Raw genomic sequence first — 569,115 nt, 5'->3', positions numbered from 1 at the left:
TGAATTTGAAGACTCCATATCAGTTTCATCCAAATGAAACTATAAATCCATGGCAGTCCCAATCAAAGTTCTAAGAGAGGTTTTCAGCAATCTTGGAAAAGCTGATTCTAAGATTCACAGAGAAAGACAAAGTATCCATCATAACATATCTTTTTTTGAGGGAGAATTAGGAAGACTATTTATTTTACCAGTCATCAAGATTCAATTTTTATTATGAAGCCATAGTAATTAAGATGATGTAGGAGGGTTATAGTGATAGATATTCAGACTAATAGAAGACAAGAGAGTCCAGGAAAAGAAACAAACACACATGGAAAAAATGTCATGTGAAAGTGAAAACAATGAAGACCATTAGAGCAAATTATGGAGAAGTAATTTTCCATATAAAAATTAGATCCTTAGGACACCTGGGTGGCTCAGTGGTTGAGCGTCTGCATTTGGCTCAGGTCATGATCCTGTGGTCCCGGGATCGAGTCCCATTGGGCTCCCGCAGGGAGACTGCTTCTCCCTCTGCCTATGCCTTTCTATGTCTCGAATGAATGAATGAATGAATGAATGAATAAATAAATAAAATCTTAAAAAATAAATAAAATCTTAAAAAAATTAGATCCTTACCTTAGAACACATCCAAAAATGAAGACTAGGTAGATTAGTATTCTAAGTGCAAAAAACAGAACTTTAAATCTTTTAGAAGAAAACTAACGGGTATATCTTGGAGTAGGGATGGATATATATATATATATGATTTAATTATATATGATTTAATTTATATATATATGATTTATATATATGAATCATATATATATATATGATTTAATTTTTATTTTATTTCATTTTTTAGGGAGAGAGAGGGGAAGGGGGCAGAGGGAGAAGGAGAATCCCACTCAGGCTCCATGCCCAGCACAGAGCCCAACATAGGTTCAATCTCATGAACCTGAACTGAAAACAAGAGTTGGACACTTACCTGACTGAGCCACTCAGGTGCCCCAGGATGGATTTCTTAAATAAGAGTTTTAAGATCACAACTATGGATGAATTTAAAGTACACACTTAAATGCTGCCCCAAAAAGATGCTGTAAGTAAGCAAATTTAAAGGACAAACCACAGCCAGAGACATCAGGGGATCCCTTTGTAAATCTCTAGAAATCTCTCTGTGCAGCCTTCCTTTCTGGTGTTCTTATCCTGGCCCCCCAGGTGCCTGAATCTTTCTCCTCAACCTGGACTGTGGGACTCTTTTTGGGTCTCATGTCCCTGTACTTGGAGTTGGGAACCCACCCCAGGCAGTAAGCTGGGCAGTCGCAGAACGCCCCTTGTTTCATTCTCGCCTTTCGGGAATCCTCGTCTTGCATGACCTTTCTCCATTATTTTACCTATTTTTGTCTGGTTTTCTAGTTATTTAAGGTGGGAGAGTAAATCTGTTCTCCCATTATTCTGTCTTGGCCAGTAGTGGAAATAATCCTACCTTCATTTTCATGAAGTTTGGAAACAAGCAAGACAATTATATAAACACACGTAACAGGAAAAAAATGAGATAGTATAAAGAAACCTGCCTAAGGAAGCTAAACATCAACTTTGAGAGAACAGTTACTTGGAGAGGTAGGAGAAGGCTACACTGAAGTTAACGAGCAGTAATGGTGGAATTTTTGAATTCTTTGAAGCTTAGTGGTAGGCACATGGATGTTTATCATGTTATTCTGTGTACTTTCTGTGTGCATAAAATATTTTATAAGGAAAATGGAATGGTATGCAAAAGGAAGAATAAGTAAAGAATATTAGTTAAAGATGGGGCACTGGGTGGCTCAGTCAGTTGAGTGGTTGAGCATCAACTCTTGGTTTTGGCTCAGGTTGTGATCTTGGGGTCATGGGATTGAGCCCTGTGTTGGGCTCCATGCTCAGTGTTGAGTCTGCTTGAGATTCTCTCCCTCTCCCTCTGCTACTTCCCCTGCTCTCTCCCTCTCAAATAAATAAAATCTTGGGGCACCTGGGTGGCTGAGGCGGTCAAGCATCTGCTTTCAGCTACAGTCATCATCTTTGGGTCCTGGATTGAGCCCCCCGTCAGGCTCCCTGCTCAGAGGAGAGTCTGCTTCTTCCTCTCCCTCTCCCTCTCCCTCTCCCCCCTTCCTCTCCCTCTGCTCCTACACGCTCTTCTTTCTCAAGTGAATAAATAAAATCTTTAAAAAAGTAAATAAAATCTTTAAAAAAAAGAATATTAAAGTGTCCTATGAAGATAAAGAGGTGAAATAGAGTAATTCATGTGTCTGGGAGCTGTCTCAGCCAGAAGGCACCATCAGGGGCGGGGACAAAATGGTAGCCAATGGAGCCTGTGCATCTCCTTCCCTCACCAGCTGGGTCTCCGGAAGGCGTGTGATGTCCCTGCTGGTGCTTTCCTTGTGGTTCTTTTCTTTGATGAAACCCTTTAAGACCTCAGCTTCCACAAACACTCCTACCATGCCTTGCTGAGTCATCCACCACTCCTGGGACCCTCCCCCTTGTTTGTGAAGGCTCAAGCTCTTGGGTTCTTGTCACACGCTCTGTGGCCCACACAGATGGTCTCCTGGACTTTGGCCTCTCAGTTGCTTGCACTGCTCTCCACAGTGACCATCTCTTGCTTGGAGCTTCACCATAGCCTTCTGACTGGCTGCCCTTCATCATCATCACCCCCCCGCCACGTCTCTTCTTAACACGGTAGCCAGTGGGGTGCCCTTTTAATACAAGGCATCACATCACTTCTCTGCTCAAAATCCTCTTGTGACTCCCCACCTTGCTCACAGGAAAACCCAAACTCCCCTTATTGCCTCTGAGACACTATAGTGTCCGGCTCCTGTTACCCACCTCCTGCTGCTCATCCCCTGCCCAACACTCGGGGCTCCTCCTTGACACTCCTGGAACCTGCCCCACACGCTCCTGCCTCCGTTGGACCCGCTGCCCCCTCTGCCCCGCACGTTTTTGCTGGAGCTGCCTGCGTGGCGTGTTCTTTCCTTCAGCTCCTGCAGGGCTTTCTCCTCAACTGTCACCTTCTTCATGAGCCCATTCCCGACTCCTTTATTTAAAACTGTACCCTCATCCCCACAGAGCTTTCCATCTCTTCCTCTGCTTTCTTTCTTTCCCCTCACCATGCATCACCTTCCAGGATACTGTATAATTTCTTTCTTTACTTTATTGTCTGTCTCCCTCCACTGGAATATAATTTCCATGAGAACAGGACATGTAGGTTTTATTTATTGCTGGGATACAAGTGTCTAGAACAAGTGCCTGGCCCAGAGAAGATGCCATTAGTGGCTCTGGGTAATTAGTGGATTACCCCCATTTCTTGGGGATGTAAGGAGCGGGGGAAGGCATAGTCCCCCGATGCCATGTGCTCACATGGGCACCCATGGCAGTGGCTGTCACGTGGACTGGACTCTGAAGCATGAGCTTGCAGGGGGCTGCAGAGGTGTCCCTGAGATCCCAGCTGCATGGCACCTTCTGGTCTAGAAGTTTTCTCGGTGACTTCCCTGCTTCTCCCGGGGACATGGAAATCATTTGGCTGCTCCCGTGTCGTGAGAGGGCACAGCAACTCTCCCAGGCTGTCCAAGGGTCCATCTGCCAGGGTGGCTCTTGTCTTCCTGGGGCTCATCCTCGGATCCCACAACTCTACCTTCAGGTTCTGTTGTCTCCCCAGGGCTCAATTTTGGATCATGGAACAAGGACTTTCTCTCTGGGAACCACTGATATCTTTTCAGTGTTTTCCAGTGCTTTCCACCACCACCCTCCCCGACTTGTTTTAATTTCGCCTTTTCCCTTCCCGTCCCCAAGGCTGGAGGTTTCTCCTCTAGCACAATGAGGAGGGCAATCTTGCTTTGGCTCATCTCTTTGTCTAAGTTGTGAATCCTTTCAATTTTTCTGATGGCCTGGGTTTTTGAGGTCTAAGATAAAGCCTTCCCCTTTTCTTTGCTGGGAGGCTTCCATGGGAAGAAAGGCCAAGGGGCATGGGGGAAGGAAAGGCTTGGGCAGGGGAGATTGTGAAATATTTTTAAAATGCAGCCAGGCCATGTGATGATAAAAATGACAACAACAATGTTGTAATTAATGTTCGTGAACTTAGTGTATGCCCGGTCTGCTGGGTTCTGTCTATGCCGCACCTCCATCAGTCATCCCGGCAACTCTAAGTGTATTTTATTATCATGCTCATTTTCCATAAAAGCAAACTGAAGTCCAGCAAGGGGAAGGGATTTGCTCAGGTCCCACATTTTGCAAATGATGGGCCTGGGCTTTGGAAGCAAGCCTGCTGTGCCAAAGGCTGTGCTTAACCACTGTGCCTCCTGGCCCCCTGAGACAGCCCCGGAGCTTCAGGACCCCAGGCCACCAAGACCAGGATCAGGTGATTCTTTCACACTCCTGGTGCTCATTCAGCAGGAGCCGGGCTGGTCCTCCTCTTCCTTCCCTGGCCTGCCAGGTGGGTCTCTCCACGCTGCTCCCATTGGTAGCCTCGTTCTGCAAAGCTGGCTTCCCTCTCTGCTTCTGCTTGAGGCCCATCTCATCTCCTTGGAGGAGTCCAATCTCCAACCCCTCCTCTCCCTCCTTCCCTCCCCCATCTCTCCTACCTCCTTTCCCCCTCCCCTCTCCCCTCTCTCCCACTTCCCTCCTTTCCTTCCTATCTCTGGCCCACCCCGTCCCTCCTTCTTCCCTTTCTCCCTCAGTTTGGCTTTACAAATAAAATATAAATTTAGCTAAGAGCTCATACCACAAAAAAGGAAGAAGCGATAAGTATAAGCAACAAACGGAGTTTAAAAGTAAACACCCTGCCGTGCCATCCACGGGCTTTGTGGGGAGGGTACTGAGGATCTTCTGGTCTCCGCTCTGGGAGCCACAGGTGAGGCTGAGGACAGACCTTCTGGGCTCCCTCCCAAAAACAGCAGTGCCTTTTCCAATAAGCAGAAGGCCTGTAGCAATTGCACTACTGGAGATTTACCCCAAAGATACAGATGCAATGAAACGGCAGGACACCTGCACCCCAGTGTTATAGCAGCAAAGTCCACAATAGCCAAACTGGAAGGAGCCTCGATGTCCATCGACAGATGACTGGATAAAGAAGCTGTGGTCTGTGTATACAATGGAATATTACTCAGCCATTAGAAACGACAAATACCCACCATTTGCTTTGACGTGCCTGGAACTGGAGGGTATTATGCTGAGTGAAGCAAGTCAGTCGGAGAAGGACAAACATAGTCTCATTCATTTGGGGAATATAAAAAATAGTGAAAGGGAATAAAGTGGAAAGGAGAGAAAATGAGTGGGAAATATCAGTGAGGGAGACAGAACATGAGAGACTCTTAACTCTGGGAAACGAACAAGGGGTGGTAGAAAGGGAGGTGGGCTGGGGGTGGGGGTGACTGGGTGACAGGCACTGAGGGGGGCACGTGACAGGATGAGCACTGGGTGTTATGCTATATGTTGACAAATTGAACTCCAATTAAAAAAATGAGGAAAGTAAAAAAAAACAAAAAACCAAAACTGTTACTTTGGAGAAACAAGCTGACTTTAAAAATGCAGGGTTTTGCTATCCTAGTGTGACTTAGCTCAAGCAGCTACTCAGATGGCGATTCCTAGGGGAGCCATCATTCTGATGGCAGTGGATGGGGGGAGACTCGGAACCAGGGGGAGGACCATGGGTGACCGACCCACTGAGGGGGCCGTGTGTCTCTGCAGGTGAGGACTCCATCAGCACCCTGGGCCTGATCCTCAGCGTGGGGCTGTCGCTGCTGCTCGTGTCCGTCCTGGGCTACAGCCTGGCCAAGTGGTACCAACGCGGGTACTGCTGGGAGGGTGAGTGTGCACCTGCCCCCTCCTGTAGCAGTTGGCAAGGCCGGGTGGGGCTGCAAACTCTGCAGCATGGCATCATGTAAAAATATTTCCTGTGGCGGCTGACATTGTTGAAGACTTGAGTGAGGGTGACGGAGCACTTGAGTGGGTGGGGCTGGGGTACTGGGCCTTCACCAAGGGAGTGGGGGCTCCTCCTCCTGGCCTGAAGCTTCTTTTTCTTCCCTCAGAGCCCACAGGAGTCCATCCCCAAGGTGTGTGTGGGCCTCGAAGCCAGGGGTGGCGGGCTAGGCAGGTGTCCCCCACTCTGGCTCCTTGGGCATCTCTTCCCCTGACTGTGATCTTGGGGTCCTCTCTCAAGCTAGCTTCAGCTTCCCTGGGAATCTTCCAGAATTTGCTGGGGTGCTCCCAGCTCTGAGCCATATCTGCGCTTCCCGTAGGCCCTCGGAGAGATGACGGCACATGCTGGGGTCCCCGGAGGTAGAGAGCATTTCTCAGACCTGCAGTTAACCTCCTCCACAGCTTCCATGAATGTTTGTTGAGCACCTACTGTGTGCCAATGTACTTCAGCCTAATACTATTTTCTTTAAAATTCCACTTAAGGTTGGAATTCTTAGTCTCTGTTTTTTATGGATGAAGCTGGAAGGCTGAAGTTGCAGGGTTAGAGAGTGGCACAATCTGGGTTCAAGCCCAGGTCTGCTTCTTTTGGGCTCTAAGCTAGGACTGCCCCTTTCCCAGGGTAATCGGTACCCTTAATGGGAGGATGCCTAGGCATAGGATCTGCCTCCCGAAAGTGGTGGTTCTGTCTGGGAAGATGGGGTACACCCGGGTACCAGCAGGTGGCAGACAGTGAAGGGACATGGGACCCTCCCACAGCATCCTGAGGTCCAGCCCAGCCACCCAACTCCTCCCAGATGGGGTAAGAGAGCACCAGATGTTCCCAGAAGGGTGAGGGGCAGGTCTCCCTGGAGGTACTAACCCTCTCTTTTCTGATTGTCTTTCTAGGGCCTAATTTTGTCTTCAACTTGTACCAGATCCGGTGAGTGGATTCAGGACAGATCTGAGTGGGGTTAGGTTTGGAACCAAGACACACTCTTTCTCTTCCTTGGCTCTGGTTCCTCCCCATCCCCTTGAGCAAACAAGAGAAAAGGAAGGAGCCAGGGTCTATGTAGAAAGAACCATGAATAAAAACTTGAATATGGACAGGATTATGTAAGACCCTACTGATGGTGAACCTCCTAACACTTACCCCCAGGTAGGGGGGTAAATCCATTCATTCATCCACTCATTCATTCCTTCATCATCTACCCATTATGTATTCAGGAAGGATCCATTGTTGCAGATGTAGTGATATTAGTTTCTAGGGGGTACAATGAACATAGTCTCTATCTTTAGACATTTCACTGCCTGTGGTGGACACAGGCCTGACTACAAATAATATAGTCTCAGACACAATGTGGTGTCAAAAGAGAGCAGCAAATGGAGACCACCAGGGATTTAGGGAGTAGGGGGGTCAAAAAGTCCCCCTGCGGTAAGCCATCTTGTCAAATCTCTGCCACAGGGCAGGCCTGCTCTTGGTCTGGCCCTGAGACATGGGCCAGTTCCTGTTCTTGGAAGATGAGTCAGTCAAGGAGTCACAGCCAGGAAGTTCTTCCCATGCTCTGGTCTAGGGAGTTGGGCTCCTAAGGAGAGGTCAGGTTCTCAGCCCCCAAAACCTGATTGGATCATCTTTTTCAGGAATCTGAAGGAGCTGGAGGTGGGACCACCCTTCACCATCAGTGGCCACATCGGCAGTTCAGATGGTGGCTACATGAAGTTCTCTGACAGGCTAGTCTGATAGGGGAGTGTCAGCGTCTGGAGCCCCAGAGAGGTGAGTGGAAGGTTGGTGAGCTCCTGAGTAAATCTAATGTTCTAATAAGGTCCTCAGATAGTGCAGACACCCAAGTCTAGCATTGAGGACTGTTTGGAACCCAAGAGATCATTCAGTTCATCCTCCACCACTTCTGGGGGGTGGATCTGTGGGAGGTGATCTCAGGTATCAAGGCTCAGGGTCATGCTGTCCCCACCACCTGCTGGTAGCAGACTGTTCCTTTTCGCCTGTGTACCCAATCCACATCCTGCCTTTCTTTCCTGGGGATGTTCTATTTCTAATCAGATGGCAGCTTCTAGAGTTGAGCTTTCTGTCTCAACCTTTGCTCTGAGTTTAAGGTTCTAGATGGCTACTCTGCCCAAGAAGGATCACTCCAGGGTGTCACTTCTGAACTGAAAGCCCAGGAGTGATCCCTGCTTCATGGCCACCTGACCCTTGGCTCACACCTTCCCTCCACTTGCCTTCAAGCTCATCTCCCCTCCATCCATTTTCTCCCTCCAGCCATCCCTCATGTACCCCCAGTTTCTCTTTGAGCTGATCCTCTGGCTTGGAAGAAGCCTCACCAGAGGCAGTGGTTTAGAGGAATCCTTTCCAGGCCTCATCTCTTTGTTGCCCTCCCTTTGCTTTTTCTGCAGGAGGTAGCTCCTGGTACAGGCACCTGCCCCTCCCAGGCTCCCGGGCTGCCTTCATCCCCCAGGGCCTTCAAGGCCTGGCCTGGTCCCTTGTTGTGGACAGTGAGGAGTCACTCTGGGTGCACTGCAGGCCTGCAGCAGGAGGACCCCCAGGAAGGGTCTGGACTCTGGACAGAGTCCGGTAGAGAGGCAATGGCTTTCTCCTCCAAACAAAGAAAGTAGCCATTGCTCAGGAGTAGAGACTGGTTCCCAGGGGGCCCCTGAGTCTGGGGGTGGTGGTGGTTCCAGGTGTCCTGGAGAGCCAAGCCATCCTGGCTCAGCCCGGTGTGGGCAAGGCCTGCAGACCCAGAGGGGAGCTCTCCACGAGGCGTCCCCTAGACACTTCCCCTCAAAGGACGGACTCCAGAGGCTGGAAAACCAGTCATATCTTCAATAGCAAAGTCATGTGGGAGTGGGGGTGATTCCAGATGCTGTTTTTAACCTTCCTACTTTCCCCAAGAGCTGAAGGCTGCTCTTAGGGTTTGCTCTGCCCTGCTGCACTCCGTGCTTCATTCTGGTACTTTCAACCTTCCCACACTCCTGTCTACCACCTGGCTCTGCTGCTGAGGCTCAGGGCTGCCCAAACCATTTGGAGAGCAGTTCTTAAAACAGTCTAGAAGCATGATCTTATTTTCTAGGCTCCCGCAATGGGTGGGCATGGGTTGGGGGCGGAGATCTCGGTCTCCCTGTGTCGTGTATTTCCTGTGCCAGGCTTACCCTGTGACGGGAAGGGTGGACCAGAAACAGTGGGAGTCGGGGAGGAACCCAGGCCAGGCTAAAAACAACAACAAAAAACCCCAACCAAGGGCAGCCCTGGTGGCTCAGCGGTTGAGCGTCTGCCTTCAGCCCAGGGTGTGATCCTGGAGACCCTGGATCCAGTCCCATGTCGGGCTCCCTGCATGGAGCCTGCTTCTCCCTCTACCTGTGTCTCTGCCTCTCTCTCTCTCTCTCTCTCTCTCTGTGTGTATTTCTCATGAATGAATAAATAAAATCTTAAAAAACAAAAATAACAACAAAAAAAACAACCACCACCAACCCAGCTAATGCACAAGGGAAATCACAAACCAAGTGTAGATTGGTGGACAGCAACACTGTTTGCCTTGTGAATCACCACTTTTTCCTCTGGTCTGCCCTACTGGACTCGAGGTGGCGTCCACACCTGGATGTTGTCTCAGGAGGCCCTTAATGCAGAGTCCTTCTATCCAGAGAGGCTGTGCTCCCGGGGGCAGCTGTGGACGGAGCAAGGCCAGACAGGAGCCCAGCCGCTGCTGAAACTGCAGGCAGAACTACACCCAGGCCAACAAGACATGTCCTGGGGAGCCCAGGACAGTGAGAAACAAGGAGGAGAGAAGTCACATTATTTGTCTTTCTATCCTCACTTCCTGGGGGCCTGGTTTCTTTCTTGCTTTGGATTCTATTTTTTTTAAAGATTTTATTTATTTATTCATGAGACACACACACACACAGAGAGAGAGAGAGAGAGAGAGAGAGGCAGAGACACAGGCAGAGGGAGAAGCAGGCTCCATGCAGGGAGCCCGATGTGGGACTTGATCCCGGGACTCCAGGATCACTCCCTGAGCCAAAGGCAGGTGCTCAACTGCTGAGCCACCTAGGTGTCCCTAGCCAATTGTGGAGGAGGGAGGAGGGGAGGAGAGAGGAGGGGAGAGAAGGGGGGGGAGGAGAGGAGGGGAGGGGAGGGGGGAGGAGGGGAAAGAGGAGAGGGAAGGGGGGGGGGAGAGGAGAAGGGAGGGGAGGGTAAGGGAGGGGAGGGGAGAGGAGCCTTACCAGTCCCTACCCCTCACTTCCTACCAGGACTGGGGGGGCCACTCTCCTAGCCTAGCCCAGCAATGACTTAATAAACCGGATTTCTGAATTTGGAGGTCTTCATCTGGGCTCCAGAATTTCTATCCATGAGTTGATGGCGGTGGGGCTGAGCCCCTCCTGGCTTCTGGTCCCTCCTTTTCCTGAAGTCTTTATTGGGAGAGCAGGGAGGAGGGGGATTGACATCCTTCCTCAGATTTCGGATTTCGCTGGGCCCCATTCCTTAACCCACAGGCGTCATGATGCCCCATCGGGGGCTGCCCCAGGTCCCTGAATACACTCAGGACTCAGTGACTTTGGGGAACCGTGGAAGGACGAGGCCCAGGGCCCATGTGGTCCTGCCCCAGGTTTGGTGGCTTCAGGTAAGGGCATGGGGACAGCTGCCGAGGGCTGGGAGAACGGAGGGTATTTCCCATCCTCGGGAGCGGAACCGAGACTGGGCTACTTCCTCTTTTGGGGTCCTCTGACGTGTTCCCGGTCCCCTCTGCCTCCTTCTTGTTTTCCTGACTTCCGCAGTCCCGCTGGCTAACGTAACGCAGCACTGCCCTTCACCCCAGGCCTCACCCGAGGATGCAACATGTTTTGGTTGAGAGCCCTAAAATGGCAGCTTCCAGCTTGTTCAGAAATGATTAGGGAACCAGTACCTAGAAGTCTGGATCCAGGTCCAGTGGGTCTGGGGGGCGCCTCCCCTAGAACCTTCCTCTCCTCCTAACTGTTCTTTCCACTGGCCCCAAGAGCCAGGAGGCAGGCAGGAGAGCCAGCACTTCTATGCTGCCACCCCCCAGTCCCTCTGCCACCCTGTTCCTCTTTGGTGTCTTTGCCAGGAAGCCTTCTGGGGATGCCTTCGCCCTCCCTGCCAACCCCTCCTCGGCACAACTAGTCTCCATGGTTGACTCAAGTGTCATCTTCCCTGTGGCTTCCCTCAGGACTGCAGACTGGCTGCCACCCACTTGATCCTGGTGGCAAATGGCCACGTTTCCTCCATTTGTCCTGTTCCCTCACCATGGTGAGCCCTTGGCTGTCAGGGTTACGTCCCAGAGATCTTCAGTAGCCACTAAAAGTGGAGCATGTAGGAGGTACCCAATAAATGCCTGCTGAGTGGAGAAGAAACACCCAATGTGGTTACAGAAAGCTGCCTTGTCCTAGAGAAAGAAACCCTGGTGACCCGAGAAGGAGCAGGAACTGCTTGCACAACACACAGTCTCCAGAGAACAAATTATTTTTGTGCATGTTACTGTGGCTTTAGCCTTGTGGCAACCGTGTGACGTGGGGCATCATTCCTGGTTGCGTATTGCATATGGCAAGACTGACGCTCAGGCAGGTAGCATGCTTTGCCTAAGGCTGCACAGCCACGAGCTGCACCAGAGTCTGCGTAGAGGTGGAGGCCTCGCAGATGCAGCCTGACCCCAGGCTTAGCGGGATGAGGATTGAACACTGGAGAAGGTGGTCTGGTCTTGACCCACCCTGCCATGCTGTGTGGCCACGGGCCAGTCACTCACCACCATGGACATGTATTTTAGCATCTGGACATTAAGGGATCAGACCACTTCTCCAAGGCTCCTCTCTTTTACCTGAAGGAGAAAGGGATTTTATCTGTTCATGTGGGTTTTTTTTTTTTAAGGGTCTTATTTCTTTACCTGGGAGAGAGAGAGAGAGTGCATGCGCACATGTGCACAATTGAAGGGGAGGGGCAGAGGGAGAGCAAGAAGCAGACACCCCACTGAGCAGGGAGCCCAATGCAGGGCTCCATCCCAGGACCCTGGGATCATGACCTGAGCCAAAGACAGATGCTTAACCGCCTGAACCATCCAGGCTCCTCTTTTTAAAAATCTCTCTTTTCTTGGTGTCTAGCATAGGGCCCAGCACATAGTAGGTGTTCACTAAACAAAAGATACAAGTACAAAGTATAGTGCTTTCTGACCTAGGAGGTGACAGGTGACCGCTGCGGTTCCTTTAGGTCCTAATAGTTTAGGATCCGAAATACTCCTCAGCCTTTCTTTGACTTTGGATAAATCTGAGCAGCACCTAAGACTGGGTCATTCCCAACCAAATCCTTCTTTACCAGTGAACTGACGTTTGCTAAGCACGTATTTGAGCTCAGGGCAGGGGCTCCGTATGCAGTCTCCCTTCATCCTCAAGGGTGAGGGAACAGGGGGATCAGGGCCCGGAGAAATGATTTGCTGAAGGTCAGGCCAGAATGTGTTTTTTTTAATAATGGTTGGTCAGCCGCTTAAAGGCTCTGCCCAAGCTCCTAGCTTGCCTGGGCTCCGTGGGCCCCAAGGCACAGGCCCCTCCCGCTGGCCTCTGATCTCTCTTCTGGTTCCCCTGGGGCGGTGAGAGTAGCCCCTGTCCTCAGCCCTGAGCTTCTACTGACCCATTTCTCAGTCTTCCCTTAATTTTTTTTTTTACACCCCTTCACTTCCGGATCATCAAATTTTGCCCCTTATTTACGCCAATTCAATTTTCACTTCCCCAAGGAGACTTCCTTAAGATTGGTAGATCTTGTTGTCTTCTCACTTTTTTTTTAAAGATTTTATTTATTTATTTGAGAGAGAGAGAGAGAGAGAGAGAGAGAACGTACAAGCAGGGGGAGCAGCAGAGGGAGAGGGAGAAGCAGACTCCCCACTGAGCAGGGAGCCAGGTGTGGGGCTCGATCCTAGGATCCTGGGATCATGACCTGAACCAGAGGCAGAGGCTTAACTGACTGAGCCACCCAGGTGTCCCATCTTCTCACTTTTAATTACAAATACTCTCTGGCTCCCATAACTGAATTCCTGACTTTCCCCTTGTATTCATTCATTCATTCATTCAAGCAGCTTCTAGAATATGCCTGGAACTGCTAGACCCTGTGGGGGTATCCAGTCTCTCTTGAGATCGACTGTGCTCCCTCTCCGGATGGGTGCTTTCTGCAGGCAAAATTCAGCTTCTACCCTCCCTGAATTCTCTCCAGTAGCTTCTATGGCTCTGGCCGTAGCCAGGAATGTCTCAGGCATGTATGTTGACAGTTCCTCAGTCTTGTCAGGGAACCTTGGGCTTTGCTTTATTGTTGGTCCAATCTTGAGTGCTCTGAAAACCAAGGTTTTTGATTTTCTCTGCTCATGCTCAGTCATGTGCGACCCTGTGGTCATCACCAGATACAGATCTAGACACAGCAGACCCAGACAGTGACGTTTTCTGTGTAAGGGCTACCTTAAGGAATGATCAAACCCGGGAAGAGACTGGGCAGGCGAGGAGGGGGCTGTGCTCCCTTGGGGTGGCCATGCAGGGGCCAGCGTCTCCTGTGCCCTCTCTGTGCCCCAGGGCTCTGAGAACCTCCGAGTGGGAGCACATAGGTGTATCATCACAAAATTTAAAAAACTGCTTAGTGATCAAAAACTGTCTAGAAGCAGTGAGATTCAAGCAGATCTGGTACAAAACAGGAAGCCAGTGGCCTGGTGAATTCTCACATTTGGGGACCAGAAGTGAAAATGTTCTGTGTGCCCAGAGTAGCAACAGGCCAACAAAACAACAGGTGGGGCGGCGCTGGAGGCCAAGGCTTTGCTGGGGTCCCTGTCTCCTGGATTTTTACCTGTAGGGGTGTGGGGGTTGTCTTGCCCTCCCCAAAGCCTTAAGTTAAGGTTTTTCATATATAAAAGCAGGGAGCCATTGGGAAGGAGATGGGTGGAAAATGGAAGAAGCCTCATGTTTCCGGTGTCGCCCCAGTGCCTTGTTTGTGTAAGGCTGCCATCTGACTCGAGGACACTGAGGTCCCTTCCAGCTGTGAGGCTGTTGCAGAACGTGGGTGACTTCAGTTCCACAGGGCTGGGGGAGGGGGCAGGGGAGGAGGTAGCAGAGACACCTGTGTGCATGTGTGTGCGTGTGCATGTGTGTGGACGTGCTGCAGAGCTAACCCAAGGAGGAGAAGGATCTGTATTCCCAGAGGGCCTGCCTAGGCCGATGCTCAATGAATGTTTGCTAAAGGAGTGAATGACTGCGTGCTGAATATTTTCACGGTCCTTTGCCTGGCCTCCTGACCACATCCCCTTGCTCTAGGCTTCCTGTTTGGTCTGTAGCCCCGAGTCCCTACAATACCTAAGAGCTGTAGGGCAAAAATTGCAGGGAAAGGAATAATTATGGTATAATATGACTAAGCTGAGACGACAACAGGCCTGAAAATAAAATTCAAGTCAATTTATGTACAGCCTGCTTTCTTTTGGGCTCAGTCTAATGTCTCCCAAGGACCCAGCCAGCCTCAAGCTACCATTGCCTGCATTGCCATGTCATGTTTGGCTATCCTACTTCTTCCACTCCTTCCATATGCTTTTCCTTGTGAGAGAATCCATTTGCTGTGCCTGCGTTATTCATCAAGCTCACTGAGCACCTCTAGGTTAGGCAGCGGTTGGGCGTGAAGGATACAGAAATGGGTCAGGGAAGTTTCTGTTCTCTAGAGCTCACAGTGGAATAAGTGTACGTTCCATGGTATTTTCAGTGGCAGCGGGATGGCCTGGGCAGTGCAGAGAGAAGTCGGATTGAAGAGCACTCTGCATTTGGCCGGGAAGACTGAGGCCCAGAGCTGACATGACATGATTGAGAGCTGGATGAGCCTAGAACCCACTTCTCTTGAGTTCCAGGCCAGCCCAGCCCTCTTTCCACTCCGTGGGGCTGCGTCTTTGCCCATGGGGCGTCTCCGGACAAGCAGCCTGGCCGTGGAAGCCTGTCTATGGACTTGCCCATTAGCCTGAGTGACTCCTGGACACTCCTGTCACATGAGGGTCCTATTTCCTTCCAAAATACATTGTGCCACGCAGTGCCTGCTGGACTACATGTGTCATCTCTTTGCCCTGAGTTTGAATTGTGGGCTCAGATTTTATAATCTCTCAAGTTTTGGGAGAGTCTCCCAATCTTAGCATAATTTAATAAGTGTCACTTCACTCTTGTGAGTTCAGTCCAAAATATGTGCACTGAACACCCTAGGTGGGTCACACACTCCACGACCCCTGTGGACATCTCCCTCACAGCACGAATAGCAGGTGCTTCAATGTTCCGCCTTACATCCTCGGCTCCACCCCTCATTCCAGACATTTCTGAAGGGGCTCCAGCTTTGTGCTCACAAATCTGGACTCCAGTGCCCACTGTACATCACTTGCTGTCTGCCCTGGCTCCTCCTCTTCCGGGGGAGCCCATGCAGCCGCGTGCACCAGCAGTTTGAGAGAGTAACACATCTGGGGGAAGCCTCAGCCAGTCCAGAAGCGGATGGATCAGGGCCTCTCCTGTCAATGTTCAGGGGACAATTGGAAGAGATCTCTACATGTTCCAGGGAACATTCCAGTGGGATCAAGACCCAGTTGCTCCCAGCATTACCGGCTTGATAATGCATCCTTATTTGGGCTTTTTCTTCTCCTGGTATCTCACCCTTGCTCCCAGTGATCATCTTCCAAATAAACCACCTACCCACAACTCCTTGAATCAGGTTCTTCTTGGCAGGGAAGATCTAGGCTACGCCTTGCATTATAAGTTTATCTTTATTTATTTACTTTCTCATTCATTCAGCACATACAAACCTATGTGCTCTTGGCTGTGGGCCTGCAGGAGTGAGCAAAAGAGAGTAAGTCTCTGCCTTCATAGATCTACTTTACTGGGAAAGAGAGACTATAAGCTAATAAACAAATAGGTCATATCACTTAAAAAATAAGTGTGCTGAAGGAAAAAAGCTGGGGCTAGGGAGGGATGTCATGGAGACAGGGAGGATATTTGGATAGGGTGGTCAGCAAAGACCTCCCCAAGGAGGCTGCATTTAAGAAGATACTGGAACAAATGATCTGAGGTGGAAATGAGCTTGAAGTGGGGTGGGCAAGGGCGAGAGTGCAGGAGGTGTTGTGGGGGGAATCGGCAGATACTCACTCATTGGAGTTTAGTCTCTCATTTGGACCAGAAGCAAAGGAGAGGGCTTTCAGCCAGGGATTCACATGACCTGAATTATATTTTATAAAGATCACGTTGGCTGCTGTACTAGACTAAGCAATGCTGTATGATTCACACTTTAGTAGACTAAGGCAGCAGGCGTGGAGGCAGAGGGACAATAAGGGGTTGAATAGTGGTCCAGGTGAGACCTAGTAATGGATTTGACCTGGATGATAGTATGGGAGTGGGGACCAGTGATTGCATTCACCACATATTTGGAAGGTAGAATTGATTGGACCTTCCTGATGGATTAGATGTGGAATGTGAAGGGATGACTCCTGGTTTTGTCCTGTACAACTAGGTGAATGATGGCATCATTAGAAGGGGAAGACAGGGAAGATTGTGTGTGTGTGTGTGTGTGTGTGTGAAATCAAGCACAGAGGTGGTAGCCTGCTTATCCTTGAGGCAGGAGGTCAACAGGTGAGTATTCTTCCTGCAGGTGGGTTGTGGGGGATGTGGCCTTCTCTAGATCAGTGTCCTCATCTCCATGCCCAGGTGTGTGCCCCCATCTGGTGGGTCAGCATGAGCACATCTGAACCCCCAGCTCTGAGCCCTCCCCTCTTGCCAGGCCTGTGTCACCAATTGCCAGAGGGTTTTTTCCTGGGGTGACTTATCACAGGGAGCCAGGACTCGCCACCTCCCCTCTCCCTGGTGCCATGTCTCCCTTCCTTGTACATATTTCACTTTCCTCATCACTCAGCCTGCTATTGAGTCTTGCCAGCGCTCTCTGCAGAATGCCTTTTGAATGTCACCTGCTCTCCATTCCCGCTGTCCTGCTCAGTATTGTCATTGGATCGGATTTCCATTTAAGCCTGTTGTGGACTGAATGTTTGTGTCCCTTCCAAATTCATATGTCGAAGCCCAAACTCCTAATGTGATCATTTATCATGGGGTAGGGCCTTTGGGAGGCTATTATGCATTAGATGAGGTCATGAGGGTGGGGTCCCTATAGGAAGAGGAAGACAGGGGTGCCTGAGTGGCTCAGTTGGTTGGGCGGCCAGCTCTTGGTTTCAGCTCAGGTCATGATCTTGGGGTCCTGGAATTGAGCCTTGCATTGCAGCTCCTTGCTTGGTGAGGAGTCTGCTTGGGATTCTCTCTCCCTCTCCATCTGCCCCTTCCCCCTGCTCAAGGATGTGTGATGCTTGCTTGCTCACTCTCTCAAATAAATAAAATAAAAAGATTTTATTTATTCATGAGAGAGAGAGAGAGACAGACAGACAGACACAGGCAGAGGAAGAAGCAGGCTCCCCTTAGGGAGCCCGATGTGGGACTCAATCCCTGAACTCCAGGATCACGCCCTGAGCCGAAAGCAGAGTTTAACTGCTGAGCCATCCAGGCGTCCCTCAAATAAAAAAAAAATCTTAAAAAACAAACAAACAAAAAAAAAGGCAAAGAGACCAGGGTACCAGCCTAGCCAGAGCTTGCTCTCTATTCTTTCTCCTCTTTTCTCCCTCTCCGCTCCCTCCCCTTTTCCTCCCATGAGGACAAAGGAGAAGGGGACCTTCTCCAAGCCAGGAAGAGAGCCCTCACCAAGAACCAAACTGGCCAGCACCTTGATATTGGACTTCCAGTCTCCAGAACTGTGAGGGATGTTTCTTGTCTATGGTAGTATGTTTGCAGCCCGAGCAAACTAAGCCTCCGCTTCAGCTCTGCCTCTCGTCTCCGTGCCTTGCTTTCCCGTCTTAGTTCCTTTCACGGCACGTATCACTGATTGTAGAGATAGATCTGCTAGTCTGTTAGCTTGATGCTTATCTTCATAGCCAGATGGCTCCCTCCAGGAAGCGGCACCTCTTTTATTTGCTCTGGACCCCGGGCTGAGCACTGCGTCCGGCACACAGCAGGCGCTTAAAAATGTCTCTTGAAGAAATGAAATGGGTCTCCCTATATCCTGCCCTGTCCCTTCTGACTCATGCCTTACGCTTGGTCAGGGTTATCTTTTTAACACTAATTTCACCCCACCCAAGCCTTCCTTTTCGGAGTGTTTATTGGGCCCACCCCTGCCCCCCAGCCCCGCCTCTCGAATGTTTACGGGAGGTAGGTGAACTGAAGATCCAGCTGATAGGAAAGGTGCTGTGAATCATTAATAAAAATGCATTTAATTTCAAATTGTGGATGTGCTTCAAAAGTAACCTTGAAACCCACGAGCACTACAGGAAATGGATGAGTCACGCCTCCCACTACCTGGTGTCCTCTAAGCTGGGCTCCAGAAAGTCAAGCCCTCGCTTCTGAACCTGCCTCTCATGGTCACCAGTGCGCTGTCCTGTGGGAGTGTGGCCTGGAGGCCCCCCCCACCGCCGTCCCCACGCAGGGCCCGGAGAGCTTCCCCCCAGCAGGGCACTGTGCGCTCTGGGGCCGTGACCGCCCTCTGCCACCGTGTGTCCTCTGGGATTGCGTGTGCCTCGCAGGTGGGAGGGCGGAGGCGGGTCGAGATCTTTCTCAGGGATGACAAGGAAGACTTTGATACAGCTATTCAGAAAGCTGGGAAAACACAGTTCAACAGAAATTTCCTCTTGGGTCAATGTTGGTCCACTTCCCCTCTCCTTAACCAAGAGGAAGTTCCATTAGCTCATAGAAACCCAGAATCACACATTCCTCAGCCTGGAAAAGCCCTCGAGGGAGATTACTCCTTTTAAGAACCAATGGGGCCTTCAGTGGGGTACCTGAATCCAATTTCCGAGAAGCCCGGGAGTGTCTGAGCAGCAGGTGTATGAAGGACTCAGTTTCCCCCACAAGCCCTGCTGTGCTCAGAAATGAAGAGACCAGTGCAAACGCCCGTTGGTGCTTCCCAAGGGACGCCAGCCAGGCCTGCAGCGGGGCCCACGCCCTCGGACCGCCTTCTTCCAGCTGCTCTGCTTTTGTCTCTTCCAGCCCAACTGGCGGGTTGTGGATGCCTCCTCTTACCTTTCTCCCCCTCAAGGGCCTCTTCCTGGGGGCAGAGGCCATCTCCAACACCCACTTCCTGGAGAAAGTGACCGACCCCACATCTCATGCCACCAGGGCGGGGACGCCTCCAGGGCAAAAGTCTAAGCAGTTCCAAATGGTGGGGTATTAGTCAAGTTCTCTGAAGATGATAGGATCAGCGGTTCCCTAGAACTGGTTATTTCTTCAGAGTGAAATGGGGAAAGCATCGTTGGAGATGACAGAGAGGAAAGGGGATCAGGTGTCCCCACTCACCTCCTCGAGGATCCAGTATGGGACAAAGGGCCAAGCGCTGGAGACTCTGGCCCCAGGGGCCCTGAGTCTCCATCTGCAGGGCTGAGCTTCGGGGAGAGACTCAAACCCACAGTGTGGCTTTTCGTGGAAAGAGCAGGCTGCTCTCAGAATCGCATGCAGATGGCTTCCGCACTTATGAGAAGCGCCCCTGGGACGCAGCTCCACGTCAAGGGGAGCAGGTGGCGGGGCTCAGGGAGGTCTGGTTTCTTTTCCAGCTGGTCAGACTCTGCACTCAAAACCCTGTGTCACACCTCTCCTTCCCAGCCTCCGGAGAGCGCCTCTCGCTGCAGTCCAGCCCCAACACATACTCCACGTTAGCGCGAGCACCCGTTCGCGAGCCTGTCGGCGATGCCAGCCCCGGCCTTCGTTACTGCTAAAGTGACATCACACAGCTCATTATCAACCTCAACGATCAACAACTTGAGTCCTCCACGAGCCACCGCATTGTCAGAAATCTGGTTTCACATGACTCCTGAAGTCCTGACAATTTATTGAAGATAAAAAGACATACGTCACTGACTTACAAAGAGCTTTGTGTTCAAGGCACACGGGGATCCACTGCCTCGGCAGGGCCTCCCATCCCTGGGAACTGCACGTCAGGTATGCTTTTCTACAGATCAAGAAGCCGAGCCGCTTCAGTTTACAGATGAGGAAACGCCAGAAACAGAGGGGTCAGAACTAGAACCTCCAGGTTCTTGAAATACCCATAATTCTTGCACTGTACCACGCTGCTGCTTCAATAAATAAGTGAACAAAATAAATAAATAAACCTTCCTGGGGAACCTTGAGAAATCTTCCCATGAGCCTAAGTTTCCAGAGGGAGTTCAATTATCAGACTAGCACGTAGGAGCCTCTTGGGAAAGTGTGGTGGGAGAGTAGGGGGTGGTTTCCCTGAGCTAGAGTGTCTCTTCTCAGAATGCCCAGAAAAATGCAGGGCCGAGAGGTGACCCTCAGGTGTGTGGGGGGGCAGACCCCAGGCCTGTCATTCCCAGCTTCCTTGCCATGGACTGTAAACTGGCTTTGAAGATAGAATCCAAACTGAGTGGGGAGGCAGGACCCACACCTGTCCCCTTTCTGGGCCCAGGGTCTGGGAGTTGTCTTAGCTTGACACCATGGAGTTCTGTTAAATCTGCTCATCCTCAGCATGAGAACGAAGCTGGCTTTGTGCAGATAGGAGCTCCGCAGTCCACTCCCCGCCCCAGCCAGGGTCAAACCGGGCTGCAGACGTCACCCCTGATGCCAGCTGGGTTAACATCCGGCATGGAGGCCACTGGAGATTAAGTCATTATTCCACCTGTGTTATCAGAGGATAACAAGCCCCCTGAAAAGTGGCTGGCCCATGCTCACATAGCTGACTCCTAGATAGCAGGGATCTGAGCCCAGTGCCATGTCCTGGTGGTCTTCAGCGGGATTTTTAGCAGTAAACACAAGTATAGGTCCCAAAACCTACACTGGGGCGGGTGAGCTGGTGCTCAAGCTCAGAGACCACCTGAAGGGTAGACTTTTGACCAATACAGAGAACCATGGTTTCTCTGGTGCTGTCAGCAAGATGGTGGGGGCAACAGGGTGGAGGTAGTGAGTGGCTCAGCCACAGGGGCTACATCCCCCTCTGGCTCTGTAACAGTGGTTGGCAGACTGGCCGACCAGGGGAGATGCATCTTAAGATCTTCCATGACAAGCTCCCTGCCTGGGAGGACTGCCAGCTGGGAAGCTTCTCCAGGTGACCATCCCAGGCTGACCAGTTCGCACCATCCCAGAGATCAAATGTGGTCTCTGTTTTCTCCTTTGTCCTCCTAGGAGTGACCCCTGCAGGGAAACCCTCAAGCCCCAACCCTCCCAGCCCTCTATCCTGCTGGAGGCCCTGGCACTTGCCTGGTCGAAGGGGGAGGCCTGGGTCTGAACTGACTTCAGCTGGGGACTCAGCACAATTCCAGAAAACCTTGTGATTCCCCTGAGCAGACAATCCATCAGAGTACAGGAAGAGCCCCACCCTGCCCTTCCTGGCTCTGCCAGAGACCTTGGAGCTCTCTTGGCACAACCAGCCAATGCCACTCATACACCCTGTGACAGTTTAGAAAGATTGTCTCTTTCTGCCCTGGGTACCTTGGCTGGCCCTGCTGGGCCTGGCGTGGGCTGGCTCCACTGGGCTTGCAGAAGAGTGCCCACACTGGCCTCATGCATCACTTCTGACCCCTGGGGCCCCTCGTGGCTGAAATCAAATCAGCCCCTCAGCTTGAGTCACTCGCTTGAGTGGAGGCTGGAGATCAGTGGCAGGGTGGCCAGGTTTGAGTCAAATTTGCCCAGGAGACCCATGGGGCCTGCCACCCAGTCCAGAGGGGCAAGATCATGTGCCAAGCTCCAGTCAGATGCTCTGAGGTCACCACAGCTGGTCAAGCCCAGGAGTGACCATTCCTTCGTTGGCTGGTTCCACTGTCCAGTTGAGGTCCCTGAGGGAGTGACAGTCATTCCTGGGTCCTGTTTCAAATAGCCCTTGGCCAGGGCTGGTGGAGGCCAGCCTGCCTCCAGGCAGGTCCTGAACTTGGGGCTAAGGCTATCTGGAGAGAAGGACTCTTCCTCCAGGCAGTCTGCCTTGGCTGCTTTCTCCTCTGTGCATCTGGTCTGCTTCAGGTAGCCCCGGAAGGTGAGGTCTTCTTCCCCAGGTGCCTCAGGCCCGGGGGGATCAATGTGGTCCAAGGCAGAGCCACTCCGCTCATGCCCAGGCTGCCCCTCGGAGTTTGGGACTAGGCCAATACCACTGTCATCTTGGTCCCCTGGCTGTTCCCCACCCTGCTCCCAGCTTGGTCCAGTGCTGGGACTCAGGCTGGGGTCCTGCAAGCAGATCCCGCTGTCCGTGCTGTTGCTGCTGCCACCACTGCAGCTGCTCCCTGGTTCCAGGGATGGCCCCTTTCCCATGGTCCCCTCAGCCTGGGGGTGGGAGGCAGGGAGGAGGAACTGGGGCTCTTCATTCTGCAGTGATGGCTTGGCACTGCCGAAGCCACTGTCCGTGCTGCCATGCAGCTCCAAGTTCTTCAGCTCTGAGGACACTTTGGGGAAGGCCTCTTCGTCCAGGGGGTGGATAGTGTCCTGGGGCTCAGGGTAGGGAAGCTGGCTGATGAAGCTGAAGGGCTGGGGCTTCTTGAAGATCTGGAGAGGAGAGGGCAGAGTGAGGGATACATGCAGGAACCCCCTCTGATGGTAGAGGTGAGGCCCTGGGGGGGCAGGAGGCGAGCTCAAGGAAGCTCTGCTCTAACTGAGGGGCTTTTTGTTTCATTTCAGAATCAACCTTTCCTCTTAAAGCAATTCTCAGTTTGGCTCAGGCCTGCATGCTCACAGCCAGATGGAATGGCAGACAGAACGGGAGCCTGCGGGGAATGGAGAATGTTCTCAGCTCCATCAGCAGGGCTTTCCACACCTGAGAGTCAGCCAGACTTACCTAGATAGAGCTACAAGTGTGTTTCAAACTTTTTTGGACTGTGATCCAGAATAAGAACTGTGTTACATGGCAATCTATATAAATAGCCAGTAAACCGAAGGCAGTTTTACAAAATACTAATCATTACTACTCGTGTACCGTGATCTATACCACGACTCTATTCTGTTCTACTCCTGTTCTAGTCTATTCCACCCTGTCCTATCCCAGCCCAGCCATTATCCTGGCTTGTCCATTTCATTTTTTGAAAATGCTGCATGGGAGACACCAAATTAAGTTCTCTACTCCCTGAGCAGCTGCCATGTGGGGCAGGGGTACAAGCACAGACCTAGCAGGGGTCTGCTCCCCTAGCAGGGAGGACCTGCTCCCCATGAACTGCCGGGAGTCCCAGGGACGGTCACCTAATCCCTCTCCTCCTTGCTGTTCTGTCTCAGCCACCCTGGGGTTCTTTGTGCTCTGGAATGCATCAGCTCAGTGCTCTCAGGGCCTTTGCACATGCTATGCCCTGTGGTGGAAACACTCTTGGCTCAGTGCTTTATATGGCTGTGTCGTCCTTATCATTCAGGCCTCAGCTCAGATGTTACTCCCCAGAGAGGACTTCCCGATCATCCTGGTTAAAGCACTGCTCTGACACTCACTGCATTACCCTGTTTACTTCCTCCTAGCACTTGGTTCCTGAAATTCTCTTTAAATTTATTTTCTGCCTCCCACCACGACCTGCTATATAGCCCCACACCCAGCAGAATATAAGCTCCTTGAGGACAGGAGCTGTCTAGTTTTGTTTGCCACTCAGTTCCTGGAGCTTAAACTGAGCTGGCACAAGTGAGACACTCATAAGGTTTGTTGACTGACTTACTGACTCACTGTTGCACTTCTGCCTTCATTTCCTTTGTAAGTTTTGACTCTAATGCAATTCTTATGGGTTGAGTTCCTACTAACATCACACAGGTTGGTGATTAAGGATATCTGCTTCTAAGAACCAGACTCCAATGGTTCAAATCCCACCTCTGCCTTTTATCAGCTATGTTCCCTTAGCTGACCCCTTAGCTGAATTATTTGCCCTCTCGGTGCTTTAGTTCCTCACCGATAAAATAGAAATAATGACAGTATCTGCTTCTCATGTTATAGTTAACGCACGGCAAGTGCTTAGAACAGTGCCTGGTACACAGAAAGCACTTGGTAAATATTTGGCGCATTGAATTTTACTTTCCAATCTCTAAGGAGAAAACTGAACCTCGGAGAAGTAAAATGGCTTGCACCAAGTCACAGCAGCAAAGAACAAACCTGGGATTTGTACTCCACTGTCCTGACTTGATATCCCCATTTGTCCGAAGATCAGATCAAAACAACTCATGAGAGGGAGTAGGCAAATGAATGTGAAAGTGCTCCGTGTGCTCTAAGTTACTCGTAAACTTAGTAACGGGCACCGCCATTAGAGGAAGGTGACTGGGCTGCATTTGTCTTGAGGAAAACGTTCTCAAGGACAGCTCTCTTTGGGGATCCAAAAGGCACAAAGGAACAAAACCCCAGAGGCTGCTCCTCTCCTTTGGCATTTTGTACCTGGGCCCATTTCCCTGGTTTGCATTAGAATGAACAGATTCTACACGCTGGCCACCCCACCAGGCTGTATCAAGCCCCTCCCTACTAGGGGTCACAAGGATCCGCTTCTTCCCAGAAGACATTTGGCATATGCTTAATAACTGTAGCCTGACTGCCACTTCATTGATCTCTTCCTAGATGCTCTTCCTGATGCCCAACTAGGAATCCCTGCTCCGGTTACCAGGTCCACCCCTCCCCGACCTCTCTGCTCTCTAATTATCCATACCTGAGGGCAGCGCCCATGCGCACTCATCTCTCAGCCACCCCATCCCGGCTCCAGGCCCTGCATGTAGAATCGGCTCAAAGCACTTGTTAAACGGGCTGACACATACGTGTTTGTGGAACTGACTCTCCCCAGAGTGCAGAGAAGGGATGAGGAGTTACGTACTTCAGTTAGACATAAGGAAGAACTTTTTAATCCCATAAGGCTGTAGGGGCTGGCAGTCCCCAGTCTCCTCGTCATACCGCTCTACCCAGGGCCCTGGAGCTAGGAACACAGTCCTTTGGTGCCTGGACCAAGACCCTAATTAGGCCAGGCAGTCCCTTCTCTCCCCACCTCCCCTCTTCCTAGAGTGCTAACTCAAAATACATCCAGGAGGTCTTTGTCTCCTTATTTTTCCTAGAAATCCTGGGGCCTTTCCTGGGGCCCCTGCCTCCCTGATGGAGCCGGTGCTTCCCATCGCAGTGATGGCAGCTGTGAGGATGTGGCTGCAGCCTGTGGAGTGGCCTGAAGCCCTGGCGGGACAGGCGGAAGTTTGGGAATGCTGGGGGCTGGCTTAGCACAAGGCTCCCTGCAGCAAGAGGAAATACTCTGGGAGGGGGGCGGAGACCCTGGCCACCTCCACCACCTGTCCTCCCTCCTCCCCGCAGTAATGCCAGCTTGGCAGCAGCCCTAGGCTGGGGCTTCCAGCTTTCTATTCTTCCTCTTCCGGAGCACGGAGCACTGGTCATCACCAGCTGGTAGGGGTGGGAAGGGCTGGGCTTGTCCTGACTTCCTGGCTCTCGGGCTGGTGCATGTAACAATCGCCCCATGCCTCATGGAGGATAATAAGCACCTTGTAAACTGAGGATAATAAGCAGCCCCCCACCCAGAGGTACTAATGCAGAGGTGCTGACCCAGGGTCTTTTATTAGTAAATAGGGACAAAATGACATATGGAGGGGTTAAGACTATTCATTATGTGTCTTATCAGGGCCCCAGGAAGGGAATGTTCTCAGCACTTGGCTTTGCATCTAAGCTCCCCCTCTGTCCTCATGGTCCTTGGTGAAAGTGCCTCATAATGTCAGGGCTGAGGGAAGGGACTGCCTGGGAGGGAGCCCCCTGTGTCCTGGCATCCTGGTACGGCTGGGAAGGGTGGGGCGGTGGCCTCCCCATGAGACTTACCAGGACAGGGGGCAGCTTCCTCCGGTGCCACACGTACAGATGGAGGGCCAGGCAGTAGGCCAGGGCTCCGCACAGCAGCAGGACGAAGGTGAAGAAGATGCTGAGGTTGGTCACGGTGAAATCTGTAGGCCAAGAGAGATGTGTTTGTGGCCTGGCACCTGGGGGACGTGGAGGGGCGGCTCCTGGCAGCCCAGAGTCAGTGGCCCATGTGACCCGCCAGGCTTCCTTTGGGCCATAAGGCCCAGTGGTCCTTAGAAATCCCGGCCTGACCTTCCAACCCCTGTCCTGCAGGGATCCCCTCACTAGACGCAGGGACTCTGCTTCCAGCTCTGCACACAATTCGCACCACAGCCTGAGGAACAGCAGGGCAGGATGATACAGCAGGTAAGAGTGGAGGCTGTGGGGGCAGCCAGACCTGGGCTTAAATCCCAGCTCCACCGAGTACTAGCTGTGAGGGTATGGATGAATTACTCAGCCTCTCTGAGCCTCAGTTTCCCCAGCTATAAAATGGGAAAAATAATAGTGCCTCCCAAGTGATTGCAAAGTACACAGCACTGATCATGTAGCAGGTCCTTATGTTATCTGCTCCTTATAACCTCAGGAGGTGGATGCTATTATCATCCTTCTACGGATTAGGATCCTGGGGCCCAGAGAGTTTAAGTAACTCAGCCAAGGTCACATACCTTGTAAGTGGCAAAGCTGAGATCTGATGCCAGACCTGCACACAAAACTATTTCTTCTACCAGTAAGTGAATGCTGAAAAAGCTCTTAAGGCCGCCTGACACGGGGGTGGGGGTGGGGGGGTGGGGGGCTTTACCTGTGCTTAAATGAGAGTGAGGCTAAATGACCATGAGCTTCAGAGTGCCCTTCATGAACTGAGACGGACCGTAGAAATGTAGGGAGTTACTGTGGTCTTTGCTGGACCTTGCCCACACTGGACTGGCATGACCAGTTGGGCGCTGGACAAGTCATGCCTGGAACTGCTGTTTACAGCTTCCTCTGAGCACCCCCTATCTCCCCAGCCAGACTGGGAGATCCTCGTGGACAGGACCACAGCCTTCACATCCCAGGTCCTCTCTCTTCCCTCCTCTCCCTGGCACCTGCGGAGAGCCTGGCCTTAGCAGCTGTGACAGGGTCAGCTGGATTCTGATGGGGAGGCAGGATAAGGAGAAGACCCTCCGTGTCCAGCTTTAAGAAAGGACAAGGAGGAATGTAACAAACAGGAACTACCACAGCTGACAGCATGGGGCTGGGGTGGGGGGTGGGTTCTTGTTCTCACAGCTGTGTTCAAGTGGAACACCGGTAGGATCAAGAGACCTGGCTCTGCCACCATGCCCTAGAAAGCTGTTTACACCCACAGAGCCTCAGTTCCCGCATCTCTAAAATGGAGACAATGGGAGCTTTCTCATATGGCTGTGCAGGGGAGTGCCCAGGGCATTGGCAGCCCTCAACCAATGCTTTGCAGATTGTGTGAGACCCCCGCCCCCCAGGCAGCAGCCCTGACCGTAGACTCACACTGATAGGTGAGCACGACGCACTCCTCCTTCGACCATATCCCATTGTTCATTCGAGAGCTCACAGATGGCTTCACCTTGACACAGAAATTTCCCAGTTTTCCAGGGGGTGAGAGGCTAAAGTTTTCATGTTTTACTGTTTTTGTAAACTGAAACAACAAAAACAACAGAGCAATAAACAAAATGCCCTTGATTCACGGACCATGGAAGCTGAGAACAGGGGAGCCATCGGAGATGTTTCTCTAACATAACAAACCCGGTATTATCAATACAGACCAAGATCTCTCTGTGATTAACATTACTTATTTCATACTAAAAGAAGAAAGGAACATTTCTATAGATGCTGAGGACCTTTCTAGAAGGGGCTGGAATCAAATGGTGGGAAGAGGATGGGTCTGGCAGATTCTAGATCTCCCACTTATGGGGATGTCCGTGGGCAACAACGCGGCCTCTTGGAGCCTCATTTCCCCATTGATAAAATGGAATAAAATATCTACCTGCAAGGGGATCCAGAATAATAGCTATCAAATATCTTGTATGGTGCCTGACACTAGTAGGCAGTGTCTTCCTGTCACCTGGCAGGAGCATCGCTTTGAAGGTGGAGGTCATCTCAATTCCCTCCCCTGCCCCATGCCTTGCCCCCCATTCAGCCAGCCAAATTCCCCAGGGGATGCACAAAAGGTGCCCAAGCGACAGGGAGGCCCACGGAGCCCGCTGCATTCCTTACTAATACACTTGTCCTGTGGCCCTGGGGAAGCACATACCGTGTAGTTCCCTGGCACCTTGCGAATCTCAATCTTATACTCGCGGAAGTGCTGGAAGATGCTTTCATAAGTGTCTCCTGTAGGGGCTATCCTGGGCCTGGGGGGCTGGATCTTCCCGAGGATGATGCCGTTCTCCACCTCCAGCTTCACGCTGCCAACCGTCAGATTCACTGAGTAGGGAGGCAAAATTATGAGGCCTGCAGGCTGGGGAGATCCTGGGTGCCCCACCCATGTCCAGCCTCTGTAGAGTCAAGCTTACCCACCCTAAAACCTGGGCCACCTGTTTCCAACCTAGCCACACATAAGGACTTCCTGGGGAGTACCTGACAAATACACATACCCCAGGTCCACTCAAGACGCAGTGAATCTGAATTTTTAAAGCTGGTGCCTGGATACATTTATTTTAAACCCAGTCCCCAGGTAATGTATCTGTAACAGCTGAGCCCTGGCCGGTGGACAGGCATTTGGGAGCCAATGACTTCAAAGACCATTGGTTCTGACTCTGAACTTTGCAGAGCAGGCTCATCACACGTCAAGCATGGTCAGTTCCAATTTGTGGAATAGAAAAATCCCATCAGGTTTGGAGTTTACCCCTTTCTCTTCCCTCTGCCGAGACAGACCCCCAAACTTTCTTCGCAGCATTGCCTCACTTCAAAGCCTCACACCCTCATCACTGGGAGTTTAGCCCTCGGGGGCCAAGGACTGGATCCAGTTCTGCCTACTGTTTGCAGCCCTATGCTGAGTGCTTATGGATTCACTTCCTCTTCTAGAAGCCTACAAGTACACAGGTCTGGCCCTTCTCATCCAGCTGCTCTGACTCACCCCAAGACTCCTCTTCTATAGGATAAACAACTCCAGTTCCCTTTTAAATCTTGAATAACTTGGCTATTTTCATCTAAGTCTTCTCAAAAGTCCTCACTAGTTGTTTGGACAACTAGCTCCTCGGCCAGGAAGCCCGGCTGGATGGTGAGCTACGGGAACAGAGCACATTCTAGACTAGAGTTCCTGGCAGGAAGGGACCCCCAAAACCATCTTGTAGGCCCAGGGCAAGAAAGCACCTTCATCCATGGAGAAGCGGGTGTTGGTTAATGTCCAGTTGGAGGACTGGTTTCCATCTACTGCGCGGACTTTGGCTCGGTAGCCATTATTGTGGTACAGGTCCAGGGTCACCATAGTGAGATCACAGAACAGCACCTGAGTCTGGTTACAGCTGGGGATGCGCTTCCAGGGTTCTAACCCATACCTGGGGAGATATCAGGATAGGCATCGGTAGAGGAACTTGTGTTCAAACTTACCTCCATTAAGAGGAAAGCAAGGGGCTGATGAAGAGGGCTCCCATGACACCACAGCCTGTAGGTATCTTCTCTGGTCCTGGGCATCTAACTGCAAGAGGATCTCTTTTGGTTCTGGGACCATGTACCAATTTCTCTTAAATTGCAATATCTAACAGATCTCCAACTCCTCCAGGAAGACTTGCTACCTACTGCAATACAGCCTGACTTTTTTTCTCCAATCACATTTGCACTCCGTTAGGGCTTCCTTGTTTTCCGATTATATTATGGACACATTTCCTGTTTTTCCAGTAAGATGGAAAAACCTTGAGGGTAAAGGCAATACCTTGGCTTTCTCATCACAGAACTCCCTGCACACTGCTCAACACATAAGGGACTCAGTCTGTACTTGTCAACTGATGGATATATGCCACAGTCTTCCCGGGGTACTCCAATAATGACAGATATGTCCTCCTGTGCCAAGGAAGGGGATGGGTCTGCCCCTCCCACACCTACCATCCCCCTTTCTCCATCCTCCCTTTTCCATACCTCAGAAGCTCTACTTCATAGTAGGTGCTGTTGGATGGTTTCGGGATGGGAGTCCAGTGGAGGATGTGGGAGAAAAATTCTGCTTCGAACCACACAGATGAAGGGCTGGGCAGTTCTGTCCCTGGGGAGAAGAGTGTCAATATCAGAGCTCGCAGAGCCCATCCCCAGGGATGACAATGACCATGGCAAGGGTGGCAATCATCCTAGCAGCTTCCATTTATTAAGAATTTTACTCTGGGCCCTCTGCCAAGTACTTTACATATGTTGTTTCACTTAATTCTCTCAACCAGCTTTACAGGGTAGGCATTTACCACCCCAATTTTACTAGAGAAGAAACGGAGGCTCCAAAAGGTTGAGTGACTTGCCCAAGGCCAATGGAGCTAGGAAGGGGCAGGTGACACATGTCTGATTCCAGAACTAGTGTTGTACCCTTAGTGCTATCCTGTGCTGTCTGTGATCAGAAGCAGAAGTGGTGCCGAGAAGAGCCAAGCTGAGTCTGATGTATCTCCAGAGAGAAGGCACAGGCTGAGGGCTAAGGTATATCTGTCTGCAATGAGCTCTCATCTCAGGTGATCGAGTCCCTGGCTCTCCCCAATTCCTGTCCCTGTTCCAGCCTCAGCCCAAGGCCTGCCCCCAGCCCCAGCCCTAGTTCCAGTCCAAGGCCTGGAATTCTTGGCGGGTATAAAGGGAGCCTGCTTGCTGGCAGCTGCCTGTTTCTCTTCACAGGTCTCCTGGGCAACCCCAAGCCCAGTGCTTGTCCATATCCCCCAAGTCTAGAATGACTTTAGGCTGGGTGAGGACAGACAGAATGAAGCAGGTCTGGTTCTAGACTGTACTGACAACATCTCCACACAGAGCCAGCCCACTTAGCTCCACGGTGAGATATTAAATACCACTGCCTAACTCCATCTCCGGCCCCCCCACGCCATTCACCATGGGACACTCCAACTTCTAGAGCCTCAAACTAACACTTGCCAGTGTGATGGGCAAACAACTGAACCTCACTGAACCTCTCATTCGTTAGAATGTAATAAATATGCCCACTCTAAGAGTCTTGCCAATCAAGTGCAATGAGGTAGGTCAAGGTCAATAGCCAGTTGGTTCCTCTTTTCTCCTCCTCCATCCCTTAATGTCTCTCCATCTGCCAGCCACTCGCAGGGGCTTCCTTTGTTCTGTGACTTCTCACCATCTCTCTAGTAATGCTCCCTCTAGAATTGCCGTTTGCGCTTAGAAAGTATATCTCCGCTGTCCCTTGCTTTCTTTCTTACGATATCTTTGATCCCCAAGGCTGTGTTTCGATTTCAAAATGTTAGATGGAAAGTGAGAAATGCAGCGGGTCTTTGTGGTATTGGGGCTGCATGTCCCCGACTTGGCTCTCGATCATGTGAATGGCAGACTTTGTATTTTGGCGGAGACTGCCGTTTCAGTCCGTGCTCTCCCTGGCTCCACACTCCGGCTTCCACCTCCCTGCCCTTTCATTCTCTCTCCAGGCTTTACTCCTCTACCTTGCAGCAGCTTCCCAGGGTGGCTGGCTGGGTTAGAAGGCTGAGCTGTGGGATAGGAGGGGGAGCGAGACAGGTGGCAGTGGGAGTACATTAGGAGCTAAAGAAGGAGCAGGGATGATCAGATGGAGCGACAGGTGATAGTAGGGGGCAAGACCTGGGATGCGGGGTAGGGGGGGAGTGGGAAGGGGAGGACGGCAGGGGGAAGCATTAAGTGGAAGGCTAAGGGAAGGTGGAGCCAGGTGAGGGATCAAGCAAGGTCTTATTCCCCGGAGGGGAAAGCATTTGTACCAGTTGAACTAGAACAACAGCAAAAAAGGCCAGGACTACTAGTTTCTAATCGCCCGAAAGTGTACGGAAGACAGACTGGGGAGTGGGTGTCCTTTAACTTCTCCGTCCACCACCACCCCGGCCCCGTCACCTTCGTGCTCTCCCACATCCAAGTGGGGAGCCTGAGAGCCGGGCTGGCCGGAACCTCGGAGCTCCCGAGAGAGCGTAGACGACAACCCCCCCGCCCCGCCCCGCCCCGCCGCGGGGACAGCCGGACTGGCCTCCAGGAACGCAGAACTTGAACGGAGGGGCGCTGGGGGGTGGCAGGCGGGTGCGGACGCAGCCCCGCCGGGAGGCCGCGGGGGCCGCGGGGGGCCGGGGGCGCGGGGGCCGCGGGGGAGCGGGGGCCGCGGGGGAGCGGGGACCACGGGGGGCGCGAGGGCCGCGAGGGGGCCGCGGGGGCCGCGGGGGGCCGGGGGCGCGGGGGCCGCGGGGGAGCGGGGGCCGCGGGGGAGCGGGGGCCACGGGGGGCGCGAGGGCCGCGAGGGGGCCCGGGGAAGCGGGGGGAGCGGGGGCGCGGGGGGCGCGGGGGCCGCGGGGGCCGCGGGGGGCGCGATCCTTACCGTGCGCACCCGGGCCCGGGCACAGGCAGAGGAGCGCCGCCAGCGACACGAGCAGGCGCGGCAGCATCCTGGGCGCGCCGCATCCTTCGGGGGCCGGAGCCGGAGCCGGAGCGAGAGCCGGTCCGCGCGCCTCCAGCCGCCGCCCCGCGGCTCTGCCTCTGCGAGCCGGGACCCGCCGGCGGTGCCGCCCGCGCCCCGAGGGCTGACGTCAGAGGGAAGGGGCGGGGCCCCGGGAAGCCCCGCCCCCGAGGCCGCGCGTCCGGATGCGGGTGTGGGGTCCGCTGCCCGCAGCGCCGCCGGGTCCGCCCCCGCGGGAGGGGAGGAGGCTGCGGGGGTTGCGCGGGCGCCGGGCTGTCCCGGGGCGGGGGCGGGGCTCGGCCAACTTCCCCTCCAGGCCTCCAAGGGCCCCCCCCGCGATCGCGCAGCCTGGATGGGGCGGGTGGGGGCGGGTGGGGGCGGTGGTGCGGAAGGGGGGGTGAGGGCGTCGGAGCTGATCGCGCCGGCCGAATAGGGTCGGGCTGGGAGCGGTGGCCGAGGCCCGCCTCTTGCCCCGGGGATGGGGAAGGCGATGGTCCCAGGCGCTCAGGGAGCGTGGCGGGGGCACCTGCCTGCCTGACTGGTGGTGCCTTGATGCGGAGCTCTGAGCCAAACCAGCGGTAAAACAGGCAGTCCCCTGCCCGACTTCATAGTTTTGGAGGGGTGCCCAGAACCTCCCTTAGCTCCTTTTGCTTTCCCCTCGCCTGCCTGAACTCTCACGTTTCGAGCTTTCTCCCCCCTCCCCTGCGGGGCACTAGCATTCTTAGAGAACTGGGTAGCACACCGTGGGTTACTCATGCTTCGCTATTACTTGACTCATCTGAGATTTCACTCCAGGTGCGCGGAAGGTGTGAGAGCGCGGGAGACAAACTTTGTCCGCTTCACTTTCGTTGCGTCGTGACACCTGCTTCAAAATATGTGCAAGTATTGAGGAGGGGGCCCTATCGGGGTCCGAGGGTCTACTTAAGAACTAGGAAGACCTCACTTCTTGAAGATGATTAGTGAAGGTCAGGGATGCTCCAACTCTGTGGGTAGTGGAGAGTGGTATATGCAGGCCAACGAGACACAGGACCCAGTCTCTGGAGCCACCCTAAGGAGACAGCTCTTGTTGCCACACCCTCAGATTGGCTAGGGGAAAGAGTTCCAGGGTTTTTAGTGTTTGAATGTTTCCTGCACTCTCTGTTGCTCAAGTGAAAGATGAAGAGTGTGGCCAGTTGCTCAGAAGTATCCAGGCATGACCCCAGGGGTGTGGCTGCCTTTTGAAATGACTTTTCAGTTCCCACTGACCTTTCAAAGGAGGAGGACATGTGTGCAGTTTCTTGTTGAACTTGCCTTTACTCTTTACTTTCTTTTTGTTGTTGTTGAGTTAATAAGAGTCTAAAAGTCTTACCCCATTGCCATTTTGACGGAGGATCAGACTTCTTAATTCACTCCTATGACAAACATTTTCTGTATACTCAGTTTGGGCCACATACGGTATTAAAGCTGGTGACCAGAACAAGGTCCCTTCTCCCAAGACATTTACAATTTATCTAGAGACAGAAGGTAGAAACTTTATTTTTTTTTAAGATTTTATTTATTTATTCATGAGAGAGAGAGAGAGAGAGAGAGAGAGAGAGGGAGAGACACAGGCAGAGGGAGAAGCAGGCTCCATGCAGGGAGCCCGATGTGGGACTCGATCCCCGGACTCCAGGATCGCACCCTGGGCCAAAGGCAGGCGCTAAACCGCTGAGCCACCCAGGGATCCCTGAGACTTTACTTTTTTTTTAAAGATTTATTTATTTAATCATAAGAGACACACACACACACAGAGACAGAGACACAGCAGAGGAAGAAACAGGCTCCTCACAGGGAGCCCAATGTGGGACTTGATCCCAGATCCTAGGATCAGGCTCTGAGCAAAAGGCAGATGCTCAACTGCTGAGCCACTCAAGCATCCCTAAACAGAGACTTTAATATGCTGTGAGAAATGTGCTGGGAAGGGAGGTACAAGCTAATGGAGGGACAGGAAACAGGCACTCAACCCCAATGGGGTAGAGGATAGAGAAGGCTTCCTGGAGGAGGTAACATCTAAGCTGATTCATGAGGGATGAGTAGGCGGTAGCTGGGTGAAGAGCAGATAGGGAGAGTGTTCCAGACAGAAGTATAAACTTAGAGATGGGGGAACATGGCGCTTTTTTTTTTTTTTTTAATGAGCTGTTTGCATTTTATTTTATTTTATTTTTATTTTTTTAATAAAATAATTTTTATTGGTGTTCAATTTACCAACATACAGAATAACACCCAGTGCTCATCCCGTCAAGTGCCCCCCTCAGTGCCCGTCACCCACTCACCCCCACCCCCCGCCCTCCTCCCCTTCCACCACCCCTAGTTCGTTTCCCAGAGTCAGGAGTCTTTATGGAACATGGCGCTTTTGAAGAACCTTATAAATTGTACAAATTAGCTTTCCTGTTTTAAGATGAGAAAATCACGATGGCTGACATAGGTTAATGTCTTTTTCAGACAGAGCCCAGATTTGATTGTAGGCTGTCCTAATGTATCCTGCTGCTTCATAGAAAGCACTCAAAACAGGAGTTATGTCCAGCATATGATTACCATACCTTTTGTAAAAAAGAAAATGATATGTTTGCATTCAGTTATGTATTCTAGGTGTTCTAAAAAGTCCACTCTAAGCGTCTGTAATTTCCGGTATTCACAACAACTGTGTATCCTGCTTCCCTTGCAGGTAGGTGGAATATGTGACTGGGTTTAACCAATGTAAAGTTGAGTTGGTGGGTGCTACTTCCTGGCCTGGCCCGGAAATGTGTCCTTGTTATTTTGTGAGCTAGGTGGAGGGGGTCCAGTGGAGGACTGCAAGGGGATAGAAGGAGCCTGGGTCCCGGAGTCACCCCTTAGAGGGGAGCTATTCAGGAAAGACACCCAATCCGTGACTTGAGTAAGGAGTGAATTCTTGTTGTATCTAGTTACTGAGATTTGGGAAGTTTTGTTATACCAGCTTAGTGTTAGTATCCTGACTGAGGTGCATTGTCTCATTTAATCCTTATGAGCACCCCATGAGATTGGCTTCGTTACCAGTGTCTTACAGATGGAGTAGTGAGGTCAGAGCTAAGTCACTTGTCTGCAGCACTCAGCCAGTGAGTGGCAGAGCTAAGGTTACAACCTGGGTCTCTGACTTCAGAGAAACTCGTGCTTTCACTACTGTATAAATAATGCCTTTTCTCATCTTAGAAGATCTCTTGGAAAAGACAAAGTATAGTGAATTCAGGGGGGGGGGGACAGCAGCAGCTCAGGGCTGAGTGTTGTGGGTGGGGGGAATGTTGTGAACCCCAGGGAAACTGTGGGTGGCTCTGGGCAGACATGTTTGTCCACATGGCTACACTGGGAAATTTTTAGGGCAAATTTTGAGCTCTGGATGGTTCCATGGTCTCATTTTCACTTTACTTCATCATGGTCTTCCGGATGATGTTTCTAAATAGGCATTGCTGGGGGGTACAGTGGACATCTGGGAGTGTAGGAAGTCCATGCTCAGTTGTGGTAACAGGCATACTCGCAGTTTCTGTGCCTGAACTGGTGATTGGGGAAGTTCCAGGCCTTGTGATCACTGTGTCAGAGCTATACATAACAGGGAGAGAGCCCTAGATGGAACCGACCCGAGGGGGGGGTGGGGGGGTAGGAAACCGCCTGGGGACACTTTGTAGTCAAGTCAATGGGCCAAGGAGAACTGTAGATGTAAGCTGAGGGAGCCACCAAAGGGCAGCCCTGGCTCCAGAAGGAGCTTCTGGCTGTTGTCTATGGAACAGAACTAATGTCCACCTCCCTTCATTGTCTGCCTGATTCCTTCATGGCTGAACATAGAAGAGCTCAGAAGGGACAGAAGCCTCTTCTCTGAATGCCCCTCTCTCATAGGATTAGATAGTGACTCAGATTGGAATAGGGAGTTTGAATTTTAGTTGGATGGGTGATAGGCATCCCTGGAGGTTTTGGGACAAGAGAGGGACATGGCAGGTTTGCATTTCAAATAGAAGGGGAAACTCTGGGGCATGGAGGTGACTAGCCGAGGAGGGATTTGCTAGTTAATTGCAGAATCCAAACCCCAGTCTCTAGGTTGAAGTTCAACTCTCTTTGACTGACATTTCACAGCAGCTAAGCTTATAGAACCATGAAGATGATGGGAGGGTGTCTTGCCCATCAGCCTAGAGGAAAGAGGAAGAAATATTAAGCTCCCAGGTGAGGAACTTCCCTGCTAATTCCCTTGAATCGGCCGAGTTGGAGCAAAGAGCTTTCTCACACCCATCATCTGCCTGGGTGAGTGTTCTGGGTTCAGCACCCGAGGTTCGCAAGGCTACTGGGAGAAGCCTGTGGACCTCAGAGGTGGGAGACCTAGTTCTAGCCCCAGGATGGCCACTGCCAGCTGTGTGCCCTTGAACCGGTGCTTTTATCTCTATTAGCCACTGACAGGATTGGATTCCTTGGAACTTTCCTGGGCTATTGTAAGGCCAGATACAAAGTGCTCTGACAACTGTCAAAGGCTTGCCAGATGACAGGAGGTATGTGGTTAATAGAAAAAGTCAGCAGAAAGGCCTCATGCTGGTCAGAGGGAGCCAGCCCTTTTCCTGTGTCTGTGTGCACTTGTCTCTCCACCCTCCAGCTGGTGGGAAGCTCCACTCCACCCCGGCGACTGGGACCTCTCCCAGGAAAGTGATTTTTAAGGAGATCCCCTGGTCAGGAATGGTGAAGACCTAATCCATTGTCATTGCTCTGTCAACTTGGGGTACAGCAGGTTGAGAACAGAACATTGCTGAAAATATCCCATGTCATTTCGGGAGGCACCTGCGTGGTCCGCATTTATAGGGATGTCATTTCCACTTAGTTCTAAAATTAATAGCAGTCTGAGCCCCCATCCCACGATTGCAGGAAGTCTGTCTGCTCTTGGGTTCTCATTCCCAGAGAACTCATGGAGTTCTCCAGGGAAGCCTCCTGTGCCCAGAGCCATCCAGTGGCCTCCCAGCTCAGCTGTCACCGTCTCATGGTGGTGGCCTTCAGGTGTGGACACGGTGACCATAGCATTTTTAAATTTAAATTTAAATGCAATTTGAGTGCTTACAAATAACAAAAATACCAGAGAACTAGTTGGCAGTTACTTTGAGCAGTAGCCACTTAGAGCCCCCACAGGTTCAGCCCCTACTGGAAACTTCCTTGAGCTTCTAGCATTATTGCAGTAGGGAGAGACCAACTAACTGCCACCTTTGGAAGTCTCCAGGCCTCTCTGAACACCTTGGTTGCCCCAAGAGAGGAGGGCGCCTTCCTTCCCCTGCTCAGGATCCACTTTTTTAGTTTAGTTTTGTTTTGCTGTAAGGGGAGTCACAGCAGGAGCATCAAACATCAGTATATTCAGGGGAAATTCCTAGCCCCCCCCCCCCAAATATATAGTCAGAGCTCCCATGACCCACAGAGGGCTGGTTGCTGGCATGTTCTCTCACATTTGCGTTGGTCTTAAATAACAGTACAGCTGGGACAGCAGCTGTCTGGCCCAGGGGGTGGCATGTCAGGCCCAATCCAGAGCCTTGCCATGGTCATTCCTCCATGGCAGGGGTTGGGGGGGGTGTCGTGGGGGGGTGCAAGACCAGGTCTCTCTGCTCCTCCAGCCCATGTCTGGGCTCCTGGTCTTCTGTGAGCAACCCCAGGACAAAGGAGGATGGTTTTCCAGGTATTGGATGGCACAGCCTAAAGTCAGACTTGGAGAGAACCATTTACCTACCTTCTTGGGTCTATGGTTCCATTCAGTGGACGTTGCCGAACAAAACCTCAAATGCTTCATGTAAGACACCCGCTTTGGACCTAGCATGGACATCCAGAGCTTTGCCCAAGTTGAGGGACATGAACTTGACGTGACTAACGAGGTTCACCCAGGAAGAGGGAGGCTCCCATCTAATGACAAATCTTAATTACTACTTTGTGTCAAAGAAACTGCTTGTCAAAAAAGAAAAAAAAAGAAAGAAACTGCTTGTCATCCCTTGCATTACAGGTAGTTTTAGGTATTTATTTTACTTTTCTTTGCCAAATTTTTATTTAAGTCCCAGTTGGTTACCATATGGTGTATGTAGTATTGGTTTCAGGGATGGAATTTAGGGATTCATCATTTCCTTACACCCCTGTGCTCCTCACAACAAATGTCCTCCGTAACCCAGCCCCCTGCCAGCCACCCAGCAAACCTCAGTTTGTAGTTTCAAGTATTTAAAGGTTTATGTTCCACTGTAGCTCTACTGGCAGCAAGTGCTGGCTAGGAAGACCTGCGGTAGGGGTTCAAAGTACCAGCTGTCAGTTGTCACCTGTGACTGGGTCTCAGGGCTCAGATTGCCTACCTGTGAAATGAGGACAATGCTTTTTCATCGAGTTGCCGACAGGAATGCTGTAGGCAGTCGTTTTTTTAGGTACTCTTAACTAGGCACTGTGGGGTACAAAAATTAGTCACTATCCTTATTGGGCACATGGACTTTCAGGGAATTTAAACCTGTAATAAATAACTCTGATATACTATCAGAAGGATCAGCTCGGATAGAAAGTGGTTTGTCAACTTCAAGGTGTGAAACACATGCAGGGTATTGGTACCCTTGTTTATTTTTTGGATGGGGTCTTCTTTTTGTTCACTGCCAAGCCAAGCATACCTTGACCAGCTCCCAACCCCAAACCTGTTGCCATCTGTCCCCCACAGCTCGAGATTCTGACGCCCCCATGGAATCCTGGACTTCTTGTGTGGAGGTCAGTTCATCTGTCCTCCTGCTTCTGTCCCAGGTCATGTTGGACATAAGGCCTCTCCTCTTTCACAGAATTAACAGCAAGTACAAGAAACAGTAACTGGAGGTCAGCTGGGGATGTTAAGTGCTGAGTGTGCATGTATGCCCCGCGGAGTATGTGGGAAGGGGTCACAGAAGAGGGAAGCTACATTCCTAGGCTGGAGCTGACGTTCTTATAATTTATAAGAAAATGAAAGTCAGAGAAGAAGAGCTCATTTTGAGAATGGCAGATTCACACCTCACCCTCAGATTCATTCTGTGGCCATCTGACCTTTGAGGACATAAGAACAAATGAGCTCATGCTCTTTACACCTTCTTCTATACTATTTTTCATTAGCCGACAGTGGGGGACTGATGCAAGGAGATCCTGCTGGTTTCTCTGGTGGCCAGCAGCCAATGTCCTCCCTGCCTTCACTAGCAGACTGTTTCCTCTCCGACCCCCTCTCAGGATGCCAAAGGAACCTACCTGGATAATTCTCAGGACCCAGGAGGGGCAAAATTGGCATTTCTTCTGCAGTTTTTTTTTTTAAGAGGTCTTGCGTATGGTGCCATTATTTTTTTATACTTCGTATAACTTTGGTTTGGTAAACCCATTCTTTTTTATCTTTAAAGATTTTATTTATCCATTTTTTGTGAGAGAGAGAGAAAGAGAGAAAAAGGAATGAACAAGAGTGGGGTGGGGGAGGGCCAGAGGGAGAAGTAGACCCCCCAGCTGAACAGGGAGCCCGATGCCATGTGGAGCTCCATCCCAGGACCTCAGGATCATGACCTGAGCCGAAGACAGACGCTTCACCAACTGAGCTACCAGGTGTCCGGTAAATCAATTTTTAACACATAAAAATATTTTGATTAAATAACAGATGTTCAGGAATACATACCATTTTAATAGACACTTTGATACACAGTATGAAGTTCCAAATAGGTGAGTCATGTTTAACACTGCAAATTTGTAGAAATTTTAAGCCTAATTTTAGAAAACTGGAACAAACAAATGCTCTGAGGTTCATGAAGGTCTTATCAGTGGTCACTACTTGTGTCTACATTTATAAATGAACAGAAGGGTTTCCATATGAGTACTGGACGCTTGCCTACCCACTAGTCCTGGGAGATGCTCCCTGTCTAACCACATAATGAGATACTTCTTCTGGGGACACCTGGGTGGCTCAGCGGTTGAGCGTCTGCCTTTGGCTGAGGGCGTGATCCCGTGGTCCATCCCATGTTGGGCTCCCTGCATGGATCCTGCTTCTCCCTCTGCCTGTGTCTCTGCCTCTCTCTGTGTCTCTCATGAATAAATAAACAAAATCTTAAAAAAAAAAAAAAGAGATACTTCTGGCTCTCAATCCAATAGCCTCTTTCTATTACACCATGTCCTTGAGCTTAGGACTTCATTCTTTCCCCTTCTCCTTCCCGTGCCAACTCTGGTCACTGCCTAAGTCAGTAACTCAGCTCTGTTGACGTCCCACTTGAATAAAACAGAGTCCATAATTGCCACATCTTCCTCATAGCCCTTCTCTCCCTTGGGTCAGTAGCTCAAATCTGCTAACATTCATCGAGTACTTGCCATGTGTCAGCCACTGTGCTATGCACTAGAGTACAAAGATGGGAAAAGACACCGTGTTTGGCTTGAAAGATGTTTAGCTGGAGAGGGGGAAGGAAAGGAAATCTGGCATTCATTATTGTGTTGGGTAATACGCTGCTATTACTTCATCTGATCCTAGATGGGGTGGTCTTTCCCATTTGATGGAGTAGGAAACCGAGTCTCAGAGAGGTTATATGATTTTCCCAAGGTTATCAGCAAACGATGTGGCCTGGGTCTGTCCTCTACTACACCATGTTTCTCCTCCCCTCCCCACCTCCCCCTGCCAGCCACAGACAAAAAAGAAGCAGGGTGACAATTCCAACTACATAAACTGGTTGGAGGGCTGCCAAGCAAAGAGTTAGGGTAGGGCCTGCTGGCTGGAGTCCAGGTGCTGCTGTGGCCCCTGTGGGAGACTCAGAACCAGAAGCAGCCAGGGCAGGATCCGTGGTGATTCTGTGGTGCCTCTTGGTCCCCTGGGTATGAAAATGAGTAGGAATAGTAAGAAAGTCCTCGATGGGGTTTGTGTTTGGCCCTGAGACCTATGGAGGAGGGGGCTGGGCTGAAGGCTTCCAAAGCAAAGGCTTTCTCATCTGGCTCCCAGCTGTTCCTACCTGACGCCTCTCCATTTCATGCAGAGGAAAGCCCTCTGAGAATGTTTCTTCATTCAGCAAATAGTTATTGACTGCCTACCATGTACCAGGCTTCATTTTAGGCAAGGTAGCCCAAACTCCTGCCACATAGAGTGTCCATGCTGCTGGGAGGAGACATGTGAATAATTGATAAGTTAGATACATATGTAGTCTGTCAGATGGTGGTAAGTGCTACAGGAAACAAGTAAGGGAGGGGTAGAGGGAATGGGGTGATGTGTTTCACTTTAAGTAGGGTGGTCAAGGAAGGCCTCACCCAGTAGGTGACATTTGAACAAAGACCCGAAGGAGGTGGGAGATGAGTCATATGGATGTGCGGATAAAGAGCACTGTGGGCAGAGGGACAGCAAGTGCAAAGGTCCTGGGGTCAGAGTGTACCTGGCACATTTGGGATTGGTAAGACCAGTGTGTGTGGGGGGGTTGGAGGCCGATGAGTAAGGCTCACCTGGCTCTTCTTTGGGGATCATGGCCAGTGGCCAATAGGCAGAGAAAGGACTTGAGAAATTTCAATCTCTCCCACTTCCTCTCAAGAATAGTTATTGGGGTGGGGGAGGGGAAGCATGAACATGGGGCTCCTCTTTCTGCAGCTGTGGCCCTGACTCTGGCATCTAAGTAAAATACACTCCCCCTGCCAGCTCACACTCCAGCCTTTTGTCCTGCCCTCTCCTCTCCATCTTCTTGATTCCCCTCTTTCCTATTACTTCTCCCTCTCCCAAACCTCAAGGGGCTGGCCATGGAGAAAACTGGTGAAGGAGGAGGGTGGGGGTCAGAATGAGGAGGCAGGTAGAGCTTGGGGACATATACCACTTTCTGGGGGCTGCTGTATCAAATTTGGTGGCTTATGACACCAGAAATTTATTCTCTCACAGTTCCGGAGGCCAGAAGTCAGTTTTCAGAGGTTGAAATCAAGATGCCAGCAGGGCTTTACTCCCTCTTGAGGCTCTAGAAGAGAATCCTTCCTTGTCTCTTCCAGCTCTTGGTGGCAGCTGGATTCCTTGGCTTGTGGCCACATCTCTCTCTGCCTATATTTTACAACAAAAATTTCCTATGAACCTGAATGTGGTGGCATTTAGGACTCTCCCTGGTAACCCAGGATACTCTCCTCGTCTCAAGATCCTTTATTCAATCACATCTGCAAAGACCCTGTTCCCACTGAAGGTAGCATTCACAGGTTCCAGGGGTTAGGAACTGGATATCTTCTGGGGAGCCATTGTTCGTCCTACCCCAGATTTGATCAGTTCCTATACTCATCCAGTCATTTCCTTACTCGACATAGGATTATTGAGTGTTTACTCAATACCACTGCAGGATACAGGGAATGTACTATGAGCTGAGCAGAGCCCTCCTAGAGTTTCTGGATTAGAAGGGGAGATAGATGTTAGTACAGTAACCACCCGAATAAGGTGCAAAATTGCCTCTGTGGTAAGTGCTAGGAGAGTCTGTAACTGGGACCTGACCTGGTAAGAAAGACCCAAGAAAACGTCCATGAAGATGTGCTGCTTGAGTTGGAATCTGAGCGACAAGTTGGGGGTAAAGAGAGGAGGGAAGAGTGTTCTGGGAGAGGGGACAGATGGCAGAACTGGGTGTGATCAGCCCTGGTGGGATGTGCCGGGCTTGGTGTGGATCCCAGAGGAGAGGGATCTGGATTTTGGGAGCTGCGTGGGGGCCAATATCATGTGTCATCTTTCCACCTTTGACCCCAATCCTAGCCTGTGGCCAATGCTCAGGATTCAGGGGCCCTTCGTCACTGCTCCCCTCTCAGGCCCCATCCTTCCATTTCCTGCCCAGTGTGGCATGTGGTTTAGCAAGGAACCCACCCCCCCAGCTCCGTATTGCGGCAGACCTCTAAGCTTTGGTCAAGCCCACTGTGTGGCAGACATTGTGCCAGAAGTTACGGATTACAGGATGAGAAAATGACACTATTCTGGTCCTGGAGGCAAGAGACTATAGGGTAGAGATGCAAGCATCGTAGGGCGTAAGTGCTGAATATTGTGTTGACCTGGGCTGAATCTCACTTCTCCCACTTATAGGCTGTGTGATCATGGGAGAATGACACCTCTCTGTGCCTCTGTCCCTTTCAGGAGCATCTCACTCAAGTCAAGAAATACTTAATGTGGTTCCACTTTGTGGTAGGCAGTAGGCCAAGTGCTGGCAACCCTCAAACACCTGTCTGCCTGGAAACAGAACACTGAAGTTTCTGGTTTCTTCTCCTGGGACTCCAGCTCCAGTTGTGCTGTCTGTAGTGCTTGATTCAGGTGGGTTCTCAAGGCACATGCCACCAAGGGCTTCTTACACGGGACCCCATACCAGGCACAGAGCTCCAGGCAATGGCAGTTAGAGGAGATGCGTGTCCTAGGAGTGTGGACCATTTGGCCTCCCATCTGCCTCCCCTTCCCTCCTGCAGAATAACTAACACTGTCGATGGAGAACCTTCCCTGATGAACACTAGGCATTCTAGTCTTCCTGAATGATCCCCAACTTTGCATACTATTTTTTTTAATAAATTTATTTTTTATTGGTGTTCAATTTACCAACATACAGAATAACACCCAGTGCTCATCCCGTCAAGTGCCCCCCTCAGTGCCCGTCACCCATTCACCCTCACCCTCTGCCCTCCTCCCCTTCCACCACCCCTAGTTCGTTTCCCAGAGTTAGGAGTCTTTATGTTCTGTCTCCCTTTCTGATATTTCCCACACATTTCTTCTCCCTTCCCTTATATTCCCTTTCACTATTATTTATATTCCCCAAATGAATGAGAACATACACTGTTTATCCTTCTCCGATTGACTTACTTCACTCAGCATAATACCCTCCAGTTCCATCCACGTTGAAGCAAATGGTGGGTATTTGTCGTTTCTAATGGCTGAGGAATATTCCATTGTATACATAGACCACATCTTCTTTATCCATTCATCTTTCGATGGACACTGAGGCTCCTTCCACAGTTTGGCTATTGTGGACATTGCCGCTATAAACATCGGGGTGCACAGCGGTGTCCCGGCGTTTCATTGCATCTGTATCTTTGGGGTAAATCCCCAACAGTGCAATTGCTGGGTCATAGTGCAGGTCTATTTTTAACTGCATACTGTTTTAACCAACAATTTTCACCCACATCTTTACCAGCTGCCTCTACTGGAGTTTTGGTAATGGCAGTGGGCCTGGTCTCTTCCATCAAACCAACTGTGGGAAGGGCCTGAGGCAGGGTCAACTTGCCAACTCACTGTACTGTGTTTGGCAAATCACTTTACATCCCTAAATCTCAATTCCTACGGTAAAGTGAGGCTATAAATGCCTGTCTTGCCATCCTTCTAGGGCTTCTGGAAAAATTGGATTAGATTCTGCCCCTGAGTCCCAGGGCACCTCAGTGGCTCAGTCAGTTAAGCATCTGCCTTTGGCTCAGATCATGATCCCAGGGTCCTGGGATTGAGCACCGTGTGAGGCTCCCTGCTCTGCGGGGAGTCTGCTTCTCCCTCTGCCCCCTTAGCGTGTTCTCTCTTTCTCAAATAAATAAAATCTTTTTTTTTTTTTTAAAGAGAGACATTCTGCCCCCAAGTCCTCTTTTGACTCTATCGTGGTGTCCAATTTGAGACCTAAGGGTGGAGGTAAGGAGAACACTGAGTGGTTGAACTCTCCCAAGCTGACGGAGCCTGCCATTGAGTGATACCTCCTCCAGGGGCTGTCATGGGGGCAGGTGGGTTAACCGCCTAGAAGTTATCTTTTGTTTGGTTTCTTTTCCAACCGTAGTGGCTTTTATATGTTCAACTCCCTCCGTGTTCTCTCGCCTTTTAGCATCTGGGTGGGGGATTTTGTTCAGAGTGTGAAACAGGCTTCTAGATCTGTCAGGTCTTCATGGGCGTGAGGTGTTGTTTTTGTCCTCCGGCAGGGAGAGAACTTTCCATGTGAGCAACAGTGTTGGATTGTGACCGCTCACGCTCTGGGGCTGAGCTATAATGGCCAAGGTCTTGCCAGCTGTGCTCCAGAGCTCAGGCAACCATGGGGAAACCATGGGACTGGATTCTGGGGTGGGCTGTGGGGCAAGCTGACATGAGCATCCAGTTACTACCAGCAGGGAAGAGAGGATAGGTAACCTCAGAGAGAGGCTAGGCAATTTGTGAAGTGGAGGATTCAGACCTATTCAGACCTAGGGCTCACCTAGCAGCCCAGAACCTGGGTAGGCAAAGAATGTATGGAAGTTCACTCCAATTTTTATGGTATGGTATGCAAAGCATACATAGGAATACAACAGGGTTCCCAAGTAGAGAAAGTCTCTGAGTCTCAGTTTATCTGTGAAGTGGGTCTAATAGTATTCATTGCATAAGGTTATGGCAGGGATTAAGTGACACAGGATACACAAAAGATGTCCAGCATAGTGCAGGGTACATAGTAAGTGTCCAACAAAGTTAGATGTGGGAAGATCCATTTCAGGTCATGGTGGGATAGCAGATGTCTAACAATGATTAGACACTGGATAAACTGTGAGAAATCCCAACCAGAAGAAGAAATGAGTTTCCCATGGAGAAGAACTCCAAATCACTTATGAAACACTTCACCCTCGGTGAAGGGCGAGCATCCCCTTTCCCCACTTAAGTGTGGGCCTCACATAATGACTTCCTTCCAGAAGAGACAGTATGGAAAAGGGGAGAGGGAGTACCTTTGCAGAGGAGAAACCTGATGAACACTATCTCAGCCAGGTGATCAAGGTTAATATCAACCGTGGTTAAGTCGTATTGGTAACACCTACACTTGACACAATGTGATGGGAATAGCACTTAACCTCTGTGGTCTTCCCCCCAAAACCCTATAATCCTAGCATAGCCATGAGGAAAACATCAAACAAATTCCAGTGGAGGGGGGTGTTCCTGGCTGAGAACAGATGAGTAGGGCTACTGCCCATGCAAGGCTATAGGATGGGTTCCATGGTTATGTGGGTCCTCTGGTCAGGCTTCCTAGCCAGGTGGTACTGGGCTCTCTCCTCAGCAGCAGGTGGGGTTGTGAATGAGCTGCTCTGTCCTGGCCTCACAGCAGAATGTATGGCTTGTTGCTTAAGAATCCAAGTCAGGACACCTGAGTGGCTCAGCGGTTGAGCATCTGCCTTTGACTCAGGTTGTGATCCCGGGGCCTTGGGACCGAGTCCTATATCAGGTTCCCCGCAGGGCACCTGCTTCTCTCTCTGCCTATGTCTCTGCCTCTCTCTGTGTGTCTCTAATACATAAATAAAATCTTAAAAAAAAAAAAAAAAAAGAATCCAAATCAGGAAGATCCGTGCACTGAGTTCCCTGGCCAGAGTTCCCTGGCCGCTGGTTTTGCTCTGCAGACGGAGAGGGCCACTGGCCAGCTCTCCGCTCCAGAGAGGCTGTCATGGGGGCTGCAGGGCAGACTACAGAGATTCCCAGGAGCTCTGGTTGGGCTTCCTGCCTCGCAGGATCGCAGGCTGTATTCAGCAGTGGGCAGAACCGTGAGGCGGCTCCCCTGCCCAGGTGTAGAGGCAGAGCAGCTTCCAGGGCCAACCAGGCTCTTCGAGGTTCCAAATCAGGCAGGCCTGTGCTCTGCCCAGTGTCCTGGTCAGACTGCACCCCTGTATCGGCTCTGCAGGTGAGGGAAGCTGCTGGTGGGGAGTACTCCTTGGGCCCTGCTGTAGGAGCTCCGTCTGCCCAAATCTGCGCCCTGGTTGCTGCAAGCCCCTCCCCATCTTCTGCATTACAATCCCATTCCCAGTGGTCCAGCTCCACCGATTCCTTTGTGATCTCCCTAAGGTAAGAGCAGAGTGGCACTCCCACCAAGGGACCCCCAATGCTGGGGGGAGCTGGGTGTCCACTCCAGGGTCTCTTATCCTTCTGGAGGAACTGTAGCCTCGGTGGGGTTGGGGGCTCTCACTGGCCTGCGGGAGGGGCGGTGAAGTCGGAGCATAGCAGCTTCTCTTACCCTTCCAATCCAGTCTGTCTTGTCTCTGCTGGGGGGTGCTTCAGCCTCAAGCCCCTGTTCTAGGATTCTCTAGACCATGGTGTCTAGTCTATAGATAGTTACCAGTTGTTCCACGTGTAAGGGGAAGCCAAGTCGAAACAACTTATATTGTCATCTTCGTGGGGTTATTCCATCCCTACCTCTTTTTTCTTTTTTTAAAGATTTTATTTATTTATTCATGAGAGAGGCAGAGGGAGAGGCAGGCTCCCTGCAGGGAGCCGTTGCAGTACTGGATCCCAGGACCCTGGGATCATGCCCTGAGCCGAAAGCAGATGCTCAACCACTGAGCCACCCAGGAGCCCCTACCCCTACCTCTTTTATGAATAGATTAAACATTTAAAAAATACATTAGATTTTAATTGTACCATAGATATAATTTGTATTTGGCTTTTATAGTTTATATTATATCCTAGGTGTGTATATATCTCTATATACACACACAAATGATACGTGTTTGTATATGATTATATGTATACATGATGCACATATGAGATGCATATAATACATTGTGCATGATTATACGCATGTATGATACATACGCATATCGTATGTGATATGATATAATATGTATTTTTCCATATTATCAAATGATAGCTAACATTAATAGCTAATACTGAATGTTGAGCATTGTGTAAGTGTTTTTCTCACTAATTATCCTGCTTAATTTCACAGCAATACTATCATGTGAAAACTATCATTATCCTCGCTTTACAGTCAGGAAGCGGAGGCTTAGAAAGGTTAAATAACTTATCTGGGAATCGGTGCTGCTGGCATTCCTAACCCAGATCCATTTGAGGTCGGAATGCAGGCTTTTAACCACGACCCCATACCGTGATAATTTAAAAAATTATGATAAAACCGCATATAGTAAAATCCACAGGTCTTCCGTGTATAATTGGGTGAGTGTCGACAAACATATATACATGTGTCATGATCACTCTTCATGACTGCATGTTTCTCCTCTGAGTCCTATGTGAATTTTGAGATCCGTAGATAAGCGAACTATCTGCTCAGTCTCTGCTCCTCTCCAGGCCACCCGGGACACCCCTCCCCAGCCTTTTCACAATCTGGCAACTGTAAGGTGAAGCCCCGGCACAGCACACCCTTCAGAGCCCTCATTTGCACTGGTTGTCCAGTGTTTGAATATTACTTCTGCAAATACCATAGTCTACCTTGCCAGTTCCTCTCTTATTTGACATTAGAGTAGAAACTCTTTCTTAAAACACTATAATGAGCGTTCTTATACACCACAGCCTTTGTGGGGCTCTCTGTTTTTTGAGGATAGATTTCCAGAAGTGCAATTCCTGGGTTAAGGGTCATGGAATTTTTTAAAAAATATCTTTTGATGTATCATTTTCATTTGTAAAGTTTTCCTCCTTTTAAGATCATTTCCTTTAAGGAAATTTCAAGAACTGGGATGATTAGCACATATAAATATTAAAGATCTTTGATGTACCTTAAGGCAAGAGTTTTGTGCCCTGGACAGCCTCTCTTCCCCTGGCTCACTCAGCAGATTTGAATTTTGCTGAAGACTAGCTTTAGTTGCCACAGGGGCTGAAGGTTATGACCATGTCTCTTCTGTGGCCAACCCCAGAGAGGGGGCATTTGGGTCTCAATGGGCCACTCCCCAACTTGTGGATGCATAGCAAATTACCTTTGGTTTTTCTTCTATCTCATAGTCCAGCCATGGCCTGCCTCCTCCAGCACTTGGAGGACACCTTGCAGAAAGGTGTCTCCTGTGGTCCATCTTTATACCCCCAGAGCTGGCACAGAGTCTGGTACATATTGATACCCAATAAGTACTTGTTGAACACACAAAAGGAGCATTGGCGATGTAGGAGGTGCTACTTTAAGTTTGCTCACATACATTATCAAATTTAATACCATAGCAATCCTGAGAGATAATGGCTTTGTTATCTCTACTTTATAGATGAGTAAATGGAGACTCAAGAGGGAAGACACTTGCCTGAAGTCACATGGCTAATAAGTTGCAAAGTCAAGATTTGACACCAGATATAATATTTTGTTTCCATTATCATTGGAATGTAATGTGCTAGTCATACCATTTTATTATTTTTTTTTTCATCTTATGTTTTGAGAGGGGGGAGAGAGAGAGAGGTGGGAAGAGCAGTGAGAAATGGAGAAAGAGAATCTTAAGCAGGCTCCATGCCTAGCACGGAGCTCAACGTGGGGCTCCATCTCGCAATCCTGAGATCATGACCTGAGCTGAAACCAAGAGTTGGTTTAACCGACTGAGCCACTCAGGCGCCCCCAAGTCACACCATTTTAAAAACAGTGAATGGTGCCATCTATGCTGGGCTTGAAGGCAGATATTGTGCCTCAAAGGAAGGGACTGTGGGTGACACACTCAAGAAGAAGGACAGGGCTGCCCCCCCCCCCCCCCCACTTCTCTTCCACTCTCTCACTGTAGCTGTCACTATCACTTGTCTAGCTCGGTCTTTGTGTCTGTAGATGCCAGTGAGCTGCAAAGAGAATTATCACCCTTACGCTACAGGATTTCTCAGAATGTGTTGCAGAACTAGTGGGGCCCCCTGTTTTATCAAGAAACCACTGAAGAAAAATGTTAACTGTGGTTTTTTGGATGGAAAAGGCTCTCGGGGGTTAACTGATTAATTTTTCCTCCAGCTTTTCTGTATCCTCAGATTTTCTTCCACAAATGTGTGGCATTTGCTGGCAGACAGGGTTCTAAGCTCTTCAGTGACCTCATCTCATCCCAGCAACTGCCCTGTGTTGAAAGTACTATTCTAACCCCCTTTACAGAGAAGTAAACTGAGGCACAGTCAAATTAAGTAATTTGCCCACAGCTACACAGCTAGTAAGTGGCCCAGGTAAGATCCAGCCCGGGCAGTTTGACCTGGTGTTAGCCTCTGTACTACACTGCATATTAGGCCCATAATGTCAAAAAAGGAAGATTAAGAAAATACTTAGACACAATTACTCGAACACCACCCATGTGCTGTCCATTTAAAGTAAAGTGCTAACACCAACATTTACCATTCACTTACTTGGAACTGACAAATTTATCTCCATTAACTCACTTAATTTTTACAACTACACGGTCCAGAGTGGCAGCTACTCCCCACACGTACCTACTGAGCACCTGAAATCTGGCTCGTCTGAATTGAGATGTGCTGTACATATAAAATCTGAGCGGGATTTCCAAGATTTAGTATTACAAGAAAAGAATATAAGATATCCCCTTAATTTTTTTGAATTGATTACCTATTACACTGATAAGCTTTGGGATAGCTTGGGTTAAATAAAAGATATTAGGATCACCTAATCACTTTTCTGTCTCACCTCCTCACTTTTCAGAGGAAGAATCTGAAAGGTGGGTGTTAGGTGGCCTGGCGGGGTCACACCTCTGGGAGGCGGCAGGGGCAGGATGGATGCCCAGGCCTCAGACTGTGCCTCACCACTTAGCTCTCTGCCCTCCTGTCTCGGGTCCACACTGGCCAGACAAGCACGCGTGCATGAAGCAAGTTTTGGACAAGGGGCTCCATGCTGATTCCCTGGGTGCTGGGCACATATGCTGTGGGAAGTGCCGTGTAGGTACCAACTACCCTTGCTAGGCCCGTTCGAGGTGACGGCAGTGGTGGAAGCTAACATGTACTGAGCACTCAACATTAGCCAGGTACTGTGCTAGGCACCCGATATGCATTAACTCATTTAATCCTCACACCCACAATAAGATGGTGGTGAGGAGCCCTGATTACTGGTGAGAGGACTGAGGCTGGGTGAGGTTAAATCAGCCCGGGGTCACACAGCCCGTGTGTGGTACAGTTGGGACATCACCTTGACTTTGCCCAAATTGAGAGTTTGTGCTGTGAGACGTGCCTTGGTGCCAACTCTAGACTTAGTGGTGGAGTGTGTATGGAGATACACACTCAGGGAACTGCTACAGTGTAGAAAGTGACAGGTGAACTGGCACAGGGCCAGAGCCCAGGAGGGAGGCGCCCCCATGAACTGGCACTGGTCAACACAGCAAACCAGAGGGTCTTCTGAGGCTAAGCCAGAAAATCAACACGTCTCAGGTCAAATCAAGAGACCTGTTGGCCTCAGGCTGCAGGAAGGTCAATGTGCCAGCAGGAGGAGGGAGGGTCAGCAGTGTGGAATCCAGGTCTCTGTGGGACTGCAAAGTGGAGCTTGAAGGTAGCATATATTCAGTACTAGAATCTTTCTGGAAGGACCTGGCTTGATCAGTCCTGGGACTGAGGGATATATACTTTTAAAGACTGAAGAACCTATTATGTGTCTATTCCTCTGTGGGGATCCCTCCAAATTGAATAAGCAGTTGGTTTTCCAAGGGTTTGCTTCTGGGGAGAGAATTCATTTCTATGCCGATGAGAAAATTCTAGACTATGACTCCTGGGTTTCCCTGTGGTAAATTAATGAGCACAGCTTTGGAGAATTCAGTGGTCTCAACTGATGGTATTTGGCCTCCTTCCTGGGCTTTTTCCCTTTGGCTTTGTCCATGTGGCTCTTGGACTATCTCCAGGTCTGGATCTTTCTAGAAGGACTGCTTCTGGTGTCTGTCCTGTCCCTGGGTGCCACCTCAGCAGCCCTGGGGAGGTGGTGCTGATGTGAATCATTTGTTCGGGATTTCATCATCTCAGAGAATTCACGACTCTTGTTTCTAGCTTCTACAACCTGAGAAACAGACTGAGGTTAAACCATCAAGATAATGTCACACTGGGGATGCCTGGGTGGCTCAGCGGTTGAGCGTTTGTCTTTGGCTCAGGTCGTGATCCTGGGGTCCTAGGATTGAGTCCCACATCAGGTTACCCACAGGGAGCCTGCTTCTTCCTCTGCCTGTGTCTCTGCCTCTCTCTCTGTGTCTCTCATGAATAAATAAAATCTTAAAAAAAAATAAAAGATGTATAACATCTGGCCAGAGAGCTCCTTTCCTTGATGACATGTTCTACATAGGGTTCTCAGTCTTGACAAAAGGGACATTTTAATCAGGATAATTCTTGTGGTGGGGCCTGTCTGATTCACTAGGTAGTCAGCAGCACCCTGGCATCTACCCCTTAGCTACCAGTGGCACCCACCCGCCACCACCAGTTGTGACAACCAAAAATGTCTCCGACATCGCCAAATGTGCCCTGGATGAGAACCACTGCTCTATGTAGTTGAGATTTATTTTAAATTTCACCAGACCAACTGCTTTGATGGATTCAAAAGAGGAATTTCTTGTGTCTCTGTGTGTCTGGATGTTGGGGCGAGCAAACAGGAGGAGCGTTCACATTTAGACTCATTCTCGTATGTCTTATAGAGAGCGTAGTTCAGAGCATGGGGTTAGAGTCAGACCCAAATTCAAATCCTACCCCTCCCACTTAGCAGCAAGTTGCTTCGCTTCTCTAGGCCTTGAGCTGCCTCATCTGTAACGTTGGAAATAACAATGTGCCTCGGTGCAAAGATAGAATGTGATATTGGGAGTAAAGTGCTTGTAAATACACATTAAAGGGTGGGAACTATAACCTAAATGTCAGCCATGCCAGCCTGCTCCCTGGGAGCGAGCTAAGATGAGCTTGCCCCCCCGCCCCAGGCCTGGTGTGGTCCAAGCCCTGCTCCAGAGGAACTGCCAGGGGCTCATGAGCTCACTCACGCCTGCCTTCAGCTCTGAGCTTCTCTTTTCAGATGTGTGTTTTCTCTTCTGCTCCGTGAGTGGCAGTTCTCAGTTCTTCCCTTGGTTTCTACCAAAACCAGAATGGAAACAAAAGCAAAAAGTAAAAACCCCCTTGCAAAAATCATTTGTGTGATCAATTTACTGAAAATGAGGGACCACACTGTATCCCTCATCGCACACCTAATGAACTGAACTGACGCACTGATATATATGCCCATCCTTTAGAGTCACCTTGGTTACCTTGCTTTTGGGGCCTCTTTTTGACACTTCACCTCAGGGGGGGGAGGGCCATTACTCTGAGTCCTTGCCCTGTTCTTCCTAACCGTTCACTCTTGTCCTCTCCGTCTCTCACTGTCTCCTTCTCAGTCTTTGGGTCTTGGCTCACGTGTCACCTTCTTGGAGAAGTCATCCCTGACGCCATTTTATAAAGGTGTGTCCCCTTGCCCACCAGCCACTCCCTATTACTTTATTTTCTTTATAACATATATCACCACGGAAGTAATTAATTATTTGCCAGCTAGTTGTTTATCTCCCATCTCCTTCTGCTAGAATATAAGAAGCATCATGGGGGCAGGGTGTCCTGTCCATACAGTGTTCTTCTCTGGAACTGACCTGTGCTGTCTTGAAGACTGTTTTCCCACAACAAGGTTAGGTCTGTATATGGTATCATGTTGACCTTAGCCCTCCTCTTCCCTTGCTCAGCATTGAGTTTTTTTGCCAATGTAACTTCCTTCTTGATTCCTCCTCTCTGACTCTAAACCTTGTAAAGTGTGCCACATGCACTGCCTTCAGTAGGTGGCACTTTGAGGAGTAAAGAGACTGGGGTTACATGGTACAGAAAAGGAGCAGCACGTAATACCCAGAGCAGTGAGCCAGCATTCCGATTGAGTGTAGATCTGTAGGTAATACTGGGAAGTGCAAGCCCTCCTCCAGAATCCTTCGAGGTGTGGCAAGTGATCCTGGATTCCCCCCCTCCCATACATGGCCTGGGAAGCATCAGGTAACCCCAGACAGCTGGATGCTTTAGGTACATTTAAGAAGCTGACATACAGGTGTCATTTTCCCTTGAGAAGATGCTCATGGCCAAGGCCACACAGCAGGAATGCATGGGGGGAGGTTGGAAGATGGTTGATTCTGCTATTTTGCAGAACTGAGACCTTGGGGTCCTGGTCTCTGGTGTTTCTCAGCCTGGAGGATTCTGAGGCTGGCCAGCCTGGAGTGAGCAGGAGAGCCGGAGAGCTTTACCTAGGGGTGTCACCAGGTGGCACCCTAAGCCAAGTGCTAGAAATCTGAGTGAACAACGTGGGAGGTTGCTTTCCAGGCTACATCCCAGGAAATGACTCACCAGGATGACTTCATCCACTAGGTGTTCCTCACTAGGTTCAGTGGGTTGAGACCCAGGGCGACTGTACCACCTCATTATATCTGAGGTGATGGGTGCAGTTGGGGTGGTCTTGACTCATTCACTCACTCTACATTCATTGGCATTAAATAAGTGCTCATAAAGGCACAAAGCATTGCATCTGGTCCCGAGGGACATTGCAAACGTTTCCTCAAAGACACCCCTATCCTGTTCCTTTTGAGTTGGGCAGTATAGTAGAGGATGGGAGTGAAGGCCAAGGGCTGGTGTCCGAGTGTGGAGAATGGGGGCTCCTGCTGACACAGTGGAGAATACCCCAGCCCCACCCAACCCGCAGTTCTACTCTCCTTTCTCTGAAACTGGAGGTACACTTATCAGCTATACCACATCTCTGGCATTTATTATAAACCACCCCACTGTCTGATAAGCTTTTTCTAAGTACATATCTTATCTCTCCAACCAGCAGAATGGTAAAACATGCTCGATCGGGAATTATGCTTTATTAGTCACTATTATCTTCACAGCTCCCACCCCAGCCCCTGCTTCTCCAACTTTCAGTATGGTGACTAGAACACAAGGATGTTCACGAAAGATCTGATGATGATGATGATAAATCCATGTGCCATCCGCAATGAGGTACTAGGAATGTGACAGGGGCCCAGCCTGGCAAGCCCTGAGTGTCACAGATATTAATAAAGATGTCAAAGGTCACTGAGTCAGAGAGGTGCATGGACTGAATATGGATTGAGCAGAAGCCGCCGTGTCTTAGGAAGCAGGTAACAAAGAGAGGCCTCTTTGCGAGGCCATCACCAACCTCGTTATCATTCCTGTACCTCTCTCTATATTTCAGATGAATGTGGATTACATTTATCATAACAGTATGTACCCCACAAAGCAAGGACTTAACACTTAACCCCTACTGGCTTGAAATCTCCTGGTAGTATAAAGATACACGTCAGTGTTGTTCCTTGGGCATAATAATAGGTAAGGATATTCATTATTCATTCATGTATGCATGTATGCATTCACCCATTTGTTGAACACCTACTATGTGCCAGATACTGTGCTAAGTAGTGAGATGTAGCAATGAGCTGAAAGAGGCATGGCTCTATCTTCAATAAGTTTAAAATCTTAACAAAAGACAAACATCAACAGGTTATCATACAAATATGAGTTTACTATTGTGTTAAGTGCTATGGAGGAGAGGTACATGGGGATGTGAAAGCTTGTCTTAGGAGAATTTAGCTGGAAGAGAAGCCCTCCGTCCGCCCACAGAGGCAGGAAACCAGCATAGGAACATGTCTGAGCAAAGCTAGTTGTGGCTACTACTAAGCACTTATTTCCACCCTGACTTCTGGCCCCTCAGAAGGCTAATTGATGACTGACTGCATGTATCTGAATCGGGGAGATGTCCTGAGGGGCAACTAGAAATGAAAGTTCTACTACATTATGGGTTTGATTAAATAGCAAGATACCCAGTTGGTTGTACGGGATTCACTGATCATTTTAAGTCTATCATTTTAAGTGGAAAGAGCTACTGGAAATAGGGAGATGAACATTTTAGGTAGAATGACCAACTCTTTCTGGTTTACTCAGGACTTTCCCAATTTTGGCACTGAAAGTCCCACGTGGTGGGACTCTCCTGGCTTTAGAACTGAACATCTTGCATCCTGGGAACTCCCTGAGTCCCAGGAATCTCTGTTCTAGCCTCTGCCCAACTCTGCTTCTCAACTTCCTCCTCTGTAAGATAAAGTTGAACTAGAACAGGGGATCTCAGTCCTGGATGCTAATTAAAACCAAGAAAGTACTTTGAAAATACCAATGTCCAGAATTTACTTCCGGAGATTTATCAAGATACCTACCTATCAGTGATGCTGTATGGGGCCAAGTTTGAGAACCATTGCTCTAGATACTCTAAAGCCTTTTCTGTGCTCTGATTCTGATCCATGGAGAATTATTTATACCTGGAAATCCATTAATTAATTATCCCCCAACTCCAAGAACTGACCTGTGTTGCTATCATTGTTTCTATCAATGACAGAAGGGTACCTTTCTCTTCTCTCTCCCTTTTTCTCTCCTTTGCTAGTCTCTTGGTCTTCTACCTCTGACTACCTGGGCTCCTAACTGATTCCATCTGGGCATACCCACTAGGCCTGGATTCAATCGATGATACCCCTTCCTCTTTCCCACCTCTGCCTTGGCCTTTCTTTTTCTCAGCCTCTCTCACTCCTCACCAGAGAAGCTGAAAGAGATCTCTAGGTCCAGATGATCAATTGAGTTTTTGACAAAAGTGCTAAGGTAATTCAATGGGTAAAAGATAATCTTTTCAACCAACAGTACTGGAACAACTGGATATTCACAAAAAAGAAAAAAAAAAAAGAAAAGGACTTTGACCCTTACCTCATACCACACACAAACATTAACTTGAAATGGATCATAGACCTAAATGTGAAAGCTAAAACTATAAAAGTTCTAGAGGAAAATAGGAGAAAAAATCTCTCAGGTTAGGCAAAGGTTTTTAGGTAAGTAATACAAAACACAAACTGCAAAGGAAAAAGTTGATAAATTGGATTTCATTAAAAAATGCTTTTTAAAAGACACTGTCAAGAAAATGACAAAATAGGCCACAGATTAAATACTTGAAAACGTATATTGAGAGTGTACACCCTGTTTTCAGACTATACAGAGAACTCTTACAACTCAATAATAAAGAAAGAAACAACTGGATAGAAACAGGAGAGTGGAACAAAAAGATTTGAACACACACTTCACCAAAGAAAACATGGAAATGCCAATCAGCACAGGAAGAGATGCTCGACATTCAGATGTTAGAGAAATGCAAATTGAATTACGTTTAAATACAAGTACACACCCACTGGCATAGCTGAATTAAACAAGGTGACAATACTAAGTGTTGGTAAGGATGCAAAACAACTTGAATTCTCATCTATTGTTGGTGGGGATGTGAAGTGGTAAAGTCACTTTAGAGACCAGTTCAGTATTTTTGTAAAATTTTATTTATTTATTTATTTATTTATTTATTTATTTATTTATTTATTTATTTATTTATTTATTTCTTGCACAAATAGGGGGAGGGGCAGAGAGAGAGAATTTCAAGCAGACTCTGCACCGAGCATGGGGCCCAACACAAGGCTCAATCCCACTACCCTGAGATTATGACCTGAGCCCAAATCAAGAGTCAAATGCTTTACCAACTGAGCCACGCAGAAGCCCCAGTTTTGTATTTTTTATAAATTTAAATATAAACTTACTGCATGACCTAGCAATTCTACTCTTAGATATTCACTTGAGAGAAAACATGTTCATACAAAGATGTTCATGAATATCCATAGAATCTTTGTTCATATTAGCCACTCAAAGTAACCCAAATGTCAATCAAAGAGTCAAGGGACAAATTGTGGCATAACCATATAATTGGAATACACCAGCAATAAAGAGGGAACAAACTTTTTCCATATTCCACCATGGCTTAATTTCAAGAACATCATGCCAAGTGAAAGAAGCCACACGCTAAGTAGTATATGACTAAATTTATATGACATTTGAGAAAGGCACACAGAAATGAATCTGTGGTCGGCAGGGGCTGGGTGTGGACAGAGGATTGATTGGAAAAAGCATTAGAAAAACCTGTGGGGAGATGGAAATACTGTATATTTTGATTGTGGTCATAGCTTTGCAATGGTGATATTTGTCAAAGCTCATCAAACTTCGTACTCTAGAAAGGTGAAGTTTATTGTACATAAATTCTAGTTCGTGTAATCTGTTTTTTTTTGTTGTTGTTGTTGTTGTTGTTAAAAAAAAAAAAAAAAAGCAGGGGCCTGGCTGGCTCCAGCAGTAAAGATGTGACTCTTGATCTCAGGGCTGTGAGTCTGAGCCCCATGTTGGGTGTTGAGTTTACTTTAAAAAAATAAATTTAAATAAATTTAAAAAGAATCAGCTCATGCTACTATCCCCTCCACTCCCCAACCACTTACTTAAGAGGACACAATGGCTTTTCATTGCACGCAGAATAAAATTCAGAACACTGCCTGTGATCTGTAGGGCCATAGGACTTCTATGGCCTTGTGGATTCCACTCCCACCACGATGCTCCTGTTTTGGTGTCTCGAACTCACTGAACTCTTCCTTCTACCTAGAACACTGCCTCTAATCTGCCTGACTGGCTCTTTCTCTGGGACCTTTCCTAACTGCTCCATCCAAAGCAACTCCTTCCATCTGCCCTGATTCATTGGTTTTCTTTTCATCACTGTGTGTAACGATTTTGCCTAGTTACTTTTACTTGCTTACTTCCTGTCTTCCTTATTAGAATTTGAGCTCCACAAGGACAGGGATCACATCTGCTTTGTTCACTAAAGTTTGATCAGACATTTTCATTAGGTTTGTTCAGAATACCTAGTACCCGGCCCGGGCCTGGCACATAGGAAGGCCTTCAAAATCTTTTGTGGAAAAGTCTCTCAAAAGGTTAAGTGTGGAATTATCATATGCCCCAGCAATTCCATTCCTGGGTATATGCTAAATGGAACTGAAAGCATATATCCACATAAACAGTTGCATGTAAATACGCATAGCAGCATTATTTGTAATAGCCAAAAAGTGCCCATCAACTGACAATAACCCAGTAACAATTACCCCGAATGTCCATCAACTGACAACTGGATCAACTAGGCATAGTATAATAATACAATGGATTATTATTCCATAATAAAAAGGGATGAAATGCTTTTTTAAAGGTCTTATTTTTAAGTAATCTGTACACCCCATACGGGGCTCAAACTCACAGCCCCGAGATCAAGAGTTACATGCTCTACTGACTGAGCCATCCAGGTGCCCCGGGGAATTAGGTTTTGATACAAGCTCCACTATGAGTGGATCTTGAAAATTATGATGAGTGAAAGAAGCCAGTTACAATACGCTACATAGTATATGTTTCCATTTATAGGAAATGCCCAGACTTGGTTACAGAATGTCAGAACTGGAAAGGACCTCAGGGGTGCTGTGGGACACCTCATGCAAATGATGTCCTAGAGGGCCAGTCAGGGTCCAGGCCCAGAAGGGGCTCCTGGTAATTTTCTTCCTAGCTCTCTGCAGCTAGAGCAAAGTATTCTCTTAGTCACCTGGGCTCTGTAACCCCACCCGGGTAATTACCACTCCTTAGCCCCTCTCTATGTGTCATCTGCACATGTGAATAATTAAACTGAACTTGGGGCTGATGACTGGGGCCATATTGCATCACATCGGCTTTGGCCCCAGTGCAGACTGGGAGAACTAGATCTTCCAGACACCTGGGACAAGTGGAAAGCCAGGACACTCAGCACTGGGAGGGGTAGTAGTGGCTGTGCAGGAGGGCTCTCTGGCCTTCTTCAATCCTCACTCCCGAACTGGAATCCAGAGCAGATGGGGCCATGGTTGTTCCAGCCAGGGCTGAGGCGAGCTGACTGGTTAACCTCGTGGTTTGCCTCAAAGCTTTAATCTTGGTATACCAGGCCCTGTGGTTTGGTATTGAACCAAAGCAGCCTTGGGCAATCTTCAGACTTCAAGGTGTGGGCTGAGGCTTGGCGGTGAAGGCCGGGTGCAGGAAGCAGGTCTTTTTTATCCTGGTTTCTCAAAGACTCTGCCACAAGGTGTCAGAGGATTACCCCCAGACTCAGAAATTTAAATGAATGATTCAGAAAAGAGGATTTCTGAGGTCCTTTCTAGTTCTGACGTTCTGTAACCAAGTCTGATTGTGAACATCTACTGAGCACTGAGACTGTGCAATGGCTCTAAGCACATCATCCTGGTTCGTACTGGCCATGTTTGTATCATGGCCCTGTGAGATGGATCCTCTTTGCAGTAGTATTTTGTGTGTGTGTGTGTGTGTGTGTGTGTGTGTCCATGTGTGTGATGGAGATAGCAGTGGAAGCAAGTTAGTTATTAAGTAAGCCTGATTGGCACATAGTAGAGATTCAATGAAGACTTGTTGACTGACAAACAGACTGTTTGGATTTGTGTTAGGCATTGTGAGGGGGATACAAATGAGTTTTATCAATCAATTAGTGAGTACTTAGTGCATGTTATGGACAAAGTATTGGCCCATCTTGGAAGGCAGCCCAGATTTCTTTGGATTTCTAGATTTTGGCAATTAGTTCAAATAAAAGTCATACTGTCTAAATTGAATGAGATACATTGGGAAATAATAAGAAATATATGTCTCTGTCTTAAGTTTGTGACATGGGGCTCCTAAAACCCTTGTAAATAGGGGTGCTAGGAGAATCTTTTATTCCAATATTTAGTCTTTGACCCTAGTTTCTGACTCAGGGCTCCTAAGACCCTTGGAATTTCCTGCCTGATAAGAGTATCTTTTGTTCTAATGAAGCAGCTCTGGATGCGCTCCTGGTTGGGGCCTGGTCTCCGGAAAGACCATGCCATGATTAGAAGCTTGGAACTTTCAACCCTGTTCCCTGTTTTCTAGGGAGGGGAGAGGAGCTGGGAATGGAGGTAATAACTGATTGTGCCTAGGTGAGGAAGCTTCCATAAATATCTCAATAGTATGGGACTCAGGGGCTTCCAGGTTGGTGGACAAATCCACACACTGGGAGAGTGTGGCACCCCAGCTCCACAGGGACAGATGCTCCTGCATTCAGAACCCTTATAGACCCTGCCCTATGTGTCTCTTCATCTGGCTGTTCACTCCTTTTTCATATCCTTTAGTAAACTCATAAACATAAGTAAGTGTTTCCCTGAGTTCTGTGAGCCATTCTAGCAAATGATTGAACTAAGGGGAAGGAGGTCATAGGAACCTCCAATATGTAGCCAAATTGGACAGAAGCTGTGAGTAACTTAGAGACCCACTACTTCTGATTGGTGGCTGAAGTTGGGGTTGGGGACAGTCTCATGGGATTGAGTCTACAACCTGTGGGATCTGATGCTATCTCCAGGTAGATGGTGTCAGCATTGAGTTAAATTGTAGGACACCCAGCTGGTGTCACAGAATTGCTTGGTTTATGCGCAAAACCCTGACACATCTGATGTCGGAAGTGTTATGACTGTGGTGGTGAGGGAGAAATACAGGAAGAACACAGTTTTCCCCCACAATTATCTTACTCCAGCTAGAGAGCAGTCAATTTGCAATGCTTGATGATTTAGACTTTGTAAACATATTGAAAAGTCCCAATATCCAAAATTATTGAAAAAAATTGGGATTAAGAGAAAAGTTGTGTGATAGCACATACTACCATTTTATTGTTATCTTCTTCAGTCCTTATAACTCCATGGGACAATAATGGGATATTATAACCCATGGGATGGGTATTGTTATTCCCACTCTTTAACAGACAACGAAACAGATTCAGATGATAAATTTGTAAGTAATATCATCAGAATTCCAAACTAGGCTGTTATTTTATTTTTCTTGACCATAGTCTACATTCTTCTTCTTCTTTTTTTAAAGGATTTACTTATCTACCCGAGAGAGAGAAAGTGAGAGTGGGGTAGGGGGCAGGTAGGGGGAGAGGGAGAGGGAGAGAGAGTCCCAAGCAGATTCCACATTGAGTGTTAAGCCTGACTCGAGGCTCAATCTCACGACCCTCAGATTACAACCTGTTCCTAAATCAAGAGTTGGAAGTTTAACCAACTGTGCCACCCAGGAACCCCATTCTACTCTGTGCTCTTAACATGTTATGTTGCCTTATAGATAAGGAGCTAACTTACAGCAGAAAACCAACTGCAGAGAAAACTGGAAACTTGTCTGGAACAAAAAATTGTCAAGTAACACTCAGAGTCTCTGAGAGAACAGACCTTATTTAAAGCTTCATGAATTAGGGCACCTGGGTGGCTCAGTGGTTGAGCATCTGCCTTCAGCTCAGGGCATGATCCCAGAGTCCTGGGATTGAGTCCTGCATTGGGCACCCCACAGGGAGCCTGTTTCTCCCTCTGCCTATATCTCTGCCTCTCCCTCTGTGCCTCTCATGAATAAATAAATAAAATCTTAAAAAAAAAAGTTTCATGATTTTCCTGGAAGACTGAATGACCACTAAGATTTCTACGAAGTTGGCATTGGATGGGGCGACTGTATAGAGGACCACAGAGTGGCATTAAAAGCAGTTTCAGAGAGTCAAACAGATTTGATTCCCCATTTCTAGCACTTACTAGCTATGTGGTCTTAGGCAAATTATCCTTTTTGAGACTTGATTGCTTCTTCATCTATAAAATGGAAATAAAAATACTTACTCAAAAGGTTGGTGTGGCCATTAACTAAAATGTTATACCAATATACATTAGCTTTTTTTCTGGTAGCAAAATCCTAAGGTGAGGAGAGTGAGGATGGAGGGAAAGGTCCATGAGGAGAGCACCATGTTGAGTTCTCTTGCTCTATTTTAGTGGCCTGAGTGGTACTTGGAACATGATAGGTACATAGTCAATAATTGCTTACAAATGTCTAAAAATTAAGCAAGATTTTAGGGGCTGAGTAAGTGGGCTTTGATTTGCTAAGTGGAAAGGAACAAATTGTTCCATGTGCTAACCTTGGGTGGTGGGCCTGAGTCTTCTGGTTTTACTCAAGAAAGGGATCTAGGAGTTATTCTAGTTTTGGATGGAGCAGCCATCTAGTGGGTGGTCCAAAGAGCAGTCACAGCCCAAAGGCTAGTGGAGATCTTTCAGAAACCTTGTCCTACCCTACCTCAGTGTTTCTATGATTAAGGGGGCCATTATCAGGAACTACCAGGAACACCAAGACCCCTCCATATGGGAAAACTAAGGTTGAGAAGAAAAACAATATAACATAGAAGGCTGACCGTGAATTCCAATGTGTTACAACAGGGCACCTAGTAGAGCTCCAGTGTGGAGTGAACCATAGGGAGACCTGTTCATATAGTTTTAAGCTTCTAGTAATAATGTCTGATGTTCTTAGAATACTTCAGTTTCCTAGGGGCCGTAGGCAGACAGAGCACTACTTATCTGTGCTGGATGGCAGTTGAACGAAGTGATTGGCCAAGGTTCCACTTCTGGGAAGTGGCCAAGCCAGGGTCGGACTTGGGTCAACAGGCATCATCCTTAAGAAGGGTGCTTTATGTTGGCAATAGGGGCAGGTTCAAGGATAGTATTCATATCTGCATGCATTGTATGTTGCACATAGTTATTAAGGGCTTCTCAGACTGTTTGGGATGGAGCGGTCTTGGAGGTCCTTCAGCTACAGCCAGGCTCAGCCAGGCCACCACTGGGACTTGGAGCCTCTCTGGGATTTCCCCAGATTGCTACTTTTTCCTCCTACCATGGATATCCTAAGGTCTAGATGACATAAACAAAGAGAAAGTGTTTTGCAAATGTGATTGTTATTCAAAGTCTTAACATCTCTGTGCATGGGAAAAAAACCCACATTCTTTTTTATATATATTTTATATTTTTTATTTAAATTCAATTTACCAACATATAACACCCAGTGCTCATCTCATCAAGTGCCCTCCTTAATGCCCATCACCCAATTACCCCATTCCCCCACTCACCTTCCCCCATATTCTTTTAGATTAATTTGTTCTAAACTGAGAAGTCTTTTGAGAGCCAAAAACAACAGAAAAGCTCATGCTTTATTTTCAAACTTTGAAATGCCAATAGGAGAAATGGAATAATGTAGCCACATGCTCAGATACCTGAAGTTTCTCATGTTAACTAGCTTTAAAGTCTGGATAGCTTTGTATCTTTTTTAATGATTCACATTTGAAAAGCAAAAAATTCAAAAGGTGTAACATTTCCCTTTCACCAAGCAGACAATATAAATGTCTGTTTCTTGGTGACAGTTGGCAAAACACAACGTGATTAATCTGGGGACCTGCAGTGGTTCACCTTCAGCGACTTCCCACTTTTCATCTGCTCTGATAAAAACACATCTGGAACAGCTGAAAAAAATTAAGCTAGGTAAAGAATTGCATCAAAATATTTTTAAAAAAATACTCCGGGTTGTGAAAAACATAAAGGTTCTAACAAGAATGAACAAACTCAACACGTTCAGCTTTCTTATTAAAACAGTGTATTGATATTCAAGAACATTTAAAAGTATAATGATCCATTATACCTTTCTGTTACTGATGACACTTCATGGTTGAGAGCAGAGAGAGGTGGTGGCTGAAAGCGTGGATTTGAGCATTAGTTCTGTCCCTTAGAAGCTGTTGACACTGGGGCGCTTATTTCTTTGAGTCTTTGCTTCTCAGTTGCAAAAAGGGAGAGTAATAATAACTGCATGCAATTGTGTTCTGAGGATGAAATAGAATAATACATGTCTGTGCAAGTGCTTTGCAAATTTATTTCCTGGTGCTTTTGTTATTTTTCACCATGAATATATGTCTATAGCTTCTACACAAAATTTTTGTTTATTGCTCATTGCAGCTGTTTTTTCTTTCTGCCTGGTTTCTGATGGTTCTTCTGTTCCTGTCTCTCTGGACAACATTTGGGGGTATTTTCTTCCTCCTCAAACCGTGACTCTGTTTCCTTTGGATCCTCTGTGTCTCCATTCTTTGGCAAGAAGCTCTAAACCACCTGATTACCTTTCTTGGCTCTCTTTTCTTGTGCCAGGTCTCTCTGCTGAAAGATTACTAGGCTCTGCAGACTTGAAAGGGACCTCACTTTTTAAAGATGAGAAAGCTGAGCTCTGGGGCCCCGGGGAAGAAGTTGCTTAGAAGTAACAGAAGCATGGCCCTGAGTCTTAGCCTGGGGCTTTCTCTGCCAGACACCAGCTAAGGACCTTTGTGTTCGGGCTTTGGATTCAAAGTACACATCTTAATACTCTCCACACCTGCACAGAGGACTGTTATTCCACCAAACTTAGAAATTATAATCATCATATCATAATGGCTACTATTTATTGGTGGGCACTACGTACCAGGTCCTGTGCCGAATGTTTTATACAAACGATCTCACTGAATGGACGTACATACTTTATTTGAAGGAACAATTATCCCCATTTTATGGATGAGGAAGCTGGGGTGCTAGGAGAGGAAGTAACTTGCCCAAAGACACAGAGGTAATACCTGGAAGAGCTGTGATCCCATGACTATCTGATCTCAAAGTCCATTCCACAGACCACTCAACACTCACTGCTCTGAATGGTCCTTCCCTTCCCTGCCTATCAAGCTCCCTGTGACAGCCCCAGAATGCCAGGCTGTCTTACTGCCCGTCTTTCTAGAACCTTCTGGAATCTCACTCCCTCCTCCAGAAAGCCTTCTCAGATGGATCAGAGGGGAGTAAAGGCACTCCTGTCTGAATGTGGGAGTCTCATGTTCAATGTAGTAGGCTTCTGGTTCATCCTCACTTGTTCTGTGAATGTTTGGCTCCAGCTGTGTGCAGGTGGGCTCATGTTTGCCTCTGGGGGGCTTAGGTCCCCCATGGCCATCAGCATGGCTGGCCTGTTGGTCTGTCTGCAACTGCTCCAGTTCTGTGGAAATAGGAGCAGCCCAATGGGTAGTTCCAGTGAATAACTGGTAGGTCTTACCAGAAGGGAGAGCCCATGTAAATATGGATGGGGAGCCCTGTCTCTGAGCCGACACTTCAGGAGGGCCACAGAGTCCGTGGGGCTTGTCTTGGAGAAATCCATGGAGGTGAGGGGACTTGAAATCACCTCACACCAGGAGCAAGTGAAGGAAGTAGGTGTGTTCAAGTGGAAGAGGGCAGGCTCCTGGGCTCACCAAACGGTTGCCCTCAAGTAAGAGAGGGCAGTCATGAGGAAGTGGGATTTGACGTTTGCAGTGTGTCCCCATGGAGGGGAACTGGAAACTACAGAGAAACGGGTGTGGGTGAATCATGAGGATGAACAGCTGTGTCAAATTTTTCTTTGGAAACAGGTAGCATCTGAATAGTCAGATGGTGGTATTTCCCACTCCTGGGAGCCATCTGGGGACAGCTGGGCAGCTACCAGGTAGGGGCGTCCCAGAGGCCCACCTGGGAGGACTCAGCTGTCCTGGCCTGGGAGACCCACGGGGCAAGGCCAGCCTCCCATCATCCAGTGTGCACTGCCCACTGTTCAACAGTGCGGGGCAGGTGGGGGTGGGGGGAGCACGTGTGCTGAGGGTGCTGGTTGTTCTACCAGAGGCTTCTAAAGATTTTTTTTTTAATTTTTATTTATTTATGATAGTCACACAGAGAGAGAGAGAGAGAGAGGCAGAGACACAGGCAGAGGGAGAAGCAGGCTCCATGCACCGGGAGCCCGACGTGGGATTCGATCCCGGGTCTCCAGGATCGTGCCCTGGGCCAAAGACAGGCGCCAAACCGCTGCGCCACCCAGGGATCCCCTACCAGAGGCTTCTAAACCAGTTTATCCCATCTAGTCATAGGGTTTTGATGATTCCACGAGCACAGGGACTATTACAGGGAGAAGCATAGGGCTTTGTTCCTCCCTGGCTCCTGCTGGTCCCCAACAAGACACAGGGGGCAGTAAAGCCCATGACTAAGAGAAACATGGGCTCCTGGGTTTATGGTTCTAGACTCTGCCATCAGACCCGCTGTGGGGCCATCAGGTGGTCTTTTGACCAACCTCAGCCCCCTGCTCATGTTTATTTTCTGGCATCTTCTCCTGGATGTGCCTGTCCTCCCTCCTTCTCCTGTCGCCATCACCGGATGAGAGGCCCAATATCTGCTGGAAATAGGGAGCCACAGAGTTGCCTCACCAGCAGAGGCCCTATAAGCCTTCCTTAGGGTGGGCTGAGAGGCCAGCTGGGGACCGGGGACTTGGTTTAGTCTTATGGGCTGTTTCTCTTGGCTTGAAAAAAAAAAAAAATAACCTCCACCCTACCTGGCCTCCCTTTGCAATATCCGGGAGCACAATGACAGGATGCCTGGTGTGCATCCAGGGCAGTGGCTGGGCTGCTCTGTGCTCAGATAGGCGCCCTGTGCCGAGGGGCAGGGGAGCGCAGGCTCTGGCTCAGGGGCTTGCTCCTGCCGACTCTTCCTCCAGGGTGGGCTCAGCGTCTCCTCTCTGCCTGCCTGGCCTCTGAGCGTGTGGTCTGGGTCTGGCCCCCTCGGGCCCCGACGGAAGCCCCTCTGTTGTGCTCTGAGTGATGGAGAAGTTAGGAAGTGGGGTGCAGAGGTGAGGGATGGGTCCTCGGGGGTTCCATGGAGGGAGCTCAGGGGGTGAGCTGGGAGTGAAGCTGATGGAGGACCCAGAAAAGAGAAACTTCCGAGAGCCCTACTTCCATCGGTGGCCCCAGGAAGGAGTTGGTGGTGGCAGCGGGAGCAGTCATGGAAGCAGAGAGCTGGGACTTTAGTCCCAAAATAGGAGTGAGGCGTCTGTTGCTCCTTCCAGTCTCCCTCTGGCCACCTTGAGGCCCGTGCTCATTTGCATGGCAGATGTATTCTCTTACATAAAACCCAGCCTCAGATGGAAATAACCATGAGGTGGGAAGTGACCGGGTATGAATGGGGCCTGGCTGCTGGCCCGAGGTCCCCACTGGGGATTGGGAAAGGTAGGGCAAATGGACACCTGGGTCTGGGGTGCCTCTGGGTAGCGGGTAGTCATGGGCCAGGGAGCTAGAGGGAGGGGGCAGGAAACGGGGCCGGAGGGAGGGAGGCAAACAAAAGTGGATTGTCAGAGGGAGGCAGGGATGGTGTGGACAGGTATCTCCTTCCTTCCGAGGAGGCAGGTGAGGGCAGAGCCTGGCCAAGTTCAGGTGCCAAAGTCGCGGGCAGGGGCAAGCCTCCAAGGCCAGCTCTGTTGGGGGGAGAGTCGGGGTCTTATGCCACCCTAGCCCCTTCCCTCTAGAAATAAGAAAACTGTGAGCAAAGAATTCTATTCCTCAGTGTTTCACCTCCGCCCCAGCCTGAACACCTACGCTGTGTGTTCTCCTCCGCGCAGGGTCCCCGCCTTTCTGGTCCTCGCTGCCCCTCGCCCAGCAGCTGCGGTGGGGCCTGGTGCTGAGCAGTCAGCGGTCACTGAGCTGAACCCGGGCTGGCGGGGCTCCTTATGGGTCGGTGGCTTGGCCAGCAAGGAGGCTGGGACAGGCCAACTAGTGTCTCTGACGAAACGGCAAGAAATAAACCTGACATTTCTTCAGGGCCCACCCGGTGCCGGACACGTTCTCTGGTCTGACCTGTCATCACCTCTTCCCAGATGTTCCATCTGAAGACCTCCGACTTCGTGTAGTCGGCTTTCACCTCCAAGTCGGGGTTTTCGCCTGCTCCCCTTGGCCCAGAACCCCTAGTCTGAGCTCTTCCCATTTCCCAGTGGGAGAAAATGCTGGAGGGTGATCCTGGGAGGCCAGGGGTCTGCTGGGGGATGGAGTGATGAACGCCAGGGCTTGGGGAAGCCTCCTAGCTCCCTGGTGGCCAGAGTGGGGGCCCGCTGGTCCCTCGGAGAGAGGGAAGAGGACGCATCTCCTCGGGACTGGGTCTCTGCCATGGCAGGCTGGTCAAGGCAGCAGGAAGGGGATGTGGCCTGCAGCTCAGTTCTGCTCTCTTGGGGAGCCAGGAATGTGACACCAAAAATAACACAAGATTGGATAACCTCGGGGTCCCTATCTGGGCCCTCCAAACATCCTCGCCTCCATCCTTCTGCCTTGGGATTAGATTAAGGGATTAGATTTCCCTTCCCAGCACCTGAAGCGGGAGCTGACAGCTTCCATTCTGAGCTAGAAGTTTCTGTTTTCTCACATGTAAATGGGAAGAAAAGTGGTCACTTCCTTTGAGTCTTTGCTCAAGTGTCACCTCAGTGAAGGGATCCCTGACCACCCTGTCTCAGACTGTCATTCTGCTCCCAGCCCTCTCGATCCCCCTCCCTGCTTTATTTTTCTTGATAGAACTTCTCAATTTCGGGGATCCCTGGGTGGCGCAGCGGTTTAGCGCCTGCCTTTGGCCCAGGGCGCGATCCTGGAGACCCGGGATCGAATCCCACGTCGGGCTCCCGGTGCATGGAGCCTGCTTCTCCCTCTGCCTCTCTCTCTCTCTCTCTCTCTCTCTCTGTGACTATCATAAATAAATTAAAAAAAAAAGAACTTCTCAATTTCTCATATGCTGCTTTGTCATCTATCTAGCCATCATCATCATCATCATCATCATCTATCTGCTTATTTTTGTTGGTCCTACCTCTCCCCCAATGCCAGTGCCATGGAGCAGGGTATTTGCCTGCTTTGTCCCTGTGTCCCCAGCACCCAGAGCAGTGCCAAGTGCATCAGAAGCACTCGGATATTTGCTGGGTGAATGAATGAGGGACAGATGAACAGCATTGTTGTGAAGATGACGCGCGTTACTGTATGTAGAGCATTCGGCAGGAGATCCAGCGCCTTGTCATTGTTGTCACTGCTGTTTGTTCCCTGTGATTTGTGCGGATTCCTCAGGCTCCCAGGCTGTTTCTCCATCTGTAAAAGGAGAGGACCGAATCACTGCATGGTCTCTGCGCTTCCTTCAACCTAAGAAGGAATCAGTCTTCTTTAATCTAAGAAGACTGCCATTCACGACCTCTGGGCCCCCAAATGCCCAGTCACGCAAATCCTTCCTAAAGCTCACCTGAGACCCTGCAGAAGCAACTCTGCTGGGGTTGGGGGTGCTAAGCACCCCCTTTGGAGGAGGCTCTTCCTTTGTTACTTCTGACTCTAGGCGCTGAATGGGCAGCAGCTAGGGGACCATGAGTCCGCCACTATTTCTTAGAACCGTTTCCATTCAGATACTTCCATGTTTTATTTCAATTGGCTTTTGATGTGTTGTTTCATGATGTTTTATTGTTTTCAGTTGAGGAAATTCACTATGTGCATAATTAGAGGTTGTTTGATTTTAATTTCTTTGGTAAGAGTTTTGGTAGAAATCGTTCAGAAAATGGAAATTTTGCCACGCCGTGTACCTTGATTGGGGATTTGGACACGTGGTCCTTGGCGATGAAGGATGACACCGTCCTGCCCTGGGTGGGGCCCCGGTCCCTGGCCTTGGACGTTCCCTGTGGAAACACAGACCCGCCTCAGAGGGCGCTGGAGCATCTGTTTGAGGCGCTCAGGTTGACAGGCCTACGATGGTCTTCACAGGGCCTGGATTTTTTCCTCTGAGAATGCTCCCTCTGAAAGAAGCATTCTGGAACCCCTCATTTCCTCATAGCTGACTCTGTGGGGGCAGTTTCAGGGGTAGAGGTAACTTCACACTCCCGGTATTTGGTATTTGGTATTCGCTGAGTAACTGGGATGGCCTCGGAGGAGAGGAGAGGGACAGGTCTGGCTAGTTCTGTGGTGTTGTTTATACTTGAGATTACCTCACACGTCCCAACCCGCTTCCCCGCCCCATCTGGTGGGGGCTGGCCCTCAGCCTTCCAGCCCCCTTTTTCTCCACATGCCGCGGAAGACAGGGGCCAACATGGATCTTCCCGTGGACATCAGCTGAGCCCAGAAGCCTCACCCCTCGGGAGACCATGGAAAGGGACAGCAGCCGGGTGAGTGGTTACAGGCCTTGGGCCAGAACTTCCCAGCGCCGGGGAAGCAGGGGCAGGGCTGCAAGATAGGTGGGGCCCAGCCACCTGTATGCCTCAGGTTTGGGGGGAAGTTGAATGTGCCTTCTCACTTGAAGCTACTTGGGATTGTGATTGCTCGGCCTCCTTCTATCCTGATTTCCAGGAGGGGCCCTGGGGAGGAGCCGATGGGATTTGGGATCTGGTCGGGAAGCACCACAGGGCTGTGCCTGAATGTTGGGCTCCTGCTCTGTGGCCCGTGAAACACCCTGGCCAGGGCATTAATGCTGTTAGATCATCACTTTTGCCGGCTTGAGAAATCACCAGAACTTAGCATTCTAGCTGGGCTTCAAGATTACCTTGGCTAACCCCTTCACTAGGCTCCTAAACCATCTTAAAAAAATGTGACTTCCTTTGTGTTTTTAAGATCTTCCAGGGGATTTTTTTCAATCTCCTTTGGTCACTTATTTTCAGGCTTCATGATATTCATGCTTGGAAAATGATTCTTATGTCTGAGCGTAATTCCTTGTGCCACAACTCAGGTTCCTTTCCTCTTCTGTTCTTGGCGGTGACAGAGAGCAGCTAGGAGGTCGTCCGTGGAAAAGACAGTTATAGACACGAAGGCTTCCAAAGATTTTGTTCAGCTGTGCCTCAGCTTTCTTTTCTTGAGGGACATTCTTCTTGTGCTCTAACTTCTCCTGAGGTCTTGCTTTCTACTTCTCTCCATCTTTTTATTCTTTACTGAAGTAGTAGAATCAGAGACTCTGGGAAGGATGGGGCAGCTCTGGGTTTGAGAAGGATCAGCTCAGCCTATGTGCTGGCTTATAGGTGGCTTGTGGTCCATTCTGAACCCCAGATAACTTTTCTGCAACCTTTACCACCATCTTTTCCACCATTGTTCCAGGCCCCTCTTGACTTTTCTTTCCGAGGCTTCCCTCCCAACCTCTGCACTGTTCTCCTGGGTTCCTGTCTCCACCTCACCAAAGTCATTTGGTCCTAGGCCTCTAGCTTCCTTGGAGCTGCTGGTGAGCAGTAAAGGCAGTGCACAGGGCAGAATAGAGTTTTGTCTGAGGTGTGGGGAAGGTGAACTCACAGTCACAGCCATTGGGCATGTTTGTTGGTGACTTTCTGGGAGCCTAAACTTGATGATCTCTAAATACAATGGGGAGAAGGGCTGATTTGTCCAAAGAATGTTAAGGCCGGTCCCCAGGCAGGGTGATGGAGGTGACATCTGCCTACGATGCTCATCTTTCCAGAATTAGGGACCAACATGGAAGGTCACCAGGTCACTTCCCTGACGGAAGAAGTGTTACGTGGTGTGGTGGGCACCATATTCGTTCTGGGAGGCCATCCTAACTTACTTTGGAGTGAAAGAACTAAACCACTACTTCCTAATTTAAGATTCTGAAATTCACCCCCTTGTTTAAGGCAGAACTTTCAAGATAGTGAGCCTCGGATCGGGGCAGGGAGAGCTGTCTGGGGTTCTTTGTAGAAGATTTCTTCAGGCCAGTTAAGGGGAGATTGGGAGAAACTGATGGTCTATGGCCATGCCTTCTCTCCGAGGGCTTCATGGCAGACAGATGTACATTGTGGTTTTGGTTCTTTGGCTCCATAAAGTATTGAGGAAGATGGTGGGCAAGGGACTTAAGCCTGATGAAGCTCCTGTGTGAGTTGGTTGGGTCTTCACGGGGAACCTTGGACAGGAGGTGAGAAAGCTTCTCTGTCTTCGAAGGAGAAGCTGCACGATGTGGGTAGAACACTGACCAAGTTCCAGGTCACCTGTGACTTTGGGCAAATCAACCTTTTTGTACCTCAGTTTCTTCATCTGTAAAATGAATAAAGATAGTGTCAACTTCAAGGTGCCTTAGCCTAGTGACTTTCAGTTATGAGGCCCTTTTCAAATAGCATCTGGCAGAGAGAGAGAGAGAGAGAGAGAGTCACAGAGTGTTCAGATTATCCTCCTCCTCCTCCTTCTCCTCCTTCTCCTCCTCCTCCTATCATCATCTAGGGTCTAGCCCTGACTCCTCTAACGATGTGGACAAATCTCTCCATGCCTCAGCTTTTCCACCTACCAAAAATGAGGATTGGACAAATTGCTTCCTGCTCCAACCCCAGGTCCCTTTCTGGTTCCATGACAGTCTTTGGAATTACATGGAATGGGATTGCAGGTGTGCCACCCTGGATAGGACATGTGCATTTGTTCTTGAATAGTAGTGTGTGTTTTGTGTTGTTTTCCATAGGCCTCACATTCTTAATGCTTACAGAAGTGCAATGCTTATTAAAGAAAGACTGATGGACCCACTGCTAAAGCAGCAATCCATTGTAGACCGAGTCTTCTTATAATAGAGCAGGTTCTCACTTAGTCAAAGACCTCAGAGGTCGTGGACCAAAGAGTGGTTGGCAGACGCAGGGCTGGTTCAGGATGAGGTACTCTCCCCTGCAGGGGCTGGGCAGGTTCCTAAGATAGCCAACCAATGGGGTCAGGTCATTGTGCCTTTGACCCCAGAGTGCAGGCTCCCTCAGGACCCTTGGCACCTGGCCTTTGGCCCTACAGGGATGCTGCCCTCACCTGAGACCTCTGTGTTTTATGTTGTCATTGGTGCTGGGCAACCTTCCACCTGGCCCATCCCTCCCTGCCTCCCCCTGCATTGTCCCTGTGACTTGGCAAATGTGAATGAGAATGTGTGGGAGTGTGTGTACGGGGCTCCAGGTTTGGGTGCTGGGTGGGAAGGCCGGCTGATGTAACAATAGCCACTTAGCTTAAGTGTCTTGTTTTGGCAAAACAACTTCCTCTTGGTACAGCAACAGCGGTGGTAGACCGTGCCCAGCCAGGTGGCCAGGGTGCTGGGGGGGAAGCACGAGGGAAGCCATCACGGGGAACCTGGCGGGGGCTTCGTCGGGACTCTGGCAGGACCTCATGGAGTGTGGCTCCTCTGATAGGACTGTCCAGGGAACCTCCATTATGTACCAGCCCTGAACTGTGTCACTTCTCCAGCGTTGGCGTTGGCACAGAAGGCACATGGGGGGTGGGGGCAGCAACTGAGGCAGCAAGACCCTGGGTGATCAAAGGTTATTTGCTTGGCAGCAGTAAGTCCTGGGTGTTCTTTAACCTCTTTGATGAATGGACAAATGAATGAATGAACACACGAATGAATGGACAAGGAGGTGTTTTGACACTGGTCTAAGAGGGATTCCCCGAGGCTTTTTCATGAGGCATCATCGTAAACTAGAAGGAACTTCAGTGCTCGCCCAGGCTGGTAATTTTCAAGTCCTTTGTAGCAGCCTCTTTTGTCAAATGAAACCGTATGTAGAGCCCATTGTACACAACTGTGAAGTGGATCTCCTCTGTCTGAAGTGGGGTGAAGGACTCCAAGCCCTTTCCCTGCTACAATAGTCGCAGAGGTATTTCCTTGGAACCTCTAATGCTCTGGGAACCCTGCTTGAAAACAGCCAATTTGTCTGCTCCCTTCCTTTTTTAGGTCAGGGAGCGGAGACCCGGAGAGGGATACAACTGTCCTTAAGGTCACGCACGGTTGGGAGCAGAAGCAAGACTCCCCTGGCCTCCCAAGCCTGCTGCAAGGGAGGCCTCTGCTTGGCTTCTTGTCTGGAGCCCAGTTTGATTCCAGGGGTTTCCCAGTTTGGAAGGGGGTGCTGGGGAATCTGGCTGTGCTCTGAGGGGAGACTGCATTTGTGGAATTTCTCTGGGTTCAGGGAGGGGGGAGTAGGAGGAAGCCGTGTGTACCTAGAGGTCCAAGGAAGCCTGGGCTGAGTAGGAAGGAAAAGAAGCATGATCCACTCCGTCCCAGTTCAGATCAGTTCCTTGGAGGCCAGTTTAAGCACAGTCCCGTCCACATGGGATGGGTTTAGGGCTCCCCTGCCATGGCCCATGGGCTCCCCAGCATCCTGACAGGCACAAGGCCCACTTAGGTCTTGCCCAAGGAAGCTCCTGATTTTTCCTGGTGCTTCTAGCAGGGACTGGGGCATCTCTTCCTGCCTAGCCTGGGATGCTGGGGTGCCAGGCTAGGGTCCTGCCTCTGCCCCCCATCCTGAACATCCTTGATACTCAGGATCACCGGGAGAAAGAAGCTGCCACAGGGGCCTAAGTCTGGTGGGGAGTCCTTCCCCACTGGAGCCTGGTAAAGGGTGCTGGGAGAGCACAGTGATGTGCAGCAGCCCGAGGTCAGGAGCCAGAAGGTTCTGTTTTGGGCCCTGCCCCCAACTGGCTGTGTGCCCTTAGACTAGTTGCATTGCGTTTCTGGGCCTTCATCACCTTATCAGTAGGCTAAAGGAACTACAACTAGAGGGTTTTCAAGATCCTTCTAGCCCTGGCAGCCAGTGATGTGCCCAGCCTGCCCTGGGGTGCAGGCCCTCTGAAGGGATGGCCCAGGGCAGAGGAGGGAGGCCCTGCCAGCTTTGACTGGACTTGAATGGGCCCTGGTGGACCTGCCCTTGGGTCCTGAAGTTGCGTTACGGCTGCTGCTGCCTGGGTGGACGTTCCCACAGGAGCCCTTTACTAGATTCTTCTCCCTGCCTGCTGTGGGCTCTGAGCAGCCCATGGTGCCTCTATTCCAGAGTTGAGGCCACCTCCTGTGGTTGGAGCACAGTCGCTAAGCAAAGCCCGGAGCTCAATCCTTGGCAGCAGCCACAAAACTGAGCCATCCTTGAGGTGGCTGCCGCAGGGCACAGCGCAACAGAGGACCCCCTCCTCCCCGGCATGGCTGGCTGGGCTGGCAGGATGTGGAGAGACGCCAAGGGCAGGGCCACGGGGGTCCTTGTCCTCTCACAGCCATCCCCCAGCAGGTGAGGGCCCACGGGACAGGCTCTGCCACGGGAAACCACAGATTACCCCAGGGGCTCACCCCAGGGACCACCCTGTAGGGCCTGGGGCGGGGAGGAGAGGCAGGGCCAGGAAAGAATGACTGGCAGTGCTTGGTCAGGGAAGTGGCCCAGAGTCACCCACCCTCTGGCTCGGCCCTGTCCATCTGCCCCCAGACAGGCTGAGGAGCCTCTCGCCTGCAGGCGGGTCGTGGGGAGCCTGGAGTGGGTCATCTGAGTTCCGTTGCTAGGTCTTCTGCTCACTGGCGAAGGCCAGGAGTTGGGCTGGTTCTGACCTGGGCTCAGCCCCTTGGATCCTGGCGCTCTGGGCACGAAGTGTCCTCCCACCCTCTTCCCCACCTACTGGAGGCATCTGCTCTGAGGGTGAGGCCAGGCCACCAGGAGGGTGGCTGGAATCTCAGTAGCTGCTGGCTAAGAATTGAGGAAAGGAAATGAGTTACTGCTATAATGGGTTAGACATGAGGAGGAACTTCCAGCAGGTGGGGTGGCAGGCCATGAAATGGGTAAAGAATGGCTGTGGAACCTCTTCTAGTGGTCCCGGAAAATGGGAGCTCTTCTCAGCGTCCTGCGATGCTTCAGGTTGAGGTTCAGAGTCAGGGGGATGGAGCAGACGGCCTCACCATGGAGGCTGCCTTCCTCTGGTCTTGGGGCTGCCCCAAGACGGCTGCCCGTCCATCCTGCTGGGATTCAGGGTTTCCCACATGGCAGCTTTTATGGGGAACTTGGGGTCAGGCCTCTTCTCTTGGCCTTGTCTTTGGGGCCCAAACCTCTGCATGTGCCTCCCACCGGCTCTGACACCAGAGTGCTTGCTCTACTGAGGCCTCCGGGGCCCTGTCTACCCCCAAGGCCCAGCCTCTCCTCCATGCCCCTGCCGCTGCCCCTGCCCCCCAGCCCTGGGAGGGCTTTCCACAGGCTGCTGAGGCTAAGGTGGCAGCTTTAGAGACTGGCTGAGGACGACTCACCCCCTCCCAGCCCCTTGGGTACTGAGCCCAAGATCGGTCCCATTTTACATGCCCTAGTTCTCTCCAGACTCCAGGTAGAGGGACCCATGGGAGTCTCCTGTCCAGACCCCAGCTCACCTCCCCAGGGACTCTTCTCCCTGCTTCCTTGGGGGCCGAGGCCATGGGTAGGCATGTTGAGACCTTCAAGCGGTGGGATAAGCGCTGGGGAAAGGCTTGGCCAAGGAAGGCTGGGAGACCCCTCTGCCTTTCTGGCTGCCCTGAGCTTTCCACCAAGCCCCCACCCTACATCTCTGGTCTAACTCCCTCCCACTGCTCAACCTCCCCCAGCCTTCCCACCTCCTCCTGCTGGGCCTCCACCAGCCCACCCAGGTCCCTTTTTCCTGCCCTGGTGAAGTGGCACCAGGACCAGAGCCCTGGGGTCCTACTCCAGTGGGGACAGCCTGAGCTCTTGAATGTGAAATCAGAAGGTTGTGGGAAGTCCCCACAAGCCCACCAACTTGTTTAGGGGCTCTGGGCATGCTGTCTGGTCCCCTACCCCAGTTTCTTCAAGAACCAGGGGCCATAGTTCCTGCCCAGTTTGCTAGCAAGACCCCATGAGGATCCCAGGAAATAATGGGTGTGGAAGCTCTTCACGCGCTGTCAGCCTCAAGGAAGCGAAGGAAGTTACTGGCGACACTCGTGATACTGTGGGTCCAGATCCTGCCTGGGCAGGATTCGAGCCCTGTCACTTACCTGAGAGGTGGGTTTGGGTATGTTCTTAACCTCCTGGGACCTCAGTTTCAAAATCCATAAAATGGGGTTAACAATACCTCCCATAGAGAGCTGTGATGAGGTCGAAATGGGGTCAAGCTAAGTCCCTAGCGGGCTTCGGCCCTTGATACGATGTGAAACACATTTGGGGACCAGGCTCTTCCATGTTTATCTTGCAGTTATCTGGGGGAGGGAGGCAAGGTCATCCCCATCTCACGCACATTGAGACAGGTGTGTTCCCTTTACTTGCCCAGGGCAGACCATTCAGGAATGTACGCAGTCATATTTGAACACAGATTTTTCTACTTCAAGTCCAGCATCTTTAACAGATGACCGGCCACTGTCACAGCTAATGGGCACCGAGTCCTTACTGTACATACAGCACCTATCGCTCCAGTGCTATGAAGCAGGTGACTGGCTCACCTTACAGATGAGGAAACTGGGAGTGTGAAGAGGTGGAGCCACAGGCCCAGAGTCACCCACTGGTGTAGACCGTGCTTGTTACCTGGCATGGGGCCTCTCCCATCCCCAGGATCCATCAAGTCTTGGCAGGCCATGGGACCCACCAGAAAGTTCCACAAGAGTGAGATCGCTGTAGAACCAGCAGCCTCACCGCTGGGCTCCCCATGGCACTCCCAGCCTGCAAGGCCCCAGACCCCAGTTCTCAGGTGATGTCACAAATGCAGAAGGAGCACCCCGTGTACGGGTGCCAGGAGAAGACTGTGTCGGGGGCTCTTGCTGCTGACTTGAGAAGGCAGGGGACCCCCCCCCCCCAGGCTTGGGGAAGAATCCTGACTGTGATTCTAAGCAATCTGAGCCTTGCACCTTGGTTTTGTCATCTGTAAAAGGGCTTCTAAAAATATTCAGGGTTGGAGTGAGGACCTTGTGAGACCACAGACATAGAAATTTATTGTCATTCTAAAGTACCATATATGGTGAGCTATTATCATTTTCTTGCATCGTGTAATGGGAATTTGCCCCCAAGGGTGGGAAAGGCCTGTAGTGTGAGCATAGCAGGGAGGGAAGGCTGGCAGGCCAGTTGACATGTCTGATGCCAGGGTCCCAGGCAGGTGCCAAGGCTCGGGCCACCATTGGTGGCCAGCACAGGCTCTACACAGCCTGGGTTTGTCTCTCTCATTGAAGGACTTTAGTCTGGCCTTTGTCTAGCACCTCTTTTTTCTCTAAGATGAGCTCCCACCTTTGGGCCCATCGGTAAGGCCCACGGCTGTTAAATCTCGGCAAGGTGGGTGTTGTGTGGGCCAGTGCAAAAGCGGAGGGAGATTCTCATTTCCCGCCTGGCTGCTGTGTGCCAGACCCAGGCGAGACATTTTCTGTGTTACCTCCTTGAATCCTCAAGATCATTAGTCCTATTCTACAAATTAAGAAAAAGAAAAAGGAGGGTTTAGTGTCCTGCCCGAGGTGACACACCTGGAGGTAGGATGGTGCCCTGGATCTGCCTGACTCCAAAGCCAGGGCTGTCAGCTGATGCATGCTATATTTCAGCATTTCCTCTCTGCCTCTCCTTGCCCCCAACCCCAGTCCTGCTCCCCTTGAAGCATCTGGGGGCTCATCTGTTTTCCCCTTCTGGAGATCTAGTCTCTAGATAGAGGGGGTGAGAGGGGAATCTGAGCTCTGGGCCAGCTGGGTCAGCTGCATGCCCTTCAGATCCCTAAACACACACAACTGTGTCCCTGCTTGGCTGGCCCAAGCACCTGGTCTCTTACCCATATCCATTAATTAACCCCAGTAACTCCCTGGAGTAATGGGTCCTGGTCCCTGCCCGTAGTAAGCTGAGTGTGGCCAGAGACTCTAGATTCCTCCTTGAATTCATTTTGTGACCTCCAGAACAATGAGGCAGTGACCAAATCAGTTCCTTCTGACTCTTAGAAAAGAGAGTTAAAAATAGGAAAACCAGGGGCACCTGGGTGGCTCAGCAGTTAAGCGTCTGCCTTTGGCTCAGTTCATGATCCCGGGGTCCTGGAATTGAGTCCCGCATCAGGACCCCCCACAGGGAGCCTGCTTCTCCCTCTGCCTATGTCTCTGCCTCTCTCTGTGTGTCTCTCATGAATATATAAATAAAATAAAAATAAAAAGTTAAATCCAAACCCTGCCTGATAGGGATGATGGTGTTGACCTGGGCTGATGTTCTAACGACGAGGGCTTTTCCTGAACTGGTTTGCTTCCTAATCGTGTCCAGTGTTAAGCACGGTGGCAGATGAGGGATGGAAACAGGTGCCAGGGGTCCAGAGCCTGCCCCCTCTGCACAGCCCTGCTGACTGTACCCCCAGCACAGGTGCGCTGCCCTCACCATCCCTGCCACTCCTGTTCGTTCCCTGGACTGCTCCCTCTTAGATTTAGAGCACCCCAAAGGCTCCACTTTCCAGGGAGAAGCAGGACCAGTGTTCCCTGATTGCCGACTAAGGCCAGCTGGCTGCTGGATTACATAAGGCGTCGCTCCTCAGAGAGGCAGTAATGCCTCAAGGTTGAGCTGGCCTCCGAGCCTGGCTTTCTGGACTCACACTCCGGCTCTCCAGCTCACAGAAGCACTCTCCGGCTATGACAGCTTGATCCCATCGCTTAGTCTCTCTGCAAAATGGGAGTGGTTCTGTTCTGAGGATTAAGTGAGTAAACACATACAAAGCCCTTGGAGCATGCAAAGTCTCCTATAACCAGCCATTAGAGTGTTAAATCTGAATGAACAAACCACTCCCCCTGGAGCTGAGTCGGGCTAAGGATCTTGTCGAAGAGTAGTGTGGACTGCTACCCCAGCCTATACCTTCTTCCGATTTTGCCTCTCCGCTCTCCCTGATGCATTGGTGAGTGAGCACATGTGTGTGTGAGTGTGTGTGGTGTGCATACAGGTGTCCGAGTGAGCAAGACAAGTCTGGAATTGCTGAGAATGGTGGGGTACAAGGCAGGCCAGGGCTTTTCTTAAGCAATGCTTTCACGCTTTTTGATGACAGCTCATAGTAAGAATGGGGTTTTATAAATCTGGCGCACACACGAGGAAAGGGCAGGGGTGTGGGGGGTGTGGAAGTGGAGAGGGCGGGAAGGGTGATGACTCTCCCCACCTCCTTGAGCAATTTTTTATTTTCCAAACAGATTCTAGAAAAAGAGTTCTTTGTCTGGGACCTGGAAGCCAAGTCCCAATGGCCCAATGGAGATCTAAGTTCCATGAGCTTTCTCACTAAAAATCCTTACACACCTGGGCAGTAGTGTTAAAGTGTTTTCTCTGAAATGACCTTTGTTCTTTATGTGGCTTCCTCAAAGTTGTATGTCTAGGGAGAGCTGGGACTGGGACTAGGACTGGTCCCTCCGGGTTTCCAAGGAGAGCCTGTTTTCACCTTCCTTCTTCTTGAGATGAGGAGGGGTCCAGTGGCTGATCAGAGGGAGACCTTGGTCCTGCCACACCGCCACACCAGCTTTTACATCTTGAGCAACCCTCAGAAGGAGGGTCCCTAGACACATGTAGCCAAAGCAAGGGTCCCCAAGCCCCAGGCAGATGGCCCACTGCTCTCTGCCCACCTCTGCAGGTCCCTGTGATGCAGGGAGACTGTAGAGAGCTGGCAAGTGCAGGCTCTTTGAACTTGCACTCCATCCCGGGACACTCTCTTCTCAACTGCTTCCCTGCCAGGGTGAGGAGGTGATGGCAGTGGTGATGGGGGAGGGGGTTTGCTCCCCACCTAGCTGCTTGCCCCAGAGCATGTATCTCCTGGCTCAGCTGGGCTGATAGCTGGGTGGGTCCTCAGGGGAGCAGCCTGAGAGATACACTTCACTCTGCTTTCAGAATGCTTCCCCGGCCAGGACATCTCCAGCAAGGACGTCTCCAGCCGGGGCGTCGCCAGCCCGGGCATCTCCAGCCCGGGCCTCCCCTTCTAGGTCATCGTCTGCCAGGTCAGCCTCCACGACATCCTCTCCAACGAGAGTGTACCTTGTTAGAGCAACACCAGTGGGGGCCGTGCCCATCCGGGCATCTCCTGCCAGGTCAGCGCCAGCCACCAGAGCCACCGAGGAGAGCACAGGTAAGGGGGGACACTGCAGGGGAGGCGGGAGGAATGGGGAAGCAGGTGACGGGTGGGGAGGAAATCTCAGAGTTGGCACTCCCTGCTCTTCCTCTACCCCTTGGCTAGTGATGTGTGGGAAGCAGGGGGAGTAGTCAGGGGTGGGCAGTGGGGGGCCTGGGGAGGTGGGGGGCAGAAAGGAGCCATTACATGAAGGCCCAACACAGTGGAAAATTGGGGCCAATGGGGTAGGGGAGAAGAAACCAGGACCAACAAAGCAGCTGTGACTTTGGAGGCTGCGCTGTGTGAGTCAGAGCGTGGATTTCAAGAGCAAGGACTCTGGCGGGAGACTGGAGTCCTTCCCTTAGGCTGCCCCGTGGATGTGCTGGGAGGCAGGGGTCTGCCCTGGAGCAGGGTCCTGATCCTGGGCCCATCTGTGGGGAGAGGAGGGAAGGAGGAAATTCTGACTAGGCAGGCACTCTCCACCTCCGTCTTTCCAACCTGGCCTACCTGGGTCAGCTGCTGGAAGCCAGAGCTGCCGGATGGGCCTTGGGGCTGGCTCTGCCCCTCACGAAACAGGGTTTCTGCCCATCTCAGCGCTGCCCTCTGCCTGTCATAGACTTCAGACTGTCCCCACCATCACCATACAAACTGGCCGGGCCGAGGATCCCGTATTTGGGGCCCCTCTCACTGTCCTGCCCTAGCAAGGGCTGGTGAGGCACTCTGGTGTGGTGGCCTCTGGCATGAGGCACACTTCATGGGACATCCTGCCCTGCCGTTCACTAGTCCAGCACCCTCGAGCAAGTTCTTTAACTTTCGTGAACCTCAGTCTCCCCACCTATAAAATGAGTGCGACAGCGCCCAGCTCGCATGGTTGCTGTGAGAATTCCACGGGAGGACACTCGCAAGTGCCCGGCTGGCCCGTTGGAGATGCTCAGCTAAGGGAGCTGTCGGGGGCGGGGTGGTGCCACATCCTGGAGTGGAGCGGTCCTAACGGGCCCTCCCGGGCCAGCCTGCCTCCCTCCCCCTCCTCCTCTGCGGCCGGACCCCTCTCCCACGGCCTTACCACCCCCTGCTGCGGCCCGCTCCTAGGTATCGGCTTGCCCAAGTTCACCTGGCAGGAGGGCCAGAAGCGGCTGCCGCTCATCGGATGTGTCCTCCTCCTCATCGCCCTCGTGGTGTCACTCATCATTCTCCGTGAGTTCAAGGGAGGGACCGGGGAAAGGTTCTGGTCATGGTGGGGTGGGTTGGGGTCCCCGGATGGGGGCATGCAGCAGGGAGCCAGGGGTGGGGAACACACACTCGCCTGGCTACTGTGCCCCACAGACACTCCTGCGAAAGGCCGTGGACCACAGTGTCTCCAGGCCCTTTGAGCAGCTAGGTTGGGGGAACCGGGCTCAGGTTGCACTGGTGCTACTTCCTGCCCATCTTGCTTGGGAGAGTTAGACACTCTGGGCTCAGTTTCTGCATCCTCAAGTGGGATTTCTTTCATTCAATGCATTCGACTTACTATGCACATGCCCAGTCAGCTCTCATAAAGACTTCACTGGGTTACGAGCCGTAAATGACATAATGGCACAGTGCCTGGCACAAAATCTATAAATGCTAATTATTAAAAAAAAAATATGAGCACTGATTATAGAAAGTCTCTGGGGTATTTCCAGACAATGGGATAAAGGGTTCCAGGGTTTAGGCTTCCTCACCCCCCTCCCCACCCTCCACCCAAACACACACACACTTTGGAAAAGATAGGACATGGCCCAGGGCTCTCTGCAGAGGGGAGGCCAAATGTGACTGTCGGGAAGAGGTGACAGCTATGTGGGCCGGAGTGGCAGAGACCAGCTCGTGAAGGGTCAGGTGATGGCCCGGAAGATGGGAGAGCATCTGAGTGGGATACGCAGCTGCGGGAAATGAAGGGGGCCATGGCAAGGTCAGCACGGGGAGGAGAAAGGGACCTGCTTAGCCATAGAGGAAAAGAGTATTTGGGGACCTGGGGTCTGTCTGCCTGGTTGGGTAAGGCTGAGCTGCAAGGTAGAGAGCTTCAAAGGCCAGGCTAGCGGGGAAGGCTTCTGTTCAAGAGGCAGCACAGTGTGGGGAGGAGCCAGGTGCGTGAGTGTACGGAAACCAGGACTGGCAAGGCTGCTCCAGGACGAGCATGACGCGGGAGGAGATAGCGAGCTGGTTAAGGGCACGGCACGGCTCCCCCATAGCATCCTGGCTCTGCCACTTGCCAGCTGTGTGACTGCAGCAAATTAATTAACTTTCCAAGCCTCAGGGTCCCACCACCTGCCTGACAAGGTGCTAGCATCATTGTCACAATGCACATAAAGGCCTCAGCACAGTGCCTGCCACATGGTGTCCATGTGAACCTCCAGCCAGGATGCGCTGCTCTTCTTTTCCTGCCCCTCCCACCCCTGGCAGTCCTCAGAGCAGTAGGAATGACCAACCCATGGAGGGATGAGATGGCATCCAAGGGTGGCCCCCCGGATATAGTTATAATCACAGTGTGGTTTCACAACGCATCCTGGCATCCACTGACTGTCAAGGTGACCCTTGCATGGTGGCTCTGCGGGTATTCCAGGAGGGACAAGTGCAAAACATTAGGTGGCATTGGTGTCCGGGTCTGCAAGGGGCAGACACACAGGGTGACCTTCACCATGGGTGCCCGAGCGCATGGTAGGGCCAGTGGGGATCAGGCTGAGGATGAGGGGCAGTGCAAGGAGTTAGAACTCAGGTTTCTTGGGCACCCAAGGCAAGGTGTCTCCAGGCAGGAGGGAAGGGATCCTAGCTTGAGAAGAGGTTACTGTTCCAGACAGAGGGGGTCACGAGGCTGACTTTCACGCATAGTTTGTAAAGCCTGGGGGCTTGGGAATCAGCCACCTCAATTTGCTCTTTGAAAGGACAGACATTTTAAGGCATAAAGACAAACAATGGGGCGAGAGCTGAGCAAAGAGGACATTGCTTGTTTAGGGGAGAGGGAGGATGAAGATCCAGGAGCTTCTGGGACCGAAAGACCAGCCTTTGAGAAGACAGCATGGGTAGTGCTTGTGTGTATGGACTGTGGAGACAGAATTTTCTCTGCTGTGACTCACAGAGCACAGGGATGACGGGATGCCAGGGGGGCTCTGAGAGGCCGGCTCTGGGATTCTGGAGGAGGGCTTTCTCTGGTTGCCACTCTGGCCAATGTAGGGCACTGGAGCTTCCAGTGCCCACCTCTGCACCTCCCTCCCTCTCTCCCCACCTCTCTCTCTCTGGGGGGCTGCTCGAGTCTGCCTGGTGCTGCCCTGCTTGCAGGAGCTTTCCAGAGCGTTCTGGAGCATTCCTGAGCAGCCTTTCTCTCCATACAGATGGGGGAAGAGAGCCCCAGAGTCCAAGAGGGATTGCAGGTCGGTGTCTCCGAACCCCCAGGGCCTCGGGCTGCTTAGTGTCTTGTCTCCCGGGGCTGGCAGTGACCCAGCTGTCTGCTTCACTGTTTTCCAGTCTACTTCTGGCGAGGCCACACGGGGATCAAGTACAAGGAGCCGGTGGAGAGCTGCCCCACCCATGCTGTGCGCTGTGATGGGGTCGTGGACTGTAAGCTGAGGAGTGATGAGCTGGGCTGTGGTAAGGACGCGGGGCATGGGTGCATGTGTGCTTGAGGGTGTGTGTCTGTGTGTGTGTGTGTACTCTGGTGACTGCAAAATGTGTATCAGCTCACATGGGAGCCAATGGACAGAGAGTCGGAGGACCCGGGTTCTAGTCATAGTAGACTTGGGTCTGAAACTGGCTTTGAGTGCTGTGTGACTCGGGAAAGTCACTTACCTTCTCTGGGCTTCATTTTCCAAATTTGTGAAACGAGTGAACTGAACAAGATTAGTGGGTTCTCAGAATCTGACCGCTCCTGAGTATCAGATAAAATACAGCTACTCTGGCTGGAGGCAGGCGTGGGGTCCAGGGCCCGGTCCACATGTCCCTCGTCTTTGCCCAGCAGGTGACCTCTGACCTGGCACCCCTATGGTTTCATAAAGGTCAGTTTGTCAAGGGCTGGCCTAGGTGAGCCCAAAGATCTCTTTGAGCTCTGATCTTCAGTGGTTTTTTGGTGCCTTGTCTGTGTCCAGCATCATGTCTGTGCCTTTGGGGGCCTTTCACCTGTGTGTCATTGCCCATGACCACATCTCTCTGTGACTGAACACGTGGTCCGATCATAGCCTGTATTCCCCTCCTCACTCTCTTGTTCGGGCATGTCACTACCCCCTTGGGGTGATGGCTCCTGGCAGTGCTCACCCCTTTTCCCAGCAACAGTCCCTTGGGGTCTGTTGCATAAAGAGCTCTCTGCCTGGCCCCCCGCCCGTGCCTTGGCTCTGCCTTTCCTTAGCATCCGGGGCTTCTGAGCCCTGGCTGGTGATCATTACCTCCTGGGTCTGGCTCCCTGACATTCCCCAGGGATGTCAGCGATTTTACTCCAAAGACCTGCATTGAGACTCAGGACAGGAGCATCTCAGAGCCTTACTCGGTACATTGCTCAAGAACCGGGTACTAAGCACCTGCTCTGCCCTTCTGTTGTCCGGCAGTGAGGTTTGACTGGGACAAGTCTCTGCTTCAAGTCTACTCTGGGTCCTCCCACCAGTGGCTTCCCATTTGCAGTGAGAGCTGGAATGATTCCTACTCGGAGAAGACCTGCCAGCAGCTGGGTTTCGTGAGGTAAACCTCCTCCCCTCCCCGCGCTGGGGGTCCCAGCTTCAGGGATGTCTTGTGCTCTTTGCAAGGGCGTCTCAGGCTCATCATGGGAAACTCCTGTTAAAAGGACTCTTGAGGACCAGGGTGGAGGGCCCTAGCTCAGGACACTCTTGAGTTATTCAAAGGGACAGTGGCCCTAGGAGCCAAAGTCTGGGAGCAAGTGTTCCTCATGAGGCCAAAGTCATGATTTGTAGACATGCAGTAGGAGCACAGTCCTGCATGATCTCTGTATCAAAGTGGCCTTGTGTCCGTGATCACATTTAATGATCATGGTGGCCCTGTTGGGGGGCAGGTAGGGCTTCGGGCAGGCCTTGTCTTGTCCTCACAGCTGGGAACTAGAGGCTCAGGCTCTGAGCTATAGCAGCTGTGGCTTGAGCTGGACCTCATCAAAGGGGGAAGGAGAAGGGCAGGTGAGGCCAGCTAAAGTCTTAAAATCTTTGGCTCTAAAGATTTTACACCAAAGCAGATGCTGGTGGGAGGAGCAGGGAGCAGGGTTATGACAGTCTTCCCCTTTGAAACAGTCCCCCATGCTCCCCTTGTTTCCAGGCCACATTGCCAAGTCCATCTTTCCTCTTGGTCTGAGTTTTGGGGTTCACCAATGTGTGTGAGGTTGTGGCGAGGAGGGTTTAGGCTGTCAGTGAGGACTCTTTGTGGAAGAAGCACCTGAAGACCAGGGTTCAGAGGCTAGGACTTAGACACTGCCCTCCGCTCTCACCTCTGCTGCAGAGTTCCGACCTGGGAGAGGGGAATCTGGGGGATTTGGCTGGAAGAAGTCAGAATATCTTTTATCACTGAGTCGTGCGACCTTATGCAAATCGGAGCCTCCCTTGGGCTTCAGTAGATAGTGTCATTTGTTCAAAGAACAAATTGAGATTTGATATGGGCCAGAGACCATGTGGCACCCTGACAAGATCCCTTCCCCTGGAGAACCTCCAACAAGGTGTTGCAGGGGAGAGGCTTAACCCGATAACCACAGCACGGTGCTATGTGTGAGGATAAGGATCTGCGAGAAGCGCTGTAGGCACGCAACGGAGAGGGCACCTGACTGCACCTGGCGGAGGGCAGGGAACGGAGGAGCCCCTAGGGAGAGGAACAGCCCACGCAAAAGGCACACTCTCATGCAAGGGCACACCGTGTTCTAGAAATGCACAGAAGTGCCACACTGATAGTGGTCCATGGATCACCCCCATCAGAATTGTTAAAATGCACCCCCAAAATCAGAATCTCTGGATTAGGATTTAAAACCTGCTTAACAAATGCCCCAAGGCGATTCTTATGTGCACTGTGGTCTGAGATCCAGGAGGCAAGTGCAAGGTGCTCAGACTTTAACGTGCAAAGCCATAACTTGGGGATCTTTAAAATGCAGGGTCTGGCTCAGCAGGTTTGGGGTCCTGCTGCTGCTGGCCCGTGGATCACAGTTTGGCTAGAAAAGGGCCAGGTTAGTGTTTCTCGAACTTGCATATGTATCAGAATTACCCTGAGGAGAACCAGCTAAAATATAGAACCAGAGTTTCTGATTCAGTGGGTCTAGGGTTACTAGGACCCAAGAATTTGCATTTCTAACAAGTTCCCAGGGGGTGCTAATTCCGCTATCAGGCGAGTGCACAGGGCTCGTGGGGATGTGGGTGGGGACCGAGTGTATTGGGCCTTAACCACCTCTGGTCGCTGCCAGCAGGACTATGATGCCTCTGGGGCACGGGGAAGGAGGGCAGTTTGTCTCAAGGGGGCTCATTCTTCTTTCGCTCCCCTCTCTTACAGTGCTTACCGGACAACCGAGGTGGCCCATAGGGATCTTGCCCACAGCTTCTCCATCTCCAAATACAACTCTACCCTCCAGGAAAGCCTCTACAGGTGTGGCGGTATGGGCCAGGCTGTGGGCCTGTGGGCCTGTGGGCAGGGAAATGGAGGAGGGCTTTGAGTCAGGGAGTCTTGCCCCTTTGTCTTTTTGGGGACCCAGCCTCCTGGAGTCCATTGTGCGTGTCCTGAGCATTCCAAAAACAGTCTTCATTTGCCATCTGTCTCCTGACTTGAAAGTTCTTACCGAAGCTTGGAGCAGAGACAGCCTCAAGGTCCAGGGTGGCCCAAGCATTTATCTGGATGCCAGAGAGAATGAATAAACCTTGGGGCTGCCAGCCCGCCAGGTGTTTAGATTGGAAGCTACTGTAGGGAGTGGGCTTGGAGCGAGGAGGGAAAACATCATTAGGGTTAGTGGGAGGGGGAGCAGCCACTGGAGGAGGGCCAGGTGCATGTGGTCAGGGACAGGGAGGCGTGGCTGAGAGGCACCGGCCCCCTCCTGGGCCTTGCCATCTGTCATCTGTGCACTATGGCCCTGCCCTTGTCCCCAGCCCACTGAGGGGAGGGTGGAGGGGGGGCTCCACCAGCTAGCAGTGTTTACCTTGGGGAGGGAAAGACCGAGCCAGGCTCCCAGAGAAAAAGGGATGGAGAGGGGAGGGAGGAGAAGGGAATTAGCTGCAGCCCAGCTGCTTGCTTCATGCTAGCTCTTTTGCATGCTGCATTGCCGGTGGAGCACTGAGGAACTGGCAGAGGAGGGTCAGGCTACCTGCTCAGCTGTGGAAAGGTGCTGGGACAATGAAGTCATGGGTATAGAGGACGTGGATCTATCTACCCAATGTGTGCAATCTACCATAAGAAAAGTGGGGGTGGAGGTGGGGACAAGAGTGGGGATGGTTTGCACTGAGCCATCCCCATTCCTGAAGAAAGCACCAGAAGGGTCTGTCTCTCTTGGAGGGAAATCAGAATCTTTAATCTCAAGTGAAGGAAATGGGATAGGAACTTAGAAGGAGTCAATCAGGGAAGGCTTCCTGGAGGAGATATCTAATGTGCCCTTTCCCCATCTTCCGTGTCCCTTCGTGCAGGTCTGAATGCCCTTCCCAGCGGTATGTCTCTCTCCAGTGTTCCCGTAAGAAGATGCTCTTCCTCCTGGACTGTGGCCTGTGTGGGGTGGGAGTCAGGGAGCAGAGGGGTGGGGCCTCTGTGGGGGAGATGGCCAGCCGTGGGCGTCCCAGCCAGGAAGATGGTCTTAACCAGCAGGCCTGCTTAGGGGCTGGGTTCCCTGTAAGGCACTAGGACAGTGTCAGGGTAGCACTTCCTCTTCTCCTGACTCTGCTCAGCCCAGCAACCTTGTTCATAGGGGGGCAGCCATTCAAATCTCTTGGATGCTGGGTGGTGGGGAGGACTGGGGGAGCTAGTCTGGATCAGTGGAAAGCTCTCAGATCAATAGATGTGGAACTGGATCTAGGGCCAACATTTACTGAGTATATTCTACTCTTACTGACTCTTGATAAACAATTGCTTCTGGTTCTCGTGAGGCAGGTGCCATCACTGCCCACTTACTGATAAGAGACCAAAATGTTTGTCTTGCCTACGGTCAGACTGCTGGTAGGTGAGGAGCTGGTATCTGACCTCGGGCCTGACCCCAGAGTCCAAGCTGTTAACCAGCCTACAAGTGCTGTGTTCTCAGTGATGAAGGGCGGGGGGTGCTCCCTGGAGCAGGTGTCCACACAGGGCTATGGACAGGGTTGCTGTGGACAGAGTGTCCACCCCTCAGACCATTCTCCCCCTTCGAAGAGAAAAGGGCACATGTCTGAACAAACTCCAAGGACTGCCTTGTCCACAATTTGGGGGGGATGACTCCAGAACATGCTTGGAAGTGTTTCCTTGGGGGTACGTGCAGGGTCCCCAGTAGCACTAAATGACCCTCTGGGGATCCATATAGGCATAGACCCACCTGTACATCATGGAAGTTCATTTCTCCTTTGTTCTGAAATGCTGCGACAGGGCTCATAAATTCAGGGTCACGTCAGACTTGGTCTGCTTCCCCAAGCTCCCGATGGCAACCCTGGGATTCACCATCATGACCTTGGTGCTTGGCACAGTGCCCCAAGCTTCAGGCACTGAGAGAGCGCTGGTCAAGTTAAGGAAAGAATGACTGAGTAGGGGGGTACGAGGAAGCTGCCTAGGATGCAACTTCCCAGCAGGCGATCCCAGAAATCTGACCCACCCGGTGGGAGCTCTGTTCTGGCAGGAAACAGCCAGGCCACATCAGATTCAGTGAGCAAAGCTGTGTCCTCAGCAAGGGGCTGCCTAAGCCTGGCCTGGGGCCCAGGGAGCACGGGGGGGGGGGGGGGCTCTGAGAGCAGCAGAGGTCACGGTTCATCTCTTCTGCTTCTCCCCCAGACTGTGGGCTGAGGGCCCTGACCGGGCGGATCGTGGGAGGGGCGCTGGCCCCAGAGAGCAAGTGGCCTTGGCAAGTCAGTCTGCACTATGGCACCACGCACATTTGCGGGGGCACGCTGATCGACGCCCAGTGGGTGCTCACCGCTGCCCACTGCTTCTTTGTGTAAGTGCCCGAGGGGTGGGTGCCTCTGTGCCCCCAGCATCTGGAGCACCGGGCAGGGCTCCTGGAAGACTGCGTTGTCTCTCTGCGGAGGAGGGCTTGGGTCGGGAGCCGGGGCCCCCAGGGCCAGGCAGTGCTCGTGTGGCCGGGCCATGATCTGCAGTTGCCATTTGGTCCTGGGACCATGCATTGGGGTTACTCGCTCTCAGTGAGGCCCAGAATGAGAAAATTAACCTTGATGGCCTGGAGGAGGGTGAGACAGGCTCACGAGCCTATCCCTGAAGAACGGGGTGAAATAAAGAGGCTTTGGGTTTGTTGCCACTTCCTCCAACCGGAGCTTCCAGGAGAGGAGCCCGAGGACTCAGGAATGCTGTCCCGGGAATGGAGGGATGGGGTTCGCAGGCAGCGTGGCGCAGCCAGCTTCTAACTGTCACCAGCCAGGCTTGTCCCTTTGGGCTGGTGGGCAGGAAAGGGCTCTAAGGACAAGGCCTCAGGGGCATTGGCTTCCCCAGCAGTGAGTGAGTCTTCGGCAGGTCCCTTTTGTTCTGTCTAAAGCTCCATTTCTACTGAGGATAATACTGCTGAGAAGTGTCCTGTCCACCTCACAGGAAGGTTGGTGGCGTGCAGAGGAGACAATGGGGTCGATGCTTAGAGATCGCGCCCATCCCTCCTCTTTATTTTTGTGAGCTGCTGGGTGGCCAATTCCAGACAGGATTTTGGAGACAGGGGATTGTTCTGGAGCCCTGGGCTAAGATGGAAGGCTCCCTTCAGAGGTCATTTCATCCATCCCCCTGCCTGTGAGCTGGTGTTGCAGCTGCAGCTTCTCTTACGTGGCAGATGCTGCCAGGGGGCCTCCAAGAAGCCAGACCATGCTCCCTTGTGGCTCTTGCAGGACCCGGGAGAAGATCCTGGAGGGCTGGAAGGTCTACGCGGGCACCAGCAACCTCCTCCAGCTGCCTGAGGCAGCCTCCATCTCCCAGATCATCATCAACGGGAACTACACGGATGAGGAGGACGACTATGACATCGCCCTCATGCGGCTCTCCAAGCCCCTGACCCTATCTGGTGAGTCACAGCCGCCCCAGCTCCTCCAGGCAGCCCCTGGGGCCCAGCCTTGCAGCATCCAGGGGTCCCAGAGCCTCAGCATGGTGGAAGTGAGAGGCTCTTGGGGATCATTTAATGGAACATCTCTACTTTACCATGGGAAACACTGGGGCCCAGAGGCTGGAAATAAGGTTGTCCCAAATGACACATCTTACATTGCAAGTTGGTGACAGAGATAAGTCTTGGATACCGGTCTTCACCAATATAAATACACTGAATTGTTTCACTCATTTATTGAGCACTTAACAGGGGCTGGGCACTGCGGTAGGCATTTTACATCTGCGGTATCACTTACTCTTCACAGGCAATCCTGTGGAGCAGGTACTATTATTAGCTTCGTTTTATTTTTGAGGAGATGGAGCTTTAGGGAGAGAAAATTTCCCAAGGCCATGAAGTAATAAGTGGCAGCTCCAGGACGGGATCCTGGTCTGTCTGCTTCCCGAGCAATGCTCTTCACACCGGGCTCTCTGCTGGCAAATTGCTATCACTGCAGTTGGGCACACAAAACGAGCACAGGTATAGACAGTGAATTGGCATGAGGTTGGCCACAGGATAGAGATGCTAGAGGAGTTGTCAGGAGGAGATTAAAGAAGGTTTCATCCATTAATTCACTCACTCCTGTGTGTCCTCATCAGATACTTACTGTGTGTCTGCTTCTATGCAGCGCACTGTGCACTTGCAATGGCAAAGAGAACAAAATGGGTAACACACACACACAGTAGAGACCAATGACACGATGGTGGGGACAGCTGAGGGAGCCCAGGAGGCATAAATGGGGTTTCTCTGAAAAATGATAGGTAAGGTGGACCAGGTTTCCTGGAAGCCTTGGAAGGATCTCTGGTTAGTCCAGCCTTTCTTGTGCTCTGAGCCTGTGAGCTGATCTTTCCTGGCACATTAATTACAGAGGCGGTGTCGGTTATGAGTCAGACACTAGGTCATCAGAGTGGGGTGACAAGGAGGGGGAAAGGGCACTAGAGCCCCGCCCACCTGCGGGCCAGCATCCCCCAAAACCACTCCTCTGCTGGGCCTCCCAGTCTGTTCCGTGGAGCCCCTGGGACTACAAGGTGAGGGGTGGTCCTCTGCTCACCTAAGAGGGGCCCGTCAGTCTGCAGGACCAGAACAGGCCTTTCCAACCTTGCCAAACCCAGACTCCATTTGACTAACCATCCAGATCTCCCATCACTTCCAACTCTCCTTAATGTAATTTGGAATTCCAGATCAAATTAAGTAATTTGTAAAGCTATTATAACGTTGCATATGCTTTTCAGACAATGGCAGTCCCTCTCCAGACTCTGATAGGCTCCTGCGTAGGAAGCACACCTCCAGTCTGAGAATCACAGCTTACATTTACGTAGTCTTCTGATCAGACCACGTGCCCTAAATTTTGGTTTAGAAATCAGAGCAGAGTTTCTTAAACTCCTCTGGCGGGCGGAGAGCCCTTCCAAGTCACAATACTATCTGAGAAGACTTGTGAAAACTCACCTATGAATTTAACTTCCCCATAAAAACGAATGGAGGATATAATTGTGTCACATGTTTTGAAGACCCTACATCTTAAAAATGAGCATATTTTAAGAAATTATGTTTTGCATTTTTTTGGCTAATAATTGATGCCATACCTTTATTTCTTTTTTGTTTGTTCATTCTCTAGCAGACAAATATGTTAGACCCCAATACTTGAGCCCAATTTGTAGGAGAAGAATCTAGAGTTCATTCCCTCTCCCACACTCCCTTCCACTATGTTGCTTCTTCCTTTCTTCCTTAGGTTTGTTGAGTAGTTTGTGTCAGGCACTATTCTAGGTGCAGGAAGCTGCGGTGAGCATAACAAACACTTGGGAACACTGCAAACATTCTATCAAGTGATATTTTTATCTTGCAAATTGGAGTTTGGTGGTCTGTGCCCTAGTTTGTCTAAAGATCCCAGTCCTAGAGGGGGCTGTGACAAGGTGTACAATAGTACCTTCTAAATGCAGCAAGTGAGCAGTGGTTCTGTGCCTCTAGGGATGTGCTCTTCCCACTTGGAGAGCTTGTCTGACCTGGAGGGAGTGTCTCAAGCCATTACCAGCCTGGAGGTGCTGTCCCCAAACCAGGCTGGACACATGACTGAGAGATGCCATAGTGATAATGCCTGGGACTTAGCCTGCTGCTGCTCCTTCCTCTGATGGATGGGCATGGAGGAAGCTCACTCTTTAGAAGGGAGACTCTTATGACCATCGGGATTGGCTTGACATAGGGGAGCTTCCAAGGCATATGCTTCTGCCCACATGGCCCCCACTGAGTTCAGAATGCTTGAGGGACTCCAGCAGCAACTTGAATGCTGAGGGTCAAGATAAAGTGACTGAGTTTCTTGCCTGGTCAGTTTGAGGCCCTGGAAGATTCAGAACCACACTGGGGGCAAGGAGGGAGGGTCCTCGGACATTGGTACCCCTGTCCTTCCACACTACCACCCCAGCTGAAACCTCCAGCCTTGTCCCTGCTCTGATGCCTTGAGGTCTTATTGCAGCTCACATCCACCCTGCCTGCCTCCCTATGCATGGACAGACCTTCAATCTCAATGAAACCTGCTGGATCACAGGTTTTGGCAAGACCAAGGAGACCGATGGTGAGAGGCGGAGATGCTAGGCTGTGTCTCTGTGTGTGTACACATGTGTCTGTATGGAGAGTGTGCGGGTGATGTGTCGGGGTATATAGAGGAGGGCCTATCTAGATGAGGTTTTGGGCAGAGAGCTCCATGGGCCTGGGTGTGGATGTGTGTGTTCGCTTCACCCCTACACACAGCAGACCAATTTATGTCACATCTCAGAGCACCTATTAGAAACTTTTGGTTTCCTGAATTCCACCCTTGACCCGTTCTTCCCATTTTACAAATGAGGAAACTGAAGACCTTTGGGGCTATGTCACTTGCCCAGGGTCACCCTGGTAGTTTCTGATAGACAGAACTAAGTCTAGAATAGTCTAGAATAATCTAGAACCTGTTGGCTGGTGCTATCTGCATCATATATACCACTTCCTCACAGAGCCTCAGTTGTTTCTTACGCTCTGGATTGACACTTCTGTTGAGAAAGACCCCCATTAAATTGAAATTACTCTGAATTTTTTTAAAAAGTGAAAAGAAAATGAAAAAAAGACTTTTTTGCTTTTGTTTTTTAGCATATGCAGCTTTAGTCAATCAAAAGAAAAAGCCCCAAATGTACAAGTGAAAAAAATACCAACTGTTGACACAGGCTTAATCAATCTTTTACATACAGCTATAGAAGTTCAAAAAAGCTCTCCTCTAAGTGTATACAAAATGTGTTTATATACAGATCTGTTCATAGGGACCTATACGTTTATTTCCCCAGAACCCTCAGGTGCCACCTCCCGGTGAAGATACCAACACTTCACTCACGTATCTTAACAAAAAGAGGAAGAGTATTTCCAGGATTGACAACACTGTGCATTCTGTATTCAGACCATGTAGGCACCACTTGGTTGGCTAAGATCCTTCCATCAACGCAGACCACATGAGGTGCCTATGGCCCCCTAAATTCAGATCACACCAGGTTCCTGTGGCCCCTAAATTCAGACCTCAGCACTAGGTTCCTGTGACCCTCTAAATGCAGACCACACCAAGTTTCTATATCCCCCTACATGCAGACCATACCAGGTACCTGTGTCCCCCTAAATGCAGACCACACCAGGTGTCTGTGCCCCCCTAAACAGCTTGGCACAGAGCGCTCCAAAGTAAGAGCCTATAAACTAACCCGAGAGAAATCTGTATATTTACGTGAGTCTATGTCAAAGCCGTTGGTATGACGATGCCCTCCAGCCAAGACTACCTGGAGACCCCCTGTAGTTGAACATGTTGGGTTCATTGCTCACTGCACTGAGGGGACCATATACCATGGAGAACCATGGAAATCTTAATAACAGAGTACTAGAAAGGACTTCTCATAGGACCTGGATGGTTTGGGGACGGGGGGTGGTTCAAAGAAGTGGAACATTTCTCTAGATTGGATGCTTTCAGGAAGCAGGGATAATTCAATGATTCGACATCCTAATCCCATCTAGGATTTAAGAATAGGAGTTAAGAATAAACCGAATCTGAAACTATAATCAGTGAAGAAGCAGTAGCCACTCGTATTGGCCGGGAGAAGGGACGGTTAGCTTTTTTGTGGTTTGTAGCCTACCCTGTTTTCATTTATGCTTAAACAAGATTACGAAGCGGTCTTCTTCTGCCTTCCTTCATCACTATTAGAGAGTGGTCTTTTCTGATGTTCGTTCTATAGGATTGTTTATGCTTGGCTCCAGAGTACCTGGCTGGCCTCATTGTCAGCCTTTGACCAATTGCGGGGGTCAGGGCCACCTTTCCCTTGCTCAACAAGATGGAGTGGTGACTGGCCTGGGAGCAGCCTTGTTCTGGTCTCAGCTCCATAACTGACTAGTTGTGCAACTGTGGGCAAGTCACTCCTTCGGCCATGAGTTTCTCCAACTGTAAATGGATTAATTATACCTCTTTAGGGCACATAGTTACTGGATATGAACGAAATGATGTATTTGATGATGCTTGGAATACAGGAAAGCACTGTGCAACATGAAGGCAGCGCGATAGGCTCATGAGCTTGTCTCTGCACGTGTATGTGTCTGTGTTACGTGTAGGGGCTTGTGTGTGATGCGAGGCTGTGAGTGCCCATATGTTCTGGGTGCCCAGCCACGGGACTGGTACCCTCCACTCCCAGGAAGGAGTGAGTCTGAGTCACTGGAGAGCAACTAAAAGGTTGAGAAGCTGTCCAGATCTGGTCTCACTCGTTTCCCATCATCTCTTTCCTCAACTCAACTTCACTGAAGAGAAGACCTCTCCCTTCCTCCGGGAGGTGCAGGTCAACCTCATCGACTTTAAGAAATGCAATGACTTCTTGGTCTATGACAGTTACCTTACCCCAAGGATGATGTGTGCTGGGGACCTGCGGGGAGGCAGAGACTCCTGCCAGGTGAGGCTGCATCTGGGTGGGGCTCAGGTCCTGGGGGCGGGGGGCCAGGGGCAGTGGGGGAAGGCTGGGGAGGTGGGTTCCGGGTGAGAATCCGGTGCCCACCACTTCCTGCTCAAGGACCACCTCTCCCACCCTGCTGAGATGTGTGCTCCCCTCACAGGGAGACAGCGGGGGACCCCTGGTCTGCGAGCAGAACAACCGCTGGTACCTGGCAGGAGTCACTAGCTGGGGCACGGGCTGTGGCCAGAGAAACAAGCCCGGTGTGTACACCAAAGTGACAGAAGTCCTCCCCTGGATTTACAGCAAGATGGAGGTGAGAGCCTGCATGGGGCACTGCACGGGGCAGACCAGGAACTCCCAAAGTGGGGTGCCTGGAAGAGGGCCCAGGCCTTCCCTTGTATTTGGGGATGTTCAGAAGGTGAGGAAGATTGGGACAGGACAGGAATCAAATGTGGGGCCAGCCCCAGCTGCCTGTGTTTCCCTCCGTTTCCTTCCTCTGAGGAGCTGGAAGGGGTGGGCCCAGGTTGGGTGCTGGCCCGGGAGCACCGTCCTCTCCGCAGGGCTGGCCAACGTGTGAGCTCACACAGCCCATCAGAGCCCGCACGTGTGTAGGAGGGCTCCCTCCTCGCAGGAAGTTAGTCTCACAGCAGATCATCCCCCCTGCTGCTGACCCAGGGCGGTCCTGCCTTCCCTGCACCTGCCACCTTAGCTGTAAAGCAGGAGCGTACACTCGCCTTCCCTCCTCTGCCCGAGCGAGGGGGGGCAGTGCAGAGAGCTCGGGTGGCTGCTCCAGAAATCCACCTAGTGGGTCTCTCTGCTTCCATGGCTCCTCCCTGGTGCCTCTCTCTGAGGAGCAGTGCCCATGACAGCTGGGCTGAATTTTAGGCCCTGAACCCCCACCTTCGACACCTGTATCCCTGAGCCAGCCTCACCCTGTTCTCTCCTCAGAGGGAGGTGCACTTCCGGAAATCCTAAGCAGCTATCCTGTCCCACCTCACAGCACTGGCTGCTGCAAAGACTCTGACCGGAGTGACTGGGCCACCTGCAGTGACATCTGGGCTAGAGGCCACCAGGCACCTTTGTTACTCCCACCTCCACCATCTGCTGCCTCTGTGAATGTGCACACGTGTGTGCGTGTGTGTGTTCGTGTGCATGCATGCACACATGTATGTGTTTGTTGCTTTCCCAAGGTCTTCAGAAACCAGGAGAGCCGTCAGTTCTTCCCAAATCCCAGGCTGGAAAGCACCTGGCGTTAACAGTTTGGGCACTGTGGAGGTTCCTGCAGGGGCATCCATAATAGAAGGAGGAGAAGCCCAAACAGGGCCCAGAGAAGGGCCTGGAAGTTCCCATCAAGAATTCTTGCTCTTCTGACCCTGACTCAGAGACTAGCCCAGATGGAGTAGCCACCAGCAGCCCAGGTGACAGCCAAGTGCTGGAGTACCTGGGCTGTCCCTAGCAGGAAGATGCTCCCGTTGGCATTACCAGTCTCCTGCCCTTTCTTAGACCTCCTGCTGGTGCACAGGTGGGCTGCACTGTGGCTGTCCAGGCTCACAACTGTTCTTGTCTGGTCACAGGCAGTTGGAGCAGATTTTTATTTTATTTTTATATTCAAGAAATGGAAGTAGATGCATTTTTAAAGATACTCCAGAAATTCCAGGAGCCTGATGAGCCAGCATCCATCACCCCCAAAACTCCAAGGGACTCATGGGAATTGTGACATTCCAGAGCTCTGCTAATATTCCTGACGTCCGAGGACCAGAGGAAGGAGCCCCTTTGGGGAACTCAGGGAAGGGAGTCCATATGTGGGCTGGCGAGCAGATCCATCACAGAGAACCACACTGTTGCTGCATCCAAAGGCCACAACCAGGACATGAAGAAATGGCTGCTGCTTCTCTGTGGGCCTCAGAGCCTGAGAGAGTCGAGGTGGACAGACCCCCACCTTGTACCCAGCGCTGTCCCAGGCCTTGCAGTTTCTTTCCAGCCTCTCCACCTTTCAATGTTTCAGTTGTTTCAGAAACCTGGAACTGCCATGAACACTGCCATGGAGAGAAAGCTGACACTGTCCCCAGGCCCTGGGAACAGCCATGATGAGGATCTGGGTTGCCCTGTTCCTATAAGCCATCAGCATGCCTGGCGTCCATGCAGCTAGAGGCCCGGGCCTTCCCCAGCCTTCCCTCTGGGGCACCTGTTCCTTGCTCCGTCCATTCTCTCTCTTTCCTTGGGCCTGCATCATGGTGCTATGATTCTCAGGGGCAAGGTCCAAGCAGGTCAGCCCAGCTCAGGCAGGCAGCTGCCCCGGGGGCTAGACCACCCTGGAAGAGCAGGCTGGAGTTAGTTAGCAAAGCTGGGTAGAGTCCGAGGGGGCTGGCTGCATGTTATCAGGGCTGGGGGGGCGGGGGTAGGGGTGGGGTTGGGCAACATTCATGTCTACGGCAGCCCCAGCGATGATCTTTGGCAATAAATGTTTGTGACCTGAAAAATTTGTGATTGGATGTCCTGATGCCTAGGTTGAAAATTGAGATTGCCCACCCAGGTGCCCAGACAGCCTCAGTTTGGATTCTTAGCTTTGATTCCTCAGCTGTGGGTTCTGCATATTTATTTAGCCAGCCAGCCACCTACCCACCATATCAGTGTCTACTCTGAACCAGGTACTCATGCCAAGCCCAGGGGTACAAAGATGAGGACAGTGTCATCAGGAACTCACGATTGTGGTCCAGTGTAGGAAGCTATGATGAGTATGGACACCGTGCTTAGCTACCAATTGCACTTGGAGAAGTCAGGGAGGGTTTCACAGAGGAGGTGAGGCTTGAAAGGAATCTTTAAAAAGTAAGTAAACCTTCACAAAAAACAGACAGAGGTGGGTGAAGGGCACTCCAGTGCTTGTCCTTTCTCCTTTTCCTTCTTCCTCTTTCTCTACCTCCGCCTTTGTCAAACTCGGCAAGAAGTATGATTATAAGAAAGCCCGAAAGCTTACTCAAGCATTTCCAAGAAACTTAGATAGGTGGTTCCATTGAATTCTGAAAGATCTATCCCTTCTTTTTTTTTTTTAAGATTTTTATTTATTTATTCATTAGAGACAGAGAGAGAGAGAGGCAGAGACACAGGCAGAGGGAGAAGCAGACTCTGGGCAGAAGCCCGATGTGGGACTCGATCCTGGGACTCCAGGATCATGCCCTGGGCCCAAGGCAGGCACTAAACCACTAAGCCACCCAGGGATTCCCAGGTCTATCCCTTCTTGCTCCACACTTACTTTTAGTGCATTTAATATATTAACTGCCATCATTATGATCCCACTGATGAATGGCCAGTGCTGCACTGTACACTCCCGCTCCTGACCATGAACACAGAATTTTCCGGGTCTGTGCCCATGAGCCTGGCCTTTGGACACCTCAGATTTGTTTTCGTTACTCTCTCATGTCAGTATGAGGGGAAGTCCCTCCTTCAATTCTCTTCTGGCTCCATCCCAACAAAAAGGTATGGGGGAGGGGCAGGTGCCAGGCTTAGTGTACTAGCAGGAGAGATAGCACAGCTACCCTAATAATATCCCACAGTTTTCCACAACCTCGGTGGCTTTCTCCTCCATCTAAACATCCAGTGAGGATGCTTCCTTCCACATTATTTTTTAGGGACTCAGATTCTTTCTACCATGTGATTTGGTCATCTTCTCGTCACAGGAAGGAGGGGAGAAAAAAACCCAAAGGACACACATCTACTTTTTATATGCTGTGACCCACAAGTGATACTTGTCGTTTCCACTCCCATGTGACAGGTGTCAACATCTAGGCACCACCTAGATGAAATGGGACAGGGAAATGGAGTCCTTGGTCAGCTCCCATGCAAGAGCAGGCGCTCACAACGGAGGACAGCCAGCTATCTGTGCCCACCAGAGGAAGTGGGTCATAGTTCAGAAGCTGGGCCTTGTGGCCGAGAGTTGGGGCCATTTCTGTTCCTTTCTCCCTAGAAACCAGACCCTTCTCTCTCTCTCTTTCCAGTTTCCTAGGGCAGAAGTGACTTGCAGGGATGCAGGGGTGTCCATGTTGTAGGAGAGAGAAGGTAGAGAAAAGGCAGTATCTCAGTAGAAAAAGGAAAACACATTCCCTTAAACCCAGGACATTTATAGAGGGCATAAGAATCATGGAAGGGGGTGATGGGACTTCCCAGATTGGTCCAGAATTTCCAGGAAGGTGTGTGTATGTGTTGGTTGGGACTTGTTGGGGGTGTTTGGGGGGGGGGTGAAGGGAGAGTTGCTGGTAACATCATCCTCTTGTCCCTGGATCCCAGGCATCTTCAGGTACCACTCAGACTCTCTGGCTTTGTCAACTCTATTGACTGCTGAATTTACCCTGGGGAAGGAGGGGAGGGCCACGTGAGTGTGTTGGGAGTCGGGCAGACGATAGTTTTCTGGAGACAGAGCCAGTTACAGCCTCGCTGCCCATCCAGCTGCCTCTGGAGTTTGGTTAGATTCCCAAGGGCTATTGTTTCCCATAATTGCTTAGCCAATGTCCTGATGCACTTGGGGGGACATTGGGAGCTGCACGTGGAGAGCTCCCTGTAATAATAATGATGAGGATAATGATGATAAGAGCTAGCTAGCATTTGCTGAATGCGTGCTATGTGCCAGATGATGTGCTAACCACCCGCTGTGTCTTATCTCCTGAAAGCACGGAGTAGGCACTATTATCCTTGTTTAATGGATGAGGATGCAAAGGCCAAGGGAAGCGAAACAAGCTTGCCGGAACTACACAGCAGCTAAGTGGGCGCGCTGGCCTTTGAATCCAGGCTGTCTGATTTTAAAAGCTGCTTTCCCAAGTCAGGTAGGTTGCTCCTAGCTGTGACCTCATGGGATCTGCCACTTGCCTCTCAGTATCTTTCCATTCTCCACCAGGCCTCTGCCGCAGGAGGGGCAGGGCGGGAGGGCTTCACGGAGAAGGCTGGGCACACCCCTCCGAGTGTCACATGACTGCAGGCTTAGCTCATGCAGTTTCCAGAACCTGAGACAAATGCATTATGAATGGGAGGAGGTCCCCTGACTCCTCTTGCACCCACATCCCATGTGGATGGTTTCTGGGAGGCTCTCCTCTGCCATAACAAGCTGTCACCCCGGGATACCTCCGTGTCTCCTCAGTGTGGGTGGGTGGCCCTGGGAGGCTCATGCCACTCGTTCTCTACCTCCTCCGCACTGACCCAGGCTTCCTGTTCCTTGGAATTCTGATGCCCAACCAGGGCAGCAAGCTCACGCTGGCCTAACAATGTGTCCACTCAGAACCTGGAGGACCGTGCTCTGGAGATAAGCAGCCTGGATCATCCAGGCAGAGATTTTCTCAGATGAGTCCTTGGCGATGAGGAGGGCACGGCCTGACTTTTGGTCCCGCATGGCTCATTTCCTGCCGGTGGGATGTAGGGTGTGGACATAACAGGATACTTCCTCTGCCCAAGGCCTGCATCCCATGATAAGATCTTCACTTTTCATACAAGGAGGGAGCTAGGAATCTACTTTGAATTCCTCCTAATTACACTATGTTTTAGTGGAGAGAGCAGCGAAGTTGGAATCGAGGTACCTGGAGGCACAAATTCCAGCTACACCACTTACTTCGTTATGTGATCTTGGGCAAGCCAATCTCTCTGTTTCCTCATGCAACGTGGGTGTATCTCTCCCACATGCTGTTGCAGGATTAAATGGGAGGATATCTGTAAACACGCAGGACAAAGTGAGTGGCCTATTGAGACCTCTAAACAAATGTTGAATTTGCAGCAAAAGGGCCAGATCCTTCACCTCTATCTCCACTGCTTCAGCAAACAAATGAGACAGGAGAGGGGAATTTCAATAAATCTTCAAAGGGTTCAGGTTTCTTAGGAAATTTGTGTTTCTCTGTATAAATCCTCTTAGTTGTGTGTGTGTGTGTGTGTGTTTTAAGAATTTATTTATTTATGGGCAGCCTCGGTGGCCCAATGGTTTAGCGCCACCTTCAGCCCTGGGTGTGATTCTGGAGACCCAGGATTGAGTCCCATGTCAGGCTCCCTGCATGAAGCCTACTTCTCCAGTGTCTCTGCCTCTCTCTGTGTGTGTCTGTCATGACAATAAATAAATAAAATCTTAAAAAAGAAAAGAATTTATTTATTTGCTTGAGAAAGAGAGAGAGCACAGGAACAGGACGGGGGGGGGGGTTGGGGGGGGGAGAAACAGACTCCCCACTGAGCAGGCACTCCAATGTGGGGCTCCATCCTGGAATACAAGGGATCACGAGCTCAGCTGAAGGCAAATGCCTAAGTGATTGAGTCACCCAGGAGCCCACCTTCCTCTTAGTTTTATAGCAGTGGGGTGATCTTCCATGAAAGTGACACTACCACCTGGGGCAGGTGGACATCTCCTACTCGTGGTTTCTCCAAGTCACGGAGCTCCACTGGGTTGAGCTTACTCTGCTCTCTCTTGCCACTGACAGGAGCAGGATGCGTACCTGGCCCTGGCCCTGCCCCGGTAGCACTTGGCTGCTCAGCCAATGGAGCTGATGGTTCAGGGCTGTGAGGGACTATGAGGGGACTCCTCAAGTCATAGCCGTCTGGACCCTGCCCCATCATGTCAGTGAGCCACCAAGTTGCCAAATCCAATGGCACTCATCCAACTGGAACTCCCTGCAGCACTTAACTGTTGAATACTCCCTACTTTGTGAAATTGCCATAACTTCTGTGGCATTAAGCTCTTCCTTCTGGCCCTTGGCTGCTCCTTCTTCTGTCTCCCACAAGCTCCATAAGCAGAGTTCCTCAGGACACCACCTTTAGCTCTTTGGGGTTCCAGCCAACACCCTATGGAGACAGTAGGAATTTGCTCCATGCCAGGAAGGTACAAGAGATATTACCTTGGGATGCCTGGGTGGCTCAGTAATTGAGCATCTGCCTTTGGCTCAGGTTGTGTTCCCGGAGTCCTGGGATCGAGTCCCACACTGGGCTCTCTGCAGGGAGCCTGCTTCTCCCTCTGCCTATGTCTCTACCTCTCTCTGTGTGTCTGAATTAAAAAAAAAAAAATGATGTCACCTTTGTTTTTAAAAGTAGATTAAAATCTGACTCTGAACTTACCAGCCAGGAAAGCATTCCTCATCCCATTCTTCCCCAGGATGCTATGCTTTGAAGGAGCTTGCACCCTGCTTTCTAGGTTGGGTGCTCAATCTGCAGCCCTCACAGGTGCCCCTTGGAGAATTTTAGAGGGATGGGCAATAGCTCTCGACTCTGCAGCTCTCTATACCCCTAGACTTGAGAATCTACCTCTCCCTGGGTCAGGCTCTAGCAGCTGTCCTCTCTTCAGCCCCCAAATCCCTTCTCCTTGGAGACAGTTCAGGGCAGTCTGTCATCAACATCACACAAAGGCCTATACATTCTCTTTTGAGTCAAAGCCATTCCTTTTTGATAAGATCATGGCAGAAATCCAGATGAGCATAGATTTCAATGCTAGTGTACAGATTTTCAGGTAACTGAAGTTTTCATTCCTCTCAGATAAATTCAATAGGTGGGATTGTTGGGCCATATGGTGATCATATGTTTAACTTTATGAGAAACTGCCAGGCTGTTTTCAGAGGATCTGTACCATTCTGCATTCCCACCTGCAGTATAGGAGTACCACTTGCTCCTCATCCTCCCAGTTGGTAATTGGTATTGTCTGTATTTTTTATGGTAGCCATTTTAATAGGTGTGTAGTGGTATCTCATTGTGGTTTTAATTTGCATTTCTCTAATGACTAATGATGTTGAGCATCTTTTTATATGTTATTGTGTCATCTGTAGATCCTCTTTGACTAAGTGACTGTGCAGATCTTGTTTCTTTGTTGGGTTGTTTGTTTATTATTATTGAATTCTGAGAGTCTTTATATATTCTAGATACTAGTCTTTGTTGACTATGTGATTTGTAAATATTTTCTCTCTTTGTGGCTTGTCTTTTCATCCTCTTAATTGTGCTCTTCTAGAGCAAAAGTGAGTTTGCTGAATTCCAATTGATCTTTTTTTTTTCTTTTGGATTGTGCTAAGAACACTTGGTCAAATCTGAGCTCATGAAGATTTTCTCTGATGTTTCCTCTTGAGAATGTTGTTGTTTATGTTTTTTATTTGGATTGGGATCCATTTAGTTAACTTTTGGATACCGTTGTGATCTAGACTGAGGTTCATTTGTTTGTTAATGGACATCCAGTTGTTCCAGCACTCCTTATTGAAGACTGCACTTTTCCCACTCAATTGCCTTTTCATTTTGTCAAAAGTCAATTGAGAATATTTGTGTGAGTATATTTCTAGCCTCTCTAATATTCCATTGATCTATGTGTCCATCCTTTCACAAATGCCACCCTGACTTAATTACCTCAGCTTTACCATATGGGTGAGTCCTCCAAATTTTTTTCAAAATAATTTTGGATATTCTGGTTCCTTGTATTTCCATACAAGTTTTAGAACTAGCTTGTCTCTATCTACAAAGAATCCTGTTGAAATTTTTATTGGGATTGTGGTAAATCTATAATCCATTTGGAGAGAATTAACATGTTAATTATTGAGTCTTCCAAACCATGAACATGGATGGTGTTTTATTTATTTACTTATTTATAAAGATTTTATTTATTTATTTGAGAGAAAGAGAGCAAGAGAGAAAGCATAAGTGAGGGGGAGAGACCGAGGGAGAGAGAGAAGCAGGTTCCCGGATGAGCAGAGAGTGTGGATGCCAGACTCATCCCAGGACCCTGGGATTATGACCTGAGCCAAAGGAATATGCATAACTGACTGAGCCACCCAGATGCTCTGTGTTATACACTTATTTAGATTTTCCTTGATTTCTTTCTTTTTTTTTTTCTCTTTATTTCTTTCATTTAAGTTTTATAGTTTTCAGCATACGGATCCTGTACCTATTTCATTACATTTATAGCTAAACATTTAATAACATGTTAATATAAATAATAATTTTATTAAAATAACTATATTTTTTCTAAACAAAAAATAAGAATAGCGGCATTGTTTTACATTTTTGCAAATCTCTTTAATATCTGGCTTTAATAAAAGATACCTGGATTCTCATACTTGCTTCAGTATTTGATGTGTTATGATATGTTGTTTGAGTTTTACCTATGCCTAATTTTGTAACATCATGCATCGATCAATTGGAAAATATTAGTTCTGAGTTCTGAATGTCTTCCAAATGTTGACACATTTCATTATACAATATAAAAAATAATATCTATTCAGAAAATTCTTTAAGGATTGGGAAGCTCATTGTGAAGGATCCAAATTTTCTAAAATTCTAATTTTCAATTGAAAGTTTATATCATTAGTAACAAACACTGTCAGATGTTTTCTTTGAGGTGACAATCTCATTTTGTTCATTTTTGAGAAAATGATTGCCAACTATCACGTCAGAGTAATCATAGTTTGTCAATCTTCTTTCAAGGAAAGATGGTGTTTCATGAAAAAAGTGGCTAGTTCAGCCTGCAGCTGAGACATACAAGTGCTTTTTCTTGAAACAACCTTAGAATTTTGGTATATATGGCAGAAGTGCTTTCATTTTTTTCATACTAAATATTGAAAAGACATATATTTGGGATTGCAATATCAATAAATTAGTAACTTCTTTTTTTTTTATTTATTTATGATAGGCACACAGTGAGAGAGAGAGAGAGGCAGAGACACAGGCAGAGGGAGAAGCAGGCTCCATGCACCGGGAGCCTGACGTGGGATTTGATCCTGGGTCTCCAGGATCGCGCCCTGGGCCAAAGGCAGGCTCTAAACCGCTGCGCCACCCAGGGATCCCTTAACTTCTAATAATTAATAATATCTACTGCTTCATCAAAGATGTTCCTTAGGGAAACTGGCCAGTGTGGGGTGGTAAAGTGACTAGAAGTACAGTTTGGTGCCATTGCTTTGACTCATGTGAAGGAGCCAACAGTTTGCCCACCATTGCTTTTGTGCCATTGGTACAAATGTCAACACAGTGAAAAAGGCAAATGACATCATAGTATTATTATGAAAATAGTTTTGACCTGCTGATTCCCTGAGAATGTCTCAGGCACCCCCACACTTGGAGGGCTGCTACATTAGACTGCACAACAAGACAAAACATGGAAATCTACAGGTGTTGACTTTGGATAGTCACTTCCTGGGACTATGGGAACCATGTCTATCTTACCTCCACTGCCAATTTTCAGGAAAAAGCGTACCATCTCTTACCTAAAGGAGCCCAAGGCTCCTCAGCTTTATGTGGTGATGGTTGGGTCTTGTTGAAGAAGAGAGAAGTTAATTTAACTGCAGTTTAATGAAGAGCTCAGTGGGTGGGAGAAAGAAGGGTGGGGATTTGCATTTCCTTAATTTCCTGGGCTTGATGCATCCCAGGCAAGGGCTCTAATTCTAGTTAGAGATACTCTAATTGGGTTAGCAGAGTGGCTCAGTTGGTTAAGAGTCTGCCATTGGCTCGCATCGTGATTCTGGCATCCAGTCCTACATGGGGCTCCCCACTCAGCAGGCAGTCTGCTTCTCCCTCTGCCCCTCACACCACTCCCTGCTTGTGCTTTCAATCTTTGCTCTCTCTCTTTCAAATAAATAGATAGAATCTTTAAAGAAGATAGAAAGAGAGAAACACTCCAATCCCTCTACCCCACTGGGGAAGCATGGCTAACGCCTTCAATATCAGCAATTAAGTCTTGGTGAGGTCTGCCTTGTGGTAGACTAGAGATCACTACTCTGTCAGGTTCTTCTCTGATAAACTTTCTCACTGGACTAATGGATGCTCCAGATCCAGTTAAATTCAACAAATTGTCACAAGTACCTTACTAGTACCAAGGACTGTGTTAAATGCTGCAAGTGGGATTTGAGGTAGGGGTAGAGGACACATATCTGTCATTTATCATGGTGTCTTCTCCTTGGCCCTTTCCAGCTGGATCTAATTTTTAAAGCTTCATTGTCTTTGTGATTTTGTAACTTATCTCTCATTACAAGAGAATTTTTAAAAATCCAAACAATCCTGGAAACTATGCAAATAATATAAGGAGAACTGTTTGTGCCAAGAGTTTATCATGCGATAAACTCTCCATATCATCACACACTTTATCTCATTTAATTTCTCAACAACAATATAACTAGGTGCTATTGCAAAGAAGAAAGTAAAAATCACTTTAAACCTCACCATCTGGGGCACCTGGGTGGCTCAGTCGGTTGAGTGCCTGCCTTTGGCTCAGGTCATGATCTTAGGGTGCTGGGATCCAGCCCCACATCAGACTCCTTACTCAGGGGGAAGTCTGCTTCTCCCTCTTCCTCTGCCCCTCCACCTCACACATGGTCTCTATCTCTCTCAAATAAATAAAGAAAATATTTTTTAAAATCCCACCTCCAAAGGTAAATGTTATTAGCATTTTGGCAATATCTTTCTACAACTCTATGCATCCATAGAGGGAGGGCTACAGTTTTATGTAAATAAGATCATATTTTACAGATTATTTTGTATCTTGACTTCATTTTCTCAACAACATGAAATAAGCATGTTCCCCAAAGGGATGGATATTATCATCTTTAACAGTTGTAGGATATTCCGTTGTATAGGATATTCCACTGTGGACATCTAAGTAGGGGTAGTTTCCAGAATTTGCTTTATAAACACTGTTGCCATGAATTTCTTTGCACACAGCTTCATTCTGAGGTGATTGTCTTCTAAGTAAATTTCAATAAGTAAGATTGCTTACATTTCTATTCTAAATGCTGAGCTGTTTTTCAGAAAAGTTGGGTTAACTCCTATGCTTCAAACGTGTCCAAGTTGGCTACCTTATTCTTCAAAGAATGCTGAGGGCAAACTTGAGGGAGTACATGTGAATGTGTTCTTGTGTGAATACCTGCTGTATGTGTGAGCTGCCCTCATGTATGAGAGTTCATTTATTCATTTAACAAATGTTTCTTTTATTTATTTATTTATTTATTTATTTATTTATTTATTTATTTATTTATGAATGATAGTCACAGAGAGAGAGAGAGAGAGGCAGAGACACAGGCAGAGGGAGAAGCAGGCTCCATGCACCGGGAGCCCGACGTGGGATTCGATCCCGGGTCTCCAGGATCGCGCCCTGGGCCGAAGGCAGGCGCCAAACCGCTGCACCACCCAGGGATCCCTTAACAAATGTTTCTGAGCATCTACCATGAGGTAGATGCCCAGGTAGGGATGCAACTGTGAGAAACTCAGTATGATCCCCTTTCTCATAGGGTCAAAGATAAAAAAAACAAACAAACAAACAAACAAACAAAAAAAAACCTTGCCAGGGCGCCTGGGTAGCTTAGTTGGTTGAGTGTCTTTTGGCTCAGGTCATGACCCCAGGATCCTGGGATTGACCTTGTGTCCAGCTCCCTGCTTAGCAAGGGAGTCTGCTTCTCCCTCTTCCTCTTTCCCTGCTCATTATCTCTCTCTCAATTCATTCTCTCTCTCAAATAAATCAACAAAATCTTTTAAAAAAATTAAAAGATTTACAAACCCTGCCATAATCACATGAATAAAAACTATATGAAGATATGTCCAAAAAAAAAAAAAGATATGTCCACTTATAACTAGGCTCTGCTGTGGTCTAGTGATGGTGGCCAGGGTAGTAGAGGAAATCAGGGAAGGTTTCCTTGAAAAAGGGCTATTAGAGTTAACATCCAAAGGTTAAGGAGGCACTAGCCAAACAAAGACAACTGTTCCAGGTGAAGAAAGAGCTTTACATCTCTTCTTCTACCCTCAGTGGGAGCTGCCTTGCCAGGAGAATCTCCTGCCATTCCCCACATTCCTGCCTTTCTTCCTCAGTTTGCTGTTTTCCCACCTATTTTCCCTCCTGAAGCAGGAGGAGGAGCACAGTTTGAGGAATGCAAAGGCTGGAAAGGTCGGAGCCCAGAGATCCAAGGGGGGAGTGGGGCCCATGGACGCTGAAGAGGCTGCAGGACCTTGTGTCTGGCGTGTATGTCCGAGGGTGTACATGCCTTTGAGCACATGTGTGATGATCTGAGAGCTGCCCTGTTAGGGGAGGGTGTAGGAGGGCGCTGGTCCTCAAAGTGGGGACCCCTGAACAGAAGCATCAACATCTCCTCGTGGTGGGGCCCAGGATTTGTGATTTAACCCCTGGTGGTTGCTATGTGCCCGTCAGTTTGAGAAGTGCTCCCGGAGGATGTGTTTGTCCAAACACACCTGTGTGAGAGAGGTGTTGGGATATTTGACTTGCAGGTGGAGGTTTGCATGTAGGCATCCTCATGGCAGGAAACTCACCCCATCTTCTTGACTTTGTCCTCTCAAAGCACTCCCAAGTCTAGGGCAGGCACTCTGGGGCACTCAGCAGATATTAAATGATGAGGATAATGATGATAGACAGGTATGTCTCCAGCTGAGCCCCTGTTTCTTACCAGTCCCTGGGCAGAGCAGCCACAAGGCGCCCTTCTTTTATCACAGACAGAGATCTAATCTCAATGGTGCAGAAAGCAGGAAATTCGCAATGGGAGAACAGGAGAAATGGCCTATTCAGAGTGGAAAACTACCTCCTTGCGTGGCCCCTGACCAGATTGCCAGGGCAGAAAGAACAATTTCCCGCCTATCCCTGGCTACTGGCTCTGGTGTGCAGAGAGAGACGGAGAGGGCCTCGGCCCCACACAGGGCAGGGGTTGCGGGTGGCTGGTGGCTGTGAGAGGGTGTCCTTGTATCACAGGATCGTGCACCATGGGAGCCCCAGGGAACGGGATCTCCTCGTGGGAAGAAGGGGCCAGAATGCCTGAAAGCTAAGCACTAAACATCTTCACCAAACAAAACCCCAAATAAGTTCCCAGTATGCACCCAGGTTCATGTCCTGAGACTGACACTTATCAACTCAGCAACTCTGGGGAAGTTGCTTCAGGTCTTTTGGGCTCAGTTTCCCCATCTTAGAAATGGGGATGTCATAGGCTCTGCATTGTGGGGCTGCTTCTTGGATGAAGTGAGGTGATGTATGTGAACTCATTAGCACTGTGCCAGGCATATTGGAGATGCTCACTGCAAGTTGGGGGAGGCCTTTGTGTTACTTCCTTGAAATGCAGTTCCCTGGCTCTCCTACCTGAGCCAGTTCAGTGAGTTCATTTGGGTTGGTCAAGGTCCCCCAGACATGGGGTGGGGCCAATGGTGCTTTCTCCTGGAGCACCCAGTGTCCTGGTGATCTGCAAAGGTGTAGAGGTCAGAAGCAGGCGGCATGTTACTCGGACCCCACGGTGGCCACTGCTTTATATCTCTGCATCCGCTCTGACCTGTCACGATGGTCTGCTGTAGGGTAGGATTGACCCCGAAGAGGGCCACAGGGAAATGAGGATAAGTAACACCCAGCGCTCGAGGTTGTCATGTGGTAAGGTTGTGACATGGCCTCGTTTCATGCCTGGCATGTGGTAGGTTCACAGTAGGTGTCTGTTCCATATGAAATTCTATCTTGGGGCTGGTCAAGGTGGGTTTAGTTAGGACACGGAAGTCAGGACGGGAATATTGATTGAGCAATTATCACTGCTAGGCAGCATGTATTTTGTGCGAGTTAGCTCCATCAGCCCCCGAAAGAACTCTACGGAATAGAGAATAGCATTATTGCCATCTTCCCAGAAGAGGAAACTGACACTCAGGGAAGTCAGATGACTTGTTCAAGACCAGCAGTCCTGGATTCTAATTCGGAACTACCCATGCTCATTCTATTGGCCTCTTACTACTTTTCCACAAGAACTCGTTCTTCAGAGAGAACAGGTGCCAAAAGAACCTGTTCTGTAGCATGGAAACTGCAGACAGTGTTATTGATTTGTCCGCTGAGCACAAATTATTTGCCAAAGAAATAAATTTACCAACTTCACTCATTTTGTCCACTCTGACTCCAAGGGAGTTTCTTCTGTTTGCTTGGCCTTGACCTCTCCTACTCCAAGTAAAAATCCCTTCTCTTTGGTTCAGTCCTCAGCACAGGGCAGCTGGGAATATTTAAGATGTGTGGTCTGTGCATGGCAGCTCTCAGGAAAGAATGGGAACTAAAAATAAACTCGCTTTGGGTGGTGTCTTTGGGGCCTCCTCTAATGGCAAAGGGTGGGGGCTGGACTCTGGAGGGAGAAAGGGGGAGAGAGCAGGATCCTGATACCAGGTTCAGAAGCCTCGGCCTCACAGTTGTAGTTTCGGGCACCAGTTCTCTCCCAGGCCCTGGTCAGCCTTCTTAGCCGGCAGCAGGATGGGGGTGGGGGATGGGGCTCAGGAAGTCCGCATCATAGGGCTTCCATTTAGGCAGCCCCCAGTCCTGTCCCGCCTCTGCTGGCGGAGGAACCAGATAAGAAAACAGATCCTAGATGGAAAACAGGTTCTCATAAATCCCTGCTTCTTCCCAGCAGGCCTCTCTGAACCTGCCAAGTAGCTCAGACTGCACCTCCCACATGTCTCATTCTAACTTCTGTGCCTGGGTTTGCTCTTTTACTGCCACAGACCCTCATCCTCCCCCTTCAAAGGTCAACTGTTTGAGGAAGGCAGCCCAGGTTAGTTTCACCTCTTATCCTGATCTTTTTCTTGCTGTGGATATACTCTTGGTATGTTCACATTAATTGGGACATCAATAATTGGTACTTAAAACCTGGGTTAGTTAATATTTTAAGATACTTACTGGGCAGCCCAGGTGGCTCAGCGGTTTAGCGCCGCCTTCAGTCCAGGGCGTGATCCCAGAGAGCGGGGATCGAGTCCCATGTTGGGATCCCTGCATGGAGCCTGCTTCTCCCTATGCCTGTGTCTCTGTCTCTCTCTCTGTTTGTGTCTCTATGAATAAATAAATAAAATCTTTTTTAAATAAAATCTTTAAAAAATATATTTTAAGATACTTACCATGCATTTAAGAAAGCATGTGTTTTTCTCACTCCTCAGGACACAGAAATCCTGAGAGATAGACAGGCAAGGGAAAGAGTGGACCAGTACTCAGGAGACATTGCTCTGGTCCCAAGTGGGCCACAAATAAGTTATGTGACTTTGAGTCACTCAGCTCCTCTCTCTGGGCCATGAGCTCCTCATTTGCAAAACATCTTCTAAGGCCTCATCCAGTTCAGATATCCCATGGCTCTGCATATAGAACTCCCTTGTGCTCTGTTTCTTCCAAGCTGTGGTGTTCTTGTGTATGTCTCTGGCCTGGGTTCCTATAGCTCAGACATATTGTGCACTCCAGGGCTTCAGACCCACCAAGTCTGCAAGCCACGGATAAAGCCGTCCACGGGAGAAGTCACTGCGAGGCTCAGCTATTTCCCTGTGCCAGGCAGGTTCTGCTAAAAAGCTGATGCCCAGGTTCTGTTCCTGGAGAATCAGATACATGGGTTTGAGGTGGGGCCCAATCACCTTGCTTGAGTCATCTATAGCTGCAAAATAAAATGCTCCCAAACCTAATGCTTTAAAAAACAACAAGCACTTTATTTACTCAAGATCTGAGGAGTAGGAGCTTGGCTTGGATGGGAATGTCCCAGGTGGCTTCAGGCCTTTCTCCACGTTCTCTCTCTCTCTCTCTCTTTTTCCTTCCAGCAGGATAATCTGACTTCTAAGGTGGCTGGCTTCCAAGAGGTGGTGTTCCAAACATTGAAGGCAGAAGCTGCAGCTCTTTTAAGGCCCCATCTAAAAAGTTATAGGGTGATAGTTCTGGCTCTTTCTGTTGCTCAAACTAAGTCCAGACTGTGGTGAGGAAGGATCAGTGCCACCTCCAAGTGGTAGGAGCAGCAAAGTTTCCCGGCAGAAGAGCCCATGGGATGGGAGACACTGCCGAGGCCATCTTTCAAAACACAACCTGCTATAATTCGAGAGCAGTCTCCGGATGAATCTGCCGTGGATCATGTCCCCGGAAGCCTTCTTTCCATCTCTCCCTTTCTCTCGCCTGTCAGACAAGGCACAGTCAGCGTCAGACAGCCTCACAGCGCTGATATGTGGGGAATTTTCTTGATGCTCGTTGGTTTTATCCATCAATATCATTCCAATCTTTTGCATTAGTAAATACTGATTACCCACCGATTATATTGGCAAGTGTTGGGGAACAGGTGTTAAAAGCATCAAATAAGAAAAAAAAAACCTTGGGATCCCTGGGTGGTGCAGCGGTTTGGCGCCTGCCTTTGGCCCAGGGCGCGATCCTGGAGACCTGGGATCGAATCCCACGTCGGGCTCTCGGTGCATGGAGCCTGCTTCTCCCTCTGCCTGTGTCTCTGCCTCTCTCTCTCTCCCTCTCTGTGTGTGTGTGACTATCATTAAAAAAAAAAAAAAAAAACCTTAAAAACACCCCCAAACAAAACAAACAAAAAGCATAAACTAGACATCCTTCCTGCCTTCATTTGATTCACCATCCAAGAGCAACCAACTTAGGCGATTCCCTGGGTCAAATCATTGCAACCCTCCTGTGAGTCAGAAGCTGAAGGTTCTGAGTTCAACTCAGGAAGATAATTGTGGACTCTCTTTTAAACAATGTCCTGAAAGGAGTTGTGCTCAAGTGCTAGATACATGTTTAATGTTAGAGTGAATGGCCAGAATGGTGAGTGTTTTATGCTCATCACCTCCCACCGGCCACATCTAAGGTTCCAGACAAGGCCTGAAAAACGAGAATCAATAGACATAATGCTTTAAATGGTGGACATCAAACATGCCTTTGATTTGAGAGGCAATTACACAAACAACATCATCAAAGAGAATGGAATGGTAGGAGGGTTGAGAGAAATGGAGATGTTAATGAACCCAAGAGCCCATTATAAGCAGACTAGAGAGGCAGTGTCCTCATGACCATAAGTGGTCTGCTGACCTGCCCACCATCCGTCTTGGAAGCCCATGGTCATCAGGAATGAGCTCCCTTCCCCAGACAGTCCAGGCACAGCCCCAGGATGCCAGGCCTCTGGCTGCTGCTGTCGGCTTCTTGGGAGAAACACAGCTTTATCTACAGGCACTGAGTTTGCACTGCAGGAAAGTTGCTTCCCCTCATGGCATTCAGTCCGGAGGCTTCCCCTAAGACTTCCCTATAAAGTTCAGCAACCAGCTAGCCCCAAATCATTTTTATTGCTTCCCTAAACTCCAGCTTGGACTTTGGGGGAAGGAGTGGGAGTGGGAGTGGGAGATGCAAAAGAGGAAAAGTGGGTTCAAGTCTTTCCTGCCTGGAAGCGTGGCTGGGCTAGCGGGTTATTGTCTGGTTGCAGCACGGGCCTAAAAGACCAAACAGAGGTGCCCGCTGGGTCCCCATGGTTCTTCCTGGCTCAAAAACTCAGCTACAGCCTCTGTTCTGAGCCTGGATCCATTAGGTTGGAAGAAAGTATATGATGATGAACAGGTGCCTCTCCCTGCAAACGTTGGCTCCAGGCACTAGGGGAGGGGTGGGGAGTTCAGATGCCTGCTTATGCTAACAGGCTGTCAGCTTCTCTGTGCATGGGGAAGGCAGAAACACAAAGCTATTCTGGTCTTGTCTAGGGAGCCATTATGTATTGAATTTCCAACGTCATTGTCTCCAAAGGGCAACGTTGCTCGTTTTCTCCCATTTGCATTCACTGGGAGGAGACCAATGGGTGCGTGTTTGCAGAGTGGAGAGGCTGGGGGGAGGAGTGGTCATGTGCTCGGTTTGGATAACCAGCAGCTCTGGAAGAGGCGTGCTCATAATTAGAGATTGGCGCCTTGAGGTGACACTTCACACTTACAAGACACGTTTAAGTCAATCGGGCAGGATTCGTTCTCCAGACTAATGGGACTGGGGTGGATTTTTCACTTAGAGACAAATCTCATGCATGCTTTGGCATGCCTCGTTTCCTGACATATGTTATAGTTTTCCTGTGGGAAGACAGGGTGAAATTTTATTTCAGACTTCCCCCACTCTGCCTGCCTTGGCTTTCTTCCCTTCTCCAAATCAAGATCGTGATCTAAAGGTAGCTAGGGAAAGGGACTCTGGGGGACCTGCTCCAGGAAGAGGGGCATTGGTGTTTCTGTTTCGACGTGCTGACATGCGTCAGGTGTGTGCTAGCGGCCCGTAAGCAGGCAGGCAGAGGTCTTCTCGGGGAGGCAGCTTCCTCGTGCTGAAATCCTGCTTTCTCGTCATGCAAGGCTGTCCCCCCTAGCTGTTCCAATCTATTTGTGCCATTTAGGACTGTGTTGGCTGCATGGAACGGAAAACCAGCTGAATTTTCTCAGGTAACAGGAAACTCTGGAATGCAAGATGGCTGCCTCGTCTCCAGGCATCGCATTCGTGTTCCTGACAAAAACAGGATGAGGAGGAAGGGGAGGAGAAGTAGGAAGGAGAAGCGGCGGGAAAGGAAGGGGAGGAAGGGGAGGAGGAAGAGGGAGAAGAGAAATACAAAAGGCAAGAGTCGCATGCCTTAGCATTCTTACTAAATAGAATTCTGTTGCCATCTTCTTGGCCAGAACTGGGTCACGTGGACCCCCCTTGGTAAGTCTGGGGAATGAGTGCTTTAAACTGAGCTCAGTCAGCAAAAAGTGGCAGAAAGGAAAAAAGAAAACCCACCTGACTAGGGAAGCAGCGGTGTCTGTCATCCCATCGAGTCCCCACAGCTCCCTACAGAGAAGTCCTCCTTTTCAGCGCCCCCCCCCCCCCCCCCCCGCCAGTGTCAGTTGTCAGGGTCTCCTCCTCTTCCTCACCACGCATCTCACCTCTGCCTGTGACCTCAACAGCACTGCGACTTCATCCGCTCACCTTGGGAAGAGAGAGCAAAGCAAAGGCATTGCACACCTGTGGTGGGGGGCCCCAGGGTACCGGGGGGTGGGGAGCTGGTTCTGAAGGCTTTGGCTAAGCTGAGAGATTGATGAGACAGGAGGAAGAAGGTGTTCACAACGAAGCTGGAAAGGCTGGCCGGGACACGATCATGCAGGGTCTTGTGAGCTACGATTCCCTTGAATTACAATTCCCATTTATAACCCAAGTTATAGATGGGTCACCAGGCAAGCCACTGGGGTCTGCATACGGAGTGAGAGGCCAGGCTGCCTCCAAGAACTTCCTATTCCATTAGGGCAGCCCACATGCAATTACACACAGTAAAATCCAGACTATGATATGCACCATTATAGATGGAGAGGCACAAGACCATTCGAGACAGCGTGGACAAGACAGCCTTAATTTCTATAAGGTGATATTTGAATTTAGCTCTGCAGAGTAGGTAAGATTCTCACAAGGGGAGAAGGGAAAGGGGATGTTTTATTTTTTCTAAGTCTTTTTTAAAAAAGATTTTATTTATTTGACAGAAGAGAGAGAGAGGAGAGAGCACACACAAGCAAGAGTAGTGGGGGAGGGAGAAGTAGGCTCCCCACTGAGCAGGGAGCCTGATGTGGGGCTCGATCCCAGGGCCCTGGGATCATGACCTGAGCCGAAGGCAGATAGATACTCGAATGACTGAGCCACCCAGGCGCCCCAAGAGGGGATGTTTTAAGCAGAGAAACTCTATGAGCAAAGATGGGCGGCATGCAAACCGGCAGCATATTTGGATGATTGTGAGTGACCCTCTTGGGCCGGGGGGCAGCATTTGCAAGGGTTGGAGTGACAGGCGTGGGGATGGAATGGGGAAGGCAGAGCAAAGTATGGGGTCAGGAGATGAAGCACAAAAGGTGGGTGGGTCTTGGGTTGTAAAAACTATTATATTAAGAAGTCAGACTATAGTGTGTAGAAAACATGGAGCCTGTGAAGGTTTGAGTCACATCTGAGTTGCAGAAAATACCAGAGTTGATAGCCTGGGGGTGGGGAGACTGAGGCCGAGTCTCCGGCAGGAGGCTGGCAGCAGAGAGACCTGATCTAGAACAGAAGTGGTCAGGGGAGAGGAGTGAGGATAGTACATGCTTTCCCAGGTGAGTGACTGGGTGGGGACAGTGCCATTTACGAATTAAAGAAAGACCCCGGAGGGGGAGCACCTTTGGGTGTGGGGGGAGTCAGATGATGGATTCAGCATGAGCCGTGCGGGGTGCCTGGGCATTACTCCTCTGGGTCTCTGGGGATGAGGACCAGGCTGGCGAGTGTGGGGCCATCGGCCCTACATGGATGGTGAAGCCATGGTTGCAGGTTGGATTGTCCAGGAGCTGTGTAAAGTGACAAAGGGCCTCACACAAGCTGCTTGAGGGAGAAGCTGGACAGGTTCGAGAAAGACAGGTCAGGGAGGGTGGAAGGACCCAGGTTCCAGGAGCAGTTTGCAGGTGCGCAATCTCTTTCAGCCAAGAAGTAGGAAACGGTTCTGTCCTAGGGTTTGGGGGCTCAGCATTTGGCTGGGGGGAGGAGGTACGTTCGAACCTGTACAAAGCACAGTGGCTGTGAATGGATTGAAAGTAGTAGTTGGTGGGCAGGAGTGCTCTGATTCTTCAGTCCGCACCCCAGGATGAAATGGTACCCCCAAAGCCACCTTGGAGGGTTACCTGCTAGGAGAGGCAGGGGTCTCTCCCCAAGACTCCTGGTCTTGCCCCTCTACTCTTTCCTGCTGGCCCTCCACTTCGGGTTGGTCTGCTGCTCTGGGACCCGGGCGCTGACAGGCTGAACGGCTATTTTTGTCACAGTCCCTGGGGACGAGGCAAGAGCAGTCCACACGGGGTTTTAGTATTTAGTAGCACAGTTGTGAGTTACTGAGCACAAGCTTTAAAGCATGGAGCCGTCCCTTGTGCTCCCAACAGTCAGGCTGTCCTTCTGAGCCCCGGGTCTTTTCGTGGCTCCAATTCTGGACGCATGGGGAGCGTTTTAGAAATGGTTTCTGTTCTTTCTTGTCCTACTTCCACCATGGCTGTGCACACCGGCCCCAGCTCTCTCTCTCTTTGCTCCCAGGGCCTTTAGAGAGGCAGGATTCTATTCACTTAGGGGCCAGGCCCACTTTTCAGCCTCACCTTAGCACCACCCTCCCCACAGCCCCTGACCCCACACTGTGGGGTCCCCCTACATCCTAGCCACCCACTCCCCAGTTCTTGCTTGCAACAGTTTTCCTAATGCCTTTCAGTGGCTTCCCATTATCCCGAGGATAAAAGAGGGATTTACCCAGGAACTACCAGGCCTGCCTGGTCTAGCATGTGTTTCCTACTCCAGCCTGTCTCCCCTGCTTGAGGGCCACAGTGGCTCCTTCCGTGCCACGCTCCTTCTGCCTCAGGGCCTTTGCACATGTCATTTCTGTTCCTATGTCAGAATCCTTTCCCAGTCCCAGTCTTGCCTGTCACTCCGATTCCTGGCTCCTTCACCACATCTCTTTAACACCTCCTGACCTTTTGGCTCGCTTTTCAAATGCTGCATCCTCAGGGCTCTGAACCAGGTTTTCGTGACACACTGATTTGCAGGACCAGTTGATAAGTACCCATCTTGTTCATTAGCCATAAGAGACTACAACTTTCCTTGCGCTGTTGTGGCCTGGAGCTTGGCTGAGGGCTCAGTGCAGAGTGGCTCCTGTCATCAGTAAATGTACTGAAAGAGTGGAGAAGCTGGGGACCCTTTCTTACCCACACTCACATTTCACAGAGGCTAGATGGGCTTCTTCTCCCCCTGGAAGGGAGATGCTACTCTTCCGGAACATGCTTGTGTGGACTACATAGCGTGCCACCCCAACCTTCATCAGTGGTCCTAGAGGAATGATGATGGAGCACAATTTGAGAGGCAAGCGTGACCCTTCCTCTCATGACTATAGATCCTGTCGCTGCAGCCCTTACGCTGGTCAGCAGAGCCAGCAGGTATCCCTAGGAAGTAATTCAGTCAAACACCTTGGAATTCTAAGAAAGGGCTGCTACTCCAGGTGACTTGGCTTTGGAATTCCTTTTTCCCCAAACAGGCTTTCCCAGCTTGGGTTTGGTGTGTCCCCAACAGGAGGAACTCCAAAAAGCAGCACAGAGAAATGTCTGGAAGGCAATATGCAAGGGCATCCGGGAGCGATTAAATCTGCTTGCCCAAGAACATGGGCCCACCAAGGCGTGTGGTTTCATCTCTCACCCCCTCGAGCAAATGAAGAGGGGGGACAACTGTCACCAAGTCTTCACTTGTGGAGAAAAAGACAGGAACAGAAAGTTTACTCGATCTGTGTCAAGTCACACAGACTGGCAAGATTGGAGCCAGGCTTAGAGCTTTAGCTTTCAGAGGCACCCATAGAACCCGGGGACTCTTGGAACCATGTCCATTTTGTCCAAGGTCCTGCACTCCACCGATCAGAACTGTCACCCCATTGGTCTCCCTTGTGTGTGTGCATGTGGGGGGAGGCTGCCCACTTGTTCTCAGTAGCCACGTACCGCTTCCAAATCTGCGCAAGGCCTTTTTGAATTCAAGAGTACTTCCTGCCTTGGGGTTTTGAGACTTGATCTTTCGCTAAAATAATTAAAATCATCCAGGGCTAGAGTGAGAAATGGCCTTAGAATTATCTGGTCTTCCTTCCGCAGCTGAAAATACTGAGGCTGAGGGTTGGGGGTGTTAGAGCTAGGGCTGGGTCTCTTCCTGGATGGCCATACCCCTGTCTGTAATGAAGTCCCCATGGCCCTGCCTAGGTGTGGACAATCACAGCGCCTCTCAGGAAACACCCCTCATCCTGTCTCCATCGTGGCTGGGGCTGGGCAGCCTGGTGGCCAGCAGTCCGCCTTCCTGGCTTTGCTGGGGTTCTGTGCCTGGGCCCCTTCCTATAAGCCCTGCCAGCTCCTGCCGGCTTGTTGATCACTTGCTCTGAGCTCCCGGGCTCAGCTTCCCAGGAGGGGAGCCTTCCCACCGCCACCATCACCTGCGAGCAAAGGGGCTCCAGAGCTTCCTTTAGCCCCTGGCTCACGGTTACGTCCCAGGGAGACGTGCGGGAGCCAGGATTTGCATCTTCAAAGTCAGCTGTCGCCTTAAATTTGGATCCTGAGGGGCGGGACGGTGACCGGGCAGGGCCAGGATGAGGGCCCCCCCGGAAGGGAGGGCGGTGGTCCCGGGCGGCACACCTGTCCCTCGGTGGCGCCCCGCCCGCGCCCCCCGCCCGGCTCGAGCTGGAAATGACAACTACAACCGGAGCGGCGCTCAGGCGCCCACGACAGAGCCATTCATGCTGCGGGTACACATTCCCCTTAATTGCCAAGGCTCCCAATTAACGTGGGTTGCCGTGTCTGGTGCTGGGCTGCCTCCCGGTCCCCCCCGGTCTACTATTTCCGAGAGAGACACCAGCTCTGTCGCTGTGTGCGTCGCGCTGCCTCCCCGCCCTCCGCCGAGGAAACCCCCGGGCGGGCGGCAGGTGCTGCCCCCCCCCCCCCCCCGGCCGCAGCCTCCTGTTGCGCGCGCGGCCCGCCCCCCCAGGCGCCCTCCGCCACCCGCACCCGCACCCGCACCCGCACCCGCCGCCGCAGCCGCAGCGGGGCCGCCGCGCGCCTCGATGCCCCCGCCCCCCGCCCGGCCGGGCCCCGCCCCCTCGCGCCCCAGCCCTGCGCAGGAGGGAGGCGGGAAGCCCGCGAGAGCCTCGCCCACCGCCCCGCCCCCGCCGCGCCGCGCCCGGCTGCTCGGACCGCGCGTCCTCCGGGATCGTCTCCGACGCCCCGCGCTGTGCAGGTGAGCGGCGGGCGGCGCGGGAGGCAAAGTTGGGCTCCTCGTCCTCGTCCTCTCCTCCTCGGAGGGCGGGAGGCCCCGGGCGGGGGCCGATCGCGGCCGGGAGTTGCGGGTCGGGGGTGTGAGCGGCCCTCGCGGGGCGCCGGGGATGCGCGGGGGCGGGGGCCGCGGCGGTGGGCGTCGGAAGCGGAGCGCGGCCTCTGCGGGGAGGCCCGGGGCGAGGCGGGGGGGGGCTACGGCGTCTTGGAGAAGGCGAAGGGGCAGCTCCCACCGGGGACCGGCGGGAGCTTCCCCTTTGTTACTGGGAGGCTGTGGACACTTGAGCGCAGCCCGGGCGTGTGAAGACGGGGAGGTGGCTGGACGCGAGCGAGTGTAGACGCACCAGCAATGCAAAATGGGACGGCTGGCTTGGTGCTGGGGGGCATGGGCGGGCCGTGGGCAAGGGGCGGGGGGGGGGGGCGGGCAGGTAAAGAAGGCCTGGGGTTCCAGAGTATGGCACTCCTGAGAACGTCTGCCTGGGTTTCCTCCCTCCTTCTTGTTTATCCAGTCCTGTTTTCTTCCAGGGGCCTCCCTAATCTCCCCCCACCCCCTTCCTCACGCCCAGCCCCCTTCCCCAGCAGGGCTGGCCCTGGCAGGGCCTCCCCCATTGTGTCTTGCTGGGCTTCCGTGGACAGTTGGAAGAGCAGCCCTGGCTCTGGCGCTCGCCTCTGGCTCTTACAAGTGGTGGCTGGTAGAGAAAGCACCCGAGAGTGGGAGCAGCTGCGCTGGAGAAATGGGCCCGGGCAGGCCCCTGCTGCCAACCCCCAGACATGGGGGCCTGGCTGCTGAGCCTTCTGCCCATGAACGCGGCCTCCGTCTCCACTTCCTTTGTTTCCTTGGTGTGGTCCCCTCTGGCTGGGCCCGGATTTCCAGGTTCGGAGATGGATCAGTGGGCAGCCCATGTCCGCTGTGAAGGGACCCCCACCCTGGGGGCCCAGTGCCCGCATCTTGTGGAGGTATGGATGTGTGTATCTGTTTCCGCAACTTAGCCTTTTGCACGTGACCTCCCTGGTAGTTGCCATGGAAACTCCTCTTCAATTCTCAGCCTCCCTTCCTTTTCCTGCCCATTCCTCACCTCCATATCTCTGCCCCTCCCCCCAACACGGTTGCCTGGATACTAGTGATCCCTGGCTTCTCTGGCTGGGCTACCCTGATAGCTGGCTCCTGGGACAGAGGTGGCTGCTCACCCACTCCAGTCTTCCCCACGACACATCACCCCAAACACATATACGTGCATACCACATTACACACACTCTCACACACACCACGCATTCTGTTGCTCCACACACTCCATAAAACACACCACACATACGTGTGTATCAGACCAGATACACTGCATGCATACCAAATTCACTGTACATAGACCGCAACGGAACATAGCACCCTCAATGCCACGTATACTGCCCCACTGTCCCTGTGCAGATGCTCTCACACGCATCAACACACACACACACGCACACACACACAGAACTTCTAGATAGGTCTCAGGCTGGAAGAGAGAGGGTAGTTCTTTGCCCCATCTAGCTCTGTGCCAGGGAGTGTGTGTAGGGCTGGCTCAGGAAGGCCAGAAGGAAAACATCTCCCCAGGAACCCTGTTGGAAGAAGGTAGAAAGAAATGCACTTTCAGATTCCCTCCAAGAGGAGCCCCTCTCCTGGGTATTAGACTCGAGAGGCTGAGCACCAACCAGAAATTCAGTCCCTCCACTGCTGCTTTCTCCCTGCCCTGCCCCTGAGAAAGCCTGAGGCTCCTGGTCCCCGGCTGGTGTCTCATCTCGGCCCCTAAGCTTTCCTGGCTAACAGGACCCAGTGGCTCCGGGACCAGCAGAAGGCTCAGAGCCTCCACAAAGAAGGGAGGACAGGTTGTGGCTGAGCAAGAGAACAAAGGGGCTGGGGGAGGGCAGGGAGAGCACGCAAAGTAGAGGCAAGGCCAGGAGGAGAAGCCGGAAAGAGCAGCAAGGAGAGGAGCTAGGCAGTAAGATGGCACAAGCCGTGCAATCTGTTCCTGTTGGGGGTCCAGACCACCCCTCTCTCCTTAGGCACGTTTTCCTGCTTCTTGTGGCTGCTCCAGCCATGTCTGTGCATCTAGGAGAGGAAGCTGGTTTGCAGAGGGGTCCTGCATTGTCAGGGCTTTTCCGAGCCTCATGGCTTTTATGGTGTTCAGGTGGCAGACAGCAGAGGGAAGAGTCGCCCTCCTGGCCTCCGTGTGCTCTTTGGACTGACTGAGGAGTCATTTCACTCAGTCATGCAGTGAGTTGTCTTAAGTACCCGCTATGTGTTCATCGCTGGGGATACTAGGGCGAGGGAGAAGAGAAATCTAGATTTCTCAGAGCCAGAGGGCCCTTGAGGGAACATCCAATCAGGACATCGTGTAGATGAGGCAACAGGCTCAGAAGTCACGCACCCAGCGTTGGCCCAGGCCTTCTGACTTCTCGGCTGAGATTTGTGACGCACACTCCCATCCCACATCTCTTGTCTTCTTTTCTCTTGCCAGCAACCCTCTGGGGACTGAGATGTCCCTTCCAAATGGGTGGGTGTCCACAGTGGGTACCCTAGTGAGCAAAGAGCCTGCGCCATTATATTTACTTGGAGGGTGTGGCAAGGAGAGGGGGGAGAAGGAGGAGTTGAGCCAGCCCACCTGATCCACCATAAATCAGAGCACACGCTCCCTTGCCCCTGAGCCCTGTTGGACTTAGCTGGCTGCCATCTGGAGGGCAGGCTGTGCCAGGCAGCCCCTAGGACTCACTGTCTAACAAATCACCCACCTGCCTCTGCCTGAGCGCCCTGGAGGAAGCAAAGCAGTCCTGACAGGCACAGTCCCTCGAGGCAGAGAGCCTGTAGCGGCAAGGCTATGAGCCCCGAGGCACAGACCCAGGTTCTGGTCCTGGCTCTTCCCCAAGGGCAAGTGCACTCATTCCACGGATATCCTTTTGGATGCAAACTGGGCTTTTCGAGGGAAGTCAGAAATGGTTTAGATTGATTTCAAGCAGGTGAGAGCCTCCACAATTTTAGACCTCTGTTTCCACATCTGTCAATAGGGGGTTTGGAGTCCATGATTTCTAAGGCATTTCTTCCTCTAATTTTTTGTAGATTATACAATCTTGAAAGAGCCCTTTTCTCTCCAGGTGCCAAATTGTACTCATTATTTCATAATACAGGGTTGCAGCTGAGCTGAGCAGGGAAGGCGCTGGTTTCTGGTTCCTTCGGAGAAAGCCTCTCCTTTTAGCCGGTTGCACAGGAAGGGCTCCAGAAGCTGAGCCCGGGTTTTCTCCTCTTGGGCTGAGGAGCCGGCCCCTCCTAGACCTTGGTCCACCTCTTCTGTTCGGTCAGGATGGAAACAGGCTGGGAAGAGTGTTGACAGAGGTGGCCCCTGGAGAGGATGAGATCCAGGGCCACCGGTTGTGGGTGTGTGAAGTTTCCAAGGGAGAGCCCTCGGCCAGCTGGTCACTGTGGCCTGAGGAGCCGAGCGGGGCCCTCTGTCCCTGATGAGAAGCAGAATATCTCTGGCCCGTACGAAAGCCTGGAACCAACTTGGCAGCCTCTTCTCCGCCCTGGAATAGGAGGGAGGAGGAAAGACCATGACTGGGGGAAGTATGAAGTCAGCCCGGACCCCACACAGGAGCACATTTGGGGCGGGTGGGGTGGGGTGATGGGAGCATGAAGTCCAGGAAGAGGGCCCAGGGCCCTGGGGACCAGGCTTGGCCATGGGAATGTGGCTGTTCCCATTCAGAATATCCGACTTGGGCCAGAGGGGTCAGGAATGAGGGAGTTGGAATGACAGTGACTCCCACACAGCTGGAGGGCAAAGCCAGGCCTCAGAAGAGACCAGAGGCCAAGGTCTTAAATCCAGCAGAGCTGTGAAATGGTGGTCCCGCATTCACTGAGCCCTCCTGCTCAGGTCCACCGGTTGCTTTGCCCTGGCCCTGCCTCCCACCAGGACGGCCCTGCAGCCTTCCTCAGCAGGAACTGCCTGGCACTCACACACACGTGGGCTCACACGTGCACGCACTTTCCCTTTCTGACACATACCTAACCTTCCAGCCCTCCCCCGTGGGCACCTGCTCGCAGGTCCCCACGCACCCTCTCACCTCGCCCAGCTGCAGTCTGGCACCCAGACCATTGTGACGGGCCTCTTCCCTTGCTCTGTCAGCCCCGATCCACTTTACTGGTGATCCCGAGGATGGGGTCCTGCTACATCACACCTCCGGTGACTCTCCCTTGTCCATTACTAAGGACAGGGGCCGGGCTCTGGTGCTCAGGCTCTCATAACCTGGCTGTGGCTACGCTCCCAGCACTGTCCCCACATGGCCAACCCTATCTGCCTATGCTCAGGCCCTGCCCGGAAAGAGCCCTCACCCCGGCCCAGCTGAGTGGAGACTCGTGGCCTTGGAGACACACAGGCTTGGGTTCTTATCTGGGTTCTGGAGCTTCCTAGTTTTCTTAACTTTCTAAGCCTTGGTTTCTTTATCTGTCAAATGAGCACAAGGACGCTGGGGATGAGCTCTGTAAGGTGCTGTGCTGGGTGCCTGGTGCAGGGCCAACAGTAGATACTGGCGGCTGTGATGATAACGATGGTAGTGATGGTATTATTATGAGAAGGGAGTAACTACTGTTCTATCAGCCTTTGAGGCTCCTCTCGAGTGCTCATTTTTTCAAGTAGTTTTCCCCAGTTCCCAGTACACAGAAATACTCTCCTCTTCCCTGGTCTGCTGAGTACATGGCCTACCGTGCATGCATTTTAGCTATGTCTGTACGTGCCTTCTCCCCTCCACCTTCCTGACCTCTTCAAACTTTATTTATTTTTTAAAAGATTTTGTTTATTTATTCATGAGAGACACACAGAGAGAGGCAGAAACATAGGCAGACACCCTGTGGGGAGCCTGATGCAGGATTCGATCCCAGGACCCCGGGATAATGACCGGAGCCAAAGGCAGACGCTCAACCACTGAGTCACTCAGGCGCCCTTTCCTGACCTCTGCAAAGGCAAGCCCTGTCCCCCACTCAGTGCCTGGCATGGCACTGGACACAGGGAGAAAGTCCAGTGAGCATGTGGGAACTGAACATATGGGAAAAAGTCCTCACCCACTAGGAGGTGTTGAAAACCCACTGGTCCCTCAGAGCTGTCTCCCTACCCATTGCCCATACCCAGGTACACACCACACAGTCCTAAGGTGAACCTTCCTTTATGCCCGTGCATCCTCTCAGTGTGCTCAGTTCCTTTGGTAGAGTCCAGAAAACAAGGATTTGACCCCCATCTGAGCTCTGGAGGCTTCTAAAGGTCTGGGTCTAAAGTCGGTGGAGGGAAGCTGTTTCCTCCTAGTGTTTTGGTGGGTGGGACTTGACAAAGCCCCAGAGAGCAGAAATGAGGCAGTGGAAGAGAGGGGCTCGAGAGAGGTTTTTAATTCCTTGCATTTAATAAAATGCATAAAATTCTACACAGATGCTCAGGTTGTTCTGAGCTGGATTGAATTATAACTACAAGGGATAATGATACCGACCATCCATTCACTGAGTCAGTGACCTTTATTGAGCAGCTACGGTGCTAAGTGCTAGAGCTTCAGAAATGCCTAGCATGTGCCTCTGCCCCCAAGGGGTTCATCGTCTGATGGGGGAGACACGCTAGTGATGGCAGTACAGAATGTGGGAAGAGGTGGGGGCCTTGGCTCAGTGGGAACAGGGGAAGGAGGGCATGTGGCAGGAGGGAAGGGACAGTGTGTTTCTTGAAATGGAGGCAAACAAGGTTGGGTAAAACCTCCAGCCTTGCGTATACGCCCACGTTCACCCTCTGGAGTTAGGACCAGTTTCCAGGTATGCAGGCCCACGGATTGGGGTCTGTCCCCATGCCACTGCTACTCTGAAGCCAGACAATGTGAATATATGCAGAGTACTCTGTAGGCTCAAACACTCAGGCCAGGGCTGTGCTCTCCAGGAGCTGGGCTGGGGGGGTAGAGAAGCACAAGGGGACTGGCCAAGCAGCCTGGTACTGTGGTCTGACTATGGGCAGGGTGACGTGGGCCTGGCCCCAGGCCTCTGGCCCTGGCAGCCGCTCTGAGTTTCTGTTTCAGCCTCTGCGACGGCTTGTCTGGCCTCTCTTGAATGGGCCTTTGTCGGGAGGCATGTGGAGGAGGTGATCCCACTGCTGGCCTGACTCACTCACGTCTGCGCAGCCTGCTGGGGCTCTGGCCCGGGGCTTCTGTGCAGTGCTGCCCACTCCAGATTCCCGGGAACTGGATGAAGTTCCCCTGAGGGAGGGGCCCAGGCCCCTGTGCTTGCACTCAGCAGGCTGGAGTCCTGCTGTCTGACTCACTCTGAGCAACCTCATTGGCCTGTGCTGGGCTGGCCACACAGTATCTGCTCTATGCACCTGCCTCTGAGGGCTGTCCGGAGCAGCCCATGGGGTAAGGGCTGGCATGGCACTCTGAAGACTCACGACTGGCAGTGACCGGGTGTGGGGAGGGGGCGCAGGGAACAGCAGGGCACTGTGCTCCCACTGGTGGATCTTTCCAGAGAAATTCTTAGAAACCAGGCCTGTGTTTGTGATTTGTGAACTCTTTGTATCCCTTTCTAAGGAATATTAGGCCTTATTTCCTCTTCTGGTTAGTTCTTTTCTTCCTTTGACCATGTTCTCTGCCCCAGAAGGAACTCCACGTTAGAGATAAGATGCCCCTGGGTTAAAATAATTTATCTCTACATAATAAAGGAGCTTTGTCCTGGATTGGGTCTGGGCTCTAGAGAAACAGCTTCAAGGCTTGGGGACCTGTGGGTGCACCGTCCTCCATGAGTGAAGGATGTCAGGGGCAGACCCAGAGATGGAGCCATGTGGGGAGGCCCACAGTGCGATGAGAGGGACCCAATAGGAACCACCCTGGGAGGGGTCAGTATAATGATGGTCTGGGCCCAGGGCCTTGCCATGCTGGTAGGCTATCCAGCTGCCTTGAGGCAGTACAGGGAATTCAGTAAAGTGTCACAGCCACTGTCAGCCCCTTGGGCCTCCTACAGCGTCACTGTCCTCTGCTCTCTCTTCCATCCCAGGCTTTGAATCCTCTCTGTTCATCAGCTGCTCTTTGGAACTTTGTAAGGGGGCCAAACATTTCAAGTTGGGTTATTAAACAGAATAATTGATATTTAATGTTAATTTGAGGGGCACTTAAAATGCAAATCAAGGGAACAGGTTGCATTTTCCTCTGGAGGCCACAGATCCATCAGTGACCTCTGGTTGGACCCAAAGCACTTGTTTTAAACGCAGCTGTAAAAGCCTTTGCTGGATTTTGGCTCTGTGATTCTGAACCATAAAAGCCTGACTGCTATTACAGGAGCATCAGACACCATGAACAGGGCACAGGGCTCCACACTGCTTTGCCAGGAAGGTGAACAGATGTGGGAGTGATGGGAGGGGGTTGGAGGCTGTTTTGTTTTTAACTGAACTTAAAATTCTGTATTATTATTTTTTAAATATTTTTTTTATTCATGAGAGACACACAGAGAGAGGCAGAGACACAGGCAGAGAGAGAAGCAGGTTCATGATGGAGACTCGATCCCAGGACCCTGGGGTCATGACCTGAGCCGAAAGCAGACACTCAACCACTGAGCCACCCAGGTGTCCCTTGCGTTATTTTTTTTTTTTTTTAACAGATTTTATTTTATTTTTTGAACAGGGTCCGGGTTAGGGTTACTGAACAATGACAGATTTACTGAAAAATCAAGCAGATAGTACAGAGAGATCCAATATAATCCCCCCTGCACACAGTTTCCCCAAGTTTTAACATCTTATGTTAGTGTGGTATATTTGTCACAATCGAGGAATCAACACTGATACGTTACTATTAACTACAGTCCATACTTCATTCAGATTTCTTCGGTTTTTACCTAATGTCCCTCTTCTGCTCCAGGAGCACCACGCCCCGCAGAGTTGTTCTGTCTCCTTAGGCTCCTCTTGGCTCTGACAGCTTCTCAGACCTGCCTGGTTTTTTATGACCTTGACAGTTTGGGGGAGGAGGCTCACGTCGATTGCAGGATACCCCTGTCTGATGTTTTTCTCGTGACTCGACTGAGCTTATCGATTTGGGGGAGGAAAATCACAGGGGTGAGATGCTACTTTGATCGCATCACGTCACCATCAAGGGCACGTACTATCAGCGTGAATCATCATTGTTGATGTTCCCCCACACGCACCCCCCAGCACAATTCCAGGGCCTGCTGATTAGAGCTGGGCTCTTTCAGACATCAGTCTGTCAGCTAGCCCTTGCTCGCTGTCCCACCTCAGCTCTTGCAAGTCATGGGGTAGCACAGAGGCTTTTCAGCCCTGAGAGCTTCATTAAGGAGAGCATAAAACAGCAAGTGCCATGTGCCAAAGCAGTGCTGATGACAGGCAATAGGTGCTCGCTGAGTCTGAGGAAAGATGAAGACAGCCAGTCCATAGGCCGGGGTGGTAGTTGGACCAGGACAACTTTCTCAACTTTGGCTGTGCATTGGTGGAGGCATTCTAAGTGGTGGGAACAGAATATACAGAGGCGTGGAGATCAATGCATGCTTGGCAGGAGACAGGAATCGACTATCTTAGCTGAAAGCATGGAAGAAAATACTGGAAGGGAAGAAAAGGCCTAGACCTAGAGATATTTATGTGCCACAATAAAAAGTTTCTATTTTTAAAAAAATGGATGGGATACTAGGGCACCGTGAATGCGTTTGAGTTTGAGAGGGAAGTAATCAGAATGCCAATTAGATAACTCAGGCAGTAGTCAGTCTGTCTGGGACAAACGGACAGGAGGGGGTTGAAGGTGAGGGCAGCTGTTGCAATGTGAGGCAAGCTGCTGCAGCCACCAGGGAAGTGGCAGTGAAGGTTCTGGAGTGGAGCGAGCCATTGGAAGAAAAGGCCAGATCAGAGAGATACTGCGGGAGTCAGCATGGCTGGGACTCTGCCGAAGATAGAGTGTGCAGGCTGGGAGGCAGGGAGGCTGGGAGGCTGGGAGGAAACCTGTGGACGGGGTTAGACGGTAAGCTCCTGGAGGGGGACTGTGTCATTCTAGTACCCTCAGTGATAGTTCTCGGCCGTCAATAAAGGTTCATTAACTTGACTCCTAGAAGGGTACTAGTGCCACTCCTTCCAAAGTTACACCTTGGAAGGTGCAACATTACCTTTCTGTGCTCCATCTACATGCAGGCAGATCTGAGCTGTCTGGAGAGCAGTCTGATTTCAAAGCTCCAGTGACAGTGTCAGTGACCATTGGGATGGGAAGTTATTTACCTCTGAAAAGAAGCATTTGGTGAAATTAAAACATCTTCCCTTGGGAGAATGTTGTGGGTGGGGGTCTGATTTGGAGTGGAACTGGTCTTCAGTTCTATACCCTGATCTGATTCTGAGCCACACCGGAAAAAAGCAGGGTTGGCAGCTGGGCAGCCCCCTCTGAAAGGCTGCCAGGGGCCGGGCTGGTAGTTCTGTGGGCTTCCCGAAGCTCCAATGAACAGGATCACCTACAACTGGCTGGGTACACTGTCCTGCTGTGGCATAAATGCTCTGGTGTTCTGCAGGGCAGAACAGGGTGCCCAGCAGCTGTCAAGAGGGGCGGAGGCTGAGGAGGGAGACCAGGGTGCCTCAGCTGGGATGGGGCAGAGGTGTGAGCCGCTGGGTTCCAGCGCTGGCTGACGGGCCAGGCCTCCCCTCTCCTCCCAAGGGGCTGCCCAGGCAGTATTGGGCAGAGTTGGGCAAACAAGAATGACATCGTGCATGCTGAAGTTAGACAGACCTAGCTAACTTTATTTGGGTTATTCTCATCCTGGTTTTTCCCTTGGGTCAAGGTCAGAACACTCCCATCAAAAGAGCCCACCTTGGACTTGGGTCAAGGTCAGCACTTTCATTTCCCTGAGTGCCCCTGCATTGCCACAGCGGCCAAGGGAGCATCCAGAAAGAGTGGAAGGGCATGGTTGGCATTTGGCCCCCACAGAGTTAGGAGCCGTTGCCTGCGATGCCACTGTTTGCTGTGGGTTGTGGGCAAGTCACTTGACTGTGGGCCTTGCCGCTTCGGATCTGTAAAATGGCAGGTACCCAACATCACATGTGGTGGTGATATTCCTGTGAGCTAGTGCTTGTGAAGATGTCTGGCAAGTAGGCTGTCTTACAAATGGTCAGCGTTATGGACACCACCATTTCCACCTCCTGCCCCTACAGCCCCCAGGGCAGGGATCAGGAGCGGGGAGGGGGGAACACACAAAATACAGTTGCTCCCCTTTCCTCTTACAGCAGCCACAGGTACACTCGGGGGTCCAGGGAGGAAGAGTCTCTGTCCTGGTATATCTTGTCCTGGTGTCCCCTAAACCCAAGAGGTGGGACGGTTAGGGCTGCCTTAGGCATGGTACCCCGGTTCTGCAGACATCTGCATGACCCTGCCTGTGAGTCTCAGGGCCCAGCCCTCCCTGGAGGACACACTGAAGGGGCTTCTCGTGGAGACAGTGGCTTCTCCCAGAAGGACTTTGGCTTCAAAAAAAGACTGGGCATCGGGGCGGGTTGCTGGGTATCTCCAGGGCTGGGCCTCAGGCTCCCGTACCCTGTCCAGCGGAGAGCACGTGCCTTCAGTTGGGCAGCAGCCCTGTAGCCGGGGGGCTCCAGATGCTTTCCCCTGGAGCAGCAGCTGTCTGTTGACCTTCCCCCTCCGCCCTGCCCCCCCCCAACCCTCCCCTCCACCATAGTGCATTTTCCTTTCTCTGCTCTTTGGAGCATCTGCAGGACTAGGGCCTGCAGGGGGAGGGTGGAGGCCCCCTAGGGCCTTACAGGGAGGACAGCAGCTCGGAGGCTTGTTCACGGTTTCTCCAGAGCAGACCCTCTGGTCTCTCAGTCGTCCCCACCTCTCTGCTTTGCCACCTGTGTTGCCTCTTCTCCTTCCCTCTCATTTCTATCTCTGCAGGGATTCTGGCCCCAGACAGACCTCGGATCATCATGTGGCCTCTTTGTCCACCCTGTGTCAGCCTCTCCTGTATACTTCCCTTTGGGCACATGCCCTTTTCACTTTCTCTTCCTCTAGGATTTCCTTCCTCTTCTGGTACCTCAGGCCTTCTGTGTATCTTGCTGCCGTGTCTCTGGATGTGGGCTGTCCCGTTGTGGACAGCATGTCACCAGCTCCGGCTGCCCTGGTGACACCTGCTCTCCCCATGCCACTTGGCTGTGACCCTGGGTGACAGTGGAGGTTTCTCTTGGGGCAGGACAAGGCAGTGGCTCGGGGGGGGGGGGGGGGGGACTTTTGAGCCCGTCCAGCCCTGCTCTGACTGTGTCTGCTGCAGGCCGAGGCCCCTCCCCACCAGTCAGGAGGACGCTAGAGCCTTCCGGAGCTTGGAGGAAGAAAGCAGGGGAGGGAGAAGAAGGGATCAGGGCTCTTCCCCCGGGTTCCAGCTCCTTCTCTTTTTCTCTTCTCCATTTTCCGTGAGAACGTAGAAGAGCATGGAGGGGGAGCTGAGGGAAGAGTCGGGGAGTGATCACAGTCATAATGCTGGTGCTTAAAGAATAGTCCTGTTTGCCCGGCACAGAGCTCAGCTCCAACATGACAGCTCTTTTTGTGGCAAAGAGCAGAAACCCAGCTCCATCCTGGTTGGACAAGGCAGGTATCATAGTCAGAGCTGGACTGCGGAATGGGCAGCGCTAGTGTGGGAGCTGTGGGCCAGAGCACACCCAGCCCCAGCCCGTTCCCTGTCCCTTCTCTGCACACCTCTCTCCCCACCAGCTCTTCCCCTGTGGGCTGCTGTCTGACACCCCCACAGCCTCCCTGACCCCCACACCTCACAGCTTGGCAGCCTTGACCCTTCCTCCCTTGGTTCTCATGATATGACAGCCCCTGGGGGAACAATGAGGTCTTGGACCCATTCCTTTTAGCCAGGAGATCTATAGGGTTGGAGTGGGGGAGGAGCCCTCCCCCCTCCAAAAGGAGATGCCCTTCTCAGAAGGGAAGGCTCTGGGCAGGCCAGCAATAATTGCCCATGCACAAAAGTGATTTCTTCTCATCCTCACAGCTCCTGAGATGCAAGGTGTTATTCTTATTCTACATTTCAGATGCAAAGGCTCCAAGAGGTAGAGTCACTTGCGCAAGGCCACAAAACCACTGAGTGGCAGGGTAGTAGAGTGGTTCAGAGCAAGGACTCTGGAGCCTGATTGTTCGGGTTTAAATCCAGGCTCTGCTACTTCCCAGCTCCAGGACTTTGGGCAAAGTACTTCACTTTCCTGGCCTCAGTTTCTCCATCTGTCTAATGGGGATGATTGTCATCATAGCCACTTTCTAGAACCGCTGTAAGGGTTAAATGAGTTAGTATATTTAAACCACCAAGAACAGTTCTTGGCATGACACAAATGCACCCTAATCAGCTGTGCAATTCTGTAATCTGTTAAAAAAAAATCACCCTCCTGAGTAAACAGCTCTCTATCCAACAAGGGACTATAAATTCTCTCTCAAGGGTGAGCTGGCAGGCACTGTATATTCACTGTATGAATATGTATGAAGCTAGAGATGCTGGGGAGCTTGGTTGGTGATGTTCACTCAGAGGCAGGAGCGCCCTCTCTTGTGGCCCTCTGTGCAGAGCTCGGCCCATTAGACTGGGGTAGGAGCGAGGAACAGGGTAGGAGCTGCCTGGGGAGCAGGCCCCCTGTCCTCGGGCAGCCCCAGTATGGGTGGCCCACCCAGAGGATGTGAGTCCTCCCCTGTGATGAGTCCCAGGCTCCCAGCGGGAAGCCTACCCATCCTCCACCAGCAGGGAGGCCCACAAAACTGGGTTAAAGTCTAGAATCCAGCTGTCACCTGCCAGGGGACTGCACTTTCTCCACCTTGATTTCTTTGCCTTTAAAATGGGTTCGATGGTGGTGCATCGAACCTACTTCATAGGCTATTTATTGTGATTATTACCAGCTCTTGTACCAGTTCAGGCGCCCAGACTGGGCTTCAGATATGGGCTTCCTGTCTCAGACTCTTTAGTTTTCATGTTTCCTTCCATGGAGTTTATAGGACTCCTTTGTTCCATGCAGACCTGTGTCCCCCGCCCCAAACCCCCAATTGCCAGCACCTTGCTCATTCCTACCACCAAGTTCACTGCTTCCCACCACCTAGGAGACTCCCCTGTCTTTCCTCCACCTTCCCCTTCGCACTCTCGTCAAGGCTGTGCTCCAGGAAGTGCACAGCGTTAGTGGGGACTGGGCTTTGTGGGAGCTGCAAGGAGCCCCAGCGCTGAACATCTCTCCTCAGGAGCTTCGTGGGTGCCCCTCAGCTCCGGGGCACCCAGCTCATGTGCATGGACCCGGGGCAGAGGCATACTGGCCTGGGGGTGGGAGGTGGGCAGCGCTGCCCAGAGGCGTTCAGTCAGCGAGGCTGCAGCTACATCTCAAAGCCCAGATGAGGAAGGGGAATTCTAGGCAGCTTCCCGGGGCCAAAGATGATCAGGAGTCTGGCCTGTATTTTACAGAAACAGATAACGAAGCTCGTGGCCTTGGGCCACTGTGGTTGGGGAGCTCCGGGGTCAGAGTTCAGGGCATCCATTTGGGGGTTTGAGACCACAGTGTGGTCCTGGCCTTCCAGGTCACTGGTCAAACACCACATCCTGAAAAGGGGCAAACACCACATCCTGGAAGCAGCCGAGGTGCAGAGGAGCCGGAGTGCTGGGCTCAGCAGGGAGTGTGGCAAAGTGCCTTCTGAGCTCTTCCAGACACAGCTGTCAAGTAGATGGTTCCCGTCCTTTTGTTCTCCGCTTTCTCTTTATTCTCGAACATAAAGCCGCAAGAGAGCATTAGGCTACAGCACCCAAGATGGGAAGCAGAAAGGTGATGAGCAGTTCAGACAGGAAAGGGCCTCTGGTGAGAGCGAATGCCGAGGATGTCTGGTTGCCCTGGCGTGGATGGGGAAGAGGGGGGCATTGGCTGTGGAAACGGGGTACCAGAGAAGATCAAGAATATTCTAACCTTTCCAGCTGAGGCATTATCACACCTAAATTGTCATAACGGTACAGCACATTCCAAAGCCAAACCCCGGGTTTGGACAATATCTACTGCCTTGTGCAGGCCACTCCCCCAGCATGTGTACCCGAGAAGTACTGGTCCCACCTGTGAGGTGCACGCATGGCCCTTTCACAGAGTCCCAGGCTAAGGAGGCCTGAGAAGCCTGCGGGGGCCAGTCCCCCATCTCCAAAAAGCTCTTGACACAAATAGATCAGATAGTCTCATCTGTTTTCCTGCCGGACAGTAAGACTTGCCAATCAACATCTTAGGCACATGAAGAACCCACCTCTGTGTCAGTAAATCAGACCAATTTGTTGGTGATGTTTCTTAGTCCTTAGCTGGCCTTGGACTATTCAGATCTAGGCCACCTGCACCAAGCTCAGGCACACGGCATGGCCAGGATCATTGGAAAGGACTTTCTGTTTTTTTCGTTGTTTTTTTTTCTTCTAATTTTTTTCCCCTCCTGTTTTTTTTCCCTCCTGTTGAGAGACTAAGGGTTGGGCTTCAAGCCTTCTGTAGGTCCTCTCTGGATCAATGCCATTGCTCACCGTCCAGAAGCCACCACTGTCCCCCTGAATGTCTCTGGTCAAATGTGGTCTTCCATTGGAGAGCTCAGGAGCCTGTCAGGGGCTTCCCTCCTACCCTCCTCTCTTGGCCCTGGTGGCCCCCATCCCTGCTGGTGCCCTCTCTTCTTCTCTGCCACCCTCATGGCCTCCTGTCCCTCAACCCTGGCCTGCCCAGGTCCCAGTCCCAGCACACCAGAGCCCGAGACTGGAGCCGCCAACAGCTGTGTGGCCTGCCTGGCTGCGTGAGTCGGCTGCATCACTGCTCTGTTGGGGCCTCAGTCTCCTCAAATAAAAACTAAGAGCTTTCATCTCCATCGTTCTAACCCTGGCGTGCTGCGATGCTGGCTCCATCTGGTAAACCTCACATCTTGGGTTTTATCCTATTTATACACAGTGCAGCCTTCTTTTACCAGGTTTCTTTGTTGCAAATTTGGATACATCACAGGCTAAATTATATGCAGTAACAGTCCAGGATAGCCAGTTAGCCTAAACAATGGGGCCCAGGCATTCTGTGACCCTGTGACCCCATCAGAGGGTCCCTTCCAGCATGTCCTGTCTGGGTGGGGGGAGGAGCTCATCTTTATTGGGGGGGATCCTGCCGGGATCCTGCCAGGACCCATGCCTTGGTGGTCCCTCTGGGCATGTTTTCATGGGCTGAGTCTGAAAGAAGGCAAACAGGTGAGATGCTCGGGATGGACGGGGTGCAAGGCTTTAGGGGTGGAGGGACGGAGGGATGAGCGTGAGCTAATCAAGTCTCACTGTAATTTGGAGCCTGTGCACTTTAGAGGGAGGTTGTTTTGGAGTTATTTTCACAATAGAACCGGGTATACTGCTCTACCTCACTGCTGCATGGAATCAAAACTAATAGAGCATGTTGCTATATCATCAACTAGTGGCTGCTTTTTCTGAGCAGCTTTTACCCAGCAATTATGTGAAATTATGTGACTCAGAATGGAAAGATAATCGCCAGAGAAACTCTTCTGATTGCTTTCTCCGGCACATGCAGAGAGCGACTGCAAAAGGCAGGAAGGCCAGGGAACAACACTGACATGGAAGGGCTGCTGCCACCTGAAATGCCAGCCGTTGACCAGTGTGGACAGAACAGAACAGGAGGGGGAAGGGAAACGAGTGAAAACCTGAATTCTTTTTCATGAGATGCTACAGAGGGAGCAGAATGTGGCTGGTCCCATTTTCCAGCTGGGAAGGGGAGTCTAAAGGGTCTAGAAATTCAGAGCTGGGGAGCGGCAGAAAGAGGAGGCATCGGAGTCTCCTGGTGATGATGTTTCCCAAACCCCAGGCCCTGAGAGCCACATTCGTAGGCACCGCCCCCCCCAAACACACACAGAGGCCCGGGGCCTCCCATGCATGTGGAGGCTAGTGTGGCCACCTGAGCCCCTTCTCCCAGAGATCCTCCCTCTTCTCTTCCATCTACTCCTTAGACTCTGTAGCCTGGAAGGGAGACTTGACACTTCTACGCTCAGCACCCACCCGTAGCCAGCCCCAGGCAGCTCTGCTTCCTTTCTGGGAGAGAGAAATGTGTGGTAACTGGGAGGACTGGGGAGGGCGTGGGCCATGAGGGGCGGTTGTGTGGGAGGGCAGGGAGGCCCAGACTGGGTTTCTTGGTCCAGCAGTGAGAGAAGGACATTGTGTGCCTTTTCAGAGGCTCCGTATGTGTGTTTGGCCACTTGACTCCGGGGCAATGCCAGTGGTACCAATGAGACTTTCAAAAATGGGTGTAGGGGCCAAGAGGCAGCCTGAGAAGGCCTGTGCTGAGGTGTGGCCGGTGTAGGCCAGGCTTGGGCAGCAGCTTGGAAGAGCAGGGAGTTGGTCACTTTCCAGATCTGTAACAGTATTTCTTTGAGCTCACTGTAACTTGATCAGAAATGCTTTCCTCAGAACACAAAGACAGGTCTTTACTCTTCAGCTTGGCATTCGAGATCCTCTACCATCTGACTTATCAGAATTCTCACCATCTACCGCCCATGCTCTACTCAACAGGGTTGTTCACTGTTTGGAAGGTTGCTTACTCTAGAAATGGCAAATACTTGGCAGGTTGCTGGCCCAGCCCTCTCCAGTGCCAGGCAGGCATGACTAAGGGATGAGGCCCTCTCTCTCGATGGACCTCATCCAGAGCCCTTCTGAGGTAGCTGCTTTGGGTAGCCACCATTGAAAGAAGTGCCTTGAGGATCAACTGGAACTGGACTTGAACTGAGTACTGTTTGTTATCCCTGCCTCCCATTTTCCCTTCTCAGTGCATCAGTTCATGCTATGTCCTCTGCCAGAATGCCCTTAGTTTCTCTCTTCCTGCCCCGTCCATCAAAATCCAATCCTCCTTTCACTGCTGAAATGTCAGCTCCTCCGTGAGAATGCCCCTGGTTCCCTTGTGAATTGCCTGTTGTCCCCTTCCCTGCCCCGATGGACTCTCCCTTGTAGTCTCTACCTCTGCCTCTCATAAAGCTCTCATCACTCTTGCTGAGGTGCCAGAGCATAGGCTGCCAAACCCTGCCAATCCTTGGAAGCTGAGGCTATGTCTTGTTTGTCTATTTATCTCTTGCAGAGCCCAGAACAGTATGGCCCTTTCTAGGATTCAGTGTGTGTTTGTAGGATGGACTTGAATCTGAGCAGCTGTGGAGGGGATTTGGGGAGTTGATGGAAAGGTATGGCAGGGACTAGTGTGCTGGAATCCTTGACGTGTCTTTCCTGCTCCCAGGAGGGGCCAAAAACCCTTCTCCTGGCTAGCAGCCAGTACCAGCTGCTGTCCCAACCAAGAGGGAGGGCATTACACTGAGGCTAGAATATGAGAAGGCAGGTCAGAATTATTGAGATCACCTTCCAATCTGTCCACAGAAAGGTGAAATGAAAACATTGCAGATAAACAAAATAACTGAATTTGTAACCAATAGAGCTTCATTAAAGAAAATTCTAAAAAGATGTTCTTGAGGATCAAAGAAAATGTCTGGATGGATGGCTAGGATTCAAAAAGAATCATGAAGACATCGGCTAGTAAATACATTGTATTAGTTATCTCCTGCGGCATAACAAACGAGCCCCAAACAATAGCATTAGTTATCTTGTAAGGTTTCCAAGGCTAGGAATGAGGCAGCAGCTTGGCTGTGTGGTTCTGCTCTGAGTCATTAACGAGGCTGCAGTCAGGCTGTCAGCCAGGGGGGCAATCATGTGGAAGCTTGGAGGATCTGCCTCCAAGCTCACTTACGTGGTTTGTGGCAGGTGTACTTCCCTGAACTGAGGCCCTCTGTTTTCTGCCACGTGGGCCTCTCCACAGGGATGCCTGAATATCCTTAAGACATGGCAGGTGATTTTTCCCTAAGAGCAAGCAATGAGAGAGAGAGAGAGAGAGAGAGAGAAAGAGAGAAAGAGAGAGAAAGCCATGGTGCCTTTTGTAATCTACTATTGGGAATGACACGTTAATTCCACTGTGTTTTATTGGCCACACAGTGCAGTGTAGAAGGGAACTCTACAAGGCTGTCAATTCCAGGGGGTACTGGAGACCAACACACACGTAAATCAAAACAAACGTGTTTCCATGAAACATAAATACTAATATCTATGTCCTAGAATTAAAAAAAGAACTGAAAGCTTTACAATAATAGCATATATGTTAGGGGGGAGGTGGTTTGTATTTTTGTATTTTTCAGGAACGGTATTATACCTAGTAAGTATGATACCTTTTAACGTTAGACTTTTACAGTCTTTGTTAACTCAAATACTGTCTTAGTCTCCTTGGGCAGCTATAATACAGGATCATAGACTAGGTGACTGACTCAATAATAGAGGTTTATTTCTCACAGTTCTAGAGGCTGTAAATTCAAGGTCAAGGTGTGCTGGCAAATTTAGTGTCTGATGAGAGCCTTCCTCCTGAGTCACAGATGGCCATCTTCTCACTGAGGCCTCACTTAGTGGGAGAGGCGAGAGAGTTCTCTTTTATAAGGGCACCCATACTGTTCGTGAGGGCTCTCCCTCAGGACCTAATCACCTCTCAAAGGCCCATCTCTAAATATGTCACATTGAGAATTAGGTTCCAGTACATGAATTTGGGGTACACAAACAGTCCAAAGCAAACACACGTGGTAAAGTTCCAAAGCTCACTATTAAGACTAGCAATAGCATGTATAATTGCTCAACCAGTAGAGGGAGACAGTGAATAAGAAGAAAAAAAATAGTCAAAAATAAGAAAAAAAAAAAGTCAAAAGAGAAACAAGTCAGACCAAATATATCAGTCAATAGTCATAATAAAGTTAAATGGGATAAAATTGGCAGTTAACAGAAATTATCAGGTGGATTTCTTTTTTGGAATTTTTTTTAAATGTAGGTTTTTGCCATTTATAAGTTGATAAAATGCACATATAATATATAAGGACACAGGAAGGTAGAAAGTGAAATAGAATTTAAGACAGAGAGAGGATCACTATATAATCCTAAAGGATCCAACTCACAGGCCAATATAAGAATTTTAAACTTTCTTTTAGAATATTGTAAGAAACACAGTGATAAATATGTAAATCCTTCCTCATAGAGGTAGCTTTTAAAGCACCTACCTTAATTTTTGATAGGCCCAACAGTCAAAAAAGAATAAGAAAATATATAGAAATATAAATAACACAGTTAATAATCTTAATTTGTTGGGCACACAGAACTTTCTTCCCAAGAATCAAGGAATTCACAGTCTTCTAATAATTGAAATATAATTTTTAAAATAACTAACCATAAATAGGTCAGTAAATTTTGAGGTATCTGTATCCTCAGACCATGTTTTCTGACCACAGTGCACATCAGTTAGAAGTCGATTACAAAGGTAAATTTTAAAAATCACTATACTTTTGGACATTTAACACACATGGCTTCATAATTCTTGGTAAGAAATCATGGTACAGGGGATCCTTGGGTGGCTCAGTGGTCAGGATCGAGTCCCGCATTCAGGCTCCCTGCATGGAGCCTACTTTTCCCTCTGCCCGTGTCTCTGCCTCTTTTTCTCTCTGTGTCTCTCATGAATAAATAAAATCTTAAAAAAAAAAAAAAAAAAGGAAGAAATCATGGTGCAAATTTAAAGTACTAAAAACTAAACAATAATCCAAAACCACATTTCAAAGCTCGTATGTTGGGGTGAAAGTGGCATTTAGAGGATTATAGTCTTTGATGCTGATATTAGAGAAGAAAGGCTAATTATTAATGAACCAAGTATCCATCATAAGAAGATAAATATAAAGAAAGAATAATAGGATAAAGTCAAAGAACACATAAGGGCAGAATGAAGGACAATTTAAAACACAGTAAAGGGGATCAGCAAAACCAAGAGCCGGTTCTTGAAAAGACATGAAATAGGTGAACATCTGGTAAAGGTGAAGAAAAAAGAGCGCCATCACAAATAAACAATGTTAGGAATGCAAAAATGAGAAATAACCACAGATCCAACAGAAATGAGTGGTTTCTTTCATTTCTTTTCTTTTTTTAAGATTTCATCTATTTATTCACGAGAGACACAGAGAGAGAGAGAGAGAGGCAGAGACACAGGCAGAGGGAGAAGCAGGCTCCATGCAGGGAGCCTGATGTGGGACTCGATCCCTGGTCTCCAGATCACACCCGGGGCTGAAGGTGGAGCTAAACCGCTGAGCCACCCGGCTGCCCAAATGAGTGGTTTCTAAAGATACATAGAAAATACTATAAACAACTTTATGGCAATAAATTTGAAAACAGAAAAGAGCACATTGCTATAAAAAATTATACTCATTAAATATGTACAAGAAGAAGAGAAATCTGAAGAATGTCATGGCCATTAATGAATTGGAAAAGCAATCGAAAATCCCCCCACAAAGAAAAGACTAAGATGATTTTATCATTTAGTTCTACCAGACAGTCAAAGAACAGATTATCTCAGTCTTCTGTAAACTCTTCCAGGGAATAACAAGAGAGGAAATACTTGCTCTGTGAGGCCAGGACTACCACGTTACCAGGCAAGGTCAACACAATAAAATAAAAATTGCAGCCCAATTTTACTCATGCACATAAGTGCAAAAATCCTAAACAAAATACCAGCAAACCAAATCCATCTATTTACTAAGAAGACAATGTATTGGTCTTATCCCACCAATGCAAGGATGATTTGACATTAGATGACCCATGCACATAATTTATTTCATTGATAAAGGTAAAAACTATAGATATAGAACACTCATTCATAATTAATGTAAAACAAAAACATCTTGGAGAACCAGGATTAGAGGGGGGATTTTTAAAACATTAGAAGAAATCTATTTAAAATCAGTAATTCCCTTCTTTTTATGGCTGAACAATATTTCATTGTATATATGCCACATTTTCTTTATCATTCCTCACCATGCACACAAAAGATAATTATGTGAGGTGATGGAGGTGTTAACTGATCTTATTGTGGCAATATTTTGCAGACTAAACGTGCATCAGATAAATCATCACACCTTAAACAATACAATGTTAGATGTCATATCACAGTAAAGCTGAAAAAAATTAAAAATAAACACACATAAAAATGAAATACAAGTAAAAAATAAAACCAGTAATAAGACTGCATGTATGTGAGTGTGTGTGTCCAGTATTACTGCTTCTATTCTACATTTTACTGCAAGGCCTAGCAGGACAGAAGAAATGAAAATCAACAGTGTAAGCATTGGCAAAGAAGAAACAGCACTGTGTCATTTGCAGATGATATGTCAGAGAAAACCCAAAGGAATCTATAGGTAAATTATTAGAAATAATAAGAGTTTAGTGAGATTATTGGATTTAAGATCAATATGCACAAATCAATTACCTTTCTCTACACCAGGAAAAATTAGAAAACACACACAAGAGATAGCATTTAAAATAACAATAAGAAGTAAAAGGCACCTAGGAATAAGTCTAGTAGAAGATGTGCAAGACCTATATGAAAGCATTTATAAAACTGTTATAGGACATTAAAAAGGACATAAACCAATGAAAAGACTCAAGATTACAGGAATACTGGTTCTCCCCAGGTGGTTCTACACATAGATCCATTGATGTTGCAATGAGAACTCCAACAGTTTTAGATAAATTTGACAGTCTGATTCTAAAATTTATATGTAAATTTTAGACCAAATATAGACCTGAGGGAAAAGGGGAAGAGGAAGAGAGGAAAGAGGAAAATGAAGAGGGGAATTTCTTTTACCACATGGGAAGATTGCTATCAGGTTGTAACAATTAGGCATGGATTCTGATGCAGGAACATATTGACCAATAGGTCAAAAGAGAAGTCGCAGAAATAGAAACACCTGAGTAGAAACCAGGTATATGACGAAAGTGGCATTACATCTCAGGAGGAAAGGTGGGGGACGGGTTGCCAACAAATAGTGCCAGGACGACTGCTTGTCAGTATGGGAAAAAAGTAAAAATTAGATCCCTATCTCAAGCTTTACATGAACACCAATTCTGGGTGGAATAAAGATTTAAATGTAAAAGACAAAGCTACAAAATGTCCAGAAGAAAATTCTTCCTGACTCAGGCTGACAGTATCTTCAACAAGACCCAAAAAATCATCACATTCAATTACATTAGAATTAAGACATTCTGTTCATTGAAAGCAACAAAAGATGAAAAGACAAGCCACTAATTGGGAAGAGACATTTGCAGTACTTAATGACAAAGATTTCGAATCCAGAATACTAAATGAATAATACTAATAATGGCAACCCACTTGAAAAATGAACCAAAGACATGAAAGACACATCACTGCTGAAGGAACAGGAATGGCAAAGAAACAGAAGCCCAAGTCCATTACTGAGTGATCAAATTAAGACCATACTTTGCACCTGTAGATTGGCGGAAAGTATGCAGTCTGGCAATATCGAGGCTTGATAGGGATGCAGAGTAACAGGGACAGTCATGCAACTGGTAGGATGTGGAAACGGGCATGTGGGAAAACAATTTGCAAGTATTCTGTAAGGTTGATGATTTGCATACCATACCACCCAATGACCTCACTCCTAGACCTGTCTCTAGAACATACATTTTCCTACTGCAGAGTGACCCACTCATGGGCCTAGCCTTTTTATTTTAAAAAGGGAAACTATAGAAAATATCAGAGGTTGTCATTCATTTTAAGTATTATTTTGCAATGTTGTCCCAGGTATATATGAATATATATTTGCACTGAGTTCCAGCGTAAAAAGTATTTCATATGACAATGATGGCAAAAAATGTGAAAAACAGTGTCTTGCGTGTGTGCCCTGGGCAGTGTGCAGAGAAATGTTCACAGCTGTGTTATTTACAACCACGCAAAATGGGAAAACCAAAAAAGATAATCAAGTGGCAGAGCATGGACAGGATAATTAACCCACATAGTGGGATACCACACAACCTCAGAAGTGAACGAGCTAGGGTCACGTGTCGTGATGGATGAATCTTAGGAACATAATGTTGAACAAAAAAAGCCAGTCCCGGAAGACTGTAAACAACATAATATCACAATTACAAGGCTCAAAAGAGCTCCACTAAACACTCGTATTAATATCTGTGCGATAAATAGATTTTTAAGAAGAAGAGCAGGAGAGATAGCCAGACAATCAAAGTTCTGAAACCAGCCACGACATCCATGGACCTTGAAAACATGATGCTAAGTGGAAGAAGCCATATACCAAAGGCTACAGATTGTACGATTCTTCTACATGAAGTGTCTGGAATAGGCGAATCCACAGAGAGAGAGGGGGGAGATGATGGTTGTCAGGGGCCAGGGGGTGGAGAGAACAGAACAGGAGCAACTGCTGATGGGGACAGGGTTGCTTTCTGGGGTGATGAACACGTTATGGAATCAGTGCTGATGGCTGCACAGTTTTCTGAATGTACTAAAAAGCACTGGATTGTACACTTTTAAGTGAGTTTCATGGTATGTGAATTATATCTTAATCTAAAAACGTCTTTGAGTAGGGTGCCTGGGTGGCTCAGTCAGTGATGCATCCGACCTTGGTTTCGGCTCAGGTCATGATCTCAGGGTCCTGGATGGAGCCCTGCCTTGCCAGGCTCCGTACTCAGTGGGGTCTCCTGGAGATTCTCCCTCTGCCTCTGCCCCTCCTCCCGCTCACATGCATTCTTTTTCTCAAATAAATAAATAAATCTTTTTTAAAAATGCCTTTGAAGAAGAACAAGCCAATGATGACAAATGTATGGGTACTTGTTGTCCAGGATACTGATCACCTGTGGGAGTGAGGCAGAGGGAGGGGGGATGGGTTGGAAGAAAGTACAGGTAAATGCAGCAGGTGTTTGTAAAGGTCTAGTTCTTAAATTACCGGTGTTCGTCTTACTGAGCTTCATTATACGCGTGTGCTACATGCACTTTTATAGATACAGAACATATAAAATTGAAAAGAATTGCAAATCTTAGATGAATGGCATTAGAAGCAAATTACTGCCTTTTGGTAAACACTTCCTGGGAGGCTTTCTCTCATGGGCCCCGCGGAGCTGGATGCAGTTGTTCTGACCTCTGGTGGCTGAGAGGTGAAGGGCAGCTGGGGCTGCTTGCTTGCGGCCTGAGAGGCAATGGGGGTGATCCCTCGGAGCCAGCATGGTCCTGGCCACTCGATACCAGTCCAGGGTGCAGGCCACTGCCAGGCTCACCCCCATAAAGGGTGGACAGCCTTGTGCTTTTCTAGTTTGGGCTTTTCTCCCCACTTTTCCTTGCTGGCTCATCACCACACTTGTGTAAGCCCAGGAGTGAGGTGTGTGTCATGGCACTGAACTCTGTCCCTGGAAGGGACCAGCTGGCCACCTTCCACCTCTGTCCAGAGGACCCATCCTGGGGACCCTGGCCCCAAAGACAGGGGCTTGATGAGCTCACGAGGGCATCAAAGCACCTTTGTTTGACCAAACCGCCTTCCTGGAGGAGTATTAACTCCATGAAACCTGTGGGAAGCATCGACTCGGGCACTTTAGAAGTGAGGGTGTCGGGCATCTCGGGGTTTACCACATGGAGACCAGTGAACAGCAAGCCTCCCCAGCCCCGTGTGGCTGGCTGGGCTAGAGAGGCATTCACTTACCTGCCCCATTCAGTCTCATCAAACGTGGGGAACCTGGCCGGGAAGTCCCAAACCTCTTAGTGACCTGGAGGTGGCCTCAAGAGGAGGGCGCAGCAGAGGGTCATTACCAAAGCCCTGGGGGCTTTCTGGCTTGGGCATGGGAGAGGCAGCGTGGGCTCTCAAGGAGGGCTCCCCAAGGCTCTGCTGCTCACTGTCCTGCGTGTCCAGCTCAGGCAGGCTCTTCCCCTACAGGATGGGTCAGTCCCTGCGCCTACCGATTGCATTGATTCTGTTGTAGGAATTGAATTAATGCAGGCAGAGCTCTCCTTAAGAGTTGGGCAAACGGCAGCTGCTTCTGCTCTATCACTTTCATGGTGTTGAGGGTGCTCAACGTAGACCTGGGAACCCCACTCAGAGCCCCCTAATCAGGCTGAGGGTTGGGGTGGGGAGTCCCCCATGCAGAGAATGACTTCTCCTCCTCCTCCGTCCGCAGACACCATGGAGGTGGCACTGATCTTTCTGTGCAGCATGCTGGCTCCCACCGTCCTGGCCAGTGGTAAGTCCCCCTCCAGGTCCCGACCCTGTGAGACTATAGGGCCAGGCAAGGGGGCTCTCAAAATCTACATGTCTGATCAGTGACGGCCCGTCCCCGCTTTAGTCAGCAGAGAAGGTGCTGGAAGGCAGCAGGTGTTCTCCGAGCCGCCTCCAGCCTGCCCACCCCTCCCCACAGAGCCCAGCAGGCTTTACCGTCAGTCCTCAAGCCTTCCAGGTCTCTGTAGACTGTCGGTCTGAACCTCAGGAGCCCACTCTAGAACCTGACCTTGGTCTCTGTTTCCCTGGCTGTTAACAAGAGGGTAACAGCCCCTGCCTCGCAAAGGATGTGGATGTGCTGTGGAGGCAGACTCACACTGGGGTTCTGAGCCGAACCCCCCTCGACTCTCAGGCTGGCCCACCCTTCTCTGCCTCCCCAGGCACCTGTATGGTGCTTCCCAGGAGTCCCTTTGTGAGAAATGAGGCCTGGGGGGCTTGGGCGGTATTCGGGAACCAGAGGTATAAGTGTCTTTCTCTTGCCCACACTTGTTTCTTTTTTTCAGCAGCTGAGCAGGAGAATGAGAAGGACCCTTTCCATTATGGTGAGCTTGATGGGAACCCTGGGTGGGGAAGGGGAGGTATAGCCCCACCCGGGGGAGGGCAAGCCATGCTCTTCCCCACCTTCCTCTCATTCCATGTCTCACTCTTGCTCCTTTGATAGACTATCAGACGCTGAGGATTGGGGGCCTGGTGTTTGCCGTGGTGCTCTTCTCGGTGGGGATTCTCCTTATCCTGAGTAAGTTCGTTCCCTGTTTGCTCTGGAAGGGTGTTGTCTGAGGCTGCTAAGCAGGTAGAGAATGGTGTCAGAGCCAGGCCACACCCTCACCTGGACAGAGAAGAGGCTGTCCATCCTCCCTGGTATCTCTAGGACCTAATATACAGCCTGGGGCACATAGTAAGTGCTCAGTAAAACAGTGAAGAATGAGCAAAATAAATGCTTGATGAAAACAAACGGAATAGGAAGGGGCAGGGTGGCTCTCCTGGGGCTGTGTCCAGGAGGCATAGGTGGGGCAGGGTCCACAGGAGTTAGAGGCTGTCCCCAGAGTGCTCCGGAGGATGTGCCCTGCATTTGTTTTTCCCACATGAGCCTGGGCTGCATGGAGCCCTGTGCACTTGCCTGATTGAGTCGACTCAATCAGTGGCAGGGTAGTCAATTGAAGCCACTGAATCGTTGAACCTTGACCTCAGAAGAACCCTACTCCAAGGATTGCTGCACGTTGCTGTGTTTTTTATGTAGTCCTATGTGGCAGCCCTGCTCTGGTCAAGCCAGGAGCGTGACCTTGGGCTCAAGCCGGGAGCATGACCTTGGGCTCAAGCCGGGAGCATGACCTTGGGCTCAAGAAGCATGACCTTGGGCTCACAGCGGGAGCATGGCCTTAAGCTCGAGCTGGGAGCATGACCTTGGGTGGTTTCTTTGCTTTTTAGGTCGCAGATGCAAGTGCAGTTTCAATCAGAAGCCCCGGTAAGGATGCCGTGTCTGTGGACATCTGGGGTGAAACTAGGAAGGGACAGGGAGGGCCCCCTGGTGTGTGAGCCCAAATGAGCGTTCTTTTGACTTCTTAGAAAGAGGCCTTGTGTGTGTGTGTGTGTGTGTGTGTGTGTGTGTGTGTGTGGAGAGCAGAGGAGAAGCTTTGAGCACTGCCAGGCATGTTCTGGGGCAAAGTAAATCTCAAACTGTTGAGGCGAGCCCCTCCTCTCTTCTGATGTATATTAGGGAGGGGAGGTAGGCAAGAAGGTGCTGGATGCTCGTCTGGAGGCCCTGGAGACAGTTGGGCTTGGGAGGAGGGATGCAGAGGGCCTCAGAGCCTCTCAGGAGGTCTACATCCTTTCTATAGGACCTGTGTCACTGCCCCTGCTTGTTACCTGCTCATGGAGCTCTTCGGCTGAGTAGAAGCTTGGGCTCCCTGTCATTCATCCCCTCCCTTAAAGAATGTACCCCATTAGTCCACTACAAAAACCAGGGGTAGCACTGGACCTCCGAAGTCCAAAGTCTGGCAGGACACAACCCAAGCCCTGAGGCGGCCTTTGGCCACTCCTTCCCAGCACTTAGTTGTCTCCAGAGCCAACACTGAAGGTTCCTGTGAGTTCCCGACACCGCATCCTTCAACCCCAGCTTCTACCCCCTGCCCCACGCACCCCCAGGTGGAGAGTGCACCCGCCCTCCAGTGACTCAGTGGGGACCCATGCAGTCTGTCGCGTGGCAGCAAGGAGACTGGGCTTGCTGTGCAGACCTCTGACGGAAGGGCTGTGTCTCTTGTTCTTGCAGGGCTCCAGGGGATGAGGAGGCCCAGGTGGAGAACCTCATCACTGCAAATGGTAATGTGACCACCAGCCCCGGGGGATAGAAGTCACTGCGGAGGGTCCTCGGACATCCAGGGAAGGGTGGTCATCGGGCACCACGGTCTCCCTAGGGCAAAGCAGACGTGCTCCCATGTCTGTGCCGTAAAAGGGGCCTCCAGGGCCTCTGCTCTGCGTGGCTCCCTCACCTCCCCCAGACAGGCTTCCTTCTCCCTACTGACAGCCACTGTTCAGAGGGCATCCACTTTGTGTTGGGCACGGTACCAGGGGCCTTCATGTGATTAGACCTCACTGTCAGCATTTTATCACCAAGGGACTCAGAAAAGCTAAGGAATGTACCAGACTCTTAGAATCAGCAAGTAGCAGGGTGAGGATTTGCACCTGGGTCTGTCTGACTCAGAATCCTGCCAAGTTGCCTCTTGGCTGTATGGTCCAGACTCTCCCCTGGTGTCGGGCACGGGCACAGCTGCCTGCAGGAGGGTGGCCTGCTGGGGTGAGGGGCCCATTCACTGCAACCCATTCAATTTTTTTTTCTAGCAACGGAGCCCCAGAAAGCAGAGAACTGAAGTGTAGCCCTCGGGTAGGAAGGTAAGATTCTGTCTCTGTGTCTTTTTCTGGTCCCATCACTGTTCATTCCCCAGAGAAGAAGTATGGGGCCAGCTGGTGCGGCGGGCACCGCTTTTATTATGAGCCACGCTCTGAGAGCAGTAAGACAGGTGGAAACATCTGAGATGCACCACACATGCGCAGTAAACAGTTGGAAAATCAGGCTTCTGCACAACCCAGTGGTCAAGTGCATGGGGTGTTATTTTAGCTGCCACTTGGGTAGGACTTGGGAGAGAAGTATGGTTCGTGAAATACCCCTAATATCAGAGCAGCATGAAGATAATGGCTTTTAGTGATGATTCAGAAGGTATCTTAGGGTGACTTGAAAAAAAATTAACATTGCATAATGAAACTTTCTGTGTCTACAGAAAATCGAGGAGAAGAGTGGGTTACCCGCCCCCCCCAACCTGCATCATCCATGCACAGCCTTCAGAGGCATTGTGTTTAGTATTTGCTTCCGTTGATTGTTGTAGGGACACAGAAGAGTAATAACTGAAGCGCTTTAGTTTGCAAAATATTGCCACACGCAGACTTGGTTTATGATGTACCTAGAACATACTGGGGCCGGGGGGTGCGAGGGGGGCAGTCCACTCATGTCTGCCTTGCATAAGGCATGATAGACAGGTCTACAATTTTATCCTAAATTGTCAGTGAAGAGATTTCTCGTGCAGAAATGCCCGGTACACCACGAGCTTTTACTGTGATGGCGATAACACGGTGGACTTGGGTAGCATGTGAATTTTTTCCTAGGTGCTTTGATGCCCTCGTGACAGCCCCGTGGGTGAGCAGAACAGGGCTCGTTATGTCCATCTTCCAGATGGGGCTCGGAAAGGTCAGGGATTGCCTACGTGCGAGGTGGCCATCGATGCCAATCTGGGGGGCAGGTGGCCAGGCTGGCGGCTTGGTGTTCTGTCCATTTGTGGCAGCCAGCAGGGCCCATCTTGGGCGTGGGGAGCGGGGGGGGGGGGCGCTCCAGGGAGGGAGGTGTGAGCTAGCAGCTGTCGTGTCTTGGCTTTAAAAAAAAAAAAAAAACAACAACAAACTTGGACTTCCTCAGAAACCTTGTTCTCTTAGGTCATGAGACTGTGAGCAACTACTGGCAGTGTCTTGACAGAGAAATTCTGGGTTTAACAATTTTCTTTCCACAGCTACCAGGTTCCAGCCCTGCTGAGAGAAGCACTCCCCTGAGGACCCCTCCATGCCCCCCTCTTTTCCCTGCGAGTCAGGCCCGTCCTCCTTGTGTCCCCAGGAATGTGGTGCTCGGAGTGGGTCTCATCCTGTGGGTCTCAGTGGCCAGAGAGACTGTGCTAAAGGCAGGGAGGCAGCAGGTAGAGATTCCCGAAAGGAACCGAAGTTGTGTTTTAATTTAAATTCTCTCCGCCTTTAGCCTCCAGAACCTGAACGGAGCTGCTTGAACCTTTAGATGCAAATGTTGATGCTTAAGAACACCGGCCACTTCAGCAGCAGATCTTTCCCCAGGAGAAGCCAAGAACATATGTGTCCCCCTGGCCCCCTCCCCATCCCCACAACACGGTCCGCAACTTAATGATGCAACTAACACCCGCCTCCCCTGCCCACAGCCTGCGGTCCCGTCCACCTCCTGTGACGTGTCTGTGTGTGTTTGATGACCGTGGTCTCTGTGGCTGCTTGTTTGTGGATGATGTTGTATTTTAGTGACCCTGGACTCACTTTCCTGGGCGGGTGCTGAGCCGTGTCACCATCAGCCCCTCCCTGCTCCCCGGTGCCCCCCACCCCCTGATCATCTCCCACTCCCGGGAGCCTGCTTTTTCCCTTGAGAGACCAGTCCCTTCTCTTGATGTAGGGGTGGGTGTAGATAGGGGTAGGGGGCATGGGTGGGGGTCTCCATTTGTCTCGGGACTTGGGAAGGTTTACATCACCTTCGTGATCCCTCTTCACATGGCCTCTCTTCGCTTCCTTTGCAAGAGCCTGGCTCCTGAATTCTAACCCTGACCCGAGTCTGTTCTGGGGTCTCTCCGCAATCAGAGGGGCGCAGCAGGGAGCTGGTGAGCCCAGTTTTGCCTCCGGGCAAGCTCTGCGCCATCCATGGTCGTTTCCTCTTGGGGCTTCCACCACGGAGTCCTCATCTGCCCTGCACCAAGGAAGGCAGAGCAGCCCGGGATCCCGGGGCCAGGGCTTCTACTCTGCCCCTGGGGAATGTGCCCCTTGCATATCTTCTCAGCAATAACCCTGTGGGCTCTGGAACCCTCCTCCTCTCCCCTGTCGTCCCTGCTTCTGAGACTCCCAGCTACAGCCCGGCTCTTCTAGACTCAGATTCCTGTCCCTGAATGAGGTCTCTGGTAGGCAAGGGCTGAGAGGATCCACTCTGTTGGGGCCAGCACTCTGGGGGCGGGGGCGGCAGGGGGAGCAGGGGTCCTTTGCTTCTCTGCCCCCCGTCCCACTGCTCAGGCAGCAGCGATGACTCCTGCACCGTTGGCCTGTCGCCGATTAGAGCGGCAAGTGTGGCAGCTGGGCTGCAGGTTAGAGACCGGGCAGGTCCGCGCAGCCCTGCTGCGGAGGGAACAGCAAGAGGCTGAAAGTCAGGAAGGATGGCAAGTCCAGCCAGACCCCGCCCGTCCCATCCATCGTGTTCTCGTGGAAACTAACCAAACCGCGCCGCTGTGACCGGGACTGCTGTTCTCCGTGTTGTGATCTATCCTCTCAACAGCAAAAAGGAATAAAATACCATTTGTTTCCTAGTGGCTCTGAAGTGCTTTCCTCTGTGTAAAGAGCTTGAGCGTGTGTAGGGCCTGTGGGACACCCCCTTGGTCAGAGGGAGGTGGCGGCAGCTGGGCGGCAGCCAGGTGGTGTGTGTGGTCCAGCGGCGCGACACTGAGCCTCTTCCCTTCCCCTGGACCCCTCCTCACTCCTTCCTCCTCCAGCCGCCCCCTGCTCCTGGGTCAGTGGCCGAGGCTCTGCCCCATGGCGGGACCTGTGCCTAATGCATGTCCTGCACAGCACAGAGTCACAGTGGCTCCACCAAAGACATGCTGGCCTAGAAAGAAAGGCTCTAACCTCTCCCTTTGGTCAGTTCTGGGGCCGCCACCTAAGGACTTGGCAAAGAGGGTGTGGGTGGGTCACTTGGGTTATGATCAGAGCTCTTACCCTTTCATCTTTCTCTAAACCCAAATACTGCCTCCTCCTCGATGAAGCCTTCCTGGACTTCAGGTAGAATGAGCAAGTCCCTTTCTGTGCTCCGGTTCACACTGGTTCCTGCCTTTATCTTCACATTTAGTGCTCCGTACCTTGCCTCCAAACTGTGGAGTCCAGGTGGACAGTGTCCATTCATGAATCAGCTGTGGTGACACAATAGATGGCACATAGGGGCCAGGCGTCACCTACGGTGTCCTCCCAGAGATGTTCCAGTTCAGTCTTTGAGAAAGTACTGTTGGCCAAATAAGCACAGCTGCAAGCTGATTCTCTGGGAGGTCACTGCTGGGCGCCCCCCAGCTCTGGGCGTTTCGTGTGTTTGTATTGCAAGACACAATTCCCAGTGGGTAAGGACTAATAAGTCTTGTTCTAAAAGAGTGTCTGGGACACCTTCACACCATCCCCCACCCCCAAATCTTCAAAGAGTCTAGATTCTGGGAGTTGTTTAGAGCTACAGAATTGGCAGGTGCAGGTCCTGAGTGACATGGAGGTCCAGCTACTCCCTGGCCACCCCTGGGATGTGCAGAGTGCTTATCCTACTTCTGCAACTGCCCTGCCCTCTGCCCGCCCCCCCCCAGGTCTTTGAAAAGACTGGGGCTTTTCATTGAGATCTTAGCTCAATTTTGTCAGAGATCATGGGGGCTAAAAAAAAAAATCTCTGGTTGCACCTAAAGTTTGTAAATAAGCGACCATTTGCGGGTCAGGGAATCGACAAGTCTGGTGGCAGTTTCAGAGCTTGGCCCGAAGAAGACCCTGAGGCCCCAGGAACACAAGAGATGATGGATATACCTCTTCACATTCATTATTAAAAATAAAACGTTAAAATAAGTGTGAGGAAATCTAATGGAGGAGATTCTGATTTTTCTCACAATGATCATGTTAATGGCAGAGAATGATGTTATTCAGCTCTGGCGCATCTAGAAAATAGTTGTCCCTCCTTTGCCAGACTGTCGGCACCCACTTATTTTCCCTCCTGATAACCCAACCTTATCTCTGAGGCAGGTAGGATATTCATACCTTACAGATTCTCTGCTAAATTTGTGGCTGGTCTAGGTCACAGCCTTGAGGCCTGGAGGGACGAGGAACAGGGCCTGGCTGTCTGTCTCCAAAGCTCCCTCTGGCATGCCAGGCGGCCTGGTTTCCCTCTGCAGGAGAGGGCTGATGTCCAGAAGAAGAGGATCACAGGGCATGGTGTGACCACATCTGGAACCTGGCTGGCCCTTCAGGGCATACACCAGCTAGACTGTACTCTGCGTCTTGTGGCCTGGAAATAAGATGCATAATGACGATCAAAATAATGGCAATAATATTATTATTAATAACTACATAAAGCAGCTAATATGTGCCAAACCCTGCTCATGTCACACAGCTCAACTCATTCAGAACTCACAGCCCTACCTGGTGGTATCTCAGTTTTACAGAGAAGGAAACCATAGCTCGGTGGGACTGGCCTGAGTTTGCACTCCTGGGGACAAAGCCAAGGTCCAGCCCAGATCCATCCAGCTCCAAGCCCATCTTGCTCTGTGCAGCAGAAGAAAGGATATAGACCCATTTGGGTGCATATGGGAGGAGCAGAATTTGGCCTTGTGTGAGGGAGTCCCTGGTTCTCACAGCTGTGATGATCCCAAATGGGAGTGAGCCCCCTGTCACTGGGAATGTTCAAGAATGGACCCTCTGACCAAGAGAGACTATGAGAATCTACCCGGGATGGCCAGATCTACCCAGGTCCGGGCTCAAATTGAGGACCATCTCCCCTGCCTCCACCCCAACACCCACTCACAATGGACAAGCCCTTTCTCCCTCTCTGGTCCAGGGCTGTAGAGTCAGGGAAGAAGAATCCAGAATCCAGGCATGGATTGCCATTTGATGTGTGTCTTCCCTCTGGACCAATGTTCCACGCTGGCAGGACCATGTCTGACCAGGCAGCCCCGAGGCCGGTGACTGATATCTGTAATTTGGTTGGATATAGGAACTAAGACTTGGTTATATAGGAGAGCTGCCATGCTGTGCCACTTCCCAGAAGGGAATGCTAAGTCCCCAGGCCTCAGACACTGATTCCCAGGTGTCCTGCACATCTTACCTCCCAACTACTGCCCCCTCCCCATGAATTCCACTCCAAGGGTTTTCAAGCCTGTTTGCATGGAGGTGTTTGTGTTATTTAACACCACATAAAAATAGGTCAATCTGCCTTCTGGGCCCCCGGGCTGTGACCCTCCCCACCACTCTGGTGTGTGTGGTTTTATTGTTTTTGTTTTTGTTTTTGCAAGTTGTGGATTGGAACTTGCCAAATTGTTCTTGGAAGAGAGTCAGAGGCAGAGCGCAAGCAGCAGGGAGGGGTGGGGGGTGAGGGGGATGCCAGGCTGAAGGACACGCCAAGGTCACTGGGCTCTCTCCTTCCTCTGGGGAGGAGGGCTCTGGCCTCCCAGTGATCGTGGGCTGGCAGGGGTGGCCGGGCAAAGCCAGGGTGGAGGGCTGTCCAGCTCTATCTGGTTCACCCCACCTTGTCCCTGGCTGCTCTGCCTCACTCTGGGCCCAATGAGAGAGAGAGAGCGCGAGAGAGAAAGAGACCAGGTGTGTTTGCCTGAGCCAGGGGAGGAGCTTTGGAAATACCTGTCTCCAGGCCACAAAGAGGAAGAATGCCACCTCTCACCATTAGTGTGATTCATTGCTGTCACAGCTAAACTCCAGGGGAGCAGAATCAGCCAGCTCAAGCCAACCGGCTGTTGATTTTATGGAGCAGGCCCCAGCCCTGGGCCTGCTTGCACAATAATGGGGCACCTGCCAAGACAGTGATGGCAGAGCAGGTGATGCTGGATCGGATGTCACAGACGGCTTGGGCCGGAAGGGGTGGCAGGGGGAGGGGCCCCTGCACTGTCCTGAGGAGTGGGCTCCTGCCTCAGAGCCAGTCTTGGAGGCAGGCAGGCTGGCGGGGGCGAAGGAAGCTCAGGACATTCCCTGGTAGTCCCCTCCCCTCTAGCTGTGTAAGCTTAGGGACACCCCAGCATCTGTCATTTTCTTTGCAAAATGTAGTCCTTTCCTGGCCAGAGGGTAAGCTGGGCTCCAGTGTAACCCTGGGAAAGCCACTTCAGCCTCAGTTTCCTTACCTGTGCAATGGGCCCAGCAATACTTTTCCTGTTTCCTCACAGTGATACCGTGGACACACTGAAAATTCTACGTGCAGCTATGATTGTATTATTAATATGTATACTACCTCTCATTCCCTTACGCATCCTTTTTTTTTTTTTTTTTTTTTTTTGCATCCTTTCTTTGATAGCGGAATGCCCCTCCTGCCTGTCAGACCTGGGTTTGAGTTCTGGCTCACCTACATCACAGTGCAGTTTCCTCCTCTATTAGATGCATACTACAGAACCTGTGTGGCTGAGTCATTGGGAGGAACAGAGCAGGTCCAGGAGGCAAAAGCTCTTTGGAACTCTCGAGAACCATGAAATGGATGGAATTGTTACCAAGTGAGGATTTCTGGGCACCAGACTTTGAGAAGACACAGGCATATCACAGACACCATAAGCTGAGTTCTTGCAATAGGCCAGACTCGGCCACCTGTGAAATAAATGACAAAGATGGTTATAAAGCCAGATGTGAGCCATTTGGGCCACATCAGCATAATCCAGAAGGTCACGGAGGGAAGGCAGGAGCAGAGAGGGTGGGCTTGCTCCTGGAGGTCTTCCTGCAGCTGCTTTTCAGAAATAAGGAGGGAGGGGCGCCTGGGTGGCTCAGCCAGATGTGTGTCTGCCTTCAGCTCAGGTCATGATCCCAGGGTCCTGGGATTGAGCTCTCTGCTCAGTGGGGAGCCTGCTTCTCCCCCTCCCTGCTTGTGCTCTCTCTCTCTCACTTGCTCTCTCTCTCTCTGTGTCAAATAAATAAATAAAATCGTTAAAAAGGAGGGGGACGTGGTTACTAGGAGGAGAAGGACCACAGCTGGAGAGAGCAGCCCCTATTCTAGTTCAAGCTCAGACGTGAGTTCTGAGAAAAGTCAAGAATGCATTTCTCTCCAGGGTATTCACTGCGGGAGAGGTGGGTCAAACAGGTTTGCCCTTGTCACCAGCTGTAGAAACAGAAGAGGACGTCCTCATCCCTTGCCAGCTCAGGGGCAGAAAGCCTCGGTGACCTTGACTTTCATAGTACATTGCCCTTTGGCAGCTCCCAGGACCTGTGTGCCCCACGGCTCAGGTCATCTTGAAGCCAACACTTAAGGAATGGACCCTCCAGGACCCACCTCCCCTGGCCTCGCCTTATAAGACCCCAGTGACCCTGGCATCTGCGGCTACAGCAGGAGACAGAGCCAACACTCCTTGGGGTTTGGGACCTCTGGGCAGCACGGATCGGCGTCTGGGCCCTGCCGCCTTCCCTGCTGAGGGGCCACGCATGCCATGCAGCTGCAGACGGACCCCAGCCCGGAGCCAGGGCTTTCTTGGGGCTCTGGCTTCTTTCCAGCTGCAAGCCAACACCAGGAAGACTGCTGGGGACCTGGGGTTCAAGGCTGTGCACGCTGACGTGCAGCCCCAGACATGGGGGGATAGCAGGCTGGAGAGTCCCATCTTGGGAAGGCGGGTGGTGAGGGCCTTTGCCTTTTGAGCACCAGGCAGACGATGCTCGAGTGGTGTTCCAGCCTGCTGCCTCCCTTGCCATGGAACCCAAAAGTGACCACCCAGACTATTGTCCTGAGACTGAAGATTCAGGGGACAATGGAATGCTGCCTGGGGAAGACAGGGGAGACTGAGGCATGACAACCAAGGATATTGTCCCACTGGGTATGACAGTGATGGAAGAGGGACTAGGACATGGGGCTACCTCTCCATGCCTCCCAAAGATCTCCTTGGCTCCAGCCTGGAACAATCAGACAAAGCGAGTGTGGCTTGGGGCAGGAGTCGGGGGGTCTTGGCCTGCCCCATAGCCTTTCTGGGACAGCACTCCCACCTCGTTTGGCCCCGTATCCTGAGAAAGACTAAAAGAAGAAGTGCAGCCAGACCCCAGCAGTGACCAGCAGTGCTGCATAGGTGCAGGGGAGGAGAGGAAGGTTGGGGGTGCTGGGTGGATGGTAGGCTGGCAGAGATTGTGCTGAGGGTCAGGGAGGGGAAGGTGCTCTGGGAACATGCTTTAGAGATCGTCTTGGCAAGGGACTGAGCCCAGGGAGGGGATCACAGTGAGGGTCTTTGCTTCCTTGAAGGCCATCTCGGGTGTGGGTAATGAAGTCGACATTTGTTAGGACCTTCTCTGGCCAGGCCTTCCACCTACATCATTTCAATTCCTACAACAACCATGCAAGGTAGGTGCTTTGTCCCATTTTACAGATGGGAGAAGAGGACCGGAGAGGTGACCTTCCCCAGCATCACAGAGTCCACAGTGAAGAGTCAGGTTGCAAAGGGGCTCATGTGTGGTGTGTCTGTCCCAAGGGGTGCCCCGGCATGGAGAGAAGCCTGGGAGGAGGGGCTCTCCTGGGCGTCTCTCTGGGGACCGTGGGGTGTGGGCTGAAGGAGCCAGGGAGAGACAGCAGGGCATCTCTGAAAGAGGGGCACCCTTGTCGCCAGTGTCAGCCAGGCCGATGACCTCAGCTGGAGGAGGACAAGACATCTTTTTTTTTTTTTTTTATTGGTGTTCAATTTACTAACATACAGAATAACACCCAGTGCCCGTCACCCATTCACTCCCACCCCCCGCCCTCCTCCCCTTCTACCACCCCTAGTTCGTTTCCCAGAGTTAGCAGTCTTTACGTTCTGTCTCCCTTTCTGATATTTCCCACACATTTCTTCTACCTTCCCTTATTTTCCCTTTCACTATTATTTATATTCCCCAAATGAATGAGAACATATAATGTTGGAGGACAAGACATCTGAGGGAGGACTTGGGTGTGAGCAAGAGAGAGTAGACCTGCTTGGCTCTTCGCTCCAGGTTCCCCCTGAAAGGAGAAACAAATGCTTTCACAAAAATGGCTGTAGGTCTTTGGGTGAAGCACTGGGGGGAAGTAGAGGGTTGGGGTGAGAACTCCCCAAGGAGGACTCTGAGGGGGGGGGGCTGTTGGCAAGGCATGGGGGTTGCTGACCACCCCCGTCCCTCTGTGGGAATAAACTAGTTCCTGTTACCTATTACAGGGCAGGGGATTTCAGGGGAAGAGGCTGTTTAGGCAAGTTCTGGGGCCTGTGTCACAGGAGAGAGGATTTCACATCCAGGATGTATTCAATGGTTTAACAAAACTAGCGGTCCACCCTGTGCCCAGGAATCTACGAATGAGCACAACAAACAAAAATCCTTGCTTTCCTGAAGAAAAGAAACAAACAACTAAAGTAGGGATTTGAGATATTGCAGAGAGTGGGGGTGAACATTTTAGATTAGGGCGCCAGGAAGGGTCTCTTCTGAGTCAATCAACAAAGAGAGACATGAGCAAGGTTAGCCAGGAAGTTCTCCAGAGATAGAGTGTTCAGGAAGACGGAAGGGCCAGTGCAAAGGTCCTGAGGCAGGAGCATGCCTAGAGGGTGAGAAGGCCATCAAGGAGACCAGCACGGCGGGAGCAGAGAGAAGGGGCAGGCAAGTTGGAGACAAGGTCAAAGATGTCGTTGGGGCCGGATTAAGAAGTGCTGTATAGGACACAGAAAGGACTTTGGTTTATAATCTGAGCCCTCAGAGGCTTGGAGCAGGAGGAGAGAGAACCCTTTGTAGGTGATGGGGATGGGTGGGATGACTTTGGATGCCCTTTCCAGTTAGCCAGTCCGTGGCACAGGCTCTCCACCTGGGGTCGAGATGCCTTCCTTCACAGCAGGAGGGCCCGGTAGGGAACACAGAATGTGTGTAGGTGTGTGTTTGCGGGAGGGTGGGAAGGGGCTTCCGGCTGAGATCCTCACGTTTCCGAACCACTGCTGTTTGGCCCAGGTAGCTTCCGCAGTGCCATCTAGCCCCGAGATTTCTGAATCTCTCCAAGTGCCCAGCTTGGAGGATCTCAGCTCCACAGCCCCGAGCTGCCCAGGTGTGCAGGTTCCACCTGGGAACAGGAGCCAAGGCGGGTGGTGTGAGCAGCTCGGCCCCCCGGCAGGGCCCTCAGGACAGACCTCAGCACCCCCAGATCACTCTCCTCCAGGCCAGCCCGTCGCTTCCAGAGCATCTCCCAGCCTGGAGGTGGCTCTCTGGGGGTGTCATTAGTCATCCCCTCTGGGCAGGAGACACTGCTCAGGAGGGACGATGGGGAGGCAGCTTGTTGTCTGACTGGAGCCGGAGGTCAGAGACTGGGGACAGAACCAGCATCTCCCAAGCCCTGCTTTCCAGGGGCTGCTCTGGGGTGGACAGGCAGGGTGGCCCACAAGTAACCGAGGGACTGAGCGGCACCCAGACTGCTTGTGGCGACCTTGCTCCAGGCCCTTGGAGGCCGCAGAGGCCGGGGAATAGACTTGGTTGAGCCAAGGCAGGAGGCCTGCCGTGCAGCTCCCTGTGGGCTCCGGGTCCCCCTGGGGACGGGCCCTCTGCTCCTCCCGAACGAGAGGTGCTGTCTTCCGGCCCGTCCCCTCTGGCACCAACCGGCAGCCCTCGGAGGCCTCGTTAGGCTGCTACGGGCTCCAGCTGGGCCTCCTGTGTGCGGCGGTGGGGCTGACAGCAGAGCCCGTGGAAGTCCCCGGGGGACGGGAGGGGCCCCAGCTGAGGATGGTTTGGCCACCACGGAACTGCTCACACCAGCTTCCCCTCCTGGCCCCAGCTGCTCCCCATCTCTACCCTACTACCTGCAGCTGCTGCCTCAGTCTCCCCAGCCGGGCCCTGGAAAGCACCCCTGCCCCACCCAGGGTGGCTGCTGAGGGGCTGCTGCCATTCTGCCCATTTCGGGGGACCCCCAGCTGCAGAATGAGATCTGGGGGCAGGATATGTCAGGGCGAAGGCCCTACCTGGCTGGAGGGTGGAGGTGCAGCTGAGTAGGAGCTTAGGAGGACCACAGATAGCTCTTGGGGTCTCCCCCCATCACCCCTCATGTGACCTTTGCAGGCACCCCAGGCTTCCTGGAGGCGACCGGCTGTGGCTTGCTTTGCTGTGGCTCCCAGCTTCCCCCTTCCTCGGGTGGAAGTCAGAGTCTCTCACGTGGATCCCTGGCCCCAGCCCATCCCCACTGGGCTGGCGGGCAGGCACCAGGTGAGGGCCCCCGCCAGCCCCTCCTCCCTGCCTGTCTCTTCCTGCCCAAGGGCCCCACTGAGCCGTGGGGGAGGGAGTGCCGCACTTTGCAGCCAGGCCCTTGGCAACCGGTGCCTCACTGCTCTCTTCCACCCAGGACGCGGCTGGCGGCTCCTGCCATGGACAGGTGGTACCTGGGTAAGTCCCCCGAACCCCAGGCCTCCGGCCCCTGCTCAGACTCGGACACAGGTGTCCACCTCCTCACTTTCGGGTGCACCTACCTGCTCCCCAGAAGTGCAGGAAAAGCAGAAGCGAGGACAGGCAGGCTTTCTCAACAAAGGCATCTCAAGGTGGAGCCCTGGACATGTGATCTCTGCTCTGAGCATCTCTGAGCTGCAGGAGCCGGGAAGACAGCTTGTCCTATCTACCCACCTGTCCATGGGCGGGAATTCTAAAGCCAGGCTGCCGGGTTCAGGTCTTGTTTTCCCCACTCCCTAGCTGCCTGACCGTTGGCAAGTTGTCTCTCTGGGCCTCGGGGTCCTCTTCTATGAGATGAGGATGCTGACGGCGGCTTCCTTACCTCTTCCTTACCTTCCTTACCGTTGTGATGATCACACGGCTTGATTTTTGTTAGGTGCTCAGAACAGGGCCTGGCACATGGCATTAAAAATGCAGATTAACAACTTGTTTTTCCTATTGTCCCTTTTGTCTGCCACCACCTCTCCCTCCGTCTACCTGAACTTTCCACCTATTTTTATATCCATTATTGCATAGAATCCTCAGTAGCTTACAAAAATGGACAAAAGGCACTAAGATACTGCGAGAATGTGTAGTAAGGGGCACTGTGTCCTGTGGGGAGAGCTACCGTAGCTTTGGGAGCACAGCTTCAGGGGTCTGGCTTTCTAGCCCTGGTTTTGTCACTAATGGGATGTTGTGGGCAAATCCCTTGATCTTCTTGGTCTGCCCAGTGGGGCTGATGCCACTGCTCTGGTCCCCTCCAGCAGTCGTTGCAGGGAGAGAATGCTCAGCCTCAGCTTCTCCATCTGTAAAATGGAGCAAGCATGGAATCAGTGGGGACAGTGCATATAAAGTACCTGACACAGGGCGCCTGGGTGGCTCAGATGGTTGAGTGTCTGACTTTTTTTTTTTTTTTTTGGCTCAGGTCATGATCTCAGGGTTGTGGGATCGAGCCCTGCATGGTCTCTGTGCTCACGGGGAGTCTGCTTGGGATTCTCTCTCCTTCTCCCTCTGCCCCTTGCTCATATGTACTTGCGCGCGCTCTCTCTCTCTCTCTCTCTCTCTCAAAATAGATAAATAAATTTAAAAAAGAGAGCCTGACATGGTCAGTCCCTACTAACCATTAGCTGTATTGTCATATTCTCATGAATATTCATCGCTTGGCTCTGAAAGCAGAGGAGAGTGGAATGGGTGTCGGCCCCTGGTGTGCAGGGTCATGGTCATGACCTTCTGTCTCCATCTCACCCCCAGGCTAATTTGCTGTAGGGCAGTTGGCTTTCCTGCGCCCAACAGCTAATGTTCAACAGAAGGTTAATGCCCTGTATTTTCCAGTCGACCCAAATATGACAGTAACAGTAGTGACACTTGCTGTGTACCAGGCTCCGTGCCCTGCTCTTTACCTGCATTATCTCCCTTCTCCTCACAACAATTCCCTGAGGTCAGGAGTGGTCCCATTTTACAGACGAGAAGACACAGAGAAGGCACAGAGAAGTTCAGTAAGCCCACAGAGGCCATTTACTTAGCAAGTCAGAGAAGCCAGGGGATGAACTCACACTTGAATCCCCTGCCACCGCTCAAGGAGGGTTAACGGATGGATTAGTTCCCTTTGGAAGGAGCAACCCATCCTTGGCTGCTGACTGCTGGCTGGGGCCCCTTGGCTACCATTGAGCATTAACCTCTTCTGGAGGCCAGTTCAATGGACTAGAACCCAGCTCAAGGTTATAAGCACCTGGAGTACCCAGCCTGGGGATCCCCAAGGCGAAAGAGGCCACCACAGAGCAGGGAGGCAGCCTCGGAGGTGGGGGAAAGCACCTGACTTCTATACTTTAAGGCCTGCCTCTTCCACCTTGGCCCCTCACCAGCTGTGTGACCTTGGGCCAGGACCCTACCCTCTCTATGCCTCGGATGCATCATCTGGAAAAAGGGGAATAACACATGGCACAAAGAGACAACGGGAAAGTGTTTTGTGAGTTAGAAAAGAAGACATTGTCCTCGTGCTGGGGCCTGACCCCTTCCTAAAGGAGCCCACGGTGCAACACAGGCAACTGGCCCAGGAAAGCTAGATTGTAGAAGGAAACAGCAAGAGGCCGCAGGGAGAGAGATTAGTTAGGGATGGCTGGAGCCTTCCGGCCTGAGGTGTGAGCTGCTGGATGCAGCCCCGATGCATGAAGGAAACAGCAGGCACCGGGCAGCAGAGGCCTGAGACATGACTGTGCACGGTGGGCCATGGGGAGGCACCCAGGGGCGGCCTCAGGGGAGCCCTGGGTGCCAGGTAAGACCAGGCACCCGAAGCAGTGGTCTCCACAGTGGTCGGGGAGGTGGGCCACCGCTGGGGGTGAGGGTCCCTGGGGGCCCCCCCGACACGGCCCCTTGAGCTCTAGTAGACCCCGAGTGGATTTTGGAAGTGCTCCTTCCCTTACTGTGCTGCAGCCCCCGCCAGGGCTTCTCTGGCAGGTGGAAGAGCCCCGTGGCCTACCCATCCCCTACCCTTCTCTGGAAATTTCCTTCGGGAGGGTTTGGAAGCTCAGCCAGCTCCTCCCTGCCCCTGCCTGCCCGCACACCTCCTGTGGCCTCGGAGGGAGCCCCTGCGCTCACACGAGGGCTTCTCTTGTGACTCGGGTAAATATTACCTGGCACTGTTAATGTTTAATGCCCCCACCTCATCCCCGGCCACCCCACGGCCAGCCACTCTCCCCGGAGCGCAGGCAGGAGAGGGCAGCAGGCACCAGCCCAGTCTGCTGGGGGATGGCAGGGGTGTCGATGGACAACGGTGAGTGTGTGTACGTGTGTGAGGCAGGCGGTGGCCTCTCCCTGGCCCATCCTTTGGAGGGATGAGTGGGGCCACCTGGCGCCCCTGCCTTCCGGAGTCCCAGCACCCTTCCCCCATCCTTGCCAGCCTCCTAAGAGGATTTTCTAAAAATTGCCTTGAAAAGGGGATCCTGCTTTAACTCCAAAGGAGTATAGCTCGACAGACAGAACCCTGGGGCCCAGGTGAGAGCTGGGGCGTGGGGGTGGGGACCAGCTCCCATCCTGACCTTCTGGCATGCACCTATCCCGGGTCAGGGTATCTTTCTGGACTGTCTAAGCTCAGAGCAGGAGCTGGAGGGGCTCAGGCTGGCTTTGGGGCCAGAGCTCCCAAGTGTGGGATGCCCCCAGAGGGATCGCATGATGGGGGTCACTTGGGCCTGGAAGCCAACAGGGCCATCTGTTGACTCTGGTGGGCTTAGAGCCAGATCTAAAAAACATGAGGGTTTGGTTGGGGGGAGCTCATCGAATGGCTTGAGAAAAAGGATGAGGGAGGAGGCGGTTTCCTCGTATGAGGGGAGCCACCAGCCTAGTCATGGTTCTGGTGCCAACTCCCCCATGTGACCTTGAACAAGACCTGAACTGAATCTTGGAAACAACTCTGATGGGCTCCTGCTGGGGACAGGCTCCTGGGCCCCCATAGGACCAGGCACTAGCCCCTCCTGGCCAGAGGGGCTGCCCTGGGACAACTGGGCTCACTACCCGGGGCACGGTTCCGTACAGGGCCAAGACGGGGCTCGAGCAGGGCAGGAAAGAGGGGCCATCCTCTGACAGGGCAGCAGAGCTCTGGCCAGCGCCCTTAGGATGCCCCGAAGCAAGCATGCTCAGTTTGTAGGGCTGGAGGGCAGAGTTGTGACACCTGGTGCTGAGCAGCACCTTCTCGGGTGGGCGAGACCCCAGAAGGCACGGGGACTGGACCACACTTGGCCTAGAAATGCCTCGTGCCTCCTGACCATCTGAGAGGTGATGTAGCAAGGGGGTTAGGCTCCTGCACTCTTAGCAATCTATTGCCTGGGTTCAAATCCCAGCTTTCCCCTTCATGCTGTGGAACTGTGGGAGCATTGCTTAACCCCCCTGTGCCTCCAGCTTCTAGGGATTATATTGGGGTCATATTCATGCTTCATGGGGAGAGGTTGCAACGGTTAAAGGAGCTGATGTTTTCCTAGCTTTCGCCTGGCATGTGGTAAACACTATACATTGTTTCTTAAAAGAATTTGCTTCCCTTTGAGGATGGAAACATAAGAAAGAAGAATCTAGAAACCCGAGTCCAAGACCCAGTTCCGCCCCCAGCTTCCATGGGGGACTTTAAGCAGGTTCAGTTTCTCCTTCTTCTGTTCCGTGGAAGCGAAGGGCCTCTCTGTCCATTCATTCCACAAATATTTGAGACGCATCTTGCAGTTGATTAGTCTACAGGGAGAGAGAGGCTACGGGGGAGTCCGACGGGAGGGGTCTCTGTCGACCTTCCTACCACCGCAGGAAGCAAGGAGGGGAAAGAACCAACCCACCCAGGGTTGCCAGAGGCCCCGCAGGCAGCACAGCACCCTGCTTCGGATGCTCGCTGTGTGGTCCCGGGTTCACTGTATCCAAAGCGGCCTAGGACGGATGCTCGCACCTGCAGTGGCCTTAGCAGGCCCGCCTCTTGCCCACCTGGACCCTTGGGCCCCTGGGATGGGAAGGATGGGAGTTCCACTGTTTCTGTGGCTGGCTCAGCCTGCCTCTGGCTCTCCCCTCAGGTGGCAGCCCGAAGGAGGACGTGGACCCATTCTACTATGGTAAGCCCGGTGGGGCCCCCCTCCCCCCCTTCCTGAGCCTGCCACCACCCACAGCCCCCCACTTGCCCCCCTCTCCTGGTTATCTTTCCCTGGTAACCTGGGGCTGCTGCTGGGGTGGGCTGTGGGGAGGGGTGCCTGGGACAAGCCACCCACCTCCTTGCCCCCTCCTTCTCAGACTACGAGACTGTCCGCAACGGGGGCCTCATCTTTGCTGCCCTGGCCTTCGTCGTGGGGCTCATTATCATCCTCAGTAAGTGGGGCTGGCCTCATATTGGAAAGGGCTGCCACAGGGGGGCCCCAGGTGGGGGTGGGGGGAAGTCCTCTCACCCCACTTCCTAGATGCCAGAAGGGAAGTGAGTCTCTCGGCTTCCCCCACTCCCCCATGCAGGGTGACGCAGGGTGCGGGAACTGAGGGCCACCCCATAGACCCCTGCGCCTGGGGACGCCTCCCTTCTGGGTCCCTGGACCGCGCAGAGGGAATCCCCTTTCCTCCCGTGCGCCCTCTGGTGGCGCTGGGGGGGGGGGGGGAGAGCCGGCTGCGTCCAGCCTGGGACACTCCAGCCATCTGGGGTTCAGGGCAGGAGAGGGAACCGAACTCCACCGGACACCTCCCTTGGCCGGATCTGGGCACTCTCCCTTCCTGGCATGAGCTGCGTCTCAATCCAGTTAATCCTCTCAGCAACACGGAGGCATGGCCACTACGGTCACACTTGTCGGAGGAAAAGCTACCCACCCCCCACCTGGTGACAGGTGCACCAGCTTGCCCCTGTGGTTCCACAGCCAATCCGAAGCAGAGCCGAGTGCAGCTGACCCCAGGGGTGTCGCCCTCCCACCCTACCTCACCCCACCCCATCGACTGCTGGAAAGCAAGCGTGGCTGGGAGCCAGGGCATTGGACCCCACTGCTAGTTTGCCGTGTGTGGCCCCCCGACTCCCTGGGCCTCAGTTCGCTCATCTGTTAAATAGGGATGATCCCACTTATCTCATAAAATTAGGGCTAGTGTCCAAGACATGGCAGCCAAGGAAGCACCCAGACATAGGCACAGAGTGTTCTAGAGGAGAGAGAGGTCCTTGTGTATCTCCCAGCCCCAGCAGGCACACAGCAGGGGCTTAGTAAATGCTTGTGGACTTGGTCTGGTGCAGCCAGAAGAAAAATAAACAGAAACACGACCTCCTCTGGGGCCTGGGATCCTAGCACATCCCCGGTTAGTGCCCTTCCATCTGAGGGCCTCCGTCTGCAGACACGGCTGCTCTCGCCAGCTCGGAAGTGTCTTGTGGGCCTGCACACAGGTGCAGGGGGCGGACAGGCCTGAGCAGAGATCTTGGCTCTGGACTTCCAGATGTCCTCCTCCTCCGAGAGCGAGAGCCTACTGAGCAGCTACTCTGTCCTCAGCCCCATGCTGGGGCACCGCCCTGGCCCAGCTCGGTCACTGCTCCATGCGCTCACAGTCTACCAAGGAGCCACTTCAGTAGAAGTTTGTTGATTGACTGACAGCCCAGCTGACTGAATGCTTATGGCCCAGCCCTATATGCAGACCGAAACAGTCAGTGTGGGTCTGGGAGGGGGGTGGGGGGGGGCAGAGACTAGAGGCTATAGTGCCGCATCCTTCAGGGCAGAGAGGCTCACCTGGGAAGCAAGAGTGGATGGGAACTCTCCTCTTTTCTCTCTTCAAGGTAAAAGACTCCGCTGTGGAGGCAAAAAGAAGCACCGGTGAGTGCCTGGAGGGTCCTGGAGTGAGGTGGGGACACCAGGCCAGGGGTGGGCGGGAAAGGGGGGCCAGGTCTCCCAAGCCTGTGAGGAGGGGGGTCCCAGACCTCAGGGGCCCCAGACTCGCCACCTCCCCCTCTGACCTCCTTGCCTGTCTTTCCCTCCTCGCCCCAGGCAAGTCAATGAGGATGATCTGTAATGACAGGTAAGCTGGGGAGGGACAGGTGAGGGGGGAGCCAGCCATGGCCGTGCAGAAAGAAGGAGAGCTGGGAAGAATGTCAGGTGGTCTGCAACCCACCCTGGGTTTCCAAAAGATGGCCAAGCGCCTGGGGTGGCGTGGGTGGCCCAGGGAGGGGGCAAAGAGGAAGGTGAGATGAGGAAGGGATAAAACAAAAATCCCTGCAGCCCAGATCCCGTCTTTGTCTTTTCAGAGTCAGCGGTGCTCCCAGGGCAGGGGGGCCTTTTGGGAAGCCTTCCCGGAGCTGGTGACCTTTGTCCCCAGCATGGCCAGGCCCTGGGGCTGAAGGAAGCGCCAGGCTCCACGTGACCTCTGGGTCTGCTCGGCCTCCTCCCACCCAGGCCGCCTCACGTTAATAATAAAGCCAGCCTCAGAGAGGCTCCTTCCCCGGCTGCCTCCCTCCCTCCTTGGCTCCTGTGCCTGCCGTGACCCACTCCCCTTCCCTTCCGAGCTGGAGAACAATACAGCCCAGTCTCTTGGTTTTCAGTGACTCGCTCAGGTGCCCATGTGGCAGGAAGTTCAGTATGACAGTCACAGGCCTCTCCTTGACCCCTGAATTGCCAGGAGCCCCGTGGGCAGAGGACTCAGCCTGCCTTCTGAATGCCAGGCGGAGGTGAAGCGTTCACGACAATTGGGTGCTCCTTGGGTATCTGCTCAGGCCCTGGGTGCTGCTCCTGGAGCTCTCTGCTGGGAGCTTCTGCAGACGTGCCCTGAGCTGCCAAAGTTGTGGCTGCTTGTGACCACAGTGTGTGCTCTGCTACCTTCCATGAGCACCAGTGTGCCAGGATGAGTCTGGGGGGCCTGGCACAAGCGCCTCGGCATACGCTGTCCCCCTACCCACCTCCTGACCCTGGTGCTAAGCTCAGGCCACTCCCTTTCTACTCTTGGGCCTTGGGGACTCCCACTGGGCCTGTTCTCAGCCACCTGTCTGGGTGCTGCCTTGGTTGATCCTGGGGCCAGGGTGTGGATGGTGAAGGTGTGACCTTGGCACCCTCTCTTCTAGCCCTGTCCACGCTGGCAGGCACCCACCCAAGCACAACTTGAGCCACGAGGTTGTCAGGCTGCCTCTCCTAGCAGCCCCCGACTTCCTAAAGCCTGTGGCCCCCTTGCAGGGCAGCGTGCTCCCCTCTGGCAGTTTCTGCACCCGAAGGAGCCTATCTTCCCTCTCCTGCTCTTCCTGTGGAAGGGATGGGGTGGCTGGATCATGGCACCACCTAGTGTCCATTTTCATCATCCGGGTCTGTAGGCATGCCGGGGAGGGAGAGGAGAACTTGGCAGGGGAACCCACACAGCAGCACATTAGTGGAGTTTTAAATGAACTGGGTTGGGGGTGGGGGGTGGTCGTGAGTTCAAGCCCTACGTTGGGCGTGGAGCCTACTTAAAATAAAAAAATTTTTTTTTAAAAAGTTAAAACATTTAAAATGAGCAGGGCATGTTTGGGGCCAGAGGCAGAGTAGGCCACCGTTCCATTTCAAATTAGTTTCCTTGCCTTATTGTACCGCTCCCAGGTCCTGAAGACCACCAGCCGTCACAGCGCCACAGAAGGCTTCGACACGCAAGGTCCTTAGGGAGCAAAATAGACAAGCTGCACTTTTCAGAAAGAGAGACTGAGGCCCTGGGAAGGGCAGTGACGTGTCCAGGTGACACAGCCAGCCCTGTATCAGGGCCAGGGCTAGAAACCAGGTCTCTGGCTCCCATTCCAGCATTCTTCTCCTGACACCTGGGGGTGGTGGAGCAGACCCCCCACGGGTCCCCCATGGGCTAGGAAAGCAGAGGGAGAAGAGAGAGGGTCTGGCTGCCTGCAACTTGGGGCCAAGGTCTTTGTGACACCCTGCTCCAAATGTGGGCTCCCCTAGGACAAATAAAATGTGACAGGATGCACCCTTAGATGGAATTCAGTACTTCCAGACACAAGATGGAGCACGTACTTGACCTGCCCACGATGGAGGGAGAGAGATAGGTACAGGCGTGGGGTGGGTCTGGCCAGGGGCACTTTCTCGAAGGATGCTGGGTCCTGAAGCTTCTTGGATGAAGCAGCAAGACAAAGTGGAGGAGGGGGTGTTCTAGGTCTGTGGCCCACCTGGGAAGAAATAAGAGCAGTGCAGAGGACTTACACTTCTAGAATGTTCTATCACAGACCTCTGAGGGTACCAAAGATGGAAGGGAACTCTAACTGCTCCACAGGAGAAATGGTCCCAGGTGCATCACTCAGCTCTCCAAGCTCTGGTGCAAATCCTCCGTCCTTGTGAAATGTGAGGCTGTGTTGGGTCTCAGGTGGTGTACCCCAGAGAACCCAGACACCAGACCACCAGACACCCAGCATTCCCTGCAGACTTATAGAATAAGAATCTTGGGGTGGGGCCCCTGAATGCTGATGCTTAAGCTCCCAGGTAGCCCTGGAGGGTAGCTGGGGCTGAGAACCACTGATCTAAGTGACATTCTGAGGTCTGTGACCCGTTCCTGGTCCAGGGTCTTTATGAATAGTTTTCCTTCCCTCTCCACAAAGGTCACAGGGACTGGGAGCTACTGTACATTCACTTCACTCTGGGATTTTTCACGATTCAGACACAAATTGGGTCATAAAGAGCAACCAAGCCTGGTAGTGGTTGAATGAATTACTCTCCATCACCAACAGCGACAAAACCCCCTGGTCGGAGGCCATGCAATTCCCATTATCACCACCAGAGGGCGCATGTGTCTTAGTCTAAAAGCTCCTTCAAATTTGGTCCTTTCCAAGGCCTGGGGCCCTTTGCTGACAGTTGGGCTCCCTGAATGGTCTTCCAGGCTTCCTGGGAAAGCTGCGAGAGCTCTTCTCAGTCTGTTTGCACGTCCCTCAGGTGTAACAGGTGCCCTATCCGGGGTGGTTCTTGGCTGTGGGCCGCGGGCCCTCTCCTTGGGGAAGGCAGTGATCATGTGCGGTCTGCACATCTCCCCCAGTGCTCGGGGTAACCACAAAGCCTCTAACCCCATAGTCTGAGCTAATCAATGTCATGAGCAGGACCTGAGAGAGGCAGAGGCGGCAGGTGGAAGAGTTTGGTTGGTGGTCTGAGTGGCGCCGCCCAACAGAGATCGGGCCACAGAGACTCTGGCTTCATGGACGAGATGCTGGTCATGCTTGACCCCCCACCCCCCAGGAGAATTCGTTGCAAGTTATTGGCCTCCTAGGTGGGCACAGCTAGGGGGTGGGGTTGGCGATGGGAGGCAGGGGGAACAGATATGAGGTGGAGACTCAGAGGGCCCAAGCAGACTTGACCGGCCTCACGGTCTGGGGAGAGGGCCAGGCAGCACCACCTGCCCAGTGGTGGCCTCACCCCGGCGCCCTCAGGAAACCCTGCTCTGGCTTTCAGGGCGTAAAAGGTACACGCTGGCCTTGGATTATAATCCTAGGGCCATGGGGTCTTCTCCTGAGCCTGCCCTGCCCTGGCCTTCCCTCACAGCCTCCACACACAAGCACAGCTGGGCTCAAGGTCGGGGGGCAGTGCTAGCTAGTGGCCCCATCAGTTAGTGGTGCTCCTGTCCTCAGCTGCCCGACCTCACCCAGCCTCTGTGCACTCGGGCTTGGGGAGCTCCCGTACGTGCGGAGTGGGGGCTGAGAAAGATCTGGGGTGGGGGAGCAGGAGATCCCCTCTTGGATCCTCTGGCTCAGTGGCCTGGGCGGGGTGGGGAAGCTCTTTTCCCTGCACTTGGTTTTCCCCATCAGAGGGACAGAGGGCCTGGACCAGATGGTCCCTAATCCTACAGATGCTGAGATGACCTCCCTTCCAGAGTGAGGGTACCTCTGCCACGGGCCTCTGATTTTCTAAACTTTCGGACCTCGGGAGACTCCCCCTCATCCCCAGCAATCCCGAACTCTCCCGGGCTGAGCAAGGAGGGGGTGCCCCAAAGAACCTGCCCGGAGTTTCTACTCTGGTCCCACCTCTGTCGGAGGGAGTGGGGTGTCTGGGCAGATGGGGATGGAACGGGGGCCGGAGGGCCTAGCAGAAGAGGGCCCAGAGCAAAGGGGAGCTGAGTCTCCACCCCCCCCCCCCCCCCCCCGCCCCAGATGCTCCCCTTGCTCCTCCTTGCTCCAGCTGGCTGCCACTGGAGGGACGAAAGGCCTCCCTGTTGATCTGCAGCCCCAGGCAGCTCAGCCCTGAACTGCAATTCAGCTGAGGCTTCTGGGGGCGGCAGCGGTGTGCCCCTTCTCCATCCTCTGCTCCATCCCAGACACGCACCTGGCCAGGGAGAGATCAAGGCAAATGCCACAGCTGCCAGGCTTTGTCTGGTCGTGGAGGTGAGTCCGCAGCTGGGAAGATGAAACAGGTAGGGACTTGGGGCCAGGACCACAGGGGCCTCCATCCAGGCCCTCGGGAGGGCGGTTCTGAGCCCTGAGCTGGCCTGTGAGAGCCAGAGGGGCACCCAAGTGACCCAGCCATGGAAGACAGCCCTGGCTGAGGCTCTGTGCCCCCCTCCTGGACTGGGGACAATTGACAGTTTGACAGTTGAGCCACTGAGGGCTTGGGAAGATGTCCTACTTAGAACTTGGGACCTCGGTGCCCAGGACTTCAGCCCCCACACTAGAGGGGTTGGGGAAGCGGTGAGGGAGACCCAAGTGAGGGGTTGTCCCTCCAGGTGTGGATGGGCTTCGTGACTGGAAGGAGCTGCCTGGGGTGGGGGTGGGGCAGCCCCCAGGCTCCTCGCTTTGGCAGCTTATTTTTTGTTAATCTATTTATTTTTAAAAATATTTTAATTATTTATTCATGAGAGACACACAGAGAGAGGCAGAGACATAGGTAGAGGGAGAAGTAGGCTCCCTCCGGGAAGCCCGATGCGGGACTCGACCCCTGGACCCCGGGGTCACACCCTGAGCCACAGGCAGACACTTAAGTGACTGAGCCACCCAGGTGTTCCTGGCAGCTTATTTTTCCAGCGTGTTGGCCTGAGTGGCCTGAGTCACCCTGGGTGACTTCCCCGAGTCCTGCTCCCCCAAACCCAGAGGCCCCCAGGTCTGCGTCTGTATAGATATCTGTAGAGCTCTAAACTTGGTTCCCTTTTCAAGAAATTCTCCGTCACTTCCCCAAAGGGCTTCTCTGGTGTCATCAGGAGGAGTTCCCCAGGTGACGGTGGCAGGGGAAGGCAATGTGGGGTGGAAGCTCCGAGCTGAGGCAGTCTTTTGTGGCCTTGGGGCCCCAGCAGTTCAGCGTAGCCGGTGCCTGAGAGGTGGAGAACTGGCCTCTCTGGTGGCTTTGCCCTCAGCCTGCTGTGTGACCTTGAGAGGGCCCTAGACTGTCTCTGGGCTTGGGTTCACGAAAGGCAAACACAAGACAACACCCCAGGCCCCGGCTTCAGAAGCCAAGGGGTGAAGGGAAAGGGCTAATGGGGGGGCTTTAGCAGTTCCCTTGTTGCTTCCTGCCCCCAGGAGAGCCGTGCTCAGAGACAGCTGCGTGTGTGTACTTGTGTGTGCGTATACACACTTGCTTCCTCCCGGTGGTGAGAGCAGAGGTACCCTGCAAGTGGTGAAGGCAGACAAAAAGCCACACTCGACAAAGCCTAGGAGATGAGGCTGGCTTGGCCCCGAGCCAGGAGCATGTTGAATTCTCTCGTGGTCTTTGTCTCCTGAAAGGCCTATCCATCAGCAACAGAGTCGTGCCAAAGCAGCCTGCATGGGAGTGGAGTGTCCTCTGCTCTGAAGTAAATAATATTTCAGGTCTCACGTCCATGGACCATATGCTCCCAACACCGTTAATAACATTATCAGGGAATGGCTGCAGCCCTTACACGCCTGCCCCGGGTGTGAGTGGGATAGGCCCAGCTGGGCCTCAGCTACTCCTGACCTCCTGACCTGTCCTCCCCGGCACCGCCAGAGACGTGCTGGGGGGACCCCCCATCTCTCTGGATTCTGACCATCCCTCTGTAAGGGGAGGAGAGGCCTGCCTTACTGCCCCTGTCTGATGGTTCACCCACCAACCCCCAGAGCCCAGCCTGTCCCTGGCACATAGTAGGTGCTCAGTAAGTGCTTGCTGAATGCGCACATGACCGGCTGACCACCCTCCCACTTTCCAAGGGGCGAGGAGGGCCGCTGGGCTTAGCCATCTGGGCGGGTGGCTGGAGTGGTGGTGTGTGTGCACTGGCTCAGGATGCCATACTGGGCACCTCTCTCGGGGACGGCCAGCATTTCTTCCTTGGCATCGTGGTAAAGATCATAGGCTTTGACCCTTGGCTTCACTAATTGTGAACTGTTAGGGACCCTGGGCAAGTCCCTCCTGAGCCTCGGTTTCCTCAGTGGAGAGACAATTTCTAACTCTTGGTGGTTCCTTGCTCCCAACCAGTCTGTAATGAGCCGAGGCTACACTAACACTCAATGCTGCGGCATCTTCCTGGAGCCCTCCAGGCGTCTCAGCCCCTTCCCTTAACTGCTTTAATGTTTGTTCTTCAGTGTGATCTTCTCAGGACACTGTCCAGGAGGACCAAGAGGCAGGGGCCCCCGAGTCCCACCCTCAGACTCACCAGGTCCCAAGGAGAGGCTGGTGCAACCAGAGGTCCCAGCCCCAGACACTCCTGAGCACCACAGAGACCTGGCCTGGCCTGTTTTTGAGAAGGTCCCAGCCCCAGGACACCACTGCTAGCTTGGTGTGGGCTCCCTGTGGGCCCCCAGCTCCTTTGAGACCAGCGGAGGGTGCTCTATGGCTCTGGGGCCAAGACCAGGAGGATTTGGTGGAAAAAAGTATCTTGATTACAGGTTTCCCCTGTGTGTGTGTGTGTGAAGGAGAGGGTGTATAAGCACCTATGTTGCTAGTGGTGTTGGAACTGGGGAGGAGCCAAGCAGGCCAGGAGGTTTGGAGGGACAGGAGTGTGGCCCCAGCCTCTGGAGACCTGGGGGATGGGCTGTCTTCACCCTGCCTCTCTGCAGACTCCTCTCTGGCCCCTCAACTAAGAGCCGGGACCTGGATGGGAGAAGGTCATTTGTTCAGCCCTTCCAGTAACTCTTAGATGCCAGCATGGAAACAGCCAGGGCAGGGAGCAAGCCCAGCCTCCAGCTCTGCCTGTGACGTACCATGTGGGGTGAAGGCAGGGCCAGTAGGGTGGAGAGCCCAAGCTGTGTGGTGGAGTAGGCACCTTGCAGCACCCCATCCCCTCCTGTGACACTAGAGGGGAGGCAGGTGACCAGACTTCCTGTGCAGAGGTTGTGGGTGAGCAGTGGGAAGGCAGCCAGGTGCCCCTCCAGAGAGCAGAGCACACCCCAGAGCCCAGACAGAGGAGGGAGGAGGCAGGCTCCTATCCTTCCCAAACTGCCCTCTCCAGGGAGCGGAGAGCCCATGTTCTGGGCCACCCTAAGTGGAACCCATCCACCCTCCTGGAGCTCCACGATGAGCCCCTTCAGCAGATGAGGCAGGACCACTCTTGACCTGGGGTCACCTCTCCTCACATGTGAGGTGATGCCTGATAGTTTAGGAAGACTCACTGTCTTCTAGATTTGATATTTTCCCTCCCCTCAAACTGTGCAATGAAAACGCGATCAAGCGGGAATAGTAAGTAGAAGGGGTGCTGATCAGGGGGCAAAACAGACTTGGGTTCGAAGCTCACCTCTGCCACCGACTAGCTGGGCAGCACTGGACAAGCGCCTTAGTGTCTCTGATCCCCCCCTTCCCTCCTCTGTAAAAGGAGCCTCATAATACTCAACTCATTAAAGAGATTGAATGAGATCACGTATAAACGAGCCATAGAGTACTAGGAGAACCCAATGCGGGTTTGAGGGATGCAGCAATGTCAGCCCAGGCGTTCACTGAGTTGGGTGATGGCATTCTTTTTCAGTCACTCATTCAGCAAAGTATTTAAGCATTTGAACATCCGAGGATGTGCCAGGCACGGTGTTAGGTGTTTCGACAAGCTTACATGGAAGTTGTTTGTGAAACCACAGAACCTAAACCCATGAAGGATTCTTCTAGTCCAGTGTTTCGCAGAGGCCAGTCGCTAGTCCCAGGCTATGTTTACATGCTCGTCAATGGCCCGGGACATCATATAGATCCCTGGTTTATAGTCTGGGACTTCTCTGTCTCCCAGCGCCCCCAACTCCCCATGCCCATGTGTGCATGCACATGTGTGTGCAGTTGTGAATTTTAGCCTGCGAGCCCTCGGAGGCCCTCGCTCAACAGTGGAATCTGAGCCCCACTGAGGGGAGATGTGCTCAGAGGTCAGCATCTATCATTTAGGGGCTGTATCACCTTTAGCAAGTCGTTATCTCCATGAAGCCTCGATTTTCTCATCTGTATAATGGGGTTATTGATGCCTGGCTCACGGTGGGGCCTTCCTCTGAGCATGCTTCGAAGGTGACACGGTTCTACTTTTTAAATTCTGGGTACAGCCAGACCCAAACTGACTTTTCTTTGTCTTTTACTTTTGCTTTTTTAATATTTTATTTATTTATTTGAGAGAGAAGCAAGAGCAAGCAGGAGCCAGGGAGAAGCAGACTCCGTGCTCAGCAGGGAGCCTGATGCAAAGTCCATCCTGGAACCCTGCGATCAGGACCTGAGCTGAAGGCAGATGCTTCAGTGACTGAGTCGCCCCGGGGGGGGGGGGGCAGACTGAATTTCCAAGGAGAACTCCCACAGGCTAGACTTTCTTCCACTCTCCTTAAGTCCAACTGGCTCTAATAGGGATAATCCTCTCAATGGAGTAGCCACCCACCCATCTCGCCCCTACCCTGTTAGGTGCTGGTCTTTGGGTGACACCTGCTGGCTATGGCAGGCACTGCATCCTACCCTAGCCAAGCAAATCCACAGAGAAAACTTGCCCATCTCGTTATTTTCTTAATTTTTAAAAGTTTTTTAAAAGTTTATTTAAGTAATCTCTACACCCATGTGGGACTGGAACTCATGACCCTGAGATCATGACCCTGCAGACTCTTCCCACTGAGCCGGCCAGGGTCCCCTTCCCCATCTCTTTGGACATTCACAGCCACACTGCCAGGTAAGTGTTATGTTCCCATTTGACAGATGCGGGAAGTGAGACATCATACTCCCACTTCTTGGGAGGCACAGTGAATCTCTGTGGACTGAATCCAGGTGTTTCAGCTACATCTCCTCTATACCTCTTGCTCTTAGACTGGGCAGGGTAGGGAATCATTCCCTCCTGGGCACAGGGGAGCCACCTCAAAACATCTTGAAATAGGAACTGGGATTAGGGGAATGGCCGGGGTTGGAGGCCAGGTCCAGGCTGGTGGAGAAAGACTTGTTTTTGTGGGAACAACCCCACTGGGCAGAAGGCCACCACATGCAGTTGTTTTCTAACTCCAAAGAAGCTAGACTGGTGGCAGGGGCTTCAGCTCCTGTAGCCAGCTTCAGCTGTAGCCAGACACAGCTGAGGAAGTCAGAGAGGCCATTTGGCCAGGCTGTGAGGTGAGGGCTTTGGGACAGGCTGCCCACTCAGCGGGTTGCATCTGTGCCCAGAGGGTGCAAGTTCAGCTGTTGTAGGCAGTGGCTAGGCCTGAAGTCCAGTGCGTGCATATATGTGTGTGTTGGGGGGGGCGGGTACCTGGCCTAAGTTACTTCTCAGGTATGAAGTGTAGTGATTGAAAATGAAGATTCAGCCTTATTTTTTGGAGAGGCACACTAAAAAGATCTACGGATGAAATTATATAATGCATGCAATTTGCTTCAAAAAAAAAGTCCTCAGTGATGGGAAGTGGAGGGGGGAGTGTGGGAATAAAAATGAAACAAGATTGGCCATGAGTCAACAATTGTAGCAGCGACAAGATGGGTATGTGGCAATTCATTATACTATTCCCCCTACTTTTGATATGAAATTTTCCATATTAAAACCTTTTTAAAAATGTGACAGCAGAAACACTACCAACCACCTCCAATGGCAGTAAAAGAGGATGAAGCCTCTGAAACCAGACTGTCCAGCTCAAGGGTTGGGCGCCTGACTTTGGGACAAGTCACTTAATTTCTCTGTGGCTCAGTTTCGTTTCCGTAAAATGGGGATAACAACAGTTATACTGATCTTATAGGGTTGTTTTGAGGATTAATTGAGATTATGCATCTACAGTACTTAGCATATAGTGCTAGACCTGCCACAAGTGTTCAATTATAATAATCATTATCCAGAGTTCATGGCTCTGGTTATAATTTGCCAAATGGAAAAGCTAGCTGAGCTGACTCAGACAAGCAACTGACCAATTGAGTTCAGCTCCAAGATTCTAACCAGTGAGTCTGGGAAGACACCGCCTGGCTCCCTTGTGCTGGGTGTCTCAGGTGGGTGAACGCACACCACAGAGCCAAGCTCTCCTGAAACCCCACAGGGAGGCCCTCCTCCCAATGCCTGGGATGTCCTTCTCCTTCCAGCTAGCCTGTCCAGGGTCTTCCCATCATCCCATCATGTGGGGTGCAAGCCCACCCACAACCTGCCTTGGTTTTCTCCAGCCACACCTTTCTTTGACCTTCGAAGCTCTTCTTATAGACTCATCACTTCTCAGCCCTAGATAAGACATTAAAAGTCATCCAGTCCAATCCTCATGACAGAGGCCATGAACACCATGGTAGATGGAGTCCAGAATCGGGAGTCCAGGAGTCAACCCCACTCTAGCCCTCAGGCTATGTGGCCAGGGATGTTCTTCACCCATCTGGCCACCATTTCCTCCTTTGTGACACAAGCTGCTCCTAGTAGATGGTCTCCAGGCCCCTTCCCGCTCTGACATTTTTTTTTTTTAAAGATTTTATTTATTCATTCATGAGAGACATAGAGAGAGAGGCAGAGACATAGGCAGGGGCAGAAGCAGGCTCCATGCGGGGAGTCTGATGTGGGACTCGATCCCAGGACCCCAGGATTGCGCCCTGGGCCAAAGGCAGACGCTCCAGCACTGAGTCACCCAGGCATCCCCCACTCTGACCTTTTGATTGAGCACGTGGACCTCCCTCTGTTGCCCTCTGCAGGTGGTCCCCACTGGGCTTTGGGCTCCCCCCAAGGCAGCAGTTCCATGTTGGAATTTCTAGGAACACTGGGAGCTACCTACGTGGGGGCTGGGCACAGCTTTGCTGAAGGAATAAATAGACTGACAAGATGTGGGCGGTGGCCAGTGAAAGGACAGAATTTTTAGACCAGGGGATATGGGAAACCAATCCCCAAATACCTCATCCTGTATCCACCACTTGGTGGTTGGCCATGCCTGTTAGTGTTTCCAGAGCTCTGGGCACCTATTTATCTTTGATTGACTCGTGTTTTCCAAACCTATTTGGCCATAATTTAGTTTTTGCATATAACCCATTTCCTTCTCATGACACACTTGGGGAATGTGGTGTTAGATCTATTTGCCTTTTCAGATGGTTTGTTTAAAAGAAAGTCAAGTTTAGGGGCACCTGGGTGTCTCAGTCGGGTAAGTGCCAACTCTTGATTTTGGTTCAGGTCGTGATCTCCAGGTGGTGAGATCTAGCCCCACATGGGGTTCTGTGCTCAGCAGGGGGGGTCTGCTTCAGATTCTCTCTCTCCCTCTCCCTCTGCCCACCCCCACCACTGATCTTTCTCTTTCTGCAAGAAATAATCATAAAATAAAGTCAAGTTTGATGCAGATACTAAGCTCTCAATGACATGTGGCCTGAAATTGGGACCTCTGGCTCCTCGTTCCTGCATTCCCAGCTGAGATCTGCAACCCTCACTGGGGCTGAGTGAGGACCTCGGGGGCAGGGATGGTCTTACCCAGCGAGTGTGCAAGTGGTGCCATTTGATTCACGAGGTATTTCAGCCCCCAACGTTCAACAAGTATGCCTAATCATGCTCACCTTCCCAGATGTTCCACATCAGGGGCATGGGGCTGAGGAGACTGGCTCAGCCGAAATTCAGGGCAAGGAGGCCTGGTCTTTGGCGTGTAACCAGAAAGGCCGATGAAGTCTTGGGCAACAGTAAGAATAGCTTAGAGACCTATTGAGGGGGTGACAGTTTCTGTCCTCCGGGCCGCTCACACTTCATCTGGAGTGTTGGGTCCATTCTGTTTTTAAGAGAGCTGTCGTCAAAGTTGAGTATGTGTAAAAAGGGAACCCACGAGAGTGAAGGGTCTGGAAATTATGTCAGAAGAGAGGAGGCTGACAGAACTGGAATATTTAGCCTGGCGGAAGCAAGGCTTGGTGGGGGAGCCGGTGGTAGCTGTTCTCAAATATTTGAAAAGCTGTCATCGGGCAGAGATTGGGCATATCCTGTGAACCCCAGCAGGCCAGGGTAGATTGGGTTCAGTAAAGAAAAGAGTGTGTACGTGGTCACGGGTAGTAAAATCGGCATGGGCTTCTGGGTGGGCAGGGAGCCCCTTGTCCCTGGAAGCATTCAAGCAGGGACTGACTGCATTAGCACCTGTCTGGCAGTGTAAGGAGAGCCCCCAGGTGTGAGATGGCACTGGGCGAGCTGAGCTCTGAGGCACTGCTGACCCTCTGCTGAGTGTATGGCTGTCGGGCTGAGAGAGCCTGCTGTCCCCACAGAATGTCCTTGTTTGCCTTTGCTGTGCCAAACGTCCTCTCACCCACCACTACGTGGCCCTGGCTATGTGACTTTGACCTCCAACAAGTGGACTTCCTTGTCCAGAGTGTCTGGAGGGGCTCACTGGTGTCTTCCACGATGCTCAGGCTGGGAGGGGGAGCTCGGTCTTCTGTGCTTATGCCCCCATCACAGTGATAGGAGGGGTGCTGTCCACAGAGAGGGTGGAGAGGGGATTAAGGCAGCCCTAAGCTGTCTTCCACCCCTGGGATCTTCTGCTTTGTGGACTGATGGGTCGGAGCCATCGTGAAATGGCCAGATTTCCCAGGAAGAGGACTTTCATCAAGTCAAGGTCATTGCCCCAGGCCCGGCCTTGACTCCCCCTTCACCATGAAGGACAGTCTCTTCGGGGACCTGTGGCGTTTTTGTGTACCTTGAGTGTGCATAGAATTGTAGAAACACACAAATTACTGTCTTATGTCTCTGAGGCAAAGGATTGTGGGGGGAAGAGGCCTAGGCCAGAATCCAGAAAACCTGGGTCTAGGCCCAGCCCAGCCACCATGGAGTAGCCCAAGGAGAGCTCCTGGGATGGGCTCAGGTTTCATGGGACCAGAAACCTTAGACCACTTGGTGGGACTTTAAGGAAAACAGTACGAGGTTAGGAACGCAGAGGCGCCTGGGTGGCTCAGTTGGTTAGGCGTCTGCCTTCAGCTCAGGTCATGATCTCGGGGTCCTGGGGTCGAGCCCCCCTCGGACTCCCTGCTCAGTGGGGAGTCTGCTTCTCCCTCTCCCTCTGCTCCTTCCCCTGCTTGTGCATGTGCTCGCTCTTTTTCTCAAATAAACAAAATCTTTTTAAAAAAGATTATGAACACAAAATCCGGCACAAATGTGATTTTTTTCTTGAGAACAATAAAAAGGAATTGCAAAAAAATTATAAATCTTAAAATAACTCACAAATACCATAAGTATCGCAAAACCTGGACAAATATTTGTGTTAATTGCCTGACACACCTCTGTAGTGCCTTTAAAAAAAATTACTTATCACAATTTTACATAGACTAGCCTCTGGCTCTGCACAAATATGTTGGTCCCTTTTTGCTTCTCCAGGAGGCACACATGTATGTCTAGTGCAGGCACCTCGGGCAGTGGTCAGATTGTGACACAGCCTCCTATGTGACAAAGCTACGTGAGCTGGTGTGGTGGGCAGTGGGAGTACTCACTCGTGCAGGAAAGGCCCCAGCAATGTATCTCACTGATCCCAAGTCAGGGGGACCTATCACTCACTCACTGTGGGGGATCCTGAGTCAGATCCCCCCAAAGCACATCAGACCCCCAAAAGTCAGAGTGGAGAAGAGAAACGATCATAATTGATTACACTTGAACTATAGTCATCTACCAAATTACCTACAAAAGCTGACAGTGTGAACACGTGACTGGGGCCCCATGGGACTGGAGCTCGGGCTGTGTTAGCCTCCCGGTAGATCTGCTTCTCAGGCATCACAAACCTCCCTGTATATCGGGCAAAACAGTTCTGGGCCAATCTATTTTTTGGCGAGGATCAGAAATGAAAGCAAATGGAAGCCTTTGGATCCCAAACACCTGGCTTGATGAGGCAACGGTGAAGTCGATGGTGATGGCAGCCGAGCAGGTATCTGCTGAGACTAGCATTAGTGTTCAGGCTGGAAACCCCAGTATGAGTACTGGGAAGCTGAAGGCTTTGATTCCAGTTGAAGGACAGACCTCTGGAAGGCATGACCCATGAGGTTGTAATCAGGTGTTTGTAACTCTGTAGGGGTGAGCTAATCCGGGCATTAAGCCAACATTGACAGAGTGCCCCTAGTGTGAGGAGGCACCCGGCTCAAGGCTCTGCAGTTGCAAATCCAGAGTTAGGAGCCTGGGTCTTGAAGAGGAGACAAGTCAGACCTGCTCAGGAATGGCCACAGTACAGGGCGAAGAAATGAGAGCCACAGGCCCTGGTGGGGAGAAGGCTCACGCAGGTGGAGAAGGGACATTGAACCCTTCAGAAAGAAGGAGTGAGAAGCATGAGGTCGCTTTCCAGGATGGAGGGTGCTCAAATACAATTTGATGGACACATTAGTGTCTCATAGGCCAGAAGAACTGCAGATAATGGAGAGCCAGCATAGTTAGCTCCCACTCACAGAACTTTCCTCTTAGTTTGGATTGCTTCCACCCCACTCCACCCCCACCCCAGAGAGAAACGTGACCATGGGCTTTGGGATCCACAGAATAGACTTCAGGGAACCCTTCTGGGTCAGCTTCTCAGCCAGTCTGGGAGTTGTGAGCTGAGAGAGAACAGCAGGAGGGAGGCTGTGGTTATTTGGGGGGACTCTAGCCTTGCTGGGGGCTTCTGTAGCCCCTGACCAACCCTGCATAGACAGGGTGACCTGAATGAGGGCAGCGGGACCCCAGAGACCTCCCCGTGCCCCACCATCTGTTGGGGGGAAACATCCAGGCTTTGAACATTTTGTCCCAGTGAACTTAGAACCATGATGTCACAGTCCCAAATGGTGAGAGACTGAGTGGTACAACATACCTAGGCATCCCCCTAGATAAGCTAATAGAATTTGGCTTAAGGAAAGCCTGGGTAATTTAAGGACATGTGCTACCTTTTTATATAGGCATCATTATTTATGAATTGCAATGATTCATCCCACCTCAAAAAGATGGAAATATTTTAAAAATATGTGCATGCATTTGAAGCAAAAACTGTTTATTTTGTGTGAGTTTTTTGGTGTTTGCTTCTGAGTATCTGGGTATGAAAATTTGGATCTCTGTTTCCTTGCCTACATATGTGTATGGATACACCCCCCCACACACACACACACATATAGGATAGGACTGGGATGCACGCATATCTGTGTTCACTTCATCTCTGGTGTTAGGAAGGGGCCTTAGTCATCATTCTAGCTCAACTCATTTGGTGAGAAAACTAAGGCCCAGAAAGGTAAAGTGACTTGTCCGAGATCACACAGCTGGTTAAGGTGACAGAGAGATTAGAACCCAGGATTTCTGATTCATAATCTAAGGGTGTCCAAGGACTCTTTCTATAACATTAAAATCAATTACCAAAAAAAGGGAGGAGGGAATCCTTACTTGTTTTCCCTCCTTCAGTCAATGAATTAGTACTAAGAAGGTCAATCCTGAATTAGCTATATAACTCCAAATGTTAAATTTTCAACGCTGATCTGATTCAGTATTGACTTCTTTTATGAAAACCATATTTATAAAGAAGTCGTTAAAGAATTTCAGAACACATGTGAAGGCATTGCTAAAATAATTACATGCCTTTGTTTTTGAAGAAAGGTATCCAAAATACATAAGCTGTTGTTTGAATTTAAATAAAAAAGCATCTGCTGTTTCTCATGATGGCTCCAGTCCTAATATAACATGGCAAAATAATACCCCTCAAATATCCATGATTAACCTGAATTGGAGAGGGTTCGCCTCCCAGTGCCTTCATATAGCTGGCATTAATAAAACGCACACACACACACACACACACACACACACACACACACTCACAACAGCCACATTATCATCCAGCGTCCTGATGTAACAAAAATATCAGAATTAATCACTGTTTTTAAAGGATGGTGTAACCCTACTGTAGATGAGTCCCACGCATTTGAGGCTTTTGTAAAAAAAAAAAAAAATTAAAGGCATATGCATTGGTGCCAGTGCAGAATTTTGGACTATGTTCAAATTGCATTTGAGCACAGGTGTGCCCGCTGTTAAGTGTTTATGTTTACTTGTACATGTGAATGTTTGCCCGGGCGACTGTGTTTGTTCTCACTTCACTGTACATATATTTGTGTGTGGGTGTGAGGGCTTCCATTTGATTGGGGACCTTAAAGGGTCGTCTCTTTCATCAAAATAAAAAAAATATTTCCTCCAAACGTCAGCTATGGGAGAAGAGCCACAGCGTTCAAGGTGCGCGTGGGTGAAACGAGCTGCTGACTCTCTGTCCTCGAGGTTCACGCTGTTTTCTTGGGTCTCCCTCACTAGGATTCTTGCTGATTCTGACAAGCTAGTTCTGGATACATCTCCAGCTGAGAGGGCACCTCTGAACGCATTTGAGCCAGGTTGTCATTTTCAAAGATAGTTTCCTAAATGTTAAAAGAGGGACAAAAGCTAGAGAATGGTCCTTCCCTTGCTGGCGGTCTCCCCATATCCTTCCCGCCCCGAAGGCACCTTCCTTCTGTGTTTCTGTGGCCTCTGGCCATGTCGCAGCATGGGCTACAGGGTGTCATCCCCACATCTCCCCAGTCAAGCCAGTCTCTCCCCGGCCCCTGAGCAGTGATATGTGCTTATGACATGTGGGCCACCAGCTTGTCTTTCTTCCTGCTCACAACAGCCCCCTGAGGTAGATACTGGAGCAGTCCTCACTTTCCAGGTGAGGGCACCATGGCTTGGCACAGGTAATTTCCCCAAGGGTGAAACAGCTAGTAGATGGCAGAATTGGGCTGGGAACTCAGCTCAGACTCCAAAGCCATACTCCTTTTTTTTTTTTTTTTTTTAAGATTTTACTTATTTATTCATGAAAGAGAGAAAGGCAGAGACACAGGCAGAGGGAGAAGCAGGCTCCCTGTGGGGAGCCCGATGCGGGACTCATCCCAAAACTCTGGGGTCACAACCTGAGCCAAAGGCAGACGCTCAACTGCTGAGCCACCTGGGTGCTCCTAGAGCCACACTCTTAACCATGACATTGTAAAACCTCCTTGTGCTAGAGAGCGTCACCAAGTCTCCCCTCCCCACCAGCCCCTCCCACCCCATTCCCACATACACACCTTTTTCAGGGGACAGCCAGATTGTCATCACTGACAGTGACTGACCTCCTCCTTCAGGTAACACATGATGCTCTACACCTAGTGTTGTGGTCCTTTAAATTAGGCTGGGAGGTGTAACCAGCAGAGAAGAGACACCCAGGTTACAGGACATACTTCAGGTAAGTGGAGAGAGGAGGATCCTTTTCTCACCTTCCAGCATGTCAGGCACAAGCAGATGTGCCACAGCCCCGGGCCCACTTGGGGCCTGTCCCCTTCCAGCAGACGGCAGCCCCTTTCATCCGTGTCTGACTGAGCAGGTTATTTTAGGCATGGCCTGGCCAGGTGCTCTGGGTCAATAGGCTTAGTTTTAAATAACTGGATTCTTCTCAGTGACTGTCTCCGTTCGAAGGGAAGGGACATGACGGAAGAATGAGCCCAGCAGGCTGGGGGGTGGTGAGGGAAGGAAGCTAATCTAGAAGGGTTGAGACATCTGAGCTCTGTCACTGCCTCTATGACCTCAGACAGCTCCCCTGCTTCCCCGCTCTGGGCCTCAGTTGCCTCTTCTGGAAAGCAGTGGGTTGGGCTGGGTCATCTCCAACACCTGTTGCAGTCTACCCCATGTCTTTGTTCTCTGCCTGTTTACAGAGGGTGAAAGCCCTAGTGAAAAAGCATCCACTTCAGAGAGGTGACATAGCATCCTAAGGCTGAGCACCAGGGAGGCAGCACAGTGTGCAGAGCAAGTAGCTCTGCTCCCAGGTCAGGAGATGCGGGTTCTAGTGTCACTTGTGATACAAACTGGTTGACTCTGAACAAGCTAAGCTGCGATTTTCTCACCTGTTTTCAAAGGGGCTGATAAAGCTTCAACGGATAGTGTGAAGTTTATACATAGTCGTTGCAGGTGTGAGTCCTCCAAATTCTTAAAGCACGCTGCAGAAAAAGTGAATGTACCTGGCAGTTCCTCCAAAAAGTTAAAAAGAAAAAAACACCTCAATTACCCTATGATCCAGCCATTCCACTACCAGGTATAAACCCAGAGGAGTCAAAAAGCAGGGTCTCAAAGAGATACTTGTACACCCATGTCCATTGCAACAGTATTCACAATGGCCAAAAGGTGGGCACAACCCAAATGTCCATTGACAAATAAATGGATAAACAGAATGTGGTCTGGTCTCTGCATGCAGTGGAATATTATTTAGCCAAGAAAAGGAGGGAATTGCATAGGTCACAACATGGATGAATCTTAAAGTCATCACATTAAATGAAATAAGCCAGACACCAAAAGGACAAATATTGCACGATTCCACTTATATGAGGTACCTGAAAGAGGCAAAATCAGAGACAGAAAAGTAGTGATTACCATGGGTTGGGGGCAGGGGAGAATGGGGATGTTTTGTTCAGTGGATCCAGAGTTTCTGTTTGGATGATGAAAAAGTTCTGGAAATGGATAGTGGTGATGGTTGTCCAGCATCGTGAAGGGACCTAACGCCACTAAACTGTACTCTTAAAAATGATTAAAATGGTAAATTTTGTGATGTACATTTTAACATTAAAAAAAGTAAATGCACACTTTGAAAATTTTAGGTAAAATGTCTAGAGATATCTTGGCAAAACCTGGGAACAAGGAGTCCCACTTCTTCTGTCTGAACTCAGGTAAGACATTTTGAGGAAGTACATTTTCTTCCTCTGCCAAATGGAGCTAACAGCGGCCTCTCTACCCCCCTGGCTCCCTCGCGTTTCCCCCTGTCCCTGCACAGCCCAGGGAAACGGGTCAAAGTGAGCCAAGCCAGGTGGCCAGAGCACATGGAGGTGGCCTCCATTATCCTGCGTGAGAGGAGATCCAGTCCTGGCTCATATTCCATTTTCCTGGGCTACTGTGAACCCCTTCTCTGGATCCCGTGTGGGCCCCCTTATTCTGGAATTACCGGCATAAGGAGGGCTTTCTAACCATAGCAACCTTGTCCCAGCAGACCTGACTGCCATTCCCAGTGCCTGGCACACAGCAGGGCCTTAACATTCATTTTGTAACCGAGATGCCCTCGCTTCAGCCCTGTTCAATTCCATGCCAACTTTATGCAGATGGGTATAAGGAATAAACTGATTTCTGCTTGGTGAGAAAGCTGTGGGGGTGGGGTGGGTGAGGATAAAGGAGGAAGATCCGCGAGGTAGAGCAGACATCAAACAATTCATTGCAAATAGTTGTTTAAATCAGCACGATGTGCCCAGTGCTGAAGACGGTTCGGCAGGGGGTCTGGGGGTGGCTGGACTCAGCCGAGGCTCCCCGGGAGGCAGGCTTGCAGAACTAGGGGTTGGAAGGGCATGCAGCTTTGAGCTCTGGGGGGGTGGGTGGGGGTAGCTCGGGAGGCCCCCAAGGGCTCTACCTCTGACTTGCATACAGAGCATCCATGGGTAAACTGAGTCCGAAAGACGCAGGAAGCACTGGCCCCAGGTGACCGAGCCAGCCGGGAGGCACAGGGCCTCCCTGGCCCGAGCATGGCGGGCCCCGGGCACACGTATGACACATGCCTGCGTGCGACCACAGGCTCCGAGCAGGCGGGTGGCGGGGACCCCTGGCTTTTTGGACGGCGCAGCCCGGCGGGGGCCGGGCGGTCGCGATCCCAGGCCGGGTCCCTGGGCTCGGGGTGGGGTGGGGTGGGGGTGGGGGTGGGGGTGGGGGTGCCGGGCCGGCGCGGCGCTCCGCACCCGGGGTGCCGCGGGGAGGCGGGGAGAGCGGCCGCCTAGCCCAGCCCCGCGGATGACAGGAGCCAGGAGCCGAGGAGGGAGGAGCCGCCGCCGAGCGCTGGGCTGAGGAGCAGAAAGAGCGGGCGCGGAGTGCGGGCGGCTGGGAGCGCGCTGAGCGGGGGAGAGGCGCTGCCGCACGGCCGGCCACAGGACCACCTCCCCGGAGAATAGGGCCTCTTTATGGCATGTGGCTGGTAACTTTCCTCCTGCTCCTGGACTCTTTACACAAAGGTGAGACCCGCGCGGGCGGCGGGGCGGCGGGGGCGGGGGCCGGGGTGCGCGCGGCGGGCGGCCAGGCGGGGTGCCCGGCGGGCTCGGGGCGCGCGGGGACCCCGCTCGGGTGGGGCGCCGGGGCGCGGCAGACCCCGGGAGAGGGGTCAGGTGAGAGTGTGCCCCGGGCCGCTCCGCCGGTCGCCGCGCGCCTGCCGCTTCGGGGCGCGCCCGCGGGGGTGGAGGTGCACGGCCCCCCCCCGCCCCGGCTCCCCGGTCTCCCCGCCCCCGGCTGGGCCGCAGCTCTGCCCCGGCCCGGACCCCTCCCCCCAGCCCCTGGCCCGCTTCCTGCGGCTCGCTGGCGCCGGGACCCTGGGGTGCCCTCCGAGAGGAGGGGTCCTGGGGCCGTGGCCGTTCGCCCGGAGTCCTCGCTCCTCCGGCCTCGGACCCCGCGGCTCACTCCTCCGCCGCCGCCCTGCGCCCCTCGGCCGCCCCGGACCCCCGCGCCGCACCGCATGGCGCTCCTCCGCGCCCCGGCGGGCGGGGGAGCAGGGGCTTCCGAGGGCCGGGGTCCCTCGGCTGGCAAGTTTGCTCTCCGGACCCAGAGGTCGCCTTCCCCCAGCCCCGCCCCCCCCCGGGGCCCCCTCCGGCACCAGCCCCGGCTTCGCGGCGCCGCCTGGGCCACCTCGGGCAGCGCGCCCCAAGGTGCGAGACTCCGCTTCCGCGCCGCGGGGTCAGCCGGACACCCGGACCGTCTTCAGTTTGCGGGGGGCGGGGGGCGTGTCGCTCTCCCCGGAGAGAAGGCGTTGCTAGGGGTGGGTCCAGGTGTCCGGCATGTCCGGACCTGCTGCCGGGGCGCCGCGCACCTGATCCTCGAGGTAGCCGGGACCGGGGGTGGAAGGGGGCACATATTTCCGACCAGAGTCACCTGGGCGCTGAGCCGGGACCGGGCTGTCGCCGGCGTTGGGGCTTCCAGGCTGTGGCAGAGGACGTGCCCCCGGGCGCGCAGATGGCGGGAGATGAGGCGGCCGAACTCCGCGCCCTTGCGCAGCGGAGCACACACGCTCGTACCAGCTCAGCTTTACCTGTTCAGCCCTCTAACTTTTCTCCTTCGCGCCCCGGGGGCGGCTTCGCCCCCCTTTGCCCCGCCCGTGGCCCTGGCCGAGCCGCAGCCCTTGACCCCTGGGCGATGGGGGAAGGGCAATCCCGCAGAGGGGGGCGCTCGGGGAGGGGTCTAGTTTTTCTGCGTGTCGATGCCCCAGGGGTCTGGAGTCTGCAACCTGCGGGAGCTGACTGCAGCATCTCCTGGCTGGGGGTTGGGGGGGGGAGGAGGGGGACCCTTATTTCATTGGTAAATACCACCGGGTTAAGGCCAGACTGAAGGCCAAGATACTGCTGGGGTTTGCAGATCAGGGGTGCGGGGCGAGAGGTGGCCTGTGAATCGTGGACAAAGTAGTTGAGTTTCTCAGACCCAATGGGGCCCACTGGGTGACACGCCAAGGCTGGTCTAGGTTGGTTAACCCCTTGTCCTCCACAGAGCACCCTCTCCTTCCACTTCAGCGGAGCAAGAAGCTGTCTCCTGTTCAAACCCCCCACCCCCCAGTCTCCCTCTCCCCAGGCTCTTCCTGCCTCCCTCCGCCCCCGCAGGCTGGCTCGGCTCGCAGCTTTAATTACATTAATATTAAAAATACATAAGGTGAGGAGCGGCAGCTTTCTCTCTCTCTCTCTCTCTCTCTCTCTCTCTCTCTCTCTCTCTCGTTCTCTCTCCGCCCCCCATCCCCTTTCCATTTTGTCAGGCGGAGAGCACAGGCCAGAGCTTCTGCACACTCCTGCCCAGCTTTGTCCTCTGCCCTGCACGCCCCACAGTCCCCCAGCAAATACCTGAAGCATGCAGCCCTACCCCTCCCACCCCCAGAAGCTGGGCATTAATAAATGAACCCCGGGCTATTTGATAGGGAGGAAGCAGATGGGGGGGGGGTGCTAGCAGAGAAAGGCCCAGAAGGCAACAGGACAGCCTGAGGGGCAAAACCCTTTCCAACTTGAGGCGAAAGTTGCCACCGGCCTCGGGCCTCTGGGTAAGGCTGGAGGTGCCAGGTGAGGTGGCACCTCGGTGGCCTTTTGGTCTGCAGAGTCCTGGCGGGCCCTGCCAATTCAGAGGCTCCAGCATCTGTGTTGGGCGCCAGGGCGACTCGCCAGACAGTCCTTTCTTTTCCTTCGTGCCTTAATTGGGTCTTAGGTGCCAGGCTGGTCCCCAGGGCCTGTTCCGCTTGGGGTGGCGCGGCGGCGGGGGCTGGCGAGAGGCGGCTGGGAGAAGATGGGACGCCGGGAGAGGCGGGGAAGATGGGGTTTGGTGTATTTTCTCTCTCGTTGCCAGTCACCCCCACGGCACCAAGGAAAATGTAAATGTGAATGTTCGAGCCTGTTACAGAAAACAATATCCTCTTGCAATAATTTGTACGTCCATCTGTGAGGAGCGGGAGGAGGCAGAGAGAGAGAAGAAAACAAGATGGGATAGAGCGTCCTCTGGATGGGATTAAGCAGTTATTGAATGTGTTTTAAGCTTCTGCTATTTCCATTCCTCTTGAAATACCTTTTTTTGATGAAGCCTGAGCTCAGACAGATTCCCCAGAACCGAACTGGGAAGGTGTTTTAATAATCGGTTATCGAGTCTCCAATAACTGCCTTATTATTGCCAAAACAAATCCAGGTTCGGGCAGCCAGATGAACCCCAGTGAGGCTCTCTCCGTTGTTACATCCAGCGGGCCAGCATCTGTGTTGCTTGCATTTGCATTTTTACTGTGTAAAAGAACAAGCTTCCCCGGCACTAAAATCCCTGTTTTCTAAAAGCCAAAATAATGGGTTGCATTGATTTTTTCATTTCCCACCCCAACCTCTCGGACGGGGACTCAGGGTTCTTCTCTCTTGAGGAGACTGAATTAAAAGGCTTCGTCAAGCCATTAAGAAAATCTCTAACACTCTGTTCGGTGTCTAATTAGAAGTGTGTGGGGCGGGGGGAGGCAGTGGGGGAATGTGTTTTGAAGATCTTGAAATGGCAGACACTACTTTGGGGAAGCAGGTGAAGGACCGGTGAGCCCGGGGAGGGGGTAGCTGGGCAGAGGGGCCCCTGTTGCTAGAATACCGCGGGGGAGAATGGAGTTGCCATCATGCCCGGCAAACCTTTGAGAGGCTTCGTATTTCTGGGCATCAAAGTCGCTGCCTTTAATATATCTCTGCGGCAGAATGGGGAGGCTCAATTAGAAACGAAAAGCAAGTAAGCGGTTGACCCAAAGGCAGCGCTTAAGTTGAACAGATCCCAGGAGACTGGCTGGAGAGGCTTGTTTTTCTTAGATTGAGGAACGGGGAGGGGGTGGCCAAGCGAATGGGCGTGTGGCCCAGCAGTGCTTTGCCAAACAAGCAAGCCCCCAAGCGAGCAGACTGGAAGCCCCCAGACCCAGGCTGGGAGGCTGCCGAGAACACCTCTTGGACTGTAGGCCTTTGATTGGGGGGCGGGGTGCAGACCTCAAGCCCCAGTTAACTGTCTCCATGTCTTCAGGAACTCCACCCTTGTCACTTGCTTACTCCCCTACTCAGCCTGGTGAAGGTGGATTTTATTTGTGGATGAATTGAAGGGGAGGTTGACGTTCAGAGAGCTTGTTTTTTTTTTTTTTTTTTCTTCAGGGGTAGAGATACCAGGCTGAGAGATTTTTCCCTCCCACATGATCTTGGAAGAGGTGTTTCTTGGAGACATTTGAAGCAGTCCAGAGGAAGAGCCCTCAGCTCCCAAAGTGCTTTCTCAGCCCCTATCCCAGTAGATTTAGCCAGGACCCAGGTGCCTGAATGGGGTGAGCCACAGGCAGCAAAGATGGCAGGGTGCCAGGAACCCAAGGGCAGGCCTGAGATTTGCATATGATTTGCATACAGATTTGCATGCTGACCTAGCCAGGCCAAGAGCCTCGCCCTCTCTGTGTGAGTAGCCTCTTGATCTCAGCCTCAGTAGCAGCGCTTCACTTTTTCCTGGTGTGGCATGGGGGTGGGGCAGGAGTGGGAAGAAGGACTGGTGTGTTTGGTAGGGCTTCCCTCTTGCCTCTGAGTTTGAGGCCTACAGGGGCTCAGCACTGAGCCCACCTGGTAAGGCAGCCCTGGAGCTTGCTACTGGGATAAGATGAGAGGTGATGCACAGAGGCACCCTAAGGCCGACCAAGCTTGGGGTGTGGGTTGTCCCTCTTGTGCTGCAGGAAGAAGAGGGTGAAGAGGGTGGGCATACCTGCTATGAGAATCGAGGGCTAGGTTTCTGGTAAATGTACCCTTAGAATGGAGGAAGCTGGATGTGTAGGGCTGGGAACGGTCGTGGGAGAAGCAGCAACTGATGGGAAGAGGTATGATGGGAGCCAAAACGCTCTCTCACCCTCCTGGTTTGTGGACTTCCAGCTTTGGAGGGGATTGTGGTTTCCGAGAGATTAGGGGAAGGGTTCTGGGAAGGGGAAGGGCCCCTATTCTAACAGTGTTAAGGCAGCTTTAGTGGAACGACAGGCACGGGGCCACAGAGGGAAGTTCTGAGGCAAGAGTCTGGAGTCATGCTCAAGGAGCAAACATCCAGGGCAGCTGGAGTGCTCCTTCCCAGGGAGCCAGCTGGGAGGCCCTGCAGTGGGAATGTGGCTTCGGATGGTTTTGTCTGCATTTCCGGGGCAGGAACAAATCCTGCCCTGGCAGGTGCAGCTCTGAGGCCTCCCAGAGTTTTTTTCTGCCTATCCGGGAAGGCCCTGGTTCACTCAGGGCCCACAGAGTTTTCTGAAGGAGGTGGTATAGAGCCCTAGAGCATTGGGTGGAGCCTGGGGAATGGCTGCAGGTAGAGAGGGGAGGACCAGCAGGCAGAGCTTCAAGCACCTCCATCCCCAAGTCTTTCAATTGGAGCATTTTATATATTGGAGTTGTAAGGAAAAATAAAAAAAAATTGCAGCCTGCTGGTGTGGTGGAAATTTGGAGTCAAAGTGAACCCTTCATTTATACCCTGGCTCTGCACTTACTAAATATGTGACTTTTGGTCTCTCTGAGCCTCTCTCCAGCTATTAATTGGGGTTAAAGGCAACCATACACGTAAAGTAGCCAGAGAGCAGCTGGTACTCAATAAATACTAGATGTCTTCTTTTTTTCTGCACTGCTCCCACCTTCCTCCTCCTGCCCATACCTCAGAATAGATCACTGGGTCCTGTCCTGAGTTGTTGAATCAATCAGCTGCAGTTTTGGCCCAGCCAGCTGGCTTAGACTTGTAACTGTAAGAAAGACTGTGTGCTGACCAGGGCGGGGACATTGCTGCTTCCTTTTGTCACCTAGCTCAGTGGCCTGCAGGACCCATCCTCAATGAGACAGCTGAGGCCATGCAGGCACGTCCTTGGGGAGCCCAGCCCACTCCCTTTCCCCAGCCACAGCTAGGCCACCAGTGGAAAAGAGATGAGGGCAGAGGTTGGCTGTGGACTTGGACTTGAGGATGAGGGAAAGGCCAGTTGCACGTCTGCCAAAGGAAGGCCAGTTGGTTGTTAAATCTCCATAATAGTTGGCCAGAGTAAGGACTATCCTGGATTTAATACCATAAAGCCTATGTGTAGGGTCTACACAGGATGAGCCCCTGTGTCTTATAGCTGGATAGATATCTGTGTCCCTCCCTGCTGGGATGAGCCTTGCTGTTTTGCAGGTAGTTTTGTGTGTAGAGAATACCCCTGACCTTGGGGTGTTGGTCCCATGACCTTGGGGGTCCCTGGACCACTTCTCCCTAAATGACCCAGTCAGCCACAGGGAAGCAGCATATGATCAAGAGGTCAGGTGCTGCCCATGGCAGGTTGTGGCCTGTGGGTTCCATGAGGGTAGGGCTGGCTGGGGGCACAACAGCCTGTGTGCCCTGTTTAACAGATGTTTGTCCAGGGCTGCTTTAGCGTGAACAGCATTAGCCTTGGGTACCACCCCTGCCACCCAGCTGCTACTCCCTCCCCTCATCTGTTCAGCCCCACTTCCCCATGCCCTTGGTCTCCCTGATGCTCACATTGACAGCTTCCAAGGTCACCACCATCTTCATTAAGAACAGGGTTATTCAAATGCTGGTTGCATATCCATTACACTGGTGTGTGTATGTGTATGTGTTGGAAAGAACATTGTCCGTGAACCTAGATGACAAAGCTCGGCCTAATTTAGGCAAATGACCTAATAGTTCACATGCCTCTATTTTGTAATCTGTAAAATGGGGAAAATAACAGTGCCCTGACTGTTCCCCAGGGCACCTATTACTATGTGTGCACATGAAGGACGAGGGGCATATCCTTGTATATCATGTGACAAAGCTTTGTAAATCAACCGGGGCAACATGTAAACGCACACATGTAAAAACCACAGTAAACCACTTTTAGCCTTATAAATCCTTTGCTGAAATGTGAGGTATAATTACTGTCACTTCATCATACAGGAACAACGAAGGTCTCCCAGCTGTGTGTGGCTGTCTCCCCACTCCTTGGGCCCCCCACATATGGAGAATTTTCCTAGCAACATGGGGAACAGCTGACAAGGCACAGCCAGGCTGGCAATAGTCTTTCTTGGAGCAGACTTGCCAGTTGCCCCCATTGGGTGTGGGAAGAGCCTACCTCTGCTCCCACTCCAGGTCCTTAGATGCAGATTTATTCCATAGTCCTCTGGACACACTTCTGCAAGGGTGATGCTCACTGCTGGGAATCCACAGTCCTTTGTGGAAAGAGCAGAAGGCATAGAGTCCTACCTTGGGTGACCTCATTTGAGGTGACAGCCGTTACTGGAAGCCAGGTCCTGAGAATGCAGCTGAGTCAAGGCCACCTTGCTTCTGGGATGGCCTCCAGAGCCATGGGGTCTATGGGTCTCAGGTCTAAGGACCTGCTTTGGGGGTGTGTGAGAGAGATCAGATGACTGCCATGGGCAAAAGTCTTCCAGGTTGGAAGGCCATTTGAGGACACAGAATCCATCCCCTAACCAGATGCTCCAGTACTTGTAGCCACAGCAAATACCTTTCTCTGAAGGCAGCCCATTCTGGCCACACAGTTCTATTACAGAGCTCATCTTTAGAATCCGCCAAGTGGTCTGGGTCTTGTACCTTCTGTTCACTGGCCCTGGTTTTGCCTTTTTAAACCACAGGGGTATAGGTGAAGCCCTTTTCCCTTTGACAACCCTTCGACCATTTGCAGACAGATGGCTGCCCACCGGAGGCCTCTCTTGCAGGCATCCAGCACCCCTGATTCCTCTAAGGCTCCCTCATCAATGTCTTGTCATTTCTCCATGAGGCCCCTCCATCCTGGGTTGCTGGGCTCTGTAGGTGGGCGGGCCAGAATTGAAAGAATAGTAGAGAACAGGGGTCTAGTCCCAAACAGGACACTGGGTAGCTCGCTGTGTACCTGGGATGAGTTACTCTGCCCTTCTAGGCCTCATACTCCCCATCTGTAAATGAAGGAGATTGGACAAAATAATCTCTTAAATCCCTCAAGCGTTAGCAATCTAAATCTAGGAATCTCTAGAGACAACTGTGCTGTCTGAGCCGACTCCCTAGAAAGACCTTCTGGCCATAAGGGGCCTTCCCTTCCCAGGGCGTGTCTACAAGGGGCTGGGAGATTAGAGAGTCTGTTTGACAGTCAGCTGTTGGCTCATAACTCCTGGAGCCTGTGGTGAGGGGCCTTGTTGGTTGAAGAATAACTGATCTTTACTGGGTCATACAGATTTCTGGTTGCTAGTGATAGGGGCTATGTTTGTGCTGAGAATCTTTAAAAACCAAAACCCAAACCCTATGTTTCTGATGGGGAAGTGGAGGACTCGGGCGCTTGAAGCAGCAGCACTGCTCCTTGAGGTAGGACTGCTTCCCTAGGGAGATTTGGAGATGGAGATTTTGTGGTTCTCTCCAGGACTAGGGTAAGGCTGCTGGCATTTAGTTGTGGGGGTGGGGGATGTACTGGGGATGAAAGGTTGGAAGCCTGGGGCAGTCCCAAGTAAATAAGAAAAACCATACCCCAAATGGCTCTCCTTCATCAGAAACCCCCCTCGTGGTATGTGTGCACCCTGGAGGCCGTCTGAGTCTAGAATGTAGTGTGCCCTTTGAGAAATGTAGCCCAGAGGGCGGGAGGCCTGGGCTTGACATGCACCTCTGCCACAGCTAGCTGTGTGAACCTAGGAGACTCCTTGACCTAACAGCTTGTTTCTTTTTTTTTTCCTTTTCTTGCTTCCCTTTTTTTTCTTTTTTTTAGTTTCAGAGGTAGAATTTAGTGATCATCAGTTGCATATAACACCCAGCGCTCATTCCATCAACTAACATCCCATTTTGCTATCTATAAAATGGGGTCTTGTGCAGTAGCTACATTGGGGGTTGTTGTAGGGCTTAAACTGTTCATAATGCAAGGAAAGGGCTGCTCACAGTGCCTGGCACAAAATAAATGCCAAAAAGAAATGGAGATGGTGAAGGTTAGCGGTAGAGCAGGTGTGCTAGGTTTGCGGGGAAGCCACAGACAGAAGGCATGAGACTTGGTCTTGGCTGCTCCATCTTGTTGCAGGGCAAGTACCAACTCCGATTGCCTGGAGATGCTCTGACACTGTCTGGGGAGACTTGCTCTTCTCCTCCCCAGGGTGTAGACTTAGACTGTCTCAAAGGGGCGAATGCACAAGAAGCAGGTTCTCTGACAAAGGAGCCAGACCCTGTCTCATGGGTCCTGACCCAGGTTTTGGATGGACGAGGTGGTTGAGCTGAGGTCCCACTGATTGATCTCTGGACCCAGTTTTTCCAGCTGTGGGATAAGAACAATCAGAGTGAGGGCAAATAATATATCTTGTATGAAAACCTTTGTGTGCAAATGCAGTGCAGTAATGAACCTGGCAAATTAACCCAAAAAACTCACCAGGCCACATCTGCATTAAAAAAAAAAAAAAAGAAAAAAAACTCTGTGTGAGGCCTGGGGGCAGCAGCATGTGGCTATTGCAATGCTTTGTTGTTATTGATCACACCACTATTATTTTATTAACTCGATTACCAAATTAAGTTAATTAAGTGGTGCTACGGTCCCCATCAGCCAAGCCCATGGAAATTGGCTGTTGTTGGAAAAGGTGATTTTGAAGGCCAGTGTGGCAAATCTACTTTTCTCCGGGGTGTGTTACTCTGACTTGTAGGCAGACAACCACCCGCTTCAGAAATAGTTTCCCGGCCCTCTGACAGATTTGAGTGTACTGTTAGGGAAGGATCTGCATTTTTAACCGGTCCTCCAGCTGATTATACAGAATAACATCCAAGAACTGCCTTAAGTAATTGTTGTAGTTGAGAGGTGAGTATTTTTTGTGGGTTATTTACTCCACAAATACCCCTTGCCTGTTACGATGAATACTCCTAACAATAGCAACAAATACTTCTGTGCTGCTAGGCACTTGTGGTTACCACCAACTGTCCTTTATATGAACGTATCCAACCTAACAACCTTTGACGTCACTCCCCTCTTATGGATGGAGAAACTAAGGCACACAGGTGAGGCTATCTTGCCTGAGGTTCCATTGCTTGTGAGTGACAGAAGCAGGGATTCAAACCTGGGATCCTGGCCCCAGAGTCTGGGCCTTGAACCACTCTGCGAATTGCCCAGCGAGGCCCAGGGGACAGAGTGGTGACCAGGACAGGGAGCTCACACAGCCCTCCAGGGGAGCCCTGCCCACTGCTCTGCTGCCCTGGGGACCTACTTGCTGTGCCCCGGCATGGGGACCCCTTGCCAGCTCTTGCCCATCTCTGAGGGTAGGGCAGGTTGCAGGTCTAGCACTGACCAGTTGCTCCTGGTTGAAAAGTCCAGTGAATGAGATGAGTAAATATTGTAAAGGAAGAGAACAAAATGACTCACTTCTCCCAGTGGAGGTGGCGAGGTGTTAATATTTCAGTTCCCTTGGGTTGTCATTTATGATGACTGGGGACGATGACATGGGGATAATTCAGTGCCCACCCAGGAGGAGGCCTCAGTTGGCCGGACAGCCCCTCAGCCCAGCCCGGGCGGGGGCGTGGGGGCCCACGGGTGTCAAATACACGGGGTGTCGGGTTTCCTTTGCCAAACTAATCCGGATGGCCAGACGGGCGGGAGGGCCAGCGAGCGAGTTGACGTGATGGATATTTAGGTTTCAGTGGTGACCCTGGGGGCAGCCCAAATGCCTGGGGGCGATTTCTGGTTTAAAAATATTGCGCTGCTATTTCTACGCTTCTAATCTCCCAGCGATTTGGAGCCTGTTTCCTGAAACACGGCATCGGGGTGGTGCTCCACGTTAAACGGCAGAGAAGATTAAATGGGTTTAAGTCTGGGCGACTGTCACATCACATCCAAGCCCATAACTTCCATTTTCTATTAAAAATCCATTTCCCCCTTTGACCAGAAGAAGCTTTGCTGTTGATCTGAATGTCTCTCTCTTTATTTATGAAGTGTTCCCCCCTCCTCTCCTTCTCTGTAAATATGCCTGCTTCTGTCTGCAGAGGGAAGAAAGGGCTGGGGCTGGGGTAGGGGGAGCGGCTGCGATTTGAGGGGAAGTAGGAGTTTCTGTGTGAGGACATGCTTTCCAAACTGGCACTGGCTTCCAGAGAAGTGGTGGTGGGCGGAGGGGTGGGGGCCCCAAACTTTGAACTCTTCAGCGTTGCGACTCGGGCTTGGGATCACACAGACCTTGACCAAGTGTTGGCTGTGCCTCCACTTACCTAGCTGTACCATCTCCCTGTGAGCCTCCTCTTCCTCACTGGTAAAATGAGCCTAACAGGGCCACTTTGCACCTTTGTGTGAGGATTCAGTGAGAGAATGCCCTGGAAGCCTGCAAGCAAGGCCCGTGCCAGGCACACAGCAGGTGCTCAATCAGTGTTACTCTCCCCTCTGTTGAGAGCTTGTACCATTAGCTAAACCACTATTTTCTCAGGGAAATAAATGTAAGGTCAACATGAAGTTAGACACAGGGCTACAAGAACTTGGGAGAACTCAGGCACCAAGCCTGCAAACCTCTGCATTGCCTTCCACCACTGAAGGGCCAATATGCCAATCCAGCTGTTTCTGCCTCTTCTCCCCAAGCCCGGCCAGTGCTCCTGCCTGGAAGGTTCCTGCAGGGTCCCCCAGACGTGCTGTGCCCATGGCTGCCACAGAGGCATTGTTCAGGCTGGCCTCTCTGTGGGAAGGCCTTTGTTTAGATCATCCTTTGAGGCTCACCTGGAGCCCTCAACCCCAAAGCTGTTCCCTGGTCACTAAGTCACTAACATGTCCCCTCAGGGATACTTTCCATGCACACTGCCCTGGACTCTGGATTAACCCTTTCCTGTTCTCCATCTCCTTTATACGCTCCTGGAAGGTGGCGCCTTTCTTCCTTGTCTCTAGTGTCTCCCACCCATGGGTGCAGTTCTGCTGAGCATGTGGTCAGTGCTCTGTAAATAGCTCCTGAAAGAACAGGACTTTCCTGATCCCCGGGTCAGGAGGGACCTGGGGAAGGAGAGCCTTGTAGGGTGCAAGAGTCAGCTCAGAGGAAGTAGGGGTGGAGAGGGTCTTGAATTCTGCAGGGTTGCTGAGTGGTGCTGTGCCCTGGTCACCCTTTGTAGTAACTGGAGGCACCCTGGACCCCTCAGGGGTCACTGGGATGTGAATAGCAGTCTTGTCCCTCCTATTCATCCTCTTTATGGGGAACCAAGTACTTCCACGTTCTCTTTTCCCTGCTCTGCAGTCTCAGGGGGGCAGGTAAGATGGTGCAGTGAGTGAGGACACTGAGGCTCAGAAAGGCTAGTGGCTTGCCTGAGGTCACACAGCAGGTCTGGGGTGAGCCCCAGGAGGGAAGGCAGCTCCTTAGACTCCTACGAGGGCTTTATTATACCACACTTCTGTGCTCCCCTTAAAGCTTTCTTTTTTTTTTTTTTTAAAGATTTTATTTATTTATTCATGAGAGACACAGAGAGAAAGAGGCAGAAACACAGGCAGAGGGAGAAGCAGGCTCCATGCAGGGAGCCTGACATGGGACTCAATCCCAGGTCTCCAGGATCATGCCCTGGGCTGAAAGCAGCGCTAAACCACTGAGCCACCTGAGCTTCCCCCCTTAAAGCTTTCTGAGGCTTTGTCCCTGCTCCAAAGATTCGAACGGGGGCCTGAGAAGGAGGGAAAGCCCCCACCATAGAGGTCTTGCCAGACTTCCTGAGGTTGGAGTGAGGCCCTTGCTACTCCTTCTTTTATGGTTGGGTGACTGAACGTACCCATTGCTGCTGTGGCCACTCACTGGTACCCTTGTGCCGACTTCATCTTGGCATGAAGCAGAGATTTGAGATTCCTGGTGGTCAGTGCCTCAGTTTCCCCTTTATAGATTTGCTCGCTCCTTTCTCTTGGCAGGTGGGGTGAGGCTAAATTAATGTTTATTAGAGGGTTTCTGCATTCTGGGCTGACAGGTGCCTTGTGATGGTAAAGTATGAGCCTGATGTAAGTGCAAAATGCTATTGTTTTACACCTGAGGGTGATGTTTCATAATGGCAATGCACTGTCAGAGCCGTAAGCAGAAATGAATGGTTTGTCTCATCCTCCCCAGCTCCCCCAGACTCAGAAGACAGCAGCTCACATCCCGGGGTGGGAGAAATATGAGGCTACTCACCTTTTGCTATAAATCTGCCGTTTCATCAGCCCTGACAGGTGGCTGGACAATCCCAGTCAATTCATCAATTAAATCTACCCATTTGTAGTTGCTGAGAACCCTGTGTCCTTGGCTCTGGAAGGATCCAAGGCTCAGAGTGCAGGAAGGCTGCTATCACCCCGGGCTGGTGCTCCTGGCGGGAGAGGAGGAGGCCTTGGGAAGGGGTAGTCTCGCAATGGGGACGTAGCATGGATTTCCAGCCAGGAGAGAGGGAGACTAGGACAGAGTGTTTGGGGTGGGGTTGCGATGGAAGGAAGGATGCGGAGGGGTACCTCGTCCAGAAAACCAGATTTTGTGGTTTGTCCTCAGCGTGGTTCACACAAGAGAGCAGCTCTGTCTCTGGGCCCTGAAGTCAGGCAACATTGGGTTCTGGTCCCAGCTCCGGCACTCACACTTTGGAGAAGTTAGTTAACTTTGAGTCTTCATTTTCTTATCTGTGAGATCAAAATAACAATAAAACCATCTGCTAGGGAGTCATGAAGATTAAGTGAGGTAATATCTTTTTGTGTGTGTGAGATAATACCTATAGTGGGTCTAGGTCCGAGCCTGGACTACATTTAAGCGTGAAAGTCGTGGTGGCTGTTCTGGTTGCTGCTGGTATTATTATTACGGAGGGCTACATCATCAATAATTTCTTACCCTGTTCTTGAATCAGATAATTCCTGAATTCCTCTTTGTCAGGAATCTTTCTCAGCTTCCCAAGTCCATTTGTCAGGCACAATGTAGAATCTTTCTGTACCTTGATGGATTTTGGCTCCCCCAATCCATAAAGCTGCCATGGAGAGGGTGTCTGATTAACTGGGTTGTCTCAGGAAGCATCCAGAACCCCAGAGTGATGTCCCTGCTCCCACAGGCTAAGCATTGTCTGAAAGTTTGAGTTCATCAGGGTCCCCTCCCACGAAGAGTGTGTGTGCACCTGCAGGTGTGCAGGTACATTAATCCTGTACTTGGCCATTTAAATACAGATGTTGGTGGCCAGGTGGTGTTTTTATTGCAATGGTTACCATCTTCTAATTGTTCAGAAGTCAGACTCTGGGCTCAGATTGCCTGCGACTGCATCTCAGAGCCCTCACTCATGGGCTGTGTGGTCTCATATGTTGCTTTGATCTTTCAGTGCCTCACTTCTCGCGTCTGTAGGCTGGAATGCTAGTAGTACCTGCCACGTAGGGTTGTTGGAAGGTTAAAAGAAGTCATATAAGTAAGCCTACAACAGTGCCTGACACATAGAAGTTGCTTCTCAAATGTTTGTTGAATGAATCTCAATAAGGAAATTTCACAGAAGGTGAGTAGGCCCATGGAAAGGGAGCCTGGAAAATTTGGGTCTTAAGAGAAGCCTTCCTAAGCCTTCTTTGCTGACCCATGAAAGGCCGTGATTTCACGATCTTGGAGAATACTCTAGTCACTGTGAGTCAGGCATGTTTCTGGGCTTCTGAGGGACCCCTCAGAAGATGGGCCTGTTTCTTCCTCCTCAGAGCAGCCTTGCACCACCACCAACGCTGGGGCCATCACAAGAGGAGGCAGTGTGAGGAGGAGGATGGAAAGGTGATACCGCTGCCTGTCGGAGAGCCTTTCAGCCGCCAAGGGTGCTGTGCTTGGTGGGGACAGCAAATGCATTTGCTGCCAGGAGGATGCCCCTGACACCCCAGCAAGGAGCCCATGAATGTGTTTTCCAGCACTGTTGCTAATGGCTTCATCATGGCTTTTTATGAGATGATGTGAATTGCTCTGACCAATGAGGCTTAATGGCCTCCCTCAACGAGCTGCCCAGTATATTCTCCCTGGAGGCTCCGCTCAGAGTTAAGCCAAGAATATTAATACAGTCCGGATGCAGGCCCTCCTCCTTCTCATAAAGTTGTGGAAATTGAGGTCAAGTTAGGTCCCCTGCAACGTTCTTTAAATAAGCAGTAGAGTGGTTTGTTTGCTCCTTGATCTTCCTGGTGGGGAGGGAGGGGCCTCCAGCAGGAGACCTGGGACTGGGCCCCTCTCTTCTCCTGCCTCGGCCCCCCTTGTTCAGAGGTGGCCCTTAGCAGGGAGGGCGGGCCAGATTCCACCATTCAGGGCTGCGTCCCGTCGGGCAGGAGACACTGAGGCCACGTGCTGGTGTGAGGGGTACAGCCAGCTGTGCTCCCAGTCAGGTGGCCCTGCCCCAGGCAGCCAGGCAGCTGCCCTCCTGAGCCTGTTCTCCCGGGGGACAGAGCGCTACAGTGGGACCGGGCCAGAGATGCGTGAGGTCTTTGCAGCCCTGTCCATCTACCCCCCGCGTCTCGCAAGTGAAGGAGCGGAGGCCCAGGGAGGGCAAGGGTCACCACAGTCAGTGTCAGCACCAGGTTAAGAACCTGGGTGGGTCTCTAGCTTCCTGACCTAGATCTTATCCACCCACAGTACTGCTGGCCCTTGGCCTCGAGAGGTGGAAGACTGCTCTCAGGGTCTCCTGCAGTTTTCTTTGCTCCAGGCGAGCATTCTCCTTCTCCATTCACCCTGCACCTTTCACCTATGGTATGATAGAGAGTGCATGAAGATCCTTATGGGGAGTGATGGGTCAAATTTCAATTCTGTTGCTTCTTAGCTGTGTGATGTCTGGCAAGTCACATTACTATTCTCAGCCTATAAGAGGGAATGATTAGGGCACCTGGGTGGCTGAGTGGTTGAGCGTTTGGCTCAGGTCCTGGGATCAAGTCCTGCAATAGGCTCCCCGAGGGGAGCCTGCTTCTGTCTCTGCCTATGTCTCTGCCTCTCTCTCTGTCTCTCTCATGAATAAATAAATAAAATCTTTAAAAAAAAAATTAAGAAGGGCAGCCCGGGTGGCTCAGTGGTTTAGTGCTGCCTTCAGCTCAAGGCCTGATCCTGGGGACCCGGGATGGAGTCCCATGTTGGGCTCCCTGCATGGAGCTTGCTTCTCCCTCTGCCAGTGTCTCTGCCTCTTTCTCTGTGTGTGTGTGTCTCATGAATAAATAAATAAAATATTTTAAAAAAATTAAGAAAAGGGAATGATTAAAAAACAAAAGAGGCGATTGATGCCAGGCCCTCTCAGGATTGTGCAGATAGATGCATGGAGGTTATGGGCATGTACTTGCTTGCCGTATAGTAGGTGCCCAAGAAATATTTATGACCTAAGCAGTATTAGCATCTCTCCTAATGTCAACAGTGGGTGCCAATAGTGGATCATGGCTTCAGACCCTTCAGCCTAGCAGAGTGATGGCCAACCTCTTCTCCGTGGGCTTCGCTTGGCCTGGAAAGTGAGATGTTATAACTTTTGCCATTTGTGGGCTAGGCTGGAAACTCGTGGGAGGGGGCAGGAACTGTCTCACATCTCTCCTTGCCGGTGCCTAGGGTATAGTCAGCGCTCAGTAAGTGCTTCCTGGGTGACTGGCCTTTGAACCATGAATGAGGATGGGGCACACACGCCTCTGGGTGGTGGGAGGTGAGTATGGGACCGTGGCTGATCCAACCTCTCCTCTCACCTTCCCCACAGCTCGCCCTGAAGATGTTGGCACCAGCCTCTACTTTGTAAATGACTCCTTGCAGCAGGTGACCTTTTCCAGCTCCGTGGGGGTGGTGGTGCCCTGCCCGGCCGCGGGCTCCCCCAGCGCGGCCCTTCGATGGTACCTGGCCACGGGGGACGACATATACGACGTGCCGCACATCCGGCACGTCCACGCCAACGGGACGCTGCAGCTCTACCCCTTCTCCCCCTCCGCCTTCAATAGCTTTATCCACGACAATGACTACTTCTGCACCGCGGAGAATGCGGCCGGCAAGATCCGGAGCCCCAACATCCGCGTCAAAGCAGGTAAGGCGCCAGCCACCTGCTTCCTGCTGGGGAGCTCTGTCTTAAGGGCAGTAGTGATGGGGAGCAGCTACAGCCCCTCGTTCTGAAGACACATGTGTGCCCTGCTCGGGGGGTGGGGGTGGGTGCGTGGAAGGAGTCCCTCTCTCAAGGGAAGTTTTCTAGTTCTTTGGAATCCTAGCTCCCTGCTTACTGTGTGTCCTTAGGCAAAGAGAACACTTCTCTGAGCCTGCATCTTCTCCTCTGCGAAGCTGATGCCGGTACCTGCCCCGATCATCACTCCCTGGGCTGGTTAACTGAGATAGCGCTCATGTAGATCACGTGGTTGCTTCAGTGCTCGGTTCTTGGAAAACACCCAGCAAGATCCTTTCTTTTCAAAACCCCTTTATTGAAATAGCTAAAGAAAAGTGCACATAAGTAGATAGCTTGGTGAATTTTCACCAACTTTAATATCGAGATCAAGATACACAATATCAGCACCCCAGAAGCCCCCCTCATGCTCTGTCACCACTCCCCTGGGGGAAACCATTGTCCCGACTTCTAACAATACAGGTGTTTGCCTATTTTTGTACTTTATATAAATGGAGTCCTACAGTATGTATTCTGTTGAATCCTTTGCTCACTATTATGTTTGTGGGATTTATCCCTGCTGCTGTGCGTCATTGAATGGGGTTGTTCATTGTCATGGCTGTGTAGTTGTTCTGTTGTTCGACTTTACCATGTTTATTTATCCATTCTGTTGATGGATCTTTGAATATACTATATCTCATGGGAACTGGCATTTAGGTAAAATTCCTAAAGGAAGATTTTAGCGGTGAAGGACATTGGTCTTTGGAAGGGTCGGTGGAGGCAAGGAAGTAAGGAGTTTTCAGCTGTTGTCTTTAAAGAAAATAGAGAATCTCATTTCTCAGGGTTGGGTCAGGAGGCGAGGGATTGGCTTAGATCAGCTCCTCTTAATTAGGATGTCGTGAGACACTGGTGTGTATGATCAGTTGTAAGGTGTGCCTTAAAGAGTAAGAGAACCCTGAAGTTTGGGGAATGGTCCTCTTAGAAGGGCTTTTTGGGTGGGAGAGGACAGGTGGTGTGTTAGTTAGCCCACCGTGATGACACCAGGCTTGGGTGCGCCATCTTTACTGGTGGATGTATGGGGCAGAGAAGAGGAGGTGCCAGGGAAGGCCTCCCAACCTGCCTGCCTAGGAACAGATCCTGCAAGTTCTGTCACTTCCAGGGTCCTTCTGCTTCAGGAGTGTCTCTCATAGTCCAAGGTTCCAAGTAGCTAGGAATGGGTATATAGAGAGGGTGAAGTTTGGGTGGGCACTCTTAATTAAAGAGCTGGTCTTCATCCTATTGGCTTGCTTGGGGATAGATGTGAGCCCTTAGAACCCAGAACCGTGCTCAGGGCATCCATCCTGGGGCTCCCCATGGGACTACTTTTCAGGAGTCGGTCCTCTGCACTGTTCCCATGACACCACCAGGTGCTGGGGTGGGAGCCCTGAGGCCAGGGTTTGGTGCAGTTCTGGCCTCCTCCAGCACCTGGAAGATTGGGCTAAGAGGAAATAATGGCCTATTTCCTGTTACGTGCCTGTCACTGAGTTAGGAGGCACTTTTCACAATAATCCTATAAAGTGTTTCTTACAAATAAGAGACTAAGACAAGGAGGGGTTAGGTGGCTTGCCTAAGGGCACATTTGAGCCCATTGTGTAGCTGTAAGGACAAGCAACATCTTTGAGGTGCTTTCCTGGGTCAGATCTTCTACGTGCATCATCATCATTGTTGTGTCCTTTTATAAATAAGGAAACTGAGGCTCCGAAGGTTAACTGGCTGTAGTGCAGGGTCACTCAGCTGCCTGGAGGAGGAGGCTGGGTATGCTTGCTCTCTTCTCACCGCTGGCTTCTGCTGGCTCCCTGGGACTCCCAGCACATAAATCCCAGTTTTTTTCTAGTCTTCCACGTTGCTTCCCTCCTGTGTCGGCTCCCCCCTCGGCCTCCCGTGTGCTGGCCCCAGAGAACTGACAGCAGCTTACTCCTCTCCGCCTTCCCCGCCTCTCCTCCACCTCAGCTGTATCTCTTCCCCACCACAATCACCACATAGGGAGACGGGAAAGGAGAGAGGCCTGGGGAGGCCAGGCAGGGCTGGCCTGACTAGAGACACAGCCAATTAAGTGGCTCTTGATGAAGCCGGAGGGGCTGCAGGTGCACAGCCAGAGGGGCTGCAGGGCCCCGAGCATCACCCTGGCAACCGTGGCAGGGAGAGCAGGAGGGCACGCTGCCCAGGTGCCTGCTGAGGGACAAGGTCGGGAGGCAGCGGAGATCTGGATGCACTAGCTCTGCTTGGCAGGAGGGGTGGAAGGATGGAGTGAGCCTGGAAGAGGCCAAGCAGAGGAGGACATGGAAGAGGCAGAGGCTGGCCCGCCCATGGGACCTGATGTGGAGTGGCTGTAGGTGACAGTGCCCCCCAATACCAGCCTTGGGACTGAGGCAGAAGACCCCAAGCTGCACACGCTGCAGGGGAAGGAAGGAACAGTTCTGGAGGGAGGGGCAAGGCTGGGGATGAGGCTGTAGGCAGTGTCAGGAGGTAGGAAAAACAGGAAGGATTGTTTGTTTTGGAGAATCTTGAAGACCATCCATTTTCAGAAACAATCATAGTTTTAAACATTCTCTTCCCTCGTCCTTCTACACCACCAAGCCCTTCCAGAAAGTTTGATGGGTCAACGACATTTTTCCCAGGTTGCCTTTCACATCAAGGTGGCAGAGAAGTCTGTGGGTTAGATCATGTGTCACAGTTTTTATTTTTGGTAAATTATGGTCACCGTGCCCCCAAACGATTGCCACCTTGGGCCCAGGAATAAGGTAAGAAGTTGAGTGTGGTTTCCTTAGAGGAATTCTATCGTATTTCCTTGTTTCCTATATATCCTTTTGTTGGGTGAGAGCCCAATGCAGGATTTAGGGGCTGCCCTCAGGGTGCTCCAATCTAATGGCTTGTTAAAAACTCAAATTAGAAAGGTTAGATGTCAGATTTACGACCTTGCAGGAGGAGATGAGATATTTCTGAGGTAGGCTGCCCAGTGGAACAGGGAAGAGATTGCTCAGGCAGGAGTCAGATCACAGCAGGAAGTTCTGGGCTGGTTAAATGGGAGGTGGGGGAGGAGATGATGGGGAGGAAGGCCTGGGGGTGCTGAGCTGGCTCTCTGTTCCCTCCTTGGGCCCCCACCATGTCCCAGCCTTGTGACACCCCCTCTTTCCCGCCCCCTTCCTCTCTCTGCAGTTTTCAGGGAACCCTACACCGTTCGGGTGGAGGATCAAAGGTCAATGCGTGGAAACGTGGCCGTCTTCAAGTGCCTCATCCCCTCTTCAGTGCAGGAATATGTTAGCGTTGTGTCCTGGGAGAAGGACACGGTCTCCATCATTCCAGGTAAGGCAGGACTGTGGGGCCATAGCGGGCAGGGGTGAAACAGGGGCAGATGAAGCAGAGGCGCTGAGTTGGTTGTTGACCTGAGCTCTTGAGGTTGGTTCTGGTGACTGATTCATTCTTACTGTCCTGGTGATGCTTTGGCTGAAAAGCGTTGTTGGTCTCAGCTTGGTATGTCTCTGTGTGGGGCGTTGAAAACCCATGTGCTGGTGGCCTCTGCTGGGTGTGCAAATGTCCCATCTGACACAGGATGGGCCCTACTCCCCCAAAAGAGTGGGGTCCTCATCCTTCCTGGCTCCTGAGTCTTCGCTTGCCCTTGCTCCTTGTGATGGGAGGTGAGGCTGGAAGCACCTTCGCTGGGAAGGGCTGTGGGGAGAGGGGAGCTAGGAGCTGGCTGTGGTCTGCATGGAATGACCAGAGCACTGAGCACTGGATCCTCGGAGGACCAGACCTGAGTTTCATGCACATGGGACTGTTTTTATCATGAGTTGGCTAAAGATCCCCATTAGGATTCTTGCCTCACTCTTGCCTGGTGTCAGGGGAAGAGGTTAGTACCGTGTTGTAGGTTCACCTTGTTAGAGCAAGCCCTCTGTTACTGGTTCCTTTTCCCTACACAGGGTTGTCTTTTCTATGGGGAAATCAGGTCTGGAAACCCCCAAGAGAGGACCAGTAGGCCTCTGGTGTCCCCCTCCTCCCCCCCCCCCCCCCCCACTGGTCCAGCATCGCTGTCTTCATCTCAGCACGTTGCGTGGACTCTCCTGCTGCTTCCTCCTTTCTCGACTGAGGACCTTGGTTTTTCCTTTCTGTGAAATGGAGGAACTTGACCAGGTGCCGAACGCCCCTGCAGCAATCATGTCCCATTGTTGGTCGTATGAAATGATTCTAGTTGCCAGGTTTTCAGGTTACTTAGGGGGAGGCAGACATCTGTGCGTGATACCTGTAAAGCTGGGCTTCTTCATCCTGCTACACGGTTGAGTCCTGGGGGAGCTCTTGGAAAACACTGATGCTTGGGACCAACCCCAAGTCAGTATCTCTGAAGAAGAACCTGTGTGTTGGTATTTTTAAAGCTCTTTACATGGTTCTGATGCATAGCTAGGAGAAGCGCCAATGCTCAGGCATATTTACAGCTAACATGGCAGGATACTCTTCTTGAGACATTAATTTGTGTTTTGCTCCTGGTACTTTTTCCTACTCTCAGTTCCAAGCAGATGGCCAGGCCATTATGTTTCCCGGCCTCGGAGCTTGTAGCAGGATGGGAATCGGAATCTACTTTAAGACAGCTGCTCTTCCTGCCTTTTGTAAAACCAGAAGCTAATAGGAAAGGTTAGGGTGGGTGTTCTGGCTGGGGAAGAGAGTCTCTGAGGACAAGGAACAAACAGGAGACGAACGAATCCCAGGAATGGGGATGGGACTGTGGGCCGCTTAGTGGGTGCAGCTGGAGGAAGCAGTTGGACCCCACAATGGGTGGCTGTGTGTGGCTCCATGGGGTCTGGGACTGGAGCCAGGGTTCTTGTGTCCAAATAAGGCATGAGGTGCACAGCTCAAGACCCAAAGGGATCACGCAGGCAGGGATACCCAGCTGGCGAGAGACCCCAGACCTTGGCATCCCTGGGGGAAGCCCCAATGAGGAAGATTGACTGTCCTGTTTATCCAACAGAATCAGACTGAAGGGGCTTTGCAGAACATAAAGAAATGTGGTATTTCTTATACACTTGAGTGCATGGACCAAGAGTTCTACTTGTTAAAATAAGATCATTAATTTTATTATTATTATTATTAAATAACAATTATTTTCCTCTGAGTGCTTATTATATGCCAGGCACTGGCTAAGAAACTTTCACGTGTGATCTCATTTTATCCTCCTAAAAAGTCCATAAGTGTATTTTTTTCCCCCTCCACTTTGCAGAAGAGGAAATGCTCACAGAAGTCAAGTAACTTCTGGGTAATGTGTCTATTAAGCAGGGGACCAGGACTTGAACTCATGTCTGTTCTTTCAACCTGTGCACTCATCCTGCACATAGCTGCCTCCCAGTACCCATACAGATGGATCCAGGGAAGTGTTCCTCTGAGGCTTTAAATGTGGGCTCTTGACAAGGAGGGCATGCATTGTCTACAGCACACATTTCCTCTCAGGAAGGGGGTAAAAATAGTCCGTGTTGGCTTTGTGGAATCGAGTTGAGTGCGGTGATGGAGAGCCTGGACTCTGGGATGAGACTGCCTGGGTTGAGACTCATTCCACTGTTTAACCAGCTGGGCGAGTCATTTGTCCCACAGTGGCTCAGTTTCCCCAACTGTAATGAAATGGGGATGATGACCCTATGTGTAGGGTTTAAGAAGTTAATATATATAAAATGTTCCGCCCACTGAGGAGAGCTGTTGGCAATGATGGTGATAATGATGATGATGAGGAGGGGCAGGAGGAAGAGCAAGAGTGCTTTCCCTTTATCCTGCTCTTTCCTGTTGCAGTGTATCCATTTCTCCTGTGTAACAGGCTCTGGGTACCCCCGCCTCAGCCTTAGACTGAGTTTTGCAGGGTGGGAACTGGCTTGTTTTCATCCACACATCCCTGGCTTCTAAAGCACCACCTTGTGCGTGCAGGGCAGATGCTCACTAAATGTTCCAGGGGAGCAGGAGCAGATGGTTGGAAGAGTTCCGGAGGAATGTGGGAACAGTATTGATGTTAAGGGTGAGTGCGACGGGCATGGGGTGGTATGAAGTCCAGCTCAGACTGGAGAGAAGGAAGGTTTACCTGACTCCTGTGCTCAGGAGCTGGAGGCAGTGAGCTTCCCTAAGGCGACCCTTGTAGTTGGTGCTTCAGGGCTATCTTTGTTGTCAAGACGTGGCTGGTGGCCCCAAAGGGCATAATTACCAGGGAAGGGGGCTTGATGCTAATCTGCAGGACTCCGCTAAACTTTGGTTTGGTAGCACCCCTTTCTTTATGATAGCCTTGGAGAATTCTCCTCCCCTGCCCAGCCCTTCGGCACCATCCATAATCATTCTAGATCCTTCTACAGCTATGTTTTAGATCCAGGGACGGACTTTCCAAAGCACACAAATCCAACTAACACGTTCCCGGAGGAATCCATGAGAACCAGAGACTGGGGTTTTGCTTCCTCCATAGATGAGAGGCCAGAACTTGGGCTCACATGCTGCATGCTGTAATTTTGGAAAATGCAAATTGTTTATTGTTGTTGGTTTTTTTCCCTCATAAAAATAGGATTCTCTGCCATCCATACTTACACTGTACCCAGTGTGTGTGTGAGTGTGTGTGTGTGTTGTCTGGAGGTTGGATGGCAGCTTCTCATGGTGGGGGAAGATTTAATAATTAGATTGCCTTGGAGCTAAGGAAAGATCAAGGAGCCCTTTATTCCTCCCTGATGCCTTAGGGTCGGCTTCTTGAGCAGAGGGAAAGTGCTGACTTTCATCTCTGGATATGCAGGTCTGGGTTCAGATCCTCCACAGACCATAGGGCCAACAGGAGCAGGTGCTGGAGAGCAGGAGGAGGGATGGGGAGGTCATGCAGGTCACTCAGGGTCCCAGGAGAGATCTCCCTGAGGAGAGCAGATGCCCTTCGAGGAGAGGGCCCAAGGGGGTGGCCTGCGAACGAGGAGCCTGCCTTTCAACACTTCTCTCTGAGGGGGCTTGGAAGGAATTAAAGGCTTGGTGCCCAAACAAGCTCTGTGAGTTGGGTATTTGTTCGCAGGTTAGCCTTCCCAGCTGTCCCCAGTTGGGAGGGGCAGGTGAGCCTCCCTGCTGAAGCTCTAAGCAGCTTTTTGATCGTGCTTTCCCCAGGTAGAGGCTGGAGAAACCAAAATGCAACCTTTCCCCCGAATGGTACTTTTCCCCAGAGCTACCTCCTATATCTGCCCCTCCACTCCCTTTCTCCAAGCTGGTTTTCTTCCTTCCATTGGGCTATTTAAAGACGTAAGAGCACAGAGCCTCTCACCTATGAGCTGGCAGGTTCCTACCGTTTACTGCTCTCCTGGGGGCCTCGATCTTGAGGAGAACTGGCTCTCCACAGTGAGTGGGGTGGGGGGTAAGAGGGCAAAAGGGCTGTGCACAAGCATAAATAAAAATTAAGGCCTCCAGTGAAGCCGAGATGCGGTTTAATTTCCCATCTGCATGATCACCATTACGATGCATGTTATTGGATATAAAGATAAATCCAGCCCTGTTCCTAATAGCTTTTAATTTCCACCAGACCTGATTATATCGATGCGGGCTCCTTGTGGGAGTTTCCCAGCATGCTCTACACCAGCATCCTGACTGGCTGTCTGGGCCCCCGAGGGGAGTTTTGGACACTGCTCAGATGCGGGCCAGATGTGTCCATGGTGCTCTGGAAGACAAGCCTGGATCGGCTCCCTCGTCTGTGAGGATGGGGCTCTGGAAGGCCGGGCTGGGAACCCTGGGCGTTGGGGGAGGGGAGAGGCAGGGGCAGGAAGGAGTCTGGTCAGAGGGGTCCTTTCTGGCTAACGGGTGGTGCTCCTGGACCGCAGCCCACCTTTGCCTGAGGAAAGAGTCGGTGAGCCCCCCTTCCTGTTGGTCCTCAGGGTTCCAGGCTGTTCTTGGGTTTCCACACCTCTTTTCATTTGGTTGCCTCTCTCCTCTGTACCTCTCCTCTCCTCTCCTCTCCTCATTGCTACCTTCCTCCTCTTCTGGCCTTTGAGCTTGGTCCACCGTGTGTCCCCTTCCAGGAGGCCTTCCGATGGAACTTCCTGCTCCTCTGGCTCCATTTCTGGCGCACTTCCACCATTTCCTCTTGTGTGATAGGTGGTGGTTTGTGTCTGCTTCGCTGCAGGAGGGGATACAGCTGTGTCTCTCCATCTCTTTATCCCCAGGGCCCTCCGAGCACCTGTCACAGCATAATAATAATAAGATTAATGATAATATCTATCATGTTTTGAGACCTAAATTATCTCTAATCCTCACAATAACCCTTGAAGAGATAACATTTTTTTGGCTTTGTTGTTGTTGTTGTTGTTGTTGTTGTTTTTCCTTCTAATTTCATAAATGAGGACACGGAAGTCCAGGGCAATTAAGCAACTTACCCAAGGTCACGCAGCTTATAAAGGCTGCAGCCTGGGTTTGAACCCAGGTCCTCCAGGTTCTGCTTTCTGCTACCTCTCCAGAGCAGGATCCTCATTGAGAATGGACGGTCCTCAGGTTCTCACAAGGGAGGAGGGTCCGTCCCTGTCTTCTGCACTTGCCCAGGGATCGAAACGTGTCACCCACTCTTGCACCGACCTCTGGCTGTGTGTTCAGTGACCAGAGGCTCTGGCTTCTCTGAAGGGCAGCAGATCTCCAGCTGAAAGATCAGTGAACAAAACAACTATTCTAACAAGGAGGCTTTATTGGGCGCTGGCTCTGGTTTTGGCCCAGGGGGAGACACAAAGACCGTCCTGATCTGAGAGTTTAGGATTCCGTTCATGTTGTCAGCTCTGACGGACAGGGATGGATAATCTCAACACAGTAAACAATCACATACGATCGTGGTTTGCTTTGGAATGCAGATTCAGCGTATTAATTGCATTTCACTCAGGCTGGTACTGAGACTACCTCCGATCCCATATGTCTACACCAACTTGGAACAGGGGATGGCGCAGACAGGAGTGAGCTGGGTGGTGCCTGGAAACCAGTTTGGATGCATCTAGGCCACAAACGAATGGAGTCACAGACTGTCAGAGCTGGAAGGGCCTGGGAGGTCCTGGAGCCCAGCCTCCACACTTGCTGATAAACCCAGGTCCAGACCAATATGTTCTCAGGCCCCACTTCTTCACCCCCTCTCTCCTGATATTCTCAGGGTGTGTTATTTTAACTGTTCAGGGGGTGCTTTGCTTTTACTGTCAGACTTCTTTGTCTATCTAAAACCTGCCCATCTTTCAAAGTCTGGCTCAGATACCACTTTTTCCATGATGTCTTTCCCAATTTCTGCTTTGAATGGATTTAAAAATCACCCTGATTAACCTTCTTTGAGGGGACCCTTTTGTGAACTCCCTCCAGACTTTATGGGTTCCTTGCTCAAGGCACTAACCGTGTTTTGTCCTGTAAATTTGAAATCTGTGTTATCTTCATTACAAGAATATATAACCAGCAAGGGCAGGCTCCATATTTTATCCAGACCCCTCTCCCTTCCAGTCTCATAGAAGATGATTAACGGAGATGACAAAATACCAGTCTCTTCCCCACTGAACTGTCATGTGGCAGGAAGAAGGAAGCAGGCCTATGTAAGGTCACAAAGAAACTCCGTGGCATCACAGGGTTTAAGTTGAGTGGTCCTTGGTCTTATTTCACTGAGCTGCTTCAGAGTGACTCAGAGAGAGATGGCTTCTATGGATTCCTCCTGTGATGCTCTGCTGTTTAGATGCAAAATTGGGAATCTCTGGGGGGCACCTGGGTGGCTCAGTCAGTGGAGCCGCCTGCCTTTGGCTCAGGTCATGATCTCAGGGTCCTGGGATCGAGCCCCACATCTGACTTCCTATTCAGCCGGGAGTCTGCTTCTCCCTCTGCCCCTCCCCCCACGGCTCTCTCTTGTTCTCTCTCTCTCTCTGTCTCAAATAAATAGAATTTTTAAAAAAATTTAAAAATTGAAGATCTCCACTCTTGACTATTTAGGGCCACAGAGAAAAAGACTTGGGATGGTCAGTCTGGGCTAATGTGTGCTCAAGGCAATTTGACAAATGGGGTTTGGGCCCCTGCCGGGTGATGGGCACAGGGTCAAGCCTTGCAGAGGAGTCGCACTTGCCTGGGACCTGCTTCTTCCCTTTAGCAGCTCCAGACAAGGGTTGTAGTATTTTCCCACGAAGAGATTGTGTCGTGATGCTTTCTGATGGTGGCCTAGTGAGGCATCATGAGAGGAAGGGAGGCCTGCAGTCCAGTCTTGGAGTACATTCTTGGGGTCACGGGGCAGAAAGAGTGCTTCGGGTGGAGGTGGCAGCAGAGGCAATGGCAGGCAAGTAGAGGATGGAGTGATTTGGAGGGTGAGTGAAGTGGTGAGAGCAGTCTGAAAAGGATGCCAGGACACGAACGTCCTGCCAATTCTAGAACAAAAAAAAGGTATGTGTGGAGGGGCAACATCATAATAATGACTCATACATATTAAACCCTTCTTTGGTTGCCAGATCCCTGTTCTAAGCACTTCATGTGTTTAGCTCATTTGATCTTCACAGCAATCTGATGTGGTGGTGACTGTTACTCCCCCAGTTTAGAGATGAACAAACTGAAGCACAGTGAAGCAAAGTGAATTGCCTAAAGTTGGTAAATGGTAGAGCCACAGCTTAACCTTATGCATTCAGACTCCATTATTTATGCTCCTAAGCACTACATTCTCTCGCCCCGTGAAAACAGGACACGCAAAGTGTATTTTAAAAACTGCTGCAAAAAAAGAAAATAATAAAAATAAATAAATAAATAAATAAATAAATAAATAAATAAATAAATAAAAAATATATAAAAACTGCTGCAAATCCACAAGAAGGGCGGCACCTGGGTAGCTCAGTGGTCAAGTGTCTGCCTTTGGCTCAGGTCATGATCCCAGGGTCCTGGGATCGAGTCCCACATCAGGCTCCCTGCAGGGAGCTTGTTTCTCCCTCTGCCTATGTTTGCTTCTCTCGCTGTGTCTCTCATGAATAAATAAATCTTAAAAAAAAAAAAAATCCACAAGACAGCCCAGTAGAAAATTGGGTAACAGATGGGAGCAGACAGTTGCTAGAAGAGGTAGTGGGATGTAGCAGGAAGAAGGCAGGCTGTGGTCTGCTAGTTCTAATTGGTGCTCTTGGGTGACTTACTTTCAAAGCCTCAGTTTATTCATCTGTAAAATGGGGATAATGAACCCTGTGTGCGGAATGCTTTTGATGGAAATCAAGCCTCTGAGGAGACTTGAATTCTCAGGTGGAGAAGCGGTGGCCTAAACACAGCGGGGAAATGATCCCCCAGGTTCATGACATTGTCAGCCTTGGGCCTTGTTGGGTGCTGGGTGCTGGGCTGGCAGCAGAACAGGAGATCACGAGGTGTCCATATGGGACTAGGGCCAGATAGAGGGCCGCTGTGGCATTTTTAAGTCCAACAGTCTGTGATGGGATCTGGGCAGAATGAGGGAAACAAACGACCAAGATGTTGTGGTTTTCATCTGTATTCAGTTGTGCCTTGCACGGTATCCGATAAAAATTATGTTGAGGGAAGGTAATGAAGGCATGTGGTTTGGTGCCAGCGCAGCAGAGATCCCTTCCTCAAACTGCCTGGTCTAATCTCAATGTGCTCAAACCCTGGTTCGATATTAACTAGTATCTCCATGACGCCGTCCAGCATAGAAAGTGCTTTCACATGATCTCATTTGCTCTTCACGGTAACCCCTATTGCCTTCCCCACTTTACAGGCGAGGAAGCAGGTGCAACGAGGCTTGGGGGCGCACACAGGAGAGAAGGAAAAGAGGAGGACGTAAACGTGTATTAAGACACGTGTGTCGGGATCCCTGGGTGGCGCAGCGGTTTGGCACCTGCCTTTGGCCCAGGGCGCAATCCTGGAGACCCGGGATTGAATCCCACGTCGGGCTCCCGGTGCATGGAGCCTGCTTCTCCCTCTGCCTGTGTCTCTGCCTCTCTCTCTCTCTCTCTCTCTCTCTGTGACTATCATAAATAAATAAAAAATTAAAAAAAAAAAAAGACACGTGTGTCTGCGGGGCCCTGCGGCAGGTACCTGCATAGCCTTTCATTGAATTCTCCTCTTAACTCTCCGAGGCAGGCCTGCCACCCCCATCGTAGGTATAAAGAAAATGAGATTCAGAGAGGCCAAGCCACTTGCTCCAGGTCACACAGCTTCTCAGTGGCAGAGCCTCGCACTTGGACCCCAACAGCCTCGCACTTGGACCCCAAAACACTTGTCTTTTCCTATGACAGGCTTTCGTGCTTCCAGCCTGAGGGAGTCTCAGGAACACTAGGCAATTGCCACTTTCTCACCAAGGCAGTTGCAGAGAGAAAAAGGCAGCCGGCCCTTGATTTTAGTGTTGTTGCTTGTTTATTGTTTGCTTTGATGGGGAAGGGGCATCAGGTTAAGACAGCCTTAATTTCTTCCTTTGGGGTGCAGAGAGAAAATCCTACCTTTTAAAGCCATAAACCACCCTTTGCAGGTTCGAGATGACAGGGAGACATTCAGAAACAGCAGAGGGATTCTCTCCCTAGTCGGAGGGCCTGAACTGAGATGAGAATCATGGTGATTATCATGATTAATAAGAAAAGAAGTGATCCATCATTGCACTCTTAGGTGATCGGTGCTTTTCATGAGTCATTTTGTTTTATCCTCGACAGTGTCTTGTATAGTGGCTGGCATTATGAGCTCCATTTTGCAGATGAGGAGACTGAGGCATAGCAAGCTCTGGCGTCTGCTCAAGGCCACAGAGTGAGGATCTGGGCCCAGGGTAGTGTGATGTCAGCTCCTAGAGATAACTTGGGCCACCTCTTAAGCCATGCCCTGTGGCCTGTGTTACCTTTCCTCTGTACAGAGCTCGCTGGTTTACAAAGCCCGTTTATAGGCATCATTTGACTGAGTCTTTCAATTCCATCTGAGGGAGCCAGGAAGGGGGATACAGGGACTCCAGTTTGATGCCTGCACCTCGGGAACCCATGAGGCCCCACCTGGACTGCAGGCCCACAACTCCCCGGTACCCCTTCCAATCTCCCGGCAGGCAGGCTGCTCTGCAGTTGCGCGCCAGTTGGTTGGTTCCAGAACCATCAGCCACGGCTCCACAGTCAAGCAAAATAGTCTGTGTTCACAGGTGCCTCTGGCGGTGTATGCATGTGTCGTGTTTTGCTTTTCCATTTAGTTCATGGCAGGTGCCGCATTTCCAGAGCACCCACTGGGTGAATTTCTGCAGATTTAAGACAATTGCAGGCAAACGCTTTGCCCTGAGATCATGCCGTGGCAGTGGACGTGGAGCAAGTGGCATTGTTTGGTTAAGTTGGCACCTCTGTAAGTTACCCTGAAATCAGAGCGGGATTCTTTATAGAAGGTTATCCTACACATAAATCATCATTAGACTACCTCATTTTTGTTTAATGCCTACCTAACTGTGCTGTAGTCTAAAAATGTGTGTTTAGTGAAGTCAAGGGTTGCAGGGAAATTATAGGGTTTTCAAAAACCCATTTGCTTTGCTGGTGTTCACATCAGAATCAATCTTGCCTTTAGTTCTCAATCTCATTGCAAACATGCGGTATTGCTTGCCGAATTCTGGCATTTAATGTAGGGTAGCGTTTATTCAGAAGAAGCCAACGGTGCTTACAGAATGGTAGAGCTATGTATAGATGGAACGTCCTGCCAAGCCTGTGATTTTGAACTCTGTTGCATATCAAGGAGACCTCACAGGCGAGGACCTGAGCCGTGTGGGTACAGGGTTGTGGTACCAAGCAGGGGCCTGTGCTGTGTAGCTGTGGGCACGGAGTCTGTGTCCACAATGCCACAAGCCTCACTGTGCCCCAGCATAGAGTAGGTATGCAGACATGGTTTGTTGAATGGCTACCAGGGAGGTTTAAGGGGGTGGTGGTGGTGGTGGTGACTGACCTTCGGATTTGGAAGGGTATGGCTGCTGGTCAAGCCCTTGTTTGGTCCCGTTATGCCTCAGATTAGCAGGGCTTGCTCAGAGCCTCTTCTTGAGGGAACAAAGCTATAGAGCAAAGCTGAGAGTATATAGGCTCTGGCCTGGTGAGACCAATTCCACTTACTTGTCATGTCACCTTGGGGTCCTTTGATCTCTCTGAGCCTTCTTTTCAGCAGTTGTGAAGATTAGAAGTCAAGTACTTTTTCTGTATGGAGAAAAATCTATTTTCCATGTATAGTTAACATTTTTCTATATAGATCTGGGTTTTTTTTTTTTTTTTTTTTTGGTGTTTTTTGTTTGTAACCTATGGATCCTTTATATGTCGGTTGTCAACTTTGTTTTGTGGCTGATTGGACATGCAGGGTAACTGTTCCAGGATTAGTCATTTCCTCCAGGGCAGGAAAGGCTCCAGGAGGAGTGAGCGAGTTGGTGGAAGCATCCGACGGTGGGTGTCTGATTGTGGGTATCTAGGGGTGAGCAACTAGGAGTGAATATGGAACTGAGCTGGGGTCTTTTTTTAAATTTTAAAAAAATTTTTTGAAGATTTTATTTATTCATGAGAGAGGCAGAGACATAGGTAGAGGGAGAAGCAGGCTCCCCACGGGGAGCCCGATGTGGGACTCGATCCCAGGACCTCAAGATCATGACCTGAGCCAAAGGCAGACACTCGACCACTGAGTCATCCTGGCATCCCTGAGCTGGGATCTTATTACATGGGTGGGTGGTGTCACTTGGCCTTCAGGTCTGAACGCATAGGGAGGGGTAGAATGTTGGGGAGACAGACCCTCATGTCGGGGCAGGGTATTTCCCAGAAGGCCCTAATCTTATGTTGGCTTTTGTGTTCTAGCAGGCATCTTGTTGTGCCCAGAAACTTCAGGAACCTAGGCATGGGCCTTTGTCAGCTGAGGCCTGCCCTTCTCCGTGGAATGCTGAATGGGTAGAACCAGGAGCAGCCTTCTGCATCCAGACTGGCAGTGGGAGCTCAGAGGCTGGCACAAAAGCCTCTAAACTCAGTTTTTTTCTCTCACACCTAGAGGCTTCTCCCCTCCATGTCAGGATCAGAACATACCTGAACACCCACATCTTTAGGAACATGGAATCTGCTGGAATCCTAGAGAGTCTGCAGAGCAGATGACAGAGTGAAAGAGCGAAGCTTATGAGAGTGGAGGTGGAGTGGGAAGTGGAGCCTGGGCTTTGAGGTCAGCTACTTATGGGCACTGGAGACCGCCAGATGCCGGATGACCCTCATCCTCTGCGTGGTGGTCTGGTGGGCTGGCTGAGACCTTGTCAAGCAAAGGAATCCCTTCTGAGAGCATATGCCTGGGGGCCCTCTTCACCACCCCTCGGGGTGGGACCCAGAAAAGGCTTGTACCTAGGGTATTTCAGAGTCTGCTGTTCCTGACACAAGCCTAGAGAGGCGATTGTACCTCCTCAGGGCTTGCACCCAGGAAAAGGCACAGACTCCATCAGGCTGTAGCTGGCAATGCCATATCTTACATTGGCTTCATCCCCTGAATCTGTCTAAATGGCTATATTGGCATGAGCAACAATCAGTGGTTGGATTTTCAGTTCATTATTTAATTTAGTAAATATTTTTTGAGCATTTCCTGTGTGAAAGATGCTATGTTATGTAGACCGTGATTCCCAAGGGTCTTTGCTTGAGGCTCTCAAGGGATTTGGAGAAATTCCTCTTTTTACACACCAAAGAAACTCATTTTTAATTAAAATGTGTATGTGTATAAATAGTATGCATGACATGATTTGTACATATTGAATATGTACGTATGTGTACTCACACTCAGTTTTTCTTTAAATTCTGGTTTAACATCCAGTGTGAACTTAGTTTCAGGTGTACAATACAGTGATTCAGTAAGTGTCCTCCTTCATCCCCATCACTTGTTTCACTCATTACCCCCCCTTCCTCTCTTGTGACCATCAGTTTATTCTCCTTAATTAAGAATCTGTTTCTTGGTTTGCCTCTCTCTTTTTGTCCTTTTTCTTGTTTTATTTCTTAAATTCCACGTATGAATGAAATCACATGGTATTTGTCTTTCTCTGCCTGACTTATTTCATTTAGCATTATCCTCTCTAGCTCCATCCCTGTCATTGCAAATGGCAGGATTTCATTCTTTCTTCTGGGCAAGTGATATTCCATTGTATATACATACCACATCTTCTCTATCCATTCATCGATCCCTGGGCACTTAGACTGTTTCCATAAGTTGCTATTTCCATAAGATAATGCTGCTGTAAACTTGGGGTCCGTGTCTTCCTTTTAATTAGTTGTTTTTTTTTTTGTTTTGTTTTTGTTTTTTTTTGTATCCTTTGGGTAAATACCTAGTAGTGTGATTGCTGGATGCTAGGGTAGCTCTATTTTGAACTTTCTGAGGACCCTTCATGCTGTTGTCCCTAGAGGCGGCACCGGTTTGCATTCCCACCAGTAACGCTAGAAGGTTCTCCTTTCTCCCTGTCCTTGCCAACACCTGATGTTTCTTGTCTTGTTGATTTTAGCCATTCGGTCAGGTGTGAGGTGATATCTCATTGTGGTTTTGATTTGCGTTTCCCTGATGATGAGTGATGATGAGCATCTTTTCATGTGTTCACACTAATAGTTTGCCCCTGGAAAGAGGAGACTCACTCACCTGTGTAGACTCCCAGGTGTACCCCAGAGCAGAGACCCAAGAGAAGGGCATCACCATAGGAGCATGGAGCTCAGGAGTGTGTCTGGGTGAGTGTACAGATTTTGGCCTTTTCTCCTGACCAGAGGACAGTACCCAGTTTCCCTCTTCATCTTCTGGGCTGAATTGAGAGTGAATTAGGTTTTGTGCATTTTGTGGACAGCCTCGGATCAATGGCTATTTGATGAGAACTATGAGGTATAGGGCTAGGGAGGGTGGGCGGAGGCCTAGAAGATGTAGCAAACTGAGTCTGCCTTTGAGGGGCTTGCTGCCTAGTAAACAGGTTGAGCTTGAGACACAGGTGACCCCAACGAGGCAGAGTATGATTAGGGCACAGGAGAGGCACAGCCTCTGGGGGCTCAGAGGTTGGGAGCCCTGTCTCGTGTGGTTAGAGCAGGCGCCACATAAGAAGCAGCATTTCCCATGGGTCCTGGGGAATGGATTGTTTTGGCAGACCGTGCTCCTGCAGGGAGAGTGTTCTAGACCTGTCAGTTCTCAACTTTAGAGTCACCTAGGGAGCCTTTAAAAAAACACTGTCCAGGCCCATCTCAAACAATTAAGTCTGGGTCCCTGGAGGGTAAGACCCAGTCATCTGTATTTGTGAAAGCCCCCTAGGTGATTCTAGTGAGGAGCTGGGTGGGAAACCCCTGCTCTGCATACAGGAGGCCACTGGGGTAAAGTGCCAGAGTGCTGAGAACAAAGGCTGTGTGCTCTTCAGGGAGCTCAGGATACATTTAAGGGTGGGGAGTCATTGATGCTGTACTGAACTGTATGTAACAAAAGGTCAGTGGGGAGCCAGTGAAGATTGTGAGCAGGGAATGGTCAGGACTTTGGGGAGTTTGGTCTTCAGCGATGAAGGATGTTCCCAGAAATGTGGAGATCATCTGTCTCCATCTCCTGAAGTCTATGTCTACCCTTGAACTTCCCAGGAATTATCACTGGGCATCCATCCTTCAGGCAGGCAAGCAGGCCGGCGGGCCTCAGAGTCTAAGCAGTATAGGGATTAAAGACAAGCTAAACAGTCTCTTTCTTTTTATGATATTAGTGAGTTAAATTTGTATTGTGCTTTTACAGTTCATAGCGTACTTTATATATATTATACTTTGACTCTCAGAAGGTTTCTGCACAGCATGGAATGGTCATTCCCAGTTTAGATGAGCACATGGGCTTGGAGAGGTCTCCCACCAGTCCCTCCTATACTAGGGGATGCACCACGGGCCAGCAGTGATTCAGCTTCTGGACTGTGGGCCAGATGCTGAGCCAGGCACCATTACAGATGTGACTTCACATTTTAAAGACAGAGATATTTTCTGTTTCTACATAGTCTGTGGCCCATGATGAATGGGCAGAGGCTCTACCCCACCAGCAATTATACAACTGGATAAATAAAGTGATAGTATGAGGAAACTGGGAAGTGTTTGCCCAAGGCCAGGTAGTAGAGTCAGAGTGGGAGGTGAGGCGATGCTACGCAGGGTGCCTGGGTGCTGCACTTACTTGCATGGAATTTGGAGAGGAGGCTGATAACAAAACCCACAGCACTTGCCATGTGCCAGGCACGGTGTGAATTACTTTATACAGACGGCCTTGTGTAGTCCTCCCAATGTCATGCTAAGGTGGCAGGGATTACTAGCCTGCTTTAAAGATGAAGAAAAGGAAGCACATAGAGATGAAATATCTCACCCAAGGCCACACAGTTAGTAAGATGTACAGCGGGGACTCAATCCCAAGTCATGTGATGCTTGGGCCTGCTCTTCACCTCTAGGCCATACGTCTGGGTCTCTCGGGTCACTGGGCTGGCAGTGCTACATCAAACAAGACCATAAAAGTCAGGCTTCGGTCTAGGTGCAGGGTGTCCAGATCTGAGGTCTCAAGCTGAATGTCCAGGTATGAGGCCTCATCTGGAGCGGCGGGGGGTGTCCAAGTGTGAGACCACCCTCCAGGCTGGGAGTGCCTGGGTCCAGGTACGATCTCTTGAACGGCTCTCTGCTCTTTGCCTTTCCCTCTCTTGTTTGGATCGCTACCTGACTGTTACCAACCCCCCCAGAATGTGATAGAGACTGAGCCAGAATGGGGGGAAGGGGCACAGGTTTCCTGCTCCACTCTCTCATGATCTGATTCTATGTCCCTTCTCTGGATCTCCATTTCTTCAGCTGTAAGTGATGGGGCTGGAATAGATGATTCCCTACATCCCTTTCAGCTTGGTTCAATTCCACACGCTCTTTGGGCCCCATGGGCCCCCATCATACTGGGCACTGGGGGCACAGTGACAGTGTCCTGCTTGGGGAGACAGACATGTCAACAAAAGAGCTCCAACATGTATGTTCCTTAAAGAATCTCCTGCTTGCATATGGGCAAAACAGGAATTGTCATGGCAACTGTGTTTGTGATAGCAAAAAATTGGAAACCAATATGAGTAAATTAAATCTCCCAGATTTTGACAATGAAATACTATACTGCAGGGGAAATGCATGAAGCAGAGCTTTACAAATCAGCCTGGACATGTCACGAAAAAAATGTTGAGCGGGGAAAAAAAGCAAATCGCAGAAGGATGCGTACATTATGGTACCATTTGTGTAAAGTTTGAAAACATGCAAAGCAGTCCCTTGCATTGTTTCTGGATATATACATATGTAGCAAAAGTATAAAAACATGCATGAGGATGATAAACACCATATTTAGGGTAGCGCTTACCTCTGAGGAAGGAGGCAATGGGCTCTTGCTGAGGGAAATACAACTGTTTGCAGAATGTCTTATGTCTTAAAAGATCTGAAGAAAATATAGCCAAAATAAACATGGCTGATCTTATATTATTTTTACCCTTTTCTATAAGCGGGATATAGTTCATTAGCCAAGTGCTTATTTCAACACGATACACGCAGAGTGTGGGGGTGAAGGGCGGGGTCACACTTTGGGGTCCCCCGCACCCATGACATGCCAGGACCGGGGGTCTGGGAGTGCAGAGAGAGTGGATTGTTTGTGAGTGTGGGATTTGGGGGCTGATCCCAGGGAGTCTTTGTTGGTGGAGCTGGGGAGGGGCTGGCACACATACCCACAGATCAGTGATGTTCTTCACGACCTGTTCCTGTGCCCTCTGCCTGGCGCCACCTCGGGCAGGGTTGGTGCTCGAGAACTGATAACAGCAGTGGTTCAAAGTGGTACAAACATAAGAGGAGGAGAGATCTGTCCGCTTTGGGATCCCCTTGTAATCTGTTTCCTGGTTTAATGAGAGTCTGGAGAGCCAGCGGGAAGCTGCTGGAAATGAAGAAAACCTGATATTCATGAGGCTGGGAGGCCCCTGGCTCCACCATCCTCCTTAAGAGCTGGGAGCTGGGGAGGGTCCTGGCAGCTGTCCATCTGTCCTTTCATCCTGCGGGGCAGTGAGTCAATGTCACAGGCCAGTTGGGGAGGGACAAGTGACTTGGGGATGGGGGAGAGGCCTAGGTAATTACCTGCTTTGAGAGATCCACTCACAGTTCCAGCTCAAATGACAAGAGAAAGCTGGGAGCCCAGGTCATAGGTGAGTGGGAAAACTGAGAGGGAAAGCCGATCTCCAGGTGCTCCTGGGGGCTCCCCCATGGGACCGGGGGAACAGAGGGTGTGCTGCGCAGGGGGCCGGGCTCACCAGCTGCCACCGCCTCCTGCACCTCTCCCAACACCTCGTTTTATCCCAGTGTATCCTGCAACAGCGATTTCCCTTGTCCTGCCCTCTCTCTGGTTCCCCTGCTCTGTTGCATCCCCGGATTCTCAGGGAGGCACACGCAGGTGGACTAACGGGTAGATGGTCGGGGTGGGAAGGGCCTTGGAAACCACAGAGCCTTCTGTGGTCCTGACTGGACCCGGGATCCCGGCCTCAAGAAGCTGCCTTGCCACACAAGGAGGGATGCATCTCTTTTTCAATCGGGTAGATTTGTGTCGAGGTCCTCTGAGGTCTGGAAATATTGCCAGAGTTTCCAAAGAACACGGAATTAGCATGCGTGCCAGCCTGTGTGTGTGTGAGACAGAGTTCCTACCTTTTTTTGTCATAAGTAGGCCTAGAACAGACGCATTCCTGAAAAGCGACATATCCAATCTCATCTCAAATGGAGGAGTACTCTTTTCAGGGAAACCTTGAGGTGATCTTGGCAAGCCCGTGAATCGTTGGGCACGCTCACCCACCGCCGATGCAAGCAGACACTGGTATAACCTTTCTGGGAAGCAGTTTGGCAGCGTGAAGCCGGCAGCGTAAAGCCGTAAACTTTGGGCTCTTTCCTTAAGAAGTAACCAAAGATGGCAGTGAAGATTTCTGTTGACTGCAATGTTACTTACAACAGTGAAAAAAAAAATGTTAAAAGGTCCCAAATACTAAGATAATAAGAGGGAGGAGGGTGAGCAAATAGTTTATGGGTACAATAATATGATGGAATTTTCCACTGCGTTTTTAATATGAGAAAAAGATCATAATATGTTAAGTGGAAAATACATTTTATCTATGTAATAGGATTCCAACTGGTTAAAAAAAAATACACGTGTACATCTCATAGATGAACATCTCGAAAGAAATGCTTCCAGACTGTTAGGGATTGTTGTGGTTATCTCTGGGCAGTGAGATTAGGAACGATTTCTGTTTTCTGTCTTACAGTTTTCTAAATATTACAGGTCTGTGTTGAAGAGATTAAGCACCAAGTGGTTTGGGAACGGGAAGTCCATATCTGAGTGCAGGTGCCTTGCAAAGTCGCTGCTACTCCTGTTTTTCTAGCAGCTTCCTCTTTTATGAAGTTCTTTATGTTGGGCTGAAATGTGCTCTTGTGAAATTCGCTCCTCAGGCCTTCCTCTGCCCCCTCCGTACCCCTGGGGCCAACACAGATTGAGCTTTCCTTCTTGCCCGGTAGTACCCATTGGTTAGCTGAAGACAGACCTCATCCCGTCCTGCACCCCCCACCCCGTGTCCCTTTCTCCCAGCTGGAGCAGTCTGTTTCTGCAGCCGTCCCTTCTAGGACCTGATCTGATGTCATCCTGGGTGCCACCTCTGGTCATGCTCCAGTTTGTCAGCATCTTTCTTTTTTTTTTTTTTTTCTTTCAAAACCCAGGCCAGAGAGATGGCCCGTGCTGCAAATGGTATGAACAGAGGGCTCCCTCCTAGGCTGGAACATACTTTCTCCCAGTACAGCTGGGAGCAGGTTTTTATCAGCTACCCTGTGGCCTTGGCTCCTTCTGAGCTTACTGGCACTCAGGAGTTCTGGGCCCTGAATTTCTCAACTTCCTCATTTCTAAAATAAGAACAATAATATTTTTCTATAACCCAGATCTCGATACAGTGGCCCTTGCCTCTTAAAAGCTACAAAAACACCTCTCATCTCAATTCCACATTCTTGGAGACGTCCTGTGTCTTCCCCCATGGTATGTGCAGTCCCCAGGAAGGGTCCGGTCTCATAGCTGTCCCCAGCTGCGGTTTCTCAGCTCTGCCAAATTCTCAGTCTATGCGCTGTGTTTCAGGGATGTGCTTTTACTTTGTCCTGTTGCAGAGCCAAAGTGGCCTCAAACTCCTTCCTGATTTTCCCCCAAATCCCACTCTTCCTGCATGCCCCCTGCAGACCTTCCCAAGGGCCTTGGGGAGACAGGACAGCATGGCCCCAGAAAGGCATCCTTTTCCCTGGGGAGTTCATTAGGACCTTCCATGTGGCGTGCCCTTCCTCCCTGTCACCAACTCTCAACAGGGGCTGCCAATTCCATCTCCGAAAGGAGCCTGGTGCCAATTTTCTCCCTCCCACTTCCCAAATTAACCTTCCTAAGAGGGAGAATTCAAAGGGTCATTTGGATCTTTCACACAATTTCAGAGAGTGTGTTGACATTGATGAGTATTAATATATTTAATAGAAAATCCATGGTGATGTACTTTCCTCTTCTCCTTTCCTTTAATTTTCTTTTTTAAGGCTTTATTTATTTGAGAGAGAACAAGAGAGTGAAAGAGAAAGCAAGACAGGGGGCAAAGGGTGAGGGAGAGAGAATCTCAAGCAGACTCCCCACTGAGCATGGAGCCCAATATAGGTCATTCCCAGGACCCTGAGGTCATGGCCTGAGTCTAAACCAAGAGTTAGACACTCAACCAACTATGCCACCCAGGCCCACAGAAGCATTGTTTCCTCTCCTGATGTTTTACCAAAATGTGGGCTTCCCTCCTCCTGGTCTTGGAGCTGTACCAGGGACTCTGGGCGCACAGGTGGGATGGATTCAGGTGCAGGGTCTCATCCCAGGGATGGGCAGGGGACAGGCTGCAGGCTGCCCTCCTCACTCTGCTGCAAGGGGCGCCCTTGTTGTGGTGGTGTCAGCCCTGGCACGTGGAGGCTGCCCCCAACCATGAGTGGGGAAACTTCATCATCTGGTTTTCTGACTCGGAGAAGAGGAAATGTCAGAATTTCTTAGGAAGGTTAAAAAACAAGAACTCCTTAAAATGTCTCGTTTTGCATTTCTGACTTGACTCCACGGTTTGATTATAGTCACGAGGAGATGTCTCTTTGGAATTCCTGAGCCGGTAGGAATCTTCCAAAGGGGAAAAGCTCTGGTGTGGGAGAGAGCGAGCAAGCCAGAGGAGGTAGGTGGCAGGAGGCCAGGACCTGGATCCTGGCTGGCTCTCACCTTGGACTGAGTTATATACCTCTCAGGGCCTTCTCACCTATAAAATGTGGGTACTGATGGAGGTTATTATTTCACTGGGGTTATTTCCTTGGCTAACCCTCACCTCAACAAGGAGCCTGGACCAGCTGCTGGGATTTCACTGGGGTATCTGCCTCCTTCCTTGACGGAAATTCTTCCTTAAATCCTGATCATCATCTGATTAGCGTTCACCTCGTCCACGTTCTCTGTCCCTGGCCTTATGAGTGTTTTCTATTTCCTTGCAAACCCTGGACTCAAGTCTCTTGGGGCTCCATGGAGAAGCAGAAGCCAGTCTCCAGTGCTGCCTGTTGACTTCTACTGAAAGTCATTGAAGGCTTTTGAAGCATTGTTTCCTTGGACCCACAGATCTCAGAGTCTGGTGCCCTGGGGCAATGCTTCCTGACTGTTTTGCACTTGTCAGTGCAGGTGGAACAAAGATAAATTGGTTTGGCATACTAGGGGCAAAAGGAGGATGTTGCCTGTGATGGGATGACCAGTCTCACAGGTGGTGGTGGTGGGGAACTGCCTGCCCCAGGTCCTCCCTGCCCCATCCCTGCACATGGGTCACCTGTTTTGGAGTCCAGAGGAAACTTGGAATGTCCCAGGTAGAGAGGAAGGTAGCTGTAGGTAGTTGAGGGGGTCCGTTTGAAGCCGATTCCCTGCAGGCGAGGAGGTGCTGTGACCACGCAGAGTGGCCCAGGTAGCTTCCCTGCAGCTCCTTCTTTTCCTCCCTCCTCCATCTCCCCATGACTCCTCCTGAGGGGACTTTAATTATAAAGTCACTGTGTCAAGAATAGCTAAAAGGGGGTGAGCCAGGAAGCTGTCACCATCAGCTTTCAAACCTTCCCTTCTTCTGCTGCTGGTGGAGAAGGATCCGTCACGGCCCGTGTTCCTTCCTTCATCTCTGGATGACAGCGTCTGTGTGTTGAGCCATCCCTCCGCCCACCTACCCACCCGCCCTACCCACCCTGCGCTCCCCAGCTGGGCCCCGGGCCTGGCCCTAGATATGGTCCTAGCGCAGGGGACGGTCAGGGGAAGCGTCCCTTCTCAAGGAGAACTTTCGACACCAAGGTGGGAAAGATCAAGGAGCAATGGCTGTTGAGGGGAGAGGATGACGGAGATAGAGTGATGGCAGTGAGTTGAATTAATTCCCTGGTGTCGGATTTAATGAAGGGCTGCCTTCTGTGCTTCAGAACGGCACATCATGGAGTGATCGGTGCTGGATGCGCGCACAGCTCCAATTAAGAGTTTCTGCATCACACAGGGGCAGGGCGCCTTTGAATCTCTAGACTCAGGGGGCTTTTCTGAGCCCTCCCCCTTCCTGGCTTGCACAGCCTAATCCAGAAGTCAGGGATCTTTGCTCCTCTTAAAGGGAAAGGACCCCAGCATCTTTCTCAGCTGCTTCCGTGCATCCCTGGCGGCCCCGCCTTCCCCCAGCTCCCTTCGGTGTCCTTGGGTCTCAGACCCGGGGCCCTCCTTTGCAAGCAGTGCCATTTTCACCTGGTCCCCCATGAATGCATCCTGGAATCACAGAGGCTTAGTTCCTGGGAGGGGACCTACAGGTAATCCGGTCCGGAGTCCAGTAATTAGTGACAGAGCTGAGACTAGAACCAGGCTCTCTAGAATAATCTCCCTGGCCTCCTGTCTGTCTCCTGGCAGCAGGCAGGGTGAGCGGCAGCTGCTTCTAAGCCCCACTAGGTCACAGGTCTCAGCTGCCAATTCAAGGTGATTCTCACGACCGTTGCTGAAATGTGGCAACTTAGCTGTGTATCACGCTTGACCATCAACAAGAGTGTACACACGTCATCTCAGGTTGTCATGGTTGTGTTGGAAGCCCAGGGAAGACCCTCTTACCCTGGGGTCTGAATCCCAGCTCAGCCACCAACTGATACATGACCTTGTGCTACTCCTGGTGCTTGACATCTCAACGCCCACCTTTTCTCATTTGAGGATGGAGAATAATAAAACTTATTGTATAAGCTTGTAACAGAGTAGGCTCTCATTTTATAAATGGAGAAAAAGGCTCAGAGATTATGTGACATGCCCCCCAAACACGGTAGCAACACACAGCAGAGAACTAGAACGCAGATCTCCTCACTCCCAAGCCGGTGCTGTTTTGCATCACGTTTTGCTAAAATGATGTCACCCTTATGCTTCTCCATCATCATCATCATCTCAGCTACCGTGTGTGGAGCCTTTGCTATATGCCAGGCACTATGCTAAAAGTTTTACAGCTTGCATGCCATTTAAACCTGACAACAACCCTATGGGGTAGGTCTTAAATTTATTCCCATTTTACATTTGAGGAAACTGGCTTAGAAAGGTTGCATTGCCTGAGGTGGGGAGCCAATGGGTCGCTGGGCAGGATCCACAGCCGGGGCCACTCAGCCCCCATGCCCATGTCATTCATTGCGTTCCCACCACCCCTGCCACCGTGCCCAGGGTCACAGCCCCCCTGGGACAGCTGGTTCTCCCTGGCTTACCACCCCGGTGTCCCTCTGTGGGGAAGGGCCAGCTTAGTCTTCCTGGTGTCCTTCACCACCTTGTTCCAACCCACTCCTGATGTTGGAATTTGCAGCATTTCCTCACAGGGACAGAAATAGGCTGCTGCTTCCTCTTTGTCAGAGTGGGATACTGAGGCCCAGAGCAGAAAACAGAGCCTCTAGCGGACCACAGCGCCCTGGTCCCCAGGCCTCCAGGCCCGTCATCTCCCCAAGCTGCCCTGATGCATGCTTGAGTCCCCAGTCCCGGTGAGCAACTGAAAAGATACATTCTCTGCCTAATCCTCAGAGATCCTTTTTTTTTTTTTTTTTTTTTTTTTGCCCCGTGACCTGCTCAGTGGCCTTTTTCTTGGCCTGGAGGGGTCTGGATGGAGCCCCCTGGTAGACCCAGCATCCTTTTCTGCCCTCCAGGCCTCTCTCTCCTAACTCATCATGGGATAAAACACTGCTGAGAGGTACACTTAAAATTTTATGTGCCTCCACCCCCTTCCTCTTTCTCGGTGGAACTACTAATGAGACTGATGATGCAAGCCCCTGAGTAAATACACAGTATTGTCCCATCCTGTAGGGTTGGGCGGACCAAGCGCTCCCCATTTGCTCAGCTGTGGCTCTGATATGAAGCCGCTCTCAGCCTTTACAAGTTCCCTGAGGCTTCAGTAAAGGGGCCTCCTAGAATCTGAGCTCAGAGTGCCTGTTTCCCCTACCTTGGAATTGGGACTTTTGATAGAAATGAGAAGGTGTGTGTTAGGGAGGCAGACTCTGCCTTCTGTAATATACTCGGGATTGTTTAAGTCATACACACACGCTCGCACGCGTGCACACACACGGCAGAGGTTTATGAACTGGTGGTGTTAAATAACAATTAGGTCAATAGTGCCTTTTCTGCAAAACCTTTTAATAATTTACGTCCATTGATAATTAGCCCCAGTGAGAATCTCAACCCAGGGAAGCCCTGATGGAAAGTGGATCGAGACACAGACCCAGTGCTGGTGTGGTCGAAACTCTCCTTTTTGGGGGAAAGCCTCTTTTCTTGTTTAGCTGCACTTGGGGAGGGCAGAGCTATGGCCCTGGGTTATTTTCTGCAATTTCTGTGGCCTTGACCTTGAACGAGGGCACTGTCTTTCGCTTCCCGGAGCCTCCTTCTTCCTCCCCAGGTGGCTTCCAGGGTTGCCGAGGAAGCTGTGAGTTGAGGACATGTTGCTGGCTCTGTGGCTCAGGGCCCTGCCTGGCACCAAAAACACCTCTGAAAGAGGAGCTCTTTCCTCTGCTCATCCATGGCTTCGCAAAGAGGTGGTGACTTCTCCTCTTGCCTGTCTTCCTGCCCAAGCCCAGAGATGGTGCCCAGGCATGTTACAGGGAGAAGTAGCTCGAGAGGGGTGAGAAACTGTCTGAAATGATTCCATCCTTCCCTGGAGACTTGGCGTGAATTTTATCTAATCACCATGGCAACAGATAAAAAAAAAAAAGGAAAAAAAGGTGTGAGCATATCGCCTTTGCTGTGATAATTCAGATTTATATATTCAGATCAGATTGGAGTTGGAGATTTTTTTTTTAAGGGAGCAGATGCAGCAGAAGGTGTGACTGCAAATAATGTAGCACAAATGTTTGATGATCCTGCCCTTTAAGAAGTGGGACGCAATTTCCTGCAGTTTTTCCAGAATATAATTATTCCATCAAACCCATTGCAATGAGGACTCATTACGGGCCTGGATAATGCAGAGTCACGTCCGTGCCAACAACACGCCTGCGCACACACAAACACACACAAACACGCATGCATGGGCGGCCCCGGCCCCCACCCTCAGCCTCTGGCCTCCCCCAGGTGGAAACCTTGGGAAGCCCCCAAAAAGCACAAGGCCTAGACAGGGACCCTGAGAAGGCTGGGGCCAAAGGCCGAGGTCAAGACAGCACACATCCCACCCTGGGAGGAAGCTTTTCCCCCTCGTGTGCAAGGTAGCAGGACCACCCTCCCTCTGCTGTCCAGCCCATGTGAGCCCACTGCCATCTTGGTGAGCACCAGCCCTTGGAGGACAGGGGCTGGGCTGGGTGGTCCTGTTGCACAATCTCTGTCCAACCTAGCTGATTCAGTCAGGTATTTTCATAAATTACAGGACTCTGCTTATTTGCTCGAGGTACTATTCTCTGATCGGACCTGAGCTATCTCTGGACCCCCAAGCCAGGTGTTTTTCCTCTAGAGGCTTTACTTTGGGATTAGAATCAGCACAGAGGCCTAACCTCTGTTTTCTTTTATCCTTCTCTTGCTTACCCCAGGGAAGACTGGCATGCATGCAATAGCCCATGAACTTGGCAGGGTAGATGCACCCAGCGGACACTTCGTCAATGTTTACTGGACACCATTTACCCTTCTCTGTCCAACACACGTGCCTGCCTGTACTACCACCTTTGAGTAGCTGACAAGTCTCTTGGTCTCAAGCCATTGAAAGTTCCCCCAAAGTGACTCCTCTCATAATTTATTGTCCCAGGTAGAGATTGAAAGTACTCCTTTCACTCTGCTGGAGGGGCACTGTCCTCCACACTGTCTCCATCCCGGGCCCAGCAAAGAGACAGGTGCCTACCCACCCAGACCAGCCCGTCCCAGTCCTCTCAGTGAAGAGGAAGGGCACTGCCAGGGTGTGCAGCATGAGGGGGCCAGTGGGCAAGGGGAGGGAGACAGAGCCCCTAGGGCTTCGGGGAGCCCCTGAGCATGGGCTCCCCTTGGTGCTGCCTCCACTTCTTACACGATGGGTCCCCCGTGTTCTCGCACCTCTACCACAGATGCCCCTGAACCAGCATTTCCCAGGTGAGAAATCCAGGCCCAGAAAGGTCATGTGGCTTGTGGAAGGCAAAGGGGGAAGAAGAATGTAGGCTCCCAACTTATGAACCGTCAGGGCCTCTTGTCAGCCAGATCCAATCCTGATGCATCACACAGTGGCCAGACACAGGCTTGTCACCCTGTGTGTCCCTGTGCCCTGCTCAGGGTCCCCCCCTGGCCTGGGGGTCTGCGCCATGAAGGACCACCAGAGCTCAAGTGTGCACAGACCCCGTCATCTTGTCCACCACCTCCTGTTGATCGGTCCTTGGACTTGGTCTCAACTCTCTCCCTGCTGGAAGGGGAGCCCCTCGCATTCCCTGCTTCCTGAGGGGGTGCGCTTTATGCCTGTGTTGCTCCCCGCACACCTGTGCTTCCCTGTGACTCAGCTCAGCCTGACTGGCTTCCAGCCCATTAGGAACCCCTGCTGCCAGGCTGCATTCCTCTGTGTCTGGGCCTCTGCATCTCTCCAAGGATTCAGGTTGCCTGCCACCTCCTCCCCAGCAGATGGGCCAGCTCTGAAGGCTAAGGTCTGCTGGTTGCACGATGCTGTTCTCTGCTGGCCTCTCAGCAGCGCTTCTAAAGTTCCCTTTCCAGCCATTGACCTGAGATGGCCAGGCTATTAGACATGGAGCATTGGAGGTGTGGGGTAAGTGTCAGCCTCCCCTACCCCAGGCCCAACCCCATCCCCACCCCACCCCCAAGGATATAAAGCCACTTCTCAGAGGACGGCTCATTCCTGTGTACATGCCACCCTCTGGGGCGAGGCAGACAGCAGATTGTTTGTGTTTGGTGTGTAATTTATTTACCTGGGAAGGCACAGCTCCGCGGCAGCATCTGGTTCTCAGCATGTTTCCAGGCCCTCGTCCTGGCTCATGCCCCATCTGGCCCAGATGAGACCAGGGAACCAGGGTGCAGGGTGCTGGAGGAGGAAGCCGTAGCTCTGGGCCTCGTCCTTCCCTTATCTGCATCCCTGGGCACTGGCTCCTCTCAGGGGGTGTTCCACCTGCATAGGAGAGGAAGGCCCCAGAACCGCTCCTTAAGTCTGGCAGGGCCCACACAAGGCCTGTAAAAAAGGTGAGTCCGGGGCTGCAGGACCACAGAGCCAGCTGGAACCTCCTTGACCAGTTCCTGTCTGCCTGCAGCTGCCTGCAGCAGTGTAGTAGGCCTGTCCTGATCGAGGGGGCAGAGGTCAGGGAGATGTTGCAGCCCCTTGTCCACTTCCTTAGGTAGTTGGGACTCCCTGAATGGGGGTCAGCAGGACATCTAGCTCCAGATTCCTGAGCATAGTAGCTGGGCTGGAGTTCCGGCCCAATCACATCTCCAAGGGAACCGCAGGCCAGAGAGGGCCTGGGCCCTTGTACCACGTGCCAGCTGGAACAGGTGCCCTGGCCTGGGCTGCTCCCTGCAGGGTGCTGGTGGTTTGTGCATGGGGAGGGGCGGGTCTGAGCTGGATGGCTGGAGGTGAGAAGATTTGGGGAGACACAACTCCTGCCTACTTTCTAGTGTCTGGTGTCCCACCATAAGGAAAAGGGAGCAGACCTGTTCTAGGAAGCTCCAAGAGGCAGAATGAGGGTCTGTGGGCAGACGTGGGGAGAACAGAGGCAGCTCAGTGTCAATGGGACTTTTCAAGGTGTCAAGCAGTGGCTTAGATTCCCTCACAAGGTTGTGGACTGGCCCTTACTGAGTGTCTCCAAAGCAGGGCCAGATGATAATAATAATATTAGTTACCATTTATTGTCTACCTACTCTGTGCCAGATGTTCTTGCTCTGTGCTCACTTTTTCACAACAACTCACAATTCAGGTGTTATTGACCTCATTTTGCACAGGCGGCAGTAAGCTCAGAGAGGTTAAATCATTTACCCAAAGTCACTGGCTTCTTCCTCTGAACAACTCTGTAGGGTGTTTTTATTTCTTTCGTGTGCTTATCTCTGAGTAGGACGGGTTTGCATGGAGTCAGCTGGAATTCCAGCCCTGCTCTTAGCATTGTGCTGATGGCACGTGTTTGTAGTGAGTGTTTATTGACCGACTGGCCACTGGTCACCCAGGCCACAGAACAACCAAGGCTGCTTGACGGGGGCATCCATGAGCAGGCCCAGGCTGTGATTGCATCACTTCTGGGGCTTAGGGTTTGGGATTGAGGTTAAAAAGACAACAACAAAATCTCCATGGTGCTTATCTTGCTGTGGAGAGAAGGCCTTGGGGTAGCGTAAGGTCAGGGTCTGAAGGTTGGGCCACAGCTGGGAGCTGTAGGGAAGGAGGAGAGGCGGGCAGAGGAAGGAGCAGGTGACAGGGAGCCTGGCATCTGCGCCCTGGGGGGTGGGGGGCAGTGTAGCCTGTGTGGCCCTCAGTTTGGATTCCTTTGTTTTTTTATTCATCTTTCATGTATTGGGTGCTTTCAGGGAGCCACCATCCAGAACCACGGGTTCCTACCTGGTGGTTACGTGCTACGTTGGAGGTATGTCTAGGGCCTAAGGGAGGGCCCAGGCTGGCTTAGGGAGAGTCCATGGAAGATGTGGGAGGTCAGGTCACCTGACTCCTGAAGCACAAGCAGGAGTTTACCAGACGAGGAGTGGGGTTGGGAGAGTGGATCCCAGCCCTGGGGACAGAGTGTGAAAGAGCCTGGAGGAGAGAGAGAGAGAGAGAGAGAGAGAGAGAGAGAGAGAACCCTGCATTTGGGGAGCAAGCTCCCTGTGGTCCCCAGGGACCACTGGCAAACCCAAAGCTGTGAGGGATTCTGAGGAGGAGGTCATGTAGTCAGATGAGTATTTCCTTTTTTTAAAAAAGATTGTATTATTTGAGAGAGAGAGAGCACAAGCAAAGTGAAGGGCAGAGGGAGAAGCAGACTCCCCACTGAGCAGGGAGCCCAATGTGGGGCTCCATCCCAGGACCCTGAGGATCATGACCTGAGCCAAAGGCAGACACTTAACCAACTGAGCCCCCCAGGCACCCCCAGATGAATATTTCAGAAAGATGTCTCTGATAGCAGTCAGCAGGGGAGGATGGCTTGGACCTGTGGAGCCTGGCTCCTCTCCTGAGGGCTCTGAGCACTTCTGTAGGTACCACTGCACTTCCCTGGGCTTCCCAGGTCCTGTGATAGGCCAAGAGGCACAGAGAGGGAGCTGCAGAGCCCTCGACCACACAGCCAGCAGCAGATAGCCCTGGCACAAGGCCTAGGTCCCTGTCCCCTGACCTCTGGCCTGCTCCCAAATGCCCATATCTGAGGTGCTTAATTTAATGCATTTGCAAAATGCCGAGTGTAATAAGAGTTCATTTACGTAGCACTTCCTGTGGGCCAGGCCCTATTCTAAGCACTAACATATATCAATTCACTTAATCCTCAGATGGCCTATGAGAAGAGTGCTAAATTATCCCCATGGTACAGGTGGAGACACTGAGGCACCAAGCGGGGTGGGGGGTGGGGGCTTGCCCAGAGAGGCATACTAGTAAGTCATACAGTTGGGGTTTGAGTCTAGGAAGCCTGGCTGAGCCTCCCCATGCTGAGCCAGAATAGCATAAGGAGGCAGGATAGGAGTAACTTATGGGCTGGGGGGCGGGGGATGCTGGGCCCCACTCATGGGGTGACGTGAGTCTCTCCGGGTACCGATGTCCCTCAGCCTGTGGTCCTGGGGAACAGAATGTGGGGCAGAAAGGGTGCAGGGGCCGGGGAGGGCTCCCTCTGGTCGGTGCTGATCCTGCCTCCAGGTGGAGGGCAGAGGGTGGCAGGGTTACTGCTACGTCATCCCTGTCTGAACCCCCCCACCCCCACCGCCCAGCCCTGCCTTGGTCCTTAAGGGGAGGAAACCTCCCTGGGGTGGAGCAGCCTAGACTCCCTTGGTAGCCTGCCCTGGTTGTGTTTTCTTTTGTTTTGTTTTTGTTTTGCAGCCAGGTCCTGGTTTTTTTTTTTTTTTTTAATTGACTTTTTAATGAGGTGTAGCATACATACAGGAGAGCACACAGACCTTAAGTGTACGGTTCAGTGCGTCTTTACAAAATGAACACACCCACGTAGCCACCCCTAGATCACTCTCACCAGCGCCCCAGAGCCTCCTGTGTGTCCCTCCAGCTGTTACCCCGCCCCCCAAGGTGACCACCCTCCTGATGCCTGTCACTATAGATTAGTGTTGCCTGGTCTTGAACCTCATGCAAATGGAAGCGTGCAGCGTGCTGTCTCAAGCCTGGCCTCTCCTATTCCACGCTACGTCTGTGAGGCTTGCCCTGCTGTCCCCGGTCATTAATCGTGGCTGCTGCCAGGCGGCCCCCGGTCCTGGCCCCTCCGCACGTCCTCTGTTGGGCTGGCCTGCGGCGGCGGGGCGAGCCTGGGCGCAGGGCCCATTTATCTCCGAGCCCACCTGCTTTGTCTGCATTCCTTCACTTTCACCTGTGGTTGAGAACTTGGTCTCACCCCCTGGGTTTCCTACTGGTCTCCCTGTCTAGAATCAAAACCGGGCCTTGGGGCTGAGGTCCGCTTTCCTTGCCTCTGGCTCAGGCCTGAGTGGGATGCACAGACTGGCAGAGGGTGTGGGTGGTGTGGACTTTGCCCCCCGGAGCTCTGGTTACCAGGGGACCCATGGCTGGGACTCGTCGGAGAGTGGAGGGAACAGCCAGTGGCCGTGGTGGGATGCCGAGCAGGACTAGGGATTGCCAGGGTTCCTTCCAACTCAGAAATCCCGGGAATCCGGGTTTCTCATGAAGGCAGCCTTTCTGCAGGACATGAAAGGGAAAGAGGCCGTGTGTCCCTGCGGCCTCCCCTGTGTGGCCTGGGACTTGTCCAAAGTGCAGAGTCTCAGGCCCCACCCAGCCCTACAGGAAAAGAATCTGCATTTAACATGTCGTGTTGCTTCCGCGCACGTTGAGATTGGACAGGCCCTGCCTTAGGCAGCAAGTAGGCTGAGGTGGTCAGGCTGTCTGGGTTTGGATCCCGGCTCAGCCACTCGCTGTGTGACCCCAAGCAAGCGGTTTAATGTCTCTGAGCCTTACCCATAACAGGAGGGTAACAATAGTACTTACCTCACTGTGTTGCCATGGGGGGATGGAGGGGGGGTGTCAGTGAGATTACCCACGTGAAACTACTTTAAGCAGCACCTAGCACGTGCTGAGCAGAAATGTCCCCTCTTACCAGGTGTCCGGCACTGGGCAAAGTGCTGTTCGTACATCATCTTATCTGACCACAAAGCCCTGACAGGAAGTGTAGGCTTATGCCCATTTTATAGATCAAGATTTTTCAGACGGAGGAGCTGAGGCCGCTCACTTGCTCCAGGTGGCAGGTAGAAGGAGCCAGCATTTGAAGGAAGAGCTGTCCTGCACTGTGGGGTAGTGTTGGGGGTGGTGGCCAGGGGCCGCCTTCTCCCCACATAGGTCTGGGGAGGTGATACCTGCAGGCCGGAAGTGGGCTGCTGGTGTGTTTATGGGTATTAAATATTGCCAGTTAATTGTTCAGGATTAATTGTTGAGGATAAGCACAAGGTGTTTCTCTCCCAGCAAGCTCTAAATTAAATGAGAAAGAGGGAGGCAGAGGCCTGTCAGAGGGTCAGCAAGAGAGTCTACAGAAGATGCTGGGCTTCGAGAAAGACCTGTTGCCCTGGAACCGGGTGGAACCGGGTGGGGGCCACACGGGACATTATGCCAGGGAGCAGGAGATGGGGGTGGCACTGAAGTATGGAAGTCAGCATCCTTCATCTCAAAGAACTGGTGGGCTCCTGGGGGAGCTCGGGAGGACAGGGGCCCTCGGGGTGCACAGGTGTGGATAGAGATGTGCAGAACTGATGCGATCTGTGAGGCTTGGGGCATAAGCTGGTCACAGCTGGGCTCTGGGTCCGCCTGGTTCCTGTGGGTGTGCAGGCAGGCTGTTCTGTGGCCGGCAGGGGGCTGAGCCCACCCCGGGAGCCTGGTCTCCCTCCACCTCTGTGCTCATCTCCTGTGGTGCCCTGGGACCTAGGTCTGCCTCCTGCTCGCTCTCTCCACCTTTTTCCCCAGGTCTGCACCTCAGCTGTGCTACATCAGACTATGCTCTAATTGCTCATTTACTTGTCTGTCTCCCCTACGCACCGTGAGTGCCTTGGGGGCAAGAAACCATGTCTTATTTTTCTCTGCGTTCCCACAGCCTGCACCGTGCTTGGCACACAGCGGATGCTCTAGACCTGCTGGATGGGTGGGTGGGATGAACAGATGGAGGGAAGGAAGAAGAGTAGAGTGACCACTTCCATAGATGTGCTCCCAGAAAGGACAGAAAGGACACTCAGGAGCTGAGTGTGGGGCTGCTGGAGGCCCCGGTGTCACAAATCCCCCACCTCCCCTAGTGTTTATCACTGCTATCTGATATGGGTGCCTTGGTGTGCCGAGGCTGGATTGGACAGAGCCTGCTCTTGATCAGAGACAGGATTGGCCCCTCCTTCCCCTGCCCCTGGTGACCTTCTCCAGATATTTTTCTCTGATCCAAATATATTGACCCTGCAGGTGGAATTGGAGCTGGAGGGATAAATTGGCCCACATGCTGCCTGGGCTTGCAGGTAAATGGCGTAGCTGGAAACTTGGTGCGGGCACAGTGTAAGGCCCCTGGAAGCTGCCTTGGCTCCCTGCTGGGCGTGCCCCACCCAGCTGCCTCACTTCCTCCAGGCCCTGGGTGTCACCAGATAGATGTGATCCTGCTATTTTTCAGAGCATTTGAGATTCCTGTGTTAGTGAACGGGAGCGTCTCACAACAGACCTGGAGCCTCCACTGTCCCAAAACAGGCCTCTGGCACAAGGTAGGCACTTAGCTGCATCGGTGAATGAGCTCCACGTGTGTCCTGTGATCACTAGGTTGGGAGTCAGGAGTGCAGGTTTGAATCTAGGCTTTCTCATGAGTGCAGTGTGCGACCTTGGGTTAAGTTGTTTTGTTGGGTTTCCTAATTCCTTACCACGCATCCTGAGAGTCTCCTAGATCCAAGCTTCTAGAAGTGAGGCCAGTAGGAGATGCTGTGCTCTTATCCAACCATAGGCCAAGTCACCCTCCAAAGACCCATGGTCAAGGAGCTGGTGCTGAGGAGACACAATGGCTCCTTTTGTTTCCTCCAGCGTAAACTCTCAGCAGCATGGAAGCAATACCAACCCGACCACCCAGTAAGGACCACACCCTGTGGGCTCCATGGTCCACTTTGCCTTCCCTGATGAGAAGGAAGGGGATACCAGAGCCGGCCTGGGCTTTGCCTGGGGTGTGGAGTGGATTTGGAGTGAACCCCAGCATCCCTCAGGATGCAGGTGGTACCCCAGACCTGGTTGAGGCTGAGGCGTCCAGCAGTAGGACCTGGGGCTGACTCCAGAGGGGAGCCAGCCTGGCTTGGCCATGAAGAGCATGGGCCTGTGTGGAAGAACCTGGGGAGCCACCTCCCCTAATTACCATGTGTTCTTTGGAAAGTCTCGAGCGTTTCTGAGCTGCATTTTCCTTGTCTGTCAGGGGGAATAACACTGTATTCATTAAGGTGACACAATCTGTTTTAATAGAAAAAACCCAAATCTCAGCGGTTTGACATAATTTATTTCTTGCTCATGGAGAATCTGGTACGCAGTGGGGGTCTGCTTCCCCCAGTCATCCAGGGATCCAGACTAACCAGGGGTTCCCTACGTTTAACGATCTGTCTCAACGCTGCACTGGATGTCAGGATGCAGAGGTAGATGGTAGGAGAGAGAATGGGTGGAGGATGAAGTGGGAGGTTTTGGGAGGCCAGGCCCAGGCCCGGCAGTCAGCACTTCCACACACATCCCACACTCAGGCCAGGGCTCGAATCAGTGCCCCTCCAGGGAGTTGGAAGGAAATCTGGGAAAAGAAGACCCACACCGGGCAGCCGTTTCCAGCAAGTTCACACCATAGAGGGGAGGCACAGATCTGTAATGGACAGCACACTCTCTCTGCCAAAAGCATACACCTCCAGGATTGTTGCAAATATCTCTAAAAGCACAGGAAAAAGACACCTAGCACATAGTAGGTGTTGGGGGAATGGCCTTCCCCTTTCACTTGCTTGGCATCTGTACCTGAACCAGAAGGCCCGCTGGGGGTGCCTGAAGTTGCCCAAGTGCTTGTCCCAGGGACACCCCTGGCCTCGGGCTGGCTGAGCCACATCCTACGGGCAGCTCCTCCCAGTAGAGCCCCAATGGCTCCCCAGCAGCACACTCTCAGGACACACGAGCATGTCAGCGGCAAAGGCACGCTGTGATCATCGGCAGGCCTCATTTCTTGAACAATACGTACGCACCCTCGGAGCCAGGGGGGCTCAGGACAGGCTGGCTGTGGTGAAGGCTTGCTGCTTTCTGAGACCAGGCTCGTTTCTTCTCGACATTTGTGAGATGGCTGGGAACAAGGGAAGACGAAGGGGTTGGGTCAGAGAGCTAGTGTATCAGGAGTGAGATTTCCCAGGATACGTGGGCAGAGTGCAGCCGGCAGGGGTTTTCAGCCTCAATAATGAGGTCCACTGATTGGGGCTGGGGTTTCTGAATAGACAGGGATGGCGAACGGGGTCCTGCCTAGACTCCAAAAAGGAAGACTCTCGGTGTTAGGGTGATTCACTCACCCCTGTTTGCTTGGGGCTTTCCCGGTGTTAGCACTGGGAAGTTCCATGTCCTAGGAACTGCCTCCTGTGACCCCTGCTGCAGACAAACTGGGATAGTTGGGTCACCTAGTGTTAGATGTGGGATGATAAAGGCAAAGAGTATGAACTTTGGAGGAAGGCCCCAGTCTAAATTCTGGCTCTGGTACTTAACTGGCTGCAAGACCCAGGGCAAATGCTCTGTGCTCTCCAGGCCTCCTCAGTTGTCCTCATCAATAAAATGGGGTTAACAGTGAACGTTTCCCAGACCGTTTCCATGATTAGATTTAAAAAATACGTTCAAGGAGCCTGGTCCTCCCCTGTTATGGGTAATGGTTCAGCCTCTACCTGAGTCTTCCCTGTGACCAGGGAGCCCCTCCCTCCGGAGCCAGTCTATTCTCTCTTTGTCTCACTCTGGTTGTTAAAAACATCCCTTTTGGGAATCCTTACTCACTGGTTCTTCTAGCCTGGTCTGTATCACAGCCCCTAAACTCTACAGGTGATGGTTGTGTGCTCAGCTGTCTGAACAGACAGATCAGTGTGGGGATTGAGATGTGCCACCACAGAGCAGCTGGCACTGGGTCTGGGCTGAGGAGCCCAGAGGCTCTAGAATTAGAACCAAATAGTTAATAAGCATGTGAGGATGCTGGGTCCACCTCTTTACCTTGTTTCTGGTTAATCTCAGTTTTGCAGCCACCAAATGAGACCCATAAGCATGGGCACCACTAGTATCTGTGCAGCACATCCCTGGGGGCACTGTTCCTTCTGAGTTGTGCAGTGCACAACCCGCATAACCATGCACAGAGTCCAGACTTATATACTGGAGGTTTCAGTGAGTAACTGAGGTTAACTTCAGCCAAGAGGGCCCACGCTGTGTGCAGTTGAAGTAAGCAGTCACCACCTGCTCCCAGGCACGCCCTATCAATACGCAGGCTTTGTGGGATTAAAGTCCTTTTATCTGATATACCTCATTAGCCGTCTCCACATCCTAGGTCAGTGTTCTCAAAACTGTGTGCACATCTGAGTCAGCTGGAGGGCCTGTTAAAACACAGATGGCTGGATCCCACCCCCAGAGTTTCTGATCCAGTAGGTCTGAGAGGGGGCCGGCAAATTTCCATTTCTAGCAATTTCTCAGGTGATATTGATCTCGGACCACATTTGAGAACCACTGTCCTGGGTTAATCTTTCATGGTGCAGTGGGAGACAGGAGGCCAGGCTTCGGTCCCTTTGGTCCCTTTTGGCGCTGTCAGCTTAGGCATGTCACTTCAGCTCTCTGAACCCTCGTTCTTCTTGTCAATCGGGAGTGGAAACACCTGCTTTTTGTACCTTGGGTCATTTCTGCTCTGGGCTGCAGGTGTTTTTCTCTGTCTTCTCCTGGCATCTTCTAGTCTTCTGCTTTTAGGATGTGACAATATACCTCTTCATCTCATAGCATAAAAAGGACCAAGATTGTAGGAAGAGGGACTACCTGGTACCTGGTAGCCATCAAGATTGGCGCTCCCAAAACAGAGATGCTGTTTTACTGGTACAAACCTCACTGGGGTTGCCAGCAGGTCACGGGAGTTAGTTTAGGAGAGACCTGAGCTAGCCTTCCTTGGTCACCAGAAGGTCCTTGCAGAGCTCGAAGGTTGCTTAGGTAACCCAGGGCTTTGGCCCTGGAAGCCCAGTGGGATGGGCAGAAGGCTGATAGTCCTTATTTTTATGCATATGTGTATGGGTACTTTTTTTTTTTTTTTTGTAGAGATGTATAAGCAGTGTATGTGCACCCAAGTGTGCCCTGAAACCTGAATGCACACGACAGCAGGTGAGGATGAAGTGTGGTTGACATTGACATTGTGTGACTAATGCCGACGTCAGCCAGAGGGGCCTGGCTCACGTCAGCATCCCAGGAAAGACTTGAGAAATAGCGAGCTAATTACTGCTAGGCCCACAAAATTCTTTGTAGGGAGGGAATGACCCAGAATGCAAAATAGGTTTCATTTTGTTTGGGAAATGGGGAGGATTTTAGCAAGAACAGTCCCGAGAAGGCAGGAACGTCTTGGGGTGCTGGCAGAAGGTGAGAAGGGAGTGCAGAGTGTGTGGGTGGAGAAGCAATGAATAGGTGCCGCTTGAAACGGTCCTGTTCTAGAACAGGGCATAAAGTGTATCTGGGTATGGATGCACACTCACACACCATCATTCAACAATAAGCTTCTATTGAGCAACCTCCATGCGGCGAGTTCAGGCAGCCATCGTCGTTCACCCCTGCAACCTGCAATTGCTTCCTAACTGATTTTGGTACCTTCAATTTCTCTCCACCTCTATCTAAAATAGAGATCTGATCATATCACCGCCTGACTTTAAACCTTTCATGCCTCCTTGCTGTCTGTGTAATAAATATCTGCACCCTCTGGACTTCTCCGCATTCCTGGGGCCTACTGTGCCATCTCTCACCTCCCTGGCTTTCCACTAGCCCTTCCCATCACCTGGCTCGCCCTTCTTGACATGGGAAGCCCAAGTGATCCTCCACGGACCCCTCTCTGCGTGTGTCTCTCAGTGAAGCCTTCCTGGGGTCCAGCAAATGAACCTGGCATGGTTGCTGGGTTGGAGAATGTCATTGATTCTGAGCTGGGCTGCCATCTTTTTAATAAAAGCAAACACTGCCTGAAGTGTGCATCTCAAGTACACCATGTATCCCAGATTCAGGAGCTTCCGTTTGAGGACCGGCACGCCTCTTAGAAGGATGGTTCTCTGCTCTGCAGGCCCGTAGCTCACTGTGCCAGTCTCCTAGAGCAATAGCCTGAGATCCGCTTTGGGTGTGGCTAATATGCATAATGATTGGCACATAGTGGGCACTCTGTGTACTCACTGACCAAGTGACCAAACTCTACGGGGACATGAAATGGAGCAGACACAGAATCCAACTGCTACACTGAAACTTTAAATCCTGAAAGACCTTCTGTATTTATTCTTTCTTTTTCATCATTGCCTTAACTGGAAAGGATAAAATAATGGAAATTGATTTTTTCCTAAGTTATAACTAGGGGAGCTGAGGCCCAGGAAAATTTAGAGCCACTCCCCCAAAGCCAAGAATAGAGTTTGCGCTTCCTGATTCACCAAACAGTGTTCTTGGAGCTGGACAGCATCTCCTGTAAAGAGCAGATTCTAAAGAAACAGCAAATTTCTGCCTGGAGTCCGATATCCATGCCAAACCAAGCAGTTTGTTGAGCTCCTACTATGTGTCAGGTGCTTGACATACATCGTGTTATTTACCCCCCACAACGGCTCTGCAAGCTAGGTCTTATTACCCCCATTTCCCAGATCGTGAACCTGAAATAGGATGAGAAATGACTTGCCCCTGTTTATAACAGCTCGTAAGAGATGGGCTATGAATTCAGATCTGAGTGAGCCTGTGATTTCTGGTCGTTCTTCCCTTTACAGATGTCTTCTGTATTACTGCCAAAGCTGCTTTCTCATCACATGCTCATGAGGGCATTGGGCCCATGGTTCTATGATAAGAAATACTCCAAAGAAGCTTCTGGAAGTGTGTGCGGTAGAGAAAGAGTGAGGAAAGAGGGGAGGGGTAGGGGGAGCTACTGACATTTAGAGGGCAGGGCCAGGGATGCTGCACTCGGTGAAGAATTGTCTCCATCAGAATGCTGCAGCAGGCCTTGGCAGCACCTCCAAGACGGCCCTCACCGTCCACCTCCCATCACACGGCCTCTCACTCTGTACCTGGGTTGGTCTGTGTGACCACTAGCAAATGACAAAAGTGATGAGGTCACTTCTGAGATGAAGTTTTAAAAGATTGTGGTTTCTTATCTTGGGCTCTTGCCCTTGGGGTACTGGCTCTGGGGAAAGCCCATCACTCCATCATAAGCAGCCCTAGGGAGATGGCCATTTGGTGAGGAATGGAAGCCCTGGACCAACAGCCAGAAGGAATCAAGGCCTAAAACGACCACATGATGGGTAAGCTAGGGACGGCTTCTCCAGCCTTGGTTGACTGCAGCCACAGTCAACAGCCGTACGGTCTTGTGGGAGACCCTAGCTAGAGCCACCGTCCCCCCACCCCTCTGCCATTCCCGGTTCCGGACCTTCAGAAACTGTGTGAGGTTATAAATGATGGTCGTTTTAAACTGCCCAATCCAGGATTAACGTGTTATGCAGCAGTGGATAACTGATACAGCCTCATTCAGAGACCCTGCCAGTCTGGTTTTGGGGAGAGCCCCAAGGAGCCCTGAGGATGGGGGCTGTGATCCTAGAAACATTCATACCGCTCTGCTCCTATAGGAGCGTGAGTCCCCATTGGATCCCAGAATGAGCTGTGGCTGTGGGTTTCTGCCCTGGGCAGCTGGGCCTCCTGTGTCCTTCTGTCTGCACCTCTCCTAGAGCCCCCGGGGTTGGGGCAAGCCTGAGTGTGGGAATGGCCTGGCCGCTGTCTCTGTGGTAGTGACGGTGACAGGACACGCCGGGCACAGCTCCGCACCCAGCACAGTCTATGCTTTATCATAGTCCCTCTTGTTTTTCAAAACCTCTTTCATTTTGTATGAGGAGACAGATGTGAGGGCCCTGCAGGCTCACACAGGCTGCCGTTCTGGGAAAAGAAAAAGATATTTTGTGTTCCCCTCTCTTTCTGGGGAGGTCCAGCCTTGCTTGATTTTTCATGTGCCCTTTAAAGGGGTGATTGTTCCCCTCTTGGAGATGTGCACACACAGCCTCTACTCTCTCCAGGGCAGGTGTCTTGGATCTGCCCTTTTTTAACCTGTGTGACCTTGAGCTAAATGTTGTATCTTCTCCAAGCCTTGGTTTTTTCATCTATAAAATGAGGACAGTCATACATGCCCCAGGAGATGTGGGATGAGGGGATGAAGGTGGGAGTCATTTGTAAAGTCACCATCATGGCTCTGGCACTGGTGTTTGGTGTGACCTGGGACGGAGGGCTTTGCATCCCTCCTTCCTCCCTGGCATCAGCGCCACAGCGACCATGACTCCTGAAAGAGGGGACATGGTGGGACACTTAGAGCCCATCTGCCCCCAACCTCTGCCTCCTTAAATGTGCTGTGAGGCCAGATGATGAGGTCCCCATCCCTCAGGAGGGGACCTTCTTTGTGGAGAGTGCCTCCCACTGTGTGACCTGGTTTCCCACTAAACAGCCCCCAGGCTGTCTTGTGGAAAGGTGACCAGCCACCTAGAGAGGCAAACAACAGCAGCTCTGCCACCAGATCTCCAGGCTGTGTTTTGCGCTGAGCATCACATGTCTGAGTCCTCATCCTGCAAAGCTCAGCCCTAGCCTTGCCTCCTTAGCCACTTGTCCCCTGCCGCCCCCCACCTCGTCTCTCCACCCATACGTATTGGCTCAACAAATACAAGGGAGCAAAACAGTCATGTCCTTGTGCCCCCATGGAGCTTGCAGAAAGCAGGAGACAGACGTTACCCCGACGCAAATGTTGGGGAAGAAGAGATCACGGGGAGAGAACAGGGGTGGAGGGGGGGTACCCCAGGAGACTATTTCTTCCGAGGAACTGCCAAGGAAGCAGAGGCTTCAAATATGAGTATGGGTTGTCCAGACAGGGTTGGAGGGTCCCGAGGTCCCTGCCAACACCCTGTCCCCATGCCTCTAACCGTGGCCTGCCGGGGCCCCCATGTCAGACTTGCTTTCCTCTGCAGGGTGGTGTGACTGTGACCTTTGTGCAGCCGGCACCAGCAGGTTTCATCTATGATCCTTTCTTAGCCTGTTTTATCAGCCTGCAACACCCTCCCACCCCCCCATCCCCGCCCATCACCTCGATGCTCATAGGGACAAAGCAGCCATTCTCAGGGAGCAAAGACTCACAGAGTCAGAGCCCTATCACTCAGCCTACGCTCTTCTGAGCCCTGCCTGGGGCCAGGCTTCCTAAGTGAGGCCGTGCAGGACCTCTATCAGTCATCACGATTTGCAGACAGCCTACTGTGTGCCAAGCACTCCTCCAGGCCTAAATGGGAGGAGCATTTTTAAGCACTTTCGGGAAACAGGAGTTTCACAGCATAAAGCCAGATAAGGGCTAGTTCTGGGCTTTGCAGGGCATGGAGCCACCCATCCACCCATTTTGAGCTTCTCAGGGGCCAGGCCTCAGACAGCCTCCTTAGACAGCAGCAAATCCACTGCACCCTCCACCTCCGCCTCCTAATGCCCCTCCTCCTCCCCCTACCTCCCCAGACCCAGCGGATCCTGTGCAGGGCCTGGCTGTCCCTGCATCCCGTCCTCCTTCCTGCCTCTACCTCGTGCCACAAGGCCCTTTCTGTCCTCTTTTGCCGGTTCATCCCCCGATGATGATATTCCTATTTAAAAATAAATCGCTGCGATCTTTAATTGCAGACTAAATAATTGCTTCATTTTATTTAAATGTGGCTCTTGGAGGCTCTGGGAACAATTAGAAGGAAACATAGGGCAGTGCTGGGTGCATGTTTTCAAGCATATAATTTTTTTTTTATTATTATCATACCGATGTTTGCAGGATCTGGAAAAAGAAAGCGTGCCCCTCCTCCCGAGTTAGTCATGCACAATTTACATGCAATAATAACACTAATAATGATAATAATAATAATTCCTGGCTTTTTCTGGATTTCATGCTTGGCTCCCAGGGAAGCTGGGCAGTCACCGTGCACTTTTCAGAAGGAGAGAGGTGAGTGCAGCCCAGCCTGACAAGTGACCGATACCCTTGGCCTTCCTGTGTTGGGTGCTGGGTTTGAGTTGACTTTCCATTTGTGTGTGCATGCGTGTGCGCACGCACTCTGAGAAGTACCAGGCAATCATACACACTCATGGCCCCTGCCTGTGTCTAAAATTCCACCATTCATTCAACAGTGTAAGAACTAGCTGGGTCATTTGCACGCCTCTTTTTATGTTGGAGGGAGCTGGGGCCACAGGAGTGATCTTTCCCTTGGGGCCCAAGGCTTGTTAATAACAGATCCCAGAGGAGGGCTCTGTGTGTAGAAGAGGAAAGAGGAACCCTTAGGACCAGGAAGATCCAGATTTGAACTCCTGTCCTGCACTTTGCTGTTTGTGTGATCCGAGGCATGTTTCTTAGTCTGGAAAAATTAGCAATAATGATACTCACTTATTTTGAGGGATACAGAATATAGTTAGAGCTCCAAGCACAGTACCTGCGCCCAGTGGATGATAGTCCTCTTTTTATCCAATGCTCCTTGATCTTCAAGAGTTCGCTGATTCTACACAACTGTCTCTGAGAGGGGCAGCTGGAGGATGTAAAGGCCACTGAGCATAGAGGATACCTGCTAAGAGGAAGGGGAAGGAAGGGGAAGAGGATGACACCCACCTGAGATACCCTCTTGTCCCCCCCATCCCTCCCCCTCCCCCATCCTTGATGCTTGTCCTTCCTTGCTCCTGTGTGTCCCAGCTGGGTCTGCCCAGGTTCAGGCTGGGTAAATTGTCTGGTGGGCTATTTAATCCACCTTATTGAGCACCTACTATGTGCCAGGTGCTCTTAGATACTGAAGCTACCAAGAGAAAAAGAGTGGCCTACAAGAAACTTAAAGCCTGTGGTGCAAGAATCATGGAACAGTTGCATTTCAGGGAGCTGGGGAACCCAAGGAAGCATGAGGGAGGGCAAACTGCCCGGCTTCTGGGGGTTCAGACAGACCACTTGGGGAGGAACCACACCTGAATGGCATCTTGGAGGATGTATAAAATTGGAATAAAAGAGGTGGTTCAGCCGGTTAAGCATCTGCCTTTGGTTCAGGTCAGGATCTTAGGGTCCTGGGATCGAGCCCTGCATCAGGCTCCCTGCTACATGGGGAGTCTGCTTCTCCCTCTCCCTCTGCTGCTCCCCCTGCTTGTGCTCTCTGTCCCTAATTCTCTCAAATAAATAAATAAAATCTTTTTTTTTTTTTTTTTAAGGAGGTTTACAGGAAGAAACGGCAGCCTGGGTGTATGGGTGACCTCATGGTCCAGAATTATAGTCTGTGGGCTATGAGACTGGAACCGTGGGAGACAAGGCCAGTGAGGGAAGCAGGGAACTTTGTGGATAGTTTCCAGTATCCACGTTGAGGATCTTGGGCAATAAGAAGACAGCACCTACGCTGATCTGGTTTACAACTCATGTAAACCAGAAAGTTGAGGCTCTTTCTGCTGGACTTGGTTTGCTAAGGCAGCTCAAAGGGGCCTTCCCATAATTAACTACCTTCTTAGGGGAGGTTGGAGCAAGCAGTCTATTTTTTTTTAAATAATATCTTTATTGAGATATAATTCATATAGCATGACTCACAATTTACAATCTTAAAGTGTACAGTTAAATGATTTTTAGTATATTCACAGGGTTATGCAACCCTCACCACAATCAATTTTAGAACATTTTCAAAAAAAAAAAAAAAAAAAAAAAGACCATTTTCATCAGCCTAAAAAGAAACCCCACATCCATGAGCAGTCACTCCCTACCCCCTCCTCACACCCTGCCCAAGGCTGCTGCTAATCTATGCCTGTATGGATTTGCCTATTCTGGACATTGCATGTAGATGGAATCAAACGATATGTGGCCTTTTGTGTCTGGATTTTTTCACCAAGCCTGTTTTCAAGGTTCATCAGCATGGTAGCATGAATCTCCATTTTATTTATCAGTTCATCCATTGACGGACATTTGATTTGTTTCCACTTTTTGGCTATTATGAAAAACGCTGCTACAAACACATGTCTGCAAGTTTTTGTGTGCTTATTGACCACTTGTGTATTTTCTTTGGAGAAATGTCTATTCAGATCTTTTGCCATATTTCAATTAGATTGTCTTCTTATTACCCAGTTATAAGAATTCTTTAGATATTTTCGATACAAGTCACTTACCGGTACATGATTCACAGATATTCTCTTCCATTCAACTGTTGTCTTTTCACTTTGATGGTGTCCTTTGAAGTGCAAAACATTTTAGCTTTGATGAAATCTGATTTACCTATTTTTTTCTTTTGTTGCTTGTGCTTTTGGTGTCACAGACATGAAACTATTGCCTAATCTGAGGTCAGGAAATTTACCTGTATGAAAACATAGAGTTTATACTTTTAGCTCTTACATTTAGATCTTTGGTTCATTTTGAGTTCTTCTTGTCTATGGTGTGAGGTAGGAGGTCCAACTTTATTCTTTTGCATGTGGAAATCCAGTTGCAAATCCAGTTGTCCTGTCACCATTTGTTGGAAAGACTGTCCTTGGGGTGCCTGGGTGGCTCATTTGGTTAAGCATCTGACTCTTGATTTCAGCTCAGGTCATGATCTCAGGATTGTGAGATTGAGCCCCATGTTGGGCTCTGTGCTGGGTGTGGAGTCTACTTAAGATTCACTATCTCCGGGATGCCTAGGTGGCTCAGTGGTTGGGCTGCTGCCTTCAGATCAGGTTGTGATCCCAGAGTCCTGGAATTGAGTCCCGCTTCGGGCTCCCTGCAGGACCCTCTGCCTATGTCTCTGCCTCTCTCTGTGTGTCTCTCATGAATAAATAAATAAAATATTTTTAAAAATTCTCTCTCTCCTTCTGCCTCTCTCCACCTTTCTCCTCCTCTCTCCCTCTCTTTAAAAAAAAAAAAGACTGTTTTTGTCAAAAATGAATGGACTTCGGCAGCCCCGGTGGCGCAGCGGTTTGGCGCCGCCTGCAGCCCAGGGCATGATCCTGGAGACCCGGGATCGAGTCCCACGTTGGGCTCCCTGCATGGGGCCTGCTTCTCCCTCTGCCTGTGTCTCTGCCTCTCTCTCTCTCTCTGTGACTATCATAAATTTAAAAAAAAATCTTTTAAAAAATGAATGGACTCTGGGGTGCTTGAGTGTTCACTTGGTTGCTTCTGACTCTTCATTTCAGCTCAGGTCATGATCTCAGAGTCGTGAGATCAAGTCCCATATGAGCCTCCACCTCAGCGTGGGGTCTGCTTGAAATTCTCTCTCTCTCTACACCTCCCCACACACTCACTTGTGTATGTGCATGCTGTCTTGCTTTCTAAAATAAATACAATGAATTGACCCTAATTGTAATTATAAGAGTTTATTTCTTGACTGCTATTTCTATTGCATTACTCTAAATTTTTAATCTAATGCCAATACAACACTATTTTGTTTACTGTAGCTTTGTAGTAAGTTTTAAAGTTGGGAAATGTGAATCTTCCATCTTTGCTCTTTTTCAGGAGTGTTTTGGCTATTCTGGGTCCCTTGCAATTTTTTAAAATTAATTTTAATATCAGTTTGTTAATTTCTACAAAGACATAAACTGGAATTCTGATAGGGACTGGGTTGGATCTGTAGATCAATTTGGAGAGAGTATTGCCATCTTTAAAAAAAAAAAAGATGCTATTTATTTATTAGAGACAGCAAGGATGAGCAGAGGGGAGGGGCAGAGGTAGAAGCAGATTTCCCACTAAGCAGAGAGCCCAACATGGGGCTTGATTCCAAGACTCTGAGACCATGACCTGAGCTGAAGGCAGACATTTAACTGACTGAGCCACCCAGGCACCTGGAGTTTTGACATCTTGACAATTTTAGGTTCTTCAGCCTATGAGCATGGAATGTCTTTTTATTTAAGTCTTTTTAAATTTCTTTCAATAATCTTTTATAATTTAAATCCTTACTAATTTAAACACTTTTTTGCTAAGTGTTTATTCCTAAGTGTTTTATTCTTTCTGATGCTACTGTAAATGGAATTATTCCCTAATTTCATTGTTGGATTATTCATTGGTAATGTGTAGAAATGCAATAGAATTTTCTGGATTCGTCTTGTATCCTGTAATCTGGCTGAATTTATTCTAATAATCTGAGTGGATTCCTTAGGATTTTCTATATACAGGATCATGTCACCTGCAAATAGAAGATAGTTTCACTTCCTCCCTTCCAATCTGGATGTCTTTTTGATTTCATTGTCTCATTTAATTTCCCTGGCTAGAACCTCCAGTACAATGTTGATTGAAGTGGTAAGAGCTGACATCCTTGTCTTCTTCCTGATCCTAGAGAATAGCAACCATTCTTCACCATTAAATGATGTCAGTTGTAGGTTTTTTGTAGATGACCTTTATCAGATTGAGAAAGTTTCCTTCTATTCCTACTTGTTGAGTGCTTTATTCATGAAGGTGTTAAATTTTTCAGATGATTTTTCTTTGTCTATGGAGATGAGAATGTGGGTTTTGTCCTGTATTGATGTGGCATATTACATTAATTGATTTTCCAATATTAAACCAACCTTGCATTCCTAGGATAAATCCAACTTGGTCCTAACAATCTTTTCTTATGCATTTCTGGATTCAGTTGGCTGGTATTAAGTAACTCTTCTGATGTCAGGGTTCCTTGGGGGCAGCAAATCACTGCTCCCTCTTCCCCCAGACCATCCTACCAAATCATCTGAAAGGATCCTGCTTACTTCCCTTGGCTCCCTTATTTAGCCCAAGACTGTTACCTAATGACAGTGGTAATGATAATCTCCTGAAGCCACTGTCTTTAAGGCATGGCTCAGATGTTATCTTGGGTAGTAAGCCTTCCCCAGTGGCTTCCCTCCCCCCACCCAAAGAGTGCCCTCCCCATCTGTGGTCCTACTGTCTGTATTCTTCCCATGAAACATGTGGCAGCACTAACCGTTTTTTCCTATGGTTGGCTAGTTAACTGTCTCCCTTGCTCAAGTGCTAGCTCTCAAGGACTGGGTCATTATCCTACTGGCCTGGCAAATTCTCAGTAAGTGCTTAGTTAAATGATTTGTGTCTATCTGCCCAAGAAACTTTCTAGGAAGACAAGAGATTAGAAACTCTTAGAGATAATTCAGTATCTTAGTATAGTATAAATGGCTTTTGAACATTTTTTAAAGCAGCAAAATCCTTATTTCAAGTGAAATCTTACATAGATCCCTGATATTTAAAACCTATAAAAGAGGTAGTTGCTCAAATTGAAGCAGGGTTAGAAGCCCTGAACCCTGCTCACTGGGCCTTGTCCTGGCCTCCTGTTCCTGTTCTCTGGCAGATCTTAAGGGAGCTCCTTAAAAAACCTTGTGACTTCATAGAACAGAACTTACAAACCATGGTGGAGTGGAAAGAGCCCTGGACAGTCTCTATCTTGGTGACCTTGGGCATTTGGCCTCACCTCCCTAGACCTGGTGTCTTCACCCTTAAGAGGAAGAGTTGTACCCAATTAGAACTGGCACAACTTGGCATGAATGCCTCTAATACACCCCAGCTGATGTTGGAGCTCTTTCTCACAGAATCTTCCAGGAACCTCAGCAGATCATGAGAGAGGAACCTGTGTGTCATACCAGGATAAATTGGTCCTCAAGGAGGCCTGTCTCAGACCTAACATTCTGTGATGCAGTTCATATTGATAGAGTCCCTTGCTCAGAAAAGGTTAGTCAGGTGGCAAGTATAGCTAGCTCCAGGATTTTTCTTGGTTCTGGAATACTTCCTAGGATCCTGACCCAAGTGATTAATGACCAGACTTGTCTCCTGCTGACTATGAGAGTATACATGGGGACCAGGCTACTACATGATGATACAGAGCAGGAAGTGTCCTAAGGCTGTGAGAAGACCCCATCACAGGCAGAGGGTCACTAGCCCAAGAAGTACTCTCACAGAGTCCCTTGGAACTATAGAGAGACCTAGAAATAAGATCTCATAATCCATTTCTGATTTTGAGTTACCCAACATCCATGCATGCAAGGCAGACAGAGCAAGGTTTTGCCCCTCTCATTTCAGGAGGCCGAGTGACTTAGCCAAGGTTGCATAGTGGTTTAGGACTGAACCAGAAGTTCTTTTCTGGCTTCTTGGCTCTTAACTAGTGCCCTCTTCTTGCTGTGTGTCCCCACCTCACCCAGGTTACCCACCTGGACTCAGGAGATGGTTACACCTCAGCCCTGGGAGGCCTGACGGGCTTTAGAAGGTGACTGGCCAGCAAGGGCCTTCACCTCCCAGACCAGTAGCAACAGCTCAGGCCATAGGGGTGCAGTGAGTACGGAGGATGACCCCGAAGTCAGCAACAATGACAGCAAACCAAAGGCACCAGCATTAAGGAGTCCAGGAAAGGAGGAGTCCTTTCTGGAGAGAGCTGAGCCCATGGCAAACCCCAGTGTCCGGCCCCCATTTGTGTTAAGGCCTCTAGGAAGTATCTGATCCCCAACCCCTCCCCTGAGCTGTGGGTATGAGGGTTGCCTTCTGAAAGATGAGAACTCTGTAATTCTGACCTCACTTTACCACAAGCACCCCAACTTTTGTTGAGTGCCATTGTGTTATCCAGGGATGACTTCCTTCCAAATTAGCATCTTCACAGAGTCAGAGATAAAACACAAGCAATGGAATGAACCAGCCAGATCCTGTGTGATGGGAAGAGGCCAGGATGAACTCCTCCAAGCAGATTAGGCGCTGCTTCTGACATGGGCTGTGTCCAGACGTGCATGAAGGAAATCTTGATCCCTGCCAGTGTTCACCTGGCTGTGGTCCCTCACCTCACTTGACTCTGATATTCTACAATTAGAGGTTCATTCCTTTGACTTAAGAGTTTGTTTCAAGCTGAAAGACAAATACACCAGGAGAAGTGATATGCTAACTTCTGTAGTCAATCACAGCCAATCCATCTTTTCTGGAAAGAGGGTTTTGCTTGGGGGAAAGTATCGGTGAGAGTATCGGTGGTAGGAAGGTAAGGAGGGAAGGAAAAGAAAGATCTAGACTCATTGTCCTCTCTGGGCAGTGACCCCCTTGTCTTCCCAAGGCTTATTTATAATCTGTGGACCCTCCTAGTCCCACAGTGTTTCAAAGGGTTAACATGGTCTTGGTGGTTGCAGTGGGGGAAGATCTAGAACTTTCATCATCAACAATGGTAACAGTGAATCTGGGTTCACATCCTAGCTCTTCTACATACTAGCTCTGTGACCTTGGGTAAGTTATTTAACCTCTCCTGCCTCCACACTGAATTTATAAAGTTAGGGGTAAGAATAGTACCTACGTAAGAGTGTTCTGTTAGAATTAAATGAGTCAGCGAATGTAAAAGGTATGAAACTATCTGGCACATAGAGTATGCTCAAAGAATGTCAACCATCATCACTAATAGGAGCCAACAGTGTTTGAATGCTGTGTGCCTGATATCAAGCTAAATGCCACCTGGGGTACAATATGCCATGCTAAGGCTTTGGCTGTCATCCCGAGGTCTTCTGTTCCTACAGCTTCCTTACAAGGGCAGAAGTCCCCATGGCTCTCATCACGAGATGAGGCCACCATTATTCCCTAAAGCCATCCTGATGCTGCTGGTTGAGCACGTCGACAGCCCTAAGGCCCATTTCCCTGACTGTGAGTCTCCCTTTGGGGCCCCAGGAGCCTGTCCCACTGTCAGACCTTCTTTGGTGCCACCCTCGCTTACTTAACAGATGGATTTCCTTCAGAGGTCCCCTCCCTCCTGGAAGGCCCTTGAGTTCCCCCGTTTGCTTGGGCCAGAAGCTTCCCAGGGGCCTTATATTTATATAAATAAACATAAAAATGTAACGTGAAATAAACATACATCACCTAAGTGATTTTCCCCAGAATAATAACAAATTGCACCAGGGTAATGTCCCTCTTCCCTCTTCCCCCACGCAGAAGAATCTGGCTTAATGGTTTAAATGCTACTTCCTAAAGCATCCCGGTTACAGACATGACCTCATTTCATCTTTACACCAGTGGGTATTATTACCCTTCTAACAGATAAGGAATTTGAGACCCAAAGAAGCCAAGCGCTTTGCCCAGGCAAAGCAGTACTCTTGACCTCCATGCTGATGTGGCCTTCATAGGGTGGTGTCTTGTGGGTGGCAGGCCCCTCTGGGGATGGTGCTTCCAGAGAGAGTGACCTACCTGGGCTGAGGATGCTGGGCATGGGTAGGGACAGAGGTGTCCCTTCAACATGGGCCCTGGGGGAGAGGGGGCAGGACAGGGATGGTGTGGGGTTGGTGGGTCAGGCCCAGATAAGCAGCTGCAGAAGCAGAAGACACAAGTGGGACAAGTGATGAGGACAGTGAATAAAACCCAGAGAGGCAGAGGGAGAGGGAGAAGCAGGCTCCCCACTCAGCAAGGAGCCTGGAGGGGAGTCAGATGCAGGGCTCGATCCCAGAACCCTGAGATCATGACCTGACCCGAAGGCAGACTGAGCCCCCAGGCCCCCTCCCCCTTCCTCCTTTTTAAAGCGTATCCATGGCCTGTTCCCTCTGCAGAGGCTCCGAACACCTCTGACACCTGCTCTCCTGGTCTGGGGCCGGCTCTAGGCTCTGGGCAGGCGTCTCTGCCACAAGGCAGCAGGACGGGTGTGCTTTTTGGCTCCGCAGCAGCTGATTGCAACGGATGATATGTTTTCACTCTGGTGTGTTAAACAGTGCGGATCGGACAGGGAGCGGAAACGGGAAAGATAAGTGGGAAATAAATCACCCAACTTGATTTAGTCATAATAGTAAGGAGAGGGTGACTGCTGAGCCGCGATCAGAGTTGCAATCAGCGCTCGGGGGGCCCTAGAGGAGCCGGCCCGGCCTCCGCACCCGCCTCCTGCAGCCCACGCGGAAGGAGATGCTGCTGGGTCAGAGAGGAGCAGTGGCCGGCGGGTTGCTGTCTGGGTGCACTCTGAGCCGCTGGGAGCCCTGAGGCCCAGAGGCCAGCCCTGCCTGGTAAGCCTCTGCCCTCCACAGGGACAGACAAAGGGAATCCCACCCAGATCCAGCCTGCCTCCTATCCAGGGAGACCCTGCCCAGCTTTGCCAGGAGAAGGCAGGCACTCTGCCTGTTGAATTTTGTGGTGAGAGTCAGTTGGTGGTGGTGGTGGGAGAGAAGTGCTGGTGCAGTCTGATTCTTCCTATTTTTTTATTTTATTTTAAAGATATTATTTATTTTTTCATGAGAAACAGAGAGAGAGACACAGACATAGGCAGAGGGAGAAGCAGGCTCCCTGGGGGGAGCCCAATGCGGGACTTGATCCTAGGACCCCGGGATCACAACCTGGGGCGAAGGCAGATGCTCAACCACTGAGCCACCCAGGTGTCCCAAATTCCTCCCATCTTTAATGTGCTCTAGAAAGCATTAGCCTCCCCTTTCTCTAGGCAGAACTGGGCCCGATGCTGCTGGCTGGCCTTTGAGGGTGTCCACAGGAGGAGAAGGAGAAGTCACAGGGTCTCTCTGCCCCCTGACTCCCCAGTGTTCGCCCCTTGGAATGAGTCCAGGTCTCACCTGGAGACACTCCTGCACTCCAAGCTCTTTCCCCCTGCAGGTGTGGGGTGCTGGGTGGCGGCTGCCACATTCAGGGCTCCGGACTCTTGCTCCCTCACGGTCCCCAGCAGGGCTCTCAGACGCTGGCCTCGGAGAAGCGCACCATGTTGCGGCGCGGGGGCAGAGGACAGTGATTCTCAGAGGTCCGGGCGTCAGGGAGAAGGCAGCTTAGGTGTTGCAGGAATATCTATTCCAATTCACGAAGGGATATCTGCTCTGGCAAGTTATAAAATACCATTTCCACCGAGGCTGTAGAATTACTTACAGGAGCCACAATGAAACCAGACAACCTTTCAATCAAGCTGCCTGTTGTTCCCGCTTCAAGGCTGGCGAAATAAATACTGAGCAAATAAAGTTAGTCGGCATCTGAGCATTTTAATGAATAAAGAGTAGCAGGAGGGCCCGGGGTGGGGAGCCACAGCGTGTCCCGGTGGGGAGACTGGAGGCGGCCCGTGTGACAGCTCCAGGCTCCAAGCTGGGGCCCTCCTGCCTCCCACCTTCCCCCTTCCTGGCGGGGGGCTTCCTCCTCTTGCTTCCAGCTCCCACCCAGAATTCCATCTGGGAACCCCACCCGGCAGGGCCAGGGCCTCAGCACTGCCCCCAACTCTCCTCTGCCTCCACCCCCCCCAACCCCCCCCGCCCTGCATCACCACCACCAGGGATTCACATTCTCACCAGATCAGAAGGAGCTTTGGGAGCCAGCTCATTGCATCTGTAAGACACATGGGTCAGGAGGGCTGAAGTCCACATGAAGTCAGACAGAAGGCAGAAAATGATGTTGAAGCCTCAGGAAGGGACTCTTAAAGTTGTTTTTGTGGCAAGTACAAGAAGGCGCGGGTTTGCTGTCGGGCACAGATGGTGTAGTGCTCGTGGGAGTTGGGGGGCAGGCGGCAGAACCACACTCTGAGAGAAGCAGTGGTGGGACTGGGGAAAGAGAACGGCAGGAGGGATCCGAGCCCCCAGCACAGCCCTCTGAATGGCCTACCTGGTGGCTGCCGGGGAACGGGGGGCAGGTGCTGCAGGTGAGGTCACTGGATCCCAGGGGGCTCCCAGAACTGCAGAGAGGGCTGTAAGTGGAGAGATAGCCAAGTGTTTAGCTTGCAAAGGTGAGGGCAGGGGAATGCTGCCAACAGCCCACTATGTGCTTGACGCCAGGCTCCAGGCAGGCTTCTAGAACAGATGTGTAATGAATGACTGCAGACACAGGGAGGTAAGGGGCGATCACCAAAAATCAGGGTGGTTTCCTGGCAGATGGACCGCTTGTTCTTTTGTGAAGAACTGGTAGGTCAAAGCATGTTCTGGACATAGGATGAGGATTTCAGCAGGTATTCATCATAATCGTTCATGGCATCCTTGTGGACAGGCTGCAGATTTGTAACCTGGACAATATCCAATGAGGAGTATTTCTAACAGGTCGAAGTCTGGGGGGAATGAATGCCTAATGGATTAAGATCAATCTGGAGGGAAAATTTCTCAGGACATGGGGAGCCCTGTTCTTTCAGTGACAAATGATGTGGAGGACATACTAATAAGATTCGTGAATGACCTAAAGCTACAAGGAGATAATAAATACCTTGTATGATAGTGATAAGAAAAATGAAAGCTAACGCTGTAGAGCACTTCCCCTGTGCCAGGCTCTGCTCTAAACACGGAGTGTTGTGTGTGTTAACATTTAATTTTTCAGCAACCCAAGGAGGTAGGTAATATCATTATGCCCCTTTTACATATAAGACAATTGAGGACAGAAAGGTTAAGGTAACCAGCAGTAGGACCAGGATTTAGTCCCAGCCCATCTGGCCCGAGAGCCTATGCTCTTTACCACTTTGCTATGAAAAACCCAAAATGGTATAAAGTGATTTCAATGGACTAGATTATGGGCAGAACATAAGATGACATCTACCAGGAATATATGGGAACCGCTGTTTCTATCAGTCAAAAGGGCATCAATCAAAAGGACAGGATGGGGTGTGGGACTTTCCAGTACCATACCTGAAAAACTCTTAGAGGCTTGGTTGGCTGCATGTTGGCCTGAATCAGTAGGCAGACAAGGCTCCCCAGATTGCTCCGGGACAGTGACAGGCCAGTTGATTGATAGCCATGGACTCTCAATTTTCAAAAGCATATTGGCCAAATGAAGCAGGGCCCCGCTGAAGGAAGGGGTCGGGGGGTGGAGTCAGGAACCTCTGGCTGTAATAACTAACTAACTGAATAATATGTCAACCATTGAGGAATGGTTGAAATAACCGAAGACAGGTAGCTGGAGAGGGGGGTGTGATTGTTACCCTGGGCACCTGGAGGGCTGGCCTGTCCTCAGGGGTGGAAGTGACTGCACGGCCAAAGGGTGGACCCAGGACCCACAGGGGCAATCATTACAGAGAGGGACAGTTGGGCTTAGCACAAAGGTGCACTTCCCAGGTCTTCAGGCTCTTGGGGAGCCTGAAGCATTATTTGGGGAAATAACTCATAACTGGCTCATCACAGGGCTTAATGCTCATAACTGGCTCATCACAGGGCTTAATGCATTATAATTGCAGGGATAGGGGTTCACTTCAGCACCTGAGCCTAGAATCTACCATGTGTCATTTCACCTGAGGCTCAGTGTTCTCATCTGTAAAATGGGGATTTTTAGGCCTACCTTGGACAGCAACTTTTGAGCCTTGCCTATGTGAAGGAGCTTTTTTTTTTTTTTTAAGATTTTATTTATTTATTGCTGAGAGATGTAGAGAGAGAGAGGTAGAGACATAGGCAGAGGGAGAAGCAGGCTCCCTGTGGGGAGCCTGATGCGGGACTCGATCCCAGGACCCTGAGATCATGACCTGCACCAAAGGCAATCGCTTACCTGCCCCCTGGGTGCCCCTGCCCTTGACTTCTTGAGTGTGTGCTGCGTGGCAGGCACGGTGCTAAGCACTGTGGAGGCATTCTTGGCCCTTTAATCCTTCAGCACCCACTGGAGGTAAGAGAGAGAACTGGAATTAGGACAGAGGGGGAGCCCAGGTGGAACCCAGTGTGGCTGATTCAAGTCCCTGCGTGAATGTCACTCTGCTGCCTCTCTGGGGACCAGGGGATTGTTGGGGAAGTGAGGAGGAGGAGACAGAGCGGGGGTCAAAGGCGCAGGGGATGGGGCCCCGCGGTGTTCGTCTTCATCCGGGGTCGCGTGGAGCCCTGGAGAGGGGCGCTGGCTGAGCTGGTGATCCAGCCCGGGCTCTGTGCCTGCCCGCCTCCCCTCCAGCAGCAGGCTTCCCTCTTTTCAGCCTGACTCCATCTCAGCACTTTGTCCTGCTAATTCCCAGGCTGGAGGGCGTGTGCACTCTTTATGCTGTTCAGCCCTAATTAGAAGTTCCTGACAGCTTGTTTGGGGCCCTGTCAGGCTCTCTGACTCGCCTTGCACCAATAAAGTAAAAAGGAAAATTGCTATCTGCTCCGTACCTGGATGCCTGGGTGTCATTATGAGCGGCATGTGCGGGCGGCGGGTGCTCTCAGGCTGCTCCTATTCTGGGCCTACCCGTGCTGACTTGGCACCGGCGGGGACTGGCGGGGGCCCCATGCCTGCAGGGCCTGCCGAGAGCTCCAGCACCTCGCTGACAGGGGCCGGGTGGGGGCCGGGAGGGGTGGGACGTGGGGTGGTGGGCCTCTGGGACTTTCTTTTGCAGATTGCAAGTCTTTTCTGCCTTGGAAACCCCACGTTTGTGCAGGGCCAGAGAGCCACAGGCATGGTTGGCTCTTTTTCCGGTGATCAACTGTGGGAACGGGAGGGCACGATGGGAGGTGAGGTTGGATCTGACATTTTTCCAGTGACAAGGGAAAATGATACAGCAGAGGCCTAAACCACTGAGCCTCTGCCCACTGACCTGCCTCTAAAGACTGTTTTAAGAGTTAAGCAGTTAAGACACCAGAATGGCGAACTAGATTCAAATCTGTCCTCTGCCATTGGTAAACCATGTGCTCTTGGGCAAGTCGTTTCACCCCTCTGGACTTGGTTTCACCATCTGTAAAGTGTGCATAATAATAGAGTGGTAAGGATAAAGCCTTCAGAGTAGTACCTGATTTCTAGTAAGCCCTCTGCACAGGTCCACTAGTGTTGTTATCATTATTCCTGAGCTGAAATCAAAAGTCAGATGCTTAACCCACTGAGCCACCCAGGCTCCCCAATTCCAAGATTCTTAACTAGTGCAACAGAGTTAAAATGGTGTGAAGTCCAGCTACACTGCAAATTAATTTTGTGGTCTGGGGCAAGGAACCTAACTCTGACTCTGAGGGTTTTGTTTTTTTTAAAGATGTTATTTATTTATTTGAGAGAGAAAGAGAGAGAGCAAGCACAAGCAGGAAGAGGGGCAGAGGGAGAGGGTGAAGCAGACTTCCTGCTGTGCGGGGAGCCTGACATGGGGCTCGATCCCAGGACCCTGGGATCATGACCTGAGCTGAAGGCAGGTGTTTAGCCGGCTGAGCCACCCAGGTACCCCTCTGAGATTTTTTATTTCTAAAAATGAGTGTTATAACAGTATCCATCTCCTAGGGTTATTGTGAAGATCAAATAAGATTATGTGAGTAAAACACATAGCACCCTGCCTCGTAGAGGGGTCAGCAAACTGTAGCCCACAGGCCAAATCAGGCCTACCACCTGGTTTTGTAAATAAACTTTTACCTGAACACATGTACTTTTTTTTTTCCTTTCTATTATCATCCATGCTGCTTTAAGGCTACAACAGCAGAGTTGAATCTGCCCTACAAAACTGAAAATATTTATTATGTGGCCCTTTACAGAAAAAATTTGCTGCCCGCTGGCCTAGGACATAGAAAATGCTCATTAAATGCTAGCTGTCATATTTAACAAGTATTTGTAATTATACTTATTATATACCAAGCTGCTTCATGGAGGAGTTTGGCCTCCTAGCTGGCAGTAATAGGTAGCTTCTAAGACTTTCTCACCAGAGAAAGATTTTTAAAGGTCTGATATGATAGAGGGGAATGATTTGTTTGTCTGTTTTAAGGTTTCATTTATTTATTTCACAGAGGGCACAAGCAGGGGGAGTGAGAGAGGGAGAAGCAGGCTCCCCACTGAGCAGGGAGCCCGATGTGGGACTCGTTCCCAGGACTCCGAGATCATAACCTAAGCAGACACTTAGCCACTTAGCTGACAAAGCCACCCAGGCGCCCCATGGAGGGGAATGTTTTGAATATTTATCTTGTTTGTGTATATTTTCAGGAGGGAACACTGAGAGCAATATTTAATAGGCCAGACACCCTCCTCCTGAGTACGTACTTCTGTCTTGAGGAATATCAGTGATTTGGGAGCCATTCCATGAACCAATCCCATTAATGAATTCTATCACTGAGGAAACTTTCATCCTCGTCCCCCGCCCAGTCCCCTGTAAGAAAGCCCTTGCTGGATTCCAAATGTCCCAGGCTGTCTGATTATTGGACAGAAGCCATGCACCTCTGCTCAGAATGGGGTCAGAGGGCCTCTCCGTATACTGTGTCCTCCCCGAGATGGGGGCCTTGCAAAGGGTAGGGGAACCTCTTTGGGGTCACGGAGGCCAGAGACCTCTGGCCACTGGCAGCAGTTCCGTAGACAGCCCTGTGGTCCGCAGGCTCAGACCCAGGGAGGGCCCCAGGTAAGAGGGTAGGGGCAGGGGGTGAGGGGGGGCCCTGGTGGGGGAGGGGGTGTGCGTGTGGCCAGGGAGAGGCTGGAGCCTGCGCTTGTCATGCCCCACCAACCTTGCATCCAGCCCAGCTCTTATCACTCAAATTTTACGCTGTGTTCCGGACACTGCTCCGCCTGCGAGGGACGTGCAGCAGTTAAAATATTAATGTCTGGCATGTGGCAAACATTTAAAATATGCTGAGACATGGGAGCTGTTGAGCGGGGCCTTGTTGACAGGCTGCCTCACCTGGGTATTGTTTGCTATGTAAATGCCAAGGATTCTTCTTGAAGTTGGAACTGGCACTTCTCTCCCCGCCTCTTCTTTCCTCTCGTGAGCCCTGGGTGAAGTGGGGGTGTTCCCAGTCCTAGCGGTGCTTTGCTGGGAGATTTTCTGAGAACAAGCCACATAGGTGTGTTCTCGTACCAGTTGCCAGGGAACATCTGGTTTGGGAGCATCGTCAGTAACGGCCACCCTGGCATGCCCTGAGACCCACCCCGGGCCAGGCACAGTGTGGAGCATGGGGCTGGGGTGTGAACGGCCTTGGCCTGCTAGCTTATAGGGCCGACCCTTGAACAGCACGGATTTGAACTGTACCTGTCCACCGTGTCGGATTTTTTTAAAAACCCATACAGGCCAGTGTAGTAAATATATTTTCTCTTCCTTGTGATTTTCTTAATAATATTTTCTTTCCTTTAGCTCACTTTATTGTAAGAATACAGTATAGAATACATGCCACATACAAAATATGTGGTGATCTCCTGTTGATGGTATTGGTAAGGCTTCTGGTCAACAGTAGCCTATTTTTCCTTGCTGATAAAAATCTCCCGAGATCCTTTCCTCCTTCGAGAAGAATCTCCATCCCAAACTCAGCAGAAAACAAATGCCACAAGCCTGGTCTCAGGTGTGCCAGTCATCTAGCCAAGGTTGGGCAGGCTTCTTCTGTAAAGGACCAGAGAAGAAATATTTGGGACATTGTGACCCATAAATTTTCTTGCAGTTGTGTAGAGCAAAAACAGCTGTAGACCATATGTGAACACGCAGGTGTGGTTGTGTCCAAAATACCTTTATCTGTGGATGCTGGAATTTGAATTTCATGTGATATTTATGTGTCATGAAATAGTCTTCTCCTTTTGATTTTTTCTCCCTAATATGTTAACCATGTAAAAGCCATTCTTAGCTCTCAGGCCTGTTTTGCACAAAACGGCGGATTGGACTTGGACTCCTGATCCAGTCTGATCATGTCTCATGCTTGGTTGGCTTTTTTTTTTTTTTTTTAAAGATTTTACTTATTCATGAGAGAGAGCGAGAGCATGAGCAGGGGGAAGGGCAGAGAGAGAGAGAAGGAGAAGCAGCCTCCCACTGAGTATGGAACTGATGTAGGACTTGATCCCAGGACTCCAGGATCATGACCTGAGCTCTAGGCAGACACTTAACTAAGCCATCCAGGCACCCTCGGTTGGCACTTCTGACTTGTAGCTCTGCACTCTTGCTCAGTGCACTTACCTGTTCTGCCAGGATAGGCTCATGTGGAGCTCATGGCTCTAATGTGGCCGCCGTCTGTCTCAGAATAGGGAGGCAGGGGTAGAGTTGGCCAGGTTAAGCTCTTAAAAGCCAAAAGCCAATGCTCTTGTGTCAGGACAGCTCTCCAAGTGGCCTTGGCTCTTTCCTGAGACTGCAGTGGTCAGAGAGGGTCAAAGCCAAAGAGATGGAGACCCAGAGAGAGGAGGCGATTTGCTCCCATTGCTCAGCTGGTTAATAGCTGTGACCAGGGCCCCTGGCATCCAGGCCTGGAGTCTTTTTGCTCTACATGAGATAAAAGGGTCTCCAGGTTAAGCATCATCTTGTCCCCCTGCTCCAGGCTGTCAGGGAGCGACCCTGGCCTCTGCTACCATTATTGCTCATGCCCACTTGCTGCTGTACCTTTCTGAGAAGAGAAGGACACAGCCAATAGGCACCAGTGTCGGGTAGTAAAGAGAGAAGTAAACCATGATAAATTGCTGCTAATGCTGCTGGGTGACTGAGATAAAGCCTTGATTGTTTGGGCAGCATAAATCAACACCCTGAGCTGGATGGGAAATAAAGCAATAATTTAAATCTATTTTCAGGGTCTTGTGGGCCGAGTGACCGACTAGGAATTGTATCCAAGGATGGAATAATGGATGGGGGAGGGTTATATATGATTAAACCACATCGAGTGGATATCTCTGTACTCCCCCAGGCTTGTCGCAAGCCCTGTGGGTGGGCTCCAGGCAGAACCATTACTCCTGCTCCTGCTCTATAAAGAGGTCAGAATAATCCACCTGCTGGCTGGTCTTCCGAAGCCCAGCCCACCCACAGGCAGCCGCTGCCTGTCCCCCAAGCACCCCAGCCACTTCTGCATCACACGTCATGGAGGGACTGCTCTGTTAGGGCCTTGGCAGGCACAGATTTCAGAGATGCACAGATGAAATTAGCATCACTAGATGATGAGTTCCATGAGATCAAGAACTATGGCTCTCTAGTTCACCACCAGTGCCTAGGACAGTGCCTGGCATGGAGCAAGTGCTCAATATATTTTATGGTGAATAGGAAAACAATCAAGCCAATGAACAAGTCACAATGAAGCATTAATTGCTGCACAGAGAATGAACCATGGCAGGTGGGCAGCAGAGAAGAGGTGAGGGTGCCATTATTTCTAGGATGTCTCAAGAGAAGCTCATCTGAGTCTTGAGGTAGGAATGGAGTTGGTCAAAGGAACAGAGAGGGGAGGAGGACAGGAGCCACTCTAGCAAAGACTCTAGCAAAGACCTGCAGAAGGTAAGACCGTTGCTTCAGAAACCAAAGAGCATTGAGAACTCAATGGTGGTGCCAATGGCAAGCCAACGGATTATGGTTTCTGATTTCAATTCATATTTTTCCTGCTTTCTCGTCTTGGCATGGTTTCTTTTGGTTTGTGATAAATCGTGCGGATGGGAGATGGGCATTATTGCATGCAAAGGAAGGTAGGGTAGAAGGATACCTGGACCAGTCAGGAGCCTAGGGTACTAGTTCCAGCTTCTTTGGGCAATGCCTTCAAATCCTCCTTGTTCTTTCACTCCTGTGGAAAATGGAAAGGTGGGAAGAATGCCATGAGATGACCTCCTGGGCTCTTGCCAATGGTTTCATTCATTTCTGGACGTACGTCATCTGCTGAAGCTGGGTACTCTTTCAACCCTTAACCAGGTGGGAGGCACTCAGTAGGTTTTAGTACGTCAGGCTGAGTTACTTGAGGCCAGATTTCCCTATCTTTCACAAAAGGGAAAAAAGATGAAGCTCCCCCAAGAAATACTAGAGCTCAGAGATGGTTTCTAGTCTTTTTTCAAACTGTATTAATGATAAGGCCAAAAGAAACACAGGTAACATAGCATATGCCATGCATCAGCTGACTGGGTACCTTAAGTGCATTAATTCAGTTAGCCCAACAATAACCCTAAGGGATAGGCACTATGAATATTCCCCTTTCATGGATGCAGAAATGAGGACCTAGAAAGATGGACTGATGGAAAGATGGACTTGCTCAATGGCGTATAGTTAGTACGTGGTAAAGCTAGGATTTGGCCCAGGGAGTCAAGCCCGAGACGCTAACCAGGACAGTGTGACCATTGGCTGACCTGCACCATGTTGCTCCGTGGACAGCAGGAGTCACAGGGGGCAAAGATGAGCAGTCAGGATGGTGGTTCCTGGTTGACTCCTCTTCACTCAACAGTGGGGTCTGGGGTGCCGGGGTGCCAGGGTAATTCCACCTCCACCACCCACCACCCTCCACATGGCCACACAGCCACAGGCCGTTGATCCAACAAGATGTTGAGATGAATGGGCTCTGCAGAATCTGTCAAGGCTTGACAAGGGGACACCTCTGAACCAGTGACGGAGGTCGTAAATTTTTATGTTCATTATGTTTGTTTTGTTTGGTGTAATTAATGGATCTATTAAGCTTAATCAAGCTCTGACCTCTTTTATAACCATTATAAATCAGCTCAAACAGCTCTGGGAGGGGGGCTGGCATCTTATTGTAGGCCTTCCTGGGAGAGAGTGGTCATTCCATGGAGTAAGGTCTCAGAAATGAGGTACGGAGGGAGGAGACCAAGTGGGTCCCATGAGACTGCTCAGGGGTGGGATTGGAAGCTGTCAATAGGGCATTAGGAATGGAGGTAGCCATGGGGAAACTGAGGCAGAGGGCCTTGTTATGTGAGCCCCACTCCAGTGACAGTATTTCTGAGCCCCACTCCAGTGACAATATTTCTATGAGTCCTGCGTGGATGGGGGGTTGGGGGTTTGCTGCAGAAAGGGGAGTTGGGAGGGAGGAAATAAGAGAATCCCACATACCGTATACCTCTTTGCCCTAAAATTGGCTTTCCTTGAGGAGCAACACATTCCACACAGCCCCAAGAGAAGGGGCTGGCATGGAGGAGGGCCAAGGTGTGGGGAGAAATGGGAGGCACTGGGGGAGGACTTGGAGGTGCAGAGCTGCCAGCCCAGAGCACGGAGCCAGGATGAGAACAGTCATGTCTTTTGCATCTCTGCTCTCTCTGGTTTGGTGAGCAGAGTGATTGAGTGTGATTGAGCAGGAACGCAGACGCTCGTTCTCAGCTATTAGGATGAATGGATCCCCGGGATGCCAGCAAGGATGCTGTTGCCTGCGTGTGCTTTAATACTAATAATAAAAAAAAAAAACTAACAAAATACCATTCCCCATCATTAAAATGCAGAAGCAGATAAAGAGCAGCTCCTGTGTAATTACCAAAAAATTTTATTTCCATAAGAAACCAGCGCTTCATAAATGTTCCAACCTGAGCCTTTCTCTCCAGGGAAACTGGATTTCTATGAATATAGAAATTCCGTAATTGCCCCTGAAACCGTGCTTTTCTGTGTTAATGAGTAGCAGGAGCTTGCTTTTGCTTACAGCCCTAAACAGAACAGTCTCCTGCTCTGTGGCAGGGTCAGTGAGCACCCAGCCCACCCCCACTCCCTCTATCCACACACATTAGACCCATTAGGGCCTCAGGGTATGGGTTTCAGGAGGAGTGATTTCTTCTCTGGGGAAGAAGGGAGTGGAAGAGGGTCTGCTAGTCAGAAGCCTGGTTCTGCATCTCCCCAGTTGCATTTGTATTCCTCTTTACCACAGGCATGCATTTTTTATTTCAGGCCAATGTGCTTAAAAAAAAATACATGCACTATTAGATTAAAAAATGTACAGCATTATATAGCTGATAATGCCATGGTAGATTTTAAACCTCTAAAAGCATATGCATTAAAGCAATCTTCTAAACTAATATAGCAAGAGGTCCAGAAAAGCACTGCAACATTTGATAATAGTTACCATCTTCAGTTGAGGATAATGATGTTAACAAATGTAATGGGAGTAATGAGTGGAGATTCAAAAAGCTGCTTTTGTTTAATTTTTTTGTAATGCAAATTCAGTTTGGGAATGAAAGAGGGGGGAATGGGGGGAAAAAACCCTCTTATTTGAAATGAATCTTAATCCTTGCTGATGATAGGCCAGTTATAAGCAGAAGTGGCCTCATTGTGGAATTAAACAATCCAGAGATGCAATTATTAAGGTGATGGGGATGAGATTGGAAAAAAAAAAAAAAAAGAGAGAGAGAGAGAAAGAAAGGAAAAGAAAAGAAAAGAAAAGAAAAGAAAAGAAAAGAAAAGAAAAGAAAAGAAAAGAAAAGAAGCCACAGAATCAAGTCTTCTTTCTTGAGGCTGGACTTGTAGATGTTTGAGAAAAGAAGCCACAGTTTGCCAGGGGTGTTTCCCTGGGGTTGTCTGTGCCAGGGACTGGACACCTGTGCCCAATGGGCGGAGAGGGTGGGTGGGGGAGAAGGACAGCGAGGGAAGGAAGTGCCCTGGACCCTCACCCAGGCCAACTCATCTACAGGACCCTGAGTTATTTAATCGAGCCCCTCAGCTGGTTCCACTCAGGGACTTCAAGCTGTTCCCCCCCTCAGTTTTTCTCTTCTGTAAAATGGGTGCAGCCATGCTTTCTCATGGTTAGTCCATTTTTGAGGTTGATGGGGTCCACATCTTAACTCCTCAAGAGAAAGAACTGTGGTACCAAGCAGAGCAGCCATAACTTCTCCCAAGCTCATTTTTCTCTGCCCTTGCTGGGCTCAGCCTGCCCCACAAAGCACAAATCATAGCCACAACTTTGAAGCACAAAGGAAAAAGGCCGTTCAAGAATGCCATCCTGGAGGACTCTGCTAGGGTCACTCAGGAGTGCACTCAATTTTCTTGGTTTTCTCTGGAGAAGGCAGGAGCAGCAAAGCTTGAACCACTGGATTTGCTTCTCCAGCAGTCTGCCAATGTTGGGAGCGGGGGTGGGTGTAGACGGAGAACAGCCCTGAGTGCAGCTGTGTGACCTTGAAGTGATCCAGCTCCAGTTGTATCGATGACAAGTATCAGGTATGTGGCTTAGGGCTCGATATGCTTTTTTCTTTTGAGTACGTCCCATTTCCCCAATTAGATTGTCAACTTGCAGAGGGCAGGGCTCCTACTGCAGCTACAGTATCATCTGTCCGCCTGCTGGGCTCAGCAGACACTGCCTACCAGTTACGTTTACTGAGCACTCTATGCTTTTCTAGCTGCTTTACAGAGCATTTTTCTTTCTTTCTTTTTCTTTTTCTTTTTAAGATTTTATTTATTTCATAGAGATAGTACAAGCAGGGGGGAGCAGGAGAGGGAGAAGCAGGCTCCCCCTAAGCAGGTAGCCTGATGCAGGCCTCAATTCCAGGACCCCGGGATCATGACCCGAGCCGAAAACAGACACCCACCAACTGAGCCACCCATGCGCCCCTACATAGCATTGTTCATTTAATACTAACAGCAACCTACCAGGTGGACACTGACGTCCCCATTTTGCAGACAGGGAAACTGAGTCACAGAGGAGTTAAGTTGCACAGTTACAGAGAACTGAGGTTGAATCGGGAGTCTGTTTACCCGGTTCTAGTCTCTAAGGATCGTTCTGGATACATTTGTGGGTTGCTAAAATTGGGGAGGCGGCTCTTTGCCCAGAATGTGTGTCAGATCCCACTGTCCATAGGCAGGAAGCCATGACTGGAGGCCGGCCCAGCCCAAGGAAGCCTGCCTGCTGGCTAAAGATAGGTTTGGAGGGTAAAATTATTCTTAGGAAGAGTATCATAAAATGATACGATTTTGAGAGGTGCAGAGAAGTGGGGAATATGACTTACAGTCACTAGCTTCCCCAGTTTACAGCTTTAATTAATCTGAAATTGCAGTATAGATTTTTATGATTAGCAGAGACATCTCAGTGAGCAGAGAAGAAACCTTTAACCATGATCCCAAGATGAATCTGGGAGATGAAATATCCGTACAATAAACAAGCAAAGTAAGATACAAATCCCAGGCCATCAGAATAGTAATTTGTCAGCAGGACAAGGCCTCCTAGGACCTCTTCCTTGTAGAGGGACAGCCATTCTTGCACCAAGGGCAGGACTACACTGAGGCTGGGTGGAGTCCTGTGATTTCTTCTTTGCCTGTGTGACTGAGAAGCCCAGCCTGGGGCAGCAAAGCTGAGCCGGGTCTCTGCCCCTTGCTCCTTTGGTCTGACTCTGTCCCATTGTCAGTGTCACCTTTAGGGATCCAGAGGCTCAGGGTCTGGGCCTAGACCAGCTCTCTGGGGTCTCATCTTTCTCACAATTGCTGCTGAGGCTCATGGATCAGGATACTTGCCTGTTGCCCAGAAGATGCTGAGCGATTGGCTTCTATCTTGTGAAACCTGACCCCAAGGCTAGTGAACCCAGAAAGAGGTTGGGGACGGGGAGGGGAAAGCTGTGGTCATATAACCATGAAATTTATTGGAATAAATAGCCACTTGCAAGCCCCCTTTGGCTACTTTTATAGACTGAATATTTGCTTTTCCTCCCCACCTCCCGCCTTGACACCAAATTCGTATGTTGAAACCTAACTCCCATGGGGCTATATTTGAAGACAGCACCAATAAGATTAGTTTCCTTATACGAAGAGGCACCAGAGAGTGTTCTCTCTCCTCTCTCCATCTTGTGAGCACATAGCAAGGAGGCAACCACTGCCTGTAACCCAAGGAGACCATCCTCAACAGATACTGAGCCTGCTGGCACCTTGATCTTGGATTTCCAGTCTCCAGAACTGTGAGAAAAGAAATTTCTGACATTAAGTCACTTAGCCTATGATATTCTGTTACCTCGGCCCAAGCCGACTGAGATGGCTGCCATCTTGTTTCATGCTGGTTAATGGTTGACTGGCCCATTGATTGATACAAGGCTGTATCTGAGGCCCTATTGTAATGTACCAAGTTTGGCATAAGTCAGGGACCTCATTTCAGTTTATTCCAATATGAAAGGTCCACAAGGTGAGATCCGTATCCCCATTTCACAGATGAGAAAACGGTACCTAAGCTTAAATTTCTTGCTCTAGTCAAAAAACAATTGGGTACACTTGAAGTTTTTCCAACCTGGACAGGCTAGGATCCTGGGATTGGACTGTTTTGGATGAAATCACATTGGTTTACTGGGTGGCATATAAGGGAGAGCCTGTACCTCAACCCACTGCCAACCTCCAGCAGGACCCAGGTAGCCTTGGGCCTTGAGGGGATGGTATGGTTTCACTTGTGTGCACTGTGCCAACTCTTGACTTGTACTCCCTGCCTGTGCAGTTCTCCAGAGCATCTGAGAACTCTTACTCTCAGGACAGCGTGTGTCCTGAAAATGATATTGGGAATGCCTTAGGTATGAAGGAATATATAGTTCCTCCAAAGCAAAATATTAGCCACTAACCCTTCTTGAGGGCTCATGATGTGCCAAGCACTGTCTGTTTACTAGTTCATGTGACTCGCACAGCAGTCCTTTGAGTTAGGTATTACTATCATCCCTGTGTTATGAGAAAGGAAATTAAGACTTAGAGAGGTTAAGAGACTTGCCCAAAGTTAAACAGAATTTAATTGGCTTGGGAAGAGTGGGAGGGTCTTGAGTCACTAAGGCAGTTGGAGATTTGATATCAAACCCACTTTACAGCAGGACTGTCCAGAGAGATTTGGACGGATGGTGAGTTTCTTGTCACTATAGGTCATCCAGCAGAAGAGAGACACTGCCCTGACATGACAGAGCTGTAGTGCTGGATATTGGGGTTAAATGAAGCAGATTTGAAGTCCCTTCAGACCCAAATCCCCTTAACTGCCCATAATTAGTGTGGGAAAACCGAATGTCACCCTGTTCTGCTGGTGGGAGTCGGAAGTGTAGGGCACAGACTGGGAATGGTATATTGGAGACATGATTTGTCCTTTGCAATTGACAGTCCTCAAATTCACCATTGCCCTAATCCAGTCTGTGTCTTCACCCCTTGGTGAGTCTACATTGGGGGTCCAGTCTCTGCCTGACCCTCTCAGGAATGGAGAGGGGTACTCACTGACACTCCCCAAGACTAGAAAGATGGCTAACGATACCACTTTATAGCTACCTTCAGGCAGCTCAGGTGTCTACCTCCACCAGCATTTGGCATGCCTGGAAGTGAGCTATGCGTGCTGGCTCAGGAAGACATTTGGAAGACTGGCTTAGGAGGCACTCCCTTTGGGAGGAGGATAAAGGAGCAGAGGAGACAAATAGCCTAAAGAACCTTCAAGATCATCTACTCTCTCCTCTTTCCTTTTCTCTGGGAGCCAGGACATGGATTTCACCATTTTTCTAGCTTTCAAAAAGGTAGCATTTATTTAGTTGCCCAAAATTAAAGCTGACTCTCTGGACGGGGAAGTGACTGTGCCTAACTAGTGTGCTCCATTATAGGTGTCCACTTGCTCATGGCTCCCCACCTGCTGGGCAGAGGGTCAATCACATCAAGGACTTAGATCACCGGCTACCACAAAGTCCAGACTTTCTTTCTTTCTTTCTTTCTTTCTTTCTTTCTTTCTTTCTTTCCTTTCTTTCCTTTCTTTCCTTTCTTTCCTTTCTTTCCTTTCTTTCTTTCTTTCTTTCTTATTTTTAAATTATTTATTTAGCAAAGTCCAGACTTTATAGGCAACTTAAAACCCTGTCAGTCACCACCAGAAGCCCAGTCAAAGCTAAGCAAGGCTACAAGCTGGAGCAAGAAGAGAACTAGATTCAGTTTGCCCTCATGCGTGTGTATCCCAGTGCCTATGGGAACTGGGGCCCATGTGCAATGATCTATTTTCACATGTGACTTGGTAACAGAGGCATATGACTTCAGTGCTGGAACACACGCCTCATGGTACTGCTTTAGAAGGCCTTCCATCTAGCCCCTTTGTTTTGCAGAGGAGAGAAAATAGAGGTCTGAAGCCAGGGCTGTCAACCTATGGTTCTTAAACTTCTCAAGATTATATATGCAATTTGATTCTAGGTCAGTAGTTTTGTGAAGACACTAAGAATCTGCACTTTCAAATAACGGCCCCAGGTGGTATTTATAATTGAACAAGTTTAGGAAAACCAAATTTAGGGAACTTGCTCAAGATATTAGTGATAGAAGCAGGGCCAGACCATAGGCCTCCTGCCTCCCTCTCACACTACACATGTGTGTGCAGATGAAGGAGTTTGCTTGGACAGATGAGTGTTTGCACAGATGTGTCTGTCTCCCTGCTGGCTTGCAATTCACCGGAAGTCCATCTGGGCTCAGAACACGTGTGCTTAAGGGATTCACCATACAGAGGGTCTTCCATTCACACCTCTGCCTTCTAGCCCTTAATCCTGCTGGATTATCTAAACTAAACACTGAGTTCTGATTGCTGTCCTCCCTGGGAACAGGTCGGCATGGAGTCCTGGGAAAATTAGAGGTTATCCAAACTCTAATCTCTACTTGCTTGTGGGCTTTGGTTTCTCCCACTATGTAACATGGAGAGCCCAAAACCAACCAACCAAACAACCGACTCCAAACCTAGGTGAAACCTCCCATGAGCCGAGACTGCTCACGTAAGTTGGAAAGCAGAAGGGGAGCCTGGTGGAGAGGGCCACCATAAGGGTGGAAGGCAGAAGGGGAGCCTTGTGGAGAGGGCCACTGTAAGGGTGGTTTTGGTGTCCATAGCTAGCAGGAAGAAATTCAGATTGGTATGAGGAGATAGGGCACTCTGGTTCATCGAGGGCCCTTTATTCCCATCGGTCTCCCCAAATAAAGCTCACTGGGATGAGGTACCCTCACCTTTTTACCTGTATCAGAGAGGACCCGGTTGGACCAAGGAGTTGGGCCTACGTTCTAAAGGTGCTCTGCCTGCCAAGGTTCACTGTTAACAGAGGTTGGAAGCAAGGCCCATCCAGAAGCACAACTGTCCCATGCCAGGCAGGGATGCAGGCACGTCACGGTGCAAGGACATGTCCCATCCCTACTGTACAGGTGAGAGGATGGAGGCTCAAAGAGATTAAGCCCTGATTTAAGATTGCACTTCCCGCCTCAGCCTGCTTCCCATCTCCCTCACTCTTGGACATGTGGGAATTTAGATTTGCACACGTCATTCACAAAGAGACAAAACATCCTGAGACTCAGGGAGGTGAGTAGAGTACAAAGAAGACATTTGTCTGCTTGAGCTGATGTTGTCATAGTTCTGTGGAGGCAAGCGGATGGGCAAGATGTGTGGGTGAGTGATTTGGACCCTCATCAGACTCTCTTTCTGAGCATCCATTTTTCCCAGTCCTAACTGGAGATAATTCTGGACCCCTCCCGTGGTGGTTTTGAGCCTCAAAGAAGTCCTGTGTTTATCACAGAGAGTATCTACTGTACCGAACATATGTTAATCATGGTAGATGGTGGGGGTGCGAAGAAGTGGAATTTTTAGCAGAGGAAGAAAATCTTTTTTCCTTCACGACTCTGGAGGGTGGAAGTGTCTCATCTGTAACAAAAGAAAAAAAATGTAATATGATCTTAAACGGAAAACAGTATTCATCCTTAGAGTTAATTGGCTTTGAATTAGGATCGTCCAAGACAAATGTGGACTTCCAGGTTGGATTTCTGTGCCACCTAGCACTTGCCTGGCTTCCGCAGCCATCCCAGTGTTCTCTGAGAACACAAATTCATTTTAATAACAGCCTAAGCAAAATAAAATTAGAAAGGTGATTTTGCTGGGAGGGAAATCGTATATTGCCAGTCAAAGGCAAATGCATGCTATTTTTAGGTTATGCGTCGTAGGGGGTTATCTTCGTTCCCCTACCCCTCCCGGCCCCCAGACGCGCCTCCCCTGGCGTGGGTAGGGAGAGCTGACACACGCACACACATGGGGACACACAGGTATACGACGACAGTCTGCACTTAGCTCACTGTCTTCACCACCCACCTAGTGCACGCAGGAGAAATGGAAATGCTTTTCCAATGTTCCCCTGAATGGAGAGTTCTCGATTAGTCACCACCAGCCTGGCTGGGCCCCCGGTGGATAGTACCATCCACGCTAAGAGGAACCAAAATAAATGGCTTTGGAGGCGCCGTGGGGAAATAGGCTGAGACTCGCATACAATTAAAACAGTTATTAATACTTGCATTGTTCCTGGGGTGTGGGTGTGCACGACATCTACCTTTTCCGTTTGGCTGGAGCGAAACGAGAGAACGTATGTCCTGGTTGCTGGGGCTCCTGGCCCAGTCATGGCCGGGGTGGGGGATGTGGCAAGTGTAAGGAGGATGCTCAGCCCCTGGCCCTCCCCGCCAATGTGCCTGGCGTGGTCTGCGGTGTCTGTGCTGGGGAGTTGGATGTACAGGTTTGAACCGTGAGATTCTTCTAGGCTTCAGTTTTGCCTTCTGTCTAAAAAAAATTCTTTAAAAGCGAGTACAGAATGGGCAGGGGGTGAAGGTGGAACGAGGGGGCAGGGGAGGATGAGAGGGGCAGAGATGCCTGATGTCCTGGCTCGCCCCGTCGTTGGGCTGTAGGTAAGCACAGCTCTGAGGGCCCTTGGAGCTTTTCAAGGAATAAGTCCGAGGCATGATCATGAAGGCCTTCTTTCTTTCTGTCTTTCTGGAGTAAATGTCACTATTGTCACCTTGCCTGGTTTGCTGCAGGTCAATCTCTGCCTTCCTCTCCTTTTCTCCTTTTCTCCCACTTCTTTCTGCCTCTTCTCTTGCATTTCCTCCTTTCTTCACAGTGCACTTCGTCCACCCTGTGATCCTAGACAAGTTATTTAATCTCTGAAACCTCAGTCTTCCCATCAGTAAAATAGGCACAGTCCTATTGATGAGAACTGACCTAGAGGGTGCCAGCAAGTGGTCAGCCCGGGCCAAGCGTGCAGCAGGCACTGTATAACTGGGTGGGGTGGTGATAGTTGGCATTATGAAGACCGTCGTTGTCATTGTTACTTCCAGTGTCTATTGAGCTGCTTCGAGGTATGAGGTTCTGGGCCAGGCTCTGGACAGAGGAGACAAAAGTCCAGTAGAAGTTCCTGTCTTGGGGCATCTGGGTGACCTGGTGGTTGAGCGTCTGCCTTCGGCTCAGGGTGTGATCCCGGGGTCCTGGGATCAAGTCCCATATCAGGCTCCCCCACAGGGAGCCTGCTTCTCTTGCCTATGTCTCTGCCTCTCTCTGTGTCTCATGAATAAATATATAAAATCTTTTAAAAAGAAGTCCCTCTGGGCACCCACTCTGTCTTAGAGGGTGACACGCTTGCACCCACTTGCACTCAGCTCTCTTTAGATGTGAGATTTTGTGTGGAACATGGCTGAACACTGAAGGAGAAACCCCGATTTCCGTCTGCTGGTCAAGGTCAGGAGCAGAGCAGAGGGTTGGATTTGGTGTCTCGATGACAGGAGAGCTAATAGGCCTAAAATCCATTTGTCACTTGGGAACTGGGGTTTCCTGGGGCCAGAAAACTAGCAGGTGCAGAAACGGTCGGTTTCAGTGTCAATATTTGCCACACGTGATAAGTAAACGCTCCCAGGTCAGGATCCGGTGTCTGGGAAGGGGCGGTGGTGGGACGCAGGCAGCTCTCTGAGTGGCAGACAAAAGGATTCCAAATGGGACGAGGGACTATCTTTCCAGTTCCCCCTTAGAGCAGTAGGTGGGTGGTAAAGACAGCTGGATAATCGCGAGATGGAATAGCCCTGGGGTAATTCAGAGTCGGAGGCCTGAGCTCCGAGCAATATTCCTTCAAAATCACTGGTTTGCATAATGGAGTTGCCAAGCAGCCCTGAAATTCTCTGTGGGCTTCTATCTCCTTTCCCCACGGTTCCCACATTCTCCACTGGCTGCTGCCCCTTTATCAGCATCCTTATGGGATGAGCCACAACTGTGGTCACATTTTCAGGGAAACTGCAAGTGTGTTCCACTAATTTAAAGAAACCTCCAATTTCAAACTTACCAAGTACATAAATTAGGAGGTGGTTATTTGCACTCCAGCAAGTCTTTTATTTTACAGCAAGGCTTAACCACAAGAATCCTTTAACTATAAGCTTCTACAAGATCATTTTGGGGGGCACCTGGGTGGCTCAGTGGTTGAGCGTCTGCCTTCAGCTCAGGTTGTGCTCCCGGGGACCTGGGACCAAGTCCAACATCAGGCTTCCTGCACAGACCCAGCTTCTCTCTCTGCCTATGTCTCTGCCTCTCTGTGTCTCTCATGAGTAAATTTTTTTTTTTTTAAAGATCATTTTGGGGTTGAGTTATACCTGGCAGAGGCTTTGGGGGAGGATATAGAAAGTTGGAGAATTAGAACCACCATTGATATCTTAACAGTTGGAAATGAGGGTGAAGCACCCCTGATATTATAACAAAGCTCACTGGGAAATACTGTTGGATTCACAGACACTTGGTGATTATGCAATTTTTAGAAATCTGTCTTAGATTTTCATTCATCCATTCATGCAGCAGATACATATTGAATACCTACTATGTGTCAGAAAATGTGATGCAAATGAAGACATAGTCCTTGTTTTCAAGGAAACTTTAAGGAACAAGAAATCGACACTGATGGTGTGGAATGGAAATTGCTGTAAGGAGAGTAAGCAGCAGACGCAGTGGACCCCTAGAAGAGGATCTAAATCAAACTGAAAGAGGAGCAGTCAGGGAAGGCTTCTTGGAGGAGGCGAGGCTTAAGCTATGGAGAGTGATTGTTTGCTATTGGAAGAGGAGGAGAAAGGGCAATCTTGGCAGAAGGAACATCCCGCAGGAAGAGGATCACATGTTCTAGGGGACTCCAGGGGGCAGCACATGGAGGGTATGTGTACACATGTGTGCATACACACATGCACTCTGGGGGCATAAGGTTAAGAAATAGGGCAGAGGCCAGCCAAGGTCACTAAGGGTTTTCTGTGCCTCACCAACAGGTCTGAATTTTTCCAGAAAGCAATGGGGGCCATTGAATTATTTCAAGTGAGGGGACTGAGACGATCTATTTTCATGTGAGATCATTCTGGCAGCAGCAAGGAGTGTCCATTGGGAAGTCAGACAAGAAGTGACAGGGGCCTGACTGAGGTGTGGGAAGGACTAGAGAAGTGGTCTCCAGTACCAGACAAGGTGTAACTAGATGATGTGTATGGGAGGGAGGGACGTCCTCATTAGAGGGACGATGACAACAAGGCCATGGTCACAGCCACTGTGCACGGTCTGTATCCTGCATAGCACCTGCTGTTTGCCTTCCATAGGTTTGGCATGGGGTGATTGGCCTGGGAGTGATGCAGCTGGGTGTTCAGCATGACATCCTCAGGACCTGCAGGCCACTGGGCCTGAGGGTAGGAGGGTGAGCGCTGAGCCAGGAACTGGAGGTCTAGGTGATAGAGCAGGATGGGTAGAGGGACTGTGCTGGAACAGCAGGGCTGAGCTCCTAAGCGGCATTGTGTTAGAAACTGCTGGAATAACCGTTTGGAAGGTGCTAGTGGGGATGGAGAAGCAGGCCTCCTCCCACCACCAACCCCCTGCTGCTTTGGCTGAGGGAAGATCTTTTCCTTGGCCCTCCAGCTCTTTCTCCTCTGAAGGTGCTTTCATCTCCCCGCACCCCCACCCCCACCAGATGTATCTCATCCTGAGTTCAGTGACAAATATTGAACTATTTTTCAGGAGTGTTAATTGGGATTTTTAATTGACCATAAGCAGGTTATCAAATTCTGTTTGTCTCTGACGGTTGTTTATTCTCCAGGGGACAAACGCGCCCAGAGTGGTGTCATCACTCACAAAGCACATGTTCCCCTGCCCACCCCACCCCAAATTGCTTCTTTTGCTTTAGTTTTGCTTCATTTAACAATAAGAGAAAACAAAGCCAACTCTGCTCTGTCTTCCAAGGCGGGACCCGAAGCAGTTGGTTTGAGAGCTGGCAGGAAGCGGCTCTGTCCCTAGTGGTGATCCAGTGGAGCATAGTGTGGTTAGAACATGGAAGAAGGGGCTGCTCTGCTTCCGGTTGGGCTCCCGCTTCCTGCACCCCACAGGGCACTGCTCACATGGGGGCAAGTGGGGCCTAGATTCACCTCTGTCCAGCTGTTGCACCTGCCAGGGAGTTCTTCCCACCAATCTGTGCTCCTTGCATACATCCTGGGAGCCTGGTTGGTCATGACTGAGGTATTAGTTATTGATAGTGCAAAGTAGGTCAGTCAATAGCTAGTTGGCCTTACACATCTATCTTGGGCCTGATTCTGGCCTTGTCCTCAGAGCTGCTGCTTTTCTGGGCTTGGGTCAGAAGTGGCCGGGACACCCTGAGGGCCACAAGGGGGCTGGGCAGCAAGGCCATGCACTGCTGTCCAGGGGGTTCTAGAGGAAAGGGTTATATTGACATGAGCCCAAAGGCTGCAGCTGACTTCCTCAACCTCTGTGGACCTCAGGTCAGCATCTTTGAGACCATCTCTGCCCAGCCTGCTGGAGAGAGTCGTGGGGAAAATGAGGTGAGTGTTGATGCGTAAAAAACTAGGGGAAATTTTTGAGTGCTCTTATGATGAATGTACCTGTTCCTTCTTTAAATATCTATTGAATAGATGCCAGGCACTATTCAAGGCCCTATGGTCTCAGAGTTGAATATGGCCAGGTTTTTGAACCACTGCCACCTAATTTGTGAACTCCCAAAGGGAGAAGGACATCACTTAGAAGTGAGGTCTCATTATTAAGGGTCTTCCTACCCACCAAAGATATGAACACACAGGTCAGTATATGCCTTTGTGCCATGCTTCTTGTTGTTAACTCTCTACTGTCCGTAAACTTAGAGGCTCCTGCTGTGATTACCAGTCAGCCTCTAGAAGTGATGGGGAGGCCAAGCGCAGGAGGGAAGTGGGCTTTAATGGAAGGCTGGATGGGGTGGTGGGGCTGGGGTCGGGAGTGGTATTTGCCTATCTTCTGTGTCAGTTTGGGTCAGATATCAGATGGGGTTAAATGGGCAGCTGACTTGCTCAAAGTTCTATGGAGTATGAAGAGGAGAAGAACAGGGACAGAAGTGGGTGAGGAGAGCCTTCGGTCCTGCTGGAGAGAAGGACAGATGGCAAGGAGAGGAGAGAAGAAAGGAAGGGGCCCAGGCAGGAAGGGTCTCAGACCACAGCGGAGCTCAGAGAGGAGCCCACGTTGTGGGGGCAGGGGGTGGGGTGGTGGGGTGGCCCAGCTCCAGAGCCTGTGCCATCTCCATGGCTGGCTGGGAGCTGTTGGGAGAGGCCAATCCTGACATGAGAGCTGAGGTAGAGGCTGGAGGCTGGTGGCCAACCACGCCACATGCTCCTGTGGCTGCCATGTCCTGCAGGCCCCCATCACTTGCCTCTGGCTTCCAGCATCTCTCTTTGTGCTACAACTCCCACCTCAGGCTCTAGAGGTGGCGTCGTGAAGTCAAACACCCCATCCATTCGTCTGAACCTAAGATCTCCTCCCCTAAGCCCCTCCTCACCTTCCTCATTCCATCCAAGAGCCTATGTTTCTGGCCCCTTCCCTGTACAATAACCCCTCAACAGTCTGCTCACCAAGGCGAGGGCTTTCCGCACAGATTCCGCACCGATCTGCCTCCCTGCCCCCTGGGCCAGCCCCTGCCCTGGTTTGCTCACACACTTTCCACCTGGTCTTCTTCCCTTCGTGGCTAGGTTCCATCAGGGCCTGCCTTTGCCTTGTCAGGACCTGCCTGTCCGGTGGCCCTTTCCTTGATGGATGGCCAGATAGCAACACAGGTCAGGGAATCCAAGCTGGAGTGTTAATGAGTCCTAGTGACTTGATGAATTACCTCTTCCGGGTAACATTTACACGTGGACAAACGTTTTCACTGCCTTAGCCCAGAAGAGTATGGTATTGTACCTAAATGTTCTGTGCTTGGCAAACCTGGTAGGATGGGGTAGGCAAAAGAATTCCTTTTGCTCTCTCAGAGCCCTGCCCATGAGCTGTCCTGGGAATACATGTGGAGGTACAGAGGGCAGAGGGTCAGGATTTTTTTTTTTTAATTATGGCTTCAAACCAGATTTAAAAAATGGGATGAACAGACATTTCTCCAAAGGACAAATAAAAATGGCCCGTAAGCACATGGGAAGATGCTCAGCATTATTGATCACTAAGGAAATGCAAAGGAAAGCCCCATGAGAAACCACCTCACACCCATTAGGATGACTGCTACCCAAAAATCCAGAAAACAATAGGTGTTGGTAAAGATATGGAGAAATTGGAATCCTTGTGCACTGTTGGTGGGAATGTGAAATGGTGCAGCCGCTATGGAAAACAGTATGGTGGTTCCTCAAAAAAGCAAAATTACCATTACCCTATGACATTAAAAATTCCACTTCTGGGTATGTGCCCCTCCAAAATTGAGAAGGAAGCCCCGAGAGATATTTGTACACCCACATTCATGGCAATCTTATACACAATGGCCAAAAGGTGAAAGCAACCCAAGTGTGCTTTCCATAACAGGTGACTGGACACACGGAATGTGGTCCAGACAGACACTGGAATTTTATCCAGCCCTAAAAGGGAAGAACATTCTGACATAGGCTACAATATGGAGGAACCCAGGGACATTATGCTAAGTGAAATGAGCCAGGCACAAAAAGGCAAGAACTATATGATTCCACTTATGTAAGTACCTAGTGTTGTCAGCTTCAGAAAACCCAAAAGTCCAATGGTGATGGTCTGCAGCTAGAGGGAGGGGGAAATGGGGAGTCAGTGTTTAATGCATATGGAGCTTCAGTTTGGGAAGATGAAAAAGTTCTGGAGATGGATGGCAGTGATGGTTGCATAACAATGTGAATATACTTAATACCATTGACTTTACACTTGAAACCGTTAAGATGGTACATTTTCTGTATATTTTACCACAATAAAAAAAATCGGAGTGTGGAGGAGCATGGTTTTACCATAAAAGAAGAAGGAAAAAAAAAAGAAAAAGAAGAAGGAAGCAAATAGATTGACCTCAGGTTTGCCTGGGAATCTCTACCTCACGTCTTCCCACCCGGGGTAGGATGGAAGCCCTGCCGCAAGGCAGGACTAAAGTTGTGAACGCGAGCTGGACATGAGGAGGGACTGCCAAAGGGGATCCCCACAGACAAGGAGCTCCATGAGGGCAGGCAGCCAGGTGTGAGGTCACGGTGGAGGTGAGGCTGAGCACAGGAACGGAAGTCAGCTAAGCCAGGGATTGATTTCAGTGCTGCCAACTCAGTGCTCTGTGACTTTGGACAAATGAGCTAACCTCTCTGGGCCTTTGCTGCCTTCTTGATAAAATTGGATAATGATACTAACACAACCAGAGTTGTGAAGCTAAACACGGTGTGTCTGCGGGGAGGCATGGGGAGGCTCCTGGCAAATGGAAGGGCCTTGTTAGATGTTAGCTCCCGTATTATACCCTGAGGTTTGTGCAGAGGAGGTGGGGGTTTTCGGGCCATTTAAATGCCAGCGGCTGCCTCGGATGACAAGGGAGGTTGTACTATTAATGGGCGAGCATGTGAGCTGTCCTTTTTCTGGGTGTTGAGCAGGAATTTAACACGCCGAGAGTGAGCTGAATAGTGAGTATGAGCTTGTGGTATAACTGAGAGATTAGCATTTCTAGCCCCCACGTGAGGCCAGATAACTTTGAAAGGAAAGTCACTGAATAAGTGGGTGCCTGCACTCTGGGCCGCAGTACTCACTGTGGGGTGCGGGTGCAGGTAGCAGGAAGTGGGGCCGCCCCCAGCTGCTCCCTGGCTGGCAGTGAGGGGAGCGGGAGGTGGAGAAGCCACCGGCCCCGGGGGTGCGGGGTGGGGGGCAGCCTCTGCTGGGCTGATGAGGTCGTGTTGGCAGGCGGCCAGAACCAGGACGAGCAGAACCTTCTATTTCTCCGTAGTGAGCGATCTTCAGATAACACACTGCAAGTGTCTGCTCTCCAGCCGGAGCTGTGACACCAGTGCTCCTTGCGGTTCTTTCTTCAATCCCTGCTTTCTTCTTCCCAGCCCTGGTCCAGGCCTTTCCCTCTCCCCAGAGCCCAAGCAGGCTGAGCACCTCTCAGCAGAAACAGGCCACCACTGAGAAGAAAAAGCCCCCCAGGGGTGAGCAGCTCAGTCTCCCATACCCTGGACCAGGTTTCTGGCTTTCATCTATTTCCCCCATTTCTTCTAGAACTTTCCCTCATCATTAGAGGTCCCTCACCCTTAGACTTAGTCCAAACCACCAGTGTGGCACTTCCCACATCACACTATAGTGAGTTGTCTGAGGGTATGCATCCCAGGCCAGATGGGGCAGGCACTATGTCCTCCTCTATGGCTCTGCAGGGCCCAGCCCTGCTGTGAAAGGAGATGGCATGGGCACCCTATGCATGTTTTGACATGCGGCACAGGTGCCAGGAGCCTATAGGTGGAAACATAAACAGATTTGAAAAAAAAGGGAGGGGGGAAGACAGACTAAAAATGAAGGGGAGGGAACCATACTGCAATGATGGGGTCATTGGGAACTAGCTTGTGTTCACTCAAAATAAAGTCATGTCACAAAACTCGTTTCCAGTTGGCAGAAGGACACTGGCCTGGTAGGTGAAGGGGGCATTATAGCCGCGGGAGGGCTCGACTTGAACGAAACTTTTGACAGAGTCTCTCACCATGTTCCTGTGGGCGAGGCTGAGCAACATGGTTTGCCGGCTGGGCGTTGATCCGTCCAGGTCTTGAGCTAGGAGAGAACTCAGGGCCATCCGGTCTAGCTTCCTTCCAAACAGGTGAAGAAAGAGAGGCCTAAAAGCTCAGTTTTCCAAAGAAATACAACTTATTGGCAGCATAACAGGGCCGAGGTCTACTCCTCCCAATTCCAGAGCCTCTGCTGATACAAGTCTGTGGTGTGTAGCCCACTTTGCAGTCGTGCCCAAAAGAAAGTTTTTTAACTCACTGACATCCCTCAGACAGGAGATATCAGATAGTGTGCTATGGGGCCCTGACCTGCCCACTGGGCAATTTATCACGCTTTGGGGTAAAACCCAGCAGGCATGTTTTTTAAATTCAGGAATGACACAGATGCAGAAAGGATGGCTGATCCAGGGGGCTCCAGAATTAGGATCTGAAATACCTTGCGGCCTGCAACGATGCGCTGAGGGCATGGAAACAGAACTTACAGCAATAAATAGAAAGTCTTGGTGCTGAGCTTTCCAAAAAAATCAATTCCTTAAGTGCAGGCTGGGGAAACTTGACTTGATGTTAGTTCAGGTGGTAAAGGCCCATGCGTTTGAGTTGATAGCAGGAGGATCTTAGGGTGTCTTGGCTACTAAAATAGCCACAGCCAGAGGCTGAGGATGGTCTTGCTCTGAATCAATAAAAGTGAGATTCAAAGCAGAGGATGTGACACTTCTCCCGTATTCTGTGTAGGTCAGACATCAGAGCCCCAGTCCTGAGCACCACGCTTTGGGAAGGGCTTTGACAGACTGAACACATCGGAAGCAGGCACTGAGGATGGCAAGGGGGTCTAGAAATTTTGTCAAAGGAGGCACATTTGAAACAACTGGAGTCAGGAGAAGATGCTACAGATTGTTGTTACGAGGCAGGGGAAGTAGACTGGCTCCATGAGCTCCCGAGGGCAGAACCAGCGGGCTGTAGGGCAGCAGATTTGGGTCCTGTGCTGAGAAACCATTTCCGTTGGGTGTCCCCAGCCAGCCGCAAATCCATGCGAACCAGGAGCTCCCTGTTGCTGACAGGGTATCAGTAGGGCCTGGATGACCTCCTGTCAGGGAAGCAGAGGGGAGGTGCTCTCGGGGAAAAGGCTGATTTAGGTGATCTTAAGGGTCCCTTCCAATTATTAGTGGCTAGGATTCTATGAGCTTGCATTCCTTTATAAAACGGGTCTTAGGGGGCACCGGGATGGCTCAATTAAGCATCCATTCCAGCTCGGACCATGATCTCAGAGTCCTGGGATCAAGCCCCACATCGGGCTCCACACTCAGAGTGGAGTCTGCTTCAGATTCTCTCTCCTTCTCCCTCCTGCTCTCTCTCTGTCCAAATAAATAAATAAAATGTTTTTTTTCTTTTTTTTTTTAAACTGGTCTTGAAAAAAGAAACACCCCAACTTTCCTTTCTGAACCCAATGCCATTCTTAAGCTAAGTGGTCGTTTTAGTTTAGAATCCACAAATCCCAATGAACCGTTAGGCACTGAGCACCTACTATACAGAATCCTATCCTAGGTGTCTTTTTGTTTTTGTTTTTTCTTTAAGCTGAATAAAATTAGTTTCTTACATGACTGAGAAATGAGGAAAGGAAATATGATTATTGTAAACAGAATAGAATTCGTGTTCTGGGCACGCTCCACAACATATACCTATAATTTTATCTTTATGGTGATCCTTTTTTCAAAAACCATTTTATTGAGGTGTGATTGACATAGAGAAAGCCATGCATATATAATATATACAATTTAATGAGTTTGGAGATAAATGTACACGCAGGAAACCATCACCACCATCTGTGCCATCCACGTATTCACCCCCTGCAACTGCCCTCCTGTAAGAGTCTTATATTTTAGGGAGAGAGAAATACAAGAGGAAAAGCTTACACCCTTCAGTATCTCCGGGCACCTGCCAGGTGGGATGGGGGGAGCAGGGGATGCGACAGCTACAAGGTGAGCATCACCTCTCTTCTCGGCCACAGCCAGACCAAAAGGGCTGGTTTGGAAAAGAGAAAAGCTGGCCAGAAATGGGGAGCGGGAATGAGGAAGCTTGGCCAGGCCAGCTGTGCCCAGGACCTGTATCGCTGGGAAGCCTGCCTTAGGGAAGGGAAACCGCACCTGTCCCTCTGCAACACGGCTTAAATGCTTCACACTCCCGTAGGCCCAGCTCTCCAAGCCCAAATGGACTTATTTATTTTTAATAGAGCCCATTTGAGGTAGTTGTGTTTTCAAAGGCTGATGGACTCGTAAGTACTTTTCATTCTCATAGGTTACAAAAAAAAAATCTTTTCATCGCAGAAATGTCGGACTGGGGGTTGGGGGGAAGGCAGGGAGGCTGGGCCTGGACGCCCCCAGGAGAGCAAGTGGAGGAGGGGAGAGGGCTGGCCCGGGCCCCCTCCCCCACCCCCTCTCTAACACGGAGTGTCGATGTAGTCATGGCTTTTAAACAACATTACACACACTTGTCGTCCAAGATAAAATGTTATTAAGATTAAATGCCGAGCAGGGAACGGGATCCGACTTCCCACTGTCATATTTCAGCTATGGTGAGTGATTGCCTTTCCGTCGTCCCAGCTCCTAAGCAGGGAAACGGCATTATTATCATTAATAAGCCCATAATGGGGAAGAGAAATTATAAACATTTCTGCAACAAGCGGCCCTCCAATGTTAATATTTTATGAGCACACAGAGAAGCCGGCAACTGAATGTAAATGGCGGGATTATACGTAACTGTAATGTAAACACGCATAATTGGGTTGAGTTGGTGGGAGGAGAGGGGGAGGCTGGTGGTGGCACCCTGGACGCCGGGTGGATCCCCAAAGGCAGGAAGTCAGGAGCCTGGGTGCCCCTGTGGCCAGTCTGGGTGTTCGCAGGGAGGCCTGTCTCTGGGCCCCCCGTGGACAGGGAGACTGCGTGGGCTTCCCACCCTACCCATCGCCTGTGCCCCTGGGTCACTGGCGAGCTCACAGCAGTTAGCACTAAATGCTGCTCCTGCAGCTCTTGAGTCTGCTCCTGGGTGCGCTTCCTCCTCCCCAGTGTAGCAGGCGCGCTGCGGGCTCGAGAATCTGTCTTCCGTTCCTGCATCATCGCCAAGTACACGATCCTTGCGTTGCAGGAACCCTAGGGAAATTTCTTGGAGTAGTTGTTTTGGTTTGGGTTTTCAGCCATGGAAGCTTTAGTTCAAATGGACTGTTTCGTGGGAGCCCACTGAACAAGAGAGAGGCTCTGGCTGAAGCAGGGTGGGTGCCCAGCACCCCACCGGCCAGGCACCCCACCTACTGCCTTTCCCAATGGTCCCCAAGGCGCCACTGTAGAGCACAGCATGAGAACTACTGAAAGGCACCCCCTCTCTGTTTCTGGACAATGAAGCTGCAATCCAGGGAGATGTGACTTGTCTGTCCCAGGGACTAGAGTGGGGTCCCCTGCCTCCCAGGGGTGTGGACAGCGTGGTCGAAGAGGGGAGCTGGGTTCTTCCTTCAGCTCTGTGGCTAACTGGCTGGTGGCCTCGGATGCAGGTCACCGCCTCTCTGAACCTCACTTTCCTGTTTGTAAAATGAATAGAGACAGCAAGATGGTCTCCAGCATCCCCTCCAGCTCTGAAATTGAAGGCATGTTACAGGCTTCGAGGAAATCAAGTGTCCAGGGGCCAGTGCGGTAGATGTGAAAGGCTTGTAAGGGGGAACCTGGACCCCCTTGGACACCCTAATGCTTTATTCACTTTCCCAGTTGCCTGGGCTCTGCCCTTGGGCTTTAAACTTCCCAGGCAGGGGCCTTGATAAGCAGCCCCCCCCCCCCCCCGGTATGAATTGCTAGTTTTGCCCACAGGAGGCTCAGCCTAGGGCTTGACCTGGCAATGAGGGCAGGGACCACAGTGCCCAGCACAGGGCCTGACTACAGTAGGTACGTGATAGAACCTGTTGAACAAATGAATTGTTGGGTTAATTAATTGTTTCTTAGATTAGTTAGTTGGTGAACTGGGGCAGTTTCTCTCTTTAGCTTTAGTTCGTTATTTTTTTTTTTTTTTAATGGTCTATGGCTTTTGAAAACTACTGAGTGTCTACTATGTGCTGGTGCCATGCTAGCGCCTGGATGAAAAGACCAGAACACCTCTGGCTGGAAGCCCATCTCTCTGCCTCCCCCTCTCACCCCCCTGCCTCCTTGATTTTTCCCTTTCCCTCCGCTCCTATTCATTATTTCTGTCTGCAGTTATGTTATTATTGGCCTTGGCAAAGAGTTTCAGGGGTGCCGTTTGTCTGAGCAATATTATGCAGAATTAAGTTCCAGGGTAATTTCTGATGCAAATACCTATCCTCCAGGAGAATGTGAATTAAGCCTGCTGGTCTCAGCTCGACAGAGGTGGCTGCATTTGAATCCAAGTCTCTAGCAGAAAGGGGAGCTTCAGGGGCATTTGGGACCCCCTTGGACTACTCCTCAGGAAGCCTCAGAAGGGCCTAGGCTGCAGCTCCAGGGTAGGAGGGAGCCTTGAGAGATCATCTTGTTCACCACCCGCCATATCCCATCTGAGCATCCTAGAAACCTGAGTCTCTCTGCCTGGACCTCCTCCCTCTCCTCCATGAGCATATTTTATAACCAGCTGGTAGGGTTTTTTTCTTTAGAGCTTACCCAGTCTTTCTTGCTATGTGCCACTCTCTTTTAGATTCACGCTTTTTACATTTCAGTATGTCTCACATACCCGAAGATCTTCCTAAAACACAGATTCCGGGGCAGGGGGCCTGAGAGTCTGCATTTCTAACCAGTTCGTGGGTAATGCTGTTCTGCAAAGCATACCCGAAGGAGTGAGGCTTTAAGAAACAAATGGGTAAAAAAATACATGGTGAAGGTAAAACAGACAAACAAAAAATAAGTAGCCCTCGGGATGCCTGGGTGGCTGAGTGGTTGAGCGTCTGCTTTTTTTTTTTTTTTTTTTTTTTTTTGAGCGTCTGCTTTTGGCTGAGGTCGTGATCCTCGGGTCCTGGGATCAAGTCCCGCATTGGGCTCCCCGCAGGGAGCCTGCTTCTCCCTCTGCCTGTGCCTCTGCCTCTCCCTGTCTCTCTCATGAACAAATAAATAAAATCTTTTTAAAAACCCTATTTCTCTGAGTTAATTACTATGGGCCCTTAAACATCTCTGTCTCTGCTGAAACTACCCTTTGCCTGCAAATTCCTTAGCTTCTGTGAATCTTGGCTTCCTCATCAGTGAAACAGGAAAGCAGCTCTCTCTGGAGCTGTGTGAGGGTGAAGATCACTGTGCCTGGCCCCAGGAGAGGCTCGGCACCTGCCGTGGTTACCTGCTGGGACAGATGCCCCTGGAAGGAGGGAGGAGGAGGGCCTGTTGCCGCTTCCTGGCCCTCTGGCATGGGGAAGCGATCTGAGCAACTCTGGAGTCTGATCCCACCCTAGGACCGGCATCCTCAGTGGTACCTGGAGGCCAAGTGTCCAAGCGGTTACTCAGCTGCCATGGACAGTTTGGAGATTGCCAGCGGAGGAGAGCCAGCCCCCAGCCTGGTTAGGCTAACCTCGGTGTAAAAGGAAAAAAAAAAAAAAAAAAAAAAGACTATTTGTGTAACTCAGGGTATTATTCAGCACTTAACAGATTTAAAGAAGAGATGCTGGTGATCAGATAGTATATTCATTTAGGGCTTTTATTCTCTTCAAAATATTTTCCCACAGCTTCTCCTCACAGTCCTTTAAGGCAGGTAAGGTGGGCGTGTGCAGCAGATGCGAGGCACGGAGGGGTTCAGGGACTTGCCCAAGGTCACACAGGTTGTTCTTTGTGGACCCCAGCCCAGAAGCCTGTCACTTGCCTCCTGGTCCCGGGTTCTTGCTGCCCTTGAAAGTGTGGGCTGCTGGGGTGTGAGGGGAGGAGATGTGGGGACTGTAGGGATGTGAGAGGAAGAAACGTGGGGACTTCAGGGGTGTGAGGGGAGGAGATGTAGGGGCTGCAGGGGTGTGGGGAAGAGATGGGACTGTAGGGATGTGAGGGGACAAGACATATGGGGGCTGCAGGGGTGTGAGGAGAAGAGACATGGGTGGGTGGCTCTTTGCCCCAGTTGGCTGATGTTGGGCTGAGGAGGCAAGAAGGAAGCTGCTCGTCCCCCCACTCTCCCCAGCCCTGTCCTGCTGAGACTCGGGACCCTGGTTGGGGAGTGGCAGGAGGCCTGGCCTGGGCCCAGCGCAGAGCCCAGACTTTCCACACTCCCTCTGCCTGGAGGTGAGAAGGGCTCACGAACGGCTGGTTCCCAGGCACAGCCTACCGTGCTCCTGCCCACTGTGCCTCTTGGGGTTGGCACCTCAGGAACAAACCTCAAATTCTCTGAGTCGTGCTCTTCCTGACCCCAGTGTGTTGCTCCTGCCCAGGGTCCCATTCCTCCCTCCCTCTCCCAGTGCTGGTTCTCCCCACACACTCCCCACAAGGGCCCCAAGGAGCTTCTCCCTCCTTCAGCTGCTGAGAGAAGGGGGGTGGCCAGCCTTGTTCTGGGCCTGCAGGAAGGCCTGCCTGACCCCCTGGGCCTCGGACTGGCCAGGAGGATGCTTGTGCTTGGATCTGAGGTCTGAGCCGCCCAGCCTTCTTTCTTCTGGGGGCCCTGGTGTGGGGATGCAGCTCACCTGCTGTCCATGAAGCTGCCCATAATGGTTTTAATTTGTCAGAGTCTTGATTTCTTCCCTTATAGCCTAGAGAGATTACTGTTCTAAGCTTTGATTTCCTTACATTTCAAAAGAAATGGTAATAGGAGCCTCCCCAGGTCTGGGGGAGCGCTCAGGGTACCCTCCACTGCTAGGTACCAGGAGATGCTCCATCCATGATGACAGGAATAAAGTACCGCAGAGCTGGGGGTTGGGATGCAGGTCAGCTCCCAAATCCAAAATACCCAGAGACTTGTCCCTCCTCCTTTGGTTCCCTTGATGGTGAACTCTTCTGCTTTCCTCCTTCCCTCTGGCCTCCTCTGCTTGGCCTACAGTCCTCGGCCTTCTCACTCACTTACCTTCTCCCACCCAGGCTGTATGCCTGCCCCTTCCTCAAAACTCTGGACACTCAAGTGCCCTCAGGAGAGGATACTCGAAGCCTTTACAGTCATTTGCACCTGACTACAACTGCATTGGCCACACGAGTGGTAAGAGGACTTTGCTCAGCAAGGAGACCCCAGGTCTCAGAGGTGCTCAGATGGGGAGCTCCGCAGAGCAGGATGAGGACCCAGGGTGGGGAGCCTGGGGAAAGACAACAGCTCGAGACCAGCAGTGGGAAGGCCACGTTCTGGTCTGCCAGCGGTGTGATCGGGCCTTGTCATCTCTGGGGATATACTCGTCACTGACCTCCAAGCTAAGGGATGGCCCAGCTGAGCCCGGCACCCGCCTCCACCTGCCCTCCTCCAGACTGCCACTGTCAGGCTCAGCAACCTCTGCCTGTGTTTTTGGCCAGGAGCTGGTGCTCCCCCCGGGCTGGGGAGGGAACCTGGGACCTCAGCTCCTCTCCCCTCCAGCCTTGCCCCAGCAGGCTGTTGCCTTTGTGCTAAATCCAGGAATGCACATTGGCCAGTAGGACAGGTACAGCAGCATAGAATCACCCAGCGAAGAACTCCGTCCCTAGCTCAAGGAAGGAGATCAGGGCTCATTTTCAAGGCCCAGGATTTGCCCAGGGTCTGCTTTCCAAGAGTGAACTTGAAATGAGGTGGGTGCTAGGGGTCCATTCTCACTGCCCAGGATGTGGGAAGTGGTGGTCATACCACCACTAGCATCACCATCTACCTTCACAGTGATGGGACTATACAACTTTGAAGACTTGCCAACCCACACCTTATTCTCACCACAGCCTTGGGAGCCAGGCAGGGCAGGTGTGCAGATCAGAGGTGGAGTTGCCATCCAGAGTGATTTCCATCTCTTCTTGGAGAGCTGACACTCACAGCAGCTCAGGGGCAGAAGGCCAAGCTTTGGGCTTTTCCAGAACATCTCTAGATGCCATTTGGAAGCCTCGTGCCCTCAGCCAGCAGGCTTCACATCCTACCACAGGCCTGTTAGTTGGAGGTGATGGGGCCTCAGGACCACCCCCCTCTGGGGTCATGTGTGCCTCATCACTCTGCCTGGGTCCACTTTGCATACCCTGTCCATGACCCTGGAGTCCTTCTGCATGCTGACCCGATCAGACAAGATGAGGAAAGGGGGTAAAGGGGTGAGGATGAGGGGAAGGTAGGGTGATAAGAATAGAACCTACCTGAAAACTAGGAGCCCTGGCCACTAATTTTCTGACCTTGGATCAGTCACACAACATCTCTGAGCTTCACTTTCCTCCTCTGCAAAAGAAAGGGCCTGACTAGGTGATCTCTGAGATTCCTTCCAGCTCTGAAATTCTGACCTCTACAAGATCCCCTACAAATATATTATCTGCCCTGTGAGCCAATCAATATATGTTGCCCGAAGGAAGGTACCTGGAGATCCCTGGAGACCTCGCTCTCGATGGGGGACTCCCTCTCTGCTATGTTGTCCCATGACAGGCTGGCCGCACTGGCCCTAACCTCCACTGGGGCCCACCTTGGCTTCTGCGTGAGGCACCTTTGGAGCCTTTCTCCACTGGATCATAATTAGGCACTCAAGTTCCATCCCACCCTTTGGCTAAAGATCTGAAGGGTGGCAAGCCCCAGCAACATAGGAAGAGAGGGGCTGGACTCTGCTCAACAACTGCTTTTCCATTCTCAGCCACACACACAAATCCTCTTCAATTTTACATTATTGACTAGAAGTGTTTAACTCTCAGCAGTACCTTTTAAAGTACATGGATGCATCTCATCACAGAAAAACTAGCACAAAGAGAATGGCCACCTCCTTCCAAACTGCTCTTGTCTTTTTTTTTTTTAAAGAAACTCCAGCCGCCCTCCCTCTCTGCTCCTTCTTACCTCCGAGTCTCTGTATATAATTTAAATGGTTTTGATATGCTAGCATCTTCACCCTACACACCCCGTTTCTCTCTCTCTCAATCTTTTTTTTTTTTTTTTTTTTTGTTGGTTAATGAAATGTGTGAACAATTTGTTCCCAGCTAAAAACAAGCGCTGATGGGTTTCCTACCTTTCCGTGTAGGAGGGAGAGGGGGAGAGGTAGGTTTCTGAATGATGCCCTGGCTGGTGGCTGCTGGGAGACCGCTGTTAGGAGGTGAGGTGGGGAGGAAGGAGGGAGATGGAAAGATCAGTACCAAACTTCACGTGTGATCTGTTCCTCTTTTATTCTCCCCGGGTGCCAACCCTACCGTGGTCCTTTTGATCGATGCATGGGCAGAGAGACTTGGGGAGGCCCCACCCCTTTCAGAAGTGGATCAGTACATCTGACAGTTAGGAGAAAGGGATTGATGCTGGGGGTGGCCTTAATAGGAGCAAAAGTCCTCCTAAGGGTTTATTCCTTGGTATCCATTCCCAGGGAGGGAAGGCAGGGTACGGAGAGAAAAATGACTGTCACAGATGCCATCAGCACATAATCTGTACATGTTGGTGTCCGTCTTTCCCTGTCCTTCCTTAAATCCAGTGTGGGGACTTTGATGGGGGCAATGGACAGAAGACAGCCAGCGGTGTGATAAAATAATAGCAGCTCACATTTATTTGACACCCGCATGTGAGCCAGGAGTCTGGCGTGCAGTACTCACGAGATACACACGGTACTATATTCCTCCCATGTTACATGCGGGCCAACTGAGATTTCGAGATGTTGGGTAACTTGCCCAGAGTCACACAGCTTGGAAATGGTGGATCCAAGATAAGAACCCAGGTAGTTCGGCTGTGGAATCTGCATGCCTAACTCTGCGCTCCTCGGGCAGGGACCTCTGGAGGCAGAGGCCTCTTTCTTTCACCTGCAGGCTGTGTGGCCTTAGGCTGGGCACTCACCTCTCTGACCTTCCATTTTCTCACTGAATTATTAGGAGACTCAAAGCAGGGAGCACACGCCAGGATGCTTGGCAAACACTGAAGCGATGTTGATAAACGCCTGGATCCCTGAGCTCAGGTTTTCATCTGTGTTCTGAAAGGATCAGCATGCTTGATGGAAGCTTTACACCCAGTAGGTCTTCACTCTTTGCCTTTTCCACTGGGAAGCACACAGTCTGGTTCACCCCCAACTTTTACAGATGATACAGGCCTGTATGCCTGGAGGTCCTGGGGACCAGCCGCGTTCTGGCCTCCTGTACGTCTCCTGGTTGTTCCAGTGTCAGCCCTTTCTTGTTCTATCCCTCATTGCATCGTGTTTCATGATACTGCAGGTGTCTTTGTAAGCTGCCTCTAAGTCCCCTGGAAGCAGGGTAAGATACAGATTAGTCAAACAAATAAACACAGTGGGTGTTGAACACATACTTCTGGACTGAGGGAATGAAGGAATAGCTATGGGAGGATGAATGTGTGGAGCGGGGAGTGGGCCAACCAGGAAAGGGGTACACCCTCTCCAGAGGAGCGGGGGATATTGTGGTTGGTGGGAAGTGGGGCAGATCTGGGTCTGACTTCTGTTTCTGCCAGTTAATAGCAATGGGGTCTTGGATTGAATTACATACTCTCTTTGGCCTTCAGTGTCCCCATTTGTAGAATCAGGGGGAGACCGTTGGTGGAAGAGCTGAGAAACCTGCTCAGGGTAGCTCCCTCCCCTCCCACCTCCCTCCATGGCTCCAGCAAGCACCTGGCCTTCATCCTCTTCCCCAGGAGGGTCATGTACTGGTCACATCCTTGACTGTCACTCCCAGTCTCCAGGACAAGGGTCAGATTCTTTCCAGAACCTTCTGCAGTACACAGTGGCTTTAGGCCCTAAGAGCTGTAGAGTTGGCCGTGAGCAAGGGGTGCAGTTTCCCTGTTACCCCTATGGGGAAGGAAGACACAAAAGAAAGTTCTTTCTCCCAGCCATCATTCTCTCATAGAATGTGGGAGCTTTTGTCACCTGTTGTCCTCAGAATTTGGCTTCAAATGAAATTCAAAGATGCATCCAAAGGTCCCATTTAACCTCCGTGGTGGATGGGGCATGAGAGGGGCAGCATTTGGGCTGGATCTCAAACAGGAGCAGGAACTTATCCCGATGAGGCAGGGAGGAAGCCTGAGAGTGGTTCCTGTGAGCGTGAGTTCTGTTTAGGTTCATGCATGAAGCAGGTGCAGATGGAAAGAGGCCTGGCAGGGGTGTTCAGGGTCCTGGGGGGCACACAGAGGCCACAGGAAGCCAGGACTAGAAAGCCACTGAGGCCACGACTTTTCTCTTGCACACTTCACAATAAGGGGCTGCAAGCACTCAAGGGGGAAAATTCTCTAGTACCCAGACACCTCACCTTTGTCACTCCCGATTTCCAGACACCACCTAGTTGGGGGGGTGGGGCTCAGGCTCACTGGGAACCATTCTGCAGGGGACGGGAGGTGTGACAAGATGAAGCCAGTACTTCAAAAAGCTCACTGGGGAGCTGAGAGGGGATGGTGCAGAGACCGGAGGCGGGGCAGCCGGTTAAGAGCTTAAATAATCATATTAATTTGGGGTGATATTAATAGAAGAGGCTCTGGTGAACCGGAGGATTCTATGTGGGTGTTTGTGATTCTTCCCAGTGGCTTAGGAGGGACTCTCCAGGACACAGTGAAGAAAAAGTCCAAGGATTAATGTATTAAATTAATTAAAGAAGGTGGATCACTAACGATGCCCTCATGTGGGTCTTCTGTTTTCTGTTTAAGTGGAGACAGGGGCAAGTGCTGGCACGAGGCAAGGCAGGCAAGACGGGGTCTGGTGGTTGGTGGAGGAGAATTCAGTTTCCCATCAGCCATCCCAGCTCTGCAAATTAAACACGGAAATGCAATAAAGACCTGGCATGTCAGGGGACTTTTATTTTTTCCAACTTGAGCTCCTGCCTGTCCTGGAATAGCTGCAAAAGGGGAGGGTTGCTTTTGCTTTCTTGGGCTCAGTCAGTGGGACTTTGCTGCCCTATGGTCAAACCACGATCGGGGTGGTGGTGTTCAAATTGGGGGCAGCCTGTGTGTCCAAAGCACTGTTTCCCAGACATCAGTGCACGTGGGAATCACTCAGGGCACTTGCTAAAAATGCAGATTCTGATCCCTCGGGCCCAGCAGGGGTCTGAGGTCCTACATTTCTAATGAGCTTCCTGGTGATGCTGAGGCTGCTGGTCCAGGGGTCACAGTCGATGAGTGGCAACAGCCCAAAGCCTGGTTGACCCCAGGCCATCCATCTGCAGAGGGGCTGGCTGGGTGCTGGCAAAATTTGGAGAGCATGAGATGGAGAAAGAAGGGTGAGTCTGAACCTGTGTGGTTTTTGGTGACTGGTCTGAAACATGCAAGGTGAGAATCTGGGGTCAGAGGAGGATGGAAGCAAGGAGAGGAAGGACAGAGGTCCCTCCACAATGGTCAGTTCTGGGATAGCCCCACACACACACCTTACACACACACACTTTGAATAACTTGCCACACTGGGGGTTTCCTCCTCCTTCCCCCTATGACCCTAGAGTTGCCAGTCCCTGAGGAGGCTGCGGTCCTGAATGGGGACGATGACGAGACCAGAGGCGGGCAGCCTGTGGCCAGATGGTCCCGTGCCTGTGTTTGCCGAGGCTGTGACGCTGCCAGCACCCCCTCCCATGCTTCTTTGGCAGGAAAGAGCCCCCAGGGACCTGCCTGTGGGGACGGTGCTACCTAAGCTGTCAGAACCCCCCTCTCCAACATGCCTGGTTTGATCTTCCCCCGGCAAAGTGGGAAGGTTCAGAAAGCATGTCCTCGAGGAGGCATGGAGGACTGCCCGGGTGACCCCACTGTTGCGCAGACAGCGGCCGGCTGGCAGAGCGGAATTACAGGAACGATAGTACCTGTACAGGAAGGTAGTACCAGTAGCTCCCTTGTTACAGACTCTGGCCTAAGTCAGTACTCACGGGTCCCGGGCAAATCAGAGCAATTATCCAGAAAGTCCCTTCCAGCCCTGGACCTCTGCCTCTGTGTGTTCTACATCTGTGGGAAGGCCCCTCTAGCTCTCTGAGCCACCTTCCTGCACTTTCTGAGTATTGGCCTTATAGGATATGAGGGGCCCCCGGGCAGGCAGGTAGGATTCCCTACTCAGGGCAGGGTCTGTCAGGGCTCAGGGGGCCCTGGGCTCACCAGGCTTAGGGGTTGGAAGGCCTGGTTCTGGTTCTTGCTGTGCTTTCTGGGACAAGTCATTTGGGTTTTGTGGGCCTTGGGGTCTCATCTGCTTAATAGAAAAAAACAATCGTTGCCCCATTTTAGTTCAGGAAGATGGAGAAAGAAAGCTGGACGGTAGAGCCCCAGAGCTCATGGGTCGGGTTCCTGCCTTTGGCTTTAAGAGGGCATCGCCTTCGCTTGCTGGATGAGCAACTGAGGGAGGGGCAGACAGGTCCCCCAAAGTGCCGAGAGTGAAAATCGTGGGAGTCCAGATGCCATGAGCAGGGGAGGACCTGTCCACACCCAGGGGATTTTGAGACATGACTCGGGACCTAACTGTTCCCTGCACAGCTGTCCCATGGAGAGGAGGCCTCGTATCCAACTTAGATTTCTGTATAGCCATTGCTGAGGGGCTGGGCTTCATGGTGGCACGTGCTGTCCATCCTTAGAGGAAAAAAGGCTGCTCGGCTTAGTTTCCCCCTTTGAAGAATGAGCTGAACCAAATCTGCCTGGTGAGTTTGTAGGCCTCCCGCTGTTGTTCTGGAATCCAGGGGAACTTGGGCAGGCTTTGGGTGGATTACATTAGAACAGGCTTTGGCTCAGACAGCGAGGAAGGTGAAGGGGTCAGGCACAGAGCCCCAGAGCTCCTCCCCACCCCCTCACCACTGCCCAGAGAACCAGAAGCTGTCCTAGGGAGGGAGGAGAGGCTGCGGGAGACAGGAATGCGGACAGGTTATGCTGGCGTGAGCGGCACAGCCGAAGTCAGGGGGACAGGGTGGCTCACCAAAGAGCAGAGGAGAAGGCACCCATCACCCACCAGCTGCCAGATTTCAGAAATGCTGTTGGGCAGTTACTTTTGATCTCCAGGCCTCTTACGGTGCCCCTCCTCCTGGAAGTTGTTCCTGATCCTCAAAGTGGAGGAGGGGGTAGGGGGGAGAGGTGGCTGTCCCCTTCCTGCTGCTCACTGTGACTCTGACCACCCCCCCAGCCCCCCTGCCTTGCTCTCCCTCTGCTCCTGCTTAGCGATGATTGCCCAATGGCAGCCAGCCCCAAAGTCTGCCTGTGTGGGGGCAGCCAGGCCCCGGGCAGACCCAGAGAGGCCCTTCCTTCCAGCAGGAGACCGTGCGGCCCCCGAGCCCAGGAGCCCCTCCGCCTGTGTGCCCTCCTGGCTTAGCTCCGGCCGCAGCAGTCCTTGGCTTGAATCCTCCCTGTCTTCGAGGCTCACTCTGCTCATCCATAAAATGGGGGAAGTATCCCCCACCTCATAGTGTTATGAGGATTAAACGAGACAATAAGTTTAAATACTTAATACAGTGCTTGGTATGATGAAGTGCTCAGTAAAGATTTGCTCAAAAGCCTTCTCAGAAATGCATCAATCAGCCTTAATGTCTCTACTGTATTGAATAGGCTGGACTCAGAGTAATCAGGAATAGCTTGATTTTTATCCCCTGCCTCTGCCCCTTCCAACCTGCTCTGCTGGGTTTTCCTTCTTGGCTCCTGCCTGGTATCTCAGGCAGCCCGGGTGGCATCTCTGTTCTCTGACTTTCTGGTATTAAAAATTTTCTTGCCCACTCAGAACCTTCTGATGGCTCCCATGGTGCTCAGAGTCAAAGCCAAAGTTCCTGCCTGCCTCCCTGGCCCCTGCTATCTCTTAGACCTTACTCACCTGCCACCACTCCTCTCACCCCCATCCCAGGCACCATGGCCCCTTGCCTGCCTCAGACACACCTCTTGTGTGGGCTTTCGGCTTGCCGTTCCCCTTCTGGAATGCCCTTCCAGCAGATACCCATGTGACTCACCCTCCCCATCCCCACCACTGTCAGGACAGTCTATAATACCAGGAATTGTCAGAAATGCCTTCCCTGACCCCTAGATACAATAACAACCCATCCCCATGCACCCTTCCCTCTCTGAGCACTTATGGATGCTGTAGGACATCATGTCATCTCACCTACAAAATATTTACTTGTTCATTTATTGCTTGCACTCCCTCTCCTGGATAATAAACTCCAAGAGGACAGAGATTTTGTGCATCTTGTCCATTTTCTTTATGGCTATAGCCTCAGGACGTAAAACAGGTCCTGCACATAGTAGAGGCTCAGTAAATATTTCCTCATGACTCTCAATTGAAGCTTCAGTCTCTCCTCTATCAGGGCTTCTCCTTCCTCTTCCCCCTGGCATGGGCCTCACCTAGGCTGGACGGCCTGCAAGAAGGTCTATTTTTGCACATTCCTGGCTTCACTGATGAGGGATGAGAGGGAAAGGGCTGGAAGTCATTCACTTTCCTGCTGCTGCCATAGTTTGCTCTCAATCGGCAGCTAACCATCCCCCCCACCCGCAACCATGGATGGTTTGGTGAGGTCTTTGGAAGCAGCCCTCTGGCACCACGAACACCACACCATTCCCAGATGCAGGCAGTGACCTCTTTGTTTGATGTCTCCTGAGCCCTCATTAGCACCTGCTCTAGAACACCTCACACGGCCTGGTTCTTTGGCCTGTGCAGCCCATCTTTGGGAGCAGTTTCCTTGAAGACCACTCTGGCAGAGGGGCAGCTCAGCATGGTGGGCAGGAGCAGGACTCTGAGGCAAGGCTGCTTGGGTTCTCACAGCTCTGACACTCTGTAGCTTTGACCTCAGGCAAGTCCCTTCACCTCTCTGGGCCTCAGTTATCTTCTCTATAAAATGGGGCTAGTAAGAATATTTTGTTAGTGGGATGTTTAAATGAGCTAATGTGTATAAGCTCCTTAAATAGGAGCTGGCTCATCAGAAGTGCTCGGGAAAAGGTGGCCACGATTTTTGTCCCTTCCGCCCTTCCTGGCATCTCCTTCCCTCTTGGTAAGCAGAGCCCCCACCCCATACTCCCACTGCAGCCCTCTGGAGCCCTTCCTGCCACCTCTGCCCACAGGCCTGGCTCATTAACACCCCCTGCCTGCAGCCCCAGGATGCACATCTTGCTCTCCTGAAGACTTCCTTGAACCTTCTCAAGTTATCATGGCTTTCCTGGCTTCACTGATTCCCTTCCCTTAGTCTGAAGTGGGACACATGCTTCAGACACATGCAAGAAACCCACAGAGGGCCCATTCTCCTTAGGGAGACCCTCACACTATCATCTCTTCAAACATCTGTGTTGTTTTGGCCCAGGCTGGAGCTGGTGGTGGGCTCAGGGCCTCAGAACCAGTGCTCCTCACCCTTCAGCCAACCCCTCATAGAGGGTCTGGTGTCTCTTCTGAGAGCAGGGGAGCTCCTCGTCCCTATGACTCTCACCTCCTGGGCTTCCCAAGAAATTCTGAGACTGTGGGGGAACATCTTGTTTTATACCCCAGGGTAATAAATTTAGGGTGTTCAAAACTCCTAGGGGATTTAATGATCTGGTTCAAACCTTCTCGGAGGTGTGAAGAGAACAAGACCAGGAAAGAGGGTTGACCCAAAGTCTACCACTACTCAAGGTTATCTCCACCAGTACTTTGTACCCTGCTTCTTGGGGAGAAAGGTATAGTCCTGTCCTCAGGCATGACCCCCCTTCACTTCGCTGAGTCTCCAGGGCCTGCCCATGTCCCTCAGGAATGCACACCCAGTGGAGAGGTAACCAGAGGTTGGGCAGGCAGTGCTCATAGCCTACCCTCAGGCCTGTTCCCCAGTGACTGTAGCCCCGGGCCCACTGGAGGCCTGTGGGGACCCAAGTATGGCCCTCCCCGCCATCTGGCCCTGTGAGGTGAGGCTCTGAGCCATGCTGTTTTGCTTGGGAAGATGTCTGCTGAGCGGCTCCCCTCCTTCCCAATAGCCCCAGGCCCTCCCAGGCCGCTAGTGATGGAGGCTGACTGGGTGGCTCTGGTCTTGGGAACACCCTCTGTGCAGCTGTGGAGCTGGAAATCTCAGAACTTCTGGAAAAGTAATCCTGGGCTGTGAGGGGCAGGTCTTTGGACTATTCTCATGATGGGGGGGACATGGGACTGGAAGGAGAGACCAAAGTGCCCCCCAGTCATCTGGAGGGGCTTATGTTCAAACTGCAGGGTTAAGATGTTGACAGAAGGCTTTTCTTCTGACCCTGATCCACGCTCTTCCTTTTTGTAAAGAGGAGAGTTCTAGAACTTGTCAGAATCTGTCCATTGCCTCCTGTCCTGAGGAGGGTTTACTCCTTTCCTGCTTGTGATTTATGAAAACTGTACTATCAAAGGTTGTTGCTTTCTTCTTCTTTCCTTCCTTATGATCTTATGATTCCTTTTTTTATTTTTGTAATCAAAACTGGCAATGATTTTTTTCCCACCAATTTGTGATACTCTTGCCAGTCCTTTAATGGTCTCTCTGCTCTATTTTATCATTTCCATCATAATAAACTTTTTAATGAAAGAATCTGGGGGGTTTGGAACCTGTTGGCAGACTCACAGCTCGAAAGCTGTGTTTCCTCTGCTTCCTGGTCTCTCCCCTTCATGCTCCCAGCACTTCACTCATAAACAAGCAGCAGTCCCCGGAGTGGGCATCACTCGGTATGGAGACAGTATCATAATCAGAAGAGTGAACTGTTCGATGCAGTTTGCATTTTACCAGGAGGAGATGTTGATAAGCTGCAGGCTGAAGTGGCCAGCAGAGTCTGTGAGCTACTTTCAGGGCTGTGGGTGGATGAGGAATGAGACAGATGTACAAGTGTCCACAGGTGACCTTTACACCAAACGAGAAGCTCTGGCCACGGTGCTGCAGCTTTGACCTCTGCCCGGGAGCAGGGGGTGCTGGCAATGAGAAAACCAGCCTCATGGCCAGGCCTGTCCTTATAGTGACACATGGGCACATTTCTTTCCACAAGTCCAGCCACACACTAAGACCCAGGCCCAGAGTAAAAGAAGGCCTCTGCCCAGCCAAAGGTAGGAAGTTTTAATCATGGTGTTTGGAGCTATGGTGTTCTGTGTGTGTGTTTGTGTGTGCGTGCATGCGTGTGCACGCGCATGCATGGGGAGAGCCATACAGTAAGGAGATAGACCGTCCATCCACATGTGTTACTATAAAAGGCGACCTGCACTGTTCTGAGCCCTTCACATATATCGACTCTCTAAATCTGCGTGACAACTTGTGAGAGAGTGGCTGCTGTTACCCGCATTTGATAAATGGGAACCTGAGACACAGAACAGACAATAACTCACCCCAGGTCACACAGCTAAGCAACAGCACAGGCAGGATGTGAGCCAGGCAGCTGACTCTGGCATCCGTTGTCTTAACTACTCCACTGGCTGCCCGAGGAGATTGTTGTATGTGCCACAAAGCTGTACGTGCCATATCATCCCTAAAGGGCAAGTAGCCAGAGCAGATTTACCCTTTTTTTTTTTATGTATGCAGAAATACAGGCTCAGAGAGGTCCTCTGATTTGCCCAGAGTCACACACAAGGTAGCAGCAAAGAAACTTGGAACACACAGGCAGGGGAGCTGGAAAGCACCGTTTCTTTGAAGGCTTTATGAGGATACTCTTGGATGGCTCCCCCAGCCGTCTGTAAGTGTGACACTCTGTCTTCATACAGAAGAAGGGGGGACCTGGCTGGGAACCTTGTGGGCGAATGGAGATCCTGAATCTGTAGCGGGATACGTGGGGTGGGATAACATGTAGGGGTACTACCTTGGTGAACATTCCATTCGTGTGCAAGAGAGGGCTTCCCACATGGAGAGCCTGGCACAAAGCACCATATACCAGGACACAGCGTGCATACCATTTGAGGGGCCCTATGTGCTGAGAGGAACGTGACAACTTCATCTGGTCCATCAGAAATGTCTCTACCTAGAACCCCCTTTCCTTGTCATAGAATGGGGCTATTGCTTCACCCTTGCCCTCCACCCAGAACCCCAAATGTCCAGGAGTGACTGCACCCCAGTGTCCCCCTAGGAGCCACCAGTCCCTGGAGAAATGAGCGCTGGCTCTATGCCAGGTACCACGCACAGCATGTGCCTGGTGCACACATGGGCGTGAGGTGGGAGTGGATGGGGCTGACCAGCATCCACACGAAAATATGGTGAGGCATGCAGACGACCTGGACAAGCATTGACAAAGTAAATCACTCTTTGGCTCTCACTTTTCCTGCAGAGATGCTTCTATTTAGGCCTTGCAAGTTTTGGTGGGGCAGGGGGAGCGGGGACTGTGGGGATCCCACCCCACGGGGGAGACCGAAGGAAGGGTGGGACTTTGAGGGAAGAAATCGGAGGACACGCTTCTAATTGAATCCATCTCCTGGCCCCGTCTTCCCAGTGCACGGCTAACCTGCACGTGTGCACGGAAATAAGGAGATAAATAAATGGAAACGCCAAGTTCCAGGGCAGCCTAAAAGGTTGAGGAATGAATCGATGTTCTCCCCAGGCAGCTGTCCGGAATGAAGTGTAATAGTTAATAAAGGCTGATTGTGCACACACAGCTGGGGCCAGCAAACAGAGCAAGCCGAGGCCCGGGAGGCTCATCCTTTTCCCGAACCACCCCCTCCCCCCAGTGGTGATCACAGACTGATTAAATCAACTTCTCGGCAGCGGATCCAATTAGGGGGGTGCGGGAGGCTTGGACGTTACCAGTGACTGCACAGAGCATGTCAAGTAATCCTTAATCTCTCTGATTTGCTTCCCTGGGCATGGGGTGCAGGGTGCGGGGTGGGGGTAGGAACAGAGGACAGACTTGGGAGGAAAGTAGAGCATCATTGGACCACGAGCGAGCGCTTGGGATCAGCCCTGGTGGGAAGGGCTCTCAGGCTTCAGGGGGAAGGAAGGGAGAGGAGGAGGCTGGGTTCCCTGCCCTTAGGGAGCTGACCCGCTCCCTCCCAGTTGTAGCCCATACACCGGATGGCTCAGGAAGGTGCTTAACATAAACAGAAACACCAGCACGGATCTTACAAAAGCAGAAGATAATTCAGAAATCATTGATATTTGGCTTTGGAATGTATTGATTTTCATCCCAGAAGATTTACCTACCTAATTCCGCTTGGCTTAAGCAAGTAATAAAAATGTGTTTGCCTTTCTTGATCACATTTAGACTGGCAGCGAGGGGCAAGGGGGTTTCAAATCGTGCTGGCTAGCTCGAGGAAGGAACTTGGGTTTTTTTTTTTTAACTCGTCTACAGAGAGCCTTAGAAACAGGTGATGCAACTGTCCCAGGGGATGGACAAGGACAGCCTGTGCTCACAAGTGGTCTAGAGAGACTAGACTCAGGCAGGCAGTCTGGGTTGGCTTCCTGGAGGAGTTCCCTTCTAATCTGGGAAACAGGTATGAAAACTTTCAGTCCACCCACTTGTTTCCCCTCTTTCCACTTCCCACCTCCACCATATATAGGAAAACCCAAACAGCATTTGTCTCCTTACCTGGCATAAACACTACCCATCCGGCACGGATGATTGCCCTCGGTTGTCGTATCACATCTCAGGTCTTTGAGTCAGTTCAGCAGATACGTCAGGCCCGTTGTGATGCTCAATTTAAGGGCTGCAGGAGAAGCATCAGATAGAACCGTGACTGGTACAGACATGTACTGTATAAGGAACAGACACCTTGACAAACAGAGCAGAACATGTGTGTCCATACGAGTCATCCACTCACGGGATCACCTGGATGCCCGTGGGCTTGTTCTGGAGTTGCTGTGCTTGCTTCTCCAGGAACTATTTCATGTGCATGTGCTTGGGTTGGATTTCCTGAGCGACGGCAAATCCTCATCCTTAGGGCAGTTTTCCTTCCAACTTTGCCAGAAGGGCGCTGATGTAGAAGGCGTCTCCGTGAATCTCTGTGCTCGCTAAGGGACAAGCCCTATGTTTGGGGTGAGGAGAATGTGGCCCCCTGGGACTCTAGTGAGTGCCCTAAGGGGAACACTGAAGGCAATGCATCAGTGATATTGTTACTTCACCCCCAAATTGTACAACAGGGACCGCCTGCCCTTTCTCTGAAAGGGTACTGGGCTGGGAGGCAAGAGGCCTGGATGTAATCCTTGCTTTGACACTAACCCACTGCTTTCCTTGGCCAGTCCTTCAACCTCTAGGAGCCCTGGTTTCCCCCTCACTAACATGAGGGAGCCAAACCGATGACCCTCAACGTTTCTTTTGACTCTAAAGACCTGTGATGCTGTGAGATGCCACTCTCTACTCTCCTCTCACTTCCTCTCTCTCCCTCCCTCCCTCTCTCTCTCTCTCTACCTCCCTCTAATATCGTGGCCACAGGGCTTCTATTTTTATTTCCTTTCATGTTCCAGGATCTGAGCATTGCTTTTGACTGACTGTAGGTATAATAGAATTTGTACTTTCCCAAAATTTAATTACTAGCAGCAAATGATCAATCAATCCATTGATTAACTACTTATTGATTCCCCCTGACATGGCTCTGAGACAGTTAGGCTGCGTTTGGAACACAATCCTTTGGTAATTGGCTTATCCTGCTGGGCCCACAGCCTCTGTTAAAAGGCATTTGGGTCTTGGTAAATGGCTTTTTATCTAAGTATTTATTTCTCAGATCTCAGGACTGCTGTTGGGAGACATCTTATGTATGCGCTGGGGTTAGCAGGTAAGCCCTGAGATGTAAATATAGATTCTGCGTGGCCCCCTGACATCCAGTGCAAGAGATGCAGCCCTTTAACTGAGGGCCCCAGGATAAGCCGTTAACTGAGGGTCCCTGGATGAGTCCTTTCACCTCGGTGCACCTGTGGTAGCTGCTCTATGAAAGGAGGGCATGGGGCTCCAGGATCTCTAAGGGCTCAAACTCCTTAACTCTGATTCTAACTCTCTGTTTCACAGTCTAGCTTAAAGAGATGGGAAATTTGCATATCAAACAGTGCTGCAGGCACAGGTTGCCTAGGCTGCATCCCTCTCTGGGGAAGATGTGGACTGGGTTGGCGCTTTGAAGTCAAGCGTTAAGTGCATTCCTTATGCCAGGTACCGGCCACAGGGAATTGGCCTCACAGTTTCCAAATGCGCACCACTTCCAAGGTGCGGCCAACTCTGTTATCCACGTCGATGTGAGCATGGGAAAAGGAACTCTGGTCCTTCTGCCTCTGCCACCCAGGCCCTCTGGGAGCCTTCCCTCTGTCTAGCTATTGCGTGCCCGGGAACGCAAAATCATTTCATTGTCAACACCAGCCATATGACACTGGGGGATAGGTCTGTTCCTTCCTTCTCTGTGCATCTGCCCAAACCCTTAATGGATTCGAAAGTCAAGAAGAAAGGACCTTTGCAGTATCTCTAGGTTTTCAAGATTAGGGCATGTAAGTAACTGGAATACACTAGAAATAGGAACAAAATGGCCCTTAGGCACAGAGGCCTGAAGCTTTGTTCTATCCTGGGGCTAGGCAGATGCTCCAAGGGGGCGGGGGGGGGGGGGTCGCCACTTCTCCCCGGCCAATCACAGTGGCCCCTGACGGCAGCCTCCTCGGCAGACCCCTCTCTCTGGTCCCCTCCACACTGTAGCCAGAAGCATTTGTGCGGTTAGAATCCAAGTCTGTCACTCCTGTTTCAAAACCTTCGTTCAAAGGGTCTCCAGGCTCCAAAATCAGGTCCAGACTCCCTGCCATGACATCCAGAGCCCGTCCTGATCCTGCAAAACTCACCGCTTGCCTCCTGGCCACCTCCTTTCCTGCCATGGAGTTAGTAGGTAATCAATATATATTGGCATGAGTACATCGATGCCTGGGTGGGTTTGGTCTTGAGTAATAAGAAGGGGTGGAACACAGAACATACTAGAAATTATGGGGAGTGAAAAGCATCAGAACTGCTGTCTTTATTTTTTCCCTGTCTTCCCTTGAAAGGCAAAGGTCCCTAATGACCTAGAGTCAAGGGCTCCCTCCTTTCAAGAGAGTCTAGCATCATAGGCTTGGCTGGGCCATCAGAGCCTCACGTTTCTGTTGTTAACTCCAGATGCCACACGGGGGTCCTGAGGACCCCAGGGTCTGCCCCTTGACACTGGCCTGACCCCATGTCATGCCACAGTCCCCTTGCTCATCAAGCTAGAGCCACAACGATCTCAGTTTCTCAGATAAACCAGGGTCTTTTTAGACCACCTCCCCCCGCTCCCCCACCTCCGACCTTTGCCCATGCTCTGTCCCACCTGGAAAGCCCTTCCCCCACACCCTGCACCCTAGGGTCCATCTCTTTCTTCTGGTCCCAGGGCCAATGTGTCCTTCCTGACCCTATTTAGAGTAGCCCTCATCTACTGTCACCTGTCTCATGCCTTTCCTGGTTTCTGCCCAAAAGCTTCCACCTTTGCGGTTTTTTTTCTGATGTCTCTGATTAGACTACAAGCTACCATAGCATGGCACGTCTGTCTGTCTGTCTGTCCTGGGAACTGCTATTTCCCCAGGGCCTAAGACAGTGCTTGGCATCAAGAATGTGCTGGAAATAGTAGTCGCATGAATGAGCCTACATGGGAGGCTTGGAGGAGGTGAGGGGAGAAGCCACTTCTGCCTGGGCCTCCCCTGCCTGCCTCCCCACCTCGTTCAGCTTGGGCAGATGGGGCCCTTGAGGTCTCCCAGGGTGGGATGCCACAGTGGGCCTCATGAGGCAGAGCTTTCTAGAGCCAGCCCGAGGGCCCGGCCCCGGCCATCTGCCCAGCCTGGTGCCCGCCTGGGCCGGTGCTGCCAGGCCCATTGAAGCTGCCCTTGTGTGGAGGGCTCGTCTTTGAGGGCCGCGCTCCCCAGCGGGGAGTCCTTTGCCTTTCTTCTTTCATGGCGAATTTTTGCTGCTGGATTTGACTGTAATTGTCGGATTTGCATTTGGTACACCTGCAGCAAGAGGCCCCGGGGGCACCTAGGCCTTTGGAAATCAATGGGAATCAACAAACAAATATATTCATAGGAGGGAGACCTGGAGAGGAGGGGCGGTTGGAAAGGAAGAGAGAAAGCAAATCAAAGTGCCAGGCTTACCCGTCTGCAGCAGAGGCCCCTTCCGCCTCCCCTCCGCCGCCCCCACCCCGCCGACGCCAAGCGGGTGCCAAGGTGCCCGCCTCCTATCACCACAGTGAAACGGAAACTGCAATTTCAGTGCTAGCCTGAATGGGTTCGTTTCTTTTTATGAACTCCAGCACTGGGGTTTTAGGCAAGTTGGCTATCGTTCGAGCCATGCGGCTCTCCTCTCCACTCCCGGGGCTTTGAAGCCACAGGATCTGCCAGGAGAGACTTGAGTGGTGGCGGAAGTGGCTGGTGCAAGACCAGGTCTCGTGTCGCAGTCAGATGGAAGCCAGGGCCTGAGCAGTGGAGCCAGGGCCAGGGAGGACAAGCTCCCTCTGCCTGGAACCCAGTCTGCTCGGGGGACTGGCCCAGGTGTCTTCCTGGGGACCTGGCTGACCTCCTAGGTACCCACTGGGCTCTAGCATCACGAGGCAGAAACCCGATGGCACACTGTGCTCTACAGTTTAAAGGGAGCCCCTTACACGTCTGCGTGTGTAAGCCGGTCCCTGCCCCACACTCCTGAGCTGTCCAGCTGCTGGGGCCAGGCAGTGGGGGCAGGATCAGCTGGTCCCAGGGGATCTGTAAACCTCAAAGCACCCTACAGAGAGGTGTGAGGCATGAGGGCAGGTTATCATGTGGCCTTAGCTAACCTCTTTGGGTCTCCGTTTCCCCATCTGGATTATAGGCCCCCATGAGGACAGCTGTCGTGTTCATCACTGTGTTCCATCTGCCATATCTGGCAGGTAGTAGATGGGGTAAAATATTTTCAAAGGAGTAACTAAATGAAAAATGAAAGAAAGAAAATAGAGATAATAATGTGCAGCCTGTAGGGTTGTTGTAGGAATAAACGAGACGATGTGCATAAAACCCTGAGCGCAGAATGGATGCTGGTGGTGTTTGGTTGTTATTTTCAGAGTGGCTAACTTGCGTCTTCCAGGGTCAGACACCACACCCGTAGTGGATCTCCTGCCACTAGATCTCATATCCCTTCTTCTCCAGTAAAGGGATTATAAAAACAAATATGGCTTTAACGTGTTTAGATACAAGGTTGCTCCTGGACAGGAAGAAGTGCTGGAAAGCATGTCAGTGGGAAACAGTGTCTCCTCCTGCAAACAAGAGGGAAAATAGCAAAGGCATTAAAGGGTGCCAAGGCCAGTGGGGGCAGATGGGGTCCCTAACTCCCTGAGTAATCACAGCAGGCATTGGTAGATGTGACTCTGAAGGCACCGAGCAGACCTGCGGCCAGGAACAGACGTGGTGGCTGCTGGCTCAGCTAAAGCGAAGCCAGGATGAATGGGGATGTGGGGCTCCGCTGTCATGGGTCCATGGGCTTATTCTTTCCAAGAGAGCTGGAGGCCTTCGAGAATGTCAGGTCTCCCTTATCGCACCATGTATTCTCATTAGCATGTACACCAGGCCACTGGGAAACAGTTCTGCAAAGCCTGCGAGTACTCATAATGCTTGCCAACTGAGAATGGACTGAGCCCCCTTTATGGAATATCCATTAAGGGCCAGGCATTGTGCTAGGTAGTTCATTTTTATAATTGAGATGAAATTCACTTGAAGTGCTAGGTGCTTGTCATACGTGACCTTAATGCAAGGTGGATGTGGGTATCCGTTTTCTGCAGAGAGACAAGATGAGCCTCAGATTATATGACTGGCCCTACGTCACACGGCAGAGATGTGTCAGAAGGGACACCATGGAACAGATTTCTCCGAATCCAAAGTCCGTTCCCTTTCTATCACACACACCGACTCTTAAGTGTACTTACTTACATAAACTGGAATAGATGAAAATACCTGCTTAGAAAGCGTGTCACCAGCCAGTGTCTCCTTGAGCATCCCTGGTGCAGATCTGGTGCCTGGTGGGCCCCGGCCTCTGGTTCTCTGCAAGCCTGGCTTCCCGTAGGCGCCTCAGCTGTTTGCCTAGAGAACCCTCCTTTCCTGTCTGCGGCCTGGCTGCCTTCCCTCTGTCCTGTACCCCCCAATCCTGGAGCCACACCCTCCTTCTCCCCGGGCCCAGCCCCTCTGTCCGGGTCTCCTCCTGGCCGCTGTGAGCCACAGCATTTTCTGTGTATCAAATGTTTGGTGTTGGCGCTGAGCACAGGCTCACTGTACTTGTTACAGCTCAGTGGAAACACCGGCGCTCTTTGGAAGAGCAGGGGAGGAATAAATGTTTCAGTCATGCTATAAATAATGTAGCGGGGAAAGATGTTGCAAAAGTGGTGCTCTGGGTTTTGCCAGGAGGTATGTTTTCCTTCTTCCTTTCTTTTTCTTTTTTTTTTTTCCCTCTTACCTTCCTCCCCCAGCCCCTCCTTGATTCAGTCCAATACAGAACGCCTCCCACCAGGGATCAGAAGAAACAGCTCTGCTCCTAGGGAAGGAGAAGATTAAACTGTTGAAACTAAACAAATCAATCCCTGTAGGGAAAGGGCAGAGGGGAGGGGAGAGTCTGGCCAGACGGGGGTGCTTGGCAGTGATTTGGGGACTGAATGAGAGAGAACCTTCTGGAAGAGCCAGGTTTCATCCGTTCTGATGTGGTGGGAGCAGACCAGAAGCACTGAGGACTGGGAGAACTGCCTGGAAAAGGAGGGCTGGGATGAAAGTCTAGCCCCCTTCTTTTTTTTTTTTTTTTTTTTTTCTTTTCTTTCTCATCCCAGCAAGGGAGAGAGCTCGCAGGAGGAGGCTGGCTGGGTTCGCTTGCAGGCCTGGAGCGCAAAATCAGAGAAAATGATAGGGGGCAGCCCCGAGGGGGAGGGTCCTGGGTACCAGGCTGAGTAGCCCAAGGCGGTGGGGCCAGAAACAGAGCCCAAGTCATGGGCCAGGTGGGAGCCAAAACTGGACCTACGTGGAAGAACCATGTGGAACCATCAACGGGAAGGGAAGTTGCAAGCCCAGAAGCTTGGAGGCCATGGACCAGCTCCCAGGACTGAGAATGTGGTGGGAGGGGTCTCTGAGACCAGCTTTGCCCTGGCAGGAAATGTATTACTTGGTGATGGGGCTTGGGCCAAAAGAGGCCTTGTTTTCTTCTGGCTACTCCAGGCCTCAGAGTTTTCTGGGGTTCAGCCAGATGAGATGGAGGTCTCTTCTGTCTCCAGGGGCAAATGGATATGGCCATTCAAAGGCATGGCAATTCTGATGGGGCTGATGATGAGGGAACCCGAAGAACCCAATGGCTTTTTACTGTAGGTCTACATATCTGGATTACACAGCTCCATATCTGGAGCTTATTTTGTTTTGTTTTGTTTGTTTTTGAGAGGGAGGGTGAGAGGGGGAGAGGAAAGAGAGAATCTTAAACATGCTCCCCACCCAGCACAGAGCCTGACATGGGACTTGATCTCGGGACCCTGGGATCATCACCTGAGCTGAAATCAAGAGTCAGAGGCCTAATCCATTGAGCGGTGCCCCAAGGGAGCTTATTTTTAAAATACAGCTTTCTGGGACACCTGGGTGGCTCAGTGGTTGAGCATCCACCTTTGGCTCAGGTCATGGTCCTGGGGTCAAGTCCTACATTGGGCTCCCTGCAGGGAGCCTGCTTCTCCCTCTGCCTGTGTCTCTGCCTCTCTCTGCGTCTCTCATGAATAAAATAAATAAAATCTTTAAAATATAGCCTTCTTGTCCCTATTGATGTACAGAATCCAAATTTGGGGTGGAGCCCAAGAATCTGCACTTTAAGTACCATGGGGGACTCCTAATTACATGAATTTTGATAACCCCTAATAGGAGCTACTTTTAGTACCTTTGGTTGGAAAGAGGCCTGCTGGAGAAGGTCTCTACCAACTACTTCAAAGCTGATTCCCCTGTGTAATTTTTTTTAAAGATTTATTTATTCAAGAGAAAGTGTGTTGGCACAAACAGGGAGGGGCAGAGGGAGAGGGGGAGAGAGAGAGGGAAAGAGAGAGAGAGAGAGAGAGACACTCCAGCAGACTCCCCACTAAGCATGGAGCCTGACACAGGGCTCGATCTCATGACCCTGAGATTATGACCTGAGTTGAAATGAAGAATCAGACACTCAAATGACAAGCCACCCAGGTGCCCCACTCCTGTGTAATTTAATATTATCAATTCGGCAGTCTGAAAACACTGATTGGGCATCAACTGAGTACAAGGTGCTATGCCGGGAGCTATTGCCTAGAGTCACAGAGTCTTAGAGTAGAAGGGACCTCAGAGCCCATCTGCCACTCAGAGAGCAAGCCTCTTCTGTGGCTTCCTTGACCAGTTGTCATCCGTGAACTCACTACTTTGTGAGATGGCCAAGTCCATGGTTGGCTGGCTTGCAGATCCTGATTCTGCCTCCAGGCACATGGGCCAAATCTGCTTCCTCTTATACATGACAGCCCTTCAGATTTTGAAGCCGGCTGTCATGTTCCCTTGAAGTCTCTTTTCTAGACTAAAAAATACCAGTTCCATGAAAGGAAGAGCTTGTCCAGACCTCTCATCCTTCTGGTTCCCTGTTTCTGGGTAACTGAGGTTTACGATTGTCCTCTTTAAAAGTGGTGCCTTATTCCTGGAAGTAGGTTGGCCAGCAGAAGGAGGGACTAAGATAAACCTCCACCCCTTTTGTGGATACAGACCAGCCTTTCCCTGGAAAACTGCCTTTATAGGAGGGAGGCTGTGCTCCCCACCCCTGCCAGGACAGCCTTTGGAGATAGGAGGACTTCAAAGAAAGGCAAGAAACAGGTGTACCAGGCCACTCCAAGCCTTTCCCACTCCCTACTGCTGAGGCCTCAATTGCCTAGAGTTTATGGACCAGTATCTGGCCATCGAGGAACTGTTTGCCTGGCTCCAGCCAGCAGGCGGATCCCCACCATGGACTGTGCTGGCAGGCGCTAAACTTCTAGTTTGCATCCTGCCACTTTTTAAAGGCCCTGTCTCCATAACCATCAGACATCCTTAGCTCCTCCTCTCCACCAAGGCAGCACCAGAGGGAAGCTGCCCATTAGAGAAAGAAAGGGAAGAAAAATACTCCCGATGCAGACAAGCTGTGGAGGGACAGTGCCCTGGATCATGCTCTGTTGCCTTGGCCTTGGGAAGGGATGCAGGAGACCTGGGAGGACCAGGTGGCAGGCGAGGAAGATGATTTGAGCAGTGGCATTTGGACTGATTAGAGGGGAAAGAGTCTGGGGCTAGGGCGGCTTCATTATAATAATTGTATCCTTCCCCTGTAGTTACGACCTTGCAAAATGTAACTTGATGTTTGTAATGAGCCATAATTAGACAATCACCAAAAGTTGTAGCGAGTAGAGTGAATGCAAAACCCAGCCCGCGATGGTATTCGCTGTCGGCGTGCACCTGTTCTATGCTCATTTTCCTCTTTACTTGTGGTAGAAACCCCAGGGGAGGGCCTTCCATTGCCATGGCTACCTCCTCATCGACTCTGTTGTTGCTTGGCCAGGGTCTGTGGTCCTGTGAGGCACCTCTCACAGCTTCTCAGCCCTCGGATTTCCTCCTGCTATTTTTGGGTCAAGTCCCAGGATCATCAGCTCTAAGAAGATTGAGCAGAATTCTAGGATTCTGAGTCCCAAGGAAGAGAGTCCAGAGGCCAGGCCACTGCAGTACCCCTCATCCCTGAAAAAGTGGCCAAGCATTTTTGTCACTCTTTCTTTTTTCTTTTCTTTTTTTTTTCTTTTCTTTTTCTTTTTTCTTTTTCTTTTCTTTTTTTTTTTTTTTTTTTTTGTCACTGTTTCTAAGAGAGAACAAGACTAGTGCCCAAGATTGCACAGCCAGGAAGTGACTTGTTAATCAAATATATTATCTCTTGTGTACTAATTGCCTACCTATAGAAGCATGATCCCTAACTCAAAGGAACCCCCAGTGATGGGATTTTATAGAACATGTATACATAAAATATGAATATATGTGTGTATATAATAGGATGGGGAGATACTGGGGGCCAAAGCTCTTTCTCAAAATCAAGCCACAAGACCACCTCTAGATTCAACCCACTCGAGGACACCCCATCTCCTCTTGTATGGGTGTTCCATGTGAAGGAGATCCCCTTAGAGAATTCTGCATTGGCAACATATACAGGACACCTGTTAAGGCTAATGATGGCGAATGCTCCCCTGACCCCTCTCAGGCAGCTGGGCCCCAGCTCCCAGGGTGGAGTGAGTTTGAATGTTTACAACATTTACATTTTAATTAAAATCCTTTTTTGGACTCTCCAGAGTTTCTGTGAATCTATTAGTGCCTGCTCCAGCCGCCCCTTTTATGGCAAAGTCATTTCAGAGGATGGGATCTCTACTAAGGCTTTGCTCTTGCTTCTTATTAAATGAGTCCTCAGAGAGTCTCTGAGAGCAGCAAGGAACCCAGAGGTCACAGAAACAAAACTGTCCTTTTGCAGATGGGGAAACTGAGACCCCAGTGAGCAAAGCCACATGCCTGAGGAAGCATGGACCGTGGCTGCCCTGTTCTGGCTCCTCACTGGTGCTTTTCACATGAGACCATGATGCCATCTCCTCAAAACGGAAGGGCCTCTGTAAGCCTGGGGCCCTGTGTGGGGACTTGGACTCTGAAGCAGGGGGACTCTACTTATGCCATCAGACCACTTCCTAGAGCCTGTGTTGGGAGGAGAGCTAGAGCAAGGGCAGGAAGCAGGAAAGGAGCACAGGAAAGAGAGGAATGATTCTGGTGAGGCAAGGACATGGATGTGGCAGAAGGTGGAGTGTCAGGTTAAGTTGGGGAACTCAATAGCAGAGATGCTCTGGCCCAGAGCAGCCCTGAATCCACCCCCCTCCCCCCGCCCATGTATTAGAGCCCAGCGGCATCCTCCAAGTCCCCCAGGAGGTACTGAGAGAGGCCAGCAAGTTCCGCAGACTGGTGCCTTTGGACCTCAGAAGGGTCTGTGCTGAAATACTAACGATGTCTTGGCCAGGGGCTGGATCAGCCAAGCTGTTCTGAAAGTCTCATTTCACTTAGGAGGCAGGAAACCAAATTTCTGGTCCCGACTTCTCATTAACTAAGTGGCCTTGATCAAGGCTCTTAACCTCTTGTGGCCTCAGCTTCCTGTTGTTAAGTGAGAATATTACGATTGGCTTCTTAGTCTGTGGCCAGGCTTACATTAGATCCATCTGAAAATACTCCATAAACTAAGCGCATACTACTACTACTAATATCCCAGGGCTGAGTGTGATCACCACCACCAGGGAGCTTCTTCCCTTACTTTTACCTCTGGGTTGCCAGGGAACATAAACTAGGCACAAAGGAAAACAGTCAATACTAGGTCCATTGTTACTGCAGAGCTACACTGAGCTAAGCTCGCCTTAAATCCCAACCACTGACCCCTCCAGAAACTCTGGGACAACAGCAAGGCTCGCCTGGGACTTGGAGGTGTGAGCAGTGCCTGTCACCGGAGCAGGCTGCCTAGGAGTCACAGTGGCCTCCCCCGTCAGTAGAGGAGGGGAGCGTCTCTATTTACCACTGTAATCATAGGCCAGTGCATCTGGAGGTCAGATCTCTCCTCGGACGAGAAGGGACAGGGACAGATGGGCTGGCTGGAGAAGCTAGGGGTCTCATCTTCACCTGGTGACCTGGGAGCTTGGAGTCAACCAATTTTTGTTTAAACAACACAGGGAGGAGTATCTGGGCGTTGGGGAGCTGGGGGAAAGGTGCAGACTGTTTCATTGACACTTTTGTGTGTGGAGTTGGTTCGTGGCTAAGCAATCCAGTTTACCTAAGGAGAGTCTTTGCCACTCAGAAAATGTGTTTAGCCTAATCCTGAGCTGTTAATTGCCTCTTCCTCAGGCTGGAATGAATTGTCTGGGGGCTGACTCCAGCTTATGTGGTTCTCCTCTGAGATGTTAACCCTTCACGGGTCCGGGTCGTGGCTGTTAACTCGGGCCCTGGGATGAGGTCCTGCCTTCTGCGAGCCCTGCCGTTAAATGCTACCTTCTTTGTAAAGTTCACACCCTGCCGATGCCTTTGGAGCACCCTCGCCCCCCGCTGCCCCAGCCAATCTCAGATCTCGCTCTGAAGATGTGAGTTTTAGTGCTGCCTCTGCCAGTAGATGGGCAGGACGTCATTTTTCCGGGCTTCTGTTTGCCAATCCGTAAAACAAGGGAGTTGAACTTCATCGCCCTGTAGGAGTGGATTGGGAGTGTCTCCTTGACATCAGAACCAGAGACGGAGGTAAGGAGGCCCATAAGCTGAACTTGGTATTGGCAAACCTCTCAAGCTTAGATGGGCCTGGAGCCCAGCGTGAGTCTTGAAAAACGTAGGGCTGCAGCAGGGACGCCCTGGTAGCTCCTGTTTGCGCTTAGACGTGCGTCCTGAGAGAGGTTTGTGTTCCATTCTGTGCTTGTCATAGAAGCAGCCTCATGACTTCACAGTCCCTGCTAAGCCTTTGTTGTCAATTAGCAGACAGTTGCATTGTGGAAGGGCCATTGTTCTTGAGTAGTCGGCTCATTGTGTGTCTGTGCCAGCTGGCATCCTGTGACCAAGCCCTGCTCCAGCACCGAAAGGTGATGCCGGCAAGAAGCAGGTCTGGGCTGATAGTCCTGTGCTAGCGCATGCACTAGAGTCAGTCTCTCCTTGACATTCCCGAAGCAGAACACCCTTTGCCCAGAGACAGTGAAGAGGCTCAGCTTTGTGTGTGTGTGTGTGTGTGTGTGTGTGTGTGTGTGGAGCAAGAGCATGGCAGACTGTTTATTTATTGATCACTGTCCCAGAAACGCAGGGTTCAAAGGGAGCCTTAAAAGGTCACTAATCCAGTTCGCCATTAATGCTAAAATCTCCCTCTGTAATCCAGTGGTCACCTATACTGTGTGTTCTACTAGCTTCCAAAAAGGAGAACAGGGACCCTTGACAGCTACAAATAAAGTCAGAGAAGTAGATCCCAGATAGATGAGAGCGTGCGATGAGGAGGAGGACATGCCACCAGGGACCTGAGGTTGGACGCTTACTAATAGTGGGCATTAAATTCAACTCTGAGCCTTCTTGGCAGCAAAGGCAAAAGTGGAAAAAGGATTGTTATGTGAATTTCTGACAAAAGGATGGTGGCAGGAGAGGTGCTCTTTCCGGGGGAACAAAATTTGAAAGCAGGCCACATTCATTTCCTGGCCAGGGCACGTTACCCTGGAGGTTGGGACTTCTGGTTTCCAGATCCCTTTTCTTGCTACCCTTAAGTTCCAAGTTTCTCCATGACTTCTCAAGGCTTTCTCTGCTTAGTTCCTCTCTCTCTGTTACTTCTTTCAGGAGCCTATTGAGTTCTGTGTGGGCCTGAGGTCCTAAGGGTCCAGGTCCCTCCTTTGGAAATCCAAGGGCTTTTGGGAATCTGGAAGGAAACACTTCACCCGAGGGGTGTGGATGTTGGTGGACAGGACGCATCACAGGGGGGAGACGCATCACATGTAGGAACTGGCTGCCCTGAAGGCAGGAACTGGGCAGCATGGACAGCAGGTGGTGTTTCTGTCCCTGTAACTCCTACAGCCCAACAGACCCACCTTGCCGGTGGGGTCTACTAGCCTCCAGTAGCTGGTGTGAAGACCCCTTCTGGATTCAACAGTTAAGCTCTCCTTTATTTTTCTTCTCTCCAAGCAATGGGTACGTTTCTAGTTCTCTGCTTAGTCAATGGTTAGATCTGGGTGGTGTAATGCTGGCACCTCCTAATAAGCTGCCAGTTCCTCTGGACGGCCTGGGGCATTTGATGACCACAGCTGCCATGGATGTGACCCTACCACCCGGCAGGCATGGACCTGTGCACCATCCGGGCACCACGGCTGGACCTTCGTGCATCAGAGGCCGTGTGGTGTGCCAATTAAGGCCCAGACTCTAGAGTCAGACCACATAGGGTTCAGAAGCCAGCACCCCCACACACTCAGATTTGTGTCCTGGAGCATATTTCTCTTCCTTCTGAGCCTTGATTTTTTTTTTCATGTATAAAAGGGCAATAATAGTAATGTCTATCTTACAAGGTAGTTGAAAATGTTAGATAGATAGAATGATAGATAGAATGATAGATAGAATGATAGATAGATAGATAGATAGATAGATAGATAGATAGATAGATAGATAGAATGATAGTTGCAGAGATGTCTAGGTAGATATTTAGAACAGACGTCCTTGGCACATAGTAAATGTGACAGGATCCTTTACCGTCATCACCATCCTTAGCCTCAGAACATCTCAGTGGGGGAAGCACTATATTCCCATTTTACAGCCAATGAATTGAGGTCCCAAAGATGTAAGGCTCTTATCATAGGCAGCAGCACTGTTAAGGGGTAGAGCCAGGATTAGGATCCAGTTTGGTCTGATATGAGACCCCACACCCCACTTCTGCAGAGTGTGAGTGGTCACCCACTTTGTTCCACCCTCCAGATGGTGGGTGGACCCACCCTGAATCTCAGCCACACTGCACACTGCCAGCCCCAGCCCAGCGGCGCTGACTGGGAGCCACTTCTGGGGGTGGGGTGGGCACAGGAAACTGACAGGCAGTGTTGTGAGCAGGCTCCTTCTGTACCCAGGTTTGCTTTCCAGACTAAGCTTCAAAATAGGCCTCCTCTCCTCAGTGTCTCCATCGTAAGATTAAACAAAGACCCCTTATAGCGTCTGACATAAATGTGATGTTTGGGGCTGGACCCAATTCGCATAGGGGCTGGGGCAGTCCTGAGATTACCATCTTACAGAGCAATCATCTCCAGGATGCTTGGGTGGCTCTTGGCTTTCCGGCTCCTGGGAGAAGGCCTGAGAGGGGGATGGTGTGTGGATTATGCTTTCCAGTGATTTTGCATCAGACAGACCTAGTTTTAAATCCCACCTCTACTGGTTTACTAGCTGTGTGACGTTGGGCAAGATATTTACCTTTCTGAGCCTTAGTGTCCAGATCTATAAAATGAAGATGATAATATGTACCTCACTGGGTTGTTGTGACTACTGATTCATAATACCTGTAAAATCTATGCCCATAATAAGAAAATAATTAATAGTATTGTTGTTTTAATTAGAAGGATCATTATCAGTATTGCATCCTGCTGCTCCAGAATTCAAAGCCCCAAAATAGCCAGGCTTCTTTTGCCCACGCACTGACGACACATCTGTGTCCTGAACCTGAGCACACTGGACCCCCATGACACACAGACCCCAGCCAGCCCAATGCCTGCCTGTGTGGATCCCCTGCAGATGGACCTCAGTCTCAGGATGTTAAGATGGCAGACAGGACAGCAGCCCTTGTTGTGTGCGCCGGAGCCACGCCTAGGGGTGGTTGCAAGGCTTGCAGCCATGGTCAGCCTTGGGCTGTATGTATACTCGGGGTTTGGAAAGAGGGAATGTGCTGGCAGCTGCCACAACATCTGGACACCTAGCATTGGGGCTGGGAGGCAAACGTGGGAGGAGGGTTTTCTGTTTCAGACAGATTTCAGAGAGATTGCATCTGATTCTGTTTTACATCCTGGTTTAGAGATGAGAGGGAATAAATGCAGGCGGCCGTGCCCACCAGGGTACCCTAAGGAAAGCCTTGCCACTCCTTCCTGCTGTTTCTCCATCAGCTCAGTGTCCTCCGTGCCTCTAATAAATGTTTGTGGATTGGGGGGGAGGCGAGTTCACATACCTGGGCAGGAACAGCATCCTACCTGTGTTCCTGATTGCTCTCAGGTACCTTGTGACTTAACATTCTATGGGGCTCAGAGCCTGTAACTCAAGGACATCGCAACTTCCCAGAGCAGTGACATCTCGACAGTAAATCTTGTCCATTTAAATAATGCCTCTGTTCTTATTCCACTTGCCAAGGTAGCTTCCATCCCCTCTTCCTCCCAGTGCTCCTCACCGGCAGGCGGTAGTCTCTCCCCTAGTCTCTCCCAGGCTCCTGAAGGGGCTGCCGGGGATGCAGAGAAGGAGGTGGCTTCTCCTGTGTCACAGAGCAAACCAGCAGTGTATCCAGAAGGTCAGCCCACAGCTCTCAGGCCCAGTTTGCTGCTCTCTTTTGAAATTTTTTATAACGCTTTGCTGAGATATAGTTCACATACCACACAATTCACCCATCGAAAACATACAATGGTTTTGGGGTACCTGAGTGGCTCAGTAGGCTGAGCATTTGCCTTCAGCTCAGGACATGATCTCGGAGTCCTAGAATGCCGGTTCTGTGATGTCAGAGTCCCGTGATCCCCCCTGGGTCATGATCCCGGGGAGGGGGAGTTCCCTGTTCAGGAGGGAGTCTGCGTCTTCCTCTCCCTCTTCCTCTGTCTCTCCTCCTCCCCTATTCCATCCCCTCCCCCTGCTGTGCTCCCCACCCCCTCTCAAATAAATAAATATTTATACAATGGTTTCTTAGCGTATTTGTGGATATGTGCAACCACCACTGTAATTTTAGGACATTTACATCACCTCAGAAAGAAACCCCTCCCCTTTACATGGTGCCCCCTAAACACCTCCTTCCCATCTCCCCCAAGCCCTAAGCAACTGTCTACTTTCTTTTTTGTTTGTTTGATGTGGTTTTTAAAAAGATTTTATTTACTTATTTGAGAGGTGAGGAGAGAGAGAAAGAGGGCATGAGTGGAGCGGGGGGACGGGGAAGCAGACTCCCCACTGAGCAGGGAGCCTGACACAGGGCTCTATCCCAGGACCTGGAGATCATGACCTGAGCCGAAGGCAGATGTTCAATGGACTGAGCCACCCAGGCGCCCCTCAACAGTCTACCTTCTGTGCTATAGGTTTGCCTAGTTTGAACATTTTCTATAAATGGGATCCTTCAACATGTGGCCTTTCGTGTCTGGCTTCTTCCACTTAGTGTAGTGTTTTCATGATTCACCCATGTTGTAGTGTGTATTAGTAGCTCTTCTGTTTTATTCCTGAATAAAATTCCCTTGCATGGATATGGCTTATTTACTCTATCCACTTGGCAGTTAATGGACATTTGGGCTGTTTTCTTCCTTTGGCTATTATGAATAATGTTGCCATAAACATTCACATACAAGTTTTCATGGGGACGTGTGTTTTCATTTTTCTTGGGTGTATGCCTAGGAGTGGACTTGCCAGGTCGGTGGTAACTCTCTGTTTAACCACTTGAGAACAGGCAACATACTTGGGACTCATTCCACCAGTGTTGTGGCTTTCAAAAGAAGAAGACACTGCAGAGGCCGGGTAGTGGTTGCAAAGTCTAGGCCTCCCTGCTATGAGGCCTCCCAGGGCTGCTGGATCCTTCCAGCAGGGTCCAAGGGTTGGCTTTCAGCCTTGTCATCTGAGAGTTCTGACAAGGATGGTGGTACGAGGAGGAGCCCCAAGGCCAAAGCATCAGGCCTTACTGGTTTAGAGGAACCACTCTGACTACAGAGAGGGCAGGCCAGGGCCACCTGGGAGTCCATATGATGGAAACCACTCATCTTGTATAGGCACTGGTACCCCATAGCTCCCGGGGCTGCAGGAGGGGATGAGAACTCCTGCCTTGAAGGGACACTATCAAACCAGATAATGTCAGGAAAATAGTTTGAAACTCTGGAGGAAAACATATCTTTAAGGGTCTAATTATTCCTACTTTGCTAGAAACGCACCACAAGGCTCAGAGAACCAAGCAGAGCATTAGCGAGCACTAAGTGGGGAGGATGGGGTCCATGGGACAGAAGTGCCCTGCTGCAGCCCCTGCCAGGGTGACCTCTGGGGTCTTATCCATTTCTCTCCCTTGTCCCGACCGACCCCAGGCTGAGACCAGGGCAAGGGGACACTGGTCCAGCAGCTGTGCATAGAGGCAGCAGCAGTGACAGGCTGCAAGAGCAAAGCACCCTGGACTGAGGTTTTGGTCAAAGTATGGCCTTAGTCTGTGCCCTTTGCTTGGGGGAAATGCCTCACAAACCAAGCCATTTCTGTGTGCCTCACAGGGCCACCCTCCAGGGTCCCTCACCATCACCCACCCACCAGTGACAGTCTTGCATGGTCCCTGGGGAAATCCTCACTGCCAGGACTTCCCGGGGAAGTTCTGGACTGTTCTGGAGAACCCACTCACACCTGGCACTGCATGCTCCAGCCCCGAGCCACAGCCACTTGGGGAAGCCGGCCAATTAGCTGCCTGGTCCTAAGAGCCTTCAGCTGCCCCCAGTAATCTTTATAATCCTAGCAAGCCACCCCCAACCCCCAGCCCTACACACACACACGCATGTGCGCCACATTATCACCACGCAGCATCCTGATGTAACAAAATATTGAAATTAATTACTGTTTTTAAATGGGTGGGGTGTCCCTACTGGAAATAAATCCCACACATTTGAGGCTTTTGTAAAAAAAAAAAAAAAAATTAAAGGCGTATGCATAGGTGCCAATGCAGAATTTTTGGATTATGTTCAAATTGCATTTGAGGACAGGTGTGCCCGCCGTTAAGTGTTTATGTTTATCTGTACACATGAATGTTTGCCCGGGCGACTGTGTTTGTTCTCACTTTGGTGTACACAAGCTACAACTGTTTCCCTTCAGGGCCTTCATTCATTCATTCATTCGTTTATTTGACTCATTTGTTGAGCATCTTCTGAACGTCACAGCTGATGCTTTGTGAACCTGGAAAAAAAGGACACAGGTCCCTTGATATCTGGAGACATCTGTAGTCTGCAGAAGTCTTGACACTAGGCCAGTCTATAGGTTCTCCAGTCCAGGGACTCCCCAAAGTGGTAGTGGCTCCTCATGATCTGGGGAGTGTCCCCAAACAGATTCCCAGGCCCCACCCTGCAGATCCAGACTCAGAAGGCTCAGGAGGGCCAGTGAGGAGCCATCTGTGGGGACCCGATTTCACCAGTGAAGAAACCAGAGAATTTGTTAGCTTGCCCAGCTGGTGGCACGGCCAGGGGCCAGCCCCCATTCAGCACCCTTTCCAGGGTGTACTTCCAACCAGAGGACAAACCAAGCAGAGGGCTCCAATGAGGAACCATCTAGAAAAGCTTCCCAAGAGGCAGCACCTGGGAGGGTTGTGTTTCAGCTAGGTGGAGGAAGGAGCTTGCAGGCTTGCGGAGGAACAGGAGAAGGAAAGCCTGGAGGTGAGAATGCCCTGGGCCTGTTTGGGGAGAGCAAACTGGGAGAGAGGTTCAGAAAGGTAGATTGGGAGCAAATTTGGGACCACAAATTTCATATATTATCCAGTAGGCATTTCAAAAGTTTTAGCCGGTAGTATTTTTGACAATTAGTCTCATAATAAAGTGACTGATTATTTCAAAGGGGTCCCTCCCAGAACAGGAAGTTCAGGCAGGAGCCAGCCAGGAGGGAGCCTGGGCCTGACCCTATAGAGCTGGGGCTGCAGCAGCCCCAGAAGAGGCAGAGATGCTGGACCAGGCCCGGTGATCACAGGAAGCAAGAGCGATGGCAGGTCAGTGATGCTAAGGTTGAACCTTTGTGTCTGGAAGGATAGGATTGTGGCCGGGAGCCGTGGGGGACTTGTCCGGGCCTGGGAGGTGGATTTTCTCCTTTGGATCTGCGGCAGAGATAATGTAAGCAAAGCAGTAGGCACAATTCCTGCTCAAGAATTTGTTTGTTGCCCTATAGACGGCTTAAGTCTGAGCCTGTGGGCATCTCACGTTCCCTACCTCAGTGTACTTAGTGGCAGACACTTACCTCCCCAGGACCCAGCAAGTGTTTACAGAGATTTTTAACTGATCTCTGGAGGAGGCCCCCTATGGAGTCGGGGCCACCCAGGTTCCCTGAGCTGGAAGGGAAGGGACATTTACTGAGCAGCTAGCAGGAGTGAGTGTGCACCAGGCCTCTGGCTGTGTGTCATTTCTCTCTCCACACAACCACAGGGTGAGGCATCACCAGCATCCCCCTTTTGCAGAGAAGGTGAGTCATACCGGGGTCTCACTCTGAGCCAGCCACAAACCCAGTGTCTGCCTGACCCCAAAGCCTGTGCCACCCTCGGGGCTAGGGCCCACAGCTTCCACCCTCCGGAGACCTTCCTTCTCTTCTTTGCTCACACTTGGTTGCTTCTGATGCCTAAGAATTGGACTCAGCCCGAGTGACCAGGGCACGCAAGCAGGCCGGCTTTGCTATTAGTCCTCTTTAGAAAGGGCTTCGGTGCTTGGGAGACTGGCTGCCTGCTCAGCCTGGAGCCTGCCCCTCCAGGGAAACCAGGAGCCCCCCTCAGAGCCTGCCCTGCCACTTCCCCTGGAGTGGAAGGAACTCAGTGCAGGGACACACAGCTGCTTTCCAGGTCACCAGGGCCGGCCTCTGCAGAGGGCAAGTGCACAAAGAAGGTGTAGATGACGCTGGCGGGGACGGGGTGAGGGGCCAGGGCCGGGGCAGTGGCTGGCCCCTGGGGGCATGGGCAGGCGGAGCCTCCACACAGGGCTGGATGGCACGGCCACTGCGGGCTGCTTCTGGGCCGCCACCCCTCCCGGAGTCTGTGCACATATGCTGGACTGGAGGCCCCAGTGCCAGGCCACAGGGTCCCCATGCCACCCTGGGGGAGGGGAGGAGGTCTGAGCAGAGGCCAGGTCAAGAGTGGCCCTGTGGGCCATGTCTCTCTGGCTCCTCTTTCTCTCTTCTTCCTTTTGCTCCATCCTCCTGCTTTATCTCCTGGCTTTGCAGGCAGGTCTTCCTTCCTGTTTGCCATCTTCTAGCCAGCATGGTTCTTCTCTCCCCATCCCTCTTTCCCTCTGCCACCCCACTCCCCGAGTCTCCCTTCTGCCTCCCCCCATCCCACTCCTGCTCCCCTTCACTGTCTGGTTTGGCCCAAGCTTCTGCCTCTCTCAGCTGTTAGCACCACACTCCTGCTCCAGTGACAGAAAAGCCTGGTGTGGCACCAGATTGCTCCCATCTTCTTTATGTCTCTCTGCCTCATGGATCATACCTAGGTTTCTGGAGACATCAACTGCCCTCTGACCCTGAGAAACCTCTCCTGGGAGAGCCAGAGCAAGTGACAGCCTCCAGACAAACTTGCTGTCTCTGTGACCCATCCCTTAAACTCTGATCGCCAAAGGGACCTGGGAGCTGAGTGAGCTCACCATGCCACCTGAGGTGTGGACCCCTGCTCATGTCATCGTGACTCTGCCCACCTGGCTCATCAGCCTGAGCCCATACAAGAGTTTGCTAAGCACCTATAAGAAGTTGCTAAGCACCTACTAGACCCCCAGCCCTTTCCTGGGAAAGGGTGAGGAGAAAGGGACAAGAAGGGCTTGGCAAACCGCCATTCCTACCTCCGTGTCTTCACTTTCATCACTTGGGCTCAGCCTCATCTCCAGCTGAGCAGCGTCATGAGGAGGCTTGGGGTTGTAATATCCTGTAAAAAGTGCCAGGAAAGGCAACTATGAGTTGTAAGCCCACCTGTGTCATTAGTGAGCTTCGTGACCGACCTTTGGTGAGTCACGTCTCTGGACTTCGTTTTGCTTTCTAACCTGAGGCTTGGACAATGTAACTTCTAGGGACGTGTCCAGCCACAAAATGCTGAGCAGTGGCTGCTTTGCTGAGGTGAAACTCCTCTCACTCTCAGACTCGTATCTGAAATTTGACCATTTGTGATTCATTCCTTTGGCTCTTACGTGTTTTTCTTCTCTAGGAGAATGCTTAAATGCAAATATTCTTAGAACAGTTAATACCAGTGGTGTGCTGGCAAATGGTTAACAACCAGCTCTCAGGGAGAGAGGGGAAGCCCTGATTTGTAGTGTCTGCAGATTGATTTTCATGGCATAAATTCTCCTACCGTGGCCAGTTGCAAGCTACTAACATGATGTCCCTGAACAAGGAGTCCCCTCTCTGAGCTGACATGAGCGGGTCCAGCACATGCAGTTATCAATCTGTTGACACCTTGACAGGTGCACATAGTAAATGCTAAATAAGAACTACAAGAGGGACGCCTGGGTAGCTCAGTGGTTGAGTGTCTGCCTTTGCTCAGGGCATGATCTGGGGTCCTGGGATGGAATCGGGCTCCCTACAGGAAGCCTGCTTCTCCCTCTGCCTATGTTTCTGTGTCTCTCATGAATAAATAAATAAAATCTTAAAAAAAAAAGAAAAAAACTACAAGCTAGAAGTAACTGGCCATAGCTGGGAGCATGGTCTGCAAGAAGAGGATTGAGGAATGTACCGGGTCGGGGGAAGGGAACATAGGACTCTAGGTAGGATGAGGGTCCGGGCCACCTAGCAGAGCCCACCTGGGGTTAGGCTTCCTCTCCTTCCTCTCATGCTCCTCTTTACTCATTCTGGGTGGGTGGGTGGGGGGTCCATCTTGAAGGCTTGAAAGAAAGCATTTCCCGGGGATGTCACCTCTCCAGAGTCTAGGCAATCTGTAGCAACTTCTCTCCCCTCCAAGCAGGCCAGGCCATAGCCATGGAGACCATTTTTCCAAAAAAGAAAAACCAGGACACAAGGCCTGACAGAGGGCTTTTTTCCTTCTTGATTTCTGAATGTATTTAAATGAAGTCTTCCAGGGTCTAAAAATTAAATCCTGGTTATACATTTAATGAAATGCCTTTATTGAAAAGAATAAAATTATTTTACATTTGAAAAGAGCTATAAAAATTCAGCTAACCATATAGCAGCTAATACCATACTTGAAAATAGAAATCATTCAAGTTATTAGGATTTGTTAATACTAGTAGTGAGTCCACAGATGTTGGTTATATAATTCTTTCTGTACATTTGAAAATATTTCATAATAACAAAGAAAAAGAAATGACTCAAGAAATCTAGAAGCTTGGCTCTCCTAATTTCAGTCTCAATACTTTCTGGAATTCCTTTCCCAGCTCTTTGAATCCTAGGGAAGGAAGTAAATCCGCCTCAGTTGTCCTGGGTCCTCAGATAAAGGGGCACTAAAGGGACAGCGGGCAGGGAGGTGGGGGTCCCCAGCAAGCCCTGCTCTCTCTCTTTGGGAATCATTGTCTTCATCCATCAAATGGGGAGGGAGTTTGCAGGGCCTCTGGGGTCCTTCATAGCTACAGCCTGCTGTCCCCAAACCTCCTTCCCTGGGCCGGGCAAGCCCTGCAGGCCTCTGTGGAGTATGTTTCCCTTCCATGCTCCACTGTGAGCCAGCATGTGGCAGGCTCTCTCAAGCCACATCCCTATCTGCAAGCCCAAGGCCCAACTGAGCTAGGACAGCCCGGGTAGGGGGAGTATGGTCCCCCTACCCGGGACTCCCAGGTCCCATCTATGACTCTGAGTGGCTCCATGGGGTCTGAGACATAGGGGGAGTGAATTTTCTCTTCACTGCCCTGTTTGAGTTGGAGTCTGATCCGTGAGAGGTGGCTGTCCTGCTGGATGGGCTCAGTCCTTGTCCAGCCAGCCCCAGCTGAGATCCCTTGTCCAGCCAGCCCCAGCTGAGATCCCATTGTGGTCCCCAGTGGCTATTTGAGAGTGAGGCCAACTGCATTGGAGCTTGAGGTATCCCAAGCCTGTGATGGAGAAACATTTATAGAGGGGTCCCTGACCTGGAGATGTAAATGCAGGCTGCAGAGCTGAGAGGGATCCCAGCCTCCCATCGGCTCCTCCATGACAGCTACAAATAGTCTCTGGAACATATTTAATAAACCCAGGGAAGGAGTTGTGGCTGCCTCGCCTCTGCCGGGGAAGGTGATGGATGTCTTCAGTGAGGAGAGGAAAGAAAACTTTCTAAATGGGTTCAATTTAAGGAAGGAAAGCTGTCTGGAGGGAGTGTTCTGGGTGCCAGCACATATCCACCAATGTGCATGGGAGCATAAGTGTCTTTGTGGCCCTGGCTGGCACTAGACACTCCCAGGAGCATAAAAACAGGCTGCCGTGCAGGCCCGGCCCCAGGCTCGGCTCTCAGGACAAGTGAGTGCCATCTGGAAAACCGGGCACGCCCTGACAAATCTCTCTCCTCTGGTGCCATTAGGTTCCTGGCCTTTAAAATGAGGGTTGGGTTAGATGATGTTTGACACCTTAGAATTCTATCCTATTTTTTCCCAGAGATGGGGCTTTGCATCTTGAACCTGGACCCTGTGAGACCTGGGAGGTGGGGCTGCCCGGTGGGTTTCAGCAGAGAAGAAGTCTGCAAGTCAAGCTCTAAACGGACCCCTTCCATGTGTGACTGAGAGCACAGGCCACAACCATGGCTCCATCCAGGGCCTGTCCTTGCAGGTGTCCTGTGAGGACCTGTGCCCCACAGAGAAGGAAAGCTCTTGGGGGTGGGAATAGGGGAGCCATGCAGGTGTCCAGCCAGCCTGTACCCCCAGCATTAGTTTCACAGCCCAAGGGAGCCTCTCCGTGTCCCCTACCGAGACAGGCTTGAAGTAACTCTGCCACTTGTCCACCTTCTGCCTGAGGATGGGTCTTACTACTTATTGAACCTCTTTCCTCACCTTTGGGATGCAGGTAAGGCTTGTCCAGCTCACCCCCTGGGTGACGGTAGGCTTCCATAAGCTGGAGTATGTGAGCCTGCAGGATGGTACCCAGGGTAAGCGAGTGTGTGGATGATTCCCCAAGCATTGTTTCTCTGCAGTGGGGTTGCCCTGAAGCCCCCACCCCCTTACAGGAAATGAGTGATTGTCTGGGTCAGTGCCTGGGGCTGAAGGTGGCCCGCCCAACCCACCTAAAACTGTGCAAGATTAGATGGAGTTGGGAGCAATCTTTAAAAAACAATTCAGCTGTTCTGCTTTGGGTGAAAGAAAGACCTACAAAGGAATCCCACACTTTCTGGAAAATTAAAAGGCAAATTTGAAGAATTCTTCAAGGGATCAGGCTCATAGGAAAAGGATGAATTTTCCTGCTTAATACCAAAGAGTAAGGACGTAGACAATGTGGAAGTATTCACTGGGGGGATGGGATGCGCTCCCCACCTTCTCCCCTCTATGCCCCTCACACAATCAAATACACATCCAGTCTATTCGGTTCCCTTCAATTATCCATCATAGCCTGACATCCCAAAATGAGCTAAACCCTCTCAGAAGCTCTTTACATTTTCAGCTTGTCCCACCTCTTGGGCTTAGATGCTCTCTAAGTTTACAAGCTTCTGTATGAAGTCCTACTCCTCTCTCTCAATCTTAAACTAGCCCCATAAAAGCTTCAAAGGGAACCGCGTGAAAACCAGCAGATATAAAGAGAACACGGGGTGGATAAATTCAGACTCAGAACTAGGTAACAAGTGTACCAAAGGCGAAGTCCGAAATCCCTGCAGGTTAAGAGTTGAAGGTTTTAGTGGAGAGCTCAGCACAGACAAATCACAGGAGTTTTGTGTTTCTGGAGAGGAAGGCTGTGAACACTATCCTGGCTTCTCCTCCCACTGCTCCATGAAGGCTTCCTGGAGGAGGCAGCATTTCCCAGGGTGCTTAAACTACAGGGCAGCTTTGGCAGCCTGGGGCAAGGTGGGAGGTGGAAGGAGAAGGATGAGACCCAGGAGCAGGATGGGCATCATTAAGGGAAGCTCCTCAGCCTCACCACCCTGACATCTTCATCTTAGCAGCAGCAGGAGCTGGGGTCATGGCAATCCACTGCCCGAGAAGGAAGCGGGTCCCGCAGAACCCACTCTGTGCCATGGCAGCCCACCCACAGGGACACAACCCTCCTGTGTCCGAATTGTTCCTTAGCAAACCTCCACCCGGCAGCCGTCTTCGTACCTCTGCCAACCTGGGGTCCCACTGAGCATCTTGGCAGGGGGGCCCCTGATGTTCCCATTCTTATTTCCGAGACCGTGCCCAGGTGGTTTGTGGGGTGCGGGTCGGGGGGCAAGGCTTATGCACAGACCCTTCTGGAAGTGCCAATTTTTGTAGACAGGACCAGAGCCTGAGCAAGACAAGGGGAAGGAGGGGATGAATGAGGAGGCAGAGAGAGGCTGACAGCTGGACACTACTGCTCCCCTCGCAGGGGCGCTGTGGGGATGAAGGAGAGCCTGTGAGCACAGCGCCCGGCCAGGGGCCAGCACGTAGTAAGTGCTTAATGAATAGCAGCCAGCAGTGTCCAGCCCGCCCTGGAGGAGTCACCTGGCCTCCCTGAGGCCTCCCTGACTGGCTTAGGGGAGTTGATAGAACTCGAGGTTGTGGGATTTCTCCTCAGGGGAGGGGATTCAGTCCCCTGACAAGTGTGGAAAAGGAGACACACAAACCTGAAAATAATTTAGTGAGCATCTCCTATGTGCCAGGGGCCAAATCCTAGATGTAGTATAATCCTTTTTTTCCTGCAGGTTTTCTTTTTATCTTTTTTGGGATGGTAATTGTGAAAAAAAAATTTCAAATATATCCAGGAGTAGAGAAGCTACCCAGTGAACCCCCTTATGCCCATCACCCAGCTTCGCCGCACGTAGTTCATCTTATGTCGTCTTGCTCATTTCATTTTTACCTTTGCTGAGTTATTTTAAAACGAACCCCAGACATCTAATCATTTCACCCCTACATATAGCCTTGGTCATTTATATAAAACATGAACATTTTTCTTACTGGGCCGTAACGCTATTGTCACACTGAATAAAATTAACAGTAATGACCTGGTGTCCTCTAAAACCCAATCCATATTCAGATTTCCCCAGTTTTAAGCACATTGGTTTTCAGCCTCATGACCTCCCTGTAGAGTCAGGATGCCTGCTTCTGTGTAACCACACAGCTCAGAGAGGTGAAGTAGCACACCCAGGTCCCAGCCACCAGGAGGGGTAGCCAAGCCCCCCGCCCCGAGCATGGACCGTGCTCACACATCCTCCCCAGTGCCAGGCCGAGGGTGGGGTGGCCTGAAGAGCCCAGGGGACTGAGGGAGCAGGAGCAAAGTCCACCTGGCACCTCTCACCAACATATGCTTGCACTGGTCCTGGTTCCCTCTGGCTGGTCCCACCAGGCCCTAGGTGCTAGCTGGTTTTAGCGCCTCGCATCTGCTTTGTGAACTGCACTGTGGGATCCAGAAGTATGCCAGAGACTCAGATACAGCAGGACCCCAAGTCATGGTTTCTGCCCTTTCAGAGCTTGTGATCCCATGGGGTTGGGGGCAGGGGCCACAAGCCAGAAACAGTTCAAGAGCAGCAGTAACAGCTAAGCAGGGAGGTGGAGATGAACATAGTGGGTGCTCAGAGGAGGGACCGGTGGCCTGGGGAGAGGAGCCAGGGGGAGGCTGGCCGGTGGGGGGTGTAGCAGGACAGCACTGGCTCGGTGGCAGAGGACATGATTTGGAATCCCAGCTCTACCACTTATCAGCCCTGTCACATCAGGCTCCTGGGCCTCAGTAGTCCTCATTGGTAAAATGGACTCAGTAATACCTCTCTGTAGCGCATCACGGGAGTGATACACAGTAATTCCCCATGTCCTCCTCCCTTATTCCACGGGGGTGTGGGGCCTGAAATGGGGCCCAGGGCTGGGTGCAGGGCAAGGTGGCAACCTCAGCCTCTGCTCCCTCTGTGTCCTGGAGCAGGAATCAGCAATCCGGAATGCTGTGTCATTGCCCCCAGCCTCGACAGGTATATCTCCTATTCCAGACACAGCCCCCCTGTCTGGGAGTTTGAGGAGGAGGATCTAGTCTCACTCCGAGGCTGCTGCTGACCCCACGCCCTCCATGCTCTTCGTAGGTAATCAACAGCCTCCACAGCCAATACCCACTGGCCAGACCACATGGGAAGCTGTTACAGTCACATGCACATCCCCCCCACGTGGAGGCAGAGTGGGGGTCTGCCCTGGGGGGGGGGGCGTGTGCGCACATGAGACACCAGGGAGGTCATTACAGCCTCATCTTAGATGCAGACAGCTAACCGTAAGAGGCATTCTCGCACTAATGTGATCACAGAGGACGCTGAAATCCAACAGGAAAGCTAAAGAGCCAAAACTAGAGTTACCCACTCCCCAGCAGCCCGGCCGCCTTCAGAGTGATCAGACTCCATTGGGAGAGGCGGGGAGAAGGTAGCACTTAGCCATCTGTGTCATAAGTGAGCTCTGTCTGGGACCCTTAGGTCAACTCGTTCTCAGTCCTGGCATCTGATGAGACCCGAATTGCTTGGCAGGATGGCAGAGGAACTAAGATGTGGCCTTGCCCCTGCTGGAAGCATGCAATCTCTCCTCTTGCCAGTTGGAGTGGTTCTCACCTGATTTGCTACAACATGTAATGCGTATAGTCCCCTCTCTGTTAAAAAAAATTAAAAGTAGGGACAGAATACATAAGCTTTTGGCAAGAGTTATGGCTACCTGCCTGGGTTTTTTGTATTATTTTGGTGGAAGCCAGGGTACGTGTGTACGTGCCCATGGACACACATGTGTGCACACACACACAGCTCTGTTCTGTAACACCTCCCAGTGAGTTGCCCCTCCAGGCCCCACACTGTACGAGGGGAATTGAGGATGGAGACGAAATCTGAGACACAGACACAAAGATGAAAGCAAGAGCTGGGGTGCCTGGGTCACTCGGTCAGTTAAGCCTTTGACCCTTGACTTCAGCTCAGGTCATGATCTCAGGGTGGTGAGATTGAGCCCTGTGTCGGGCTCTGCGCTCAGCTGGGAGCCTGCTTGGGATTCTCCTTCTCTCTCTCCCGCCGCCCCTCCTCCCACTTGCTCTCTTTCTCTCTCTCTTTCAGAATAAATAAATCTTATTTAAAAAAGAAAAAAAGGAGAAAGCAGGAGTAAGCCTGGCCTGTCTGCAAGGACCCGTGAGGGGCAGATGCAGGGGAGAGGTGTTTGTAATCACAATGTGAGAGAAATGGTGCTCTGGGCCACGAGGTAGGGATGACAAGTGACCAGGTTAAGACATAATTGAAGATAGAATCAACAGGGTTTTTCTAGTGGGCTCGATGGCTCTGAGAGAGGAGTCAAGGATGGTGCCCTGCACTTGGCCTGAGCAACAGGCAATGGGCAGAATCCAGAGCCTGGTTCTGAGACCTGACCTTGGCCCTTGTGCCTGTAGGATCTAGAGCAGGTCATTCAGATAAACTTAAGCCTGTCTATAAGGTAAGAGCAACCATCCTTCCCCTTTTGCTTCCCAGGATTTTCCTAAGGACTAAACAAGATCATGTATGCCACGGTCTCCTCCAACATGTCATTGGGATAACAGTGGCTGCGAGTAACCCAGTGGGTGGACGGGCTGCCTTGGCAGGGAAGGAGCTCTTGGCCCATCAGTGGGCTGTGATCTGGGTTTTACGTGTGTGAGCAGGGAACCACTTCCTCAGCCCAAGCACAAGGACTGAGTCGTGTATTTGGGGACTGATGGCAAAATGAGGCATGGCCCCACCCCTTTGGCTTTCTGGAGGCCCCAAGCACTGGCGAATACCTCTCCGCACTCCCACCCACCCCACTCTGAGCGCCCTGCCCAGTCTGCTCACGTCTCCTCCTCGAGGACATTCCTGGGTAGCTGAAAAGCCCCTTCTGTGGTGCCAAGACAGAAACAGAAAGGCCAGGTGTCAAGGAGAGAAGAGCAGATGGGCAGCGGAGCCCCACGAAGAGAGGGGGAGGCCTGGGGGAGGCAGCAAGGGCAGGGTGGTGGCTGTGGTTTCTGGGGTGTCTGCAGCCACTGCCAATTCTCCCACACTGGGCAGCAGCAGGGGCCCAACCAGCGACACCTGAGCCAGTTCTGCCTCCCACAGCAAGCTGGCCTGCAGCAGAGCAGCCCTGGAGCGAGCCTTCCCCTCCGCACCCTCCTTTCCCCGGCCCTTTGCATTCCTTCACCATCTGTCCCCTTCCCCAGCCTTCTACCAGGCCCTAGAGCCCCAAGAGGAGGGTAACAAAGCCAAAGATTTTGAGACCTAATTCCTTCCAACTTCCCTGCAGACAGAGGCAGCCCTTCCCCAGGGCTCATCTGGCTCTATTGGGATACTTGCAATGTCAGGAGCCTCACCACTTTGCAGGCGGCCTCGTTAGTCTCACTGTTGAAGTGTCGGCCACACCCACTAGGATGACTATCCTTAGACCAACAGGTGATAACAGGTGTCAAGGGTCGGGAGAGAGAAGCACCAGGTGCTGCTGGTAGGAATGTAAAGTGGTGCAGCCACTTTGGTAAACGGCCTGGCGGTTTCTCAGACTGTTAAACACAGAGGGACCAGACGCCTGGCAGCTCCACGCCCAGGTAGCTCCCAAGGGAAATGAAAACCTGCATCCACACAAGACTCGTACATGAATGTTTATAGGAGTATTGTTCCTAATAGCCGAAAGATAGGAACAACACAAATGCTCATAAATGAATCAAGTGGATGGTACATCATATAGTATATCCATGCAAATAAATGGAATATTATTTGGCTGTGGAAAGGAATGCTAGAAAAAAAAATCATGCTGCAACACAGGTGAACCTTAAAGACATTTTGCTAAGTGAAAGAAGCCTGTCACAAAGGGCCACATAGTCAAGGATTCCACTTATATAAAATATCTAGAAGAAAAAAAAATATCTAGAAGAGGCAAACCCATAGAAACAAAGATTGGTGCTGGTGGGGAGGGAGAGGATGGGAACGGAGAGGTTTGCTTGTGGCTGAAGTGTTTCCCTAAGGTTAGCCCCGGGCAAACCGGATGGGTGGTGACTCCCTGTGGAACCAGATCTGCCTCTCCATGCACTGAAGGTTTGGGGTCTCCCCCTGGAGTGACCCAGAACTCATCTAGTCTCTACCTTGCCCCACAACAGCTCAGCTTAAAGAGAGGCATCAGGAAAGGCCCAAACCACTTCTAAGCTAGTATCTTCTACCCTTCCTCCATGTCTCAGGACATGAGAAGTGGGGTCCTTCACCATTCACGGGGGCTCTAAAGAATGGGCTCCACCATGGAGATGGGTGTTTTTTTTTTTTTAAGATTTTATTTATTCATTCATGAGAGATACAGAGAGAGAGGCAGAGATACAGGCAGAGGGAGAAGCAGCCTCCATGCAGGGAGCCTAATGCAGGACTCAATCCCAGGACCCTGGGATCATGACCTGAGCAGAAGGCAGACTCAACCACTGAGCCACCCAGGTGCCCTGTAGATGGGTATTTAAAACAAGCCCCCCCAAAAATAAAAAATATAAAAAAATAAAAATAAAAATAAAAAACCCCCAGCATCCCAGCTGTGGCTACCCATGCAGGGGGAGCAGAGTCATCACTCTCTTTGTCTGGAAACGGTTTCTCTGCTAATGCAGCCACATTGCATTGGCGTTTGGGTAGGGGGGAACCATATCTCAACAAGTGATCCTGTGTAGGACCTCTAAGTCATTTGCATGTGAAACTATCACTTCCATCACCTTTCCCTACCCATTTTGCATCTGGTTGTCTGATTTCCCCTCATCTATCTCATTTGTTGAGCACCTACTATGTATAATAACCTGAGAGACACTAAGGTGCAACAGGCCTGGTCCATGCTCTTAAGGAGCTCACAGTCTCAAGGGGGCGGATTCCAGACTCTTAGGTGGACAATTAAGATGCTCTGAAGCAGATACTAGAATTGCAAGAGGCACAGGGACAGGCCTCGAGCTCCAGGGTGACTAGGCTTCTCCAAGAAAGTAACTTCCAAATCCAGAGTTGACAAATGAGTAGGATTTAACCAGACAAGGTGGGTGGGAATGTTGGGTTCACAGTCCGGGAACAGCATATGCAAAGACCAGGAAGCAAGAGAAAGTGTGACCCCAACAGCTGTGACATAGTTAATGGGACAGGTCAGCATGGACTCACGCGCCCAGGGAGCAAGGTGTGTTTTATCTGAAGCTTCTGGAAGTCATTTCTCTCGCTTGTCTACAAATAGTGGTATAAGAATATCTCTTCCTATTTATTTACTCACTAACTTAGGAACTGTACCAGGTTCTTCTCACATATAATTCCGAATCCTTCCAACAATGCTATGAAGTAGATGTAAATTTTACATTTTGCAAATCAGGAAATTAAAGCTCTGATAAATCAAGGAATTGCCTCCGACGGACTATACAACCAAAAAGTAAGGAAACTGGGTTTTAAGCCCAGGACTACCTATTTCTGCAGCCAGGTTTATTGCCAGTGGTGCTTTGAAAGGAAGTTTAGGAGGTTCTGGGGAATTTTGGGGGGATATAGCTTCCCACTGCCTCCTTCGGGGGTGTGAGAGAAGCACAGGCCACCCACTGTGGCCTGCCTGGGACGGAGCCCTTGGGAAGCCACTTGCTTGGCCGGAGGGGAGGGGTGGGTGTAGACAGACTTTCTGGGGAAAGGAGTCTGGTTCGTGCATTCACACGTGCTGAGCTACTGGGTCTCAGGTGCTGGTTTTTGCTAATCCGAATACATTGGGAATTGTTTAATAGGATTTTTTCCTTTTAATTAAAATATGATAATGAAACTTGCCGCTTCACTCTTAAAAAGGAATGCATGAAAATACTCACCTATTCCCCAAATGTCTGGCCAGGAGACAGGCGGTGTGATTTTATTCGCTGCAGCCCTAATGTCAATGACGGACTCCATTTTGCCTCATTTGGAGATGGTTCTCCCCCCACTACCACACTGACCTTTTCCATTTCTTTTTTTTTTTTTAAGATTTTATTTATTTATTCATGAGAGACACAGAGAGAAAGGCAGGGGGAGAAGCAGGCTTGTTGCTGGGAGCCCGATGTGGGACTTGATCCCAGGACCCCAGGATCATGCCCTGAGCTGAAGGCAGATGCTCAACCACTGAGCCCCCCAGGCGCCCCATGACCTTTCCCATTTCTGACTCCCTTCCCCTGCTAGGGCAAGTCCTCTGGCTTCAGGGAGCAGGGCAGGGGATGCTGGGATCTGAAGGTGGAGGGAGGAGAACTTGCCAGAAGCCCTGTGTCTGAGTCCAGTTTGGTTTGGCTCTTCTTTGGAAAGGGTAGGGAGGAGAGGGAGCAAGCACCCTTGAGGAGAGGTTCAGCCCTGGGATGGGCCACTTAAGTGATGTAAGCCTCTTCGCCCCATCTGCTACCCGGCCACAGATTTCCACCATTCAGACACAGTCGTGGCTAAAACCCCACTTCCCAGCCCACATCTGGCTTCTGCTACACCATTTCCTCCTCTCTCATGTGTCATGAGGATGGATTCCTCTTTTCCCCCCACTTCTGCTCTCTTCTGGTGAACCACATCCCTCTTTCTCTGCTTCCCCACCTGTCTGTCTCCTTTGCTCCTTCTCCTTTTCCTCACATCTTCTTCGGGCCCCCTCCGCCCCCACCTTCTTCATTTCCTACCTTCTCCTCTCCCCCAGGCAAGCAGGAGTCCGAGGCGCCCCCCACTCCTTCTTCTGAGCCCCCTGGGCACCCTGGCAAAGGGAGCCTGGCAAGTGAATCCGGAATTTAAAATAAATAAAACACATCAGGAAGTTCTGCATTGGAAGCCATAAAACCCAACCGCTGGCACCATTTCCCTCGGATCCCCGTGATCCTGGCGCTGCGGAGAGACAACCCACAGCTTGCTGAATCCCTGACCAGCCAGGGATGAAATGGTGCGACTGAATTTGCCCGGGAAGAATGGGCAGACAGAGCTGGGGCCTCCTCTCCCCCCACCCCACCCCCGGGCCCCTCCTCCTCCTCCTTCTGTGCACCAAACCGAATATGATTGTGTGTCGCTGCAGAACATCAAAGAGCAGAAGAATTGCTTAAGAAGAAAATATTGGGGTTATGCATCTGAGAACAGCCCGAGCTTCCAGTGACCTCGGGGGCCGCGCATCCATCTCTAATCGGCCCCCACGAGGCGATATGCTCACTGTTGAGCGGCCCTGTCGGGGGCGCAGCAGGCGTGGAGGGCCAGCCCAGGGAGGAGAGGGTTTATGGCTTGGCCACACTGCTGCCTGTGCCCAGCCACAGCGCATCGTCAGAGACAAAATCCCATTTCAAGGCCCATTTGCTGCCGGAGACCTTGGCTCCGAGAGGCTCCCCGCTTCACCATCCCCCCTTCACCTCCCCAGGACCAGGAAAGGAAAGCCCAGGCCGTGTGGCCCCAGAACCGCCACGCTCCCTTCGGTGGCCTGCCTGCTGTGGAGGCAGCCTCGAGGGGCAGGGGACCACCTTGCAGCCCGGCACCCGGGTTCAGGAGTATGCTGCTAGGAGTAGAGGGGGCGGGGTTGGCAGGAGGGGAGAGGATTTGCAGGTGGACGTGGCTCTGGGGCTCTGCTGATCGGCGCCTGCCAGCAGCGCATTAGGGAGGAGACACGGGTGCAGTTCCAGGCAGCGCAGGCTTCCTCCTAGGCCCCTAGCACCTTGCACCATTTGTTTCCCTTCCCTGGTTCTAGAGTCTCACAGAGGAGCTGGAAAGAGCCCGAAAGACAGCCCGCTGTAGCACGCCAGCCGAGGGGGTGTACCGCTACGGTTTCACGCAAAGCGGAGGCAGCGATGGGTGTAGTCGATTCCTGTCCCTCTGCTGCTCGGTACAGGACGCCCTCGGGAGGCGTCCGGGGTTCCAGTCTGCAAGAAGCACACCCCCACCCAGCTTCTCCCAGCTCCGGGAAGCCTTCTCAGAGAGCAGGATAGCACTTGCTGTTTGGTTGTCACCCCTGTTCCAATCTGTCCTGCATCCAGATTCTCCAGACAGGTAGCTACTCCCCTGCTCCACTGTGCAGGGCAAGGGTAAAACTTCCTCGATCACAGCAAAAACCCCCTCTCCCACCAGGAAGCCCAGCACGGTGCACGGGACATGACGGGTTAAGATACACTTGCTTGTTGAAGTTGAATTTGAGTCTGCCCCTGGCCCCCGCACCCTTGCTCATCCTGGCATCCAGAGAACAGGGTCAGGTCGGCGCCAATCCCGCGCCAAAGCGTCCGGCCTACCCGCCTATCACGGAGCCCCGCTTAGGAAGTGGAAAAAGGACACGAAGGGTTGGTACCGTTAATCAGCCAAGTGGCTCTGCTCCTTCGCCTCGCCCTCCAAGAGGACGAGTGCCTGATGCAGTGTTGAATTTTGAAGAGACAAGTGTCTTCCCCCCACCCTTCAGTCCTGAGGAGGGATTTGCACTTTGATTATTTCTGAAAACAGGTTTGTGTAAAATTTGATTTAAGAAAACATTCTTCTCCCACATGCTGAAGGATTGAGGGTCTGTAATCCCTCTCAAATCGCCCAGACGAGCTTGGTATTGCAATGCCGGTATCAGAGCTAACAAAGGGGGATTAGCAAGGAAAATTCTGCGTGAAAACCTGCCACGCGCTGAAGGCTTTCAGTGTAAAGCAGATAAGATAGGTACAGCCAAGCCATTTTTAACCTAGTTTTTAGAGCACTCAGAGCCCTCCTTCTGCGCTGACAGAGAGCAAGGGGTTGCCTATCTCTTCCCTAACCACCTCCCCCCCACCCGCCTTCTCAGCTGGGAGATGTGTTTTTAGTGAGAGGAGAAGCATCTCCTTCACAGAAGGGTGCCCTGAGCCCGGGCTGGACTAGGTGGGGTCGGGCAGGAGGCATGACCTCCCAGCCAGTGGATGTCCGGGTACCCCCGGGCCACCGAAGATCACACAGTGTCCCCAGCTGCCCACCCTTTGTGGTAATTGTCACCCCAAATTCCAGATTGCAGACACCGTGCCTGGTGGTGTCTTTCCTGATGAGCAGGGCGAAAGATAAGGTGGTACGTGGCATCCTCCAGGGTGGGTAAGACACCTAGAGCCCACCTTGGAGCAGCCCTCTTTGAGAGGCCGTGTGGCCTCAAGGTTAGGAACTCTGGCTTTGAGGTCACCACTCACGGTGTGCGTGGTTCCCTCTTCTGCTTAGGGGGCTGCTCCCCATGGACCTGGCCCGGGTTGCTGTCCTCTGTCACTTCAGAGCTTAGCTCAGGGCCTGGCCCAGGGAAAAGCCTCGAAAGTGGGGATGGTTGGATGGTTAGATGGGCAGATGGTTGGCTTTGGAGTGCTGGGCACTCATGCACGCACATGCACACATGCACACAGGACATACACGTCCACACAAGTGCACGCACACGTGTACACATGTCCACACAGGCACACTCCTGCATGTTTACAGGGCACACTCATATGCATATGCACACATGTCCACACATACATGCACAGTTGTCCACAGGGCGCACACACACACACGCGCACTCACATGCACACACACTCATGCTCACTGAAACATCCACCTGCCCCCAAGGTCTAACATTCTCATGTATTCTTTCCTACTAAGGCTTGTTCTCTCCCTCTGGGCGTCTTTCAAAATAAACTAATTTTAAACTAATTTCTCTATTCTCTGAGACCCAGGCCACTATGCGTTCTGAGATCCAGTGGGAAGAAGACACTGGAAAGATGGTTTGGGGTGTGCCATGTGAACACTGGTGGGGGCCCCATGGGTCTACTTTCAGGCTTCCTAGGGAACACCAGGCATAGAAACAATGGGTTCCAGAAGCCCTGGGAAGCTCCCCCTCTCTCTGTCCCATGGTCCAGCCAGGCAGGTGTCTGCAGGAGAGGCTTTCTGAGGTGTGTCATCGCTGACAAGCAGGGATAAAACTGGGCAGCAGCAGGAGACCACAGGAAGCCCAGATTTGGGTCTTCTGGGTGGCTGTGTCCCAGGAAGGACCTCTGGCCCAAGGATGGTGAGCAGTGGTGTCCTTCCAAAGGCCCTTTCATGTTTCTTCTCTTTCACCCACCCCTCCCCAACCTTTGGCACCAGTGCTCTCCTTCCTACAAAATAGTAACAGCTCGTGTTTATTGAGCACCTACTATGTGCCAGGTTCCATCCCGAGCATGTTATGTGCCCTATTTCATTCAATCCTCATAATCCTTGTCCGCGAAGGCTGTTACCCCAGTTTTATAGATGAGGAAACTAAGACACTGAGTAGTCCTATGACCTGCACAAGGACACACGTCTAGGAGGAGTATCAGAGCTGAGGTTTGAACCAGGCGCTCTTCGTCTGACTGGGCTCCCAGTCACTACACAAAATGGTCTGGTAGGGACTTTTTTTTTTTTAAGATTTAATTCATATATTTGAGAGAGAGAGAGTGAGCAAGAGAGAGAGAGATAGAACATGAGTGGGGGGAGAGAAAGAGCAAAGCAGACTCCCTGCTGAACTTGACCCCAGGACCCCGGGATTATGACCTGAGTTGAAGGCAGATGCTTCCCTGAGTGAGCCACCCAGGTGCCCTGGTAGGGACAGTCTTTAAGAAAGGCTCGATGTCATTCTCAGAGGGTAGAATCCGGAGTCCAAGTGCCTGCTTTCCGACTCAGGCCCTGCCTCCCACTCACTTTGTAACTGTGGTCAGTTTATTTTGCCTCTCTATGCCTCAGTTTCCTCATCTGTAAAGTGGGGGCAATGCTGGTTCTTACTTCTCAGGACCACCATGAACCCCAGTGCAGTGTGGCCAGAGGTTCCTGTCAAACCGGCTGAGTGTGTGGTCAGCATGGGTTCGTGGCAGGGAGACAGGACTTCCTTGTGCCCCGAGGGGGAGGCTTCTTGGCCACGTGGACTGTCTGCCTCCTTCCCCCACCCCCCCCCTTGGCCTTGCTGCCCCCCATCCACACACAGAGCACCCCAGGAGCCCTGGGAGGCCTGGGAGCCAGAGCCCTGGCCTGGAATGGCAGAAGGCGCTGCGGGTTTGGGAGCAGAGGTCTGCGTGTCTCCAAGGCCACTGAGCTGAGCAGATGTGTGTTTTGTGTGTTAGGCCAATTAGCGGCAGGCAGGCATATCCAGGGCATTCGGTGACCCGCTCCGCCAGTGTGGCCGGGCCCACTCGGCTGGTCTTGCTGTCTGCTCCCCGTCCTCCCCACTCTCCTTAGAGCAGGTTAGGGACCTGGGAGAAGAAAGAGGAAGGGGCTCCAGAGTGGGACACCACATCCCCGTGTCCGAGGGGAGCACCCATCTCTCCTCTCCCTCCCACCCCACATTTCAGAGCCTTCTCAGACCATCTCACCCATTGTCTGCCGCTTGGGGTTTCTGTTGCTCCGCCTGCCTATCTTGCTAGGAGTTTGTTGTCGCCCTGCCCAGGCCTTTCTGGCTGCTGCCTCCTGGCTGGGAGAGCACTACCCTGTGTCCCCGGGCCTCCCCGGGGGCTGTCCCACATCCAAGCGTCTGCGTGTGGCCCTCAGGCCACCCTGCCTTGGGGTCCCAGGGCTCAGCACAGACCGCCATCAGCTCTGCGGTCCTCTGGCTCGAGGGGGAGCAAGCTTGGAGCTTCCCAGCACAACCAGCACAGCAGGAACTGGGGCCTCCTGGAGAAAGTAACTGGGAGCACTGGGGGTACCAGGGGTGTCGCCTTGCCCAAGGCAGTCAGCTGTCAGCACCACCGAGCCTCCAAAACTAGACCTCACAGCCCGCACCACCCTCCAGACGGTGACCTGTCTCTGAAAATCACCAGCCCTCACTGTGGAGCACATTCACATTGAAGTAGAGCTTATTCTTCTTCATTGTTTCCTTTTTATCCCTAGATCTGTTTTTATTTTTATTTCTTTTTTTTTTTTTTTTTTTTTTTTTATTTCTTTTAAGCTTCATGAACACAGATCAGTCTGCCATTTCTGATTTCCATCTGTGTTTGGGGAGTACATGTGCTACTTGGATGGCCTGTGCTTGGCACCCGGCTGGGGCCTCACAGCGCCGGGACCTGGAGTGACTTTGGCAGAGGGAGGCAGGAGCAGGACGGATGTGATAGCCAGTTGGGTGACATCAGACCAAAGAGAAGGCAGAAGCGGGACTGTCCAGGAAGCCGGGAAGCCAGGGTGTGACCTGGGCGTGGTGTAGACGGGCCTCAACTGGGGAGGTGGACGGCAGGACTCTGGGGAGGCCAGGGTGAGCTAGAGGCCCCTGTCCCACCTGGGAGGCAGCAGCAGGCATCACACCAGGGAGGAGAAGCAAGCTCAGAACCAAGGAAAGTGGGGTAACCGGTCAAGGGAAGGGAGCGGGGTGCAGGAGGGTCAGTGCAGGGCCTCTGTGGGGTTTCATGCTCAGGAACTTAGCTGTCCTTCAGAGACTGTGTCCCGGGTGCTGGAGGCCCATGGCCACATGAGCAACCACTCTGGGCCCATGGAGGTCGACTCCGTAGGACTTGGCACTAGATCAGCTGTGCAGGGGGGGAGCACGAAGGTCAAAGCAAACTGAGAGAATAGTGAGTGCTCGTTATATAGAGGAGGCGTTACTGTTACTATACCCATTTTACAGATGAGGATATTAAGACCTGAGTTGGTCAGTATCTCGCTCAAGGCCATGCCTCTGGGAGGTGGGGGCTGGAATGTGAACCCAGGAAGTCTGGCTCCAGAGTCCAAGCTCTTAATCAGCCAAGTTAGTCCAGCGTCTAGAAGCCAGCCGACAGGGAAAATGATGGTGCCGTGAAGCACAGTAAGATCACACGAAGGACAGCCAAGGTCTGGCCGCCAAGCCCTCCATGATCTGGCCTGCTGGCCTCCGGCCTCAGGGCCCTTGCACTTGCTGGGTTTCCAACAGGAGCAGCATCCACGTGGCTCAGTCTGTCCATGCTCAGGCATGGGCTCCAGCATCCTCTTAGACGCCTTCTCTGACCCTCTCTATGAAGTGGCAGCTCCCATATCATCCTCCTCCCCGTTCCCCTGCTTTATTTCTCTTCATAGCACTTATCAACCATTCTACGTACGCTATCAATTTCCTTACTTGGTTATTGTCTCTCGTCTCCAACTAGGAGGTAAGCTTCACGAGGGCAGGGACTTTTTTTCCCCGTCTGTTTTGTTTGCTGCCATATCTCCACAACCTAGAACAGCACCTGGCTTGTGACAGGCACCCGGTAGAGCTTTTTAAAAATTGTGGTAAAACATACATAAGATTTGCCATTTTTACCATTTTTTTAATACTTTAATTTTTTTTTTTTTTTTTAGTAATCTCTATACCCAACTTGGGGCTTGAACTCGCAACCCTGAGATCGAGATCACATGCTCTTCTGACTGAGCCAGCCAGACGCCCCCATTTTAACCACTTTTAAGTGTGCGGTGGCATTAAGTACACTCACGTTGTTGTACAGCCACCACCTCACCCCGATCCATCTCGAGAACTTTTATATCATCTCAAACTAAAGCTCTCTGTACCCATTATCCAACAGCTCCTCGTTTCATCCTCCCCCAGCCCCTGGCAACCACCATTCTGCTTTCTGTTTCTATGAATTTAACTACTCTAAGTTCTCCTCTAAGTAGAATCACACAATATTCGTCCTTTTGTGACAGGTTTTTTCACTCAGTGTACTGTCTTCAAGGTCCATCCGTTGTCAGAGTTTTTTTCTCGTCTTAAGACTGTGCAATAGTCCATTGTAGTTATGGACCGCATTCTGTTTATCCAAGTGTCAGTGGATACTTGGATTGCTTTCACCTTTTGGCGTTCGTGAATAATGCTGCTGTGAACGGGGGTGTCCAGATATCTGTCAGTTAAGGATTCAGTAGAGAATGTCCAAGTGAATGAATGAAGCCTGGAAGCAGACTGTGTGTGGAGGGGGGGAGTGATGGCAGGCCCCTCTGCAGCTTGGCGTGTCTGAGGGGCAGGTGGAGCTTGGGAGAGAGGCTGGGATGTGCTCACAGACTGAGGGGCCAGCAGAGCTAACTGAAGCTTTGGGAAGGCAAGATCTAGGAGGGAGAGCATGTGGTGAGCTGGGAGGCTTGTCCTGCTGTAAATCCAGTGCTTCCCACTGAACTGGGAGGCTGAACGGGGAAGGCGGAGCCACCAGGACTCGGGCCCAGCATGGCCACATTCCCAGATGTGTGATCTTGAACAAGGCATTTAGCTTCTTTGAGCCTCCGTTTGTTCAGCTTCTCATCCAGAATCTTGGAATCTCCTTAGAAAATCAAATTGCGGGGGGGGGGGGGGGGAACCTGGGTGACTCTGACTCTTGGCTTTGGCTCAGGTCATGACCTCATGGTCATGAGATGGAGCCCCTCATCGAGCACCACGCTCAGCCAAGAGTCTGCTTGAGATTTTTCCCTCTCCTGCCCCCTCACCCTCACCCCCACCCCGACTCTTTCTCTCTCTCTCTAAAATAAAAAAATAAGTCTTTAAAAAAAGAAAAGAAATTTAAATTAGGTAATATATGCAAAGTGCCTGGCACAGGAGTCCCCAAAATTCCCTGCTGGGAGCTGTAAAGATAAGCTTGTGCAAAGTTATAGCTGCTGAGCTGAAAGCAGGGCCAAGGCCTGGTCACGGACAGGGTTTGCATGGAAGGGCACACCCAGATGGTAGGGAACACAAATGCAATGGCTCAGAGGCGGGAGCGAGTGTGGTGACGTGGGGCTGTCACCCTGTGTGCCCTGGCTCCACCAGGTGCTCCACCAGGAAGGGCATGAGACAGCCTTTAGCCAAAGCCTTGAAGATAAGCACCAGCCATGTGCCCAAGGAACCAGCCTCAGGTGGACGGAGCCACTGAAAATCCCTCTCAGATGATGGCGAGGAAAGCTTTGCATGAGAACAACACACAAGGAAGGGCTGGAGGGACCTTTGCAGCCTCCAGGGGTATCTTGGTGGGCCAGGGGCCTGAAGAGGAAACTCCCTGCTCTCTCAGGTTCTGGGGGGACAGGGAGACGGGACGAGCCGTGTCATTTCTGTGCAGGAAGAAAAGGAATAAATTATGTTTCTCTTGTAATATGTGGCCACCTAAAAAAAGAATTAGAAAATTAATTATCTGCTATAATTAGTGTAATGACCTACACCATTAGAGGTTATTTACCACAGAAATAAAACTTCGCGCCATAAATGTCAGCTCATCTTCCTAAAGGTAAAGTCTCGCAGGAACCGCTGCCGACAGGCCTGGCTGCTTTTTTTCTGTAGGGTTTTCCCCCCTCCTCTCTTTCTTCCTAGAGAAGGAGGGTGCTGCACGGTCATGGGCAAGGAAACAGACACTGAGGAGTATATTGTGAGAGTTGCCCTACTCTGTGCCTGCTGCTAGGCCCTCTTGGCCCTGCCCCGAGTAGGTCAGATGGGAAGGACGGTTCTAGGGAGCTGCGGGCCGTGGAACCAGGAGGGTGCCGGGAGCCTCGCTACCATGAGAAAGTAGCCCCCCCGCATCAAGGGGGCTTGTTGGTATAGAGCTTTAGAGTCTGACACACACTTGTACACACTGCCTCGCTTGGTCCCCGCTGCAATAAGGCAAGCGGCATCACCACCCACCTTTATGGAGGAGGAGACAGGCTGGGGGGACCCGTGACTGCCCCAGTGAATAAAATAGCCCCGAGTCTAACTACCTGCTGGTGCCCCATCAGTCTAATCTTGCCCCACTGTCCAACTGAGAAAGTATGAAGATCCTCAGATTAAGGAGAGAGGGATGCCTCCCAAAAGCAGCCAGGCCGCAGTGTAAATGCCCACAGTCACCACTAGCGTCCTGGCAATGCAGGGCGTGTCCTGTGTGTTCGGGAAAGGACAGCCCTCCCCGACAAGCCCTGTGCCTCGTGTAGCACCTACAGGGGACCAGGGTCACTTGGGCTGTGCAGGGGCAGATGGCCATTTGGTCTGATCCTCTGTCCAGGTCTGACGCCAGAAGAGGCGAGGCTCCCAACAGGAGCAGGCTATGCCGAACGCGCCCCCAGCCCCAAGGGACATTTTCACTAACAATAAAAAAATGCCTGATATATTTCCAAATGCCATTTTGGGGCAGTGTGATATCTGATACGGGGCACCTATGGGATGCGCCTTCATTTTTCAGAGTCAAGGGCATTCCCATACCCTGTGCTACTGAGGTCAAGTGTGCAAAGTATCGTCCTCGCTCATAGGTTCTACTGCTGACCTGCTAAAGAGATGGCCTTAGCCAGGTCACATCCCACCTCTGGGACCCCATTTCTTCATTTCTAAAATGAGGGACCCCACTCTAGGTTTATTGTTTTCATAGGCAGGCAACACAGCTAAGGGTTTTTCTCTCTCCCTCCTCATCACGCTTGCATAGCTTAGCATGAGTGTGAGTCACTTTCTCTTCCCTCAAGGGTGGTGGTGTTTTAAGCCTTATCTCTCACCATGGAATAGAGAGCTTTGTCTCAGTGAAAGGAGCTGCAAGTGTTAGGGGGTGGGGGGCAGAGGTGTTTTGAGAGCCAGTGGGCACTTTTGAAAGCCAGTGGGTCCCAGCATTCCTTTGCTCAGACAGCTTTATGTCTAAGTGGTTGTGCTGAGCTGGACTCCCCTCCCAACAATCTGTGAGGTCCCCACAGAGACTCCCTGTGTGTTTGGAGTGGGAGAGCTGGAGGCTTGGTGTGAAGCAGAACCCCTTCTCGGAGGGAGTCCTAGACCAGCGATTCACATTCGAGTCACCCGGGGGTCTTTTAAACTGTCCAAAGCCAAGGCCACGCTGAGACCAATGTCATTCAGATGCTGGTGGATTTGAAAGCTCTTCAGGTGATTCCAATGTGCAGACAAGTTTGGGAACTGCTGACCTAGACCCAAAAGCCCATCCTGCACCCCAAACTCTGGTTCTGTCTTCTCTCCCAGGCCACAAATTAATCTGTGGCCCTTGCAGAGAAATCCTGGCTAGAAGGCTTCTCTACTCTGCAGCTGGCTCTTGAAGCTGTGATTCTAGCCAAGGTCTGCATTTGAACCAGGGGCTTATGAAGTCTCTCCATGAGGATTGGGTGGGGGTGCTTCCCTGGACCCAGCTTGGGAGTGAATGAGCTCGAGGGCTGAGGGTGATGGTGAGGGTGAGGCTCAGGCTCTTCTCTGGGGCCACCCGTGTACATGGGAATGCCTCGCACCATAAAGGGTTATCCCACCCAGATGTGAGCAAGCCATAAAATTAAAAGGCCAAAATATAGAGAAGGAGAAAACCCAAGTATACCCGATACATTCTTTTTAACTTGTAATGGGATCACTTCCCACCTCTGTCCCTCACAGCCCACTCACAGATGGACTTGGAACCTCCAAATCCCCTTCTATTTGCAGGTTAAGATCGCCTTGCCATGCATCCCCCTGTCAAGAGCCACAAGGTCAAAAGTGGCTCCTGTCATTCTTTGGAGACAAAATCAGAGTCCCCTCCTCTCTCCAGGCCTTGCTAAAGGGCCCTCCTCTGGCTCTTGGCACTGCACTGAGCCTCTGCTCTTGACCCCTCTCGCCCTTCTCTGTGAGTACCTTATGATGCTGTCACTTCAATTCAGCTCGTTTCAATCAACTTGAAGCTGGTGGGTGGCTCAGCGAGTTGGCTAGACTTAATTTGGAACCAACAAATGGTAAAAGAAAAGTTACTGGTTTACCGAGGGTAAGCTATCCCATTTCTCCACTGTCCCTCCTGTACAGAGAGCTCCCTTCCCACCTGTCCTCTCTGGCCCCTGAACACCCACCACTCTTCTCTTGGGAGAAAAGCCTTCACGGAGCCTGCAAAAATTGTGGCTACCTTTCATGCAAGGGAACAGCAAGCCATTGTCCCCTGAGAGCGACACTGCTGGTCTTGGTGTCAGAGAGCTGGGTTCAAATCCCAGGTATGTGATCTTGGCAAGTTACTTAGTTTCTTGAGCCTCTGATGCCTGGTCTGTCGGGATATTTAGTTGATATGAGGCAGGATTTATTGAACATTTGCCATGTACCAGGCACTGGGCTAAGTGTTTTTAGAAGCATCGTCTTATTTAACCTTCACAGCAATACAGAGATCAGTATCAATATTATCTCCATTTTAGAGGCAAGGAAATGGACCCTGAGTGTATTTAACTTCCCCAAAGTCCTATAGCTGCTGAGTGATGGAGCAGAGACTGACTGACCCCAGATCTCATACCAGCGCTCTTCCAGTGGAAGAGTTTAGCATTTTAGACAAGTGGATGCCCCTTACCATCATAGGGGTTTTCAATTGATGTTAGCTGATGAAAACCAGGGTTCTTGTGTCCCTGAAGAGTGAGGAGGTTGGGTGTAGGGCTTTGAGATACTAAATAACATATCTGAGGCCTGAGGCCACAGAGCTAGTCAGGGTGGAACCAGGATCTGAGCTCAGACTAGTCTGCTTTAAAGTCAGCGCGCATGATGGCTGTACTATTCCGCCCAGCAGAAGACCTTGTATGTGCGTGCATCTTGCAGTATCTCATCCATAATGTAGACTTGGTGAATATTATTATTTCCCCATAGATATACATCATGTGTATTACTTACTGAATCTGTTGCCCATATGATCCTGTAGAAGCACAGCATCGGAAACATCTTGTATGCTGAGTGCCTTCGGAGAGTGAGGAGCACCAAAGTATATGTAGTTAAGACCAACTGGATCTACTTCACAGTCCTGTTGATGGCCCTGCGTCCTGGGCTCCCCTCCTCTCCAGTGGATCAGGGATCAGGTCACTCAGAACTGAATACAGTAGGAGAAATCTGACATGAACGAGGAGCCACGACCTCCTTCATCCAGTTCTGCAGTGGAGGGGGTGCTCCAGAATGTATACACCAAAATGCTCCACTTGAGAATGAAGGGAATAGTCAGCTCATTTGTTGGGACAGTGTTCTTGGAGACCCAGGAATTATGTGTGGGATCTACTTTTGGGCTGTTGGCTCGATAGGCTCCATTGTACCATACATCATCACCCAGCTCCCTCCTACCTGCATGCCATCCAGCATGGGGAAAATAAGTGAGGGCACCTTTGTACATCAGGCCCTGCTTCTGAAAGACAAATCAAAATCCACATCTGGGATCCCTGGGTGGCGCAGCGGTTTAGCGCCTGCCTTTGGCCCAGGGCGCGATCCTGGAGACCCGGGATCGAATCCCACGTCGGGCTCCCAGTGCATGGAGCCTGCTTCTCCCTCTGCCTATGTCTCTGCCTCTCTCTCTCTCTCTCTCTCTGTGACTATCATAAATAAAAAAAAAAAAAACAAAAAAAAACAAAAAAAACAAAATCCACATCTTACAGATGGTGGCTTCTCAGCTTCATCATTCCACACCAAAGAAGGTGTGTAACTCCACAGTGAAGCAAGGGTACCAGCACAATACTGCCTCCTCTGCAGAGCTTCCAGACTGTTGGCCCTTTAGGGTGAGCAAAGATAAATATGGTTCTGGTAGGGAAAAAAATCAGTCTGGTAATAATCTGGTCAGACCTCTTCTACTTTTAAGGGGGTCTTCATTTTGGCAAACACTTGAGCCTAGATTAGGCAAATGGTCTCTCAATCCACCATTCATTCCTTCCATAAATATGGAATGAGGGCCGTGTAGGTTTCAGGCCATGTAGTATGCTTGCCATACTAACAGCGAAATATTTAAATAGTGCTTCAATCAATAGAATACTTTTTACAAAACACATCCTTTCACTTGATCCTCATGGTAGCCCCATGATGATCCCACTTTTCAGGTGGAAAAACTGAGTCTCAGGGAAGCTATGTACATGTCTTATGGACATGCCACTAGTGAGTGGCAAGTATTTTCACATCATCTCTTGAAACTTTAGGTTAATCCTTTGAGGTAAATATTATCTCTAGTAGATAAATAAGGAGATGAGGCTTAGTGATGTTTATTAACTTACCCAAAACCATACGGCCAACAAGTGCCAGAGCCCAGCTCCTAAGTTTGTATCTACATTATCTTCCCCAAAGAAAGACATGCAGCCCTACTCTTGGAATCCTAGAGTCCAACTGCACAACAAGGTACATTAACATTTTCAAAGAAAATGCACCTGCACATATACACATTGATCCTTTTCCTGAGCCTCAGAATCCTGACTTCTCCCTTGAAGCACTAGTCTCCCTGCCTTGACCTTTCATTAAAATATCTGTGTCTAATAGAGCCAGTGTGTAGCACTAGACTTCACAGATAGGTGTCACCACTGAGCTACCTGCAAATTAAGTTAACCTTGGGTTTTCAAACGTCAGCAAATGCGTCGGTTCCTAACTGTGTGCAAAGTTAAACATCCACCTATCATGTTTACTAATAATTGAGATTTCTCTCTAGTCTCAAATGTGTTCGTAGGTACTGAGAGGCACCCAATAAAAAGAACAATAAAACTTGAATAGTTTGATCAAAGAAAGCTTCCTAATGGAAGGAAATTTCGAGCTGGGCTTTGAAAGGAGCACAAGTATCTTCCATTCTCGACTTAATTGTCCCAGATGCCATGTCCATAGACAGTAAACTATTTAGCTGGAATAAAGAAATTCTCGTAGGCTGGGAGACTTTTCTGTCCCTGTCTCAAAGCTGAAATGCAGGCTTTACATGGGCTGTCATCCATTAAGCACCTACCACATATGCCTGGTACTACATGAAACATTCACATGTGCATTATTTTCCCGAATTCTGTCACCCCATAGTAGTTATCATTGGACCCATTCTGCAGTTGAGGAGATGGAGACCCAGAGAGGCCTAGAGACTTGCCCAAGGTCACACAGCTAATATGCGGTGGAGATGGAAGTAGAATTCATCTGTCTGATTCCATGTCCACTCTTGCTTCACCTTCAATGTTCTGTGCATTTGGTCTCCACTAGAGCCTGTGGAAATGGCACCCCATCCTGACTGTCCAAGCCTAAGCTGAGTTTATAGGGGCAAGGGTGTTTCCTCTGGGACATGGAGAAGGGAAGAGAGGAGGTGTGGCAAAGTGGGGGGCTCTACACCAAACTGGTGGCAAGCGGACGAGCCTGTCTGAGCAGTGGCTTGGAAATCTCCCCCTCTGGAGTTAATTTCAGTCACAGTGTCTTTCCTATTAAATGGAGCAGTTGGTTGGCTGTAGGTGTCAGAATGGCCTTATAAAACTGGGATCCAAGCTAATCTTAGGGGGGAGGTGTGTGTGTGTGTGTGTGTGTGTGTGAGTGTGTGAGGGGGGTGGAGAAGAGAAGCGGGGAGGAAAAGGGAGCTGGCAGTGTTTACATGGACTGGTAGGGTAAAGACAGCAATTTGTTAGCTCTCTGCTGTTCGTGGCTGATTAAATTCAGACCTAGTTCTGGTTTGTGCAGAGAAGCTGGATCACGTCCCCATGTCTGCTGGTCCGAGCTGCTTCCTCATCTACTTGAAGAGCTTTGGCCAGGCCTTTCTCTGCTGTCCTGGGGAAGCTAGGACACTGTTTGGGGACTGTTCACCTTTGGGACCTCAAAATCACAAGGCGGTGATTTACTAGGCTGGTCTATTAAGCAACAGTTCATTGTTTCCAGTGTGCCAGGCGCTGTGCGAAGCGTCTCACCAAATCTTTTTTTTGGAGGGGGGGATTTATTTATTTATTCATGAGAGATGCAGAGAGAGAGAGAGAGAGAGAGGTAGAGCCACAGGAAGAGAGAAAAGCAGACTCCCCACAGGAGCCCGATGCGGGACTCGATACCGGATCCTGGGATCATGACCTGAGCCAAAGGCAACTGCCCAACCACTGAGCCACCCAGGCGTCCCTCACCAAATATGTTTTAACTCATTTTCTCACCAAATTTATGGAGTAGAAATTACAATTCCCATTTTATAGATTGGGAAACTGAGTCTCAGAGACATTGCCTAAGGTCACAAAGCTAATAAATACAGGAGTCAGAATTTGAAGCCAAGATTTTTGTTGTTGTTACATTGCTTCTTTGCATCATGCCTTTTATTTAGTGCCCCGTCAAAAGAATTTGCTGAGGAAGGGTCAATAGAATCCGGTACCCAGTGACCTAAGACCAGCTGTGGATGTATGAAAATATATAAAGATGCATCTATAAACCACTTCACCACTGACAAAAAAGTAAGAAAAATAGAAACTTTGCATTTCTGAAATGCAGCCGTGTTTTTCAAATCTTCACTTATGCCTCTTTAAGTATACCAACATGAACATTTTGGAATCAAAATATGTTATCCACAATCACTTTTAAGTTCTTTAGCTAAAAAGGAACAACAGATTTGCAAAGGGCACAATAAAAAGATTCAACATCTTTCCAATTGTCCTATAAATATTAGCTTTTCCAAAACGGACCTCTGCTCTGCATGACCTACAGATTCACAATGGGTAGGACTTTCCAGCCTGAGAGGGTCATGCCCATCTGCACTCTCCCAAGGACCTGGATCCTGACCAGGGGCAGTCCCCACTGGGAGGCTGGCCTGGGTGCTCATCAGGTACTCCCGGGGCCAACAGACATGGTCCTGCTGCACCACCCCATGTGGAGGCCCGGCCTCAGCGTGGCAGCCAGGCTGTTTCCTAGCGACCAGGTTGGGCAAAAAAGGCCTCAATCCAGCCACTGGGGCTGGAGTCGAGTCGCCGAGCACCGGTCTCGACTTGGCAGTCCTTGTGGGAAGCATATGGGACTGAACAGATGGGCTGGCAGGGGCACCCCAAGCTAGAACCGTAAAGGCAAGAGTGGAGCTGGGTAGGGGACAGAGAGAAAGGCAAAGAAGACGGGTCAGGAATTGGCTCCCTGAGCCCAGCCACAGCGAGGCGCTTTGAGCGAGCCTCGATGGTGAGATGGTGCAGACAAAGGAGCACACTTCTGCATTATTGCAGCCTGGGATGGAGGTCTCTCTCTCCTGGGGACACCCTGCCCAGGAATGAGGGGTGGTGGCGCTTAAAGCTATCCCAAGGGGCTGAGGGACAAGCCTGCTGGCACTGGACTTGGGCGGCCTAAGACAGCCTTAGGAGCAAGAGATCCCATCTCTCCATCCTACTCTCCTTTGCCCCATTGATAGGTCTCTCTCCTCCTCCCTCCCTTCACCCCTCCCTGGGTCAAACACAGGCATCTATTTGCCTGCAGAGACTGATTCTTTTTGTTTGTTGTTTCATTTTGTTTTGTTTTATTGAAGCAAACCAAACCTAAGCTACTATAAAGAGATGAAGGTCACATGAACGTGTCGGACTAGGGACCTATTTTGTCTTAAGGCTGGAATTTGCTATTCAGATGAATGGGTTTCTGAAGCTGGCTTAGGATGAGGGAAAGGTAACAAGTACCGAGGATCAAAAAAAAAAAAAAAAAAAAAAAAAAAGAACAGAGGATCAGCAGCCTAAAGAAGGGAAGACTCAGGCTGGTGGTGGAGAACATGGCTCAGCCAGGTGATGAAAAGCCAAAGGGGTCATGTGAAAGAGGGAATTCACTTATTCTCCAAAGTGTCGAACAACAGGTGGGAGCTCCAAGGAGAAGCTCCACTATACAGAAGATTTTTCTGATAATTAAAACGACCTTAAAATGGAATGGATGCCTTTAGAAGGTAGCGCACTCCCCATCAGTTGGAGGTGTTCTGGCAAAGCCCGAACAAGCGCCTTGTAGAATGTTGAAGAAACCACAAAACATTAGAGTGAATAGCTCAAAACCTTGATTTGGGTGATGCTGAATTCCATGTTTCTTGGCAATCGTCCTTTTGGATGAAGTCATCCTGAGAAATATATTGTTGAGATCAAAGGTAGCATATGAGAGAGACACAGAGAGAGACAGTGGGAGGCAGGCAGGGGCTATTGTAGACCTAGTTTATTGGGAGTCTACGCCAGTTGCTCAGGAGGCATTGTCCTGCATGGTCACCTGGGCATGGACAGTGTGTCCTTCAACGAGTGCCAGCAGGACCTGGCCCTGCCAACCCCTCTTTGTAGCAAAGAAGGGCAAAGGGAAGAAGGTGCAGGAGTGTACTGAAGTGTGACACGAGCCATTTCTTTCCTAACGTCTCCGAGAAGCCCTGTCATCCCGTGGCCTGGAAACAGCGACTTATTCTGGGTCACGGGACTGCAGGGAGCGAGTATGTGCCTGTGTGTTGTCTTGTGTCACTGTGTTGTAGGTTGTTGTTTTTTTCCTAAATGGCTTAATACGCCAATGTTTGTGGAGCATCCTTGGAATCAAAGTGTCTTTGGCGTAATTATTGTTAATTGCTCAGACTATTCTATAAACTCATCCAATTAAGAGAAAGTTATTAACTTTATAAAATATCGCAGGCATCCCACAGTGCCATGTGTAGTTTGAGAGGCAGAGTCAGCGTGAAATATCATGCAAATGAGGAGGCTTATTTACTTCTTTTTAAAAATACGACAACATCCACGCTGTGGGGGTGCATTTCCTCTCAGTTGGCCAGAAACGCTTGGGCCAGTGGCCGAGCCTGGAGGGCTTCCCAGCCCAGCCCTGCCTCCCCAGAACCAGCTCAGGGGTGCATTTAGGGTGGCATCCTGTGAGCTCAGCACCTTGCACCCTTGACAGAAGACTCTAGAACCCCAGCTCTACCACTTATTGGCTGTGTGACCGTTCGGTGTTTACCCAACCTCTCTGGGCCTCCCTTACCATCTCTGCAAAATGGGAATGCTAACCTCCTAGTGTTGTCACAAGGATTCAATGAATTCATACACAGACAACATTTGAAACAGTATGTGACATGTGGTAGGAGCCCACAAATTTCAGTGACTAATGATACCTGTATTATTGCTGGACTTTTCACCGTAACTGTAAAATGGTATCTCCCTCACAACCTCCTCTTATCTGTTGCACGTCCGTAGGAAAGTGTAAGTCCCGTAACACTCATCATTATAGCAGTGTTATTTTAAGATCAATCATGGTGGAGCTCTCGTTTGTTAAATAAGTGTTTTGATAAAGAATAACATACATATGTCAAAGGATGTAGATTATAGATGTACAGCTTGATTTTTCATGAAGTAAACACATCTGTATAATCATCATTTAACTCAAGAACTGAAACATCACCAGCACCCCAGAGACCCTTCCGTTCCCCTTCCAGTCATTAGCATCTCCCTCCCCATAAAAGCATAAGATCGAATAATGAAAAGCATACTCTTCGGGCTGTGACTTCTTTCGCCCAGCCTTGTGTTTGTGAGACACATTCATGTGAGATTTATTCATTCAAGCTTGAAACACACCCAAATGCCCATCAGCGATAGAATAGGTAGGCAGTGCTGCAGTCTTATGATGAGATATTACACAGCAGTGAAAAGCAACATGCCGCAACCCTCCCCTTGGGGACTCGAGGACTATTTGTTAGGACTGAAATTACTGAGATTCTTGAACCACCAACTGTGGCCACCTTCCTGAGCCCCAGCAGCAGGATCGGTGACTTTCCAGAGTTGCTGAGAGGACCAATCCATGCCCCAATCCAATAAGACAATGTCTAGTGCATTCGAGTGGAAACTTTTGGAGGTAGTGAGCATCCCATCACTAGAGGCATGTTAATAGGCACTGGAAGGCTGTTTGCAGAAGAGTTTCAAAAGGAATCGAAAGGCCAGTTGAACTGATAATGAGCCCAAAGTCCCTCCCTTCTTTGTAATTCTATTAATTATAAGATTGCCATGTTTGCACCCTGGAGTGGGCTACAGCCATGAGGCCTGCCAGTGGGACAGTCTCAGGGCTGCCTGGGTGAGATAGAAATGGTGATTGTGACCTGGCTATAGATCTCAGCTCTGTCCAAGTGAGCAAATCTTTCCAGCAGGAAGCCACATGTCCCTGCTCTGCAGAGACTCCCCACACTGCTCCCATTCCTGGCCATGGGAGTAACGTTCAGTAAATAAACGCTCACTGAGGACTCCAGGGTTACTGATGGGGACACTTTAGCCAGCAGCTGCTTGTTCACCTGGCCCAGACAGGTGTGGGAAATTGCATTTGTGAGGGTTTCCTTCCCTGGAAGGAGATGCCACCTTTCTCCCCACGCAAAGCACCTGCCTGGGGCTTAATGAGGTCCACTATCTAGCTGTACTCCCTTGCCTACAACCTGGCCAGCCATACTGCCTCAGCGAGAATGGAAGACATCTGGGGAGCAGCCACATCTGAGGGGTGAGACACCTGCCCCCTCCCCCTGGAACTGGCCTTGATCATTGGGTCCAAGTCAGCAGAGTACCCCCCTCCACCTGGTCCTTTCCCTACACGCCTGCTTCCACGAGATCTTTCCCAACTTCAAGAAGACAAACTCTTCCTGGTCCAGAATTCATGCACTGAGGGCTGCAAGTAGGATCAGCTAGTTCCCCGGGTAGGCCCAGGATCCCGGACTTCAGGATGTGACAGGCTCGGGTGTGCAGGAAAAGGACACACAAGCCCACAGCTCTTCCCCAGGATGAAGGGCACAGAGCAGTGTTTTCTCTCCGTTTTGATGTCACTGGCACCTCTGTTCATTTCACCATCACAGCAGCCCATGAGGAGGGTACCACTGTCCCCACTCCAGGGTGGGTGGGGGTAGGGGGGACTTCTACTGCCCGGGACCTAAGTCACCCCTCCCGGATCAACAGGCCTTTAGTTCCACATGAGCCAGAAGCACCCTGAGACAGACTGTTCCACTGTAGATTCTTTACCACCATCCTCCTGTGCATAATTATCTGATCACAAGCTGTGCCCTCGGTGTGCCTGCATCTGAGCAACCCCTGTACCCTGGGCTAGCGTCTCGCCTGACTCCAGCCCCGGCCAGCCTCCCTGTGGCACCAGTACCCACCACACTGTGAAGGGGAAGATGCTGGGTCTTGCCACCTGGATGCTGGGTCTCGGTCACCTCGGCTTCTGGGCCCTGCTGCAAGAAATGAACATCCCTGAATGTCAAGACCCCTCCCATGGTTTCCACGGGCTCCGGGAGATCACACTGGGAGGGGCACCGTAAGGACCCTGCCTCGGCCCCAACCTCACTGCCCACTTGCCATGTGACCCCAGGCATGTCACTCAGCTGCTTTAAGCCTCGGTTTCTTCTTCGGTATCTCAGGGGAGTAATCGCCGCCCTGCCTACCTCAGGAGAGTGCTTTAAGAATCAACAACAGGGTATTAAAAGAGGAGGAGGAGACAAACTGAGAGAATAAAACCTTTTTTATTAGATAATGCAGCTTCACATTAGAATCACTTAGGGAGCTTTTAAAACCCCGGATGCCCGCGCTGCACCCGTACCTGAGACCAATCAATCAGCATGAAGGCATCCAGGTGATTCCACTGAGCGCGGAGCTGAGAACCAGACGTGTCAAGCCCTCTGCCCACATGCGGGGCATTGGCATCGTTGGCATTTCAGCTGTTAATTCCCTCGCCAGGGCCTCTATGCTGGGCACTGAGCTAGATGGGGAGGGTTGCAAAGTGAACAGACACACAGCCCTGTCCTCAAAGAGCTTACAATCTCTGGGCAGACACACATCTGCTGAATAAGCATCCATGTGAGTGCAGAACTGCCGGCCGGAAGCATGAAGGGAAGAAGTGCAGATACGTGTACGTGTATACGTACATCTGCAGGCAGCTCGACGGTCGTTTCTTCCTAATTTCTTTCCTCTCCGCATTCCAGAGAAGCGTGCAGGAAAAGTAATCATGAATATCCAAAGCACCCCCTCCTCCGCCCAGAGAGCCCCTGAACTACCCTCCACCCCCGCCCCACCTCAGCAGCCAGTAGACCTCAGTGGCCCTCCCTCCAGACTCCGGACATTTGGGGAAGGAGATGGGCGACTGTGGTCTGCTTGCAACCCAAATCTCTGCCCTCTGTGGGGCCTGCTCCCCGCTCTCCAGTGCCCCCCCTGGCTCTGGCAGGAGGCAGCTGGGAAGAGCAGCCTCAGTCCCAGACCCCCTGGGGCGAGTTATATTTGGATGTTAAAAGTAATGACACATCTCCACGCAGTCCTCCCTCCTGCCTGCCTAACACCGTAAAGTCTCCTGGCAGGGAGGGGGCTGGCTTATATTTAGGTCTGGCATTCCCTGGTAGGCATCCTGTTCTGAAATGGAAATTCTTTTAATAGCTAGCCAGCCCTGAGCATTTAATGAGCTGGTGTTTGACTTTTTGATTTCTTGTTCATGGTGGAGGACTGTGAGCTGTCTCAGCTAATTAGGGGTCCCCCTCACGAAAGCATCCCATTTTTTGAGCATGGGAGAGGAGAGAGCACCCCATTATTTTGCAATGCTTCCTTCACCTTTCTCTCCCTTTAAAGCTCCTGCATCACCCGCAAACTCTGCTTTCTTATTGAAATTTGCCTCTTCCGGGAAGTCTTCCCGGATTTATCCACCTGCCTCCACTGTCTCTTTACTGTTACTCTGAATGTGTCCTTGAGTCTTTTTCCGAAGTGCCCTCTGTGTACCCCCAGCAATATCAGCCGCACTGCAGGAACGCCTGTCTGCTCTTTGGAATCAGAGAATGCTGGGGCTGAGTTGATCATCTAGAGACAAGGACTCCTTTAAGAATCTGATATTAAAGTGCATGGGGGAAGGAGGAAACATGGACCCTCTATCCAGAAAAAAAAAATGCATGGAATTTGAAGAGAATTTCAGGGGTACGTGGGCCCTCAGAAGCCCATCCATGGACCATCCATGGACCTTACGTTATGTAGTTAACCTCCTTGACTCACAATAGAAGCTGTGGCCAAATCAGAGATGGCAGGTTACTTCCCAAGGTCACACAGCCAGCAAGTGGCAGAACTGAGACTCAAAGCCTGGCCTGCTTTCTATGCCGTCACCCCGCTAGGCTTCTTTCATCAGCACTGCCCTGCCCTGCTTCTTCATAGGCTCCTCCCCCACCCCCAGAGGGCCCAGGGCAGGGGGCTCTGCATCCAAAGGATGCTCACCTCTTGACGGTGACCAATGACTTCTCTGCGAAGAGAAGCCGGCTGGCCTGGTCCTGGGCACTCCAGCCGCCTCAGGTGCAGAGCTGTGGCAGGAGGGAGGCAGGGCGACACGGGCTGGGGAAGGTTGCACAGGGTGGTCCTGCTAGTGGAAGTGGCAAAGGTGTCACTGGCCCCCTTGTTCCTGAGATTTCCAGTGTAACCAGTATCGATCTCTTTATTACCTCCTGGAAGGGCAGCTTCATTTGTCAAGCAAAACTACCTTTGTATCTGCAACATAGGAATTGATCCCTAGCAGGACCAGTGGTTGGTATGTTGGGGGTGGGGGCAGGGAGGCAGGGGGAGAAAGCAGGCTGGAGAAGAGATTGATAGCATGATGGTGATGTGGAAAATGAAAATAGAAACTTTCCAGACTGATGGGAAACATCTGCCTTGTCTGATGATATTGCCTGAGTTCTAGGGTAGGGATAATGTAGTTTGAAAGTTGGCAAGCCGTGGGACTTGGCTTGCCTGTGCTGGGGAGGAGGGGGGGCGGAGGGGAAAAGGTCTCTCAGCCTTGCCTGGGAGCTCCGTCTGGAAAACCTCTCCAAAAGTTCAAGAAGCAAAGATGGGCCCCATTTAGCATCATTTGGTCCAGTTCTTTCTGGAGCTTATTGAACATCAACTGCATATAGAGCACTGTGCTTGGGACATCGGGAGACGAGCAAAGAATGCCCCCTGCTCTCCGAGCCTCACATCCGGTGGACGGACAGGAAAATCCATAGACAATTCCAAAACTCAGGTAAAAAGCCCATTGGAGCTCAGGTTACGGGGCTGGGGGCAAGGCTGAATGTGACTGGGATGGCTGGCAGGTGCCAGAAAGGATGTACTATGTTCTTAAGGATGAACAGGACTTCATCAGACACCAGAAGGAGGACAGGGTACTACAGGGAAGGAAATGACTTACCCAAGGGCCTAGAGAGGGAAGAGGCATTGCTGCCATGAAGGGGCGAGGACTGCTGCTGGATGCAGGGACGAGAGAACGGAGTTTAGGAGAACAGTAGGGCTCCCTGCCAACATGCTAGAAGGGTCCTGATCTTTCAGCAGGATGGGAGGTGGAGATGCAGGAAGTAGTAGTTTGAAAGTTGGCGAAAGTTTGAAACATGATTTTGACTTTGTTCGATCATTCTAGAAATACATCGCCCACCTTCTGTAGGCCAGATGCTACACCTGCTCTTGGGAAACACCAGGCTGATCAGGAACAGACGTGGCGCCTGCCCTCATGGGCGTAGAGTGTAGCTGAGACATTTGTCAAGTAATCCACCATAAAGAGGCCAGAAACAAGAATGGAGAAGGACATCACCCTCCAGGAGCGGGGCTGAGGGGCTGAATGCCAGCCCTGGGGGTCTAGAGAAGGCTTCCATGAAGAAGCAGTGTATGGCTGAGAAAGCAGAGGAGAACATTCCAGACATGGGAATGGCACATGCAAGGGCCATGCCAGCAAGGAAAGGGGGAGGTCCTTCTTGCCAAGGCCCAGAAGAGCCAGGCTAGGGGCTGCCCTGCCATCAGGGCCTAGGTGGCTGTGTTGGGAGTTCTGCTTTTTTCTGATTGAACTGGCCTCCCGTGCTGCTGAGATCAGGGGAGGGGGTCAGGAGTAAGCAGGTCTACTCCTCCCCAGATGGGGGGAATTTGGTAGGAGATTTTAATATTGGAGCATACATACCTTCATCTCAGCCATCCTACTTCTAGGAATTCACCCTACAGAGGTGGAAGTGGCCATCAGCACAAGAGCAGGGACAAGTTTGGGGTTTGCCGGTGTTGTTTTGCGGTGTGGCTTGTAATAGAACCTAGAAGCAGAAACTTCCATGCTCAGGAACAGAGAACTGGTTCAGAAAATAGAAACAGTTGTGGATAACTGAATACAGGGCAACCATAACAAAGAAGGTGGTGGCTTTGTGTGTGCCAATAAGGAATATCCTCCAAGATATTTTAAGTAGAAAAAGAAAAGCAGAAAAGAGAAGGCAAAAGTGTACAGTGTACTCCTGGGGGAGGTCTGTGTCAAAAGACCTAGCACCCCCATTATCCCTTCAGCCTGAATCTGTCCTTAACTGCCTGTCCCCAGGAGCCCTAGCACCTGCTAACCTATGCGTTGTCATTGCATTTGGGGTGGGGGAGAGGGGGGAGGTTGCCCCTAGAAACTAACTAGAGACGGTTGTTGACAAGATCTTTGTTGACATAGCAACCCCTTACTCAGAAAACCTGATAAGAATCTCCAGCACTGCCCAGGTCTGGTGGACTGGGGGGGGGGGGGGGGGGGCGTGTGAGTGTACTGTGTGGTTGGGAGGGAGGAGTTTGGGAAGAATGTGTGACCAGAAAATCTAGTTGTAGCAGTAAAAGGGGGCAGGGGAACTGGTCTCTGGAATTCCCTGTTGAGTCACGGGGAAAAAGCCGAGCAGTCAAGAGTGTCTCGTTGGCATGAAGAATGTGCACAAACAATCCATTGGAACTGGCCTAGATTTCTCTCCCCAAGCCATTGGCTAGGAACCGCCTTGGTGCAGACAGTGTTGGCGCCTCCTTGAGGAGGGCAGGTTACTCTGTTGGGTGTTTGGTGGTTTGTTATTCTTTCAGGGGGAGGTGGGGAGAGGATGGTTTTCAGGTCAAGAATGCTCTGCAGGGCATCCTCACAAGTTCCTGTCAAGTAGCAGGCAGGTTTTGAGGAGCTCAGGAGACGAGGCCAGTTCCAGAAAACTCTGTTTTGGCCCATCGTGGCCATGGGCGAAGGCCAGAGTGCAAAGCCAGTCTGCCAGACTGTTCAGCATTACACCTGCCACTTCATTTCATCAAACAAGTAGTATATGAAGTTAAAAGGCAAGCGACAGAACAAGAAAAAGTTATCTGAAGTGAATATAGCAGCAGGCAAAAAATAAACATCCTTAAAATATAGTGCTCTTCTAGAGTATTAAGAAAATGCTAACATCCGGAAAGAAAAATGGGCAAACAACATAACAAGAGAATGTTTAAAAGAAAGAACAGTTGAAAAAGAATAAAGCAGAAAACTTGACCTCGCTAGTGATCATAAATGCAAATGAGAGCAAGCTGCCACGTTTGACCTCTCGATTTGGCACATATTTAAAAATCTATCACCTTTAATATTGGCAAAGGTGGGAAGGGCGCTTTGGCAGACTGCTAGGGATCTTGAAAATTGATATGGTATTTACAGCGACATGTGTCAACACTGGTGACAAAATGTAGCAGAGAGCCTTACCAATAGTATTTCCTGCCAGCCCAGTAACTTCATTTCTAGGAATTTATCCCAAGAAAATAATCAGAAATCCAGATAAAGATTTATAGGAGTACAAAATCAGAAATGGTTTAAATACCAACAGGGGATTGTTTAAATACCTTCTGGTACATCCGTACAGGGGACTGTCACATGGGCATCATGCCTGCTGGTTTATGAAGAATGTTCAAAAATGTAAAAACGTTCTTGGTCGAATGTGAAGTGAAAAAAGCAGGAAATAGAACCGTGTACAATATGATCTCAACTATCCCAAAACGTAACGGGTGTACATGTGGGTGTGCGTTGGGGGGAGGAGGGGTTTACATACACATATAAAAATAAAAAGTGATATTAAGGAAATACACCAAAATGCTAATAGAGGAAGTTGGATTGTGGGTTTCAATTCTTCCTTTTATACTTTTCAATATGTTTCAATTTTTGTTATAATAAGTATACTTTATTTTTATGATCAGAAAAAATTACTCAATAAAAGTTACATCTATTTGCAAGGCTGTATTAACCATACCAGGTCATTAAGTATTGATGTCATCTCTCCGTTGTAGAATTGTTACATTCCACAGTTGTATTACTGCTCAACTTTTCATTTGTTCACGGGTATCTCCCACCCAGATGTCTTATCTGTCCAGAGGTCTAATCTGCCCAACATCACCCACAGTCCTTGGCCCAATGCCCTTATACAGGAGCTCTTTGAGGCACAGGTCATAGGTCAAAATGTATGTACTACCCTGCAGAAGAAACTTATGTTAGCTTCCATCATTGGCCTTGTTGCTCTAGAGCTACCATGATAGCAGGTGGAGAGAGGAAGTCTACCAATAAGGCCTCTGGAGTCTTTCTACCCCAGATGGCTTCTGGGTGCAGGGGAACCATCCACCTCCATGCAATGGGATCAGACCCTTCCGGTTTCTCTGTCGCCTTCCTGCCTTCATCACCTGTCCTGAAGGTCCATTCTCTAGCCAAGACGAGGTGTAGGGACTGTTGGCCAGGAGCCAGGGCTCCTTCACCTGATGCCTGGGCCCCTACTCCAGCTCTCACTGAGATGCTCTGGATGCACCTGCAACTGGCTACACCCTGCCCAGGTGTAGGGTGTAGGTGTAGGGTGGCTAGTCCCTTCCTTTTAAGGCTTTAGCCTCTGCTGGGAAACTTCTGAGCTAAATTCTCTTTCTTGGTGGCATCTTGACCGATACAACAGAGACACCATCTCTGCCCTGGATGGTGGCTCCCAGGTGGCCAGCATCGGCCAGGGATATGAATAGCAGGAACCCAGACCAGAGCAGATATAGATGTACAGATGGCATCACTTTGGTTCTGCACCTTCATGTACACGCCTTTCCTCTGAGGTTGGTAGGCTGATTTGCCACTCTGGATCAGGGAGCTGCCACCCCATCTGCCCCTCCTTCCCGCCCCACTGAGGCACATGTTGACCCAGTCTCCAAGGCAGACAGACTCAGCCACCAAGCATCACGAGGCTGTGTTAGGGTCAGGAGACAAGGTGATGGGGGGCTTGCCACTGGAGTCACGGATGGTCAAACATGCATGTCTAGATAGAGTCAGGACCCACTTTGCTCCCACCAATGAAAGAGACCGTCTCTTCTGGACAGTTTGCTCTTGGAGCCTCATGCTTAGAATCCTGTCTGGTCTCAGTCAACAGTGAGCTTCCTGGGGGACAGGACTGGAACTTAGGCAGCTCTGTGTTCTGACCATTCAGCACTCTGCCCGGCTCCTGGAAAGTTCTCTGTAAGTGTTGCCTGAGGAAACGTGTCAACACTCCTTCCTTGAATCGATTCCCTTGTCAAATCCCACTCTTCCTCGTTGGTACACTACAGAGGCACCTTCCACAGGAGGTCTTTCCTGGGTAAAGAAGCTGTGGTCTGATAAGAGCACATTTAAAGAAAAGGAACATTAGTATCAAATCCACATTTCCCTCCTTGGGCTGCACTGATGAGCTAGCATTAGCAAGCTGAAAAATCACAGAGAAAAAATCTCCCCTACATGTAGAGAAAGGGGGAGTCTGACCTACTGAGTATCTTTGGCAGGATCAGGGTGGGTGGGATGGATGGAATCCATGTCAAATTAAGAATGACCTTTTTAATGAGTATATTCTAAGAGAGGATATTGCAGAGTTTTATAAGCCATCTGAAATACTTGAAGGGACGTTGTACAGAAAACAGAGCACATCCATGTAAAGATATAGCTGCAAGCTGTGGGTGAGCATGAGGGCAGTGGGTTTATTTGTAAGGCTGTTTTAATACTTGGAACCGTTCACAAGTGGAGCGGGCAGGGGCTACTGTGGCACATTCCCACTCCAGGGAGGGTTGACACAAAGACTGAGCCACCTTCTCCAAGAGCAGTGAGGGTAGATAGGCTCCTTCTGGGAGCCACAGAAGCCATGGGAGGCCAAGGAGGTATTCCCAGCCCCTGGTTTCCTCTCTGCTCCTCAGGATTCACTCTCCAGGAAACCTTAGGAGGGGAGACAGGGAAGGACCCTAAGAAGTAGGAGCCCAGGATGCCTGGGTGGCTCAGCAGTTGAGGGTCTGCCTTTGGCTCAGGGTGTGACCCCAGGGTCCAGGATTGAGTCCCACATAGGACTCCTTGTGGGGAGAGCCTGCTTTTTCCCTCTCCCTATGTCTCTGACTCTCTCTGTGTATCTCTCATGAATAAATAAATAAAATCTTTTTTAAAAAGTGGGAGCCCTATCCCCCTGTGAACCTGAGAGCTCAGTGAGAGCTCAATGAGGAGTCACCACAGCAGCACTGACCACTTCCAGAATAATTTCCCATGTGCCCAACAGCAGAGTTCAGCTTTTGCTCTTCCCATGATACAGAATAGAAAACTGAGGCTAGAGAACAGGAAGGATAGGAACTGTTGCTATGTTCTGAGCACATACAAGGTCCTGGCCTCAGTGTCTTACACACATAGTCTCTAACCCTTACAACCATCCACAAGGACCTTGGGGTTGTCCCAGTTGACGGACAAGGAAACACATGCTCAAGGGCATTATGTGACTGCCCCCCAACGCCGCCACCAACCCCACAGTGACACAACGAGAAAGGACCCAAGCCAGGGTTCAGATCCATGTCTGCCCGGCTCCCCATATCAGCATGTCCCCTGGAGCAGGAGGTGTTCACCCAGACAGCTTGCACTAGGGCCAGAAACCCAGTCTTGACCCTCTGGTCTCTCCCCGGCGCCCCAGACCTCTCTGTCACTTGTCCAACCACCCCTTCCCCAAACACCTCTCTGCTCCCATTGCAGGCTACCCTGACCTACTGGCGAAATCTAGTCCAACAAAGACAGACTCCATGTGTCCAGGACGAAAGGAAGCCAGGTGGCGGAGTAAATGAAAGTTGGCTGAGGGCCCTCGCTTAAGTGCTTTTCCATTCTGCCTCGGCTTTGCATTCTGGGCTGTGCTGCATTTCGTGGGACTGGGCACGGTGAGAGGGCTCTGGGCTGGCTGCAGAGGGACGCTCTCCGAGCTGGAGATGGAGGGAGGCTGGGTGCACGGGTGGGGGAGGCCTGAGCTGAGACCAGGGCGGGGTCAGCCCCATCTTTCCCAGCCCAGTTAGTGACCCTGGGAAGTCAGATGCCCGCCAGCCCGTAAGGTAGGGGTAAGGGGTACAGGCAAAGAGAAGGGCCTTGAGGATTTTAAGATCTTATTTATTTATTCATGAGAGACACAGAGAGAGAGGCAGAGACACAGGCAGAGGGAGAAGCAGGTTCCCTGCAGGGACCCCTATGTGGGACTTGATCCCAGGACCCTGGGATCACGCCCTGAGCCAAAAGCAGATGCTCAACCGCTAAGCCACCCAGGTGCCCTAGGCCTTGAGGATTTAAAGCCTGGGAGGATGGAGGAAGGCAGAGTAGAAGGAAGAAGATGCTCTCCAGCTGCCATGAGCTCCATCTATAAGAGCCCTCTGATCAGGTTCCTCCCAAGCCCACAGCCAACAGACAGCCTGTGCCACAGGCCAGGCGCTGGGAGTCCCCAGAGCACCTGCCTCATGTCTCCATGGCAGGGAGCCCTGGATCCCAGACAGGCCTTGTTGCCAGGGACGCAGGGACAGGCAGACCGGCATGGGAGAGATCTCCTTCCATTTCCATCTCTGGCTCCTCCATCCCAGGCTTCTGTGACAATCAGGCTATTTGGCTTTTCACCCCATCTTCCACTGGAGCCCTCAGAGAAGAGCTAGTCCTAGAAGGAAAAGAGGGTGGAGAACGGGATTCAATGAAGGAAAAGATGTCTGCGTGCGGGCTTGGCCCACCCTCTTTGAGCATGAATAAATAAACAACTGCAATAATGAGCCAGCGCCTTGCCACACAGCTTCACCAGCCAAGAGAGAATTCCTTCAAAAGAATGGAGCCTGGTGTGGGTTCATTATTCATGAGCAGAGCCCTCCAAGGTGGAGCCTCTGTTGTTTGGTGTAGTTTAACATGGGCCTTGGGGGTGGGGGGCTGGTACTGGGAGGAAGGGAGGGAGGGGAGGAGGTGGGAGATCCCTGTGCAGCAGCCAAGCCCAGTAAGAGGCCAAGTTCCCAGGACTCATCTCAGACACATGGTGGGCAGCCAGTCCCCCTCACAGTGACAGTGGTCTGGGTGCCACAGGCGTGTTGGGCGACTTCTTATGAATGGCACCTCTCCACCCCCTGGTAGGACATTAAATGGACTTAGGCCATCATATGTTCAATTCATTGTCATGTACTGAACACCTGCCATGGGCCAGACACCGTGCAAGCGTGCAAGGGCTCCGGAAGGTGAATGAGAGGCTCCCATAACCTGCCAAGAGCCTGTGCTGTAGTAACACCACGGCATGGAAGGCGTTCTGCTCAGGAGGGAGACCGGGGCTTTGACTCAGACAAGGTCAGGTTGGAATACCAGCTCTGCCCAGGCCCAGCCATGGGGCCCTGGCCATATCACCTGCCCATCTGAGCTTCCTTCTGATAGCATGGAGATAATAATGCTCCTCTTAACATGTCATCTTAAGGATTATGAACAAGGTATTTGACACAATTCCTGGCACACGGTAGATGCTAGTGAATTAGAGCTGCTGCCTCTAGTGGTGGTGTTTGACCCTCCTGCAAAGATCTCTGTCTTCAAGATCATTCAGGAAATTGCCTAAGTTTTTCTGTTTCTATCCATTGACATTCCCAAGTTACTCTTAGACCAGGCTCCCCACCTCCAAATGACTGCATTCTTGCCCCTGGCTGAATGAGGCAAGTTGGTCTCCCCTCTTTGAATTTAAAAATTCGTCCTTCAGAGTGAATACTGCTGCATTAACCTGTGGCACTAGCCTTACGCTTTAGGAAATAATAAAATTAAATAGCAAACATTTATGTCTCAGGCCTTGTATCCATTGTCTCCTGTGATCTTCACAGCAAGCTTTGACTTAGGTGGTTCATCATTTTACAGATGAACAGACTGAGGCCTGGAGACACTAACTTGCCTGCAGTCACTCGGCACATGACAAGGGGAATATTCAAATGGGCCTGACCCCAGAGCTCTCAGCCACGAAGCTACTCACACATAGATTTCCCACAGCTTGGAAGCCTTGTGCAGTGGCATTTGATTCGGGATAGAGGCACCATAAATGGGCAAAATTAGGACGCAGTTTAGCAGCAGTTCTAGGGTGAGGGCTGCAGCCCATTGGGAATTTCCAGGCCAGGAGCTGGAGGACTCTGGCTCTCCTCCATAGCCAGGCCACTGGACTCTGTTTGCCCTTTCTCCTATGGGACCTTGCACTGCTGTCTCTGAGCATCAGCTATGTGGGGAGTCTTGCCTTCCTACCAACACCAGGTACTGGCACCACATCAACTAGTATTCTGAAAGCGCCAGGTAGAGTTGCTGATTCTGAGGTGGGAGCAGAGACAGGAAGAGCTGTTGTCCTTTTGATACATCTGTGCCTTTAAAAGAGAAAGAAACCCGGGTTTGTGGGTATGTGGCCTCATTACAGCAGCAGAAACTGTAATGAAACTAAAAGGTGGTCCTTCGAGCTCCTTTTCAGGGGATTGAGTGCAGGGCCTTGCTGTCCTGGGAGGCCTAACTCAGGATGGAGGACACTCAGCGGGGCTGGCTTGGTTAAGCTCCAGTGTGCTCAGGTCTCTGTGTCCCAGGAACCAGTGAGTCAGAGCTGGTCCTGGGAAGAAATATGAGGAAGGCTGGGTTTCCCTGCCCCAATTTTTTTTTTCTGCATTTTCCCTCTTGCTGGTAAAACCTGCTCCCACCCATTCACGGGGTGATATTCTCATTGTGTCCCTCTTTTTCTTTCTAATGCTTACTCTCAGAAAAGACTGTAGACGTTTTTTCTTTCTAAGGAGTAAATAACTGAACACATTTTATGGTGTTGCCTCTCTCAGGGGTATTAGCATTTAAACCAGGATCAAAGGTTTAAGTGAAAGGAATAAAACACAAACAGTGGAATTTCAGGTCATAGTGGATACTGAGTATTGTTTTGGATGGTGTAGTGCTCCTGGATCTTTCATAGTGGTACCATCTGCTCTAAATGTAGGCTAGTCCTGTTTGGGGTGGGGTGGGGTGGGGTGGGGGCCTAAGCTGGTTACTCTCTTGGTCTCAACAGGTAAAGTAAATCTCCGATGAAGTGTTTCAACATCCCCCCACCCCCACCCTGAGGATAAGGCCTTTGAACCCCGTTTCCTGATATGCTGTGAAGGGCTTATGACCCAAGATCCGGAATCAATGTGAGATCCCCTGCCTTTGGGTGTTTTTTGTCTCTGAGACCAGAAATGCTGGACCAGCATACCCTGGCATCATAGCATTTGAATCTTACTGTGGTTTATTTAGAGATGGGGGTAGGAGAGGGACAGAGGGAGAAGTAGTGGGTGCAGCGTGGGGGCAGGGAACAGCTGGAGTGCCTTTGAGGGAGCAGCTGCTACAGAGACTGCTCTGTGGGTGTACAACAAAATGGTGGCTTTTCATACTTTTCAAGAGATAATCTCATTCAAAATTCCAGCTGAGGAGGTAAGAACTACCCTCAGACAATTCCTGTCCTGCTTCCAATACTCCTGCTGTGGCCTCCAGAGACCCTCCCCAATGCCCAAGCGCAACTTGGTCCATGGAGTCCTATCACCTTGTCCCATGCCACCTCCTCCCCTGGCTCTAGCCTCCTGGCCTCCTGCAGAAGCCAGCTAGGGCAGGAGAAGATTCTGGGCCCTTCATCTATCACCTTCTCCCTGCCTGGCAGTGCCCAAGGGAAAGAAGCCGCCATCTCTACAAGCCGCATGGCACAGTCACCAGCAATGCCAGGAGATAATGACAGGTTGAGTGTTTTCCGCCTGGTGAGGAGTTGCATGCAAATGACTTGGCTCTGAATAGGCTTAATTGTCACTGCCTGATGTGGTGGCTCAGACCATCCCTCCTCCCTCCTCTGGTGGGAAGCAAAGGGAGTAGGAAGCAAGGGGATCCTGTGGTGTGGGGAGGGATGGCCAGTGGGACCCAGAGCCCAAGAGAGAGGGAAGCTGGCATTTCCCTTCTGCAGGGCAGGCCTGCTAGTGCACAGCTGTGAGCAGAGAGTGGGGATTCACTCTCTGACATGATCCAGAATGAGATGTGGCTCTACAACCATAAATCCCTTTACGCATCGCAGCTCAGCTGAGAGAGGCTGTCACGTGCCTGCAAGATGTTCCTGCTTGGCCAGCCAGGCCCAGGAAGAGAAAGGAGGGGCTGCAAAGAACAAGGCAATAAAAGCCCTCCCTCTGTGGTGCATGAAGCCCTGCCCCAACCTAACTTCCAGAAACTTCCATGTAGGTGCTTAGAAAAGCCAAGCACAGAGACCAGGCAAGGTAAATCAGGGTGGTCAGTAGTAGGGACACCAACACTTAATACTTCCTTCATTTGGGGGCCTTTTGATAAATCAATGCTTATTCTCAGAATAAACTCATCCACTTCTCACCCCATCTCTATAGCACAGGTTCTATGAGTATTACCCACCATGTCACCAGATAAGGAGGATAAGGCACTGAGAAGTTAAGTAACTTGCTCCAGAACACACACCTTTGCAGAGCCGAGATTCAAATGCAGAACCTGGCCCTTCCCTGGGGTAATGGGGCTCCCACTCTGTGCTCCCCCAGTGTCAGCAACAGCAACGAGTCCTAGAAGCTGAGCTGGGCGTTCCTATCTGTGAGCATATATCGCTGTTGGTCTGATGTTTGTACATCTGTGTGTGCTGTATGCCCGTCTTCTGAGCCAGCTGAAATCCAACTAAGGTCAGGGTCCTCTGGCTCTTACCGTATTGAATACTGGATTGGAGTCTACTTTGTTCAAAGTAGGGATGGTGGCAGATATCTTGTGTTGGGGGAGAAGAAGAACACCATGTTCATACGGTATGGAGCAGGGCTGGAGCGCTACTGAGCAGAGGGTGCTCTGAATCCCTCATTGGGGTTTCATCCAGAGCATCACCTTTCCCATCCACTTTATACCTAAAGGTTCTACGTGAGATTTTATTTGGAGAAAGGCATCCATACTCCAAAGAGAATGATCCAACACTAGAAAGTTTCTAAGGGCTCATCCCATAGTTCTGTGAATCTAAATAATAAGGATCCACTGAAGACTTTTGGGGGAAAGTCTTCTCACCCCTTCCCACCACCGTTATTCCGGAGGTGAGAAAGAGTATGGACCAGAATTAAACTTAGACATCCAGTAGCCTAGGGCTGGATGGTGAAGGGAGAGGAAGCTACATGTTCCTAGTAGCAAAATAGGGATGGATCCAGTGTCACCTAGTCATGCTAGGAAATAGGGCAAGAAGAGGGAGGCTTTTCACTGTGAAGTTCTAAGAAAAGGTTTCTGGTTTTGCAACAACCACCAGAAGTTTACCCCAAGCTGGAGAAAAATGTTTCATGTTAATTGGTCAGAAATACTCTAATTACTGAAAGGAAACTGGTGCTGAGATCCGTATTACTATAATAACTGTAATTCCACCACATTAGTGTTATTAAATGTCACTGAGTGATTGCTTTCCGGGTGTTTAAGTTTTTAATGCATTTATTCTTTCAAAACTTTGGGTACCAATTTCAAAAAAAATAGACACCAGAAACCCAGCTCCAAAATGAGACAGTCAGAAGGTCCCCTTAGAGCTCTCAGAGCTCTTACTCAAATTAAACCAAAACAGTTTAGCCTAGATTTTGAGAAAACAACAAACACACTTGGGTTTTGTATAACTGCATCCCCAAGATGCCGTAATGGAAGTTGGCACAGCTGCCCATTGCCACACTGCACATGTTCCCCCCTTTTCAGCTTACCTCTACCCCACACCCTGAAGTCATATAGACAAGGGCAAAGAAAGGTTTGGAGTCCATATTTTATGGGCCTGATGTAGACAGAGACACAAAAGCCAGAATTTCTCCATAGAGTCAAGGACTCCCAAGGTAAGGGGAAAGCATACTGTTTCAGCCAGAGGGCCCTATGCCACACTTTGGACAGCTCTCATCCCTTAAATCACCCTAGACACTGATGAATAGAGCACGCCATATCTGGGATTGGGATATTAGCAAACCTGAGTGCTGATTTTTCCTTTACTCTTCAGTCTCGGGCAAGTTGCTGAACTAATTCCTACTTATAGGTTAAATGGGGTAATCGGTTTTACCCATAGGATATGGGAAAACATTAGGGTCCTATGGAAACTATTATCATTTTTATTTTTACCTTGTCAAACTGCATTATACCAAAAGGTAATCCCCTTGGAAAATCTCAGGAAATAAGCAGGATGGGTACATCTGTTAGGCTGGCATTTCAGATCTCTTAAGCTTTTATGGTGGGAAAGAGGCAAGCAAGACAGAATTTCTAAGAGTGTCATATTCTGGTTTTTTTTTTTTTTCCCATAAACAACGACATCCACCCTGTGGGAGAACATTAAATAACTAAATAACCAATGAATTTTTTGATTCTTCACGTATATTTTTTGTATCCCACTCCACCCCCCACATCCCCCACCCCTGCCCCAGGCCTGGCCTAAGTTCATGGAGAGGACCGGATATAACATGCCTCATGTGCTCAATTTGCTCCGTGAATTCAACTCTGGTTGAATTTTTTCTTCTTCTTCTTAAAAATAATGACAGTATTTCGAAAGATGCGAAAAAGAAAGGGAGCTCCTGGATGACGATTCTGGGCTTGACAATTTTCAAGTTAGAGAATAAACATTTACGTTGCAAAAGGAGGTCAGGAGAAGGCAGCACCCGAGTGAAAAATCAAAAGTAATCCATGGCAGCTCCTTCTCCCAGGCTGACAAAGGGCTTGGCCTTGAACTCAGGTTGGATCTTAACTGCTCACTGCCCTGCCCTCACACACTTTCCTTCTAGATCCTTCTTTACAGAGGTCTTTCTGGCAAGCAGGGTGACTGAGGACCTTCTGGCGCTGTCCCAGGTCCTGAAATGCCACGGGTTCCTGTCTTCGTGATTAAAGTGGCTCTGGAGCATTCCCCTCCAGTCAGCTGTTGTGTGGAAGCTAATTTCCATATAATAACATTTTGTTATTTGTAATAAATCATATCCACAGTAAGGTGACTGGGTTATGTCATTATTTGCAAACCTACAGAATGTAATTATAATATGTCTGAAAACCTCCATGCAGAACCGTGCAGTTCCAGCCACAGCACCGTCCAATAATAATAAAAATTTATATTGTGCTTTATGTGACCGCTCATCACTGTAACCGTTCTATGCCAAGGGAAAAGAAACCCCACAGCAGTGACAAATTCATGGACATGGAAACCTTGTAAATGCCAAACTAGTTGATCCCAAAGCTAGCTACTGGGTTTCCCCTCTTTTTTTCCTAGGAACCTTTTATAGTAACAGACTGGATGACCAGATTTACCTCCACATTCAAAACAATGAGCTCTTTTTGGAGTTTCCTTTTTATGCATTGAATACACGTGTGTCAGCCTTGGCTAGCATTGGTTCATAAGTATTAACTTTTTGCACAGCATACCTATGTGCTCCCTTTTGCATCTTTCTCCCCACATCTGTCTCCCACTTCCCTTGCCTCATCATTATTTGTCTAGGATGCATGGTTCCACTGCTTTTTGTGAGCATTGTGAAGCAGATTCCATAGGCAGTAACTGAGACACATAGTGGTATTCATCTTGCATCTGTTTTCTCTCATATTGAATTTCACTCAAGCATAGAAATATATTATTGCAATTAGAAGTGGGCTTCCAGTTATCTCTCCTTCTTAACCTTCTACTGCTCGATGCCCTTGGCATGCCCTGCTGGGATTTTTTTCTTGAGAGGAATGGCAAGTTATGGTTGGAAGATGCTCTGAAGTTCCAGGGAGGTTGTTTTCTGAAGTTTCAGGGAGGTTGTTTTCTTAAGAATCCCATTAAGAGTAGAGCTTGTTGTTTCAAAAGCGCTGGACTTAGATCCATTGCCCGAGATCTTTTATAGTTCTGGGGGGAAATTCCCCCACTTTAGCCACAGTGGTCTTACTTTTATTGCATGTGTGGTGGTGGTAGCTCTCTAAGATAATTTTGCTTGGGGCTGTGAAAATTACCTTCAAACCCAAAATTGGATTCCATCCACTGCTTTCAGCCAGAGCAACAGGCTTGTGTGGATATCCGTTTCCCTGGGTATGTTTGTAGTTACTAATGCTGAGTGTGGTCATTTATCATGGACAATACAGAACAAAAAATGATTTTATTAATAAGTTTCCTGCTCCTGCATGATTTTGTCATGGAGCTTAAGACATGACATTTTGTTCCTTAGCCACTTTTATCTGCATATTTCTACAGCTTGCTTCCTTTCTATCCCTTCACTTTGGGAAGTTGGTTGAGAAAGATGGTCTTACATAGGTTGTGGTGGAATTAGAACTTGAAAGGTTGCTTTTGTCACCATACATGGGGTTGGCAAAAATCCACCTCAGGGTGGCCCACACGAGGGTGGGGATGAGCACTGACATTAGCATGCTCTTCCTTACTGTGAAGTAATGCAGCATGAGGGAGAGAGCTTCACCTTCTGTCTTGTGAGTTCCATTCTTGTGGAACTGCTAAGCCAGGCTAGCCCTAGCATCTTGGGGTTCTGGGAATCCTGAAAGGTCTATCATGGCCTATCCACAGAGGGGAGTAGTATGTAGTGTGAAAACGGTGCTTTCAAAGATGATTTAATGATATAGAAGAAAAGCTCTTATTATACTATAAAGTGAGAAAAAACAGCATATAAAATTTCATATAAAACCTGATCTCACACCCCCTCCCCCCAAAAAAGACTAAAGAAATGCACCCAAAAGCATCAACATATTGACTTTCTCGTGTTGGTGGGATTACGGCTGATTTTTATTTTCTTATTTCTGCTATTTAAAATTTTCCAAATTTCTCAAAATGAATATGTATTATGTTTTAATGAGGAAAAAAGTAGATTTTTTTTAAAAGCCCTTCAGAGACTGTGGCTCCACTGACTTCCTTGATCCCTATTCTAATGACTCTCTCCAACCCTCCCCCATCCCTACCATGAAGAAAGCCTTCCTCATTAAAGCTCCCCTATAGCCTTCCTTCACCCTCATCTCTTCAGAGAAGTGTCTTAAGGAAATATCAAAGGGTGTGTGTGTGTGTATGTGTGTGTGTGTGTGTGTCTGATTGTGTGAGTGAAAGAGAAAGACAGAGTAATCATTATATCAGGAAGGAGGAAACCCACCATAGAAATGCAAAACAGAACAGCTGAAGAGAAAGGCAAGGGTGAACTATAGAGGAGACCCATCTTGACAAAGGTAACAATGAGGAATTAAAATCCCACCATAGAAACTGTCAGAGGGCAGGGGATGACAGGCAAACTGAATAATAGAGAGGGTCTATCCAGGGTGGAAAGGGACATGCCCTTCACCCTCTCTCTCCTCCTTCCCTCCCTGGGCTTCAACCACAGAGGACTAAAGATCCCTTGGGGGAGGACTGGGGATGCTACAAACCAGGGAGGGACCTGAGGAGTCTGACCAGGGAGAGAGGACCACGTAAAAAGCCAGAGAAGGACCCGGGGCTGGCTATAGGAGGTCATCTAACCCCTGGGGACACCTAGATCATACATGTTCAGGCTAGAGCACAGCGCCCTATTTTGCAGAAGCTGATGCCCAGGGGGAAGTCGTGACTGTTCTTGGAGTCTTAGGACAAGAGGCGTGAGCAGGTGTGGGTGCCTCACTAGGAACATTGGCACATCAGAAGGGCTTCTCCTTGTGGGGTGTTTGGACATGGGTGGTGGAGGGGCATAACTGGTTGTCCAGATGACCAAGGGGTGCTACTGGCATGTAGTACATGAAGATACTTAGACTCACAGAGGAAAGCGCTGGCCTGACATACTACCCTACACAGAGAAACAGCAAGAAATTTCCTCTAGGGCTGAAATGGAGTCAAAAATAGAGATCCCCCCCCCAAAAAATAGGGACCCATATCTGTGTATGTCTTTTGGAATTCCTTGAGGTTTTCCTTTAGTTCCCTTGTCCCTTTCCCTTTGCTTTGGCAGAACTGAAAAAGGTTGATGTCTCACATCCCTGAATAATCCTGCCAGGTAAGACCTACCTCCCCTTTGTTTCTGGAGGCCTGAAGTGGGGGGCAGGTGGAGAGAGAGAAGCAGATTCCCTGCTGAGCAGGGAGCTGAATGTGAGGCTCAATCCCAAGACCCGGAGGAGATCACGGCCTCAAGCCCACACAGCCCTTGGTCTTCTGATAAATGAGGCTTAGTGCCGACCGAGCCTCTGGGACAGGGGGTTGTAGGAAGCCTGTACACCAGCTCAGGGTGGTCAGATGTCATCTTTTCTCTCCAGCCTCATGCTCCCCTCTGCAGGTGGCATGGAACAGCATTCATCCTCACGGTTCATTTGCCAGACTCCAATTAAGGCACCCACACAGCAGCCCAGAGATACCCCCTGAGTGACCCACAGCCCCAGTGAGGCCCACAATGAGGCAGCTTTGTAGCTGCCTAGGGGAATCTGCCTTTTTAGGGAAGATGTGCAAGAGATGGGGGACAGGTGGGAGAGGGTGGGAAAGCAGACACCTGTGCTCAAAGGCGAAAGATGTCTGTTTTTCTCAGTGGCCAGGCCAGAGTGTGCTGACCAGCAAGCATCTCTGTGTAGAACAGTTTGGTCAGCCACCTGCCAAGGGCGGGGCAGGCAAACACATCACGTCCTTTAGACCATTTATCAGTGGATGGAGAGGTTAGGCCATTTCCCACTATCCCCTCTTTGCAGGGGTGGGGCAGGAACACCCTCCTGTTTAGTGACACATAAGTGACCAGGGACCGTGCTAGACACTTTGGAGCCTGATTTCATCTCATCTTCACAGTGACCCTCAGAGGTGGCTGTTCTTAGCACATCTGTAGGAGAGAACACTGAGCCTGCAGGAAGTCGCGACCCAGACTCCAGAAGCGATGCTGGAGTTCACACCCAGAGCTGCCTGATGTCACAGCCTTTCCTTCTGAGTTCTGTCCTGGCAGCAGTTCAGTGGGGAGGCTGGGAGCTTGGGTGCTGGAACCAGACTACCTGGGCTCAAAGCCTGCTTCTATCCTTCACTAGCTATATGACCCTGAGGCACAGAATCCACCTTATTATATCTCAGTGTCCACATCTGAGAAATGGGGCTAATAATTGTTTCCACCTCAGAGGGCTATGGATGGGGCTGTATTATTGAATGCTGTAAAGCACCTAGAACATTGCCAGGCACGTAATGGTACCGTGTAGCTATTTAGCTATTAATACGATGCCTACTGTCCATTAGCGAACCTAGAACCTAGTAGTCTCTAGTCCTCAATGGTGAGAGGTCTTCGAAGTTAGATGTCCAGTTCATGGAGGGGTCTTTGTAGCCCTGTGCCAGACCCCAGGGAAGACCCCTAAAAAGAACATGCACAATGCTTAAGACCACATGAGGACACTGAACTCTGAGTATGAGGGCTGACAGGGTGCACTGCCCTGATTCCACCCAAGCTCTGAGGCATTCTTACCTGACACAGTGGTGTCCAGGAGAAGGTGTGCTCCAGGAGTGGAGGGACTATAGGCTAGGACTTAGCCAAGAGAGTAAGATGGAGTGCCCAGAGCTGCGGAACCCAACTGATGACACTTGAGGTCCGGATGGCTGGTGTCCCAGGGCCCCTGCCCTTCCCAGATCGGCACAGCTTTCTGGCCCGGCCCAGGGATCCTACATCTGCCTCCCCAGTGGAGATAAGCAGCCCAGATCAGGGGCCCATGGCCTGCCCTGGCCCAGGGCATCCATGCCAAGGCCCTTTTTGGGTGCTCCCTTTCTACCCAGCCCTGCTTCCCCTTTGTCCAGACCTGCAGAAAACCCACTTGGATGGAGGACAAAGACCTCACAGGAGCCTTCAGTCTGGAGGTGGGCCCCGGGGAGGGGCCTGGGTGCACCAACAGGCAGAGTCTCTGGGAGCCGCCTCCCTGTGAAGTGCTCCTCCCTGTTTCCAGAATGTGCCGTGAACGCGGCTCCCTAAGGCTTCTCTGACACAAGTCTCTGAGGGAGAGAAGTTAGACTCCGGCCCGGAGTCCGCTAAAAGCCCGTCAGAGAGCAGAGGTAATTTATGAGGAGGACGCTGAAGCAGTGCAGGCAGAGCAAGGGAGGCAGAGGGAGTGCAGCCCAGACACATAAATATCAAAAACAGAAGCGTGGGTTCCTACCTCTCCACGTCCCAAGACATATAATATTACAGATCGCAGCTTGCGCGGTGCTCGCATATTCCTGGGGCTTCGATACAATACAGTAAATGCATTGTGACAGTAGCTGAGTGGATTCTATGTGCTGAACAGATGTCTTCCAGCAGACGAGGTTTCTGTGACTGTATCACATTGTGCTTTCATCAATTATACATCACTCCTCATTACAGAGGCAGGCGCTCATGACGGCATGCCGCGGTTAAGTGAGAAACCTGGCCAGGCTGAGAAGCAGAAGGCAAACTTTGAGGATGCTTTTTGGGTTAAGGGGCTGCTGGAACCACCTCCTCTCCCTCAAAGACCCCGCCTCACCCCCTTAACTCTGCTACTGCCTTTATAGGTCTTGACGCCTCCCTTTCTTACGCTATCTGAGCTAGGATATTTTTTTTCCCCATTTTTAAAAAATGCTTCATACAAATAATCCAAACTGGGTAAAATAATGAACTCCCTATACCCATCACCCCACCACTCAGCTTCAGCAACTGTTAAGATTTGTCCACCTCGGGGCTACTTTGTGCTGAACTGTTTTAAAATGAATCCTGGCCTCTTATAAATTTCACATCTATTTTACTCAGTATGAATCTTTAAAAGAAATAGGGCTACTTCCCAGAGAGCCAGCCATATGATCTTTATTGCCACTTATAAAATTAGCAATACTTCCTTGTCCTCATCCAGTACCCAGTCTGCATGTAGGGGGTCTTCGTGGTTTCCGGTCTCCTCCTGGCCACTGCCCTGGGACACACCCCACACTGCAGATAGGATAGCTAGTGGAGCTTGGACTAGCTAGCTAGGGGACCCAGCCAAGCTCAGGTCATATTCCATCCTCAGCCTCATGTTCCATCTCTAAGCTACAGAAGGGCCATAGATCTGAAGAGGACACATGGCACACACCCCTTGGCAGGACTTGTGTGGGAGGAACCGGCAGGTATTGGGGGTGGGACAGTCAGGAATGATGAGAACAGCTTAGATGTGTCAGGCTGCAGCTTTTGTGCGTAAGCCTGTACTTCGCAAAATGTGGCGCACGTGCCTTCGTGGTATACCAGGCGATTCTAGGCAGCGCATAGACAAACACTTAAAAAAAGAAGTTATGTATTTCATCTTTATTTTTAAAAAGTTGGAACTAGCACACCTAAGCCCGTGGCTTCATGGATTTCATTATCATAGATGGTGCCAGCCAAAAGGTGTTTGGTGATTTAAGGTCGATTTTGAGAAGAATATTATATAAATAACAATACAGAGGCATTTGGATAAGGCAAAAAAAATTTTTTTTTTCCTAGTGGGACCCAAATCCCTGAAGTTAAAGAGCCCTGGTCTGATGGAAGTAGGAGCTGTGACCCAAAGTAATCTGAATTTCAGTCCTAGCTCTGCCCCTTACTATCCAGTAAGTAACCTGGACCAACCCACTCAATGTCGCGGGGCCTCACCCTTTCGACTGTATAATGGGGCTATGCCTGTCTGTTTCATGAATTAAACCGGGAAACCTTCTACAAAGGCAGATGTCAAGATACACTAAGAAGTCCCTAGTTTCAAGCTTTCTGTACCTCATGTCACCTGCCCGCTCCCTGGGGTTCCACACAACTCAGACTCTGAATCCAGCCACTCCAGTGAGCTCTGCGCGCTGCCGGTTGTTAAGCCTGACCATTGTAATAAGCATCGATTATCATTATCAGCATTATTATATTTACCTAAGATCTCTGGTGCATACGAAAATGCAGAGGGCCCTCGCACATCCTTTGCTTTACAAGAAAGATTTGCCATGTCTAAAAACCATTTCTAGAATTAATTTGCCTACTGCAAACAATTTATATTAATGAAAACACATTGAGTTGGGGGCGGGGGGCTCTTCTGCCTGCAGAATATGTTTGCTTTGTTCACCTAGAATAAAAAGACTTTGAGTGCGTGTTTGTTTTGAATAAATGAATATCTGGGTGACAGGAGGAAGGGCTGCCCCGTGCCTCTGATTGAACTTGGCCTAGCAGTCCTTTCCAAGGCGGATTGCAGCGTCGGCAGGAGGCAAGCTCTGGTCGCTTGCATTTTAATACATAGTGATGCCTGTCATCTGCTTCACTATATTTACAGGCCCCCTTTCGGGCTTGTATTTGATCATGGTGGAGAAAGAGGCTGCGATCCCCTTTCCCGGTCTCCTCCGAGGCTTGGAATAAGCCAAAGTGGGGGGCCTCTGAGCCCCAACCCCCATTCTCCCTGCAAGAGCCTCCCCAAACCGTGCCTCGGTCGTCTTCACAGCAGCCACTCTCCCTCTGCATGGGCTTATTCTATTTATTTGGGTCGATGAGGCTCATTTTCCTCTCTACAGATGGCAGCAGGGTCCCCTGATCCTACACTGATGCTCCCTGCTTGTCAGAGCGAGCGGGAGATGGGAGAAGAAGGAGGAGGAGGGAAGGGAGGGAGGATCCAGTGAGATGGGGTGGCTGTGAGGACGGGGACAGGAGCCCCAAGCCAACCTCACCTGCTTGCCTCCCATCCTAGGTATTGAGGTCAATGTTGGGAGCTTAGCCTGACCCACCCCGCCTCACTAGATCCTCCTGTTTGTGATTGCAAGCATCTCAGATGTTTAGCACTTGACAGTCCCTGGATGATATCATACTCCAGAGCTCTCTGCAGCAGCCTGGCCAAGGCTGTGGGGTGTGAAGCCTCCAGCTCTGCCTCGCTGGCATCTGGGCACATGTGTGTCCGCATAATAACCTACAAAACGCTTCGTGCCCCTCGATGCACCCGCTTAGAGGCCTCGGGGAGAGGAGGGCTTTGTCAATGTGGCTTTGTTTGGGAGCTGCAGCCTGTGTTATCCTGGATTAGACCCTAGCTCCTAGGTTTGCATGGGCACCTCAGGCCAGACAGCAAACCAGAAGTGACTGGAACTGGCCCTCTGACTACCAAGGTGGCACTCAGTCCTCAGTGAGAGGACCCCTCTGTCCCAGAGAGGGAAGCATATTGGGCCTTCTGAGAGGGACCATGGGCGCAGCTGGCAGAGAGGCAGCCCTGGCGGTGACTGCAAGCATGGACCCTTGTGTCAGACTGCCCTGGTCTCCTCCCGGCTCTGCTGCCTACTAGCTGTGTGCCTCAGTTTCCCTGATCCTGGGATGGGCATGATAGTGAAACCGCCCAGAAGGTTGTCCCGGGATTCAGTGAATCCATGTCACCAGCATGCTCAGGATGGCACCTCCCATACTCAAGTGCCATGTCAGTGTCTGAGAATATACACAGTGAACTGGTTTTCCCCTGGTGGTGGTGGATTGTGCCAAGGTTTAGAATGAGAGTGTCACCAAGTCCCGGGATGTCAGACGTGGAGATCCTAAGCCCAGGCAGAGAAGGGCAGTGATTCCTTCAGGACCACGGGACTCTTTGGGGTCCAGGAAGACAATTCTCCCCACTCCCTCAAAGGAGGGAGCCCTCCGAGAGGACCCCGTCAGTATGGACTTGCTCAGCCTCTGACCCTCAGGCAGGGTGGCAGTGAGGGACAAAGAAAAGGTGTGAATAGCATCAACAGCCCCAAATCCTGAAAGCCCGAGGGAGACTTTTTTTTTTAAGTCACATTTCATTTTCTACTCCCAGAAGAGTATAAACACTCTGGATTCGTCCTCGCTTCCTTTAGTTCATCATCTCAGTGATGGCTTTGCAAGGCAGCTGGGGCCCCAGGCTGTAGAGAGACGTGGAGAACATTGACCTGACTGGCTCTGACAGGCACTTCCTCCAGCTGGGGTCCCAGGACCCCTGAAGCAGGCAGGGGGAGAGAGGGAGTTGTCCTCAGCACTCGCAGCTTGGACCAGGGTGACAGCACTCACCAGTGTGCCCCTGACCTGCAGCAGGGCTGGGGAAAGGGCAGCTGCTGGGAGGCACAGCCTGGGGCTGCAGAGGAGCCAGGTGGCTGGGGGCAGCGTGCTGGGGACGTTGCTAGCAATACAGAGTGCAGCGTCAGGAGCCTGCCTGGCTGGAGCCCTAGCTCTGCCATCTTCCACCTAGTTGACCTCAGGCAAGTTGCTAACCCTGTTTCACTGTCATTTTCTTCAACTATTAAATAGAGGTAATAATAGCATCTACATCATGGGTCTTTTGGGGAGAATTAAATGAAAAATGCTCATAGCACTTGTTCGTTGCCCAGCAGGTCAGCTGTTTCAGTTATCCAGAGGAGTGAGGGCAGTGGTGACAAATCTTGACCTAAGAAGGTATCCCCTAGGATGGCAGCAACAAGAGTGACCCCTGGCAAAAATTGAGAGCCCCCTCCCTGAGGCCACCGCAACAGGTGGCCACCCACTCAAGGAATTTGTCCAGAGAAGAGCCAGCTTGTCTGTGTCTGTCCTAGAGGCTAGGATCTGAGGGGACTGTTGGAGACTGGGGGGCAGCATCCCACAGAGCCTCCCCTGGTGACCATCATCTTACTCCAAAACAGCCTGCCTACCCTTGCCATGGGGCAGTCTGTATCCCCAAAAGTTAGGGTGCCAGATGCAGTAATCACTAAAACACTGGGAGATTTTAGCCTGGCGAGGGGGATCGTTCCTCTTTGGGCCACGTACCCCATAAGAACATAAGAGCATAAGAACGGTTTGTATTGCACCGTTCATGGAAGGGCTGGGTCCCGAAGGTTCCTCCCTGCCCTTGGAAGCCCATCGTGGAAGCAGCATCCTTTCTCTGACCTGCCTTTCACACTCTGAGCCCCTCGTCTCTGGACTCACTGTAATCCCCCTGCTTTCTGCTCCATCTCACCTCCAGTCTGGATCCCATCCTGCCCACCCAGTCGAACAGAAGGGATTGCACAGCTGAGCTGAGAACAGAGAGAGCTGCTTCAAAAGCTCAGCTCAGCAGCCCTGGTCTGACTGCTCCCCCTTCCTGTGCCCATGCCCCTCCCCTCTCAACTCAACTAGGGTCAAGCTGCCTGACTTACTGCTAAGACCTTTTTCTGCTCCAACTTTCTATGAACCAAAGTCTAGCTTAGCTGTTTGGTGGGGTCCCAGCCTAGTGTCTGCAAACCCTGGGAAGAACTGCCCATGCAGAAGGCAGGATTCCTTGGTGTCCCCACTTAGGCACAGAGGACAAACCTCTAAAGGACTTGGTACCTCTGAGATTTTGCTCTTTCTCCCCAAGCTGGACTCTGCCAGGAACACGTCTCTTTTGTCCTGTCATTATCGGTGCCGCTGCTGCCATTGCAATGAGGAATTCTCAAACTCTGCCATAGTGACATCAGTTGGGGTCCTTGCCTACTCCTGGATGCTGTCTGAATGTCACATTCAGAAGGAGGAGAGACATGTGCACAGCATTGCCCATTGCTGCCAGCTGGGGGCTAAGGCAGGGTGGTGAGGTGTAACCAGGAAATGATACGGCATGGCATGGTGCTCTGAGTGGGGTCCCTGCTCCACCCATCACCAACAGAACCCAGGCTGGGACGGCAGGTGGGAAAAAACAAAGCAGAAAGAAGAGAATTGTGGGAAGCCACATGGAAGGAGACAAAGTCCAGCCCCTGCTCAGCCACGTTGCCGAGGCATATGGTTTGTGATCACCATTCCCAGGAGGGCGGCCTGGGCATGCCTTCAGTTGTCATCCAAACCCTGTGGAGGGGGGGCACCCTGTCCCTAGTGAATATAATAACTGTTGCCCAGAGAGGTGAAAGAATGTGGCTGGCGTTGCACAGCTAGAAAGAGCAGAGCCAGGGTTCCAGCATCCGTGTCCACACATTTTCCAGGATACCATCCTGAGCCTCAGTTAGTTGTTCTGTAAAATGGGGGTCTCACCTGAATTGTGCATTGCTTTGTAAACAGTATAAAAGTAAACACACACGTGGGGAGGAGGGTGGCTGGTGGGGACAGATGTGACAGGCCGGACAGAGTTGAGGCCACCCTGTGCCGTCAGCCCCCTTCCCAACACCATTTAAACACTACCCTGTGTTTTAGGTGGGAAAATGGGACGTAGAGCAAGAAGCATTAAATTCAACTCTAGTATGGACTGTTTCATCTCCCCAAAATGTCCCAGACTTGGACTTTCATGTCTTGTGGCAAGCTTGCATCTGCCCGAAGAGCGTAGCGAAATGTGTATTTGGAGCTTGGGCATGACATGTCTGGGAAGAGAACGTTGGAAAAAGACAGTGTCCTTGCTAGGGACTATTTTGGATCTGTAAAAGGAAGAGGTCGGTCCAGTTGACTCAGAGGTGGGTTCTTGCCCCCCCGGCCCCCCCCCCCGCCCCCCCTGGCGTTCTAGAGTTCTAGAAGTGGTCAGCCACCCAAGGGCAGTCATGCCTTTATCAGCAAACATTTCCTGAGAGCCTCCCCTGCCCCAGGCATGTGCCGGATGCTCAGGACAAGCGATGAATCAGAGACCATCCCGCCCTCGGGGTGCTCAGGGGGACCGTCAGTGAAAGGCCCGTGGTATAAACACACATGCTCTGAGAACAGGGAAAGGTGTGATTCATTCTGACAGGGAATCGGCCAAAAAGATTTCACAGAGGAAGTGACATTTCAGCTGAGCCTCCAAGGAATGAGTGGGGTCCCTGGTCTGGTGACTCCCTCTCCCTGAGCTCCCCGACGGAGGCACCAGTTCTCCCACCTGCTGCCACCTCCTCCGAGGGACAGCCCAGGGAAGGTCAGGGGGTGCCATCAGCAGTCGACTGGGTGACCCCCAGAGTACTAATAACACCCCTTGAATACAGTACGGCTCTTGTTTAAGCACGCGTACAGATGTATTTGTGGAAACTGTGAAACTACCATTTAAAACAACAGATAACCCCTCCCCAATCATCTGCACTTGATTTGAAACATGCTTTTGGGGGTAGAAAATATGAATTCCTAATTCCATTTTGCTGAACATCAAAATGAGATGAGTCACATGGAAGCACGGAATGACTCTGAAGACAGGAAGCCCTGAATAATCCTGAGAGAGAATATTGGCAAGGATAATCTGGGCCAAAATCATCAAAATGAGGCTGCAGCAAATACCCAGGCCATCCATCGCTAACTGGTAATATTTGTTATGGCTCTAAGTCATAGCGTAATAACAAGAGCTAATATTTTTTTGAAGACTTGCTCCATGCCAAGCACTGCTCTGGGTGCTCCCCTCAGCCAGCAAGTCTGGGAGGTAGGTACTGCTGTGAAACCATTTTGCAGACAGGGAGACCGAGTAACCTGCCTCAAGCCCACACTCTTTGCCACTGCGTTACACTCCGAAATGCCACATCATCTCTGTTCTCTCTAACGAGCAACACTGGAAGCTACTGAACCCCCCCCCCCCCACCGCAAGTGACTGCACACCCCACTTGAGAGGATGCACATATCTGGTTTTCCCCGACTCCTAACACAGAACAAATAGTGGAACTGCCAGCAGCCAGCCAGGCTCTGAGATCTTTGCTCTGAGGACTCTGAAAGGTCAGGAGAGAAGGAGCCCAGCGTTGCTCTGAGCGAGCGAATTGATTCCACCAGGCACTGTAGACGAGGAGCTCTGGATCTGGGCAAACCGGTCCCCTGCGATCCCCTGATCCCAGGCAAACACCTTGCTCTCTAGCTTGGCTTTGGGATTGGCTCTTCCTCCTTAACATCCACATCTTGGGTCAAATCTGGCTCCTAAGAGCTGGTCGGACTCTCACCTGGCGGGGTGGGAGTGGAGGTGTGTGGCAGTGATGAATCAGACCGAGAATCCCTGCCTGAGTTTCAGATGTGCAAGTGGAGCTAGAACAAAGAAGATGTTCCTGCCCCTGGGGGTTACAGCCCAAAGTTAGAGACAGGGGAGATGGGGCCAGCATGAGTCAGTCATCTGAATGCAAGGGGACAGAAGCGGAAAAGAATTTAAATGTGTTTCTATTTTCTTAGTTCCCTGAGGATCCCTTAAGGTTGCAGGGAGAGGGAGAAGAGGGGGAGCAGGGAGTAGGAAAATCTCCACCAAGCAGGCCTGGCCTTGGGCCATGAGGAGATGGCCCCCCACAGGGCACCAGGAAGCTACCCTCACCCCCAAAATGTCAGAGCTTTCCTTTGGCTGAAAGCATGGTGCCTATTAAAATGCAAATTCTTGGAGAAGAGCAATGTTAGATCCTATGGGTCTTTTACACCCCTGGCTGATGAGGCCCCATGATCCTAAATAGGGAGTGTGGGCTGCCAAGGACCTCTGAGACTTCTGGGTTCCGTCCCCTCCCGTGTTGGGGATGGAGATGTGCAGAGGGCACACGGTAGCCCAGGTGTCAGGGCAGAGGGTGGTCTGGGCCTGTGCCATCAGGCACTCCCGAGGGACTCCCAGGCTAAGGTGGGTGCAGGGGGGCGGCCTCGTACATGGAAGGAGGTGACTGGCAAGGCAAGGTGCTCAAGACAGGCTGAAGGGACAAAGCAGGCTGGGGTGATTAGGAGTGACCCCAAAGAAGCGGGGCTGCAGCTGAGCCTCGTGGGACAGCAGGCACGGGGATGCACATGGGGCGAAATGACATCAGACCATAGAAGCCAACCAAGCAGGTGCATACTCTTCATAGCGTCCCTCAGGTAAAGGGAAGCTCAGGTCGGGGGGATGCAGAGGGGTGCTGAGCTGGGAGCAGCGTTCGGGATGGGGATGTGCCTGCCACCAGGGCACCCAGGAAGAGCTAGAAGGGGACAGACCAGAGGCGAGGACGCCCCGGTGTGAGAGAAATGAGGGTGAGGATCCCTCGCCCCTTTAGTCCCCAAAAGCCGTGTGGAAAGGGGAAAGGCCATGATTTCATGACAGAAGATCACCCGGTCACTGGATGACCTCAAGGAACTCACTTCACTTCTCTGGGTGTCAGTGTTCTTATCTGCAAAATGGGACCAACAGTGCTACTGACACCCCACGACCCCCTCCCCCCACGCAAAGCTGTTGTGAGAATGACATGAGACTATAGTATGACAGCATTTAGGAAAGGGTGGAAGGCTGTGCACTTTTGGGTTCATCTTTCGCCTTAGAAATCAATACTGCCAAGTGGCACCCCCATCCTCCCACCCCGCCACCCAGGCTCCTTCCCCTTCAGCCTACTTACTTCAAAACACAAAGGGAAAATACTTCTTTCCAACATGCTGGGATAAACTGGCCAGACTGCTGGCAGCCAGAAGCCACCGGGCTGGCTTTGCGGGGCCACACCACCCCACCCCACCCCCGGGCTGCAGGAGCTGCCGTGGGGCCAGGGGATCAACATCCAGCGCGGGACACAACCCTTTGGCCAGGGCACCAAGCTCAGCCAGTCCCCGAGACAGAGGGTCCCGGCAACGAGGCAGGCCCTGTGGACTTTGTCCTCTCCCCTCCAGTCTGGGAGTCTGGTTTGTGCTGGGCAGGCCTGAGGACCCTCCTCGCTCTCCCTCCTACCAGGAGCACCTCTCGCCGCCTCCTCCCCATATGCTTGCCCAGGCGTCCTTAGGCATAACCATTTAATTTATTTATATTTATGAAACCTCTCAACTAGGTCAATGCACTTTCATGCACATCTTAATAATTGTTGATATAGTGGGGGAAGAGGAGGGTCACGTGGGCTGGGGGACCGACTCAGCCCTCTCTCCTCCAGCGAGGTCACTGGGGACCCCACACGAAGAAAATACCTTTGTTGGTGTACTAATTGCTGAGCCCATCGACCCTGCCTTCCACAGCCCCCGTCAGCACTTCTCCGAGGATACGGAGAATGGTTTTGTGGTTTCAAACCACACTGCACCCCCAGGTCCCCCTGGACTTGTAAGTGGATACAGAGCCCGAAATCAACAAAGCAGCAGCTGAAATGAAATTAGACACTGAGTCCTAAAGAAACCAGGCTGTGAGTCTCAAAATACATGGAGCTCAACCCTTCTCTCCGGCAAAGTCCCGGATGCCCTTCTCGCCCCCCGGACTCCTCCCTACCTTCTCAAAATGCACTTGCTCTGACTCTATCCAGAAACCTGCAACCCATGGCCTTGGAGGTTTCTGTCTCGGGGAGAACTGCACTGTGTTCCGCAGAGAAAGCAGAAACCTGGGGGTGACTAAGTCACATAGAAAAGGAAGGCATGTGTTCCCCCAGCCAAAAAAAAAAAAAGAAAAGGAAGCTAATTTTGAGGAGATAAGAATGAGCTCAGGGGAGAAGAAGGGCCACCGGAAAAGGATGTAGAATCAATGCAAACAATTAACCAAATATTCCAGTATGGGTTTCTAGAAAGTCCACACCTGATATGCTTGGGGAGCACCAGAGTGATTAAATCTGTGGCTTTGAGATCAGAAATTCTAGGCTTAAATCCTGGCCCCATGATCTACTAGCCTAGCAACCTTGATCAAGTTAACATTTCTAAGCCTCAGTTTCTTCATCTATAAAATGGGGCTAATACTAGTATATAAATGAGAGTTGTCTTGAGGATGGAGGAGATAACGCACCCAATGTAAGATTCTTAATGCGCGGATTTCACACGCGCTTGTCTCCATGCATTATGCTCAAATGCATTGTACTGGGTGAAAGAAGTCAGTCTCGAAAGGCTATTTGCCTTATGATTCCATTTTTATGACATTCTAGGAAAAATAGAACCATAGGGACAGTAAACAGCAGTGGGAAAAAAAAAAAAAAAAAAAAACAGCAGTGGTTCCCCGAAGCTGGGGGGGCGGGCAGGGAAGAGGGTCTGATGACAGAGGGATAAAAGGCGTGTGGCAGGTGACGGAGCTGCTCCGTATGACGATGCAGGTGGCAGTTATAAGAGCCTGCGTGTAGGTCACAACGTGTAGAACTGGACGCTAGAAGGGTGAGCCCTACTGAGTGCAACCTGTCCTGCAATAAACGGACCCCTCAAGAGAAAAAGGTCGCGCATTCGTGTCAGATCCTTAACTCGTGACGTTCACTGGATAAGTGCACTTTCTCGGCACGTAGGTGATACGGGGCAGTTTTTATCACAGTCATTATGCTGGGCAGCCCCTTCCTGCCTCCGAGCGCAGGTGGGCACGGCACATTCTTCACGGGGCGAAGGGGTGGAGTTGTGCACGATCCTTCTCAAAGGAGGCGGCTCTGGCTCGGTGACCTGCGTTGGTCCCTTCCAGTCTGTGACATTTGTTGAAGAGATGCCACCTCTTTTGGCTCACCAAGTAGTTCTGCATAAGAATGACTGCGGGTTTTTTGTTCTGGGTTGAATGCCCTGGCAGGCTGGCAGACCTGGGGCCCAGCCTCAGAGCTTAATAGCCACCTTCTCAACGATTTCATTGTTCTGTAATCTGTATAATTTTAGGACCCTGTTCGGCACCTTCTCCATGCGCTTGGTTCCCATTAATAATCATGATCAGCACTTACCTAGGTGCTTTTCATTTTCAAAGCCCATTAATTAACACTAATTAATCCACACAGCAGTGCTGGAAGGAAGGGGAGCTATCATTATCCTGGTTGCAAAAAAAAAAAAAAAAAAAAAAGGCAGAGAGGAAAAAGCTCCAGGTGATTTGCCTATGGCTGCAAAGGGTAGGTAGGGAGAGAGAAGGAAATCTAGGGAGAGAACCCTGGTACCCCAGATCCCAGCTCAAGGCTGTGACTATTCACGATCGTTATGATGGCCAACATTTATTGAGCAATTACTGTGTGCAAAGCACCACACAAAGAGCTTCCCGTGCATTTTCCCAATTATTCATCACAGCAAAGGACCTGAAGCTTGGGTTCATCCCTTTTTATGAATCAAGAAATGGAGACACAGCGAGATGAGGTACCTGTCCAAGGTCACACAGCCAACACACCCCACTCTGGTCTCACTGACGTCACTCTACCAGATGGCCCCTTAGAACTAAAGCTTGCACCCCATGCCTCCAGCTGATGGCAAAATGGAAAATCTGCTGGAGGCTTTGCCTTGTTCTCCTCACATACGAGGAAGGCCCAAAAGAAGCTTTGGAGGCAGCGCCAGCCTGGGAAGTAGAGGACAGAGCTGAGCCATAGGATCAACTGAGGAGCCATATAGGCTTCTGGCCCCTGAACACATTTCCTCCCTATTTTCTGCCTCACCTTCCTTGCTTAGCCCACGAAAAGACCATGCATTCATCCTCATAAACATTTACAGAGCTCAGTATAACCCCAAGCTCTCGGGGACACTTGAAGATGAGTAAGGTATGCCCCAGTCTTTGCAGAATTCACTGCGTCTCCTAGAAGCAAAGCTTTGATGCCCGAGGCACCCCAGACAGCTCAACAGCTACAAGAAACAGTGAAACACTGATCACATTCAAAACCACATTCTTGAGCTCCACAAAACTTTCTCATGGAATAACCTAAATCATTGTTAAATATTCTAAATATATTGTGTACCCCTAGAACTGGATGGGAGCTTACGTCCGTCCACTTATTAACAAATATTTATTGAGTACCCACAATATGCTAGGCCATTGCAGGCACTAGGAATGCAGTGGTAAACCAAATAAATGGAAGTCTCTGACCTTGCAGGTTTTACAATCTGCCGGAGACAGTCAACAAACAAACAAGAAAAATAGCACAAACTATGAAATATCAGACAGTGCCACGGGCTTCCCAGGTCTGAATCTACAGCCCTGATCCTTTTCAAGAAATGCTTACTGTTCACCTCCACCTGGATGTCAGATGGTCCTTTCAGTGCCCCAGAGCACACTGTTTCCACCCTCGCCCTCCACCCTGGGTCTCCCATCTTCCTAGTGTCCATAAAGGGCTCCCGTCCATGTAGATGCTAATCCAAAAAATAAAGGTGTTACCCACGAGCCCTCCTTTTCCCTTTCCTCCCTCATTTGATCATCAGTAGGCTTGTAGGCTTGATCCCCAAACCCACCCCAGCCCCATCTACTTCTCTCCATGTACTTTGCCTTGACCTGTCCTGAGGCTCCTCCCTCCATCCCCCACCTGCGCTCTACAGCTTGACTATACTCTCTGTTCCCACTTCTCAGGCTCTACTCGGCAGCCAAAGCACTCCTTTTAAGAAACATGTCATCCCCCCAACAGCTTGCTAGGATACTTAATGTAAAATCCAAACTCCTTTCTGGGACCTAAAGCCTTCCGTAAGCTGGGCCCCATCTCTACGGCTCTCTTCCTGGGATGCCATTCTGGCCACTCCAGCTCTCTTGAGTATTGAGTAAGAACATTTCCGCCTTGGGCTTTTGCACTGGCTGGGAAGCTCTGTCCCTGATCTTTGCCCAGCTGGCTCCTCCCCATCAGGCCTCAGCTAAATGCCACCTCCCCAGATAGGCCTCTGCTGACCACTCCATGTGTCATAGATTTGTAGTGGTTTTACTTTCTGGGTGGGTTTAAAGCCATGGGAGTAGACGGAAAAGTCCAGGGAGAGCCTCCCAGAGAAGGGGCTTCCGGACATTAAGGCACACCCATGTTTAGAGGTTGGACAGAAGCATTGGGAAAGGGAATAGAGTCGGTGTGGCAGTGAGGGATCAGGGCAACCAGATGACATGATGCCCTGGAAGCCAAGAGAAGTGAAGGGTTCACCAAGGAGGAGGTGGTCAGCTCGGTAAGTGCCTCTGATGAGGACAAGCCTACCTGGCCACATGGTTCCCAAGCCTGGCCATGCATTAAAATTACTGTGGAACTTTTTAAAACTATAGATGCTGAAGCCTACCCAGAGCTGCTGAAGTGGGCACTCTGAGGGTAAGGCCAGGACATTAATATTTTTAAAAACATGTTCCAGGTGATTCTGGTGCTGCTAGGCTGTGAGCCAGGATCTGAGAACCACTAACCTAGCCCAGCTCCTGAGCCAGAGACCAGAGAGACTCAATAACCGAGGGGTGGGGGTGGGGGTGGGGGGGTGACACCAGTCCCCAGGGATTGTAGGATTAGAGCACAAACTCCCCATTACCAGTGTGGTGCTTTGTCCCTTACACCACATGGCCACCCTGGTTTGGGGGAGATAGGATCTGCCATATGGCAATAACTTGTAGAGTAAATTTAACTCTGATTCAGGAATTGGATTTTGAAATTAAGCCCAAGCCATGTGGAAAGCGTGGTGCCTCTGTGTAAGAGGCCTAGAATGTTCAGATCAATGGTAATTAGCCTTTGAAGGCCACCATTGCTGTGACTGCAGCCCAGTTCTCAATTATCTGCACTTGGATTATCCACTTGCGCTGATGAAAATGTTGACTGTGCCGCTGATTGCTCCCCGACACTCAGCACACAGCTGGATCCTTCTCACCAGCAGCTCTCACAAATGGAAAACTAAAAGCGGGGTGACTGAGTCAAAAGAACTTGTTGAGGGACGTCTGGGTGGCTCAGTTGGTTAAGCATCTGATGCTTGGTTTTGGCTCAGATCATGATGAGGGTCGTGAGTCAGGCTTTGCGCTGAGGGTGGAACCTGCTTGTAGAGAACGAAAAGGCTTCACTTGTGCTATATGGGGCTTGGGGAGGGATCGTGGGGACACTTCTGGATCTAAGACCAGTGTTAGGAGCTTCGTGTATACTCTCTGGCTCCGTAAGCATGACACCTTAGCTCTCGTATTCATTTGTATTGACTGACGTAGACACTGCAGTTGGGGGGTGGGGGTGGGGTGATGGAAATGTTGGCAGTGAAATGAGGGGGGCTGGGTGGAAGGCCACCAGAGAAATGTGAGGCAAGTCTGCTGCTGGAAAGTCATCTAAACCCCCTGGATGAGCCATCCTCGTGTTCTGTGGCGGCCGTCCCCTCATGTCTAGGAAGGGTTGCTGACCCCCTCCCCACAGATGGGAACCCCCTCATTGATCAATATGGAGTCAGTAAAGCTGAGAATGAAGCCCCAACCCCAGGCAGGCAGACTGCTTCTCCAGAAGCAGCCTCCTCATGTGTCCTGGTTTTACCTGGGAGCAGGTGGTTTGGGGGGAGGGCACAGCTGCCTCAGCCCCGGGGCTGTCACAGGGAGCCTGTGAGGTTCAGCCCAGAGCCCAGGTTCTGACAGAGGACAGGAGCATCACCGGACAGAGGGTGGGCTTCACTGAGACAGAGTTTGAGCATTTGGGCTTCTGGGCATCCCATCCAAGGCCCAGGCAGCCCAGGGACCAGCCACCCCCCCTCTGATCCACGGTGCAGGTGGGCATCACCCCGGTGGGGGCACGAGCCTTAACCATCTGATGGCCACGCTACAGCACATCGCCCTGTGTGGAGAGACCATGACTCACAGCATCTTAGCTGAGGGGCAGGCTTCGGTTGCTTCTCCCCCTGGGCCTGTCAACTCCAGCCAGGCAGCAGGATCACAGGAGAGGTTTTATAAAATCAGATGTCAGGACCTCACCCCCACCTACAAAATCAGGAACTTCAAGGGTGGACCTTGAGCTTCTGCACTTTGGAAAGTGGTCCCAGTATCAGAGGTAGAGAAGCCCTGATTTACACCTGATGATCAGATCCCCTGCAAGATTCTCCACTTTCAGGCAGCTCTCCATGACAGAGCTTTTCTCGAAACCGCATTGACTCATGTAGACCTCCTGGGCCCTGTGACCTTCCCCAGGAAGGGGAGGCCTGGCCCCTGAGGTTTCAGGGTGAGGCCAGGTCATGGGGCCAGTCCTCCCCCTCCTGGCATGTGCAGCAGACCCTGTGCTGCTTTCTGTGGAGTCTGTCTGGCGCTGGTGCCCAAGGGGCTTCTGCAGTTTGCCGTAGGCCCCACAGCAGGTGAGGGGCAGGGCCCAGGGGGCCTGATGCCCTTGTGCTCACCTAGTCCAGGGCCTGGGAGGTGGAGGACAGCAGGCCCAGGGGCCACGTATCCAGAACCAGCCTCATAGGAGAGATGACAACAGAGACTCCATGGAGATGGTACAGGTTCATATAGCTCATGCCCTGTGGCCAGTGCTAAAGGGTCCTTGGGTTGGAGGAAAGGCTGGCCCACAGCTGTCTGGCAGAGACCTGTCTAAGAGCAGAGGGCAAGTGATTTGCAGAAAGGACCTCAGAGGCAGTCTGGACCATGGTAGCTCAGCTTCCAGATACTAAGGCAACCCTCTTCTGTGCTCCCCACCACTTCTCCCCACAGTGGAGGAAACTTGGGGGTCTTTGAGACCAGGGCAGGCACCCTCAACATCAGGCCTCCATGGAACCAGCCAGGGAATCAGAATTTGCTGTTCCTTGCCCTGCTCCTGAGTGGCTAGGTGTCCTCCAAGGATATAGTGCCCATTTGTCCTTCTCAGCTGGATCCCATAGAGGCTGAAACTGAGACCCAGAGCCAGTAAATGGCCCCCTAGAGTGGCCCAGCAGCCAGAGTCAGAGGGTGGCGGGCACTCTAACCCCCCTCCCACCCCATCCACCTCCCAGAATGCAGGGTTTGGCTCTCCCTGGTTCCCAGTTCCAGAAAGGCATGGAATGTTAGAGCAGGAAGAGAAGTAACACCTGCCCACCTGAGAGTTGCTTTGGACTCAGCCCTTCATTGCAGGGAGGAAGAAACTTCCCCAGAACAGGGATTACATAAAGCTGGCCCTTGGAGATGCTCCTGGGATACAGTTTGACTCCTCCCAGGGCCCGTGCCACCACTGTCCTGGGGAGACCCGGAGTCATAGCTGTCTTGGAAGGATGAGGAGGACCCAAGATCCAGAGAGCTGTGGCCAAGGTTAAAACCCAGGTGCTCTGGCTTCCCGGCCTCTGCTCTGAAACCATCCACAGCATCCTCACCCCAAAAGGCATTCCCACCTAAAGGTCAGAAAGGGGAGGCTTGTAAAGTAGCAACAACCTGAAGAGGGAGTTAGCTGATACAGAGAGCCCTGGAATGTTCGCCAATTCCTGCAGACAAGCCTTTACTCCAGCTGTCCCTCCACTCTGCTGCCCCAATCCCCCATTTCCTTCAAGCCTGAGTACCAGTACTTTCCAGAACCAGAGATGCCTTCCCTACCTGTGCACCTGTGCTCTCCCTCCTCTGACCCCAGGTACTCACTCACTCATTTCAGTCACGTTTAGTGGAATCTGGTTAAATACCTTCCCACCTGTGCCAGCCCCATCTCCCCAAATACTCTACGTGCTCCCTCAGGGCAGGGGTTGTAAAATATGCTTCTTTGCACCATTTTCTCCTCCTTGCCCTGCATGCACAGAACACAGATGAACACATCGTGTGTGTGTGTGTGTGTGTGTGTGTGTGTGTGTGTAAGTTGGGGTGGGCCAGGCTGCACTAACACAGATCTTCAAAAGTATAATGGCTCGGGGCACCTGGGTGGCTCAGTCGGTTAAGCATCCAACTCTTGGTCTCAGCTCAGGTCTTGATCTGAGGTTGTGAGTTCAGGCCCTGTGCTGGGCTCCATGCTGGGAGCTCAAAAAAAAAAAAAAAAAAAAAAAAAAGGTATAATGGTTCAAATACAATAGAAGTTTATAACGAAGGCAATGGCCTTGTCAGTAGGTAACTCTTTAGGTACCAGGCTCCTCCCGTCCCAGGGCAGGATAGAGCCTGGATATCCACAGCTTCACAAAAGCCTTGGACCCTAAACAGCGCTGAGGAGGCTGGCAAGTGAGATCTAGCTGTGTGCCCAGGAAGAGGGGGACCGTGGGTGCTGTTGAGTATTTATCAGCGCCACTGCCGCCCAGACGGGATGCTCGGCCTGCATGATCTGTTAAGGTTTAGGGCTGAAGGGACCCACCAGGGGTCTCTCCTCTCTCTGGCCCTCAGTTTCTTTGTTAGCAAAGGAGCCCAGAGCGCCTGGCTTTCCCACCAGACAGGGCGGCAATGAGCTCCTACTGGGATTTCATTCTCCCAAGTACTCACCAAGTGATAGGGCTTTCCAGATTGTTCCTGACTATTGCTGCCACAGATGGGCCCTGCCTTGAGTTTGGCTCCTGGTCTCCAGAGCCTCTAGCTCTTGAGGTCCCACCACAACAGAGGAAGGAGGTAGTACCTAGTGGGCGCTGGGCCTTCCCCTTTCGGCTGTGCTGGAGTCTCCAGAGGATGTGGTGGGCCGGCAAGGAGGGAAAGCTCTTCTTCACCAGGAAAATGGGGTGACTGCCTTCCCCTTCCTACAATCTCCTCCGGACACTACCCTTTAGCTCTCACCTGAGGAAGTTTGAAGGAGAACTTGGCATTTAGGCCTCAGCACTCCAAGGGGGTCTGAACTGGTTCCGCTTTACCGATGTGGTGCTGGTGGGATGGGCAGCAGGAGGCTCAGAGGAATGAGGCTGCTGGCTTCTCTGCAGGACCCTGCTACAACCTCTGGGGTGATGACCTACCCTGGGGAACCAGCTGGGGCAGGCAGGGTACAGGGGTGACACTGTCTGGGAGCCTGGGATTCCAGGGGCCAAGGGAAGGCTCTGGATGGAACAGAGGTAAGCTCTTGTGCCAGGGGCTGACAGAGGCAGCCCAGCCTGACGGGGGTCTTGAAAGAGTCCTCCAGACCAGAATCTGATTGCTCAGCCCCTGTGTCTGGGCATCTATACCCATAAATGAGGCCCCCTGGAGGCTCTGGAATCCTGGCTGTGGTCACAAGCTGAGAGGGCAGATGGACAGTCTACTCTGGGCATGATGCACCAGCAGGAGCAGGTCAGGTTCGGAACGTGCCGATGGGCTCCGACTGCTTCAGGACCCGCATCTTTGAAGGCTGACCTGTGGCACTCAGGAGCCACAGTGTGACCTTGAGCCGGTCCCTTAACCTCATGGTCACCGTTTGGGGAAGGGGATGCTAAAACTGTAGCTCTCACACAGTTCTGTTAGGAAGAACTTCGACGACATTGGGAACATGCTAGGCATCCCAGATTGTCACCTGGTATTACTGTGGTTACCACTGTGACCAGAAAGGCTGAAAGGGACTCTAAGTGGTGGTTACTTCCCCCGCCCCAATGTCCCCAGGGGCAGACCCCACACTCAGATGGCAGGGGCTCTCAAACCTCTGGCCTGCACCTGAACTAGCCAGGAAGGGTGGGCACTGGGGCCTTGATCAACAATCTCTCACCCACTGAAGACGGTGTGACAGAGAGGCGTCTCTACTTCTCCCGAATTCTTCAAGGACTGTTTGCGAGCTTTCACTCAACTGAACTTTGAGGACCAGCTCTTTGTAAGGCATGCCCCCCCCAAAAAAATACTGGCTTTCCTAATTAGTATTTGTGGAACATTTTCTTTTTTTTTTTTTTTTAAGATTTTATTTATTTATTCATGAGAGACACACAGGGGGAGAGAGAGAGGCAGAGACACAGGCAGAGGGAGAAGCAGGTTCCATGCAGGGAGCCAGATGTGGGACTCGATCCCGGGTCTCCAGGATCACGCCCTGGGCCAAAGGCAGGTGCCAAACCACTGAGCCACCCAGGGATCCCCTATGGAACATTTTCTAAGAGCCCATCATCAGTGTTCGATCAGAAACAGAGCTAGTATGACCTGAGTGAGCGCACACCCCAGGACGAAACAGGGCAGGGATGGGGGGCGAGGCAGGACAGCCCTGGCACAAGAGCAGGAGCGCAGAGGGGAGGCTGAAGCCTGCCGGGGGATGCATTCTACTACTATGGGCAATCCACGTTAATCAGAATGACGGCGAAATGCCAGCTCCACAATCAGGAGTCCTGACTTGTCCTTAAGGCTTCTCCACCTCGCCCAGGTGACCCGGGACAAGTCCCAGCCCCCTGCTCAGCCGCACACCCCTCAACTCCCAAGGCCAGGCTGGGAATCCAGCGAGGCCACTGCCAATGCCCTTGGGGAAACTGCAGAGCTTCTGCCCTGGGAGAGCTGTTTGTAATCTGAAGAGGAAGGCCAGAGAACACCCTGTAGGTGGGGAGAGAGGGGCGTGAGGACTTTCCTCCTCCATCTTCCCCTCAAATAGCTGCTCTGAGCTGGAGGAAGGGCAGAGAAACTGAGTCCCAGAGCCAAGCCTTCACATTAGAATGTCTGGAATCACAGCAGCACCGAATGACAAAGGCTCGGGCTCCAGGAGGCCACAGAGAATGGAGGAAAGAGCACTGGGCAGGGAGCCCAAAGCCTGACCACTCACTCCAGGATCCTGGAAAAATCAATCAACCTCTCTCTCTCTCTCTCTCTCTCTCCCCCCCTCTGTGTGTGTGTGTGTGTGTGTGTGTGTGAGCTTCAACATTCTCATCTGTAAAATATGGCCAATAATACCTACCTCTAGGGTTGTGGAGGGGACTCTCAGTGTCTGGTACATAGTAGCGGCTCAGTAAAATGGCAGCAATGACTATAATGACGAGGGTGATCTTCCAGGTCCGCTCCTGCTCTCAAGTCCTCTGCTCCTTACAACTATTTGTGCCAGAGCAAAGAGAATTGGGCCCAGCTGGGGTCCTCCAGAGTTCTTGTGTCCCGACACCTTCCCCACCAGGGCTCAGTTCTCTGGGTCCTGCTGCTTCTCTGTAATAAGGCTTAGATTTCATGATCTCATTTGTCTGAGGCTCCTGGTGCCCGGCTGAAGATCACTTGACATGGGAACTGAGTTCTGCACAAGGCCAGGATTAATCCCTAAAGCTTAGCATCTACCCTCAGCTGCCATGTGTGGAAAGCTGGCCTTGCAGCTGGCATGGAGCCAGGCTGGCAGGGAGCAGAAGACCTAATCCTGCTTTGAGCTCTCCAGGGAGAAAGGCTCAGCCTCAGCACCAGGTTCCAGCTGTCATGGCCAGTGGCCTCCTTGTGTTTTAGCTGAGCCTCCCCACCCCCAACCCCATGAAGGGTTATGGCCCTCAGTGGCCCCTGGAGTAGGTAGGCACAGTCAGCAGAGAGTTCTACTGTCTGCCACTGGCCACTGGAGCAGCATTTACAAAGTGTGATAGTCAAGGGGAGTATTAATAGGTCTTGCACACACCGTAAACCAATTCCTTTACTGCGGGACTTCTCAGAGCCTTTAATTACTCAGTCACCCCAAATGTATGGAACACCTATTAGGTGCCTGGTTCCTATCTAGCTGCTGGAAACAGGTGGTGAGGAAGACAAGTTTTATGCTCTCATGGGGCTTCTATTCTTGTGCCAGGGGCAATTGAAAATGCATTTGTAAGTAAACAAGAGAACTTCCAATCATGGTGGGCACTAAGAAGAAAGTAAACCAGTAAAGGTATAGAGAGGGATTGATGTGTTAATGTGCACCCTCCCGGGGCACAAACCACATTTTCATGAACAGCTCTCCAGACTGAAATTCCTTGGGAGGATCCTGAGGAAACACAGCCCTAGATCAAATTCATATTAAGTGTGTTCATCTTCGGCATAAAACCCCAGAGGCGCCCCCATCATCTCCAGGACAGCACTCCAGGCTTTCAGCACCCGGCTCCTCTAGCTCTTCTCCTGCCACCCTTCTACACAGTCTGGCAGCTTAAGATAAAAGTGAGATACTTTGGGCAGCCCAGGTGGCTCAGCAGTTTAGTGCCGCCTTGGGCCCAGGCCCTGATCCTGGAGACCCGGGATCGAGTCCTGCATCGGGCTCCCAGCGTGGAGTCTGCTTCTCTGTCTGTCTGTCTCTCTCTCTCTCTCTGTCTCTTATGAATAAATAAATAAAATCTTAAAAAAAAGTGAGATACCTCCATCACATCTTACAAGTTTGTTCAAGGTGTTCCCAGAAAGTCCTTCCCTGCTTCCTCTGCCTTGCAAACATGTCCTCCTCCTTAGAGGCTGTATTAGTTATAATTAATTAACCTGATGCAATAAACAGCTCCAAAATCTCAATGACTGAGCACCTTACAAGTTTCTTTCTCACGTCACATCCCTTGAGTCAGTTGCGGGCAGAGCTCTCCTCCTCCTGGGGCCTCGGAGCCCTCCATGGGGTTCCATGTATGTGGCCAGCAAGCAGGGAAGAGGGAGGGAGGACAGAGGCACCTGCCCAAGGTCTTAGGAGCCCAGCCTGGACTGGGTGCATCATGTCAGCCCGCATCCCATTGGTCAGGCATACACGCCCCCACCCCCAGTTGCAGGGAAAGCTGGGAAATGTAGTTTTACTTTTAGCCCATAGGAAAAGAGAACTTGACCACAAAGACCCAGTTGGAGTGAAACCTCTGTGAAACCTTCCTAACCTTCCCATTAGCAAAATTAAGGTGGGATAAACAAAGGGTAGTAGCTTGGCATAATAAATGGGGTGTAGGATCGATGGGGATCAAGGGACCTGAGCTCCTCTTCTGTCTCTGCACTGTGGGAGTGGGGATGGGGTAGGGAGAACCTGACTTCCCACTCCTTCACTTCACCAGCTGTCTACATTCACACCAGTGACTAGAGGCCTCGAGTCCCTCATCTGTACAACAGAGATGATGGTGATGCTCACAATTTCCCAGGAGGATTATGGAGAGGATGCAACAAGGTCATGCAGGGGGCCTGGGTGGTTCAGTCGATTGAGACTCTGACTCTTGATTTCAGCTCAGGTCTTGATCTCAGGGTCCTGAGTTCAGGCCCCATGTTGAGCTCCATGCTGGACATGGAGCCTCCTTAAAAAAAATAAAAATACACACAAAGTGCCACAGTGAGGACTCAAAAATGTTGTCATTAGCACAGGTTCTGAGAGCCAGGTCAGGCCATCAGTCCTCAGGCCTTGGCTCTGTCATGAAGGTGGCAGCGAGGGGGCGAAGGACATCATTCTCCAAGAGATGTCTGCCCCTCTCACAGAATGCACCTGCTTTCCCACAGCTCTGAGCTCCAGCACACAGAAGACAGCGTCGGCGCTGTCCCCAGTCTGGCCACACTCCAACTCAGTCTTCCAGCTGTCCGGCTCCGAGTGAGTGTGCCTGGTTGTGCATCTGTCATCCCCAGAGGGCAGGCAGTGTGGCCTGGCACGGCCTAGGCCCAGAGACAGGAGCAGCCCACAGCCAGCCAATGCTGAGGGCAAGCGGGGAAGGCCTGCGGGCCACCAGAAAGGCAAAATAATGGGGCGAACCACCAGGGATGTGGGCACAAGGGAGCGATTTCATTTCATACATGCTGAGAGCCCCTTCTGTGTGATAGATACTGATCCAGGATCTTAGGATAGATCGGTGAATGTAATAGAGATCCCTACCCTGGTGGGGCATACATTCTAGTAGGAGGAGACAACCACCTTAAGAAAGAAGTATATATCTCATATATAGAGCTGAGCCCTGTGCTAAGAGAAGGGAGATTAGGGAAGGGGGACGGTGAGGAGGCAAGGAGGCAGGACACAGAGCAGAATAGTCAGGGCAGCATCATCCGGAAGGTGAGATTTGAGCAAGGACCTGACGAAGGAGGTGGGAAGAGGGTGATGTACCTCTGGCGAAGAGCTTCCTGGGCAGGGGAGCAGCCACAGCCAGGGCGGGATGCAAGAGTGCCTAGCATGGAAGCCAGCACCCCTGCGGGGGGACTCCTGCCAGGGCCAGCAGGGCCCGAGACCGAGACATGGTTCTGGGGCAGAGCAGCATCTAATGGGCCCCGAGAGGCGTATGTTCTCAAGTGAACAGAGTAGTTACAGCTAGTCACTCTCTTCCCAAAGCATTCAAAGGATAAAGTATTTCTGAACAAAGTAGAGACATTCGTCCACTTCCACGTGGGTTCTCTTGGTGAAGGCGATGAGCCGGCCCCTTTACTCGTAAGTCCAGAGTGATGGGGAAGGTGGAAGTTGCCTTCCCCCGGTACATTTCCAGGAAGCCTGAGTGTGAGTCAGGCCCCTGAGGCTCGAAAGCCAGGCGATTCTTTTCCATCTTGCAGATGTGTTGTATAACAGGCACCTTTTCCCAAAACAGATGCGTGGCGGACTTTGAAAGCCTACTGAGGCAGGTAACCCCTCACCCTGCTGCTCCCCACCAGTGCCGCTGGGAGCTCCTGGGCACCTCTTTTTGATATTGGGCCCTGGGGTCCTTGGCTTGTTGCCACCATTCCAGCAGCTCCCTTGCTCAGCCTCTGAACTCCTAGTTAGGCTGGCCTCCAGCACCGATGGCGAGCAGCACACAGCACACTTCCCATTTGTCAGATATTTCTCCTTGCCACTTGCTTTTATCGCCAGGCCATGTGGCCTGACCCCTTTCATGCGGTGTATGGTTCACCCTCTGCCCTCAGAACGGTCCCCACTGTCACCCAGTCCATCTCAAGGAGAAGCTGTGCCACATGGACCACTCTCCCTGTATTCCCCCCACTCTGGAGTCCATGGCAATAACCATCCCCTTGTTCCCAGCCCTTACGACATGTCCTGCTTTCACTTTCCAAACATGAAGGGGTTAACGTGATAGTTCCCCCAGATTCCACACAACTGAGCACAAGAGAACCACGTGAGGACCCATGGAGGGCCTATGTGACGCAGGAGGGCATTGGAACCCTGAGTTCTCTCTGGCACATGACTTTGTTCACAAATGCAAGTTTGGAAGTAGAGAGCTCACAGGAAGACGAGCTTTATTGGTTCTTTAAAAATTTTTAAAGGTTTTTTTTTTTAACCCATTTATTATTTTTTAACCCATTTATTTTAGGGAGAGAGGGAGAGTATGTGCGCAAGCTGGAGTATGGGAGGGAGAAAAAGAGGGGGAGAAAGAGAGAGACTCTGAAACAGACCCCACACTGAGCATAGAGCCCAACGTGGGACTCGATCTCAGGACATCAAGATCATAACCTGAGCTGAAACCAAGAGTCAGACGCTTAACCCAATGGGGCCTCTCAGGTGCCCCTATTGGTTGTTTCAGAAATGCAGCTGGCCCCATCCTTCCTTCCAGACCTTCCAGTTTGCACCTTGACTCAGGAGGTTCGGTATTTAACAAGCTTCTAGAGCTTCTAGAGCTGGGAAACTGGAAGGCCCCGCTGTTCTGCCCTCCACGGAGCAGGGACGGGGTGCTACTGCCGTGCCGTCCATCCTGTACGGTGCTGTGTTGTTCTTTGGGTTTGGTTTCTTCATCTTTCCCTTATCCTGAATCTTTTGACGTTCTTCATTTAAGCAAGAAGTAAGCACACTAAAGTAAAGTGCAAACTGCCCCCAAGTTAGTTACTAGCAGCCTCTACTCCAGGACCGGCTCTGGGGTGGGTGACACCCCCAGGAAAGGGGCTTGGCATTGGTGCCTGTCCTTGACATTCGCCTCATTTCAGTCAGCAGTGGGCTGGGTGGAGAGGCCTGAGTGGGGTGTGTCGGTGAGTGGCAATAATAGGAAGCTTTGTTTTCTGTGTCAGACCCCTCTATGTTGAATCTGCCAGCCTTAACACCCCCAGATATAGATATGGTGATCCCCATTTTGGGAAGAAGGAACCTGAGTCCAGAAAAATGAAGCAGCTTCACTCCTTCCCTCCTTCGTTCATTCGCAAAGTGTCTAATCTACATTAGCTCCTGGCTGGGAACTAACATTCAAGCCCAAGTCGGCCAGATTTCCACTAACTCATGCTTCCTTGACCTTGGGCCTCAGAAAACCTGCCTCCCAGTCAAGTAGACCCACATATCAACATTTTGCTGCAACTCACAGAACGGTGTTAAATGCATACCACATGCGATGGGAGCTCAGAGGAAGAAATGCTTCCAAGGGGATCTGGGAGGCGTACGGAAGAAGTGGCATGTGCATGGGGGTTGGTACACACCCCCTCACGAGGAGGCCCGGAGTCCAGGAGTCCAGGCATGAGGGGGAAAGAAGTTGTGCTGTATTCAGGGACCAGCCTGTCCCAGGTGCTGAGCACATATGGGGCTCAGGGGGCCACCTTGGCAACCACGATGTGTTACTGATGGAAGCTTGGGCTCCTCAGAGCCACTTCCATGCCCCTGGTAGTGGCCATCAGTCCTGGGTCAGACCCAGAGCCCCCGGAAAGCCTGCCTTCTGAGCCAGGGCTGTAGGCGGAAGGACTCTCAGCCTCTGTGGTCTGTGATGCCCTGTTCTCTCTCAGGTCCATCTCTCTAGCAGTGGCTGTGAGGCCACTCTAGCTGCCTCCTCCCCCTCTCCCTTTGCTCACTCCCACCCCCACCCTTCAACATGTTCCTACTGGGCTTCTCCACCCATGGAATCCTGTATGCAATCATTTATTCATTCCGTATCTACCAAGCGACACTGTGCAAGGCACAGGGGATGAAACCAGGGTCAAAGCAGACGTGGCCTCATGCTGACGAAGTAAGCACTTAACAGGGCAGTGCCCACATAAAGGGAAATGGCAGGGTGGGCTACGCAGCAAGCCAGGTGCTTTGGGGGCACGTACCAGGGCATCTAACCCATCCTGATGGTCCCGGAGGGGATTGCGGGGAAAATGAAGACTGAACTATAACCCAAGGTCAGGATGTCGATGGAAGAGGTGGGTGAGGTGGGGAACAGAGCCCCAGGCCAGCAGAGGCAGGAGAGCCACATGGCAAAGGCCCAGGACCAGGAGGAACTGCTAGTGGTTCTGGGCAGGTGGAGCAAGGTCAGGGGCAGGGGCCGGCAGGAGATGTAGCTGGAGAAGGGGGCAGCAGCCTCATCCCAAGAAGCCCCACAGAATTAGGGACCAGAGTTTCCATCAACAGCAGCATAGAGCCCCTGCAGAGCTTTAAGAGGAAGGACAGAATCACAGAGTGCTCTAACTGGGCAAGGTCTGAGAAGTCATCTGGCACAACTCCTAGGCTGTGCAATAAAACCAGAGCGTGGAGCGGGGAGGGGGACAGGGAGCCAGGATCACTCCACTGAGGTGGTTAGAACGCAGGTCTCCTGACTCCTCACCCAGTGCCCACTGCCCTGGGTCACAGGCCCACTTCCCATGAGGAGGGATCTGAGGGTGCACAGGGAGAGGCCGCAGGCCCACCTCACAGTGTCCTGGTGAGGGGGGGCGGGTGGCAGCCTCACTTCCAGGCGCCTGTAGCCTCTGCACAGCCGGGCCCTGAGTGCTGTGCCCCTGGCCCACTCCCCTGCCGGATGGTGGCTGTGCCCAGGGGCCCCGGTGCCTGTCCTCCCCCACTGTCCCCACGCAGCCCTGCAGCCCAGCCTTCGGGACAGCTCTTGGACTGGGCCAACCAGGGCTGAGGAGTTTAAGCTTTGTTAAGCATTCTCTGCCACTGCCTCATGAATCTTTTAGTAAATGAAGATGAATTTTCCACGATAAGTAAAGCCTCAGAGGGAATGGGCAGTAGGGGAGAAAGAGTGCTCACGCGCCCCGGAGGACAGCCCCCGCCACTGAGGCAGGGATACTGGGCAGGATTCTCAGTTTGCTCGGATGCTCTAAGCCCACAGGGCCTCTCCCAGATTTAATACAGGAAGTGGTGAGATACCCCTAGCAGGTTGCACAGGAAGGAGCTAGATCAATACCACCCTGACGAATAGGCAGGGGCAGAAGCAGTGCAGGACGGGTTGCCCTCTCTAAGATCTAGAGGGTTCTATAAAGAGCCTTGGCTAGGAGTCCAGAGGTGGGGTTCTGGTTCTGGCTTTCTCACTAATGAACTGGGTCTACTCTCTTTTCTTGGATGTAAAATAGGATTATTGCTACATGCCCAGCCTACTCCACTGGGCAGTGTACTGCTAATCAATGAGAAGGTGGATTTGAGGGGATCCCTGGGTGGCTCAGTGGTTTAGTGCCTGCCTTTGGCCCAAGGTATGATCCTGGGGTCCCGGGATCGAGTCCCACATCAGGCTTCCTGCATGGAGCCTGCTTCTCCCTCTGCCTGTGTCTCTCTCTGCCTCTGTGTGTGTGTGTGTGTGTGTCTCATGAATAAATAAATAAAATCTTTAAAAAAAGAGAGAGAGAGAAGGTGGGTTTGAAGGCACCCCTCTATATGGCACATTGAGGATCTGACAGTAGAGAAAGGGACTGTACGGTGGTGGCAACAGGGCTGTTTCTAGACAGCTTGGAACACGGCTCCCCTGGGCTTAAGGCATACCGCGTGGAGTTGCCACACTGATTAAATGAGATGCTACATTAAAAATGCCTCGCTGGCAGCTGTGTTCGCTCTATCGGTGACCATTGTCATCACTAATAAGATACAGTCCTTTCCAGCTCTTGACTTCAGAATGTCCTTGGTTGGAGTAATCCCTCCTCCCAGAGAAGAGGCCTGCCTTCTCTGAGGCCCCCGCCACCCACCATCCTGCCCCCGCCCCTCCCAAAACTCGCCCCCGGAGCTCTGCCTGGGGTTGGAATGTCCCCCAGAGCCTCGGGAAGGCCTTTTTGGGGGCCTTCTACCCCTGGCCCCACCCTAGGTCCCATTTCTTCCCTAAACTGGCTCTGACTCACCCCAACCAACCTGCACCTCTGGGTGCCTAAAAGGTGCTTTGTCCTTTCCCAGGGTCTCCCGGTGTTCCCCCTTTCCTCTTTGTCCACTGTGGAGCTCTCTGCCCCCTTCCCACCCCTCCCACCCCAGCCACCTGCCATCTGACCAGCGCCGCATCCTCCTCCTGGCTGTGCCGTCCCCCAAGGCACCTGGACCTGTGGCGGCTGCTCAGCCTGGCCTCACAGAGACACCAGTACTCCTCCGTCTGCTCCCAGCACCCAGCACCACCCTGTGCCTGGAAGCCTGTTACATCTGGTGCCCCTCCCTCCCTTTTCTGCTTTTCCCCTCTTGCCTCTGATCCCCCTCCCCCACCCGCATGAGGGCTTCTCAACCTCAGTCCTTTAGGTCGTCTTGTGCTTGTAGGATGTTTAGCAGCATCCCTGGCCCCTCCCCACTGGATGCCAGTAGCAACTCCCCGCCCCCCCCCATCCAGTTGCAACCACCCACAATGTGTCCAGACACTGCCAGATGCCTTCAGGGGGTCAAAACCACCCCTACTTCAGAAGCACTACCGTTCGCCAGTCCCCTTTGGGCCTAACCACCCACCCCAACTTTCTCTGTGGGATTCTTTTTCCCTCTCCCTGTCCCCTTCCTCATCTCAGAGGGATGTCCCCCTGCACGACCACCGCCACCACTGTGCAGCCCAAACTGGGCTAAGCACCTCCTCTGCCTTGAGCCGCTGTTCTTCCTTGTGGCTGCTCAAAGCCAAGGCCACTCAAGATGGAGGCAGAAAATGCAAATTGCACACAGTGAAATGCTTTGCTGGCGCCTGGGGTTCCTTTGTTTTCTGCTCAGTAGAAAAGCAGGGAGCCGGGTTGGACTTCGGGAAGCCCTGCTGGGGGTCCAGGGAGGCCACGGCCACACCCCTACTAGTCCCCACTGCACCTCAGCCCTTGCCCTTCTTGATGCCAGCTACCTCCCAGGGGGTAGAGGAAGGCAGGAGTGGTCTGGGGCTGGCCTGGAGGGGGCTGCTTCGTCCAGGATAGGAGCCTGAGCAGGAGCTCTGCTCTGCAGAGGTATGGAAGGCAGGTGGGAGCGAGGTGGAGTCAGGCCTTCTGAGGCCCACGTCTGTTCCAGGCTAGCACCTGAGCGGGCACGAAGCACTTTCCCAGGAGGTCACCTTCTAACTTGTCAGGGCCTCTCCTGCTAAACTCTGCTCTGGAACCTGCTTCCCCAATCCTCCACACACTTGACCTCCCATCCCTGACACTTGACACTCTCTAGAGGATCGAGGGCACGTTTTCAATCCTTCAGCATCTTCACGAAGAACTCAGAAGAAACCCTCATGCCCATTGTAAAGCCCCTTCACCCAACATCTAGCCCAGCTCCTAGCCTGTGGGGCCCGGTCTGGACTGGCTCTTCCCTGCATCATCTCACTGGGGGGATGCCAACACCCTCCCCCTTTAACTAGCACCCTCTTCCCCATTAGACCAACTTAACCCAACAAAAATGGATTCGCACAACAGCCAAACAGATGTAGGCATATAGGCTATTAAGCTCTAGATGAATAGCTATGAAAGGATGCCCCCCTGCCCCAGCGCTGGACAGGCCGACTTCTCAAGGCCCTGGCCTTGACTCGGGAGTTGAGGACTTGGTTGCACTTGCCTCTTTGGCTCACAGCATTCCTATAGGCAGCACGGGCGCATGGCTGCAGCACCAGGCAAAGTCCCCAGTCCCAGCGACCTGGAGTCAGAGGGATCCCATGCAGGGCATGTTGACAGGATGTGTCTTTGTCTCCAGCTTCTCCTCATGTCCCCTCCACCTACTTCCTCTTGGACCCCCTGATAGGGCCACGTTGGAGGGAGAGGGACACTGGGCAGGACTTGGGTTGATGACAGTCTGGAAACAAGAAGTCTGGTCCTCCCTCTCTCCCTTTCTCTTCCCTCCCTCCTCCCTTCTTTCCTCCCTCCCTCCCTCCCTCCATTCCTCCCTCCCCCCTTGCCCTGTTTATCTTCCTAAAGCACTCCTCCTGTCCTGCATGCCAGCATCCAGAAACCTTCAGTGGCTCTGCACAGCTCATCAGATGCCACCCAGTTCCTCACCCTGGCATTCAAAGCCTCCCCCATCCAGCTCTCCCCTCTCAACCTCCTGGACCTCCCATAGCCCCCAAGGCACCCCTCAGATCCAGCCACAGCTTTTACTTCCCTGAGCATCCCACAGGGACTAAGCATGTCCCCTCTCCCCATCATCCTTCGTCCTTTGTCCTTTGGGTCACTGAACACTTGCTGTGGGTCAGGCCTCACGTTCAGTGCTTTCATTTTTTTTTTTAATTTTTATTTATTTATGATAGTCACACAGAGAGAGAGAGAGGCAGAGACATAGGCAGAGGGAGAAGCAGGCTCCATGCACCGGGAGCCTGACGTGGGATTCGATCCCGGGTCTCCAGGATCGCGCCCTGGGCCAAAGGCAGGCGCCAAACCGCTGCGCCAGTTTGTCTGATGTCGATCTCATACACATCTCTGAGATTGTTGCTGTGATGAACCCCTTCTACAAACCCGGGAACTGGGGCACGGAGGAACTAGGAACTGGCCCAAAGTGACATCAGTAAGTGACAGAACCCAGCCTTGGCCCTAGACAGTGTGAGTGTAGTCTCCCCTCACCTCGAATACCACATTCTCCTGTCCCCTCCCCCTCCTCCTTCCCGTCTTCCCCCCTTCCTGTCCCCCTCCCCCTCCCTTTCCTCCATCCTGCACCAGGACTCCTGCAGAAGGCTCCTCCTGGCTCCCTGCTGCCCTTGCTCCCGGTTTGCCCCCCTTCATGCCCACCAGAGAGCTTTTCAAAAATCCAAGTTGGTCCCCAGGGCCTGGCTCCAGGATCTGAACCTGCACCTGTGACACTCTCTCCTCTGCCCAAAGCCTTCAGCAGCTACCTCTTCCACACGCAGGCAAGCTCTCCACACTCTGGCCTCATTAGGTCCAGACACATGGCCCTCCCAAATCCTGCTCTCCTCCTGCCCCGTGCAGCCCCTGCTTCCCAAGGCTGCTTGCCCTGTCATGCCTTACACCTTCCCACGTGATGTCCCCTTCACCTCAACCCCACACCGGGAGGCAGTCATGCAGGTGTCCTTCAGGCCCCTGCCCAATGTGACTTCCTCTGTGATGGAGTCATCCTCCATCCTCTGGATCTGGATCCTCCTCCTCAGATTGTGAGCCTCCACAAGTCAAAAGAGTTCTCAGCCACCCATCCCTACCAAGCGCACCTGCAATGCACCTGACACCCACACAGGCCCCAGGGACCCAGGCCTGAACAAGATTTTGACCTTCAAGGAGCTCACTGTCTAAAAGGAAGAGAGCATAAAAATGGCCAATTTTGAAAAAAAGCAATAAATACCATGAGAGAGGTGGGCATGGGGTGGGTGCTGGGGGAGCCCAGACAAAGGGAACCATACCCATCCAGGGCAATGCCCAGCCTGAATGCAGAAGGCTGTGGAGGAAGCTGGTAGGCCAATAAACGAGGTCTCTGAGAAGGAAGAGGGGCCCCACGGCAGGGGGGGGGGGCTGGCATGCACAGAGGCACAGAGCGTGGTGTTCCCAGGGGCAAGAGGTTCCAGCCTGTCAGAGAAGTTGGAGCAGGAACACAGAAGCACAAGAGGCAGGAAGGATAGTGATGAGGCGGCCTCCATGAGGGTGGCCTTGGGCTGCACATAACAGACGTCATGAGCAGTGGCTCAGCGGAATGGGAGAGGGGGTCTGGGATCGGGCAGGCCGGGGCTGGCCCAGTGGCCAAGAAGGCAGAGCCCCCCTTCCTGGCCTGCCATCCTCGGGGCCACAGCACGGCCACTGTGCTTCGGAGCCTCACGCCGTCTCTCCAGCAGGAGATAAAGCAGGAGGGGCAAAGGTTAAAGGATCTGTGCTGATAGAATCTGCCTTTTTATTATTTGTTTAAATCACGCTAAAACACACACAGCAGACTTTATCGTCTGTAATGCAGTCGTGTTAAGTACCTTCGCGCTGTCGCGCCGCCGTCACCATCATCCGTCTCTGGCCAGGAGTGTCGAAGTTCCCTTTCATCTGGCAAACCTGAAGCTCTGTCCCCACTAAACCACTGCCTGTGTCCCCCTCCTGTCTGCCCCAGCACCTGCCTTTCTATGTTCTGTCCCTATGAGGTTGACTGCTCTAGGTACCTCGTGGCCGTGGTATGGGACAGTGTTTGGCCTTTCATGACTGGCTTATGTCACGTAACATAGTGTCTTCAAGGTTTATCCGGGCTGGATCCCTGGGTGGCTCAGGGGTTTAGCACCTGCCTTCAGCCCAGGGCGCGATCCTGGAGACCCGGGATCGAGTCCCACGTCGGGCTCCCTGCATGGAGCCTGCTTCTCCCTCTGCCTGTGTCTCTGCCTCTCTCTCTTTCTATGTCTATCATAAATAAATAAATAAGTCTTTTAAAAAAAAAAAAAGGTTTATCCAGGCTGTAGCAGGTGGGAGAATTTGCCTCCTTTTTTAGGCTGAATAATAATTCCAGTGTGTCAAGAGACCGCATTTTGTTTACCCGCTCACCTGTCAGCGGACACTAGGGCTGCTTTCACGTTTTGGTTATTGTGAATAGTGCTGCTGAGAACACGGGGTGTATGGATACCCTCTAGGGTCCCTGCGTCCAGCCCTTCTGGGTCTGAGCCGTGATGCAGAACTCCTGGTTTTCATTTTTGAGGAGCCCTCATACTGTTTCCCATACCGTTTCCCACAAAATTGCCAGTATGTGCTGAGAGGCTCCACTTGACCCCTAACAGGTTTGTTTTGTTTTGTTTTTAAAGATTTTATTTGTTCATGAGAGACACAGAGAGAGAGGCAGAGACACAGGCAGAGGGAGAAGCAGGCTCCCTGCAGGGAGCCTAATGCGGACCGATCCGAGGACCCCAGGATCACAACCTGAGCCAAAAGCAGGTGCTCAACCACTGAGCCACCCAGGCGCCCCGACCACGAACAGGTTTTAAGCATCTCTGTGTAGGTCTCTAATGTAGCAGAGTAGCAACTATGTGGTAAGCGCTCCATAAACGTGTGTGGAATGTTCACCTGACTTCTCCTCTATGTGTCCAAACCCCACACATCCTTTTAGCCCCACTGAGAGTCCTGACTCCTCTCTGGAGCCCTGCCTCCTGGAGCTGCTCCCTGTGGTCTTTACCTTCGTTACATGGCCCTTAATCTATGCACTTGAGTATTTGAGGGGGCAGGGGAGGCACCCCTTCTTGAATTCTCATTGCTCCATGTATCCGACTCCTCCTCCTGGACTAGATGCTAAGCTTCTCGAGCCCTGGCATGTGGTTCTTGACTTCAGCAGTTTCCCAGACCGGCCCAGGAGAACACGGAGTGCATCACACTCAGGTCTGTGCTAATTGAATTCCCTCATGACCGCCTCGTCGAACACAAGGCAATGGAGTGATTTCCTGGCAGCAAAAATGACCCTGGGTTTGAAACTAAAGCTTGTGGCTTCCACCCTGTTGCCTCCAACAAGACACGGAACCTGTTGCGTCCACTTCAGAATGGCTCTAAGGGTCACTCCCCTTTATGTCAATGTTTCACACATCACAAGGCCCTCTGGCATACATTATCCTTTTTAATCCTGGCAAGGACCCTATGAAGTGGCTAGGGCAGGATTTATTTAACCTGTTTTCAAGATGAGAAAATCACGGCTCAGAGAGGTTAAGTGATTTGCCCAAAATGCTCAGCTGGTAAGTGCCAGAACAGGGCCTCCAAGACTCGCTGGCTCGATGAGCCCCTCCCTGTCCAGCTCACAGGAAAGCAGGGCTGTGAAGAGTCCCTGAGAGCCTGGGCAGGAAGGTGCTTTGTGGACATCGGGGTCCTTTCTGCCTCTTCAGCATCTGTGTAGACTGGGGATGGTCTTTGTCAATCCACAGGAGATGGAATCAGACTGGGGTTTGGTCAAAGGAGGAGGATGGAAGGAAGGTCCTGCTTCTACCCGGGCACCTGAAGGCTCCAACAACTGGCAGGGCAGGGAGGGTGCTCCCAGCAGCCCGGCAGGGAGTTAGGTCCAGGGGAGAGTTTTTACCCCTGCCCCGTTCTGCGGGGAGCAGAGGCAGATGGGCACAGGTGCTTTACTTGCAGACACCTGCCGGTCACACACCTGCTTCCCTGGAACCGGCGGGCTCGGGTACCACATTTCCCCTGCCTCTCTCCTTCCTCCTCTGTGGCCAGCCCCCCATCGCCCTCCCCAACCTCCTCCTCCCCCCTCTTGCTCCCTCCTTTCACAAACATAATGAGTTTGATAAGAAATTGTCTCGTTAACAGGATTAGCCACGGAAATCTCTTGTCCCCTCCCATTCATTCTGTAATGCTCCTGTCTCGTGTCCTATAATTTTCTGCTGGTATCAGAGGCTCTAGACCACCTCAGGGATATTAATTTCTACTTGTTCTTTGATGGTGTGACTGCTGATATGCCAGGATGCCCCCCTACGGCTGCCGGGCCACGAGGCCTTGCGGGGAAATTACTCGGAGGCCCTCACAGGCTGTCTCCTTCCAGCGCCAGCCGCTCCCTGGTTCTCTGCCACTGCCACCCCCACTCCCTGCTCCCTCCCCCGACCCCTCTCAGCTTCCATTAACTTACCATAGGCCAAAGAGACAGAGCTCTCTGGAGCTTAGGCCATAGGAGAACGATAAATGAATGCCCCCGTTTTCTCCTTTCCTTCTCCTTTTCAACCCCTTCCCCTCCCCATGCCCACGCCTGTCCCTAAGAAGACTCTAGAGAGGGGATAGGCAGAGGTGATTCAGCATGGTGGATGAGTGTGCTGCTCTGGACCTGGGTTCACTTCCTGGGTCTGTGTCAACAGACTTGTCCGACCTCAACAGACACCACCTTGTCCAACCTCTCCGAGCCTCGGTGTTCCCATCTGTACATTGGAGATGAAAACATCCATCCTTCGAGGTTGTGGTAATGCACTAAGCACAGTGCCTGACACGCAGCAGGTGCTCAATTAATCCCTTTCTCCTCCTCTGCTCTTACAAAGACTGGAATTTTGTGGAGGTGAGGAATAAAGTTCTTAAAATTTACCAAGAAATTATTGTTTCAGCCCTAAGTTATACCCCCAAACTCTTTCCTTGCACCAATTCCACTCTGACTTTTGCCTTCCCAAATTTCTTTCTCTATATACATCTTTAGGGACCTATGCCGAGGAAATTTACAGCCCCGTTAACCCACAACATTAATTATGAGAAAGCTCAGTCTATAGGATGAATCCCAAGAAGATGTAGCAGGAAAAGAAGAGGCTCGCCTATGCTAGGCCCCTCAACCAGGATTGAGGGCAGAGCAAAGAGGCATCCTGAGAAAGACACCGAGTCCAGAATAGTCCATGACCTGGGGCAAAAGGGTCATGCTGGACAGAAACACTTGGGTCAGCAGGGCATTTTCAGGGAGAGGCAGAGATACAGGGAGGCCAGAGCCTGGAGGAGTTAACCTACCCCAGAGATAACTAGGAGCTGGCTAGAGTCAGACGAGGGGAGGCCAGAGCCAAATCTAGGTTGATTTGGAAAAAGCTTTGTAATTGATTACACAGAACATATCGGAGAGTGAAAGGTGAGAAATTGTACCTGTCTGGCGAAAGAGTTCAGCATTCCAGGTGCTGGGGCCAATCAGCCCAAGATAGGGAGGCAGCACGTGCCCAGGGAGCTAGCGGGACCAGAGCTGTGCTCAGAGGACACAGGCCAGTGTCACCACCAGGAATATACACACACAAAATACGGCATGCATCCTCGATTAAGCCCTCACTGTGTGCCTCGCCTAGGGTAAAGCCTTTGCCTGCGTTTCTTATTTAATGTTGGTCCACCCTGAACGATGGCCATTGTCCACAGCTAATGTCAATAAACAGACCTGGGGCTTGCAGGCCAGGGCCATGGAAATCCCATGGGGCGATTTGAGGCTTCTGTCCTCAAGGAGTTGTGGAGACAGACAATCTGGGTTCAAACCCCAATTGTGTTGTTTTCGAGCTGGGTGACCTTGGGCAAGTATCTGAATCTCCATGAACCATTTTTCTCATCTGCAAGATAGGGATCATCTTGCCTGCCTCCCCAGGATTAAATTGAGGCAATGCGTGTGAAGCATCCAGCACTCTACCTGGCACGGAATGGAAATCTGTAAATAAGAAGTACCTCCCTCACACCCTCCTCCTCTCCTTCCCCTGTGCACTGCCACCGAGGAAGACAAGCCACTGATGCAGTTTTAAGATCATTAACAAAAACTAAGTGTGTGCCTAAGCCAAGGAAGGGGTACAGTTACCCCAGGTTAGAGGAGGAGGACGAGGAGGGGGCCTGTGGGGGGGTAGGGGAGGCTCCCAACAGGTAGGGTGTCATTCAGAGCTTAAAGGTGCGGAGAAGGCAGGGTGCTGGGGAGAAGCGCATGGGCCGGTACAGTGGGGGCAGAGTACTTGTGCGTTTCATCATTTCAATAAGACAGACTCACTCAGAGAGCTGATAAGACACAGATGTTGATGGGACTGCGAACATGTCTGCCTTTCCTGACAAGCTCCCTGGCTGGCATCACTGATGCGCCGTGCAGTCTGGGTGATTAGCCTGTAAATAAAAAAGGTAGGTGTTCAAAATAACAGAATTGCCTCTGCTGTTTGAGCGATGTCAGAGGATTTTCAAGGGTTCTAAGAAGGGGGAAGTGGGATGCAGGAGGAATCCGGAAGCACCAGGACCAGTGGTCAGTCCAAGTTCCTGAGTAGCTTCGAGTCAGCATTAGGTGGGTTCTCCTTCCCCAGAAGCTGTGCAGTAATAATAATGAGAGCTATTGTTTACTGAACAGTTTACTGTGCAGCTGGACCAGGCACTTTCATGTTTGCAACCACTCCGACTCTGTGATTGGTACTATTATTAGCACGGTTTTATAGATGAGGAAACTAAGTCACAGAGGTTGAGATGACATGAACAAGGTCACATTGGGAGCCAAGGTCGGTCTGACTTCAGAGCCCAAATATGTAACCACAGAGGTAAAAGTCTAAGATGCATGTGCTCATCCATCCATCCATCCATCCATCTGTCCATCCATTCATTTAACAAATATCATTGAGCACCACCCCATGCAGTTGTTAAACCCAAAACTGAGCCCAGAGTCATAGACAGGCAAGCAGCCCAAGCCCTCATGGAGGTCGTGGTCTCATTCATGGACATGCACGTGGCCTTTAGCAAGTGCCAGGCTTGGGCCACACCGGGGCCTGGGAGCAGAGGTGATGGACCTGCCAGCTGCTCTTGGCCTTCAGGGCCTCTGACCACGTATCATGGGAGCTGCTTCTCTCTGTAGCATGTGGACATTGGAGGCCTCCGAACCAAGCAGACACCTGGGCTGGGGAGGTGGTGAATCAGGAGGCAGACATAGGAAGGACAGAGGAATGATCTCCACTGCCATCCCAGTGCCCTTGGAGCCACACCAGATGCCTTTGAGAGGTCGCAGTACCACGCTCCTTATAGCCAAACCCCCTTCTGGGACCCTGTAAGACCAGCTTTCTCTTTCTCTGCCTCTACCTACCTGGTTGGTACCACATGGCCCAAAGAAAGGACTGGGATGGAGAGAAAGGGTATCTGTGAGATGCTGCTTCTGTGTCAGCTCACTGAGACCTCCTCGCAGCCCTGTGATACTCCCTTGTTATAGGTGAGGAGGCTGGGGCTGAGGCTCCCCTCTCAAGGACCTGCATCCAGGTCACACAGCTGCTAAGGGGCAGCACCAGTGCTTCCAGCGGCAGATCCGGGGCTTGGGAGCATATTCCCAGGTGTCACAGGGGCTTGGAAGAGTGACATGTGGTATCTTTAAGGCACCTGCATCCTATCTGGGAATACATGAATGGCTCCCATGGGCCAGTTAGGAAGCAATCAAAATGTGAGAGCTGAGGCCCTCCCGGGTCCCAGGATGTGACCCTGCCGTGGGAGCTGTGCACTGTCTGGAAAGGGAGAAGGTATCTGCATTAGCTGGACTTTCTAAGAGGGCTTCCAGAAAAAAAGAGTATTCAAGAAGGGCTTTGTTGGGGTGCAGGGGAGGTGGGTGGCACTCCCTGTGGGAAGGAGCTGGTGGGAACGCCCAGGGCAGTGCGGCACACCAGGAGGTGGCATAGCAAAAGTGAGGCCCTGCTCTGTGATTTGGGGCAAATGCTTTGAGCTCTCTGAGTGCCAGTCTCCTTGTCTATTAGAGGGGAGGGAAATCCTCTACCCCAGTAAGGCTGTAGCAAGGATTAAATGAAATAGCGTATTAGGGAGAGCCTCTGCATGGTGCCTGACATCTGTGCCATCATTCTGAGCCTCCGCCACAGAGCAAGGGCTGGGCCTATGGCAAGAGCCAGGACCCTCAAGGAGCCTACAGTTTGGGACAGAGCCAGGCCTCTGGGGACTCGGGGCATACTTCGTCCCCGCTGTGATGGTGCGTTAGGGAAAGAGGACATGACACAGACTCACAGGGAGGGTCTGCGGGAGTGTGAGCTGAGCTCCAGTGGGTGTGTGTGGTCAGAGTGCACTTTGGGAAGGAAGGGGACAGGTGCCCCGAGTAGCAGCCAGGGTTGGAGGAAGAAGGAGCTGGGACTTGCGGAGGAGCAGAGGAAGGCCCAGCGTGGCCGGAGTTGGAACCACCATGGCACTGAGTGGGTCCGGGAAAGGATGGTGGGCTTTGCTGCCCTGTTAAGGATTTTGGTCTAAGAGAAGCAGGAAGCCGCAGGATGGTTTACGCCGGGATCAGATGTGCATTTTAAGAGGCTGAAGTGAGTGGTGTGAATCTGACGAGGCCACGGCAGGTGTGGACATACAGTTAGTTGCCGAGTTGGCCATTCGTGGTACATGCGAAGTGCTCCGGGGCGAGTGTTCGCTGGGGAGGCCTCAGAGGTCCAGGGGGTCAGCACAGGTCTCCTACTCCTCTCGTCACTGCAGAGCCCCCCAAGATAAAAGGAAGATCCTGGCTACTCAGTGACCCGTGGCCCTCTTAGGGGCAGTGTGGTCACTGGGGGAGGGTGGAAGCCGCACTTCGCAGGTGAACCCTCGGGGGTCAGTCCCCACCCACCACCCCCAGGCTCAGGGACTCAGGGTCTCCCCCACCCCCAGCCGCCTGGCTATCGGGGTTCTGTAGAAGCAAGGCTGCATTCCCGGATTGTAATAATAGTTCTTTCTATTACACCATGAGCATCTGACACACGGAGCGAGGAGCTATGAAGCCCCCCCAGTGGGTAACATAAAAGTGGGGGTGGGGGCTCCAGGGAGGCTGGGAGGCTGCCTCTCGGGCTGGGCTCTGCCCATGTGCAGCCGGAGGAGGACGAGGAAGAAAGAGGCTTATTTCAGCACCCTGTTATTATGGCATCTTGTTTTCATAGTTTGTTCAACAGACCTCTCTCCCTCTCCCTCCTCCCCCCTCGCCTCTCTCTTTTTCATCTTCCTCTCTCAGCAAATCCATTTAAATGCAATTCTATTCTTAAAGCGCCCCTCTCATGCATGTCTAATGAATGTCAGGGAAATGCTATTACAATGGGGCTGAGGAGGATCCGATCGGCAGTGTGTGTACAAGTCATTTGAAAGGAAGCCTGGGAGTGCTCCAGTTTTATTACAGCATAATTAGAAATAAAATCTTGTTGCAATAGGAGAATGAGAGATGTGTGCTAATCCTGGGGTAGAGAAGGATAGAGCTGTATTTGGAGAAAGGGACTTGGGGAGAGAGGAAACGAGCTCCTGCTCCTGTCTCCCTCCACCAGGACTCTCCTGCTGGTTCCTCTGCCCGAGCCCCTCCATCCTCGCACCCCCTCTGAGCTCCAAGTCCCTGGGGGCGCTCCAGAGACAATGCTGACACCCCTCTAGGTCTCAGCTGCCAGAAGCAGTCAATCTGCCAGGGCCCCAGGGAGCTGAGCCTGGTCCCTCCCTGGGAACCCGCACCTTCCTGCTTGCTCGAGAGGCCAGCTCATGGCAGCTGGGAGGTGGTGGGGATGGTCAGCAGCGCCCTGCCTGCAGAGCCAGAGGCCCAGGTCAAGTGGTGAGGGCCCCCCACCCCCGCCACCCTGCGAGTGATGCATGACCTCATTCACTTATGCAGTAACTACAAACTGACTCCTTCTTAGGCACCAGGCACTGTGTTGGGTATATTCATTAACTCATTTAATTCTCACAGGAAATAGGTTCAGAGAGGCCCGGCACCTTCCAGCAAGGGAGGGAAACACAGTTGGAACCCACACCCTTTTGAATCCAGATGGGACCTTTTCTGCTTCATCGTGCTGTCAACTTCCTTGGTCCTCAAGGGACCTTGGGGTTCACATCCCTCCAGGGACCCCAGCTTTTGTAGAGGCCAAAGGCAGAGGAGGTAAAGATAGGGAACCTGGCTCATCTCCCTTCCAGGACAGAATGGGGACTCCGGGGTGGTGGCAGCTCAGCACCATCAGCCTGGGGTGACAGCAGGGGTCAGGGACTGCTATATGGGTGTAGATGACTCTGACCCCAGGGGCTCAGTCCATATGGGCTCCTGTGGTCAACACTCCTCAGAGCTCTCACTGAGGTGGAGTTAAAAGGAAGAGAGACATCCACCCTTGCCTGGCCCAGCAGAGGGAAATCTTAGAATCACAAGGTAAGTGAGGTTTGGAAGGTCCCTTCAAGACCACAGGGTTCCATCTCCTTGTTCATCAGTTAGGGAAACGGGCCCAGAGGAGCACTGCAACTTGTCAAAAGTCACTCAGCAAATGCACAAGCAGGTTTCTCATTTCCCAGCCCAGTGCTCTCAGCCCCACCAGGCCTGCCTTTGCATAAACGTTTCCAGAGAAGAGATTCCCATAGGCAACATTTCTAGGTCATGGTCCTCTTCCAAGCCATATCTCAACCCTTCTTGGAAGACAGTGATTGGGTGGAGGAGTGAGGTATGGAGATGAGGAGACCACCTCAGCAGGCCTGGTTCAAAGGCAGCCGAGCGCTAGAGCTAAGCCTGGCCCATGTCCTGATCTGGCCTAGGAAAATATGACCCCTGTGGTCAGCTCTGGGAGCCTCCAGCCTTGTAGGAGAAACTGAGTCTGAGTCACACCCCATGAGAATAGGATAAGGTCGCATCACTCTAAAGTTCCCTCCACTTTGACCACGTGCCCTCTCATCTACAGACGTAGTAGTGGAGACAGAAGGGCATGGGCCTCACGGAAACATGTGAGGTGTGTTGGGCCACCCATCAGGAACCTGACACACCAAGCCCCAGCTCAGCCTGGCATCATATTTTGAAGACAAGCAGGAAGCCATGGTGCCTTCCTCAGCACCTGGGAGCCCTTGCACTAGGAAGCAGGCAGGTATACCTGCCACCTGGCACACGGAGATTACGGAATTGTGAAGCCCTGGCTCCATCATTCGCTCATGCTTTCCACCGGCCAGAGACAGGGCAGTTTCTGGCTCTGCATACCCTGTACACATCTCATAGCAGCAGAAGTCCTACCTCCCACCCATCTAGCCCCTGTCATGATCCAGATGTGTGCTTGCTGCCAGACTTCACTTCCTTGGGGAAAGGGCAGTGGGCCAACTGGCCACATGACCCTCTGTGCCTCAGTCTCCTTGCATGTCCCATGTGGTGGTAAATCAGATTTGGGTATTTGATAGGGAGTGCAGGCAAGGCCCTACCTAGGATCAAAGACCCATTCCCAGACCTGGTTCCCTGCCCACCCCATCCCTGCCCATGCCTCCCTCTGCTCCTGGCACCTGATACCCACTAAGGGGTCTTGGCTCAATCTTTCCGTACCCCTCATGCTCTCAGTGTCTATACTGGACCTGTGTGGTATACCCGATGACTTTCAGGACTACCTCGCCTCTCTCCTCCTCCCTATGCCTACTGTAAAGTCCTCACCTGTGTGTGTCTTCACATAGCAGGGCCCAGCTCCAGAATCTTAGTGCTGGAAGAGTCCTCGGAGAGTAAGCATGTCTGGATGAGGTTTGTGTTCGTTTTCTAGAGCCTCCATAACAAAATAACCAGAGTGGCAGGTTTGGTTTCTCCAAAGCCCTCTCCTTTTGCAAATGGCAGTCACTCTGTCCTCACGGGGTCTTCCCTCTGTGTGCATACATCCCTGGCATCTCTTTCTCTTCTTATAAGGACATACTGGATTGCTGCCCCACCCTATGATCTCATTTAGCCTTAATTACCTCTTTAGAGGCCCTGTCTCCCCATGCTGTCACATTGAACTTTGTGGGGACACAATTTAATCCATGACAGGGAGGATCTAGGACTTAGAGAGCCAGCCAGGCCCAGAGCTGGGACTTGAATCCGAATTCCTGACTCAAATGCCATGTGCTATCTACTATGCCGCAAATCTCTCTTGGGGTCTTGGGTGGAGGGCTTACAATCCTCCTCTGCTCCCTTGGACTCTGGAGACAGAATGGGCCTTGACTTCCCTTGGGCTTTTTAAACCCAGGCTGGCAGTTACCCCCAGGGTCTCACCATCAGCAGGAACAACAGAAAGAATGAAAGGAGGGTGATCAGCAAAGTTGGCCCAAAATAGCTTTTTTTGGCCATCCTGGTACCGGGCCTCGGGCAGGGCTAATTTCACATGCCAGAAGCATCAACTACCCCCACCTTCCCTGCCCGGGAGGGAAGAGCAGCCCTGCCTGTGGGTGAGTTGTCTTGTTCATCTCTGAGCTGCAGGCTGACCACATTGTTTCTGTAAATCCATACTGGATGGAGCTGTAACTAGTAACTTGTATTGATCGTAATTACTCTTCTGGAATTGGGACACCCCTGAGGACCAGCGGAGGCACTTCAAGGCTTTGGCATCCTGAGGCTACCCCGAAAAAAAACTTGTACTTTGACAGGCTGAGTATCTCTTCTTTTCCAAGAAAGATTGAACAATCCTTCTGATCCTAGCCAAATCCTGGTCTCGGTGCAAAGCTCCATCCATTTCTTCCCACCTCGCTGTCCCTACTCCGCACCCCTGTTGTGTCCTGTGACCTTCCTCGTAGGGAGGGGTGGGGGCTGTGGGCAGAACAGGAGACCCCTCCCTCAGCTTCTGGTTTTCTTGCTTCAGGAAGGCCTTTGAGTCCAGAGGCCAAGAAGCACCTTCTGAGAAGCATCTCTACTGCCAGGATTCATTCATTCAACACGAGACATTAAAAAAAACACCTGAGCTCCACGTATGTGTCATGATCGCACATGCCCTGTGCACTTACATACCCCATATGACGGCGGTAACCCCTTGCCCCTGTATAGCATAGAGTACAGGATATGTCGCAGCACCTTTCACAGACTGTCACAAGGACACTGGCAAAGAATCCTGTGAACCAAGCAAACCAAGTGTGGTAGGACCCCCAACTAGGGATGAGAGAACAGAAACCCAGAAAGGTTAAGGGATTTTCCTAAAGCCACACAGTTGGTAGGAGGTAGATCTCAAACCTCCCATTTCCGACTCCAAGCACATACTTCCCCAACTGCCATCCCCTCCTCTGGCCCCTGCTCTGCCCCTGCGGCCTCCACCCGGGCCCCTATAGCGTATGTGTGGCAGGGCACGCGCACCGCTCCCTCCCATACACGTGTAGCCACCTGCCCGCGATCATACCTTCCCACCGACACATGGCATTCGGCCACGGCAGGGCTTTGCTGCCTAAGTCTGAGGCCTCCCAGAACAGATGACTGCCTACTGCCCCTGACCTCTTATGTCACCGCACAGGGGCCTCCCAGGGGACATGGCTCATCCGTTCTTTGAGTCGGTAACTTTAATGCCTTCTGATGCCGGTCTCATGTCATCCTTCCCCTTCCTGCTCAGCCACCACGCTGGCACTGGCTAGTGAGAGGAATGCCACCTCCCGAAGAGGCCAGGGCCCTGGCCACCGCCCAGAAGAGATGGACAAGTCCACCTCACAGGGAAGGGGTTGGCCAGAGTGCCTTCCAAACTGCAGCACATGGGCTCCTGGGTGGCTCAGGTGGTTAAGTGTCTGCCATCGACTCGGGTCATGATCCTGGGGTCCTGGGATCTAGCCCCACATTGGGCTCCCTGTGCAGTGGGGAGCCTGCTTCTCCCTCTGCTGCTCCTCCTGCTTGTGCGCTCTCTCTCTCTCTCTCTCTCTCTCTCTCTCTCTCTCTCTGCCCCCCACCTCGGTCAAATAAATAAGTAAAATCTTTAAAGCAAAACAAAACAAAATGCACCACACTCTCTCCTGGCAGCTAGGTTTGGAGAAAGCAGCTCTGGATTGGTTCAGGAGACCCCAGTGGGAATCCTGGCTCTTCCTCTCACTAGGTGGGTGACCTGAACTAGTCCTCACCTGAGCCACAGTCTCCTCCTCCATCAAACAAGAGGAGCAGAGGGGCTTCCTGAGCTGGTGATGGCTCATCAGAGAGGGGACATATGTGAAAGGGCTTGGCCACATGGGTGCCCACTGTCATGCACCCTGGGGTGTCTCTCTTACAAAAATCATAAAACAATTTAAGACAATCCAGCTGAGCCTGGATCTGTCTCCAAACCCAAGCAGACTCTACCCATGCGGGGTGTCCAAAAGGGCCCAAGGGGAAGTTTACAGCTTTGGGTTCCTGCACACAGGTTTTCCTCCTCAAAGGCCCCAGCCATGGAAACCTCTAGCATCTGATGGGCTGAGCTTGCGTGAAGGCAGGCAGAGATGGCACTGCCCACAGCAGCTCCGTCCTCCTTCTCTGTCCACTCTGCCTCCACTATGGTATTGCGTACCTCTGGCCTCAAAGTTGGCCTTCACGCTCTGGTCTCCAGGTGACCTCTGTCCTTAGAGATCCCTCCCCTGGCGAGGGTAGCATTTCCACTCCCGTCCATTAAGACAGAGCTAGGTCCTCGGCCAGGGAAGGACGGTGGAAGGCCACCCTCAGGCATGAGAGGGGCTGTGCCTGTCCCTTCTCCCCGGGCTGGCTGCTCCGGGTCTCCACATGCTTGAGTCACCCCTGAGAAGGGTGAGGTCACTCCCGGCGGCCACCCTCCGAAGATGAGCCAGTCCTAGTTTATACTCCAGATTGCCCGGCTGCGTCATTCATTGTCTCTTCACTTCCCTTTGGTTAGCTCCACACCACCCATCCATCCTCAGTGCTGCCGGGTGTCCCAGCCGGGACTCAGAACCAAGGCAAGGATCGAAGTGGCCGAAAGGGGGAGCAGTGGGCCAGGCCATTACCATGTGGCCACAGTGGACAGAGTGGGAGAGACCCCAGGGTAGGTTGGGTTGGGGGGGAACCTCCGGACAGGAGTCCAGGCTGGAGAACCTCCTGTCTCCCTCCACCAGAGGCACCTCCTCTGCTGCCAGGATTCCTCGTTTCACTGCATGTGCACTGAGCATCTTCTCTGTGCCAGCCATGTTCTGGAGCTGGGATACTAAAATAACTCCTTGCTGTCAGCGAGAAACACCACGTGCTCTGAAGACAAACAGGCAGGGTAAGGAATTGGGCAGGGACGCAGCGCACGGTCTAATTTTGATAGAGGGGTCAGGCAAGGCCTCTCCAACGAGACGGCATCTGAGCAGAGAGACCTGCATGGGGCCAGGACTGAGCCAGGGAGAAAGCATTTCAGGCACAGAAGCAATAACCACAGCAGAAGTCCTGGGGTGGGGGCACCTGGGTGGCTCAGTGGTTGAGCAGGCGTCTACCTTTGGCCCAGGGCGTGATACTGGGGTCCTGGGATCGAGTCCCATATCTGGCTCCCTGCAGGGAGCCTGCTTTTCCCTCTGCCTATGTCTCTGCCTCTCTCTCTCTCTGAGTCTCTCATGAACAAATAAATAAAATCTTTAAAAAAAAAAAAAAGTCCTGGGGTGGAAATGGATGCACATACACTGATTTTCAAACCACCACAGGAGCTGACCTCTGAGGGATCTTGCAGCTGTGCCATTCTTTAAGCTAAGAATTTAGACATTTCCAGGTGCCTGGGTGGCTCAGTCTGACTCTTGATTTTGGCTCAGGTCATTATCTCAGGGTCATGAGATCGAGCCCAGCATTGGGCTCCTTTTGGATGTGGAAGCTGCTTGAGATTCTCCCTCTCCCTCTCCCTCTGCCCCTCTATAAATTCCTGGGAGGGAAGAAACCTTAAAGATGATCCAATCTCTTTCTCTTAACTCAATATTTAACTCCTCTATTCCCCTATGCAATATCTCAGCCAAGTGTTTCTTCAGCTTCTACTTAAATACTCCTGGCAACAGGAAACTCACTACTTCCTAAAAACACTCATCCCAATTCTTTATAATCTTGACTTTAAAATCTCTTTATTTTAACTGTGGTAGAGTACACATAATGTAAATTTTGCCATCTTAATTCTTTTGAAGGGTTAAGTTTTCATTTCAGTAGCATTTCCATGTGGTCTCAAGTTCAGAAATGTTTAAGCGCAGCTTTATCTCGCAAAACCGAAACTCCGTACCTGTGGAATGACATCTCCCCTTCCCCAGCCCCCGACGCCCCCATCACAACTTCTGTGTCTATGAAGCTGACTACTCTAGGTCCCTCACACCAGTGGGATGACACAGTATTTGTCTTTTTTAACTACCTTATTTCCCTGAGCGTCATGTCCTCGAGGTTCATCCACGCTGTAGCAAGTCTCAGACTTCCCTTCCCTTTTAAGGCTGTGATACTCCATCGTGTGTCTAGAACACCATTTCTTTGTCTACTCACCCACCGATGGACACTTGGGTGGCTTCCTCCTTTGCCTATTGTGGATACTGCTGTGAACACAGGGGGACAAATACCTTTTTAAGACCCTGCTTTCAATTCTTCTGGGTACACACCCAGACGTGGAACTGCTGGATCACATGGTAATTCTATTTTTATTATTTCAAGAAACCACCATCCTGTTTAATCTTGACTTTTGAATGCTCAAACATGATTATTTTTAAAAGTCTGATTGGATATAGTAGACACAGTGATTAGCAGTGGCAAGAGGTTTGCCAGATGTAGAGACACTCAGGGATGGGAGTGGGCTCATCTGGGAAGGCTTCTTAGAGGGGGTAAAATTGGAGCTGGTATCTGACTTTTCTGAGTTGCTGTTTCCTCGTGAGCAAAATGTGGATGAAACTACCTTAGAGTTTTGGCAAGTTCCATTCATTCGTTCTAGAAATATTTCTAGAGCAACTACTTTGCAATCAGCACTGCTTTCACGCTGAGTGCAATGAGGAACTATTGGAGGGCTTTCAGCAAAGGAGCCACATAATCTGACATTGGTTTGAAAGCATCACTGTGGCTGCATGTTGGGAACAGTTGGAGGAGGGGCAGGGGCCGAAGCAGGGAGCCAGGTAGGAGGCCGCTGTCCCTACTGTATTCAGTAATTTCTGTTCCCTTGTTCCAGAGGCTGGAATCGGGTCTGTCCAGCCCATACCCGCCTGCAAACCCTCAGCTTCTTCCTCTCCCCACCAAACAGACCCTCCAGCCTGCCTCTGAGAGCAGAGAGAGGCCTCACCTCTGCCTAGGGCAGTTCCTCCCCCTTGCAGCCCTCCGGAGCCACCGGGAGCCAGAGATTTCTAGTATTCCTCTCTCCGTGGCTCCTGCAGCTCTGGGGAGTCTCTGAGGCCCAGCTCTCTGACCTTTTTAGAAAGACAGAGAAGATGCTGTTGGCTCTCTTAGACCTGTGGGCAGGGCCCCTGACTTGCCAAGGAGGGTCCCCCTTTATTTATTGCCAAGCTCCTGAGGAGGAAGGAAGGAGAGAAGTTGCAGAAAGCCGGGCCCCAGGGACTGAGAGCCCCTCATCTCCTTGAGGTGGACAACCTGTGCCACCGGTTACTGAAACAGTGTGCCAAGGACTCTCACGAGCTGAATTTTCATCTGACTCTCCCAAAGGCTCTGTGACGTAAAGTCTATTTATTATCTCTGTTCTCCTGAGGGAGACATAGGACTCGGAAGTTTGGTGCCGTCATAGAGACATCAGTTGTCAGAGTGAAGGGGCCTTAGGAGTTTATTACACCCAGTGGCTCTCTGCCCCCACTGCACATTATATGACCCAAAAAGCTCTTTTTAAAGACCAGTTTCCAGGCCACACCCCCAGAGAGTCTGAGTTTAATTTTAAAAGCTTCTTGGATGATCCTAATGGACAAACATGGTGGAAAAGACACACCCAATCCACATTCTCCGTCTTTTTTTGCAAATGGGACAAATGAGGGCCTGGGAGACCCCTGGATTCCCCTGAGGTCACCTGGTGTTGGTTTCCTGGGGCTGCAGTAGCAAATTACCGAACCCAATGGCTTAATGCAGCAGAGATTTACCAGGTCACAGTCCTGGAAGCTAGAAGTCCTGAATCAGAATGTGAGCAGGGCGTGCTCCCTCTCCAGGCTCTAGAGGAGGATCTTCCTGGCCTCTTGCCTAGCTTCTGGGGTTGTTGGCAGTCCCTGCATTTGTTTGCTTACAGATCCATCACCCCAATCTCCGCTTCAGTCTTCACATGACCTTCTCTGTGTGTTCATGTGCCTGTGTCCAAATCTCCCTGTTCTTAGAAGAACACCAGTCATACTGGATTTCAGGCCCACGTTAACCCACTATGACCTCATCTGAACTTGATTTTGTTGGCAAAGATCTAACTTCCAATAAGGTATCATTCACAAGCTCTGGGTGGACGTTCATTTTGAAGAATACTATTCAACTCAGTGTACACCCCATCATTAGTGGCAGAGGCAGGACTCTGATCCAGTCTAAATCCTGTCCTGGCTTGGCCAACCACGCCAGCTAGCTTGGCCTCTCTTTATCCTCTTCTTCTTACTAATGGCCTCCATCTCCTCCCCAACCCTCCCCAGCCCCCAAGCTGGCACCATTCCTGGTGGCAGGACATTGTTTTCTAACCATGGAATTGCAAAGGGGAGAAACCAGGTCCAAGACCTCTCCCTGGAGCCCAATCCAGAACCCAGGAATGATCCATGAAGACGTGATAAATCAAGCCAAACTGAATTGAATGGATGAGTGCTCCTTTATGAGGTAGTGAGAAACCCACTGACAGAAGCAACCAAGCAGAGGCTGGCTGACCATATATCCCTTTGAGAGGTGCTGCAAGGACAGTCGGTCTAGCACAGAGCTCTGGAAGAGCATAGGAAGTGGACTGATGGTCTTCACTCTGCCGCTTACTAGCTGTGTGACTACGGGTGGGTTGTGTAACCTCTCTGTGCTTTGGTTAGTAAAAACAGTAATATCCATTTCAAAGGGTTGTGGGGATTGAATAAGATAATGTTGATAAAATCCTTGCCCTGACATGTAATAGGTGCTCAATTAATATTTAGCTTTAAAAAAAGGAGACGCTTGCTACAGATCACCAGGAAAAAGTATGGCAAAGTAGGAGTATTTGTAGTAATAGTAAGAATTAAAAAGGAACCACACAGACCTCTTCCCTGGTCCTGGGCAAGTTCACAGATGATGCCACAGCCTTTGGCCTGTGACCGTCAAGCGGCATCAATGGCAGAGTCCAGCCTTAGAGCCTAAAGGAGAGCGACCCTCCCAGGTCCGCCCACGGGGACACTGCTGGCGTTTAGGGTCAGACAATATTTAATACCCAAGATGTCCAGCTTTCCTGGCCCCTGACCACCTAATACCACCAGTACCTCCCAGTCTTGGTGTCAATCACATGTGATCCCAGACACACGTTTCCAAGTAGCCTCAGGATGGGAGCTGGGCACAGAGGTCAGCCTGCCACCCTGTCTTCCTCTAGCTGGACCCAGCCTATCCCATGAAGAAGCACCCAAGATAAGGGATAGCTGCTCCTCTACCCATTTGGGGGATGGCTAGTCCCATTTAGGGTGTAGAGGATGGACTGTCCGACTGCCAGGGTACCCCATCAGAGCCAGCCTTGGGGGCCAGTTGTGTTGTGGAACCCTGGCCCCTCCGAACCCCCCACCAGCTGGCTGTGCCTCCCCCACCCGCCACCATATACCGCTCACTCCACAGGCCTCTTGCGGCTCCCTTCCCCAGCAGGACCCATCATGCGATTCTCATCAAACATGCAGAACTGATGTTGCACAAGTCCCCCCCAGAGGGGATTAACATAATACCCCTGATTTCTCCTTCCCCTCTCTCGAGTGAGCGCTGTGCACTCCCCTGGCTGCAGCCCGCCTTTGTTTCAGAAGGAGCAATACACTGTGTCTGGAAATGTTACTGCAATTAAATATGCACAAGAAGGGGGGAAGGGAGGGGGGAAATGAGGACAATGAAGGATGTGAAACATCAGATGCAGCAGCTGCTTGTTGCTATAGAAACCCCAGCTCCCCACCAGCATCAGCGCAGCACCCCTTCCCAGCTTAAAATTCCAGTAGGACCAAGTGCACCATTGTCCCAGGGTGCTGGGGGCTGAAGGATCACAGGGTCCAAGCTGCTTGGGCCGGAGCACCTGGAGGCTGCCCAGGTAGATGTGGAGGTCTTTCCTTTTTCTCCTCACCCCACCACCACACCTCCAATCGGGTACTTGTGATTGGCAGTAACACCCTCCAGTAGTTCTGCGTTCCAGTCCCAGTTACATAATAAATCACGGGAGAGCTTCCGCATTTGACTTTGGGATGTCACAACATGGAGACAAAAAGGCACATTCAGAGTCTGGTGGGGAAGCCAGGCTTTCTCTGTGCTTCCCCCGGGTCCTCTCCGACTGCTGGCAGCAGGGTTGGGCTCTCTCCCGCTCCCTTTTCATGTCTTACCCACAGCACTGAGTGGGTGGGGGATCTGCAAGGTGCAGTCTGTGTGTTGGAGGGGCGTGGCGGGGGTCCAGAGGACCGGCTGGCAGCCACATGGCCAAGGATTCATCTAGGGGGTCCTGACGATATTCCGCTCAGCAGGGACCACGTGACATCCCAGACCTAGGCCCACACAGTCAGGTGTCCAAGGGTGAAAAGACGGCAAGTGGCCTAGCAGCAGTTCACAGACACCAGACCAGGCCTTAGCTGAGTGCGAGCTGAGTGTGAGGCAGGACGTAATGGGGCTGCCTCCCACTCCTACTCCATCCCCTGCAAAAAGTGAACTGTCTTGGGCTGGGGGTTGGTAGCCATGCTGTATCCTGTGCTGGTCACATAAGGCTCATTGTTAGGTCCCTACTGCTTGGCAAAGTGCTGGCACATAGTAGGTCTAGTCCTATGCAAAGGTGTATGGGAAGGAGGGAGGGGAAATTAAGAGATCTGTAGATAAATTAAAGTTTATTAAAAACAAGAGACCAGGATACCTGGGTGGCTCAGCAGTTGAGTGTCTGCCTTTGGCTCAAGTCATGATCTTGGGGTTCTGGGGTCGAGTCCCGTGTCAGGCTTCCTGCAGGGAGCCTGCTTCTCCCTCTGCCTGTGTCTCTGCCTCTCTCTGTGTGTCTCTCATGAATAAATAAATAAAATCTTAAAAAAAAAAAAGAGAGACCACTCAGCTTGAAGAAGTTTTTTGAGACCATATTAAATAACTATTAAGGAATAAAATTCTAGACTGCTTAGCCTGAAGAAAAATCTAAAGGCGTGACAGCTCCCTTCCAGTGTGTGATGGAGTGTGTCAGTGATGTAGATTCAGACTAGTTCCATAGACCAGTTGTGACCAAGGAAGATCTCTCTAAAAGAGCTATCTATCCACTTTGGAATGGGCCACTGAATGAGGTAGCGAGTTCCCCAAATGCAGAGGTATTCAAAAGAAAGCTGGAGAACCTTTATCAAAGATGTGGTCGGGCATGTTCAACTTTTCAGCCCTGTAATTCTACAGCATTCCTTGTCCTTTGGTGAGATCCCAGTCCCCTGGCGCTGAGGTTTGTGCTTGGGGGTGGTAGGACACGACAGGATGTTTCTAGTAGAGTGAGCCAATGTTAGAGCTCTTGTTATTGGTTGAAGGGGGTGTCACTCAGCCCCCAGGTAGGAGGAAGCAGACCTCTAAATAATAGGATTTGAAAGGCATGGGGCCACCCAAAATGTTTCTTTATGAAAGCCTGGCATTCAGATATCAGCAGGTCCCTCTGGTGGAGTCAGCATCACCCTCTCCCCTATAGCTCCTTTTTTTAAGTCACTGTCATCGTCTTGATTCCAGTGCCCACTTCTGGTGGAAATGGCAGCCTGGGGCCTTCTGTGCCTGCCAGGGTAAGTAGCCTGGCCCCCAGAGACCCAGAGGGATAAAGAGTTAGCATCTCAATCTCAGTCTGGCTGGGTCTTGGGTAGGAGGGCACTGCCATGCACTGAGGGAGTCTGAAGCCGGATGCAAGCCCTGCCCCAGCCAGCAAGTCCATATTCTTCCCTTTTATTTTTTTTTTTTAGATTTTATTTATTTATTGCTGAGAGATGTAGAGAGTGAGGTAGTAGAGACATAGGCAGAGGGAGATGCAGGCTCCCTGTGGGGAGCCCGATGCAGGACTCGATCCCAGAACCCCAGGATCACGACCTGAGCCGAAGGCAGATGCTCAACCACTGAGCCACCCAGGTGCCCTTTATTCTCCCCTTTTAAAATCGGTCCTGATTAGACTCAAATTCACAGTTTGCCTCAGGACCTTGGACAAGGAAATCCAGTCTACCCCTAAGTGGTGTCACAGGTCATAATCAGCAAAATGGGCTGATTCCTGCTGCCTGTCCTTCCAGCTTCCCTGCCAGGTCGTGACAGTAAGACGATGGAGGGACCAAGAAAAGCAAAGCACGGTGTCTGCATCTTTGCCTTGCACAGAACAAGCGTTCGAGAACCATGAGTCGAATTGGCATGGCACATCTGCCTCTCCATGTCCCCACTACTACTATAGCTTAGCCTCGGTAACTGTTCGTTGAGCGAATATATGATAGAAATTGAGAGAAAAAGATTTAAGCTTGTGTGTGGCTCTGTATACAGGATGCGCTGGGAGCCAGAAGGCCTGAGTTGTCTGCTTACTGGCCGTGTGACCTGACGATGAGAGGACATTTCAAATGGCTGTAAGAACAAATGAGCAAGGAATGTGAAAGAACTTTGCAAGCTCTCACCCAGAGATAGGAAAGATGAGGACTGATACTAAGTGAGCACTTGCTGTGTGCCAGACACCGTATTATTATTTTCAATCCTTACATCTACCCTGTGAAGTATTATTTGCACCCCATTGTATGGATAAGGCTCAGAGAAGTTAACTTTCCCAAGGTCACACAGCAAAGAAGGGGACAAGTCAGTTTGGAACCCAGACCTGGAGTCTGACTCTAAGGCCCACCCATCCTGTAAAACTCCAAAGCTTCTACACTTAATGAAATAACAATTCTGGGAGAAAGGCTGGCTGCCGGCCTCGGTTGCTCCTGGTGGTGTGCCCAGCCAGGGGAGTAACGGAGGATGTCTTGATTATGTCTCCAGAAAACAGGTTTTTTATTACTCACCACGGCGGGCTGTACATCTCTGACGTGCAGAAGGAGGACGCCCTCTCCACCTACCGCTGCATCACCAAGCACAAGTACAGCGGGGAGACCCGGCAAAGCAATGGGGCTCGCCTCTCCGTGACAGGTAGGCCAGAGGGCTACGGAGGGCACCTGCCCACCCCTGGGATGGGCATGGATCAGGGGACTCCAAGAAGGAGAGTGTAGAACAGAAATATAGGGCCCAGGGGGGCAGAGCTCATCCAGTTTGGTTTGGAGTGCCCTTCACATAAGGACCTCGGAGTTTGTACCTAAGGAAGCTAACTCTCCCTGAAGAACTGGCGTGTTACCATTTTTCAAATAATGAGAGTTCGATCTACCCTCTCTTTCCCTTTCTTGCCTTTGCTGCCAAGAAGCTCATAAATAAAACCTGGTGTTCAAACGTAGTAACGATGAGGTTAGATTAGATTAGAAGTGGGAGGGGTTTGTTCCTTCAGGACTCTAAGCATCTTTTAAGATTCTGTTTGACCTATTTATGAGTGCGTGTGTTTCTTCTGTTGTAGCTTGAGAGTAAGCAGGATAGAATCTGTAAACAACAGTATTTGTAAACTAAATGAAAGAGTCTTATTCTGGAGTGATTATCACTTTTTAGGAGCCACTCGCCCCAACTGTTTGACCAGTAGGAGGCAAAGCCAGGACTTAGCTTCTGCAAACAGCATGCCAACCACCACCCCCGCCCAGCCCGTGGAAGGGGTCATTTGGACACCCCGTACATGCCCCAGTCACGGAGTAAAGGAGGGCACATAGTACTCCTCAAGGAACACTGCCTCTCTGGAAACAGTGCTTTTTCAAACTCTTGACAGCAGTCCACAGATAGACATTTTTATCGTAACCTGTGCATGCACACACTGGTCGTTCCTACCACATGCATTTACATGCATTCTGCTATTTCCTACTCTATCCTATCCAATTCTGATTTATCTAAATGCTGGTCGCAACTCACCAAATGGATTTCACAAGTTCCTAATAGTTTGTGACCTATAACTTAAAAATCTCCACTGTTGAGGAGGTGGGATTGGAGTGGCTTTTGGAAGGTGGAGGAACTGATAGCATGGTGGTTTTGGAGACCAAACTCACTCCGCTGTGCAACCTCTTGGAGCCTCTGGAATAAGTAGCTCGACTAGTTAACCACGCTGATTCTAACTCTGACCTTCTGGGGTTTGATGAGGACCACCCCCATCAGATTAACCCTATCCCAGACCCTCTCTCATTTTCCCAGCACATTTGAAGAGCAGGATCCAGGAGGGCAAGGATAGGGCTGTCTGATTCTCCTTTGTGTCTCCAGCACCTGGCCCTCTGCCTGGCACATAGTAGGTGCTAAGTAAATATTTGTGGAACTAACCAACGCCAAGGGAGACGGTGCTGTCATATGGGGAGGCGATGGGGCTGCACTGAAGAGCCTCTATCTTCGTGGCTAGACTTAGGAATCGGCAGCCCAATTCCCGAATGTGTTGGAGTGGTTCCCTTCCAAATTATAGGGACTTGTTTGCATGCTGTTTTGCATCTCATCTGCATGCTTCTCATAAAACGTGGGACTGGTGCAGAAATCCCCCCTCCTGCAGGCCTGCTTCTCTCTCCTGCACAAATATTTAGTCCCTTCATCCTGCCAATCTCACCTCACTCTTGGAGTGTGTGGGGTGGGGGGCTGGCAGGGGACGGAATAGGCAGGTGCCTCTCAAAAAAGACACCCTGTAAACTGGAGGGTATGCCAACCATTGTCCTTCTGGTCTCCATTCCCCACCAGCTGTGAGGAGGAGGGGGGTGTGGGTAGGAGGAGAATGAGAGGTGCCACCAGAGATAAAGCCCAAACAGAGAGACAGAAGCAAAGCTAGGGAAGCTCCCAGACAGACAAAAGGGGAGAGGCACGGGCATGGAGAGACATAGGACAGGGAGAAAACAGAATGGAAAGAAACCTGCACAGAGACAAAGGCAGAGGGGAAGACAGGAGTGAACAGAACTGAAAGGACCAGGAGGGATCTGGAATGGGAACAGAGGGAACTGAGGGGAAGGGGCCCCACCGGTGACACGGCCCTGATGTGATGTGATGTGACAAGGCCATCTGCAAGCTGCTTGTCTCGGCAAAAATGCAAGTGATACTGGAGGAAGGCAGTGCAGAGGAGGCGCAAGGGGGGCGTGTCGGGGAGCTCAGGCCTCAGCCTCCAGCCCCACATACCACCTTGAGGCAAGGGCGGGTGTGGGGGTGGTCAGTCAGTCCTGAACAAGAGATCTGCTAGCCATGGTTTCTGCTGAAAAGGTTCGCTCTCCAGCGGCCAGCACCCCCCGAGGGTTTCCGGGCTGGTGGCCAGGAAGGGTGACCAGAAGCCCTGGACCACCAGATGGAAAGATGCACCTGAGAGGGGTCCCTGCCTCAACACCTGCTGACTGAGGTGTTCATACACCCCAAAGGACGCTGCCCCTGTCTCCCTAGGCCCAAAGGCAAGAGGAAAGAGCGCAAGGATCCACCTGGCAGAGTGTCCCAGGTGGTCATCTGGTGAGGGCAGCAACCACACCTGTGATTTCTTCAGAGTGGCCTCACAGAGGGTTTGGTAAAGCTAGAGGGCGGGAAAGAAGGTGGGCGCAGCCAGGTGTGTTGGGTAAAGGACTCTGAATCCAGCCAAAGGTTCACGCTTAGCCTCCACTCACTAGCTGCGCAAGGTGGCAGAGGATAAGCAGTGGCTCAAGCCTCAGCTTCCTCATCTGTAGGATGGGAGTGACGAAACAGCCCCCCCCCCCCGCCCCGACCCCCTGGCCTGGGGTTGCGAGAAGTAGGGACCTGATGGAAAAGGCTTAGCGTCTGCCACATCGGAAGCGCTCAGCAGAGTGACAGCTGCGCTGTGGTGGCGGCTGTCTTGTCGTCGATCTGTTGTCGCTGCTTTATTGTTCCTACTCCCTTCCGGAGAGCGTGTGCTGTGTGGGCCAAGGTGAAGGAGGCAGCTGCAAGAATGGCCCGAGCCCCCTAAAATACGACCTCCAAACAACCACTCCGTGCTTTGCAGAGTTTTCCAGGAGCTTCCATGAGCATGAACTCCGTGGAATAGGCATTATCAGCTGCATTTATAAAGAGAAACCGGTGACCAGAGAGGCTCGCAGACCAGTCCTGGCTTCCCCAGCTCATGGGGGGGCGCCAAGCCACGTGCGGAAGCCGTGTTTGGGGGTGACTTTGCAGGGCAGCACTGCTCATTGGGCCGAGGGAGGCCCCAGAGGCCTCCCCAGGGTGCCCCGGACGGCCCGGAGATTTCTCAGGGCGCAGCCGTCTGGCTCCCCCAGCCCCGCGCCGGCCCGGCAGCGCCCGGTCCCCCCAGGCTGTCGCCGGTACACGCCGCAGCATTTTACTCCTGCTCCGGAGTAATGAAAGAGGCTTCTTTCCCTCAGAATTTAATTTCACGCCTGAGACTCGGTGATTAATTCCCTCCCCCCGCCCCTTCCTCCACCGCCCCGTCGGCCCCTCCGCTTGTAAATTCTGCGGTGTGCCACGGAATTTGTGTATTTTGCATCAATTAAGTGTCACATTGAGTAATTCTTCCCTGGCACCGGGTTTGTTTATCCCGACCGTCCCCACAGGGTTGCGTGGGGAAGAGGCCGCAGAAGCTGGTGGCGAGGGAGGGCGGGTGCCAAGCCGTAATTGCCCGGCACATCTGCATCGTGGTGTTGCTCAGCCAAGCTCTTGGACGTGCGATCTGCCACTATTGCCTACGACAACCTTAGGAGAGGCGGAGGCAGCGCTGCCGCCTCACCCCACGGGCGAGTCTCAGGCTCTGAGACCTTTCGAGACTCACCCAAGGTCACACGATTTACCCGTGACCCCAGGCGGACCAGCCCCTGGCTCTTCTGATTCTCAGCCCAACCTCCTTCAGAAGAGTAATGGAAGGTGGGGAGGGGGTAGCGAGTCTTCTAGAAAGTCTCTGGCCCCGGGAGAAGTCCTCACCCAACCCTTCTCCAACGGAGATGGGCCAAGGATGGAGGAAATTTGCCCTTAGTCAAGGAGGGTCCAGAGGGGCACGTCTTCCACTCCCACCATTCCCTCTTTTTTTTTTTTCAAAGATTTTATTTATTTATTCTTGAGACACACAGAGAGAGAGGCAGAGACACAGGCAGAGGGAGAAGCAGGCTCCCTGAGGGGAGCCTGATGTGGGACTCGATCCCAGGACCCTGGGATGAGGACCTGAGCCAAAGGCAAACGCTCAACCGCTGAGCCACCCAGGTGCCCTCCCATCATTCTCTCTTGAGCAGATCTCAGTATTAGATTATTCCATCTTGGGCCCGGTTTTACTGAACAAGGGTGAGTGAGACCTCGTTTGTGATCTTGGCTCTGCAGTGCCACCTTGGGCAGGTCACTGCACCTCTCTGGTCTCAGGGGGTCCTCCTCTGTCTGTGGCCTCCAAAGCCCCTAAGCCAGCTCTACGAGTCCATGAACCTATAAAATTCTGCAATGTGGAAAATCAGACCACTGCCTGTGCCTGAGCACCCCCTTCAGCCTCCCCCTGACATGGTGGGTCAGCAGCCATGGCCTTGCTCCGTGCAGGCACAGGAGATCCAGCGATGGAGCAACACTGTCTCAAGATGCTCGCAGCCTCCTGGAGAAGACAGATACATGACCTGGTGCTAAGCAGGTTGAGGGGCTCCTGGGTGGCTCATGACAGTAGTGGCCTCTGGGGAGAGAAAGGAGGTGGCCGAGGGCAGGGCTGAGGGAGACTCCCCTTTTACACAGACACTCTTCTAGACTTTCTGAAGTTTTGCCACGTGCATATATTCCACTTTTTAAGTTTTTCATTAAAAAGGAAAGGTTGCATAAATAAATAAATAAATAAATAAATAAATAAATAAATAAATAAATAAATAAATAAATGAAAGGTTGCTTGAAACTAAAATGAAAGAAAAAGAAAGCTCAATGGGTATCTAATGAGAGTGGCCCCGGAGGACACATCCAGGAGGGGTGATATAATTTAAGCTGGTTTGTAAAAGACGAAGAGGTGTTGGCCAAGTGGAACGGGCTGCTGGGCAGCCAGGGGAGGGCAGTGCAGGGACACAGCCCACCACAAGTGGGGAACCACTGCCTGGGTGGGGAGCTGAAGGGGGGGCCCACCGAGTAGGCCAGGCCGGGGACCTGGCCAGGGACCTGGCCAGGACCAGACCCTACATCATAGCAGGCCTAACCGGGGAGAAGACGTGTGGGTTCTAGGTCGGCAGAGGAGAGCCTGGGCAGGTTTTACAGCAGCAGGAGGTCCCCAAGGCAGAAAAGTCAGGGAGGCATTTGAGGATAAGGAGATCTAGGCCGAGAGCAACCATTGCTCCGCTCAGAAGCGTCAGACATCACACACGGAATCCCACCAGCCGGGAGCCTGGGTCTCCTGCAGGTCAGGGCCCCGGGACCTGCAGTCACTGCTTCCTCTTGGATTGGGAATGTAAAATAGAGAGTTGTTCGGGATCGTAGATGTGGTTTGCAGAAGGCTTAACTTCAGAACCCCACTGGGCGCAGATGGAAATGCACGGCCCTCAGAGTTTGGCAGGATCGCAGGTGGGTGGAGACGGGACAGGGAGGAACACTCTCACACTCTCTCCCTCTCTGCACCTCTCACCCCTTCCCTTGCTCCATCTACCTGTCTGCCCTCCCTACCCTCCTCCCACCTCCCCCAAGCCCCCACTTCTGAGTCATGGCTCTCGGGGCCTCTGTCTGGCCTGAGTGGGAGAGGGGGAGCCAGAGTCTGGGGCCCAGGGGGCCCCACAAGCCATCTCACACTGGGTGTCCTTCATGCTGGGGACATGCAAGTGCCTGCTCTGGTGTGTGCCCCCACCCCTTCACTCCCTCCTGCTCAGGCTGGCCAGGGCCACTGATGCTCTCTGCCTTCCAGACCCTGCCGAGTCGATCCCCACCATCCTGGACGGCTTCCACTCCCAGGAGGTGTGGGCCGGCCACACCGTGGAGCTGCCCTGCACCGCCTCTGGCTACCCCATCCCTGCCATCCGCTGGCTCAAGGACGGCCGGCCCCTCCCAGCCGACAGCCGCTGGACCAAGCGCATTACGGGGCTGACAGTCAGTGACCTGCGGACGGAGGACAGCGGCACCTATATTTGTGAGGTCATCAACACCTTCGGCTCCGCAGAGGCCACTGGCACCCTCACGGTCATCGGTGAGCGGGGAGCCCCTCGGCCGGCCCTAGCAAGCTTTGAGAGCACCTGCTTCTGGCCAGCCCGGGGGTGGGGCAGGGAGGACAGTCCCCTGGTTGGGAAAGGTGGTCAAACATCGGAGGAAATGCTCTGGGTTTGAAATCAGAAGATCTGCTTTCTGGTTCTGGCATTGTCAGAGGGTAACCCACTTTGGGCAAATCACATGACCATGATCACCACCTCAGTGTCCTCTTCTGTAAAGTGGGATGATGATCCCAGGCCTTCCTACCTCCTGAGGTCAGAAGGGTCAGGAGGGGTCGTGGGGGTGACAGTGACAGTGACGAGCTCACAGGGCTTCGTGGCTTGGTGACGGGGAGGAGTGTCTGCACTAAAGGAAGTAGTGCTGATGTTAATCCAGTAGAGAGGACCTATTGTATCCCATCAGAAGCAATATTCAGAATATTGCACAGTAATTGATAGGGACACTGGTCAATCGGATCAGACGCAGGCATCAATGACCAAGGTGGCCTTTCCAGGGTCTACTGGCTGGGTACCAACACTGGTCCTGCCTGTTCCCTCCCCCTCCCGGTGCCTCAGGGGCTCCAGGGGTCCAGGGAGCCTGCATGTGGCTTTCACATGTGGGCTGAGGGGCTGGGGCCAGGGAAGGACCCCCACCATGCCTCTCCCTTGGGTGATGCGGCCTCAGGCTCCCCATCTCCCCCTCCCTTCTAGCTGTGGCATCCAGAGTCTGGCTCTCTGAGTTCCCTGCATTGACAGCAGTGAGGCTGGGATTTGGAGACCCCTGGGGAATCCCACCCCCTGGAGGAGCTACGTAGCCTGAGGCCCCATTGACTGTTGTACCGAAAGGCATCATGAGGGTCACTGAACCCAGACAGGGAGAGGAGGCTGTCCAGCTGTGATCCAACCCCCATGCTGCAGAGAAGCCGTCCTCCCCCCTCACTACCTGTCTCAAGAGCATAGAGCTACAGGTCTGCAGACCCTCACATGTTCCCCCTGCTTGGGTGGCCTCCTGGGGCCTGGTGTCTTGTTGCCCTCAGCCCATGTGTAAGCGCAGTCTCCCCGTAGTCAAGGGCCTCTTGACAGTTGGGGTGCATTTATCTGCAGTGCTGGGAAGAAGTCCTCCCCTTATGAGCACATGTGAAGCTGGAAGAGCAGAAAGAGCCCCAAGAAACACTCTGGGAGTGATAGCACATGATACAGATGTTTAGGTTAAAATGCTGAGAGCCCAGGGGACAGGGGGATCCTCACAGAGTACCGAGCCCCAGCCAGCAGGCAGGCAGGTAGGACCAGGGCTGACGTCCCCCTCCTTGCCCTAAGGACCGTGCGATATGCCTTGCCCCTTACCCGCCCTCCTCCTGCTCACACACAGTACACACACACTCTCTCATCTCACCCTGGCGTACGTACATACACGCACACACATGCACTGTCTCAGGACTGAGGTCAGGAGGGCAGCACACCCCCGAATCCTTGGAAAATTACCAAACCTGACTCTGGGTAATTTGGTGTTCATAGCTCCTGCCTCAGTACCTACAGGCAAGCAGATGCACACACACACACGCAGGTAGATGTGTTGAAAGGTCACATGCCCACTTCTCCATACCACAGGCCCACACGTACGGTGCTCATACACACTTACCGATACACACATTCTTCCACCTTAACGTGCTCACATCCAGGCTCACACACACAGATCCACAAGTAACTGCCTACAGCTGCGTGCACTGCCCCACCGGCATACCTACAGCGGATCCCCTCTGACACTCGGCCCCGCACCTTCCTCCCCACACTGGGTTTGGCTGGACAGCCAGGTTCAAGGGGAAGCCACATAGCTTTTCTCTGCCTTCCGTTCTCTCTGACAGCCCCTCTCCACCCGGTGCATGGAGGAAAGCATGCTTTTCACACACACCCCCGTTCTGCCAACAAGCCTCCTGCCCATCTTGTCGCCAAGTCATATGGGGCAGCAAGATGAGAGCAGCTAGCTGGTAGAGCCCTGGGAGCCCCGGCTGGTGACCAGGACAAGCAGGATGCCACCTGCCTCGTTGTGCACTGACATTTCCGGGGCAGGGTCTCTGGGAGAGAGTGGGAGAGCCCGGCATGAGCAGAAGGACCCCTGTGTGCTTTGACTGTGTCCCACCCAGCCAGGCTGCAGGCCACCTCGCTGAGGTCCTAGGCCCCTGCAGGCCTCAGCCTCCTGTAGAGAACCCCAAGCCCTTGGAGATCTGGGGAAGGAGGCCAGCCTGGGGCTGGTGGCCAGCCCGCCCGACAATAATAAACATGTCTCGGGCAGCAGTAGACATGTAAGGTGAGAGACACTGCCCTGTCCTCAAGTGCTCACAATGCAGGGGGAGAGACAGACACACAGAAGTGATTAAAAGACCATGTGCTTCATGTGGTGACCACTGTACACAGGGGGGCCCAGAAGAGGGGTCCTGACCCAGCCTGGGAGGGCAGCGGTGTCCAGGAAGTCTTCCTGGAAGAGATGTCCTGAGCTCAGTGTGAAGGATGAGAAGCCGTCAGGCAAAGCGGGAAAAGAGCACTCTAGGCGGAAGCTCTGGGGCACGAAGTCACCCAGGGTGTTCACCAAGCACAGACAGGGTGCTGCTGCCTGAAGACTATATAGCTGAGAAGCAGGGGAAGGTCCCCAGGGTCCTTGATGGCCTTGAATGCCACACCAAGTTTTGGGGTGCTGTAACAGTTCTAAGCAGGAGAGTGACCAGCCACAGCATGGAGAACAGAAGGAGGGATGCAGGGAGGACGGACGATGGTACTGCCTGGGTCCAAGCTGGGAGCTGAGGACCCGCGGCAGGGCAGGGGAGGTGGGGATGAAGAGCAGAGTCACCTGGCACATTTAAAGGTGGTCAGAACGGCAGAAGATAGCAATTAGTTATCTGTGTGGGTATGAGAGAGGGGTGGGGGGTGGCGGAGCCAAGGGTGCCTCCCTGGTTTCTGGGTGGGGGACAGAGAAGATGAGCCAGTCAAGCTCCTGCTCTCCTTCTGAGCTGAAGGGAGCCCCCCAGCCCCAGCGGGCAAGGGCCGCGCATTAAGAAAGCAGAGGCTGTCATAACAAGAGGTGCAGAGCCATCACCTGGCCCGACCCTGCCATTTCACGGATGAGTAAACTGTGGTCTAGAGAGGCAATCCACAGGGGTCTGGACAGAACCAGGGCCTCCCCGAGCCCCCCACCCCCACCCCCAGCCACACTGCTCCACGGTAAAAGCCGTTTTTTTTATACTTTTCCTCCCCACTGCCTGTCCCCTCGCTCCTCCCCCACTGCCCCGGCCCAGACCCCCTTCACGTGACCCTGACACCAAAGAAGCTGAAGACCGGCATCGGCAGCACGGTCATCCTCTCCTGTGCCCTGCTGGGCTCCCCGGAGTTCACCATCCGCTGGTACCGCAACACGGAGCTGGTGCTGCCCGACGAGGCCGTCTCCATCCGCGGGCTCAGCAACGAGACCCTGCTCATCACCTCGGCCCAGAAGAGCCACTCTGGTGCCTACCAGTGCTTCGCCACCCGCAAGGCCCAGACGGCGCAGGACTTCGCCATCATCGTGCTGGAGGGTGAGTGGGGGCGGCCGGCGCCGGAGTGGGTTCAGGACCCCCAGAGCCTGGCGAGGAGATGCCCTGCATAGGCTCCCTCACCTGCGTCCTGGGAGCAGGCAGCGGTCCAGGCACGTGCCTACCTTAGTTAATCCTTCCGTGGGGAGGAAGAGGGCAGATGCTCTTTCTTAATGTTCCCTATTTTGCAGTGGAAATAACTGAAGCTCAGTCACTTGCCCAAGGTCACCCAGCTTGGCCAAGGTCAGAGCCAGGATCTGAACTCAGGTCTCTAAACCACCACACTGTATTGCCTCTGCCCTCCAAAATTACGAGAACCTCACTATGAAAGGGGTCTTCTTTAAGATCTCAGGGGCTTTCAATCTCACAGGGGCCCTGGGACTGCCCCTCAGGAGTCCCTGCCTGGAGCCTTCTTCCCTGAGCCCTCTCTTTCTGGCTGTCCCTCTCCCATTCTCTGCCCTTCCCGCCAGCGCCATGGGCTTTCCAGTCTTCTCCCTGACTAAGGGCTATTCACAGCAGGCTCTGTTTCTTATCACAGACCTGGGTTTCCACTTGTTCCTCAATCCTTTTAAAGCTACTACCACCCAAGGCTCCTCACCTAGCACATCTGTGTATGGTTGTGCAGGTTGTTCACTGCACCAAGTGCCTAACCCACAGGGCGGGACTGAGAGTAAGGACTGGAATCCGACTTGAAATCTACCTGGCACCAGGTGGTGACCACACGGAGGAGGCATCTTTTTCTTACTTGCACAAAGATACAATGAGGGTTAGCAGAGGCCCTATCCTTACCAACAAATGTAGTGTTCCCCTCGCTCCTTTGTTGCAAAACAAAACAAAAACCCTGCAATCCTATTGCTTCCAAGGATTTTTCACTGTCATCACAAAGACACCAAACCCAGGCAAGTCCTCCAGGTTATCAGGATCCCACGTGGGTCTACCTGTGGGTCCTTGGGAGGTGGGAGGTGGGACCTGGGCATCCCCGACCCCTCGCCCTAAGTACAGTGCCCAGTGAACTGCCCCTCCCTCAGCCCCTGCCTCCTCTTGTCCAGCCAGATCCTCTTCCCAACAAGGAGGGACACCAGCCAGGCACAGGCCAGTTGGAAATGGGTGCCTTATATCCCCGGGGACTTCTTGCTGGACCGCTCCCCACACAGCGCATTTTTTTCTCAGAAAGGACAGCCTGTTGATGGCCAATCCAGAGCAAGGATAATGAGGAAATGGAAAATGAGGCTGGCAGATGGGCACAGAGTGGGGAGGAACAGCCAGAAAGGTAGGGTTTGGGGAAGGAAGCAGAGGAGGGTCCAAATGTCATGACCCTGGGAGGCCTTCCAGGCTGTTCCAGGCACCGGGCCTTCCCCTAGTTTTAGGTAAGGGTCTCCCCCCAGAAATGGGGCTGGGGGCTGGCAGACTGGATTATAACATCAGCATCTTGGTGTGAAATGTGGATGGAGAACCATGTTACATTGCCTTACTTTTTCTTTTACTTTCCTTTTTTTTTTTTAATGTTTGTCTTAGTTTTTACTTGTTAGAGTGCATGCCACGTACTTTAATCCTTTACAACAATCCTGTGTAGGATGGCCAGGCTCGATAATTGCATGCCCCCTGTTCCATGGAGGAAGGTGGGGCAGCAGGGTTAATTGTCCCGTCCGGGGTTATTGGGTTAGCCAAGACTTAATTTCTGGCCACGCACACACCAGTGCCTCTGGGCAGCGGTGAAGCCTCATACTTGAGGCTTTTTGCTCAGAAGGCTCCCGCACCCCCACCCCCACCTGTGGGGATGAGAGCTGGACCCAGACTCTGCAGGTCCCCCCCAGTCCGGCCCTGCTCCCACACAGGATTATTGAGCCCCATGTCTTTACTGACACAGGGAGGAGAAAGGCAGGAAAGGAAAAGTCGACAAGAGCTGACATTTATTAAACACAAAGTGCTGTGTGAAGCATCTGAAACGCAGTAATTTTGTCCTCACAGCATCAGTGTGAAGACAGTTTAGTCACCAACCCCAATATCTCCATCCTCCACAGTTAAGAAATGGGAAGACTCAGAGGTGTTAGGTGACTTGCCCAAAGACACAGAGCTCACAAGCGGCCGTGGGAGGATTCGAATCCAGGAGTCATAAATCCTGTGCAATGGTAATGGGCACCTCACAGGGTTCTGTGGGTAGCGCCTGAATCGATGTATGTGAAAGGTTTTTTTGTTTGTTTGTTTGTTTGTTTTTTTATTCATGAGAGACACAGAGACATAGGTGAGGGAGAAGCAGGCTCCTGGCGGGGAGCCCAATGGGGGACTCGATCCCAGGACCCCGGGATCACGACCTGAACTGAAGGCATATGCTCAACCACTGAGCCACCCAGGTGCCCCTGAAAGTTGGATCTCATTGTCACGGCCACTGCTTGGCCTCCTCCCCAGCTGCTGGGGCCGGGGGTGGGGGGTGGCTCGGTGACCCTGACGGGGCCTCCTCGCTCCCTGCAGATGGCACGCCCCGCATCGTCTCGTCCTTCAGCGAGAAGGTGGTCAACCCCGGGGAGCAGTTCTCGCTGATGTGTGCAGCCAAGGGCGCTCCGCCCCCCACCGTCACCTGGGCCCTGGACGACGAGCCCATCGTGCGGGACGGGAGCCACCGCACCAACCAGTACACCATGTCGGACGGCACCACCATCAGCCACATGAACGTCACGGGCCCCCAGATCCGCGACGGCGGCGTGTACCGGTGCACCGCGCGGAACTCGGTGGGCAGTGCTGAATATCAGGCGCGAATAAACGTAAGAGGTGCCTGTCTACATTTAAATATCAGAATAGGCTTTTGAGTTCCTTTGCCATCTCTGTGGTTCCCATTATTCTCGTGGTGATTAGTACTTATTATTAACTGTCATTTTGCTTTTAGTAGCGGTCTCTCTCCTCTCTTTCTCCCCCCCTTCCCCTGCCCTCGGTGAACCCCGTCATCCTTTCTTGTGTGTGCATGTGTCTGGTATAGTTTGCCACCCCCCTCACCCCCCCCATGCGTTCTCATCCCCTCCTCCTTCCCCTTCTTCTCTCCCAGTCTGACCTGCCCCCCTTCACCCCATTCCTCCCCATCAAATCTCTCTGGCCCCAGTTACCCTCAGCACTCCACTAGCAACCCCCAGCCCCACCGGGGCCTTGTAAGGACAAGGATGGAGATGGGGGCAGTGGGGCCAGGCTTGACCTTTGAGAGGGGTGTCCATCAAAGCTGTGTTCCCAGTCCTCCCACTGAGCCATCCCCTAAATGCTCCAGGAGGTGTAAGCAGCCGGGAGCCAGGGTGCTACCTTCCCCCCAGTTTCCTCCCTACCAAGCCCCAAGCCATCAAGACTGGGAGGCTCGGGCTGGGTGGGGGGAAGCAGTTCAGGTGATCATCCCCGTATCTCAGCTCTCCACATCACTGTGGTGAGAAGAGCCCCCTCTGAAGCTCTTAGCAGCCCTGTCAGGTCAGACTGGTCCTCATCTGCCTCTCCCAATGCCCCCTGACCCAAGGGCAGAGGAGGAGGGGGCAAGGGGCACTGATGGTTGCCAGGGAGCAGGGGTTCGTGCTAAATTCACCTGTGCCGGTTCTCCAACCCCACTTGAGTAAGGTGGCCTCTCATTTGGTGACCCTCCTGCCTTCTCTGAATTGCAAGTGTCAGGGCTACAGGCTCCTGGGACCCCCTGGCCCGGCCCCTCATCATCTGGGTAGGGAACCTGAAGCCTGGAGCTTCTCGCTAGATGTAAAGAGAAAATTGTTCCCATTCCAGCACTGTCCCTGCCTGGTGGCCTCTGAGCCCCCTGTACCACTCCCACATGGCCACCTGCCTAGCAAGCCAGCTGAAGATACCCGCCCCACACACATACACAGCATGATCAACATCCCCCTTTTAGGGCCCCTTCTCAGGGACCCACAAAACGCACTTACCTGTTTGGAAGAAAATCATCAGCTCATCCACTGAAGACCTTCCTCTACCGTCTTTTAAATATTTAATGTATGTGAGATCCTTTTTGTACAAGACCATTATATGCAAGTTGAATGAAAATAACAAAATCTCCACATTTCCGTTGTAACCCCCAAATCTTAATCTCCTTGTAAATGAGGACTCGCCCTCCCAAATCCCAGTCACTTCTTAGGAGGTTCACATACCCCACTCACCTCATTAGGGGGGTGGATTCTTGCCCCAGGCAGGAACAGAACATGTCTGTTTGCAATTACTTGAAGCTAGTAACAGGGAGTCCTGGAGAGACCAGCTCCAGCCTTTGCCTTTAGCCTTGCAATAAAGGCCTCCCCCCACCCCTATGCCCCTGCCCACTGAATTTCCATCCCCTGATAGTTTCAGAGCCAAGCAACTGAGAAGAGAGTCACAGGGCAGCTCCTGGCTGTCCCTGGCTCACCGCACCGCTTGTCCCTCCTCTGCTCCTCCTCCCTCCTGACTCCTGCCCAGGCCCCCCCAGCATCCGGGCGATGAGGAACATCACAGCTGTCGCCGGACGGGACACCCTCATCAACTGTAGGGTCATTGGCTACCCCTACTACTCCATCAAGTGGTATAAGGATGCCCTGCTGCTGCCCGACAACCACCGCCAGGTGGTATTTGAGAATGGGACCTTGAAGCTGACGGATGTACAGAAGGGCATGGATGAAGGGGAGTACCTGTGCAGTGTCCTGATCCAGCCCCAGCTGTCCATCAGCCAGAGCGTCCACGTGGCTGTCAAAGGTAGGCCTCCCTCAGAACCAGAGCCCACCTGGTGGCCCGGGACTATGGCTCTTTCCCCAGCTGGCTGCTCAGACAACAGCAGCAGGCAGTCCTGAATGAGTGGAAGGCCAAGGAAGAGAGGGTCCTGACCTGGTGTTTAGGAGAAAGGCAGCAGGGGGGCCGAATGAAGGCAGACAAAGAAGGCCATGGGTTCCTCTGCATCTGGTTCCCTCTACAGGCCGCAGGACAGTGTGCAGGGATCCAAGAGGCACGAGGGCCCAGTGCCACACACAGAGGAGGCAGGTCACCCTCTGGGCAAGAGGCCCAGGTCAGAGATGGTGGGAAGCCCCATGACGTCAGCAGGAAGCCACCAGAGGCCAACAGGAGGGGGCAAGAGGCAATTGCCAGGAGAGACGAAGCAGCAGGAGGCTGGGTGGAGGGAGCCCATACTGGGTGCCCTGACTCCCTTCCACCTGCTAATGCTATTTGAGGTCTACAGAGTACTGCCTACAAAATCCTCCTCTGGACCAGGACCTTCATGCTGACCTGGGGGGTATGTGGGTAAACACAGGGGTTCTTAGCACAGTGCCTGGTACATGGTAGCCATTCTGTAAATGCCGGAGGATTCAATGAATGAATGAGTAGAACTAAAGAAATCAATGAACGTGTGAGCAATGACGGCTATCCCCTTGGTTCTAGGGCTGTGTGGATGCGCAAAGCTCCCTCCCAAATATGTTCTTTGGACCTGCCAGGCCTGGAGACTTTCTGAGGAAGTGAGTGGGAGCAGGGTGGCCCAGTTGCTCTGGGGCAGGATAGGAAGTGGGGCCTGCTAGGCCTGGCTGGGTTGGGAGGTCACTAATGGCCATAATGGGTAAAGGCCTGAGTGGGTTAAACCCATGGGAGAGCCTGAGGCTCTGGGCGCATGGAGAGGTCAGCCTGGGGCTCCCTGAGGGAGGAAAGAGGGCTGTGGTCACAAGCCACCATCCTGGTCTCTAGTACCAGGCTGTAATCATTGTCATAATAAAACAAATAGCACTGTGGTGGGCCCACCATGCACCAGTCCCTGTGGCTGGATGCTCTACATGCTTGGTTTCATTTAACCCCAGCACTATCCCCTTACCTAAGGCAGGTACCATTTTATCCCCAATTTCCAAGGCAGAAAGGCTGAGAGGCACAAAAAAATAAAAAAAATTAAAAATAAGGAAATTGTCATCTGGAGACAGAATGTTTCCTGGGCCTGCCTCACTCCAGGCCCTGGGCTCTAATCCAGAGCTGGGTGACAGGCAGGCTGGGAAGAATAAGGAAAGAGGCCTCTGGGACCCCCTGAGAGCAGGAAGAGAGACAAAGTCCCTGAGAAGGCTGAGAGCCCCTGTCACCTGGGCATCTGTGTCACCCCAGGGCAGCGAGGAGGGGAGGCCCCCTCCGTACCCCTGGGGACAACATGCACCAGGAGAGGAAAGCTGGCCTGACACGACACCCCCCCCCCACTGAGGGGGGCATAGGCAGAAAGAAACAGCAGAGGGTCCAGGCCTATGAAGGGGCCCTGGTACAGGGGAAGGCCCCAGTGAGTCCCAGACTCCTGAAGCAAGATGGAAGAGAGGCTTTGTTGACAGGAAGAGGGAAGTCTGGGAGAAGGGACAGCTTGGGGAGACCGAAGCAGCATTGGGTTGTGGTGATAGTGGCACATCCAGGTGCTAAGGGCTGGTGGACAGCCAGGCCACTGCACAGTAGCAGCCAAAGGCGGGGTGGCTACTTCTCTCCCCTGCCCCTTGTTCCCCGGGCTCATCCCATCGATGCCCAGACGATGCCGTGTCACACCTATCCTTGTGCATCCACCACCTGTCACAGTGCCAGACAGTGAGTGTTTCTTGAGCTGAAACAGCAGTCCAGGTTGGAGTGGCTTGCAGGGAGGCCTCACTTTGATCCCCAACAACTGTGGAGCTGGCCATTTCAAGCCTGGGGTGGGGGGTGACAGGAGACCCTAACAGCATCAGCCTCCCTGCCTCCTGCCACCACACCCAAGCTGGGCTGAGGGGCACCCTGGCCCCCTCCCGAGCCTAAGGCCTCTGACCCCGCACCTCCCCACCCTGGGGCCCCATGCCCCAGCAGGAGCCTCACAACCCCCAGGCCACATCCCCAAGCTTGGCCGCCGTGGAACAAGGCACAGCCCGCCTACCCCCTCCCAGCGTCAAGGGCTGCCCATATCCATTTCCGTTACAAGCAGTGGACCGAGAGTTTACATTGTAAACATCACATATTAAAACATCTAACCTTTGTTCCCCTCCCTTCGCCCGCCCGCACCAGTGAGCATTTGGCCAGGTTTTGTTGGCTTAAAAAAAAAAAAAAAAAAAAAAAGGCTCTAGCAAGCCTCGGAGTACGCAGAACATCCAGAAAGCTGCTTCTGCTCATCAATTATTCAACCCCATTCAGGGAGTGATCAGTCCTAATGAATTGAATCTGATGCATTCCGTCTCAGCGACTCTCTGGGCCTGTTGTGATTGTGCTGAGCGACAAGAGGAAAGGGGGAGTGTGTGTGTGTGTGTGTGTGTGTGTGTGTGCACGCGCGCGCACACGCACGAGATGCTAGAGGGCAGAGCCCATGCACCAGGCATGTGTGTTTCCCACACCCAGCACAAAGCCTGGCTTCATCAGACGGCCTGTGTGTGTACAGGGTAGAGGCACATGTGCACACATCCCCTCTTCTCCCCGCCCTCAGGGTCTGAAAATCCAGCCCTAGAAGGACTGTGGTCACTTGTTTTCTCTCCAGACCAAGAAGCAGCATCTGCATGAGGGGCTCTGCGACCCCGTGGCCCGGCCGCTCTGAAAGCTCAGGTCCTTCATCCTCCCACTCCCTGACTCCCTCTCCCCACCTCATTAGAATGCACTTTTGCAGAAGAACCCATCAGAGCTGATTATGAGCACACTGCTTGATTAGCTGATGTGCTGTTCCAAGAGCTACTCAAGGAGGAGGGTGGAGGAGGTGCCCCTGGGCGTGGAATAGGGCCCTGACTCTGGGCGAGGAGGGCCAGGTCCAGAGGCAGCACCGCTGAGCCCACTGCTATCATCTGGTTGGGACATGCGTCCCACTCAGGGGATCAGAGCAGAGACCTGGAGTATAGGAAAGGGCAGGGTGGAGGTGAGATAGGGCCCTAGATGCTGGGGATCGATTAGAAGCACATCCCACCCCACCCCATCTCTCTGGGGGGCCATGCGTTCATGGACAGGAAGGGGCAAAAACCCATGCTGCTCCATGAGCTGGAAAAACAACTGCTCACTCCATTCCTTCTGGGGCTGCTTATCTTCTGATGAATTTTTCAAACACTGAGCTTAGAGCAGAACACACCAGACACACATGCACACACATGTGCAGAGCCCTATGTGTGTGAATGCACATGCATGTCCTCATTGGTACATACTATGTGCATGTCCATGCAACAAATACACAGATGCTAATAAGCTGTCCCCCGTTGTGCTTGGGCACACACGCGTGCTGGCAGTCACATGTGCATAAATGTTGGCTCTGTCCCTACCCTCCTGTAAGACATCATTCCTGAGCCACAAAAGGGGGCTGCAGGTGGTACCATATGAAACATTGCCCAAGTGAGCCTGCAGTGGCCCAGCAAGTTGGGAGGGCTGAGGGGAGACGGGGCGGGGGGGGGATGCTTTGTGGGCTGCTTGGGCTTCGGTGCATGTGACCCTGACTGGCAGGGGAGAGCAGGGCTGCAAGGAAGGCAAGTGCTCATCTCTGGGCGTCCAGAGACATCCTTGGCAGGATGCTAAGAGGAGGGCACGTACATCCAACCTAGATTTGATGTCTTTAGGGCCCCCTGTAGCTGAAAAATAATGTAGCATAAAAGCATCTCTGGGCATGCGGGCTGAATGTTTAATTAACTAAGAAGGCAGGCTGCAACTGGGGCTCCTTGGCTTTAGCTCAGTGAGAGAACATCTCCATCCCCACATCTGAGCCTCTACGGGCCTCTGGAGCCAAAACAAGGACAGGAGGGGCTCTCTGCCCAAGTTCAGCAAGGCCGGGACTGGGAGGCTGTGCCAGGTCCCTGTGGAGAACAAGTGGAAGAGGACACACATACACTCGCTCCCGGATGCCCACACTCCCCACCCACCCACTGTCTTTCCCTGGCCGCCCAAACCAGTGCCTGCCATGTGCTTGGAGCCTTTGGAGGAGGGTCGTTTCCACCCTAGTGAATGGACTGGGGGTTTCTGTGATCATAGATTGGAGCTTAGGAAAAAGCTAGTCGCCTGCCATCAGCAGAGGTAAAGATTTGGAAGAGACCCACCAGAATCCAGAGGAAGGGGATACAACAGGTTCCATAGGGGCAGATAGCCCAGTTGTACTTGGGAGAGGGGGTCCCCAAGAAAGCTCCTGCCAGAAGCTCTATTCCCCAGCAGAGGGGCCCTAGCATATGGGAACAAGCTTCCTTTTGGGTAAACAGACGGGGCTCAAGATGATGATTGTGGTCACGGGGATGATGGGGACAGTGAGGTGGAGCAGTATCTACTAATTCATTCAGTAACATTTATTGCACACCCTCTATATTCTGGGCACTATCTTACAAATACAGCTCCGCTCAAGACAGACAAAAACCCCTGCCCTCAGGGAGCTTCCCTTCTGGTGAGCAAATGGATAATGCATAGAATATATAAAAGATACCCCATGTCAAATAGGGAGCAGGGATGAGAGTGCCAAGAGGAGGGGAGAGTGGCTGTGATTTTAAATAAAGTGGTCAGGGAAAGCCTTCCTGAGAAGAGAGGATTGTGTAAAAAAAAAAAAAAAAAATATATATATATATATATATATATATATATATACATATATATATATATAAGGCAGTTATTATTTTTCCTAATATATTAGAGGCTTTAGAGATTATTTGGTCCAATTCCTCCAGTTTTCAGATGAGGAAACTGAGGCTCAGGTCAGAGGTGAGGTGCATGGAAGGTAGAGTCTAGAACCCAGCTCCTGGGCATGGCGCTCTCCCCACCTACATGCTGATGCTCCAACACCTGCCCCCCCCCCCCCGCAAGTGCAATCAATGAAAAGGCTCAGTCTCAATGAGAGATGATGAGAGACACCATAAAGTGTTTATGGTCTGGGCTGGCGGTCAGCACACTCTTGTACCGTGCAACACTCCCAAGCAGGTGACCATAAAGGCTTTCTGGTGGCCGGACACCTCCTAGACTGCCACAACCACTGTGCATTCCCAGCCACTCTGGCCTCTGGCCTCTTGGCCACAGTAGCACTTTGCTCCCACCCCGCCTCCCTCAGAGCAGAGCTGCCCTCTCACCAAAGATGACTGTGGCCAGGGCAGGGCTTCCGGAGACAGGACCGTGGGTTACATGGCCTCTGTGCCCCTACATTCAGGCTGGGTGCTGGGAAAATGCAAGAAGGGGCCCTTCGTGCAATCGACACCCAAGAAGTCCCTGGTCATCCCCATGATGGAGGTGGCCGCTGAGAACTCACGGCGCCGCCGAGAATGGCTTTCCTGGAGGTGGAAATGGACACACACACATCCAATTAGCTCACATGAACCTCGCAGCTTTAGGGAAGACGTTGCTGACTCACGGGTCAGGAAGCAGCCCCACATCTGGGCAGCTGCCCACATGCCCATCACGGAGCCCCCACACCCTGCTTCTCAGAGCCTCTCGCTCACAGGGCTCCTCCTGGTACTCAGCCTGTGAAGGAGCCAGGATCCCCAAACTTCCCTCCCCCTCCTGCTGTGCCTGCAGCTATGGGGTTTATCTGAACAGTAGCCTGGAGTCAAGAAATTCCATGAGCAGCTCTGGCCCCTAGCACTCCCACCAGAGAGTTCCTAAGGGGGCACTTCTCAACCACAGCATCCCACCTGCCCTGCCAGCCTTCATACAGCAGGGCCAGAAGGTGGACAGGGGCGCCAGGAGCCTGCCCTGGATCTCTGGCGAGTTGTCTGGCCATCCACCTCCCACAGGACAGTTGTGTTCTTGAGAGCTCTGGCCAAACTGGGCAAATGTCTGACACACAGCCCACCCCCACCCCGACCCCCTGCCGATGGATATTGGCCACCGTCTCCTTCAGTGGTTCTCAGTAGCCATCCATGTTATTCCCAAAATCCAGAAGGGAGTGACAGGCCCTGGTTGGCCTCTGCCTCATGGCTCAGCCTTTTCCCTCTCTCTCACCCCATGTACTTTCTACAGTGAGTGTGTCCTTTAGCTCTATCCTTAGCTCTGTCCAAGCCACCTCCTCCATGAGGCTGTGGTCACCCGGCCAGATGATACGTCTCACTGCTCAGAGTTCAGCATCTGTATATTCAGGTGGCGCTTGTCCAATAATCGTTGAGGGAAATCTCTTACCTTCTCTAGCAAATGATGAGCTCCTGGGGGTTCTATCTGTATTTTAAGCATGTTTCTACTTTCTCCAGCCCACACGGAGCATAATAATGCCTTCGCAGACTAGGCATTTCATAAATATTAGATGAATTAGTTAATTAATGAATTAACCTGCCTTAGTAACTTGTTCTATTATCCAAATCCCTTCTTACTGAGAGAGACAGTCTTCTCCTAGCTTGAGCTAAATCTCCCTGCCTAATTTTAATCTTTTGCTCTCTTGTTCTCAATGGAAATGGAGCACTTGACCGTCCATCCCCAGGGCATGGTCCTTCAGACTTGACAGCCCCTCAGCCCTCTCCTCTTTGGGAGAACCTCCCAGCTCCTTGCTTTGCCCACACATCCTCCTTTGCAGCCTGTCATCACTGCCTTGAGTCGCCCCTTCATCATGCTCAGGTGTGCCTAGGAGCCAATTCTGGGGCTATGGTAACAAGGGCCTGACCCCCCAGGAACGACCAAGGTGCTCCTAGCTCCTAAACCCAATAGCATAAATACAGTATCTTGAGGAACAGCATAGAATGTTCCTCTTTTTCTGGAGGGACCCCCATCCTGTGTTCTCCTTACCCCTTGCCCACCTGACAGTTAAGCTGCTGAGATGACCCAAGGAAATAGTATCCAAAAATAAGCTCATTCATTTACTCACCCAACAGGCATTTATTAGGCTCCTGCAGTTTGCCAGTTAAGTCCTAGTGACTGCCCTACAGTCTCCCATGGAAGGTGATGAGGCCAACCGCCACCCTTCCACCCTGTGACAGGTATCATGAGGAAGGTGTGTACCAGGTGCTGTGGGAGGAGTGCGGGCCTCATGGGAGAGCTAGTACTGAAGCAGGATCTGAAAGGATGAGAGGGCATTTGCCATGAGGTCTGCGGGCTCTAGCTTCCGGCCTCTGTGGGAAGGAGAACTAGACCAGGCCTGGTTCTGTTTGGCCTAAAGAAACAAACTAGAGGCAGATCTGGGTCTCTGCAACAGTTCCAATAAAAAGTCCAAGGAGGCCAGAAGCCTTGGTCTGATCTAGGTACCCAGACAAGCCGGAGGACGGTGGGGTTGGGGAGGGAGATCCACAGAACCCAATAGCAGAACCTCTGGGAAATCTCAACAATGGACTCTGGGCCATTATTAGAGTTAGGGTTCCAGAGAAATCTCCTGTGGAGATCCCTGAGGCCCAGCAAACCACCCAGAACCCTGGGGCCCCAAACAGGAGAGTAGAGAGCCAGAGATTGGGATGGGGAGATCCAGACGATGGCCAGAGCCCAGAAAACCTGGCTGGACTTTGGACCTGGATTTAGGCCCTTGGTGAAGCACACGCAGCAGGAATAAGAAGGATAAATACCCAGCTGTGTTCACCTAGGCACTGAGGGCTGAGTCTGGGAGCGGTGAGTGTTCCTGGTGTCTGATGGAGCCCCCATGGCAAGATAAAGAATAAGGTGGGAGGTGACACTGTCAGTTAAACACCCTGCTAAAGGGGATGGCTCATCCTCTCCCTCCTAAATGTCACTTCCTCTGGACCTAGGCTCTTGATCAAGAACTTTCCAAGGGATCCAAAAGGCTGCCAAGGGTTATTCTATGCCCACACCCTCCCACTCTGCTGGGGAAGCTCCCTGCTGAGCCCTGAAAATCCTTGGGGTGCAGAGAGGGCCTGGGCGTACATAGGATGCCACCCATCCTCTCCCTCAGGGCTCGCCCCTGTTGGTGGCCACCGTGGGTGGGCCTAGGGTGAAAAGCAGGAGGCTTCCCGGGGGTGGGAGGGGTAGCTAGAGCCTGGGAGAAGGCCAGAGGACTGTGGACAGCCTTGTAATTTAATTATTTGACTGAGGAAAGGAGATCTCATCTACTGGGTGCTCATCCTTGTTAAGCTAATTGTCTGTCTCCTCTCTCTTCTCCCCCCACTTGCTGGGGAAGTCACTGTGGCCTAATTGAGTTATCATAAAGATAATGGCTGATGCCCTAGCCAGAGCTGAGAAAGGAGGATCCCTGTCACAGAGGCTCAGGCTCCAGACAGGCCCCCCAGGGCCCAGAGATGTGGGCTGTGGGGCGGGCTGGATCTCCGGGGGGAGGGAGGCTGCGTGGATCCCGCTCAGCCCGAAGAACAGCAAACTGGTTGTCTCACAAAGAACAAGACTCCCTCTCTGCTCCTCCCTGCCACGAAGGGGAGCTCACTGATGACACAAAAGGGCCATTGGGCTGGGTGTGTCTGAAGCTTTCTCAGAGAGGCTCCTGGGCAGCATAAGGGAGGAAGCACGGATTCTGAGAACAGGGAGACCAAGTCTCAAAATCCCACTGTTACCTCTTAGGAGCTGGAAGACCGAGGGCAAATGACTTCTCCATTCTGAGCCTCAGTTTCCTCACCTGCACACTGGAGGTGGTTAAGCTACATCACATTACTGGGCGCGAGGATTCAGTGTGCTAACACTTGACAACAATGGATAGGGCTGGGGCAGGTGATGGGACCTCAACAGAAGGAGACCAGGAGATAGCACCCCGGCTTTTAGAGGCACAGCTGTGGGGTGTGAGCTGGGGACAGGCTCATACCGACCTTCTTCTGACCCCCAACATTTGAGGCACAGCATTCCCATCAATCCCAGGCCCCAGAGAGCTGATGTATCTTTGGGATGAGAAAGTGGCACTGGGCCATCGTCGAGGAGCAGCAGAGGAGTGAGAGTGAAAGCCGACCCGTGTCCACCAGCAGATGGGACTCAGGAAGCATATGATTTATCACCAGGACAAATCTGAGGGTCAGGATTAATGCAGGCCAGCCAACGCCCGACACAGAGACAGTGGGTCCAGGCCTGGGTGGGCAAGGGGATGAGAGCCAAGGGCCAGTGGCACCCCATGAGAATATATAGAACAAGGCATTAGTGGCCTTGGGGAGCTCTACTTACATCCCCAAGGGCAGGAGGAGCCCGGAGGTGAGGTAATGAGGAGGGCTGCTGGCCAGGCTGGGGCGCGTGGGGGGCCTGACGGCAGCACTCCCCTTGCCTCCCCAGTGCCCCCTCTAATCCAGCCCTTTGAGTTCCCACCTGCCTCCATCGGCCAGCTGCTCTATATCCCCTGCGTGGTGTCCTCGGGGGACATGCCCATCCGCATCACCTGGAGGAAGGACGGACAGGTGATCATCTCAGGCTCGGGCGTGACCATCGAGAGCAAGGAATTCATGAGCTCCCTGCAGATCTCCAGCGTCTCCCTTAAGCACAACGGCAACTACACGTGCATCGCCAGCAACGCAGCGGCCACTGTGAGCCGGGAGCGCCAGCTCATCGTGCGTGGTGAGCAGAGAGCCCAGTGGTGGAGGAGGAAGGCTCTGTCCGCTGCTAACCGTCTCCCTAGATTAGGGGTTTGAATCATGGGCTGAGGGAACATTGGCTCCAATGCAGGGGAGGGGGACATCAAAATCAAGCAGTTCAAATGTCTTAGTTTCCAGGCCAGGACACGCAGGCCCTGAGAGGAGAAGACCCCATTCAGTTGATCATTGCCAGGGTCGGAGCTGGGACGCAGAACTCCCAGTACTCAACAGAAGCCCTCAGCATCTCGAGTTTCAGAGTTAGGTGTTGCAAACTTGCCTGTGGTCCAGGTGGGGCTGGCACAGAATGGAGGGTTAGAGACCACGGAAGACCTGTTAGGTGATCTGTTTCTCACTACTTTCCCTCTCTCTGCAGTGCCGCCTCGATTTGTGGTGCAGCCCAACAACCAGGACGGCATCTACGGCAAAGCTGGCGTGCTCAACTGCTCAGTGGATGGCTACCCCCCGCCCAAGGTCATGTGGAAGCATGCCAAGGGTGAGCCCCTGGCCAGCCAGCGTCTCCAAGCACAGTCAGGGAGAAGGAAGTGGATGGGGCTTGGGCCTGTTTTCCTATGCACAGCTCCTAGCCCTGGGTGGGAGCCCTTTCTGAGCTTTCACAGGACTTTGAGCTATACTTGCTCTGGAAAGTATGCTCGGCCACCCTCGACGGTCTGCGGACTGGGGACAGCTATCAGGCCGACTCCAAATTTCCTCTAGTCCCCACAAATTGACCTATGTCCTTCCCTGTCTGCTTTCTCCAGCCCTGCCCACCCTGCTTGGGGTCCCAGAATCTCCTTGGCCCCTGTTTCTATTCTGGGACCAGTCAACCTATTCTGGGACTATGGTCCTTCTTGGAATCTAGCATCATCCCAAGGATATATTTGGTATCTGAGTCCCATGCCAACCTCTTGTCATAGACCTTACCCATCACTGACGCTGGGGGAATGAGGAAATGGTACCATAAAGCCCCCCTTGGAGAATGGCTTCCCTCTTTCCCTGGTCTTGGCTGTCCAAGACCAGGCAACTGCCATTTTAGGGTTCCATCTTGCCTTTGCCTGTGGCCAAGTGGCCTAAAGACAACCCTTTCTCTCCAAATTCGGCCCCAAAGCTCAGGGCCAAGGCAGGTGTTGAGCTGAGGCCCCCAACTCCATCTCCTGACTTGAGAGCTGGGGCAGGGCCAGACCTCTGCAAGTCTCTCCCTGTCGCCCAGAGGAGTACCTGGGAAATGCTGTAAAATGGCCCTAGGTCAGCAAGAGAAGGACATGGGGGCATCCTTGGGGCTGTTGAACCTGACCCAGCTTGCTTGCTAGCCTGGGCGCCAGCCCCTTAACAGCTGCCTCCTTCCAGGGAGCGGGAGCCCGCAGCAGTACCACCCAGTGCCCCTCACCGGCCGCACCCAGATCCTGGCCAACAGCTCGCTGCTGATCCGCCACGTCCTGGAAGAGGACATGGGCTACTACCTCTGCCAGGCCAGCAACGGCGTGGGCACCGACATCAGCAAGTCCATGTTCCTCACCGTCAAAAGTGAGTCCTGCTCCCGCGTGGTCCTAGCCCTCCACACAGGCTGGGGCCTGTCCCCACACTCACCTTGCCTCCCTGCCCAGCTGCCCCTGTTCCATCTGTGAGTGGGAGGCAGGGAGGGAGCCTTCCTGGTCAGAGGTGCACTCGGGACCCTCAGGTGGGGGGCTCAGAACCCCATGACCTTGGCCAAGTCACCTCACCTGTCTAGGCTCCAGCTTCTTCCCTGTGCTAGAGGTTCCTTTCCAGCCCACCCACCCCACCAGGCTGTTTGAATAACTGATCATGGGAAAGGGAAGGTATCTGGGGAGAAAGCCAAAAGAACAACAAAACTCATCACTCAGTGCTCTATGGCTTCTAAATCCCGAGACACAGAGCTGGCCTCATGGCCTCAGAAGCCCAAAATATCCCCAAATTCCATTCAGTCACACACAGGTATTCCTACCAGAGAATCCCATCCCTTTAGAGTCTTAAGGGTCTGTATAACGCTCCCCCCAACCAAATCGTGTCAGAGGAACAGTGTCCATCGGGCTCTGTGTCAGGAAATGGAGCACGGGCCGCGGAGGACAGAGGTAAGGGCCGGTGTGTTAGCACCAGACCAAAGCCAAGGGCGAATCCTGGTGCCATGTTGTAATCCTTGTGACCTCCGTGGGTTTGCTTGGCGTCCACATACGTTTCCTGGATAGAGAAAATGAGTCATCGTAGCGCCTTTCCTATCATGTCCTGTGTCAAGAGTGAGTCCGATAACACGTGTAAAGCAGCCAGTATGGTGACTGGCACCCAGTGAGCCAGCAAAGGCGTACACGTTGGCTGTCGGTCCCCAGCGCCCGGTGTGGGGTCCCCCCGCCAGGAATCAGAGCTGCTTTATCGCCTGCCAAAGCCCGCGTTCAGCTCAGCACTAGACGGGGAAGCCCCGGCGATCGATGCTCGCGGAGCTCCGGGCGCCGGAATCCCCGCCCTGGGGAACCGCTTCCCTCACACTATCAAAAAGCACTTTGTCCTTAATAAAACCAGGCAATCAATCTACATCCCTCAGCCCGGGAGAACTTCGCTAATTCTGCCTGCGTGAGGTGAGAGGACTAGCAGGCCCTTCAGCAGCCGTCCCTGGAATTTGATCCTTTCCTCCCCACCGTCCGCAGCACGCAGAAACCCAAACCCGGAGGCTTTTTTTTTTCTTTTTGTTCTTTGCTCTTTCTTCCCGAAGCTAAGGGACTGCACCAAACAAGCGTGGCTGTGGCTCTGTGGCGCCCGGCTTGTGGGATGAGGGGGACACGGGCGACCGGGCGGGCAGGAGGTGGGCTGTGCGGGGAGCCTCGGGTCACAGCAGGCTGTCCCCGGTGTCCTGGAGGGATCCTGGGCAAGTCGGCCCAGCTCGCGGCCCTGCGCTTTTTCTGTGCTGTCTACACAGCTCGGCCCGGCTATACAGCACCCGGAGATACTCAGAGGAAGCCCGTTTTGTAAATCCGTGTGCGACACACACACACACACACACACACACACACACACACACACGGTGGTGCGAACACCTGGCGCCCTCTTCCCCAGGAGCTTCTTACCTCTCCCATCACCTGTGGGCGGAATCTGGCCCTTGTCCCCTCCTGCCCTCGCCCTATTTGCAGCCGCCTCGTCATCCTTCTTTGCTTCCTTCCACAGCAAGGCACACGCACACGCCTCTCTCACATCTACTCTGTCTCACAGACACCTCAGGTCATATTTTCCCACTCACCGCACCCCCCTCCCCGCTGCCTGTGACTCGGTGTCTCTCAGCGCTTCCTCACCCAGCCTCTACCCTGCCACCAGCCCCAGCCGACAGCTGTCCTCCAGCTGTGCCGTCTCATACCCCCTCACATGCGTGGGCTCCTTACATGGCCTTTTCCTGACATGCTTTCTCTGTCGCAAACGCCCCCTTGCATCCCAGCCCCATGCTCCCCAGTGACCTGCCCAGCCATGCCAGGGTCAGCAGGACAGGAGGAGCAAGGCCAGGGGCATTTGCGGCCCGAGGGCAGGCGGAATGGGAGGGCTGAGCACGGCATGGCCCCTCTGTGGGTCGGAGGGTCTGACCGCCCTTCTGTAGCAGCTGGAATCACTCTACACAGACCCGAGGAGCCAGAAGGAGCACCTGTGACAGTCTGACAATGTTGATGAGCTGGGAATGGGCACTGGGGTGGGGCACAGGTGCTCCCAATTTTCTCTAGAAACTTCCTCCACTCTGCCTCCTGCTGTGTCTACACAGGCCTCCTGTTCTAGGTAACCGACCCCCCGCTAGTCCCCTTGCACGTCCCCGCAGCTGCTCTGCCCTTTCCTTCTTCATTCACCCTCAGCCTTCTCCCTCTGCCCAAGCTGACTTCAGTTGAAAGGGCATAGGAAGGTGGGGAAGAACCTTCAGGCCCCGGGCGTGTGAGTCACCCTTGGGATTGTGGGGGGCAAGCCATACCTAGCCAGCCCTTACTCCATCTCAAACACTCACCACCACCAACGCTCCCCTCACCCACTTGCAGAGCTAGCAATGGGAAGACTTGCCATTGCAAGGCCTCAAAGCCAATTTCAAGGCTTGTGTCAATGCACGCTCAAGAAAATGTTGACTCCACCCTGTTCACAAGACCTCATACTTCTGTGAACTCTCAGAAGGCAAACTGACCCTAATCCCCACTTTAGCCAAATAGAAGAAAGGGACATACATCATAAAAAGCATCCAAGTGTCAAGCTGGACATTTGTGATTGGCTTCTGTTGGGGAGTGTCTACACCGTTGATCCCCAGTTTCCAATGATAACTCAGTAGATCTTCACTGAACACTCACTAAATAGGTCCACGAAACTGCGTGACTAAGAGCTTAGTCTTTAGAACCAGACAGACATGGGTTCAAATCCCAGCTCTGCCACTTGATAGCTGTGAAGTCTTGGATGTTGATCTCTGCAAGCCCCAGTTTCCTCCTCAATAAGTTTGGGATTATAATGCTTTTGACTCATCAGAAACGTTTAAAGGAGACATGTGCTTACAGCCATTAATATAATACGTGGCACCAAATACACATGCAATAATTGTTAGTAATCGTTCATTTTAGGTGCTGAAAATCTAGTGATGAATAAGACAGAGTTGAGGTTTTCAGAAAAATTTTTTTAAAGATTTTTATTTATTTACGAGAGACACACAGAGAGAGGCAGAGACACAGACAGAGGGAGAAGCAGACTCCCTGCGGGGAGCCCGATGCAGAACTCGATCCCGGGACCCCGGGATCCTGACCTGAGCCGAATGCAGATGCTCAACCACTGAGCCACCCAGGCGCCCCTGTTTTCAGGGAATTTAGAATCTTGAGGAGAAGGTAAACATATACCTCAAACAATCATCATGAACAACATGATAAGTGCCTTACAATGATACAAATAAGGTGATACGATGAGAATCTGGGATGGAAAAATTAATTTTAACTTTGGGGTGAATGAGGAAGTGTCAAGAAAAGCTCCACCAAAGCAATAGTGTCTAAGTGGGGCTCGAAGAACACAGGAATTCTGACAGGAACCAGCAGTGACAGATGTCATTCCATCCCGGAGGGGAAAGCATAGCAAGGGCGTGGAGGGAGGAAAGTCCATGAGTGTCATCTGGTGAGCTAGAAGCTTAGGTATCTGGTAGAGACTGAAGGAGGATGGACAGGGAAAATGAAAGGTCAGGTGCTTATGGGCTTTGGAAGCTAAGCATTTTCTTTCTAAGTAGCATTAGACTTTTGATACCAGGCAGCAAACTGGAGTTCCAGGAACCCAAGGGGTCTGGTGGGAGTCCGAATTCCAGAGCTGATTCTTGCAGAATTGCCATGTAGAGCCTTTCCTCAGGGCCCTGGGGTGCAAAGGGCATGTTAGGGTGGGCAGCTGGTCTTCTAATCCCCAGACATCCTTGTTGGCAACCAACCAGGCCCGATTGGCCTCCACTGCTCTCTGACCCCCAGAGCGTTGGTGTGAGCTGAGCCCATGATCACCTGAGCTTATAGCCCAGCCTTATACCATCCTAGGTCAGCACTTCATAGTCTGTAGAGCTCTTCCTATGCCTAGCCTGTGAGGTCAGCAGCCAGTAGCTCCTTCCTAAAGAAGGTAAGGCACTGGGTCAAGGTCATTGGGTGGTATAGTCCTAGCTGAGACCAGAACTTGCCTCTGGGGACTCATGGTTTGGTAGGAAGAGCAAGACCCAGGGGCAGAAGATGTTGGTCCTGGCTCCACGATTCACCAGCCATGTATCCAAGAGCCATTCCCTTCCCTTCTCTGGGCCTCGGCGTTCTCATCCATACAATAAGAGGTCTGCATTAGAATCTGGTCACTAGCTGTTTCCAAGACAGTGTGTGCATGGTCCTTTCAGGACAGCAGACCTCCTCCCAGAGCTTGGTTAAAAGTAAATGTAATTAACAGAAGAAAATACCACATCCAGCTACCTTTTATCTCCCTTTTAAAACAGAGAGAGAGAGAGATAATGACCAAAAGGAGGAGAAAGCAATCCCTCCTCCAATTGGCACAGAGGGAAAAAATAATAATAAACCATCTTCAAAAAGAATGCTTTACGGAGAGGCAGGTAAAAAGCCAGGCTGCTTAGTCTGGGGTACAAGGGGCTGGCTGTGTTTTGATGTTGCCACCACGTGGCGGTGCCTCCCTGGACTCCGAGGGCCTCTTATGCCGCGGTTACCTGATTAGACAGGTTCTGTTATATCCCCCAGACTCTCCTCCACTTTGTAAAGGCTCCAGTGATTGGGCCGAGGCAGAACCCATGGCCAATTAAACCCATAAGGGCTCTTTGTTTGGTCTGAGTTTTGATTTGTTTGTTTAGCAAAATGTCAGACCAATTAAAGCCAGATCCAAGAGCCCTCCACGAGCACACACCCAGCTGCAGAGTCACGGGAAGGCAGGAGACAGGAGAATGGAGCCTAGTGAGGACTGGAGGAGAGAGGGGGACCACACTAGGGGGGAAGCCCCGGGCCTGGGTAGACAAGATGGCCTGCTCGCGGCTGACCTCTGGTGCAGTACAGCAGGCAGGATACAAAGCCTTGGAAAGACAACCGCATATCCCTTGACCCAGGTGGTCCTAATTTCAAATTTGCCCAAAGGAAATTCTTCCTTGTCAGGCAGAAGCAGCACCTCCCTCAGACCCAAAGCCTAGGGCTCCTGCTCTAGAATGTTCTTCTGCCCTCATCAGCCCCTGCCCCTCCCACAGGGCAAGGAGTCTATGGCCAAAGGAAATGCTGCCCAGAGCCCACAACTCCCTTTCTAGACCACATTCCAGATGCCCAGAGAATTCCTTGCCCAAAGACCCCAACCCAACTTCTAGGATCTTCCACAGTGTCTTCCGTTCTGTCCTCCCAAGGAAGGGCCCCTAGACCTGAGGGATGGCTGTTTTCAGGGCGTGCAGAAGGAGCCTGACTGCGTAGGTTGGGAGGCCCTCTCAGCACACGGGAAGAAACAGGCAGGAAGAAGCCAAGCAACTGGCCCAAGATTTTTCTCTGTGGTCCCTGGCGGTAGGGCCTATCTCCTCACCAGACCGGAGTTCCTTGAAGGCGGGGCTGGTCTTCCCTTCTCTCTGTGGGAATGCCTGCCTCTGGCACCCAGCTCAGCAGAGGCCTCTGCCCACTCTGGCCTGCCTTGTTGGGAACAACAGGCCGACTGACCCCAGCCCTTAGGTCCAGTCCAGTCACACACGGTGCCACAGGTCATGCCCTGGGTGCTCCCCTCTGCCCTATGAGTCTCCCTGATTGGCTGAGGGGTGGATGGGATGGCCCCTCTGTTGGATCAGCAAACAGCCAGGGGAGGAGGCAGGAAAGCACAGTGGCAGGCAGCAGAGCAGGACAATGTTTGGCCTCTGAGTCGCACTGGCCTGGGGCTGACACTGGCCCTGCCATAGCCAAGAAGCTTGGCCACAGTATTTATTTGCCACCCCAGGACTAGTCATCAATCACCCTCACCTGCCCAGCCTTAGGGCAGCTGAAGGAGCCCCACCCTGGTCTGTGCCAAGCCTGGGATCTGGCCTCTCATAAAAGAGGAAGGGAGAGGAAGAGGGAATGAGCCACTGCCATCATTTCCATGGCAATGATTATCCCACTGGCTCTCTGGCCTTATTGATTTTCAGACTTTATAGAATAAGGAGCAGCACTTTGTTCCTGCTTCATCAAACAGGGGTGAGCAGAGAGGCTGGACACACACCCAGTCTCCAGGTCAGGCTCCATCCTGTTCTCCCCACCCCTAAAGCACACCCCCAGAGGTCTGCAGCCTTGGACAAGCCCAGGCTCTCCCTACCATATGCGGGACCCAGGGACACCAAAGTGAATAGATGGCTTAGGGGACAGGATGGCCCCCAAGCAGGGAGATGGCAGTCCCACTTCCTTGCCTCAGTATCCCCCACTACACCCTGAGTAAACTGGGTCAATCACTTTGTCTCTCTGGACTCACTTTATTCCTCTGCTAAGAGATGTCCCAATCCCTCTCTCCCCTTCCCACAGCCCCTAAGACAGTAGCAGAGCTCAAGAAATGGGCCACCTCTCCGTGCCCATGGAGACCAGGGAGGGCATGTGTCGCCAGTTCCAGGACCTTACTTCCAGAAGCCAGAGCCCTCAGGGCTTCAGGGGGTTATAGAAGACAAGTCTCTTGGGACGCCTGGGTGGCTCAGCGGCTGGGTGCCTGCCTTCGGCCCAGGATGTGATCCTGGAGTCCTGGGATCGAGTCCCACATCGGACTCCCTGCAGGGAGCCTGCTTCTCTCTCTGCCTGTGTCTCTGGTCTGTGTCTATGTCTCTCTTGAATGAATTTTTTTTAATGTTAAAAAAAAAAAAAAGAAATAGAAATAGACAAGTCTGAACCAAAGAAACATGGGAGATCTTCCTGATCTCAAGAGACCAGTAGTGTCATTGGAGCAAATCATATCACATGCCAAACCTAGCCCCGAAAGAGTCCTTTGTACAAGGTTTCAAGGTAGAATGAAAGTCTCCAGGTGGAACAGCCCCCTTCCCTGGCCTCTCTTCTCACCATGACAAGCCAGGTCCCCTGACAAGCAGAGGAGGGTTTCATTGAAGGGACAAGAGGAATGCTCTGCCTGTGTGACCTCCACTCCCGGTCTGAAAGTGGGACATCTCGTACTCAGGCTCATTTGAGCCCTTATCTCCTTGTTCGAGGCGTTAGGCAGTGGTGGCAGGCAGTCCCCATGACCAGGAGCACAGGAGAGCTTCCAGATGGGTCTGGGCTCTAAGGTGTCATTCAAGGCTTACCTGAAGTTCGGCTCCAGCAGATCTGATGAATAACAGCATTCTGTGCATCCTACATGCTAATCAAGAAAAAGGTACAGTAAACATTCTGAGACACAGGGAGCTGGGGTTATCACTGGGTGGCTCAGTTTACTGGAGAAGAGAATGCAGGCAAGCAAAGAGCCGAGGCAGTACCTCCAAACCCTAAGTCGGGAGCCCAGATGTGCTCCCCCAGTGATGATCGAAGCCTTTCTGAATGGTAGGGGTGGAACAGATTGGTAAGTCAGCCAAGCAGCAAACAGGCACTTCCTGATTAAATCACCACTCCTGCCCCCCAAGGAACTTACAGACTAGCGAGGAAGCTGGAACCAACCTTCAGGAAGAACAGCAAGATCATGTGCCAAGGGGTCTGACACTACAAGTGCAATGTTACATCAGGGAAGGAAAAACCCAGCGTGGACAGATGTGGTCAGACAGAGCTTTCTAGGGGAGGGGGACTTGAGCCTTGAAGAAGAGGGGGCAGAAGGAATAGCATGAGCAAAGGCACTGGGGTAGGAAGCTGTGTGGGAGGCCATGAGGAGAACCTCTAATGAGAGGGTGGCAGCCCGGGATGAGGGGGAGAGCTTGTGAAAATAGTGGCAGGTGACACTAGGATCCTGGGCAGGGAATGGAGAGAAAGGGGGAATCTGAGAGTCATTATGAAGGAACAAGTACCAGGCGCTGACGATGGGTTGGACAAAGAGCCAGGGGGAAGAGTCAAGGCTTGAAGCCGAGATGAGCAGCACCATGGTGCCACCGGGAGAAATGCAGTAGATGAGAATGGAGAGATGATGTGTCCACTTTGGTCAGGTCCAGGTGGGATGACGGGGTGCTCTGAGGCAGCCGGACCCTGACTGGCACTCCACCAGGATTTCTGCCGACAGCGGCGTGCTGGCCCAGACACAATCCCCACGCCCCTTAGTGACTCACAAGTCACTGGGTAGCTGGCAGGTGTCCCGTCCTGGGCTAGAAAGGATGAGACTGGTGGGCAGACCGGAGAATCCCCCCAAGCCCTACTCCCACCCCATCCCTGCCTTATCCCTGCCTAGGCCTTGGGGCCTCCAGCCCCTGGAGTACCAGGCTTCTGTCTGGCCTCTCAGGTCTACGCAGTCTCAAGATGTGGTGGGATTGAGATTCTGGAGATTTTCTCCAGGTCATGTTTGCTCGCGTCCAGGCCTGCCACTGTTCGTTCAGTTTTCAGTAGTCACGGAGCACCCGCTGAGTGCCTGTCCCTGGGGTCGGGGGTAGGGGTGGAGTACGTGTGGCCCTGGCACAGTCGCACCTGCTTGCCTACTGCCAGCCTGAGCGTGGGTGGGAGTGTGACGGGGAGTGGGCTCCCCATGGCACAGGTAGAGCAGAGTCCACGCAGCCTCCACCCCAAGGAGCCCCCTCCAGCTCCACAGTTGTCCTCACTGGCACTTGGGACAAAGATCTCTCTCACTCACCGGATCCCTGTATGACTTTCCCAGGACCTCTGTAACAAAGCACCACAAACCAGCTGGCTTAAAAAACCAGAAATGTACTAGGAGGTGAGAAATGCAAAAGGAAGGTATCAGCAGGGCCGTGCTGCCTTCAGGCTCTAGGGGAGCCCCTTGCTTCTTTGGGTGGCTGCCAGCAGTCCTCGGGTGGTAGGTGCACCACTCCGGTCCCTGCCTCCACCCCACGTGGCCTTCTCCCTGTGTGTCCTCACACCACTGTTCCTCTGAGCCTGCCCCTTCTATGGACACCAGTCACGTTGACTGGGGGGCCCATCCTGCTCCAGGAAGATGACATCTTAGCTTACATCTTGATTGCATCTACAAAGACCCAATTTCCAAATAAGGTCACGTCCACAGGTACCAGGGTTAGGACTTGACACATGTCTTTGGGGAGACACGATTCAACCCACAACGATTCCTGCGCCTGGTGATTTATTCGATAACTTCATGCTTTCCAGAACTCTGACAGCTGAAATGTCATCCCTTCCAACATCCTACAACTGTCCTTGTCTAAATGCAACCAGTCTCCTAACCGGAAACTCCTATGTAGGGAATTCTAGAGCTGGGGTCAGCAAGGTGGGCCTGAGGCCAAACCTGACCAGCTGCCACTTTTGCTGGAAGGCAGCCACTCCCACTCTTCCCGTCTTACTGTCCCTGGCTGCTTTGGAGCTACAAGGGCAGGGCTGAGTAGTCTTAACAGAGATCTCTGGCCTGCAAAGCCTAAAATGTTTGCTATCTGGCCCCTTACGGAAAAACGTTGCTGGACCCTGCTCTAGGGTATGGGCAGCAATGACCCAGCAATGACTCCCAGAAGGGCCTTCCTAGTAACTCAAGATGGCATGGCATCAGGATTCTGATGTGCAGGGTAATTTCAGAGTTGAGTGTTCTCTCATCTCTAAAATGGGAATAAAGGGGATCCCTGGGTGGCTCAGCAGTTTGGCGCCTGCCTTCGGATCCTGGGCGTGATCCTGGAGTCCTGGGATAGAGTCCCATGTCGGGCTCCCTGCATGGAGCCTGCCTCTCCCTCTGCCTGTGTCTCTGCCTCTCTCCTCTCTGTGTCTCTCATGAATGAATGAATAAAATCTTAAAAAAAAAAAAATTAAAAAAAATTAAATGGGAATAAAAATACCACTCACTTCGGTCGGAGGGAAGAGGAGGGGGGCAGTATTTAATGAGGTAATTCACTTAAAGTATTAATCAAGGCACATCGCAGATAACAAACATTCAATAGATGTTAGCTATTTTTATGATTACTAATCATTTTCCCAACATTCTGGGGAGAGAGGAGGACCAGAGGCAAGGGAGAAGCAGGTCCCCACCCTGACATGAGGACACCCCTGGAGTCTGCTCTTGGATTCCGTGGCAAGCAGCCAAGAGAAGTACTGACCCCGTTTTAGAGCTGGAGAAAGCAAGGCCTGGAGAGTGTGAGGGTCTCAACTGGGAGAGAGAGACACACACACACACACACACACACATACACACACACACCCGGGAGCAGAAGCAGGTCCGAGGTCCGAGTCTCAAAGATCCCTCCCCTTCATGACCCTCACCGCAACCCCCTTCACACACGCACACAGGCAGTGGGCAGCTAGGGTCCCATGGGCCCCCGGCTCCCCGGGCATCTCCCCACCACCTCTCAGAGCGAAGCTGATTGCTTCCATGCAATTTGAATTCATCTCATGCTTCAGGTGGAGCTTGGCTAATCAGGGGAGACATGAAGCCGAAGTGGGTGCAATCAAATTAACAACGCCAAGGCCCTGGCTCTTTAAGGAGGGACAAAACAAAGCAGACACCAGAAGGCACCCCCGCCCCCCCTCAGCGCCCTCCAACCAGCTCTTCCCTGGGGAAGCCTGGAGCTGCTGCCTGGCTGAGCTCAAAACTCTGCCACCCGCCCCGCCCCAGGCCCACCACCCCGCGTGCCAACAATGCCCCTTTGTGGCGGCTTATCTCACACCGCCAAACAGGGCTACTGGTCTTGTCGCAATCTTGTTAACAAGGAGGAGACACAAGCCTTTGGGGGGAGGGAGGGGAGTGGGCTGTGTTGGGGGAAGGAGGGGCCCACTCACCTCAAATGGGTACATGTAATCCTTTCAGAAACAAAAGATGAGAGCTTCTGAGCCAAGAGGCTCCCTTCTCCTCTGACAAGTGGGTTTGTAGAGCTCTCAAGAGCCTTCCGGGTATCTGCTGTCCCCTAGAAAATCCTTTCCCCGGAGGGCAAAGAGGGGAGACATCCAGAAAACCATTTTAGCATGCCCAGAGCATCCTAATTAGGGAAAAGCTCAGTGCGAATCCTAAAGGGATTTCAGTTAGACTCTCAGAAGGACTTCCTGAAAAAGTGAACTTCCTTGGAGAGAGTGAAGAACCACAGGACTTTGCTGCCCTTCCTCCAACCCTATTGGCTTTAAGATTGTCTTCCCTGCAGCAGAGGAAGGACCAGAGGGCGTCTAGTAGAATGGGAGGTGGAAGAGGAGGGGCATGTGCCCTCTCGGTTCTTCCTCCAGAGCACGTGTGAGCATCACCCAGGTGGGGGTGGCTCTTAAGGAATACTGCCGCTGGGACCCACCCTGGACCAATTAAATCAGAGCCTCTGGGCATGGGGATTGTGCCATAGGTTTTTTTTGTGTTTTTTTTTGTTTTTTTTTTTTTTTACTTTCCAGGTAATTTGTCTAGGAAGCCAGGCCCGAGAACTTCCTCAACCCTCTCCCCCAGACCTCCCACCCAAGGGAGCAGAATAGCCCAACCCCTAGGTCTCCTGGATCCCAGACCAATCCCCACCCCCAGCAATTAACAGCATTTCTCTCCAGAGAAGCCGGGCTCTTTGCGCTCCCATCCCTGGCTCCTGCTCCCCTGTCTACTGCGCTTCTCTGGCCTGTGTCACATGGTGGGTAAAACCAGAGGCACCTGGGGTGAGTCCTGGCCCTGCCACTTGCTAGCCGGGTGAGCTTGGGCAGTTTACTTCTGTGAGCCTCAGTTTCGCCATCGGAGTAGTGGGAACCACAGGTTCCTGCCCACGAACGGGGTGGAGAGGCGCCCCGCGCTCCCCTTGGGAATTGCAGCATTCCATGCCTTTCTCACAGTTTATCCGGCCTCTCCCAACAGCCAGTGGTGCTCCCGTCCTATTTCTTTGCTCCTCTCCTTTGGGCATTCATAACTGAATCTTCCCTCCCTGGTGACTTGGGGACTTGTCAGAAACACCAGCTGAGCTCCAATCACCAGGCGGAAGAGAGGGAGGGAGACCAAGACAGAGGAAGCCTGACTCACCACCAGCTAACTCTTGCCCCCAGCCCCGGCCTGGCCTGGCCCAGCCCCACTCTAGTCTCCAGGCTCCTCCTGTGCTCCCCGCAGGGTTCATCTGCACTACGTCATCCCCACCCCGCTCCCTGCTCCTGGGATTCAGCCCAGAGTGGGAGAAAATCAAGCAGGCAGAAGGAGAAGGCTGAGATTGAAACCAGAGAAGAGGGAGCTGATGACTTGTCAGGGGACTTGGGGCTTGGTCTCTTTCCTGCCACTTACCAGCTGTGTGACCTTAGACAAAGCGCTTAGCCTCTCTGAGCCTCCGCTTCTCACTGGTAATGTAGGGGCTGATCACCCCAGGCCACCTCCTTACCCAGAGTGAAGCTCCTCCCAAAGGATGCTCCAGGGCTTTTGCAACCTGCAAGGGGCAGATTCCCGCCCCCCACCCAGCCCATGCAGTGGGACCCCAGAGAAAGGCAGCTGCAGGAGCAAGGCAAGCATCTAGGAGCCCCAGAACTCCATCTCCAAACCTGGGCTTGGTCGGAAAGTCTGTGGATGCTGGGGCGAGCAAGGAAGCAGAGCCTTCTCGCGGTGTTTTAAAAATCTATCAGCCTCTCACATCAAATTAAAATGTAAATAGCAGCTGGTCTGGGCAGGACCTCGGGGGTGACAGGAGCCGGCCTGTGAGTAATTTCACAGACGGGAACCGGTTACATCAGATTCTGACAACTGTCTTGTTTTTGAAATTGATTTCCTCTCCCTTCGGCTCGCTGCCCCAGGAGGGTCCTGGAGTTGGTGGGGGGGGAGTCGGGGGGGATCCTCCATGGCGCCTGCCAAGAAGGCCCCAGCAGAAGCAGGAGGAGAAAAACTGAAATTTCCTCTGGCTGTAAGGCAATGGCCTGGGTGCCAAAGGCCCAGCAAGGCTCCTCCCTGCCCCGGAGTGAGTCTAACTGGGGACCTAAGCAGGGGGACCCAGGGCACTGCTGGGGAACCGGGAGAGGTGCCCTGTGCTTGGGAGCTTCCCACAAATATGCTAGGCCCTGAACGAAGACGCTTCTGCCTCGGGGAGTCTCGCAGTCAGAGACAAGGTGCAAGGACACTGCAGTATAGGACAGGCACCGCGCTAGGGATGCTCCATGCCCATCGGAGGGACAACTGCAATGACATGGGGTGTCAGGGAAGGGGTCCCAGAAGTGATCTGTGACCTCTTCCAGGCTTGCCCCAATTCGGCCGTGCATCATATCAAGCACTGCACCAGGTGCTGGGGCTGTAAAGCTTTGAACAAGACTAGCTCGGTTGACACAGAACTTCCCGTGGGATACCAGGGAAATGCCTCGCCCTCCCCACCTGAAGGGGCATTATTGGAAGGAGCTATGTATGAGAGGCAGCTGGCCTCCATGGGTCTCCATGATGCCTCTAGGCCCAGCCCCTCCCCGTTCCCAAGTCCCCAGAGAATCTCCCCCTGCACCCCTCTTTGTAAAAAGAAATTAGGTTTTCCTGGCTGTTAATTGAATTACACTGCAGGAAAGCAGAGAAATTGTATCTCATTAAAGCCTCCTGTGTCCTATTGGAGCATCATGTTGCCTATGTGGCTGCTATTAGCATTTGTCACAGAGGACTCAGCCCTGTGCATACAATCCCTTCTTCTCCACCCCCTGCTGGGCCCCTAAAGCTGCAGTCTACGATGCCTGCCCTGAGGGTGTCCTGCTAGGGTTGCCCACCACGGAGAAGCCATGGTTCTTTGGTGACAGCCAAATTCCATTTTCCAAAGCCAGACACCATGCACGCACGGCAGACAGACAGACCGCAAGAGGTGGCCATCCCCTGCAACCACAGTAGCAGGGGCTTGGAGAGGGACGAACTGCCTTCTGGAAGCCTCGGTCTCCTCCTTTGAAAAATGGGGATAATAAGACGTCTCGTGGTTGTTGCTGGAGTGGGGTGGGGGGAAATCATTGATCAATAAGCCAAGAGGCAAAGCATCCAGCTTATTGCCTGCTCCATCATGGGCATCACAGGTCCAGGGAGGCCATAAAGCTTAGTCAAGAAACAGGTCAGGACCCAGGCTTTGGAGCCAGAAATGTTAACATTAACATGTTAACTCATTAACATGAGTTAATTCGGTTAAAGCTCTAGAATACTGTCAGCACTTGGTACATGGTAAGTTTGCAGTAAAAGGTAATCATAGAAGAGTGTGTGTGTGTGTGTGTGTGTGAATAGGGAGGATGCACTTAGGTAATGCAGGGCTGTGGGGAGACGTGCCTTAGACAGCCACATCAATTGACATGCAACTGACCATTGGTTGTGTGTACATGACACCATGTGTGAGTCTGTGGTACGGATGTCAGAGCACAGGCAGTTACAGTGACTGTGTGACTTTGGGGTGTATTTTTATCACGTGTGTGTGTGTGTGTATCTGCTCTTGTGTATCACTGAACATGAACATCTCTCTAGGGAATTCTTGGGGGGTTGCCTTCAACCCAGAAAGCCCTCTGGGGCACAGCTGAGCCTTGGTGCTATGAGGGTTCAGGTTCAGTTGTGTTTATGACTGTGATTCAGTGAAGCACAGAGACCTTGTGAGCCAGAGCAAGAAGCAAAGGGGAGGTGGAGGGAAGAGGAGAGCAGATGGGGCGGGGCACCTGCTGCCCTGGACTCCCCTCTCTGAGGGGGCTGTCTTGTTAAGACCATCTGTACAGCAGCCCAGAGGGCCGAGGCCCCCAGTTTGCAGGCACAGGAGGGCACTGTGACTCTTGGAGACAGGGCTGGGGAAGGGACCCAGGGGTGGAGTTCTCTGGTGTTGGCAGGAAGACCGTGTAGGGCAGGGAGAGGAGAGGAGGCAGGTTCTCTGCTTCTTGCCTAAGACAGAGAGCTGAAGACGCCTATATGCAGGGAGAAGAGTATGCTGAGTCACAGAATTGCCTCCCAAAACACTGAGCCGATTCCCGGACCATCTTTCCCTCTCTTCAGGGACCCAGACACCCCCAAAGACAAGGTCCTTCTGCTCCCTCTTGGATCTGCCTTACAGTGCCCGAGATTACCTACCTCAAGTGCAGGGACTCACTGCCTCCCCACTGCAGACCTTTCCCTAAATAGCAAGAGCTACCAGAAAGTTCCTTCTGAGGCCAAATAGGAGGTCTGTTCCTCCTCCTTTATCAAAGAACTCTTGTGTCTTGTCCCCATCCCACTCCCCGCAAGTTACAGATTCCCGGTTTTCAGCCACTCTTCAAATGGCACGCCTTGAATGTGCCCATCTCCCTGGTCACACTCCAGCTTGCTATCGTCCCCCGTCAAGGGGTTGGGGGTACCCAGAATGAGCCCTCATGAGTCATCTGGAGCTTGTGCTTAAAATGCCCAAGAGCTGGGGACTCCTTGCTCCAGGGTGACAGGGCTGTGTGGTGAGCACTGCCCTCGCCCATCTGACCGCCCCTCCGATGCCCCGCTGGTTCCTAGCAGTGAGACCGTGAGCGAATGGATCACTTCCCTGGGTGCCCTCAGTTTCCTCATTTGTAAAGCGAAGGGTCTGGGTAGATGCTCCCTACTGGCGCCATTCATCAGAAACCAAACGCGAGCCATGTGTGTAATCTGAACGTTTCTCATTGTCACATGTTCAAGAAGGAAAAAGAAACAGCTGAGATTCATTGTAATGATAGGCAGTTGACCTGGGGTCAACACAGAGGGTAGGGGTGCTGACCCCCCGAAGCAGTAAAAAACCCAAATATAACTTTTCACTCCCCCAAAACTTAACTCCTCTTAGCCTACTGGAGTGGACCAGAAGCCTCACCCATAACATGAACAGTCAGTCGATCAACACCCAATTTGTTGTGTGTATCCCGTGCTGTATCCTTACAGTAAAGTCAGCTGGAGAAAAGAAAATGTGATTAGGAAAATCGTAAGGAAGAGAAAACACACTTCCAGTGGTATATACTGTATTTATTTCTTAAAATCTGCATCTAAGCGGACCAGTGCTGTTCAAACCCGTGTTGTTCAAGGGTCAACTGTGTTCTATTTAACTGTGTCTCTAAAATATTAACGCGTAACCAGTGTGAAATTGTTAATGACACATTTTACATTATTTTTTTCCTGTGTTCTTGAAGCCCAGCACGTGTTGTACACCGTACAGCACATCTCAGTTCTATGGAGGCCGCGTTTCAAATGCCCAGTGGCCCCTGTGGCTCGTAACTGCCATGTTGAACATTATCTGGGCTCTGAAATCCTAGGGCTCTGAAATTCTGTGGAACATGCAAGTCATGTGTTTATCTGGTGCTTTTCATGGCCCAGGAGAAGGGCAGGAGAGACCTGAGTTTTCTCGAGCCACTGCTGTGTGGCGGGCACTTTACCTCGATGGACCCTATCTGCCCCATAACAACTCTGCAGGGGAGGTAGCCTGTCTGCATAGAGCAGGCGATGAACCTGAGGCTCACAGTTGACTCTACTGGGTAGAAGGCTACCGAGCTGGTAAGGACACAAGGAGAACCCACACCTGCCTGGCCCCCAATCCCTTCAAGCCAGTGGGAAGCCACAGAAGCAGCCTCCTCTTCTTAGATGGGCTCCCCAGAATATGCTCTGAGCTTCCAGGCTGTGGAGATAGCATTGGGTTGTGTCGCATGATGCTCATTGCAATTAACAGCGGTGAAGGAAATTCACCCCAGGCCCCAGGTATGGTTGTCACTCAGGGTTGAGGGACGAAGTGGGCTCTGAGGCCTGTCCAGGCCCTCAGGAGGCCCTCTAGTCTCTGGTTGCACCTGTCTCTCTCTTTAAACAAACACGATTGGAGACTCCCTGAGGGGAGACTGGCTTGTATGGATGCACAGGTTGTGCACTGTTCAAAGGTGGATAGCCTAAGGAGCAAGTGGAGTCTGAAGCCCAATTCTGCTCCACTGGCCAAATGGTGGCTCTTGGCTCTGCATCCAGCCAGAGGCGTGCCTTTATAATTCACACGCATGCCCTGGATGAGCTAGTACAACCCTGCCTGGAGAGCAAAGCTGGGATGTGCTGCAAGTTTCTTGTTCTGGTGCAAAGCCTGAAAGTCCTCCTACCAGAGAAAGACTCTTCCTTTCCCCTATTTCCTCAGACCTCTGACCTATGCTGAGACTTGACCCTGCTCTCAACCCCCATGCATGCACGTACACACACACACACACACACACACACACACACACACACCCCTATGCATCGCCATCCCCCAGCTCCTCCAGAGCTTCAGCAGCATCTCAGAAGCAGAACTCCTCTTCCCCAGGAAGGCCTCAGGGCTTGGCCCACCCAGGGGTCCCCGGCCCCCATCTCTGACCACTCAGGTGGGGAGAGCAGAGACAGCCCCCGTGCCCCTGCCCCCACACCCCTGCATTTCCATCCTCCAGAACAAATGGAGGCATCTGCAATGCAAGGCCCGACTTGTTGATGTAAAATCTTACTCTATATTCTACCCAGGTTTATACGAGTGAATTATGCAAATCTTTGATGGAAAATATTCCTCCACACATCCTTGAGAGTGTAAAACCTTAGTCAATAATTCATACTTGGATGTCTCTGACTGCAGGCTTTTTCTTCATTATAACTTGCACCTCGTTATTTGTCTTTCGCGTTTTATTGTATATCCTGGTGTAATGCTGTGCATTATAAAATTTATCTGCTTCGTTATTTGATGAGCTGAGGCTGAGGATTGGCCAAGAGGCTGGCGCAGGGGCCGGGGGCCAGGGCTGCCCTCGGTGGCAAGTCCCGCATGACAGAAGGCAGAGGAGGAGGCGGCTGCCTCGTGTGACTTCAGGGACGCCAGACACCGCCCTTCACCCCCCTACACCTGTTCCAGATGTCTCCTCGCCCAGCGACTGGTGTCTCAGGTCACATCGTGATGGCTGCGTGGTTTTCTTTGTCCTTCAAAGTCAGGTGACCCAGGAGAGTTTGCTGGGAGGAACTTTGAGTAGGTCTTTAAGGCCGGAGGGGACAGAAATCCTGAGACCGCTGGGAGGGAGAGAAAGGTTCAGCCACTGACGCGGAGCAGGGACACGAGGCCCCAGAGGGGAGCCAGGGGCCGGTGGGACAGAGGACACAGTTAGTTGTCCAAGCAGGCCGGTGAATGGGGTATGTGAGCTGGGTCCCTGCTCTGCAGAATTCAGTGTGAGGAGGGGTCCTCTCCCCAGCATGGGTGGGGGCAGCAAGGCGTCTGATTCTCAGTCTTGCAGTCAAGCACCGCCCAGCCCGATCTGTGGGCTCCAGAATAGCTAAGGGGCAGTCCTGCGGGATAAGAGCCCCTAGGGCCCTGGACTCTGAGAGGCAGGCTTTCCCAGGAAGGCAGTGAGGAAAAGGCAAGGACAAGAACAGTCTTCCAGTTGCATCGGACCTCTCACCTTTCCGGGCTCTGCCTCTGCTTGAGCAGGTCCCCTGGCTAGGGTACCCTTTCCTCCCCACCACCCCCCATTTATGCCCTGCTGTGTCTGGCTTGCATTTCCCCAGCATAGAACATTCTGTGCTGGAATTGCTAGTCTTGTTGTCTGTTCTCACCACCACTATGAAACTCCTTGAGATCTGATTTGTCCAATTCACTTAAACCCAACACAAGGTGCTCAATAAATGCTTGTCGAATGGCTGGATGCTCAAATGGCCTTCCCAAATACCCCTCAGTCACAGGTGATTTCTCCTAATACCTCGTGCAGCACTCCTCAGATCTTTCTCATTTTCCTGTTGTTCATGCAGGTATCTCCCCACCCCCATTCTCCTTCTCTCCCTCCTCCCAGGAGGCAAGGACCCTGTGTCACATCATGTGTGTCCCCCAAAGCCCTGCCCCCACATGACGTGCCATGTAATGACATAGGTGCTCAATGAGTTCTCTGTTGGATTGGATGGAGGAGCATGGAGGCAGGATTTTCCATCTTTCCCTCTGCCCCCTTGTCTCCTCCTGCTGTTGCTGGCCAAGGTGCTCAGGTCCAGAAGAGGCTCAAGACCTAGATGCTTCCTTTCAGGGTGGTGGGAGGGGTGTCTTGATGGCCAGCTGGGGTCTTGGTGGTTTCATGATGGTTTTCCTGGGTCAGCGGTGGAGATGCCAGTGGGGAGGAGAGACCGGTCAGCACAGCTGGGGGACCTGAATAACGGTGATGCTCGCCAGGCTTTCATGTTGCATTTTGTTTGGAAGAACAGGGGAGTTTCTCAGCATTTTGAGAGGAGTAAACCAGCTGAGCCTGAGCCATGAACACAAAGCAGAGGCCCCGGTGCTTTAGAGCAGGGCTCCCAATCTGGGGTCCAGAGACACCTCCCCCCCCCCGCCACACACACACACACACCAGAAAGTCCATCGATCTGATTCAAGGAGTCTAGGAATTTGGGTAGGAAAAGAGAACACATCTTTTTTTCCACTAGCTTCTAACTGAAATGTAGTATTTCCTTCCATCTTGAATATAAGCAATAAAGCACAGCAGTAGCGGTACCTGGGGCTGTCTCCAGTAGAAATCCACAGATGTTTTGATACCACGGCTCTTGCACGTGTCTCCAGATATCACTTATGCCCATCGCTGTTACAGAATTGTGCTGCTCTAACTCAGCACTAGATGGTATTTGATAAAGAGTAATAAAAAATATATATTGATATATGATATACTATATGAAAAGTTTGCTTTTGAAGGTTTTTAATATTTGTACAACCGTACTTCAATATATCTGGTTGCCTTTGTAATTCTATGTATATCGTGCATTTTAAATCCTTCTGGAAAGGGGTCCACGGAATATGAGACTCCCTGGTGAAGAGACAGGCCACTCCAGTCATGGGTGGGGAGGGAGAAAGGACAGGCAAGTGGGGTGTCCTCCAGCACCCCCCCACCATGACCTTTATTGGACCCTGTCCCCCTGGCTGGGGCACTTTGCAGAGAGGGGTGGCAGGGGCGGGGCCTCTGCGCAGGGCACGTGCTTCTCCCCCAGCCTGGCCTCCCCTCTCACCGGGGCCTCCTGCCCCCCCTCCCTTCCTCAGTCCCAGCCATGATCACCTCCCACCCCAACACCACCATCGCCATCAAGGGCCATGCGAAGGAGCTCAACTGCACTGCGCGGGGTGAGCGGCCCATCATCATCCGCTGGGAGAAAGGGGACACGGTCATTGACCCTGACCGAGTCATGCGCTACGCCATCGCCACCAAGGACAACGGCGACGAGGTTGTCTCCACACTGAAGGTGAGCCTCCACGCCCTGGTCTCAGGGGGACCCCAGCTCTCCAAAAGTGGGGAGCCCACACTTTTACACCTGTGTCTAATGGGGGTATATGGGGGTCTGGGGACCCCTCACCTCCAAAAGTCCCTTCCCTTTCCCACCTATTCAAGAACCTCTGCCTTAGAACTTCACTATATCACCTTGACAAGCCCATGGCCATTAAATCTGTGAAACCCTCAGCCCTTCTCTCTTTTCTGGAGCCCCTGGGCTCCATCCTCTCTCCTGGGACCCCTCATCCCTTTCCTCCCTTCTGAGACCCATCATTCCCCTTTCCCTTCTCTCCTAGGACCCCTCAGCTCCTTTCTTTCTTCCTCTTAGACCCACTTAGCCCCTCCCTGCCTGGACTCTTCCAACCTCCATCCTTGGAACTTTCTGGAAAGAGGAACCCTTGACAAAGCCCCTTATGGGTCCCCCGCCCAGAACAAGAAGCCTTGCTGATCCCACGAGAGTGGGCCCCCTTCCACAGACGAGTTCTAAAACACTCTCCCCATTTCCTCCCTCTCTCCCCATCCTCCTGCCCCTGCTGGCCACCTCCCAGCTCAAGCCAGCTGACCGTGGGGACTCTGTGTTCTTCAGCTGCCACGCAATCAACTCATATGGGGAGGACCGGGGCTTGATCCAACTCACTGTGCAAGGTACCCTCACCTGCCCCACCATTCCTAATCCCTTCCCCAGGGAGCCAGGTACCCACTGCTAACTCCATCTCAAGAACAGAGTCATCACCCACACCGTGATGGAGGATGATGGGAATGGCCTCTGGGAAGAGCCTTCTTCTACTCTCCCTTCAGGCCAGAGTGGGGTCATAAGGGCCCTTTCAGACACACTTCAGTTCAGACAGCAAGGTTTACGATGACCACAATCCCTGTAAAATACATTGCTGCTTCCAGAAGTGGGGGCATCTGGGTTTGTGGGCCTAGACCTTGGAGGAGATGAGGGAAGAGAGAGTTGAGCTGGGAACAGTTGGGAGCTCTTTATGGAGGACAAACAGGCCAGCAGGTCAGGGAAAATCCCTACAAAAAGGGTCTGCCCTCCCCCAGGCCAAAGAAGAGGGGGTAAACAAAGCAGGAGACCAAGCCTGGACCCCCTCTGGCTCTGAGCCCTGCTGCTGGGCCTCCCAGTCCCACCTGGCTGAAACCCTAGGGTTTGGAGCTCCTGGGTAGACCACAGTTGACACCAACCTCCAAGGATACAGCAGAACCCTGGTCTTCTCTGGAGATAGGCAGGAGGCCAAGCTCTCCGCTGTTATGCTCACTGCTGCTCCTTCCATCTGCCACTCCCCAGAGCCCCCTGACCCCCCAGAACTGGAGATCCGAGAGGTGAAGGCCCGGAGCATGAACCTGCGCTGGACCCAGCGATTTGACGGGAACAGCATCATCACGGGCTTCGACATTGAATACAAGAACAAATCAGGTAGGGTGAAGGCTCAGCAGACCATGGCCCTTGTGGCTGTGCCCTGCCCCTCTGTGCCCCTCTCGTGGAACAGTCCCTGGGCCTTAGAACGGCCCATTTAAGACAAACTCACCAGCACCCCCCAGCATACAAGCCCCTGTGGTTTCCTAAGGGAAGGACTCTGGTTGGGCTAAGAATTCTGTGAGAGGGGCAGGTGGACCCCCTAAATTGATGGAGAGGGAAAGTCAGCTCCTTCCTTCCAGGACTGTCCCCAGACTGAGATCAACAGGGTGGTCTGACTTAAGCTAAGGAGCTATGGGCTGTGTCTGTGGGGTCAGAGACATCATGGGTTTGGCTAGGTCATCTGGGCCCTCCTGGTTTGAGATGATAGGGATGCTTGGGGTCGGAGAGCTGTTTCTTGTGGTCTCTGGGGGATGGGAGTTCCCAGAAAAGCCTAGATGATGGTTTTGTCCTCCTGGGAGCCCTGCAGAGCCCTGGCCTGGGGACCGTAGCTAGCACCCATGAGGCTGCCTGCCACGGTGAATCCCGGTGGAGCAGAGTGAACAGTGGGCCTCCAGGCCTCCAAGGACAAAAGGCCTGGAATGGACCAAAGCCACAGAAGAGCTGCAGGGGCCCATGTTTGTGTCTGAGTGACTCTCTCTGGAAGGTACATGAGAATAGGCCACAGGGGTTCCCCTGAGAGGGCACCTGGGTGACCCCGATGTATGAGTGAGAGGAAAACCCACTTCTAATTCTGGGTGCTTTTGTACCTTTCAAATTTGCATAAGCCTACATAAGCTTTTCAAAACAATTTAAAAATCAAATGCCAAAAAAGAGTCTGGAGAACTCAGCCCTCCCCAGCCCCCTTCCTCCCCACCAACTCCAGCTCATTTTCCAGGTCTTAGTGTCAAGCCAAGGTCCTGTTGCTCCTGAAGCTTTCCAGACCCTTCCTCTGGTCCTTAGCATAGCACATGGTCAGTGGCTGACTGGGTGTCCTCTCCTCTAGAGGGACGAAGTCCCAGTCCCTGCTGTCTTCCCAGCACCTGACATACCACCCCTACGTGGTAGATGGTAGATGCTCAGTAGATGGTTACTGAGTGAGTCAACGTGACACATAGGAAAGCAAACTTCTGAGTTAAGATTCACCTCTTGAGAAGCAGCTCTGTCCAGGACACTGGGTCAGTCATGTCTGATACAGGATTCTACAGGATTCTACAGGGTTCTACAGGGTTCTACAGGGTGCTGTGTCTCTGATACAAGGTCCTACGGGGTTCTACAGGGTTCTGTGTCTCTGATACAGGATTCTACGGGGTTCTACAGGGTTCTATGTCTCTGATACAGGGCTCTGTGGGGTTCTACAGGGTTCTACATCTCTGATACAGGGCCCTATAGCTACCATCAGAAGCTTACAGTCTAGTTGGGGAGAAAAGTCACATTGCAGCCAACCACCCAGAAGTCCACCCTGGGTGCAGGAGGAGGGTGACAGAGAAGAGGGGCTGCCACTAATGGGGGCATCAGAGAAGCATCTCTCTCCCTGTGGATGCCGCACTGAGAGCTAGAACTTGAGGATTGAGAGGTGATGGGCCTGGATTCAAAGAAAGGGGAAGGGCAGAGCCCAAGTGGTGCGCACTACACCGCAGGGGTGGCCCGCCGACACAGGGCTCTCGGGTACGGTTCTTGGGCAAAAGCGGACTAAATGTGCTCTGGGGCCAGGTTGAGAGGGCTGAGCTTTTGCTTTGTTGGGGAAGGTCACTGAGAGCCGCTGACAGTGTCTGAGCTCCCAGAGAGAGATTCAGGTGCCATGGCATCCTGGAAAGATTCAGCCGGCTTCCGTGGAAGAATGGGTATCTGGTAAGCGAGCAAGGAGGCTGCTGCAGGGCTGCAGCTGGGGAGAGGAGAGGAGCAGCCGGGCCTCGGCAGAGACACAGAGCACAGAAGGGAGGAGGCGGACTGTGTCCATCTCACACCTCAGGACTCCCCGAGGCTGGACGGGGAGCCACACAGGAAGGGACGGGTCTGCGGGCCCGCATCCCCCATAGCGGTGCTCGCTCCATCTCCCTGCCAGGTTGCTGTGGCTGGCAGGGTCTGCTCCGTCGTTGTTGGGAGGGGGAGTGGACGTCTGGGTTGTCACTCGCACCTCTGCCCCTCTGCTCCTTGTAATTGCTCACTCGCCCTCAGGGACCACACTCGAATGTGTGCAGACCTTTCCTGGGGCGACACTGGGCAGGGCAAGACTGAGAACATCACACCTCTGAAGAGCAGTGTGGAAAGGCAGGCGGGAGAGATGCTACTTTCAGAGCACATCTGTGTCTTTTCCCCAACCCCCTCTGGCTTTCCTGCAAGATGAGGAACTACCCCAGAGCTGGGGGTGCCAGGATGGGTGGGCAGAGCAGAGGGAGGGGTAACGAAGACTCTCCTTTCAATGAGGGCTTTGCACCTGTAAAAGAATAAATCACAGGATCAAGGGCACGGAGAAGCTAGCCGGTCCTTTCCCCTATTTGGGTTGAACTGCTCCACAACATCCCACCCTGGCAGGCATCTCTCCTGGCATCTAGGACAAGGAGTTCTGTGGGAGCTGCAGGGAGTTGTGACTGGCATCAGACAGAGGCTGTGAGCACAGCACAGCTTCCTCATCTGTAAGGTGGAGATGGTAGTGCCTATCTCGTAGGATTGTTTTGAGGATTAAAGAGAAAGCATCTAGCACAGGGCTATGATAAACCTTCCATAAATGTGAGTTCCTCACTCCCTTCTAACGCACACACCTCATGTGGCAACTGAGAGTCCTGTGGGCTCACAGGCTGACATAGATGTCTGTCAGTCAGCAACACGTACTGAGTGCCAATAATTTTTTTGCAGAATCATGCAGCAGCCATGTGGTGGGGGAAGAAAAGGAAATAAGAGGCAGAGTGTTGCCCTCGGAGCTTACGATGCAGTTGGAGTGAGAACATACACTGCGTACACACACACACACACACACACACACACACACACCACACACACGCCTTCAGAACCATTACGAAGCACTATCCAATCATATGTAACAGACCTCAAACTATATTACGTCATAACTGAAAAAGGTATCCTAGGGAACAGATGGGTGACTCAAAGGAAGGAGGAGGCTGTACGTGCACGCACACTCATGTGTGTATGTGTGTGTGAACAGATCTTCCACCCGCGGAAGAGTAGAACAAGAATAATTCTCGAAGCAGAAGACTTGGGTTGACCAAGTGTCAGAGCTGCGTGATCTTTCACAAGCTGCTTTGGACATCTCTTTATCTATCAAATGGGGACAATAGCATGTAATTCCCAGGGTGGTTTAGGGGTTCAGGGAGTGTGAGGACTTACATGCAAGTGTTTAGCACAGAGCCTGGCACATCCTAACCCTCCCCAGGTCCCCATCCCATGCCTCTATTCTCCCTCCTGGTGTCTTCCTCCTGCCCTAGACCACACCCATGCTGGGTCCAGACCAGCTGCTCCTGACCCCCTCCTTTGCCACAGTTTTATCTTTGCCAGATTTTCTGCCACGTTGCTCGTTGTGCTAATTTTCCAAGGGAAATTACCAAGTCTGCCCTTTCTAAACCATCCCGCTCACGCTGACTTCTCCTGGCCCCAGGCAGCAGAGTAATAATACATGAATGCTGAATGATAAATAGCACCGTCCACACAAATCTATCAGATGGCGTGGTGCAGTTTTAAAAATGCAGACACTACATTTCGCTTCTGTTCCCCAAGCAAGGAACAGGGATGTGTTTGTTGAGGATGGCCCTCCAAGCCCAGAAGGCAGCCTCATGGTGCGAGCTGTCAGCCACCATGGGGTGAGCCTGCCTGGTGTGCTGTGTCATTTTGTGTGAGCTGGAGCGTGGCTGTTGGAGGGACTGGTGTTGGGATGTTGTGAGCTGTTGTCGTGACCCAGGGAACCTCCTCTCCATGCTGCAGAGATTGCCATGGAGGGGGGGGTGCTTAGTGCCTTGATGCACAGAGGAAGCTAGAGATGCGGAGTGGATTTGTTTCCCAAGCACGGGCAGCTAAATGCTCCAGATGTGGCTTTAGTCCAAGCTGCTCCCCCTCTACAGCAAATGTGTCTCCCGAAAAACCAGAGGTTCCAGGTCCCCTCCCAGCAAGGAGCCCACAGAGTAGAAGGCACTGACATCTCTCCAGTCACTTCCTTATTTTTAAAGAAGAATATTTTGCATCAGAAACCCTTTGATGAAGAAAGGGAGAGAGAGCCCTTAATGAAATATGTTAATCTGGGTAAGCCAGGCTCATATGAAAGGGAATATTAAAAGAGACAATATTCGCCAAAGCCAGCTCAGTACTGTGAGAGAGCTGAAAAGGAAAGAGAAGAATATAGGGCTCCTAATTTCAGCTATTCAGGGTCAGAGAGATGGCAGTGATCAAGTCTGGAAAATCAGCTAGAGGCCTTCAGATTTGACTCTGATGCATTAGCCTGGGAGGGCTGCGGGGAGAGAGTTTTTGTGCCAACATCAAAGATGATTTGGGAACACAAGGTCAAATCCACCTGCAAATGACTGGTAAAAGCAAGAGGAAAGGGGACCACTTTCTGGGACACTCCCCCCTACACCCTTCTGTGATTGGCAGCTGCGTGTGGCAAGGAAGGAAAGGCAAAGCAAGGGTATTAATTATAACTAGAAAATGCAGAGGAATTCCAAGTCCAAAGTAAATGACCAAAAGGGCTCTGATCTAACACCAACAGTGGGATATAAGTGCCCAGCACATGCCAAGTGAGGGAGACAGGCAAAGATTTAGACATGGCTCCTGCCTTCAGGGAGCTTAGCATCTCTTAGGGCAGTTGCTACTGAAACAATGAGCCCCATATAATAAAGAGGGCTGTAAATGTTGTGGGAGTTCAGAAGAAAAAAGTGGTGAAAGATAAAGCCAGAAAGGTATATAGAAGCCAGATGTCTCAAGGCCTGGGGTAATGTAAAAAAAATTTTGCTGTTATCCCAAGAACAAGGAAAAACTATTGAAGAATTTTATGCAAGTAAAATGATCTGATGGCAGTATCAGATTTGTGTTTGAGGAGACTACTCTCAATGCCAAAATAGTGTTTGGCCTGTAAGAAATGCTTGATCAAATTTGTGGGATGAATGACAGCTGCAGCGTGGAGAACAGATGGAAGGGGGCACAGAGTGGGTTCTGGGAGGCTAGCTAGTTAGGATGTTATTTTCCTGGTCCAAGTGAGAGATGACAGTGGCTTGGCCTGGGGCAGGGATGGAAATGGAAAGAAATGGAGAGATTCAAAAGCTACATGGAACACAGAAGCTCTAAGACTTTTTTTATAGAGAGAAGAGTCAAGAAAAACACCTGGCACACCTTGATCCCATTTCCTGAGACAGGGACCCCAGGAAGGCAATGGGTTTATAGGGTATATGGCCAAGACTTCTGTCTTGTCCATGTTGAGTGTGAGCTGCCTTTGAAACATCCAAGAAGAGATGTCAAGGGAACAGTTGGCTATAAGAGTCTTGAGTTCAAAGGAGACATCCATCTGGACACAAATATTTGAGTCATCTGTCTATAGATGGAAACAGAAGCCAACTGTGAAAAAAGTCTATGAAGTGAGAGAAGGAGAACCCAGGGTGGAGCCTGGAAGAACTCCATCTAGCCATTAATGGTAGGATAGGGAAGATGCATCTGCAAAGTAGAGATTAAAAATAGCCCAAGACATGAGAAAAGCCAGAGAGTATTTTATCAGAGAAGCCAAGGAAAGAGTGTTTCAAGAGGAAGGGAGGGGTCCAAGTGTTGAACACACCCGAGAGGCTGAGTGAGAAATTGGGCTTGGTGACATGGGTGTCACCTATACCATGGAGATATAGTACTGATATCAAGGGGGTGGGGGAAGAGGGGAGTAAGGAGTAAATGGTGAATGTTTACACTATCCAGCAACACATCTGGTGCATTACAGATGCTTGATAAATATTAACACTTCTTTTCCACTAAAGTCAGCTGGTGCACCCCACCCCAAAACTCCTGTGGCCCTGCTGAAGCCAGGAGATTCACATAGTCCACACTGAGGACATCCCTAAAGCATCTGGGTCTAGTGACTGGGCGGGCTTGTGTTTCAGGGCCCCATGAGTCTGAAACAATCAGAGAGACAATTCTTGGCAGGCTCTCACCCCCAGGATACTGTACAGACATCAGACTGAAATACACCCCAGCCTTCCTATGAAAAAGGCCTATTTATTTGTCCTGGAGCTTTAGCCTGAGGGGCAGGCTTCAGGTTATCACACATCTAGAGACTACCAAAATGTTCTAAGGGAATGTGGACTGGGGGAATGCCATCTTTGTGTTTTCCCTTGGCCTCACTGCAGCTCACCAGTACATCCCGGAAAAGGAGCTTATACACTTGTCTGGAGCCTTGATTTCTTGCAACTGTTGCCAAGAGGACACCTCCAGATGGCCTGGTCTAGAAGCCAGCAGGTTTTGTGATTGTGGTCCCATAGGACTGTATATATTTGTATACTTTAAAAGCTGCTGTCTGAGAGTCTGGCTTCCAATCAGCCTGAAAGTCAGCAGGTGCTAAGATCCCTCCCTCTGGAACACTGACAGATCTTGGCACACCCTCAACAACTGGGACCTATCACGAATAAATCAGTCTGCTTAGACAATCACAAAGGTCCAAGAGACAACCAAGGGCTAGGGAAAGGTTAAACATTCGGGTTCATCTCCTACACAAGGCCATTCCTTCAAGACAGAGAGAGGTGGCTATTTTACCCAATACATAGAAACAAACACAGAGAGTCAAGCAAAATGAAGATACAGATATGTTCCAAATGAAAGAACAAGGAATACTTAATGAAATGAAGATAAATAACTTACCTGATAAAGAATTCAAAATAGTGGTCATAAAGAGGCTCATTGAACTTAGGAGAAGAATGGATGAACACAGTGAGGACTTCAACAAAGAAAAAGAAAATGTTTTTTAAAAAGTATCAAACAAGTCACAGAGCTGAAGAACACACTAGAAGAGTTCAACAGGAGACTAGACAAAGCAGAAGAAAGGATCAGTGACCTGGAAGACATGGTAGTGGAACTCTCCCAAACAGAGCAGCAAAAAGATAAAAGAATCTAAAAAAAAAAAAAAAAAAAAAAAAGATAAAAGAATCTTTAAAAGTGAAGATAGCTTAAGCGATGTATGGAACAGTAGCAAGCAGAGTAACCCTCACATTACAGGGCTCCTTGAGAAGAAACAAACAGGCAGAAAACTTAATTGACGTTATAATAATGCTGAAAACTTCCCGAATCTGGGGAGGGAAACAGACATCCAGATCCAAGCAGCCCAAAGAGTTCCAGATAAGATAAACTTGAAGATATTCACACCAAGATGCATTGTAATTAAAATATCAAAATTAAAGATAAAGGGAAAATCGTGAAAGCATCAAGAGAAAAACAACTTGTTATGTAGAAGGGAAATCCCATAAGACTAGCAGCAGATTTCTCAGAAACTTTTCAGGCCAAAAGAGAGTGGCATAGTGTAGTCAAAGTGTCAAAGAGGGCATGGGATTCCAACCAAGAATACTCTACCCAGAAATGTTATCATTCAGTATTGAAGGAGAAACAAAGTTTCCCAGACAAGCAAAAGCTAAATGAGTTCAACACCACTAAACTGATCTTACAACAAATGTGAAAGGGAATTCTTCAAGCTGAAGAAAAAAAGGCATTAATCAGGAACAAGAAAACATAGGAATGTAAAAATATCACTGGTAAAGGTAAATATATAATAAACGTAGTGGATTAATCACTGATAAAGCTAGTCTGAAGGTTAAAAGACAAAAGTAGTAAAAATATCTATAATAATTAGTTAAGGGATACACAAAACAAAATACAAGAGATAACGAGAACAGATTTTAAGCACACCACCAAAGAAAGTCATCCAACCACAAGTGAAAAGAGCAAGAGAAGGAACAGAGAGAAACTACAAAATAGGCAAAGAACAATTAACAAGTGGCAACAAGTTCATATTTATCAATAATTATAGGCACACCTCAGAGACATTGCTAGTTCAGATCACCAAGATAAAGCAGTGCATATAAAAGTTATGCATACACTATACTGCACTCTGTTAAGTGTGTAATAGTCTTCTGTTTTTTTTTAATGTACATACCCTAATTTTAAAAACCTTTATTGCAAAAAAAGTGCTAGCCATTATCTGAGCTTTCAGCAAGTGATAATGTTTTTGCTGGTGGACGTACCTGCCTGATGTTGATGGCTGCTGACTCATCAAGGTAGTGGCTACTGAAGGCTGGGTGGCTGTGGCAAGTTCTTAAAATAAGACAACAATGAAGTTTTCCACATCTATCTACTCATCCTTTCACAAACAATTTCTCTTTACCATAAGATGCTATTTGATAGCATTTTACCCACAGTAGAACTTCTTTCAGAATTGGAGTCCATCCTCTCAAACCTGCCACTGCTTTATCAGCTACGGTTATGTAATATTCTAAATCTTCTGTTGTCACTTCAACAATCTTCACAGCCACTTCCCCAGGAGGACATTCCATCTCAAGAAACCACTTTCTCTGTTCATCTGTAAGAAGCAAGTTTTTGTCTTGCTCATCCGTTCAAGTTTTATCATGAGACTGTAGCAATTCAGTCCCATCTTCAGGCGCGATTTCTGATTCTGGTTCTCTTGCTGTTTCTACCACCATCTGCAGTACTTCCTCCGCTGAAGTCTCGAAGCCCTCAAAGTCTACATGAGGGTTGCAATCAAATTCTTCCCAACTCCTGTTAATGCTGGTACTTTCACCTCTTCCCGCGAATCACAAATGTTCTTAGTGGCTTCTAGAATGGTAAATCCTTTCTGGAAGATTTTCTGTTTACTCTGTTCAGATCCATCCAAGGAATCACTATGATATCTATGGCCTTATAAAATGTATTTCTTAAAATAATAAGACTTGAAAGTCAAAATAACTCCTCGATCCATGGGCTATAGAATGGATGTTGTGTTAGCAGGCATGAAAATGACATTCATTGCCCATCTCCATCAGACCCCTTGTCAGGTGCATTGTCTCAATGAACAGTAATATTTTGAAAGAAATCTTTTTTTCTGAGCAGTAAAACTCAACAGTGGGCTTAAAATATTCAGGAAACCGTGTTATAAACAGATGTGCCAGTAGGCTTTGCTGTTCCATTTATAGAGCATGGGCAGAGTAGATTTAGCATAATTCTTTTTCTTTTTTAAGTAGGTTCCTCACTTGGCATGGAGCCCAACATGGGGCTTGAACTCATGACCCTAAGATCAAGACCTGAGCTGAGATCAAGAGTCGGGCACTTAATCGACTCAGCCACCCAGGCACCCCTAGCATAATTCTTAAGGGCTCTAGGATTTGACAAATGTTAAATGAGCATTGGCTTCAACTTAAAGTAACCAGCTGCATTAGGCCCTAACAAGAGAGTCAGCCTGTCCTTTGAAACTTGAAAGCCAAACATTGACTTCCCCTCTCTAACTATAAGAGTCCTAGGTGGCATCTTCCAGTAGAAGGCTATTTCATCTACACTGAAATATCTGTTAGTGGAACCACCTTCGTTGACTATCTGAGCTAGATCTTCTGGATAACTTGCTGCACCTTCTACATCAGCATTTGCTGCTTCACCTAATACTTTTATGTTATAGAGATGGCTTTTTTCCTTAAACCTCATGAATCAACCTCTACAAGCTCCAGACTTTTCTTCTGCAGCTTCCTCAACTTCCTCAGCCTTCAAAGAATTGAATAAATAATAAATAACAAGTGTTGGCAAGGATGTGGGAAAAAAGGGAACCTTCTTGCACTGTTGGTGAGAATATAAATTGCTGCAGCCACTATGGAAAACAGTATGGAGGTTTCTCAAAAAATTGAAAATAGAATTGTTATATGATTCAGCAATTCCACTTGTAGATATTTATCCAAAGAAAAAAATACTAATTTGAAAATATGCATGCACCCCTCTGCTCATTGCAGTGTTATTTATAATAGCCAAGATATGGAAGCAGCCGAAGTCCATCGATAAATGAATGGATAAAGAAGATGTGGGATGTACACACACACACACACACACACACACACACACACAATATCACACGCACAATGGAATATTAGCCATAAAAAAAAAATAGTGAAATCTTACCATTTGCAATAACATGGATAAATCCTGGAGGGTATTATGCCAAGTGAAATAGGTCAAACAGAGAAAGAGAAATACCACATGATTTCACTTATATGTTGAATTTGAAAACAAAACAAACACATAATAAACCTTGTAGATGTCGAGAACTGACTGGTGGTTACCAGAGGGGAGAATTTTGAGGGTGGGTGAAATGAGTGAAGGACGTTAGAAGGTGCACATTTCCAGTCATAAAATAAATAAGCCATGAGGATGTAATGGGCAGCATGATGACTATAGACAGTAATATTGTATTGCATGTTTAAAAGTTACTAAGAGACTAAATGTTGAGGATTCTCATCATAAGAAAAAAACTTTGGGAGTACCTGGGTAGCTCAGTCAGTTGAGCATCTGACTCTTGATATCAGCTCAGGTCTTGATCTCATGGCTGTGAGTTCAAGCCCCACGCTGGGCTCCATGCTGGATGTGGAGCCTAGGTGAAAGAAATAGAGAAAGAAAAGAAAGGAAAGGAAAAGAAAGGAAAGGAAAGGAAAGGAAAGGAAAGGAAAGGAAAGGAAAGGAAAGGAAGGGAAAGGAAGGGAAAGGAAGGGAAAGGAAGGGAAAGGAAGGGAAAGGAAGGGAAAGGAAGGGAAAGGAAGGGAAAGGAAAGGAAAGGAAAGGAAAGGAAAGGAAAGGAAAGGAAAGGAAAGGAAAGGAAAGGAAAGGAAGAAAGGAAAAGCTTTGTAACCCTATATGGTGACAGATAGTAGCTAGACTTAAAGTAGTGATCACTGCACAATGTATGTATTATGCCATACACCTGAAACTAATATAATGGTATATGTCAATTATACCTCAATAAGAGAAAGAATTCTATGAGGTAAAGAGATTCATGAAATTCTTTTACTGTAGAGGAATTGGGGCATATAGACTTGAAATTTCTATGTTAGTTCCTACAAAGAACAAGGAAATTTCAAAGTGGAACAGAGGATTCGATTTTCTGATTTTAATGTGGTACATTGTGACATAATGAAATTTCTGAGTCTGAACTTCGGAGGGTCATGTCTGAAGCCTCCATACGATTGGAAATGCCTCAGGAGAGCACATATCCTTTCTGTCTCCAGTATTCCTGGGATTTCTAAACCAAATCCCACTCTCAGCCACTTCCCTCTCCAATCTCTTACATGAGGCAAAAACAGAACTCTAAAAATGGCTTAGCATAGAATTCCTCGGAAGCATGCACAGATTTTCCCAGGCCCCCACAAGCAATGGAATGGTGGCCAGATCATGGTGGCCCTCACAGTCCAAGGGGACTTCGGGCCTCAATGTCAATGTGACAGAAGACCACTGGAGCAGAAAGAGATGCGTAGAGGGTTTAAGAGACAATAAAAGTTGGGGAGATGTCCTTGTGTAGCAACAACAGAAAACTTAGGTGTCTCAAAAATCACTTCCATTATAGCAGAACTTCCCAAACCAAATTTTAAGGTCTGGCTTCCTCTGTGACCCTTGACCCTCTCACCTGTGTTGTCCTGCTTCAGTCACTCCTGGGTGTGTGGCTACTATCTCCTTTCTCATATTCCAGGGCTCCTTCTTTTGCTCCAAAAAGGTGACCAGGTTTGGCTTAGAGACAACAAGGCCTGTTTTTTAGAAAAAAGAACATGAGTTTGGCTGGAGATTCTCCAATCTCCAGTCCAATGTATCACATCCCTGTACAATCCCTGCTCCTCATGAGACAGTTGGACGGCCACAGACGTGAATGGCTAGTCCCTGGAACACAATATAACTTACCAGGTGGCCATGGATGCAGTTCATCATTGAACCCAAGATGAAACAAGACACTTAGAACTGGTTGGGACTTAGGAGAGTGTCCTGAATTATCCAATAAGATCATTTTTTACACAGTAAGATTCTCTAACTCTGAGGAAAGAAGATGACACATGATCCACAAAAAACACTATGGAGACTATCTTTTTCTGGGAGATAAATATAAAATTAAGGCTTCACCACAAGCATACACGTTTCTGAGTGTTGTATTTATTATCATACAGGACAAGTGGTGTGTATTTCTAGGATGGGAAAGTTATGGTGAGTTAGAAGTGTTCTTCTCAAATTTTAATGTGTACAGAACACAGTGGAAACCTTGGAAACATCTAGATTCTATCTAGCTCAGGAGTTCTGGGGTGGGATCTGAGTTTCCACATTTTCAGCCAGCTCATTTTTTTAATATTTTATTTTATTTATTTATTCATGAGAGACACACAAAGAGAGGCAGAGTCATAGGCAGAGGGAGAAACAGGCTCCATGCAGGGAGCCTGATGTGGGACTCTATCCCAGGACCGGGATCACACCCTGAGCCGAAGGCTGAAGCTCAACCGCTGAGCCACCCAGGTGTCCCATAACCAGCTCATTTTTAACCAGTGATGCCAGTGTCTCTGGTCCAGTGGAAAGGTTCTATGGAATTTACAGGCCTAATAGGATCATGAGCATAACAACAACAAAATTTTTGAAAATTTGCTGTATACCACCTATCTAACAGTTTTTTATATTAATGCATGAACCACATAAATAACCTGGAATAATAATATTATCCTTCCTTTTTTTGAGAATATTTTGTCAAACACCCAATAAATGGTAAAGCCCAGGTTTTACTCCATCATATCTTAACTAGAATTTATCTGAAAAGAACACAGACCAATACACAGAGACAGCCCTAATGAATGTCTGTAGTAGTTTCTGTAACTGAGGAAAAATAATAGAAACAAGTTAAGAAGGTAACAGAAGAATGAATCAGATAACATTAACATTTTATACACATAAACATATATAAAAATAAGAATCACGTACATGCTAAAAGTGATAGAGAAGAAGATTTTCCTATCCGAGAAATCAAGATTATTTTCAATTGCCCAAATCTTATAAACCTATTTTGGGATGATGCTCTTTGTATTTTGCAAACACAGTAGGGAGATGAACACACTGAGATAAAATACATTAGGGCCGTTTTTCCAAGTCTTCTATTTCTTTGAAAATTTGTATCATGTGTGCTGAGCGATATTTTAGGAACTTAACACACTTGACACATATTAATAATACAATTCTTGTAGACTTTTTTGAAAATACAGAGAAGTAATAAAGAAGAATATGCCTGTGACATGAGTGTGGAGTATAATGGATACCCTGGCCCTAGGCCTGATGGATTGAAACCCCAGCTCGCAAAAGCTAGTATCTCCTCATAAACAAAAGTGACAGACTTCATTTTCCAAAGCAAACCACAAGCAAAGAGAAGCTAAGAGGAACTGTGGTGGTTTATTCACATCTCTCAGTAAAGCCCTCCAAGACCCTCATTAATGACAGAGGGGGAAGCATTAGCTTTATAATAAGCGGGGGAATCTGATGGAGGACACCTAAGCTAAATGAGCGAGGTCAACACCCACTGCAATGGGACAGATTGATATCAGGGGACCGAAGCACACAGAGGGACACGTTATCACTGCTGTAATGCTGGTAAAAAGAAATGAGGAAATAATAATCTGATTCTATTGTGAAGAACATGCCAGTTTATATAAATTTCAATCCTCAACACCCCCCATGTGCTGTGACTCTGATAGTGCATTTAAATACTCGCAAGCCTTTCTAACCAATACAGAGAGCAAGTCTCTGTTAATTAAACGTATCTATATTGGTGTGTCTTCTCCTTAGCCCCTCTGTGTTCAGACACGTCATGTGGGCCTCTTTCCCCTACCTGCCCTCATCAAAAATGAACTCCCTGCCTCGTGATTACTGTCCCTCTCCTATAAACACGGGCAAATCAAGTATGATATGTCAGCTGGCACCAGCTCCTCGGATGCCACGGAGAGAAGTGAACACCTGCTTCCGTGTTGCTAGCCCATTCCCTCCCAAACGAAAGAGGTGCCCACAGCAGGTAGGAGCCCACATATTTGCAGCTCTGGTTTAACCTGCCAGCCACAGAGTGACTCTCCAGGGTGGTTCGGGTGTTTTAAAAGACAAGGAGAAAATAATGTGTTTCTGAGCATCCGCAGCCTGCCATTTGTGACTTTGGCTCATAAAACCAAAGAATTAAATGCAAAACTGCAGATGGGGAGCTGGGACAGTGCCCTTCACAGACGCTGAGCCTATGCAGCTAAAAGTGGTGTTTTGAAAACCATCAAGACCTCAATTAACCAGAATCTGAGGGCATGGTATGCTCTCTTCTGGTCTCTTCTGGTGAACTGATTTATCAGGTTTAAGCCTTTTTTAAAAAGAGGAAAAGAAGTCTTCCTAACAGTCTTTCTAGAATATGCTTGCATCCTCTCCTGTTCTAGGGATTAAACAGCAGTGAATGCAATTTAATCTTTTCTACTGAGAATTTTCAGGATCCTCTACTGTGGATTTAAAAGGCATGGAAAATTAGACTTAATAGTGACATCATGACATGCCCCAAGAAGATTTGTAAGCCCTTCTATCAGCTTGTTTCCTTGTGCTCTGCCTTTTTTTTTCTTTTCAAAGTGAAGTGCCAATAAAGTAATCTAGTTATGAATTTGGGGTTTGGAAGATCTTTGCTGTGACTGCAGCCCCTTCCCATTTTTCTTGGGAATCCCCTGGTAGATGCACAGCAAAACTATATCGAATGAATGACTGGATTCCTCTGGAGATGCAGAATGTTTACTGTCACAATACTCCTGAGTGGCATTTATCTGGTATTTTTCATGTTCTACAATTTTGTTAAACAGCCCTGGAATGGGCTGCCAGTCCCCTTGGATGAGTCAGGAACATGCTAATCTCTCTGTTGGCTCCTGACCCTAAAGATTGAACATTCTCCTGCCAGTGAGAGAAAGAGGGTAGGGTTTAGGCTGGGGACTCTGGTACTTGGTCTGTCCCCTCGAAGACCAAGTTACACTCAAGACCACTACACAAGCGCACAAGGAAAGGAGATATGGAGACATACACAGAGGATAAAGGGGGAGAAGTTTTGGCTTCTCCCTTGGCACTGGGTAGATAGGGATCTCCTGGCTACAACAGGTCCCTGATGTGGTGTGGGAGAAGGGCGCTGGATAATCACATCCTTTAGACTAGCAAGCAAATGGGGATCTTGGAAAGGGCCTTGGGAAACATATTGTCTGAGCCTCCTCTGAGGCTTGAACTCACAAGTTGACCCAGGACAGAGGAGAGCCAGTACATTTGCTGCTCATACTCTCAGGCATCCCTTGTTCTCTTTGATCTTCATGGAACACAATCCTTGTACTCTTCATGGAGTTGTTAAGACCTGTGCCCTCTTGCTGCAGTCTGTATAGAGCTGGACCTCTCCTGGGTACCACAGGAGAGATTGAGACTTGAGGCTGGGGAAGGGTTGTGGGGGTTTCCTGACAATGGTTTGAAATAGGTGCTCTCTCTGCAGATTCCTGGGACTTCAAGCAGTCCACACGCAACATATCCCCCACCATCAATCAGGCCAACATTGTGGACTTGCACCCAGCATCTGTGTACAGCATCCGCATGTACTCCTTCAACAAGATTGGCCGCAGTGAGCCGAGCAAAGAGCTCACCATCAGCACTGAGGAGGCTGGTGAGTACCTGGCCTTGTGGCTCTTTCCCATGGCCTTGGGGATCAGGGTCACCTGAGGCCCACATTCACTCTGTCCACTGATGGTGGGCTTGCAATTGAAGACAGAAGGAGAGATCCCACGGTATTTACTTGTGTTTGCCTCTGGATCATTGGAGGCTTTTCTGTTTGACCTTTTCTGGGTGGAGTTGTAGACGCTGGGCTTTGGGGAGCTGTCTATGGTTCTTTCTCACTCCCCTGGCCCCAACCTGTCTAGAAAGGACAGATATCCTAGATCTGCAAAGGGCAGAGTACTAGGGCCCCATATTATTTTCTGTGACCTTTGTCTTGGATTTTGTCTGAAAGTTTAAACAAGCTTTCTCTTTCTATAGTTCCTCCTGTTCTTGTAAAATATAAAATAATATCAAAGATACATGTAACATATATGTGCAGTTTTACAAATGATCATAAAGTACAAGCTAGTATAACCCACACTCACTATGAATTACCAGCATGCCAGGGTTCTCCCCATAACCCTTCCCAACCATAGCCCCCGTCCTCCCCATGAAGGAACCAGTAGCCCTTCTTCCTTCTTTTTCTTATACTGTCACTACAATGTACATCCACGTAAAGCATATAGTTTAGTTTTGCTTATTTTCTGGTGAAATACATTCATGAAATTATTCTCAATATATTCTTCTGGGTCTTTCTTGTTTTAATTGATGCTATTTTTGTGGGTTTCATCACTTGTGCTGTATAGCACCCCATGCTGTGGTTATACCACAGGCTCTTTGTCCATTTTAATGGAGATGAACATTTTGATGGTGTATAGTTTGGAGCTGTGAACATTTTTGTACTTGTGTGCTTACAGAGGTTTGCAGGTTTCTTTATGGGACTAAGTAGTTGTGGAATTACGAAGTTATCAGATGAGCATATTTCTGCATTTAACCAAAAATTGCCAGAATGACTTCTAAAGTATTGTGCCGGTTTGCTTTCCCATGGCCAATATATATTAGAATTCCTGCCACTACACACTGTTGCCTACACTTGATAGTATCAAACTTCTAAAAATTATTGCCAGTCTGCTGGATATAGAGTAATATCTCATTGTCATTGTTTGCTATTTTCAGCAAGCCATGGAGAAAGGAGAGGAAATGTAAGCCCTATGGTGGTTTCAGGGGGCTCAATCGAAGATTCCCTGCTTCTGTGCATGAGCTTTTCCTCTGTTCGCTAGCAATCCTCCTGCTCAGGATGAGAGTGGGAACATAGACCTCTTTTCTTTTAAGACTTGACTTGTAACGTTGTTTTTCCATGCACCAGCTCCTGATGGGCCCCCTATGGATGTCACCTTGCAGCCAGTAACCTCACAGAGTATCCAAGTGACCTGGAAGGTAAGTAAGATCAAAAGCATTTCCCTGCTAAATGCCTCCATGCCTCCTCCCTCCTCAACCCAGGAGTGAAGCCCTACCAAGCTTGCTGGTCTCTAGTCTCTTATAATTCTAATGCTTGTGTTTTGCTAAACAAATGAAGTCAGTGGGGAGGAAAGACAAGAGGATACAGGGCTGGGTCCCCCCACCAATCCCACCAAGAAGTTGGCAGTGCCAAGGGAAGGAGATGATTTTTCTACCATACTGGCCTCTCTTCCAAACTCCACATCTTGTAATAGGTCAGGAGTTGGATTTGATTCTGTACAAAGTTCAAGGGGGCCCTGAGGATGGTGGGAGATGACAGGACAGGGTCTCCCCTTTGTCTTGGTCCTGTGATTGGAGCTGGGATTTATGGTGATATGAGCCCCCCTCCATCTTCTCCTGGTGAGGCCATGCACAGGAGTCTTGGGGTTTTCAGGCCTCAGTTTCCTCCTCTATAAAATCAGAGTGAAAATAACTGCCTTCCCTTCCTCCAGGGGTAGATGAGCTGCAGATAAAACAGACCAGTATGTTCTGCAGCATAGGCCTATAAATTCTACAGGCTGTCTGAAGACCCTGTCACTTAAGAAAAATCTTACAGGAGGTCACACAGCTGGTCGCACAGAGAAACAGATCAGAATAAGGTTAAGCAGGACCAATAAACACTGTCCTGGGAAGCTCTGGCCTCACTGTCACATCCCCACCTGGGCACACGAGGGCCACCAGTAGTGATGGCTGCCTGTTGTACTCATCTTGCAAGCTCCAAGTATTTTCCTATACTAACTTGTCTGACCCTCTGTTCCTGGAGGGTGGCCAGAAGAGGTATCTGTATCCTCATCCATCAGAGGAGGCCATGGCAGAGAGATGCAAGGTGACTGGCCCACACCATTCAAATAGTGACAGAGGCAGAAATTAAATGTGCATGGTCTGGAGCCCCAGCCCACTGCATGGAGTTCAGGAACAGGAAGCTTTCTTCGGGCCCATACATGTTCCCATCTCACCAGTGGGGATTGCAGGGGATGCCTTGTCTGCATCAGGAACCTAGCTTCTGATAGGAAGAGCACTTCAGTCCTCCTCTGGGCCCTTCAAGAGAAGAGCTTAATGATATTTTTCTTAAAAAGACTACATTCTTGTGTATGCGTGCATACACACACACATGCACACATGCACACAGAGCAAAACCTGGTTCCTTCCTTCCCTAGAGAAATGACCAGGATAGAAGTGAAGCACAGACTGGGAAGCTGGTAATTCCTGGGAACCAGCCCACCTCGCAGATGCCCAGAGCCATGGTTCCCCTTCAGATTCAGATCTGGGCTCTAGGGCTTTCCTCCAAAACTGGGGATGAAGCCTAGAGTCTAACCCCAAGTCTGTCTGCATGCTAGTTCTAGACCCATGTCCTAGGAATATTCTCAGGAAGCCAGAAAGTGGAGAGAGGGGATGAATACTTATGTAAAACACTGAGCCATTTGGCTACAAAGCTCAGACCATGAGGTCGATAAAAATTTAGAATCAGATTTATTTCTCCAAAATCTCATAATGAAAAATAAAATTGATTAGAAAGTTAGAACTTCAGAATGAACCAGCCCATCAATAAATTGTGGCCTGACTTCTCAGGGGACTTTTTTTTTAACACCAAGAAACAGATTAATGAAAAATAAAGATTCACTTGAAAGATAAGTCACTTCATTTTAAGACTCTTTCTGTGAGATGGATCACCACTGCTTTATGACATAAATTTGCAATCAGCCCTATTGATTTCTTAATGCTTCAGAGAAATATTGTTAAGATTGATTTAAATCCTGAGTGTGCCTGTTGGGGGTGAGGGAAACAGTGGACGGGAAGAGAGAAAAAGAAATAGGAAGAAAGAGAGAGAGAAGGGAAGAAAGATCTGTCAAGATTTATATTAATATGTGAATATATATGTGGATATAGCAGGGTGTGTCTGGATGCCCATCCAAGACCCCTGTCTTGGTTGATGTGAATATGTTGTGTGGTGCTCTGCGCAGGTATACAACATCATCATAGTGTAGACAGCTCTGGTCATGTGGACATGCATGTTGTATATATCAGTGCATGGCAATACGGACGTGTATATGTAATCTGAGAGCATGCATCATTGTGAAGACGGGGTATCGCTCTTGAAGATATGTTTGTTTCTAGAATAGATGCCTGTGTGTGTGTGGATATGCATGGGTAGATATGAGAATTTGGGAATTTGCTCACTTACAGACTGGCAAACAGGACTGCCCAAGTGCAGAGAAACATTATTCAGGCATTAACAAAAAGTCAAGTCAATTAAATACACACACACCTATTTAGTGAGTTCAAAACAATTATGTTAAATTAAAAACTTCATTTTATTGAGTTAACAGTGAGCTTAAAATGCAGTTCATTTAAAACATTCATTGAATTAAAAAAAAACAGTGGGGCTGTTTTACTAACTTAATTGTTTTTGATCTCACTCGTTTTTAGTATAATAAAAGGTGGGCTTTTAAATTAACTTCATTGTCTTTAAAACCCTGATTCAAGTTGTTTTGATATGCACTGGGGTGGGTGCTCTCTCTCAATTTATAGATGGGCTAGTCTGCTTGTTCAACGAGCCAGTTTCTATCTCTGAGTCTAAACATATCTGACTCTAAGTAGGTGGGCAGATTAGGATGTTTGCTTTGATGGGTCTGAATGTGTGTGTTCATGGTTCCGTATATGAGATGTATCAGGGTTGTGTGTGTGTGTGTGTGTGTGTGTGTGTGTGTGTGTGTGTGTATCAAGGTTGAAGCTTGGGTAAGAGTATGTTTTCTAGCCCCCAGACTCATGCTATTGCTGTTTATTCTGATCCCCTTGCTGATTGGAGTCAATCCATCATTCCCACCAGCCTAGCCAGAGCTCCAAAATGCCCCCCCTTCTTACCATGTGTCCTGTCCATCTCTGTCCCTCCATCTGGGCGCTGGCTTCAGATCTCAGCCCCCAGTACCCCAGCCCCTAGCCATGATGTCAGGGGGCAATCTAGCCACATTCTCCAAGAAGGGCTGGGCACACACCGAAACCAAGGACTCTTTTTTTTTTTTAATTGTGGTAAAATATATGGACCATTTTATGGACATCAAATTTACCATTTTATCTATGCCTGAGTGCACAGTTCAGTGGCATGAAGTACGTTCAGTGTTGTACAGCCATCACCACACCACCATCCATCTCCAGAACTTCCTTGTGCTCCCAACACAGAAATTCTGTACCTGTTAACTGATAAGTTCCACCCCCCACCAGCCTCTGGTAACTTCTGGTCTACTCCTGGACTCTGAATTTGACTGTTCTAGGGATCCCATACAAACTGTATCAGATATCATTTGTCCTTTTGTGTCTGGCTTCTTTCACTTAGCATGATGTTTTCAAGGTTCAGCCATGTGGTAGCCTATGTCAGAATTTCATTCTGACTGAGTAATAAGCTAAGTGTCAGGCTAAATAATATCCCATTGCATTTCTAGACCACGTTTTGTTTATTCATTCATTCATCAATGGGCACTTGGGTTACTTCCACCTCTTGGCTATGATGAATAATGAATGCTGCCATGAACCTGGGTGGACAAGAACCTGTCTGAGTCTCCACTTGCAGTTCTTGGGGGTATATGTACCAAGGAATGGAGATGCTGGGTCATGTGGTAATTCTGTGTTTAACTTTTTGAGGAACTGCCAGACTGCTGTCCACCAGTTTGCATTCCCACCAGTTGTGTGCGAGTCCAGTTTCCCCGCATCATTGCCAACACTCGTTTTCCATTTTTTGACCATAGCTGTCCTAGAGGGTGTGATGTGCTATCTTGAGACTCTCTTTTTATTCAAGCTAATTTCTCACCTTCCTCTCCATCTGGTTATTTTTTGTCTGCTGTTCCATTTCTCCCAGGCTCCTGAGCCCATGTCAAAGGATATCCCTATTCATGCATGCATTCATTCATTCATTCATTCATTCAATAACTGTGTGCTGAGGGCTTCCTACATATCAGCCATCGTTCTAGACAGAGTACAGCAAAGAGCAAACAAAGCAGATAACACTCTTCATCCTCATGGTGTTTATATTCTAATGGGAACAGATGGGCACATAAGTCAAATATATAGAATGTCCAGTGATACTAAGTGCAATGGAGAAAAATAAAGCATGGAGGAAGAAAGGTCAATCCAAGAAGTGATGGGGGCCAGGAAGAAATGTAAGGAATACTGAACAGAGGGCAGGGAACAATCTTACCTAAAAAGCGTAAGGAAGGCCTCATTAAGACAGAGTCATTTCAACAAGAACACCACAGAGGTGAAGAGGCAAGCTGCGTAGCTATCCAAGGAAAGAGCGTTCCTCCTGAAATGGAGATAGGCCCAGTGTGAACCACAAGAGGCCAGTGTGCTGGAGCATGGGAAGCATGGGGAAGAGGAGATAGACCCAAGAGGTAACGGGGGGTTCAGGTTGTGTAGAGTTATGTAGCCATTGTAAGAGCTTTGGCTTTCACTCCAAGAGAGATGGGAGCCTTTGAAGGGAACAGAGAAGTGACATGATCTGACTTCAGCTTTAAGAGCATCAGCTCAGAGCACCATGGTGTCTTTGTCTCCCCTCCCCCCACCATGCTCACAGGCCCCCAAGAAGGAGCTGCAGAATGGCGTCATACGGGGCTACCAGATTGGCTACAGGGAGAACAGCCCTGGGAGCAACGGGCAGTACAGCATCGTGGAGATGAAGGCCACTGGGGACAGCGAGGTCTACACCCTGGACAACCTCAAGAAGTTCGCTCAATATGGGGTGGTGGTCCAGGCCTTCAATCGGGCTGGCACAGGACCTTCATCCAGTGAGATCAATGCCACCACCCTGGAGGACGGTGAGGGCAGCCACACAGGGTAGGGGTGTGGGGCCAGGGCTGCCAGGGAGGGCTCAGGGCACTTCTACTGCTCCTTTCTACTGCATCACTGTGCTGTGAGGCACATGGGCTCCCTGGGTCCCTCCACCTCCTCTTGCCCATTGGCTCTTCAAGATGCTGGTCCCCGGAGCACCCCGGGCCTCTCAGTCCACTGGCTGACACTCTATCCATTGCTTGCTGATGCTCCGCCCATCCGAGCACCTGCATGTCACCCATCTGACTCTCCATCCATGTTGCTCCCTCATTCTGGCTCTCACTCACCTCTCTCCCCAGGCCCTTCCTCTACACCCTTGTCCTGTTTCTCCTCCCTTACAACCTGGAGATTGGAAAAGGGGCAGAAGCCACGTTATTTCTGTACTTCTGGGCTGGAGCCTGTCCACTACCTGTTTGAGGGGCCTGAGATGAGACCGGGGGCTAAGAAATTCTGAGATCCATGTGGCAGAGGATTTAGAGCCCACTGTTCAAAATCTAGTTTTTTGAAGACTGGAGAGGACCCCACACTCTGAGGAGCAAATGGCAGGACCCAGTTTTTGGGGGGACAGGGTTAGGACAACGCAAGAATGTGCCTGCTCTCTGAGCATAGAGAAAGGCCAGCTGGTATCTGAGCCTGTGCCAGGTTGAAAGAAGAGACATGGCCCTTGTTGCCTATAGAGCAGAAGAAAGAAGCAAAGCGTTCTCCTAAGCGTCCTTCTTGATGCCCCAACCCCAAACCAGGGTCTGAAATTGAAACCCTCACTGCCTCTGACACTTCCTCAGCAGAGGGAGGGGACTAATCATCCCAAGGGCATAAAGCCACCAGAATACCCAGCATTCCACCATTAGAAAGTCATTCCCTGGGTGCTTGCGTGGCTCAGTAGGTTAAGTGTCCAAATCTTGACCTCAGCTCAGGTCATTTTTTTTTTTTTTAAAGATTTATTCATGAGAGACAGGGAGAGAGAAAGAGGCAGAGACATAAGCAGGCTCCATGCAGGGAGCCTGATGTGGGACTTGATCCCAGGACTCCGAGACCACACCCTGAGCCAAAGGGATATGCTCAACCGCTGAGCCACCCAGGCGTCCCGACCTCAGCTCAGGTCTTAAGCTCAGGGTCGTGAGTTCCAAGCCCTGCACTGGGGAAGCAGTGTTTAGGTTAAGCAATGCTTTCTCTCTACTTTATCTTCTCTGAAAATGTAGACACCCTTGGGAGGTGTCTACAGACACATCAGGTCAGAAACACATGAAAGTGCATTAGCTGATACCAGTGGTCCTTAACTTTGGCTATGAATTAGAATTATCTGGGGAGATCTTAAAATATTGATGCCCAGGCTCTATCTCCCAAGATCCTCATTCAGTGGCTCTGGGGCACAAGCTGGGCTTTAGGATGAAGGGGAACTGAAGAACACAAAAAGAGGGAAGGGCACATAGCAAGCAGAGAACCCCAGTTGTCTCACGAGACAACTGTCTCACGAGTCCCCCATCCCCTCATCGCATGGATTCGCACACCGAATCCATCCCCCAACTAGCGCCTCCCCTCTGTGCTGCTGGCCACAGGCCTGGCTGGGTGGGATGCTGGCTCGTTAGCTCTTCACACAGTACTGATCCTAAGTGGTGCTCTAACCCAGTGGTTCTCAAACCTCAGTGTACAGATCTGAATCTCCGGGAGGGCTGTAAACAGATTTCTGGGCCCTCCCCACAGAGCTTCTGCTTGAGCAAGCTGAATCCATTTTGCATTTCAAATAAATTCCCAGGTGCTGCTGGTGCTGCTGGGCTGGGAGCACCTGCCTTTGAGCCTCCCGACAGCTAGGGCATTGCCCATAAAAGGAGCCAAGGTTCAGGGAAGCTAAGTAGCCTGTCCAGAATCACCTATCTAGTAAAGAACAGAGCCTGGATCAAAATCTAGGTCATACCCATACTCTTTCTCCTTCACCCCATCGTCACCCTCTCTCTTGGGAGCAAGGCTGGATGCAGGACCAAGTGACGGGGGCCCAGGATGCCCGGGGAAGGCACGGGCAGGGGAACAACTGCCAGGAGACCACAGGGGCGCGCCCCGCCACATGCTGAGCTTCTCTCCACCAGGGCTAGGAAATAGCCAGGCCAGGCTCGCCTTTGGCTTCCAGCGGGGCATCACCTCCCCTGCTCCGGGGTGGGGTGCCTAGAATTTCCAACAGGGAGAGATCAGCTTGGACTATAGAGTCATTTTCAAAACAAAAGAGGAGAGAGGGAAGAAGTTTCCAGCAGCATTTGCTCAGCAGTTTTTCATACTTAATTAAGGCCCTCGTTAGCCTGTCAGATCCTGATCGTTTCCTGGCAATATTAGCACTCCTCCTGGGGTATTCAAGGGCCCCTGCTTTAGCAATAGTGTCTTTTCCATAATTATATTACCTTCATTTTGTTCGAACGGGCGATCTGTATTAGTTTATTACACTGGGTCCCTAATTACATGGTGCTTATATTTTTACACCTAAGTAATATGAAACAATAATCATTCTCAAAGAGGATCGTTAGGATGATGTATTATCATTTAAATGCTCATAAAAATTAGAGTTGCCTCTTGTGGGGCAATGGGATCTAATTACCTTCCATCCAGCCTGTGCCTCCTATCTCCCTCTCCGAGCAAGGCAGACGTGGCCTTTCCCTTTGGCCCCAGCTCCTAGGAAGCCAGCAGGAAGTGCCACCAAAGTTCTCCCCAGGCAAGGTGGCTCCTGGAGCCCAGCGCCCCTGGCGTCTGCCATCTCAGAAAGACTGACCCGTCCTGGGGTCAACCCTGGGGTGCAGGACTTAGGTTCCCAGTAGCTCTCCAGTGAGGAGGGTTAGAGGCAGGACACACCACCTAAGTTGGTTTCAAAAAGTGTTTTCTCATCAGCCGAGGCATTTTGATGTGTTCATGTGCAGGGACAAGGGACAAAAGTGTAATGGTCCCAGAAGCCCTAAAGGTGTCTATGGAACCCCTTCTCCCCTTCACCAGGGTGAAGGGACCACTTCCTTCTTTTCCTTCCCATCAGCTTGGCATCAGGATGCAAGGGGTCCGAGAGCCAGGCTGGGCTCAGACCGCCTGGTCAGATGCCACAACAGGGCCAACAGCCATCAGATAAGACCAGGGCTGGGCTGGAGATCTTCCAGGCTCTGTAACAGCAGAGGTGGACTCCCTGGGTGGGGTGCCCACTGGTGGATCCCCATGGGCTCATGCCGGGAGCTCATCACCCTGTGCCCTCTACATATGCTCAGAACCAGGAAACTGCCACCTGGAGAGCAAGGAACTGAACCTATAAAGACCTCTATTTACCCAAATCCAGGAGAGGAGGCTTGCTTCACTTCCCAGCGATGCAGCCCAGACTCTCCTCACTGTCAGGAGCTCCTTCCCAGCTCCCTCTGGCTAGGACATGGATGTGGGGCTGTACCCTCTGACCAGTACCCTTCTCCCCCGGCTCCCTGCAGTGCCCAGCCAGCCCCCTGAGAACGTCCGAGCCCTGTCCATCACCTCCGATGTGGCGGTCATCTCCTGGTCGGAGCCCCCACGCAGCACTCTCAACGGCGTCCTCAAAGGCTATCGGGTCATCTTCTGGTCTCTCTACGTGGACGGGGGTGAGTCTGCTGGGAGCAATGGCCGGGTCTCGGGGTGAGAGGTGCAAGCCCAGTGGGGGTCCGTATCTACACTCAGAGCTGAGCATCTTCCCCTGGGAAGCCAGGTGGAGGGGCAGCCCTCCGCAGGTACGCACGCTCTCCAGCCAGAGCCAGGGCTCCTCTGCGCTGGGGGTGGGATGCCAGTGGCTCCTGGAGGCCAGTGTGCGTGGGGATGACTGGGGATGTGATGGGGCCTATGTGCTTTTCTACATAATGTGTTGATCTTAGGCAGGGCCCCAGCAGGGAACAGCTGGGACACTCAAACGGGGCAATCGAAGAGTTTCATGGGGGTACTGCTTTCTGAAGGGTGTGCAGAGAATTTGGGGCACCAAGGCCTAGTCATCACCACCTAGCCAGAAGGGGCAAGAGGAGGAAGCAGGGTTACCAGAACCTGGGAGGGGGGCGCCGCTGGGCCAGGCAGCCAGGCAAGCAGTCCGTGCAGATGAGCTGCCTGAGACCTGGAGAAGGAGAAGGGTGGAGAGCAGGAAGTGGACCTGGGGTAGGATGAAACCCAAGACAGCAGCCCAACCCTGGGGGTGCCCTCCTTGCCCTGGGATACACCAGTCCAAACAGTCTTGTGTAGCCCCACAAACACACCACGCCCCTGCCCGCAGGGGCACACGGGAACCTTGCCGTGACCCGGGAGGTCTGCAGTTGTACAAGTCAGAGGCCCAGCATCCCAAACCATGGGTGTGTTCTATTGGGGGGGTCACAAAGGGCCACAGGGAGGTTAGCTTCCTGCATCTTGAGCCTTCCACCACTGGCAGACGCACTGCCCATGGGAAGTGTCTTCCCTGCCACCACCTCCACTGCTCCTCTGAGAGCTCAGAGGCCTGGAGCTCAGGGGCCAGATCTCAGGAGGTGTCCCAAGTTCACATATTTGTTCTGTACCAGATAAGGGGTGGTCCCTCGTTTTCCAGAGCTTGCTTCCTCTTTTCCTAAGCCCACGGTATTCCTAGCTCAGCCCCTTCAGGTAAGGAAAGCATGGCCTCTCTAAACTCCAAAGGCACCTGACTTGTTGGCCATGCTGTCCTCCTTTTGTGCCTGTCTCTGGCTCCCATCCTGGACAGGACTACCCCAGTTTCTGATTTCTTAAAAAGGCAGGTCCTGCTGCTCCGGCTTCTGAGGCTTCCCTGAACTGATCCGGAGTTGCCTCTGGCTGGGCATGGTGCTCTCACTCCCTGACTCCGGCAGACTGCTGCCCTCCGCTGGCCCGGCCCTCTGCCCGCCCCAGGTCCCCAGGAAGGCTCTGGGGTGGGTTTGCAGGCTTCCACAAAGCCTGTCCTCAGCCACTGTGTGGGCCTGACTTTCTGAAAGCCCAGTGGTCCCCGTGGACGGCTGTCAGCTCAGGAGCCTGTCTCTCTTCCTCCTTCTAAGACCCTGGCCTTCCCTGGGGGCCCTCTCCCTAAGCTCTTCTTCAGCCTACACTAAGTTCCTTGGCAAAGCCAGATGACAGGTCCTCGCTGAACTGGAGGGAGGCCTGGCCCTTCCTGGCCAAGGCTGTCCCCTCTACCAGCCTTTCCCAGATTCTCCGTGCGGGTTCTTCCTGTGGAGGGTGTCCTCAGTGGTGATGAGAAGGGAAGGGGGCTTAGCTCCTTACACTGCTGAGAGTTCAGGATGTTGGCCCAAGAACAAGCAGACACAGAGAAGGCAGCCTCAGCTCATCCCCAGTCATCGCACGGTAACACACTGCCTGGTGACACACTGCCTAGTGATCTGAGAGCCCAAGGGGGCCCTGGGGCAGCAAGGAAGAAGGGCTGTGATGGTCCCACCCGCTCCAGGCTCCCCTCCAGGCCCCAGGCACACTGGGATCCCCCACATGGAGAGGGAGTTGGGTGGAAGAGGGGGAAAGGTGCTTGGAGAGATGGAAGTTTTCCAAAGGGAGAGTATTAAGTTGAATTTGGTACAAGGTCCCTGGGGCTGAGCCCTGGCGAATGCCCTCACCCTGGTTGGGCCACCTGGGGTGAGATGTGGCCTGGGAGCGTGCCCCAGATCCGCCCCCGTGCACCTGGGGGTCAGGTCCCCTAGTCTCCACTACCATGGAGTGAGATCTGAGCCCAGCGGAGCCCAGGCTGGCGGAGGGGCCACGCAGGGGGACCAGGCACGGCCACCCGGCCACACTCAGAGGCAGCTTGTCTCTGGCAGAGTGGGGCGAGATGCAGAACATCACCACGACGCGAGAGCGGGTGGAGCTGCGAGGTATGGAGAAGTTCACCAACTACAGCGTGCAGGTGCTGGCCTACACCCAAGCCGGGGACGGCGTGCGCAGCAGCGTGCTCTACATCCAGACCAAGGAGGACGGTGAGTCCTCTCCGCGGTACCCAGCCCGGCCTCCGCTCGCCCGCCAGGCTCCCCCCAGGGCCTGTTGCTGAGCATTGCCCAAGGAGAAGGGTGAGAGCAGGGCACTGTCCTGTGTCCTGTCCCTTTGGGTCACTGTAGGGTGGCTCTGAGCACTCGGGGGCCCTGCTTGGGGAGACCACAGCCTCGTAGGTGGTGGAGAGATGCTTTGGGACTCCTGCATAAACATATAAGCAAGCGGAACCCATGCCCTCGGCTCTCCCAGCAGCACTAGGTCCCACCCCCACCCAAGAGCATCCTTTTTGTGGCATCTGCTCCCCTGCAAGTTTCTGCCTGCTGTCCTCTGGATACAGATGGTTGGGATTGGCAAGGAGCATCACGCCACACATCTCAGGTTGGGGACTTGGCAGTCATCCTGCAGAGGCCCCAGAGAGCACCAGGCCCTGGACTCTGGTGTGCTGGGGAGGCTCTCAGGGAGAGAATGGGCTCTGCCTCCATTTGGAGCTCTGATCTCAAAGCCCTTCCCCATGGGGCAGAATGAGAGGAAAAGCAGAGATAAGGAGGCAAACATCCAGGGTGGAGTGACAAGTAAGGAGATGGGGCAAGTTGGGAGCTGAGTCAACCCAGCAGAGAAGAGGCCGTGAGAAGAGCCGGACTCCCACCCAGGGCCCAGAGCTGCACACCGCCAGGGGGCCTCGTTCATATGAACCGCCTACCACGTCCAGGAGGTGTGTGACCACACACAGCTCTGGGCTCCTGCTTCCAGCCTCCACTTTCTGCCTCACCCCATCCCAACACCATCACTTAGCTGATTCTTAAACCTTCTGAGGCAGGTGCCCTATTTTTAAGAGTCAGTGCATGTAAAGAGTGGCTGGCACCAGTGGGCAGTAGCAGCAGCCACACCACTGGCATCGCGGCTTCTTCCCCTCACTGTCTCAGTTTTCTCAAAGTTCCCACTGTCTGGGTCCCTCCTGTGCAATTTGGCAGAAGGTGCTGGAGGATTCGAGTCGCCAAAAGGAGGGTCTCAGGCTGGGAGTAATGCTAGCGAGTTTCCCCAAACAGCCCAGCGTCCGGGAACAGACCGGTTTAACCCAGCTCCCCCTCCCTAAGCTGGGCCCTTCCCCTAGATCAGCCCCCACCCCGCCTTAAGCTCTGAGCAATTAAATATTTACCAACCTGCCTGCCCTACTTTTCCTGCCATTAATCCCCCCATCAAGATTTCCTGGGACAGCTCCGGGCAGAGCCACCTGCTCGGGTGTACAAAGCGAACGGGGACCATGCTCAGAGCCTGGCTCCTTCCAGAGCTTCTGAACCACACACATATCTTCCTAGCCTCTAGATGGGAACCACAGGAGCCCCTCCTCTTCTTTCCTCCTATTCTGATGCAAGATCTGAGCCATAAGCACCTCCATGTGCTCGACAAAGGTGGGGCCCCACGAGGGAACCTGAAGGTGCAAGAGCACCATCCCTCCCCACAAGGAGCTTTCAACCGTTCACTTTAGAGCTGACTCTGGAGCCATCCACAGAGATGCGCGCAGGCAGGGAACGGGGCCCCATGGGGCAGCTCTGCAGAGTGGAGGGGCGCTGATGGGCACAGCAGAAGGGCATGTCCTAGCTCTGCCCACTATTGGCAAGTCACTTAACCTTTCTGAACCTATTTCCTCATGATAAAATGGGGACTTTGATGCCTCATCAAGTTGTTATAAGAAGCAAGTTAACTATAAAATCTTTTCCAAAACATGCAGTGGTAGCAAACAGCAGGGGCCTACTAGCTACCAAGGTGGTGGCAATGAAATGACTGCTTCGGATGGTCCCAGGCACCCCTTAGGGACTCAGTGCCCCCCAAAGGGAGACCCAGGCCAGAAGGAAGCCACTGTCAGATGAGGTCTCATCCAGAACAGTCACATTTGACATGGGTCTCATGTGTGGTCATAAGCATGAACGAGCCTTCCCAGTAGCCCTATGAGGTACATATTATGTCCATTTTAGAGGTGAAAAGAGGAGGCCAAGTGAGTTAAAGCAACTCATGAAGGTCACACAGCTTGTAGGAGGCAAATCAAGGCCTTCTCGCCTCCCTATCTTCTATACTTTCCATCACACCCCTGTAGCAGACAGGAAGCTTTTGGCTGTAATGCAACTAAAAAAAAAATTTAACTATTAAGTGTACTTATTATCACACATAACAGGAAGTCCTGAGAAGGGCAGCTCCAGGGTTGCTTAACTCAGTGGGCCCCATCCTTCTGCTCTGCCATCTTCCTCATGTCAGCTATCCCTCCCATGATCTCAAAATAACTGCAGCTTCAGGCATCACACCAGACAGGAGAGAGTTCAGAGTGAGAGACATGGTCTTTCTGTGGGCATGCCTCTCTTGAGAGTGAAAGAAACCTTTCCCAGAAGCCCCCCAACAGATTTATCCTCATTTCCCATTGGCCACACTGGGGCAACATGCCTCTTGCTGCACCAGTCACTGAAAGAGAAATGGAAGCATCATAACAGACAAAAGGTGACAAATCCCCTGTTGTAGGTGATGGGGACAGCTTTCTCTGGGGGATGGAGGGGCATGGGTACCCAAGCAAGAGGGAGGCCCTGTTTGCATGGAACAGGAAGCAACAGTGGCAGATGGGCATGCAGACGACCAGGCGGTGCACCAGAGCTGCCCCCATCCCCACCAGGTTCTCCCATTACAGCTCTTTCTCATCTCACTGGGGAAGCAGACAGGTCCACGCTGTAATTTCAGCTCTTCCATGGGAGCTTGAATGAATAGCTGAAGACACTGTGACTCCCTACCCCTGCCCCCACCCCTGTTCAGGATTTTGCATTTTTCCAAAAGAAAAAATGATCAGGAAATTTAGAGAAAGCCAAAATAAATCAAAAGATAAACTGAAGAGAAATTCAAATAAATTCAAGCTCATTTCTTAAGTCCAAATCCCCCAGTTTTAACTTGGTCTCAGGCTGGCTTGGCTGGACTTGGTTCATGAGCAACAAAGCCTTTTGCCAACACCCCCCTCCCCCAGGAATGCCAAATCAGAGTGAAAGCTGAGTTGAATTTTTAAACCATCTTAAAGATATTTAACTGAGAAAGAGGCTTGACTGGACCTGTGTTTTAGGAAGGTGACTCTCACAGAAGCATAAAGGACAGATGGCAGGAAGGGGCTGCGGGGGATAAGAACCAGTGTCAAAGAGGCCTGTTAGGACCTGTGGGCATCTAGGCAGAGAAGCAGAAGATGTATGCTAGGGTGGCGGCTGTGAGGATGAAGGGAGGAGTGGGTACAACTCACACACAGCCCACTCTCCTTCTTGCTGAGGACACTAGGAAATCTGCATAAAATATTTTTTAAAACACCTGCTTGAAGGCACCAGAGAGCCAGCAGGAGAGTGCAGAATTACTGGGCCAGCATCCAGGGCAGAGTGGAGACCCAGGAGGTGAGCCTGGCATTTGGAACAGCTCTCCCTGTGGGGGATATTTGCCGAATCTGAAGGCAGTGGATGAGAATCTGAACAGCAGACGTGAATTGGAGTCCAGGGCCTGCTGGGGCGGGTGGGTCTATCTGATGAATCCCCCTCACTTTGAGTCAAAAGCACGAGGGCAGCACATTGGATTAAAAGTGCACCAAAAGTAGACAACTCAGTCCTAGAAGTTAGATTAAGGTAACCCCATGTTGCTAGCACCCCAGATTGCAGGTACCTGCCAGAAGCAAATGTGAATTCTCCCTTTAGGAAGATTATATCATCTGAGGCCTCAAATTATTTCTACAAACAATTTTGCAAATGATGTGTCTGGCATACAATAAAAAATAATGAGGAACAACGTGAACAAAAGCCAGCAGGGGAAAAAAAAAAACACAGAAACAAACCCACAAGGATTCCAAACACAGGTTTTATCAAATATGATTTTTAAATAGTTATTCTTAACAAGATTAAAATGTTAAGGGAATTGGAGACTATTGAATGGAATATCTCAAAATAAAAACTATTAATACTTGAGATTAAGAACTCAGTAGATAGATTTAATGACAAATTAGATACAGCTGAAGAGATAACTAGTGAACTGGAAGATAGATGAGAAGACCCAAAAGAAGCCCAGAAAGAAAGAAAAAAAAAAAAAAAAAAACCTGGAAAATAAAAGAGCAAGTAGCAGACATAGAACTGTGATTTTCAGACTTGACTGTGCATAAAAATCACTTGGGGGTCATGTTAAAATTCAGATTCTGATCTGGTAGGTGTAGGGTGGAATCTGAGATTTTGCATTTCTAACATGCTCCCAGGTGACGCTGCTGCTGACCAATGGACCACATTCTGAATATCAAGAACATAGAGGATGTGAGAAGAAGTCTCAAAGAAGAGGAGAAAAAGAATGGCAGAGGATAAAATACCTGAAAACTTTTCAAAACTGATGAAAGACATCAATCCCCAAAGCAAGAAGCTCTACAGACTCCACAGGCAATAACTTAAGGAAGTCCATACCTAGGCTCCTCATAATAAAGCTGCTAAACAGGAAACACAAAGAGAAAATTCTTAAAAGCAACCAGAGGGGAAAAGACTAGTTACTTTCATGGGACCAACAGTTAAATCAGCAAATTTGTCAGAAGCAATGGGAAAAAAAAAAGAAAGCCAGAAAACAATGCAGTTGGTGTAAAGTATGTGAAGAAACTAGTTATCAACCTACAATTTTATACCAAGCCAAAATATTCTCCAAGATTAAAATGAATAAAGATATTTTCAGACAAACAAGAACTGAGAAAGTTTATCACCAACACATCTGCTCTAGAGAAATATCAAAGGGTATTCTTTAGCTAGAAGGAAAATGATCCCAGGTAGGAGCTCGGTGATGCAAGAAGGAAAGAGCAATTAAATGGTGAATATATGGGTAAATCTCCATTAATATTGATTGCATAAAACAATGATGATGGTGATATTATCTTGGGGGAGGATCTAAAATATTCACATGATTAAAATATACAACAATGGCATATAAGTTGGGAGAGGGTAAATGGAAGTTCTAAATCCCTTGCATTGTCTGAGAAAAAAAATACCAATTAATGATGTTAGACTTTGGTAAGCTAAAGATTCACATTGAATAACCCCCAAAAGTAGTGAAAGGCTGTCTAATAACCAACTAATAGGGGAAAATAAGGTTTTTTTAAATACTCAATCCAAAAACACAAAAAAGAAATAAAAAGGAAAACAGAATAGGTGGGACAACCAGAAAGTATTTAGTAACATGAGGTATTTAAACCCGAGTTTAAATATTTAAGTAATTGCATTAATGATAAATTGACTAAATTATTCAATTAAAAGACAAAGACTGTCGGACTAGCTAGCAGTGAAACAAAACCCAAACGTGTGCTATTTATAGGAAACACCTAAAACACAAAGGTACAGAAAGGTTCAGTGTGAAAGGATACATAGAAGGTATACCACATAAATCTGAGAGGAAACTGGACCATCATAGGGACGCAGTACACTCTAAGGCAGACAATATCATTAGAGATACAGAAGGACACTGTTACAATAGAAGACCCAACTTAGTAGTCAAATAAAACAGTTCCAAACTTGGTGTGGACCTAATAACATAATCTCAGGACTACAAAAATAGACAAATCCACAATCATGGGAGAGATTTCAACATACCTCTCTCAAGAACTGCTGAGAAAGAAAGTATGCAAACACAGAAGAGATCTGAATGCGACAGTTAGTGCACCTGCCCCAGGGCCCCATCCCCGACCCCACCATGGCCCCCTGCACTCCACAGCTACAGAAACACTAGCAGGGGCAGATGACAGGGCTATGGCTGTGGGGGGAGGGCTCAGGCCCCTGGATGGATAGTGATGATGGATCATTATTTTATGTGACTAGAACTGTTGACCACTTACTAGATTTTTAACAAAAAAAAAAAATTGTAGTAGGTGCTAGAAGCTCAGAGTTGAGACAACGAATGCAAAAAAAATTTATAATCATCACCATTTATTGAGTGTCTTCTATATGTCGGGCGTGTGCCAGGTGCTTTTATTTTAATTAGGGCTAACCATCACTATATGTTTTTACATCATATAGATGGGGAAATGGAGGCTCAGGAGGTAAATGAGTTGAGGAGGTTGCCATCACCATCCTCAGAGGAACATAAAGCTCCCAGGAGGGAAGACAAATACACAGCAATGCAAGGGAGAGACAAAGGGGGGGCTGAAAATAGAAGTTTCCAGGCTCCCAAGCAGCACCCAGGGGACCCAGTGGGACCAGGCAGGCGCAGAGGTGGGAGCAGTAGGACAGAATCCACAGGAACTGGGATCCCCTTAGGATGAATTTCCCAGCCAATTCTCAAGTAGACTTTCCCTCCTGAGAACAGAAAGGGCTTAGCCAGCAGTCCAGGGCCGGTGCCCTGGGCACAAGACAGGAAACCCAGTCACTCACTGGCTGACCACCAGCCCCTGACCCTCCAGAGCAGGCCCACTCTGTCTCTGGAGCCCCCGGGCTCGAGGAGCTCATAGGCCAAAGGGCAAAGTGACCAGTATATTTGTTTGGCCAACATCCATACAAACAAGTCAAGCATTGAGGCAGGAAGCAAGTTAAGGTTGTAGGAATCAAGGTGATTACCCCATGGGTTCCGATTCTCTTTGAGTATCCTGAGTCCTTGGTTCTGGCCAAATAGTTTTAAAGCTGGTCATTCCCACTGCCTCCATCTCAGAGACTTTGTTACAAGTCCAAAATGATCACCTTCCTCCTCACCTGCTGGAACTTCCCCCTTTAAAGCACAGCTCAAGCATACCTCCCCCAGGAAGCTCTCCCAGATTTGCTCTGCCTCACCTCACCCTGTCATTCTTTCCCAAAGGCTGAGCTCCTTCCTCTTTTTTTTTCCTTCCTCTTTTGTTTTAAAATTTTTAGAAAGATTTTATTTATTTATTTATGAGAGACACAGAGAGAGAGAGAAAGGCAGAGACACAGGCAGAGGGAGAAGCAGGCTCCATTCAGGGAGCCCGATGTGGGACTCAATCACCGGACTCCAGGATCACCCCCTGAGCCAAAGACAGGCACTGAACCACTGAGCCACCCAGGCATCCCTGAGCTCCCTTCTCTGAACTGACCTGGCCTTCTCTCTACTCAGTTCCAGGTCCTCCTGCCGGCATTAAAGCCGTCCCTTCGTCCGCCAGCAGCGTGGTCGTGTCTTGGCTCCCCCCAACCAAGCCCAATGGGGTGATCCGCAAGTACACCATCTTCTGCTCCAGCCCGGGGTCTGGCCAGCCGGTAAGTAGGCCCAGAGTTGAATGAGGAGGGAGATAGGAGAAAGGGAAAAGTTCTCACGGGCTTCCAGGCCAAACCAGGGGGTACTTATATCTGTGTTTCTACCTGAATTCATGGATCAGAACGGGGTTGGCCACCCAAGAGTAGCTGAAGCCTTACTGGTGTCCATTTTGGGTCAGTCCTCTGTTCTAGAGTCTGCAAGGTTGTCACAAGCTCTGGAGGCTTCACTGAGTCAGGGGTCACAACCAAGCAGACATGAGAGGAAACCAAGGCCTCCGCTCCTCAGGTCTGGGTGGCCGAGGAAGCTCTGGAGCAGGCCCCAGGGGCCGAGCTGCTCAGAGGGGCCCCACGGAGCATGAAGAGACCATGAGGGTGGGTGCAGTCTGTGCACCCATGTGCATCCTTCCCTCTGCATTCCCTAATGATCCCCCTCCACTCAGCCACCGAGTTCTGCTGGGTGACTACTCTGGAGCACACCTGTTCTAGTCTCGCGAGCAGGTGAACCTGTCCTCAGGGTGGTGTCCAGTCTAGGGGGAGGCCGACGGGCCCAGAGTACAATCCGGGCCATGTGCTCAGGACATCTCGGGCGGGGAGCGAGGCGCGGGAGGAGGCCTCTCCCTCCACCGGCAGCTGGTGATGGGACAGCAGCCCACGCATCTGCAGATGAGCTCCCGGCAGCCGGGAACGCTGCCCTGAAATTGCTCCGTAATTGTGCCATCTCCTCCTCCGCTCGGCTTTCCTGTGGTCTTTCTGAATTACCGTCTGAGCCGTAGGTGGCCCGGCTCCACGCCAGGGAGGCCAGAGTTCTATTACCAAAGGGGAAGCCCAGAAATGTCTTTTTCAGTGACTTTTTCAGTGTCCTCCCATCCATCCTCATAGCCCCTATGCAGAAAAGTGCACCTATCGGGAGCGCACGGCTCCACGAACTTTCACGGCACACTGGGCAGGCAGGCCCAGAGCAGGGAACGTGACATTACAACACCCCAGAGAAAGGACCTCCTCGTGCCCCTTCTGGTCACCACCCTCCCCCTGCCCCGGTGACAACCACCATGACCTCAGATTAGTGTTGCCTCTTTTTGTGTGTTATGTAAGTGAAGTTGTGCCATTTATCTGGCTTCTTTCACTCAATGTTATGTTGAATTTGTGAATTTGATCCATACTGTTGTGTGTGGTTGTAGGTCGTCCACTGTCACTCCCGCGTAGGCTTCCGCTGTGCACGTATATAGAATTGTTTTACCCAGTTCGTTACCCATTGACAGGCATTTGGGTAGTTTTCAGTTTAGAGCTGTTACATATGGCGCTGCTGTGCGCATCTTCACATGTGTCTCCCAGTGCACGTAGACGTGCGTGCCTGTTGAGTGTGTACCCACCCAGGAGAGGAGCTGCTGAGCCGTGGGGTCTGCACATGTCCAGTTGAGAACGCGCTGCCGTTGTTGGGTGGTTGTGCCAGTTTTCCAGTCAGCGTTTTAGCCATGCTGTCTGTCCCTGTCCCCTGACCCCATGCACACACATGCGCACACACACACAGACATTCTAAGCTCGTCACCATTCTGGACGCCCGCTGTGCCTCTTCACAGCTCACACCCCTGCCCCTGCTGACCCTGCCGTGGCATGCTCTTCATCCTCTGTCATACACTGACTGCATCAGATGGCAACTAGCTGTTCACGTCGCTGTCTCCCACACTGGTCCGTGGCACCCGTGAGGACAGGGTTAGCATCTTTTCATCTCTGGGTCCCCAGCTACCGAGCACTGTGCCTGCAACATCATTGTCACTAAATACATGTTTTGATGAATGAATTACCAGCAGCCTGACAAATGTAAAGCCTTAGACATTGGGCAGGTTTCCCTTCATGAACTGTTGGGAGAGGGGACTCATTCCAAGAGTGGCTTCAGGGCAGTCAGCTCGCCCTCCGACAACAAAGCCTCCTCATTAACTCAGGCTTCAGGAATCCCCAGTCAACCGGCCGGGGCCTTCTCTCCCAGGACCCAGAACAGAGCTCCCAGGGTCCCCCGCGTTTCTCTTCATATCCTCTCTCCTGGGGAGTGTCCCCAGGGGTCAGTGTCACACAAGAGGCCAGTGTGCTGGTGTGATGAGAACTTCAGCTCAGCCACCTTGTGGGGCAGGGAATGCCTCAGTGAGGGACCCAGGGGCCTGACCACCACATGCGACTGTCTGATGTTATCTCTTTGCACAAATATACTCCAAATTCCAAACACTGCGTTACAATTCACTTCCGAAAGAGCCCTAGAGGATACATGCATGTGTGTGACACTGCAAAGCTGTGGGTATGAGTGTGAGGTCAGAGGCAACGCACATGAGTCTTAACGTGTGCATACATACTAGAGCGTAGGAACACGCATGTGTGCGATCCTCGGAATAAATGGGAACTGCATCTGGCTTCCAGAAGTGACACCCCAGGGGGCAGCCAGAGCTGCATTTAGTTCCATTAGAAATTTTACCCAACATTTTCTTTTTTTTTTAATTACGCAACATTTTAATACATTTGTTGTTTTCCTCTGATTATCAAAATAATTGTAGAAAATTCGGCAAATATACAAAGGAATAGAGGGGAAAGCAAAAATTACTGTACTCATTCCCTAAAGGTAAACATTGGCAATGTTTTGGTATATAGCCTTCCAGTTTTTGATCTGTACACATATTATGGGTTTTTTTAATAAAATGAAAATGAAATTTTACATAATGTCATATAATCTGTGTTTTTCAAGTAATGTATGTAGGCACTTTCCCACACCACCAAATACTCTTTTCAAACATGTTCATGAATGCCTGTATATATATAATCCATTTAACCAGTGCCCTCATTCCATATTTAATCTATTTTCCGCATTCAATATTATAAATAATACTTCATTGAACATTCTAAAAGTCTTTATGCACCTGTTTTATTACTTACTTAGGGTAAATTTCCATAGGAATTTCTGGGGCACAAAAAGTATGGATATTCTTAAGATGTGCATATATGCTTGTAAATTACCCCTCAGAAAGTTAGAACCAAGTTATACTTCCACCAGCATTAAAAGTACATTCTTATTTACTGGGATTAGCTGATGCCAATCCAAGGTTTTATACATATTTCATTTTTGCCAGATGGATTTGAAAAAAGCTGTCCTGTTTTAGGTATTTTATTAGTTAAGTTGATTGTTGTTATATGTTTATTGGCTAGGTTTCTTTTTTTTTCTTTGGGTAATTGTCAATTCATGTCCTTTATCCACTTTTCATTTGGGTGAGTCCTGGTTTTTTGTCTTATTGATTTGTGAGTGCTCTTTACATATAAGGATAATAACTATTTTTAAATCATATTGGTTGCAGGCTTTTTCCTGGTTCACTGCTTGCCTTTTGAAACTATTTTTGGTGTGCCATAGGTTTTGTTTTTATAGAATTCAAACTTACAAATCATTTCCATTTATGATTTTTGCCTTCATTCTTATGATGAGACAGACAAATATTTTCATAGTTCTCCCTTTTTCTTTCTAACCTTTGATTCACTGGGACTTTATTTGGGAGTATGGTTATGTGTTTTTAAAAATGATTTCAGGAGATTCTTGGGGAGTCCGGGTTAAAAGGAAAACCTCAGGATCTGGATATGATTCTAACACCTTCAGAGGGAAGCCAAACCTTTCCTGCCCTGTGTGGACACAAATGTACACTCAGGTACACACTGACACACAAGTACACTCAACTTTTCTCTACACATGCACGTGCACACCTCAGTCCTCACAGAACAATGAGCCAGGAGAAGAACATGCCCCAGTCTACAAAGGACTCACCCACCCCTTGCCTCATTCGTGGCTCTCTGTAACCACACACGGTAAGCAGAGCTGTGTTGCTTTTAAGTTCACAGGATAGAAAGCTGAGGCCCCGGGAACCTTGAGAAAGAAAGTTATATGACCTATGGGACATACACCTAGTAAGAAGGGCAGGCAGGGTGTGGAAGCCACTTATCTCATACACAGATAGGAACTACACATACACACACCGTCCCCTGGGTGCTGCTGCCTGAAAAGACTTCCCAACTACCAGGGCTCAGGGCGGCTCTTGCACCTGTCACAGCAGGGACTTCCTGGGTCAAGGCCAAATCTCCATGAGGGAGGCAGGAGGAGCAGTTTGCCAGGAGCTCTGTGTGTTTTGAGGGAATGCCCGTGCCTCTTCCCTAACATTTGCCTGCAGGTGGCCTGGGGCCAGAAAGGAGGTTTTTTCCTGTTGTAAGTCATTGGGCCCCTCAGCCCTCCCATGGGATATAGAGAATGCCCCTCTTTAACACCATCTCTGTCTGTAGGTCTGTCCCTCAGCATGTGCATGAATGCATCTACATGTCCATGTGCACGTGAGCGTGTGCGTGTGTGTGTGTGCACGCGCAAGATCCTGTGACTGCAGAGATAACTAATTATTAGCTCCCTCTGGCCTCAGGGCCCCCCATCTGTTCCGGGGGCTCCTCTCCCTCCCTAGACTTCTGCCCTGATTTCAAAGAGGCCCTAGTACTGTCCTCCTTTCCCTTCCCCGCGGCTGACCAAAAAATAAAATAAAATGAAAGTCCGCCCCATCCCGCCTGGACCAGGGAAGGGGCTGACAGGAGGTCTGCAAACTAGCGCTTATCAAAAGCTCCTTCTCAAATTCATTTCAATATCTGAGCCTCTGGTTTCCAAGGCAACATAATCTTTTCATCAAAGCAACTGGTAAAACCACTGGGATCCGATATTGTTTTGTTGGCAACTTGTCAAAACTGTCATTTGGTTAAAAAAAAATTTATAGATTTATATAACCTACAAATACATACGGTGATCTATACCACTAATAATCATTAATAAAGTGTTGCCCAGTGAAGCTTCCAGAGTTGCCTCTCCCACCCCACCCTCCCCCGGACGGTTTGCTCCCGCAGAAGAAGGAAGGAGTGGTAATTAGCCAGCAGAGCCCGCACAGTCTGGGGAGCGTGTCTACAACCCTAATATGGCAAATGCGATAATTTAGCTTCTTCCCAGAGCCTCCCTTTTGTCAGGGTCTTCCTGGGACCCTCCTTCCTCCATTCCCCCTTCTCCTGACTCCCTCCATCACTCACCCAAAACACTCACATTCCCTAGCCTGGAGCCGCATTTGCCAGCATCTGGATCAGTCAAAGAGGTAAACTGAGGCTGGCCCAGCCACACCCCAGGGCTGACCCATGAGCCCCCAGGGCCAGGCCTGGTACAAACTCTGCTCCTAAACCAGAAAGGGCAAATGAGGCAGCCACCCCATCCCGCCACCCCCCGGACTGGGCCACCCCCTACGCTGAGCCCAGGTCCCCGAGGAAGGCTGGGGTTACAGGCTGGAGGCCCAGAAGCTGGGGTCTTAGCACTTCTTTGCCTCTCTCCCGCAGGCTCCCAGCGAGTACGAGACGAGTCCAGAGCAGCTCTTCTACCGGATTGCGCACCTGAACCGCGGGCAGCAGTACCTGCTGTGGGTGGCCGCTGTCACCTCTGCTGGCCGGGGCAACAGCAGTGAGAAGGTCACCATTGAGCCTGCGGGCAAGGGTGAGCAGCCGGGGCCGGAGGGACAGAAGCGGCCGGAAGCCCCCTTCTAGAATTCTGCTTCTCCCCAAATAGGGGGTCTCTCCTTCCTCTCTCTCTGTGACCTGGCTGTGGGGAGCCGGCTGGCACCTGCCTCCCTCCTGCATCCACCAAGACTGGACCTCTGCTGCCCCCTGACTCCCGGAAAGCCTCACAACAGGCTCCAGGCAGCACAGCTCCCCAGGGGCGGACGGCACGGAGCACCCTGGTCCCCCCATTCCAAACTCCACCCGGGGATTGAAAGAAGGGGCATTAGCCCCCTCCCAGCTCACAGCAGAACGTTTGTCCCAAGGCTCAGCAACTCGGAGGGAGTGCTGGCAGGGTTCACTGCTTGCACGGAGCAGAGAGCCACAGAGGGATCCCCCTCATCTCAAAGCCTGGACCCCTCGCGCAGAGGTGGCGCCGCTGACTGCCGATCCATTCGGGCAACAGACATTTAGGGAGGGCTCCGGGCTAGATGTGTGCAAGGGTGAACACGACTGTGTGTGCTCTTAGGGAGCACCCCACCGAATCCCTGGCCCGGGCATAGGGGTATCACAGGGCATATGCACCCCCCACTTTACAGGGAATGACAGTTCTCAGGCCCCACCCCAATGCCAAAGAGGCAGCCTTGCACAGCTGCTCGTCTGCCCTCTGCACCACCCCCGGGGCCACCCCTGGGGCCAACCACGGGGCATTTAGCCACAACCAGCCGGGAATTTCAGGTCCTCTACCCTGACTCCCAACCTCCACTGGAAGGTCCCCTTCTCAGGCCGGCCTCCTCCCACAGCCACCTGACTGTCTGGCCCTGGGGCCCAAGGACCAGGACTTGGATGGGGCGGTGCCTGCCTCAGCCCTGCCACCTTCCTGGGGTGACAAGCTTCCTTTTCTGGGGACACAAGAGGCATCAACCCTCCCCTGCCCCAGGCTCAGAGTCCACGGGCACCCAATGGAGAGCCTGCAGGGGGCCTCCCCACCCTACCAGCAGGGTTGGTTATTCCATTTTCCAGTTAAGCACTAAGGCAGGGCTGGCACGGCCCCCAAAGAGTCCCGATGACGGCGATGGCGCACTAGCCCTTCTGGCTCCGAGGTGGGCTCCTCCTGGGCACCCGCCCCAGCATTTCTAACATCCCTTATCCCTCCTCCAAGGTGCCACCAGCCCCTTCTCCTGGGCTCATCCTTTCTGGAGCCCAGGGGCCTGGAACCTACGATGCCCCCAGGATAGCTGGCACTGGCCCAGAGACCCAGGAGAGCCTGGCCCCTTCCCTGAGGACATTACATAGGACACATCCCCAGAGTCTGTACTTTCCAGAACACATCTACACGTCTTCCTCTTCTGTCCTTACGGCAGCCCCATGTGGTAGGAGGGGCGAGCCCTGCTGTCACCCTGCTCACACTCACACACATGCACTCACACCTGAGACACCACGAAATCCAGGGAACCAACCCCAGCCACATGATGATACCAGCTCTTGGTTAATGTGCCACCACAGCCCAGAGATCTGTGAGGTAGCTGGCATCACCCTTGCCTGCCTTGCCTTCCACGGTGCCGCTTGTGCATCCTGGTCCCCTGAGTGCGCCCCCGGGGCTCCTGGGGATGCTCCTCTCCCCACCATGCCTGGGTGTTGTTGCTTCCTCTCTGTCCATCTGCATTCCAGCTCCTGGTGACCTCAGTCACCTTGCTGTGGACTCCCACATCAGCGTCTGTGGCCCAGTCATCTCTCTCATGCTCCAGAACACATATGTCCCACTGCCTTCTAACTGGGTGGTTCAGTCGGTTGAGACTCTGACTCTTGATCTCAGCTCAGGTCTTGAGCTCAGGGTAGTGAGTTCAAGCCCCACATTGGGCTCCATGCTGGGTGCGGAGCCTACTTAAAAAAAAGATTCAAGTCAAAGCTTCCAACTCCAGAAGCCTCTCCAGCCATCCCCTCCATCCCCACTAAACCACCAGAGTTCATTCCTCTCCATTTGCTCCCACGGTTACGTGTACCTACCCCTATCACAGTATTTTTACTCTGTAATGATATTTTTTAAAGTATCTGTCCCCCTCTTGGATGATGAGCACCTTGAGGACAGGGACTAGATCTTGTTCATTTTGTGACTCCTCAGAGCCTCACCTGATGCTTGGCCCATAAAAAGTATTTATTTGATCAATGTTTGTTGAATAAGAGGCTCTCATCTGAAAGTACCTGCACCCATCCCTGCCCCAAGCCCAGGGTGGAGGTCAGGTAGGAGATGGGGGACTTGAATTGTAAACTTGGAGAGCCCCACGAAAGGCAGGCCAGTACAGTGTTGAGGGTAGAAGTGGGGTGGCCTTCATGTTCACTTTCCCTGCAGCCCCAGCAAAGATCATCTCATTTGGAGGCACCGTGACAACCCCCTGGATGAAAGATGTCCGACTGCCTTGCAATTCAGTGGGTGACCCAGCCCCAGCTGTGAAGTGGACCAAGGATAGGTGTGCATGGGACCCTGGAGGGATGGGGGACCCCAGACATGGGTGTAGTAGAGGAGCCATGAAGAAGAGAATCGGGTACCCCTCCTTTCAGCTGACCAGAGGCCCTGCTGAGTACATGGCTCCTGCTCTCCCATGCAGGCCTGGCCTCCCAGGCTCCCCTCTGTTGGCTGCCAAGGGTGCTTGAAGAGGCCAGGGTTACTGGATATCCCCAGGAAGCCCTGGGTAAAACCCCAAGAGTCCCAGACCCCCTAGCAAGCCTCCTTCTACCTCCATCCCGGTTTCCCTTTAGTTCTGGGGGAGCCCACAGGAGGAGGGGGTGCTTACCATAATCCATTTCTGCCCCCCAACTCCTGCAGTGAAGACTCGGCCATCCCCGTGTCCATGGACGGGCACCGGCTCATCCATACCAATGGCACACTGCTGCTGCGTGCCGTGAAGGCTGAGGACTCAGGCTACTACACGTGCACGGCCACCAACACTGGGGGCTTCGACACCATCATTGTCAACCTTCTGGTGCAAGGTAAGACCCTGGAAGGCCTCCCAGCCACCTGAGTGACAGACCCTTAGTGGAACGGAGGTGCCACGTGGAGGAGGAGGAAGCGGGAGGGATGGAGAGGAGCAGGAGCTGGAGAGGCCCCAGGAAGAGAGCCTGAAAGCCAGGCCCGGGCCCTAGTAGCAGCTGGGACACCCGTGCTCCCACCATCGGTGTTAACCCTTTGTGGTGAGGGCTGGTGGCTTTCCCCCACACAGTTCCCCCGGACCAGCCCCGCCTCACTGTCTCTAAAACCTCCGCTTCGTCCATCACCCTGACCTGGATTCCAGGCGACAATGGGGGCAGCTCCATCCGAGGTGAGAGGGGTCTGGATGAGGAGGGGGAAAGAGGGGAAGAAATTCTGGGCCCAGGAGCAGGGGAAGGGATCTACCCACTCCCACCACTTGTTCCCATGGCAGGCGGGGGGGCGGGGGGTTGGAGAGGGGGTCAGTTGGAACCACAAGGAAGTTACCCAAGTGCCACAGAAAGCCACCAGCGTAGGTGTCTGGGTTTTAGAAGGCCCAAACCAATTCTGCTGGTGAGCTGTGCCAGCCTGAAGGAATCTGTTTTCTTCTCTGGGCCTCAGTTTCCAAATCTGTAACAAATGTACTGAATAGTGCTTCTCAACCTTGAATATGCACATGAATCACCAGGGGATCTTAAAGAATGCAGATTCTGATTCTGGAGGTCTGGGGTGGGATATGACAAGTGCCCAAGTGACCTAATCCTACTGTCAGCACCCCCCCACCCCGTAAGTAGTAGGGTCTAAATATGATCCCTTTTGAGCCTCAAAGCCCTGTATTCTGCTCCCCTCCCCACCTTGGCTGCTAAAGAAAGAGCTTTAAACTCCTTGTGGCTTTTTGGCCAATCTGCATCTGCCCCCTCCCCATCACCAAAGGCCCCACTCTGCCCCTACGGGGAGCCCAGCCCCATGCCACCTGTTGGGGTGTCCCAGGCCCTGCCCTGCCCACCCTGAGCCAGGCAAACCTCCCGGGCAGGCTTCGTGCTGCAGTACTCGGTAGACAACAGCGAGGAGTGGAAGGATGTGTTCATCAGCTCAGGCGAGCGGTCCTTCAAGCTGGACAGCCTCAAGTGTGGCACGTGGTACAAGGTGAAGCTGGCAGCCAAGAACAGCGTGGGCTCCGGGCGCATCAGTGAAATCATCGAGGCCAAGACCCATGGGCGGGGTGAGGCCATGCGATGACCCAGCTGGGGAGAGATGGGCCCAGGATATGGGGATGGAAGGTGGTTGGGGTGGGGAAGGAGGGCACAGGGGAGTGGCGGAGAGGGAAGGGAGAGACTCAGCCTGGTTCCCACCACCATGGACAGCACCCGGGCCTGTTTCTCGCAGTAGGAGAAACAGGCCCCACCTCCCTGACCCGGTAGCAGATGGTGGCAGCATCTTCCTTCTTCCCACGTCTCTTCCTCCTTTGCTGAGGCCTTCTCTCCATGTCCATCCCTCTTCCCCCTCCTCCTCTGGCCCCTGGGGCATCCCTACTCCCCAGGGCATCCCTACTCCCCATCTTTGCCAACCAATGCTCCCCAGAACCCCCGGCTGGCCCCGGTGCAGATGAATGAGCCCTCCTCCCCCTCCTCTCCGTCTCTAACCTCGCTCTCTCCCTGTGGCCCCCCAGAGCCCTCCTTCAGCAAAGACCAGCACCTGTTCACCCACATCAACTCCACGCATGCTCGGCTTAACCTGCAGGGCTGGAACAACGGGGGCTGCCCTATCACAGCCATCGTGCTGGAGTACCGGCCCAAGGGCACCTGGGCCTGGCAGGGGCTGCGGGCCAACAGCTCCGGGGAGGTCTTTCTGACCGAGCTGCGGGAGGCCACATGGTACGAGCTGCGCATGCGGGCCTGCAACAGCGCCGGCTGCGGCAACGAGACCGCCCAGTTCGCCACCCTGGACTACGATGGCAGTGAGTGGGGCCGGTGGGAGGGGCGGCACTGGGGCCGCAGCGAGGTGTCCCCGGGGAGCCTGCAGAGAGGTGGACGCATGAAAGAGAGGACATATAAAAAAAAAAATAGGACTGCCACCCAGGAAAAGGCCGGCGACGGAGAGGAGCGGGCCTAGGGAGCAGCAGACTTGTAGGGGGGCAGGCGGGTGAGCAGGGGCACCAGTGGCCAATACAGACCTATAAGCAAACCCATCACACTAAGATAGAGGGGTCTTTTGAAGGTGCGATCCTGCTCTCCGCTGCTTGGGAGAGATGGAGAGTATGATGTAGGGGGGTAGCTGAGGCCCTGTCCCCTGAGGACCCTCTGCATTTAATATGGTGTGTTAGCCAGGATGGGATAGCCTGGGCTACAGGAACAGGTAGACATGGAAAGCTGCAGGGCTTAACCCAGTAAAGATTTGCTTCTTGCTCCCGTCACATCTTGTGAGGCTTGGCTGGCCACCATCTTTTAGCTATGCCGTCTTGAATGTGTAGCCTCCAAGGTCACCAAGAAGAGCGAGGTAGAAAAGGCATCCCAGTTCTTCACTGCCTTGGCCAAGAGGTGATGCTCAGCACTTCTGCTGCCACCCTGTTGTCCAGAACTAGTTATGTGGTTCTAACTGCCAGGAAGTCTGGGAGGTGTGGATGAGCACACGGTATTTGGTGAGCACTAACTGGTGTCTGCTCTATGGGGCACTTCGTACACATGCACACACACTCATGCACTCACATCCGCATGCATACACACATGCACAGGTGCACGCATACACTAAGGACACACAGAAGGCTGAATTCATAGAGACCAGTTGCCATAAGGTAAAGTAAGTCTCCCTAGGTGTTAAGGAAACAGAATAAAGGTGGTATCAGAGGGGGATAGGCTCAAACAAGGAAGGCTTCATACAGGAGATGGCTCTTATGCGAGGCATTGAAACAGGCACGGATAAGGCTTTGCAGAGGGCTACGTCAGCAGAACTTACTGACTCCGTGCAGGCACCCAAGGTTAGCAGATCTCGCCCATGGGTGTTGAGACCCCGGGATCCCACTGCTCTGACTTCTCTCTGTGAATCTCACTTCCCCTCCCCCACTTTACGAGCTGGATGGCGGAATCTAAGCTGATCGGTCCACCCTTTAGAAATGACCATGGAACTCCAACAGGAAGGAGACTCTCTCTGAGAGACTTCGGGATAATTCTAAAATAAGCCCACGGGGTCATCGGTATCATGATGCAGTGTAAAAACTCCACGACTACTCATCTGTTCCTGATGTAGAATTTGGGGAAGTAAAGTGGGAGGATTGGGGCTTTGTGCCAAGAAGTGGAGGTCAGAATGAATCCAAGAGCAGCAAGAGAGGTTCAAAGGTGACCCCACCCAGGGGACTCTGAACAGACCTTACTCATAAGGGACATCCAACTCCTTTCCTCACCCCATTCAGGTACCATCCCTCCCATCAAGTCTGCTCAAGGTGAGGGAGATGATGTGAAGAAGCTGTTCACCATCGGCTGCCCGGTCATCCTGGCCACCCTGGGGGTGGCACTGCTCTTCATCGTTCGCAAGAAGAGGAAGGAAAAGCGGCTGAAGCGTCTCCGAGGTAGGCGAGTTTCCTACAGGCTTCGAGGGAGGGAGTATTGACCCTCAGCCACACTGGCCACCTTTCATTGGCTTGTGGCATCATCTGGACAAGAGAGAGTGCCTGTGTCCCATTGAAGGGAGGGCTGCTTCTCCAACCTTCTGAATCTTTAGCTCTCAGTGCTTCCTCCTCTGTGCCTGACCCAAGACTTTGTTCCTGACCTAACGAGGGCTGAATTTTAGAGGTACACACTGGTAAAGCAATATTGGTTAAAATATTGAAACATTTCCATGTTATTTGTTTGGTAAATAATTGTTACTCCCTTCTACCCTGGATGCTCCTTCTCTTTCACAGGATCCCTGAGATTCTTCTAGGGGCTGGTCACTAAAGCATAGACCTGCAAGTGGTCTCTAGGACCTTGCTCAGTTCTGACTGTGTGGCTTCTATGACATGTCAGATGTTAAATATTTTGAATATCACCCTCTCCCAATCTACAATACCATAGACTGGCATGACTGGGTCATAGACTACCATAGACTGGGTCTTCCTTCGCTTGATTTTCCCAGGGACTAGTGCAGTGTCTGGCACCTAGTAGTTGCTTAACAGATGCTCATTCACTCATTTGGATACCATTTATTGAACATCTACTGTATTGTAGATACTGCCGGACATTGGAGATACAAAGATGAATGAAGAAGGAACAGTCCATAGTCTTGTGAAACATAGTCTAGTCCTCATAGAATTCATGGTTTAATGTGAGAAGCCAGAGTACAGTCGTAGCACAGAAGAGGGGATTAGTAACACTACCTAGAGTGTTTAGGAGTTGGTGGATGAATCGTTGGATGATTGGAAGGATGACTGGATGGTTGGATGGAAGGATGATTGGATGAATGGCTAAATGAATGGTTGGATGGATAGGTGGTTGGATGGATAGGTAGATGGAGGAGTGGTGGATGGATGTACAGACAGATGGATGATTAGTTAGGTGGATTGATGGTTGAATGGATTAATGGTTGGGCCGATGGGTAGATGGATGGATGCATGCATATTTGAATGGATGGATAATAGATGATTGTATGAAAGATTGGGTAGATGGATGAATAGTTGAATGGCTGGATAGTTGAATGGGTGGATGCTGGATGAATGACCGGATGGGTCGGGGGAGAAGTGAATAGATTGACAGATATATGGATCAATGATGGATGGATGGGTGAGTCAATGGTTGGATACATACATGCAACTAGATTCATTCTGACAGATCATTCTTATGATTCTCATTCTCATCAGAGGTCTAATACATTAACTAGATCCTTGCTGCCTTTTTTTTTTTTTTTTTTTTTTTTTGTCAATTCCTAACCTGAGATCCTGATCCTATTCAAGGCCTCTCTGGAGACAAAGCAGGGACCCCCAAATTCATCCATGACTTTTTAGGGACAGATACCCAAGAGGAAGAAATAAAGCCTCTTGGTTGATAGTCATCTGAGGATGCCCATTGACCACTTCTACTGAATCCTCCATTCTCTTCTCTTCTCAGAAGATAACTGAGGATAGACCCTCCACTGGTACCCATTCCCAGCCTGCTATGACGTCTTGTTTAATTAGAGTCAATTCAGGAAACAGATGGAGCACTTTATATACCCTCTCCTCTGGGAAGGACCTCCCTATTAGATAAAAATCTGAGGAAAGAAAAACAGACCTGAGCCAAATCTTGTGTCAGCAGCAGCCAGAGCTTATCCTATGTTAGACTATTTTAGAGGGCCTTTCATTTCTCCCTCTTCTTCCCAGGAGACCAGCCCCAGTCCCAGTCTAGGAAATTCTCCCACCTTGTTCCCTATGCCTCTTCCAGTTTGCATCCCGCTCAGACGCCATTCTCACCCAGTCCCTCTCTCTACTGTTTTGCAGATGCAAAGAGTCTTGCAGAAATGTTGATAAGGTAGGTGTCACATCACTGTTTCCTCCCTTGCAGAGGACAGGCTTCTAGGACCCCCACTGTCCTGCAACACCCTCTCCCCCAGCCTCTTGTGGCTACTGAGTCACCCGCCTCTGACCCTTCTCCCCACAGCAAGAACAACCGAAGTTTTGACACCCCTGTGAAGGGGCCACCCCAAGGCCCGCGGCTACACATTGACATTCCCAGGGTCCAGCTGCTCATCGAGGACAAGGAGGGCATCAAGCAGCTGGGTGAGTGACAGGTGCCACAAGTTCCCTGTCCTAGTCTTCCTCAGGCCACAGCCCACAAAGGGCAGCCCCCAGCCCTTACAGCAGTGCCCAGGGGTCTAGCAGCAGCTGCATTCACAACTCAGCAACCTCAGAACTCACCAAAGCTTCTCTTGAGGGCTGAGCTTCCTCCTTTGTCTCACTGCAAGAATTATTCTGTCCTTTCTGCATCTCAACATTGAATAAAGACAAAAAAGAAATTTGGGAAGTCCAAAGAGGACTCCTACCCATTGTCCTTCTTCCCCCAGGAGATGACAAAGCCACCATCCCCGTGACGGATGCTGAGTTCAGCCAAGCTGTCAACCCGCAGAGTTTCTGCACTGGTGTCTCCTTGCACCACCCAGCCCTCATCCAGAGCACAGGACCCCTCATCGACATGTCTGACATCCGGCCAGGCACCAGTATGCCTTATCCCCAGGGAGACATACCCCCTCCCAAACAGGGTGTTCTGGGCACAGCATGGGACACAGGTGAAAAAAGATAGGGGGTGGAATGGGAGGCTCAGAGCAGCATGGAAGAATGGAGGCAGCAGGACAGGGCGTGACATTCTTCCCCAAGCCAAAGGAAAAGATGGGGTGGGTGCAGAGGACCAGGATGCCACCCACTGCCCCCACACCTCACCACTGTTGCTCTTCTCCTCCGGGGCCAGCTGTGTGGTCAGGAAAGGCAGCATGCCCAGCATCCCCCAGGGAGCTTCTGTGGCTGTCTCTGCCTCCTCCCTTGCTCCCCACTGCCCTTCTGGTAAGTGCCAGCTGCCCGAGGCTGAGTGCCCTCTGGAGGCACTAGCTCTTGCTTCCTCTGGGCAGATCCAGTGTCCAGGAAGAACGTGAAGTCAGCCCACAGCACCCGGAACCGGTACTCAAGCCAGTGGACTCTGACCAAGTGCCAGGCCTCCACACCTGCCCGCACCCTCACCTCTGACTGGCGCACCGTGGGATCCCAGCACGGTGTCACTGTCACTGAGAGTGACAGCTACAGTGCCAGCCTCTCCCAGGATACAGGTGAGCCCAAGGCTCAGTCTGCAGCCGTGCTCTCTCTCCTCCAGCTCCCCCACCAGCCAGCTCCCCCTCCCACGTTCCCAGTCCCACCCACCAGCTCGTGGAGTCCAGGGCACAAGTCACTCTCGCTTCCAGCCGGCCACTGACTTACGTGCAGCTGGCACAGAAACACTTGAGCTCGCCAAGCTCTGCTTAGTCAAGGATTTCATTTTGCTGTCCCAAGAGAGGTCAGAGAAAATGGTACACGTGATGTTTGTTGGAGAAGGAGTGGAGTGTTCCAGGGGGTGGGTGCCCATTTCCAAGAATGGAAAATCTTCTGCCCTTGACTCAACAAAGACCCCCCTTCTGTCACCACGGCCGCCTTCCCAGGGGCAGAGCGGGGTCTGCGGAGATGACTGCCGGGCTCAAGGGTAGGGGAACTGGTCAGGCTGGTCAGAGGAGACCCTCCTCCCGACAACCCCCTCATTTCCTCCTAACTCCGGGCCTTCCGTGTCTCCAGACAAAGGACGGAACAGCATGGTGTCCACCGAGAGCGCCTCTTCCACCTACGAGGAGCTGGCGCGGGCCTATGAGCACGCCAAGCTGGAGGAGCAGCTACAGCACGCCAAGTTCGAGATCACCGAGTGCTTCATCTCGGACAGCTCCTCCGACCAGATGACCACGGGCACCAACGAGAATGCGGACAGCATGACGTCCATGAGCACGCCCTCGGAGCCCGGCATTTGTCGCTTCACTGCCTCCCCGCCCAAGCCCCAGGATGCCGACCGAGGCAAGAACGTGGCTGTGCCCATCCCGCACCGGGCCAGCAAGAGTGAGTGCTTGGCCCACCTCCCCCGCTGCAGCCCCGGCCTTCGGGCACTGGGGCCGGCCGGCCCGGCTGGGCTCCTTGGGGGGCGGGCAGCACAGAGCAAGTACTCGGGAGATCAGGGTCCATATCCTGGCTCAGCCTCTTCACACATCCAGTCAGCCCCTCTGCCTTCATCTTCTCCTTGGTAAAATGCAAATGGCAGCACATACTCTGCGTTGTCGTAGTAAGCACTAGAAAGGCTGTACGTGCCTGACACGTAGCAGGGTCACAGGACGTAGTGGTCATTCCCTTACTCTGCAGCTATGTCAGTAGTGAGGGGCAGCCGTTAGGGGGGTCTGCTGCCCAATGGCCATCGGTCTCAGTGCCAATTCAAAATTGTCCCAGACCCAAAGGAGCAATCCTGGCAGCTCAGCCCCAAGGGTACCAAACCTCATGAGGGCAGTGACCTCGCCTGACTGGGAACCATGTGACCCCAGGAGCCTGGCCAGAGCATATGCCCTTCAGGGTTGGTGGGGCAGCTGTATGATACCCAGAGGGCGTGTGAGGTTCCATCTGCAGACCCTGGAACCACACCCTGGAACCACACCGTCATGTCACACCATGCAGGGTCTAGTCTGCTGGCTACTGGCCTTGCTAAGTGGCCGTGCTAATCAGGGCACTCAGGTCATCTAGAGAAGAGCCCAGGGTGACAAAGTACAAGGTCTCTGGAGATCAGCAGCCCTGAATGGCATCCCTGCCCCCCTTCTAGCTGGGTGAATTGGGGCAAATTACTTAATCTCTCTGAAGCTCAGTTTTCTCACTTGCAAAATGTAGGCAGATTTGGGGGGGAGGGTAAGATTTTTTATTTATTCATTCCTGAGAGACACAGAAAGAGGCAGAGACATGGGCAGAGGGAGAAGCAAGCTCCTTGCAGGGAGCCCAATGCAGGACTCGATCCCAGGACCCTGGGATCAGGACCTGAGCCAAATGCAGACACTCAACCACTGAGCCACCCAGGCACTCTTGTAGGCAGGTATTCACCTATCCAGGGGGCTGCAAGGACTAAATGAGATCGTGTAAAGAAAGATCCTAACACAGTCAATAGGTTAGAGGCACATTTACAGGCAAGGATGCTCACAGAGCCCAGGGATCAGGACATGGAGATCCTAAAAGCCTGTCATATGGAGGCGGTTTAAGAAATCAGGAACATACCACCTGGAAAAAAGGAGAGGGATGAGGAAATACAGCTGACGTCAGACATCTGGAAGGCTGCTGTGGGAAAGGCAGTGAAGGGTGGCGGGAGCGCTTGCTGTGTGGGTCCTCGGAAGGCTCAACGTGGGGCGTGACGAGCATCCCCTCCTCGGGGTAAAGAAAACTTTTCTAACGGCCAGAGCTCTTAGGAAGTCATGTTTTCAGAAATGAAAACAACTGTCCACCAGCTGAAGCTGACCAGCCCAAATCGGTCATTCAGCAATAAGTATCAATTTATTGAATCACTGCCATGTGTGCCCGCCACCGTGTTGCGGCCCTTCCCCTGCTTTATCTCATCCGGTTCTCACAGTAACCCCGTAGGGAAATGTGACGCTCTGCAGGCTCAGAGATCTGGTCAAGTAATTGATCTTTTCTGGACTCTTCCCTGCCTAGCTCGTACAGGGACTCCTAGGTCAGATCAGGGAAGAGCTTGGGGAGTCGGGTAGGATGGACAAGCTGGTTCCCAGAGGCCCCTGCCTCCAACGTTTTCTGCTTCTGTGATTCCAGGTGACTACTGTAACCTGCCCCTGTATGCCAAGTCGGAGGCCTTCTTCCGAAAGGCAGACGGCCGTGAGCCCTGTCCCGTGGTCCCACCCCGAGAGGCTTCCATCCGGAACCTGGCTCGAACCTACCACACCCAGGCTCGCCACCTGACCTTGGACCCTGCCAGCAAGCCCTTGGGCCTCCCGCATCCAGGGGCCCCTGCTGCCGCCTCCACAGCCACTTTACCTCAGAGGACTCTGGCCATGCCAGCACCCCCAGCCGGCACGGCCCCCCCGGCTCCCGGCCCGGCCCCTGCCGAGCCCCCTGCCGCCCCCAGTGCTGCCCCTCCGGCCCCCAGCACCGAGCCTCCGCGGGCCGGGGGCCCACACACCAAAATGGGAGGTTCCAGGGACTCGCTTCTCGAGATGAGCACATCGGGGGTGGGGAGGTCTCAGAAGCAGGGGGCGGGGGCCTACTCCAAATCCTATACCCTGGTGTAGGGGGCACGGCGAGAAAAGCAGCCCTACGCTCGGACCCGTCTGCACCTCCGGCCCTCACACACCAACTTGGCTGTTTTCCTGCATTATTTATATTAAACTGACAGACAAAAACCAACCAACAACGAAAAGAAACCGCCCCGCCCCCCCAAGTCATGAACACTTGTACATAGAACTCTTTTGTACAAATGAAACTATTTTCTTCTCCATGAAGCCAGGGCACAAAGAATTTGACAGTACAAATCAACCCCCACCCAACCCCCCGGCCCCACAAAATACGCGTGGAGAGATATATATACATATATAGGGAGACAGGCACACAGCGACAAGCTATATATCTATATATTTCTCTCACCTTATTTTGAGACAGAGGCAGGAAGATTCAGCAACTTTTCCCTCCTACTCACTCACCCTCCCTTCAGTCTAGGTGGTTTTGACAAAGACCAAAATCCCGACTCAGAGACACTGCATGCGATTTTACTGTTCCAAGAAAACCAGGAGTTGCTTCAATTTGCAGATGCTTATGTGTTAATACCTTTTTCTATGAAAAAAAACCCAGCGCCGTGTGCAATAAAGGTTATGTTTCTACATGGTAGCTTTTTTCCCATCTGGCAAGGGCCAGTGGGGAGGGCGGGTGGAAAGGAAAGTCCCCTCTACCTGGCCCCTTTATCTCTCCTGGAGACACTTTGAGAAGTTCCGGCTTTAGCTCAGCAGGTTAAACTTTTTTAAAGGCTTTCAATTAGCCAACTGCATCCTTGAGTACCTGTTGTGTTTGCAGACCTGGGCTGGCCTCTCAAGGGGGCCAGCTGTGTGAATTTGAGCAAGCTCCTGAGCCCCTCTGGACCAGCTTATCTCTAAAATGGGGCAACCTTGCTGAGAGCTCTGGGGAGCCTGGTCTGGGGGATATGGGGACAGGTGTCTGCTGACTTTTCTCCTCCGGGAGAACACAGGGTAGCCCAAGAAGCAAAGCGAGGCAAGCCACAAGTATGCACTTAAGTTCTGTAAGAGGTACCTACAAACTGGGAAGGGGAGAGATTCTATAAGCCCTGGGGCTCCAACCAGATCCTGAAATTCTGGGCTGAACTTTAGGGCATGGTGAGGCCAAGGAGAAGGAGTGAGGTCATCAGAGGCTGGAAAGGTGAAAGGGGCTCATGGAGGAGGGAAATGGAACTGCACCACAAGAGAATCAGGCCAGCAGGCACACTAGGTACCTCGCCTGGTTTGGAAGGAGCTGGCAATCCGGTGGCCAGGTGGAAGGAAACGTGCACTCATGCAGGTGGCAGGGGGGCCGTATCTGATGAAAGGCATGAGAGGCTGGGTGGGCCGGGCCTCCAAGGACAGTGAAGGTTTGAGTAGACAGAGGAGAAGGAGAGACCAGAGGTCACAGTCTCCCTCCTCCCTCCACCAGGGCCGGAGCCCCGGGGTGAAAAGCACATGCACCGAAGAAGTACAAAGGGGGGGTCAGTGCCTCAGGTCGAGGCTGAGTTGTGGATCGGGAATCTGGAAGGAAGGTGAGTCTGGGGCCTGCTGTCCTCTGGAAGCAGAGAGGAGGTACTGGGAAGGGGACCGGAGTGCTGGAGAGGGAGGGAGGGGTTTGTGCAGGTTGCCGGTGGGCTGTCCCTGTCCCTCTGGGCCACAGCGAGGTCCTGCCTGGGAGGCATGACCTTTAATAGAAACACTTTCCAAAAAGTGACTCGTTCCTCATACACAACCTTAGCACCCAGGGAATCTGGGAGACAGAGGAGCCCGGCCCGTGAGTGTCTCCAGTGCAAGGTAAGGGGATAGCCATCGCGAGAGGGAAGGGGGCAGAGGCCTGTGCTCCTAGGTGACTTCTGGCCCGAGGGGAAACTCCATCTCAGCCCCCCACCCCCGCTCAGGATCCAGCTGGGAGAACCGGCTAACAGCGGTAATGAGACTAGTGAGAAGGGCCAGGCACCTGCTGACTGCCCAGCCCCTTCCACCGGCGGGAAGACAGGGCTCCTCCAGGGCTGCGTGTGCCATCTGCAGGTCACCTCCCAAACTGCAAGCACGACGATCCAGTCCTTTCTAGAACTTGGTTCTAGAACCCTCCACTGGACACCAGGAAACACGAATCAGACCCAGTTGGACCAGCATGAGAGGATGAACAGGTCCCCAGAGGCTGGAGTAGAACGGAGCCACCTGCCTGAGGTTGCAGAGGGGAGCCCAATCATGACAGTACATTGCAGAGCCCTGTGCTGTGTGCCAGGCCCTGAGCAAAGCACTTTCCTCGCGTTGGCCGGTGTGACCTCACTGCAGCCCCGGGAGGCGGGTGTCATAGGCTCCATCTGCCCTGTAAGGTGGTTGGCACTCTGGGGAATTAAGTAACTCATCCAGGGTTAGAGGAACAGGAAGTGGTGAATTCTGATCCTTAACCACAGAACCATACTGCCCCGTGGTGTTCTGCTGCTCGGAGACTGAGTTTCAGTTCGGCCCCTAAGACAGGTGAGGCATCTGCTGGGACCAGGGACCAGCTATCCTTACTGTCCCGAGGCAGTCGGTGTGGGAGCGTGAGTGACCCCGAGAGGTGAGCGGTCGCTGGGCTGGATGGAATGGGGAGCCTGATGTACTTCATTCTGCTGAGAGGCCGTGATGGGAGGGAAGGACAGACAGATGGATGGACGGACTCAGCCCTGGGGGCTGCGGTGGGCCAGGCAAGATGAGGCGGATTCAGAGAGGCCACAGAGAATCAAAGGTGAACGAGCCAGTGTAATTTGCTGTCCATGGGGCTGGACCCTTGACTATAAAACACAAGGTCCGGAAATTTGAACAGATTTGTGGAGAATCCACATGGTTTTACATGCTGGTATCTGACTTCTGTATGTCCTTTAGCTAACCTGCAAGCCCGCTTCTCTGAGCTGTACCTGAAAGCTAGTTCCCAAGTCAGCCAAACCCCCCCCCGCCCGCTCACTTGCTTGCTCCCCATTTAGTCACCACTAAACTCTGCACCTGGAGCAATCCTCCTACTACACACTCGCTCGTTTGCAGACCTCTCCTTCGTCCACCCAGATGAGGCCTCGGTTGTCTCTAGAGCACTGATCCTCAAAGCTCCTGCCACAGTAACAGCATCAGCCAGGAGCTTGTTGGCAACGCAAATTCTGAGGCCTCCCCCCAGACCCAGAATCTGCAGTTTAGCAGAAGCCCCAGAGGATCCGCATGCACGCTAGAGCTCTGGAAGGCCTTCAGAGAGACCACTCCCCTGCGCTCTCCTGCCAACAAGCAGAGCTAGGCCAGGGGGTCTCAAACTTAGTCACGCATCAGATTCACCTGGAGAACTTGTTCAGTCCCAACTGAATCACAGTTTGCGGGCCTGCGCTCCCAGCATTTGTATTTTTTTTATTATTGTGTAAAAGATACACAATGAAAATTCCCATTTTCACTATTTTTTAAAAGGTTTTTATTCTTATTTATTCATGAGCAACACAGAGAGATAGAAAGAGACATAGGCAGAGGGAGAAGCAGGCTGTATGCAGGGAGCCCAATGCAGGACTTGATTCAGGGACTTCAGGATCATGCCCTGAGCCAAAGGCAGATGCTCAACCAGTGAGCCACCCAGGTGTCCCCCCATTTTCACCATTTTTAAGCGGACAGTTCTATGGCATTGAATACATTCACCTTATTTGTGCAACGGCCACCACGACCCAGTTTCAGAACCTAACCTGTCATCTTCCAGAACAAACTGTTAGCTTTGTTAAGAACAAAGTTTAAAAAAAAAAAAAGAAAGAACAAAGTTAACATTCATTAAATACTCACTGGCCATGTCCCTGTCCCTCCCAGCCCCTGGCAACCACCATTCTACTCCTGTCTCTGTGAGGCTGGCTGCTGCGGGTATTTCATCTCCATGCAATCATCTGGTATTTGTCTTTTTCTATTGGCATATTTCACTTAGTACGTTTCCAAGTATAAATCCATATTGCAGCATGTCTGAGAGTTTCACTCCTTTTTAAGGCTGAATAATATTCCATTATATGTATAGATCACATTTTTAGTCCCATTAATGGACACTGAGTTGCTTCTTTTGCTATTAGGAATACTACTGCATATACATAAGTATATAAGTTCCTGTTTGAATCCCCGCTTCCCATTCTTTGGGTATATAACTAGGAGTGGAATTTCTGGATCAAATGATAATTTTATGTTTAATGTTTTTACGCAGAAACTATATTGAGGTATAATTGGCATATAATATGATACTAGTTTCAGGTGTACAGAATAATGATCCAATATTTGTACACATTGCAAAATGATCACAAGTCTGGTTAACATCTGTCACCATATCTAGTGACAAATTTTTTTTTCTTCTAAGAACTTCTAAGATTTACTCTTAGCAATTTTCAAGTATGCAACACAGTAGTATAAATGACAGTCACCATGCATGTTACATCCCCACAACTTAACTATTTTCTAACTAGAAGTGTTTTTCCTTTTGATCCCCTTCACCCATTTCACCTACCCCAGACCCCGCCTCTGGCAACCATTAGTCTGCTCTCTCTATCTATGAGCTTGGTGTTTTTTTGTTTGTTTAGATTCCATATACAAGTGAGGTCATATGGTATTTGTCTCTGACTTACTTCACTTAGCACACAATGTCAAGGTCCATCCAATCATCACAAATGGCAGGATTTCATTCTATTTTATGGCTGAATAGTGTTCCACTGTATATTCCATTGTATCCAATAGAATTCCATTGTGTATTGTACTACATCTTATCTATTCATCCATCAATGGAAGTTGTTTCCGTATCTTGGCTACTGTAAATAATGCTGCAATGAACATAGGAGTACATAAATCTTTCCAAATTAATGTATTCACTTTCTTTGAATAGATACCCAGAAATGGAATTGCTGGGTTATGTGGTAGTTCTGTTTTTAATTTTTTTAATTAAATTTTATTTTCAATTCCATACTGTTTTACACAGTGGCTGCACCAATTTATATTCCCACCAACAGTGTACAAGGGTTCCATTTTCTCTATATCCTAACAAACACTTGTTTACCTTGTCTTTTTGGTAGCCATTCTAACAGGTGTGAGCTGACATCTCACTGTGCTTTTGATGTGCATTTCTCTGACAAGTGATATGTCTGTTGGCCATTTGTATATTGACTTTGGAAAAATGTCTGTTCAAGTCTTCTGCCCATTTTTTAATTGGATAGGTTTTTTGCTATTGAGTTGTATGCATTCTTCATATATTTTTAGTGTTAGCCCCTTTTTAGATACATAATCTGCAAATATTTTCTCCTCTTCAACAGGTGGCCTTTTCTTTTCATTGATGATTTCCTTTGCTGGGCAGAAGTTTTTAGTTTGATGTAGTGCCGCCTGCATATTTTTTTGTCAGATCCAAAAAAATCATCCCCAAGGCCAATGTCAAGAAGATTGTCCCCTTTGTTCTAGGAGTTCTGTGGTTTCAGATCTTACATTCAAATCTCTAATTCATTTTGAGTTAACTTTTGCACAGGTTGTAGGATAGTGATCTAGTTTCATTCTTTTGTGTGCAGCTTTTCAGTTTTCCCAAAACCATTTATTAAGGAGACTGTTGTGTCCCCATTTTATATTTGTGCCTCCTTTGTTGTCAATTAACTGGCCATGTATGTGTGGGTTTATTTCTGAGTTCTGTTATCTGTTCCATTGATCTATGTATCTGTTTTTATACCAATACCATACTGTTTGGATTACTATAGCTTTGTGACATGGTTTGGAACCAGGGATCATGCATCCAGCATTGTTCTTCTTTCTCAAGATTGCTTTGACTGGAAGCACCTGGGTGGCTCAGTGGTTGAGCATCTGCCTTTGGATCAGGTAGTGATCCCAGGGCCCTGGGAACTATCTAGTCCTACATTGGACTCCCCACAGGGAGCCTGCTTCTCCCTCTGCCTATGTCTCTGCCTCTCTCTGTGTGTCTCTTATGAATAAATAAATCTTAAAAAAAAAAAAAAAGATTGCTTTGCCGTTCCTGAGCATTTGTAGTTCAATTTCAATGTTAGGATTGTTTGATTTCTGTGAAAATTCCATTGGAATTTTGATTGGGATTGCACTGAGTCTTTAGATTGTTTTGGGACATTTTAACAATATTCTTCCTATTGAAAAGCATGGTATACCTCTCCATTTATTTGTGTCCTCTTCAATTTCTTTCCTCAGTGTTACAGTTTTCAGTATACAGGTCTCTCACTTCCTTGATTAAATTTATTCCTGAGTATTTTATTCTCTCTGATGCAGTTGCAAATGGGATTGCTTTCTTAATTTCTCTGTTATTGTATAGAAACACAAAAGATGTCTGTATATTGATTTTGTATTTTATCAAATTCATTGATTAGTTCTAACAGTTTTTTGGTGGAATATTTTGGGTTTTCTGTGTATAATAACATATCATCTGCCAAAGTGACAGATTTACCTCTTTAACAATTTAGATGCCTTTCATTACTTTTGGTTTTGTTCCCATTTAATAAATATACAGTGTTATATTAGTTTCAGGTGTACAATATAGTCATTCAACAATTGTATACCTTTTTCAGTGCTCATCACAATAAGTGCACTCTTAATCCCTGTCATCTATTTCACCCATCCCCCTACCCACCTCCCCTCTGGCAACCACCAGTTTGTTCTCTATAGTTAAGAGTCTGTTTTTGGTCTGCCTCTTTTTTTTGTTCATTTGTTTCATTTCTTAAATTCCACATAAGAGTGAAATCCTATGGCATTTGTCTTTCTCTGACTTATTTCACTTAGGATTATACTCTCTAAATCCATGCATGTTGTTGCAAATTGCAAGATTTCATTCTTTTATGGCTGAGTAATATTCCATCATACATATATACCACATTGTCTTTATTCATTCATCTATTGATGAACACTTGGGCTGCTTCCATAATTTGGCTATTGTAAATAATGCTGCAATACACACAAGCATGCGTATCTCTTTTTGAATTAGTGTTTTCATATTCTTTGGGTAAATATCTACTAGGGGAATTACTGATCTTAAGGTAATTTTATTTTTAATTTTCTGAGGAAACTTTATACTGTTTTCCACAGTGGCTATACCAGTTTGCATTCCCACCAACAGTACTTAAGTGTTCCTCATTCTCCACATCCTCACCAACATTTGTTGTGTCCCGTGTGTTTTATTTTAGCCATTCTGACAGATATGAGGTAATATTGCATTGTGGTTTTGATTTGCATCTCCGTGGTGACAAGCGATATTGATATTTTTTCATGTGTCTGAGGGCCATCTGTATGTCTGCTTTGGAGAAATGTCTGTTCATGTCTTCTGCCCATTTTTAATTGGACTATTTGAGTTTGGGGATGCTGACTTGTAAAAATTCTCTATATATTTTGGATACTAACCCTTATTACATATGTCATTTGCAAATCTCTTCTCCCATTCAGTAAACTGTCTTTTAATTTTGTTGATTGTTTCCTTTGTTGTGTAGAAGTGTTTTGATATAATCCCATTGATTTGTTTTTGCTTTTGTTTCCCTTGCCTCAGAAGATCCATCTACAAAAATGTTGCTACAGCTGATGTCAAAGAAATTACTGCCTGCACTCTCTTCTAGGATTTTTATGGTTTCAGTCGTCACATTTAGATTTTTAATCCATTTGGGGTTTATTTTGTCTGTGGTATGAGAAAGTGATCCAGTTTCATTCTTTGCATGTAGCTGTCCAGTTTTCCCAGCACCATTTGAAAAGGCTGTCTTTTCCATACTGAATATTCTTGTCTCTTTTGTCAAAGATTAATTGACCTCATAATTATAGGTTTATTTCTTGGCTCTATTCTGTTTCATCGATCTATGTATATATTTTTGTGCCAGTACTATATCATTTTGGTGACAACAGCTTTGTAGTATATCTTGAAATCTGGGACTGTGATACCTCCAGTTTTGTTCTTTCAAGATTGCTTTAGCTATTCAGGGTCTTTTGTGGTTCCGTACAAAGCCTTTTACTTCTTGCCTAATTGCTCTGGCTAGAACTTCCAATACTATGTTGAATAAAAGTCACAAAGTGGGGATCCTCGTCTTGTTCCTGACCTTAGAGAACAAGCTTCCAAATTTTCACCGTTGAGGATGATGTTAGCTATGGGCTTGGCATATATGACCTTTATTATGGTTAGGTATATTCCCTCTATACCCACTTTGTTGAATACTTTTTTCCTAAATGGACGTTGAATTTTTTTCAGATACTTTTTTCTGCATCTGTTGAAATGATCATATGATTTTTAGCCATTTGTTAATGTAGCGTATCACATTGATTTTGTGAATGTGAAACCATCCTTTCATCCCTAGAATAAATCCCACTTAATCTTGATGTATGCTCCTTTTACTGTACTGTTGAATTGGGTTTGCTAATATTTTGTTGAGGATTTTAGTATCTATGTTCATCAATAATATTGGCCTGTAATTTTCTTTTGTTGTGTCCTTGTTCGGTTTTGGAATCAGGAAAATGTTAGCCTTGCAAAACGAGTTTGGAAATGTTCCCTACTCTTCCATTTTTGGAAAAGTTTGAGGATTGGTGTTAATTCTTTAAATGTTTGGTAGAATTCACCAGTGAAGCCATCTATCTGCTCCTGGTGGGGGTGGGGTTTGATTACTGATTCAATCTCCTTACTAGAAACTGGTCTGTTCAGATTTTCTATTTCTTCATGATTTAGTCTGAGAAGTTTGTATGTTTTCAGGACTTTTTATAACCATTTCTTATTGGTTGTCCAATTTGTTGGTATAATTGTTCATCTCAGTCTTTTATGATCCTTCATATTTTTTTGGTATCAGTTTAACACCTCCTTCATTTCTGATTTTATTCTTTTGGCCCTCTTTTTTTTTTCTTGGTGAGTCTAAAGTATGTCAGTTTTAGGGATGCCTGGGTGGCTCAGTTGGTTAAGCATCTGACTCTTTTTTTTTTTTGGCATCTGACTCTTGATTTTTGGCTCAGGTCATGATTTCAGGGTCTTGGGATTGAGCCCCACATTGGGCTCCATGCTCAGTGCAGAGTCTGCTTGGGATTCTCTCTCTCACCCTCTCCCTGCTTATGCACTCTCTCTCGCACACACGCTCTCTCGCTTTCAAATGAATAGATAAATAAAATATTTTTAAAAATAAAGTATGTCAATTTTATCTTCTCAAAAAACCGTTCTTAGTTTCACTGATCTTTTCTATTGTCTTTATTACATTTATTTTCACTATGATATTTTTTGTTTCCTTCCTTCTACTAATAGGGATTCATTTGTTCTTCTTTCTTTAGTTCCATAAGGTGTTAGAATGTTTGAGGTTTTTTTCTTGTTTCTTGAGGTAGACATTTGTCACTATGAACTTCCCCCTAAGAACTGCTTCTGCTGCATCCCATAACTTCTGGTATGTTGTATTTCCATTTTTACTTGTCTCGATTTTTTTAATTTATTGACCAACTGGCTTTTTAATGACTGGTTATTTAATCTCCACATATTTGTGAATTTTCTTCATGTAATTGATTCATATCATTGTGGTTGGAAAAGATGCTTGACATCATATCAACTTCTTAAATTTATTAACACTTGGTTTTCTGGCCTAACATGTGATCCTGGAAAATATTCCAGGTGTACTTGAGAAGAATGCTTATTCTGCTGTATTGGGGTGGAATATTTGTATATATCTGTTAAGTTCTTCTGGTCTAATGTGTTGTTGAAGGTGGATTTTTTTTATTGATTTTTTTCCATCTGGATTATCTGTCCATTGATGTAAGTGAGGTATTAAAGTCCCCCATTATTATTGTATTGCTGTCTTTCTTTCAGGACTTGTTAGTATTAGCTGCACCTACATATAGAAAGCAATGTTCAATGCATAAATATGCTAGTGTGAAAGTTAAAAGACAAATGTAGCAAAAATAACTACGAGAATTAGTTAAGGGAAACACAAGATGAAAATGTAAAATGTGACATCAAAAACATAAAATGTGGGTGGGGGAATAGTAAAAATATAGAGCTTTAGAATGCATTCAAACTTAGGTTGTTATCAATTTAAAATAACATAGGTTGTTATATGTAAGCCTCATGGCCACGACACGGCAAAAACTTATAACAGATACACAGAAATCATTATAATGAAATCTAAGCATGCAACTAAAGAAAGTCATCAAGCCACAAAGGAAGAGGGCAAAAGAAATGAATGGAAAATAACTATAACAAAGCCAGAAAACAATGAATAAGAGGACATTAATTACATATCAGTAATTACGTTTAATGTAAGTGGACTAAATTCTCCAATAAAAAGAGTAGATGAATCAATAAAACAAAAAACTAAAGAAGATCCATCTATATGCTGCCTACAAGTGACTGACTTCAGATATAAGGACATACACTGTCTATAAGTGAAGGGATGAAAAAAGATAACCCACAAAAGGAAACCAGAAGAAAGCTGGGATGGCTATCTTTATATCAGACAAAACAGACTTTAACACAAAGATTTAAATGAGACTAGGGCAACATAACGATAAAGGAGTCAATCCAACAAGAGGATATGATTTATGTTTAACCTTTTGAGGGACTGCCAAAGTGTTTTCTACCGGAAATTTGTATTTTCAACAAACAAGATGATCCCCAAACTTTTGATCACCCACCAGATATCCAAAGCTCTGCCTATGACCTGCCATGGAACTAAGCTCTGGGGATGCCAAGGCTGTCCTTGAGCTCAAGGGGCTCATTATCTGGTGAGTATGCAAATTGACAGAGGCCTGAGGAGGGAGGCTTATGGTAAAGAATATGTCAGGGATAGCTAGCTGCCTGCCAATGCCTCATGGTCCCCCATCCACAGGGCAGCTGTTGCTGGGAAGTGGCTGCCCTGCCCAGGCCTACAGTTCCTAGCCCCTTGATTTCTGGATATGGCCCTAAAACCAAATTCTGACTTAGAATATGGTAGAAGTGATATATGCTACTTCCATGCCTGGCTTATAAAAATCTCCCTGACCACCCTCCCCTCTCTCCAACTGGATGTCTGTGCCCAAGGTCAACTTGGAAACCACTGAAGATGCCAGAGCTTCTGTCAGCCTGGGTTCCTGTACATCTGTGCAGATCAGATGTCCCTCTACCACACTAATGTCAACTGCACCTTAAGTGAGCAAGAACTAAATCTGTAATGAATTAAGCCACTGAGATGTGGGAGCTTATCCTTATAACAGCCAGCAGCAGCTTACCTTATGCAGGAGATGAGGGGAAATTGGCTCCCCGTGGAACCCTCCCTCCATAACCTAGATCCAGGGCAAACCTCCTTCCCTGTGTCTCCTTCCATTCCCCCTATATTTTTGCAGGCAGAGTTGGGGGAACAGCAGCTGATGAGCTCGGAGAGGGGGAGGACAGCTGTGTGCATAGGACAGAAAGCTGGGAGGACCGAGGCTCTGTCCTTCCTCCCGGAATCCACATCTTCTAGGCAATGGCAGCAATGCTCCCAGGCAGAAAGGGGAACAGCTGCCAGCTCTGAATTATCCTGGAGGTGATCCACAGTTGGCTGTAGTGTCCCTAAGAATCAGAGAATCTCAGGAGTCAAGGCCTTCAAGGTCACCTAGTCCAGGCTCCTATCCTAATTTTGAATCCTTTCTGTAGTCAGCAAGGGTCCTCTGTCCTGCACATGTATCCCTCCTGATAGAGGACTCCGCACTTCACCTTTGGAAATCTCTGCTAGGAAAGCCTCCCTCACCCTACGCTTCATCTGCCCCTCTAACTTTCAAAAAACAGCATTGGAACCCCCTCTGGGGGACCCCCAAAGAACAAGTCTTATTCTGCCTCAATGTGGCAGCTGTCCACATGAGGTACTCAAGCATTGTTCCTAGCTGATAAGTTCCCCATGGGCAGAGGATGGTTCCATTCCTTCCCAGTCATACCCAGAACCAAGCCCTACTCAAAGGAGTGGAACATGTGTTAGATGCATGAAGGGTAAAGACGGGGAGAAATGGGCAGGTGGTATATGGAGGTTTCATGAAATGTTGGTTCTCTCAGCATGCTGTCCGAGGCTGGACGAAAACAATAGAGGGCGCCTGAGTGGTTAAGTGCCCAATTCTTGATTTTGGCTCAGGTCATGATCTCAGGGTCCTGAGAGCAAGCCCCTCATGGGGCTCCATGCTCAGCAGGAAGTCTCCTTCAGATTCTCTCTTCCTCTGCCCCTCCCCCTACTCGCATGCACTAAATAAATAAATAAATAAATAAATAAATAAATAAATAAAATCATAAAACAATATGACAAAATATAGTAATAACTGCTGCATTATTGAGACTTTGTGTTAAACACCCTGTTAACCACTTAACATGGATACTCTCATACCTTTACAATGACCCTGTAAGAAAGCATAATTCCTGTGAACACAAACACCCATGTGGTTCAGTCTCAGAGCAGTGGTTCTGGCCAAAGAACCAGCCCAGAAACCACAAGAAAAGTTGTAAATAACTCATTATCTGCTTTTATTTTATGAGCCTGAAGGGATCCAAATGAACAGTTGAGAGTAATAGTCATTAACACCTTTGTGATATTGTGATATGATAAATATTTACTCGGTCTCCATCTTCAGTTGTAGGCACAGAGCTCCTAAAACCCTTGAAGTTTCTTGAGTGATGGATGTGAGAAGAGAGCATCTCTTATTATTTGTAATAAGCCCCTTTCAACCACTCCTGAATTTGTGCTAAGGGGGTAACTCTTGGTGGGTCCCTAGATAGCTTCAGGATGAAGGCTCGTTGCCAAAAGGAACCAAACAACCATGTGATAGAAGGTTGGAACTTTCAACCCAACCCCCAACTCCAGGGAGGAGAGAGGGGCTGGAGATGGAATAAATCACTAATGAACAATGATTTACTCAGTCATATCTGTGTAGTAGAACCCCCATAAAAACCCTAAATGACAGGGTTCAGAGAGCTTCCAGGTTGGTAAATCCATCTGGATGCAGAGAGGGTGGTGCACCTCAACCCCACAGAAACAGAAACTCCTCTGCTCAGGACCCTTCTAGACTTCACCCTATGTAACTCTTCATCTGGTGTTAATTTTTATCCTTTACTATTATGCTGTGTGGAAAGGACATTATAAAGTGTTTTCTCTGAGCTCCATGAACTGTTCTAGCAAATTTTCTAACTCAAAGAGGAAACTCCTGATGGATAGTTATCAATCAGAAGTACAGGAGGTCTGGGGGTGGCATCAGAAGAAGGAGGGGTGCAGTCTGGTGGGACTGAGTCTCAACGTGTGAGGTCTGCTAACTTCAGAGAGTGTCAGAATTGAACTGAAGCATTGGGACACCCAGTTGGTGTCCAGAGTTGGAGAACTGGTCGTTAGAATGGAAAAACCCCCACATGTTTGGTGTCAGGAGTGTGAGTAGAAAGAAACAGTAACCCTGCTTTTCTGCCCAAGTCCTCACACCCCGCAGCACTCACCGCCACACCTCTGGCTCCATTTCTCCCAGTGGTCTTCTTCCTGCACCCTCCTTTCTCCCAATTTTGCATCACAAAACAGCAAAGGCTGAGTCCAGGGGCAGCAGGCAGGAATCTTCTTGGTGGTGAGCAGGAAGCAGCTCAAAACAAATGTGTTCATAATTTTTGCCCTAAAGAGGTGTCTCCATTGTATTGGCTAAGAAAAAAGTCAAGGAGGTTGGGTTTGCTGTACAAGGCCTCACAGCTAGCCAGAGGCACAGCCAGGGTTTGAATTCCAAAGCCAGTATTCACCAAGCGTCTCGGGACGCTTTACAAAAACCCAGGTAACACCTGGAACCAGCATTTGTTTGCACACTTACTCCGTGACAGGAATTGTGCTGACCCCAGTGAGGGAAAAGCAAGGAATGAGGGAACCAAAGCTCACTGCTCCTCTTCCAACTCTGTGACCTGGGGTAACTGTGAATGGTTGTGAACAGATCTCAGCCTCATGGGCGTCAATATTCTTTTCTGTGCAATGGGAAATTAGTCCATGTGCTGCCAGGTGGGAGAGACTGGAAGGCCCTAATGCAGGTAAGGATGATTTTAGCTGTGAACTGAGGATTAGCAAGATGAAGACCATCCTGTCAGGGGCCAGATCTCAGGGAAACCCTGGGCAGCCAGACCTCAAGAAGAGGGCACCAAACCAGCAGGAAAAGAGGGAATAGATGGAGACCCTTCCTGGAGGAGAGCTCCAGAACCACTACTCTAGCAGATGGGGTGAGGACAAGGAGTCTGTGGACTTCCCTGGGGTGAGTACAGTCATCCTGTCCTCGGGTGAAGAAATGGAGGCCCAGCTTCCAGATGGTCACTTGGCCAGAGCAGAGAAGCAGTAAGTGGCAGTCGGACAGCCAATCTGTTTGATTCTGCCCCAGTCTGTAGTGGCCTTCCTCCAGGAGCCTAACACCCCCCAGGAAGAAGTTTCTGGAAGATGGGTGTCACCTCGCCACTGCACCCACCCCCGAACCTCTCCTGGCTACAGCTGAGAAAATGCATTTGCACTCCCCCCATGAAACTACTGGCTTTCTCCAGAAGGAAATGGGGTGCAGGAAGGAGACAAAGCTCTCACCTGAAGGCACATGGATTGTCCTTCCTTGAGACGGAGGCCCTACTGGCCTGTGCAGGGGGAGTGTAGGAAGAGAGGCCACAGGCCCTTCCTCTGAGAAGACTTGCCCAGCTCTGATGAAGAGCACGGCTGCCCCCAACCTCCTGCCCTGGACCTTGGCACTTGCCCTCTGATGCCAGTGTCTAGAGGGAGGGCACAGACTCATGGGCTGTGTGCCCTGCACCCACACATGCCTGTGTGCACGACCATGCCGAAAAGCCAGGGTGACTTATCCCCGTCCAGGTTTGCGCTCTGATTCTGCCTCCACTGGCTTAATCTCTCCAAGCTTCATTTTCCATCTTAAGAGAGAAGCGACCTAGCCGAGGGGACAGTTGAGCAGAGTCTGTGAGCTCTGTAGGCAGGCAGGCAGGCAGGTAGGCAAGCAGGTAGGCAGGCAGGTAAAGCACTTAGTGCTGGCTCAATGTGAGGAAACCGAGGCTGTTGTTAATAAGAGGCCCCACGGGAATGTGTGTGCACTACCCGTGAACGCCCACACGAGCATACAGGTGTGTGCATTCATACAGAGAGGCAGGAGGAGGCAGGGGCGAGGTCAGGGACTACCCTGCTTCACTGTCCTGTGGAAGGCATGGAGGGGACGTTTGTTCTCTGTGGCTCCAGGGCAGAGCTATCAGAGACGCTCCCCAATTCTCAGTCCCAGGCAGCGGACAGAGGTCGCGCTCCTTGCCCTTGGACGCGCTCAGCAGAGGCCTGCTGATGGTTTAGCACGTCCGTAGCTGTCTGCAGTTTACAGAGCGCTCCACCCAGGGTGCTTGGCACTGGCGATTTCCTTACACTTCTCAGTGTGAGGTTACCTTCAGCCCCATTATACAAACGGGGAATCTGAGACCTAAAGAGAAGAATCCTTTCCCAGAGATGCCCCACTAGTAAATAGCAACCAGAATTTGAACCCAGGTCTTTTGGAGGCATTATGTAGAGCCTTGGAGCCAGACATTGGTCCCAACCTCAGGCTTAAATGATAGGCATTCAAAATAGATGTATTTTGTCTATCTCTTAGCAATAATGCCATCAGGATCCAACTATGTTGTTGCAAATGTCAGATGTCCTCTTTTTAATGGATGAATAATATCCTATTGTGTGCATATATGTCACCATTTCTTCATCCATCCATTGATGGACAGTTGTTTCCATGTGTTGGCTATTGGAAATAATGTTTCTATGAACATGGGGATGCAGATATCTTTTCAAGTTTTGGGTTTTTTTAAAATATTTATTTTAGAGAGTGCAGGCAGGGGCAGAGGGAGAGAATCTCAAGCAGACTGCCCACTGAGCATAGAGCCCAATGCAGGGCTTGATCTCACAACCCTGAGATCGTGATCTGAGCTGAAATCAAGAGTTAGAAACTCAATCAACTGAGCCATCCAAGTACCCTTTAAGTTAGTGTTTTTACTTCTTTTGGTGTATTCCCAGAAATGGAATTGCTGGATCATACAGTAGTTATACCTGTATTTTTTTTTTGAGAACCCTTCATACTATTGTCCACAGTGGCTGCACCAACTTATGGTCCCACTAACAGTACACAAGGGTCCCTTTTCTCCACATCCAAACCAGTATTTGTTGTCTCTTGTCATTATGATGATGGCCATTCTAAAAGGTGTGAGGTGATATTTTGTTATGGTTTTGATTTGCATTTCCCTGCTCATGAGAACATCCCTGATATTGAGTATCTTTTCAGTACCTGTTGGCCATTCCTTAGAACTTCTTTGGGAAAGTGTCTATTCAGATCTTCAGCCTCTTTTTAATTGGACTATTTGGCTTTTTGCTGTTGAGTTGTAGGAGTTCTTTATATACTTTGGATGTTAACTCCTTATCAGATATATCATTTACAAATATCTTCTTCCTAATCCATAAGTTGCCTTTTCACTTTGTTGACCATATCCTTTGCTGCGCAGATTTTTAGCTTGATTTATTCTTTTTTTTAAGATTTTTTTAAAATTTATTTTTGAGAGAGAGAAAGAGAGTGCATGAGCAGGGGGAGGAGTAGAGGGAGAAGCAGACTCCCTGCTCAGCAGGCAGCCCGATGTAGAACTCGATCCCAGGACTCTAGGATCATGACCTGAGCCACAGATAGACAATCAACTGAACCACACAGGTACCCAGCTTGATTTATTCTTGATTTTTGTTACTTCTGCTTTAGGAGTCCTATTCAAAAAATTATTGCCAAGACTCATGTCAAGGAGCTTTTCCCCTATGTTTTCTTCTAGAGATTCCATGGTTTCAAGTCTTACATTTATATTTTTCAATTTTTTTTTGGAAAAAGATGAGGATAATTCTTTTTAGCTTAATTTCAGTGTGGTTAATATACATGTTATACTAGTTTCGGGTCAATGATATAGTGATCCAACACTTTCATACATCACTCAGAGCTCATCATGATAAATGTACTCTTAATCTGTTTCACCCATTTCACCCATCCTCCCACCCACCTCCCCCCTGGCAGCCATCAGTTTGTCCTCTAGAGTTAAGAGTCTGGTTTTGGGTTTGTCTCTTTTTTCTTTGTTTATTTATTTTGTTTCTTAACCATATATGAGTAAAATCCTATGGCATTTTTCTCTGATTTATTTCACTTAGCATTATACCATCTAGATCCATCCATGCTGTTATAAATGGCAAGATTTCATTCTTTTTTATGGCTGAGATCTATTTCACTGTATATATACTGCATCATCTTTATCCATCCATCTATTGATGGACACTTGGGCTGCTTCCATAATTTGACTATTGTTTGTAATTAATGCTGCAATATACACAAGCATGCATATCTTTTCAAATTACTGTTTTCATATTCTTTGGGTAAGTACCCTCTAGCGGAATTACTGGACCATATGATTATTTTATTTTTAATGTTTTGAGGAAACTCCGTATTGTTTTTCACAGAGGCTACATCAGTTTGCATTCCCACCAACAGTGCTTGAGGCTTCCTTTTTCTCCACATTCTCACCAGCACTTGTTGTTTCCCATGGTTTTTATTTTAGCCATTCTGACAGGTATGAGGTAATATTGCATTGTGGTTTTGATTTCCCTGGTGATAAGTGATGTTGAGCATTTTTTCATGTGTCTGAGGGCCATCTGTATGTCTTCGGAGAAATGTCTGTTCGTGTCTTCTGCCCATTTTTATTTGGACTGTCTGGGTTTTTTGGGTGTTGACTTGTATAAGTTCTTTATATATTTTGGATACTAACCTTTTATCAGATATAACATTTGCAAATCTCTTCTCCCATTCAGTAGGCTGTCTTTTAGTTTTGTTGATTGTTTCCTTTGCTGTGCAGAAGTGTTCCGTTTTGATGTAGCCCCAGTAGTTTATTTTAGCTTTTGTTTCCTTTGCCTCAGGAGACATTTTTACAAAAAATGTTGATATGACTGATGTCAGAGAAATTACTGCCTCTTCTAGAATTTTTATGGTTTCAGGTGTCACATTTAGGTCTTTAATCCATTTTGAGTTTATTTTGTCTATGGTGTGAGAAAATGATCCAGTTCCATTCTTTGCATGTAGCTGTCCAGTTTTTCCAGCACCATTTGTTGAAGAGACTTTTTTCCCTTTACATATTCTTGCCTCCTTATTAAAGATTGACCATATAATCCTGGGTTTATTTCTGGGCTTTCTATTCGGTTCCATTAACCTCTGTGTCTATTGTTTGTGTGTGTGTGTGTGTGTGTGTGTGTGTCTATTGTTATGCCAGTATCATACAGTTTTGATTACTCCAGCTTTGTAGTATATTTTGATATCTGGGATCATGATCCCTTCCATTTTGTTCTTTTTGAAGATTGCTTTGGCTATTTGGGCTCTTTTGTGGTTCCATAAAACTTTTAAGATGATTTGTCCTAGTTCTGTGGGAAATGCTGTTGGTATTTTTGTAGAGATTGCACTAAGTCTGTAGATTGCTCTGGGTAGTATGGACATTTTAACAATATGCTTCCAATCTATGAGCATAGATTCTCTTTCCATTCATTTGTGTTGTCTTCAGTTTCATCAAGATTTTATAGTTTTCAGAGTACAACTATTTCCTCTCCTTAGTTAAGTTTGTTCCTGTGCATTTTATTATTATTGGTCAGTTATAAATAGAATTGTTTTCTTAATTTCTCTTTCCACTACTTCATTAGTGTATAGAAATGCAATGAATTTCTGTATATTGATTTTGTATTCTTCAGTCTTACTGAATTGACTCCTGAGCTCTAATAGTTTTTTGGTGGAGTTTTAGGGTTTTCTATGTCTACTATCATATCATCTACAAATAATGAAAGTTTTTCTTCCTTCTCCCCAATTTGGATGCCTTTTATTTCTTTGTCTGATTGCTGTGGCTAGGACTTGTAGTACTATACTGAATAAAAGTGCCTAGAGTGAACATTCTTGTTTTTTTCCTGATCTTAAAGGGAAAACCTCAGTTTTTCCTCATTGAGTATGATTTTAGGTGTGGGTTCTCATATATGGCCTTTATTATGTTGAGGTATGTTCCCTCTAAATCCACTTTGTTGAGAGTTTTGTTCATGAAGGGATGAATTTTGCCAAATGCTTTTTATGCATTTATTGAAATGATCATATGATTTTTACACTTCATTTTGTTAATGTGGCATATCACGTTGGTAGATTTGCAAATATTGAACCATTCCTGCATTCCCCACAATAAATCTCATTGGATGATTTGTTTGCTATAGCTTTATAGTTTAGCTTGAAATCAAGAAATATGATGCCTCCTGTTTTGTTCTTTATAGGGATTGCTCGGGCTATTCAGGAGTTTTTGTGGTTTCATATAAATTTTAAGATTTTTTTTCTACTTCTGTAAAAAAAAATGTTATTGGAATCTTGACAGGGATTACAATGAATCTATAGATGGCTTTGGGTAGTATTGACATTTTAAGATTAATTCTTCCAAACCATGAACATGGAATAACTTTCCATTTATTTGTGTGTCTTCTTTGATTTCTTTCATCAATGTCTTATAGTATTCAGAGTAGAGATTTTTTTCACCTCCTTGGTTAAGTTTATTGCTAAATATTTTATTGTTTCAATGCTATTGTAAATGGGTCACTTTCTTTATTTCTTTGTCAAAGAATTTGTTGTTAGTATATAGAAATGCTACTGATTTTTATGTTAATTTTGTATCCTGCAACTTAACTGAATTTATTGGGTAGATCTAACAGGGTTTTTTGTTGTTTTTTTTGTTTGTTTGTTTGTTTTTGGTGGAGTCATTAGGGTTTTCTCTGTATAAAATCATGCCATCTGCAAAAAGGGACAGTTTTACCTCTTCTTTAACAATGCTGGTGCCTTTTCTTTTTCTTTTTCTTTTTCATGCCTAATGACTCTGACAAGGACTTCCAGTGCTATATTTAAGAGGAGTGGTGAAGTGAGCACCCTGTCTTATTCCTGATCTTAGAGGAAAAGCTTTGAACCTTTCAACATTGAGTAAGATGTTAGCTATGGGCTTATCATATACAGCCTTATAGGGGCATTCCTTTCCTACCGAATTTATTACAAACAGTTGTTAAATTCTGCCAAATGCTTTTTCTGCATTTAATAAGATGATTGTATGACTTTTTTTTCTTTATTAATGTGAGGCATCAAAATTGATTTGCATATGTTGAACCATCCTAGCATCTCAGACATAAATTGTGCTTGATTATGGTGAGTAATCCTTTTAGTGTGCTGCTGAATTGTTTCCTAGTATTTTATTGAGAATTTTTACATCTATATTCATTGACGATATTTATCTATAGTTTTCTGATAATATCTTTTTCTGGCTTTTTTTTTTTTTTGAGTTGGAGAATGATTGGCATTAATTCTTTACTTTTTGAAAGATTTTATTTGAGAGAGCATGCATGTACATGCATGCATGAGTGAGAGGGAGGGGCAGAAGGAGAGGGAGAAGCAGACTCCCCACTGAACAGGGAGCCTGATGTGGGGCTCTTTCCCAGGACCCTAAAATCATGATCTGAGGTGAAGGCAGACACTTAACCAGCTAAGCCATCCAGGCACCCCCTGACATTAATTCTTTAAATGTTTGATAAAATTCACCAGTGAAGTCATCTGGCCTTGGCTTTTCATCATTGGGAGATTTTTGTTGTTGTTGTTGTTACTGATTTAATCTCCTTTCTAGTGATTAGCTGTGCAGACATTTATTTCTTCCTGATTCAGTCTTGGCAGTCTGTACATTTCTAGAACTTTTCCATTTCTTCTTGGTTGCCCAGATTGTTGGTGTATAGTTACTCAAAATTGCCTCTTACAATCTTTGTATTTCTGTGGTGTTAGTTTATAATTTTGTTCATTAAGGTTCTCTCTCTCTTTCCTGAGGTAGTCTAGCTAAAGGTTTGTCAATTTTGTTTATCTTCTCAAAGAACCAACTCTTAGTTTGGTTAATCTTTTCTATTGTTTTTCTGCTTCTGTTTCATTTATTTCTACTCCAGTCTTTATTATTACCTTCTTTCTGCTAACTTTGGGCTAGTTTGTTGTTTAGTTCCTTACAGGTGTAGATCTAGGTTGTTTATGTATGAGCTTTCTTGCTTCTTAATATAGAAACTTATTGCTATGAACTTTTCTCATAAAACTGCTTTTGCTGCATCCTATAAGTTTAGGTATGTTGTTTACATTTTTGTTTTAAGATACTTTTTTATTTCCTGTTTAATTTCTTCTTTGATGCATTGTTCAGGAGAGTGTTGTTTAATTTCCATGTATTCATGAATTTTCCAGTTCTCCTCGTTATTGATTTCTAGTTTCATACCTCTGTGGTAAGAGAATATATTTGGTATGATTTCAGTCCTCTTGAATTTGCTAAGATTTGTTTTGCAGCCTAACGTATCACCTGTCTTGGAAAATGTTCTCTGTGCACTGGAGAAGAATGTGTATTCTGCTGTTGGAGAGAATGTTATGTGTATGTCTGCTAGATCCATTTGGTATATAGTGTTCAATCTGCTGACTCTTTATTGATTCTCTGTCTGGATGATTTATCCATTGTTTAGAGTGGGGCATCAAGGTCCCCATTTATTATTGTGCCACTCCTTATTTCTCCTTATAGCTCTTAGTTTTTGCTTTATGTATTTAGATGCTCTGATGCTGAGCACATCTATTGTGTCTTCTTGATATATTGACTCCTTTGTCAATATATGATGATCTTGTCATCTTGACCATTTTTGTATCTATTTCATCCAATATACATATAGCTACCCTTGCCTATTGGGGGGTTACAATTTCTTGAAATATTTTTTCCATCCATTCACTCTCAGTTTGTGTACCTTTAAAGCCAAAATGAGTTTCTTGTAGGCAGCATATCATTGGACCTTGTTTTTTTTGTCTATTTATCTAGTCATCCATTCTCTGACTTTTGACTGCAGAGTTTTATCTGTTTTCATTTAAAGTAATCATTGACAGTAAGGACTTACTAATGCCATTTTGTTCAACGTTTCTTATTTTTTTTTACCCTGCTTTTTAGTTGTTTTGAAGTTTTTTACGTCTTGTATTAATATGCTTTGACTTCTTTGTCATGATCTTTTGTGTAATTATAGCTCTTCTCTTGGGGATATCATAAGGCTTACATAAAATATCTTAAAAGTATAATATCATATTTTTAAAAAAGATTTTATTCATTTATTCATGAGAGACACTGAGAGAGAGAGGCACAGACACAGGCAGAGGGAGAAGCAGGCTCCATGCAGGGAGTCCGACATGGGACTCGATCTCGGGTCCCCAGAATCAGGCCTTGGGCTGAAGGCAGCGCTAAACTGCTGAGCCACCCAGGCTTCCCTATAATATCCTATTTTAAACTAATGACAACTTCAATAGAATTTCTAAGCTTTACATTTTTCTCTCCTCCTCACATTTTAGGTCATTCATGTTACAAGTTATATATTCTTTATATCATGTAACTAATAACAGATTATCATTATAGTTATTTTTGCTAATTTGTTTCTTTTTATTTTTTATTGAAGAACACTTGATGCACAATATTACATTAGTTTAGGTGTACAACATCATGATTCAACAAGTCTATATATTATGCTATGCTCACCACAAGTGAAGCTACTGTCTATCACCATACAACACTACTACAATAACACTATTCCCTAGGATATACCTTTTATCCTTGTGACATATTCCATAAATGGAAGTCTTTATCTCCCATTCCCCTTCACCTATTTTCCCCACCACCACCCTCCCCTCTGGCAACCATCAGTGTGTTCTCTGTATTTATGGGTCTTTTTCTGCTTTTTGTTTGTTTATTCATTTGTTTTGTTGCTTAGATTCCACAAATGAAATCATATGGTATTTGTCTTTCTCTGACTTATTCCATTTAGCATAATACCCTCTAAGTCTACCGATGTTGCAAATGGCAAGATTTCATTCTTTTTTATGGCTAATATTTCATTATATATAATACCACACATTCATTACCCATACTTCTATTGATGGGCACTTGGGTTGCTCCTATATCTTGGCTATTGTAAATACTGCTGTAAATAAACAGAGGGGTGCACATATCTTTTTGAATTAGTGTTTTGTTTTCTTTGAAGAAATATCCAATAGTGGAAGTACTAGATTACATGGCATTTCCATTTTTAATTTTTTGAGGAAACTCCATACTGTTTTACACAGTGACTGCACCAATTTACCTTCCCATCAACAGTACACAGGTTTTCCTTTTTCCACATCCTTGCCAACACTTGTTATTTCTTATCTTTTTGATTTAAGCTATTCTGATGGGTGTAAGGTAATATCTTATAGCATTTTCCTGATGATTAGTGATGCTAAACATTTTTTTCATGTGTCTGTTGGCCATTTGTATGTCATCTTTCAGAAAATGTCTATTCAGATCCTCTGCCCACTTTTTTTAAGATTTTATTTATTTATTCATGAGAGACACAGACACAGACACAGAGGCAAAGAGAGAAGCAGGCTGCCTGAGGGGAGATCGATGCGGGACCCAATCCTGGGACCGTGGGATCACGCCCTGACCTGAAGGCAGATGCCCAACCACTGAAGCATCCAGGCATCCCCTCTGCCCACTTTTTGATTGTAATATTCAGGGGGAGTTGGTGTTGAGTTGTATAAGTTTTTTATGTATTTTGGATATTAATCCCTATTGGATATATCATTTGCAAAATTTCTTAGCCCATTTAGTTGGTTATCTTTTCATTTTGTTGATGGTTTCCTATGCGATGCAAAAGATTTTTTATTTTGGTGTATCCCAATTGTTTCTTTTTGCTTTTCTTTCCCCTGCCTGAGGAGATATATCTACAGAAATGTTTCTTAGTCAAAAAAAATTACCGTCTGTTTTCTTCAAGGAGTTTTATGATTTCCTGTCTCATAGTTAGGTCTTTACTCCATTTGAGTTTATTTTTCTGTATGGTGTAAGAAAGTGGTCCAGTATCATTCTTTTGTAGCTGTCCAGCTCTCCACCATTTATTGAAAAGACTGTCTTTTTTCCATTGTATATTCTTGCATTCTTTGTTGTAGATTAATTGACCACATAATTGTGGGTTTATTTCCAAATTCTATTTGTTCCATTGATCTATGTGTCTATTTTTGTCAGCACCATAGTGTTTTGATTTCTACAGCTTTGTAATATAGTTCAAAATCTGGGAATGTGATACCTTCAGCTTCTTCTTCTTAAGATTGCTTTGGCTATTTGGGGTCTTTTGTGGCTCCATATACATCTTAGTATTATCTATTCTAGTATTGTTAAAAATGCTGTTGGTATTTTGATAGGGATGGCATTAAATCTATAGATGGCTTTGGGTAGTATGGACATTTTAACAGTATTCTTCCAATTCATAAGTGTATAATATCTTTGCATTTGTGTCATCTTTGATTTCTTCCATCAATGTCTCATAGTTTTCAGAATATAGGTCTTCTACCCCACACACACACACCTTGGTTACATTTATTCCTAAGTATTTTATTCTTTCTGGTGCAGTTATATAAGTGGAATTGTTTTTTCTTTTTCTTTTTTTATTTTTTATTGGTGTTCAATTTACTAACATACAGAATAACCCCCAGTGCCCGTCACCCATTCACTCCCACCCCCCGCCCTCCTCCCCTTCCAACACCCCTAGTTCGTTTCCCAGAGTTAGCAGTCTTTACGTTCTGTCTCCCTTTCTGATATTTCCCACACATTTCTTCCCCCTTCCCTTATATTCCCTTTCACTATTATTTATATTCCCCAAATGAATGAGAACATATAATGTTTGTCCTTCTCCGACTGGCTTACTTCACTCAGCATAATACCCTCCAGTTCCATCCACGTTGAAGCAAATGGTGGGTATTTGTCATTTCTAATAGCTGAGTAATATTTCATTGTATACATAAACCACATCTTCTTTATCCATTCACCTTTCGTTGGACACCGAGGCTCCTTCCACAGTTTGGCTATCGTGGCCATTGCTGCTATAAACATCGGGGTGCAGGTGTCCCGGCGTTTCACTGCATCTGTATCTTTGGGGTAAATCCCCAGCAGTGCAATTGCTGGGTCGTAGGGCAGGTCTATTTTTAACTCTTTGAGGAACCTCCACACAGTTTTCCAGAGTGGCTGCACCAGTTCACATTCCCACCAACAGTGTAAGAGGGTTCCCTTTTCTCCGCATCCTCTCCAACATTTGTTGTTTCCTGCCTTGTTAATTTGCCCCATTCTCACTGGTGTGAGGTGGTATCTCATTGTGGTTTTGATTTGTATTTCCCTGATGGCAAGTGATGCAGAGCATTTTCTCATGTGCATGTTGGCCATGTCTATGTCTTCCTCTGTGAGATTTCTGTTCCTGTCTTTTGCCCATTTCATGATTGGATTGTTTGTTTCTTTGGTGTTGAGTTTAATAAGTTCTTTATAGATCTTGGAAACTAGCCCTTTATCTGATATGTCATTTGCAAATATCTTCTCCCATTCTGTAGGTTGTCTTTGAGTTTTGTTGACTGTATCCTTTGCTGTGCAAAAGCTTCTTATCTTGATGAAGTCCCAATAGTTCATTTTTGCTTTTGTTTCTTTTGCCTTCGTGGATGTATCTTGCAAGAAGTTACTATGGCCGAGTTCAAAAAGGGTGTTGCCTGTGTTCTTCTCTAGGATTTTGATGGAATCTTGTCTCACATTTAGATCTTTCATCCATTTTGAGTTTATCTTTGTGTATGGTGAAAGAGAGTGGTCTAGTTTCATTCTTCTGCATGTGGATGTCCAATTTTCCCAGCACCATTTATTGAAGAGACTGTCTTTCTTCCAGTGGATAGTCTTTCCTCCTTTATCGAATATTAGTTGCCCATAAAGTTCAGGGTCCACTTCTGGATTCTCTATTCTGTTCCACTGATCTATGTGTCTGTTTTTGTGCCAGTACCACACTGTCTTGATGACCACAGCTTTGTAGTACAACCTGAAATCTGGCATTGTGATGCCCCCAGATATGGTTTTCTTTTTTAAAATTCCCCTGGCTATTCGGGGTCTTTTCTGATTCCACACAAATCTTAAAAAAATTTGTTCTAACTCTCTGAAGAAAGTCCATGGTATTTTGATAGGGATTGCATTAAACGTGTATATTGCCCTGGGTAACATTGACATTTTCACAGTATTAATTCTGCCAATCCATGAGCATGGAATATTTTTCCATCTCTTTGTGTCTTCCTCAATTTCTTTCAGAAGTGTTCTATAGTTTTGAGGGTATAGATCCTTTACATCTTTGGTTAGGTTTATTCCTAGGTATCTTATGCTTTTGGGTGCAATTGTAAATGGGATTGACTCCTTAATTTCTCTTTCTTCAGTCTCATTGTTAGTGTATAGAAATGCCACTGACTTCTGGGCATTGATTTTGTATCCTGCCACGCTACCGAATTGCTGTATGAGTTCTAGCAATCTTGGGGTGGAGACTTTTGGGTTTTCTATGTAGAGTATCATGTCATCGGCAAAGAGGGAGAGTTTGACTTCTTCTTTGCCAATTTGAATGCCTTTAATGTCTTTTTGTTGTCTGATTGCTGAGGCTAGGACTTCCAGTACTATGTTGAACAGCAGTGGTGAGAGTGGACATCCCTGTCTTGTTCCTGATCTTAGGGGAAAGGCTCCCAGTGCTTCCCCATTGAGAATGATATTTGCTGTGGGCTTTTCATAGATGGCTTTTAAGATGTCGAGGAATGTTCCCTCTATCCCTACACTCTGAAGAGTTTTGATCAGGAATGGATGCTGTATTTTGTCAAATGCTTTCTCTGCATCCAATGAGAGGATCATATGGTTCTTGGTTTTTCTCTTGCTGATATGATGAATCACATTGATTGTTTTACGGGTGTTGAACCAGCCTTGTGTCCCAGGGATAAATCCTACTTGGTCATGGTGAATAATTTTTTTAATGTACTGTTGGATCCTATTGGCCAGTATCTTGTTGAGAATTTTTGCATCCATGTTCATCAGGGATATTGGTCTGTAATTCTCCTTTTTGGTGGGGTCTTTGTCTGGTTTTGGAATTAAGGTGATGCTGGCCTCATAGAACGAATTTGGAAGTACTCCATCTCTTTCTATCTTTCCAAACAGCTTTAGGAGAATAGGTATGATTTCTTCTTTAAACGTTTGATAGAATTCCCCTGGGAAGCCATCTGGCCCTGGACTCTTGTGTCTTGGGAGGTTTTTGATGACTGCTTCAATTTCCTCCCTGGTTATTGGCCTGTTCAGGTTTTCTATTTCTTCCTGTTCCAGTTTTGGTAGTTTGTGGCTTTCCAGGAATGCGTCCATTTCTTCTAGATTGCCTAATTTATTGGCGTATAGCTGTTCATAATATGTTTTTTAAATCGTTTGTATTTCCTTGGTGTTGGTAGTGATCTCTCCTTTCTCATTCATGATTTTATTAATTTGGGTCTTCTCTCTCTTCTTTTTAATAAGGCTGGCTAATGGTTTATCTATCTTGTTAATTCTTTCAAAGAACCAACTCCTGGTTTTGTTGATCTGTTCCACAGTTCTTCTGGTCTCGATTTCATTGAGTTCTGCTCGAATCTTTATTAACTCCCTTCTTCTCTTGGGTGTAGTATCTATTTGCTGTTTTTTCTCTAGCTCCTTTATGTGTAAGGTTAGCTTTTGTATTTGAGTTCTTTCCAGTTTTTGAATGGATGCTTGTATTGCGATGTATTTCCCCCTTAGGACTGCTTTTGCTGCATCCCAAAGATTTTGAACGGTTGTATCTTCATTCTCATTAGTTTCCATGAATCTTTTTAATTCTTCCTTGATTTCCTGGTTGACCCTTTTATCTTTTAGCAGGATGGTCCTTAACCTCCATGTGTTTGAGGTCCTTCCAAACTTCTTGTTGTGATTTAGTTCTAATTTCAAGGCATTATGGTCTGAGAATATGCAGGGGACAATCCCAATCTTTTGGTATCGGTTCAGACCCGATTTGTGACCCAATATGTGGTCTATTCTGGAGAAAGTTCCATGTGCGCTTGAGAAGAATGTGTATTCAGTTGAGTTTGGATGTAAAGTTCTGTAGATATCTGTGAAATCCATCTGGTCCAGTGTATCATTTAAAGCTCTCGTTTCTTTGGAGATGTTGTGCTTAGAAGACCTATCGAGTATAGAAAGAGCTAGATTGAAGTCACCAAGTATAAGTGTATTATTATCTAAGTATTTCTTCACTTTGGTTAATAATTGATTTATATATTTGGCAGCTCCCACATTCGGGGCATATATATTGAGGATTGTTAAGTCCTCTTGTTGAATAGATCCTTTAAGTATGAGATAGTGTCCCTCTTCATCTCTCACTACAGTCTTTGGGGTAAATTTTAGTTTATCTGATATAAGGATGGCTACCCCTGCTTTCTTTTGAGGACCATTCAAATGGTAAATGGTTCTCCAACCTTTTATTTTCAGGCTGTAGGTGTCCTTCTGTCTAAAATGAGTCTCTTGTAGACAGCAAATAGATGGGTCCTGCTTTTTTATCCAGTCTGAAACCCTGCGCCTTTTGATGGGGTCATTAAGCCCGTTCACATTCAGAGTTACTATTGAGAGATATGAGTTTAGTGTCATCATGTTATCTATTCAGTCCTTGTTTTTGTGGACTGTTCCACTGAACTTCTTCTTAAAGGGGAATTTTAAGAGTCCCCCTTAAAATTTCTTGCAGAGCTGGTTTGGAGGTCACATATTCTTTTAGTTGCTGCCTGTCTTGGAAGCTCTTTATCTCTCCTTCCATTTTGAATGAGAGCCTTGCTGGATAAAGTATTCTTGGTTGCATGTTCTTTTCATTTAGGACCCTGAATATATCCTGCCAGCCCTTTCTGGCCTGCCAGGTCTCTGTGGAGAGGTCTGCTGTTACCCTAATACTCCTCCCCATAAAAGTCAGGGATTTCTTGTCTCTTGCTGCTTTAAGGATCATCTCTTTATCTTTGGAATTTGCAAGCTTCACTATTAAATGTCGAGGTGTTGAACGGTTTTTATTGATTTTAGGGGGGTATCTTTCTATTTCCTGGATTTGAATGCCTGTTTCCCTTCCCAGATTAGGAAAGTTTTCAGCTAGAATTTGTTCAAATACATATTCTGGCCCTCTGTCCCTTTCAGCGCCCTCGGGAACCCCAATTAAACGTAGGGTTTTCTTTCTCAGGCTGTCGTTTATTTCCCTTAATCTATCCTCATGGTCTTTTAATTTTTTGTCTCTTTTTTTCCTCAGTTTCCCTCTTTGCTATCAACTTGTCTTCTATGTCACTCACTCGTTCTTCCACCTCGTTAACCCTCGTCGTTAGGACTTCTAGTTTGGATTGCATCTCATTCAATTGATTTTTAATTTCTGCCTGATTAGCTCTAAATTCTGCAGTCATGAAGTCTCTTGAGTCCTTTATACTTTTTTCTAGAGCCACCAGTAGCTGTATAATAGTGCTTCTGAATTGGCTTTCTGACATTGAATTGTAATCCAGATTTTGTAACTCTGTGGGAGAGAGGACTGTTTCTGATTCTTTCTTTTGAGGTGAGGTGTTCCTTCTAGTCATTTTGCTCAGTGCAGAGTGGCCAAAAGCAAGTTGTATTGGGAAAAAGAGAAAAAGAGAGGAGAGAAAGAAGGAAAGAAAAGAGAAAGAGAAAAAAGGAAGAAAAAAAAACGAAAAAAAAAAACGAAAAAAAAAGAAGAAAAAGAGAAAGAAAAAGAAAGGAGAAAAAAAGGGGGTGGAGGAAGGAAACAAATCAAAAAGCAAAACAAAAAAAAAAAAAAGAAAAGAACCACAGGGTAGTATCTTCTGATTCTGTGTTCTTTAAGTCCCTTGGCTTCTCCTGGAAGTTGTCAGTCTAGCTGGTGTTCTGGGGGAGGGGCCTGTTGTGCTGATTTTCAGGTGTTAGCAGTTGGGGGAGCTGCTGTGCCCCTGCCTGGTGCAGGGCTCAGTGGGGGTTGTTTATCCCTTGAGGCCACAGGAGGAATAGCCCCAGTGGCGGGGCCAGCTCTGGAAACCTGGATTCAGCCCCCGCAGGAACTCTGGAGCTCTCCGTCTGCAGGGCCTGGAGGCTCCGGGGCGGGGCCGCTGATCTGCTCAGCTGGGGCAGGAGCGTCCTCGCTGTCCTGGGCCCTCCCGGCCTCTGCCTGTCCCGGGGGAGGCCGGATCCTGGGCTGTGTCCCGGCGCCCTGTGCTCCGGAGCCTGCGCTGTTGGATTCGCGCTCCCGGGCCGCGCAACCCCCTCCGCGGAGCTGCCGCCCGAGCCCCTCCGAGCTGCTCCTGGAACCGCGCAGCCCCCTCCGCACGGAGCCTCTTCCTCTGCCCGAGCCCCTCCGAGCTGCTCCCGGGGCCGCGCAGCCCCCTCCGCGGAGCCGCCACCCGAACCCCTCCGAGCTGCTCCGGGTCCCGCCGGGTCCCGCAGTGCGCGCTGCAGCCCTTAGGGAGCTCGGCGCACTCTCCTGGGCGCGCAGTTGCTCTGTTACTGTCCCGGGGAACCCGAGGGCATCCCCGCCCTCCCGGGTCCTGCTCCAACTCCCTGCGAGCCCCTTTCCGCCCGGGAAGGTCGGTGCAGCTCCTGCTTCTCCGGGACGGGGCTCTCCTGTCCTGGGGACACTCGCCCCGGCCTCAGCCCGGCTCCTCGCGGGGCCCCTCCCCCTTGGACGCCTTTGTTTCTTTACTTCTTTTTCCCCGTCTTCCTACCTTGATAGAAGCTCGAACTGTTCTCACTGTAGCATTCCAGCTGGTCTCTCTTTAATTCTCAGGCCGAATTCATAGATTTTCAGGATGATTGGAAGGTTTTCTAGGTAATTTGGTGGAGACAGGTGATTTGGAGACCCTACTCTTCCGCCATCTTGCTCCTCCCCCCCCAAAGAACAATTTTCAAGACCATTAATGGATGGATCTTCAGTCAAGGAGTATCCATTGGACTCCTAATGTGTACTGGGCATTGGAGATTCGGAATTGTTTTTTCTTAATCTCTCTTTCTGCTGCTTCATTTCTAGTGTATAGAAATTCAACCCATTTGTGTGTATTACTGTGTATTATTACTTCTAATAGTATTTTGGTGGAGTTTTAGGGTTTTCTATGTATAGTACTATATCATGTGCAAATAGTGAAATTTTAACTTCTTCCTTAACAATTTAGATGCCTCTATTTCTTTTTTCTTGTCTGATTGCTGTGGCTAGGACTTCTAGTATTATATTGAATGAAAGTGCCTAGAGAGCACATCCTTGTCTTTTTCCTGATCTTAAAGGGAAAACTGTCCGTTTTTCCCCATTGAGTATGATATTAACTGTGGATTCTCATATATGGCCTTTATTATGTTGAGGTATGTTCCCTCTAAACCTACTTTGTTGAGAGTTTTGATCATGAAAGAATGTTGAACTTTGCTAAATGCTTTTTATGCATCTATTGAGATTATATGATTTTTATGCTTCATTTTGTTAATGTGGCATATCACATTGGTAGATTTGCAAACATTGAGCTGTCTTTGCATTCCCAATAAATCTTACTTGATGATGGTGAATGATCCCTTTAATGTATTGAGGATGTGGTTTTCTAACTTTTGTTGTGGGAATTTTGCATCTGCGTTTATCAGAAATATTGGCCTGTAGTTTTCCTTCTTTCTTCCTTTCTTTTCTTTCATTGCTTCAGTATTTTTGTCTGGTTTTGGTATCAAGGAAATGCTAGCATTGTAGGATGTACTTGGAAGCTTCCTTTCCTCTTCTATTTTTTGGAATAGTTTGAGAAGAATAGGTATTAACTCTTCTTTAAATATTTGATAGAATTCACCTGTGTATCCAATCTGTTCCTGAACTTTTGTTTGCTGGGAGTTTTTTATTATTATTATTATTACAAATTCAATCTCATTACTAGTAATTGATCCATTCTGTTTTTTTCTATTCCTTCCTGGTTCAGTTTTGGGAAGTTATAGGTTTCTAAGAATTTATTCATTTCTTCTATGTTGTCCAAATTGTTGACACATAATTTCCTATAGTTGTTTCTTATAATCCATTGGGTTTCTGTGGCGTTAGTTGTTACTTCTCCTCTTCCTTTTCTGATTTTATTTATCAGGGTCCTCTCTTGTTTTCTTGATGACTCTTTCTAAAGGTTCATCAATTTTGGTTATCTTGTCAAAGAACCAAATCTTGGTTTCTTTTATCTTTTTTTAAAACTATTGTATTTCTTTCTACTCTGATTTTTATTTTCTTCCTTCTACTAATATTAGGCCTTGATTGTTCTTCTTTTTCTAGATCCTTTAGATGTAAGGTTAGATTATTTGTGATTTTCCTTGTGGTTATTTTTGTGGTAGGCATGTATTGCTATAAATTTCCTTCTTAAAACTAATTTCTCTGTGTCTCAAAGATTTTGGACCATTATATTTTCATTTGTCTCCATGTATTTTTTAAGTTTCCTCTTTCTTTGACACATTGGTTGCTTAGCAGTATCTTGTTTAGCCTCCATTTTTTTTCTGTTTTTCCAATTGTTTTCTTATTATTGATTTCTAATTTCATATCCTCGTGGTCAGAAAAGATGCATGACATGATTTGAACTTTTTGAAATGTATTGAGACTTGTTTCATGGCCTAACATGTGATCTATCCTGGAGAATGTTCCATATGGACTTCACTGTGTATTTTGTTGTTTTTAGATGGAATGTTCTGCATGTATCTGTTAAATCCATCTGGTCCATTGTGTCAAAGATACTGTTTCTTTATTGGTTCTCTGCATGGTTGATCTAGCAATTGATGTATGTGGGGTGTTAAAGTTTCCTATTATTGTATTAGTGTCAATTTCTCCCTTTTTGTCTATGAACATTTATTTTATGTATTTAGGTACTCCAATTTGGGGTATATACATGTTTACAATTTTAATATCTTGTTGGACTGACCCTTTCTCTTTATGCAGTGCCCTTCTGTGTCTCTCATTACAGTCTTTGTTTTAAAGACTATTTTGTCTGATATAAGAATGCTACCCAGCTTTATTTTTTTCCCTCATTTCCATTTGCATGGAATATCTTTTTCCATACTTTTGCTTTCAGTGTGTGTGTGTGTGTGTGTGTATACATATATATAAAATGACTTTTTAAATCCATTCTGCCACCCTATGTCTTTTTATTGGAACACTTGGACCATTTACATTTAAAGTAATTATTGAGGGATCCCTGGGTGGCGCAGCAGTTTGGTGCCTGCCTTTGACCCAGGGCGCAATCCTGGAGACCCGGGATCGAATCCCACGTTGGGCTCCCGTTGCATGGAGCCTGCTTCTCCCTCTGCCTGTGTCTCTGCCCCTCTCTCTCTCTCTCTCTCTCTGTGACTATCATAAATAAATAAAAGAAATAAAGTAATTATTGATATGTAGGTACTTATTGTCATCTTGTTAACTGCTTCTTGTTTTTGCAGTTTTTCTCTGTTCCTTTCTTCTTGCTCTCTCTCTCCTTGTGATTATTTTCTTTGGTGTTATGCTTGAATTCCTTTCTCTTTCTTTTTTACTATACTTTTTGGATTGTGGTTACCATGACATGCATATATAACATCCTAAGTTTATAGCAGTCTGCATTAAGTTGATGGTCACTTAAGTTTGAACACATTCTTAAAAAAAAAACTTTATTCAATCCCTCCATATTTTATGCATTTATTGTCATATTTTATATCTTTTTATTCATGATTTTTTTCTAAGTATGGCCTTTTCTTTTCCACTTAAAGTCCCTTTAACATTTCTTGCAAGTCCAGTTTAGTGATGATGAACTCCTTTAACTTTTATCTGGTAAACTCTCTCTCCTTCAATTCTAAATGACAGCCTTGCTAAGTGTATTCTTGGTTTTAGGTTTTTTTCCTTTCAGCACTTTGAAATATCATGCTACTCCCTTCTGGTCTGCAAACTTTCTGCTATAAACCCCAGCTGATAGCCTTATGGGGTTTCCCTTACATGTAAGTTGTTGCTTCTCTTTTGCTTTTAAATTTTTTCTTCTTTAACCTTTTACATTTTAATTATTATATATCATGCACTGAATCTCCTTGGGTTTTTCTTGTCTGGAACTATGTTTTTCCATAGTTCCTTCAGAACAAGGGAGATGTCTCTTTCCTTCCCCAGGTTAGGGAATTTTTCATCTATTATTTCTTCAAATAAGTTTTCTGCCCCTTTCTTTTTCTGGGACCCTAATAGAGAAAGTGTTTGTTTACTTGTTGCTGTCCAAGACATCCCTTAACCTATCCTCATTTTTTTTCTTTGTGCTGTTCAGCTTGGGTGCTTTCCACTATCCTGTCTTCCAGATCACTGATCCATCCTTGTGCCCCCACTAATCTAATGTTGATTCTGCCTGGTGTACTTTTTATTTGTGATTGTATTTTTCAATTCTGATTGGTTCTTTATACTGCCTGTCTCATTGTCGTAGGTCTCACAGAGTTATTTCACTCTTCTCTCCAATCTGATATGCATCTTTATGATCATTACTTTAAACTCTTTATCAATCATATTGCTTACCTCTGTTTCATTTAGGGTTTTTTTTCCCCCCAAGGTTTTGTCTTAATCTTTCATGTGGAACATATTCCTGTCCCCTCATTTTGCTTTTCTGTTCTTCTTTCTGAATTAGGTGGAATAGCCACTTCTCCTAAACTTGAATGGTCTTGTTGTATGGTCATCCCTGTGTATACTGCACATAGTGACTTTGGTTGGCTGGAACTGTGGCTGGTACAGCTTGAGAATCCTGGGCACTTGTTCTGGGACTCCACTAATGGGATGTCCAAAGCTGAAGTGGGCATAGGCTGGGGGAGTCCCAAGGCTGTCTGTGCAAGAAAAGCTCTGACAGGACATCTGAAGTAGTTGGAGTAGGTATAGGCCAGGGAGGTCCTGGGCGCTATGCATAGAGGAGACCCTGGGAGGACAGCTGAAGCTAAAATAGGTGCAAGGCAGGATGTCCCAAAGTGCTCAGCACAGGACATAACATGACAGGGAAAATGGAGCCAAAATGGTATAGGCCTGGAGTGTTCTGGGGTGCTTTGTGTCTATATAACCTAGGTGCAATGACTAGAGCTATAGTGAACACTGACTAGAGGTGTCCTGGTGTGTGCTGCACTGGGGCCACCTTGGTGGGATGGCTGGAGCTGGTGCAGGCGAGAGCCCTGGTGCTTGCTGAGGTGGTAGGCCAGCTAGGGTGCCCAGATCTTGCTCCTGTTCATGCTATCAAGACTGAGAGGGAACGCAGACAGTGGTGTTCATAAGCCACCCCCTCCCTCCCAGAGAGAGCTTCAATAGCTTCTCAGCCATTTGGCAAGGTCCCAGGGGTGATTCCTTTATTCTAGTTGCTCTTTTAAACTGTGGCTTTTTTCTTGTGCCCCAGGGCAGACGAATCTGCTCTAGGTCATTCAACCTATCCCTCCTCATTGCAGTTCACAACATAGGGCATGGGGGCTCCCTTTGTAACTCTAACTCTCTCTCTCTCTCTCTCTCTCTCTCTCTCGCCATTCTCTATATGGTCTATCTTTTGTTGTGCAGAAGCTGTTCTATCACTCCATCATTCTTTGAAAGGAATTGCTTTATAAATAGGCATAGATTGGGTGTGTCCATGGAGGAAGTGAATTCAAGGTCTTCCAACATTGCTGTCCTAGACCAGAACTCTGTTGGCAACTTTTAAACCTTGGTTGTAAGTGAATTATTCACCATCTTTATCGTATTACAGAATCTAATTTTATATATACCATTATCACTGGATTTTACACTGGTTTATGTTTTTATGTTAATTAGTGTCCTTTTATGTCCACTCAGAGAACTCCATTATTTCTTGTAAGGCATGTCTATTGGTGATGAGTCTTTATCCCTATTTCATTTGTAAGAACAGCTTCACTGGGTATAATATTTTTGGTTGACAGTTTTTTCCTTTCAATATTTTAAATATGCACCCTGTTCTCTTCTGGCCTAAAAGTTTTCTGTTGAGCAGTCTGACAAAAAGTCCTATGGAGGGTCACTTGTGTATACTTTTCTCTTGCTGCTTTTAAAATTCTGTGTTTACAGGCACCTGGGTGGCCCAGTCAACTGAGCACCTGACTCTTGGTTTTGACTCAGGTAATGATCTCAGGTTGGGCTCTGCACTTGGCAGGGAATCTGCTTAGGATTCTCTCTCCCCCTCCGCCCCTCCCCTTACAGGAGGAAGCTGCATGGTACAGGAGCACATATGCATGTGCGCACACTCTCTCACTCTCTTAAATAAATAAATCTTTAAAAATGAATAAAATTCTGTGTTTAGCTTTTAATAATTTAATGTGTCTCAGTGTAGCCCTATTTCAGTTCCTATTTGGGGTCCTTTGGGTCTCTTAGAGCTGAATGTCTATTTCCCCAGGTTTAGGAACTTTTCAGCTATTATTGCTTTAAATATATTTTCTGTCCTTTTTTTTCTTCCTCTGGAATTCCCATAATGAATATCATTTCCTTTCATTGTATCCTCTAAACTCCACTGGCTTTCTTCAGTCTTTTTTCTTTCTGCTCCCCTGACTGGATAATTTCAAATGTCCTATCTTCCAGGTCGCTGATTCTTCTGCCTGGTTGGGTCTATTTTTGCAGCTTTGGCTGAATTCTTCAATATGGTTATTGTATTTTTTCAGCCCTAAGATTTGTTTGGGCTTTTTGATGGTTTCTGTTTCTTTGTTGAACTTCTTTTGTTCATGAATAGTTTTCCTAATTTTATTTAGTTGTGTGTTCATTTGTGGATCCTTAAAAGGATTCTTCTGAATTTTCTGACTGTTCCTAGATTACATTTCTTTAAAGTAACTTATTAAGCTTTGTTTCCTTTTGTTGTATCACATTTGTCTGATTTTTTTTTCATAATCCTTTACTCCTTATGTTGGTATCTGCATTTGACTAAGTGGTCTTCTCTTCCAGGCTTTGCAGGTTTGCTTTGGCAGAGACAGTATTTCACCAGTCAGCTAAGCTTGGGCTTCTGGACAAGTCTTCTGATAATGCCTTAGGCAGGTGAAGCTTGCTAGTAGGGTCTATTTTTGGACAAGGCAACTGTTTAAGCTCAGAGATCATGGGGGTTGGGGGATAGCACTGGCTGAAAACAGCTGGATAAGACTGCTGGCTTGCTTCCAAATGAAGCTGTAGGTTGAGTTCCATGGTTACCTAAATTCTCTGGTCAGGCTTCCTAGGGACCAAGTGCTATATTTAGCAGCAGGTGAAGCTATGCATTAGCTTCCCTGCCCTGGTGGGGCAGCAGGACAGAACCCAGGGTCATGGTTCACAGTTTGGGGACCCAAATCAGGCAAGAGTGTGCATTGAATATCTTGGTCGGATGAGGCCACCAATTTTGCTCTGCAGACAGGAAAGCCAAGGGCTATGCTCTGTTCAAATGCCATTGTAAATAGGGCTGTTGGGTGGACCATGCAGCTTCCTCTGTGCTCTGGTAAAGCTCCTTAGTCAGGTGGGCTAAAGCCATATTCAGCTATAAGTGGGACTATGAACTTAGTTTCCCTGCTGAGGTGCAGTGGGAAAAGCAGCTCCAAGGCTATTAAGGTTCTTTGTGGTCCTGACTCAAGCTGACCCATGCCCAACTTCCCTGACCAAACAGGGCCACTAGCTTTGCTCTAGGGGTGGTCAGTTCTGCACACTTCCCTCTCAGCTCAAGTGTTGCTGGGTTATGCGAAGATTCCAGGTGTTCTTAGCAGCCTTTCCTATCAGATGGGGCCAAGGACCATGTTCCATAGTGAGTGTAGCCATGATTCAGTTATCCTGCCTCGGTGGGACTTGGAGAAGCCTCCTTCAGGCAACTCTCAAATTTTCCCAAACGGGCTTTCTGGTCAGGAGGGGTTGGGAGCCACACCCCACAGCTGGTGTGGCTATCACCCAGCTCTTCTGCCCAGGCATGGGGGAGGCTTCTGCTACAGAGCCTGAGGAGGAAGACCTGAATCAAGCAGACCCACAGCTTGCCTGGTCAGACTGTACCACTAACCTGATTTTGCCGGTAAGTAAAGCCACTGGTTGGGATTACTACCTGGGCCCTACAAGTATGAACCTGGTTGGCCAAGATCCATGTGCTGTTTGCTGGAAGTCCTTCCCCATTGATGTCACAGATTCCCCTGCAATCCCCATGGGGTGAAACCATAGTAGGGGCTCCGACAAAGTGACCCACAGTGCTGGAGGAACTGGATGTCTCACCTAAACTCCTCTTTCTTGGAGGAACTGCAGGTTCAGGGGAACTCTCAGTGTGGGGGAGGGGCAGCAAAGTGGGCTTGTAGCCCCTTCTCTTCTCTGTCTAGTCTCTGCAAGGCATGCTTCAGCCTCACCCCAGGTTCTAGGATTCTCTCCGTCGTGTCTCATCCGTGGATAGCTGCTAGTATTCTTATGAAGGGGAGTGGTCAGGAATGGCCTCTGTTGCTACCTTGGTGGTGTCCCTGCCCTTACTATGTGTTGAACATTGTTTTGAGGACTTTATATGGATTAACTTCTTTAATCCTCCCAACCACTTTATGGGATAAGTCAC

At 50.7% G+C, this 569,115-nt stretch overlaps 6 protein-coding genes and 6 long non-coding RNA genes across 25 annotated transcripts; 6 read left to right on the top strand and 6 right to left on the bottom strand.

Annotated features, from left to right (window-relative positions):
* The first annotated feature begins 4,239 nt into the window (after positions 1-4,239).
* Positions 4,240-19,793, top strand: SMIM35 (small integral membrane protein 35). Its single transcript, XM_072813636.1, has 5 exons — positions 4,240-4,435; positions 5,689-5,805; positions 6,805-6,838; positions 7,537-7,669; positions 19,579-19,793. Exons 1-4 carry the CDS (start codon positions 4,240-4,242, stop codon positions 7,634-7,636), a joined length of 447 nt encoding a protein of 148 aa, XP_072669737.1. The 3' UTR covers positions 7,637-7,669; positions 19,579-19,793.
* On the bottom strand, positions 19,785-32,379 carry IL10RA (interleukin 10 receptor subunit alpha). Its single transcript, XM_072822207.1, has 7 exons — positions 32,220-32,379; positions 29,825-29,945; positions 29,063-29,247; positions 28,005-28,174; positions 27,242-27,389; positions 25,727-25,848; positions 19,785-22,458 (listed from the first exon to the last, which is right to left on the bottom strand). Exons 1-7 carry the CDS (start codon positions 32,284-32,286, stop codon positions 21,553-21,555), a joined length of 1,719 nt encoding a protein of 572 aa, XP_072678308.1. The 5' UTR covers positions 32,287-32,379; the 3' UTR covers positions 19,785-21,552.
* A 37,897-nt stretch (positions 32,380-70,276) lies between these two features.
* TMPRSS13 (transmembrane serine protease 13) lies at positions 70,277-98,736 on the top strand. Of its 4 annotated transcripts, none has more exons than XM_072822206.1 (14): positions 70,277-70,632; positions 80,983-81,217; positions 82,289-82,393; positions 84,544-84,582; positions 84,677-84,799; positions 85,747-85,876; positions 87,671-87,763; positions 88,789-88,832; positions 90,110-90,272; positions 91,162-91,334; positions 93,877-93,975; positions 96,201-96,343; positions 96,504-96,656; positions 97,344-98,736. In XM_072822206.1, the coding sequence occupies exons 1-14, from the start codon at positions 70,612-70,614 to the stop codon at positions 97,365-97,367; spliced, it is 1,545 nt and encodes a 514-aa protein (XP_072678307.1). In that variant the 5' UTR covers positions 70,277-70,611; the 3' UTR covers positions 97,368-98,736. The 4 variants fall into 4 exon arrangements, with proteins under 4 accessions (XP_072678307.1, XP_072678305.1, XP_072678304.1 ...); XM_072822204.1 differs by having other exon boundaries at positions 70,281-70,632; positions 97,292-98,736; XM_072822203.1 differs by having other exon boundaries at positions 70,287-70,632; positions 97,534-98,736.
* Positions 98,737-120,660: 21,924 nt separating this feature from the next.
* On the top strand, positions 120,661-151,584 carry FXYD6 (FXYD domain containing ion transport regulator 6). Of its 2 annotated transcripts, none has more exons than XM_072822200.1 (8): positions 120,661-120,794; positions 145,866-145,928; positions 146,470-146,505; positions 146,625-146,699; positions 147,389-147,425; positions 148,230-148,279; positions 148,799-148,849; positions 150,255-151,584. In XM_072822200.1, the coding sequence occupies exons 2-7, from the start codon at positions 145,871-145,873 to the stop codon at positions 148,825-148,827; spliced, it is 285 nt and encodes a 94-aa protein (XP_072678301.1). In that variant the 5' UTR covers positions 120,661-120,794; positions 145,866-145,870; the 3' UTR covers positions 148,828-148,849; positions 150,255-151,584. The 2 variants fall into 2 exon arrangements, with proteins under 2 accessions (XP_072678301.1, XP_072678300.1); XM_072822199.1 differs by having other exon boundaries at positions 146,467-146,505.
* On the bottom strand, positions 150,915-160,138 carry LOC140631044 (uncharacterized). Of its 3 annotated transcripts, XR_012028728.1 has the most exons (5): positions 159,916-160,138; positions 155,358-155,593; positions 153,816-153,983; positions 153,053-153,299; positions 150,915-152,181 (listed from the first exon to the last, which is right to left on the bottom strand). It is a non-coding gene; the product is annotated as an uncharacterized lncRNA (long non-coding RNA). The 3 variants fall into 3 exon arrangements; XR_012028727.1 differs by lacking the exons at positions 155,358-155,593; positions 159,916-160,138 and adding an exon at positions 154,686-154,812; XR_012028726.1 differs by lacking the exons at positions 155,358-155,593; positions 159,916-160,138 and adding an exon at positions 154,646-154,808.
* On the top strand, positions 156,312-168,788 carry FXYD2 (FXYD domain containing ion transport regulator 2). Of its 6 annotated transcripts, none has more exons than XM_072822194.1 (8): positions 156,312-156,804; positions 160,013-160,156; positions 160,293-160,333; positions 164,911-164,949; positions 165,125-165,199; positions 166,623-166,659; positions 166,831-166,861; positions 167,088-167,286. In XM_072822194.1, the coding sequence occupies exons 1-8, from the start codon at positions 156,777-156,779 to the stop codon at positions 167,143-167,145; spliced, it is 453 nt and encodes a 150-aa protein (XP_072678295.1). In that variant the 5' UTR covers positions 156,312-156,776; the 3' UTR covers positions 167,146-167,286. The 6 variants fall into 6 exon arrangements, with proteins under 6 accessions (XP_072678295.1, XP_072678298.1, XP_072678294.1 ...); XM_072822197.1 differs by lacking the exon at positions 156,312-156,804 and adding an exon at positions 157,298-157,319; XM_072822193.1 differs by lacking the exon at positions 156,312-156,804 and adding an exon at positions 158,106-159,011.
* Positions 168,384-171,397, bottom strand: LOC140631045 (uncharacterized). The gene is made up of 3 exons (XR_012028729.1): positions 171,109-171,397; positions 168,823-168,974; positions 168,384-168,457 (listed from the first exon to the last, which is right to left on the bottom strand). It is a non-coding gene; the product is annotated as an uncharacterized lncRNA (long non-coding RNA).
* Positions 171,398-186,907: 15,510 nt separating this feature from the next.
* DSCAML1 (DS cell adhesion molecule like 1) lies at positions 186,908-531,348 on the top strand. 2 transcript variants are annotated; one of them, XM_072822191.1, is made up of 34 exons: positions 186,930-187,086; positions 203,189-203,244; positions 203,424-203,506; positions 206,768-206,914; positions 430,303-430,449; positions 436,211-436,489; positions 439,775-440,050; positions 442,517-442,813; positions 444,470-444,742; positions 454,085-454,363; positions 454,754-454,873; positions 455,725-455,901; positions 475,802-476,001; positions 476,576-476,672; positions 477,319-477,447; positions 492,920-493,087; positions 494,384-494,454; positions 499,079-499,319; positions 502,773-502,919; positions 505,104-505,259; positions 512,356-512,495; positions 517,866-518,019; positions 520,372-520,489; positions 520,846-521,009; positions 521,240-521,338; positions 522,020-522,208; positions 522,656-522,943; positions 524,393-524,548; positions 526,430-526,460; positions 526,590-526,708; positions 526,993-527,145; positions 527,551-527,745; positions 528,242-528,553; positions 530,288-531,348. In XM_072822191.1, the coding sequence occupies exons 2-34, from the start codon at positions 203,228-203,230 to the stop codon at positions 530,761-530,763; spliced, it is 5,898 nt and encodes a 1,965-aa protein (XP_072678292.1). In that variant the 5' UTR covers positions 186,930-187,086; positions 203,189-203,227; the 3' UTR covers positions 530,764-531,348. The 2 variants fall into 2 exon arrangements, with proteins under 2 accessions (XP_072678291.1, XP_072678292.1); XM_072822190.1 differs by having other exon boundaries at positions 186,908-187,086; positions 203,189-203,506.
* On the bottom strand, positions 208,650-212,202 carry LOC140625181 (uncharacterized). The gene is made up of 2 exons (XR_012024557.1): positions 211,960-212,202; positions 208,650-211,763 (listed from the first exon to the last, which is right to left on the bottom strand). It is a non-coding gene; the product is annotated as an uncharacterized lncRNA (long non-coding RNA).
* On the bottom strand, positions 292,909-304,008 carry LOC140625176 (uncharacterized). The gene is made up of 3 exons (XR_012024555.1): positions 303,890-304,008; positions 294,108-294,284; positions 292,909-293,728 (listed from the first exon to the last, which is right to left on the bottom strand). It is a non-coding gene; the product is annotated as an uncharacterized lncRNA (long non-coding RNA).
* On the bottom strand, positions 356,680-360,557 carry LOC140625173 (uncharacterized). The gene is made up of 3 exons (XR_012024552.1): positions 360,084-360,557; positions 358,385-358,651; positions 356,680-357,105 (listed from the first exon to the last, which is right to left on the bottom strand). It is a non-coding gene; the product is annotated as an uncharacterized lncRNA (long non-coding RNA).
* LOC140625167 (uncharacterized) lies at positions 360,621-365,963 on the top strand. 2 transcript variants are annotated; one of them, XR_012024550.1, is made up of 3 exons: positions 360,621-360,646; positions 364,911-365,089; positions 365,774-365,963. It is a non-coding gene; the product is annotated as an uncharacterized lncRNA (long non-coding RNA). The 2 variants fall into 2 exon arrangements; XR_012024546.1 differs by lacking the exon at positions 360,621-360,646 and adding an exon at positions 363,357-363,395.
* Positions 531,349-569,115: the final 37,767 nt, after the last annotated feature.

The sequence above is a fragment of the Canis lupus genome, chromosome 3, assembly GCF_048164855.1.
Source record: "Canis lupus baileyi chromosome 3, mCanLup2.hap1, whole genome shotgun sequence".
NCBI lineage: Eukaryota > Metazoa > Chordata > Mammalia > Carnivora > Canidae > Canis > Canis lupus.
Note: the sequence above shows the minus strand (reverse complement) of the source record. Positions and strands in the feature narration are given on the sequence as shown.

Excerpts from the sequence above, each read along its gene's own strand:
- TMPRSS13 (XM_072822203.1), top strand. The coding sequence starts at position 70,612 with ATGGAAAGGGACAGCAGCCGG. Across the intron at positions 84,800-85,746 it reads GAGTGATGAGCTGGGCTGTG|TGAGGTTTGACTGGGACAAG; the intron begins GTAAGGACGCGG and ends GTTGTCCGGCAG. Across the intron at positions 87,764-88,788 it reads CTCCAGGAAAGCCTCTACAG|GTCTGAATGCCCTTCCCAGC; the intron begins GTGTGGCGGTAT and ends CCCTTCGTGCAG.
- FXYD6 (XM_072822199.1), top strand. The coding sequence starts at position 145,871 with ATGGAGGTGGCACTGATCTTTCTGTGCAGCATGCTGGCTCCCACCGTC. Across the intron at positions 145,929-146,466 it reads TCCCACCGTCCTGGCCAGTG|CAGCTGAGCAGGAGAATGAG; the intron begins GTAAGTCCCCCT and ends TCTTTTTTTCAG. Across the intron at positions 147,426-148,229 it reads AGTTTCAATCAGAAGCCCCG|GGCTCCAGGGGATGAGGAGG; the intron begins GTAAGGATGCCG and ends TTGTTCTTGCAG.
- IL10RA (XM_072822207.1), bottom strand. The coding sequence starts at position 32,286 with ATGCTGCCGCGCCTGCTCGTGTCGCTGGCGGCGCTCCTCTGCCTGTGC. Across the intron at positions 29,946-32,219 it reads CCCGGGCCCGGGTGCGCACG|GGACAGAACTGCCCAGCCCT; the intron begins GTAAGGATCGCG and ends TCTTCTCCCCAG. Across the intron at positions 28,175-29,062 it reads CCGCTTCTCCATGGATGAAG|TGAATCTGACGGTTGGCAGC; the intron begins GTGCTTTCTTGC and ends CTCCCTACTCAG.
- DSCAML1 (XM_072822190.1), top strand. The coding sequence starts at position 187,041 with ATGTGGCTGGTAACTTTCCTCCTGCTCCTGGACTCTTTACACAAAG. Across the intron at positions 444,743-454,084 it reads CGTCCACGTGGCTGTCAAAG|TGCCCCCTCTAATCCAGCCC; the intron begins GTAGGCCTCCCT and ends TTGCCTCCCCAG. Across the intron at positions 505,260-512,355 it reads CATCCAGACCAAGGAGGACG|TTCCAGGTCCTCCTGCCGGC; the intron begins GTGAGTCCTCTC and ends CTCTCTACTCAG.
- SMIM35 (XM_072813636.1), top strand. The coding sequence starts at position 4,240 with ATGGGCCTGGGCTTTGGAAGCAAGCCTGCTGTGCCAAAGGCTGTGCTT. Across the intron at positions 4,436-5,688 it reads TTCCTTCCCTGGCCTGCCAG|GTGAGGACTCCATCAGCACC; the intron begins GTGGGTCTCTCC and ends GTGTCTCTGCAG. Across the intron at positions 5,806-6,804 it reads ACGCGGGTACTGCTGGGAGG|GGCCTAATTTTGTCTTCAAC; the intron begins GTGAGTGTGCAC and ends TTGTCTTTCTAG.
- FXYD2 (XM_072822193.1), top strand. The coding sequence starts at position 158,789 with ATGCCTTCCTTCACAGCAGGAGGGCCCGGTAGGGAACACAGAATGTGT. Across the intron at positions 166,660-166,830 it reads GGAGGCAAAAAGAAGCACCG|GCAAGTCAATGAGGATGATC; the intron begins GTGAGTGCCTGG and ends TCCTCGCCCCAG. Across the intron at positions 166,862-167,087 it reads AGGATGATCTGTAATGACAG|AGTCAGCGGTGCTCCCAGGG; the intron begins GTAAGCTGGGGA and ends TTGTCTTTTCAG.